Source organism: Athene noctua, chromosome 6 (genome assembly GCF_965140245.1).
Source record: "Athene noctua chromosome 6, bAthNoc1.hap1.1, whole genome shotgun sequence".
NCBI lineage: Eukaryota > Metazoa > Chordata > Aves > Strigiformes > Strigidae > Athene > Athene noctua.
Genome location: NC_134042.1, coordinates 42,302,869 through 42,879,584, shown reverse-complemented (window position 1 = coordinate 42,879,584; position 576,716 = coordinate 42,302,869).

Here is a 576,716-nt window from a genome sequence, read left to right as displayed (position 1 = left end):
AAGAATCACATACAGCAACCTGAAGAACAAAACATGGCACCAGTATTTATTAACATAGCCTTGTAAATCAAAACAGTCTGCCTGTCTGGTGTCTTGTCCAGAAATTATTGGCTCATTTGTCTTAACCATATTCAGCAGGCCACATTTATCAAGGTTGCATAAAAAGAGATATATAAAGACTCTTCCTGGACAATAGTTAAATGCAGGTATCATGCCTACAGCCCATCTTGCAGGAATGTACTCTTTGGTTGGCATTGCCGTGTTGTATAGAAGGGGAGAGAAAAGGTGCTTAGCTTCTCTGTGTAGGTGTACAGGCAGGGATACAAAAAGAGGTGAAACCAGAGAAACTTCAAAACTCAGGTCAAAATAATGGCACAGGCTGAAACACACTGAATTCAAGGACCTTCTGGTTGTGTGAATATTTTAGCGAAGATTTTGTACAACTGCATCAGGTAATAGCAATATTCTTTCTATCTTCCCTGTATACCACCAGGAAATATTGGGAACACAGAGGTGGACCGTATACACGTTGTCGAAACATCTGGAATAAACTTTGCTGCCATTCACTCATTTGTTAAAGCAAATGTCACCAATGCTTTGATTTGGATAAACTTCCAGCAAAACAGGCTGTATCTCACCAGACCAAGCTGCCAAGCACTCTCTGATTCCTGGCTGCTTGGTGGTCAGATCCCTCATGTGGCTTTTTAGCTTTACAGCCACCTGAATATGGACATTTTTCTACTGACACCTCGCCAAGGTCAGTAGGTCCAGGGCAACTATTTGAAGCTATCTGTTCCCTTTTACTATTCAAGGGTTATCTTCCAAACCAAATGTAAGTAAATTTTAAATGGTTGACACTAAGTCCATAAAGTGGAATTATATTTTCTCTCCATGATTGCTATAATGCTTAGTACATAGGGGGGACTCTATCAGAGTAGTATATTATTGTGCTGGGCAGTGCACAGACACCCAGGGAGTCCCTGTCTCTCTGAGTTCCCACACTGAGAGACAATCTTTTTCTCAAAGAATTTATAGTCTAATCAGACAAAACAGAGGATGGCTGGGAAATGGGAGTAGCAGCTTGCTGTGAACACATATCAGTAGAGCTTGCTTACCGAGGAAGCTTGTCAAACTGTTTAAATTTTTTTTTAAAGATTATTTTCTTGATTAAAGATGTGAAAATCAACGTTTTTTAAAAAATCAGTGGTTTAAAAATCCGATTTTTAAATCTGTTTTATTGAAGAAAGTTATACATGAGGCAGTACAGTAGCCTGTGGGAAAATGGTACACCATACATGTTTTCCTGTTTTGCTTAGACATCACCATGAAAGGCATACTCTAAAATGCTTGCTCATTTTCAAGAGGGTCAAGTTTGCATATGTAATAAGACATGTTAGTAAGTATTTGCAAATATAACATTCTGGAACTTTTTCCTTCAGAATTGTAGAATCTTTTTACTGCATCTTCCTTTTTTACCCACTTCACCCATCTTAAACTCAAATTGACCTAGTCACTATCTATATGTGTTGGATGGCTGAATAAATGTTAAAAAACTTTAAATCATCAGAGAGATTTTCCATACATCACTGTCATGATGTTAAAGCCTAAGAGTCAGCAAAACTCCAGCTTGCTGGAGACAGTTATGTCATTAGAAGTCTGAACATCCCAGATCCCCAAGACAGGTGTTTCTAGTGCTGATGGGTAAAGCTATTACATCTTAAAAGACTCCCTGCTCTATGCTCATATAACGTTAGTAAAGATGATCAAAACAGTACAATTTGGAGAACAAATTACAGCACAAAGGCACGGTGGCATACAAGTATTGTTCTGGGATGTTCTTGTGAACCTGATTATTTCTAAAAGAAAAATTACGTTTTCATAGAATCATAGAATGGTTTGGGCTGGAAGGAACCTTAAAGATTATCCAGTTCCACCCCCCCTGCCACGGGCAGGGACACCTTCCACTAGCCCAGGTTGCCCAAAGCCCTGTCCAACCTGGTCTTGAACACTGCCAGGGAGGGGGCAGCCACAGCTTCTCTGGGCAACCTGTGCCAGGGCCTCACCACCCTCACAGGAAAGTATTTCTCATTGTATCTAATCTAAATCTACACTGTCAATTTAAAACTGTTACCCTTTGTCCTATCACTACACTCCCTGATAAAGACTCCTTCTCAGTTTTCCCGTAGGCCCCCTTTAGGTACTGGAAAGCTGCTGTAAGGTCTCCCTGGAGCCTTCTCTTCTCCAGACTGAACAACCCCAGCTCTCAGGCTGTCCTCATAAGGGAGGTGCTCCAGATCCCTGATCATCTTTGTGGCCTCCTCTGGACCCACTCCAGCAGTCTGATATCCTTCTTATATTGGAGGACCCTGAGCTGAACACAGGACTGCCAGGTGGGATCTCATGAGAGTGTAGGGAAGAAGAAACACCTCCCTTGATCTGTTGGCCACACTTCTCTTGATGCAGCCCAGGATACAGTTGTGCTGTGAGTGCACATTGCTGGCTCATAGCCAATTTTCCATCCACTACTATTCCCAAGTCCTTCTCCATAGGACTGCTCTCAATCCACTCATCGCTCAGACTGTATTTGTTCATGGAATTGCCTCAAATCATATGCAGGACCTGGCACTTGGCCTTGTTGAACTCTCTAAAGCAAGACTGTTAAGGTCCCTCTGGATGGCACATCCCTTCCCTCCAACGTGTCGACTGCATCGCACAGGTTGGTGTCATCGGCAAACTCACTGAAGGTGCACTCAATCCCACTGTCCATCCAGCAAAGATGTTAAACAACAGTGGTCCCAGTACTGACCCCTGAGGAATGCCACTTGTCACTGTTCTCCATTTGGACATCGAGCCATTGACCACAACTCTTTGAGTGAGACCATCCAGCCAATTCCTTATCCACTGTCTGGTCCATCCATCAAATCCATGTCTCTCCAATTTAGAGACAAGGATGCCATGTGGAACGGTGTCAAGAGATTTGCACAAGTCCAGGTAGATGATTTCTTTAACAAGAAATGTTGACGATTTCTGAATTAATGTTTTCTGTGTTGGTCTGAGTACCAGATATTAAAATTGTATGCGTGTGCTTGCCTAAGTGTAGGACAGAGTAAGGAATCCTGCCTTTTGAAAGCTGATAATCCTTTTATCAGGGTTGCAAGAGATGGAGGGTCAGTTTCTTGATCTGATTCTGCAGAGATCCCAGATGATGCTCTGGTTGCAGAGCCAGAGCTGCACATGGACACTGTGGTAGTTTCTTCAGCAAGGAATCCCCAAGAAAGAAAATACTAAGACAGGACTTGGCTCTGCAGGCCATTTGCTGTGTTACATCTAATCTGAGTTACAGCTGCTGTGGTCCCTCTACCCATATCACTGTGATGAGCAACTGAGTAATGTTTCCCAGCGCGCTGAAACCTGTAGGTATACATCTGCTAGTAAATGGGGAAAAAGAAAGAACAAGAGAAAACTTTGAAAAGAGAAGACATTGATAAGGTCTTAACTGTCTCATTACATAAAATATACATACTATATGTTATGTATATAAACATGGTACATACATAACAGTGGCTAGCTGTTGCCCATGGCCGCTATATATGACAGGAATAAGTGAGCAGCAAGGTAGAGGCATGTGGGATATTAGAACTGTCTTAAATGGAAGGAGGGTAAAACTCCACAACAGGCTGCTGGGAACTGAGGAGTCTCTTTTGCAGAAGAGGTTAAAATAGGGGCAGAGCAAGCACATTATGAAGCTTTTCCAGAGATTAATAAATCTTCTTTCAATAACTATCCTCACCAGAGGATCTCCTGAAGCTCCTTCTGACCCACCTTTTCTACCTCTTGATAACATTTTTGTGAAAAGTTTTCATCCTAGACAGCAAATCACTGGATTACAAAATTCCAGATCATTCCAGCATTTGCCCAGAAAGTAGGGAGGAGATGCCAAGCCTCACCAGAGTCTGTTTGCTGTGGTGTGGTGCCAGGCTCCTGACCCCAAGCTGAGCCTGCCTGGGGTTGTGCCACAGGAATTAACCAGCTCAGCTCCCTTCCCCAGCTTGGGCAGCTCTGCACCACATCCACAGCCCTCAGTGATGTTACACGGTATGTAGGAGGGTAGAGAAGCAGTAAATATATTTTCTAGGCATGTCCACTACAAATAAATCACCCTGTATGAATTATGGAGTGAGATGGGGTACACAGCATGATACCGCTGTTATAAATGCCGGTGTTATTAGTTATGCTGGGGTGCTGGAGGAGACAAATTGGTGTGGACAGAGTGTGGATGTGTGGTATGAAGATTAGGGATGATGGATTAGCATTGCATTTCTCCAGGACTGCAGCAGTGTCTGAGACCTGTGTGTGGTCAGGCACCCCCATGTCCAAAGAGGCAGAACCTGCTGGTGTAGCAGGGGGGATTTGGTGGCATTATGTGGATGGCCATATCAAGATATGCAGAAACCGTGATTCATCACTTGGGTCCCCTATTTCTGATTTCCCGCTGCTTCTGAAAAACAAATGGAATTGAAAATGCAAGCCTGTGCAACAGCAGGACTCTCGGGTGTGGCTGTGAGTAACTGACAGGTATAAATTGTAGCCCCTGCAAGCAGTTAGGAGGCCGGTGGGAATAAGAGGCATCATAACACGAAAATGAAGGTCAGCTACAATGCCATGAACATGGAATGATTGCCCACTATATTATAGGGTCTTCAGGAACTAGCAGAACTACCCAGCCTTTCGTAGCCATCGCAGATCAGAGGGCCTCTCAGTGATGCCCATGAGAACCAGGGATGGTGTGGGATGGGGCAGAGCCCCAAGCCCCCTCAGGGGCTTCAGTCTGCCTGTAGCTGTCAGACAGGAGGGATTTGCATTGGGTGGTATAACTCCCTGGGATTTAATAAACACAGAACAGGAGTGTTGGAAGGAACTCATGAATCTCCCCTGATAATAAAATCCAAATGTTTCTGTGATGCTTATGTTCAAACTGGGGCAAAAATAAAAATATTGACTTACTTGCAGTGATCCAACACAGATTATTTTCACTGTTATTTCACCATCTTGCAATAAAAATATAAAACCAGAAAAAGCATTAAAGCATTTACAAAGATCTCATTGCAAAATACAGCCCGTTTTTCCACCATAGAGATACACTTTTGTTTGTTTGTTTGTTTCTGTGCTCAAAGAAGTAAAAGTCACAGCTTTGTGAAGAAGGAGAGTTTACATATTTTCCAGAAGTTTTGCAGGTAAAACATTCAGAAGTGTGCAAGTAAGTGACTTAGGAAAGTATATTTTTCTCTTCAGAAGGGGTGTGGGTTGTTCAGCAAGTACTGCCAGGAATGCACTGGGTGATAAAACTGAATGCAGAGATTTCAGAACAAAAGCAAAACTGGATCACGGAGCAAGGTCCATCAGAGACTTCCTTATTTGCTGGGACAGGGAATCCAAAGTCATCAGCAGGGGTTTGGAGACAGTTTGTGAACCCTGCTGCATGCTCCGTGAGCAGTGGCTAGTGGACACAAAGACAGGCATGGTAGGCAGCATTTGGCTCTGGGCTCTTCCTCATCTTTCACTACTGACAATTCCTCATCTAGGCAGAGGGGGAGGCTTATGAGACGAGCTGCCCTGAGCCCTCAGCTTCCCCTAATGGACTACTGCTTTCATGCCAACATGTGACTTGTGCTTAGGGACAGGTACCTGGAATAATACAAATTGCTAAAATGAGCTTTAGTTGGAGATGTAATGGACTATGTGGATGGAGTCCAGATGGGGAGACATAATAGACACTCGGCAATGAATTATATCCCCAAACCCCAAGCAACTTTTGCAGATCTGATGTGTAAGGATGCTTTTCACAGCTGCAGCTGAAGAGCATTCCAGTAACAGCCTCAGTCTGTGGGAAATTCTGCAAGGATTTTGTGGGCTCTGATCCTTGCTGTACCCTAATTTCCATTCTGTTCACTAGGGCTCTTATGTGGGGAGAGTCTGGTTTCGATTTCAATCCAAACCATGCAAAACGCAAATCCTCATCAGCTCCTAGCAGACATGATGGGCTGATCATTATTGAAGATGATGTATTTGGGATTTGTAATTAAAATTAAAGCTATTTGCTATAAAATGTGTAGAATTTAATTCCTTTCATTAGATATCTTAGGCTAATTGTTGCATTCAGCAGGGAGCAAATGGCATTGTAATTGCTTGATATCTCATGCTGGTTTGATTAGAAGACGATAGGAATGGGAAAAAGGAGAGATAACTCTGAGAAGGGCTTTATCTTTTTTCTTTGATTTTTGCTTGGTGCCAAGCATTTCTGAAATAAAATAGAATTTTTCAAAATGACTTTCTGTTCCTGTCTCAGTGAGAAGGCTATGGGGTTGAGGAGTGAAAATGCTGTTTTTATTTACCCCTGGCGAGGTGCTGAGAGTCTCAGCTGAGGAATGGCACTGTTTTATGGCTGAGTTTAGTAAGCACTCACTGATCATGTAGAGATCTCATGATTATTCTTTCATCCATCTGCCAGGGAAACTGAGGCACAGAAAGGCAAAGTGATGGGTCTCATGTCACATAACGTAAGTGTCAAGGACAAAGACTGATCCCAAAGAGCTTCCTTTTTCTTCTAAGATAAACAGAGATGATTGTGCTGATTTTCAGGATGGAGGTGCGATGGAGGTGTAAAATACTCGTGAGCCATAGGAGACTGCTGCCACTCCTGTTCTTAAACTACTATAGTCCTCATTCTTCCACAGAATGCACACTAGGCAGAAGAAATCTATTATGGGTGGTGTTTGAGATAAATAGTTGGGTGTGAACAGCTGTGTATGGGAAATCAAGTTTCTGTTGCAGCTCTGAATATGGCATGCAGCTTCCTAAAGTCACTCATGCAACGTCCACACCAGCCTCTCCGCAGCTGCCTCACATGGCAAATAGCACCAGTTCAGTGCTAATCCCAGGATTAATGCAGCTAACCAGGAAAGCATCTCTCGGTGGAGGAACAGTGTGATGGGTCACACCATGTCTCCTCTTTAGACACTTACAGAGACAGGAACAAGGCATAGAAAACAGGTAGAAAAATCTGGGGAAAAGAAGATCTGAAGGGAGAGAGTTTGAGTGGAAAACAAGGCAAATCTAGTGCAAAGAAATATCAAAAAGCAAATCGTCTGTGAAATACAGGTTTAGAGAGAGCACAATATACTTGGGATAAAGCAGATGGCAAAGCTGTCCTAGGCTCCCTGTATACTTGCATGAGGCAAAGAGCCATGGCTGGGTACCTGGATGGGTTACACTGCAGGCAGCCAAGGTGCAGGACACTGATGAATGTAAAGGGGAGAAGGGAGGTGAGCAGACAAAGCTGACAGAGTTTAGCTTTTTCATGGGAATCTGAAGACCAATGACAGAGGAGAACCTTTCCATGGCAGAGATAAAGGCAGGGAAGTTATCTTTGTCTGTGTTGGAGACTCACAGGATTTGGGAGAGATTACAATGGCAAGGTGAAAATAGCAGCCTCTACAGTGAGTCTTCCTGCTTCTTTCAGTCTTTAACAGGAAAATTTTTCACATCCTTCCAGTACAATAATCGATATAATGCCATCACTGTGGTCTGAGACTTCAGCTCAGTTGGCCGCCCGCATGCCACTCCATCCTCATAAGTGTGCAAATGAAGGTCCTTGCAGGAAACTTCATCCCCCAGCAGTGACCCTTTTATTAAAAAGCAGGCTGTGCATCACCCCAATCACAGTGCAAGAGGCAGGTCATACCTCAGTGTTTTAAGGATGTTTTTATGGTACTTGCTGTTTCAGATTCTGAGCACCTCATAATCTTTATTAACATCCTCTCCTCAGCATTTCTGCAAGATAAGAAAATGCCACTGCCTTGATTTTTTCAGGTGAGGAATAGAGGTTAATTCACAGAGGTCTTTCAGGTGCTATAGATGTCTTCTGACCCTACACTGAAGCTCATGTAACCCTGCAAGCATCTAAACTTCACACCTGGACAGGTCACCTCAGGTATCAGGAGTTAATGAAATTCATAGCCAGGACTGAAATCAGCTCTGCAAAGGCTCCAAAGAACTGGTATTTAACCAGAAAAAGGTCCTGGTAGCAGAACCTGGTGGTGCTAGCAGAATCAGTGGTGCCTGCCTAGAGCACACTGATCCGTGAGGCTGGAGCTGCCACGAAGGGCTGTGCTAATCCCCAGCTGCAAGTGGGAGCTGTGGTAGGGGGCACATGTGGCTGGCAAAGGGCAAAAGCAGGGGCTGGGAGTGGGTCTCTTCCACCCCCACCACTGTGTTTGAAATTGGACTTAGCCGATGGGCTTCAAACACTTTGTGAGTGGTGAAATTTTCTTTTGTGTTCCTAAATATTTAATGTGGTGACTACTTTTCCTGCCCTCCTTTTTATTTTGCAGATAGGTTTGCCACTGGTTTTTTCCAGCCCTTCCCACATGTTGACAATCTCATGATTTTTCTCCATCCGTACTGCCACCTAAGACTGCCTTTTGCTAATACAGGTACAGAGGCACCTTCTGTGTCTTCTGCTTTTAACTTTTAAAAATAATCTCCCACCCACATTAAATAAGCTTCTTGTGCATGAATTTTGTCCATGGTATGTGTGACATTTAAGCCCAAAAACCAAACCTATATGTAGCTGCTCCGCACCAAGCTATATTAAACTCCTCCAAGACTTTTCTAGTGAGCAGAAGGGGAAAAAGACTCTGTGGCTGCTGTACTCTCAGCTTTCCTATCCAGTTTAATTAGCTTTGTGGAGCTCCTTGACTATAATTTATGCTTCCCTCCTTTTCCTTGTTATATGTGTTAATTATTTTCATGTGGCACACTCAGGGCTCACAGATGAAGTGCAGATCTGGGTGAACATCTCTGCCTCAGGCAGGCGGTCACCCCAGGGAAACATGGCTCTGAGTAGGTACAGGGGGAGAAAATTGTGTATGATAAATCTAAAGTTAGGCAGACTGAAAGGCAGGAATGAAGCAGTGGGAAACTGCTGGCAGTCTGGGTCTTCTCTGAGTCTGCATACAAATATAGAGGTTGATGGAAAGTGGCTTTATGAAACCATATTTTGTTGCTAGCTTAAGGGTCAATCCTGCTACAATCCCTTTGGGATTTTAGTTCGGAGCACACAGGCAGGACTTTAAGAGAAATAAAACTGCAGCTCTAATTTGAAGTGGTTTTTAGGGGTGTACATGCAGTGTGCCTGGGCGCAGGCTGTCATGGGAGGGAGCAATGGTGGTACCAGGGCACGCATGGCAGATGTCACTGCTGAAGAGAGTGAGTGGGATGAAATCAGCCGCAGGTGACTGATGCTCCTGTCACTGCCATTGGGGCTGCTGGAGCAGTAACACCCCTCCCTCAAAACCCAAGGGCTGTGGTGAAGCCTGCAGAAACCAGTTTTGTTTATTTGTTAGATAGAGATACATGAAGTGAAAAGCTGACGTTTTCACACTCGTGTCTAAAATTGCTATGGCCATCAATCAGGATCTGAGTTTCCCAAATAGTTCTCTGCTTCTTTAGAAAGAGAGGTAGGGTGCCTGACCCTGGGATGACTGCAGGCTCCAGGTCCTCCTGCTGCTCCTTTTGCTGTGAGGAAGTAAAAAAAAAATAAAATAAAAAAAAATCTAGGTTTATCTCTACCTTTCCCTTTGTATTTATTTGCTTACAGGGACATAGAGAAATTCAGATAAGCACCCTCCTTTTCCCTGTGGTGGAGCCTTGGTTTGACAAGATGAGGGAGAGGACAGCTTACTGCTCTGCAGTACATCCAAATGAAGAGAGTAGCAATCAAGTTCTGCATGATAAGCGTAAAAAATGCTCATTTTATGCTGGATCATCTCCTGTTGTGCAAGGTAAAATGTTTTTGCATCTTTGTATGACAGAGGCAGAACCACTTAAACACAGTCCAGAGGTGTATTTTGGTATCTCCCTAAGCAACGATATTACTGATAACTAACAGACTATCCTGTGGCTATAGTTACTTCTAAGTTTATCAGTGGAAAAACAGTTTGTGGGAGCTATTGCATCTTGATTTTGTTATTAATCCATCTGTACAGCTGTGTTCTTCCCCATGGTAAATGTCAGATATGGGAATTTGCAGAGTGGACAGAGGAAATACTATGTCTGGAAGGCACAGATTGTTGGCTAAATAATGCCCCCCTCTGAAAGTGTTTGGAGAAATGGGAGCAAGGGAAGAGGAGAGAGGAAATCTGATTCCAGACGCAAGGAGGTAATTTAGTTTAAATACCTCAGCCAATGCAGTAGAGGTTTTTAACGTACGACATGAGCAAATGATTCTCTTTTTCTGAGTGTTTTGTTTACTACATAATTTAAAGGACGATTTTCGTCGCCCTTTGCTACATAATTGAATTTTTATAGTGCTGTTAATAAAAATATACATCAAATGTGACAATTATTATTCTTCAATGGATTTTTATATAATTTTAGTCTGAGAGATATATGAAAACATTAGGGCTAACTCTAAAGATGTGTTCTGAATAATCTCTATGATTTAGTACTTCTTAAAATTAGTGAAATGTATGTGTTGAAATAGTTGTATGTGTTCTCTACTTCTGCAAAGTAATTCTGGGTTTTTAGAGAGAGTTGATATATTTTAACAGTCGTAAAAGAGGGGCCAATCCTGCAGTCACTTTCAGGTAAAAATCCCATTTGTTTCCATGGGAATTTTGTCAGGGTAAGGGAGACGGCTGCATCAAGATGCATAAATGTACGTAAAAAATGTCAGTTCCAGTATGTCATTTGTTTGAGTGTTGAAAACAGCATTATCCTTTCATGTCCCATACAGTGAGGCAGTAAATCATTTTAAAAAGGTTTAGAGATAAAGAAAAATACATTTGACCCTTTGTGCTTGATCCTGGCCTCTTACTTATGTCACTGCCTTGGTTTCTGGGGTCATGCTACAGAACAAAACTGCAGAATTTATTGTGTCCATGAGTGGAACAGTGAAAATTTCTACGGCTTGCCTTTATACTTCATGAGATATAAACTGATGGAGTTAAAAAAATTATTTCCTGTCTTTTTTATTAATGAGGGGGGAAAAAAGACACATTAAATATCTTTCACTAGATTTATTTGGGACAGTAGTTTCCAGCTGAAGCATTTCTTAAAAGTATATTTATTCTTTGAAGAAGAAATGGTGTTATTTCCAGAACAGAGAAAATGATGATTTAAATATGTTTTCTGATAATGGAACCACTTTGTTAATGAACAGTAATTTTCTGGCTACCTCCAGAGGAATTAAACTCATGGATTATATAGTACATCTGCGAAAGCTTATCTCATTGCCCAGTAATTGTGACCTCATTGTGGGTTGTGCAATTAAGCATTAAGCTACTATTTGGCACCATAGTTAATTGTGTTTTACTTTTCTGATATGCTTGTTGACAATAAGGAAGAAAATTACCGATAACAGCAGAGGGGTGGGAGGAACGGCACTATCTAAGCACTGTCCCTACGAAGCACTGCAGGTGCCCCTCTCCAGTGTGGAGGAGATAATTAAGCAGACAAAGAGCTAATGACAGGGGGGAGACTGTCACATCCAGTGTGGAGGCTTTTAGGACAGGCCCCAAAGTCCTTTTGCTTTTGAACCAATCTGTTATGCTGAAAGAGGCAGAGGGTTCCACATGTGAGGGAGCAGTTTTGCAGGGCAGATTTGAGGATATGTCTTTTGGACATTTTCCTGCACCAAGTCATAACTTCACAAATATAAATGGTTGTTTGGGATTATGCAAAGCAGCAACATTTTAGAAAGATTTTTTTGGAAATTGTGCCCAAAATATAGATGCTAATCAAGTTGAAGGTGGTGTTTGGAGACATAGTGAGAGAGAGGAGATCGAGATAAGCAAAAAGGCAATGTTTACAGGCAAAGACAAATGACAACGCGGGGAAATGATTTCAACTCTTATGACCCTCCAACCAATGTGCCAAAATCTTCAGGTGACCAAGAGCCAGGAGATGCTTACCTGGTACCTCAGAGAGAGCAGGGACTTTGGGAATGGTTCATGGGCAGGAACCCACATAATCACATTAATTGTAAAGCAGAGATTCTCGTGTAGCTCTCCTGTAGGACAACTCATTGTAGACACTTTTGTTGACTCAGTGGATTTTCTTGTCCTTCCCATTAAGGACTTATGTTGTGCATTTCTCCCTGCACCAGCAGTGTCCTTCTGCTTACTGCATGATATGGCCGAGCCTGAAAGCCAGCTCTGAGCTTCTGAAGAGCCGCAGGTCACCATGTGCTAATGCACAGGAACCTGAATGTGAAACAGGGTGGAAAGAAGAAATAATTTTTTTGGTTCTTTCATGCTGAGAGAAGCAAAAAGTATAAGAATCCACTGTGACTGAATTCAATCATGAAAAGTGAGGAAGTATTAAAGGCTTTTTATTGTGGTGTAGTCAGCCCTTCTCAATTAAACATACTTCCTCTTGGACCTCCTTCTCTTTGGACTCTGCCATCTTTTGAGTAGTACATCAACAGTACGGCCTTTTCCGTCATGACATTTTGTACTCGTATATCTTCAGAGTGAGCTTTCTTTCTAATGATCTATTAGTGAAATGCATCATTTGAGTGAGGATGATGATGATGATGATGATGATATACTACTCCGTGGCTGATGCCATGCAAAGGAAAGAAAAGGTCAGACAACAAATTCAATAGAGTTATTGGATAAAAGTCAGGCAACACATCATCTCCGAGGCCACTTTCCTAATGCTAAGGAGGACTGCTGATACAAGCAATGCTTTCCGGGGATAATTTCTCTTACGACTATGCCTGAACTGACCCCTGAACATCAAGGGAAAGCAGTACTTTGTATCATCTGACTTGAGAGAGTATCAAAATATTTTTGTGTTTGAGACCATGTGTATGATAGTTCAGTATCAAATCCTCAGGCAGCGTCTATAGCTTCTGTTCTTCTGTATATGCTTCTGTCTTCTGGGTGCACATTCACAAACGTCACATGCATGTCTCTCTGCCTAGGCTAGTTCTAAATTATGTGCATCTTTGTGGAACCTGATCACTTGGTTCGCTGCAGTCTTATAAGATGCTCGCAAATAAGCTTCTTTGTGAGTTGAAGTGTAGGATTATAGAATAGCACCTACAAAATTCTTACTTTATTGCAATTGTTTCCTTCATCAAGTCTGAAAATATATTTTAAGATAATTTCCTCCTCTTTTCCACAGCATTGAAAAGCCTTACTATGCTCAGGCTGAACAAAAAATGTTCAGTATACCTTAGAGGGAATTTTTAAAAACCAGTATGGATTTTTCTCTTCTCCTCTCATGTGTCTTGTTTGCTTCCTTAAAGTCCTAGAACTTTGCTGTGGAAGGGCACTGAGAGACACACATAAATAATGTGCAGAGTTGTATCCCAATGTGGCTTAATTGTTTAATGCCTACTGAAATGTAAATGAAGCTTATGAGAGTGCTAAGAGATTCATCTATCCATCCAAGGTCAATATATTGAGTAAGGTGCAATTTGCTATGGGGGAGGGGTTCTTCCAATGAATATTCTTGATTTTCAGAAAAAGGCTTCAGGCTGGCCTTTTCTTTCAAGCCCCCCATATTTGCATTTGCTGATAATGATGAACGGTTTTGTAGTGCCGAGATGTGACATCTGACTGCTTGATTTTGCCATTTCACACTTGAGAATGACATACAATGCAGCTGCTCAAACAGTGGGAATGTGACCTGGCACTGGCCTTGGATAATTGGAAAGGATGTTTTTGAAGCCAAGGGCGGTTCTGTGCTGTATGGATATTTCAAGATGCTGGGGGTGAGTTTGTGCCAGCAGCCAATCCCCCAACATCCCCTGTTCTGCAGAGCATGGGGTGTACTAGCAGTTATTATCATAAGAGTGGTCAGACATCTCCCAGCTGGAATCTGCGTATGGTCTGTGGAGTACTGTGGAATAAATTCAAAACACAATGCATATACTTTGACTGTTCCACCAGGATTTTACTTTTTTCCCTTGTATCATTGAGACGAGACTGATTATTGCTAGGGAAATTGCACAGTCTGTTCCCTGGAAATCTTAGCATGTCTGAATGTCTGCCTCCAGTGAGGTCCTACGTAATGAAGTGAGGAGTTGCTTCTGGGGAGAGGTTACAGGAAGATTCATCCTGCCTTCAGCTGGCTTCCTGAAAAAAAACAACCCTTTAATAGCTGGGAGCAACTGTTCTAAGGCCTCCAATGCTCGTCTGTTAGTCAGAAGTAGCATACAGAGCACTGAATGGCAATTATCAGAGATTTATTACACCTTAAGGTGTAGGAGTCTAAAACACCAAAATCACAGAAATTTACCACGCACAGAATAATTCCTGCAGAAAAAGCTTAGAGAGTCTTTTGGTACTTCTGCCCAGTTTCATAATCTTCATGTCACTTTTTTTCTTTTGTTTCAAGAAACATATGTTCAGGAATGCTGCTGCTTCTTAATTTTAAGCTGTTTCAATGAACATAAATTGCTTCAGTTATTAAAGCTTCTTGGCAAGCATGGTTTTTCTGGGTTAAGGCATCTAACAGGATAGAAAAATGAGAAGTCTGAAGGTTTGCTTGTTTTTAAAACCTTGAGCAAATTTCTGGTAATGTTGTGTCAAATGTAGCTTGCAAATTATACAATGCCATTTCATGACAACACTTTCAGCTATCCCAGGCTTGATTCTGGTTAAGATAAAACTACAAACCAGTTTAGCATGTAGAGGTGTGTCTCCATGAATCACAGAGTTAGTCCTAGGAAGGGTGGATCTACGTGTCTCCAATAGCTAAAGCTGTTGTAAATGCAACTGCAAAATAAGTGCTGTAAATATATGTATGCATGTATATTCAGACAAAAGACCCTACACTCACAGACAAGCAAGCTCTGAGTATGTCTGTAGTTACCTGAGATGTGGATATATTATCTATTATCTATCCTATCTCTGTTTCACTACCTGCTTTTTAGAACAGCTACCACACAGCTGATGATTGATAATTTAAAAGACGCAAACACGCATCCCTGTACTATACAGTCATAAAAATTTCCTAAGAGCAAAACAAAAGCTCATACTTCTCAGAGCAATCTTCCAGTATGAAGAATTAGTAACACCTCAGTATGAAATATTTGTAAATGCATCTTTGCTTCTCAGCATTATAAGTGAATGTCAAACTAACATGAACAAAATGGAGTTACCTGCTATTTTCTTCAGTGCTTCCAAATAACACCAAGTAGAACATAATAATCAATGACAGATCTTGAGCTCAGTTTTTCTGCCAAGCCTGTTTTTTCACGTTAGTTCCTTCTTTTACCTTCTCTGTCACTTCTCCAAGCTATTCCTCCGAATCCCTGCTTAGCCTGGACTCAGTTTAACTGTGCCCCAACAGTGCAGTGATTCACACTACAGTGCCAGTGTCTCCCTATTCCTGGGTCCGTGACCTGCAAAATTAACTCATTGCACCTGCAGCCTGATTTTGCAGTATGCCAAACTTTCTCTTTAAAAATAAATAAATAAATAAATAAATGTCATTTTGTTGCTAATGGTATTTGCGTCATTTTGCAGCTGTGTTTGCTTTGAAGTGAGCAGTCAGTGATTTTCAAGTTAGCTAGGTGAAGTGGAAAAATAATGATGGATTCAGTAGTCTTTTGTCACTTTGGGGCCTGAATTTTCCTTATGTCTATGTGAATGTTGGACATGTACTGCCTGTCGGTGGTGAAAAATAGATTCCAGAGCACGTCCTGCTGAAAAAAAAAAAAAAATCTGAGCCATTTAGATTCTCATCATTTCCCCCCAGTTTCCTTTTATAATGACTGTTAATAAATAACTTTGGGAAAAACAGCTCATGATCTTTTATCACTCAAATGTGCAACCACAAAAATTAAAATGGAGGAGAAACCGATAAAATGCCTAATACCTCATAAACATTCTTTACCCGAAACAATGAATAATAGGAACTAGAAGCAGCTCTTAATGGGAAGATTTGGAGGTTTGAGACCAATCTTGATTAGGCTTTTTCCCCTAATTTGTAGTACAGCTCTTTCAAGACAGAATAATATAGGTCAATAGCTGACTTAAAAATCTTTAAGAACTGGAATGATTAGTGGTTTGAGCAAGAGCCATTAGCCAATTCACCAACTTGTGCTCTTTCAAAGATGAGCTTGTCTTTGGGTAAGAAGCATAAATCTAAAACTCCAAACTCCACTGTTTGCACAAGATAAATCAATACTCAGTCCTACTGAGGGACTCATTGATTTGGTCAAAAGGAAAGAAGGCCTGATGGTTACAAGTTCTTTTCTGATCTTGCTTTTTTCAGGAAATTGTATTTATGATACTGTGTATCCCTGTCTCCCTGATGGACTCTACTACCCAGTTTCAGCCAGATTTCAGCCAGTGTGCAAGATGTCAAAGACACTGGGATCTGAGAAGTTTTGTGAAAACAAGAGGTGGAGTTTGGAAGCAAGAATGCAGATGCCAGGTACATCCTACTTGCATCACCAAATTGTTCTCCAAAGCTCCTGGGTCATGTTTTCTGATGTGCCAGTCCTTGGACAGCCACTCCCAGCCTTTGTTTGATCTTAAGCTCAGTCTATAGCTCAGCCTAAGTTACTATTTCATGGAATACCGAGCAAGAGAGTTTGACTTCTTGGGACTCCAAGATTCCTTCTTGTTATCCAGGGAGAAAAATCCCTTTTCCTGGCCCAGAGTCACCCATTTTGGGTATAAGCTCTTTGGGAAGAAATCAAGGTTTTTCAGCTACAGTGTTAGGGCCAAGGAACTCTGTCCTGACCGAAGTGCCGGGCTGCCACTTAAATATGGAAGGTGTGATCACATACCTCAAACTATCCTGTCTCCTCAACACCTTCTCAAAAGAGAAAGGCAACTCACTAACTCTTCACCTGAGTGCAAGTAACTGCAGAGCAGAGGGTATTTTTCCAGGTCTGGCAAAAAAGCAAAATGAAATAGGTTATCATAACTCTCCTCCTTCACTCTCCCAGCTTTCCCAGTATTTTTACCTTCCAATATGTAGATGACCTACTTGAGCCCCAAGCTCCCTCTGGCAAGCAGTGACTTCACATAAACTCTTTCTACCTGTCAGCCATCAAACCATGAGCTGTTGGAGAGAGGAAAATATCTCTACAGAGGAAAATATGTAAGGTGGTGCAATTGGCTTTTTAGGGCCATTTAAAGGCAGCAGTCAGTGAAGGAAAGGGCTGTGTGGGGTGGTGAAGTGTAAATTTTTGTGGTTAATAGTAATCACACAGTTTCCTTCTTCAAACTTCCTTCTGCAGCTCCTCTCATTAAATGGGAAATCAGGCAAAAAGCCTTTGATGTTGCTTTTATCTGTGCCTGGTGGGTTTCCCCTCTTTCACACTGTTGTGTTGAGGGGAAATTGTTACCCTGGCTAGGCTTGCTAATGGAGGAGAGCAACAAGGGCTCAGCTCCACACTGGAGCACCTTGCTTCCCCCATGTACTGAAGATGGTCACAATTAGCAATGATCATTATCATCAAGCAAGTGATTCATAAATATTCCATAAAGCAGGGCCCTGGACTGCACAAGCAACAACAAATATTGTAGCAGATTTATTAGTGGAGCATGAAACATTTATATTTTTCAGATGACAGGGCAGATGATGACTGTGTTATGCTAGCAAACAGGATGAACCTTATTCGAAAAGTGTCTCGTAGGTGATGGCTAGATATGACAGCAAGATGAATTAAGGTCTTTGAGCATCAAGATGGTGTGATAGACCCTGGGAATTGAAAACTGAACACCAGCGGTATCCTTCAGAAAGCAGCTGAGCTTTCTTGGTGTAAGTCAAGCCACAGTCTCGATAATTGTGGTGCCCCAGTGACATTGGCAGGGATTGAATTTTCCTGTCATCTTTTAGTGGGGCAGTTTACCAGAATAAATGTTTAGAGCTTCACATTAGAGTTATAGTTAGCAAGAGATTGAGTGAAACTGCTGTGTCCCAGAGAACTAGACTCTGGCAAACAACTATGTGGAAGGATTTTTGAGCCAGCCACAGCTTCCTTTTCTGTTCATTAAGCACATTACACCCCAAACCAAAGAGCTGGACTGGGGTGTCTCTGTGCAAAAAGCTGATTGAAGAGGACACCTGTATAAGATCCAACTCAAAGCTGCAGCCTAGGTAGGGCTAATGGAGTAAGTAACAGAACAATATGTAACTTAAACAGTCAAGCTCTTTGGAGTTACTAGTGTTTAATAATGCCCATGTCAGTTCTTGAAGAGAAAGGAAAACGCCATGGAATAGAATCAAATAGGTCTTTCCCTCAGCCATCAGCTGACAAGAGGGAGAGACTGACATCTTTATCTTTTCTGTATTTTTTTTATCCTCTTCTAGGATTTGCTATTTTGAGTTGACACTTTTTTTGATATAAGCACATTTCCAGATGACAGATCTTTCCACCTTTCACTCTGTTGCCACGTTTAAATACATTTCCTTGAAGCAGCCCAGTATGTGAATGAGTTTCACACCTCCTTTAAAATGTATATGCAGGTGGATCAAAACTGTGCCTGAGATGGCAGCTAGTCTGACTTATATCCTGGGAATGTGTCCCCTGTGAAACTTCACTGTATACATCAAGATCATCTACCTTTCACACTCAAATACTTTGAACTCAGCCACATCCTGACAAATTGTAATGGTTTCCTTCAAACAGAGAAGGGAGGAGGTTGTGCACCAATGTGTGCTTTTTCTTTTCTTTCTCAAGCATGAAGTAAGTTTTTTTTGTTGTTATTGTTTTTTTTTTTTTTTTTTTTTTTGTGAAATCTGCAAAAAACAAAATAAAACACCCCCTCAAAGCCAAAATCTCATCTCTTCCCCCTTTTGGGGGGTGTTTAACATTGTGCATAGTTATTTTAGTCAATACTGGACTAATTCACACCAGTGTCTATGCTTGCTTCCATTTCATTGAAGAATGAATTATTATTGTGATATACTATAGTTAGTCATCTCATATTTGTCTGGTCCCACTGAGACACTCATTTATCTGCCCTCTTAAAGGCCCCATTCATTCATGTCCAACACTGAAGGGTTTGTGTCTTCATCTTACCAATGATCATGAGGTTCATGATGAATATTTTAATATTTTTGTTGCTGGAGGACTTGAGACATTATGGGAGGCCTGCAGGACTTGAGAAGACTGCCTGTCTTTTATCCATATTACACAGTAGCTGTGTTGGCTGCGAGCAAGATGAGAGTCCTTGAGGTTTAGCCTATTTCCATTTTCAGGCTGGTTGGTTCTAGCTTCAAGCACTGCTGGACTAGTGGGAGAAAAAATATAGGTAAGAAAAATCTGTGTTCCAAATTAAGCATGGGATGAAGGCTTGGTCTCAACAAGCCTATAATGGGAAGAAAATCAATTTTTCTGCTACTCCATACTTCAGACTTTTCTAAGCTGTGCCCTGAGGTAATTGGTTCACCACTCAGAGGTCAGGCAGAAAAGGCTGTCCTTTGGCAGAGAGCTGCCCCCTGCCATGCCTGCTGCCTGGAACATCAGCAGCTCCATTGGCAGGCTGCAGGGGCCTCTGTCCGGAGTTATCCTCGCTTGCTGTTCCCATCTGTCTGGGCAGATCACTGCCAGCAGATCCAAGCAGAGCTGAACTTTTCCCAAGGAGAAATTTGGCTTCCAACTTTGCAACTGCAAACAGGCAATACTGCCCCTCCTTTAAGCAAACCTGGAATTTCTGTCATAGAAGAACAATATTTCTTTGGTTTTATTATAGGCGTATTGTGGCATCTGTGACCCCATCTTGCTGTTTTGTGCCAGTCTGGCCTCTACCTCCCCTCTGCTCTGGATTGAAGGCATGAAGTTCCCATGCTCTCATGCTTGTCCAACGTTTCTTAGTCAAGCTAAAGTTTGTAGGGAGAGCAAATTTATTTTAAAATTAGAACAGCTGATAGAGTTGGAAGAAAAGCAATGAACCTTTGGTCTTCAGTTCTCTCTGGAGTGTCCTAGCATTAGGAGTAATGCTTATGGATTCATTTATGTGGCTTAATTCATCCTCCTGAAAAATGGATATAATCCTAATTTTAGTTATTTTGTCAGTATGATACAAAATAATTTTATATGCTTTTGAACAGTATTTAAACAATTGGATGAAAGGGCACTTATTGCTGAAATAGATTTGTTATATCACTTGAATCTGCTAGTGCAGGATGTTCAGTGCAAGCTGAATTGCCTTTTGTGCCTGGCACAATACATTCCTTTTTTATTCTCTCATACTGTGAAATCCAGGACTAAAAGTTACATGTTTGGCAACCAGTAGGTCTCACAGGAGTTTGGATGTCAGAGTAGAATGAGCTTTCATTGCGTAAGGAAAAGAAAAAAGGGAATGAACCCCTAAAAAAGAATTTTACCTAATTCTTCCCATGGACATTGTGTTATTAGAATAGCTAGTGAGTTAAAACAACATTTGAAATCCCAACAAGCCAAGAAAGATCATAAAACTGCAAGGAGCAGGATAAACAGCACACAGCACACAAACAATGTAAATTAAGACAAAGAAAATGACTGTAAATGCCAGCAGTCCCTAAAACATTAGGGACTAATTTCTAACAAACGATTAGCTGCATGGGGAATTGTCAAACATTATTAAATATAATTTGCTACATCTGTTTTATTATAGAATTCATTTGGCACATATGCTATTTATGTTGTACAGTATTTGGGTTTTTTCTTTATATACTGTTTTTTTCTTTAAGCCTTACCTGACACCCAAGCATAGTACAGCAAGTGGGTTAGGATTTATTTTACTTCTGCTGTAGGAACTCAATTTGTGTTTGCATGCACACTCATACGTGAACCTGTTTCCCTCCTGCTTTTGCCTTCCTCCCACCTCCCACAGTAAGCTGCACAGGAGTGTTTTGGTGTCACAATCAGCAGCCAGCCCCCAGCAAGTGCTCTTTCTGCTGCCTAATGCTATGAATGCATGTATGGAGGACATGGTTTGCAGCCTCTGCAGGGATACTGTTACCATCAATATCATTGTGCCATTAATATTTAAATGGAAGCATGCTCTGAATTGCGTTGGGGTTTTTTAAGCTAATATTCAAGGAACGGGTAATAGCCTGTAAGCATTGATACCAACTGCATCAGCCAGCCAATCCTGTAATCTTGATCAAAAATAATAATGTCATCCATAACACTGTAAAGATTTATTAGTAGTGACAGATCTATACGTTAACAAATCACTACATGGCCCTGAATGCCAAGTAAACAGAGCCAATTTTATAAGGAATAGTAAGACGTTTTGGAACCCTGTTAATGTGTGTTTCACACAGGAAAAATTTGCTCTGAAAATAATACAGATTTATGTGTGTGTGTGTGTGGTTTTGTGTGTGTATGAGTGATGGCTGTCTGTCTGTCCACTCTTGCTCTTCTACAGTCAGTATGGGGGATGACTAGCAAACCAGAATAGGCCAAATAAGTATATTCTGGTGCAATTCTGTTTGGGTTCTGATGTAGCTTGAACTTGTTCTGATTTGATTCCAATTTCCCTTCTACAAAACTGCAGGATAGTTCACGTTGAGCTGTTTTGGGAAGACATCACAATAAGGATGGCTATGAAGCTTGATTTGACTCCTTCACTACAATTGTTCAAAATGCCCATTCCTTTGACAGCGGTATGGTGATCTTTTCTGACAGCCATTTTGGAAGCTTTTACTGGTTGGATGTACAATGCACAAAGTCAGGAGTTTCCTTGTGATGTTAAGATTTTAACAAAACCAGTTAAAATAATGGAAAATGCGGACTTAAATTATCCATTCATGCTTAGCTCTTTCTCTGTGGTGTTTGCATCTCAAGTGTTCTGGAAACATCCTCAAGAAAGAAAAGACAAAACTATCTTGCATCTGAGTCCTGTCCCTAAGAGGAATACTGCTAAGTCCAGCCACTTAAAATTCATGAGAGATTCCATAAATAGCAGAAGATTAATGTAATAATAACCTGGAGGGTTTTTTTTTAGTCTACTTCCAGGTTGTCTTATCTTCATAGCTCATATTATCAGCGTTTTCTTCAAAACAGAAACATTCTGAAATGTCCAGAAACATTCTCTCTAGAGTTAGTTTCCTAATATAGGCAGAACTTTAGTGTCCAGGGACTTTCTGCTCCTGTCCTCCTGAAGGAACAGCTGATACTGTGGTTATGTCACAGCCTGTACCAGATTTTCTAGTCTCAGTCACTCTTTTCCTTTTCTCTCTAATGCTTTCTAATTCTTGTCTCAGGGATAAACACATAACTCAGTGCTCCAGGATTGGTTTCATTTGTTTAGTTACCCAATGCCAGAATCTCGAGGGTGCTCGTGACCCTGAGGGTTTTGAAATCTTAGCCTCTCCTCTCTTTTGTTGCCCTAAGCAACCATGTTGATTGGAATGGGAGATGATGATCTTGAGGCACAGCATGCAAGGGTGTGAAGGATTCAGCTTGGATGCAGCTGAGTCCTCAGCCTAGTGTATCGACTTTCTCTTTCCTTCACTCTCAGGGACTGCAGAAAGAGCCCACGCTGAATGTTGCTCAAACTGCTTCTCTGTTCCTCACATCTGGACACTGTACTGCAGATCTCTCTCCCCACTACATTTAATAGAGTTAATATAGCTGTAGGATGGTGTTTTGACCCAGGCTGACCAGGACCTCTCTTCCCGATTAGTTTAAAAGATATGGCAGGATCAGCTGTACAGACTTTTAAGTCACATTTTATGGAACATGTAATTTATGGAGTTGTAAGAGATAGTATGTTAGGAAAACATTTTTTAGAGTGCTTTACCTCATAGGTATAGAGCCCCTGATATTATTGGAGGAATGCATCATAAGTTATGGAGTGTGGCCCTGAGGCAAAATCCAAATATTAAAATCCTCTTTTTACATATGGGTAAGTGAGACCAGAGTGGTATAGTGATCTGTGTAAGGGCATGTGGATACTGAGTGATGGAGCTGAGGACAGGACCTGGCCTCCTGACGACACTCAAAGTCCAGGGTTGCCTTTTCTACCCATTTCACTCATGAACAGTCTCTTTACATGGTTTGGACCTCATGATAAATGTCACGAGTAACATTTAATAGATAACTGATAAATTTCTGCTGGAATGGGGATGTTGTGAGAATACAGAGGAGAGTTGAATATCTTCAGCAGCATTAATTAACTGCGTATTAAAATGTATAAAGGGCAGACAGATTGCATTTGCAGGTACTTCTGCTTGAGAGAACAAGCTTTTGCCTGAGGATTTAACATCCATGACACTGGGATATTAGGAGCAGTGGTCCTAATATCCTAACTTGGTCCCAACATTTGGCCCATGCAGATACTAAGTAAATGTGAGCTGTTTTGATAGAAAATACCTACGAGGATGTTAACAAGAAGGCAGATCCAGGCTCTTCACAGCAGTGCATGGTGGGAGGGTGAGAGACAATAGGCACAAGCTGAAACAGGGTAAGTTCAGACTGGATATGAGGATAAACTTTTGTGGACAGTGAAACACAGCAACAGGTTACCTGTAGAGGCTGCGCTGTCCTCATACTTGAAGATTTTCAAGACATGACTAGATAAAGCCCTGAGCAACCTGGTTTCTTCTCACAGCTGATCCTGCTGTGAGCAGCAGGGTCCCCAGCTGTCCTATGATCCCATAGAAATGGGACTCGCCTCACTCCAGGGACCAGCCTGGGATCCAGGAGCGTGTTGTTCCCAATAGGAGAGTGAGGATGTACCAGGAGTTATTTAGCAACTTTACAGTGGAGCTAGCATGCAAGTAAAGAAACTAGGATTTGGCCTTTGCTGACAAGCTTCTCAATATTACCAGCTAATCTTTCCTCTCCTAACCAACTTCAGGCCAAAGAAAGCCTTTGTACTTTTCTTTGTCCCTCTCTTTCCCCTCCTGAACTTTTTTAAGGCTGAGAGAACTGGACATGAGGTCTCTTCTGAATTAAAGAGGGCGCTCAAATGTAATGGCATATAATCATGTATGTCCTGTGGCAGGCTTTTGCATATTGCTTCCAAGTGCTGCTCGCTCTGCTAGCAGGGCAAGATTAAATACTGTACTGATATCCCCCACGTGGCAGCATCTATGACTAGACCATCAAATCAGTCAGTGACATACCGCCAGTGGAAAAGTCATCAATCTGTCTCCATAGTGACACACCTCCTGCCGAGATACTTCTGGGCAAGGCACAGGCAAGAAGCAAAGTTACAAAAGGTGGGGGTTTTGTGCTACAAATGCTGTTTGAGTTTTATTTTTATGCTTTTTTTGTGTTGGTTTGTGCTTTGTGGGTTTTTTTTTTTTTTTTTTTTTTTTTTTTTTTTTTTTTTTTTTTTTTTTCCCAAATGGTTCTTGCTGCCACGTATGCTTAGATTATTTTTTTCCTCTTTTGTGCGTTAGTTTCCCTCTTGCAAAATACATCTATGGAAACAGATGGTGGGTGAGGACCAACAAAGAAAATTTTTAAAGATTGGATCCAAGGTGACAATGATGGTACCTACACATTTCTATAATGGGGTCACTTAATGAGAAATCCCCCAGCTCCAAGTACCCAGGACTTTTATGTGTGGCCATGGTTGAAATCCAGATCTGATTTCTCCACTCTGAGCTCACCTCTAATAATTAACAACCCTTTCCTGGATTAATAAAAATGTCAGTGCAAGAATCCCATGCTCATTTTACTTATTTTCGGACCTGTCCATATTAGCACATAACTTAAAGAAAAAAAAAAATCCAGTGTTACTTATTGTAGTATTTGGGAGTACTGAAAAATTGCCTGCCACTAGAGGTTATTCAAATTCTGTTCTTGATGTATTAGCCTAGACAGTTTTAAAGCCATATCTACAGCAAGTAGTTAGCCATACTGCTGAACAGACATTTTTTTAAATGAACTACAAAGAATAGCCTATTGTGGTTAGCTTATTTTATTTACAGCATTTCACATGGTGTGAACATTAAAAATTTACAGAGTAATATTGATTTGCAGCTCCATCAAACCATTTCTACCCAAACTACAGAACCAAACTGTTTAAGGAAAGGTCCCTTACTCGAATCATTATTTGTGCTGCTCCAAAGGCGGCTCTTGGCGAGGCAGCCATAAATTCCCCTCCTGGCAGAAAGTTAAAGAGGAGGTTCAGAAAGTAAATAATTGCCAGGAAGCATCAGGAAGGGAGTCTTGCTAGCGTGTGTGATGCACGGGAGCTGGAGGAGACTGATGTGTCTGATAAGGCTTTAATAAACGCGCTTTCGGTGGGTCCCGCAGGCGGCTGGGACGCAGGGTGGCACTGTTGTCAGCCGCTTGGCCGGCTCTGGAGCATCGCCCCATTTCCGCTGGTGAGAAAGATTTTTTGCCATTTCTGTAGCTCCCCAGATTAAAAAAGCTCACAAATCTGAGTAAACCAGAAACCAAAGTGATCCAAGGTAATGGCACACAGCTTTACAGTGGCACTTCTGCCTGACATACAAGTCGCAAAAGGGAAAAAGAAAAAAAAACCTCTAAAAATACAGAAAGTCACAGAAGTCCAAGTATTGTGTTGTTTGATTTTTTTCTCTTTTTTTTAAAAAAAAAACAAAAACAAACAAACAAAAAACCAAAAAAAAACCAAAAAACCAAAACAACACAAAAAACCCCAACCCACAAGTGAAAAAAGTGTGTGCTGGAAATAAAAATGCCCTTCTCAACCCCATTAACGGGAACTTAATTAGGTGTAAAATTTATGAAAGTCATTGGAAACGTGATCTTTTTCCCATTAGGAGAAAACTGGGCTAGTTTCAAGTCTGTGGGAGACCTGGGTGATATTTGTATGTAAAAAGATACATCTCCATCAGGAAAGATATATTTGAAACATCTGGTAAAGTTCTTTGGCCAGCGATGTGTATGTCTTGAAAAATATATATAGAAACCTTTAGGTTCCCTATGTACTAGAGACATGGAATTAAACTGTATTTCATGCAGATGTTATAAACTAGATTATTCAGCTTTAGTCTCTCTGCTCACAAGTTCTGCTCGCACTTTGGTACTAAACCGTCAGAATCTCAAAAGAAATTGCAGTGGTGGGATGACCAAGCTTCACTTGTCAAGAAAAAGGAGATAAAAATCCAGGTATTTTGGAGGTATTAAATTCTGTTGCTGTTAGCCTTTTTTTTTTCTTCTTTTTTTTTCTTTTCTTTTTTTTTTTTTTTTTCCACACTGCTATAACCCAAAAAATTCTAAAGTAAAACTTTTAAATCTGTACCAGTGCAAGTTACAGCAGGATCAAATTCATCTTAACTCATTTAACTAACTGCTCATATAAACTCACCAGCATACTAAGGGCCAGAGTCACAGATAATTCATTTGAAAGCATCCAGAGTGGAGAACAAGAAATTAAGCTAAGATTTCGTAGCTCATTCTAAGACTTCTGAAAACAGCACTTCAAAAAAATATCTGGTAAGAGCAGATGAAACTTTGAAGTTTGTGGGTCAAATCCAGAAAAGACCTGGATGCTGGTGCATGTTACACAGCAGCTGTGAGGAGCTGAAAAGAGATTTCTGAGTAATTTGCAGTAATATGAATGCATAGATTTCTCACTGGAAGGGCAAGTAGCAACAAGAACGGACAAGGACGGTGTCTGGTCTCCGTGGCACCACCTCCCACACGTGTGGGTTGGCTGGTGGGGGTCTGCCGTTGCCCTGGGGGGGACACATCATGGTGGGGTTAAGTGTGGGATCTGTAAAAAGGCAACAGGCAGACAAAGTTAGGGCTGCTTTACAGCAGCCTGCTGTTGGTCTGTTTAGACGCCTTTGTACAGTGTCTAAATTAGTGCGTTACTTAGCAGCTTATGGCCAGATCTGAAGACACTTAGGCTCTCCAAGTAAATGTAGGTGATTGAGTCCATCAGTATAATCCATTACCTTCCCCAGACTAATCTTTTAAGTCTCTGGTAATTTTTTTTCATTGGTGAAGTAATGTCAGCACCTGCAGTTTTGCTCTAGGGGATATATAAGGAATAAAATTGTCCCTGTGAACACAGAATTGCTTTGGTCCATAAAATGGGGCATCCCAGGAAGGATTTATTATTTGTAATGGTCTTATAAGCGATAGTGAGATAAAAGCAACATGAGATTTGAAACAACATGAGTGTTTTAAGGAGAGATCTGAGTGACAGGAGATAGTGAAAATACCTTTCTTCTCTCTGCTGGCATTTCAGTACGTTCATTGAATCAAAAAAGCTTTGCACTGAGGAGAGGAAAGGAAGGGAAGGGTAAAAAGTCAGTTATAATCTAGTTATACTGCCATCAAAATTAATGGCAAAGATACTGTTCATCTTTTTCAGGCAGAATCAGTCCTCCTAGTGAGACTATACTATGGACTTGGGGCTTGCCTGCAATCCCACTTCCAAAGAGGTAAAGTGGGGCTGCTTAATTGAAACTCAGATCATGTCACTGGGAAAATTATGTAGAAGGGAATCACATCTCTTCCTGATTCCAATTCTGTATCTTTCACAAAGATCTGACTTAATGGTACAGTCCTGTGCTACCTTGTCTTACAAACCATTAAAAGAGGGAGGGGGAGGAAGGCAATTCATTCTACAGAAGTAGGTCCACTAGAGAGGTATTTAAGTTTTATAAATAGGTCTATAAATAATGCATTTCTATTTCTGCTGGTTTTATTGCCATTGATATGCAATATAGTCCTCTGAGCTTAAATCTGCAGATATTTTTATTACTTGAGGTCATTGCCATGTTGCATTGTACAAATAGTACACTGCATTCACCTCAGCAAATGTTTATTTTTGCATGCCTCAGTGGCTGTCTTGAAAAGGCGATGCATTGGGTGTTATCCAGCTCATCTACCTGTCCTTAGATTTTGCTAAGTGCATGCTTTTATGGATCAGTTGAAAAGGCCCAATCAGTCTGTAATTTAAGATTTTATGCCTGAATGCTGTATGTCGTTCTAATAAGTGTGGCAGTGTGTGTGTGTGTGTGAGGAGGTATAAAGGAAAATAATGCTTTTTTTTTTTCTCTGATGGGCTTCTGTAACTATTTTGTGATACTGTCTGCACCTTTGCTAATTGAAAAAGGATTATTTTGGACTGAGGAAAGCTGTAGCAGCCGAATAAGATCTAGTAAGTTAACATAGGTGGCTTTTAAAGAGGCAATTCCCTTTTTCTCAATGTACATAGAAGGAAAAGAGATGAGTGGTAGGTGTTCAGCTCCTGGGTTTTATTGTGGAATACCACTAGTCTTCAGTAATTACCTCTTTGAGGCTTACTTTAATTGTATTGTTATATATGTCAAGTCACCAAATGAGAGCCAAGACTGCTTGCCTGCTGCTGTGTAACTATCCATCAAAACCTGCAACTTTCATCAAGATATTTGTGTGATGGTTTCTGAATTTTGCCACGTGCTGGCTAGTATATGCATGATCGGCCATGGTGTAAAATCACACTGAAGATACAGTGCTTGAATGTTTGTGGTGCAGTGAAATCATGCAGGCACCTCTGTGTTCCCCTCAGGCGCTGAGTCTGAGCCAGGCTGGAGCCAAGGTACAAGCCTGCGTATCTGACACCCTAAGCTATCGTGGCACTGTAGAAGCAAAGAGTAAGGCTGTGGCTGAATCCGCCTCTTCCAAAGCCATCCAGTGCCCATGCCTGGAGGGTGACGGGAACCAAAGGGATATGCCAATGCAGGTCATAAAGCACTGAGACTGCACTGCCATTTCCAAGCAGTGTCTAATGAAATGAAAGGCTCTTCCCTTTCCCCTTGTCATCACCTCTGTCACGTCATCCCGCAGAGATCAACCCCTAGCTCACAGAAGGCTTTCTCCTAAGAAATATTAACCTTAGCTCTCTCTCATGTCAGTACTCTAATTGAGACTTAATGTATTTACCTCTGCTTTTGTCACCCTCCCTCCCGCTCCCCTTTTATTGCTACTGTGTTGTATTAGCATCCATAAGCATATGCCCTTTCCTGCACATGTCAGATGGGCAGAGTGCTGTCAGTAAGACCTATCATTTATCCAGTGGTGTTCTGGATCATTAGCACAGTGTCGCAATTTCACCCTCCATCCTGATGCTTTCTCTTAAGTAGATTTCACTGCATAAGTCTCATTTTCAAAACGATGGCTTAAGTGCACATGTTAATTGCAAGATTTAATTATACGGCAGCAAAGTTGTGAAATTTTCCTCCTAATTAACAAGGAAAAACTTGGCGCGGGAGGAAGGGTATAATGGGAAACCGCCTTTTGCATTTCATCATTACAAATCCTCACACATGGTTGTCGCAGTGGTGCGTGCCCTGGCTCATTGACTTCCTTGTGTGAGGATGGATTAGGTGCAGGTGAAGGCTAAGAGGTCCACAGCCAGGCACCTGCAAGGAAAACGGTGGTGTAGGAGCTGGAGGGGAGCTGAGCACTGGCATTACAAGAGAAATATCCAGAGAGTTTCAGGGAGCTTCTTTTCACAGGCAGGTTGACCTGCAGCAAGCAGGGTGAGCCCAAATCAATTTTATACTGAGATTTCTTTCCAAATTGGTATCTAGAGATTCGGTTCAGATTCTTATCCAGTCTCCAGGAGCTACATCCCAGCATTAGATGGGAATTAGAGACTCAGACAAAAAAAATGCTTCTTCCACTAGATGAGAATCTGTTTATATTTCCACAGATCTGCTTGTTCACCTGCCTGCCTGCCTAATGTGCCTTTTGAAGATGGTACACCTGGCTTTTTTTCATCTTGAGTTTTTCTTTTTTTCTTTTTTTTTTTTTTATTTTCTTGTTCCAGTAGCCAGTTCAAATATTTAGCCTTTCTGTTAATTTTCCTTTTTCCTTTCCTCAGAACAGACTCTCAGAGAGGTTGTGTTGGCTGGGGGTGTGAACAGAGCCAACGTCAATAGTAGGGAATCAGAAATGAAAGAATATTAGACATTTAACGTTTTCTTTTGAGTAAGGCTCTCTCACAAGCCTGTCCTAATCAAGCTGAAGCGGTAAAAAGGGCACAGTTCATATCAAAACTGCATCCCACCCTCTGCCTATAGTTTGTTCTCCTTATCTTTAGCATTTGTCTTTGCTTCATGTCATATTTATATTTTATCTTATTGCCCCTGGTGCTAAATGGCTGATGCTCTCAGGCTTTTGAAGCATGCTGTTCTTCCTGGAAGCCTTGGTTCCTTGCACCCAGGTCAGTCCTGGGTCTCCCATTTCCCACTTGTCAGTGGAAGAGTCTGAGCAGTGACCTTTGGGGGAGGGAAGGGAAGCTCTGGGAATCCCTGGGAGACTGAATAGTAGGAAGGTCGTGGCAACAGGCTACAGTTCTTTCTTTTGCAGGAGCTCAGTGTGGTGAAATGAATCTTGTATAATTTTGGAGACCCCATACCAGTAGACATTGCAGTGTTTCACGATTTCCGAATAACTGATTTGAACATGATCAAAAAGTTGCATTTCTATCAAATAAAAATATTTTTTTCTTTTGTATTTCTTTTAAATCACAAATTGTGTTGTAATTCATAATGCAATATCCCTTCCAAAATTACAATTTGAATCTTTAATTTTGACCTTATAAAAAAACTTTTCCTGTTTATTTCTTTTTTTTTCCAGGTGAGATTTTGTGGAATTCAACACACTCCCATGGAAAGTCTTGAGACTAGTAGTGCATTTTTTCCATTCATCATGCAGTCACCTTATCTGACATTAGAATTTCACATGCTTTTTCTTTAAGGCACACTGCACAGATACATAACTTTGTATTCTCAGACTTCAGATAATGAATAATCATATTCACGGATCAACCTAATTAGGTAGCAGAGAGCATTGCTTACAACAGAGTGAAAAAGTGTATATATTCACAGCTAGACAACTGTTCATTAGGGGCCTGACCTTGCAGCCATTATTCATGTTGAGTGGTACTCACTTATAGGAGATATTCCTATTGTCTTCAGCATGCATATTACTACATAAAATATCATCTGCCAATGTTATGACTTCCTTAACATACCAATATTTTCCACCTACAATGACACCTGGTGTAAATTATGCAAGCAAATTTTTGAAGAGAAGGCATCATTGGCAGGAGTGCTGTGCATTTCAACGCATCTGTAGGAAAAATCCTTCCCGATGAATCAAGCCAGTTACTACCCTAGAGCTGAGATAATCATAACTGGCCTTGAGTATGCTCCTAGTCTGTTGCTGTGTGATTTACATTTTGTTTACTTAACCCTCTTGAGGAAACCTGTCTGACTTCCCAATGCAGAGCAGCAGAAGGAAATGGTCAGTAGACCACACTCCAGCTGACGGGGCAGTTATCAGCAGCTGGGGGCTCATTAACATATTAAAATGCACTAATGCAATGGCAAGCAGTTGTTTCACCTGTCCCTCAGGGATGAATGGATTTGAATTGCAGATTCTTGTTTTCCTTCTCTGGGGCTCTCTGAGTTTTTCTGTCCCTTTTCCATCCTCTTAGCCGGGAGGCCTAAGTCCCTGTCTGACCCTGCCTGGTCAGCCTGAGTGCTGCGTGTGCCCCACACCCTGGCTGCATGCCACACAACCCTGCATATGTACAAACCTCTGGCAAGGGATGACTGGGAGCAGACTGGTGCTGCCAGGCCAGTTCATACACCCATTTCTGCCTGCTCCCTTTCCCTTGGGAATGGAGAGGGAAGGGGCTGCATTATTTGGTCAGCTCCCTCCTCGCTGTGTTGGTGGTTAGCCGCTTCTCTGTTGCAGTAGAGAATAAGCAGAAGCTGTTCATCTTCAGGCCCCCATGTAAGAGATCATAACATTATTTCTTATTTCCCAGAGAATCCATTTGATGGTGGAAGGAGTGTATGGAGGCTCCATTCTCAGAGAGCATACCCAGAGGAGGGGTCAGTCTAACATGGAAGAAGCTGTGCTTCTGGGACCGATAATCCACCTGAAGGCTTGAGATATCTAGTTTTTCTTCTCATTTTGCTGCAGACTGCCTGCAGGACCTTAAGTAAATAATTTATTTCCTGTCCCTGCCCCAGTCCCCTATGACATGCTTGGAGATCTGTATGCCACAACAGAATATTTGCTGCCCTATCTCTCATTTGATTTGCCCTTTTAAGAGAAGTTTTTCAGGGGCAAGGCTATTTTCCTGTGCTGTACTGCTTTGTAAAAGGGGGAATTCCTTGCTCAGCTGAGCTGGGCAATGAGAAATGAGTGATCTTTTCACTGAACTGGGGTAAAACCCATCCGCCTGTGCTACTTCTTGTTTACAACACTGCCTCTGACACCATTTCTACATCCAGTGCCGGTACAACCAGACCGCCGCCTTGCCTTGCTCTGCAAGCACCTCTGTACCACAGACAATAATAACAAGACAGCCCCTGTATTTGTTTAACGCCTTGCTGTGTGACAGCTTTTCGATATGGGTAAGCTTCATGGAACAAGTGGAGGTAATGAGCTTGTGTATTGGCTTAATATATCAGGCAACAACATTCGTACATACAAGGCACCTTCTAACTACCGTGAGTGGTTTGTGAGCAGCAAAGATGCTATCTACTGCAAGGAAAGGAGGCTGATTTTAATATGTGAGGCATGTGTTGCTGTCAAGTTTTGTCAGAGAAAGGTGGCTTATCTTATCTTGTGATCAGTCATCTCTAAATACAACCATGGACACAGTGAGGTGACCAGTAAGGTGAGCTCCAGAAACAGCTTTTACAGGTAGAGTGGATGTAAGGATTTTGTGCCTGGCAGATCATCTCCCCTCTCCTCTTTCTCCAGTGAGGAGTTACCCCGAGAAATATGTCAAAGCTGTTTCTTCTTCAATTTTCTGGGGATGCACAGGATTTGGTATACAGCCGCTGAGCATGCATGTAGGACCAGGGTGATCAGACAGCAGGTAACAGGGCCTGTGGCTGAACAGAGGTGATACTGTACCAGCTCCCATGCCCCCGTGAAGTGTGGTTCAGGCTTCTGTTATGTCTGATGAGAACAAGAGCAGCAGAAATACATTCCGACAGTCCAGGAGTTACACATGTACACCAGGGCTCTTCCTCTGTTTCATGGGGAAATCAGGCAAAACCATCGGGCCTGATGGTGGTAGAAGATGGTAGAAACTGGGAGTGATCAGTAGAACAGTATCCTATTGATACTCTGTTAAAACGAGTCTGGTCTGGATGGGTCAGGCATCTTCTCAAAGTTCACTGAAGCACTGGAAATCTGCATTTGATTTGAGAGGATCAGGCTGTCAACATGCAGCTAATCCTGGCCAGGATCCTACTGTTGTCCCAGTCTCTGGAGTCAAGCTGATCTTGAGCAATGTGATATTCTCAGTATCTTCTCTCTTGTAATTTTTAACTCTTTGACAGTTTTTCCTCATTCTTTCCATTACAGAGGAGCACCAGGTCTGTGCGAACCCACGCAGACACCAGGGTAAGGCCCTGCTATCTGCCTTGGGGAGAGACCCAAGGGCAGCCCAGCAGTGCCCCACCCCAGCCAGCTGCCCCTCTCCGCCGTGCAGCCTGCTGTGCCCATCGCTGGGGCTGAGCTCTCAGCGGCTTTCAAATGCTCCTTTCTCACTTGAGAGGCAGACAGAAAGTGATTGCAGGAATTATCTCAGCCCCATTCATCTCAGAAGGGCTCTTTGTCAGGGTTGTGATTTTCCTGATTCCTTTTCCACAGCACTGGCAATGATACAAAAGCAAAAAAAAATCACAGAAAACCTCCTAGTCTAAAAAGAGCTGTTGCTGTATGGCAGTCCTGTGATGACTTATTGCCAACAGACATGTGAGTTTACTATAGATCTACTTTAGGTCATAAGTGCAAAACCATATCTCATTAATATTTAAAGATGCTTAGCACAAAAGCATGCATAATTAAACAGTGCATCAGAGCTGATAATTCCAAATAATTTGTCTTCTGAAAAGGGATTTTTGTAATTTGTTAAACCGGTTTGAAAACTGCAGCTTAGCAGCAGGAGTATGTTTGCATTACAAAATGAATAATTTTAAATGTTGGGCTGTGTCCACCCTCTCTGAGACATGGCATGAGGGAGGGTTTTTAAAAATGCATGTAGGTGTGGATTCATCATTGCACAAAACTCTGTGTCTGTCTGATACATATGTCTCATTTCTAAAAGCAAAACTATATTCCTGCCAGGTGTAGCATTGCTTTCTCTCCCAGAATATTTTCACGTTCCATGAAGAGCTCATTGATATTAACCATGTCTTTCTCTAGATAACTCAATAGTGAAGGTATGCCTGTAATAAGAATGATCTATTAGTTAGTAAAACAGGTGACATACAAGACAAATATGAAAAAATTAATCGTGTCAGGTACAAGATACAATATACTGTGAGCTTTTCATTAAACCCAAAAAGCTATCTGAACACATTTTCTGCCTGAATGCTAAAAATCTATGAGGAAAGAAAATGTGATTATGATCCATTGCAAATCATGCTCTTCAGAAGTGCCAAAATACAAATTGATGTGTGACCACAGCTATTCTTTAATTTAATATAAGATCAAAAATTAAATGGCAAATGTTTGGGACACACTCAGATCATTGATCACACAGGAGAGTTATTTACAAGGCAAACCAAAAAACCCTATTTTACAGGGCTCACTGAAGGTATTTCTAGAAATTACTGAAGTTGTCAGGGTCTTGTTTCCCTGTCAGAGTACTGGCAGAGCAAATCTCAGCAGGCACAGCTCTGCTGCTGTGAAGCCTCATTGGCTGTTATTAACTCAGGACTTGGAACTTTTGGCTTAACTCCGTATCACAGAGGTGTTTTCTATTTAGACTATTTGGGAAGAGGTCAGGGAGGTGCACTGGAAACAGTCACATTAAAGTCCTACTCAGTGTTGTGTTTTCTGTAACAGTCCAACACTTCTCTATTAATAGGATTATGAATTAAAGATTGAACTCCGTGTGCTGGGTCCTTCTCTGAAGTGACCAACACCAGCAGTGGAAGGAGGGGGGAAAGGGACAGTAGGAATTTGCTGTCATAGCTGGAGAATGAAGTCCAGAGATGTGAATTCAGAAGGTATGTCCTGGATGTGGTAGCATGCAGAGTGGGTTTAGGATGGATGCAGTTATCTAAATTCAGTTGATCACAAGGGAGCCTTGGTCAGGGTTACTGTACCCTGATTTAGCAGAGAGTCAGAGAAGAGAGATCAACAGCCACATGACGGCTGCCTGAGAGGGCTGTCCAGTGTTACACCTGACTCTCCTCTGTCTGTATTGGCCTTGGTACGAAGGCAATCTGAATAGCTCATAATTTTCTTGAACTTAAATGTCCCAGTTACCTGTCTGAATATAGTCCAGAGAGACATTAAGGCCAGATCATTAAATATATTTAGTTAAATAACTACTACTTGCATGTATAATTTTAAAAAATAAAAACAAAAAGGGAATTTGGCTATGTCTGACCTGGCTCCTTTGGCACCTAAAAAGCAGATGTTTAGATCAAGGAAGTGGTGCTGAGGCCCCTGTATGTGTGCTATATTTGGTTCAGGGGTTTTACTTTGTGCTAGATTTTGTCTGGTCCCAACAGCTGAACATCCTCACCAGACCTCTGATTCAAGGCTATCCAAAGGACTACACACTGATGAAAGACAAGATGTCCCCATTATGGAGTGCATCAATAAGACAAGTGGAAGGCAGCTTTTCTCCAGAAGGAATCATGTGCTCTGTGATCTGAACCATCCTGTAGAAAGCAGGACCAAACAGGAGATTCACTTCAAAACATCAGCATTTCTCAGAGCTCGCCACTGATGTAGATGCAGCCTGGTGCCTAACTTTCATCATCTGGGCTCGGGGACCTGTGCACAAGTGGTGAGGAAACCTGTGTGACTGAATGTGTAACTTTTGGCTCTACCACAAAACTACACTGGTCCCAAATACACACTATGTAAAGTTTAACTTGTGAAGAATATACATTTTACATACTGTCTATGAGGAAGAGACAAGGCTTTTCCATCCAGCCACTGTAATTTATTGTTCCTCTAATTCCCTGTCTCCTGTCTCTGTAAGTTGGATGCTCTGGAAAGCCAAAAACTAGTTTGGCTGCTAATAATGCCCTTCAGACTGGCCACAAGGGGATAATCAAAGGCTGCACAGTGTAACATATACTTCTTTTAGAGATGACGATATTCTTTATCTAGCAAGTCACAGAATGATGATGATGTTATTAGTGGGACCAGTAAGTTTGTTTCTTTGACATCAATTTCTGCTTTTTTGAGGGCAATAGCCTGCATTGACTACATAATGCCAGAGACAAACAACTTCCTGCTATTTTGCAAGAAATAAATATGAACACTAGGAATTCATCTGCCTTAGAGGAAAGGCTAGCTTTCTCAAACAGATTTCTACTTTGGCGCAACATCTCTTCAATATATACTTAGTTTATGTGGAAGAACAGGAGAAGATATACTGCCTGGTCCTACTCCCTGTCTGCCATAAGCTGTGAAAAAGGGATAGAAGGGAGAAAATATAAAAGCATCTTTGTCCCCTTTTCACCAAATACTTTAGACTGAGCAATCCAGAATGCTCCATAATTGCAGTTTGTGCCTTGGCTTAGTGATTATTAGGAAAGACACACAATTATAAGCTTTGAATCTAGACTTACATTTCAGTTTTCTCAAAGAAAAATACATTTTGGTTCCACTCTTTCTTCACTGCTTTTTACTTGGGATGCTGTCAAAATGACAGTATTACTGTCACACTGAAAGAGCCCTGAAAAATACTGTTGGAAACCACAGACCTGCATTCCATATGTATTAATGAGATTCATCATTATTATCCTGCAAATTCTTCCTGGACAGTGGTATAAAACGTAGCACCATGCTTTACATTTCTTGTTAAGGTACGGCCAATGGCTCATCAAGAGATGTCAGATGTACATGTTTCCAAGTTGGATTTTCTCATTTCTTTCTCCATCCCTCATTATTTTTTGTCCTAGTAAAAAAATCTTAAACTGGCTTCTTTAGACAATACAAAGGGTGTAAGGGAGGCCATGGGACAGCTATAGAGCTTTCATGAGTCAGATACATTGAACTTCGAACTGTGGGATAATACAGCTTCAGATTAAGACACCTGAAGGTAGGTATGTCCTTGTAGATGCCAGTTTGTGAGCTAGGCATCTAAACGCCTGTTATAGTAAGCAGAAGTTCACTTTAGTTGCCTTCTGGGATGACCTAAAATAATATCTGTTTGACCTCCAGTTGCTGCTACAGAAAAAGGCAGGTCCTTTTTCTTACCTACTCCTGCAGATGTCTTGGGTATTTTAGGATGTCTGAAGTGGTGCTAAGACATTCATGTCTCCCCCTGCTACTCAGATATTGGTAACAAATATTCAGATGTTTATAAGTAGACACATGTATTTACATGTCCTAATCTGAAACTGAATATCAGATATATCGTTGTGCTTTGGTTTTGCATGCTTCCATCCCATCCTGGTGTGGCTGGATCTCTCTTGCTCAGCTTTCCTCTAAAGCTGTTTCCTCAGGCCTGCACTGGGTAGAAAGGCAAGGCTTTCTACCTGACTGAGATTATGGACTGATGATGATTTATGATGATTCACTGCTTTCAGCTGCTTGTCCCTGGCTGGAGGTCTGAGGCAGTGGGAGGAGAGCATATGGGCACTGTAAGGCCACTGCTGTGCTAAAGCACACCAGGTTTGCTTAAATCAGTCAAGGGATCAGCAGTTCATGCTCAGAATTACAGTATCTCTGGCGAAAGGAGGATAATTGATTCAAACATGCCAATTTGCCTGCAAGGAATTGCCTTAACATATCACTAAGTGATGCAGTTAAATGTTTTTTCCCTTCTGCATTTGCAGCTGCCTCTTGGTTCCTCTTCTCTACCCACCTTGTGGGAGCCGAGGGCACACATGGACCATCTGAACCATTCTGCTAGTGTTTCCTTCTGGTTGTCCTCCTTCAGGTGTCCCTTGGCATTGGCACTGAGGGTCTTGTCCTAACCTGGGTTTTGTGTGTAACCAAGCACTTTCTTGGCACTGAAGAGAGAGTCAGCACTGTGCAAGCACATGGGCAGTTATGATGCCAGCTGTGAAAAATCACAGTCTAACTAATGCTAGAAATAACTTACTAATAGTTAACAACCTCCCTTCTTGCCAGCCTCTCCTCCCTTAGAGACTCATTGAATCACAATGTCCAAGGCCAGGAGGAGCAGTTTCACCACCCATTTCGACCTGCTGAGCTTTGCAGCCCATCTGTTTCTCAGTTAACCCTGCACTGACCCAGCTAAGCTGTGCATGGCTCAAGTACATCTCCTTGCACAGAGCCCAGGGGGTGCAGGCATCCTGCTGGTCCTCCTGAGGAATGCCTCCCCTTCCCAGTGGTGATGTGCCCCGGTCTCCATGGGTTTTACCCATCATTAACCCCTGCGAAGCTGAACAGGCCAAGCAGAGGCTTTGTCATGGGACAATGTCATATTGCCAGCCTTCCTGAATAGAAGTGCATGGAAAGGGTGGATAAAAGACCATCCAGGAGAGGAATATTTTCATACATACTATATGCCTTCTAACCTAGATGATGCTTTGAGCCTGCTGCCAAAATCCACTTAACACATTGCACTAAACTTTGTCTCCCAGACTGCAAAAAGTCTCACTCTGGGCTTCTATTACTGTCTCCTCCACAGTGAAATGTTCTGCATGATTTAGCTGGCAAAGCATCGAGAAAGAATACTACAGGTTGGGACAAGTTTTATTCCAGAGTTTACCTATCTAAAATGATTAATGCATGCTTAATAACTTCAAAGATTTCCCACCTCTTCAGAAGGAGGGGGTTTCTTCAAAGCTTTCAGACAGAGAGTCTCTCTTTCGAATTGATGAAGGAATGGTCCCAGTGGAGATTTTACATTGCCAGTATGTACTCCTTCAAAGATTTCATTGTTGGCATGCTGCATTTGAAGATTTCCTGCCCTCTGTTACCCGTTCATTTCATTTAAAAAAAAAAAAGAAAAAGAAAAAGAGCAAGAAAATCATATCATTGGGATCTCCTTCAAAGCAATTTTATGTCACATCTCTGAACCCTGGAGAGGAACAGCATACACCAAATTTAGGCGTTTGCTGTAGTGTAATTAGCATCTCTGAGGAAAAGATCTGCCCTTTCCTAGAAGATTTGTTTTTCTTACTGGGAACTGTCTTTGATGTGCTTTGATTCAATTGCCAGATCATTTTTCAGATTAAATGCTGAACAATAAGTAATTCTTCAGCAAGTTCATCATTCAACTGGAAGGTTTTTGGATCAAGAAGACACCCACTCATAAGTCTAGAAGGATTTAAAGGTGCTTACAAGGATATCAGAGCAAAAGCTTCCAGGATTTTTAGAAGCGAAGGAAAATACTTATCACGTGGAGTTGCTAAGACTTGTTGTTTCCTAGCTGTTCATGGAAAGAGATGTATAATAATATATTAACTCCTGGAATGCATATTTTAAAAGTTTGCAAGAACTGCAGAAATTTATAGCTGCTTCACTTCCACTACTCAGTCCTATCAATATAGTTTAAAGTAGATCTGAGAAAGATATAATTCTTCTAATGGTTTAATCAATGTACGAACACTGCTTTTACTCCTATTTTCCCCTGTGTAATAAATTGTTAATTAATGTGTGTCAGAAACACATGAAAAAAAGTGTGCCATCCTGTATAGTCTGCTGAGAAAAGATTATTTGTGAAACTGTACATAAATCTGTGCAAACTGGTAGAGCTCAGATTCCAAAGCATACTCAGAGGTGTCCACATCCCAAATAAACTGTAGTGGTCTGTTGTTTTGAATGCCTATTCTTTCTCGTTGTCCTTTGTTTTGCCCAGTGAGTGCATTCATCAGCTCTTCACGGCTCAGTAATTCATGAAATTCTCTTTCCATTAAAAATAAATACTGCATTTTATATCCTTGAGATGGACCCTATATTTGATTGTCTTTTCTATGGCAGTGTATATTGAAAACTATAAAATTATAATACAACTATTAATCCGCTGTATCTGCTTGTACCTAATTTTTATTAAAAATGTATTGTGCTCCAGCTGGCTCATAAATTACAATGTGGTTGAAAAGGCTCCAGTTGGATTACTTCTGAAGGAGAACATAATGAAATAAAGAAAGGCTTACTGATTAATATTTTGACTTTCTATACAGTGTTACTAAGGTAGCAGCTTGATTACCATAGAAAAGAATTTGTAGTTAACTATATTGCAGATCTGGTGAATGTAACAATGTGGAACTTGTGGAAAGTGGCATTTACCAAAGAAACCACATTATCATCACTGATCAAATCTTTCATGTCATCTTCTCCTTTTATGAATGACATAAAAAACCTATTTTGTTTCAACAGTAAATTAATACATTTATAGGAACGTGGCAGAATCACATACCATCTGTTCTCTGTCTCTCAATTGCTACCACTGATTGTTTTTGATAGCCCTTCTAAAAAACGCCTAGAAATAGCTGAAATAATAGCTTTGTCTTTAGTTTTAATACCATGAGAAGCAAAACTGCTTAATTATGTCTCATTTGGGAAGTAATGGGAAAGGAGAAATGAGGATATTTGGCTTAGAAACAACTAGGGGCCTCCTTTCCCCTTTTGTGTGCTTAACAGTCAACATAAAGTTGGGGGTAAAATTTATACATTAAGAAACACCCCATAGAACTTAGTGAGTGAACTGAGAAATTTCAGCTGAAAGCTCAACTATTCCAATTTGTATTTGCTGCTTAAGACCAAAAACACGAGTTAAACTCACACGATGCACCCAGCTGTTATACTTGAGATCGTGACTGCTCCTGGGTGGCGGAGACTAACTTAATAAATGAACTGTTTTCTATAGGTAAATGGGCACACAGCACTTGGGCTACAGCCCCCATAAGGCTTGGTAGCTCCATTTCCAGCCTGAAACAGTTTGATTTCAGACTCTTTTTTTTTTTTTTTTTTCCAGAAAAAACTTCTTTTCAAAAACAGCTCTTTGCATTTTTTGTTGGTCTCACATCTTCTCTCATTCTTTCTCACACATGCACACCAGGCTATGTTCCTTTTTCATCAGTAAGATGACAGAGAAGGTGAATTTTCTCTTACGTTTTTGAGTTAAAGGAGAATAAAGCCCCTTTATCGTCTGTACTTTGTTCCTGAAGTTTTGCCAACAATAATGTTGGCTTTATTAGCTGTGTAGGATTGAAGATGCTATCATGGTGTCAGACCACATACCAAGATGCAGGACTGCATATGTTTTTAATTTTCCAGTTATTTGTCTTGTCCTTTTTGGTCAGCCAAAGACTCATGAGAATACCATCAAGTAATGAAACAGAAATGGAGTATTGGAAACAGCAGTGGCAGCTGCATAACATAGAAAGAAAAGATTACTTAATGGCTGCCTTCCACAATTTTCTGGGACAGCCATATGAGGAGATTTACATATGCTCTCTTAAGATGTCAGTGTAAGAACATAAGCATTATCCTTGATGTACCATAATGCTGACTGACAAGATATACACATGATAAGACTACTTTAGAGAGTAAAGTGGTATTCCTTTTGATCACAGGTATTTATAGTCATATGTAAAGCCCAATTAATTTCCTTCTTTATCTGATAGCAAAGAGGCAGGACACAAGATTTAATACAGAGTGATTACTGGGTAGTGAAATAAATAAAAATAACCAGAGATATTTTGATGCCCTGCAGCATATACGACCTTTCTTCCTGCTTGGATAGACAGGCTCCCAAGGATTTGGTTTACTTGTACACATGACACCAGGATGAGATACCCCACACAGTATATGGCCTCATATCACATCTGAGCTTGAAAACATTTGTTTATTTGCATTTGGGAATATTTTCCATTTTTTAAATTCATTACATTCTTTTTTTTCCAGGCAATTCCTCTGTAATTTCAGTCCTTGGTTGCTAAGAGTGTCTGAGCAATAGCTGACTATAGCATCTTTGCTCATGTATGTGCAAATCTTTTTCTAGTTTTGAGAGTATGCAAATGGAGAGCAAACAGACATATATCAATTAATATGAGACACCATCACTATAGCAAATCCAACTGAGTAGGGCTATTTGAGGAAAACAGTAAGAAAACAATTCCAGTGATTGGAACCTTTGGTTTTTCATTCCTTTCAGAATTTTCACTCCAGCGCCTCCCTCCTGTCTTTGCTTTCTTTCTCTAGACAAAAGAAGAACACGAGGCACTGAGACTACAGTTCCTATGAGGAAAGAAAATTACAAGCACAGACTGAAATTTCATGGATTTCTAACAAAAAGAGCAGGAAAGACATCCCACACTAAGAGGATACAACCTGGGGGTTTAAAATTCACATTATTTTTAATTTTCAAATGTTTCATTTTCTTGAAATTGAGAATTTGTCTCAATGAGTAAAAAGAGGACTGGCTTTAGCTTAATATATATCACTTCAGCTTCCTAAATCGCTACTGAAAAAACTTTTACAAAAATTCTGGGGTTGATAATGATACAACAGACTGAGGAAATTCCCACCAAAGACTTGTGGGGGTGCCCATGTTTATTAATTGCAGAGAAATTAATATGTTCCTTAAGCAATGTATAACTCGTAACTCTCTGTGATGGGAGAATATTAGTGAACTACAAAGCTGAAGACCAGTTGTGGAAGTAGTACTTAGGATTAAATTCACATCAGAAGGGTGAAAGCTGGGGAAAGATGCTAATCCCCAAACACTCCCCATCCCTTCAGTAAAGAGTTAGGGGAGGTCAGTCAGTGTCTTCTAGTGATCTCTCATGTTCATGAGTCAGCAAAGTCATGGCCTAGATATTGGTCTTGGGATTCATACACCTTTTTGTACAACTTACACTTCCTGGACGTTGCTCAAGGGTCTGTGCTATCCAGTTCCCACGTGCTGTATAACACCAGACCGGTGCCTCAGGGGGCTGAACTCTATTAAAGAAGCACCAACACAAGTTTCTTCAGCAAAATCCAGTAGGCACACTCAGCATCATCATCCCACAGGCAAGTGTGCTGCCTAATATTTTCTAGTGCTGGGATTTGAGGCAGTTAGATGTATCCAACTGAATTATCTCCAGCAGTGTCCTGGCTTGTGTGGGGACACACATTCTTCCTCTCCCCAAAACAGCTCCTCCTTTTACAGCAGTCAGAAAGCAAGGCCAGAATTTCCCTGTGTTTCATGTCTTTCAACATATCCAAGCTTGTGAATGAGTAATGAAATATGGCACCTGCAGGAATTTGTAGCAGTATTAAAAAGGGTGAAATATTAAACAGGGGAAAGAAACCTATAGCTATGTGCATTAATTATTGCTTTACTAAAAAATGTCCTAAGGAATTTTAAGCATAAAGTTCTAGACCTGTGGATGAACAGTCATGAAGTATAGTGGGTCAATGTTCCCTAAATATACACTAGTGTTCCTTTAGTCTTGTGATTGACTACTTCAGTGATTCACAAACTATGCACTCATGTGATGGGCCATGGTAACTCTGAAAGAGCCTTTTGTTGTGTAATCCACAGTTAATGGGTCTCTGGGAAATTTTGGAAATGTACCTTTTAATTCATGTTATTGTGCTTTGAAGGTTCAGAAAGGCTCAGCACACTTAGATGCACCTCAGAGCTTCCTCAAAACACCTTGGGCTCTGTCCTATACACATCGATTGATGGAGCCATTAAGACCTGAATGGACGAACAGTAATGATACCATTTGGACCGATCCAATTTCAATGACATTGTCTCATACAATTCCATTAACATTGGAGCTGTTACCACCTCAGTGACAGATTATTATTTCTTTTAAAAAAGGAAAAGGAAATTAACACAATATATTGAATTGCACTGAATTGAGACTATAAATAATGGAATGTACCAGACACTAACCTCTCCCTTCTGTAATTCCAGGAGGAAAAATAGACATATTTACCACAAAGTTGATGACATATGTAGCACTTACGTTAAAATATGTGGCAAATCCTTATAACATATGGGTAGAATTATAAAACTGGCTAGATCTTGTATTGGCTGCAATATAACTTCAGGTGTAGAATTAGACAGAATGTATCTGTCTATATCTATCTAACAATGGTCATTGCTGTAGTCACTGAGCAAAACACATTGCTAAGTAAGTACTCTGTAATGGAAGAAATGTATTTATATAGTTAAAGTTTTCAGAAGGCACATTAGGACCAGCGGCAAAATGAAGTGTGACCCACCACACCCTACCTTAATATGCTAGGCTGATATTTATATGGACAGAGGAAGGGAGGGCACATGTAAGTGTACCCAGAAGCCTGCCTCTTCCTCCAGGGTTACTTGAAGGCATAATCTAAGTAGCTCTATTCCCCAATGGAATAAGAGCTATGGCATACTAGATGAGTTTATACCATAAACTTTTGCTTCTCTAAAAGGATTTGTTTTGACTAAGATTTCTATTACAGATCACAAAATCTGACAGATTCCCACCCCCGATTCATCTGAACCTGATGGGAATTTGCATATCTCCATTGATGTTAAACAGTATTGGGTCAGTTTGTACCGTCTGAAAAGTTTGATGCTAAAAATAGCACATTATTCCTTGAATCGGCTTATTTGATAGAGCTTCAGAATGAATGTCATGACCTTTGAAGATGCTAGGCATAGTAGTTATTCCCACTGGATATCCAACACCTCAAGACATCTCTCTTGAATGCACGAGCACACTCTAGGGATTAGTGAAAGGATACCAAGATGCTAAGTTTTGCCTTCCATCTCCATGACATTGTCCACTCCTTAATCCTGACTAGCATAGGAAGGTAATATAGTCATGCAATACTGGCCACGCAGATGAGAGCATGTGCAAAATGAACATTTTCAAAAGTGGATGCAAAAATGAGCTAGTAGTGAATTTGAAAATCTACTTGTTGCATCCCCTTTTGAAAATGTGTCTTTGCATTTCTTTTCAGCAAATTTCCACAGTTTTCTAGCCACCTTGGATAATTTCTCTGCATTTGTGAGGTGGTAGTTTGCTATCTGCTTTATTCAGAAATGATAAGGCTGTTTATCCTTTTCCTTCAAGGCCTCCATTTCCAGTTTGCAATGCTGTGGGCATCATCAGCCCTGTTGCAATTCCCTGTCATTTGAAGTAAGCAAGGTGAAGAGATTAGAGGAAGAACAATAGCCCTTCCTACAGCATTCAGGTGAGTTCAAGACCCCTTACATAAAACCCTTTGTCTTCAGTAGAGATAACCCAGTTTAATGCAGTATCAGAAAGCAGATAATCAGATGTGGCTTTTGGTAATGCCTGACAGCACCAGGTCTGATGGAAATGTGATGTTTCTAGCTGTGGAGGGAACTCCCCTAGAGACCCACCAGCTTTTTCAAGTGTTTCTTGTCAATAAATTTGCTGATTGAATGACTGTCTGCATACTTTGCTCAGAAATAGTTCATATGGGCCTTGAGTGTTTGACTCTTAATACTTTTTGCATAGATTTTCTTTATGCTTATTAAACTCAGACAGTTTTATTTAACAGAGCACTGGATTTTTTTTGGTTTGGTTTTTGTGTTTGTTTTTTTTTTTTTTTTTTGTGTGTGTGTGTGTAGCCATTTGCTCTTGTGAGCAATTGCTTAGTGATTTTTTTATCCATGTCTTTCCTGCCCTAATCTGAAGCCCTAGAACAATTAAAATAAGTGAATTCTAGACCTTATGACTTATCTCACATGCTCATGTATCTGATATAAAAAACCCTCTCACCAATGCTTTCCCTTGTCAGGCTGGCAGATGCTCGTGGAGATTTCCTCTGAAAATGCTTTGCTCTTGAGTCTAACCTTGCTGTAGCTGAAGCCACAGTCCATTCAGCGTCACACAATGCCAGAACAGTTGCACACACTGAAAGTGCATCTGTTTGAAATGTAATTAGGCTCATAATGGGAAGTGAGTTTCAGCTTTAATTAGGATGAGAGAACTTCTTTTCTCTCTAATCTTGCAGGACTGCTCTGAGCAGGTCTGTTTATCTACATGTGAATCTTTTTCCCTTTGTTTGCTTTAAATACACACAAAGTCTGCACACAATTGTAGGTACCAGAGGGAAAGTCTGTGTCTAATATAGTGACACAAGGAAACCAGCCATGTTCCCTGCTCCAAGGTCTGGCATTCCTTAGACTATCCCTGAAGTGGAGTGAAACACCTTTAGTCTTATTTCATGAAGTCCCTGCTGTGCACGTGAGACTGTGTGGGTGCAGGACAGGGCAAGGAAAGAGCGTAATGGGGGAAGTGATGGCAATTTTTGTGGAATTCAACTGCTGTTGACTATGAGATGTTAACATAAAGCTTAAGCAATTGCCTGATATTTTGAAAGAGCAAAGCTTGAGCCTGACAGAAAGAAACCAATAAAGCAGAGCTACCACCCTCCCTTCAACCTACCCATATCTGCAGTTTTATCTTCATCGTTTCTACAGATTCATCTCTGCAGCTGTGGAAATAATTAAAATAACTGGAATGCTTGCAGATGGCTGCTTTCATCATATTGTCTGTAGGCTGTAGACGAGTCTTACCACAGGGAGAGCAGTGGGGTTAGTGCTGGCTGTAGATCTGTAAAGACTTTCTTTGTAATCACCTTTTGATATTCTTAAATCACCTTTGTAGATCCATTGTTGTTTTGCAATCTCAGGAGTAGTTCCTTGCACACTAAGACCCATTCTTCAGCCTCTTCAGGTACTACAAGTAGCAATGGGACTTTTCCCCATCCCTTAATTCACACAGTGGAGTTTTATTTTACTGTAACATTTCTGTTTCATAGGTTAGTTGAGTAATCTGTAATATTATCAGGATATAGGAACTAAAAACCTCTAGCAATAGAAGTAAATAATCCCAAGTGTGCAGAGAGATGACACGCTGAGTTCTGGTCAGCAGGGATCTTCACAAATTCTCTTTGCCTTTAGGGAAAAAGTGGAATGTACTATGTTGACTTTCTGGTGCGATCTGACCCCATCTGGCTCCTACCAGCAAGACTTTCCCTCGAATTGCTCAAGAAGGCTTGTGTTCTGGTCCAAGTACTAATCTTGTGTTTATTTATAAACACTCAAAAATCACTCTGATTTCAAAGCATTTTTGTAGAAATACCAGAATTTTTCATGAGATTTCGATACAATAAGAATCTGAATTTAATTTTAGACCACTTCAAAAGGGGGAGCTTTGTAATATAACCTATTAGCTTTAGAGAGCTTGGGGTATGTGTGGGTTTTTATGTATTAGTAAAGTTGACTTTATAGTTGGTCTTGTATTCAAACACAGGGGAAAGAGGAAAATACTCAGGTTCCATCAATGTAACCTGTCAGTTTAAAATGGTATCTTTTCTTCCACTTAAAAAGAAATTGGTGTATTCATTTATACATATTGTTAATTATCTTCACCCTGGTAATCTAAGTATTTCTCACAGCTAAATGACTGCAGCATCCTGAATCATCCCAAATTTAAAAAAAAAAAAAAAAAAGGAAAAAAAGCATGCACAAACCATAATGAGATTCCTATGGGTTTAAACATGTCTCTATATATTCTGGACTTCTATAAAGCCATTTAAATGAAAGGAGTATTAAAAATAAAAGAAAAACTCCTTGCCTTAAAGATGCATACAGACATAAAAACTTATTCCCCATGGAAATTGTGCCTTTAAATGACATTTCACTTTTATGAACAGTTTTATTACAAAATGGATTTCCTGCAGCTAATTTCATCAGTTGTCCCACTCCACTGCTACTTTCCACTGCCTCTCTAACTTCTTGTTATCTAAGTAAGGGTACATTAATTGCTATATGATGTAAGAGAGTTGGCTGAATGCCAGAGCTATAAGCAGGGAGGCACTGTGCCTAGCAGGTCTCACTGAAGATGCCTGCACCCAGCTGACTGTGGTAGCAGTATTTAAGCAATATTTCCATGTGATGGATTAAGTGTCATTGATGGATGTGGGTAATGGTATCTCCTGAGCGTCATTTTAACAAGATGTATATGTTGTTGGACGTATTTCACAAGACTTTGTAATAATGCATTAGTCTTACTGAGAAGGAATAAGTGATTAGTAGCACTAATTAGAAAGTTCTTGGAGACAGACTTTGGTTGATAAAGTACGGTGTGAGCTTTCAGTCATTAACAATAATACAATGAGTTCAAGGTAGAATCAATCTAGGAGGGTGATTGCACAGATGACATTAAAAATTATACATTCCTTATTAATATATTGATTTGCATTCTAAATTAAGTGATGGCATTTAATAAAGAAGAAAAAACAAAGGGAGTTTTTTTCTATTATATTTGCTGTGTGAGCGATGTGTAGTTCAGTTCCAGAGTGAGGAGTTTAATCTTCTATCTGCAGCAAGACCTGCATTTATGGAAAAATAAAAAGAGAAAGCACAAGAGAGGGAATTACCTAGTACCTGGGGAAGCTTGTTATTTTGGATCTAGATGGTCTGGGAAGTCTTTCAGAAACATTATTAGTCATTTCTTTCCTTTCTGTGTGGCAAAAGTGAAGAAGAAATCAATTTCTTGTTCTGAAATTTCTGTTTCCAATTACCAAAGATGGGGGAATCTTGGAAATGGATGAGAGATGGATAATATTTATGGTTCCATTCAAAATGTTCACCCCTCTGGACCAGTCCTCACTGGGAAATAACCCTGAACCCAGCTATCAGGAGACCACATTACACCTTTGCAGAACCGGACTAGAGGCAATAGCTAAATATCTCTGCTTTCAATCCCACATGGCAGTGCCGAGTGGCTCAACAAACACTTAATTCCATTAAATCACATTACTCCAGTAGCTGGAGGCCTTGCACAGAAGGTAGGAAACTCTAGATCTATGGAACCATCCAGCTATAAAGTCACTTTGTCTCATCCTAGTCCTTGCCCAGACTTGCTATATGACAGCCCTTAGGCATCTTGCATTGCAGGGTTTGTAACATCTGTATGTTGCTACTCTTCTGTTGCCACCTGAATGAACCGCTATTCCTGCACTGGAATTAGGACTAGCAGGCAAGGTGGTATGTTGTGTCAGTGCCTCTAGTGAAAAATATGCTCCATTCAACCAGAAAAAAAGGTGTCAGGATTCTCAGGACCTCCATGACCACGGATGTGTCGTAGCTCCATGTTCAAGTGATTGCACAAGTCAGTGTAACCTATCTTCAGACAGCATGGACACATTGAAGAGGACACATAGGCTGCGGGTAAAGTGGCCTTCAGGTGTGCTATCTTCCCATGGAAGCAAGTTTGGGACCTGATTCAACCTCAGATCTCAGCTTGAATCAGAGTTGGGATGTGGCTGAGAGAGACACCTTGAAAGAGCTGCTTCTCTATACGTTAGCGGCAGAAGTTGCCACATTAAAACACATAGGTTGTGAGATTGATGCTTGCCTTCTCCTTTAGTCTATCTCTGGTGTCATGTATACCTGTCTACACGCATTAGGCTCACATTCAGTCCTTAATAACACTTGTCTATAGAGTGGGATCAACAGACAACTTCCTGCTCCTTAGGGAAAACTGTTGTGGGGTATGTTCTCTCTTAAGCTTCTCTGTGTTGAAGGAGGCTTCACAGCATAGCATGTTTCACCTACCGAGGTAATAAGAACTGGAGAAACTCTCAGTGGCACAGGACATCTGGGTTTATGAGGAGGAAAGTGGTAGGCTGGGAAAACAGGTGTCCAGAACTGAAGCTGAGCCTTTCAAGAATTACATTTTTAGCAGATGCTTAGGACTGAGTTCTGCTGGTTGATAATTAGCAAGACAGGCATGAGAAACCTGCTCTGGCAGTGAGGGCCTTTTGAAGATTCTGCATTTCTGATGAGTTATTCAGATAATTTTGAGAGAAGACTCCTTTTCATGGGGTAAAAAAAAAAAAAAAAAAAGCAGATGGTTTCTATTGTAAAAAATCCACACCAAAAAACATCTGCTCAGATATTTCCCTGAGAATTATTGTAGACTATCCCCTGAGTGCCTGAATGCAGACTTGGCATGCTTTGGTTTTGATGTCTGAAGTTTATGGCATGGCACATACATTCTGTGCTAGGGTGAAATTAAAGATTATACCCTGCAAAGAAGAAACACGGTCAGTAAGTGTTAGCAAATCCTCTAAGAAAGCTGAGTCAGAACTAAAAGCCACTCTTTAATCAAAAGACTTCTCCAAATCTTTTCTTGTCCTGGAGATTAGAGAGAAGTAAAAACTCTCCAGGGAATTTATTTCTTTGAACCAGGATTCTGCTAAATTTTGGATGCCAGCTCATGTTTAAAAATTAGGCAGCTAATTTCAAGTATCTTTTTTGCAAGAAATGCAGCTGTTTACAGGAACACATGTGCACAGGAGGACTTATTAAAGGAAGAAAAATATCTTTTACAAGCACTTTCAAGTATCAAAAATGAAGGACACCAGTGTATAGAAAAGTAGTGGGAACTATAAACAACTTTATGTTTGAACGTAAAGAAGTTATGAGATTGTTTTAGCATAATGGATGGTGGTCAGGAGATAGACTATGAAAACTGGGGATAGAAGGAATTTCATAGTGTATTTATTTGTTTGAGACTGTTTATTCCTCTAGCATTCTGTGAAGGAGGGTCAGAAGATCTGTTGGGAGACCTGAGTCAGGTTTGAAAGCTCTCTATTTTGTCTCTACAACTTGCTGCCTTTGGAAAAACGTAAGTTAAAAAAACGCCAAAAAAACAACCCAAAAGCAAACCTTCATATGCGATCTCTAACAGGTGGAAAGACATGTGTTAAGCTGGACTCACAGGCTATTTCTTGCCCATGTTTCTCACTGCAGAATGACCCCCTCTTGAGAGGAAGTATGGAGAGTTCGTCTCTTTCTGTCTCTGCTTCTCTTGAATCTCAAAACAATCTCTGCCTTCCTGATTAATTCCCCTTGGGAAGAAGGAGCAGTACATTCATATCCTTATTAAGGAATTATCAATTAATTCATGATGACATGAATCAGTCAATGCTCCACACTCATTCTGAGCAGTACTGGTCTGAAAGGACAGTGTTTGCAGGAAGGTGTTTTGAGCAGGTATACATTAATGCAAAATACAGTCTTTCTTCCTCTTAGTGTTCAGTGTCTCTGAAAGGACCTTTGTGAATGCTGCCATGTCAGAAAATATTTTGCAATTTTCCATGTCATTTGGCCCTTGCACAACCTCATTTTGTACACAGATCCACACTTGACTGTGTCACAAATACAAAAATTATGAAGCCCTTATTCATTAATGAATATGTGTACTTCATCAAAACAATAGCTTTTGTAAGAAACAGAAAGATACTTAGAAAGGTATCATTCATCACCTGGATGTTCAAACACTGGATCTGAGTCTGACCAGGTTGTGGTAATCTCCCGTTATATAGCCAACAGTGATCTATTTCTCTGCAGTTTCCTCTCATACCAAACTAAGTGTTGAAGATAGATCAGAAAAATTGCATCCCTAAGTGTGAAAATTGTTTATTGACTATAAAGTGTTCTTAGGGTGACTGGCTCAGACTTGTGAATCTAGCTTTTATTTATCTTAAACTAGGACATGTAAATCCAACCTGCAGTGTCTGAGCGCGGCTCTTTATCTTGGCAGTTTTAAAAGACAATCAGATAGATGTTGATGCAATACATAGCATACATAGCACAATATATAACAACAATTGCATGACCAAGGTATGAAGAAGTGAGACTATCTTCAATTGATCAACTTGTGGAGGGGCACCTTTCTGCATTTGATGGACACCAGCTTTCCTACAGTACAGTCTAGGCAGTCATTAACATTTTGATCCTGACTCCTTGCATGTATATTCTTTAGCTTTTTAGTTTTAGATCAGGCTGCTCTTTTGAAGCACATATTCTGACTTTTTTTTCTATTTACCACCCTTCGACGGATGTTAAAGAGCAGTCTTGAAGCACACAAATTGGATTTCTTTTTGGCTGAGACTAAACTGGAAGATATGTTCCAGATGTGCACCAGTATGTAACTGCTAAAAGGAATTCAATCCATGACACCAGAGCTCCTCAAGAATGAAAGCCCCTTACACCACTGTAATGTGGGTGTCAGGTGATCAGCACTAGGGATTTAATTTTGCAGACCAACTGCTGCTGGACTGCACTACTTAGTAATGTAGAAGAGTCGGTGTATTATGGCCTTCCTAAAGTTTAGGATGCTCAGCACTGGAAGTAGATGAAGCTGATCTTTTCTTATAGTAGAAATGGACAAACCTCTCAAAGTCCTTCAGCTTAACTAAGCACTGCAGAAAGCAGATATTTTTCCTCAACCTCATGTAGCTTGAAAACTGTTCTGAAAATATAACAAGATTACCCCAAAACAGGAAAAAGTTATAAAAGTCACCTGGGAAAAAAAAAGGTACAGAAATTAATTGTTTAGTGTTTTGAGGAGAGTTAGGGTTGGTTGGTTTGGGGTTTTTTGTATACTCTGTTTGCATTTGGATCACTTTTTCTTCAAATCCATCATCATTCATCCATCCAATCCAAAAATAATTGTTTGATAAGGTAACCCTAAATAATGTTTTGAAATATGTATACAGGTGACATATAACATGGGACAAAAGGTAAAGTTTAGAGAAGGGAACTAAGGTGTGGATTTACCAGTCAGGACTGATGCTGTTAAGAGAGCTACGGCTCCTACGGCTTACACAGTACAGTTTATTTGACAAGGGTTGTCATATCTGAGAAGTATTGAGGCTATAGTTTACTGAAATCCATCACAATCAAGTAGATCTTTGTTTTCAGGCAGTCTTTAGGAAGTTTCCATATGTCATTTAAATATTTTTCCTGAAAACCAGGGAGTGAATTTTCTAAAGCAGGAGCTGTGTGGAAAGGCTTGTATACTTCTCCTTGAGTGGAGCCTGCTTGTGCACTTGATATAAATTTAATTATTATAGATGTCATTCTTTTTTATTAAAATAATAACATCTTCCAGGCAATCAAGCTGAGTTTCTTGAAACTCAGCAGTTTTACCTGCTTATTTATGGTAACATCAAAGCATGGGCACTCTCATTACAGTCTGTAAATAACCAGGGTTATGTCCTTGATCGGTGAAATATTAGAATGTTGCGTGAGTGGGAGTGTCTGGCGGTTACTCCTGGGAGGCTATAAAGTGCACAGAAAATAATTACCTTTTTTTAAAATTTATTTTAGTATTTTTGATAATAGTCATCTTTTACTGATAGGGTATCTATCATGATCTGCTGGTGTTTTATACTGTCTTCCACAACAGCTCAAACAGAAGCTGAAAAAATCATCAGGCTGCAAAACATGATGTTTCCCTGTTTATTTAATCCCACAGACAAGTCGATGAAGAACAAAAGGACATGACCCAGTCCATTTTCATGTATTAAGTGCCAGAGAAAGGGTGTCAGGGAATAGAATGGAATGAATTTCTGGTGAAGCCTTGTTGTACACCACTTCAGTGCAATGTTTCTAATGCTTTTCCACACAGTGACAGACCAAAAAACTTATATACAAAACGGGTATGCCGAGAGAAGGCATTTAAGCGTGACAGCTGGCAGTGGTGGCTCTACAGTTGCTCAGTTCTGTGAGAGCTGTGAGCCCCACTTGTAATCTAGGGTTTTACAATGGCTTCCAGACCTGCAAGAGATGGGGATTGCCCCTGCACAATTCTGAGCTTCTGTTGAAAAGGACACATTATATGAAAGCCAAAAAGGAGGAGAAAACATTTTAGTGAGCCTGGGAAGCTGAACCTATGTGGGGTCATGTCAGAACTGTTCCATAGGTGATGCTGTCACCCACATAAGTCAGGACATAAAATCAACCCTGAATTTCTCTGTCTATATCACTGGGAGATAAAATTGTTAGTATGTGTTAATAAAATGGCACAAAGTGGAATTCAACTGGAGTTCAGTTGCTCTTACTGGTCTTGGGCTCGCATGTTCTACCATAGGTAGAGGTAGTCATGGGTGCTACTATCTTAAATTAATCTGCTTCTCCTTTGCACCATACATGTACATGAGTAGGACCATTTGTACTCTCAATTACCTCATCTCCAATGATGAAGAGTCTCAATAGTTTGCTTTACTTATACCCAGTAATTAGCCATCACATTTGCAATTGTTCATTCTTTCAGTATTTATTCATTTTTCATCACTTACCGCTGGAGATGAGCTATTACGGGTGGAAATGTGAAATCTATTGCCAAAATACTCATCCTGCCAACACGGTATCTGTGGTATTTACATTTGTGGTGTATTGATGAGTAAATTCAGCACTTGGTTCCAGGCAACCTCCAAATGAGACACTGATTTCCACCACCCACCCACTCTGGATTGGAAATCATCGCTGTTCTCCTACACAGAGAATAAGTTTTGTGAATTAAAAATATGTTCTCTTCTGAGATTAAGACTGAATTCCTCTGCTCAGTCTGCCTCTATCTTTCCTTGTTGATCTGAGTTGATTTTCGCAGACATCTGGATTTGCAATTCACATTGTCCTTTACTGACAAGTGAGCCCAAACAGAAATTTGTTGCCCAGTACCTGCTTAGCTCCAAATATTCTAACAATTATTGTTTTTTCTTATTCTTCTCCTTCTGATTTGTCAAGCATTGGAACAGGCTGCTCAGGGAAGTGGCTGAGTCACCATTCCTGGAGGTATTTAAAAGATGCATTAGACATGGCACTTACAGACATGGTTTAGTGGTGGACTTGGTAATGTTAGATTAATGGTTGAATTCAATGATCTTAAGGATCTTTTCCAACCTAAATGATTCTATGATTCTATGAAAGCTGAGATTTTTGGGTGGGAGAGATTCATGTGCAAAGGCCTGATATGGTGTGAGAGCTTCTAAAAATGTTAGGTCTGCAGGGAATGTGATATAAGGTTTCTGCCACTCCTTAGTAGACCGTTAGTACATTGTGTGAATATTTGCACGTCCTCCATCCTCAGAGTTCCCCAAATATTTGCAGTTTTACCTGTAGCTAGTGCTTCGTTTTAGCGTATTGTGAACATTAAATGTCCTGAGCAAATGTATTGACACAACACAGCCTGTTACAAAATCGCGCACACTTTACAGAGATGTATAAATTGCTTATATTATTACTATTTTCTTTCTGACCTCTTTCTCTATATTTTTGTTCTCATTTAGCTGTTCTCACACAATGACACATGCTAAGTGTTCCCTTCAGCATGCGATTGTCAAGATAACCTAAGGTTAAATTATAGCTTGCTAAAGAGGAGCCTTGAACCATATGATGTTATGCTTCCATTTATTTCTTGCTGGGGGTGGGGACAGGGGGCAGAGGGATGAAGAGGAAGTTTAGTGGCAGCATTTAATGAAATATCCAGATTCTAGCTTTGTGATTTTGCTTTTTATTCACACTCCCACTTAAGGTGTATGCCATGCTTGCATGTGTATTAAACAACATCTGAAGAAGTTGGAATACATTAGCATTTTAAGTACCATGAAAATGTACAGGGTACCATCTGGGACTCTGCAAGTTGTAATATGAAGAAACAAGTTGTATTTAAAAGCTGCATTTAATGTTTGGAATAAAATATGTGTTTTCTTAACAGCTGAGAACAAAACATTTTCCAAAACAAGGCTTAGCTGCCTGGGCTCTCCCTGGTGGCCTGATGCTGTGTGAAATGCGGAAGGAGGGTCCCACTTCATGCAGTTTGCCTCCCTTGATGAGAGGAAAAGTCTTGAAGGCTTTTTTGTCTTGCTTACTTTTCCACTCTGTAGGAAATATTAAGAACTCTTGTGTTGTGATAAAAAAAAAAAAAAAATCAGTTTCAGTGGAATTTACTTGAAAAATCTTTGCTTTGCTGATTCCATTTTTAAGATGTGCTTGCCCACAGCTGGGCTTCAAGACTCTCTGCCTTGTTTAACACATCTAGGGAGGAGTTGCTCTCCTGTGAGCTGTCCACTGCTCTCAGTAAATCACTTATCCGTGCTAATTATGTCCTGATTTTATTTACCTGTCAGATGAGCCTTCCAATACTTCACTCAGTGGTCTGCACATGGAAATTGCAGTATTTGAAAAAAAATGACAAGTGAAAATTAGACCAAGTTAACTAAGAAGTTTCTCTGCTCTAGTGTTTTCTTATGAGCTTTGTCAAAGCTGCATTTCAGGGTAGACGTGAAGGAATCACACGCTCCAGCTTGCTTTGGTCAGTCTTAAGGTAAGTTGATCAAAGCTGGTAAGTGTAATGCCCAGATTCATTGAGGATAGGCTGTTCTGCTCACATTATTAGATTTACATATGCCATTGATTAGTAACACACTGGACATGCTGAAGATAATCTTCCAACACTGAATATCTTGAGTAGGGGCTCTGAACATGCTCCCCATTTCACTCCCAATTGATTCCTATGGCATTTGAGTGTTTGCTTAGAGCTAAGCCTGCTCTAGTGCACTGCTAAACTTAATCCTGGAAGATACTCAAGGCAGGTTCCTGTGAAACATGTAACACGCAACACACAGAAAGATGGCAAAGCAAGAAAATTTCATTACCAGCCTATAGACAGCCAACATAGGTCTTGTAGCTATTAATACGGCTGTCACCAAAGACTTTGGATCATGCAACATCACTACAGTCTCGATGTCTGCAACAAACCACTCACCACTGCTCTGGCTTTGGATGTCCCCCAGGCAGTAAGCATGGCATGGGTCTGCTTTTGCAAGGGAAGAGATGCACCTTCAGAAATGGGGTCTGGACTGTCCTACAGCAGAAGCAGCTGGGAAGTAAGAAGGGAGGTAGGCTGGCTGCAGGGCTGGGTTGTTACCCCCTCATCCTCCTGGGGTGGAGCTGGGCTGGACACAGCCCAGCGCTGAGGAGGCCTCCCAACAGCACTCTCTTCTGTCTCCTTGTGTAGGGGCACAACCATGCTGGTTAAGGCTTTGGGGTATAGTTGGTGCTTCCAGGGAAATGGATATAGGATTGCTGAGAACAGATTAGAGAATGGCAAGATGCAGTCTCCCAGAGGTTCTGCTTTCTCTGATAGGTAATAACTGACTACATGTAATTGGTAAATCACGGGTCTTGTTGCTTTAAAGCAGAAGAACAGGGCATCCAGGAATGCAAACCCTAAATAATGAATAATAAGACTAATGTTATTGAACAGCTGCAATACTGTAGTGAGTACTTAAATGTCAGCTTTAAAAACCAATATACAAAATGTATCTTGGCGAGAATATTTACCTTAATGTTCTCTAATGAAAAATATAGCTAAAAGATTTATAATTACAGTGGCACACTTAGAAAGGATTTACAAGTATCAATGTATCTACTGAGCTGAAAGAAAATCCATTAAGTTTTGTCCCCTGAAAATGGCTGTTGCCTTCCCTGTTCCCAAATAAAATAATACAAGTAGATGTTTTTCCCGTGAACATTCATTAAATGCTCATCAGGCATAATCTAAGTGACAGCAGAGCTTCAAGACACAAATCACTCTCACGTATCCTCACACTGGATCATTCATTTAAATATGTACTTGTCTCTTCTTTTCTTTTTTTTTAATGATGCCTTTCTGTTGCAAGAAGAGATGTTTGATTGCTCTTTACAGGTAAATTTTTTTTTACCCCTTTTTAAAAATCATTAACATAATAGAAGAGTGACATTTTTTCATTTAAATTATGCACAAATAAGAGAAATTTTATAGACATTTTTTCTCTTGTTCTTTTAATGGGAATAATTCTTTAAAACAAACTGCCTGAAGTTAAAGGATGTTATTGCCCCCCCCCCCCCCCCCCCTCAGATAAACTTCTTTTTACAAGGAAAGCTTGAATATAAATGAAATCTTTTAGTCTACAGAGAATGGAGAAAACTAGATAAATTGAATGAAAATGGCCTATTAAAGTAAATTAGGAGCATACGCTGCTTTTTTGAAAAGGCTCAAACGTTAGCTATAAGTCTTTTAAATCGGCTGATTGTTGGTGGAAGAATGAAATGAAGTAGGCATGATATGCATAAAGTAGACTTCAAATGCATTACTACATTCATCACATGAGAGTTGAAGGGAATAGCAATGTTTATCCTAAAGGGAAAACAAGGCAGGGAGGAACATTTACATTGTCTGATGTGGAGAAAAAGATGATAAAAATTCCCTTTATTTAGAGGTCAGCCTGTCATTGCCCTAACTCTGCTGCTTGGTAAAGGGGAGGGAGTTGGCTTAGCAAAATCTCTCCACATGCATTGTGCTTATGGTGGTGGAATGAAAAGCCACAAGAGACCTTTTTCTGAAACAGGAGCAACTAATCAATTAATCCATTGCTTGAATGTTGTCAGCCACCAATGCAGCACATACATTATCATGTTTGCAGAGATGCTGTTGTTAATGCCCACAGCATGATGGAGTTATTAAATCCTGAAGCCAGCCTGTCTCAGAAGTGGATTCCTGGCAATGGCTTCACAGACTGTCTTGGGTGTCTCCTCAACTGTGTGCTGTCCTGAAACAATCACAAAGCAGAAGAATTCTCTGCCTTATCCAAGGATTGCTGGGTGTGGGAGTGTCTTCCTTGCATCAGAGGGGAAGAAAACATGTGCACCTTCCAACATGAGCATTTGCATGAAGGCAACTTAAGCCAGCTGCAGAGACTGGGCTGCTGAACTAGATACTAGAGTCACCACTGATCTAATCAAAGTACCCATATTTATACATATCAAAGTATATCCCGTGAGTCCATCACTATATTTTGCATCGCCTTCCCCTTCTCCCCCTTGGGGAGGAGCAGCACATCAGCAAAGCACACAAATCAAGGTTACAGATGCCTTTCTTTGCCTTCACTTACTCTCTTGACAACAGTTTCTCCTCTCTCCATGGATCACTTTACTATAGTTTAAAGTCATCATACACTATCATCTATTTGCATTCCTGCAGTTTAGTGTCTTTTAGAGGTTGTGTGTAAAGCAGCTTTAATTCACAGGTGTAGTTTAAACAGTTATGGATCAGATCCAACTCTCAGGGACATCCATTGGGAGATTTCTGCAAGTTCAGTTCACTCTGCAAAAGACAGACAGCATGGTCAAGAAGAGGGGATGCTGGACATGATGATTTACCTGTCACTGACCTCAAAACCAAGATATTGGTCTTTATTTTCTTATCTGATGTGGAAACTCTCAGGAGAATATTGTGAATATCATGATTCTGTTCACTTCTCCTTGAAACATGCCACATTAACTTGCAAAGAAGGTACGTGGACTGGAGATTAAAATTAGTTTATAGGGTATCCATACACTATTAGCAGCGGAGGGAACAATTCTGCTCTTAATTCCATGACAGTAAAGATGAACCTGGTAGGATTATGCCACATCAATTTATTATAAAAGGAAGATATGCTTAAAATATTAAAAAAATGTTTGTCTTGATTCTCCAGAAAACAGGAGTGATCAGATCTGGTGTTTTGCTGCCTGGGAGAAACCCATCTCCATGCTCCAGTAAGAAGTAGAATCTTATAATTAGAAAGTAGCTGACTCTGTCTGTCTTGAGCTAATATGGTACAACAGCATTTCTGATTGCTTCAGAATATAGCCAGCAGTATGAGCAGTGATGTGAGAACCAAAGCCGTCTGGCTCACTAACAGAGCCAGAGTATTTCTTCCCACGTGAGTGTAAACCCAGCTTGATGTCCTTAGCCTTTTCCCTCTTCTACAAAATTTGCTGTGGCTGAGAGGCCAGATGCCCTCTGACTGTACTCCAGGATTGTTAACATGGTTTATGGATACAGGCCATTGATACAAATAATGCAATAACCAAATATACAAAGTATTTCCCAAGTTGTTCTCTACACAAGCTTCACTGTTGCTCATGGGCTCCAGCACACATTTCTTTTCCCATTCATCACTTTTTCTGTCTGATTTCTTGCACACTCAGCAGTGTGCTGCAGGGGAAGGGCCTTCCCTTCCACAGCAGGACTTATGGTCCCTTCACCTGCTAGGGCTTCAGCTGCCTGTACCCTAACTCCCACCTGCATGGTGGGAATGAGGACCTTTCCCTGGCACATTAAAAGATGCAAGATGCTTGGGTTAGCAGGCCATATCATGCAGCTGTTTCCTTTAGTTAAGAGGTTTACAAAATGGAGATTCTCATGGAAAAATATATTATTAAGTAGCTTTTCTACAGATTTGACTCCACTGTATGTCAGGGCCTTTATGCACAAGGACAGGCATTTGTCTGCTATTCTATGAAAATGGAAATAATGGTACAGGGACTAAATCCTTTTAACTGGATGTTCACATTTGCTCCAGGTTTCTGGTTTGTTTTTGTTTTGTTTTGTTTTTTTTTTTTCCTCCTTGAGAGTTCAAGTGTTCCTCAGGCATGTTGATTGAAAGGTATTTATTGATCATGGTTCCTCTTTCCTGCAGATAGCATTTGCAGTAGCTGCTGCATAGCTCAAGAACATATTATGTCAGCCTGGTACCTATATTTATTATGCTGGTGTCTAGATCTGCACTTCCACACAGTGGCAGAGAATCAATATGTGCAACCCACCAGCTAGTCTTTCCAGTCATTTTGATAACCCTGTAGACCAAGAAACTGGGAAATGGTTTGACTTCATTATTTTCTCAGACACCAGAAGACACCCTTGTCTTTAACAGTGTTTTACAATTAATTAAATCATCAGCAGACTTCTCTGGTAAAGGAACTATGAGGAGCACAAACCAGTCCTGTGCAGTTTGTGCTGCAAGGCTGGGAAAAACTATGGCTGTGTGATTCAGGTCAGCTCACAGCCATGACCATCAAAGCCCTGTAGTTCATTTCTGCTCAGTTTCCTACAATACCCTTGACATTGGCCAAGCAGCTGTTGTGCTCTGTTTGTTATGCAAACTATAATCATATCACTGTGCTTTGTGCTTCCATGTCTGTTTGACATACCCTCCTAGTCCCTCTCGCCAGATATGCAGGGTCCTGCTCTTTCCTCCCTGATGCTAAAGCAGACAGTCATGCCCACGTGGGGGTCTGTGAGGGATCTGTAATCTCCACAGTAATGACACTGCTCTGTTCCTAACATCATTGGTCCTAGAGGTGGTTGATCCACATCACAACTCACATGACAAAGCGGGTTCAGACAGCCCATGTCCTAAAATGATACTGCCATAAATTGCTGCAACCGGGCTGATAAGTTCTGCAAAGCAGTGGGTATTCTCTGGGACAGATCTGTGCTACCGTGTTCACCCACCACGTTATCACTGCTGGGGCATATCCTACAGGCAGGGAACAGCAGCAGAGCATGCACACCATCCATGAGCTGTGCAGGCATAGGCTGGCTTACATTTCAGCAGAGAGTAAATCCTGGGGCCGGTGGGTGAGTGATGAGAAAATATTAGAAATCTCCCACTGAAAGGTGGGTGGGAGCTGTTGCAGCCCTCTGAGAAAGAGTTGATGTGCATATTCTGTTGCACTGATTGTATCTGAGGGTGCAGTAATAACTCACTGGAAATCGGTATTGCATGCAGATTCAGAAATGTGAATGATTGGAAAGATCTGTGAAGAAATGCAAAATGTTGGGAGTGGAAAGGAAAGCCCAGCAGTCTCCAGAGGCTGTGGGAGATAGCTGAAAGGGTCAGTTTGACCTATGTGTTCTGCAGGATTTTTTTCAGAAGTGTGGGGAAGACAGATGAGCCTGGCTGAGTTCCTTCAGCATACAGACGGAATAGCCTTTCTTTGCAGTGCTTCACCGAAGATGCCAGCGCTTGAAGTGCAAAGATGAAACAAAGAAAGAAGCAACAATGGAACATGTTACATTAAAATATCAAAATCCAGCAACAAGTCAGGTGTAGTTCAGTGCCTTCTTGGCCTTTTGATGCACTGTAATTACGGCACAGGGAAGATAAAAGCATTTCTCAGTGGTTTGGGAACAAATGTCTATGAGGCAAGAAATGGCACTTCTGCCTTTGGGCCAAATTCCTTGCTGTAACAAAAGATGAAACACAGCTGAGATAAAGGAAGCTCCACCTGCTTCCCCCAACACATTACTCATTTGACATCTTTGCATGAAAACTGTTAGTACTTTCTCAGGCTTTGGGATATGCTTCCTTCTTCTCAGTGCCCCAGAAAAAAAGGTGACATCTCACTAGGCGTCAAACAGCACAAAGCACTCTACACATCTGTGAGAGCTGGCTGCGGGAGAATCTGGTGCCTCCGAGGTACTGATTTGAAGCCTGAATAAACAGAACAATGAAAAAATACAGGTTTGTAACTTTTAATTATCATTTCTAGAGAAAATAAATTGTGAAATCACTGCTATTTTGCGGAACTGAAAATACACCCACTTGAAGTGAAATTTCTTGGGGAAACTTTTTTGTCTAAAATGCCACTGAAACAGCCAGAGAAATAATTATCAGCTCTTTTTGTTCACTTACAGTGACTTCACTAAATTAAAAATGTTGATATTGGTTTTGGTCCCCACAAATTCACTGCACTTTATATATGTATACTTACATTATACTCTAATATAATGTAATAGGTATATGACTTTTTTTTTGCAAAATATTGGTAATAATTTTTAAAATTAGCTTGAAATTTGAAACAAGATCACGATAGATTATTTTTATTGACTGATATTTTTGACCTGCTCTATTCAATTATTTCCATTAGGAAGATGAAGCAGATTCATGACCTACTGAAGTCTGTGTGGTTGTGCAATTGTGCCTTTCCCTCTAGTGCAGATAGTATCATCTTAAATTAGTTTTCATTCTCTACCTTCTACAAACTTTCTATAACTGGTGAGACAAATTACAAGGGGGTTTCTCTGACCAGATGAGCAAATAAACACTTCAAGAACAATACAAAGTGTTCTTTAAAATTTACCTCACAACTAAATGTGAGCACCACCAAGGTTTTTATACCAACATTTCTTGGGAGGCAAAAGAAACCATTGCATGGGATTTCTATTACTCCTCACCCAGCTTCATTCCCATTTCTAGAAGTCTTAGTACTATGCTTCCTTGTCTTTTGATGTAGTCAAAACTATTTTCCCATCTTCACCTTCTAAAAATCATCTGGGGTCTGAGCTTGGTACTTCTCTTGAGCATTGCCATTTTTGCTCTGCAGATTGCCACTGGTGGTAATGTTTTCTTTCTAAATCCTTCCATGCCTGAGTGGGGGCACCTCTTACTCAATGGCAGCACTTCCCAGTGCTTCCCCAATGCATTCACAGGGATAGAGCAGTCATCACACCCTCTCAGAGCTATATCCCTTCAGGGTTATTGGAGGCTCTGCATCTCTATCTGAACTAAGGATCCACAAGCTGTAGCTATAGAGTCTACTCAGCAATGGGGAGGGAGGAAGAGACTTCTCGTGACCTCTGCCACGAGCTAATTTTATTGCACCATTAACTGAAAGAAAAATCTTCTCACCTCAGTCAACTGATGGAGATGTCCCCAGATAAGCTGTGTTTCTATCAAAACTCTTCCTTTTCAAACATCTTGTGTGTTCTCAGTTCTCAAAGACATTTTGTCATGCTTCTTGGCCAGCTCCTAATCCACATCTATTGGCTGCCCAGTGCTGAGTAAATCAGGAATGGAAAAAGGTGCCCTCGACCTCAGGAAGGTGTGTTCTGGGGTGAGCCAAGCGGTGCACCACCTGAGCACAAGCTGTAGTGGATTTCCGTCTTCTGCAGTTCCAGCAAAGATAGTGTCCTATGCTGTACATGGACACCGGTCCTTCTTACAGTAATGATTGCTTATATCTCAATTAACTTCTATCACCATGAAAGATTTGGACAGAAAACTTTATTTTAGGGAGACTTAATACATTAGTCCAAGTGTGCTGGTTCCTTTACAGTTGAAGAAGTCTGAAAGTGTTGCTCCTTCTGCTGTTAATCAGAGGGGTTTTGGTTTGGCTGTTACACCACGACTGTGATGATGTGATATCCAGTGAAAGGCTAAGTTTCTAGTTCTCCCTTAATGAAAAGCATGCAGTGTGTAATCGCAGTATAAAAAAGTGCTGAGGACTGCATTTTATTAATGCTGGCTGGGGGTTTTTCTGTTCAAGGCCCAGCAAAAACTACTGACCATGGACCCTCGTGGTCAGTTCAGCTGAAGGCCAGCAGGAACAACCATCACAGGAATAACAGGGTGACAGCAAAAAAATATAAAGAGCTGAGAAGGCACAAAACCCAGCTGCCATCTTCTGTAACATTTCTGTACTGAGAACAAACACAGCTCAAGCTGGATGTGCCTCTTTGTGAACAGATATATGAAATGGGAATTTTCATGTAAATTGGTGTCAGCAGTCTTGGAAATAACCAGAGCTTGCAACAGAATGAGCGAATAACAGGCGTTTTCAAGGGAAATAAGTCTGAAGATTGATGGATGAGTTTTGGGAGAATAAATTGTTAAGCTTTGTGAAGATGAAAGTCTTTATTTGCACAGGTACAAAGTTTAAGTAGCTTTTTTTGATTCACAGTTTTGAACTACAAAACAGCAGCGGGCATCACGCTATGTGTAACTTAATAATCTGCTTTAAAACAAATGTGAGGCAACACCAATTAAGGCCATGTTTTTTAATGAATAGCTGCTCAGCCAGGTAAAAAACCATGTAACATCTTGTGCCATCCATTTTAAGTAGAACTTCACACAGACCTTCAAAGGCAGGTTCTGACTAACAAATGGATGGAGTGATGGATCTCTATTTTACAAGGCAAAAGGGAATAGCGTGGGCAATGTATGATCTGCATGTGTGTGCGTGTGTGTGCGTGCTTGTAGTGTTGAAAGCACCAGATTATGCTGAACTGATTAAACAAGCTTACAATTGCATTACAGCAGACACTGTGCTGAGAGCCAAAATATGATTGGCAAAATATACATGACATATTGTAAAACAGATAAAATGATAACAGCTTTTTACTGAAGAGCATCTGCTATTCAGTTGGGAAATTAGGGTGGAATGCAACTGTTCTTATAAATCATAAAATGGCATTGCCATCATCAAGAATTTCCTGTCTTAATTTTTTAAGTGTGATATTGTTGCTCTTGCTTGTATGTCAGAAAGTTAGTCTCCAACTTTTTTTCTCTGAGAATGCTAGATAGAAACAAGTTTCTTTAACCACACTTTAAAATTTAGTTCTTTAAAACTTGTGCTCATTGACAGGTATGAGGACTATGCCACATCACCCCGATAAAATAACCTGACATTAATGTGTTTTGAATTTGTTCAGTGGAACTGCATAAGGAGGGAGAGCAAATATGAGTACTCTGATGTTAGCTGAACCTCCTTCCCTTCTTGTTGCAATGATTTACTGTTTGTCTCTGCAGGGAGGACTACACACACAGACTGTATTGTTCTGTGAGTTGATCTGCTGTGATTAGACATACTCCGACTGAATGCACTGACCTTCAGATGTTTCCATGGAAGAAGGTCTGTTTCCTAAGCCAAATAATTAACCACTGCAGGATGGATGTTGCCTCACTATCTATTGAATTGCTTCCACAGGGTGTAATGACTCACTACTTAATTGTTATGTAATTTTATTATTTATAAAATATTTTTCAGAAAGGAAAGAAATAATTGAAAAATGTCTGATGTAAACTGATGTGAACTGCCTTAGCTTTGCTGACTTTCAGTAATCATGCCTTAGGTCCCTGGCTGGTGTAAATGAGTAAGGGCTTTCCTGATTTAAGTGGCCTGCTATACATTTCCTTTACAGGAGCAGAACACATGAGAAAGTGTGACACACCCAGTGCTCTTTGTGGGCTAACCTCCAATTGCATGACGTCAGGGCAACCCAGATCCAAACTATTTGCTGTGCTGATGTCTTTCTGATCTATACTGACTGTTCTGCTGCCCGCCAGGTCATGCAGTAGGCACTTATTTTGTAGTCTACAATCTGCAATCAAAATAAAGCTTCATACAGTCCCTTAAACACACAAGCTGTTGCAATTTACCTGTCCTGTCCCACACTACAGCCAAGCATCCTTGCACCTGCTTCAACTTGCTAGCTGTCCCATACTGCTTTGTTGTCTTTTTAATTTTTCTCTTTCTCCTAACTTGATCAGCTTAGGAAGTGCCTGTATGTGTTAAGATTTTTATAGGATCCAGCAGAAAGAAGGGATTCTGCCATGTAGCAGTTCTCACTGGACTGGTTCTAGTCTGCCAATTCTGTTTATACCAGAGGTTCATCCACACAGCCTTAGCACTGTGCTCTTACATCAATGTACCATTTTAACTGTGAATTGTAGTGCAGGTAGGAGTTCTTGATTTCTCTCTCTAAGGAACCATCTAAGGAACCTGAAGGTGCACAGGTCCATGGGACCTGATGAGAGGCATCCACAGGTCCTGAGGGAATGGGCACATGAAGTGGCTTTGAAAGTGGCAATGAGTGGACTGAGAGTAGCCCTGTGGAGAAGGATTTGGGAGTAGTGGTGGATGGAAAGCTGGCTGTGAGCCAACAGTATGTACTGACAGCCCAGAAGGACAATCCTATCCTGGGCTGCTTCAAGAAAAGCATGGCCAGCAAGCTGAGGGAGGTGATTCTGCCCCTCTACTCTGCTCTCATGAGACCCCACCTGGAGTCCTGTGTTGAGTTCTGGGGCCCCCAGCATGAGAAAGACATGGACCTGCTCGAGAGGGTCCAGAGGAGGCCACAAAGATGATCAGGGGGCTGGAGCACCTCCCTTATGAAGACAGACTGAGAGTGATAGGGTTGTTCAGTCTGGAGAAGAGAAGGCTCCAAGGAGACCTTACAGCAGCCTCCCAGTACCTAAAGGGTATAAGAAAGCAAGGGCATGTAGTGATAGGATGAGAGGTAACAGTTTTAAATTGAAAGAGAGTAGATTTAGCTTAGATATAACGAAAAAAATTATTTACTGTGGGGGTGGTGAGGCCCTGACACAGATTGCCCAGGGAAGCTGTGGCTGCCCCCTCCCTGGCAGTGTTCAAGGCCAGGTTGGACGTCGCTTTGAGCAACCTCGGCTAGTGGAAGGTGTCCCTGCCCATGGCAGGGGGGTGGAACTATAAATGACCTTTAAGGTCCCTTTCAACCCAAACCATTCTATGATTCTATCTATGATCTATATTCGATGATATCCTGTGAATGCATGAAATTGCAGCTTTTCTGGCTGAAAACTCTTTCTTATCTCTAGTGCTTCTCAGCCTGCATGTCTGTCACAGGCTGTTGCACTCCCCATTATCCTGTATCAACATACATGTTTAAATGAATTTAGCACATCTGGGCAGTAAATTATTCTGACCAAAGGTCCCCCAAAACACCTCTGCCCTTTTTCTGCTGCTTACCCTGTGTTTTTTAAAAATGTTCCTCTCCCCAACTCAAAATTGCTGCATCTAGAGGCTCAGCTGAGGAGAAACAACAGTTGGTAACTTCTTGCCTTCATTTTCTCTTCTGCCAAAACTCATGGATTTTGTCAGGTATCTCTTGTCTGAGACCTGATCCATGCTTTTGATTTTCATATGACTGAGTAGATTAATGACCTGTCAGAACTACACCATTTCCAACTCCAACAGAAATGCTGCATTGAAGTTGAATTTAAATATGGATGAGGAAAAAAGAGTACAGAGATGTTCTAAGGCAGCATACCTCAGCCAACTCTGTTTTCCAGGCTCCTTTTTGTCACCAGTCCTTTCTAAGGCTTGGCTTGGGTCTAACAGATGGTATGAGACACAGCTGGATATTGAGACAGGGCCAAACTTACCAGAAAGTTTTACATCATGCCACACAGATGGATGCTTATAGCTAACTGCAAAATGTAGGGGAAGATCCTGTCTTGGATCCCACTATTTCTATAGTCAAGGCCATAGTGGTCTGGCATGGTTCAGTAGTTGTCTTGGTTTTTGCTACTTGAACTTTGAAGTACATGAGGTCTTGCCCTTGGGAAGGACTAATCCTCAGCAATGGTTCACCTGGGGACTGATTGGCTGGTGAGCAGCTCTGCTGAAATGGACCTTCATAGGCTCATGAAACAGCCATGTACCTGGGCAGCAATGACATCCAACAGCATCCTGGACTGTTTCAACAGAAGAGATAAGACATCAAGCAAAACGATTATCTGTTCTGCTTGGCACTTGTTAAACCACATCTAGATACTTTTGTCTAGTCTGGGGCCCCAGATACACAAAAGACTGACAAACTGGAGCAAATTCAGCAGAGGGCCAAGAGGATCACAGAACCACAGAATCACAGAACTGTCTAGGTTGGAAAAGACCTTGAAGATCATCCAGTCCAACCATTAACCTAACAATGACAGTTCCCAACTACACCATATCCCTAAACGCTATTTCAACCTTACTCTTGAACACCTCCAGGGATGGGGATGCTCAGGGCTGGAGCATTTGCCCTGTAAAGAGATGCTGAGGGACCTGGAGTTCCTCAGCCTGGAGGAGACATGGTTTCAGGGTGCCTAATAGCAGCCCACCATTACCTAAGAGAAGATAATTGAAAAGGCAAACCCAAGCTTTTCACAGTGGAGCATGGTGGGAGAATAAGAAAAAACAGGCATAAAATGAAACAAGAGATGTTCGCATCGCATATGAGAAGTTTTTTCACCATGAGGACAGTCAAGAAATAGAGCAGGTTCCTCATAGAGGTTTTGCTGTCTCCATCCTTGGAGGTTTTCAAGACTCCACTGGATAAAACCTTGAGAAACCTTGTCTGATCCCATAGCAGAGCCTACTTTGAGCATTATGTTGGTCTAGGGATCTTTCTGAGGTCCTTATCAATCCAAATTATCTGATGGCTGTATGATACTTAAAGACCCATTTAATTAAAAGCTCAAAATTTCTTCAGAACTCTTATCTGTACTCTCTGTGCACTGACTCTTTTCCAGTTTTGAAAGCTTACTCATTGCAGTCACCTAACCTGCTTGACTCAACTTCTTTAAAGCCTCCCAGCTTTTCAAAGACACTTGTAGGGATCACTCAGATCTGCAGTATTTTCTAAAATATTGTCCAGCTAAACTCATAGTTTGCTCACTTCACTTCTGCATATTCATGGAGGTATCATTTTTGTTAAGCTTTGCCATGTGTCCCTTCCCTGAGGAGGTGTATGCCATCACACTTTGAAACAGAAATGTATTTCACCGCACATCTGATGGACACATGAAAGACTGAAGCTTAACTTAAACCTAACATTACTTTTCACTGCTTCACAAATTGTTCCTATGCAAACAAAAATGAAAGCCTGTGGATTGCTTTTGTCTTATAATTTTTATTACACATTATGGAAGAGTTCAGGAACAGTCAGTAAGTTGAAGTAGAACCAATTCTCATCTGTTGTTATGGTTACCAGGAGTAGAAAATAATTTCCTGTAATTTATCTTAAGATCATTTATGTCGGATACAAACACAGATTAAGCTGAATACCAAGGTAATTTCTTCTTCAATTGTGTTAGGAACCATAAGACATTCATTTTTACTTCATAAATAAGGGTTACAGTATGTCATGCTCAGTCAAAAAAGATAAAATGAATCTAATTAAGTGCCATCAGAAGATCACTTTGCTGTTTTTATTGCAGCAATAAAAGTGCCCTTACCTTCTTATTCTTAGAGAAATGACAGAGATTATTATGGAAATAGGATGAGATCAAGTAAGTCTTGCTTGACCTAGACTTGGATACAACAATATCCTTATGTCAGTGACTGTTGAATTGAATAAGCAGTTTACAAAATCTGATGGGCTAAAGCTCATAAGAGATGCACTTGCTTTATTAGAATGAATGAAACTGTATGTAAGCATCAGACAGGCCTTGTTTATTGGGTTTTATATAAACAGTATCATCTTTTTATTGATCTATAGGCCTCAGTGGTGATGATGGCAAATAAGGCTTTCAGACTGATGACTGCAGGTCCCTAATGTTGATTAGTTGATGTGTGCACAAGTGAAAAGAACCATTTAGCATTAGTGGTATGTGTATACCAGTATAATAATCTGGAGGTTGCTTCAGGGCATAGAAGAGCTCTGCGTAGAAATAAAAACAGTGGAGAGCCCTGAAAGAGCACAGGTTAAGTGAAAGGCTGTTAAACAATATCTGAAAGACATTTCCATCAAGTTGCCAGAGTCTCTAAAATGTCAGCAGTGAGTTTAAAATAAAATAAAATAAAAAAAACCAAAACAACAACAACAAACCAAACAACAAAGTCTGTGAAAAGTCTGCTATAAACCTCAGAAAGTTTAGAGGAGTCTTGCTGTCTCTAAAGTAAAAGAGAGTTTAGGTGGTACAGGGTAACAACCCCTGACCCATGTGTTTGGAGATTTGAGAATAGATCCAGCTGCCTATGTCTACCAAAACCCCTGGCTGCAGTGGAGTGACCAGTGAGCCAGGAGCTCCAGAGGCACATGGCTGTGTACCACATGGGTTACCCTGTGTCAAAATCGTGGGCCAGCCCACCTCTCTCCAGTGCCTGCGTGAGAGTGCCTTGGAGCAGTGCGGTCTCCCACTGCTGCCCACCAGCACCAAGCAGGGAGTCATGACTCCTCAGCCAACAGGATCTCAGGCAGGCGATCCAAACCAGGTGACAACTGCACATCATTTCTCTTCTGGAAAACTTGAATGATGTTGCTTTCATTGGGATGTTCTGCAGAAAGGACTAATTTGTTCATATTCAGGGTGATGGAGTTATTTTCAGAAGATATTCAGGAAAAGTTGGACTTCTGCAGTTTTCTTCGTGGAACTTTGACAATTTTCCTCTGAAGGCAGGTGTGAAAACTAAACCTTCCACTGACATATGTTTTCAATAAGAGCCTGGATCTAGTCCTAATGAAAGTGAATCCCTGCAGTAGATGAACTGGGTGAGACCATTCCTTCTTAGGAAAATGGTTTATAAAAGCGTATGATTTAGAAATGTACTTTGTCACCATACAGTCACTTCCCACTCAGTTCCTCAGGTAGAAGAGGCTGAACACGGTGCCACCACTGCCTTCTCTTTCTTCTTCCCACCATCCCTTGCTCTCCTGAGGCTTCAGGATTGTGGCAGCTCTCCAGGGCAGTGGGTGCAGTGGTGATGGGCTGCCTGTGCATGGTCTCAGCAGGCCTGTCCAAAAGCCATGTCCAAGAGCGCTCTACATACCTGGTGCTCACCTGACACCTTCAGAAGAGCGAGGACAGGGCAGTCAGACCTGCAGGGAACAGTCAGGGGTACACCTGAGAAGTAGCGTTGATATAATCCACATGACCGATGCTGGGGCTCCTCTCTTTAGTTATTACTAGCTGAGGGGTGCCTGCAGGTGAGGTATTTACAGACGCATCAGCACAACAAAGTCAGGCTGGTAGGTAAGTCTCCTACAAGAGAAAATGGCCCTCACCAGATAATGAAGTAATGTCTGTCCTATTTCATTGCATGTGTTTTTCTCAAATCCAGTTTGTGGCTTTGGCTGGTGAGACCCTCATCCCTGGCATCTGAAAACTATAATGAGATTATAAAAAAGACCAGCCCTCCATCTCTGTGACATGCTCTGGGGCTTGAACTAGGGCTCTAGTGATTAAGCAGAGTTTGGGAGGAGCCTTTGATCCTCTGGGAGCTATCAAGAGTGTGATTGTCTGCCTTTTTGATGAAGAAGGGGATTTCCAAGAGGTCAAATGTCTCTGCTGTATGCCTTCAGTGGGACAATTATCCCTGCACCAGGACAGAGGACCACAGAGCGCTGGATTTGCTGACGTGAATCAGTAGGTTTGGTCATAAGACAAATAAAGACAAATTTAAGTAAATCTTGGCAAAAAAAACCAGAAAGCACTGCCTGAAGACAAAGCTACCTAAGCATAGAGGAAAGAAACACCTGTACACAAATGGTGAGTCAGAGAGTTTCCTTCAGGTATACATAGAGTATCCTATGGGTACCTTGAGGTACTCTTACCTGAACCTCTGTATGAAGTAATCATTTTTTCGATAACAATACCTTTGTACAGCACATTTTTGAAAATCCTTAGGACTGGTTCCACTCTGGAAGAGGTCCTGCATCTATCTGCGTGGTTGATGCTACATTTTTGATGTATCCAGGAGTGCACAGATAGACCTGCACATCTTTTTATATAAAGACAACACAGCTTGGCACACAGGGTGAAACATGTTCCAAGTCCTGTTTTATTTGGTAGCCAGCTGTCAGTCTGCATAGTGACTAAAAGTGCAATAACTAGAATGTAAAGAATGCGACTGGAAGGGTAAATGTGACTGAAGCATTGACATAGTAATGACAGCTAAGCCCTGTGTTCTCACTAAATGATCCTGGGAAGTTGCTTACTCAGACTATCCAGTTCAACCGTTTTTTCATGCAAGAGAGTATGACTACAAGTTTATATTTTCATATGGGCTTAGGTCCCAAGTGGAGACATCTTCTCACTCAGGAGAATGCTGTCTTTGCCACTTTGACTTTAGTTGATCTAGCAGAGATGTAAAGTGCCACAAAAATCCAATAATGCTAATTTATTTAATTTCCTGAGCTGGAAATGACAAGAAACCAAGTGCACGCTATCTAGCTCACATGAAAGCTGATGTGCAATTTGAAAATCAAAAATATTGCTAAGGAGACCGCAGCTTGCATGGAGTTAACCCATATTAAATGAAAGCTTCTGAAATCCTTAACCTGTTTCAATAAGTGATGTTTCAATGCTAATATGAAGTGAAGAAATTAGGGGAAATATTTCAGGGGAACACACTGTAGCTGTAATTGCTGAGCTAGACCAATGACCAGTATAAACACTGTTTGAAGCAAATACAAAGCATAATGATTAGCATCAGCTAGGAATATGCCCCTTAACACTGCGCCATTAAAGTTCCTGAGTGGGGGAGTTAACAAAGGCAGTTTAAAGTGTATTGGAAAATGATTTTTCATTCCATTTTAAAAACTCATTTCATGCATTGTTGTGTCATTCACTTTTAAAATTACAATCCAAGCAGAAAGACCAAAATGTGATACCGATCTCTTGAATCACAATCCCCAGGGCAGAAGTACATGATTGTCCTGTAGTTATTTGTTAGGTCTTTCTAGGCCATTCAGCAGAGTAGTATGCAGGAGAGTCATATGAGTACCTATATAACAAGTAAAAGGTATTTGATTGAGAACTATATTAGAGTGAATAAATAACTGTGATATGGCTCATGCTGTGAAGTTGTGACTGAAACTTAAATAGCCATTTCTGTTGCCTTAATGTAATTGGTGACCTACTGGAGCCAGCTCTTTGTTCGTAATCTATATCAATGCTCGGACAACAGTACCTTTCAATTCATCGTTTCCCAAGAGATTTAAAGCAGTCATAGAAACATTTTCTTTTGCTGCATGCCATTTATTTCTTTGAAGGACAGAGTAGTCTCTTCTAAACTCCCACTGTGCATTAAATATTACAAATTAAAATAAACTACTCCCTGTCTAAATAAAACAGTAGCCACAGGGGCAGGCTGGTATCAGCTTATTTTCTAACATTTTTCTCAATTAATGAGAAAGACTCTAGCAAGTGGAATATAACACAGTGTTGCTTCTTATTCTCAGAAAGTATAAATGTGCATATAAAAATACAGTTCTTGAAAATGAGAATTAATTGTGTTCCAATATGCTTAGTGGATAGGGAACATTATACAACTTCTTATGTCTGGCTTTATTACTTAATCATATTGGCTGAGCTGGAAATGCCTCTTGTGTATGTATTCAAGATGATTAGACCTGCAGCAAGATATTGACTGGAAAAATTACAATTTATGAGAAATGAGCTTTTGCTGATTTCTTTTTCTTTTTTTCTTTTTTTTCTTTTTAATGAATGAATGAACAGATAGAACTGGCTAATTCTGTTTGGATTTCCCTGTTGCTGTTCATAGCACGTGGTGGGGAAGATGTCATAAGCCATGAATTTAGCTGTGTTAATGTAAGGCTTATTTACTGTATAAATCTCTAGTTTTCTACTTTCTATCCATCTTAATATAGTTTATTTCACTAGGATCAAAAGCAAATCCTACAATGAGATATTACTGCCCATGTTCAGAGTTTGTTCCTTTGATCAAACTTTTGGATTCAACCATACCTCTGGATTCTGCCAGGTCTAGCCTGAATGAACCATGGAAAACATTTTGCTGTTTTGGACCACAGAGTGTCTGTCTGATTCCCCTGTCCCTGATATAGTTCACTATTGTCTCCTGAAAAGAAACTCCAATATTTTAAGAGGGTTGGTGACTTTGGTGTACATTGTCCTCTTTAGCAGTAAGCTGCTACCCTGTGTGGGAGCAGATAGAGGATGGGAAGCATAGACAAGGGGCCACTGGCCCTTGCCTTGCAGTGACTGCTTCACTGCTGTATGTCAATGAAACATCAAGCATATGAACGACTTGTGCATTCAAGCACCCAACTGCCATTGACATCAGCTGGGCTGTTTACGACCAACATCCGTAGGAGTCAAGAGCCCAACACTTGTGTATGATGTGAGTGGTTAGCATGGCTCCCCTGATGAGTTATTATAGAAAATGAAATCGTTGCCAGCTGCCTAGCAGAGTCATGGTTGCTTGGAGGCAGGTGGTTTTGTGTTGGAGGTGATATGAAATATCTCTACGTGACATTCGCAGCCGGGTCTATTTCCCTTCTTGTGACTGGCACACATGGTACAAGATGCAGGTACCTTTTTTTTTCCCACTATTTTTGACTAATCTTTTCTGTAAAGATATCTGGACATTTTATGTGTCCTGTAAGATGTTTTGAGAAAGCAGTTACACTTTAGATCTCCATGCTTTCACAGCACCAAATGTCTAATTTAATTTCATTCCATCCCTGCCAAAATTCTTTATTACACTGAGAATATGTTTTCCCTGTGAAATAAGCACTGTAACAAGCACTACAACCTTTAAGACTGAGTTGACATTCTGAGATGTTATAATTTATGTTTATTTACTATTATGGATGAGACTAGCTGATAACCACAGCTAAAGCTGAGATTCAGTGGGAGAAGCACTGCACCAATAAAAGCAGTGAGAATAAGATATGGCTTGGAGTTCAGAAGGGAAAACCAAGGCATGTAAAGGTGACGTGTCCTGCCCTCAGGAGCAGGTCCCTGGCAAAACTAAAAGCAGAGCGCAGGCATGCCAGTTCCCCATTCAGCGCAGTGATTGCTTGACCGTAGCACTTGACCTAACTTCTCTTCTAGTTTCGCTTGGTGTGTCTCAGCACCCTGCAGAATCAGTGCAATCCTCTCTGCATGAACGAGTGAGAAGAAAAACTCTGTGTTTGCATGTTTGTTTGCGTGTTTCAGTTTGAGACTGAATCTCTGTCTCAAGAGAAGAAGAGAACAAATGTAGAAGGCAGAATTACAGTTGGATTTCTTCCCTGCTATGGGATTTCTGTTTGTTTTTAATGTGAGGTAATGAATGCCTGATTGGGAAATTAGGGGCAGATTCTGTGATCGTCAGATGCTGTATCTTCTGTAGCCCAAAGCATTCTCTGAAATAAAGCTCCCTAATTAGATGAAAGCATACATCTGAGGGGAAGAATTCAGAGTATCATAATTTCCAAGACCATTCTTTCCCACATCTTTCAACCAAGGAGACTTTGGAAGGAGGAATATAAAGAAAAGACAGTAAATAAGATTATTTCATCAGTGTGAGGTTCCAATATTTCATCAATTATTTTATCAGTGTGAGGTTCCTTTGTCTTCTTTTTTTTTTATACAGTAGATAAAGGAGGTGCAACGCAAGGTAATAATGATATATAGGATGGGTTTCTTTTCCCCACTTTGTGTGTACACATAGCCTGTTGTCAAGCTGACCAATGCAACCTTTATGGTTCTGTAAAGATCACAACGACTGGGATGTTTTTTCTCTGAAAAGTCTCATTCCTTTTATTTATACTCTCAGGAGATCCTGAGCAAAACCAACTTAATTACTAAACAAACATATGTGTTAGATATTAGACCTGTGGCTGAAATTTTCCTGATGTGTAGTCAAAGTTGTGGATGACTTGACAATTATCAGGACACTTCAAGATGGAATAGAGTAAACTTGCAGAGGACAGAGTACAAATTCAAACGATTGTGACTTGAGTGGAGAGAGGTGACAGGCATCCACTATCTATTGTCTCTTGCAACACAATAATTAAGCTAACCAAAGGAAGCTGGTAGGACCAAGGTACATAACAAGCAAAATGGAATAGTGCACATATACTGCAGCAGATCTGTGCAAGTCTTCCACAGTGTGTATTGGTCCCACCACACATTTCTAATCTTGGCTGGGACAACTGCACCTTCTGAGCAGTATGTAAACACATTGTCTTCCTCACTGACCCTTTCCCACAAGCTAGACATCTTCAGTGTTGGTTCTCCTTGTCCTGCCTTCCCACAGCAACATCTTCTGGCCTCCTGGTCATGTCCATACATATGCTGCACTTTATGGGAAACCATTCTACAAATAAAAATGTCACTTAAGTCAAGAAGATTGGAGAAATTTCAGTGAATTCCCACCCATCCATTCCTCCAAGTTACCGTGATTTTACTTTTGAGATACAGTTATATGAGCGAGCCTGTGAATCTGTCCCTGTCCCCTTATGAAACCCATAACTGTTATATTTTCATCAGAAACTGCTTCAAAGCCGACATCTATAAGCACAGTCAAGTCCTGTCTGAAAGAATGTCACCACAGATCTTGAACCTCTGAAGTTCTTGGCTTCTGTAGATATAACTCGCCTCCTTGTGCTTTAACATTTTCTTTTTCTCCCTTTAATAGGTGACACCTACACTTTGGAAAGCCACAAAAATGAATATAGATTAAATACTAGATAGAGGCTGCATGAAGAAAGTGTGAACAAATAGGTTTTTGCCATCTTAAATAGGACCTAAAGCTGCTTTCATCTGTGCTCTCTTAACTTCTTTTGCTGAAATTGATTCATTGACAAAATTGGTCATTTAAATTCAAAAGCCCTGGTTCCCTTCTATATTCTCTATCGCTTTGGATTTATCTAGCTGGATATGTGTTGTTAAGCATCCTTTCAGGGTTTTTTAAACCCTGATATATTTCTACAAGCACATATTTGGAACAGCAGTGATTTGTTTACTTAAGTGTAAGGAAGTGTTACATGTAACTCTGAAAAAAAATAATTTGGTTTATGCTAGTTAAAATGTGATTTAACCACGCAATGGAGATTATGTGTTTGGTTAGGAATTTATGTTCAGAGAATGAGAGGGCAAAATCACTCTGTGAGTCCCAAAATGGTCAAAGAAATATTCAAGAACAGGTAGATTTTGTAAAACTTTGTTTTCTGGGCTGTCAATTCTGCCTCTTTCTAGTCTGATTCATTAATGGGCTGAACGCATTATCTGGTATGCATGTGTACTTCTACCTACCGAAGACAGCTGCTGAAGTCATGAAGTAGATAGGAAGAATCTATAGCTGCATTTTTATACACTCCCCTTTCCACCTCAGCACTAAAATTCCTTTTTTATCAGAAAGTTCCAACTATCCAAGATTCAATGAGACAATGACAGGTTCTATGCAGTTTTTCAGTGGTTTCAACATGGAATATCTCACTGTCTTGCAGCACTTTAATGTATTTGCCTCTGTGACATTTTGGGAAGGCAGACGACTCAGAGCTGGCTAATGGAGGCACTCTGGGACTGGGGCGAAGTGATGTAGTGTTGGATATCACAAACTTCTATGAATGTCCCCTGACACTATCCATCAATCCAGTTGCAGGTTTTCTAATGCAAAAAAAAAAGGGACAAGCTTCTAGTGTAGGATGTGGAGAGAGCTGAGTGAGGTTGATTACAAATTTAACAACCTGGAAGGATGCACTGTCAGTCAGAAATCAGCAGTCAGATTTACAATGCATCTAAGCATAGTCAAAATCAAGACCCAAAATTCAGCTAAGGAGCACTGAGTTTATAGTGGTCTTTTGTATATAGAGACTTCATTATTGAACCTGATGCAGTGAGAATCTTTGATACTGTCATGGCAGGAGATTCTTTTTTAATTATTATTATATGATTTTGTAATTTTAATTGTATAATTATTACAACACTAAAAGACAATTATATTTTAAATCTTCTTTAGAACTCAACTTTATTACATTTTTATTACTTTGTAATTATATGATATTTTATTATTTAAAATTAGAAATTATTAGAAATAATTTTATGGTTACACGATTTTAAAATATGATCTTTTTACTGTTTTATCACTTTATCTTACAACCATCCTAAACATCCGGTGGAAAGTGAAAGCCTGCAAGCATTTTGAGTGTAACCTAGATAAGATCAACGACGATGCTGAATTTTTTTCACTTTAGCTGTTGCCTGCCTCACAGAATTAATGAAGCAGCCTACAATGACAGAAGTTAGTTCAAAGCAAAACTCCAGTTATGAAAACAGCTTTTGTGGAGGGCTCACGCTTAAGATGAGTTATGTCACAACTGTCTCTGAGATCAGGAACCGTATGAGAGGAGGTGGTGAAGTTGTCTAGTGCTAATTGTTCCATTTGCTCACAGCAACATGAATCAGAGGCAGTCCTGTTGAAATCAGAGGCAACACTTTTGTTACGGAGATCTGAGACTCGTTTCAAACCTGAACAAGGCTCACAGTCATCCATCTTGCAACACCCAGTGAAGCGGATGTTTTTCTAAATACAAGAGACGAGTGAAATGGTCCATGCTGCATATCAGAGCTTGAACCACCTTAAATGATCTCATTTCCTCTTCCATTTTTTATGATTTGTATGTATTTACTGTTTGCTCTCATGTGTTTTCCTTTGTGTTGTTTATTAGACAAAGTGTCCTTGCTGAGTTATATTACCATTTTCCATTGTTCTTCAGACTTTGATATTATACATAAAAATATTCATCCTTTGTCTCAACTAGCTCCCAAGTCCTGTTACAACCAAAATGGAATAAGAAATCATACTTTGATCTACTGCAGTTAATAGAAATACAAAGGCAGGGAGGCGAGTGGGTAGGGATATTTCCACCCTACCTTGAAGAGCTACTAACCTGGAAGACAGGGTGATAGTAATTTTAACTACTGTGCTGCCACAAGTGTACAGAACACATTGTGATCAAGAAGAATATGATCTTTCTAGTCTGTGAGACACTGCAAACAAGGACAGAATTAATCCCCAGTGAGGATATCTCTGCCTTCATAGTTAGGTCTGCAGAGTGAATGGCAGGTCTCAGCAGAAAAGGGATTTGTGTCAGATGCCTTCAACAGTGTGATGATAGGTAGTTTGATAATTTGTTGCATTGTACATTAATATTGTCTGCCTCACATCCAAACTCTATACCGAGAGAGAGAGAGAATCTTAAATATATGACATTCACCTTAAAGTAATCACAAAAAGAAAATCATAATAGAATGAACAGTGTAATATTATATTCTGGTGGGCACATACTGTTTGACGTAGATGTAAATCATCAATTTTAAAATTCAAGCAATTGTTTACTCTCAGTTTTCTCTCCTCTGCTTTCAGATCCATATTTTCTCTCATGGCTTTACCTCATTTATAGATAACCAGGAGATAAACTTCAGTGGATCCTGTTATTTTTATAAAATGCTAGGTAATATTCTGTCTGCCCAAATGTCACAGATTCTTTTCATCGGGTAGAGATTGAATGGATGTATTGTATCAAAGTGGGTAGGAACAAAAAGAAAGCACAACTGAATTTCCAAATTGTGAAGCCTGCTATGCAGTGGTGTCTGTACAGAACATGCAATTGCTAGAATTACCCCGATTATGACCCTTTTTAGTTTTTAACTGGTGGAAAATATAATTGCTGTTTATTAATTTTCTCGCAGTTACTTTGTACTGCATTTCAGAATGGTATCTGGAGTTGTGCAATGTAGTGCAGTACATCAGGTAAGAATGAATACTTTGCAGGGAAGCTCAAATCAGTGTGCAGTAGAGAGTCACACTTCATATCCAGCCATTCTTTCAAACCAAATGAGAATTTACACATCAGGACTGGATATGTCGAGATGCTTTCTCTATTTTGTGTCATAGCTGACATACATGGGAGGGCAGGAGTGCTCACATCCATCAGAGCTATTCTTAAAAAGAGGGGAGATTTTGGCATTGTATGTTACTGCTTTTGATCACAGCACAGGCCAATTACCACTCTGCCCTGCTCTTTCTTTCCTTTCCTCAGGTGTCGATGGAAGTATGTAATTCCGAAGAGGATTGCCAAGCCAAAAGTGAAAAATTAAAAGCTCTTCTGCTGTAATAGTGTCAGCACTTGGATCAGTATTTTTTTGAAAAGTAGTTATGTTGCTTTTAAGGCAGAATTTCTTACTAAAGCAATGTCTATATTTGCTACTATAAAAGGAGAGAAACTGCTGTACCCTGAGAACAATAACAATATATTGAAGTGTAGAGGCTTAGTATTTTTCTTCATATCATCATTGCAGGTGATGTTTGGTTAAAGACAAAACACTCTGGAAGTAACTCTGGCTTAATTTTTTTCTTTCCTCACTCATTAATCTTTCTGAGATGGGACACAGAGAAAGAGAGAGCTGAGCTCTAAAAATAACAACCTGAAAGTACTTGGAGGACTCCCCTGTTACAGCTGTGTCTGTGGACCCTACTACTTTAAACAGACATCTCCCACATCCTACCCTATTTGTAGGTGAGCAGAAGAGTTGAAGAGATTCTTTGGATGACACTAGTGCTCTTCATGCACACACACACAAACACAACACCAGGTTTAATCCAAGTGCCTCCAACTGGTGCAGAATGTGCTTAATTAAGTCAAAGGGGCAGCCTATAAATTGATTCCGTTAAGTGCTGAATCAAACGATCAGAGAGTGCTCTAGGATATATTGCATGCACAAGCAGAAGTTAATCACTGAGGAATTTACTATCAGCAACATGGATCACTTGATCACATCCTGTTTTACCGTTTCTGCAAAGAACAAAATAAAAGAAACTAATCCCTGAAAATCCCATTCCACCTGCAAGCTGTTGTTTTCCCACATCACTACTAATCCCATGAGGACAAATCAGATAAACTGAACACTGAGTTTAGAATAAAAAATTTGATTCACTTCAAAGAAATTATCTTCCAGCACTCACTTTTCTTTTCTTTATTTTTTTTTTTTTTTCCAAATCAACACAAATTAGGTGTCAGGTCTTGTTGCTAGGATCACTTTGGCGTTTGGTGGAGGAAAGAGATAACTTCATATTTTTCAAAAGATGAACTTTTGATTTTGACCAATTTAGTATGATTAAAACTGTAAATTGCTTGGGGATTGTATTCCAAAGCTGATTCATTTCATGTTTAATTATGTGTCTAAACTGGGAGTATTGCCAGCAATTGTATTTATTTAGTAAACAGAAGCCTATATGTTTTGAAAAATGAAGTGAAAACACCACCAGTAAAGAAGGATCAATAATGTTCCCTTTTCCTGATACTCTGAAGACGTATCTCTTTCTATAATTGAGTGTAAGGACCAAATTTTCAATTGATAAAAATTAATACAGCGCCTGGGGCTTATAAGGAGCTCCAGCAGCGTAGGTATCTGTGGAAAAAAAAAAGGATGTGATGGCAAATTTCAGGTATTCTTAGCCATATTGCCCCTGAACCACTAAGTATAGGGAATTTAAATAGCTACTCTTCAACTTGCTGATATCAGTACAATTGCAAGAATTGCATATGAATAGTCCTGAGATCATGAATTGCAGGGTTAGATTTGTATGCTAATAAAAGGAAAAAGAAATGCTCATCTGCCTACCTGGTGGCATGAGTATATATAGCCCTGAATAAAATCGTGGTCCAGAGCACCCTCCTTCACTAGAGCAGGTAAAAATTAAAGAAGGGATAAGGAAGGAAGTTGATTGTGTCATATGCTCATTGTCAAGCATATTTCAGACTCTCTGCCTGACAAGTGTGCAGTCACAGCCATGGTCCACATTCTCAGGAACTGCTGTGGCACTCAGTGGAGCAGCACAGTGGCATAAAGAGCATCGAAATGAAGGGGGATTTGTCCCAGGAACAGCTTGTGGGTGAGCACTGCCTTAGCGGTGACTTCTTCAAAACACAGGAGGCAGCACAAGTTTAAGATTAAGCTTCTGAGCAATGGAAAGGTGATGGAAATATCTTCTCAAATCTTCTTTCAGATTAGAAAAATGTTTATTTGTGAAGCAATAGCGCTTATCTCAGGAAGAAGGACGTGAAGCTGGCTTAGTGGTTATTGAGCACTTGGCAGAAGTTAGGTAGGATTTTCAAAACCCACTTGTGTAACTCTGCTCCATCTGAAATCACTGCACGTTGGATATTTGTCTTCAGAATGAAATGAGCATGGTTAAGACTTCATGAAGTTAAAATCTGCTTCATAAAACTGTCTATAGCACTTGGTGAACTTAAATAGTCCTATTTTATTATATTCTTGGTCTTCAGGAAGTAGAATGTTAAGAAAAGGACTGATTTTAATTTTTTTCTACATAGATTTGCAAAGTTACAAGAACTGAGTGTATATATTAAGCATTTAAGAAAATTATTAAGGCATTTAAGAAAAAATCAAGTCGTGTGCATGCAGAACATGTCTTTATTCTGAAAAGGATTTTGATTTGCTGAAACTTGGTTTTGTTCCCACTTGAGGTAACAACTAGATGCATCAAAATGTTCCATGGAAGAGACCGGAACTACATTTCTGCCCCATGAGCTCTGACAGCATCATGGCCACTGGAGTGTCTCCATCCCTGGGATTGCTGAGATCCAGTCATGGATCTAGGAAATGGAAGGACCATGTGTTTAGAGTTTGGTAGCCATCTTTCTCACTGTTTCAAGGATTCCCTCTTCCCCATAAACCTCAGCTGAGGATTGTAACAAAGAAATTGGGAACCTTCTTAAAATGGGTGCTGGTACTGGAGAAACATGATTCCCAGCATCTTGTGAGAGCACTGTGAGAACAGCCACTGAGCTGGGAGATCCATATCAGCATGTGGGTGCTAAGACGCCACCAAGTAAGTCACCAAGGAAACAAGGGTGCTTATATTTTGCTTGCATTTTTTAAACCCCTCTTCAAAAAATTTAGATGCAGATGAATTTAAATTTCCCATGTATAGAAACGCTCCACTGGAGTTTTTGCAACCAGATTTTGAAGCCACTTTTTCCTGAAAGTCAGAAAACCAAAACCACATGGGTGATGAAGCTGTCCTGTATTCCATGTAGGGGAAACTCTGTTTCCCAAGTACTCTCCCAAACTGGGAAATGAAGTACCATTGTGTTGTACAAAAGCCTCTTCTCTAAATATTCCTTCTCTGGCCAGAAACAGAAATGAATTGAAATTTCATAAGGCACCTCATTCTCATGACATTTTCAGGCCCTCTTTGAAAGCTGATTAATATGCAGTGAGCGCCCTGCAGTTAAAGTTCACTGTGTTATGATATTGATGTTCTCCTTTTATATTTTGGGGCAAAACATTGATTTGGGGAGTTTAATAGATTATAATAACCTGTTCTACCTGCTGGTGGGAAACACAGATTTCTGATTCTTAATAGATTGGAGAAAAGCTTGTTCATAAACAGACCTGTGATTTATGAGAGACAATATTAAAATAAAATCTTTTGGTGAATGGACTAAATTTTCACTTTCCATGTTGAGAAATTAATGCTGGTTTTGCTTTGCCGTAGTGCTTGAGTGGGTGCTCCAGTAGCTCCTCTGTTCCCAAGTTGGGTGATTCTCTTACTATTTACTTTCCTGTGTACACAGGCTAATCCAGATGTACCTGTCAAAAAAAGGAAAGACAATGTGCTTTTCCATGCTTCTTTCCAGATCTGCAACACACTGCTCCTCTATCCCTTTCACTTAACTGAACAGTTTACAGCAATCAATAATATTACTTACAGCTACTTTTTTTTTTTTTTTTTTTTTTTTTTTTCCTCCAGCAATGCCATTATCATTTCCTCTTTCAAGTCAGGGAAATAAATGTGAAATAATCTCAAGCTTCCTCTCCCTAATGTATTTTTTTTCCTAATTTTCCAAATGAATCCCTGTTTCTGGTTAAAGACTAGCACAGTGTGATGAGTTCATTAGTTTGCTGGTGTGCGTTCTCTGACTCACATTAAAGCACTAAAGGTCTTTGAGTTAGCAATAATTAGATGAGGTCATTAAAGCTACAATGAGATCACGATTGCCAGAAATGGCCTCACATTGTATGAAGTAAGGTCAAATCAGCTATAACCATTACTCATTCCCGATTTTTTCTTCATTACATATGCATTAAGTAACAGTAGTGGGTAATCCACAGCTTAACATGAGTGAGATGCCCTACAACCTGTCATATGCATAGTTTTGTACAGTGAGTGGAAAGTTGCTTGGTGAGATCTTTTATTGTGATTGTCTCTTACACATAGAAACCACAGCAGGGACTAAATAACAATGGATCAGAAGGAAATGGCAGGAGGTGTCTACAACACTTTGATGGAGAAACAAGGCAGGAAAATATGGTCTGTGTTGTTTAAAGTCACCAGGAGCATTTTCCGGGAAGGTTCAAGTTAAGAGGTTAACAAATGAGGCTCCCAAGCAAGTCAGGTTCAGATACTTCTCAGGTCTGTAGCTGATGTGAAAGCCGTGGCTCCATGGAAGTCCACAGCCGCCGTGCATAGCAAGCCATGCACATAGCTGCAAGGTAGCACTGTTACCTTGATAGACACACCTGTGTTCCTCTATCACATTTGCCTTTGAGCCATGGACAGCACCTCTCCAGACAAGGTGAAGACTCAGCCCAGCCAACGAAATGCATGGATTACTTTTCTTTTTCATAGGAATGAGTGCCATGTCCATTCTTTAGGGACAGTCATTCATTGCAAGCACAAAGTAACCTGGTGAGGGATGGCAGAACCCCTTCCCATCTATTCCTTTTTTTTTAAACATCCAAAAAGCAGCTTTAAAGCCAAACCCCTATATGGCAATAGATAAAACAAATCAAGCTGAACAAATTGTTAAGTGGGAGAAAAGCCAGAAGAGGAGAGAATCAATGTACTAATTAATGTAACAATTGCTTCCAGATGTGTATATCATAGAAATCTACTCATTTTTATATGGTTTCAGATTATCTCTCTCCTCCTTTTCCTCACATGGTGCTGATTGGGGGTACAATAGCAAAATAACTCTTCCAGCACTACAACCCCACTACACCACATTCCCTCAGCACTGTGCAACAGGCAACGCGCTCTGCTAGAGCAGGATAACTCACCGAGCACTTCGCAGCAGCTTTCAGCTCTGATGCATTAAAGTCTGCAAGAAATTTAAGGCTCCATTTCACCTGCTTTCACTGTGAAATGCCTCTTCCCTAGATTACAAGTGACAACCTCACCTACATGTCAAGGCTGAGGAGACATGTGAAATTACTTGTCCGTTCTGGGCCCTGCTGGAGGAAGGAAAAATGCCCTCTGACAACTACAGTCCAGACATGAGGTTTAGACCAGAGGCTCTGCCTGGAAATCAAAATTAGTTGTGGCCAGGAGAGTGAGTATGTTATCCAGGGAACTGACCCCCCAAGAATTGATTGAGGGCACCCTTCTGCAGCTACTTCTCTCACCCTCTGCAAACACCTCCTGTCAGGAGAGGATGGACTCCATGTAGATGCTAACTGGATGATTGTAAACATGCACAGACCCAGATTTTTCTTACAGGCAATTCAAATCTGCATTGTCCCTGTAACCAAAGGAATTAATGATCCCAACTATCACAGGCATCTGAATTTCCTTGCAGTTATACCTGAATTATGAACAAAAATAGTAGTTGCTCGAGAGCTCTTAATTTGCAGAGGGACTTTTGCCTATGTACAGAGGCGCTCTGAATGACCAGGGAAAGTCGCACAGCTCCCTTCTGTGTGCTCAGGTTGTGAAGTCCTGTTCCTCACTCTAAAACACACTTTTTGCTTTTTATTTTCAGTGAGGAGTACAATCCTTTTCTGGAAATACTGAGGCTGTTGAATACAGTTTCTAATGAGTGCAGTAAGCTTTGGTCCACATATAGATGCTGGAGGATCTGGGACCGTTCAATGTCACCACCAGAGTCCAGATGCTATGGGTCAGCTTGCATGTGAGCTGCCAGTGTCCCCAGAGAACATGCAGTTAGAGTTTTGCCAGCAATAGCCTGCAAAGATGCTTCACAAATCTGCATCTAGGAGTTTGCCCTTTTTATTTCCAAACTTGCTTGATTGATGATGGGAAAAAGACATGGCAATGAAACTGCAAATGGAGGAAAGTGCACATTTGGCATGCTAATGCTTTTCTGACATTTCAGCTGCCCTGAGGATCTACTTCTTTATATTATGGAGCCAAGGGTTGGTTTTTTTTTTCCCTGAGTTTTTCTTCTGTGAAGAAGTAAATCATTAACATTAATAGATCTTAAAGTATCTGCAATGATGGAAAAAATGTTTTGTTTTAATATGTGCAGTAGAACTCTGTGCAAATAAATAAGGGGCAACCAGGTTCATTAGCACTGATGTGTTAGCCTGAAAGGGAAAAGGAGAATATAAGCAGCTAATGTTGTTTGTCCTGCAATCCATCTTCCATGTCACTAAGGGGAAAGAAACCTTTCCTGAATTTCCTATCAATCTTCCTGACCTTTTTTGCCATTTACATTATTTGCATCTTTAAACAGATTATTTTGTGCTCTGAATTTTTCCCTTGATACTTCATTTAAAAAAAGAAAGATGCTCCCCCTTAGAAATCACTTCTTCCAAATGCCTCAGCCCAGATGAGGCCTCTACACTCCCAGTAAGGGAGTGGGTCTTTACACTCCCAATAAGAAAACCCAGCATTTGCCAGTTCTTACTGGGTCTTTACACTCCCAATAAGAAAACCCAGAATTTGCCAGTTGCCCCATGGAGAACCAATCCAAGGCTCTACTTAATTTGGACATGAAGCTATGTCCTGGGGTGAACCTCACTGTTCTTTCAGAGTAAAAGAGAAGCCATGGGGGGCAGAGGTGTGTGTGATGGACTCACTCAGAGCTGGTCACTCAGTTTTCTCCCCTCCTGGCTTGCCCAAACACCCTGCAGGCTGTCAGCAAAGAAGCACATGGGTGGAGGACATGCGGGCAGCAGTGACCACTTACACATCTGTGTAGCACTGGCACTGCTCATATAGCTTGATAATTTTTGGAGATATGGGTTTTTACTACTCTGCGGGAATTACTTTGGTTTTTTAGCTTGTTCTTTTTCAAAGCTGTGTTTTATTTACATAGTCAATAATAGATAGACGTCATGACATCTTTACCCTAAAATAAAGATACACAAGGTACACAGCAGCAGAGCAGATACATGCTCAGCATTCACACTTACAGTTCGTGCACAGCTTCTGATGGCCTATGAAATTCTTCAAGTATTTAGTTAAAAGTGTAAGAGTATATGGGCAAGTTAAAGAGGATCAAAAGTTACTTTGTCAGCTGTGGCAACTGCCTGTTGTTACCACAGGCAATATGAGTAATATGAGTAAATAAGTCAATTGCAAGCATTATTTTAAATAATTTAATGGAACAAAATTGCTTAGTTTACCAGTAAGTAGTTGAAAACCAAATCTGGCTAAAAGAAAAAGGAAAAAAACAATAACCATTACACTATTATAAAACATACACACTACCTCTGTTTCTAGAAAAGAACAAGCCCATCTTTCACCAGTTTCCATTCTTGCAGGGAATTTTGGCAGAAAAGCAGAGGAGGGTTCCCCAGCTGAGCTCTCAGAAACATCAGACCAGTCTTCTTGGGAAAGAAAGTCCTCTGGCTTGAGAGCTTTAGGAACTGGCTTTGAGGATTTCACACCAATAGCTGTACTCAGATTTTTTAAACTCTGTTATGCTGAGTACACAGGCAGCAGCAAACCCTTACCCCGCTACCCAACAAAACTTTCATCTGAGTCCATATGAATTGTATTTGTGGCTGTAATTAATGGGGCGGGAGAGAAGGAGTGCAGAACTGCCCATAAAATCCAGCTCTTAAAATTACACTCCAGAAAACAGTAAGAACTGACTGTGGCATCACAGGACATGAAGAAGGTGACTCACTAAATCATTCCCAAACTTAACTTCTGTGGGAAACTGCAAAAGGGAAAGTTTTGCTGTTGTTAGAGCCCAGGCTTCTGGAGAGTGAGAGGCAGCTTACTGACACACAAACAAGAGAAGAATGTGCTGTATTTGTGATTGTTATCATGACACTGAGCATTCAGACCTCTTTGGTGGCATCAAAGAGGGGGTGGAAGAGGGCAAGGGGACCTCCCCAGGCGTAGCTGCTGCTCCTGCTTCTGCACATCTCTGGTTTCCTCTGGAAGAAAGGACACTTGGGAAGTAGGTTTAAAAACCTGACATGCAAACCAAAAAAAGATTCCTATCCTGTGTCATGGTGTGCTGTGGAAAATGATCATTGGTAGAATTATACATGCTATATTGCCTGCTGAATCCCCCAAAGCAGTTAAAGAGCCAGGAGAATATGAGACTGTCATTACTCTGTCTCCCTCCCTCTGCTTCGGAGCATAAACCTCTGCCAGACACTCAGGCAGAACAAAACACTTAATCAGTGTTAAGGATGCATCTGGCCTCCCCAGAGATATGAGCTGTTCATTTATGCTTGTTTACAATATGTTTATAAACATTAGTGGACAGGGATAGATTACCCCAGTTTACTGCCACATAAAGGAGTCAGCTGCTTACGTTTCCCATCATATCTATGTGCTTTTCTTTTACATTACTCAAGTGGTACCTTATGGCAAGTAATCTCTGTGAATTAGGCCAGAAATCAGGAGTGTCCCTGTAGAATTTATACTGCTTTCCCTGTCATTATCGCTAAAGTATTACTTTTGGATCAAATCCCTAACCAAGATGCCAATTTTTCTTTGCCATCTCAATTGGTTTACTTCTTTCTTTTATTTTTTCCTCTGGTCCATGAAAGAATAACATTGGTTTTATGTTCTAGATGAAAAGCACATTGTTTGGGCAGTAATGGAAAAGGTATTGTGAAGACGCTCTCAGCTATGTCAAATGTTCTTACCCAACCAAAGAAAGCAGTCTTTGTAAAGGAAATTTTTGCTTTTATTGTTCTTGTTTTTAAAATAGGTTAACCATGCATATTCCCTCTGAATTATGAGTTGGAACTTTATAGAGCAGAGTCAAAATGGAGAGAAACTGTGCAGCAATGGTCATGCACCAAACCTCTGGGTCCTCTCAAGAGGGATGAGGAGACAGGGGTGCCACCAAGTCCTTGTAATAGACATGCTCTGCAATTTTACCTCACTCTCACATCAGAACCTGCTGATTCTCTCTTTTTTCTCCATCTTCTGTTTAATTATGAGCTTTTTAGGACTTGATGGTTTAATTTTAAGCATTTGAATGTCACATCATGATCCCTGATTTGAGTTTAATAATCACATTCAGGGTAAGAATACATATGGTTGAAAAACACTGATGTAATGAGGAGAAATAAATTGAAAGAAGACAGTGGAACAGATTTCACAAAGGGGGAATGTGATGGGCCAGACGACCAGCTGGGTGTAAATCAATACAAGCCAATTGCTTTGGGTGAGGCTCTACTCCATTCTAAGAAGTGTAATGGTAAATACTTGACTTAAGGTTGTTGTGCAAAGCCGTTTAAAGGCCTGGAAGAAAAAGGTGTAGCTAGCTTTAGCTTCTTCTCCCTCATCTGATATTTATCACAGAGCCTTCCAGGATAAGGTCATAATTTTAATTTTGTTGGCTGAAAGTCAGGTATTGTAAGGAGTATCATCACACCTCTCATTAGATCAGCATTTTAAATGATCCAGCAATCCCATTAATCGATGGATATGTGAAAAATGTCCACGAGCTTGCTCTCCTCTAATGGGATTCCCTGAGTTGCCATCAGGCATGACTTGCATAACAAATCAGACCTGACTGTCTGACTCACTTATGGAAAACCAAAAAAACAAACCCAGCAAATCACAGAACAAGGCTATGTACCACATGGGAACAGTAACCTGAGCAAGATCCTCAGCAAAATCCTCCCTCTCACACACTCACATACACAAACACAGGCAGTTCTGAATGCCCAGTGTTTGCACTGACAACTCCCCTTCTAGTGATGTGCAGTGGTGCCCTGGAAGGCAGACTTTTTGCTTTCCTAGCATGAACCTGCCTGTGCTGTTCACTATTTCACATTTTTCACTTCATGTCAAAACTCAAAGCCACTGCAAACCCAACCTAAGAGATTTCCTGGCCTGTTCTCACTGACAACAGAAAGCAGCATTCCCCATGCCACAAGAAGAGCCTTCAACTTGCATATCTTCATTAATCTCTGCAACATGGTGCTACTAAGCAATAAACACAATCTTCTTTCCTTTATTAAGTCTTCAGGTGGGAGACTGAGACAATTATATTTGTTTGCACCTGCTTCTTGAGAGCTCTATTCTCCAAAGAATAAAATACACATTAGGGAGGAAAAAAAAAATTCCTATATCAAACCATCCTATACGCATGTAAATTGATCTGTTTTCAGGGTGAAATAGCTTGTAGAGAAGATTAATTCAAAAAAGGGTGTGGATATATTCTTGATATATTTTTATTATATACCACTATGCAAAATGTTGGGCTGAGTCATGCGGCTCTTCAGTTCAGACTCACTACCAAGATTTGCACTAAAAGAAGCCAAATAACTTTTCAATCATAGATTATTTCTACCTAAAATACACTGTACTCTGCTTCATCACATCAGAAATAATATAGGGGGGGAAAAAGACACTTCAGATTTTAGACAAATTCTTCTCAGATACATTGGCAAATTTCAAAAGATTAAGGTACCAAAATGAAATTTAAAAAAGAACAGAACAATGTTGGAAAACTTCCCTTTGAATCTCATTTTATGTGACCACTATTTAAAGAACTGGCTATTAAAACTGAAAAGGTCAATGTATATGATGCTATCCACCTGAAGCACATCTATGGAAGATAGCAGATTTTATATTGGACCCTAACCGTTACAAATCATGTTAGAAGTAGTCCTTGCCACATTACCAGACCAGAACAAGTAAGTGGTAACACATATCTTGCTTTGTAAGCAGAATTTTCTGCCATTCTTAATTTAGAAGTGGTTCATAATGTGTCAGAATCTAACTCTGAAATTTCGGTGTTTTCTTTTGCACAAGCTGACCTTGGATGAGTTTCAAAGCAGTCAGGTAAAATTATCATTCAAGATTATTCACGGATATTTTTATAAGAAATGCTCAGTTAGACTAGAACTTTTCAGCCTGGAAAAGAGATGTTTAGGGGAATATGAGAGGTCTAGAAAAGCCTGAGTAGGCTGGAAAAGCTGGACAGAGACTGACTGGTCACCATCCCTTTCTGTACAGGACTAGCGGCCATCAAATAAAGCTACTGAAAGCCAGGATCAAAGCAAAAATACCCACGTGGTTCTTCCTGAAGTCAGTGACAGATATATGGGAGTCCTTGCTAGAAGTCACTGTGGATGCAACAAAGTACTTGGAAGATAGTTTTGTGGGGAGTTACTGAATAGACAGAGCATTTCAAGCTCAGAAAGTCCCACAGGAGATGACAGTATTTTGAGACTGAGAGAGCAGCCCATGTTCTTAATGTTCCTTAGAGGTCAGATTTTTGACCCAGTGGAGAAAGGACAGAGATGAACCCTTCATCTGAACAGTACAGCTCTTCTTTAGGGTCTTGTGCTGTGGCATCCAGTTCCCTGCTTTTGCAGATGATGATGCCATATACTTCCTTTGAGGAAGCCATGAAGAAATATCTTAAAACTAGCTCTGCTGTTTGTCCCTCTGCCCCTACCCCTGTTCAAGACTTTCAAACCCTGATTTTAAGAAATCTACATTTACTATCCAGCCATAATTTACCAAGGGAAGATTTTAACCATGGCTTTTCTCTCAGTTCTCAAATTATTATTATTTTTTTTTAACCCGTGACTGTTTATAGAACAAAACAGATGTGGTTTCAGCATCACCACAGTCTCTGGTTTAAGAAGTTAAGTCCCACCCAGCTATTACAAGAAAGAGTGTAGACAGCTGTTTTCAGGAGAGCCTTCCTAACAGAGAGTGCCAAGGGATCTTCATGGGTTGTTGTGTGTAGTGTCCTACATCCAGAGAGAGGCAGCAGCTTCCCATGCATCGTGTTCCCTGTTGGCTAACTCCAGATTGCTTCCTAGGCATTCTGCTACCTTTCTGATCCTATTAATCTGAGAGTGTCTAACTAACAGGGAGTTAACTCAAACAGGAGTATATAAAACCCGAACATTCTGAATCAGGACTCCTTGACTCAAAATTCTAACTGCGGAGAGCTCTCAAGCTTTTACCAGAGTACCCCTCATCACGAGTGGCAGGTCCAGTGACAAAATTCACATCTCCTAGATGCTGCTTCTGAAACTATTTTGGAACACACAGGCTTAGATGGAAATTCCAGTTTTGAAAAGCTGTTTAGCTTGGCACAGCCTTTTTTTTAATAAATAAGAAAAAAATGTTTAAAAAGTTTTAATTATAGTAACTTGCTTCATCCAGTGTGCAGATAATTCAGGCAATCAGACTACTTAATGTGTAAGTCATTAATTCCTAGAAGCACCTTACACATTTCAATTATAATGGCATCACACATTAAAAAAAAAAAAATCCATACTCGTGTGTTTGCTTTCATTTTCATCTAATAATAGCAATAGCGACCTCAGCACAGAGCATTCTCAGGGATTAATGACCAGCTGGGACTAATGGCACCCTTGGCTACATCTCTGGCCATAAATGCCTGTCAGTCTATCATCAATCCTCAGAAAATGCCTTATGCCCAGATCATTACTACTTAACCAGTAGTAAGAATGAAAATGAAAAGCAAATGTAGGGAGAGTTGTAAGAAATTTCCACCTTTTATACATGGGAGAGTGTGTTTGCCCCTATCAGAAAGCTTTGCATTAAAAAGACATCACAGCAATCTGTATTGACTAACATGTGTTGCGTGTGTTTCTGTGATTAGTCCTTGTGCAGTATCCCCCTTGACAACACATTCTAAGGCAGGAGAAGTGAGAATTCAGTCTGAGAAGTTCCCCCAGCCCTCCCCCTCCTGGGGGTGGACAGAGAACAACACCAGTTTTGGTACTATCACTAACTTCTGTCCAAAACGTGGATCTGCATAACTAGCAACATCTGGCCAGGATATAATCATTTCATTACAGTCCTTCTCAGGATGGCAAATCCTGAGAGCCTCAGCCTGGGTGAATTATTAATATGCCATGGGTGTTAGCAGCACTAATCTCATTAAGAGAAGAACAATAGGAAGTACAGCATTGGTTCAAGCCAGTGGTCAATCTAGTTTCATATTTTTTTCATACTCTCTTTTAGAGGAGGTTCGTATTGAAGATTTGATCCAAAAAGTCTCTAGATGTTGTGTAAATTTTCAACATATAGTAGCAAAAGCAATCCAAACCACGTGCCTCTGAATTGCTGGAAATGCCAGAAATGTTTGCGAAGACAAGTAAGAAAACATGGGTGTGATTTGACTGACAACCAACTGCTGCCATTTTTACTTTTTGCTGACTGAATGACCCCAGGAAATATTTATGCTGGCAAACTTGTTGGTGCAAAATGGGAAAATGAATTGAAGATAAAGCTGGCAGGAAACTGCTTTCTCCACTCCCCTTAGGTATGTGTGGGTGTTCACATATTTAGAAACTTAATTAATAGCTCTCAGGGACATTCCTTGGCTATTTTCCAATGAAGAATGTTGCTAGGGTTTTTTTTTGTTTATTTTTTTTTTTTAATTATTTTTGCATTTCTATATCACTAATTAAAACTGATAAATTTTGGCCTAGAAATACTCAAATAGGGAAAAATGTGATCTTTCACCTATTTTTCATATAGCTATTATCAAAAGACATTTGAAGATAGTCAGAAATACTGTATATTTTACTTTCTGATGCATCTCATTTCACCTGTAGCTTCTTGAGTTCTCTTACAAGCCAACAGTGACCAGGTATGATCAGTAATTCAGCCCTTAATCTGCTGCTTCTTTTACTGCCCACGTTCAACCTTACTGTCCTGAGAAGTTTCAATGCTTAGGAAATGAAACAAAGCTGTCAGTATTTCTGGGATTGAGACTTTAGAGGATCCTATGCTTTTCTAGCTTAATTATTTGCAAGTGGAGGTCTCATGAACTGTAGCCTGTTGTGGAGAGGTAACATCAGAAGAGCTAGTGCATTAGTGGGACACAGCATCAGGAGACGACTTGGCCCCAGCAGCAGAGACCATGCCCACTCTGGGTGCTGGTGTTTGAAACTCAACTCCTGAAGTGATAAGGGTGTAGGTGCAGAGCTTCAGAACCAAACACTTTAATCTACAGACAACTTTCCTCTGTTGCCACAGTCTCCAGTGCAGCTGTAGGACATCCAGCCCTGGCATGACACTGCATAATGCTGCACAACCAGGCTGGGGGGGGGGAGGCAAGAAGGGACATTAGGGTCATTAATGATGCTACATGTGGGGGAAAGGATATTTCCCCATTCCATTTATCTTTTGATTATCTTAAATTTCTTCACTGTTTTAATAGCGTTGGGAGGTGTTTTTCTTTCCTGTCTATACTTTGTTTTTTTTTCTTGTATATATATATGCTTTCCTTCCCAGAAACAACTGCATTTGGCAATAGTTGAATCAAATTCTTAGGAAATCTTGAGTCACTGAGCACTGAGTTGAAAGAAAAATGGAGGTCACTTCATAGAAAACAATCCATCAGAGGAGAGGACTGGTACAGGGGCTCTCACTGGCCTTTCTGCTCTTTTGCTTGTGTCACTGTAATTCCCACAGTTGCTTGTGTGTGAAGGAGAGGGGAGATTTTTCTAATAATTCATCCTAGGATGTTTTCCTTTTTATATATAACAAATATTTAACTAATATTAAATATAGATGAGAGGGTGTGGGATGACATAAGAGTCCAGTGCGAAGCAAAACCAGAAGCTAAACCAGCCATGCTCTTATTGAGATGTGCCAGAAGTATTCTAGCTAATTCTGTCCAAAAGCCTCTGAACAGGAGTCCATCATCTCCATAGTTTTAATTCATTCATCTTTTCCTTTTGTGGGAAAGAAAAGAAAAAAACCTATCTAAATCAATGGGATTAAACAGTATTTTTCCAATTTACACTGACACCTGGCTCCTTTTAGATAAGGCCCAAATGAACATTAACCATGCCAAAGCACACACTCAGACTGTTGACCTAACTGTTTAAGCTATCATTCCTGAGATTTGGATGAATGAATGCTGAACCAATCCTGTCCATTGCATGTAACCTTATGCCCAGGCAGGCATTCATGAAATGTTATCAACATCACGTGTCAAAGGACTTTTAAATGTATTTTTTATTATTATTTTTAAAGAGAGAAACAAGAAATTAATATCAATCAATCCAGTCATAAGACATGTGAAAGTATTGCATCCTGCATACATGAGAGGTCTTTAACATCCATTAAAAACAATGTAAACATTATATTATTCAAGGACAGAAAAGTCTGGGGAGAAAAAAAACACACAAAAATACCCCAGAAAATAAAGTAATAATCATTGACAGAGGAAAGATTGACATATAATTAATGAACTGCTATATTAAACTTTGATACGCCTTGGGAACTCTCAGTCCTCCTCTAAAATGAACACCATAAGTAGCCATTTACATCGCAACTGTGAGAAAAATGTACCCAATCCTTTGGCCATGGAATACATTGGGGCCCTTCGAGACCAACACATTCCCTGTGAGAAGTTCAGGACTCAGTCCTGCAGTTGCTCACAAGCCAGGAGGTTGTTACATCAGCATAAAATCAGCATAACCCTCACCCAGATCCACTTCATCACACTTTAATCTTTACCTGGTTGGGTATGCAAAGATCTCCTAATGCAACAGGTGCAGTCCCTCACCTAGTAGCATGGAACATGAACATCCATGCCTTAAAGCACAGCAGATTATTGCTGGTCTGAAATGATTGAGTTTTTGTCCAAGCAAGTGGCAGCTGAAGGGATTGTGAATCATATCAGTCCCTCTGAATAGTCTGCAGTGGCAGGTGGGAGTGTATGAGGACAACAGGGAAGGATGTACTAACCCCAGTAGTTTAGCGTCAAATCGAGAACAAGAGCAGCGTTAGCAGTCAGTGAATGTTCATGCGGTGCTTTTATTCTTTACAGCATGTGTAACTATTGTTTTCAGCCGTTGTATTGGTCTGAAACTGCATTTGACTTCTCCCTGGTCCTCTTACCTTCCTGTGATCTGGTTTGTTGTTGGGAGAAGTTGCTATCACAGCAATAGCACAGAAATGGCTAGATACACACAGAAATTTTCCCCCTTCTAGTTAATTACTCCTGACAATGAGGTCTTTACCCAGGATGGCATTACTGTATGAATAAAAGCCCTAGTCCCTCTCAATCAGATGGCATGTTCTAATCAAGCTAGGGCTTCCACTGAACAGCCGTACATCAATTAGAAACTGATATCCATGAAGAAAGCACCATTGACTAATTATGCTAATAAGATATTAGCCACCATGTCTTCAAACTACAGGTTTGTCACATCTCTCAGTGGTACCTTATTTTATTCCAAACTCTATTGAGGAGGATTATTTACTTTCTTGGTACAGCTTACATGGGAATGCAACACTTGCCTGCTTACAAAAACTGCTTTCAGAGCCCAATCCTGCTAGGTTTTGGGAGGTTCAGGCTCAGAACTAGGTTCGTCATAATTTAAGGAGATTGTTTGATAGGAGCTGTTTTAAAAGCAAATTGAAGGAAAACTTCTTTTCTGAGCCTGGCTTACAAGAGCCACCGGAAGCTCCACTGCCTCCAGTCCAGTGAGAATACCATTTGTTCAAAAGAATGTTTTCATGTTCAGAGGGAAGAACTGATGCTGTTCTTTATGTTAAAGACCCCATTTTCATGCAGTTCATACAAGAGTAATTTAGAGCTGTAACTCATTGACTTAATTTCTTATTTGTTGGAAAAGTAGTCTTCAAAAAGTGTTTTGAATCTATTGTCTTCTTGGACTCCATAGTGATTTGTTACCGTTGATTAAAATAACCATTCCTCATTATTAACCCTTTTAGAATTATACATGGAGATTTAATATGAAGTGTGATTAGAGTGGGTTTCTGATCAAATCAAGTAGTATGCTGGTACACTGAAAATTAACTGAATATCAGGAAAGATAATGAAGCCTTTCCTTATTAAAATCGCTGCCTCCAAGTTACACTAAGAAGAGATCATTTCAGATGCTTGTTCATCTGATTGCACTTTTCTACTTCAAAGTCTGGCTGCAGAGGATGAGAATTTCTCTTTTAGTGTGATGGCCCTACAAGAGCTGGGAGCAAGCTGGCAGCAGGACCCGAGCCTCAAGCTGTGCACTGCATGGCCGCATGGCTTGGCCAGCCACACAGGAGCCCAGCCTTGGCTGGGGGAAAGCAGCGCAGCTCCTCTGAAGCCCCTCACTGCTGCTTGGTTTGCAAGAGATTTACACAAGGGCCAAAGATCAGCAGGGCAGTGTTAAGCTTCTGTACTCTGGCGCACATTTTTGGGTCCCCGTGAGAAAGTTGCAACAGTTGTTTGTTATTGTTGTTGTTTTGTTGGACTCAATAACAGCTTGTTGGCACTTATTAAAGTAACTATTCCTCTTTAATTAACTCTTTTCAGAAATCCACGTTGAAATTAATTATTTAGGTATTATCAATGGGTGTCTCTGCTCACTCTGTCTTCACAGGAATCTTACAGCAATTGTTAGTTTTGTTTAAGTAACTACAATTTGTGATAACTTTTAAGCACATATATGAATTTTATTTTTCCAGTTCACAAATGGCTGTTTATTTTATTTGTGATGCTTTGATGTATAAAGAGACAAGCACTTCCTTCAGAGCCATGGCTTCAGGTCACCATTAATACTTGACAGTCTAATTCCTATTGAGATGATAACTTCTCAATTATTTAGCAAGCTGTGAAGTATATAAAACTTTACACAAAGTGGGCTTTTTCCAAATAGAAAGAGACAAAAAAAGAGGATTGCCCAAAGCACCCAGACAAGGTCGGAGCAGTACCAGACATCATGTCCACCGGGACATATGACCTCCCCAAAGCCATCTAAGGCAGGATGGTCTGTAAGATCTGAATATTCCATTTGTACCACATGCCATGAACATGGTGTATAGAAGCTCACCCTTCAGAATAACATACTGCTGGTAATCTCCACACTGATATATGTTTGGTGCCACTTCCTGAAGTACCGGAGATCACTTGTTTGTGTGAGGCCCACAGACCTGGAAGGCATTAAAAGTTGAACCAACCAACAGTGCAGAAGTAAAAAACCTTAGTGTCACTGGGACATGGACAGAGCAACTCTGAGAACAAGGTCTGAGAGAAAAAACTGTCCAAAGCCCAGTTTAGTTACAGCATTAAAAAAAGGTGGAGATGAGAAAGGTTTTTCAATCCAGAAGTATTTACTTCAGACAGGAGGCATGACACTGTCCACATAATTTCAATTACCAGCAAGAATTTGTTCTTGTGCATGTTCAGACACTAACATTGTAATGAACCTATCTCTGCATGAACAAGCCTTTTAATATTCACTTTTTCCTTAAGTCCAAAACATTTATGAAATACTTTTTACATAAGGTGACTCTATTGGAATCTGAACACAACTGCTGCTAAATGTAATGCTTTCAAACCTTCTCAGTAAGCAACACTGAAGTGTCTACCTGTATTATAAATAGAAAGAACAAAATTATTCCTGAACTTAATTAAAAAAATAAAACCTACCTCTATTTGCATTCATAAAAAGCTAACCTGACATCCCAAAAGCAACTATTATATGTCAGCATGTCATGTGCATTGGGAATATCTGATCCAATTCACAGCTCATAAATGTCAAATTAAAAAAAAATATATACAACAATTTTAATTGGTTCATTGCATCATTTGTTTTTATTACAGTTTTAAACTCTTGCACAATAGCCAGGGCTAAAACTGTCTCAATTTGCAGGGAAAAAAAAAAAAAATGAAGAAGAAGGGTCCTGAACAATATAAAATAGGAGTCCAATAATCACCATATGTACAGTGATGGGTAAATGGCTGAATGCTAGTTAGAATGTAAACCTGGGTTTTAATATCTCACGAAGTAGATTGACTCTATTTTTGTCATGTTTTAGCAGTGCCAGAGAAGTCAGAATAGAATTAAAAAGGAAGTGGAGCTAAGTTTTAGGTTCAGTCCAAAACTTTAAGCTGAAGAGTACAGCAGATGTATCTGTGAGAGTACATCACTTCTCATTTTAAAAAGCCAATAGAGATAGAAATAAAAAAAATTATGCCTATGGTTGGTTTTGTCACTGTTGATATTTAGAATGCTATAGGAAAAAAAAAAAGTTGAGTAAGACATGTCTTATGGCTAACTTGCTTTTTCTCTAATACTTGATAAAGAAAATTCAATTCATAATTATTTATGAACCAACATCAAGAAGTTTATTACTTTGATTACTCACTAATCATTTCCCGTAAATGCAGTGACCTAAAAATCCCATATAATCAATATAGTAGTAAGTTCCAGATTTAAATCACTGCACCTTGTATTCTTGAGCAAACCTTTGGGTAATTTACAAAGGCTGTTGAATTTTATAGTAAGTGTTTTTCAAACCAAGCTGGATTCTAAACAATAATGACTTTTTAATGTGGATCTGTGATTACATTGTCATAGTGAAATACGATGGTCTTTGACTGCATTCGAAATGAGGCAGAGGGTGAATTACTCCAAAGGCGTAGATTACCATAGCCTCAGGTAAAGCAATCTTCATAAATTAAACTCCAATCTAAAGTGACCTGTCACTACAAACCTGTTGCTACTCCCAGTAACTTAAATTTCAGTGTACAATTTGTAAACAAGTTATTTTCTTATTACCGCAATGGGGGAGAGTCTCTTTGCTGAAGTGCCTTAAAGTGAATGTGAGGGAGAAGAATTATACTGAAGCATTCTATGGGTTTCTTTTCCATAATTTCAAAAAGCTGTTAGTTTAGGAAATGCAACTTGTTGTCTGCTAAAATGTTTATGCTTTTAAGATATCTAAAGCTGTCAGCTGAAGAAGCCTTTGGCATAAACAGCAACTACACACTTTCCTAAGTCATTTTTGACACACTGAGCATATTTGACTCATATGCTCAGCAATAACATCTACAGTTCAATGATATTCAGAAATGTTTTGTACATTTAGTTGCTTGAGCCAACATTTCCCAAGGGGTTTGTTGAGTTTCCCATGCCTCAGTCTGGGGAAATCTAGTTTATAAATTTTTTTTCAGAGATATCAGAGCAGCCGTCTTCTGAAAATCATATGGCTTGTATGGTGACCAAAAGCTGAGGGGTTAGTTCAGGGATGGCTTTGGACAGCAAGGCTGAATGAGTCTCTGTCCCAGTTCTTCCCACAGTACTGTTCTCAGAGAGTCCACCACCACTGTAGGGACCCTGTAGGCGCAGCAGTCCTGACCCTCAGTCGTTTTCAGCCCAGCCTAGGAAGGAAAACTGGCACCAACTTTAAATTATTCAGTAAGTACACCACAAGTTGTTAACTACATCTAGGCAGCAGCTGCTCTATGAGCACCTCATCCATCCCTGCAGTGTTAGGTGGGTTCTTCCAAGCAAAGGATCCAGGCAGGACAGGAACCATCTAGCCCCTGATACTATGTCTACCTGAAATAAGCTTTTTACTAGACTGCTGAAAAAATATAGGCCTCTTTGACTGCTACTACAGCACATCCAGAGCTTTAAGCTTCCAAAATTTTACATTCTCGTGGCCCTTCTATCTATCACAGAAACTTATTGAAAGGCTTGTAACTTCAAGATCCTTGAAGACAGGCAGTTACAGTCTCTCTTTGCCAACTGAGGCTTATCTTTGTGGGTCTCCCTCTAGGCTGGCAGCACTTATACCCTTTTCTTGAGCTGTGGTAGCCATTGCCTTTTTCCTCATCCCCTTCGCTAAAATAGCAACCTCATTCCTGCAGTTTAGGAGATAGCAGATGAATTCCCACCATGGCTGCTGGTACTCAATGTGCAGAGATCAGGCAGCTGGAATTAAATGCCAAATGCAGTCATGTTGCCCTGACCAGTTAAGGTAGGAATGGTGATTGAGAATGAGAAGTGAAGCTTGAACAGCATTTCTGCCATTCTGCCTTGAACTTTCACCAAGGAGTGTAAGGGTCTTGAAGTCAATCAGGCTCTGCATGAGTAGTCTTCTCTTCAAGGTCCAGCACAGGGTTGTTGGCTCTGCCTTGTCAGCACAGCTAGAGTCACATACGGAAAACCTGTTATTTCTTCAGAAAGTTTATTGTTCCCAAATTTCTTCCAGGGGTTCAGTTCTTCACAGAATGGTCATTTCAATAGCTGTTTTCAAAATCTAGCAAGACTGTGGTGGTCAGAAACCAAGGAAGCAGGGAAAGGGAATATGGAAGGAGAGCAGAGAGTCAAGAACCTCTTGAAATGCCGGTATCATCCCCAGCCATTCAGGTCCAGCTTTTCCCTTGTGAACAGCTTCAGTCCTGATGCTCACTCACATTTCCTCCTCCCAGCTTTTATCCTACACATCTCTTGGCCCAACAATTGCTCTACCAGCACTCCCTGTGAGGCTTACACATTACAAATTGAAGCTTAAACAAAACCAAAAGATTATCGTATGCCCCATAAACAGCTGAGATAATTCCTTGGAGTCAAATATTTTGATTTTTAGAAAGCAGGACCAAACTATGGATTCTTCTAAATGTTCAAACAGGGGCTTAAGGAGACATTAAAACATTCTTTGTTTACTGCATTTGCAGCTATCCTGTGGGCAGCAAAGAAGAAAGATTAAAAAGTAGGGATGGAAAGTGAAACGTAATTTTGCTAATACAAGAACTAGAATGAAACATTTTATGAAAACAGTTTCAACTTTTTTTTAGGCTCACTTAAAACCTAAAAATGATAATCCCATGATGGCTGGGAAAGCCTAATATTTCTTGCAACTACCTAAATGAGCAGCGGTTAATGGCTATCAATAGAAAGTTCAATTTGTATTAAGCAAGACCTTCATATGCGTAAAGCATGGCTCTTTTCTGTCAATTGTTTTTCATTAGTTTGCTTTTTAGTTTAATAAAAACCTCAGTCAGCTTCATGTACATGATAAACATGATGCTCTCACAGCGTGAGGTCTGGGTTTGAGTCACAAGTTCAGTTCTTTGCTCCCTGGGTTGACAGGTTTATATATAGGAAGGTAATGAGGCAGAGAAAGTTTTCCCTGTTCTTGTCCCTCTTGAGGGTGTTAAGCCTTTCTTATTAAGAATGACAGGGGTCTGGGCCATGAAGACATTTCCGAGGAACTGAACAGAGTGGGTTGAAGGGGACTGAATTTAGTAATGTACCCAATTTCCTTAAAAATAATGTTTTCAGGTATCTTCCTTTAAGATGAATATCTCCTTCCTTGGCCTAATTAGATATCAATATCATGTCCTCTTCTTCTTCCATGTTTTATTCATCCTCTCATCACAATCACTGAATCTAGTGTCTTAAGAAAACAAGAGTTATACAGGCATTGTTCATCTGCCAGACAATTTGCATCTCATGCCCTGTTACTTTGGAGCCTGTGACCAATTTCATCCAAACTCGATGTATAAAAAGATATCCCATTTTTGCAAGAGTCATGAGAACAATCAGCTGTGTTGTCTGTAATTCCACACAGAGAAAGACCCTGCAGATGTCAGAGAATCTACCTTCAGGTGACTGAAAAGAAAAAGTGAGCCTAAAAAAGAAAGATGACAAAGTTAGCTTATTAATATTGTAAGTGCATTTCAAGGAAACTCAGCTGAAACAATCACAAAAAAAACATTTTCCGGTTCTCACAATTTTGTCTGCATTTTTAATGAGATATAAAGACTTCTATATGCCTCCAGGATTTTTTGAATTTTGTATATTGGCAAGGCCTAAGTGCAGCTGTGGAAGTCCTGGTTTTGCTGAGTGGCGTGACGTGGTTCATGTCTAGATCCTGTCATGTTTCCCAATACTGGGGTTCTTCACAGATTTTTCTCCTTGAGAGAGACCTTAAGAGACCAAATATAGCAGCTGGTAGAAGGATGCTTCATCCTGCAGAAAAACACAGATATAGCTCCTGTACTTACCACTCCTTCCTCCGAGGGATGGCTGAAAGCACTCAGTCAGCACATGACACTCTCATTTCACATCTTCCTTTCTCTGCTTTCCAGCAACATTGTTTACACAATATTATTTTGTTGCTCTCTGATAGTGTCCTTAATTGAATGACCTCATACTATTTTTTCCTGCCTCACTCAGCGTATAAGAGGGGACATGGCTACAGAAAGAAAAAAAATGAATTATTTTCTCTGCGTTACCACTCTCCAGGGTTCGGACCCAGCCATATTCATTGACTACTGTTTGGGTTGTGTCTGCCCACAGAATTGCCAGTCTTTTTCTGGGCTTTTTTTGAGTGTTCCACACCACAACCTCCATCTCACAGTTCTCATATTCCATAACATCATTGGGAGATGAAATAATATTAACCTGTTTCATAGGTGAGGAATTCAGACAGGGAGGGATTACAGCTAAATACCTGCTTTCAGATTCCAGACACTCCAGCACACTTATTCTCCTATACCATTTCCCATGTTCAAAGGCCAAATCTGATGGACATCATTTCAATCCACAGATTTGTTTGGTGAATGGGCAGAATCCAGTTTCTTCTATAACATACAAGGGAGGGCTTTGGACAGAGCCTGGACATCAGTCTCTTCACTACTTACCCTCATTCACCCCCCAAAATAGCCAGTTCCAAGTTCAAGGGGAGTCTCTTGACATATGTGCCAAAGAAGGCCAAATAGAGGCTAAGGAGACAGAAATATTTCAGATATTTTCTGGGTATTCACTTTGCACTGTAAGTGATCTTAGGCCACCTAGTTTTTTTTCTGAAGCCAAGGAGGCATTCGTGCAATGAAAGTAAAGTATTTTGAGCTATGCAATCTGTTTTAATGGACTAATAAGGAATTATATTTTCACATTAATGCCATAATAAAAATAATGAAAAATAATTTTAGGTTTCATTGGAAAACAAACATCTCTGAGTGGCTTGTTAATTTTGTTATTCAGAATGACCTTTGGTTGCTAAAATGCAAATGTGGGATTTACCACTTTTCAGGAGCTGATAATGGAAGACTTTTTCAGTGAAAACACCACTGAAATTACTAAAGCAAACAAGCTTTGAACTCACGTCAGAAGCCAAGATACCACATCAGCCATGTCAGGTTGCACAATACATATGCCGCAGTAGAACTGACAGACTTCGGCAGATAGAAATGGAGTTTTGTACCATAGAGCTTGATAACAGCAGAAGTTGGTGTTACCTCGTGCTCACCAGCACAGTCAAGAACCAGATGTGGAGGAAGTACATGGCATGAGAAGAATCAAAGCAGAGAACAAGACACTGTGTGGAAGACAGTGAACAGTAAGACCATGAATTGGCCTATCTTTAATACAGCTCATTCATTGTCTTGCTCTGAAATTAGGGGTTTTTGATCATTTATGTGTGATTAATCCCATTATTTTTGCACAGGAGTTTGACACAGTTTGGTTTGTTGGTGGATATTTCAAGCACCAGTCAAGACACTGGAAAAGGTAGCTTATAGAGAAATAACACCTCAGTGTATCAGGACAATCTCCATCAGCAGGAGCAGGTCACAGAAAGCAGTCTCACAGAAAACCATCATCTGAGCACAACTGCACCTCTGTTTCCCCAAAACATGGGCAGCATTTTGAAGCATGAAAAATTCCAAAGGACCAACCAGCTGTGACATGTATGAAGGACATCACGGGAAGTAGGACAAAGCTCTGAAGCTTCAGTCCACTGGTGAGACTTGATGTGGAGGTCCCTGCACAACGAGGGAAAGCCAGTTCCTCAGAAAAGTAAAAGGTACAGGAAGGAAAGCGGCAGAACAAAATAACAGCAACATTAGTGCTGCAGATTTTCCAGGTTATAATGGCACATTTTGGCAGATGAACAAAACCCATGACATATCTATGGGTGTCTGAGTCTGGAGATGATTCATCTCCTCTCTGGCATGCATTGATGGGATTGTCTGCAATGAGTAGCACAGCTCTATCAGCCTGGCTGATATTACTATTTGAGCATCTTAATTGAGAAATAAGCACACCTGGAGCTGCATGGGGTATTCAAGGAAGAATTTGGAGGATGAGTTTCACTGTCCTCCCAACTCCTTATTCATCTTGAGCTGCTGCACATAGGTCAATGAGCTGTAAGGTGCTGAGTGAGCTCTGAGCCCCTTGCTCTCCCCATCTCTCTTTGTCTCCTGAGGGGAAATTTTCACCTCCCCTGGGGGCACAGTGGGCCTGTGACTATGGGGGAAGAGACCTCACACACACATGTGGATAAGGCACCCACAAAGCAGTGAAAGGTGTGTGTTTGCGTGGGAATGGGCTTCTGGAGGCCGGGCTCCTGCTCTCCCTGCTGGCTGACACATCTCTTCTCCCAAGGGTAGGTAATGCCTCTCTAATCAGCCTTTAGTGTGTTTTGCACTGATGGGTGCCTCATGCTGAGATGAAAGCTATGAGAAGCCAGGTTTCTGCACACTTATAAGGCTGATCCTGCCCAGTCATGAGCCAGCCTCTCACAGTTTTAGTTGTATTTCTCTGACGTGCACAACTGTGGCTGCTCATGTCAAATTTAGCAGAACTACCTAAGGTGATTAAAAGCTCTGATTTTCATGTATCTGTTTTCAGATCAAAGTTGTAGTTTTGTGCCAGAGATCTAGCATCTTTTTCTTTTGAAACAACAGAGAAACAGTAATTCCCATGACACCCTGGTATTTGTGATAGTCACCAAATGGGAAGGCTTCCCAGATGGATGCTCACTTGCATGCAGAGGACACAACCCTTAACTGTGGACCTGTGTGCTCCTGCACACTCCTTGGTTGTAGCAGTCTGCAGCACTTTCTATCTATACACTTAGCAATATGTCCCGGACAAAGGTTCTTAGTGTGCTACCCAGCTGGTAAAGGAGCCAGGCTCAGGACTGAGTGGTCCCAGAAGGACCCAGTAGTTTATTCTATATTTTCTTCAGACTTTCCTACATGGTGGATATTTTGTGTTTATGGAGTCCTAGCAGGGACATATAATAATTACAGGAGCAAATCACTCTTGGCGTGGCAAGAAATACAGTGATGTGGGTAAAAGACAATATAGATCATATTCCTGCCTTCTTTTCCTTGTGGTGCTCTTAAATCTTCCTTCTCCTTAAAGCGGGTCCTCCTGAGTCTGGGATGCCCCACAGGAATTCTTGGCTTCTACTGTGAAAGATGGAGCCTTTCCTTCCCTCTCACATAAAATCAGCTTCCTTTTCCCTTAGTTGTCACATGTTGGTTCCCCCCCACAAACCCATTTTTTTCCTCTGAACCTGTGAAACTTTTCATCCATTTTTCAGAGAAATGCAAACAATTAGGAGGACATCTGGATATATTTGTAATATGTGCATGGATAAACTTCAAGACAACAGTGTAATAAGTTATGCACTGAATGGAAAATAAGTCTAAACACTCTCCAGCTTACATCTAGCATAAGTATCAATCAGTGTGCTTCAGTGGATCTGCTCCAGCCTACCCCTACTGTGAATGTGAGCCAAAATCTGAACATCAACAAACGGCCCATTATCAATCCATTAGTCCTCACTGACTGAACTATACACATAAAATCTTGTTTTACACGCATACTCCTGTCATTCCCCAGCAGAGATAATGAGATTACATGTGCCGTATCACTCAACCCAGAAACTTGTCACATTCTAATGAGTTCCTTCTCTCTGCCCACAGACACAAATAAAATACCTGCTTTTTCTTTTCCTACATAAGAGGTAGCCAGCAGCCAGAAGCTTGCTTGTGAAGACACCAGCACCCGCTGCAGCACCCAGCTAACGTGTGATGATTCACTGCTAGTTTTGTCTGTCACTTTGCATCGCACAGAAGACAGAATAGCACAGGATGTGGCTCCTGCTGTGGTATTACATATTGCTGAGAAATTGAAAGGGGAGCATCACCTCCATGTCTGCTGGAGAGCTATTTGCAGAATTAAAAAAAGCCTTCCTTCCTTCCTTCCTTCCTTCCTTCCTTCCTTCCTTCCTTCCTTCCTTCCTTCCTTCCTTCCTTCCTTCCTTCCCTCCCTGTGGGTATTCTGTAAAGAGATAATTATGTGCTCATTCTTTCTCTTAAAGCAGAGTATTTCCCAGAAAGATGACTGATGTTTATGAAATTTTGATGGTGTATAAAAAGAACAAGTGGATAAGCTGTTTTTCCAGTTTGGTTAATACTGGTGTCAAGATACCTTTGCTCTGTACAGTTTTCCTGTCTTTGAGATATAATTTTTTGTGAGAATATTTACAGCTGACCAATGATCACATTACTGTAATTCTTTCCATGTTTATTTAAAAGTGTGTCCACACAGATAGTCATAATGAACCACTCACCAAACTTTTCATGTTACCAAAGACTGTCTTGAAATCCAACTGCTTCTAAGGCAAAGGCCCCAGCCTGGCTGACAAGTTGGTGCTGTGCCTGCAGTACTATCTACACCTGACTCACGATACCAATGCGCATGTTCTTAGCCCACAGCAGACATGAAATATCCAGCACAGTTTGACTGCCTTAGCCAATAGACAGCCACCACTGAACCTTGCTAACATCACAGTATATGTGACAGAAATTATGTTTCCCCATTTGGAAAAAACACGTCTTTCAGAAAAGGTTTTTTGGGAGGGTTTTTCTTTATTTGTCTTTCCCACACTAGCATTGTCTCCTACCAAATGGTGTACCCACTGGTGGTTCACCCAGGGAACTCCACACTGAACCCATCCCTTGGAGCCGTATTGACAGGACAATGCCACATGTGTAAAATTTTCCTGCATGTCGCACAATGTTTCCGCAATGCTGCAGTCTACAATGTTTCATTTCAGGGTGTGAGTGATGCATGTGCCTTGTGCTGGTTCTCTGATTTGGAATAATGCTTGTCTTTTGTGAAAAAGGAAAAAGACACCTTTGTAAACATCTCTGGGATAAAATTCTGCTCTGAGATGTTGCTGTGCAAATGGCATCCTTTGTTTAAGTGGGGGTAGCCCTAATATAAATAAAAGAACGATCTAGCTGTTCATTTTTACTTTTTGGCATTGAATAGGTCTACATTTTGCTGAAGAGCTGGAAAGGTAAAAATATTCACAAAGGGACGGCCAATTTATGACCTAGATTTTAAAGCAGAATAGCTCATTGATCTTGTCTGGTAGTTTTGCTTAAAATTCAGTGGTACAATATGTCTTAGAGCCTGAAGAGATGTGTGAGGATTTGTATAGCTTGCATGAGCTGAGGAGGAAAAGGAAAAAAAAAAATAAAAAAATCTCCCATTACTGTATAGAGTGGTTGTCTTTTCAATTATGGATGAAAAGATGAGCATGACCCTGAGGGGCTGGATTCAGACAGAATACAAGGGGGGGGTGGGGGGTGGGGGGTGTGAAGAGCCCTAAAAACAAGCAAAATCTTTACTAAGAGATGATTAAAAGAGAACATAAATGTCTGGAAGTGTTTTGAAGAAGGAAATGCGATGGAGGTGGGGGGAGATTATTATGGTGGAACATGGAGTAACGGTATTAAATTAACAAAAGGAAAAGGTCCATTGAATATCAGTACAATCCTTTCTATTTTCCTGTGGCATCATCACCCAAGGGAAGTTGCAGGAGCTTCATCATTTGAATCCTGGCAAATGACTTGGGACAAACCACAAGAAAGTATGGTTTAAGGCATATTACTGTGATGTTCAGGGATGGAATTACTGACCTAGTGGCTCATTTCTCCCAACCCCCTTCCTTGGGAAGCTACAGCATTAATGAAAATTCTAAAAAAAGACAACAACAGTGGAGGATAGCTGTTTAAACATGAGTGACAGTGCTATAGCAGCAGAAAGAAGCACAAAGATGCGTCCAAACAGATCAAAAGGGCTGATGATGGCTTCTAGCACATGGGGGAGGGACATACACAGAATAACTAAATTGCATGAGGAGTGAGAATGGGACAGGTAAATGGGCTTGCCAATGGAAGCTAGTGCCCTCAGACAGGCACTACCAGAGCCTACATACAGGCATTTGTGCCCTTGAAAGATTTCTACTGCAAGGGTCTACTTTCGGTCACTCTGTATTTCTGTCATAAGGAAATGCAGTCCTAGTAACTAATAAAGCACATGGTTCTTGCAGAATATGCTTACAATTTTCCTTAAGATTAGTATGCTTGGAGGTCTGTCACGTGCCGCTCAGACGAGGGGGACAAGTCACTCAGATTCGCAAATCCCCAATTGGAGCAGACAACAAGTCTCCAAGTCCAAGCATTTATTAACTATCCACAATGTATTAATTGAGCACAAGATAATTGGCTAGGTATATAGAAAGTTGTGGCGAGCAATACAATATGCTTTGCATTTCTTAATGGAAAAAGGAGAAGAGGGAGATAGAGGGAATGGGGAAATACAGATCACCGGTCTGGGTTCCTGCGCTGATCCCACCGGCAAGGGTTCCAGAAGGCGGCCGTCTTTTTCACTGGAACTTCTTTGCTTCACTGCTCTCTTCAGGCAGCCACGGGGGCAGAGAGAGAGAGAGCCCTTTCTTCCCCCCTTTGATTTATACCCACTTTCCTTGGGTCCGTCCCCTAGGTCGACCCACAGACCTACGTATCCCATGTACGGGGAGGGGTAAGGTGTTTCATGGGATGATGTAATTAGCATGATCATGTCAGCCCTCGTTAGCATACTGAGGGGTGTTAACTTTAATATGCATTTCGTGGATAATGAAGCAAGGTTCATTCACTGGACACATGGCCCTTGAAATCTGACCAGGTGCCCCAGAGGAGAGCCGTTCTGTCTCCACAGGGCTCTCTCCCCCAGCTGCATTGGGCAGCGTTATCAGTTTCGGCCTCCGCAGAATGCACCCTGTGACTGAGTTTTGTCTTGTGAGTGTTTGAGGCATTTCTTTGATCAGCCTCAAGTTTTGTTTGCCCAGGTTGTTTTTCTTAGTTTCTCACAGGCCTGGTTTCTTGTCTCTCACAAGGTCTCATTCCCTTGAACAGGATGGAAATCTGAACACCCCATTTTTAGTCTAGCACCAGGCAGAGTAGGAGGTACCATTTGCATCTTCCCAGGCCACGTTCCACATCTCCTATCGTCTGACAGGAGTAGTTGAAACACAGAAGTAACTGGTGCTGCTGGGGAATCCAGCTGCTTGGAAAAGTCAGCTGGAAAAGTGAAGAGGAAAAAGGCATCTGGAAAATTGGATCAGTGTAGGAAAAGGCCTGGAACAGTATCCTGGAAGTGAAAAGATGGAGCTCAGCTGCGCTAAGAATGAGAAGAGATTATAACATCTGCCTTTGAAACATTGCAGGATGGTGCATGTGTGCTTGGTAATGCTGCTAATATCCATTTCACATCTATATCTTAATTACCCATTCAGGTATTTTGAAGCATTCCTTGGCTAAGCCCTACATTACCCAGGTGCAATAGAGGAGTCTCACCCTTTCCAAGTGCTGGGAATGCCCAAGACAAAGGAGGCTGGTTCACGCAAGGCCGTGAAGCATCAGATCTGAATCACAAATGCCTCTCCTGAGTTTCCAGGCTGTTGCTCAAAGCCCATATCTGGTCTTACATCCCTGTTTACGAATGAGCTCTTTGATTATGCATGCACTTAAACTCATTAACCAGCAGGACATAACCACCTGCTTAAAGTTAAGCATGAGCTCTGAAGGGTTTCTTAAACATAGTATCTCATTAAAAAATGGCATAAAATAGTCCTTCAAGTTAGCTCAATATTTATTTTAAATTAAAAAAAAAAATCCTTTTGAAGTGGAGTTGCTCAGCACTAAATTAGAAAGACCTGGGAGATAATTGGGTTTTGAAAGGAAACACTGATAGAAATCTGACCATTTTGTTTTGCTGAAAATTCAGCTGAACCCTTTGTCGCTGCACAGAATCACTTGTCTGCAAGAACGGGGGTCAGAAAAGGCACTAAATGAAAGTGCAACTCAACAGAGCTTCTCTGCTTTCCTGGGAAGAACCTTAAATGTAAACATAAATTTTGTCATAGAAGTATGACCAATACTTGAAGAATAAATCCACTGACCAAAGCAAGAAGTAATACATTGTTTTAAAAGTAAAATAAAATTATTATAAGGCAAATTGCCTCTCATCAGGACAGCAGAGAAAACTAATTTAATTTCTGTAATATAAGACAACAATGATTATTAAATCTCATGAAAATAAATTCAGCCACCTTAAGAGCAGGCTATAAATGCTAAGTATATCGTGTCAAAAATTAACATATGAACTTCAAATCTGTGCACCAATTGAAAATCTGATTTAACAAACTGCTGTTATTAAAGTCAATTGGAGAGCATTCCATTATAAAAACAAATGAAATCTTAACTCTACATGAAATAAATAATTTTTTCAAAGGCTAAGCAGAATGCATTAACCTAACACGCAATGATCTAAATTATGTATTAAACTCAATTATTTTTATTACCACTTTTCAATTAAGGTGACATGATTAACTCCATTCTTACTAGTCTCAGTTTTGATCCTACCTGCTTCTCAATTTTGGTATCTTCCCGGGGAGAAATTGTTCACAGAGCTATTGTAATCAAATCTGTCCTCTGGACTTTTAACAAGAGAGGTCTGATGTGAAGAACAAAACGGCACTATGGTCTAACAGGCATATTAAAGAAGTGCTTTCTATCGGTTTTGTCAGCATTTTGAATGGAAGAGTATGAGTACTAATGTTCAAGTTGTTCAGTTCTTACCCATGTATATTTTTGAAATTATCACTTTGCTTTTACATTTTTTCTTCCTCAATATTTACCAAAGATCTGACCCAGTTTGAAATGCAGAAGCTGCTTCTGCATGACATGGACCCTGAATCAGGCTCAGTCACCCCAGTAAAGGAGATGTCATTGACATTAGCATCTGCAGTCATTGGACTCGTTCACAGCGTTAATGGAGCAAGTTATTTCAAAAATATTATTTTCTTATAACTTCATCCTTGCGCATATAGAAATCAAAATCAATGGCTCTGATTTGGGAATAATTTATTTCTGTGAGTTTTTAATCTTTAAGTATTCAACATTCTTCACAAATTCTTTTTTTCTGGTGTAATATTTCACAGACAGAAGTTAAGTCTTCAGCTTTTGTAAATTTTCTAATGCTGGAAAGATGTGAAACTTCTTTGGGAACATGTTTTTAGTCCTAGAGAGTCATGAAAGCAGATTTCACTAGCACAGGGCATCTCAAGGGATTTTGCTATAATTGAAAATCAGGCTTAGGATATTTTTGAAAGATGTGGTCTGCATATCCTGAAAAACAAATAAAAAACTTAGAAATAATAGTCAGATCTCTTCTCATCTTCACTGGGGAACCTTCCCTGGTTTCCTAGAAAAGACTTTGAACTTTTGCCTGAATGACGACTACTGGACTTGACACACTATCTCCTTCACGCATAGAGCTCCTGTTTGTAAACCAAGAAAACCAGCACTGACACAAAATGCAAGCCTTCACAGATGGAGTGTTGTGTTAAGACTCCATGATTATCTTCTTGGAAGAACCCACATGATATTGTGTCTGTGCCTCAGCAAAAGCTTTTTGTTTATGCATTTGATGAATTTCTTTGAGTTTAAAGAAAGAAATTAATTTTACTTATTCTTCTATGTGATCATTAGAAAAGCTTTTAATGAACACAGTAAAACCCAACTAATTATCACGATGGCATTTAACTCTAAATAAAATTGACAGGAAGCAAGAATATGATACATATAATTTTGCGCAGTTTATTAAAACACATCTATCACTTTTTTTCCTAAAGTAACCTGATCATATTATTCTATGATAATTTAGCTAATATTTTTTTCTGTGCATTTAATATTTAAGTGGCTTTTACTGATATTAAAGTCATAATGCATTTTATGGAAATTACCTTGCATTCTAATTACTTTTCTTGGTGAGGAATGGTAAATAGAATTATCTCGTTATGCTTGCTGTAGATGAAAGCAAAGAAATATTTAATGACAAGAGACTGCTAACAGAAAAAAAACCATATTCACATATTTTTTTTCAAATGAGTCCATTTTGCCATCAATTCAGGGATGTGTAATTCCCAGAACCACTAGCAGGAACCAGGTGCGCATATGAACAACAGAAAGATGCTGAATGGCAGGTTAGATGCTTTTAACATCGGTAGTTCCCTTTTTAATATGGCCTGCCTGTCCAAGCCTAGGCTGAGGAGAGTTGGGAGTAAGACAATGTACCACCTCAAGAAAGCAAGAAACACAAACAACCATGTCCTTGAGCCCAAGCTACCCCATGCTTTTAGTAAATTAAGCTACTGTTAGAAAGCTATAAACTGCACCTTGAAAAAATGTGAGGTCAAGGCCTCTGTAAAAGGTAACTCCTTGCCTTGTCCTTTTTTTTTGAGCTCCTTATATGAAATACACTTACTGTCTGGAAAAATAGAGGAATTAGTTGCTGAGAAATTTTCAACTGAAAGAGGGTAGATTTGGATTAGATATAAGGAAGAAATTCTTTACTCTGAGGGTTGCCCAGAGAAGCTGTGTCTGCCCCCTCCCTGGCAGTGTTCCAGGCCAGGTTGGACGGGGCTTTGAGCAACCTCGGCTAGTGGAAGGTGTCCCTGCCCATGGCAGGGGGGTGGAACTAGATGCTCTTTAAGGTGCCTTTCAACTCAAACCATTCTATGATTCTATGATCAACTTTTCATGCCAACTTGGCTCTCAGTTACTCTAGTGAAGCCCAAGTGAGGTCATGGGTAAGACTGGATTAGTGTGTCTGAAGACAAGATGGGAAATTTTTTTATGAACCTTTATAAGTATAAAGGTGTGCTTCAGGACTAGTGGCATCTGAACAGGGACACTTTTGGTCATCTTTTGGGGTATATGAGGTGGAGATTGGTTGCAGAGAAATCATGTTTCACTGGCCACTGTGTGTCTGGACATCTCTCTGAAAATCAAAATGCTCTTAGTTTGTGTGACTTTGTTATTTCTGAAGAGCTGCCACCAGAGCAGCAAAATGAAAAGTGAGACAGCAGAATATGAAGCAAAAATAGGCAGAAAAGAAAAAATAAGTGAATATTAACACCAGCAAATGAAGTTTCAAGTGCTGGTATTGTTTCTGTAAGGTTCCACAAATATCTCTGGCTTTGCATTTTATTTGACAGAATATGCATTTTTCCTGAGGACTTTTTTCTGCATCGGGGTTTCCTTGCACCCATCAAGATCTACACACATGGAGTCAACAAGCTGCAGGTGATACATTTTATGGGTGGTTATAACTGTGGTAGTTCCATCACCAACTGGCCATGGAAACAGGACAAAACAATCAGCTCGAGGCACCTTTTAGCCAGATGTAGATCCAGGTCTCTTAACATGACTTTTCTACTCAACAATGCTTTCCTTGTAACTAGAGACAGCTTCAAAGTGAGAATGGGTAAAGATTTGAACTTTATTAATCAGTGAGCCTCCTGGGCCATGCAAAGGTAACATGGCCATCTTCTTGAGTCTGGCTGCCATGTCATGGAGAAAGGTCCTCCTGGAAATGCCCTTGCCAGAAATACTCATCTGGGTACAGTCACAGATATTTCTTGCCTGGTGAGTGAGAAGCAGCAAGAGGAACTGGGGTGTCCCCTGTAGAAGGGTGCCTCTGAAGTTTTCACTTAGTCCAAATAGATGATCACTTTGTTTCTCTGCATGCTCTTAACTTCAAAGGTCAGTATTTTCTGTTAGCGTCTCCAAACTCACCTGCAAGACAAATATTGTAAGATTATTGTTGCTTTCACTTATTTTACTTTCAATCTTCCTGTTCTAGTAACTTTGGAGTATCAGTTCTTAAAAGAAAGTGGATGGAAACTGTAAAGTGAAGCTTTAACTCACACTGAAATTGCAAATTCAGTTTAATTGAAACATTCTGTGAATGTCTCTCTACACTAAGGAGATTTTTCTATTTAGGGGAGGGATCCTAGAGAGTTCTGTGAATAATGCCTATTTCATAATCTTCTAAGCTTTCTTTCTACTAGAAATGACCTTTAAATTAAAATATTTTAATTTACTTTTCAGTTCACTTCTTTCTATTTTTTGAATAGCAAGCAAAACTGTCCTTTATTCCCCTGTCATCACTGAAAACTCCACTGTAGACTATAACCTAGTATTCCAGTCTGCAAATCTATTTATTCTTTTTTAGCCAAAACATCTTCTGCAGCATCTACTATAGTTGTACAAACAATAATTACGATAATATTTATATTGCACTGTTGTACTAAGGGTCAGGTTATCTGTGTAGAATATTTAGAAAGGTCAGTGTCTCATATATAACGTACAGGCAAAAATAAAGCCACCAAAGAACATCACTAAAATTTACTGCAAATGCACTATAACATTCTGTGTTTGCCATGCACATTTCTCCCTGTAATAGAACAAGTTTCTAAAATGGATTAAATCCTGATTTGGTTTTACTACTGTACATATTACAAATGCATTTAAATTTAAGTGACAAAATAAAATGTAGCATATGACATCCTAATCTGATGTACAGCGGTTTCACTAGCGATTCCCTATGAGATATATCTTTTTTGTAGAAATGTCAGTGTTGATGTGTTAGCTCAACAGGGCCCTATATTTGAGCAGCGCTGCACCTCAGTCCCTTCACTTAACCAAATATTAACTAAACTGAAGGGATCTCAGCTAGAGGGATAAAAGTGAGTTGAAGGAGTTTTATTGGTTTTACAAGGCACAAAGAGCACCATCTCTTGCTCTGCTCCACTTTATTTGAATAGACACAGAAGAAAAGTGCACGCAGTGCCTTTGAAGGTCCACTGGAAGACTTACCATTGACTTCTAAAGACTCAGATTGAGTAGGGAGGGAACAAACATGATGTAGCTGTGTGTCAAAGGCACAGTCTTGTTTTGGAGGTCACTGGGTATCTTGCTGATGGAAAACAAATAAATGAGTAATAACATTAACTGAATGATTGGGTTATGGGCATTATTCTTTCCAGAATCCTTCAGAGGCTTCAATGTGTTGACTTCAGCAAGGCAAAATCCTCTCAGGGCATCATGACCATTACGACCTCTTTTCTCTCAAATTATGTTAGTCCTGAATAACAATTATGGAAATTAACTTATTAGTGTAAATTGATACATGATGCTGGGCCAGCAGAATTGACTGTTCTGTATTATTTTATTTATTTATGCTGCAGCACCAGTTATAGTGCAATAAACAGAGACTGTCTGTATATTAATGTAGAAGAATATTTAAGTTATGAATAGACTGAGAAATTCATCTATGTGGAATTTACCTCAGAAACATCAAGGAATATTCTGGCATTATCTGCAATTTGCTGTGGTTGAAAAGCAAAAAGAAAGGAGGGTTTCCACACACAAAGCCCAAGAATTAAGAAATCATGCTTGTTCTTTGAGCGTCAAAATGAAATCCTGTTTAAAATAATTTGTGCCATCTTAAAAGAGCAGCATATTTTTTCCATCTCGTATTTGTTCATGTCTTCCCTCATTTACCTCTTTTCCATCAAAATTTGCAATGGGGAAAACTAAGCACATAAGTCTCAGAGCGAGCAAGAAGCTGAAAAAAGACAAAACAAATGTAGGCAGAGCCGTGAGACTGATGCCCCAAGGCTGCCAGGGAGTTGGCCAGGGGGCTTTGCTGGAGTCTTGTGTAGACCATGTGGAAACTGCCCCATGCCAAGGCAGGAGGTGTCTCATCTGCTCAGTCGCAGGGAAACCCCTCTCATTTCCAGGAGGGCAACAGAGAAACCTCTGTGAGTGCCAAATCCCACCCCAGCAAACCTCCTGTGATGGAGGAAAGCCCACACGCACAAATAACTGCACCGCATGAGGGTAACCCAAAAACCCAACAGGAGCACCTGCCGACACAAAAGCCATAGATAACTCTCTGCTGCTTCACCCTCTCCCAGAAAGACTGGGAGGAAAATCTGAAGGAGAATTAAGAAGCTTTCGATGTGGCCAGCTGCATTCAGATGCAAATTTTTGTCTGCAAGGCTTGAGATTAGCAGCACTGCCATGGGACCAGAATGACCTGTCCTGAGCCTTGAATAAGGCACCTCAAATCGGCTTTGCCACCACCCGTGTCATGCCTGCATGCTAGCCATCTAATCTGGCCTGTATCACTCCAATTAATGTGGGGGCAGCCCCTGAGGCTTAAGTATGTTTACATCAACTGTCTGACAAACCATCACAAATAATGAGGACAAAAATAAAATTCAAATTATGTTTATATGGGGGGAAAAGAAGTAAATTTTCTCAGGAAAAAGTAAATATAATTCTTTCACCTTCCTTCCTGTTACTGCATGGAAGTACAACAGCAGCAGTTGTAAAGCAAATTTTAATGATATGCCTGAATGTCACAGTTAAATCTCTGACAAGTTTTTACAATGGCAGCATTTTCATGTTTTTTCTTTTTTTTTTTTTTTACGCTAGAAATTACAATCAAAAGCTTTCCTTTCTTTTTTTCACATTTCACATTAAAATCTTCAAACTTTAAAATTAAATCTTATCTGCAAACCCTCAAAGCCTGTGTTTCGAAATGAAAAAGGGAGATAATAAATACACTGTGCAAGTAAAAAATTATCTTTAACTTAAAAAAGAATGAATTATCTTTTATTTTCTTGCATTTTCATATATCATGGAGTGTTTTGGGGAAAGTCTGATTGTTTGAAATTTTACTTAGCTATCTGTCTAATGATACCTGGCTGCACACAGGCCCCACAGGCCATTTCAGCCATTGGCAAGAATTTGTGTGCAAAGATATTCTGTGAATGTTCGTTTTCCTCTGGCTTTCTGAAAACTACCTGGGAGGAAGCAAGGGATTTCCAAGAAGGCCTAACTGTATCAACATCCCGAGAAACATGTGCAGCTGGAGCAGTGAAAAGATGGCTTTTCAGCAGAAAACTGGACCCTGTACGCATGCATCAGTGTTAAATCAGAAGTCTCCAGAGCAAAAACAAAACACAAAAGAGCCAGGCTCCGTTGGCGAAGGCATAGAGGCAGAGACGCAACGACTCGCTGGCTGGGAAGCTACACAGGGGTTTAAAAGATGAGGTGTATTGCATAATACGGACATGAAAATGCTCAGAAGTTTAGGGAGGTTCCTGTAAAACACTGAGCTGTCACTCAGGGCTTTGTCTGGGCAGCAGTGCCCCTGGGTGCTTGCCTTCCATGCAGGGCCAACACATGGACACAGGACCCCACCGAGCCCCGAGGCCATGCTTGTCCCTGGTGCAGCTCAGGAGAGAGGGGCCACAGAAAGGGGAGCGTGGGGAGCAGACTAACGCTGTCCACAGCAGTAAACAGCCCCCTTAAAACAGATTCCCTGCTTACAATCTGGTTATATAAATGCCCAGCACATGGCAACTCTTTTTTTCTCTCCTACTTTTTTTGTGCTAAAGTCACAGGAGAGTTAGGTTTAAAATTCACCCATTAACCCCAGTGAGACATTTATGATTGATTTCTCATGGCCTCACCATCCTTCTTCATGGACCTGGGGCATGAGGAAAAGGCAGAAGAGGAAAACTGTAGCTCTTCAGGCAGGCACCCACATCTAAAAGGCAGGAAAGCCACGGGCGATTTCTGCTGACTCGCTGGGCTGCAGACTGGCAGGGAAGCCTGTTCCTTCCAGTGTGTCGTGGGCAGGAGCAGAGCTGCTGAAAGGAGGCCATCAGAATCACTAACACAGGAGCAGCTGACCAAACCCAACCCTAATCCCTTTCTTGCAGAAGAAGGAGGTGTAGAAGCTTACTAGCTCCACTTCTAGACTCCGGGTCCTACAGGGTGCTAATGGGCTATGCTGCCACCAGGCTTCCCTGTCCCAAGACAAGTGCCTATGGAAAGCAGCACACAGCAATCCGTCCTACTTGCTTGAGAGGCATGGGAGGGACAGGGAGAAAGGGAAAATATTTTATAATGTTCGATAGTTGCACAAAGTGGTGTAGTGCTCTGATCCTTCACACCTGAACAGGGAGACACAGAAGTGATAGGAGCTCTAAGTATTGCTATTGTGCAGCTGTCAGTTTGTTCTGTTTTGTCAGGGCAAAGGAAAAAAAAGATCATGCAATCTATAGCTTTTCATAAGCATTTAAACCTGAAGCTATTTTGGTGCAGTTTGAATCAGGATAATATCTGAAACTTTCCATTCTGATTTCTTTCTTTTTCTTCTTAAATGGTAGCTTTCTGAATAATTTTAAGCTATCAGAAAAAAAAAAACAAACAAATCCAAACACCATGATTCTTCCTTTTTCAATCCTGATAAATAGATGTGAGTCTGCTGACACGGAATTCCAGTGAGCTTAGATATCTATTAAACTTGCACTTCTAGTGTTGGCTCTCTCTGATCATGGCTGGGACTCAGCCAAGTCCCACTAAGAAAAATAGCAACATAAAGCGGAAAGTTTTCCAGGAATTCTCTGTTGAGGCCTTAAGTACAAGACTATTACTGTCTTTTCCTCTTCAAAGAGATTTCTTGCCGTTTCATAAAATTTTTAGCCTCGTCCAGTGAAGCATGCCTTTCAAAATTCTTGTTAGTGTTTAAAGTCCATGCCATTAGTTCAGTGCTAGTTAGGAGTTTTACGGAGAGATCTATAGATCTGTTTCTTCACTTACAGAGAGTGTAAGTTTAATGTTACGAAGAGTGAGTCTGAGGCCTCTCTATTTTAACTTTAGCAGTACCACTGCAATTCACCTACATCTGTGGGAGAAGCACCAAATGTGAGAGTACAGTCTAGGTTAAATTTTTAGTCTTCTCATATAATGCAAGTGTTTAGACAACTAGTCAGTGCCTCCAGGACTTCATTCCAGGGCCATATAAGGGCAACAGTGGTACTTCTCCCATCTCTTTTGCTATAACTGAATTTTTAAGGATGTGGATTGGGTGCTAGCATGTGCTTCCGTAGAGCTGGCACCAAGTGGAAAAAATTGGTCTCATTTACTTGTGCTTCTAATCACTGCCCATATATCACCCCTATGGTAGCAAAACCAAAAAGCCTAACTCCTCCTAGGACAGCAAATATGGATTAATTTGGGAGGCAGAGATGATTATATGCTTTCCCATAATTGCTGATACCCTATAGTATGTATGCCTGGATCACTCAATGGAGTGATGTGGCTGCAGGGCATGCCTTGCCATACGAGGGCTGCCCTCCAGAGATGGGGGAAAAGACTCAAGAAGTTGGAAAATGAGAGTTCTGACCTGAGGACCTGTCTCCAATTAATGGATTTAGTACTAAACGTAAATTATTGCTAATACAAGAAAGTAGAAGACAATTTTAGCTATTAATGAGAACAAGTATGAAGTAATTATTTCTTGTCAGTCTTAATGAGATACAGAAAAGAATGTGCCAATGGATTACCACTTTACACCCCTACCTTCACTGGGACGAAGCTTCATGTTGGAGCACAAAAGATAATACAGGACAAGATGAAAGAATAACCTTAAAATCACTGCTTTAAGGATATCCATAAAAGCCAAGTGTTTAATAAATTTAAGGTATGCAAATTTTTGGCATTGGCTCTATTTATGCATTTTTAACACATTCTACATGATCTTGATTCTAGGAGGAACAAAGAAATTATAGCAAGTAATTTGTTGATAATAAGCTCTGTTTGGTTTTTGTAATTAAAAAAGTGATTAAGAAAGGCTAAATCATTAATGCTTGAACTGCTGCTGCTGGGATATGCACAGTAACACACAATTTATAATGTTTTGGCAGAGGGATTTATTTACTGGTTCTTCTTCAGGAAACGTCTTTCTTTATGGTATTTATAGAATGTGAGAAATAATAGCTTAATATTGTGAGGACAGAAGAGCAGTCATTCAGATAAATACTAGTGGAATTATAAAACTAGACCTGTTACATAGGGGATAGAACTACTGAATCTCACAGCTCAGCTACTTTGGCTTTTGACAGGTTCATTATCCCAAGGGTAGATGGTCAGGTTTGACAGGTAGCTGGTAACCTACGGAGAAGCCACAGCCCTCCATAGCCAAGCTCAACGCTCAAGCTCCTGTGTTCAGTTTCAGAAAATGGACAGTTTTTCCCAAGTTTTTTGGCTTGTGTATTCACTTTCCAGTTCCAAGAAAATGCAGAAGCACTAGAAAAAAATGGAGCAGCTCTTGTGATATAAACAGAAGTAGAAAATACGTTTTTTCAACTACTCTTTTCAACCCATGTCACAGAAAGGCACAGGCCGGTATCTCAACACCCTATACACAACAGAGTACTGAAGGTAATATTTAATATTGCATCTAGTGCCTGACCTCAGCTAGGTCTCCAAACCTGTTGAACGTTTCACGTTGTTAAGTGGGATGTGTGTAGCAGCCTGGTCTGTGAGTCTGCAAGAGAGAGAGGATGCATCCCCTTCTCTGTCTGTGGGATGGAAGCCAGCATCCTAAATCAGCTGTAGCAGTTTCAATGCCGAAATACTGATTCAAGAAATTATTTGCATGCAGAATACAGCTGCTGTTTGAATTTCATGTCATTCATAATTTGCAGAAAACTCTCTGAAAACTAATTATTACATTTTCTCACAAATGTCAAAAAGTTCACTTTTCCAATTGTTTTACCTTTCGTTGCAAAGCATGAAATAGGGGCAAAAGTCTCTACTATTTTTATAAAGAGTAAACAGCCAGTGTAAAGCAGACATCTCTCTCTGTATAGATATATATAAATTGATATAGATATTAGATACATTATAGATACTTCTATCATGTAAACATATCTCTCTAAGTACATTATCAATGAAAGCCAAACCCACTTTTTCTTTTTTTTTTAGAGAGCAAGGATTTTCAGATCTAGTCTAGGTAGAGATAGATTTAGGTTTGGGACTGAATTATGTTGGAACCGATGCTGTAGTTCTCAATACCCACTTCCAGAGCAATTTGGTGTAGAATTTTTCATGAACTGGAGATAAAAAATATTCCCTGCTACAGTGAAATCGATTAAGATCTATCGAACTTCAGGCAAATCACTTTCTGCTTGGTAATGTCACCTACCAACAGCCAGAGGCTTTAAAATTTATTATTACCCTTGCTGAGCAGCAGCGTGGCTCCTAGATTAGTCTTGTAAAAATTATGAAATGATGTCAATAAAGGTCTTATATTTTCCTGCACAAGGATACTATAGGAGATAATGAGAGAATATCAGGAACCAAAGCTTTTGCTTTAGGAAGATTTACAGCTGCTGCTTCATACCATAAGTCAACACTGAATAATTAAAAGACTTATAATTAAAGGCTAATTTAGTATTGATTGTGTCCTAGAGCAAAGGGGGCCAGTTCACTGTTCTCGCACCATCCTGTGCAAGCTTCATCAGCCAGACAGCAAGAGTGCAATTATCCTAAGTAGCCTTCAGCAATGGGATGGCATCTCCTCCAATCCATTCCTGTGCTCTCCACAGGTGTGTTAACAGGAGGACAGAGCAGGCTGTGGGGGAAAAGTGATAATCTTACAAGGTCTTCAGTATCGCACATCCCCTCAGACCAGTCTGTACTCCAGAAGTGAATGTTAATTCTATTTCATTTGGGAAAAGGAGGGCATGGAACACCTCCCAGTTTTCTTCTTGCTTCTGTGCTCCCTCTCCTCACGGTTCCTGTGATGGACCATTCTGGAGTGAGCAACTTTCTCAGTTGTCTATGATTGCTCCTCCAGTGCTTTTCAGAAAAACGTTCAAAACTGCTGTCTGACTAGAGGAATAAATGAGAAAAGGAGGGCCATGGGTACCTGTTCTCCAGTCTATAGACCCGTCTGCACCTACACAGCCATGCACATAATTTACCTAGACCTTCTGAACGTGGAAGACTTCAGTTTACTAATGTGCACAGACAACTTATTCATCATCGCACCAATGAACAGGAAAAGACTATGTGTTGTAACATGGCAAAGGCACCTGTCAAAATTCATGAAGTCACATTTCTTTCTATGACACCTTGATGATCCACCGATTAAATTTCACTGTCCTTTAAGTAGGATATTGCCACTAATAAAATGATTATTTTTTTCTTTCAGGATCTCATATGCCTCCTATATGCATCATATATCATAGAAATTAGGTCATATTTAATATACTGAATCATACACATTAGAGATGAAAAATCTCATTAAGTCATCAAATTCATTCCTTTGTCAGTGCAAAAGGTTCCCATGTAGAATAGAATTTAATTTTTAACACAACGTATGTTCAGCCCTCAAATGTTTCTTTTCAGTGAGTATTCCACAGAACCCATTTATTCTTTGTTATCAGTGATTTTTATGATGATCTGAATTTCCTTTTTGAAATGTTATTGTGCAACTTTTAATTATATCTTTACATTGCTTTTTTCTATCTCTAGAAACAAAGTATTTGCAGGTAATAATCATACACCTTCTTTCCAGCACTGTTCAAAATATGAAAAGATGGGGCTAAATATGGAAACTATTCTGTAGTATCCATTTGCCAGGATCTCAAAATACCCTCCATTTTCTTTTCTGGTAGTGATTTTTTTTTTTTTTCTTCAGAGTTTCAGAAACTGAAATAATAATTTCTAATTCTGAAACCAACTTTTGCTTAATGGAATTGTTAATTACTTTTCAGTACTTATTGTCATGAAAAAAATCTAAGCCTATGTTTTCTTATAAAATCTTTTGCTTTTTTTTTTTTTAACTAAGATTTGGAACAAGAATGATTTTCACTTATTTAGCCACATATGTGTTTTGGATTCTTTCAAACATTACAAATAAATTCTTTTAGCTCCCTTACAGCTGACCTGATGGTTCAGACCAAAAAATCAGATAACTTCAACAGCAGGAAACACTCCCTTAGATATTGCTGCTGCGTTTGAGGGACAAAGAGACAGAAGTCTATCTGGGAGATCCTTTGTGGTTTTCTTTCTCCTAGTGAATACAAAGCCCAAAGAGAAACATGTGGCCAGAGTCTATTGTGGTGAGTGATATTCTGAGATTTATTTACATTTTAACTATACTACAAAAAAATGGAACAATGCTCAATCACTGGGTGGGACGGAGCACTGCTGAGGAACACCTGGGGACAGAGACATGAGACAGAGGCATAGCTGATAAACCTTATCTCCTCCTATCTGCTCTCAGATAGGTTGTTTTCTGATATCATTGGATACTCAGATAATGTGAAATAGCCAGTGGGACAACAGAAAACACAGATCACAGAATCACAGACAGGATACAGTTGGAAGGGACTTCTGGAGGTCTTGTGGTTCAACTACCCTGCTCCAGCAGGGTCATCTAGAGCAGGCTGACCAGGACTGCGTCCAGATAGCTTTTTAGTAAGTCTAAGGTGGGAGACTCCACAACCTCTCTGGAAAAATTTTCCCACTGCTCACCATCACAGTAAAAAAGTGTTTCCTGATGCTCATATGGTACCTCCTGTGTTTCAACTTGTGCCCTTTGCCTCTGGTCCTGTCACTGGGCAGCACTGAAGAGAGCCTGGCTCAATCTTCTCTGCATCCTCCCTTCAGGTATTTATATACATTGATAAGATCCCCCTGAACTTTCTCTTCTCCAGGGTGAACAGTCCCAGCTCTCTCAGCCTTTCCTCATAAAAGAGATGCTCCAGACCCTTAATCATCTTTGGGCCCTTCTTGGACTCTCTCTGGTGTGTCCATGTCTCTCTTGTACTGAGGAGTCCAGAACTGGACAGAGGACTCTTAGTGTGGCCTCACCACTGCTGAATAAAGGGGAAGGACTGCCTCCCTTGACCTGGTGACAATGCTTTGCCTAGTGTACCCCAGGATACCATTAGCCTTCTTTATGGAAAAGCCACACTGCTGGTCCATGTTAACTTGGTGTCCACCAGGACCCCTGGGACTCTTTCTGCCAAGATGTATTCCAGCTGGATCATCCCACCATATATTGATGCGTGGGGTTTTTCCTCTACAGGAGCAGGACTTTGCACTTCTCCTCGTTGAAATTTATGAGGTTCCTGTCAGCCCATTTCTCCAGCCTGACGAGGTCCCCCTGGGTGGCAGCGCAACCCTCTGGCATATCAGCCACTCCTCCCAGTTTTGTGTCATTTGCAAACTTGATGATGTACACTGATGAATGTAGATAACATTTTTAGGTTTTGCAGAGCATAAAGAATGTGGCCAGAGAGGATGGTCTATTTATGAATTTTGATAATATAGATCACTTTCTCTTAAGGCTTCCCACCACCTTATTAGAACCTTTGGCTGCCAGCCAAAGGGCAATTTCTGACCAGTATCACTAATTTTCCCACTTCCAGCAATGTCACCATCCTGCCTGACCTTTCAAACCAATTCATCTTGAGATACATTATTAACTAATTTCCTGAAATTCAGGTGAAATGTGCCCATTTTTAACCTGGTCCTTTCTTACATACTGAAATTACCTTATCCTCTGGTACTAACATTGGCATTAGTAAGCAATCAAAATTCTTCTCCAAAGGCTTTTCGATTTTATTTGCTCTTTCCACACTGATTTCAGTGATGTATTTCATCTAATCCTGGTGCTTTGTCAACTTTTTAATAGTACTGAGAGCTTTAATTGCCTTATTATCTTCTCTACTGCAGTGAGGTTTTTTTTCTTTAGCATTTTTATTCCCCTCAAGGAAAACATGGACTCTGGGATATTACAGGTCCTCCATTTCCTGGGATGAAGAAATCGCTCAGACCCTTAAGGATATCTACTTCATCTCTCAGCAACATTTAATATATCATGGCCCCTCTTTATCTTCCTAATAAATTTGCTTCTCAGGCAATACAGGCTTCATCATCTGCGCTCTTCAGACACAGCAGTGCCCTGTTGCTTTGGTGTCCTTTTTGTCTTTTGTTTAGCCAGGAGAGCTAAGATCTCAGGGTTAAAAAGCCAGTCATCGTTTTAGTTTAGGACTTTAGTCTGAACCCTGGGCTCTGCTGCTTCTTTTTCATGGAAAGGCCAAGAAAAGAGGAAATCCGCCCAGCCCAGAGGATTTGACACTATAGCAAGCTGAAGCACCTGTCAGCCTTTCCATGGATGGATGGCACCAGAGATCGGGGTAAAAAGGTGCCTTGTTTTCCAAGTCTGGACTCTTTTCCAGAAAGCTTAGATTTAGGTGCCTCGTTATGTAGTACTCCAAAGCATAGGCACAAAATGAGTTTGGGTGACAGGGAATAGTTCAGCTACTCCAGTGCTGGTGCTCTGGGTTACTGTCTTTGCTGTAGCCTATCTCATTTTAGATGGCAAACGGCCCCTGACTCTTCCCCTCATGTGCCCATTACCGGGATCAGTGGCAGGGCCCCAGCTGTAGTTGCCCTATTGTCTCCACACTGCATGACCTGCCATGCCCTTGCTCTGGCTTTATCAAAACTGAACGAGCTTAGAGCATGACGGGTGATTACCTCCCAAACCAGACACTGTGAAGAGACTGCAGACAGGGAACTGGAAGGACTAACATGTGAGAAATTCAGGATTAAAATCTTATACTAGCTTGCAAATGAATGTTGTTTTATTCACCTGGCTTTCCCATCATGTACTCCAGATTATACACTTGCTCTGTGTGTCACCTGCAGGCAGCCCTGCTGAACTGAGAATAAAGAGATGAATAATATAACTGCCTGAATATAGTGATGAAAATCATACATGAAAGAAAAAACATACACCTGCTCACAGCTATATTAACTGGAACTTTTATGTTATTTATGTTTTGCCTCAGACACACACATTTACCAGCAGAAAAAAAGTCTAGTACTTATAGTAAATGTACTGCACTCTGTTGTAAGCTCGGAAAAAAAGTGTTGATTGATTTGCTCATCTGAGTCATTTAGAAAGAGCTGAAAGCTAGAGGGCTGTTAGTTTCTGCTAAAGTGAGTACTTTTCCCCCTGAATAAAAACATTTAATTTTAGGGCTCTCAGTGTTTGTGCACATATTTGTGTTTCAAACACAGGAATTAAATGTCAGCAGAGCCAGACCTTCAGCTACATTTGATGGCAATACCAAAGTCAGTACAGCCACATTGATTTATGCTACCTGAGGAACTGACCCAGAGTTGTTCCTTTCCACTGGACATCACAGAAGAGCTGTAAACACATAAACACAAAAGAAAATGCAGCAGGAAGAGTGACTTGAAACCAGAAGCCATGTCTGAAAAGAATGTTCTGCCCTGTTGCAAATACACCAATCTTTATCAGACACTTCCAGTAGAAATTATGTTATCTGGGCATCTAATATCCCCTGTGTTCCAATGGGAAGCTGCGAAAGATCCTATCAATTCAAAGATCAGGCTTGTCTTTGAAAATTGTTCTCTCCCTGCTGTTACAAGTGATGTCTGCAATTGCAGTAGCAAGAAGAATTTCAATTTTCTTGACAACAGCTTTAGTGTGGGTTGCAGAAGAGCAGCCCCTGTGTGTTGCCCTGCAGCTACCACATCTAGGGCTGAGTAAGTTATTCAACTACTTTCAGTTTTTCCAGTAACGTTTCTGTGCAATAGACAACCAATACAAGTACTGTGGCAGTGAAGAGACTATGGGTGAAAGTGGCATGTTAAAAACATAAAAGCATCCCATGCTGTGAAGCATTTAGATTCTTAAACTAGATTCATAGTTCATATCTGGGTTGGAATAGATGTGTTTGCATGGATTCTAGCAGAGTCCCTGGGGCTTGCAGTTGCAAGGGATTTGGTCCAGCTTGACTTCGTGAATTGCAAGTTTTCTAGTAAAACACTGAGATTTGACTGTCTCATTTCGCAGTGGTACTAAAATAGCCCGAAGAGCTTTGCTTGCCTTTCTGTCTCCACTAAATCTGCAAACAGTTTAAACCTGACTTTGCCTCTTAAATAACCTCAGTTAGACGGAAAAGGTCCCACCTGAACATTCAGGTTAAATCCTAATTGAAGCACCAGGATGGAAATGCTGTATCTCTACTTCTGATTAATTATTTTACTTTTTACAACCAACCTTCCTTAATAACACAGTCCTTTATTTTGGATTAGTAAATTGTTCCACAGAATAATCCAGACTGGCGGGAGGCATCTTTCTTATAAAATATGTGCACCATAGTTAAGATGGAGAATTTTCTGAACCTGTGCTGCTGCAATAGAGGAAACAGGTTTTGGTTATTCACCCCTGCATGTGCACAGTCTGCTCTTTTGCTTCCTGTGGTAAATAATGAATAACATACTTCAGTAGATATTTTCAAATAAACAATAATTCACATTAAAATGCATAAAACTGTGGGATTAACAAATAGTTCCAAAGGTATCTGAGTATGCATAAGTAATATTACCAGCAAGCAGTGATTTAAAGCAAACCAAACTCAGTGGAAAATTTTAACAAACCAGCATTTCAGTGTTTGACCAGTTGTGATCCTTATCCAATGCCCAGAGCTACTCAGTACCGCAGCTTCAAACTGAAGGCAGTGCTTTTGACACATCGGCTTGCAACTCCCTTGCTGCTGCTGTGTCCCTGAAACAGGCAGGTTAACTGATAGCTGGGAACCAAGAAGATTAGGACTCAACCCACTTTAATATATGAAACGCGTCACCTTCAGGCATTGTGTGTGGGATTTAACTTGCTACTTGAAAGACACAACTGATACCTAATCTACAGCTTGAAACCATGCTCAATGTCATGGCATGTGAGTGCTTTAACAGTTTGACTCTGTGTGTGTGTCTTGAAATTTAAGTGAGCCCAGCTGATCAGATCAGCATGTCCACAGGCAGCAAGCAGCAACATGTTACGAGACTCGAGATTCCTTGTCATCCTTCATGGGGATTATTTTTAAGGCACCAAGAATCGCTGCTAAATAAAGGGGTAGTAACACCTGTGAACAGACAGAAAACATGCTTACTGCTTCAGATGAGAGCGTAATGGTTAATGAGAGAGGCAATGACATCCACTCAAGACTTTCCATCTTTTCGGTGATGTGTCACAATACAGAGGGCATTGCTGATGTCACCTGATAAGAGAAGTGTAAGTAGAACTGACATAATATTAGAGGGAGAGAACAGAGAAAGTAGCTGGGCTGTCATATTCTGATGAGATAAACGAACAGTTTTCTTTTTTCAGACAGCCATTCCACAAGTGCATGCCAGGTATAGCTCTTCACAGTATCCTGCAGTCAGAAGAAGGGGCAGAAGGGGTTTTGTGCTTTGAAATTTTCTAGATTTTTGGTTTTGCAAAATACCAGGAGAAATAAGGAATTGGATGCAAAATTTTATATTTCTGGATTAAATAATTTTGTGTGAATTTTAGCCACAAATTTTGCTGGTCATTGAAATGACATCACAAAAATTTAGCAAAGGGTTCTTCTCCATTTGGAGGACAGGATTCAATTATATATCTGTCTCTGGCTTCTCTGACTTCTCTGGCTAGACAAAAAGTGAGAGTACTGCTATGATTATGTATATGATTGTATATATAAATTAATCATAAATAAAACAGTTAATAATTGTTGAAAGATGAACTTTTGTATGATGCCAGTAATGCAGTTACATGCCAACAAATCCAAAATATAGATTGAGATCCATGTTAGCAAATAAAAAAATTGCATGTCCTGCCTATCTGCACAGTCAGGCAAGGTCTGTAAAACAGGGACAATACAAGTTCCCGTATGGAAACCAGTAGGTCTGATGCAAAGCCAGTAAGTGAGAAGTTTAAAGTACAAACTAAAAGAGGCAGTTGTTCGTAAAATACATAGCTAATAGAAGAAGATTTGCCACAGGGCATCATGGATGGAGACTGGACAGAAGTCTCCAAAAGACATATCCCCTGAGAGTTACTGGAGACACAGAAACTTTCTCTGACTCTGAAAGACTCTGATCTGCAGGGGCTGCGGGTTAGGAGGAATTACTAGGGGAAATATTAACCAGTTTTCCTATGTTCTTCTCTTCTCTTCTAGGCCTACTGGGATTGGCGGCTGTTCAGTCTGGCTTAGAAGAGCCATTTTTACTCAATTTCACATGTAGTGCCCATTAGTCACATTAATAATCACTTTAAACCTTCTAGTCCTCTGGGAGGTAGAGCACACAAAGAGGTTAAAGAGAGCCACGATGTTTCTGAGCTATCTTTTATTCAGATACCAGATGTTCCTACTTGCCTTAGGAACATTATCCCATTACTCCAAATCTTTCACTTGGCTTTCAGAAAATTCAGGATGTAGGAACAGGATCCATGAAAATACAACTGTGTTAGCTTTATGGGTAGTTTATTGTGGTTTGAACTCTTGAATTTAGAATGGATGGTTCACTCCACCAGTAAATTTCAACAAATATTCAACAATATCAAGCATGTATGTGATAGGATCACAGTGTTATCTCAGTCACAGCCAAAGCAGCCTGTAAGAGCAATTTTCCAGTGAAGGATACAGGCAGAAGAGTGGGAACACCGCTCCTTCCTTGTAAAAGGGGCAGAGGAGCTTCTGAAGACTCCAGTTTTCTAAGGGTTCTTCATCCCCATTTAAAAGAACGTGTGGCAGGATTTGTCACCTGCTGGGCACGGCAATTCTGTAACTGCAGCTGTCCTAGCAAGCTAATCCAATGTGTAAAAAAACTTGGGGAAAAGTAATTTTGAGGACAAAATGGACTAGTTCTGCTCTCCTGTTTTTCTCTGTCTTGTATTTGGATATATGATCCCATCCTGCAAGATATGCCCCAGTGAAGACATATAGAAAACAACGTGTTTAGCAGAGTCATCTCAAGCTGCCTGTTGTCTTCTCATATATGGTGCAGCTCACATAACTGTTCTTTTTAAATGCCCCAGTTGTTCAGTGCTGAATTATAGCTGGACAATTCATCCTGTCTGAACTAAATAGGATAGTTGCACACACTGGAGCCTGTCTGTCACGGGTCATCATTATGTTATTAATGACCATCTGTAAGCAAAGTACATGGGCAGGGCATGATTAGTGCAAGCAATTTAGCCACTATGCTTTTTGTTGACATGAATGCAGTTTAAATTAAACTGCAGATGGCTACAGCTGAAGAAGCTTTTACTTAGCTTGTAATGAGCAGATTCCTGTTTTCTCACAAAATCTATTCCTTCAATAACTACTCTCAAGACGATTATGGAGTTGTAAAGACTCTGGACATATCTTCTATTTCTGTTGGTTGGGAAAACTCAGCAGGTTCCAGATCCGACTCTTTTTTTTCTTTCCTGAGACTGTTTTGTGTAAATCAGAGTTCTGCCTATTGCACTTACGTTTATTTGAATGAAAATGTTTTATCTTTTTTTTTTTTCCTCTTCTGAAACAAAGGTGATGCTTTCTTTTTAAGCTGAAAAACTGATTAGTAGAATACAGTACTCCCACAGTAGTGCAAATTAGTCGTCCACTGTGCAGCTTTGCAGCCAAGGGAAGACATGAGATAGTTTAGAGTTAGTCTCTAGGGATCCAGTACTCCAATTCATTCTGCTGTTTGTGTCTCAGAAATCCTCCAGAGTGCAATCCAATGACCATTGAAGCCAACTGGCATTGAACTGTGTCATAAATCCAAATCTCAGGATCGACAGGGTTTAAAAATCCCTTGACAGGGGAAAACTGTGGATGTTTCTGCTGCAGTGGCAAAAAGGTCTAATAAGAGCCATGGCTGTATGCACAGGAGGAGAGAGGTAGGAGCAAGGAGGTAGTTTTATCTCTGCCTCTGGCACTGGTCAGGCTAATACTGAAAGACAAGGTATAGTTCTGGTATCCATGATTTAAAGATAACACTGGAAAATCAGAGAGGGCACAGGTAGAATCAGGACAGTTACTTAAGGATGGATACAGCAATGATGCAGTACTATGGCAAATACAGTGTCTTCACTGCGTCAGGATGAAACTGGAAGCCTTCACTGAGCATAGGATTTAGCAGAGGTATGTGAGGGGTATCTGGGATCTGTACAGGGGGTGAGACCAGTTTTGTGTTCATAGCTTTAAGCTCTGTAAATCTGAGAGGTGTGACAACCTTACTACAGGCTTCAGGAGAAATAAACCTATTTTTCCCAGCAAATAATACTCTGATTGAATCCAAGTGTGCTGGCTTGCACAGAAGCAATGAGACAGCTGACTTCAATTACAGGAGTATTGCCTTGAAGTGAATTTGAGTACATTGTTAATAGGCTTCTGGGGTGCTTGCTAGAACGTCATAAGGAGTTGGGATTAAAAAAGTTTTGCTGGACACAGCACACATTTTGGGTTTTTCAGTATGATATAATTTAAGGACTGTGGGCCAATCTTGGCTTTATTTTCTTTTTTTCTGAGGGAGGCTCTTTTAGTTTTGAACTTCTTATACTACTTTTTTCCAATTACTTCAGTCTCTGTTCCCAGTCTGTTTATTTTAATTGATGTTGATGTTGAGAGATTATACTAGTTTATAATTGTGCTGTTTCTTGCCTTAGTATCTAATCCTGGCCATTCCTGAAGACATTATTGGGCTGGGTGGATTTTTATTTTGACTTGTTATGGATGTTCCTGTGTTGTCATATTGCTGGCATATGGAGTTTTCCATATTTTGGAACCGCAGACACAATTTGAAAACTTACTCTCTGCCACTCTGAACGCACCTTCATTAACATTCCTATGTTAAGAACAATAGGAAAAATATTGTCTGTGCAATTATTATACAAAAATTTCATAATTTACATTCAAAATCTAAATATCTGTTGACACTGTAGTACTAAATAAGAAAGAATTAAACCTAGCCAAAATATTTCCATAAAGAAGGCAGGAGGAAAGTATGAATCTTCTCATTATGAAATTCCTTTATTCTCTGACCAGCTGGCTGGAATTTTTGGAAAGAGCATACAGATTATTTCTGGTGTTTGACCAGCACTGCCACATATTAGAGACACTTAGTGTAAAGTGGACCCAGTGGGAGAGCTGTTAGAAGGCTTCCAAAATAAATGTCCACTGGATTTCTGGCCAACTGCTCAGTTTGACCATGATGAAATCCCATCTTATTTGCTGTTGCTGAACATGTTCCATAAGTCTGTTTGCTTGGCATTATTGCTCTGGAATACTTATTCTCTGAGCAATAATATTGTTTGCCTTCACGTGTGGAAACATATTAATAAGTGAAGTAGAACATAAACTGATTATTATGTTAGGCGCTTACCTTGTGTTGTTTACTCTTCTTGTATCTGAAAGTCTGAGTTGTCTAATTGCACAGCAGTGAGTGCTGTTCTTAGGTAATCAGCTACATACTCTAAATAATTAACACAAAATAGCTTGTGATAGCTTTGTAGAGGAAATACAAACTGGTACTTGTACATATGGCAATGAATAACAGTACATTAACAGAAATCAGGACTTGCTCTGATTGGCATTTTGGCTGTCATCTGGCTTTTAAGTAACACATTATCTCAGTCTCCCTAATTTGAGAATAGCTACTATTGCACTAGGCTGCTCACGACGAATCTCTTACACTGGGAAAGGATGGGAGGCAAGGGTACGATGTGTGATGTTTCTTCTCTTGGTAAGTACAACTGCCTTGAGACCTCTAGGTCCAAAACACACTGTCATATGGAATAAGCTATCTCCTTTCAGTGCTTAGGGAATTCAGATTTGAGAGATTGTCAGGGCAGGAAGGATTTGCATACTGATTGAAATAACAATGAAACAAACTGTATTGCCCTCAACCACAGTATCACTGCATCATTCTGTCAAAATAGCAAATTGCAAAAATTCATCCCACTTCCTTACTCTAGCCAGATAAGGAAAGATTTCTGGAGCACACATCTCTGAAGTGCAAAGGGAGAGTCCCGTTTGACATCCTATCATATAATACCATTTAGAAACCTTGTTCAGAAACAGATCAAACTCTAAATAAATTCACACAGCTGCCAATATCAGCATATTGTTCCAGAGGCTGAAAGCTCCTTTATAGTAGCTAAACTAAAATTGTTCATGGTTCATTGGTCTCGTGTTAGCATTGTCCTTTAGCTAAAATAACGTTTTTATCTGGAATTTGCATCATTACACTACTGCCCTGCCTATGTCTCGGGAGAGTGAATTTACCCCCTTTACTATTCTGTTTTGGTTTGTATAGCTTTGCAAAATGAAGTCTACCTCTTTCAATCTCCTCATAAAATATGTTCTCCTTTACTCAATCCAGTGCATCTACTCCTTAAATCCAGCCTTCAGACTGAGTTCTTGTCAGTGCCTTGCACAATGGCATTCATGCTTCCTCCTTAATGTTGGGAATGTCTTAACAGATACTGTCTATTATTTCAGCTGCTCTTCTTCCTCTGTCCGCAACACATTAATGACTCATTTGAGAATAATTTTTTTCTTTTGAAATCCCTGAACTTTTTCCTCTTTGTTGTGTCCAGCTCACGAGATCTTTAATCAGTTCTCTCATCAGTCTCCAGATGCATGACATGCACTTTGGCTATGAAACCACATTCCATTTCTAGCATTTTACATACTACTACAATTCTTCCTTTGTTTTACAATGTCTCAGTGATGCCCCTCAACCCTGTGTCATCAGCAAAGACTCCCACTTTTCCAGCCAGACCACCTAGTGAAAAGTGGTCTCAAGACCACTTCTGGAGCTTCACTAATAACTTCCATTAATGCATTGCCATATCCCCTTCAGTCTGTTCCTCAGTACTTGAATGTTTTACTTTCATCTCCAGCTTGCTCAGTTTAACTAGTAATTTCCCAGATTCTGAGTTGAGGGGACATTTCTTCCTAAAGAAAAAACAGCTGTCTTTATGAGAGACAAGTCTGAGTTTGATACAACCTACCTTCAATAAAACTTTTTCTGTGTTTTAGTTTGCTTTCCTTCCCTTCGGAGTTTCTTCTAGAGCATCAGACATACTTGATCAGAATATTTGGCCTCTAGTTGCTGGATTGCCCCTTCTGCTCTCTCTCTCTCTCATTTCACATACAGGGACTCACAAACATAAAGATACATTAATTATAAGTTTGGGCATTTGTTCTCAAAATTTCATATTCCAGTTCTTTGAGTTCCAGCATGGGACAGCACTCAGCTCACCCAAATAACATCTCCAGACATTGTCATTTCCATTAGCTCAGCCACATCTCTTTAGAAAGTCTAGAACTTCACCTAATAAAATGATAGAGCTGGAAGGGAAGGTTTGTCACGTAATGCCTCTAGCATAATCATCTATAGTTACATAATTCTTAACTCTTAATTGTCCAACCTTGCCTATAAATATTGTTTCGAAGATTCAACATTTCCAGGCAATTCATTCCAGAGTTTTTCTATCCTAACACAAGAGTCCTTGTGTTAGAAAAACAGAAATTTTCCTCATCTAAAATTTAAACTCATTAGTTCCTGTTTCAGCATCATGGACATGGAAAGCAGATCATAATTTATCTGTAACAGCCTTTTCTCTGTTCAAGGGCTACTATGCACCCTTCTGGGAACTTTTCAGTTGAGTTGGCTCACACACAACTGATTGAATTAGTTTATATTCTGACCACTCTTACTGCTGCCTTTTGGACAGCATCTTTTTCAGAGCAATGTGTTCCAATAGAGCAAAAATCTCACAGAATCTTTCTTAGTGTTGAGTCAAATATATGAATTATTTGATGTGCTTTCCTGCAGCAATGCTGCCTGAACTAGAAATGACATCACTGCCTCATGTCCACCTTTGATCTGCTATAACCCCAAGGTCTTTGTCCATAAAATTGCTGCCTAGCCTATTGCCACGCACCTCAGATAAGTGCAGTTGATTACTCATGCCAAAATATTATTTACTTTATTTTTTTCTCCCTAACAAACTTTCCATTCATCTTCCTGCTAATTTTCAGAATGTTCCTTCAATAGACAAGCTCATTTTGAATTTTCAATGAGCATGTAGTCTCTCCTTGCTCCATATCCTCTGCAAATTTAATAAACATATTTCCTATTCCATCATCCCTGTTAATGAAAATATTGAATAAATGCAGACTTAGGACAGACTCCTGCAGAATGTCACTCAATACACCCTTCCATTTGGATAATGAACCATTGATAAGTACTCGGTAATTATAGATTTCCAATCACTTTTTCACCCCTCTCATACCACTTTCATCAAGAGAGTATTTGCCTAGCTTGCTAAAGAGAGTGTCATGTGAGATAGTGTCAAAAGCCTTATTAAGGTCAAATATGCCTGTTGCTTCTCCTCCATTCACACAACCCTTGATCTGCTCAAATAAGAATGTTAGATGGATTTGACACAGCTTGCTCATGACCAATCTATAGTGAGTGTCTGCTGCTTACCTACTTCTTTCTTCCAGAGGACATTTTACTCCAAATTTTTTTCTAGAAATCAAGACGAAGATGGGTAGCCTAAGTCCTGCACAGGATTTCTGTTTTTTTCTTCCTTAACCTGAAATCCCCTGGCTCTTCTTTTCACACACTCATATCTGGCTGCTACTGTTCTGTGCTTTCAGTGCACTTTTTATTGCCTACCTTCTCTTTTATCACTTGATTGAAAAGATAAGGCAGAGTATTTATTTGGTTCAAAGCTCTTTATTGTATTTCCTCTCTTCCATGGAAAATATTTTGGTATTTTTAATGACTTCTGTATTTTCCTTCTGTTCTGTGAGGTTTTACTATCCCTGGCTTTATAGAGGAAACAAAGGGTGACAGGAATCATACAACAGGGGCCAGGTTCTCCAACACAGTGGTCTTCCTCTGCTTGTGCAGCCATGCACTGTGCAAGGGAATGGCCTGTTTATCTCTGGAGCAGAGCGTGCACTGTGCACTCTGTGCACGTGCCAGTACTGCTCCCTTGCCCCTAAAAGATGCTGCAAAACAACTGCATGTAACTTTGCCAAACTAAGGGCAGTTTGCAGGTGTGGGTGTAGCAATAAACTCTGTCTGGCTCTTATTGGGACAGGGATTCATAAACTCACCTGCTGGTCCTCAAGCTGTGTCTGCCACTTTGTGGGTTGGTGCAACATTTGCTGGGTATTAGTTCTTCTAATGAAATTCTGGCAACATTGAAATCTATGGAAAAATACCAAATTTTGACTTTAAAACTAGGGTTTAGTCTTCAGGAAGGGCTTGCCCCTTCAGTAGGTTTTCTAACATATCCTAGAAGTGAAGAATCAATGCTCCTTTTTTTCACTGTTTTCCTGCTTTTAGCTGTTGTAGGGGTTTTTTTGTGTTTTTTTTTTTTTTTTTTTTTTTTTTCCCCGTTGAAGTTATTGCATCTTTCTGAACTCTTAAGAGCTCGTAAAGCTGTTCGTCAGCACAGAGGGCCTGCTAGCAGGACCATTTTCTAAGCTCTCCACTCTTAATTTAATCCATGCACATTTGTTGTATTTTGGAGTGTTTAGAGTTACCGAGCATAGTTTATTACACAATTTAAATACTTTTATTAATTTTTAAAGGTCAGACAAAATCAATCAAAACAAATCAATTCACATTTTAAAAACTGTGTTAATGTGACACCTTATGGTAACAGAGATTGAGAGACCTCTGGTTTCGGAGATAAATTAAAATAGATTTAGCAAAATTAATAGCTGCTGTAATTGTGAAGACTAAGAACAGAACTGATGCATTAAAATAAAGGAGAAGGGATTTAGGGCTGGGTCTGCAGCTGATATAATTCTAGGGGGTGATGGTGATTTTAAACCAAATGAGAACTTGTCCAGAACCATTAATTGAACAGCATAATTAATTTATGTGGGCTTATTTTTAGGTGTTTTTCCCTCTCATAGAATTCCTCCAACAACTCCCAAGCAGTGTTATCCACAGTATATACATCTCCCAATTGAAGCCTAGCTCCGTACTATAGTGTGAAAACTCATTTAACTTATTCATAAACTTTCTTGCCTCCAACTGCTTCTCCCTGCCCCGTTGACACATTTGCTTAGTTTCAGATCATCACATAACTTGGCAATTCTTGCTCACTACTGCCTGTTTAAAATTCAGACATTAAAAGAATATTATAGACCACAGTAGTGGTCTTGCACAGCTATTCCCTGAGTCAAGACAGAATAGAGCATGCTGGAGGCTGAACACAGGGAAAAGAAACGGTCTGTTGAACTTTCCTGCTCTTTGCAATTTCTAAGGAAACCTGGCTGAGGCAGCTCAGCAATTCAGTGGCATCTCAAAAATGTAAGGTCTTGCTGCAGTTTTTTCCTGCTTCTTTCCCTCTCTACTTAAGAGGCGGAACAAGCCTCTACCGGACAAAGTGGTGACGAATTTTGATAGTTTGGCCAGAATTTCAGGGGGAAGCGGTAAGCCAAGCATTGACCTTTCAACATGTGCCAGTGTCTTTATGATTTCTTGCCTTTTTTAATAGCCATCTAATCACACTCAGCCCTGTTTATATATTACAGAGGATGTGAATTTATTTGGATCTTTTTTTCATGCTGCTTCAAAGGTCAGACTGTACCTTCATTTTATCTCTTCAAAGGAAAAGAATTCGGTGCAGAAGTTTGAAAGAAAGAAAGAAAAAACCCCACACTTTTCCTATTATACTTCCAGATTCCAGCTGAATGAGTTTCACCTGAAGTATCCAATGGGTGCATAGTCACCCCAGTCTGGAGCAGGACTCAGCTCAGCAGATGAGTATAGCAGACCAGCAATGTAGGGACAGGGCTGAACAAATCACTTGGAACAAGATGTCCTGGATTCTTCTGTTCATTTTTAGAAGCCAAAGCAACTTCAGCTATTTGAGGAGCTGTTAGAAAGGCTGGGAATATCTACTTCTGTATTTACTGCCTTTTACATTTACTAGATCTATGTAGGACTAGGACCAGAAATGCTGATGTGCTGTTGAGAAGCTGCTCTAAATTTTGGTTGGGATTAGCAGAAGATTTTCCAGAAATCTCAGTAACAAACCCTGCCTTTGTCGGTTTTACAGCCCATTTGCAGTGGTTTCAGAGCCTTGGATGCTCATCACTGTCTGAATTTGTGCACAATTTTCCCAACCAAGTCCCTATCCTTTAAGATTTGCCCATTAATCAAGGCCACCTTAAATCCTTCAACTGATAATATTCAATAGCAGTCTGAGTAAAATTTAACTGCTTAGTGGTTTCAGTGGTAGCAAATATACTATTTACCTCTTAAAGTGAGCATTTCTATGTTAAAAATCTTTATAAGCATAAGGAATGAAAAAAGACGCATCTTGGAACTAAACTAATAGCATTATGTACAATTGATTTGGTGGCAGCTTGAAAGGCTTTGGGAGCAGCAGGATTGCATGGCAAAGCCAGGACAATTTCCGCAGTCCTTTCTCAGAAAATAACTGCTGTGTCTCAGGAGGAAGTAAGGTCTGGTGGATATGGCACTGGATGGAGTGTCATGAGACCAGGCTCTTCCTGCCTGACCTTTTGACTGCTCACTTAATCTCCCCATACTCAATTAATAGGCCCGTCACTGAGGGTAGCAGTCCTCCTATCTCTTGCTCTCTCATCACATCTGTCACATTTGTTTTCCTCTTTGGGTGATAAACTTTCTCTCTGGTAGTGCCCTTCTATAATCTCCTTTTACAACCCTCCAAGCCCTGATCCAGGCTGCTTTAAAAAATAGGTAAGACTGTTGGGTCTGAGCATGGAAGATGAGATTCTGCCTCAGAAAGTTGTGCATCTGGACAACCTGCGCAGCGATGAGCTGACAATGCAGCAATTCTGTGGCCACAGCAGAACTGATCCGGAAGGGAGGAAAAATCAGGGGGATAAAATGAGACTGCATAAGCGTGGAGGATGCAGCCCCTCTTTCCACTCTTTGGCTGTAGTTTTTACCTCTTCAAATATAAAGTACACAGTCCCCTTACCTTAGGCAGCTGCCTATATTGCCTCTACCGTAAGCTGGATCTGGCTGATACAGCTTCTAAACATTTGTTGTTTTCACTAGTCTGCAACTCCCTTTGCTAATGGAAAGCAAACAGACCCCTGCTATTGCTATAAGGGGTGGGGTTTTCCCCTCTCCTTTCTATCTTCAACTACCTAAAATAGCCATCTCGGTTTTGGTCATCAGTTCTTCAAGGGGAAATTATGCTGGTGAATGGAAAACTTTTTAATGCCAAGTTTTAACAATTATTGTGTCAGGTTCCAAATCTCTGGAAAATAGTGTTTCCTAATGGAAACTGACCCTCCTCTCGCTCAGATAACACCATCACTGTAGCTAATATCTTGTGTCTCGTGATACTGTCAGCTTAAACTGATTATGCAGGATGTTCCCCCCACACCCTGCTGTAAGGTGTCACTGCTCATATTTATAACTGGCCTCTATCTACATACTTAGCAGACTACCTATACAAAGCTTTGTCCTCATTCTCTCCATAAATGTTTATTGAAGAAAGAGAGAATTATGGTATTCAGAATTTCTTCTCCCTTCCCATCATTTCTGCCATGAAAAAAATTTACAGGTATCATAAAATATTTTGTATATTTGAAAATTAATTGTAGATTTTTGAATCTTACCTCAGCTCCACACTACCAGTTTATACAAGTATATATTTATGACCTGGATGGATTCAATCAAAATGATAAAAAAAAATGAGCTGTATTCAAGTGTCAATTGCTCCTTAACACCCAGGCTTACATTTCTTGTAAAGGTTGTTTTCTTGAATGCTGGAGAGATGAAAGATTGAAATCCTCAGTTCTAGGAATTGCATTTTTTATGGTTCCTGGAGATGTCTCCCTGAGGACCCAGAACATGATAGCATACTTTGGTAAGGAAATAAAAGGCTGTCTACTTAATAAGCATGCTGCCCTTTCATATTTTAAGATATCTAAACAGTATTTGCATTTCCCCAGTCTGGTAAAACTTCTGACAAACATCTCAAGCCATCAGGTAAATAAGAGAAGTGAGTGTTCCCTTACTTTATGAGAAAGGTGGTTTTTGATGTTTAAAGTACCATATTCCATTTAAGGAGATCATTATGGCCATGCTGGACAGACTTAATGAATGTTTTACTTTGATCCTTCAGATTTGATGCCAGGAATATCAGATCTTGAGAAAAGCAGACGGACTTGGATCTGTATTCATCACGTTTGTAAAAGGAATGGAGGATGAATAGCTGTGCCTTTGAAAGAGAGGAGCTGAAGAAGAAAAAGATGCATATTTTAACTAGCAGCCCTTTGGTAAAACACGAACACATGTTAACAGAACAGATATGGACATTCTAGCTGCCATGTTCCACCTCTGCTGGGCCCACCAGATGGATCTGAATTGTCTTGGATCAGGCTTCAGAAACAAAATTGACCTCAGCTCCAGCGTACAAACTTTCTGCATCTCACAGGCTCCCAAGAGGAAAGCCATGCGGTCTGTTTTGCTGCTTGAAGAGATTTAAGTACACAGGCCAGATATTTCTCCTCCTTTGGAAAGTAATTCATAAAGCTTTGGTGCACTGGGATCTTTTAATATTTTGACAAAGCAGCTGAATGGTTAAAAACAAGAGATCTTTTCCTGTTCTTTCATTAACGTGTGAAGTCGAATGAATAGGAGTGGGGTGGACTATGAAAGGAAGATGAGTGTACCTGTCATAATCTTCTAAGCTGATTTATTGTCAAGAAAGGTCTAAAATTTTCAGCCACTTCAGATGTGGTGCATTGTCTCACAAGTAACTTGATAATTGAGGTCACTTAGATGGTTTTATTACTTTTTGTGTTTTGTCAAACCAAATCACTTACAGCTTTTCTACATGTATGGAAAAATATTTTTTAAACTTTAGAAATGGAAAGCAAGAAGCTCTCATTAAAAATTGAAATAATTTATTATATTTTACAATGAAACTGCAGTGACCAATAAATTGAAGCTTTAAGAAAATGATTATTCTAGTATCTTTTCATGCTGATTGCTGAAATAATCTAGCTTCACAAAAATTTCCTAACAAAAGAATGCCAGCCCTAAAATAACTGTTAGCAGTGTACAAAGACTTCCATTCCAACCTGTTTTAATAGAAAGGTCTCAAAAGCAATGAGTCACTGAAGCTGATAATAACAGTTAATTACTTTGAATTGAATAAAATATATTCCTATTATGAAGAGGATCACCTTTCGAACATTGGCAAACAATGGTTGTGGGGAAATTAGTTTTTTCTGGAGGTTGCCTTTGCCATTTTTGGGTAATTTGCTACCATATTTGTATGTCTTCCAGATGTGAGGACTTCAGGGGGCTTTTTCAATGTTTCTATTTTCATCTCACTTAAGAACAGGGGAGGAGAGGGTGCATTGTCTTCTCTCTACTGGTTCTGAAAACTTCTCAAGAGGTTGTGGGAAGGACTGAGCAGCACACAGAGAAAAGAGGGCTGAGGTGAGCTTTTGTAAAAGAGGGTGAAAAATGAGAAGAAAGGGAAAAAAGAAGAGCAAGCAGGAAAGGAATGTAGTTGCCGAAGAATGAAATTAAATTTAAATTGTGAAAAAGACAGTATCAGAATTACTTTGCTGTCTATGAAATAAGAAAAACATATCGTGAGAGGGTGCAATAACTGTTTTTTCTCTCATGTTGAGAAAGTCTGTGTAATGTTTTCAGTGCTAGCTATCTGGTTTCTGTGTTCTCTACAATGCCTCCTACACTGTGAAGTAGGTGTAGTTATTAGTTTAACTGTGCAATTGAACAGCTCAGTAGATAAAACATTCAGACTTCTGTAACTGTCTCAAGCCCTAACCTTCAGAAACGCTATATCAGAATTTTTTTGTCAGTTTTTGAGGAAAGACGCAGCTATATAAACAAATGTATGTTGATTTATTTGTGAACGATGATTCAGTTGTGATCACAGAAAAGCCTGGAAATGATAAGAGTCAGTGTTCATAGTTGGAGGTATGTTTCCATAATAAGATATGCCATACTATTTGTACTCCATCCAGCTGGCCCATTGGAACATAGTATTTTATGTAATTATTGCATAAATTTTAAAAGATAAAACATGTAAATGAACCTGAGTGGTAGTAATAGATGATTTTAATTACACAGACACAGACAAGATTGCATTAAGCAGAGGAAATATATTTCTAAATCTGGAATGAGAGTGCTTTCTAATTCAATCTGGACATCAGCTGACATGCAAAGAAACAAGGCTGTGTTTGAATGTAACTTGGAGAGCAGGTTGTCAAAATAATATTAGAGGAAAATTTGACCTTCAGTGTATTAGTGGGGGTCACAAATACACTACAGAGGGAATTAAAATGACAATCAAAGCTATGGAGAGGAGTAAAAGGAAGGACCCCAACAGTCAGCTTCAAAATAGCAAACTGGGATACCGTGTAAGGCAAATTAAATAAAGTATTAAAGAAAAAGATGGTAGAAGCCAAGAGGACTAAAATGTACACTGAATGCTCAATGATATCTAGACTTGATAAATGTCTTGCCTTACACCTGGTTGTTTTCTGTTTTGTCAGAGGCTGGGCAAATAACCCCTTCTTCAAATGTAAGATGAAACTCGTGTGCTGCCTGGATCTCATATATCTACTGGTTACTGAAGGCAGAAGTCCACAAATTTTTGTGACAATTCATTAATCACAGAATCACAGAATCATCTAGGTTGGAAAAGACCTTGAAGATCATCCAGTCCAACCATTAACCTAACATTGACCAATCTCAACTACACCAGATCCCTCTCATCCATGTCAACCCTTCTACCCCTCCAGGGATGGGGACTCCACCACCTCCCTGGGCAGCCCATTCCAACCCCTAACAACCCATTCTGTAAAGAAATGCTTCCTAATATCCAGTCTAAACCTTCCCTGGCGCAACTTGAGGTCATTGCCTCTTGTCCTATTGCTATTACTTGGTTAAAGAGGCGCATCCCTCCTCTCTGCACCCTCCTTTCAGGGAGCTGTAGAGGGCGATGAGGTCTCCCCTCAGCCTCCTCTTCTCCAGACTAAACCCCCCCAGTTCCCTCAGCCGCTCCCCAGCAGACCTGTGCTCCAGACCCTGCACCAGCTCCGTTGCCCTTCTCTGGACACACTCGAGTCATTCAATGTCCTTTTTGTAGTGAGGGGCCCAAAACTGAACACAGGAATCGAGGTGCGGCCTCACCAGTGCCGAGTACAGGGGTCAGATCTCTTCCCTGTCCCTGCTGGCCACGCTATTGCTGACACAAGCCAGGATGCCATTGGCCTTCTTGGCCACCTGGGCACACTGCTGGCTCCTCTTCAGCCGGCTGTCAATCAACCCCCCAGGTCCCTCTCTGACTGGCAGCTCTCCAGCCACTCCTCCCCACGCCTGTAGCACTGCTGGGGGTTGTTGTGACCAGACTCCCAAGACTGACATTCCTCCACCCCTTTTGTGTTTGCATACTTGGAGAAGCTCTTCAGATTCCCTCTCAGTGCTCAGCGCTTGGTTCAAATTTATGTATTTTTCTGTGCCTACCCCTTTTTCCTTGTTTGTGTTCAAATTTCAGCAGTGCAGCTGCTACAGAGCAGTAACAATATAAAACTCATGAACTCTTTGTTCTGTGGAAAGAGCTTGAAAAATCACATAAAACATAGTGTGCCATAGAAAGGAGGGAGAGATTCCAGAGGTTGGGAATGTCACGGAATAAATAATATTCCCAGATTACCCCAATAATTCCCATTCCCTGAAAATGAGCCTTACAAGAAGGACCTGGTTGTCATGCCATGCTTCATATGATTGCAGTTCTGTAAAGATAATCACCTCTAATTTCAAATTTCCCTGATATTTAAGCTATTTTATATGCCTGTTTGATGTTATGTAACACTGAAGCTGTGATGTGCTTGCTGCTTCTACCAATGTTGTCGGGTGCTCCAAAGTCACATGTAGGCTTAACTGCGAATAATGTCACTACCATTTGAAGAAGCATGGAGGGCATTGATAAGAGGAGGGTTAGCTGGAACAGAAAACATGGGGATTACTGTAACCTTCTGCTCACCAATAGCTTTCCGATATGACCACACATTTATACACTGAACGACACCACCACCTACATGAGCAGTTCTGGTCACGTACTGGAAATGGTGCAGCCCTGTGCTCTGCTGCATGGCCCTTCACCATCACATGCTTGGGGAACTATTCCCATTGTAAGTAACCACCCTTCCATTCCATCTCCTTCACCACTTTTGGGCAGAACCTTGCCTTGATGGTGACTGTTACCTTCATACAGCCATAATATGTAATAATATGATCTGCATGTTGAACGTTTGTGCCATTAATGATCTGGAAAAAGACTGACTTCTCCTCTTGTCGATTGATGTGGTGGTCAAGAGGGATCTTTGGTTCCACACTTCCATCAGAAGCTCTTGATCAACCTCCAAGGGGTATCTACATTTTGAGACTGAGTTTGGACCAGAGATGAAGCATGGATCTGGCTATGGATTATTGCAGTGGTTGAAACCCATGCTGCAGGGATTGCTTTTATTATTTTCCTTAACCTGTGGATAAGGCCAGATGTTTCTTGTACTCAGGTACAAACTGAATTTTGTCTCTGATCGGGGCTTTGCTTTGAGAAGACTCAGAAACCGAAGGAAACACAAACAGCTAGTCGAACTAAGGCCAAAGGTCTGCTCAGAAGATGGAGACCTGAAGAAGATTTACCCGGATTGATGGCATGAACACATGAAACAAAAATGGAAAGGGAATTAAACACCCTTATTTTTCTGTCCCAAGAAAGCTGAAGTAAACAGCAAGGTAATGAGGCCGTCTACCTATTAAAAAACATGACTGAAAATTCAGTGACAATTGGGTTGATAATGTTGCTAACAATCTGAATGATTTCTTTCATTGAGCATTCACAAAAGGAGGTGAAGGTCACACTTCTGTGACTAGGATACATTTTCCTGAGAGGAAAGTGAAATGTTAAAAGGCTTTATGATTATACCAGAGCAGATAGGCAATTAGAAGTATTAAAATTTGACAGGCAGCAGTTCCTTATGAATTATATCTCAGAATTCAAAACTCAACAAGAAGTGGCAATGGAAATAACAAAAACCTTTTGTTCCTGAATTTTGATAAGTCACCACAGACAAGAGCAGAGGGTAGGAAGAACGGCAAAAGGTAGACAGCAGGGTTAAATGAAACAGTACTGAGTAAGAATTAACTGTGAGAAGGAAAGAGGCAAGCCAGGTCTGTGTTTGGCTTGAGCAGAATGTGTAGGAAATGTTGTTCAGGGATGAAGGCAGCAAACCGTCTGATGATCTTGGGCCTGTAATGAAAAAATCTAGGAATGACTGTCAAAGGAGAGAGGAAATGTAGTAGCTAGGGAACCATTAAAGAGATAGAACCAATGAATGGCTTAAATTTTCCTGTCCTACGCATTCTTCTCAGTCCTAGGACAACCTGCCACAGAATGAATGTCACAGCAGAAGGATAGCATTCCCAAAGTACAGCCTCCAATTCAGAAACTGCCCTTACAGAAGTAACAAAGCTAATCCCTGTCCTTTTCTTGCTGTTGCTTGCAATGGTTTCTGTGCTGTGCTCAACCTCCCACTCTTGAAACAGCTTAATCTAAAGGCGGAATGAATCACTGTTGACTTCAGTTGACCATATGGCTGGAAACTTACATAGCTTCCATGTCCGAAAATACTTACATCCTAAGAAGCCTGGGGAGGCACTGGGGTAGAGGAAAGACTATTTTGTTTCCCAGGGAGAGTAGGGGGAGGTTTTTTCAGCATTTCCCAAGAGTGCCTCTGCCTGGGAGTTATTTGGAAGAATGAGAGTTATAGTAACAGCAGAAGATTGAATTGATGCAATTAAATATGCTGTCATAGATGATTCTATGATGGAGAAGAATCATCTCTTTCCCAGCATTAACTACAAATAGTGCAGGGGATAATGACCAATCCTTTAGGCCTCTTTCCACTCTAGTGTATGATGTATGATGTATGATACCTTTTCCCTTTGATTTGCTTTCATTTTTTAAAATCTCATTATCACTGTGTTATGGCAGCACAGAAAGACTCTGCCAAGATACCAGGTTCTGTAAAAAAAACCAAAAAACACAGGAAAGAAACATGTTGTCTTCAGATTATAAGATCTATCATGCTGGATGGACAAAATGGGGAGGAAATGGCTCCCCAAGAGCAAAGCGAGGATAACACTGAGGTACAGAGAAAATAAGTTATTTGCCCATGTCTTGAAGGCAATAGAGGAGGTTCAGATTAGGTAGGGGTGGGCAGAAGAGCTAATTTCAGTGCCTTAGTCAGGAATGAGCTCCAGGCTTATACAGAATCTGTATGAATAACTAACAAAACTACATTAATAAATAATAAAGACAAATAAAGCTATGCAGCAATTTATGGAGATATTTTTCCTATTTGTATTTTGTATGTCTTTTTAAAAGCAATTATTTTTTATTAAAAGAAAAAAAAATGGTTTGTAAGAAAATTCTGAAGAGTATTTTGTTTTGTTGAAGAGACAAAAAAAATCTATTATCACGAACTGAGTAGTTAAACTACTTTTAAGTCAAGAGAATACTTCATTCTAGTATTACTTGAAGAACTTTGTATGTCATTTAATTTCCCCATGTCTCCACCAACCCTAGCGAAAAAAACCCAGATTCTCACTTAGAAACAGTTTTCACAGCTGATCTGTCATTGCTTGAGAAATGACCTATGAAAATAAGAAAGATGACTAATTACTGGGGAAAAAAATTATAGAAAAAAAGCTGAAATAAGGGACATGGCTGGATTCTGTAACCCATTTTGAAAATGATCCAAGAGTGAACAAACTAGGTATCTAGCAAGGGTTAGCACAGCTATTAGGAGCTTAAACAATGGGCACAGTTGTGTTCATTGCTACAGTAAAGAGAATCACTGAATGAATCATAGAATGGTTTGGGTTGAAAGGGACCTTAAAGATCATTTAGTTCCAATGTCCCTGCCATGAGCAAGGACACTTTTCATTATATCAGGTTGCTCAAAGCCTCATCCAGTGTGAACTTGAACACTTCCAGGGACATTTCTCTGAGCAGCATGTTCCAGTATCTCATCACCCTCCCAATAAAGAATTTCTTCCTTATATCTAAGCTAAATCTACTCTCGGTTTAAAACTGTTACTCGTCATCCTACCACTACCCTTCCTGACAAAGAGACCCTCCCTGTCTTTCCTGTAGGTGCCCTTTAGGTACTGGAAGGCCTCTATAAGGTCTCCTTAGAGCCTTCTCTTCTCCAGGCTGAACAACTCCAATGCTCTCAGCCTGTCCTCAGAAGGGAGGTGCTCAAGCCCCTGATCATCTTCATGGCCTCCTCCGGACCTGATTGAGCAGGTCCATGTTCTTGTTATGCTGGGGCTCCGGAGCTGGACACAGCACACCAGGTGGGGTCTGACAAGTGTGCAGCAGAGGGGGAGAATCACCTTCCTCAAGCTGCTGGCCAGACTTCTCTTGATGCAGTCCAGGATATGGTTTGCTTTCTGGGCTGCAAGCGCACGTTGCTGGTTCATAGTCAGTTTTCCATCCACTAATATCCTCAAATCCTGCTCCACAGGACTGCTCTCAATCCATTCATGGCCCAGCCTATATTTGTGCTTGGGATTGCCCCAACCCATGTGCAGGACCTTGCACTTGGCCTTGTTGAACTTGATGAGGTTCACACAGACCCACCTCTCCAGCCTGTCCAGGTCCCTCTGGATGGCACATCCCTTCCCTCCAGCATGTCAACCACATCACACAGCTTGGTGTCATCAGCAAACTTTCTGTGGGTGCACTCAATCCCACTGTCCATGTCATCAACAAAGATGTTAAATAGTACCAGTCCCAGTACCAAACTCTGAGGAATGCCATTAATCACTGCTCTCTACTTGGACGCTGAGCCATTGACCACAGCTCTTTGAGTGTGTCCATCCAGCCAGTTCCTTATCCATCAAGTAATTAATCTATCAAATATATATCATCTATCAAATCCACATCCCTCCAATTTAGAGAGCTGGGTTTGAGCCTCTTTAGCTAGTAGAAAGCGACAGGACAAGAGGGAATGGCCTCAAGTTGCGCCAGGGAAAGTTCAGACGAGATATTAGGAAGGATTTCTTTACAAAACGGGTTGTTAGGCGTTGGAATGGGCTGCCCAGGGAGGTGGTGGAGTCCCCATCCCTGGAGGTGTTCAAGAGTAGGGTCGATTTAGAGCTTAAGGATATGCTGTAGGTGGGAACTGTGCTAGGCGAACGGTTGGACTAGATGATCTCCAGGGTCCTTTCCAACCTAGATGATTCTGTGATTCTGTGTGTGAAAGTGTCAAATGTTTTGCACAAGTCCAGGTAGATGACATCAGTTGCTCTTCCTGTACCCACAAGCACTGCAAACCCATTGTAGAGGGACACAAAATTTTTCACACCCTCAGTGAAGACATGTAGGCTGTTGCCATCCACCTCCTTATTTTCCATGTGCCCTAGCATAATTTCCAGAAGGATCTGCTCCATGTCTTGCTGGCCACAGAGGTAAGACTGACTTGTCTGTAGTTGCCTGGGTCCTCTTTATTTCCCTTTTAAAAAATGGGTGTTATGTTTCTCCTCTGAAGTCCAGCATGAACTTCACTGGATTGCCACGACTTTTCAAGTATGATTGTTATCTTCATGTAAGTCTGTTTTACTCTCGTTATTCACTGCAGCCATCCTGAGCAGAGCCAGACTGGGAATCTCAAAAGCATGAGGAAACTCAGCCTGGCTGTAAGGTGCTGAAAATCCAACCACTTGAGTTGGATTCCAGGCTCTACACTCAATCTGCTCTGTTAAGGGGGAATTTTGTTTCATTTCCATTTCAATCTTTTTCTGTTTTTTCTATTGCAATTTTAATAAACAAGTTTTTTAGGAAAAAGCATTTATAGTGCCTACTGTAATGAAGTACTAATCTTCTCAGTAAGACCTAGGCACTGATTACATCTATCTTTACTTTATGGAGAGTGTCTATTTACTTTTCAGTTACTCTTCAACATGTCATTCTGTAAAGACCTAGGAAAACCTGAATGCTAAAGAAACTACTCTAGGGACCTGCTCAGGAATTTGCATATAGTACACAGCAAAACCAGACAAAGCAACTCTAATTTATTTTATAGACAAGTTAACAGCAACATTATTTTATGCTTTGGTCTAAACTGCGGCTGATGAATGTGGTAAATAGAACCACTTGAAAATGCTGTAAAACTCTCAAATAATCAATAGGTTCACCTGTGAATTTGAGGAAGACATTTTGACCAATTTTGTCTTTCAAAACCGTTAAGTATTAAAAGACAACTTTATCTGAGCTGATAAGCAGAGCAAAATCCAAGTGAAATTCTCCCAATGTTGTTATCATTTTAACACAAATATTTTCTTAACCCAAAATGCAGCCTATTTGTTCATCATTGTCTAAAAGACATTGCTTCGTTATATATTTTTTTGCTTTACTTACATGGTTATGTGATTAGTCTGGCTACAGCAACACAACGACTGCCCATTATTTTGTTTATAAATTTCATTCAGAACCAGAACTTTTTTCTTCCTGACATCCAGTTTTGTGCTAGGAGCAACTTCTCTAAGAACAGCAATGAATGTATGAGCTTTCCACTGCTAAATAACAACCACTGACAAAAAAAAAAAAAACAAAACCAAACAACCAACAGGTCAGACTACAGTTCTGCCAGGCCCGATCACTGTTCCAGTCTCCACGTGAAAAAATGGTTATTCCTTTTCATCCTTATCTGTATCCACTGACACCCTCCATCAGAGTATATAAGGCATTAGAAAGCAGCAAAACAGTTGCTGAAAACCAAAAGCTCCACCTGTCACTGAGAAAGAAAAGTGGAAAGGAAAATAGAAATAGTAAACTTATCTCCATCATTTAGCTTGATCTATGTTTAGTCACCAAAAAAATCCATTGTGGAAACATTAATCAAAGCAGTTTAGAGATTGTATCAAAAGATTAAGTAATCCTTGGATTAGAAAAGTGTAAGAAATGGTGGCCAATATCTTTCTTTCCTTCTGAGGAGAAATGAGGGCATGTAGCTGAATTACAGTGCTGCTGTCCAGAATGTGTTTATGTTCCTGCCACAGATATTTAGTGAAGATATACCCCATGCCATTCATGGGAGTTACCAAAGGACCTGCCCATGTACCTTTGTGCAGCTACAGCAACGGGTGTCCTCCTCAGCTCCAGTTCATGAGAGTTTGGGAAGTGACGTGTCTCAAATGAAAGGCAGTGTCTATGTCCAAAAATCCCTATTGAGGCCAGCATGAAGCCAGGGGCTCAGATGTAGTTTAAAGTTTCCTTTCTATTGACCCAGTTGTAGTCAGAGGGATTCAGACCTCCCCACAGTTATGTACAGGCCCAGGGGAAGCTTCTCTGGAAGCACAACTGTTGGGCTACAACATGGGGCAGCTCCTGTGTTTCCCTTTCTCCACTCTAGGATTGTTTAGATGATTCTTCCTATCCTTTGTCAGACCTGACTGTAGGAACGTTTCTTGGTTTGAGACTTGGTAATGCTCAAGGAAATGGGGTCAAGCAAGAACTAGTAGACTAATTCTGCAACTTCAATTGTAGATGCTCTTCAGGCTTACTCACAGGTGATGGTCATTGTGGATAGTTTGTTTTATTTTGACTTTTGACTTGTCCAGATTTCAGTGAACTGGAAAACATCCATTGAAACTTGCTCAACACCATAACCACATCTTGTCTGAAGTTCTGCAGTTCTCAGAATCTAGTTCAGACAGGAGGATTTATAGTTTTCCATTAAAAACTCCAAAATGGTCTTTTAGAATTGAATATAGAGTCAGAAGTTCTCAGTGAATCTGGCCTGAATTGTGAAATTTAAGAAAGAGTCGCTAATTACTTCTATTCCTTGTAACATTAACCAGCATTCAGCAAAGCAATTGCTAAACATACACAAAAGATTAATGATTGCCCTTTATAAATATATTTATATATCCTGCTTTGGATGTCTCACTTTGCCTGCATGATGTTATTGTTACTGTGCATTCTGCTGCTTCCTAGACTAGTGCCTTTATATCCTGAGAAGGCTGCTGGCCAGCTGAACTTGAGAAGGTGTAGAACAGTGTTGCATGTGGATTCTGGCTCAACTCTTTCTTCTTCCTGCTACATTTGCCAAGAATTATAAAGGCAAAAATGTCATTCACCTTGTCAACAAGGACAGTCCTGTTGCAATTGCAGAGGAGAAAAAAAGCTGCCCACTTTTCTTTGCATCTATTTGTCAGCACAGAAATATCAGAGAATGTTTCCTTCCTGCCTCAGGTATTCAGTATATGATGTTATTGTTCACATCCAAGAAAATTTTCACAGGTTTGGTGCAGCCATGTAGCATGAAAGACTGAAAGAGGACATGAGAACTTCTGACCTCCTATTGCCATCAAACCCACTCAGAGTGAGGGCAACAGATTCAGATCCTGGCAGAGCTGACCTTGGCTCTCTAGAGCTAGGTACAAGACTAATATTTCAGAAAGCACCCCAGCATCATTGAATATTAAGTATAGTTAGAGCCATGATGCCACTGTAACAGGAATATATTACTCATCACAACATCCAGACTCAGTTTTCAGGGCACAGCTGCAGCCTACTCCATGCCATGATTCATGGTTTATCAATCCCAGGTTTATCACAATGCTAAAGTTAAGGATGAAGCCACAGCTTCACTTCACAGAGACCCCTACTCCTGAAGAGTGCAGCAGGCTTATGCTGAGTCTTACACAGTCATCGTCCACGAGTCTGGCAGGACAAATCAGTCGCATATACATGTATTTATGCAACCATTTCCAAGCACAAGATGTCTCTCTGGGGAGTCACATTCTGCACTTCAGAATGGAAAGCCAGGAGTCCTGACAGATTAATCTACCACTTTTTAAAACTCCAGTCAGTTTAATGTCCATATTTTGGATTAAAATCCTTTATCCAGGACTCCTGAAAACTGATGACTGCATATCCCTTTCATTGCCTTTGTTACTCAGGATGCAGCCAGAAGAACAGCGCTGTGCATAATTCTGTCATCATGTGGTTCCTTGTTCTACCAGCCTGTGGTCTATGATTCTCCAAAAACCCCAGGAGCTTGCGTAGACATGGGAATAAATTGCACAGTCCTCCCTTGGTAAATCTGAAATGATGCTTGGATGCTCTTGCCTGGCATTTGTTTATTCATGACATCTAGAGAGACATGGCCCAGCTGGAGCAAAGCCGGGGCCTGAAGGCTGATGCTGTATGTACAGCATTATATGTCACTTCAGAGGTCACTGTTGCTGGCTCTACAGAAATGCATTTATGGCCATTACAACAAAGCAAAACAAAACAAAAAACCACACAACAAAAAAAAAAAAAAAAAAAAAAAGAAGAAGAAAAGGCAACAAGTCTAATAACAGATAAAACCAAAGAAATATGCTGGGAGCAGCACTGTTTCCCATGGTGATCAGTTAGTCAATGAATCACAAAAAACTCCCAGTGATCAATGCCATACTGAGATGCTTCAAAACTCCTACCCCAGCTGCTGTTCACCCAGCGGCTCCCAGGGAGGAATGGCACAGTTGTGTGTTTTAATGACTGAACCCCCCTAACACAAGTCCTGTTGCTGCTGGTCCTGCTACAAATCTGAAACAGTGAGACTTGCTGAAAAAATGCATATAAATCAGGCAGAAGTCATCCGAGCTTCAGACTGCAGCCCATTATAGTCTGGAAGACAGGAGAAAGACATAAAATATGGGTTTGTTTGCCCATATCAATTGCCTTTTTATCTCCTGTCTACTAGGCGCAAAGGTATTTCAAGTGAGGAGATGTCAGTTTTGTTTTGTATGTTCACGGTTTCATTGTAATAAATTATGTCTTTGACACATTTTTGTAAAGAAGGAAAGGAAAAAAAAAACCTTCCCGAACCCTTGTAGTCTCAGGTACAGAGAGATCGCATGTGTTCTGACGATGATTTTTGACATCTGGAGAAATAACATAATTCAAGTTTCTTAAAAGAGACATCAGAAGGCAGGTTTCAGACACCCTGTGCTTTGCCATGCTGGTTTGCTGCAAGTTGAAGCCCACTGCCCAGCTCTGTCCTGCCTGGGACAAAAGGTCAAAGCCGTGGGAAAGCGGGTGGAGGGATTTGAGCCTGTGGGAACTTGCGTGCACAGCTGAACTGCACCACAGCTCTCTCCTTAGCCGTGATAGCGAAGAGATGCTCTGGATCTCACTAAAGGGGGAGAGAGAGTTGAAGTGTCCATTGCCCACACAAGCTCGAAATCATTGTCTTTGCTGCCTGGCACAAATTGCAAACGCCTGAGAAAACCCAGCAGAAAGACCATGAAAGCAGGGGACGGCTGGAGTTCCACGCTGGCCCTGCTGCTCACTCCTTGTGCGGCTGTGAGAGACACTCGAACCTGTCCCCTCTCCCCGCTTGCTCAGCTGTGAAACGTGTCTATCAGTGCTGCTCTCACTGGGGGATTAATTAAAGTTTGTAAAACACTTTGGATATACTCACATGAAATATCCTAGAGAAGCACAAGATATTTAATCCTTTGATAATATTTATTTGGCTGGTGCATGTGCTAGAAGGGAAAGGAAAACCAGGGCACATGTCTGTTTAAAAACATCCTTTCTCATTAAAAAGGGCCAAGCTAAATTAACAGGTCTGTGGAATGTGTTTCCTGTCAAACCTTGGGCCTGGGGGGAAAAGCGCTGGAGGAGGATTTGTGGCTGTAGTTTGGTGATGTGGCTATCTGAGCACAACTACAGGGATTTCTGTGACTTGTGAGACTGAAGGTTGACTTATTTCATTACCCTGTAATCTTGCACGCTGTTAATACCTGCATTACTGTGTCACTCAGGTCAGCTACAGCAGGTATTAATTGTCTATCCAGATAAAACTAGTTTATGTGCTTTTTGTCTGAATTCTTTAAATGAATGTAGATCTGGTGACTTTATATTATTCTGCAAGACCCAGCTGGAATCTTCTGAAAGCCCTGGCAAAAACTGGTGTGTATTTTGTTTCACTATCTAAAAATCTTTAATCTTTCAAAACTGACACAAAATACATAGTTACTCCTCTCACTTTATTAATTTTAATTTGTTGTGATCCCACATTTGCTGTTTTAAGAATTCTCCCAATCCAACTTGAAGATTCAAAGCCAGACAAACAGCCTATGGTGCAGACTTCACATCTGTATCACGTTACACTTGGCAGGAGAGATAGGTGCACTCATTTACTGGAGCTCAGCATGGGGTGAGAGTTCAGAGGTTATCATTCCTTCTGGCTTACATCTTTACAGATGTTTTCCCTTTATGAACAACAGAACCACTTGTCAGTCACAGCTCAGACCTAAAAACAGACGCCTATACCTTCTTTTCGTAATTATTTCCATGTTTTGCAGAGTCCCATTTGTAGGGTTCTGGAATGGGGAAATGATTACAGATTAACAGTTGCAAGAGATTAGTTAACATTTCAAATGTGTGTGGAATATGACAAAATAAAATAATAGTAAAAAATGTAACCATAGTCAAAACATATGTGAAACCTAATCTGCAACAATCTTGACTTAATATTAAAGCCTGTATCACATTTTTCCAGTCTTGCCACTGCGGGAATACTGAATGCACACATGTAATATACATTGCTATAGAATTGAAAATCTAGGTGATATATTGCAGTAAAACCTAAATTTGACTGGATCAGATTTAGGAACATGACTCATTAGAGTAGTGACCTTTAGTTTAGTTTTGGTTTGGTTTCTCTAGCCATTTACAAAAAAACTGAAGAAAAGCACCTGGGTAAGAATGGATGCCATTCGACATAACTGAGGTTAGGCGATTTACCCAAATCTCATGGGGAGCCATGACATTTTTTCTCCTGAGCAGTCTGGGTTAGCCCAAGAATTTTTTTCCTTGCTTGCAGTAAATAACACTTAAGGTTTGTGTTACAAATCCAGCCTCAGTCTAAAGAAGAGGTCACATGATCACTTCTTCTGCAGCAACTTTCATCCAACAGATGAAAGTTCGCTTTAGGATTTGTGAACTTCTGTTTGAGTAAGTGAGCGAACTGTGGTCACTGGGACATTTGTAGCTGTTCAGAAAATACAGATATGGTTTCAGATGACAATGAGCAGGCCACAAAAAAGCAAGTAATTTCAAGAGTTGCCCCTCTTTGACCAATCTTCAGCAACCAGCTGTGTACAAACTCCTTATCATCTGGAGCACAAGCCAGATCAGTGGTGTGAATTTTACACAAAGCGGATATTATTTTGCAGAGCAACAGAAGACACACAAGACCAGTTACCACACCTTAGCTGAGGGAAAATCTCAAATTTCTTCCATTAAATCACAGGAGATTATCAGACCACTCCTTATTTAAATATTTAATTTATCTATCTTTTTCTTATAGTTTCATAGTCTTTTTTTTTTTTTTTTTTTATAATACTAGAAAGAAATGTTCTTTTTGTCTGCATATGGTTTTTAAATCCTAGCAGTGATTATACATGCATAAATTCTTTATAATAAAGAATACCTACAGTGACACAGACTTGAAATCTGCATTATGCGTCTGGAAAGACTGAGTGGGGATGGGTGACTTGTCACAGGCAATAAAAAATGTCAGTGGCACATGTTTGTGTGTAGTCTGTGAATGCTGTTTGATGTACTTATCAGTTTCTTCCTACAATATGTCGTAGTTACTGAACAGCACAGCTTGGCTATTGATGGGTAAAAGAATTAGAAGATAAGAGAATAGGCAGACAGTGATTTGGATTCTGCAGATGATATTTTGCAGGTTGGAAAGGACAAAGACAATCTGCAAGCACCAGCAGCTGATACAGCCTCAATAGGAGATAATTCTGGGCTTGGAGACAGAGAAAAAAACATATGCACAGTAAATCATGCAAATCAAGTCTAAATGGTGGGGCATTTGACAACAGGGCAGAAAATTATGGAGTTGGAGGTTGGTGGGGTTTTCTAACAATTTCATAATAAACTTATTGCTGGACTGATAATCCATTGAACTATTGGGATGAAAATGGTTGTGGTGGTGGAGCATACGGGGTAACAACAAACTTGTACTAGGAAGAGGGAGGATTAAATAATGGTCCCTCTAGATCTTCTTTACTGACTTCTGAGCCCTCTGAGAAAGTTACGAGTAGATAACAACAAGGTGGGAGGGAGCAGGGGCAGTTTCCAGTATTTAGGGGTGAGATGTTCTTTATTATACTTCATTATTTCCAGTTAACTGCTTTTTCTGTGAATATTTAAATATTTAAAAAACCACAAACAACAACAAAACAAAACAAAACCAAACAAAACAAAGAAACTCCACAAAAGCAGTGAGATGGTTTTATGCCAGCATCCCTCTGTAAAATCCCTGGAGCACTTCTCCTTGCAGTGGATACTGACGAGATGAAGAAAGCCAAATGGAACTACCAGCAATTTCTTTGTCACTGCAACATCTTGTAGGAGAGTGCAATACTTGGGGATAGAGATAACGACCAACTGTGGCACCATGCCATGGAACTGTCAAATTATCTTGAGAGAGGATGGTAATGAATGTGTATCACTGCTACATATGATTTGCTTTTAAGCAGGTAGGTAGGGCTGTGACTGAACACAGGCCATTAAATTATGAACAGAAGGAGAGCTATCCAATTTTCTGCCTTGCTAAGGAAATGAATAGTTTTAATGATAGCTGAAGACTTTGAGTTTGACCTTCCTTTTGTAATCTTCCGCAATTGTTTCCTTTAAGTACAGTAAATCTAATTCTCTACTCCATACCATCAATGTTGCCCTGTTATAATTCCATAGATGTTTTTCTGGAGAAGCTGGGTTTTGTTTTAGTGTGGTGGAAGAAAAAATGAAGTTCATTGTTCAAAATCTCCTCTGGCAGTGAGATGAATGGAATACAGCTTTTACCTCCCTTCTGCTCTATTACTGGAATGTCTTCTGCAAGAACTTGTGTCAGGGCCCCCTTTCATAATCTGTGCTGAATCCAGAATTTATTTCCCACTTCCATGTAGAGGTTTCACTCAGGACTAATTTCACAGTGCCTAGAGAAGAATATGAAAATGAGGCAAATAAAAGAACAGTGGGACCCACAGGTTGCTATAAGAATAAAATCTTCACTCATCATCAGGAGGTTCTGTCAGCCACCATCTATGGGCATGCAGAACTGCAAAAACTTTTAGCCTAATCTTATTGACAATGTTGTTATTGATACAGATTGTGGTCACTATAAGACCATACCCTGTGACAGAAAGTATTCTGTTCAAATGCATATTTAGTACAAGACGTACAGTATAAAATTTTAGAGTAGAACCAGCTTGTGCAGCTCAAATAAGAACTCTTTATAGTGAGTTCTGTCTGTCCTGTATTTACAGTTTCTGCACTGCTGAGCCCTTTCTCCATTTTATTGAGATATAATTGAAAAATTTATATATATGCATTTTTTACAAAGATGGTTTTCTGCTATTGCAAATTGACCTTAAGCTCTGTACCTTAAAGAATAGAGTTAAAAAAATGTGTGCATTCAGGATACTTGCAATACATAGTGTATGTCTTCTGAACACATTTTATCTAGTTCTGATTAAAAGCATTTCACCACCAAGACAACTTGATGGGTTTATGACTTATTGACTGTCCTGTTACTATGAACATAGTTAATTGATTCTCTCCTTGCTTTAATCTCTGATGTCTGATTCTGCTAAAACTTTAAAATATGTTTTTGACTACATCATCCTGTAAGTCTTTAAAATAAATGTTCCTCAAAAGCATTTTTTTCAGTTTTAATAAGTTCTGTTTAACAAACAAATGTGGGAAGGGGTAGGGAGAAGGAAGAATGCATGAAATATTCATAAAGGCCAATATGATATGGTGAATAGTTAGGGACTGTTAAGCTAAAAGCTTGTTTTACAGTCTGAAATAGCTCTGTGTAGATCATGTTTTCCTCTTTACCTGTACTGGCAGGGACAGAGCCAACAGACAGAGGAAAGATTTCTCCCCTTTTATCTATTGTTTATTTGGAATGGTCAGGAAAAAAAAGTCCCTTCTGGAGCTCCTGCATACTGACTTTTGATGCTGAAACACCATTTGTAAGAGGTATACAAAAACTGTAAATAGGGCCAACATCATTCAAAGCAAGCATTTGTTTCAATGCATCCATGCACATTGGTGCTTATCATCCATGATGCTCTCAGGGGAGCTGCCTGTGGGGGGTTGTATTGTGGGGACCTGTAACTGTCTCAGGGGTAGTATCTTTTGAGTCTGGCCATGAATACGGCAGAGACCACGGATATGGATAGAGGTGTATGGCATGTAACAGCCACAAATAAGCCTCTTAAGAAAAAAGTTAACAAGAAGGGGTGTGTGCTCTAGGTTTGAAAATATAGTGAGAGCTGGGCAAGGACCTGGATGCAGGATGATTGCATCACAGGTTATCCTGCTTTAGCCAGGAGAGTTTGTACAGCACATCTTGCTTCCTCTGAGGCTCTCAAGGATAGCATAAACCTCAGCTCTTCATTGAGACAAAGGCGTCTCCCTCTCCAGCCAGAGGTCTGGGGAATTAGCTTGTGTGCACAATGTCAGAAAACAGAGGTCTTGGGTCCATCTTCTCCAACAGCCTGGATCCTTTAAAAACCCAACCTAAACAATTAGCCATGTACTTCTACAAGTGTCTGTGTCACAGACAGATCCTCCTGGGTAGCCCTGAGAGGTGGGCAATGATTCAAGCAGGCTGTGGGTCTCTTGTGTTTTTTGTGTTCAGGAGCAGGTAGTAGTCGGACTGAACCCTGCACACAATGCAGGCCTGGGACCAGGCAGTGCTCAGCCTCACTGCATCTGACTGATGCTTCATACTAACCTTGTGTAGAAAAGGGGAAAACACATTAGCTGTGTATTATTTTACTGGCTGAAGACAGGACTGAAATCCTGATGAAGTTTAGATGTGTGCTGTGAAGGCAATGGGAAATTGTGAGAGATGTTAGAGGGATTTACCTTTAGCTGCTTGTTTTTGCGTATTTGAGTCAAAAGGACATAATCTTGGGAGACTTTCCCTGTTCGACCAAGTAAGGAGTTTGTTGTCACTAATATATTTGCAGTGACTTCTGGGAATATGTTACAGAAAAATGAAGTATTGGAGAAAATATTCTTTGGAGTTAGGTGTCTGCATGGTTTTGTGCCTTTTGAAAGCCTGTTCTTTTTGTAGGACAAAATGTCAATTAAAGCCATTCCTGTAACATGTCGCTAGAGGGACATGAAAACATGGAATAGATTAGCTCCTGTTGTTCTTAGTTATTGCTCTTTAATGTGGAAAAACAACAGGAATGATTTAGGGCTTTCCCTCTCTGACTGAACGAAAGAGCTTTAAAACATGATCTTTAAACTGCTTGATGCTTGTTTAAAAAACCCCACATACTAGTGTTGAAGATACTGTAACACTATAGTGGTACACCTGCAAGTCTTCAAACATAAGATAAAAAGAAATAGTGGCTTCTACAGTTCTTTGGAAATTAACTTTCTAATATCAGGTATTTGTGTTAAGCTTATCGCCACACATACACATATTTCTTTTTATAGTGTAGATAAACAGACCTACTTTCAGTTCAGAGTGTGAGCTTTAGCTCTGAAGAAGCTTTCTGTGTCACCTCTGGGTTGTGTTTGGCAGCTGTGCAGGAACAGGCTTTCTCATGGGCTGCCATGGAAATGCTGCAGTGCACAGCTGGGAGGCAGCGATGAAACTGCTTCTTAGCAGAGACACTTCTGCGAGCAGCTCTCCTCCACCCTTGTCCGGTATCAAGCCAACGGGTCCAGCTTCAATCCTCCCATGGCTCTCACTGGTTTGGAAAAGGACCATCCTGGTGCTGATCTGAGCCGGGAGGCAGCAGCTTCAACAGCTGTCCCCATGTGTTGGAAACCTGCTGCCTCCCAGCTGAGACCTGTGGTGCCTGCCTGCGGGATGCCACGCATGCCCGGTGGGATGCCACAGGCGCTCTGGGCCACCAGCCGGGCTTCACGTTTGCAAACATGCAGCAAGAACGCAGCCCAGGAAATCCTGCGGGTTTAAGCTTAATGATACTGTTCTTCACATTTATCATGAAGTTAACCTGTGGGCACTCAAGGTCTGTGCAATCAAAAATTGGTAGCAAGCAGTTGTTGGTTACAAGTAATTTGCTGGGAAGCAAATGTGCTGCAATTCCCTAAAACCTCTTTTGTGAAAGTTAAGAAAGCACAGCTGAGACATACCCTCTCTTGGCCAGCTGGGCTTCCAGACAGCTTCAAGCACATTTTGGCCCTGTCTCTCTCAGAGACCTCTCGGGTCTTGCAGCCATTTTGCATCACCTCATCAGCCTCTCTTCCAAGGCTCCACCATGGCCTCGGCTGCCCGAAACTGCCTCCAGCTCTTCTCTCACACCAAAACAGCTATCCATGAAGTGAATATTTTTGGTGCCCAGATGGGATGAAAGCATTTCTGTTTCTGCACTGGGGACAGGAGGAGGGTGCTGGTGACACCAGTTTCTTCTGGCTCTGCTCCAGTGGAGAATTTTATTTACACACCATTTGTCCACAGCAACTTCAAGGGTGCTCAGTATTGTTTTCCCTTCCAAACAACTCATTGGGTGGCTTTTTTTTTGCATGAAGTAATCAAGGAGAGGAAGCTGAGCCCTTTCCCTTGAAGCCTTGATTTCGCCTCTGTATCACATTACAGGTGCAGGGGGGTCATGGTATGAATGTGTCAAAAGACTGGTGGCAATAAATAGCTCCAGAAGAGGATTTGTGCTATGGCTGCTTCGATGGTAAAGCAGATAGAGACCAGCCTCTTTCTTTTTCTTTTTTTTTTTTTTTTTTTTCCTGGATTGTTTCTATTTTATCTTATTTTTAAAGAATGTAAAGACCCAGGAGAGTGTTTAGGTTTAGTTTGTCGCTCATTAGCTTTTGAATGGATACACATGCAGTGTGATTAGTTACATGTTGTACCTGTCACTGCCTCTGCCCTTTGTTCAGTCTAGCTAAAATATAGTAGTACCTCATTTCAGTAATAGACCTGACCTGGAGTAAAATGTGCAAATTCTTACAGAAAGTGCAATAATTGCAATTGATTTACTCTTCTATGGGGAAATAATGTCTGTCTCAAACAATAACATCAGCTTTTTCTTAATTACATTACATTAATATCATATTAATCTGTATTCATATCCACATACAAAGCTGTGAAGCACATTTAGGCTGTGTTTTTAATTTCCCCCTACCCTAATGAACCACACAACTCTCAAAATATATTGCCAAATCTGGGAAGGCTCTTTTTGCCCATTCCATAGAAGAAAGACAAAAGAGAATTTAAAAAATAAAATAAAACACTGGCCCATAAATCAAGAAAGCCATATCTCACCTACTGTAGTCGCCATGTTTATTTTTGTTGTTAATCCATTGGCAGGGATGCTGCTGTATTAATGATGTGTGGGACCTCCGGACAATTTCTTATTCCTGGCTCAGAGCATCTGCTATCAACAAATGTCTTTTACACACGTATGTGACCTTTTGGCTACCTACATTTAAGTCCACCTGTCAAGATGGCATTGTGCCCGCTCATGAATATGGTCCAACTGCTAGGACACAGAGGAAACCAGCCTCTGTGGCCCTGTAAGTGCCATTTTGTTGCCGAACACCTCCCTCTTCTCCCAGCCGTGTGGTGCACATGGCTCCTGGTTTCAGGGAGCTACCAGACACCTAATTTCCAGATGACGCCAGCCCCAGACAGCTGGTTGGGGTGTCTGAGGGGGCACAATGGCAGATCTGAGTTGGCACTGAGCAAGGGAGATGCCCTGGCATTGCAGCTCCTCTGTCCACAGGGTCTCTGCAAACAGTGAATGCTGGCTCTTTTACAGCAGGAGACTGTGATAAAGCTCAGACTCAGCCTGTAAAACCAACAGTTTTCAACAGGGCAGAGTCACAGATAAAATCCCCGTCACTTTTCTCTTCCTGAGATCAACCTATGCAATGTGGAGCACCTCATGATAAAGCTTTACCAGCACTGTTTCCTTTAGAATAGATGTATTTTCTGAAAGTTTTATTTGGAGGGGATGAAATTTCAGTTCAGAGGCAAAAACCCTGAAGTGTCTGATGTTGTCAAAACACTAAATTTCACAGTTTAATGTTTGGAATAAAGGCTTTTTTTTTTTTTTTTTTTTTTACTCCTTTTTTTTCACTGCGAGATGTCTGTTTGAAAGGCAGGTTTTGTTTTTCAACTTTTAGGCAACTGGACACATTTGCTTACTTGGAATGCAATACACTGAGCTCTCCAAAGTGACTTTGTGTTTAATTTTTGCAAAAATTATACCTGTTCTGTTTCAAACTAGAAAAGAAGTCAAAATGGCAGAATGTGCCATGATGTGGCAAGTCTCATTCCTCTTCTGCTTTGGCTGGATTGAAAACATCACAGGGAGAATTTTCCAAGAAGGTTATTTATAACCTTTTGAATATGGAAACATTTCAGTGTTTTCAACCTGCAGTGTGTGGAAACAAACAGGGAAACAAAATATTTCCATGGCTTTTGATAACCAAAACAGGTGCTAGGCCCATGAATAGTGAAAGGAGAATGGGGAATTAAACTACTTTTTATCACATAACACTCAAGGAGGCAGTCAGTGAAATTGCCCAAAGAGCAGGGTTAGCACAAGCACAAAGAATGTTTCACACCCTGCACTAATTACATTGGGGAACTTTTTGACGCAGGATGTTGTGGAGGCCAAAAATACAAAGGGGTTCAAACTGGGATCAACAAATTTGATGTAGGAGGTCTCTCAGGGGCAGTTACGATATTCCGGATGTTACCTCCAGCTGAGGAAGTCCCTGAGATACAGACTGCTGGATGAATTCCTATATTTCCTCTGCTTCCTATAGTTTTTCCTTAATTGTCTGCTGCTGTTGGAGGATGGATAGCAGGTTAGACGATCCTTGGTCTGACCTTGTCATTGCATCGTTGGCTGGTCAGAGAACATGGACAGCAACCATGGCATCTTAATGCAAATGGAGCGTGTAAAAAGAGACTCCAAATGAAACAAGACAAAACAAAACAAAACAATTTCTTTGGTTTTTATTTCATTGAAAAGTACTTATGTATTTCAGCCAACCCTGTTTTCCAGCCTCAGTGATATCTCAATAGCTGCAGGACACTGAGGACTTGTTGAAGAGACCTTGTCAGGAAAGTGAAAACTGCATATCTATAGCAGACAGAGAAAATGAGAAAAGTGAAGAAAAAGATGATTTTAAGATGGTGAGAACAGAGAGGGCCCCATTTGGCAGCTATTTAATGCTTCTCTTAATACTGAATTTGGCATCCAGTTACCATAGTGATTGGCAGCTGATTGACAAGATTACGTAATGGAGCTGTCTCTGTAGATCAAGAGCCGTATTTTCAGGGGGAAAACATCACTGTTACTGGAGATGGGACCAACACACAGTATGCTCAGATCAAGGGAGGGTTTTGAACAGCATCTTCTATTTAAGCAACCAAATATTAACAACTCCTTCCCAGCAAAATTCGAGTGAAAGACAAATAGTCATCAGGACTTCAGGTCTGTCTAGACATCTCATCATCCTCATGACCATCAGACAGACCCTGTGGCAGCTGCCAGGCTGGCAGCACAGAGCACCTATTGAACTAGCAAAGTGGCAACCCAGCCTCAGGGATTTCCCGTTTAAATGCAGTCCTGAAAACTTTGCTTTCAGAAATCTCTCAGAAAAAAAAAAAAAAAGTTGTAAATAAGGATAGTGGTAATAAAATACAATACGAAGAATCAGTGGATATCACAGCAGTTATCAGTTATCCTCTTGGATATTTAAAATAGTCTGGTTTTATTAACTGGGTCACAGTGGTGGGCATGATCCAGCCTTGTCTGCTTCGGAAGGGCAAGTGTGGTTTGCTGATTTCCCCTCAGGACATTTACAATGTCAGTACAAGCATCTCACTCCTACCGGTGGTGTTTCATACCTAGCACTTGCATAGTATCCCTTGATTTTGGAGAACATGGGGCTCATTGTGCCTGATGAGATAATGCAAGGATTTGCTCACACATGAGTGGGATTCATGTGCACAGTGAAGGAGTTTTGTTAGATTGGGAGAAAGGGAATGAGCTCATTCAGAGTCTGAGCCCACAGGTAACATGGCTGGAGTGCTCCTGATGCCTCTCTGTCCTGCAGGAGATGCTCCCTAGCCCCCTTTCTTTCCAGGGGGATTTGATTCTGAATTTACTTTCATCTTGTGTAAATCAGGCTATAACGGGAGGCCAGAAAGCAATGCCAGACTTCCCAGCCGTCCTGCTTAAGAGCAGATCAGCCAGGAGCTCACTCTTACCTGGAAGAGCTCAAAGCAACACAATAATAGCTCCTCTGTCTGCAAATGTAGGACCCTGGCTGGCTATACTGCGAGGAGAAGGTGTTAGAGGGTGGTCATGCTGCCTGACTGCCACTACCCCCAGGGACCTCCTCAGCTGCTGTCAGACAGCAGCAAAATTCACCTCCTACTCCCAGCTGCTCTCTGGAGAAGCCGTTGTCCTCTGTGGCCCTAGGGGCAGCCTTGACACTGGATTTCCTTGTGACAGAGCTAGCCTTTGGGGGACCAGATGTCCTCTCCCCCCAGTTTCTTCTTTTCCCTTTCCCAGACCACATTTAACACACCCATAATTATACACTAGATTGATGTTCAAGGTATTGCAAAGTCAGGGAAGGCTCCGCTGCAGGGTATGGGTACTTGCAGTATAGAGCACATACATGAATGAACATATGGATGCATGTCCCTTGTAAAAGGTAGTATAGATGTGGTCTGCACGTTGGGCATAGGTGCTGAGGGTGACAGAGGGCATTTGGATCTGCTCGGGGCACATGTGCATGACTGAGGGGTGTTAAAAGCCTTCTTTCTCTGCAACAGCAACTTGTACGAATTGCAAACTGCACGCTCAGTCTCTTGGCAAGTAAAACAGCTGCTTTTGACGGCCCTCAGCACATATGCTGAATAATTTCTTTGGCCAGAGGGGTCTTTTGCTGTGATGCATGGGGTGGAGCTCTCTGGTCTGCATATGGGGAGATGGGGTTTCCCAGGTTTCTCTCAACACAGCCACCCCATTCACATGGGGTGGTGCGAGGGCTTGGGGATTCTCACACCTTTGCCAAGCAGGCTGGAGGACAGAGGAAGCTTGTGGAGCTCAGATATATGTGTCCCAAAGAAACACTGAACACAGTGGGGTGGTGAGAGAGATTTTATTTCCCTATCTAGGAAATTAAGTTTCTGTAACCCCTGACTGAGTTTTATACTATCAGCTGGATATGATAAATCTAAGTATTTTCATATGAATTTAAAGCATCCCAGACACAAAATGTAGTTTTTAGGTCTGCTTATACTCAGCACTGTTTCTTTCTCTTTCAGCAGGACCTGAAAAAAAGCCCACAAAAGCCAAGTCAGGAGACTCCCATTGACTTCAATGAGAGCTGTATCTGTCCCTTTACAGAACAGCTTTACAGGTCTCTGCACTCAGAGAACTGTTGTTAGAGAATACCAGTTCTCCCGGCCTACATGCCAGAGAGCGTTTCTTTATAAAGATGCTTTTATTTGGACTTCCAGCAACAACGACAACACCTATGTGCACACACACGCGCACGCACAAATGCCATGGAGAAGTCATCCATCTTAAAAAACCTGTTATGCCTTCTAAGCGTTTCTAAATCAAAGACTGATAAATAAAACATGGGTTCAGTGTTAAAAGGAAAAAAAGAGCCCTTTTAACAGATTAAAGTGTTCACAGTGCCTGACACTGTGAAATAAGAGTGTTGAGCAGCAGGGCAGTTAAGAAAAAGGACTGGTTTTGCTGACAGGTACAAGCTGTTGTGTGTCTTGTATCAGCTATAGGCAGAAAAAAGCCCAAAAGCTACTTTCCCAACAAAGTCTTCTCAGAAGGTAACAAACTGTAGACAACTATAACTAAAGTTTTGCATATTCCCCAGCTAAATATTGGAAGACAAAGCTTCTTTCTCTGAAGGAAGAGGAAGAAAATAGTTTTTAAGCCCACCAAAATAAATAAGCAAACAAAATCATCATCCTCTCTATTGGCTATAATTGTTATTCCAGAATACTGGAAGCCCTGTATTTTTTTGTAGCATTTTTTTCCTCTCAGTGTCATGATTCTTCCTAAAGCCCAGTGCATTGGCTTGGGTTCTTAATTGTATTTCCAGTTTCTCCTCAGCAATTGCAAAAGAAAGGATGGTAAAGCCCTATGCACTTTTTCATTCCTCCAGGACTGTGAATGGAGAGGCCAGGACATATAAAGGCTATATTTGTACAGATGGGAATATTTCTCTGTATGAAGTGACATTAACTAATTACGTTTATTTGGCTGATCAGAAAAGCTGGTCATTAAGACTGATTTTTCTTTCACTCTTCCCTTCTGAGCCTGTGGTACCTTGATGGAGGGGAGTCTTACAGCAGAGGTCACTGAAAATCCTCCTGAATATTTTATCAGTTCTGCTTCTTATGGCTTATTCTACAAAGACAAACCCTTGTGTGTGAAGGGCATGGAGCTGAGAGCAGGGGGAGGAGGAATAAACCTGTGTCTGCCCTTGCTTTGCTTTCTGACCAGAGCACAGAACAAGTTAGCTGTGGAAGTGGGAAACGGAAAGAATTTGTGTACCATTAGGATCATGTTTGATATGGAGTCTTGATCTTATTAGCAAAAAAGGGCCCCAATCAATATGAATGAGAGCAAGATAATTCTTCTGTCAGGCTGATAAGGAGAAGTTTTACAATGCCAGCTGGCATCCTATAACCTTTTAGGACTAACTTGCTACTACTCTCATGGATTTGAAATGTTGCAGCACAGAAAGAGCACAGCCAGGCAAATCTGCGATGCTCTTTCCCTAACCCAGCAGTACAACATGGCCAAGTAGTGCTCACTGTGGAAAAGCCATGTTGTTGCCTCTGCCATGTGAGAACCATTTCCACACATTCACTTAAGCCATCTCCAAAATGTCCCCCATGGCCAAAGGCAGGTGGGGGGAACCTATAAAATGAAACTGCATTATTTATTGGAGAGTTAAATGCTATCTTGCCCTAGTATGTCATTACACACCTCTATTGTATGCTGATAATAGTCATCTGTAATCTGATAATTACTTTAATATCTTTCTAAAATGATGATAATTTAACACCTTTGTGAAAGAAACCCTTTTTTGACATACTTACACCTCTTTCAGACCATGGTGTTCATGCAGGGACTGAATGGGACTAGAGCCTAGCAAACCACACCTGAAATCCCCTCAGAGGGGCAAGCTTGGCTCTGTCAGTAAAGGGAATCACTGACTTCCCTGGGATGCTGCTTATGTTGGGTTTGGGGCCGTACTGGCACAGAGGCTGTCTGATCGGGGGCAAAGGGAGGTGAACACCAACACCATAACTGTGTGGGACTGTCATAGATCCCATCCCCTTCCTCTGTTCAGCAGGAGAGGCGGGAGCTTTGTGTCTGGCAGGCTAGCTCACCCTGTGTTCAGTGGTTCTTGCTTATTGCTATGCCCCAGGTGAGTCTTCTATTTGTCTTCCATTTATGTCATGTCACTTATAATAAGCATCCTTCCAGTCTTAGCGGGTCAGAACTTATTACAGCATTTCCCTGTATTTCAAAACTGATGGGAGAAAATAACAGGAAAATATATTTCTGCTCATAGGAAGCCATTCTAGTTTTTAAATATGTGTCTTTTCCAAAATCCTGGAAGAAGCTTCCACCTTGGTCAGAAAGACTTTGATATTCCATGGTACCATTTAATTCAACAGCATGTCCAGCGCACTCATGAGGAAATGGCTTTCGTGAAGCACTTCAGCCATTACAGGCCTGTCTACAGCTCACATGCAGCCTGGGACTTTTAATTAAAAAAAAAAAAAAAAAAAAAAATATTTACTTATTTAGTGTAGAAATGACAGCCTGTGGACTGATAGCTCAGGTTTGTCCATTTTTTTTGTCCATATTTGCTGCAGGGCTCACAGCATTTGATATGATTCTCTGTCTGCATGCTTCAGCCTTGACGTGCAGCAAGCAACTCACAGCCCTCTGCTGACACTAACAATTAACACCAATTACACTGGCAGTTTTGTAGGGTGAACATTTACCCACTGGGAGTTTGAAAGAGACCAACTCACTTCATATAGGCTACCTGATAGCTGTTAGAGAATAATGATTTACTGACTGCAGCTGGGGTCTGGCAGATGACCTAGATTTTATCGGTATCCCCTGACACCTTCAGTGTACCAAATCTAGGATTTTTGAAGGAGTTAATGCCACCCACCATTGAGATTATTCCTTCCATGTTTTAAAAAATTCTAGGAGATCAGGCTTTTAATCCTCCCTTTGCTCTACACAGGGGATGACTCTTCCTCCACTGCACCTCTTAATCCTCTCTAGTTCCCCAAAGCCAGCCTAGTAGCAGCAGGAGCTGTATGGCATTAAGTAAAAGCAGCAATCAGAGAATTGGGCCCCCATGCACGAACTGCAACATAGGCACAAGTTTAGTCAGTGAAAACCAGGGTGAGCAGAGTCTGAGTCCCTTGGTGACAAGAGCCCTGATAGTAGGCATGCACAGCACCAGTGCAGTGCTCGTGTGCTTGTGTGCCCCTCAGAGGGGTGGAAAGCTGCTGTGAGCTGCTCGACAAACCACTAGAAAGTGCAGCTGGATGGGTCCCAGACCGCCTCCTTACACACACGGTGTTTCCACTTATCAGGCAGTGGTGTTTTTTACAACTTCTTTCCCCAAAGCACTCACTGTTGCTTTTGGAGTTGATCTCTGAGCAGATGGAGTTTTGGGAGAGTAATAAAGAAGAGGGGGCCCTGCGGAGAGTGAGTGGGGAAGCTGCTCCAGCAGAAATGAGAGAGGTGAGGGTCTGGTGTGGGGGGAAGGAGAAGGGGCAGCGGTAGGGAAAGCAGAGTGACTTCAGAGGGCTCAGACCTTGAAAGCCCAAGGGCTAATATGTCAGTGAAGACAGGTTTGGGCTTTGACTCCATCCTGGCTGTCTCTGTGTCACAAGATATTTTAACAATCTCCTCCAATTAATGAGACCAATTTCTCCTTCAGACCAGTTCCTCATACTGAGATTACATAAAGGAAAAAGCTGAAATGAATCTGCTACCCTCCAACAGATTCAAGTCTAACAGTTGACAGGGAAAAATCCTGAGAGATCCTTTTGATTTCTCAAAATCAGTTTGCTTTATACTGCCGTTTAAGTAACTTGTTGAAAATTTTAAACCTAAGACAGGATGCTTTCTCTGTTGTACATAGCAGAGCTCTACAAAGCCCAGCAAAGTAGACAATCTTCACTCTCATCTTGGATCTGTTCCTGAAGTCTGCAGGTTTCTTTTTGAAGTCTGCCTTGTAGCTGCCATCATCCAGGCAGAAGAAGCAGATGTGGTAGAAAAAAAGGGTGCAAACTAGGGTGGCAATGAGAAAGAAACTCTCCTAACAAGAGACAATGCTAAAGCCAGCTAAAATAGCATATTCATTCCTCTTTGAATTTTTGTGTCTCTCATAACCATTTTCTCTGCATGTCTGCCCTTCCTTTCCTCTTTTTAACAATAAATGTTGTCTGTGCCATGCTATTAACTTTTTTAATATTAAATTTTAAAAATTAATGTATTTTTAATAAAATCTCCCAACTGCTCATGCAAAGAAAATTACCGATTAAGGTGTACAGCTTATACTGATGCAAAAAGTAACTTTCTGACATTCTCCAGCATACACTGCTGGGCAGCAATTTCTGTTTTAAACATAATGTTTCCTTTGTCAGCTGCATTCTCACATATTGATGTTGAAATGAATTATAGCAGAAATACATACAATGGTGACATTGTTATGTTTAACTGCCTATTTTAGGTCTAAGCCAGAGTGCTTTACATATTCTTACAGTAACAATATCGTTTGCCTTGCTCTTCCTTCGGTTTACTTGTGTTTTGGGGTGACTTCCTCTACCTCCCCTCACTGAGTAATGAACATCTTTATTTTTACAACTAATCATTTAAGTCACTATGTAATTTATGATGAATAGGATTACTGGAAGTTTAGCAATTCCTATAGTTTCTTATTGTCTTTCTACAACTTCACAAGATATGTTTGATATTCTGGTCTCTCCTCTTTTTACCTTCTTTTGCACCTATTTGCTGAAATGAAGCAAAAGGTGTTGAATTTTGTGACAAGGATAAGGCCCACTATCTCAGCTTCCTCAAAAGGAATTCAGAGATAAAGAAAATGTTTTGATCTCAGAGCTGTGATTCAAGCCAGTTTATAAATTTCTCCCTATCAAATGCCTTTCCCCCACCATTGCTATGTCAGACAAGTGGCAGAAGTCCCCCTCCTACCATAAAATACCCCAGTATCTCCATGGTAAAGGGAAGAAAAAGTGGATGATGATGAAAGAAAGTAGCACTCTGCTATATCAGAGGAGAATTTGTGCCTTGAAAAGGAATTGTAGGCAACAACTCAGAACATCTTCAGGGTCCCTCTGACGCACATGGGTAGTACAAAGGCACTCCGGTACCAGTTTACTTCTCTGTTTTGTTTTTCTGATTAAAATATGAGCCTTTGATTTATTTCATAAAGGAGTTAATTTTTGTTCTTGCCATTCAGAAAACTAATTTCTCTTGCTCATGGATTTTCCCCTAGACTGAGCAAACTACAATTCACTCCAAGTAACCATTTTCTGAAATTAAAGAACCTCCAGTTAAGCATTATTCCCAAATCTTCTTGAAGGGGAAAAAAAAAAAAAAACCAAACCCAAAAGTAGAAAAAAAGAAAGATTTTTATCTTTGCTTTAAGAAAAATGGGTGATGCATGAAATTGAAACTAGCTTTGCTGGGTGAGGTGATGAGTAAAGATGAAGTGCTACTTTGTCTTCTGAAGGGAGTAGCAAGCAGATCAGTAAGACTGACCCTTCGGCCTGCTGAGACTGCTAATAAGGGTGCCCTGCCAATATTGTCTTTTTCTGCGTGCAGCTTTCCCTCTCTGAGACTGGATTTGCAATCCTCCCTAGGTTACTGGTAAGCATCAACATTTTGTTTGATTGACTGTGGAGACTAGGGGTTCTTTAGCCTGGGGTTCAACCCCTGTTCTGGTTATCACCTTTCCAGGTCACCTTTGTGCTGTGCCAACTTTTGGGTTTTAAGAGGAAGCTGTTTGCCCCAGGGACTATCTCATGTGATGATACCATGCCTGATGCTAGGAGGTATTAAACAGATTTCAGATGAGAACTCTTGACAATTACAATATTGAAAATACCAATAAAAGACTTACATCAGCCTCCACCTATATCCATAAATATTAGTATCTTCTGGCTGGACTATCATGTGTTGCATAATGATGGTGCTCTTCAGAATTAGAGGCTGCTCTAGAGATCCCTTTCTAGTCAACCCAGCTAAATCCTTGCAGGGGTCATTCTTTGGAGCTTGCTTTGTGTTATCATTGGCAGGATTTCTCAAACATCATAAGGAAAATTACAGATCTTGCAATTTCCTGCAAAGGATGTTTTCAGAAGCTCAAGGAAAAATAGACTCTCAACAGACTGGGCAGGAGTCTGCTTGCAAAATCCAGACATGGACTTTCAATATGGCCCTATGTTACCTTGAAGATGAAAAAAACCCGACATACTGATAGGCACACTTTCTGAATCGTACAGATTTTTCTGTACAGAAAGAAGAAATCAACTGAGACCAATGACACTAGAAGTCCCTCCTATTGTGTTCACACATATGTAACCAATCTTGTTGACACTTCACCTCTTCCCTTTTCAAATTCATTATTTCCTCTGAAAAGATTTATACTGAAAATGTTGAAAAATCTCTAAATTTGTTATTTATCTGTGCTAGTGGTTGTAACTGAAATGAGAAGTCCCTTTGTGTTTAGGCATAGTTCAGTCATAGTAAGATTCAGTCCCTAAACTGAACAGTTTACAGCTTAATAAGGCAAGACAGACCAAACAGGTAAAGTGTGGAGGAGAAGCAACCCCCCTGAGACCATAAACCAGATCACTGCTGGAGCCAGGGGCAGAATCCACAGCCCTTCAACCTCACTTTGCTACTTTCCACTTTGACATTCTGGATGAAAAGAAATTGTTGATTTAAATAGGGCTTTTATCTACCAATACAGTAGGAATAATATAAAGTTAGCAAATTCCACTTAAACATGAAAATTCAGCATTCCAGACCAGCATACAACAGCAACTGACTCTTCAATACAGAAACTCCTGGTAGAATGCTTGGGATGCTTAAATAAATACATTTCACTAATAAATGCTTTGTACTTTTATTTGCTGTTAAGATTAATTTTAAGTTAGATGCATACTATTGACATTGCTTCCTCCAGGGACAGAGCACTGATGCTAATTTTTCTTCTCTCTTTCCAAATCCCCATTCCCTGTCCACATCCACTTATTATCTGAGCTGACAAATGACTACATTTTTGCTAACTGGCCCTCTGACACACCCCTGTTTTGCAAATTTGCTGCCACCTCTTGGCATGAACAAATAAAGTGCTGAGTGTTTACTACCTTTCCTTCCATATAGCACTAACCTGAGTTGCTGATCTCTTTCTGAGAGCGACTTTCACAACCTTTTTAGGATGCTCTGTCCATCTGACAAAGTTGCTTGAATGGTGCCAGATGTTACTGGGGAGAGGACTGGCAAGACACAGTGGCAATGCAGATGTCTTTGCTATAAAAGCCAGACTGCAAAAAAAAATGCCTGATGACAAGTTTAAAATGCATTTTGTGGGAAGGTAAGGGTCTGCCCCACTTGAGGGAATGGAACAAGAGTCTTTGCCAATCCAAAGGCCATACAATGTTTATTACAGGGTTGAATCTTAGGCATATGAACACTGATGAAAGGCTTTATAGGTAAAAGGGAGCCCTCTTGAACACAGCTAGAAAGTGATCTAAGAAAACCAACACTCATGCAGATCACCAAAGAGGAAACAGGCAACACCAGTTTATGTTTGATTTGACATCTCATTCCTTGTACGTTTGATTTATACAAATGCATTTCCCTGCCTTTCTGCATAGAAAATTAGTTTCAGGCCTCTCAATGATATTTATTTCATGTTGCAATTAAAAAAAAAAAAAGAAAAAGTATTTGTGGCAGTGATGGTAGAGTCTGCTGGATTTAGTCCCATACAGTTTCTCTGAAACAAGCAAGAACAGACAAACACCTGTGCTATTTCTTAGCATTGCTCCTTAGTCTGCTCTTGTCAGAATTACCATGCTGGGGGAGAGGGTGAGGAGGTATTCTCACTATCACCTTAGGTCTGAAATAGGAGGCTAGACACTCTAAATTTCCTTGTATAGTCACTTGAAAGAGAGACTTCTCCAAAGGCAAGTTCAGAGCACTCCAGGATATGGCTTCATGGGGTTAACAGATGTTGATGCCACAGCAGCAACACATACCCCTTCCTCCCACTCTCAGCCAGGCACTTCCTCACCTCAGCACTGATGCTCTGCACCTTCAGAGCTACTTGAGAGAAACCTAAGCCACAAACAGTAAGGATGAGATGTTTTCTGAGATAGTTTGTCTTCCAGAACAGGGAAGGAAGGGGCAGTGGCTGGAAGGAGGCAGCCGTCCTCCTCTGAGTCACACCAAGCTCTTGTATCATCTGTGGGTCTGCAACTGACCTAGTGAGCTCAGGGAGACCAGCTTTTAATTCAGAGACCTGAGTTCCTAACCTAAAATTAGGTACTCTGGTTATGTTCCACTGCACCAATAAAACAGTCATTAAAGTCCTGCCAGAGCCTGAAGGTACCTATCATTTGACCTACTCTACATCTACTCTTGTCTTCTCCACAACATTTCCTATTCTTCCCATTTCTGGTAAAAGACTTGCAAGAGGATCTTTATCTCTTCCTTGTTTCTGCGCATTTTAAAATACTTTCTTCTTCAAGCTTGTTTTTTCCACTTAATTATCTAAGCAGGTCTAAGTGTAGGGTTGCTGCTGGTTCCCTTTATATCGATTCCTCAGTGGTTTTGTCATCCACCAAAGCGAGAACCAGTGCTGCACAGGATGTGTAGGCCTGCCTAGAGGAACAGACAAAATCACTATAAAGCCTGATAGTGTGTGGTGGCAATGTGTCCAAGGTTAAAATTCAGGGTTGAGGAAGGACTCTACCTTTAAGTAAGACTGGCAGGTTCAGTTGTCTCCTGTTCTTCATCTCTTCAAGTACATCTGCTTTTGGAGCTCACGTGTCACCAAGTAGATTTTCTGCTGGTATGAGCAAAGTCAGTAGTGAGAGTCTTGCTCACCTTGCTCTCTTCTTACGATGTGTTGTTTCTGCAGGTTTTGGTCTTCTGTTCATCTGAGGACACTGGGGACTGTGTTGTGGTTTGTGTAGGAAGCATTTTCAGTGAACTAAGAAATCTGCTCTGTGCTTGCAGAGCACCAGCCTCAAGGACCTATCAGTCCTTTCCTGTTTTATTTTCACACACTCCCAAGAACTGCTAGAAGATGTATTATGCATGCTGAGCACTGTGCTCACACACCACTTCCCTGCGCCGGGAAAACTGCCGGGAGCCTGCAGTTCGTGTGACAGCAGCTGAGGAGACCTGGGCAGGGCCAGGAGCAATGGCAAGCCAAGCTCACACACATGTATAAAAGATGCCCTTACGGATCGCAAGTGACCTGGAGTGCTGGCAATGAGGGGGGCAGCGAGGGCATGGCGTGACAGTTTGTGCAGCCGTTTGCAGAGCAGGGCATGCAGGAAGGGTGCTGAAGTTCTGCCAGCTTGACCAGGGAGCAATGGTGTCCATCTACCAGAAAGCCATGGCCTCTCTGAGGCACCCACCATGACTGATGCAGCTGCCCAGCCAGAGCTCCAGTGGGAACACGTTGCCACCCGGTGCCAAGCTGCAGGGTGGGCTCTGTTCTGACACCATCACAGGCCAGCAGCAGCGAGCACCACCGTGGGACATGCACTCAGGGAGAGAAGGAACTCCTCTGTTTAGTGACAGCCCTTTGGGAGAAGGAGTATCAGGGAGTATGAGAGAGAGGTAGACTACTGGCATCACATCCACCTTCCCTGGGACAGACCTAACAGGCAGACAGGATGCATGATACAGGAGATTCCCTATCCACTCTCCACCTGGCTGAACACAGTGACTTAAGGGATAGGGGACAATGGCAACAAGTTCCTGCCTGGCACAGCAGGCCTTTCTCCTCTTCCCAGGTGCTCTTGCATACTGGGTATGAGGCTCTGCAGGTGGAACGGAACAGTAACAAGAACAATGGTCCATATAACTTTGAGGTGTCCTTGAGGTTGTCGGCCTACACCCTGCATCAAAACTGCTTCCGTGAAAAAGAAAAAAGATGCGTCATTGTCATGAGAGAGTCCCTTCTGAAGATATGCAGACTGGACCCACTTATTAAGGAAGTCTGCTGCCTCCCTGGGGCCCAGGTTAAAGATGTGAAGAGAAAACTTCCTACCCTCGTATGGTCCTATTATCCATTATTGATTTTCCAGGTAGATGTTGATGAAGTTGCAACAAAAAGTCTGAGGGCAATCAAGAGAGACTTCAGGTCTTTGGGATGACAGGTTAAGGAATCAGGAGCACAAGTAGTAGTCTCCTCTATCCTTCCATTTGCAGGAAATGATGAGGGAAGAAACAGGAAGACCCAGCCAATCAATACCTGGCTCTGAGCCTGGTGTCACTGGCAGAATTTTGGGTTTTTTTATCATGGGTCAATCTACACAACACCAGGCCTGCTGGCAACAGACAGAGTACACTAGTCTCAAAGGGGGAAAAAGGAGATAGCAAGCTCATTGGAAGAGATAAGCCTGGGGGCTTCATGCCGATGTTTGAGGGAAAGTGTGCTAGTGAGGTCCTTCAGTCATCCATCTCAGTGGAGGTAGGGGATGGAGATCCCTGTGGCAGCAAAGACACAAGAGGGTTATTGATATGTTAGAAACCATGCAAGCACCTGAGAAGTATCTGGTAGGAATTAGGGCTTCTCGTCCCAAAAAGGTGGTGGGATCAATAGCCCAAGTGAAGTGCATCTACACCAATGCACACAACATGGGCAACAAACAGGTGGAGCTGGAAGCCACTGTGCAGCAGGAAAACTATGATATAGTTGCCATCACGGAAACATGGTGGGATGACTCGCACAACTGGAGTGACACAATGGGTGGCTATAAACTCTTCCGAAGGGATAGGCAAGGAAGGAGAGGCTGTGGGGTAGGCCTGTGTGTTAGGGAGTGTTTTGACTGTCTAGAGCTTGATGATGGTGATGATACTGTTGACTGTTTATGGGTGAGAATCAAGGGGAAGGCCAACAAGGCAGATATCATGGTGGGAGTCTATTACAGATCACCCAACCAGGATGAAGAGGAAGATGAAATGTTTTATAAGCAGCTGGGAGAAGTCTCACAATCGCTAGCCCTTGCGCTCATGGGGGGGCTTCAATTTACCAGATGTCTACTGGAAATGCAATACAGCAGAGAGGAAACAGTCCAGGAGGTTCCTGGAGTGTGTGGAAGATAACTTCCTGACACAGCTGGTGAGTGAGACAACTAGGGAAAGCGCCTCACTGGACCTGTTGTTTGCAAACAGAGCCGGGTTTGTGGTGATGTGATTGGTTGGAGACCGTCTTGAGCATAGCTATCATGAAATGATAGTTTTTGATTCCTGGAGGAGTAAGGAGTGGGGTCATCAGAACTGCTACCTTGGATTTCCAGAGGGCAGCCTTTGGCTTGTTTAGGGGCCTCGTTGACAGAGTCCCTTGGTTGTCAGTCCTGAAGGGCAAAGCAGTCCAGGAAGGCTGGGCATTCTCCAAGAAGGAAATCTTAAAGGTGCAGGAGCAGACTGTTCCCATGTGCTGAAAGACAACGGGGAAGAAGATTGGCCTGGCTCAACAGAGAGCTTTGGCCGGAACTCAGGAATAAAAGGTGAGTTTATGTCCTTTGTAAGAAGGGGCAGGCAACCCAGAAGGACTACAGAGATGTCATGAGGTTATGCAGGGAGAAAATTTGAGTGGCCAAAGCCCAACTAGAACTTAATCTGGCTACTGATGTAAAAGACAATAAAAGTTTCTATAAATACATTAGCAACAAAAGGATGTCTAAGGAGAATCTCCATCCTTTTTTGAATTGGGGGGGTGGGGGGGGACACGACACATAGGGACAAAGGATGAAGAAAAGGCTGAGGTACTTAATGCCTTCTTTGCCTCAGTCTTTGATAGTGAGACCAGTTGTTTTTCAGGTACTCATGCCCATGAGGTGGAAGACAGGGATGGTGAGAAGAATGAAGCCCTCATGATCCAAGGGGAAATGGTTAGTGACCTGCCACACCACTTAGCCACACACAAGTCTATGGGGCTGAGTGGATCCATCCAAGGGTACTGAGGGAGCTTGTGGAAGTGCTCATCAAGCCACTTTCAGTCATTTATCAGCAGTTCTGGCTAACTGGGGAGGTCCCAGTTGACTGAAAGTTAGCAAATGTAACACCCATCTACAAGAAGGGCCAGAACAAGGATCTGGGAAACTACAGCCTTTCAGTCTGATCTCAGTGCTAGGGAAGGCTACAGAGCGGATCATCTGTGGTGCCATCATGCAGCACATACAGGACAACCAGGTGATCAGGCCCAGTCAGCATGGGTTTATGAAAGGCAGGTCCTGCTTGACTAACCTGATCTCCTTCTATGACAAGGTGATATGCTTAGCGGTTAAGGCAAAGGCTGTGGATCTTGTCTACCTAGACTTTAGTAAAGCCTTTTACATTGTTTCCCTCAGCATTCCCCTGGAGAAACTGGCTGCTCATGGCTTGGATGGGTGTACTCTTCACTGGGTGAAAATCTGGCTGGATGGTCGAGCCCAAAAAGTTGTGTATGTGGCTAAATCCAGCTGATGTCCCATCAGAAGTGGTGTTCCCCAGGGCTCAGTATTGGGGCCAGTTAAGTTTACTATCTTTATCAATGATCTGGATGTAGGAATCGAGTGCACCCTAAGTTTGCAGATAGCTCCAAGTTGGGTGGAAGTGTTGATCTGCTTGAGGGTAGAAAGGCTCTGCAGAAGGATCTGGACAGGCTGGATCAATGGGCTGAGGCCAGCTGTATGAGGTTCAACATGGCTGAGTGTTGGGTCCTGTTCCTGGGTCACAACAACCCCCTGCAACGCTACAGGCTTGGGGCAGGGTGGCTGGAAAACTGCCTGGTGGAAAAGAACCTGGGTGTGTTGGCCAACAGCCAGCTGAGTATGAGCCAGCAGCGTGTCCGTGTGGCCAAGGTGTTCAATAGCATCCTGGCTTGTATCAGGAATAGCATGGCCAGCAGAACTAGAGAAGGGATCGTCCCCCTGTACTTGGCACTGGTGAGGCCTCACCTCTAATACTGTGTTCAGATTTGGGCCCCTCACTACAAGACAGACATTGAGGTGCTGGAGTGTGTCCAAAGAAGGACAACGAAGCTGGTGGAGGGTCTAGAGCACAAGTGTGAGGAGCGGCTGAGGGAACTGGGGTTGTTTAGCCTGGAGTAAAGGAGGCTCAGGGGAGACTTCATCACTCTCTGCAACTACCTGAAAGGAGGTTGTATTGAGGTGGGTGTCAGCCTCTTTTCTCAAGTAACAAGCAATAGGACAAGAGGGAATGGCTTCAAATTGCACCAGGGGAAGTTTAGATTGGATATTAGGAAAAATTTCTTCACCAAAAGGGTTGTCAAGCTTTGGAACAGGCTGCCCAGGAAGGTGGCTGAGTGACTGTTCCTGAAGACATTTAAAAGACTCATAGATGTGGTGTTTAGACTTGGCAGTGTTAGGTTAACGGTTGGACTTGATAATCTTAAAGGTCCTTCCTAACCTAAATGAATCTATAATTCTGTGATTATATGAGCTTTCAGTCACTTGCTTAATATCAGCCTGGTACTCATTGCACTCATGTGTTAGTGAAAATATGGACGAAGAGCAACGCCAGAAGTGATTCTGGATCTCAACTAAATACAAAATCGTAAAGTAGCCTATTCTGCTTATAGGTTTTTTCACATCGATCCTTTGATATTTTCATGTGCAACCAGAAAGGGAGTTCAGAGCACCTTGCATATGTGCGTATTCACAGTCTTTTGCAGTCAGGAGGGGAGTAGTCCAAGGGTTTAATCTAGCATAATTTTAGAGACCATATGGTGTCTGAGATGTGCCTGAAGTTCGGCAGGTACAACATGCATGTTACCCAAGCCGCTGCGGAGTTGCAATAAGGGGCCAGGCAAGATAGCCTGAAGTGGTACTAGATGATTGTGTCGAGTTCCATGAATCATTCCTCAAATATCTTTCCATTAGCCTCAAGGGAGTTGAGAAGAGGCCCAAAATCTCTGAAGAGGTACAGCAGCACCTCTAACAAACATCAGAGCCAGTGGCAGTATTAAAATTAAGTCAGTTCTGGGTGACCTAAGCCACAATGGACTTTCCATACATTGAGATTTTTCGTAGTAAATAGTAAAACATAGACACGCTCTGCTTACTGCTGAAGGGTACCTCTATTTATGTCACTCAGGGGTATGTTTACCTTGGAGTTGAGAGCAGTGCGGGTGATTTTGCTCAACTGCAGTAACTATCTAACATGGTTATACTGTTTCCAGAACTTCCCTCACCTCTTCCAGTCCAAAGGTCAGCTTTCCCCAAGGCACATCCCTGACCTGCACTGCAATTGGGGATTTGGGTTATCTGAAATGGAAGTCCCCCTAGTCTCCCTCAGTGCCTGTCTGTGAGGCGTAAGTCAGAGCTTTGGCCCTGAAGTTCAGATAACATGTTGCCAGGTGCCTGGAAAGAGAAAATTTTCTTTCCTAGTGAAGCTGACATTTATTTGTCAATATACTCATACTTCCTGAATAAAGGCATTTTATGTACCAAGAGAAGGTTAATTCCCCCTCCTCTTTTCATTTAAGAGCTAATTCATACGCAAGCTAATTTGTTCTGGCTATTATCACAATTTATTTCCGTTGCTACAGGGCAGCCAATAACTTTAATAAAGGAGGTTCCAGTTACCCAATCTTCCCAGTTAATAAACTGCATTGAAATGCCCAGGATGAATTGGCTTCCACATGCTACAAATATAGAAAATTACCATGCTGTAGTGTTATCACCACCGCACAGGTACAATTAAATGTGTGTTATGCATGGAGCTGCACAGAACATTACCAGTAATGTCAAATGCAATTAAAAAGGAACTATTGTGTGTTTCCATCTGAAAAATCAGCTTGCTTGTATGTACTTTACACTGGATTACTCACTGGATAGGGCAATATTGAATCACTTGGTGCTTGGGATTCACAGGAGAGAGCTAAATAAACAAAGGAGCACTGCCACAGAGATGGTTAACAGTGAGTTGCTGAGGCCTTCCACCTTGGATGAAAGCATGAGATATTTATTTCCTGCATCACTGGAACATTGTTTGTTCATTAATGTTGACCTTATTGGGTATAGGCACCGTTCAGAGGGTTGCAGGTTTTGTTCAGCCATGTGCACTATCTTTCTCCTATAGAAGTGACAGTTTTATACAAGTCCACTGCTCTGTTTAATAGATCATCTTTCCATCACGTTATGCTCTAGTTCTTCTCCCTTTATCTTTAAATCTTTAAGTCTCAACCTTCTTTTTATACTCCTGTCTGCCTGAAGACACCCCCAATCCAGTCAATTTCTACAGTAAAACTGTTGGTATCTTCCTGTAACTCGTCTCTTGGAAATAAAATCCTGAGACCTATCACGATATTAAATAGATATGAGCTCGGTATTTTGATTACTTATTTTTAGTGGTTTATTTTGCTTACAGTGCAAAACTGCAGTATCCTTGAACCAAATTCAGTGGTGACTGAAAACTGAACAAGGTCCTGCTAGGTCTCTATAAGTTGCACTAATCATCGTTATTCCAATGTGTAGAGACTTACCAAATCAGGACAGCACTGGGGGGGGGGGGTAACCTCTGAATCACAGACATCTTAAAACAGAAAATGAGATACTTTTTGGTGATGGGTTGAGAATTTATTAACTAAAACTCACTATCCACAAAACAAAGGATGGTAGTGGGACAAAATATTTATTTGATTTGAAATTATGGTAATAATGGTAAAAACAAATTATGGTAATATGTTAAAAACATGGTAAGCAGATGAATGTCGGTTGAGAGGACACCTCCTGGGCCTCTGAGTGCCGTTTGCATGACTGCAGGTTATCATACTTTGCACAATACTGACCTAATTGTAGCAACTTTTGTGAGTGCTTTCCCTTGCAAAGCAAAGTAAGCGAAGGCACAGATGTTACCCCATCGGTTTTTATGAGTCCAGAATACTTTTTCCCTTCCTTTTTCAACTATTTGATTTAGGGTCTCAAATAAACACCACACGTCCTAAAAGGAATTAAAAGCACAATATGAACCTTCTATTGCCTTAAAATGCTGCATTGTATGTTGGTCCTGGTGCCAGGTTTTGCCAAATGGAAGCATAAAATGCAACATTTCTAAGACCATGTCCTTGGACAGAACAAATCTGCCCATCTCCATCCAGACCACTGGAGCTACGGCACCTTACCCCCATCAGTGTTGAGCTTGTATTTTCGTTCTTTCATTGAAAAGTTTAGAACAATTGTAATCGTGGTCAAAATGTCAACATAGTAGCTGTTGCACGAAATTGTTCAAAATTCATTCCTTTAAGAAGGGCGTGTTCGAGTGTAGTCTCTCTCAGCATTGCTGAGGACTACAGTTCCTATGTCTGTAGGTTTCCTGGGGAACATTCTTGGAGTCTGAGTAGCCCTTGCTGGATGTGGGTTTGGTAGCTAATTCTGAATCTCCTCATGTTGGAGTTATCAACTCAAATTTAGACCAGGAACTCATCACCCCATCCCTGGGACGATGTGTGCATTACGGAGCAGTTGTGGCCGCTGGTAAGCAATGCCATCTGTAAAGTGAATGAACTCTGTGTGGGAAAAAGTAGAATGGGGAGGGACATGGGGGCTTGCAGTTGCAAAGCACATGCTGACGTTGCTTAAAATGTCACGCTACTGTGGAGTTACAGTCGTATCGAATGCATCACATACCATAGTATTGGGTGGGAGCAGTTACAGCATGCATAATTGCTGCCTTCCTTTCCCCTCGCCTTTCTCCTCGACCCAAGTTTCATGTGCACATGTTGTCCTGTGGGCGAAAGCTAATATAATATGAATTAAAGAAAACTGCATGATTCCCTAATGTCCACATCACACAGATTGATTTGCATTTACTTGTAACTGAAAACACATGGCTAGTCACGGTTTAAGAAAAATAAAAAGGATTACAGCAACCCCAGACCATGACTGAAAGGAGTTATTCAGCCCCTGCATTGTATCATTTAGCTTCACAGTGGAGCAGATACCTAATCTAACATACAACAGGCCATCTATAATCAAAGAGTTTGCTGCTCCTCAGCTGTCCTGGAATGATTGCTTAAGCGTTTGGCATGACAGATATCCAATGTTCATCTGGCAAGAGGAAAGTAGCACCAAAGGGAAAACCCAGGTAGGAAAACCTTTAGGAGACTGATTGAAATTGCAGGTGACAAGAGGATTGATGGCAACAGCAATTAGATGGCCCCTGGGAAGTAGATAACTGTTAAAGATACGAAAGCTTGGTTCTGAGTGGGATGCCACAGTTGTCCCCTGGTCAAGAAGGTGACCCACTGTCTGGGATAGCAGAGTGATCTCCAGCAGGGCTCCTACTCTGCACCTCATTGTTATTCAGGAAAACACTGTGCTGAATATTTCCACTGTTCTCATACCCCAGTGAGATTGTTCTGCCACGATGGAGTCAGTACAATGCCTGAGAAAATTACTTTGTGAAGCGCTGGGCTTCAAACCATTACCCCAAGTAGAATCCTTAGGCTGAATTTAAAGCACGATGTGATGCAGGTGCTTACGTCCTTCCCTTTCCTTTTCTTTCTGCTTGCCTTTGTTTTATTTTCTTTAAATTTTATTTCTTTTTAGAAATTCATTCAGACTGTGGATTGTTTGTTTTTCATAGTTCTGGGCTCGTCAAATTGATGGATAACTCTAAGTAATGAATCCCATGACTGCACTACTGAAATTATCTCAACCACCAAAATGTCTGTTTAATCTACATCAGAGTGCCTGCATTCCTTTTGTGCCCAGATAAATCAGCTAAGCATAACAAAGTACCTCCAACATTCATTTCCAAAGATCTGAAAAGTGTTTGGCTTGTCTTAGTGTAGTTCTACGGCTGGCAGCTGTCTGGCACTGTTTCTGAGAAAAAAAAACAAAAACAGGGGGGTGGGTGAGGAAACTTCTCTCTCTAAAAGAAAAGAATTCTTTTATTAAAACCTGAGTTCTGTATGTTTTTCTTGTTTTGTTTTAATTTCTATTGCCAGTCAGTCAATATTCTCACTAAAGGAAATGAAGATACTTTTAGGAAAAAAACATGTTTGTTTTCTTTTTCTTTAATTGTTCTTTCTTTTTGGGTGGATGGTATCTATCTGAGGCAGTCTAAACCCCACAGATGTGGGCAAACTTCCAGTCTTGCTGAAGTAATGCTTGAACAGAAGAAGAGCTGCAAAGGCAACGACAGTCCTGGTGCCCCATATATATTCTTGCACGAGGTCACGCTATCATCTGGGAGCAGCCAATTTCTGGGGTCAAATTTGAAGCTGTGACTACCAGGAGAGGACAGCCCAGCATCTGAGGTAACATCCCCTCCATGATGCTGAGCTGAAGCATGGGGGCACTTCATCCCCTGAGGTGGCATGTTTTGGGGTTCAGGCTCACCCAAACCCATGCCATTGGGCCTGGCCCCCAGGTTCCATCAGAGGAAAGAGGTTGTGCGGCGGGGACCCAAGCACCAGCTGAGCAGGGGGTCCCCAAGCTCTGCAGATGCAGCAGGGCCGTTGCATGGTGCTTACACCCATCCTCCACCCCCAGCTGCATCCTTGCAAGGCAGCCAACGTGTCAGCTGTACATAAATTGGGAAGAGGTTTGTAACATAAAACAAACGACCTTTTAATCCTTCTAGGGATCTGAATGGAACTAATAACAATGTTAAACTAGTTTCCACCAGAGTTAAGTTGTCTGGGTCTACATTTCTGGATTCCATTACTAATCTTAAAGTGGAAAAAAAAATTAAAATCCAAACAATGTTTTTTCTGTCTTTCATTCCTTAAAACAATGGAATAACATGTAATTGTCATTCATTAAACAAATCTCTCTGTGCAGTATATAAAGGAACCACAAGAACTGACATCCCCAAATGAAGAGATTCATTAATCACAAACACAATGAATAATTATTTTTAAAAGAGGAAGCACAAAAGGCCTCAGAACATGGAGCTTACATGGTGGGACGTAGCAGCTGGGAGCATTGCAGCCCTACCAGTGATGCCTGCCCCACTCTTTCCCGGAATATGTACTGGAGTTTGTTTCAATACACTGTTTGTTTGTTTGCCACTTGGAACAGTCCAACTGGCTGTATTGCTCAGTAGGATGCTAATAAAATTTAATAGCAAACCTTAAAAAATGTTTATTTAATTGTATCATAGAAATATTTGGTTAAAGAAAAAATATTCCCCCCATAGTCGTATGGTTTCTGTTTGAAGTACTTTTGGATTGGACTCAAAGCATTTGGGAGTTTGCCAGGAAGGGGTGTAAACAAGGGGGGAGTGGAGCTTTTATTCTTGGAGAATATATGGCAGATTCAGGTTACAGAAATGCCAGGATGTTTGAGCTTTAAATTTAAATCAGACACACAAAAAAACCAAACAAAAAGCCATTACTTTTACTTGAGAAAGAAATGTGCTAGGATGACCTTGTTGTAGAGTTTAGATAAGAAAGGGTTTATTAATTTATGTGGTTCATCTGACTGCCAGAACAAGGTTGATCCCTATACACCTTCAGTACTCTAGTCACTGGACTGATATGAATAATTCTCAATTCCACCATCTTTTTTCTGGAATATTATTTGTTATCTTTAACTATCTGATAATCAGGAGCATTTGATCATACATAGCAAAAATAATTCTAATTTTATGCTACGGCTTTCATAATTCAAAGATAAGCTTACATAAGATCTAATTCAAACAAATATTTGCTAAAGCCCATTTTTTTTCAACAAGATATGTCATACTGTCAAGAAGTAAGGCTGGAAGGTCCTGTCAGAAGTTGTCTAGTCTGTTTTTCTACTCTCAAAGAAGGATCAACTGTCTTCTTTTGTTTACCTTGCTCTTGAAAAATCTCAAATTATGGAAATTTTACTACCTTTCATGGAAATCTCTTCTATTGCCCAGCTGTTTATCACCTACAGCTTTTTCCTGGTGTTTACCCTACATCTACTTTCCTGCAAGTTATGCAATGACTCATTAATCCTTGTCCAAGCCATAGAGGACAAAGAGAACAATTCCTTCTCTCTTTGCGGCAACTTTTCACATTCTCGGTATCTGTTATCTTCTCTTTTCTAGTTGAAGCAATCCAGTTCTTCCAAAAGGGACCCATTTTCTAGACTGTTGAATGGTTTTTTTGCTCTTCATTTGATACCTTTTCATTGGCACGCCTTCTTTTTAAAGTACAGTGCCAAGGATATCAGGTGAGAAGCACCGTGTTTGCGTAGCCTCATGGAAGGATTACTTCGTGTGACTTTTATGTGCAACTCTCCTGTTTACACAGCCCACTATAATATTTATTTTTTGCAGTCATGTGACAATGTTGACTCAAGTTCAGTCTGTGAACCTTGGTAACCTCCAGATCCTGTTTCACAGGGCTGATGCCCAGCAGACGTTTTGCATCCGGTGTTTGTACAGTTCATTATCTCCACTTAGAAGCATTCACTTTTCTCTGTTTTCATTGAACTACATCCAGCTTTTCTCATCTCATTTCACCCATTTGTCAAGCAGATTTTAAATTCTAATCCTGTCCCTCAAAATGTTTGCAGTTCCTCTGTGTTTGATATTCTCCCATTAAAGACGTGCCACCATGTCCCAAATTAGGGGGTGATCTTCCTAACCTGTAAGCCATTTAACAAACTATATGTCCAAGAGCTATAAGACACCTGTCACATACCCTGGAAAGCTGAGAGGAAGGTCAGCTTCAATCACGGCTCACACAAGTTCTCAAAAAGCCCAGTATCTCATTATCAAGATGGCTTTGGGCATAGAGAGAAGTCACAGCATGGTCCAAGCCCACGACTGTCAACATTTCATCCAGAATTCAGGAATTTGTGTTACCTGGGAACCATCAGATCATCACAGCCCTGCTGCTGGTCACCCCACAAAGACACAGGGTGGGAGCTGTGAGCTGTGCCCATGAGACATTTGTAGCACAAGAACAACCTAGCAACTGCCAGGCATATATGTGACTGTATTCTGTCATGGACATGGACTCAAACACATTGTTAAAGTCAATTATGCCTTTATGTTACATATTATAAATTTATTTATATATATATATATATATATATTACATGTTAGAAAAAAAAAATGTTTAAAAGCCCTGCTTATTTGACTTGAAAGACCATTGATACGCGATATATAACTGCTGTAAGGGAATTTATGCTATAAAGCACTCTCTCTCTCTAACTCCAGACAAATGCATATTACATCTCCCTCTAGTGGCTTAATCTACATGTCCATGTTCCAATGGTAAATCTATGTATTGGTACTAACTCCACTTTCTCGTCATGGAGAGGAACATAGGTCACTCATATGGAAGAGAGCTCATTTAAGAGCATATCTTTCTTTTGAGGTATCTTCTATTTCTTTAGTTCCTGACAATGCTTAAAGTCTGCCTGAATTCTCTATCGCAGCACAACCAAACTCCAGCTTTTGTGTACAGAAAATCATTATATACATAAGGAAAAAAATGTGGATTTCCAGTCTAAAATTAGTTTGGCGGTAAACTAACAGAAACAATGAGACAGAGACTAAAATTAAAACCTGTCAGACAACTTTGTAGCGTGCATTTGTATTTTTCTATATAAGACTGGAACAGCTCAGAGAATAAAATTATTTTTAGGGTTTTGGGCACCAGACGTGCTGGGAAGCTTTACAGAGGTACAGAAAAACCCACCTCTTTGTTGCATACACCATGTATATAGGTGTCATATTTTGGAGTGGTGGCTTATGCTCAGATACTTGTCTAAATCACTCCCACTCAAGCTACTTGTTTTCAGACTTGCAGGTAAGTCATCACCTAGCTAATCAGCTATAAAATGAGGCAGTCATGACTCCGAGTAATTTTTCTCTTCTCTTCCCATCATTGAAACGTGCCATATGCCTCTGAGCACAACATGACCACCCCAGCAAAAGCCAACAATTTAACTACTCTCTGTGTTCATTAGACATTCTGCACCTCTCTCCAGCCCTGTGTCCTTCCTCCAGAAGACACATAAAACCAAGGTCTTGGGCACTTGTGTTAATTAACATTCCCATAGTCCTTTTTGCAAAAGTGGAGATAATAGTCCTGGTGTGCTGGCCAACTTCCAGTGTGCAAATTACATTCGGCTTACCTTTAATTCCCCCAGCAGCTGGAGGTGGCTGAGGTATTCGGATGATCTCCGTCCTTTGCTGTACTGTGCACGCAGAAATGAGCCAGGCTGGGAGCTGAGCTGCAAGGGGATGGGGCAAAGCTCTCCTTCTGAAAAATGTACCAGCTAAAGGTATCGTCAAAGATGAACACAAATATGAGGACCTTATCCACTGCTACTATGGAAAGAAAAGAGTTTATTTACTTCCTACTGCCTAGTCTCTAGCAATAAATTAGCAAGTTTTCCCATTTCTTCATTTTTCAGTACACAGCTGCTCTTATAAATCATTAGCCATAAATCTGAGAGAGGAGTCTGTAACAAAGCCATAATTAAGTCTTAAAACTTAGGTGTCATTTTATTAGTTTCTGTGTCTGTATTCACATTCTCCATGGTCCTAGACAAGACAGTTTTCTTCTTACTCAAATGTCTCATGTACAGCCAGATGAAAACTAAATGTGCTTATTAAAAACATTTTTTTTTTTTTAAATAAATGGTTGAGGCTCAAATACCTGCAGTTTAAATGCCTTTTTAGTGTTGGTATGAGTACAAATTCTGTTTAGGATATTCAGCTTGAGCTCCAAAGCTAAAGACTTGTCAAAGAGAACCTATTTATCTGAAAATGAGAAACACTGAACTAAAATTTTGTCAAGAACTTGTTTCAGTGTAGCTTTTCCCAGTCTGCTTCTACTCTATCGTAAATCTCTGTTTCTTCTGAGGATGAAGAGAAGACTTGACGACTCTGGATGGACACTCCAGGGTCCTTTTGGATGCTACCAAACCCCATTCATGAAGTGGTTATTCCCCCATAGCTGTATGGGACATGCATAGATTCCTCTCTAAAGCCTCAACATCAAAATCCAGGGAGTCAGATTGTAAAATTCCAGCAACACATCTCTTTCTCTAACCTGATTTGGAGAAGTCAGTGCAATTATTAAATTACAGAACATACATTCCTTTGGTGATGGCTTTATAAATCTCCTGGTTCCTTTGCCTGATGTAGAGGTTCCTTAATTTTAAGTGGTTCTTTAAAGGCTGAGAGAGCTGGGACTGTTTAGCCTAGGGAAGAGAAGGCTGAGTGGGGAATCTTATTCATGCCTAGAAATACCTGAAGGGAATGTGCAAAGAGGAGGGAGCCAGGCTCTTTTCAGTGGTGCCCAGCAACAAGACCACAGGCAATGAGCCCAATATGAAACACAGGATGTTCCCTGTGAACATCAAGAAACTTTTTTTTACTATGAGAGTGACCAGGCACTGGCACAGGTTGCCCACGGAAGTTGTGGAGTCTTCATCCTTGGAGATATTCAAAAGCTGTCTGAACGCAGTCCTGGGCAACCTGCTCTAGGTTACCCTGTTTGAACAGGGCAGTTGGAACAGATGACCTCCAGAAATCCCTTCCAACCTCAACCATCCTGAGATCCTGTGAAATTTCACCTCATTCCGCACTGTTGAAGTTTAGGGACCAGAAGCAAGATCTAGATGTCAGGCTGGCAAAAAAATGGCAGGATGCAACTTGCAGTTTCACTGTCAACATGCTGACTTGTCTAAGTGTGAAAGGGGAAAACTGAATGTGGGCCATCATTTCAAAAGCAATAGTGATGGGTCATATCAAATTCTCATCTTGTCCCATCTATAGTCTCCGTTAGTGATCATGTCGATGCTTTAGGAAGAGATAATAATAAGAAAGTGTTAGACTTCTCCCCTTCACTCATCAGTCTGATGATTACAGTTTGCATGGCACCAGCCCAGCAGAGAGAGAGAGGGAGGACATGATGCGGCATTGGGGACGGCAGGTGCAAGGATGCTCATATTTCCATGTTCAACACAGAATTATTCTGCAAGAAGTCAGAGTGAATATTCCAGATTTAACCCTGAGCTATTCTGAAGCCATGTTCTCTGTCAGATGATGCAGTCTTTTTGTTTCAAGGCAACAGTTTGATCCAGATATAATCTGTTCTGACAGATTCTAGAGGATGGAAAAGCTATTTCACACTGAGATCCCCAAGACTTCCTCAATTGATGATTAATTCTTTCATTGGAGTCTTATCTTACATCTTTTTCTCGAAAAAAAGACAGGACAGAACACCTGCTAACTTGTTTTTGGTTTGTTCATTAGGCCATCAATGAAGACTAGTATTGATTTGATTGAAATTTTAGATCACTGCTTATTTCAAACCAAAATGGAATTGTCAGCCCGTTATTAACTTTTCAAAGTGATAGTCTTCTGTATTTATGTGCAAGATGACTTTATTTGTCCTAGGCTGTAGATCCTTTCTTGATCTTAGATTATTATGATTTGTTTTATCTATTTCTCAGAGATTTATATTCTAAAACTCCCCAGTGGCACTAACAAAGATTTGATAACCCAGGTGATAAAGCAGTTCTCCTTTTAAGTTTCTTATAAAACTTCATTACAAGCTAAATTAATCACTGTAGATTTTAATGTGAAGAGGACAGAGGCGGTTATTTGATGGACTGTGTTCAGAAAGCTGGGTAAGCTTTATATCACTCTATATGATAATAAAAAATTACGGTGTAAGGCCAAGGTCATATCATAACACATGAGCAATAGTACCATGCGCTCATGATGCACTGACAAAGGATGCTTGTTCAGCTTTATAGCTCCACTCCTAATACATTTGCAGTTCAGCTACCTACCTGAAAACAGACAATATTTTAGGAACAGATGGTTACATTTTGTTCCAGTTATCTCAAGAAAAGCCTGTCTTACATGCCCACGTGAATTACCCCCAGAAGTACAGGGCCCGTCCTAGATCTATGTTCAACTAACAGTTGATGATGCGGTTACTTGTATATATTATCATTTATATTCTTATTTATCTGTCTTGCTCAATGCTTTGAAATCCCTTGAAAGCTCCAGAAATAAAGTAGATTCTGCAGGCAAAAGAGAATAACAAGGTTTGTTATGTTCAGAAATCCTCTGTCAATGGGAAAGAGTAATCATATTGAGAAGCTGTTCTGCTCGGTATTGGAAATGAATATATCACTCGCTTTTTTTTTTTTTTTTCTCAGAGTAGGAAAATATGTGTTAAACAAAATATTTCCAGATAGTATCTATTGGTGCATGAAAGGCTGTAATACAGGCTTGTCTGGAATGAGCTGAAGGAGTGTGTCCAACTGCAGCTCTGAGGCAGGGAAAGAGAATTGTTTAACAGTGCCCCCATTCCTGCTTGCCCATGGAGCACTCAAGCACAAAGAGTCACTTACACTTTCACATAGTCACCCATCTACTTAATTCTACCCTGCAATCCTGGCAAATGAATATTACACAGCTGAGACCTGAATGGAGGCTTCCTGGCCCAGTAAGTAGAAGCCATTGGACCATAAACATAAACAGATGTTTGCACATGTGTGTGATTCATTCAAAGTAGCAAGCTGGGTTTGGAGATGTAGCTTATAAAAACAGGGGATGAATTTATGAAATTACAGTAGGAAATTAATTATGTTCAATTCTGCAAAAAGGCATCCTGTTCTTTATCATTTTTAAGGTGTTATCTCATTTTGGTAATGATAAATTGAGACTAAATAACTAAATTATCAAATAGATTATGCAGTGTCAAAATCACAGTGAACAAGGCGTGCACTGTCCCTTTCATCATTGTCACAAGGACCAAACTCTTAAGCAGCTGGAAAAGGTGAAGCTCTGTGACTACACCACTTTGCAACAGCAAAGATTGACCACTTAATGCTGTGGAGGTACAGTGGGAATCAGCAATTAGAGACAAATAAAGTTGTGTTCAGATGATTTGATGAAACACACATACTGTATTTCATCTATTCTAGTAAGATGGGAACAGATTTGAAGTTGTAAAACAGGAATTTAAGCGATAAATGTATTCCAATGTGAGAAGCACCAAAGCAAGTCTATACAGCTGCTTTGCAGAGTAATTTCATGCAGTCGTGGGTGAATGTGATTTTTTTTCCACGAACATGCAGGAAGAGATGACACATTTAAGTGCTTCATGTGATTAAGTAGGCAAGGTGGCCATTTTTCTACATTTATGCAGAAGCAATAAAAACGTGTGGTCATGCACCAAATCCTGGGGTCAAAACTGCACTTACTACTCAGGCAAAACTCCCAACATCTGTAGCCTTTATTGAATGTGGGCAGGGAGCCTTCTTTCATACACTTAGTCTGTCCTCACATGTTCTTAAATAGCACCATCAGGTGGCTAAGTGGGGGAGGAAAAAAAAGGTAATGATTCACTTAGTCATTTGAACGCCTAAAAACTGTTAGCAGCTCCTTTTTCAGCCTCAAACCCATGAGGATTCAGCATAGCAGCCTAGAGGGCATTAGAACAGTCTGAACCATAAGATGAAGTCTTGAAGGATGATCTCTGCTGGGACAAACCCTGCTGCTCTGGCTTGAAGGCATTCAATGAAGTTTTGGGCCTGTTTACCTTTTTGACCTATTTGTGGCTTAAAACAGCAAGGAGCTCAACAGAGTGCAGCTGCACAGTGCATGAGCTTGAGTGCTAAAGCTTGAACCTTTAGATGATCATGCTAACAAACTAGAACACATACACTGTGGGATTGTATACCTGATCACTGACTCTGAATAGGTACTACATAAAGAACAGAGGACAGGGTTAGCCTGTTATATTCTGTTTCATGATGAACTTTAAGCTGAATGGACTCTATCTATTAACATCAATGTTAGAAATGGGATTTTTTTCACATCAAACCCTTTTTGATAAGCTCATCCTCCACACCAGCGAAAGCAGGGAGATTGGAACGTGCTTTTGGCCAAACGTGCCCTCGCCTCCACAGAGACCTGCTGTTTTAACCAACTCTTGTCATCCAAAGAAGTCGCACACCAAAGAACGGTAGCAGGCTCTAAGCCTGCTGATGCTTGCACTGCCTAATTTCTGACTTGAATAATAACAATGAAACATGATTGAGCTGCTTGACATTTACAGAAAGGTGCTTGTTAAAAACAGTTCCTCCCAACTTAATTAACACTAAAACCCTTTAGGTGTTCCACCAAGTACATATTAAAACAGCTGTCCTTTTCACTGAAATGGAAGTAAACTAGAAGTGAGCTTCAATAAAACCAATGGACTATGACTTCTTCCAAGCACAACTGTAATGAAATGTTACTGCTGTAATATCCAGCTAAATAAAGACTGGTGAGCTGGCTAGGCCAGCTGCAGTGGCAGATGCAGACAGGATCATGGGCTTTAAACAATGCTATCACTGAATAAACACAGACGAGGAGATAACATTTCTACACCTCCCCAGTTTCCATGAAATTAGTTTTTGTTATTCTAAATCCAAAAGCTGATAATCCTCTCAGTATAAAACAAATGGCAGTAATTGTTCCAAAAATGGTATCATAAACTATCATTAGTCATTAGTCAGGAACATTTGGAATTACGTTGTCACCCAGCACTGGAAATTTGCATTGCATATTTGAAGAAACTTGGTGCTTTGGTTGGTGAGAGAGCTCACCCACTGGTTTATAGTTTTTACCTGTAGGCCATGCTTTCACTCTTAAGACAGTTAATGTGTGACCTAATGACCACATCCAAACTGGAATCCTTCCTTATGGAAATACCCCAGTAAATACCAAGTTAAGAACTGACTAAAGACGTAAGTTAACCAATTCAATGCAAATATGGGGTTTCTATGTTAGATGTATCCTAAAAGAGAGAATGTACATAATTTACAATATACTGTTTCAAAATTAAACACCATCTCAAAACAAGGTCAATGTTTAAATATTTCTACAATTTGTCTATTGCCTATGATGTCATCTAACAGAATCAACATTAAAAAAAGAAAAGAATGAAAAAAAATGACAATAATATCCATTTCTGAGAAATTGTGTTCACGTGAATTGTTTAAATCTTATCAGCATTTTTAAAATAAAGAAAATACTGTTTAGTGTTGTCAGTCACTTGACAAGACAGATCCAAACGAAAATAAATGCCAAACAAATATCAAAATTTACCTTGCATCCCAATCTAAGTGTCAAAATGTATTATGGTCCAAGCTCCGAGTCTTCCAGTACCCTCTAGGCCCTCTGGTCTAGTTTATGGACTGGGTTCAGATGCATATTTGATTCTTTCTGCATTTGTTTTCTTTTATCCTCCTTAAAACTGAACTTTTCACCCCATTAAAATTGGCTTGGCAAGATAAGAATTTATGTGGCTATAGGATATAATAATGTGTTTAATAATGATGGGAAAGATTCGGTTACACTTGCTTCTATTAAGTAACAACATTTTACCCAACAGGAAGTTCCACTGAAGACAAAAGGCCACTTGGCACTTGGGTAATAAAGTGCCATAATGAAGTGGACTGAGTCGTACCCATATGCATTTTATTGGATACTACTTGGCCAGCATCTGAACGGATTAAGTACTACTATTGTGGAAGATAAATCATCACAAATTCACTATGTCATCTAAGCTCATTTTTATAGTATTTTCAGGGAAGAAGCTTTAAACTCAGATAAATATCGAAGATGACACTTTCACTGAAAATAACCAGTCACTGGGAAATAAATGAAATGTGCATAGATATTGCTTTTAAAGATAAACTTGGTTTCCAGGTTTTTAAAGGCAGACTGCGAAAAACTCATCAAAATGAAACTCAACTTATCTTGCAGGGATTCACACAGAGCCCACGGAAGAGCGCAGTGAAAATTTATATATGCCCATGGGCCCTTCAGGCTTCTCCAAAAGCAAATGACCAAGCTCTGCAAACAAGAGGAGGAGGAGGCTGAGTGAGAGAGGCTCTCTCAGTCCTCCTGTTGCTGTTTCATATGATGCACATTCTCCCTCTTTGTTTGTTTGCACCAAAGAAACTTTCTAGCTGTAACATCCTGATCTTCTTTCTGGGGAAATGACAAAGATTCTGGAAAGTATTAATATCTTTTAATATAAATTAATATAAAGGAATGGAAGAGCAGAAGAGATCCCATCGTTTAACATAACTATCAATTTTGGACAACTGGTGCAGATACCTGAAATATATTTAATATGATAAATCTCAAGTAATAGTAAATATATTTTATTATTCTTCAGGCCAAGCAGAACAGTTTATCTTTTAAGAACAAACTCAAGGGAACTTTTCCTTCCCTCCCTAGCATCCTATTACTGTATTAAAAGAGGGGGATGATTGTTTACTATTGCTTATAACACATGACCTAACAATTAAGCCTCCTTCAACTAACATGATGGATTTGTAATGAATTTGCTTAGCAAAGTAATTCATGCATAGATCCTTACCAGATATCAGTTACTTGTTTCACAAGATCCAGGTCATCCATCAATCAAAAGGGTCCAGACTGCTCTTAATTTAGAGGCACATATTTCTACTTAAGTAGATATTTTGATAGAAGAGCTTAGAGACACCAAAGCAAAGTACATAGCCCCAGATTTTTCATAGGATCATAGAATGGTTTGGAAACCTTAAAGATCATCTAGTCCATTCATTTCTGCTTTAAGAATCCACTTAGTTGCTTGACGACATAGTAAAATTATAATTCTCAATAGCAACATCATAGTTTTTCACCGTGGAAATGAATATATGACCTCACATATTCTTTGTTGCAGGCTGAAAAGCAGCTGACTTCTCCTTTACCTCAGCTTTCCTGAAGAGGTATCAGCTGTGTCAAGAGCAGTGTTTAAGGACCAATGTAATAAACAGATATTTAATTTTCATGCATTATAATTTCCTAAACCACTATTTTCAGGGAAAGATGATCTGGTATTGAAGAGACTAGCCTAAATCTCTAAAGAAAGAGATCTAGTTCCTGGCTTTTTCTCTCTGATTCCAACCTTGTAGATTACCTGAACATTTTTTTTTTTTTTTTTTTGGTTCCCCCTTAATAAACCAACAGAACTACAACAGCTTTCAGTGATGTTAATCAACTCTAGTAGTATTGCAGCATCCAGCACAGCACTAAAACTTGTTTTCCCCATGTTGCTAATTAATTCACTTTTCTAGTCAAGAAAAATTACTAATAAACAGAACTACCATTTCTTTCCACAGGTTGTTATAAGCTAAGTTCAGGCAGTTTGGGGCTGGTTTCATGTGTGCGTTACCTGCCAGGCCAGAGGTTGATTTACATCCACAGCTGTGCACACACATACCCTCACAACTCAGGGCAGAGGGAGAGGATAATCTGTAGCTGACACACACTGGTATGACCATGCTGATATGCTGGGAAACCCTGAACGGATTTGCTAACTGGAGAGAGTTTAGTAAATCACAGGTTATCTGGCTTCATCCAAATTACATCAAGGAATCATGCAGAGTTGTCAGTTTAAGAGCTGGCTGCATACTGCTATACTCCCTACATTGCTGATAAAACCTGAAAACATTTACTCTCTGTTTGGACTCTAACCATAGGGGTTTTTTCCCATTTTTCAGTTTTCATAATTATTTTCTGTAATTTATCAGGGTTGTAATTTTTTCTGTTTTTTTCTTTATACACAGATTGACTGTTTGTTCTTCCCAAGGACATTTTCCTTTCTGCCAGATAATGACAGGCTCCACTAAGGGGGGGTTAGACTCTTTTGCTTCTTTAATATTAGACAACAGACTGAAAATGGAAACAAAGCATCTTATTTATGCCTTTCTTTCCTCCATTACAGGGAAATGACAAGACAAAGTATTTTTTAGCACTTCACATAACTATCATTGCACTTAATGAAATTATGGAAATTTGTTAAAGAGCTGGCAGCCTCTGGCTACGGTAGCTCACAAGTGAGTAGTGAATAGCCACAAAGAAAGGAAGCCCATGTAAAGCTGCACTTCTGTTATTAGGCACCTCTGTGCTGGGACCAATTTTCAAAAGGCACTCAGGGTAAATGTTGCAAGTGTTCAGCATCTGCAGAAAGAATCTGTAAGTACTTCATAGGTCCCTTTATGCACCATTTGAGCAGACTTTGAGAAAGTCTTGGTGTCCTTTGAATATACTCTTCTGAATATCAAACCCATTATTTGGCCAGTTTCAGTGTGAGTTGAGCCATTCTGAGCAACGTGGACAGAAAAGTCACATTGCAGAGATGCAGATGTGTATGAGTACTCATACCCATACGGCTTGTGCCAGGGTGCAAATAAATACCACAGAAAGCCAGAGAGCAGCTAAGGGAAACCCCTTTCACTGACAGCAGTTCTCTGACTTATGGAATGGATACTACATATTGCAGGAATATTACTGTCAAGCTGAAGCCAACAGCACGGCTGGAAAGTTTAGGGTGCCTGAGGCTGTCCTTTGTCTCGCAGTGTTGGTAAACGCCAAAAAATTCCTGTTACAAGTGAGAGCGCTGAAACATCCTTCGCAACTCCAGTTTCTTCACCTTATGCCCTCCCAGGTGTGCTACTTCAGCATATGTGAGTATCATATCAGAATGTAACAGAAAATGAATTTATTATATGATGCTCCTGAGACAATATCAGTAATCCTTCTCTTTCTTATTTATTGTACTGGTGTTGTATTTCTTTATATTGAACTTACCATCATCTGCTCAGAGAAGTATGGAAGAGCTCATCTCTCGTAAAATAAGTAAAATTATGGCTATGTTTTCCTTCTGCTGTCCCTCCCTAATGGGACTGTTGCCATTTTGAGTAATGAACCTCTACTTTAATTCCTCCTTCTTTTCTGCAACAACAAAAGAAGAAACTGGACTATAAATCATTCAGAAAAATAAATAAACTTTTTTGTCTGTTATGCCTGATTAAGTGTTTTTTATTCTTATGCTCTTCTCAGGAAAAACAAAATAAAATCTGGATTAGTGCTTGAGCCAAGTTCATCATTTGTTTTGATCTGAAAAGTCATGAAAAGAAAGGGTTATTGAAGAGGTAGCCAAATATCCTCAGAGAAGGGTCAGGCTGCAGGCCTCTTCAGTCCATAATTCAGCTAAACAGGACCAGAAGCCAGTCAAAAGTCAAGCAATCAAACAACAGTACTGAGACATATTTTTGCAATTCAGTATGATCAATGGATATTATTACACAGAAAATACCTACCCTAAAAAACAAATGAACAGATAAGCACACAAAATATGGAAACCTGATTACTATGAAGGCAAATTATTATGGTTGTGCTTCAAATTGTCTGTGAAAAGTTGCTTGGGGAAAAAAAGAAGAGTGAATGTTTACAAAAGACCCCTCATCTACATCTAGATACATTCATCTTGAAAAAGAGGAATTTCAATGAAAGGCAAACATACCTGATTTCTGCCTTAGACTGGCAGCAAGTTTCTGTTTCAAGATGGACATGAAAACTGGATTTTCAAACACTCAGGTCTCCAGAAGGGACTTCTGCACCGTAACACATTAATTTACTCCCTCAAATGTGTTTTTTACACGTCTGGATGGTATTGTCCAGCATGTCACACTGAGGAAATACCATCAGGGTGTTCATTGTACTCCCTGAGAGTACGGGCCTGAGGTCTGACTGCTGCATGTGTGGGGTTGCCACCTCACCAGGGTACATCACCATTGCCAGTGTGGGGGGATCTCCAGTGACAGTTCCACTACTGGAAGAGGGACAGCTGAGTACATCAAGGTAATGATCCTACATCTGCTCTACATTGGTGCTGCTGCAGCCTGAGGTGGAAGAACAGTTCACAGAACCTGTGGATCGACAGCCCATGGCAGAGCAGCTTGGGATTGATGCCAGGTGAGGTGTCCTGCACCCTTAGCTGCTTCATAGGAGAGCAACGAATGCCAACATGCATTCATTGGACTTAGTTAAACAGTAAGAAACAGCTGGAATCGGTTACTATCTTAAATTAGCCCAGAAGATGGTAAGCACCCTTGTGCAATCTCTTCTTCCTCTCTTTTTCAGGCATCTTAATATTTGGTTGATAACAACCTAGTTCTGTGGCAACAAATGGGTATGTTCCCCGCGAATTCATAACCTAAATACTGTTGTATTATTTTGTGCTTATTGCTATGTAATTGATGTGACTTGAGTCCAGTCCTGCATCCGGTTTGTTGGAGCAAGAATGAATTCTCATTGTCCCACTGGGGTGGACATCGCAATGCTTGCCTTCATGACTGGAAAAGCTGGCACAGCGAGTACAGGGGCTGAACCCACACAGCACACTGACCTGGCTGTGAGACCAGCCTGTCTGGTCAACCTTTGCTGCCATTCACATGTCAAAAATGCAAATATAGGCTCATCCTCTATCATTGCCAGGGCACGCTGGGCCCCACGAGTCTGAATGTGCATGAGGGGTTGGTGTCTCACAGCAAGAGGCATGGCAGGCCTGGTGACAGGTCATCCATGAGGCTCTGTCTTGAGAGAAGGTGGATCACACAGTTCCTCCTGCCTCTCCAAAGACAAAACTTTGAGGTGCATAGTCAACTAGAGAGTTACTATCTTCCACTATTAGTCTTTGTGGGCAATCTTCTTTCATACACTTCTGGAATACAATCAGCCTTTTAATAAACTTGGAGAAGGCATTTTGATTCCAGTTATTTGCCAAAAAAATCACAAATAATAATAATAATACTATTCAATAATCAGCTTTAGGAAAAAAAAAAGCATTAGTTTGCTGCTTTCAGTGAGGTGCTGCTTTCAGTGCTTTCTGGAGGTGGTTTTTTTACAAGTGTCATGGTTTAACCCTGCAGGTAGCTAAACACCACACAGCCGCTCACTCACTTCCCACAACAGGGGCGGGGAGAGGATTGGGGAAAAAAAAAGTGAAATTTGTGGATTGAGATTAAGACAGTTTAATAGGACTAAAAAAGAAGGGGAAATAATAATAACAATAACAGAATTAGAAAATACAAAACAAGTACAATGCAATTGCTCGCCACCCACTGACCAATTCCCAGCCAGTTCCCTAGCACTAGCCCCTGGCCAGCTTTTCCCCTAGTTTATATATTGAGCATGACATCATATGGTATGGAATATCCCTTTGGCCAGTTTGGATCAGCTGTCCTGGCTGTGTCTCCTTCCAAGTTCTTGTGTCCCCCAGCCTCCTCACTGGTGGGGTGGCATGAGAAGTTGTAAAGTCCTTGATTTAGTGTAAACACTGCTTAGCAACAACTAAAACATCTGTGTGTTATCCACATTATTCTTATCCTAAATCCAAACCACAGCACTATATCAGCTACTAGGAAGAAAATTAACTGTATTCCAGCCAAGACCAGGACAATGAGCTATGTGTATGACTGGCCTAAACTTTGATAGAGCTTCAACCAGGCTGTGATCATTATGAAGCTATCATATGCAAAATACAGCATGTTTTTGTCAGTTCCTGTCATCTTCTAAAACAGATTCTTTCCTGATAAAACATGCAGTGAGCTTTGACAACCATGTAGTCAAGTGTTTAGCCACTTGTCCACATATCAGTTTGCTTAAATATCTTCATGCTCACTCTATCTCCAGGCATGTTTGTTAAGTAGAATACACTGCTGTGCCACAGCATTATTCTATCATCTGCAAAATATATTAAAGATGGAAGGTTTAAACCATAGGTTAATGAATAGCTGTAAACTCTGAGAGTCAATTCAAGAGCTTAGATTGAAACCCTTGGCCCCATGGCTAAGTGTAAGCCTAAAGGGAAATGAAGTCAAGAGCAAGAAAGCTTAAGAGTGCATTCAAAGCCCTAGGGAAAGGGCACTGCTGCTGTTTGCACTTAAAACTATCCTATGAAGACTGTTATTTTCCCCAAATTTCATGAGTATAATTTAGCAATTTGCTAGTGAGGGAAAAAGCTCATTTTCACGGCAGTCACTGTTCTGTTCATGTTAGATATCTTGCAATTTTAAGCAGCCGCTAAATACACAGAGGATTCACTGAGTCTAGTTTCAGGCACAAATATGAAGAAACGTTTGAAAACAGAAAACATCACAAATTGTGTGGGAAGAGGTTATTCTATCAAACTTACTTAGCTGGTCAAACCAAGTAATAAAGATCGAAGAGTTCCAATAAATGTGAGCGTTTTCCTGGACCACCTAAAGATAATGTCATTCCAGTAAATATTGCTCAGTGGTATTTCTGATCATCTTTCCCTTCAGTTGCTCAGTTTCTGAGAAAATCTCTGTATGTGGGTTGACTTTCTAAGAGCATTTCTATAGTGCCACATGAAGCTGAAGTGGGAAAGATGAGAAACTAATACAGCAATTATAACATGGATAAGGAAGTGGTCAAAGAGACAGAGAGATATTTTTGCTGAGACAGGAATTACTGTCCTGAAGAAAGGTTGGGTGAAATTCCTGAAAGAAAGATTTTGGGACAGATCTGCCTTGATGTTTTCTCTGAAACTGTTGGTATAGAATTACAACTGATTCTGATATTTGCTCATGTTGGGGTGACTCTTAATACCAAATGGGAGACTTTTGTGGTCTTCGGAACATATTCAGATCTAACAGGGAATATGACAAAATGCAAAAATAGAAAGTGCAAATGCCTGTGTTGAAGGACAAACTGGAAAAAATTCTGCATCGAGCTGGGACCTCCTTATCTAGAAACTGCAGAAGGGTGAAAACAACTTGGATGAATCAAGGATGTAATGGAAGACAGGATTCCTAGAAAAAAGCAATATTGGAGAATTGTTAAAAATGGCAGATGTTGGGCACCAAATATTCCTGGTCAGAAACAGAAGCAGTAAGCATGAAGCGAGAAGTCTGTGTCAGCATTACTAAAAAAAGCAGAAAAACAAATGTCTGAGATGGTAAGGGTCTCTTAAACCAACTCTGTCATCAGATCAATTAAAACATGGAACTGAACCCATCTATTATCTCTCTTAGGCATCATTAATAACCATACAGGCCTTCAATGTAGTGCAGCTGTAAAGTAAATGCAATGCGTTTAGTGTGTCTCAGGCAGAGTATCTAAAGACTGGGGACTGTTGTTATTTTACAAAGAAATGTTAAGATTTCATCTGGAATAAAATTTATTACTGGCGGTTGAGAGAGAAATTTAATCTGAACTAGGTGATTATAGGAATTGCTAAAATTATATGAATTAGTCCATTTTAGAGAAAAGCATATCTAGTGTATCAAAACAATGGCTGAGAAGTAGGTAGGATTGTTTACTGTAAAAGTATTGGAGGAGTAAATGCTAGGAAAGAAAGGGAGTGATTTAAGGCAGACAGTATTTGCACAAAAAGTGTAATCATTGAAAGAACCAGCCTAAATGAAACAGACTCCAAACTTAGAGTTTCTCATCTATCCAAGAAAGCAGATTCCTCAACACCTGTGCAGTGTTTAGGGTTGCTTGCACACACCCCACATTGAATCTCATCCACTTCTGTATGAGATTCAATGATACAATGTCTGAAAGATCAGAGGATGGAGTCAATGATCCAAATATTTTATACAGTTATGTTCAAAATTTTTTGCCCAACACATAAGCAGCAAAGCATATTAAGGCTGCTCATGTTTCCAAGGGCTGGGGCAGGCACTGAGGGTGGGAATCTAATGAGAGAGCAAAGATGAGTGTGATATGTGTGCATAAAGACTCAGAGGAAATGGGTTTGGTATCATCTATGTGCAAAACATGTGTCGTGTGTCGTCCCCCCTCCCCCCCCCCCCCCCCCCCCCCCCCAAGATTCATCTGGCAGTGGCAAATAACTTAGGTGGCTATTTTAAAAAGTCACCTTAAAACTATAAATTTACTGACTAAATTATTCAGTATGGATTGTTCATGCAACTCCTCTTCTTGTAATGTGTGAGAAGAATGAATTCAACTATTTTGAAACTGTGTACGTGCTCCTTTTTTAATCAGTGAAGTTCCAGAGATAATAGAATTTATTCATGAAATTTACACTTCAGTGGTGTAAGAAAATGGTACAAAATCATAAATGCAAGATCACAGAAAATATTGAAGCAAGTACTGGCCTGTAATTCAGGAGAAGATTTTGTTTACATTGTAAGCCATCATAAATTTAAGATACAGTTGCTGTATCTCTGTGACACAGGGTAGCATTTGGAGGGACCCATATTGCTGTGTTGGTATTTTAAAGAATAACTGGTGAAACCAGTCCCTGGGATCCCCCTTTAAAAGGCTGGCCCATAGACCAGTGAAGAAGATCAGAAAACTCTTTCTAATTCTCATGGTCTTTGAACAGTGCCTTTAATATTTTTGAATGATAGTTGAAGCAATTTTATTGCCGGTGATGGGTGGATTGCGAGCAGCCCTGAGAAGGACTTCAGGATATCAGTGGATGAAAAACTGACTATGAGCCAGCAATGTGCGCTCACAGCCCAGAAAGCCAACTGTATCCTAGGCTGCATCAGGACGATTGTGGCCAACAGGTTGAGGAAGGTGATTTTGCCCCTCAACTCCACTCTCATGAGACCCAACCTGGAGTACTCTGTCCAGTTTTGGAGTCCCCAACATAAGAAAGACATGGACCTGCACGAGTGGGTCCAGAGGACACCATGAAGATGATCAGGGGGCTGGAACACCTCCCTTATAAGAACAGGCTGAGAGAGTTGGGGTTGTTCAGCCTGGGGAAGAGAAGGCTCTGGGGAGACCTTATAGCAGCCTCCCAGTACCAAAAAGGGGCCCACAAGAAATCTGGAGAGGGACATTTTACAATCTTAGTGATAAGACAAGAGGTGAGGCTTTAAACTGAAAGAAGGTGGATTTAGATTAGATGTAAGAAAGAAGTTCTTCACAGTGAAGGTGATGAGGTACTGGAACAGGTTTCCCAGAGTGGCTGCCCCCTCCCTGGCAGTGTCCAAGGCCAGGTTGGACGGGGCTTTGAGCAACCTGGGCTAGTGGAAGGTGTCCCCGCCCATGGCAGGGGGGGTGGAACTAAATGATCTTTAAGGTCCCTTCCAACCCAAACTATTCTATGATTCTATTAATTCTATGATTCTATGATTGAATTCCAGAAATGGTGCAAATTACTGTAGTAAGATGGACATGTAGGAGTTGATGACATTTAATATTTGAAGAAAAAACCATCTAACACCCCCAAGCAGACTTCACAGATTATGAATCAAAAGGTATCTTGCAGTCTGGCCTTGAACACTGGCCATGGGACTTCTTATTTGACCCAGTCCTTTAGAGATTACATGATTATGGGTTTTTTCAGTGACAAGGAGTCAGGAACAAACCTTGTAAGTTCTTACTATCTCATCATATCCCTTTATTCAAATGTGAATCTAGTATTCACCTGATTTACAAGAGTATACCTAATATTTCAGTGACCTGCAGTTACTCTATGTACACAGACAGTGACTATTCTGTCCCTTTTGCCACAGTCCCTTCTGTTGTCAAATAGTCATCATAATCATGGAGACATTTTTAAAGACTACTTCCAGGTGTTGAAGCAGAACCTTCATTCTTCACTGCTGAATGTCTGGTTTGCTTGTTGTCTGTAGCAAAACACAAAGTTTTTTGCGGTAATCCACTTACCATGCTATCCAGATCACTCCCTATCAGTAATTTGTCTTCTTTGTTATTCATCATGTCCCTATTCTATGTGTCATTTGCAAATTCTATCAGCAATGATTTTAAGTTGTCTTCCAGATCATCAACAATGTTCAAGAGTTTAGGAAGAAAAACTCTCAGAAGCCTCTCATCAGAAATTCATCTACTTTCTAATGATTTCTCATCCATAATTATACAGAGAGACAGTCATTTCTATCCATTTTAGGTGTGTCGGGTGGATTTTAATCATTCTTTTCACTAATCAAATAACATGCATCTCAAGCCAAATGCCTCATGAAGCCTAAATACCTGATACATGACGAAGCCCTGGTGCAGTCATATTACTGAAGGGGCAACAGAAGTCGTGTTATAACTATCATATAGCATGTTTGGCTGTGTTACTGGGGGGATCTACAGCCAAACTATAGTCCTTTGAACATCTAGACATAGTACATTATATCAACATTGTAACCTTTATCAACCAAGTTTACAGAGTCATAAGCTTGTAGTCAGTTTGACAAGACTCCTTTCCCACTAACTCAGCCTTGTTATTTTAGCCTCCTTTCTTTCTAAGTTAATTGAAACCAATACTAGCCAGTCATTATTTTGCTTGGGAAGAATGTCAGGGTCATATCACCTACTCTATCCAAATGTTAGACCAGCATTACTTCCCCTTCAGCCTTCTGGATCTTCTCAATCAACAATATAACAAGCTCCTCAGACAGGTCTTTTAAAGTTTTTACTTGCAACTAATCTAGATGCAGTATTCAACTTTAATTTAATTTAATGCCTATTTTACTAATTGACGGAAAATATTTTCCTCCTTGTTGGATAAGATTACCCTTTCCTTCATTTCTATCTGGTAAAGTAGCAGCACCATGATTAGTATTTCCTTTGTTCTCTTGTTCTTATTAGCCTTAATTCTGCAGGCTATGTATTTGTCCTTTTCTTTCTCTTCCCATTTTTCTACAATCTATAATTTTTTAATATTTTCCGTTTATAATTTCTATTATTTTCTATTAAATCTTAAACATTTCCATCTGTTGTAAAAATAGGTTTAAGACATATTTTTGTTTCCCAACTAATAGACTGTTTGGTGTTTGTTGTTTTTTTTTTTAGTAGAGGACCTGCACTGTGCTGTGAATTGCATGAACATCTTGGAAAATAGTCACCATTTTAAAGCAGTAGGTTTCTCAGACCTTTTCTCAGGTACCCTGCTCAGGATATGTTCATTTCATTTCATTTCCCCACTGTTTTCCCACCATCCTCCAGTACTCGGTGAGCAGTTGTCCCACTAGACCACGTACCCTGTGCAACATAACCAGAGAGCAGAGGTAGACGATCACTAGGAACAGAGTGGGGAGAGGCTGAAGGAGATGTGGAGGCAGGACTTGGACTGGGGTACAGGACAGCGGAAGTGGGAGACCAAGGCGCTAATACTTCTAAGCCATAAACCTGTAGTAGTTTCTCCATTACGTAGTCCTACCCCAGTCAATTCCTTCTGGTCATATCCCTACTCTGCTCCCTGTAGCAAATGTCACCCAAATGTCCTCAGACAGAGTCACTTTTGATTTGGCATTCTGGTTACAATACCATATGAAAGGGAGAAGGTTCTCCCAAGGTACTCTCTTAATACTGAGAATCATTCAAAGTCAGTCATAGAGCTAAACACAGTTTAAATCCATGTGACTTGAAGCTTAAGGAAATGCTCACACAAATCTCTGCAAAAGCCATGATTTGTATGTGACTTTTCCCAGCTGCTTGTAAGGGAACAAGTTTTATGATCATCTTGGTTTTCCTTTGTGCAGGAGGACGTTCCTCTCCCTTTTTCTTCCTCCAGATTGCCTCAGTAGAGAGAGACAGTGTGTCTCTCTGGGGAAGGAGAGACCTGTGGGCACAAGGGCAGCTGGAGTGCAGATATGATGTCAGATGTGTTTTAACACAGCTGGCAGAATGCTATAAAACAGGGGTTTTAGTGTTTGATTGAGGAGAGATTTGCCTCAATTCCAGATGTTCATGATATGATCAATCTTGCTATGTATACAACAAGTTTGTCCCCATGGACGTGTAAAACAAAGCCTGCCTAACCTAGGGAGTGAATAAGGGCACGCTTGCCTTCCTGGAAGTCTTTTGTTTGCTTTTCCATTCAGATCTCATCTGTCAGGTCATACACAGTTTCTGTAAGGCTCATGAGACTAATACAGAACATTATGGCCTTGATTTCACTGAAATTGAAGAATCTGTACATAAGAATATGAAGTTAAACTGACAAAGACTAGAAGTAACCTATCTGAGCCTTTAGAGATGGACACAGATGCTCGTATTTGAAGGCACAAACCAACCTTTGAACTGTAGGTTAGGGAGGAGTCTTCCCTATAGACAGGTCATGCTGTAATTGTTTCCAAATCCTTTCTTATCACATCCTCTAATGCAACTGCTGCTGGCCAGGAACATAGACAGCCCTGCAAGAGCTGGATTCCTGTTCTGAAATGGTGCAGCAACTCCTGAGTTCTTGTCAGTCACTATAAATTTATTTCATTATAAGTAAGATTGGGACCAGGCCCTTCATATTTCACAGAGAGGAATGGTTCCCCTCTTTCCAAAGGCATCCGCATTTTAGTGTTAAAAAGCCTAATGTCCTCATGTACTCCCAACAAAAGCTGTACGTGCGGACTATTCTCTGTGGACTAAGCCTTTTATTTTCATTCTCCAAAGGTGATATTATAGCTTAAAGCTACTTATAATACAGAAAAGTGACTCAGAAATGAAACAGAAACTGGGAGCTGGAAAGTACTGGGATTAAAGCCATGCATAAACCATCGGTTTTAGCTGGAAGGTTTCAGGAAACCAAAGCCAGCAGATTTGATTTGTTTGGGCTCACTGACTCCAAAGCTGGAGCAGAGAGGAAGAGGACATTGGGTTTGTTGCTCACCCTGCAGGAGTTATTGCACTTGAAACTGTAAGACTTTGGTCTTTCAAGCCAAATATTCCAACTGTTGAAGACGGCATTCAGAAGTATCTCCACTGGCTCCAGCTGTAGCCAGATTTTAAAACTACACCCTTGCCTAATCACATTATAGCAAATATTATCATCAAAGACTGGAAATGGTGGGCCCTATTTGAGGACTGAATCATCTGTGATCTGCTGAGGACCATAAAAACCATCAAGTCTTATAGTCTTTAACCTTCATGTGGAGACAGACACAGTCTGGGTAGCAGTTCACTCCTCTGAAGTGAAGCCCACGGTGCAAACCAGATGTCTCCGAATTAGCCAGAGCACTGGCAGTGACAACATTAGTGTCAAGCTGGGAATGCAGTCCCTAGGCGGGTACCAAGCCCATAAACCTCACTTGTTGAGAGGCTGAGTTCACTCACTGGTGCACAGCACCCCACTGGCACAGCTCAGCTGCTCCTGGTGCAGTGACCACAGCAGTCTGTGGGCTGAGTCTGTTTGTCATGCTCCTACTGATTGCCGGGTCTTGTAGGTATGGCCTCAATTTCATCTTCCCAGAAAGTTCAGAAATCTGAAAAACAACCTACTGAAGCAGAGAACCAGGAATTAAGATTCTTGTACTTCTTTATGATTTCATCTTGGTTCAGGGTAACACGCTGAACTAGTGTGATTCAAATTACTCACCAATAAAATACAAATAACTGTTCCTCACAGGAATGCAATGAGATTCCACGCACACTTTTCTATTGCTTTTCAATCCTTACATTAAGGCACTTATTTCAGTGCAGGTACTCTCCGAGTGGTTATTGTCTGAATGAGATGCAAGCAAGATTTGTTTTCTAAAACATTCACTGCCATACTATTTGAAAATCTCAGTATGGTTTTTACCAACTAGTTATTTTTTCTCTTCCTGTAGGAAGAACATCCTGAATACCAAATAATCCATGAAGTGTGTTTAAGCACAGTATTATTGGAACAAGATTGCTGCATCATTTTTGAACTTTCCCATGGGGAAACAAAAAGGCAAAGCTGCAATAAATCTCCAGGTAAATCTTGCTTTAGTGGAGATCAGTCAGAGACATCCTTCATTCAGAAGCAACTAGTTTATTCCTAAACTCAATAGAAAATATGGTTATCAATGCCAGGATTTGCAGAGGTTGAATGGCTATATTTAAATAAAAGTAATGGTTTAGTGCTGTAATGACAAAATAAAATTTCACTATTGTTCATGTTGACTGCAAGGGAAACACTGAGAAACTAAGACACCCCAAGGTGTGTCTACAAGGGCAAAAGATTCCTTATTGTAATAGGATGCATGCTATTCCATGCAGTGACAAGGAGGAGAGTCCTACAGAGAATAACTCTTAGGGTGACATCTAGATGGTCTCCTCTCTGTGTGTAGTTGAATAGAAGGGTTTAGCAATGAGAAAAGGGAAAATCCCTTATACTGAACTATGTCCCGAAGGAGGAAGATTTGTATTTAATGAGACTTTTCACTGTTAATTTTTACCATAAGATAATATAAATTGTTCTGAATGAGTCACTTTTTCCTTACCAGTTTTAAAGTTGAAAACTCCCGAGCCAAAAAGCTGTGATTTCCAAATGAAAACAAGATAGAGGGCACTGCTGTGCTTTGGACTCCTGTGGAGAGCTCCCTCTACTACACTTTCTACTGACTGCAGTTTCAAAGAGGACAAGATTTAGCTCAGCTGCTTGTGAGTGTCTATAATACAGCTGTCTACATCACAGCTGGTCTTCTGAGATCCCATCTAGCCAATTCAGTCAAAGAGGACAGCCAGTGATTCAGCTCACACCAAAGAAAGCACCTACATTTCATCCTGTGAATCACACCTTAACTCTCCTGAATATATTGACCAAGATTTATTTGGCTGCAATGAGAGCTCAGGACAATGAGCTTGGATCGGAAAACTTCATTGCAGTGACCTAGATTTCAGCAAGGTGGATTGCATCCAAAATGCCTGGTACTGGTGATGGTGACAGGCTAGTTCCAATGAGGGAGCAGAGAACTGCCCCTTCAGAAGTTACACAGCTGAGCCTGCCATGGATGGGAACTGGAGCTGCTCTAAGGCTTCTCAACGTGTTGAACCCAAAGATGAAGTGCTGCTTTGTTACAGCTACAGAAACACTGTGGTGAAGGGGCAGAGAATACATAGAAAGGAATAGAATAGATCAATTGGAAGGGACCTACAACTGTCATCTAGTTCAACTGCATGATCATTTCAGGGCTGACCAAAAGTTAAATCATGTTGTTAAAGATATTGTCCAAATGCCTCTTAAACACTGACAGGCACAGGACATCAACCACCTCTCGAGGAAGCCTGTTCCAGTGTTCCCATTTGTTCACCCTCTTGGTAAAGAAATGTTCCCTAAAGAAGCTGAATGCTTCCTAAAGAGCTGAAGAATCAGAAGATTTGCCACCACTTGTGCTGATCAGGATCCTTCCTCTTCTCACTGGGTGCCGATGCATTATACACTCCAACCCTCCATACACAAAAGAAAAAATACAAGTTCATATTTGCAATTCCCACATGTGTCTCAACTCATCTCTCCATGTGCCTTCCTACCATGCTCATGCTGGTTGCTGACATTGCAAAGAATGCTTAACATGATGTGATAAAATAATTTTCAGCAGCCATTTCAAGATATGCATCTTAATGCCATGGGAGAAGGTATGCCAGAAGTACCATCTACTCTAGGAATAAACATCAAAACCACTATGTTGTGAATATTTCCACTGGGGGAAAAAAAGTTTGGGGAAAAAAAGTTTAAGTAAAAAGAAGTTCAATGTTTTAAAAAATATTTATTATATTTTCCTGCAGTGTCATATTTTCTGTGAGATTTTGTGGATAAATGTTCTAGCCTGGATCCTTTTTGGTTGTGGGGGTGAGGAGGGAATTAAGACAGCAGAATGGCACCTGAATCAGAAAATATAGTTCCTTTCTTTCATTAGCTCTCTGTCTTCTCCTCCTTTAAGAAAAAGGTGTGATAAAGCCTCAAATTGTCATAACCGTGTCCATTCACATTGTCATACAATTTAATTAATACTGAAGAACCAATTTGGATATCCGTTATGACAGTGTATATCTCCAGTGTCAATGACATTGCAGCAGTATATGACTACAGTGAGCTCAGAATGAGCCTTGAAGCCTTCGTTATGAAAAATGTAATTTCTACTCATTTACCTTATTCTGAATTTCAATGAAGCCTTTAGTATTATCTCTCAATTCCAGTTTTAAGTATTGCTAGTAACCTACTGTGTGACATGTATAATATCCAGCATATGAATTGGTTTCCAGTAAATAGGAATGAACTTGAGATAATTTTTCAAAGTGTACCTTCAGTTGGGTTAGAGGGCATTTTGTGGTTAATGTCTATAACTCTTGTAGACTTGGATTCAAATCCAAATATATTCTGCTCTGTACCAATTCCTTTGGTAATTTGCCTATATCATAAAACATCATTGCAACATATGACAGCGCACAATGAGAGAGCCCAGAACTGAGGTGATTTATAGAAATGGTGGTTTTGGTAACTATCCAAACTAAATTCTTGTTTAGGGTTTGCTATTGCCTTCCACTGCTGTAATACTGAGCACTTGGGCTTTTCCTCTGCTCTTATGATTATGCTTTCATGAAAGAGGCAGCTGTGTGGGAGGTTTGGATGCACAGAGCATAGAGGATCAAGCCTTGACTTGGTATGTAGCTGTTGAAAATGCTTAGGGCCATATTCAGATCAGCTTATGAGAGCTGCAACTCCATCAGTGTCATTTAAGGATGTATTTAAAAGCAGAAAGAATCTTCTCTTTGGATTGACTTTTTAACCCAGTATCTTGATTTTAAACCACATTTGGAAGAAGTGTAAGTGATTCCACATCCAGAATTACATTGTCAGTAGCAACTCTCGGAAATGTCAGTAAAGATAACTTTGAATTCGACATATTGTTAAGTTTGGATCACTCCCGTGTCAACAAGACCGAACGTCTTCTCAAAACATCATTAGCTCATATCTCATTCTGTAGGCAGGAGCAATGAGAATTTAATATTTTCAAAAAAGTAAAACAGTAGTAGCGACTAGGAACATATGTAGAGAGAAGCAGCCTATTGTGTTTATAATAAGGAACACTAACTCCTTTAGTAGTACACATGATGGTTTAGAGGCCTTTGCTCTCCACAGACAAGGCCATTACCAAAGACTGCAAGTAGAAATTTGTAGAGTCTCTGTATCTTGGCTGTTCTGATTCCCTTCTATTACATTGATCAGATCTCTGCATATCAAAAAGTCAGTTGAATAAAGTGCTACGTAACCTCTACAAAAATGCAAAAAGCCTCATTAGGCCAGACAGTAGCAGAAGCATAGCACTGTCACCTCACCAAGTTAGTGAAAATGAGAAGAGAGGAACAGAAACAGGCAAACAAACAAAAAAAGAGAGAAATTAATGAAGAGGAAAACATCCTTCTACCTCTCTGCTTTTAGCATTTTTAAATAGGTAAAATTCTTCAACCCCATATTTGTCAGTTTGTATCCTGTAATTACTGCCAGTCATATCTGTTAAGGCAGATATTATTCTAAATGGATAAGCATAAAGACTCTGATGCTCTTGGTAATAAGTGTGACTGAAAGGCGAATATCATTATCTGTTGATTTATATTTACCATTCCTTGTCCAGGTGCTTCCCTCCTCTGTTAAGTATACTGGAGATTATATGCGAAATTGCACAACTTAATGGTCTGAAGAAGTTTGATGACAACACTTAAATTGCCACTATTTTTCCAGGGTTCCTCCTGCATGTGATCTGTTCCCATTCATGGAGGTGTATTCTAAGAAACCAACTGTAGCATTTCTAAACTTTGCACGTTCCTGTGTAGCAAGGATAATTCAATTTTAGGAAAGTTAATGAAGGAAAAATGTTACTGTTAATATTTTTTACTGAGAAATGAAAGTTAAAAAAAAAAAAAAAAAAAAAAAAAAGAAGATTCTGACATGCCTGTGTGTGAATTTCTATGTATTTGATACAACCGAACAACTGGAGCACTAATGTTCTTGCTTGAGGGGCATTCAAACTCATCATCAATAGTTCAGGACACATCCAGATCCCAATGAAGTCAATACAAAGGCTCAGTTGAATCAATATCCCAGGGTACTGGGGCTGAAGTACCCAGGCCAATGTGAGATCTAGTTACAAAATTCAAGAGATTATCACAAACGTTCTCCAAGTCCTTCTAACCTGCCTCAACCACAAGGGAAAATACAGTGTGAATATCTTTCAACGATATGTAAAGGAACTATATGAGAAACCGCTCAGATGATCAGTGGTAACCCATCACACATCTGCAATTCAGTTGCATTTACTAGTGTGTTCAAATCCCACATCTTTAAGAGCTATTTTCAACCTATTTTCTTTGTGTTGCCCAATGGCAGGATGGTGCTCCATTTTCTCTCTTGTGCCTAAACAGGCAGGACTGGTCACTGATTTTTGTCTAGCAAGTGTTAAAGCACAAAACTAAGGCTGTGTAGGAAGTCTAGCATGGCAATGGTTAAATTCAGGACTGCTTTGTAGAGGAAATGAGGCAGGTGGGCACAGTCACTGAGTAGTTCAGCTTCCTGGAGTCAATGACAAGGTACTAACAGAAAAGAAATTAAAACTTCAAAACTCCTTTAAAAAAGTGATCCAAATATAACCACATTATCTCAGGGGTCTCTGTGTTTCTGGTGGTGTGTCAGTGAGCAGTGATGTGTTGCATCAGATTGCCACATCCCAGATACTGGATGTCATATCAAATAAATGCAATGCAGCCTAGCAAACATCTGACTTAATATGATTCATCACCCTGAATAATCAGTATGTTGAAACTCTCTGCAATCTGTGCTTAAAAACATGCAAGTGGTGGTTTTTTTCCTCTAATCTATAACTGTAGAAAGGAAACCATCAACTCAAATGTGAAATGTGTTGGAGATAAGCCAGATGGTGGATGGGAAAAGAGGTTTTAAAAGAAATAAACTCACAGAGATTCTTCACTCTTTAGGAATAAAATTTAAGTATCTTTCCAGGTGGAAGGATAAGCTGACATGTCAAGCTGTGTCAGTGGAGTGGAAGGAACCGATCAGTCCCTTTTTTCCCCAAATGTCCCATGTGTGCTTCAGTTTTCCCTGAACGGATATAATATCTTAGTGTATCACCATGAGACAAAAGAAATAAGTATGCTAGTGAATGCAAAGCACTTGGATACTGTGTGAAAGAATGCACAGAAGAATGGGCAGAAATTCAGGTGGAAGACTGGACATGTGTGTCTTAGATTGCTTCTTACACGGAGGCGGATAAAAAATACAGAAACAAAAAAATCCTGAACTGACACTGCATTGGTGTGTTTTCCGTCAAGCTACTCTGAGTTTGAGAAGTAAGCAGTGTCTCTGTCTCCTCATGCCAGGACCAAACTTGTTGTTTTGGGGTGATTCAACAGTAGCATCAGTTCAGGCCAGACAAACCAAGATGTTTCCTCTTCCTGAGGCTGCAGAACATGTGAAACTCTGCCTTAACTAGAAAACATTCTTATGCCAAGGAGAAAATCAGTTGAGCCAAGGACAAAATCAGGTGAGCGTTAAGGAACCTACACTGCTCACCGTTTGCCAAGCAACCTGTTCTGTAGTGTTAAAATTACAAATGGAGGCTACTGAGGATTTATTTACATCATAATGTCACTTTAGCCTAGTACTAGGACATGGTTTTGGGACTACCAGTGATGCAGGGATGTCTTTATTTCTTGAATATTTTCTTTTAATGATCTGATAGAATGCACTTTTGCAATGCTCCCACAGCATGTGCTGATATCTATAATCATTATTACATTTTTGCTATTAGCCTGGATTAATAATTCATTAATGACTGAAGTAATCTCGTAATGATTTGCTATACTTAAAAATCCTGCACATGTTAAAATTAGGAAAAAAGAATAAACTTAATTAAGGATTTGGAATCTGATGGTGTAAAGCTAAATTGAAGTGTGTGCTAAAGAGCACTGAAACCATGATTTGAAGTCAGAATGAAAGGGAAGGAAACCAGAAATAATTTCCTGACTCTGTCTTGCAACAGATCAACTCATAAACTGCCAAGATTTGCTAGTATATTTTAATTAAGAGTAATTTCAAAGAAATATGAGTGCTGAGAATCCCATAGCTATCTCCTAGTATTTACAACGTGTGAGAAAATATCGTATTCAGTTGCTCTTGCTGTCTCATACAGCCTGTGTTGAAGAGATGTTCAATACAACTGACAGTCTTTCCCCTTGAAAAGGACATTTCTGGTCACCTCAGCACTGACTGTAGAAAAGTACAGGTCCAGAAGGGGAAACTACTTTTCCAGACTGATCACAAAGTGCCTTTTAGTGAAAGGCAGTTAGACCTATTTTTTACAGGTGTAGGGACAGGCTATGGTTTTGGTACAAATGAGGGCACAAGATGGAAACTAACACCTCTCTGTTCAGTGATGAGTGTCACAAATGTCTCTGCTATGACTGAGCCCTTTTGCTCCAGATGGGGTGGACATGACCTCATGAGGGGTCTTTGAATTACAACTACACCACAGTCCTTGAGGACACAAGTGCTGTATGAACATGACAAGGCAATCACTGAAGTGACAGTGGTGCACAGAGTCACAAAACAAACCAGAAGTTTTTGTCTGCTCTCACTGGGTCTACCTGTGAGCTGCAAAATAACTTGAGTCCACTTAGCAAACCAGGGATAGATGCCAAACAATATCATTAAACAAACAACAGCAGAATCAGCAAATCTGTTCTCTGAAAACTCTTTCCTTTTGTTGGGTTAGTGCATGAGGGAGACACAAAAAACATATTAATGATTTTGGGCAAGGTGTTGTTCTTCCAGTAATTGTTTTTATTGTTAACTTGGAGAGTTAGAAGTGCAGCAGCTGTATTTCACAGTGCACACTGGTACAGTAGTGCTTTCATTTCTTATTCATATCTATTTGCCTTTTTTTTTTTTTGTTTTTTTTTTTTTGGTGTTAACATTTATTTTGTCTTGGCTTCAGAGTGTATGACGCTGGTTTTGAAAGCCGCCAGACTTCCCAAATCCACCTAAGGCCAGGAATTGCCTCACCTCAGTTGTTCCCTTGGTTTAGCATTGCAAATAAAAGTCAAATCAAAAAATCATAAAAAGATTTAGTATGGATGGGACCTCTGGTGGTTTTCGGATCCAATCTTCTGCTCAGATTAGGTCCAAGTTTGAAGGTAGATTCAACTGTCATGCTAGATCAGATTGCTTAGGGCTTCTCTCTATCAATTTTTGAGCATCTTTAATTATAGAGATTCCACATCCTCTCTGGACTCCTATGTCAATGGTTAACCACCTTCACTGTAAAAAAAAATGTTAAAAAAATAATCCTAATATCTAATCATAATTTCCTTTGAAACAAATTGTCCTTTAACTGTGCTCTTCAGAGAAGAGTCATCTCTCTCTTTTCTATAACCTCCTGTTAGGGAGCGAAAGGCAGAGACAAGGAACCCTCTTAGCCTTCTCTTCTTAAGGCTGAAAAAACCCAGTTCATATCACCTCTCCTAACATAACGTGCTGTATCAGGTACCTTGCCATTTTAATGGTTGCCTTCTGAACTCAACCTAGCATGCCAATTTCTTTCTTGTATTGGGGAGCCCAAAACTGAGCGTAGTACACCAGTTCTGTAATTAGTAGGTATATGTTTGGCTAGCATAGCACTGGTAAGCTTTAACTCTCAATGTTTTCCATCAAAGTAGGTTTTAACCAGAGTCTAGAGTGAAGCTGGAAGTCAGACCTATAGATACAAAATGAGAGACTTTCACTCCTCCACATGGTAGCTGATGAGGTACAAAAGCATTTGTCTTAGAAACAGACTGACTTTTTGATTTTTCCTTCATGAAACCAAAGGTCTTAGCACCGAGTGGGCTTACAAATGCAAATCAGATTCTAGAAATTTGAGTCACTCTACATTTCAGCACAGAGGAAAGGAACGGGTAAGTGCCAGCTCACATTAATTATTGCTTTCCTTTTCCATTGCTGACTATTTAGATTGCTTTTATTTTTTGTAAACCTACAGCCAGTTTGACAGATTCTAACATAAAAGATGTCCAAGTCTATTCCATAAACTGTACAAATCTCTCAGCCTTTGGCATCAAGTGTAAAATGTGCCTTAACAATTTTACTTGTGATTGGGGTCAATAGCTAGGTAGGCTGAGAAATGGTGATGACTTGGGATGTTTTGCTTATATGATTTTAATGCTCATACATGAGGCTGTATATTGTCGTGATAAACATGGTACAGTACATATTAAACATCACTACTCTTCGCAATGTGGTGTTTGCAAGCTTAAAATGTCATTTGTCTAAATTACCTACTATTTATTAAAATGATGATTTCTAAATATTACTAGCAGCTTGAATCATACTCCCATTGTTGGAATTTATTGTCACTCTAGTTTCCTCTGCATGAAACACTGTAATAAAAACATAAAGCAATACATCAGAGCTGTGATATAAAGGACATACTTTTTATGATCATATACTGTACCTCTTATATAGAATATCTGTTCAGAATAGAAGTGACAATCTCTAGAGACAGGATCAGTGAATCACTGAGCTCTGTACTTCTTCCAGTCTCTCTCCCAGATGCTAAGATACACCTGTATACACTTGTAAATAACTCCTACATCAACTCTGTTCTTCTCAGAGATAGGGAGAAAAAGAGCGAGGGTGAGGACAGATGTCAGGAAACAACAGTTATCACTAAGGAACTACTGATCCAGGGAAAAAATTGCTCTAATTTTCTTTCTAGAAATGGATGAATTCATTCACCACCAACAGTTTGTGATTCTCTCAAATGTTTTCATTCCACTAAACACAAAATAATGTCCATGAATAATCCTTATTCAGTCAGGAGTTCACTGTCTCATCTGTCTCAGTTGCTTTGTGTAGCACATGGGTCACATACCACCTTTGTGTAGCCTGGACTCTCCAGAAGCTTTTCCTCTGAAAATGTCACCACCAGTCAGTGCATATAATGTGTTCCAAGATACTTCCAGTTGACTTACGGGGCATATTGAATCCACTGCAAATCCTATCCACAGAGGTCAGTCCTCAGCTGACCTGCCTGTTTCCCCACCAGCTTTACCACCAGTCCCAGTTCATCTGACAGGTATAACTCAAAGTCGTGTCCATAAGACCAATATGCCACTGATGACTCAGCTGGGCTTTTCTGCTAGTACTGTGTAACACATGTGTCTAAGTCCCTGTTTCTCTGAGTGGATGCTGCGTTTGAAAGTCAGACAGCAATAAGTCTAGAATTCATATAACAAAGAGAACAACTGTGTTTCATAAAGTTAAAAAAGCAATAATGTGAAAATGGCAAAATAGGAACAATTCCAAATAAAAACCTGCATTTGGACAGAGATTCTTCGGGCTTATCTGTTGGCCAGCTTTCCCTACTTTAATAGCTTTCTTTTGCTGTTGTGTAAGCTACTAAATATATTGCAGTAGTTTCTGTAGCTGTCACAGGAACGGCAGGTGTTTTTGCTCCTCAGGGATGATATTCATCCTTCTGTCTATCTCTTAATGTACTAATATAGCTCCATTCATACTGTGCCTTGTAATCTTTAGTGTCGTTCCCTTACAACATCCCTGGGAGGTAAGCAAGTACTGGGAGGTGAGGAAGTGCATTCTGCATTTTATAGAAGTGAGACAGGAAAGAAATACAGGACAGCTGGGTTTTTACAGCACGCGAGCATCTATTGCTCATTTAGAATAAAAATAAAACCTTTGCAGAATCTCTTCTGATTTATGCATGCAAACTGTTGCAGATCAAGGAGGTGAACCCCAAAATGCCATCTTCAGCCTCCAGAGTGGGCTTCTCCTGGGTACTCCACAATGTTCCCTCTGAGGGCAGTTCAGACCTAACTCACAATGATATCAGTAGTTTTCCATTTCAGCTTGGCACATCATCTACAACAGACTGCTAATATACAAAGATTTCCTCCTACAAGGTTCAGTTTCATATCACTTTCTCTTCCAAATAAATCAACACTGATTGTTTTAGGCAGAACTTCCTTCTCTAGCTAGAACTTGATCATAAAGAAAATAACTAAAAAGAAAAAAGAATTATAGGCAAAACATGTGCAAAAGCTGTTCAGAAGTAATCAACATCCAGTCCTCAAGCAAGGGGCAACCTAAATAGCTAAATTCTCTTTTGCTAGGAGATACTTTTTGAATGTCCAGACAAGTGATAGTTGTCTAACTTAAAATTTTTTCCTTCAGATTAATTATCCATGTATATATTTAGATAAAAAGTAAAGCCAACAAAAAATACTCTGAGGGTCTGCTTTAGAAGCAGAATATGTGTGGCTTTTGAAAATATATCTTCCTGTGGGAGAATCAAACAAAACTTCTCTATCAAGTAGTAAAGGCATTTTGACAGAGTGAAGCATTTCATTTATCAGCATAAACATCTTTGTTCAATTCAAATTGTGTTGTGTACTGTAAACAATGACCTCATGCAAAGAGAAAGCAGGAAGATATTAAAATTGATGAAAATAAGTGCAGGAATCCTGCATTTCAGCTTTGCAGATTTTGTGTTTAGGGTTTTTTTTTTGATCAAGGCATGACAAATATTGGAGTGAAAACATTTCCCACTGGATAGCAGAAACTTAAGCCACTAGTAGGAAACAAGGGGTTTATCCTGTGATGATTCTCTTATCATTTAAGTTTGCCTCTGAGGATATCATCTTTAACTGAACTTAAGAGAACCTACAGCAGTATTACATATAAAACAAAATTTTACCCAGGGGACAGTTTCAAGTTTTCACCTTTCTCAAAGAGGAGTTTTAAATCTCCTCTTCTCTATAATTGCTTCTAGATGCATCGACACTAGTCATACAGCAACCAGGTTTTCTTTTCTACCCACCTCTCTGAGTGACCATCAGCTTACAGCTGCTTTCTGTTCTCTGTGTTGACTCTGGCCTGAAAGGTAACTTGGAAACCACTACCAGATAAGATAGAAAGCCCTCTGTTCTCCTGCCCCTACTGTTTCCTTGGGATGACTTGGCAACTATGGTGTAGCTATTGCCATTGCTTTCCATTGCATCCCATCTCATCCAGGTAACAGAGAACAACATTGCAATTAATAGCAGTTTATTAAAAGTTTGCATAGTTATGTATAATGCATAGTTCCCCTGGGTTATTTCTGGTTTTGTGGGTACGTAGTGCCATTGCTGTATATATTATAATTATATATTATAATTTCATTTACACTAATAACTGTGCCACTACAGTCAGCTAATATGTGACTATTTTCCAATCAAAAAGAAATCGTGATAAAAAATACATCATTTTCTGTTTTAACAGAGTGATAATGATGTTTGAAAGTAATGGTCAAAATCTATTTACAATTCAAGGTTAGGAGCAGATCTGGATAAATGTCACTGCTCATAAAGTTAGCAAATTCTTGATTTTTGAACCCAAATAAGGTGGTTTTCTTTATCTACATTCCTTCAGAAGCTGGTGACTCCAATATTCTTTGCATTATAAGGAAACAGCACACAGCAATCTGTTTCCCAGAGACTTTACACTCTGAACAGATAACAACAAGGAGGAAAGGAATGATTTTCCACAGGTCCCAAAGGGAACACTAATCTTTGCATTAAGTCACTTTAGCAAATGAATAAAGGTGGGGTGGGAAGCTACTTTTGTAAGTAGAATTGAACTCAGATCTAACTCTGTACCTTAATTCCCGTATCAATTATGCTTTAATACTGAAGCAATTACTTTGCTGAGGCACAGGACACCAAAACTGTGCATATTAAGTGCATGTTAGATGATAACTGAAGAAAATGAACTTCAGGTGCTTGCTGTGTGCTTGGGTTATCGTTGCCTATAGTTAAGGCTGCTCAACAAATTCCGTGAAAAGATTTTTTTTTAGCTTTCAGAGCAAACAAGTTCAGGATGCAATTTCTTTTCCCAGAAGTGTCCTCAGGCTGATTTTTTTTGAGAAAATATTAGCTAAAAATAGTTCTTACAGCTCTGAGAACAAAAGGAAAGAGAAAAATTATTTTGCCTCTGAGAAAAAAAAAAAAATTACATCTCTTTCACTGGCTAATTGTTATACCAGTACAGGTGGGAAGAGGGACTTGAAAATTAGGTTGGATCCTCCAGTGTCAAGAGCAGACCTTTTATTTACCCGGTAATTATTGGTTTTTTAAGTCAGTCAATATATGCTCATAAAAGCCTTGTTAGAGTTTGGAAGATAAAGTATTCGAAGACGCTATCTGCCCTCAGCATAGCCCCTTTTTTTATCTGCCAGATAAATGGTACAGGCAGCTCCACAGTGTACTGAGTGTTATTATCATGGCCGTAATGGGTAAGCAGAATTTCCCTACAATTTCTTTCAGCTCACAGCTGGAGAGTACTGTTGGAGAAAGCTTAGAAATTGGGAGAAAAGAGATCTGTATTCTTTACTACTAATGATGTCCATGCAATACCGAAAAAGAAGGAAAATCAAGGGTAAATGAGAAAGTAAGGACATTTTGCAGGGAATTGCATGGGAAAGAATAGGGAGGGATAAAAGCAAAAAAAAAAAAAAAAAGAAAAGCTGATATGTGACAGAAGTCCTGATAGGACAGGACTTTTCCTATGTAAAACTGATACGGCTTTCATTTATGATACATGACAGAGCAGAGTAGGATCCTAAAGGCGTGTTCCATCCAAGTACTTGATTGCTTGGGATATCAGTCTGTGTCTATCTACAGACCTGCTCCAGTGCTTTATCCTTCTTCAACACATAAATAAATAAATAGAAATCTTCAAACAGAAAATTAGATTCTAGAAACGTCTAAGAAAAACTTCCTATATGTGTAGTTTTGAGTACTGAATAGAAACAAATTGTTGCTCATGAACAACTATTCACAGAAATATGTGGGGTGTTATTTCAAACAGAAATGGCAGCATCCTGTAATTTAACTTTCCTCTTAGCAAATGCATTGTTTGTTCTTGCTGGACCAGTTGAATAGATGGCTATTCTGAGATGCTCAGTATTTTCATTGTAATAGTTTATGAGTTACACAATAGCCACCTACTAGTTTAAAACAGCTGTCTTAATTAGATAGCAATAATTTGTAAAATCTCAATATCTGTGATGCAGGATCACCTGGATCACAAAGCATTAAGAATCAGGAGATACAAAGGCAGATTCTGATTTATTGGAGATCAATAAACAACAAAGGAAAATCTAGAGCTACCTGAATCTCAACAGCAGTTTTTGTATTAAGCCATGGGGATGTTATTGGTGCTGATGGATCTTTCTGTCCCCAGAACTTGGCCATTTTACTTCTCTTTTCATTCTCTTTTACTTCCAGACACTACTTGCAGTCTGCACTTTTCCTAAGAAGATAATGTCCTACTGCATTTTCTGTTGCTCAAGCTATCATAGCATCCATCCTTGAAAATAATGCTCAGTGAAAGCACTCATTTTTGTCTTACAGAAGGATGACTTAATTATTTTTTCCTATTCTTTGACCTGCTCTGCAGATGGTGTAGTAAAATTCATTATAGATGTTGACATTTTACTTTCCAGTTCCATATTCACATATAAACATTTCAATACACAATCAGTACAGAATACATTGTAAAAGGTGATTTTACATGATCAGATGCAGCTCATTCATGTTTGAAAGTAAAGCAAGCTGATGATGGAAAAGAGAAAGTCTATTATTTTGAAGTAATACCATATCGGAGCCAATGCACACTATTAATGATTAATAGGCCCTCCCACCCAGAACTGACAAGATAAAATAGTTGGCAGATTTTTGTTATTTTGAGCATGCACTTCTCCACCTGATATGGGTGTGTTTGCCAGCGAGATGTGTGCTCGCACACACTGTTTACATTATTTGATCAATGCTACCTGTCTAGGTTTCCAAAACTTTTTTTTTCCTTTATGGGTGGCAACAATGTGGATGATCCCAGAGGATGTATTTTATGAACTAGCTTTCAGTCGCTTCTTGTTATTTTCTATGTGTTAAAACAGCAGCTTATGCTATGTATTGTCAGTAGCGAGACTAGCAGGACATGTCACAGTTTGTTCCACCCTCATATCCAAAAACTACATGAGCACTTTCCACAGAGCACAAGACCTAGTGGAATAACAAGATTTTTTTCTCTTTTTGCTTTTACCAGTGTTTTAAGATTCATGTCTGTACTTCCAAACACCCATTTTAACCATTCACTGTAAACATACATATACAACTGTTTGAAATCTCCACTAAATTGTCTAGCAAAATCCAACTAGGCAGTATCCCAGATTACATGGTGGTGTTTTAGCCAGCTGCTCCAGGCTAGATGTACATCCAAAGGGCATTGCTTTAAATTTCAAAGCTCTCATCCAGCTTTCCCTTGGCTTGCCTTATGTAGCCAATCAGCTACAGACTTAGAAAATGCTGTCACTCGCTATTCACTGTAAATCCCTACCTCAGCCTCCTTGCTTCTTTTTCCTACTTCACAACACTACACTCATCCATCATAATTTCAAGAAACTTATCTGAAAAAATAGATTATGTATACCACCATCTCTCATGCTTCTGCCAGTTCCTATCATCATGAATGCCAGAAAACCTAATGACACTGAGCAGACACAAAAAGGATCAATCCCTTGATTCACTAACTACTTTATCCTATAAAGTTAGACCAGGGTCCTGATGGTCACCTTTACACCTTGACCTTCTCAGACAGGGCATTGGAGACACATCACTAGCTGTTATTCTCTGGCTACCAAGTGCCAGCAGGACTGTGTGCCAGGTAACACTCTCCTCTTGCCTTAACAGGGAAATTAAAATATATGATGGTTAAATGGATGTTAGGTCTTCAATTTGTGCTGTTGAGTCTTGGTTTTATCTTTCCCTAAGGTCACCACAAGAAGTGAGATAATTTTCACTTATAACAGAATGTCACATCAAACATCTTTAAGAAAATGGCTTATTATTCTCATCTCTGAAGTGGATTTCAAGGTGCATCATCCACTGCTGCCTCCTCTGTCCTCCTCCATGATGTACACTGTACATTTGAGATGATCCCAGGGCTGTGGTAGCCAGCCTCTTGAGTGTTTAATGTCTGTAGTTTTAATTTTTATTCTCTTGGCTCCAACCCAACAAAACACTGGAGAGGATATGTGTACTTACTTATATCTTCAGCATCACACAAATTTGTACCTCAGGTATTCCCTGGTGTTCCTTGATCCTGTCACTGCTAACTGAGCAGTCAGTGAAGTGCTCTACCTGGCATCTCTCAATCTGTAGTTTTTATTCATTGGTGAAATTTGGTTTTCCTCCAACTGCTCAGTTTATCCACTTCTGAGGACAGCAAATTTCTGCTTTTTGAGAGCATTTTGTCTCCTTGTGGCTGGAGTGCTGTGGGAGCTGAGATCGGCTAGCAGTATTGGCAGCACCTCTCCTTTTCCTTACCTCTGCTTCCAGTCATGTCTTCCCGTGCTTTGCTCTAGAAAGAGGAACCAGGAACCTGATGGATCATCCTGTCCCTGAGGTGAGCAAGCCTCTGTAGTGCATCACCTCCAGAGAGGGAAAAATCTTGCCAAACACTATCATTCTCAGGCCTGTGATCTTTCTTCTTGAGTACAAAAAGCTGTTGCGTGCACTGGACAACAGATCTATTTCTTGGCCAGCGTTCAATTGCTGTCATCCAAGGAGATGAGGGTGGTCTAGTACATATGTGACCTCTGGCGCAGAGAATGCATTCTGCATTTGCAGGTTTAAGTGCTCACCAGACTACTTCCAGCCAAGAGCTTAGCTCAGAAGTAAGGTCTGATTTCAAACTTCCATCTACTGATTCATCCACATGCCTAACTAATTCTCTGGCTCATCTGAGGCACGTTTAGCCTTTTGTGCTTAGTTTTCAGCTTTCACAGTTGTTAAATGTGTTAAAAAGTTCTTGATGTGAAATCCACATCACTTCTTGGCTTGCATTTCTAGACCACAGAGTCTGCAAGCAGACCCTGCTGTACTGAAGCTGTTGCTCATTGCAACTCAGGAGTTACTTAGCCGGGTTAGAGCAAGTCCTCATATGCCGGTGGTGTGATTTTGTTCCTGTCATTATGAACCATTCAGGCCTCAGCTTGCAGATCTGCTGCCCAACTGAGTGAAAGGGGGAGACGCTTTGTCAACGGCTTTACCCTGATATGCTGAGCAAGTGTTAGCCCATCTGACAATGAATTACCATAAGAATAGCCACAAGACCCTCTTCCAGTCATGATTGACATCTGCTTGCCAACATCTCACACTTACTGAGGACCTGTGGGCTGGGAATCAGTGCTCTCTGGAATCCTTTTGACCAGCTATGTAATAATCAGTCTTGACCACCGCTGGGGATCCATTGAGAAGATACCAGGACCGCTTCCTTTTAATCTCTTGCACATCCTAAATGACCTTCTTGGCCAATATTAGAGTCTCAAATCAGTTATCTTCACTGACCTTTGTTTTAAACCTAACTTGGCCAGCAAAAGGATAATAGTGGCTTTCCACCTGCCTTTTTAGGTTTTACAGACCTTTAGGGTATATGGGATTTTGCATACATATACATCTCAACTGTATTTTCCAGGCTTATTGGCTGTTACCTGTTTGTTTCAAAAAGTTGGTGGATTCATAGGAATACTCTTCTTACTGCCCATTTCTTCACGCAGGGCAGTCCAGGTTTCACTTTGTGCTGGCTGGCCCACTCCTTCTTCTTGCAGGTGGTGAAGAATTTCCATAGGATGACAGGGTAGAAGTCAAAAGTGGTACAGACAGACATCGAACTTATGGCTGGCTATCCTGGTGCCCAGGCATAGAGAACATTCATTTTCCTCAGCCTTCTCCTTTGGGTTCTTCTGGCCCTCTATCTTGTACTCCTTCTTAATGTCATTTGTATTTTGGCATCTTTTACTGTGCAAAGACATACAAACAAGTTTGTACTAAGCAGATGAGTTATGACTGACTTCCAGAAGAGAGCAGAACATCTCAAAGCATGGCATAACACTGTAAGACCCTCACTATCATGAGATTTGAGCATTTTGAATTGCGCAAAGCAAGACCTGGTCAGAAAAGCACTGAGATAGAAAAAAAAAATGAATACAGGCAGAGACCTAGGTGGCAATGTTTCCTTCTACAGAGGCAATTTTAAACAAGAGTATTTGACTAATGTTTCCAGAGATGAGACTGGTTGAATGCCAAAACACAGTTTGTATAACCTTTAAACCCGAACTATGTAATTGTTGCATGAATCAAAAGAAAAAACAATGACAGGTATGAACAAAGAAAATCTGTCAGTTATGTGGAAAGGGGAAAGATTTATGTTGCATGTAAGAAAGCAAAAAGAGTTGGGGGAGTTAGAATGAAGCCAAAAAATAATAATAATAGTAGTAATGTTGAAATTAAATTATTTCCCTAGGTTGAAAAGAAATTTCAGTTATAATTAAAAAGCCTATATGCATGTGACCTGCTGTCATCTAGAAACAATTATAATCCTTCAGTGGCTGAGAAAACAGATGCAGTCCCTCTGTATAGCTAAATTAAACCGAGTTCTTTCTCTCCTTTGATAAGACATCCCAAAGTGAGCCAGCGTACACAGCTATTACACACTAATTAGTGAGACAAGGCACAGTCTGAGATTACCAAGCAACCAAGAGGCCACATGGCCAGAGCCCATTTCTCTCTGCCTATCTGCCCCCTTGCAGCTTTACTCCCTTATAGAAGAGTCACATAATAATGCAGCAGCAGTCACAGTGTTCTAAAGAGGTAAATTTCTTAGAGAAAAGTATTATCTTTATATATCTTTATATAACTTGAAAAACTGAGCAAACTTTCTGTGTCTTTAATCTTTCCCAAAGTCTTGCATGCCAAACATCTTGTCCCATTTCCCAGCTATGTCTGTTACTTCAATGAAAGATTTGGTCTCTCCCCACAATCTTGCCTCCTTTACATCAGAGCCAGTACAGTCTGAGGCCTTTTACTCCCTGGTAAATCCATGGAATAAGAGCAATTATTCTATAATTTTAGCAACTGATATGATAGGAGGAAGAGAGCTGAACTGCCACTCTACATTTGTTATATTTCAAATGTAAACGTCTTGCTGAGCTCTGGCAATATTAAAATAGCCTCTTTGCTGTCAGATGCTGCCCATAGGACTATCATTTTGTAGCACAGACTGAAAGTGAAACGAGATGACTCTGTGATGAGAACAGGGGCCTGAAGTCATTTCTCTTACACCATAAAAATGCTGAAAAGATTAGTAATTGGAAACTGCACTTAGGAGGTTGTTAATAGGATTCACCTCTCTAACCAGTGTGGTAGCTGGTAGGGTTACCTCTGAGGTCATTAATTAGTTGCTACTTTAAATGAACCTTTCTCCATGTAACTTAATCTCACTAAACTTTGTAACTTCAGCATTTTCTCCATTTAAGGCATATGGCTTTCCCTCAATGAGGCTGTTAGCATGATAATTCCCCCCTTGTCAACAGCGATCAAGAAGTAATAAAACAATTTGGAATCTTTATTCATACGTTAGACATTCCTATCAAATAGATACATTTGCATCTTAAATGTAGATTATTAAAAAGCTGATGATTTCAGTATGATGTCAAATTTAGTGAAGAACACAGTGTGCTTACTTCTCAGGCTCATCTCTGCTCTGCTTCTTTTCCAGAGGCTTAGAAAAACAGTTGCTTAATGAACCTTTGTTAATATGCACATTTATATGATCTGATTGGCCCCTGCAGCAGCCTAGGAAAACCTGTGAAAAGGCAGCTGCCAGAGTTACCAAAAAACCTCCACTAATTGGAATTATTAATTGTTTACAGTTACATTTACCACAAAGAGAATAAATAAAAGGAAGTGATCGAAAATCCCTCTATTTTTAGAGCAAGGCAGGCTGCTGACAAAAGGAGAGTAACAACATGTGGCTGTTAAATGACATATGATCAAGTTCTAATTATGTACACTTTTTTATAACAATCTTACAGGCAAGATCAATGTATGTACTTCCTATGAGATTTAATGTTTTCTACTCCAGGAGCCCTTTCTGCTAGGCGCTAGACAGACGGGGAGGTAAGTAGCTCTACAGAGGCCTAGATAAGCAACGTAGAGGTCAGCCCAGCCGAGTGACACTTCAGATACATGATTAATACCACAAATGTTAGCATTTGTTAATCCTACCTTTAAGCGTTTTGTGGACTTGGAGCCAAGGGTCATTGGAAAGGACCTGACACAGGATAGGAGAAGACTGAGCCAGCAGTGCAACTGGGAACTGCAACCAGGGCTGCACCTCAAGGCAGACTCTTCTTGCAAGGTTGCCCTCCCCTCCATGGGCAGCCCTTGCTGCTCAAGGCACAGGGAGATGAATTTCTTTGATGAAAACGAAAATATGATGATGAAAAATACAGAAGTATTGTAAAAAGCTGGGGTATTCACTCATGGGGGAGGGCACTCTGACTCCAGCTGGTCTTGGCCCACAGGATAGGCAGGAGATGCTCTGAACTGCTATGTTGGGATAAGTCAGGATTGTGGAAGCCTCTGCTCCCTAGAAGGGCTGCCTGAGGGGATGAATGAGTGTTTTGCATCGCTTCTGAACTGGGGGACAGGAACTTCAGAGAACTGAGGGCTGCCTTGGCAATTTGCCAAGAGCCTGAGGGCTGCCCCTAATCTGAATAGATATTTGCATAAGTGCTTTTTATGGTGATTTCTGGGGTTTAGGTTTTTTGTTTGGTGTGTTTTAAGGTAGGGGTGTGTGTGTGTGGGGGGGTGTTAATCAGCAGTAAAGACACTACCAGGATATAATCTTTCTCTGGATGGTTGGCATGGTTTTACCCAGCAGACACCGTCAGTGCAACTCATATATCTGGTTTTTAGAGGAAGAAAGCAGTGCACAGCACCACTGCTTCTCACCCACTGCCATGTGCCCACTTGCTCTTCCCAGGGAGAAAAAGCCCTTGTGCACCACAAAGGCAGAACTTTTGTGGGGTTCAATGTGTAGGGAATTGCATTCCAGGGTGGTAGAATAACTCTTAAATGCTTGGTCTGGAGTGAATATTGCAAAATGCAACACAGCCTGAAATGGTACACCTTGGTGTCAAAAATTATAGGAAAGATTGTAGGGCTGAGAAGAGGCTCATCAGGCATTTCAGATGGCTGTTTCTATGTCTGTACATTTCTTAGTGCTTCTGTGCCTTAAAGGAAGGGGAATGCTTCTCACTATATCCATTCTCCTAAAAAACCGTCCCAACATATAAATCAGCTATTCTGGCTGTTTGCTGGAGATAGGATTTGTCTATTTGCCTGCATTTGTTTTATCTTCCAGAAGAGATGATTAGAAACTGCTTGTTGATTGAATGTTTAGCTGATCAGCTTTCTCCTCACTATGTAATAGAGGGAGCAGTTCAATAAAATTGCCTCATGAACTTTAAATACTGGGTAAAATATGATGTTATGTCTGCTGGATTCATTTGAGTGCGATAAGCGCACTGTAGGAAGTCCCATATCACTGAGATCTACTCAGGCTGTGCTGAAGTCAAAATAAGTCTTCATTTGTAGTTACTTACAGCAACTAGGCATTTTCAGGCCCTGCAAGGTAATGGCAGTGTGACTGGATGGGTAGAAAATATGTCTGAGGAGAGCTATCACACTTTGTTCTCAGTTCTGCCATGGATTTCTTCTACGCCTTTGAATAATCTTCTGTAATCCTTGAAAATTGCCACCTCAATGATGTGCCTGGCAATAAATCACAGATCCTCCCTTAGGTTCCTACAGTTTCTAGTAGGAAATATCTTGGAGTTTCTGCAATGCAAGAGCTCTTTCTTGCAAAGAGGGATGTCAAAGGAAAGACATTTCGGAGCAAGTTCATAGGAGCTGGAGCGTTTGGCAGTGATGGGAACTAGGGCTAACGTGACCTGGTAAAGTTCAGTGTCAAACCACATCCTTCCCTCTCAAACAGTAATGGAAATTCTCCCTCCTTTTAAGTTGCAGCTCAAAGCCTCTGTGGTTTTACTTGTGTGTGGCCAGTGAGGGAGGCTTGGACAAGGCAAGGATTCAATGCAAAAACCGTAAAAGGTCAGCAACCAACCAAACAAAAACTAGAAATGAGCAAATGAAAGAAAATCCACCAGTGCCTATATTTCAATGTTATATTTAAGCCCATTTCATAGTTTGAATGAAGGCAGAAAGATGAGTAACGGTGAGTAAATGTTTGAGGCTGGCAACACAAAGACTTTCTGTTTGTTTAAAAAATTAATTCCAAGGTCATCCTCCCTCCATTGCTTTTCCACAGTGGTATGTCCAGATTGCAACCTGTGCCAGCTCTGAGCACGCAGGAGCTCTGCAGATTGCCTGACCTCGCCTGAAGAGAAGAGGGACCTCCACAATGCAAGAAGTGTGGAGTGAAATTGCCTGAGGAGAAGAGGGACCTCCACGATGCAAGAAGTGTGGAGCGCAGTTGCCTGAGGAAGCTCCTGTCCTCCCTGAGCAGCTCCATGCACACTGCATACCTGTGAGACCTCCACTCGCAGATGACCTTTCTGCTGAACAGACTTGCACATTGCAGGTTGTTTGTGCCTTTCTGATGCTTGTGCCTGTGAAGACTGTGAATGTTACACATTCCAATCCTGACTGAATTTCAGGCTCTAAGCTCTCCTGAAAAGACATCACTGTACAGTGCCAGTCAGCACTGTGAAGTTTGTGGTACAGATGATCATCCAGCTGGGAGCAGATCTGAAAGTCCTGATTTCATTTTGAGTTGGACAGTCTTATGGAGAATTTCAGTGCGGGTTTGTGTTCAACTATTCTTATTTTAACCATAACCTTTTTACCTTTCCCAAATGTGATGCTTTACTATTGTGGTTATTGCGACTCAAGGCAAGTAGAACAAAAATATTACATTGCACATGGATGTGTCAGAGCCCCAAGGGAATACACTGAGATCTCCCTTCTTGTTCTGCAGACACCTCACCAGAAACCCTTCAGTCTAAGCATTCTCCTTAGACATATTCAAGGCCAGAAAGGCCTATGCTATTGGAAAATAAATGCCTTTCCTTACATCAGCAATCCCATAGAAAGGCACATCTAAAACTGCTGCAGCTGCAGTTTCAGGGATTCTGGGGTGCAGAATAGGTCTAAAAATTGATTCAGCATCTGTCATGAGAGCATGCAGCTGAGGAAATACGTCTTTGACACATATAGCTCCATTGTCTGTGACTATTTTTCAAAAGGCTATTTCATATCCAGCTTGGAATAAAAGTGCTAGGACAGCCTAAAGATGGTCACCAGTGACTCTAGATGCCACAATGTTTATACACTGGCACGCGTAGGCAGTCTTTTCTCTTCTACATAGGCTGCTGACACAAAGCTGGTGTGCATGAAGCAATGCCTTGCAAGCAGACATGAATGACAATGTTGCTGACAAGTCTGACAATCTGGAACCCACATATTTTTTGATTATTTTGCCAGGAGAGATGCCAGTGAACATCTTTTTTTCAGTTGTCTGCACATTGCTAAAGACCAGACACTGATGGGCCTGAGAGGTCTTTGGGGGGGGGCTCCATGATTCTGGGTGTTTTGACCCTTGGAAATCTGTCTTCATTACATTATTGCTGTCTTAAGTGTTCCTCTCTGAGAACGGACCAACTGAAAGACATTCTTTCAGCTCAGATTCACACTGCTGTGTTGCAGGTGGAGTGAGGTTACCTGATGATCATAAGGGAAGGCACAGTCACTTCAGACACGTTCCATAAAACAACCCTCAGACATAAGCCTTCCTGTGCAAGCTAAACATACACATAGCTTTACAACTACAAGCATGAATCACCTATCTACAACTTCTCCAGGCCTAAGGAGGTTTCAGATCCCATTTTGGTTAACTCAAAACAGGCTGATGAAGACAGGAACTCACTTTATTTATCCTGTTACTTCCTCGGGGGTACAATGACATCTGTCACTCCTGAAAACTTGCCATTCCTTGTTGTTTAGTTCCTTAAAATAACTATTACCTCATGAGGTTACCTGCCACATTCCTTCTTTATCTGGCATAGGGTTTCTTTTCCTCTTCACCTCCTTCTCTCTGAACTAGGACCTGCCTGTCTGTCTTTCTCACAGATAATAACCTCCTTATCTCTATTAGTATACCTTGTTTTCCTAGACGAGCTGGGGCCTACAGCCCTATAGATAAGTCCCTCTCTTGTTTACTGCTTCCCACATATTCCTTTCCTACAAGTGGTCTGTGTTTGCCTGGCTTCTGGCAGTGTGGCACAGACTTTTAGCCTTAACTATACACATACTATCAAGAATTAAATCCTGTTAAGGATCATATCCCATCTACAACCAAAACATGCCATTTTGCACGTAATTAGAGGTAGTTTTCCTAACAAATTAGCAATGCAACATCACGATCTATGTGTAAATCTGTAACAGATTTATTAACCACCCACCTTGCCTTAGATTGTAATGGCTCTGATCTCATTGTTGGAAGCCCAAAAGAATAAATCACAGATGTCTTACAGGTTGTGACTTCAGTTTTTCACTGCATTTAGGGGGTGAAACAGATTTATGAATACTTCAGCAGTACAGATTAAAGGCTGGAATTCACTGGCAGTAAGGGCTGATCTGTTGTATGCGGCTGTAATGATCATCAGTATTGATTAAGGAACTGGAGAGTATTTGTATTCTTTCACTTATGTTCTAGCAAAAATGTACAGAATATAAACATATTAGGATGCCTTTCCCATGGTATTAATAATACATTGTCCTCTGAGAATGAACATTTACTGCACTTCAGCAGGTAAGTGGCTACAAATGGTAAGTTTCTCAATTTGAGAACAGGAATGATCCAACTCCTGGTAGAAACAACATATTGTTTATTACAGTAAAGCATACCAATGTTTGTTGTTATTGGGAGGAATCTTCCAACCCCATTAAATTATATGTTAGAGGACCTGCTTTGGATTGTCCAACCTATTTAAAGAGAAACTGATGTTTGTCTTATTATCTGAGATCTGCACACTTCATTCCTAAGTGTCAATCAAAAGGTTCACCAGTACGAAAAGCTTGGTCCTACCCTTTAACTGATTTAATAAACCCATTTCTTTTCCTCTAATATGGTCAAAACATTCTACAGTCCCCACAATCTCAAGTAAATCCCCCTTCAGAGATAACAGATTCCACATCAGGAGTTTAAATAGTGGCCTAGCCAGAGAAGCCAGTGAAGTCAATGAAAAGGTGACTTTGATGGGCTTCGTTAACAGGCCTTCATGTGAGGGGCAGACTGCCTCACGGCGTGGGAACATCAGAGCCTCAGAGGGAAGCAACAGAAGATGCAGTGTGTCCCTCAAGAAGCAAATAGTGGGGCAATCCTTGCTCTCCTCTACACCTGAGCGATACAAGCTCAGCTCTGCTTCAGCAAACGTGTGACTCTAAATACAAGCAGCAGAGCCTGTGCCCCTGTGGCAAACTGACATCTCCTGGAGCACAAAGGCATTTCCAGGTCTCATAAGGAGGACATGTACACCTCTGCAATCCTGTCACACTATCCCACCATGACTTTTCTGTGATCTCTGCATTGCCCTGGCCCTTGTGCTTCCAACACTGCCTGGGTCTTTTCTGGCTTCTCAGTCTCAAATTTATAGACATTTGTAATGGCTGGTAAACTGGTAAAGAAATTTGCCTTACACCTGGGAATGTTTTCAAAGGTTTTTGACTAGAAAATATCCCTCAAGAAGAAGTGGTGTTTGTTTTAAAGTGAATTATTCTGCACCACGATTCTTTTTCTGTTCTGTCTCTGGGCAAGAAAAGGATAGGCACTGCGGTGCAGTTTGCTGCACTGTGGTGCAGTTTGCTGAATGTGTCTGAAAGGTCTTCTCACAGAAAGAAAAAGTTCACCATCACAATCATAAGTGATTAAATGGTATTTCATCTCAAATGGATATAAGAGAGTTTAACAATCCAATAGATGCAAAACCTAATCCCAGTAAAAGGGAAAGGAAGTAGAGTGAGAAGATTCATGACTTTTTATGGTGCTTGTGTGGGCAGTCATTCAGTTTTAATTGCTAGAGCCAATGCCAGCTTGTGAAGACATGTTTTGTAGGCTGCTACATCACTGTAATCTTGTCATGCTATTATCACCTTCAATGTATTTGTGAATTTGCATAGTGACTATACCTCATACACATTTTCTGTTTAATATCCTGTCCTGTTGCCACAGTGTCACACCAGGGGTGGGAGGGTGGCGATGAGATGAGCAGATGCATGCTAGCCATAGTATTGGAGTGGTGAGAACAGTCTGGCAGCATTTTGTATAACACTGAAATCCTGGCAGATGCTGGTGGTAACAACAGTTCTGGGCTTGGACCCTAGTTCTGCAAATTCTTATCATAGACGCAGAGAAGAATAGGGCTGGAAAAACTCACCTAGTGCATTCCTCTGCCTCAAGGCAGGGACAATTGCACCTCAGTCATTCCTGATAGCTGTTTGTCTCATCTATCCTTAAAGATATACAATGCTGGAGACTACACAATCTTGCTAGACAATCTGTTGTATGCTTCACTGCCCTTGCCACTGAAAGCATGATATTATCTACTAAGCTTTTCACAGGGGACAGTTTCTTCCAGTTTTTATCTTTCATTTAGGATGTAAACCAGGGTTGAGAAGCTTACCCCAAACTTTAATTCCTAAATATTCTGGGTGCTGAAAGTGCTGTTCTGCTGTACCTTGGTGAAGTTAAACATATGCTGTTCATTCTGTGAACTCTCGCATACATCATGCACAGAGTAACAGTACACCCAGTTAACAGAGCCTCTGGTACCTTCCAAACATTACACAAATGAGCCTTGAATAGCTAGAAGAACTAGCAGCCTGGAATGACTCCCGCACTACCCTTTGCTAAGCATGCCACACCAGGTTCCTCTGCACTCTTTTAGATCTGGCACCAGATCTCTTTTCTTAGGCTGGCAGGCTGACCTTGCCATGAGGCTGTAGTTGCTCAGCTACTTACTTCTTGCTCCATATGAACCTTTCCTGCTAAGAGTATGTCTTTGACTTTCACAGGGTCCTGCTGTTCTCACATGTGAGACACTGGGCTACATGACTCTGTTCTAAGGTTTTGGATGGAGAAAGGCTGTGGAGCTGCACGGTGCCTCTGCTCCCTTGAGCTAGAGTTCATGCCTTCTCATGAATCTAGGGGTAGGCCATGCTGGGACATGTGAGGACAACTGGAGGGAATTGAGAGGATAGGATGATAAGAGCAGGTCCCGTGCTCAGTATGCAAAATTCTTCAAGCCATGCACAAATATTAAAACATATTCAGAGTTGTGGACAGATTAGCCTTTAGCTGGCCTTTTTATCCTCAGCACTGTGAGGAACATCACTTCTTGTTGCTGTAAGGCATCGTTCCACATTTGTAAGTCAATGTCCGTTTGACCCTTTATTTGTCAGAAGACAGGGAAATAGCCTTGGAATTTTGACAAGCTATAAATACCTTGCTCTTTGTCCAGAATTACTAGGATTATATACAGGGTTGTGCAAGAAGGATTATCATATGAATGGGTCTTAACGTTGCTGGTTGTATGTGCAATTCTGTCACTTCTCTTCCTGGAATAGTATTGAAATTTGTATAAAAGTGTCAGCAGTTTAGAGGTCATAATAAGCAACTGAAAGGTAAGCATTTATCAAAGTGTGAATGCCATGGATGCCATATGACTCCATATGACTCCAAAAATGCTCTTCTATTTCCATTTCCAAACGGAGAGGAGATGGTATTAAATTATGTAAATCAGCTACAAGTTGCTTAACCTTTCCATGTGCTCATCATAAATGGGGAGGACAAAATAAGCCCATTATCAGCAACAGAGCAGCAAACCTTTTGGGGAGCTCCAGCTGATTCTGCTTACTCCCTCCTGTGACGTTGTGGAGATTACTGTTTGTGAACTGTTCATCTCTCAGTGCAGCTTGTCTCATCCCAAGGCTTAGAGCTGCACAAAATATCCAGCGTGCTTCAAAGATATCAATATGGAAAGAGCCATACTCCCTGCATTCTGTCACTGCATCCACACGGCTGTGCATTAGTAATTACTGATGACAGCCAATAAAATCAAATAAGCACATGTGAAAATGCTAATGGAGGAAAATAAAACTAAATAATGACTTAGCAGGCCCTGATTACCTTGATCTTGGCTTGCTGTCACACTAGCCTGTCCTCACTGGGGAAAAGACATGAAGTTCTACAATCTCTTCAGCAGGAAAGGTGTGCATGAAGGGTTTTTCATAGGTAATTATTTACAAATTCCCTGTAACCATGCTGCCTCTGTTGTTTTTATTAACGTAATAAAATATATTATCTGGAGAAAAGCTTGGTGTATAAGGCAGTTAAATTTATATGTGTTATTCTAGTATGACAAATATTTTGTTATAGTTTGCTAGCAATTATTCAGAATAACACAAACAGCTTGGGATGATTGTAGCCTTGTGAATTGACATTTGAAATATTTATAAGTACAGCCATCCTGCCATATGGACCCTCTTTGGAGTTATCAGTCACTGCATCCCACTGCTTCTGCAACTTGGGTTCACATTCTAATGCTGTCTGAGTAACTGGAGGGAGCACAGCTACAGGCAGCACGATATGCACCACTCCTTTAGCCATAGCTGTCAGCATCAACAAAGGAGATGAAGGCTCATGGTGCACATTACTTGCTGCAAACACCTGCTTAATGCTTGCGTGCACTGTTTAATGTAATGTGGTTTATACCACATAATGGATCTCTCTGAAAGTGTGTTTTAAATGCAAAAACACCCATCCCTGATCTTTCACTTTGAATGGTGTTATTACATATTGAGGAAACAGAGGGTATCTTGCCCTGACCTGCTGGTTTACAGGGTCTCTCCTTATCATGTAAAATGCATACAATGGCCTGGCTAGCAAAAGCAGGATGTGTCATGTCATTGTTTTCCCCTAAAATGAATCTTTCCTCTCTCACATCCAACAGCTGATGAACAAATAGCTGGTATTTACCCATTCAACAAGGACTTGCATCTGTGCAAAATTCCTGTTGCCTTCAGTGAAAATACATTCAAGGAAATTATGATAGGCCAGGTCCTGAGCAGAGCCAAGCACTAACACATATATGCTGTATTCTTTCTTTGACTAATTAGTAGATTGTATGAAATCATTTATGTCAAAGAAGGTGGAAATTCCTCCTGGTGAATTCAGTAAGATTTGGGTTTCGGTCCTGGGAATTCAATCAAGTGCAAGGATCATTTGAAACGGCAAAACGGGGCGGGGGGGGGGGGGGGGAGCAAATTAGGAAAAATAGAAAAAATAAAAGAAAAAATAGGGAAAAGAGAAAATTAAATAAAAACATAAAGATTATATTTTTCTATAAAGACTTTTCCAATTTTAGATCCTCATTATCTTAATAGTGATATTTGGTGACTGGTGCATTTTGTGTGTGCATAGGAGAAAAAAACCCAGAGGATTCCCAGACTCAGTGTATCTACAAAAGGGGTGAAGTAGGATTGGAAAGGGAAAATAATTTTTTGCTAGCTCTGGGGAATTGCTTCAGTCAAACAGGGTGAACAGCTCAGAGAATTACACTCCCAAAAGCATATTTTCTCCACTGAGTGCAAAGGACTTTACAAAACAACTGACAACTCCATCTTCCCCTTGTCTGCACAGTGCTCACAGCAGCCCAGAAGAGTTGATGTAAGCAATATGGATTGGTGTTAGATAGGCAACTTCCTAAATGAGACAGTGAAAGTAGATGACAAGGTGGAGTTTACATGACAGGGAGTCTGAATAAATCCACTGAAGTGAGGACTACTTGTTTTTTCTACACCCTGCTGTTCTGGAGTGCATCAGGAAGGTGCGACCTCTGCATTTTCAGGTTTCTTTGTTTGACACCAAAGCTAATACTCCTGTCATGATTTAACCCCAGCCAGCAACAAAGCAGCACATAACCACTCACTCCCCAATGGTGGGATGGGGGAGAAATCAGAAGGGTAAAAGTAGAAAACTAGTGAGTTGAGATAAAGACAGTTTAACAGGTAAAACAAAAGCCACTCATGCAAGCAAAGCAAAACAAGGAATTCATTCACCACTTCCCAGCAGCACAGCAGGACTCTATCACATGTAACAATTACTTGGGAAGACAAACGCCATCATTCCAAATGTCCCTCCCTTCCGTCTTCTTCCTCCAACTTTATATCCTGAGCACGATGCCATATGGTGTGGGACATCCCTCTGGTCAGCTGGGGTCAGCTGTCCTGGCTGTGTCCCCTCCCAGCTTCTTGTGCACCCCCAGGCTTCTCTCTGGTGGGGTGGGGTGAGGAGCAGAAAAGGTCTTGACTCTGTGTGAGCACTGCGCAGCAAAAATGAAATCACCCCTGTGTTATCAACACTGTTTTCAGCAGAAATCCAAAACATAGCCCCATACTAACTACTATGAAGAAAATTAACTCTATCCCAGCCAAAACTAGCACAACTCCTCCAAGTGAGAGACTTAATGAAAGCCTGATTAAAATGTCTTCAGCCAGATGGAGCAGACCTGGCAGGAACCAGACCGTCTTTCCTTCTTTTTGCTCCTGCTTTGCTGGTCACCTTACAAAGAGTGTTCAAAACAATCTCAGTGAAAAGCCTCCAGAAATTGCCCAAGAAGCATCCTGCTGGACCTCAAAGGCCAGGAATATTTGCTTTCCAGAATATATCTTCAGAGGAACAATTCAGAAAAACTTCTGTTGCTAGTTGTGGCCTTTGCCCATATTTTACAATTTCTACATCTCTAATTAAAAACACACCATACTGAGGGCAGTGAAAGAAAGCAGAGAGGATCTTCTCTTCAGTGAAACTCTCCAGTCTCTCTAGCCAAGCTACAAATGGGAAAGGGCCTGACCATGTCTCTTGAAACAGAAGAGACGTATATGAAATGTGGGCTTTGTTCTAAATAAAAAGCAGATGATGCTCAAAGGCACTAAGGCACAAAAGGCTTAGGATACAGCACAGTCATTCATCATGGACTCTTCAGCTGGGATAGGAACACTTTAGATGCCTCTTACTCTCCCTCTCAAAGGAAATCCCAGACACTCCCTCCATTTCATATGTAAAAGAATGTTGACAGAGAGTCAAGTTTGGAGATGGGTGGCCTTTTGTTCCAAGATAATGAATCCTTTTGTACAGGCCGATTGTCACAAGAGAAAGGACAAATTGGCACACATGTATCTTCTATCTAGACAAAAGGATCCAATACCTGGACAGGATGCTGAAGGGTTAAGGGTAGATGGGAGGATGTGGTGGGGACAACTGGCAAAACAGTGTTGTATCTGGCTAAACTTCATCTGTAAGTGGCTCTGGCATGCCACTGTAAGCCAGAGAGACTTGTCTGAGCTGAGAACCGCTTTTAAAATTCCCCCTTGCTTCCCCAAATGACTGTGTGTGTCAGTCACAGGCAGCCCCGCACAGAGCCGAGGGCCATCAGTCAGGCCCCTGTCCTCGGGCGCTCTGTGAACACCAGGGGAGCTCCCAGCTAGCTCAGGCCTTAAACTGTTCATCCTACTTGGGTCTTGGACAATAAAGACTTCTGGTGCTCATTATACTGGCCAGCCAGCCTGTTCTGTTCTGGTTGCACAATAGACTGCACAAAGCATCTTAGAAAAGGAATGTCCCAGGAGGTAACTTTTACAGAGGTGAATTCATCAACAACCTCTAGAAAGATCTTCAGCTGGCATAAACCAGCATTTGCCCTGCTGACACCAAAGCAATTACTTCCATTTTCTCTTGCTGTGGATTGAACCCTTAATAGTTATGTTTTCATACCACATGCACAGGAGTTTACAAAGCCTGTGTTTATTAATTGCTCCCCAGAACGTTTAGACAGAAATGTCTTGATCTTCACCTTGCCATGAGGCAGGAGAGATCCCAAAGAAACAGGTGAAATTCCAATGGTGTAAAAGTGGTGGAAGCCAAAGCAGAATCGGGAATCAAGAAGTCTCATTGATCATTGCTCACAGTGATCTTTCAGCTACCCTTATCAAATATTAACAATAATGACTTATTTATATAGCACTGACTGTGAGCTAGGTGCAAGAGTATAGGCATAAGTCCCAGAGAACTAACAAACTAAATAATATATACATATCAATCTAGAATAATAAATAATAAATCTCATATTCCAGTGTAGCTTCATTTTTTTTTTTTCTTCAGAGGTGTTTGCCCTCACTTTTTCTGATCAGCAGGAGGGCTTGGTTAAAAAGATCAGATTAGAAATTAATCTCTTTGATGTTTACAAAGGCAATAGGGCTTTCACACCTTTCCAAGTGCAATCCAGCTGCAGGTAAAGAACTCTGCATACTGTGGAAGTGCTAATTAAAGCCAATAATAACATGATTCACCTTCAACCCTGCTCTGAAGTGCCCTGTGCTTTTTTAACAGAAGGAGATGTTGCATCTCCAGGGCACTACATTTTGAGGAGCTCTCTTGTTTCAGGGATCTGTGACATAGCAACCATTTGGGCTAGAATGAGAGGGAACAAAGTTGTTTAAATCAATCCTTGTCATAGGATCCCACTATTTATTGATATCCTGAAGGTGAAAGGTTAATGCTTTACTCAGGAAACCACTCATCCTCCAAAATACTATTATTGTTTATCTTGCTGAAATCTATTTTTATATTTCCCAAGACAGTTTTATTTAATTTCTGCTCGAGGTTTTCTTTACTGTGTTTTCATAGTATCACTGCACAGGCTTAATCCTTTTCCAATCTGATATTGCAATTTGTGATGGAAAATGCCAAGTGTTTGGTACTCTTTTAAATAGAAAGACTATCAGAAAAAAAAAATAATTAACTTCAGGCTACTTATTTTAGCAGAACATGAGTTATCAGGGACTCCAATCAAGAAGTTGAAAGTAACAGATCAAGTAGAATAAACGTCCTCAGGAATAATGTCTTGTCACTTTAGTGGCTTGGGACATGTTCTCATTTATCCAGCCATTTTCTTGCCACAGCAATTATAAAATGGCCAGTTTGAAATTAGATCTGTTTCCATTGATTTTATTCTCAACATCTTTTTTTCAAGTCTTTTTACCTTCTGGTTAATAAAAGAGCAAGGAAGTGAAAGGTACATAAATCTGAAACATATACTAACAGCATTTCATATGGACAGTTTTGCCTGTGGAACTCAATGTGAAGGAGCTTCAGGTGAAATACTGAACAATTGGACTGTAAATAACTGCTAACATGCATGATAATACCAGTAAGTGGATGTGTTGCTTCAGAACAGGTCTGGTGGCTGTGAAACAGATGCAGCAGTAATTGTCATCTTCTCCACCTGTTTTCAGCAATTAGGGTCTTCCTTTCCTCATGGTCACTGGTAGCTACTGGAAATAGTTAATAAATTCCTGGTCTGATGTAGGTTGTCAAATAATCTACCTATATTCATTAACAAGAATATAGTAATCAGAAACAAGAACTGAATTCCTCTCACTAAAGGAATCTGAGAGAATTCAAACACTTCATTTATTAGAACTGACATAAATCATATGTTGTTAAGGCTATAGAAAACACCAAGGTCCGATCATAGCTACTGAGAAGTTACAGAGCGGCTTTTTTTGTGTGACCATTTTTATAACATTGTCAAATGTGAAAAAAAAATCTTATTCTACTTTTCAATGCCTACTGATTTACCATGTATTAAAGTGCAGTCAGCAAATGTTATTCAAATCAACTAAGAAAGTGCTTCCTAATTAGAATCTTTCATTTAGCACAACAAATTTTCCTGCATCCTGAAGGGTGTTTCTTCCCCGTTCTTTAGACTGGACCCGGGACCTGCAACTTGACCTTGCCTGTTGGCTTTTTAATCACATCAGGACAGTCAAGAGTGGCTTTACTGTGAACAGGTACATTTCCACCTGCCAGACCTCCTGGGAAAGCCTGAATATTTACTGCGTTTTGCTTGGACAGAATTGTCTGTGAAGTCTTTCTGAGGTGGCTCTGCTGGCTCTTTTCCTGTGGGAGTCATGAGCTCAGAGATACTGAGACTTTTCATAACTGGAGGTGGATTTACTGGTCTGCTCTCTATCATTCAGGGCAGCAGTGTCTGGTTCAGAAGTAGAAGCTGCTACTTAGACCCTCCCCTTAGAAAATAAAGCTTTTGGATTTTTATGGGATACTCAGAGTTGGACAAATTAATGTCAATTTAAATGAAACAAAACAATTTGTGATAGCTGATTAATTTCCTCACTCTCTAAAACATGAGGTACAGCCAGAAACTCACAGCTCAGACCTCTTTTTATTTAGTGCTCTCATCTTCCTTGATCTGCCTGTTCATGCTCTTCCCTCCTCCTCTTGCTGGGAGACTGCCATCCTCTGCACGCAGGGATGCCAGTACTCACCTTCCTGCACGTAGTAAATCCTCACAAAGCAGCCTGCAATATTCCAGTCTTCCAATAGTCACAGCAGGCAAAGCGTTCTTCAGTCTTGGTGCAAAACTGTGGAAAGGAATGAAAATAAACCAAATTTTATTTGCCAAGGGCAAAACTTTGCAAGTCACTGGCCCTGAACTGATGATTTATAGAGGGCAGGCACAAAGTGATACAGTCCTTGAACCAAACCCTGTTGGCCCCTAGAACCTCAAAGGTGAAGGCCAGTAAATGGCCCTCTTCCAAGTCCTTCATTTGATGACTTTGCTGACAGGCATAAACATCCCATGGAAGCTGTGCAGGCAATGCTTCCCTGGGCAACTGCTGGCAAGGGAAGTCTTTTATCAGTTGTTCTTTACCTTCATTTTCAGTGCTGAGAGACAGCCTTTTCCTTTCCTGCAATGTTAGCAATTAAACTTTGTCATTCTGATATCCATCTTCCTGGTCAAGGAGAGTGATCCTTTTCTCTGGTCTGTGAAGCCGATCTCCACTGCTGTGAATGCAGACTTCAGACATGACCCCCATCCAAGGCAGATCTGGGAAAAACAGCTATTAAAAGGAGAGATGCTTTCCATACTGGCAAGCTGCACTTCCCCCTGCTGCTCCTTCTTGCTCCCAGGGATTGTTCCATGTATTTCTCAGTTCAGTCAAGGCTCTTCCACCCCTTCCTCCTGCTCATCCTCCCATCTGTGTGCTCATGGCCCCAGGTCCCTTCCCATAGAGCTGAGTGTCAATGAGCTTTAGCATATGCTGCTGGACACCTTCTTGGCAGAAAGGGCCCTGCCAAAACCCGAATCCATAGAGATCATATAAAGGACAGCAGACCTTGTTTGAGGCTTGACTGTAGAGGGCTTGATCTTTTGATTCTCATTCAGTGAGGTCTTATACGCAGAAAGGAGCTGCCTATTAGACATAAATTTTGCTGTTTGCCCTGAGTGAGGCTTTAATCTCTAACAATACACCCAGCAGCAAAACACTCACACCATAGCCAGGTCCTGAGCAACAGGCTTTGCCCATGTTTCAGGAAGAGAGACACCCAAACTACCCAGTACAAGCACTCCTGCTGTCTACTGAAATTTTTGCTATCACTGTTGGTCCCAGACAACTGGTTGTATGTGGGTCAGCAGTTATTTAGAGCAGCACTTTGGAAATGAAGGTGGTTGTATGTTTGGTGTAGGATGTCTGGGATGTGATCAGAGTCCTGTCTCCAAAGGGAATGAGTGAGATTAGTCCACTGCCTTTATTTAACCTCTTCTCCATAACAAATCCCAATCACTTTCCAGTTCCCTGCTCTGTCCACCCCACTACCTTTCCCACCTTCCCCTAAACCTCTCAGTTGTATCATAACCTTCCTCCACCATTTCTTTTGCAAGAAAACAGAACATTTGCATTTCTAAATAGTGGCTCCAAATGTTGGATTATTTTAAAAAGGAAAAGTGTATATACATTTTCTTATAAGAGAAAGAAAAAAATAACAGTCAATCCCTAAATGCCGCACACAGCTGCTATTCTAATTCAAGCACAGCATGTAATACAAGCGGCTGTGGTAGGCTATAACATTATAAATGACACCTCATTGGTGATGGAGACAAATCAGATTATGTGTGAGGAGGTTATTGATTGTACTTAGATTTCTTAATCTCTTAAATCAATGAAAGAATAGTAGATAAGAGAGAAAATGTGTGCTTGGAGGGCGAATCATCTTTTGATACTTAGTTTTTAATGAGCATTTTTTAATACTCAGTAATATCTTAACTGGAAAGACACTCAACCAGCTTGAAGTATAGGTTACTGTTTATTACCAAGATGCCTCAATCCTGATTTCTCTCTCAGTGTTTATACTAGACATCAATCCTGATTTACCTCTTGTTGAGTTAATGAAAACATGTTATGCAGTTTTATTAAAGAAAATAAAGTCTTCAATTGACTGCCTGTGAAACAGTAGAACAAATTCTGTGGAGATTAGCATAAGGATTAAACATACAGATTTTGTTGCAGGAGTTGTTTTCATGAATACAGTCTTAATTGATTGTAGCAAAACAAATACGCACTTTGGTAATGCATGCTGAGTCTCCAATTCAGCATTATTTTAATTAAGTCTTTTGAATGATGAATTTCAATACAGCAGATGTTCTTGAGTATTCAGGTATATAAATATAACGAGTGTCAGTATCTGATAAGCCTACAATTTGAGAGTTTAAGCACATATGAAATTGGGCCAATTGTTGAGAGTTGAAAATGGAAGGAATTTGCTAAACCATTGCTTGCACCTGTTTTGAATTATGATGTTGTTCCCTCCACACTAACCTCAGGGGAAAGAAGGAAAGTCTTGTGTGCAATGCCAGAACATGGGGAAGGAGAAGTGTTTGCTCCCCATTTGCAGTTTCTCATTAACCAATAGCAGCAGCTGATCTTTGGAAAGAGGGAATTTCAGTACATTTTACATAATGAGTATTTTATTCAACAGATCTCTCTGCATGGCCACAAGTATTTCATTACAGAAATGAAGGTGAATAAAAAAATGCTGAACCCTGTGATCATAGAATCATAGAATAATTTGAGCTGGACGGGACCTCATCTAGGTCCAACCCCCCTGCCACAGGCAGGGACACCTTCCACTAGCCCAGGTTGCTCAGAGCCCCGTCCAACCTGGCCTTGAACACGGCCAGGGAGGGGGAAGCCACAACCTCTCTGGGCAACCTGTTCCAGTGTCTCACCACCCTCACAGTAAAGAATTTCTTCCTTATAGCTAATCTAAATGTATTCTCTTTCAAAACCATTATCCCTCATCCTATCACTACAATCCCTGATAAATAGTCCCTCCCCACCTTTCCTGTAGGTCTCTTTTTGGTACTGGAAGGCTGCTATAAGGTCTCCTTGGAGCCTTCTCTTCTCCAGGCTGAACAACCCCAAATGTTTCAGCTCTCTGATCATCTTCAATGCCTCCTCTGGACCCATTCAAGCATGTCTACGTCATTCTTATGTTGGGGGCCCCAGAGCTGGACACAGCACTCCAGGTAGGGTCTCACAAGAGCGGAGTAGAAGCTGAGAATCACCTCCATTGACACTTTAGCCACATTTCTCTTGATGCAGTCCAGGATATGACTGGTTTTCTGGGCTGTGAGTGCACTTTGTTGGCTCATAGTCAGTTTTCCATCCACTAATATCCCCAAGTCCTTCTTGTGATGGTTGCTCTCAATCCATTCTCTGCCAAGCCTGTACTTGTGCTTGGGATCACCCAACCAATGTGCAAGACCTTGCGCTTGGCCTTGTTGAACTTCATGATGTTTGCACAGGCCCACCTCTCAAACCTGTCAAGGTCTCTCTGGATGGCACATCCCTTCCCTCCAGCGTGTCGACCACACCACACAGCTTGGTGTCATTGGGAAACTTGCTGAGGGTGCACTCAATCCCACTGTCCATGTCACCAACAAAGATGTTAAACACTGGTCCTGATACTGACCCCTGAGGAATGCTACTCATCACTTCTCCCCACCTGGACATTGAGCCATTGACCACAACACTTTCCGTGTGTCCATCCAGCAAATTCCTTATCCACCCATGGTCCATCTGTCAAATCCATGTCTTTCCAATTTAGAGATAAGGATGTCATGCAGGACAGGGTCAAAAATTAAAATTATATCTCTTCACAAATGAAGGAGTACGATAAGCAGTTGTTTGCCTTTCAAATAACATACGATTTGACAGAAAGCATGTAATGAATTTTAAAATGTTTGACATCACCTTGAATTTTAAATGAGATCATAAACATTATTGGTCATCAAAGTTTTTGGAAATGTTTTCATTAGATTTTCATATAGACTTTTAATCAGTGGATACACCACTGTGCATGGGTTCTTGTGCCTCAGCTCGAGGTCATTCAGAGTCATCATCCTTTTGCTATGGGAAATGTATTGATAAATGGACTTGGCTTTGTTCATTAACTTGACAATTTTTTTGTTCTCTACCTTTAAAGACATATGAGCAGAAAAGTCTTCCCCATTTTGAGCATGTCCAGACTTCCATGGGAAAGCAACAGAGCCTCTCAGCTGTATGTGAGAAACTGATGAAATACGAGGGCAAAAAGGAAGTTCAGAAGGCACAAACATCTCCTACTGAATAACGTCTGCTTTCAGAGAGCGGTCCTCCATCCAGAGAACTTTTAGGCACTGAGACTTACAATAAAGATGGTCTCAAGTCACCAGCCAATGTAGCCAGTTGTGGGGCAAAAATTTATCTCATATTTATCAGAGTCAAATAATACTGTGAAAGAATATGAGAGAGAAAATCAGGAAGGATGTTGTATCTGAGCCATGCTAGGAAGGCAGGATGTCAACCTGGAGTTTTTATCAGATTTTCAGCCGAATTGTATGTATTTGTTCACAGGTATTTAATCTGCCATCTGAAGTGTGACACCAGAACAGCCAACCTGAGGGTGCAGGTCATGAGGAAAGTCACCTCAGCTGTGATCAGCACTGCCACACTTAGCACCTGCATTGCCCAGCCAAATTTCTGCAAACCCAGTATTGCCCATGGGACGTCACAGAGACCTCATGTGAATTCTGGATACTGACCCTATTACCTGCCCTTCTCCCCCTTTCTCCATCCCCTTTAATTTCAGAGCCCCAGATTTATTTTTAGAGGAAACCTGAAGGCACATTTCATAGTCAGGAGTAGCTTTTCACACAGGTACTTTTCTGTGTTCCAGAAGCCACACTGGCAAAGGCTGAGACAAGTGGATTAGTGCGGCTTGGTGAGACACAACTTCCTGGCCTGGGGTCTGCCCGGGGCTCACACCTGCCTCACCCCAAGGTATGGAGACTGTGGTTATCTTTTCCAGTGTACCAAAGTTAGGAAACCAAACTCTACCCACAGTTCTGAATCCCTCTACAGCCCCCTCAGATTCACAGATTAATACACATCTTCAATATTTCACTAGAAACACATCAACATCTTTTATATTATGTCCTGCTTCAGGATAGATTTCAGGGCCAGTTCTAAGCATGTCTGAATATCTTCCTTTCTGATATTTGCTTTCACACCTTTTCTTTTTTTGTCCCTTTCATTCTCATCTCTGAGCTTTGCAGTCTCTGGAAGCCAAAGACAGCCATCCATCACAGATTATCTGACATGAAGGTGATTCAGTCTCTCAGCTCCTGGCATGTGGACAAGTGTATTGGAGTATGACCTAACATTTAAATAGTGATTCACCATTGAATATTATGAGAAATTGGCTGACAATTTCAAGGTAATGCCCTTCCAAAGATATAGAGTATTAATTCTTTACGGCCATATAACTGTATGTTTACTTGGAGAATCTTAAATAAAGTTTATACTTTGCAATTAATTTAGTGAAATTCTGGGTTAAATGACTTGCTATAAAAATACTAAACATATTACAACTGTCTGGACATGGTCTTCTAAATGAAAGGGAGGTTTAATTATTTTAGAAGAGAAATATAAACAGTGTCAAGATTTAACCACTGCTCAATTTAATATAACTTCTGCCTAATTTTACAAATCATTATTTATACAGTTAACATGCATAAAAAATTAATAAATATCCTCCATAATATCGCTTTTCGTATAGTTAGCAGTGTAGGCAATTATTACAGTAATGTTGAAAAAATCCACCAGGGGAATCTGTACTTGCTTCCCAAACACAAGAATCATGGAAAGAGAAAGGGAGGAAAAAATGTAGAAAAATGAGCTTGACTGAACAAACCTTAGCTGTGAAGTCAGTCTTGTACCTTTCCTCCAAAAAGAGAGGAGAGAACTTGAAGTGTTTGAGCCAGTGTGGGAATTGCAAGCAGAGAGAGTGAAAGGTGAAGCTTTCTGTCACCTTTCTGCCTTCACAAAGAGCAGTTCCAGGACAAAAGGAGAGCAAGAACCCACTCCCAGCCAGCTTGCTGCACTTACAGTGGTGAAACCTCCTAGGGCATGGTGAGCTCTGGCCAAAACCCAGTCCAAGCGTTAATGCTACAAAGGGTCTTATACAGGAAGGACCACCAGAGACCATCAAATACTCTTTCTGTCTAGGAGTTTTCAATCAGGAGCCATCTGGCATCCCCAGAGAAGTGCAGGCAGGGTACAGGAAGAACTGGACTGCAGACACAGAAACTATTGCTCTCTGCTACCATATTCTAGTGTTTTCAGCCTGTGGTCTGTGGGCTATTTCTAAGGGTCCAAGGAAGATAATTAAGAAAAGCAAGCTTACTGATAGCAGATTTACACATATTCTGAAAAGTCTCCCCTTAGTGCAGGGGTCCATAGATGGAGCAAGCAAATTTTTTAAATCTCTGTTAGAGAAATAAGCATTAGAAGAGGCTTCAAAGTGCCTGTCTCCAGGGGCTGTATGGGACAGGACTGCAGTGGCTTTAACAGGCCACTGATAGGGCCAGACACATCAGAACAGTACAGAGGAAATCTCAGCCTTCCTGAAGTTAGTGGGAGTTTCAGCAAGGACATGAGCCTCCAGATGTGCTCTGAAATGCATATTAGATTTTCAGATAGAGTGAATTTTCAAGTATTTGTACCACTTAAAACCTTGGCCTCTACTTGCAAAATACTATCTTCCCTTCCTTCCTTCCTTCCTTCTTGCTGACTTTTATACTTACACACCCTTTTGATTTACATCTGGAAGTGTTAGCTGCGATATTTGGAGGCACCCACTGTACGGTAATTACTTCATTCCTTTCCAGAAAGAAAGGAAGGAGGCAGGCAGGACTGAACGCAGATAACATTTTCACTGTTTCATTACAGCAGCACACTCGTGATCTGATCCCATCCTTATTCCCGACAAAAACTAGAGAAAGAAAAGGGGAGAAACTTGTTGCACCTCCTTCTGAAGCATGATGTAAAATAGAAATGATCAGAAGTGGGTACTGAGCTACCACAGGGGCTACTTCAGAAGAGTGCTTTAAAGATGCCTGTTTGTCAGAGCCCTAGGTGGTACTTCTCTGTGTTTGCAGGATGAACCTCAGCCAATAAAACAACTGTGCGGCACTCATTTTCTCCTTTATTAAAAGACTTCTGGCAGATAATAGAAAATTATCTCTTCAGACACTGCAGAGGGGTTTTACTGCACTAGACAGTATAATAAGATACTTTTCTGTTAAATTATTGAGAGTATTTTTTAAATAGTCTTTTGGAAAGTCAGAAGGCTAAGACCCCAAACATCCCTCATCAATGTTATATACAGATTCACCTCCAAGACTTTTTAAGAGGAAAGACTCTCCACACCCATTAATATAGAAAAGATTCCAACTATTTCCTGGGGAAAAAAAAAATCAAGGCGCTGTTCTTTGGCCTGTAACCTGCATCTTTCTGCTATATTGATTTTTTTGTGGGCTGAGCGAGCTGAACAGACTGGCTGAGTTGTCACAGGAGCCAAAGCACTGAGAAGGGATGGGGACCAGGGAAAGAAGGAGGAAGGGGGCAAGCAGGGAAGTATGCAGCTGTGTCAGATCGCACCTTGAATTAATAGATGCTTTACCATTGGTTTCTATGGAGGCCAAGAGTGTCAGGGACAGATGTGGAGAAGGTCAGAAGTCCAGGAATTTCACAGTTCCACATGGAGAAAAACAAATAATGGAAGTCCCCAATTCCCCTACCTGCTCTCTCTTTCCTGACATTAGCTTCTCAGACCTGGTCAGCTGTATTCCTCTTCACTGTTTCTTCATTACTGAAGGCAGTTGAGAAAATCAAGCAGCACTTGCAAGTGTGGATTAGTGAGATTCATCAGGGCTTTGCTTTAGTTTATCAGGAACTCTGACACATGCTGGACTGTGCCAATTAAGATCCAGACATTACTCTTGATGGCACCTGGCAATGAAATACCAGGATATGCTGCCTGCATTCCTTTATATAGACAGAAAAAAGAGCATTTTCTTGTACAAAACTACTGCGTACATCCCAGGTCATCAACAGAAGAAATTTATGCACCAAAAAGGCTGTCCTCTGCCTGGAAAACCACAGCTACATGTGGTTTCTTTCTCTATGAGAGCTTATATTTCAGAAGAGAGATGCACTGTGATTTAGCGAACTGCCTTGTCTCTAGCAAGACCAATATCTCTCTGTATTTTAGTTCAGGGGGGTATTCATCACTGCAGTTTGTCAGTGCTTTGTATCATGCTATGCAACAAGCCGTCTTAACATGAAATGATCTCTCCTTGCACCTCCTGCCTCTCACACTTCCTGGCACTAATTAGAAAAGTCTGACACAAAGTCCTGTATGTCGCATATTTGTGAGACTTGGAACCCAGCTCAGCTCCACATTTTACAACGAATCTCCCACATCTCTAATATCTCAAAGCAGAACCACAGCTCCTCTTAACCCTTAACCTTTGGCATGTTTCAAATCCAGGTTTTGACCAGTGTGCCAAGACTGTAAATCAGATTAATCATATATGAGGCACAGTTTGAGAAACTAAGTGGGTGTTGTTTAGGTTATTAGGAGTCCTTCAAATCATTTGAGAGCCAGAGGTCTTTTGGGTTCATTATATCCTTCCAAAAAGTTGCCAGCTGGTCATACTTGCCCTGGACTGTCACTACAATGATATTCTGTAACTGAGCATCTGATTCTTTTATTATCCAGTAGTGATGTTTTTTTGTGTGTCATTCCAGATTTTATTTGGTTTGCATGGCAAGATTTTGGTAGCAGGGGTGCTACAGGGGTAGCTTCTGTGAGAAGCTGCTAGAAGCTTCCCCCATGTTTGATAAAGCCAATACCAGCTGGCTCCAAGATGGACACACCACTGCCCAAGGCTGAGCCCATCAGTAATGGTGGTAGCACCTCTGGGATAACATATTTAAGAAGGGGGAAAAGTTGCTGCATGGCAACAATTGCAGCCAGAGAGAGGAATGAGATGTGAGAGACCCAGCTCTGCAGACAGCAAGGTCAGTGAAGAAGGAGGGGAAGGAGGTGCTCCAGACGCTGGAACAGATACTCCCCTGCAGCCAGTGATGAAGACCATGATGAAACAGGTTGTGACCTGCAGCCCGTGGAGGTTCATGGTGGAGCACATCTCCACCTGCCACTGCTGGAGGACCCCACACCGGATCAGGTGGATGTGCCCGAAGGAGGCTGTGACCCTGTGGGAAGCCACACTGGAGCAGGCTCCTGGCAGGACCTGTGGACCTGTGCAGAGAGGAGCCCATGCTGGAGCAGGTTTACTGGCAGCACTTGTGACCTTTTGGGGGACCCAAGCTGGAGCAATCTGTTACTGAAAGATTGTACCCTGTGGAAGGGACCCATCTTGGAGCAGTTTGTGAAGAACTGCAGCCCACAGGAAGGACTCATGTTGGAGAAGTTTGTGAACTGTCTCCCATTGGATGGACCCCATGCTGGAGCAGAGGAAGAGTGTGAGGAGTCCTCCATCTGAGGAGGAAGGAGCGGCAGAGACACAGGATGAGCTGACTGCAACCCCCATTCCCAGTCCTCCTGTGCCACTGGCAAGGAGGAGGTGGAATAATCAGGAGTGAAGTTAAGCAAGGGAAGAAGGGAGGGGTGGGGGAAGGTGTTTTAAGATCTAGTTTTATTTCTCATTATCCTACTCTGATTTGACTGGCAAAAAATTAAACTAATTTCCCCATGTCGAGTCTGTTTTGCCCATGACAGTATTTGGTGACTGATCTCTCCCTGTCCTTATCTCAACCCACAAGCCTTTCACTGTAATTCCCCTGTCCAGCTGGGGAGGGGAGTGTTAGAGCAGCTTTGGTGGGTACCTGGTGTCCAGCCAGGGTCAACCCACCACACATGTAATGAAGATGAATATAACTACCAAATATTAACATGGCCTCAGAAACAGGATTCTGAAAGCTTCCGAAATCACTGCTATATAAAGATAGTATCCTACCCTTAGGACATAAAAAAATACAGCAGTAACAAATCAACCTTCTCTGTCATGGTCTGTTTCTTGGCATTTGCCCTAAATGTGTTATCAAATATTGACAACAATAAAGTCTCTGTGTGTGGAAAGGATGGGTTACAGTCCCATCTGCTTTAAATGTTTATGCCTTTGCTGCTTCTAAGAGCAAAGGACTGAATTAGTTGCCCCAACTAGCCCCTTGCAGTTCTATGGCCTTTATTAGGAAGTTCTCACTAATCCATGTATATGAGGAGCCATTTCTTTCAGGAGTGCTCTTCCTAAGACACAACTATTTCCTGCCTAAACTTTGCCCTAGTTTGATTTTTTTTTTTTTTCATGATATCTCCATGTGTGGAAAAAGATTTTCTGTTCAGTCAAGGAGTTTGTCCTTAGTCCCTCTGCAGCTGACTTGAAGCCTTCAACTTCTGTAGGCTGCTGATCAGTGACCATGTAGCTTGGTATTTCTAGGAAGGCAAAATCGGCTGATGTGTAAAAACCCACAAGAGAGTACGCAGAATAGGTCATTGCATGTATATGTGCCTACTGGCATGTGAATTCAGCTTTGTCTGCACATGCAAGTGCAAGGATTTGCAGACTGAAGAATGCAGGAGCCTTTGGGGTACAACTGTCCTATTTTCGTCTTCTGTTGCTACCAGTCTGGCCAAGACTTGAACTCAGGAATGAGCAATGGTTATGAGGAGTGAAGCACCCCCTTTCCTATATTAAAATAACTTCTGCCTTATCTTGTCAAAGTTGTATAATTTGTATCACCATGTCACCAGCCAAGCCACAAACAGACCTTCCAAACTATGAGCTCAGACCACAAATCACACTCATTAAGGCTTCAAATTTTTGCAGAGTACAAATAAGGAACTTTGTAACCATTTATGCCTGTGTATGAAACCTCTACAATTCAGTCATCTTTCAAAAGCTATCTCAGACAGATTTACAGAAGTTGGCATCTCTGCTATCATAAATGAATCACTGACTATAACATCTTTATTAAGTTTATACATCTTGGCCCTAAAATAGCAGTACTATGTGCAAAATCAAGGTCTTGGAGAGCAATGGAAGTGTTTTCACAGTGATCCAAGAGGACGAGGGTGATCATCACATCAATAATGTGCTTCAGCAATGGCAAAATAAAGAAAAGTGTTAATCTTAAAAGTGCACATGGTTTGCACCTCCCCCAGTCAAAAATATTATAAATTCAATGTTTTATTAAATAGTTTTCTGCAGGGGAAAATGCTTTGTTGATAATTATGAAAGAAATATTAGTGCAAAGAAAGCAAGCTTGGTATAAGTTAATGTTCACAAATTCTTACTTGTCTAGTAGGAAAGGTTAGTTAGAGGATGATAAGTTTAAAGACTGATTAGGTGTGTAATTGTGGTGTTATTATGTTAATGGTTTTGTTTATTGTTAAGTTATCAACAAATGATTAAGCAATTCCCTGCATGAATGCTAGAGGTGAAACAGTCTGCTGGAGAAGTTTTTTGGGTAGCAAACCTACATATTATCATCACTTCTTTGTGGAGTAAATATTGCTGTACTGGCTGCTTTTCTCTCAGTTCTCACAGGTGGCAAAACCACAGATGTTGAGCCGTTCTGCTTATAGCTGGTGTTGCTTCATGGACTGACTTGGTTTGAGAAGGCTGTTTATTTCAGTACAGCTTGATTCACCAGTTAAACCACTGATCAGGGCAGCGAGGAACATCTTTTCACACAGAAAGGCATCTTTGGCGAAAGAAGCAGGCTGGGTCTATGTGAGCTTATGCTTAACACTTCAAGCCTGAAAGCTCTCACAAGTATGGCCCACTTGTGCTGGGCTTGGTTAAGCTATATGGCTGGGCACATTCGAACACATGCTGCCTGGCAGTCAGGCGTCTCTCTGCTGTGCTACAGGCTTGCTATTACGCTGCCAGCAGCCCTGCTTTTGGAGGCTGCTGTGCTCAAATTTGAGTCTCCTAATGCAGGGCGTGTTAATGGGGTGGGTGGCCAGAGAGTCTTTGGATGAATCACCTCTGTCCTATCAGCATATGGCCAATAACTCGATCACATCTGTGCAACAGTGTGCATGTGCCTGTTCCATCATGATATGATCCATTGGGATACCTCAGGTGTTTGGTGTTTTTTCTTCTGAGGGCTTTTTTATTTTTTCTTCTTCCTATACCCATTTGTTTTAAATCTTCAGCTTTTAGGAGGTATGCCTTGCAGAATACTTCCTGCAGAGTTCTGGCTAAACACAGCTGGGCAGAGTACTGGGTACTTCAGTCTACAAGGATATAAAATGTTATGACAGTGATGGGTTTGGGGTGGGGGTTGTTCAGTTACCACTATGGATGCCCAAAAGAACTGAAGAAAGATTTGGTCTCTTTAGCTGTGTAAACTTTCATAGCTTTCTTGAAATCAATACAGGGCAAAATTTTGCAATATCTGAATCTGATCATCTATGTTTACAAACTAGGTATCAAAACAGCCTCCCACATGACAGTGTCTAGACCTGGTCATGGATATTTGACAGAAAGTGTCATGTCACTGCAATTGAGTTTTCCTATAGAAACAATTTGCCATATTGTTCTAGGAAAATAATAATACAAAAAACATTTGGATTAATTTTAACTTTTCCATTTAGACATATTTTAGAACATTCTGGGTTTTCATAATAAAATAAATTTTAAAATGTTTTCTATTTTATTTTGAAAAAAAAAATTATTGGCCTATAGAATTTCTTTTCTAAAAGAGGAGAAACTTAAGCACCTGGAAATGAAGCAAATAGTAAGATTATAGCTGGCCCCTGACAGAAGGGGTCTCATCTAGAAGGCCTCATCTATGTATCATGATACAAAAGACCAATGGATCTATGTAGAGATCATAAACACTGAAATAATCATGAAGCTAATTATCTTACCTCAGTGGGATGTAAATGTGCTTAATTTTAAGTATGCTATCTAGGGGCTTTGCTGAATAGACAAACTAAATAACTTGATGGATATCTGCAAGCTCTAAATAAAGTAACAACATACTTAAAGAAGTAAAGGCATCACTGGGACCCACTGAAACCTGTGTGTTATCACTGAAACAATAGTTCCAGTCACAGTATGTTTTATTTTTCTGTGCCAATGACAGTAATAGCTTGAGTGATTCACAGTTTAATGCACACTGTATCAACCAAAAATGGTATTTACTACAGAATTATCCATCCTGAGCTTAGTTTCCAGCCTGCTTCCAGTTCACTTCCATGTTCTCATTATGAGGTTCTTCTCAGTCCAAGCTGGAACATAATTTGGGCTTGGTTTGGGTAAGTTTTGCTGGTTTTAATTGGAAATCTCACATCAGTTCTGCACCATGTAGGAATATCAGATCTACAGAGACTGGGAGCTGAATTCTAGATGCCAAACTTGTGTAAGGTGGACAGGGAGATTAAAAAGTTTGGCTCTGTCTCCAGGGCAAGTCAGTCCCAGATCTCTGGGGAAACTGTGAAGAATGGTGCCAAGTGAGGTGTGGGTTTTAGTCATCATAATTGTATTTATAAAGCCACCAGGCCACCTGCTCAAGTGCTTGAGTTGCTGCTCAGCTGATTAAAACACAGCAGCCAGGTCATAAAATATGTATTGGAAGAACCAGAACAAGGGTTAAGTTGTGGCATGGGGAAGGAGCAAGCCTCACACTTGAGCAAATACAAGTAGACATAAAACTTATAGATTGCCCTAAATCTGGTGACATCCCTGTCATAGGACAGGGGATGCCAAATCAAAGTGTGAGTTGGAGCTGTGGCTGAGCAGGACTGGAGCTCTCAGATGGCCTCTGCTAGAAGCTGCCAGGCCCCAGCACTGCTCCAGGACTTTCCTCAAACAGCAGCTTTGACCACTGCTGGTCTATACTGCATTTGGTGACTTGCTGTGACAGGTCTCTTGGCACCCCCTCACCGCCACTACAAGTAGTCTTGGAGGGTATATATGTTACTCCACTGCAAAATTATAATATCTGATCTTTCTCCCCAGTCACCACAGTTACCTTTTCATCTGAAGGAAGGAAATTGTGCAGGTTTTTTGTGGTTGTGTTTTTTTTCAAAGGAAACTCAATCAAGACTGAACACTGATTCAGTTCAGAACTCAACCACATCTTTCCTGAGGCTCATTAACAGCCTGTGAGATCTTTTCAGGCTTTTCTTTCTCTCTATGTTTAGTAACTGAAAACTTTAACAGTTATTCATGTACAGTGAGGTCTTGATGTGTTTTCAGAATTTTCCACTAGATGCCTTAAGTGCAGGAACAGCTGTTCATCAAGCAGTACCCAAGGTTTTCCTGAGCAGCTAAAAATTAGTTTACCAGAAAATGACATCTTAATATTCCCAGATTTACTGTAGGGTCAGAATTGACAATACCCCTTTGCAGACAGAGCACTGGCCATGAGCTTTATTTATTACAAGCAGTGGCCTATACGGAAAATCTGAAAATATATTAAAAAAAAAAAAAAAAACCAAACCAAAAAACCCCAACCAAAACAAACAAACAACATTTAATTGATTAGGTACTTTGGTTTTCTTACTTGCTGCACCACTAATTCTGAAAAAAAGCATTCTTGGACAGGGGGAGCTCTGCTCTGCTTTTGGGACAGGTGGGTATATGAAGAAGGAGAAGGAATATAAAGAATTAAATATAATTAGGAATGTTCATTATTCATGACAATAAATGGGAATATCCTGGCCAAAGATAAATAGTTAACATTCATTTCAAGGAAAGGAACTTAGAGGAAATAAGTAGCTTATCATAGACGAAAATAAAAACCAAGTTATTAAAGTAACTCTTATCTATATGGAAGAGGATTGTTCTTGGAAAGAGTGTGACTCAGTAGGCCAGACTGACGTTGTCTTATGCCCTTTGCTTTGGCAAACCAAGCAAGGGCTACATGGAAATTTCTGTTTCATCAGGGACTCCTCAGGTGGCAGAAAAATGAAACCAGACCCATTCTCCTCATACCTGTCCCCCTCTGGGAAGAGGGAATAAAGAAATGCCAAAGAACAAAATTTGGGCTGGCAACATCAACCCTGGAATCTGGCTGAGTCTGGCATCACTTACAGTGCCCCTGAGGCTTCTCTAATATGTGTAGCCAACTCCCTCAACACCTTGTCACCTGTTTCACCCCCTTCCATGTAAAGCAAATAAACCAGCCCTAGGAAAAGGCATGTTCTCCCCGGGGGAAAAACAAAACAAACCAACCAAACAAACAAACAAACAACACTTTCCATAAAAGAAAATAAAAGGAAAGAATTTTGATTTTCTACTCAGGTAGAAGCATTTTGTTTCATGGTAGCACCACAACCAGCTTGTCCCAGAGGACCACAGGAATGGAATCACAGAACACCAGCACAGCAGCAAAGCACCTTCCCAGCTGAGGTGAGCCCTGCTTAAACCCTCCAGACAGCTGTTTGCACCTTTCCAAATCAGACTGCTCTCAGGATATTTGGCTCCAAAACCAAATAATTTAGCACTCCACTTGGAAAACAAATGGTGACATTTTGAGCTGGTTCAGAGTAGCTCTAGGCAAGGCAGGGACAAATTAAGTTTCTTCATTAGGAATTGTTTGTTCCTAAATTTACCTGCAGGAGACAGAGGAAAGGAAGCGTTGGACATCCCCATCCCTGCTCGTGACAGCCATTTCATCTCAAGACAGGACTCAAACTTGAGGCTGATTATGAAGACAGTTGGAAGTATCTTGGAGAAATATCCTTCCTCAACTTTCTTTAAAGCAAGCATGACTTCTATGCCTTGTTTGTTTGTTTGTTTGTTCTTTTTCTGGGGGCAAGAAGTAGTCATTAGCAGAAACTTTAGATATTTAGTTTCCCTTAGCCACAAGATATCTGACAATGAAGAACACAACACCCTCTTATTTCATACTTCATTCTCATAGATCCCTGTCCAGCTAGTTATTCTTGCAGGCTGTGTTGGGTTGAGGAGCTGAAACCATGTTATGTTGCTCTGTAACAAAACTGTTCCCGGTATTTTGTAACACGTAAGTCACCTTGATACATCTCCATTTCCCTAATAGTCCTTTTTCAACAAGGCAACAATTCCAGCTGTCATCACCAGAGCCCGAGAGGGAAATCTCTCCCCAATCCCACCATCTATTCTTTGGAAGACCATCACTGTTGCTATTCCAAATCATTCACCAGCCTGGAGAAGGATCAGTTTTAGGCTGATGTAAGAGCTTCCTACATACCAGTGTAGTGACCTTCCTCCTAAACCTTGTTTGATGGTCCTGTTATTGCTGTGTATTTGTGGCATCCCATTTGAATTTGAAGTTTCTTAACATGTTAAAATCTACCCTTTAAAAAACTGCTTGCCTCCTTTTTCTGAAGACAATGTCCTGAAGCAGGACAAGACTTCCCAGTAGAGATGATCTGATTCTGAACATGGAGCTTTCATGCAAACATTTCCTGGAAACCTGAAAACTTTGGGTATAAATTACTATCAGCTGTGAGCTGATCCATTTATATCAAGGACACCAACAACGCACACCTAGATCATGCACATGATCATTCTGCCAGACATCTGTGATATATGGTTGCAGGAAAGACCAGCCCCTCTCCCTGTAACTTAATAATATACGCACAGGTCAAAAGTTAGATATCTAACTGTTGCACTCAAAATCCTAGGGAATACAAGCAAAGAGATGATGCTTCTGTCATATACCATCTTGCTTTTTATAAACTCAAATTTAACACAATGGATAACATCATTGTAGAAAGTGGAATTGAAATGTTCAGCCAGTTTGCCTACTTTTCTGCTAATAATAAGATCAAAACAAAACAAAAGAAGAGATAAATGAAGATTATTTCACCAGAACATGATATGAATAATGTGTGATTTTACTTTTGTCTTTTTATTTGTGTGGTTATCTCATGCACCTCATTGTACAAAGCTTTTCTTGTTTTTTGCCATGATGTTGATAACTATCACTTCCATATTAAAGGCTCTTCTTCTCTGGTAGGTTACTTTCCTCAAGTTGCCTACAGAATCATCAATGTACTGGTTAATGGAATGAGATATTTGGCCCCTCAGAAATGGAGACTGATACAGATCTTGCTCTGGCAGAACAGAAAATAAATCTTAAATCTGTAGGCATTCTTCTGAGTCTCTTCCTCTATCACAAATAAAGAACCACTTGAGGGATATTCATGTATATGCACATCTGTTCACTCATCCACTTTATTTTGCACAATACAAATAACTGAAAAAAAATCCAATTTATGTTACTTAAGTAGATAAACATTTTTTTCTTGAACCTCTGTCAAATTGTAGATCGACTGTATTGTGGCATTTTCATTTGCAGTATGCTAAGCAGAGTATATAATCATGTTGAATATAGAGTTGAATTCAAACCAGAGGTTTCCACTTGATCTTACAATCAAAATTGAAACAGAGAAAACCATGGAGTTTTTTGCTCACAGAGTCTGGGCCACCTCCATCCGTGGAGACTTTCAAAACATTTGGACAAATGGCCTGAACAACCTGGTCTGATCTCAGAGCTGACTCTGCTTTAATCAGGAGGTGGGAGTAGAGTCCCTTCCAACCTGTATTATTCTACAATGCTATAATACCAGAAAACTGAAAAGTGTTTCAAAGAAGTTGTGGAAATGGGTAACCAACAGAGACAGAGCTGGAAAATATATTATGTATAAGACTGTTTAAGCATGATTTTAAATAGGAAGTGATTCGATAGATACATCATGACAACCAGGTGGCACTGATACCCAAGGGTGCCCCTTATTGCTTACAGTTGGATAAAAAGTTTTTTGCAGAAATGTTTTTGTAAGAGGGAAAATTCCACAAAAAAAAAAAAAAAAAGCAGAATGTGATTATATAAATACTTGGAATTGGAAACACAAATCTTAGCAACAGAGGAACATAAACTTCCAAACTAGAAATGATGATAGCTCCGGGATTATTCAGATCATTTCCATGGTTATTAAACCTGCTTCTTTATTCTCTGAGATAATTCCATAAAACTATTAGGGTGGTAAACATACACGAAACTTCATCTGCCATTACCCTAAGCGACTCAATTGTTTGTTTTTCAGCTACGAAAGTGGTAAAGAAACTGTACAAGTATTCCTTCACGTAATTTACTATCCTACCACCATCTGCTACGTTTGGCACTGAACGTGTAGCTGAAATCCCTTTTATAAGTGTGCCCTGAACCAGGAAGCTGATTCAGACCAGAACCAATTAGCATTCCCAGCCTTTCACAAAGCACACAGAAACAGAAGCACACACACTAATTGTGCTTGCACTTTACAAGTATTTGTGTTTTGTAAGCATGAATGTGTTGAGGAATCTGGTTTAGCGTGTAGCACTTCTGTCCGACACAGCAAATCACTGATGCCAGTGATGAGAGGCAGAAGCACAGTGGATGGAGACATGTGAGGACCGCACAACTTCTCACTCATGACCGGTGGCTGGGGATGGAGCAGTAGCTTCATGGCAATACAAATCCCTGTGTCATGCACATGTGCTGCCCATTGCTGCAACTGAATGTGAGCCACCCTGGGTCAATGCTAAAGAGTTCATTTAGAATTCAAGGCTGGATCCCCAGCTGCTGCAAATCAGTGAGATTCCCGTATTTCCTATGGCTCTGCAGCCTCCACCTCAGCAATCCCCTCTTGGATGGTGGGGTCTTGCCCATTTCTTCTCTGCTCTGTAGCAGTCATGCCTGACGGATGGCACTTGGGATTTTACAAAATTTGTGAGACATGTTTTTGGCAAGTAGTTCCAATGAAACCTAAAGTGAAGGAAATGCAAACGGACAGCCACAAACTCACTCCAGCTCCAGTAGTCTTCTGAGTGGTTTGTGAAGGCAGCTCCAGGCTCTGGTGTGGCCATTCAACAGGGAGTAATATCTCCCACTTTCTTAGAGAGGTGTTGGGAAACCTCTCTTGAGGATGTGGAGTAAAAGCAGATTTGCAAAGCATTCATGGTCTGATTCCAGGAAAACTTCTTCTGTAGAAAACTGTAAGTCATCCTCCAGACAGACCTCTTTGGATGAGACCAATGGCTGACTGAACATGGTCAGGAGGTCACTGATAACACGAAGATTAGGAAAATCAGTGGCACCATTTTTTTTAAATCTACTTTGGCAGATGTACAGGTTGGGGTTTTTTTCAGTTCTGACATACAGTGGCTTATTGTCAGTGAAAAAGCTTTAGGGTTCTGCTAATTTATTAATTAAACATGGGAACTACACCACTTTATGAGAAGTGAATATCTGGCATTGGGAAGAGAAGGGAGGGAATATTATCCTTGGAAAGAAAAGAGAAAAGAACATGCAGATCTCCTATTTAACAAGAAACATCAGAGCAGAAAGCCGGGATCTTCCCCATCTGCTGATTCTAAAGGAGAAGAAATATGAACAACAATGATCAAGTCTGAAAACACCAGAATCAAAAAAAGTGTTAATAAAGAAAAGCTGTATTTACCTGTTTAGGAAGAGGCATTGACAACAGAGGGCAGTCTCAGTAGACCCAAGTGATTAAAGAGAAAATTGTCACACTGAAGTAGATACTGCACAGAGGGCTTTTGGGGAGGGAAGAAGGGTGCCAGACGTATGGGGGATTGCGATCTAGATGGAAATCATTATAAAGATGATACACAAAATCTTTAAAAACCTTATTCAAAGGTAGTCTGCTGTCAAACTGGAAGGTCATATCATGCGAGCCCCATAGGAATGGAGAGTACATGTATAACATTTGTGGATGACATCTTACTGGAAATCTCATGAGAATTTTTGAAGACAGGATTAGACTTCAAAATGATCACAATAAATGGGATAAATGACCTGAAATCAATAATATTCAATACAGATGCTGTATTTAGGAAGGAAAATTAGAAAATGAAGAACATTTGACTAGAGCATGGTACATCAGTAAAGAATCTGAAAATTTTAGTGGATTGCAAAATTGAAAATTAGCAACAAAGTGGAGATCCTAGAAGAATAATAGATGTCCATTTTTGCTCAGCACTGGTGGTAACTCACCAGTCTAGTCTGGGTGCTGCATGTAAACACCACCACAGACCAATGACAAAAATGACAAGCAGATAAAAAAGCATCATGCCTATAGTCAGACCTTGGGGTTTTTCAATCAAGAAAAGAGAAGTATGAGGCCTATAGGGAGGTAATGGAAACAGAAGGTGTGTAACAGTTTAGAGTATAAAAGGTTATTCTGAAAGGGGTAGAAATCAATTGTTTTTCATAATGACAAGAGACTGGTGACAGAGAAAGGGGCTAAGTTTGCAAGAATGGAGGCTTAGATATTAAGCAAGTGATTTCTAAAAGGGAGCTAAGGATCTCTAATATAAGGATAGGACAGTCAAGAGAAGGAATCCTCAAAAGTGGTAATTGTTAAAGGAAAGGAAAAGTTTTTGGGACTGGGAAGGACGGGAGCTGTCTGAAGCTATTTTTGCTTGTAACTATTCCATTCTATTCTAATATAAATGTTATTATTAGGATTTCACTGTTGGTTTTGGCCCTGCTGGCTTAAGAGCAGCATCTCCACACATATCCTCTTTGTGTTTCACATTGGTGGAGTATAGATTAGTACATAGGCAGGGAGAAAACAGCTCCTCACTGATTGCAGTGCATATTTGTGCAATAAATAGAGCCTCTGACTGCAGGTGTACTACCAAGTGCCCTTGTGCTTTGCTTGGCAACTTACAAAGACAAGATGGAGGTTTCTGTAGGTTCAGGTTACCAGGAAACATTAGTGTCAGTATGGATTCGTTGTTCATCGTGCTTCACCATCTTTGCTGAACTGCCACAGAAAGCTCTCGGCTCTTTGGGATTAATGAGACACCGACATTTTATCTGACCTCATTATCCTCCTATTCTCCACCTAGCAGCCTCCTTTGGTCATTCTTTTATTTGCCTGCATCACATCTACTGTAATAAATGAGATGTCTTGAATAGGCAACCATCAATTTAGGCGCTACCGGCTTTTCCAATATGTGAGAGTTTTGTATGTTTACAGCATGTGGATAAACATTGATAGCCATCCCATTGTTCTGTTGGTTGGAGGGAGCATTTGTCATTGAGATTTATTATCTCATGAATTAAAGAAGTGGGTACAATTTGTCAAATATATTTATCTGTTTAGAGCATCAGATTTTTACCTGTGGTCATTTGCGTTGAAAAGATTCCTGCTTCTACCTACTTTGCTGCAATCAGAAATCAAATCCTAAGACATATCAATAGTCACCTGAACGTCAAAGAGATTTGAAAGAAAATGTAGCCCAAATTCATATGTTGTGTTCCATACCTTAATATCATTTCTCAAGGTTTACATCTTAGCGTTAATATTTTGCATGCAACTCTTTAAAACTGGGCTTGGTCTTCAAGAGCAGTGGGAACTGAGACATCAGGGTCTATTTTAATTTAGACAGTAGCACCAAAATAATGGAGTCATTAACACCAGAGGTCAAGAGTGATGATAAGGGTCAGAAGGATAAGAATATACCATGATTGCCTTCAACAGATATGCTCAAACCTGCAAAGTCCTGAGTTCCTCCTTCAATACACTTTATAACTCTGGCTCCCACCTCAGCTCAGCAGGAGCACACGACACCACCCCGTCACTTGGACTTTGCCCAAAATTGACTTAATCATCCACATCAGCATCTGTCTAATTACAACCACTGTCTCTCTGAATTTAAAAAAAACCTCTCATCGAAAAGGCAGAACTACTTTCCTGTAACAGGAATATGATGGGGTAAGTATGCTAGAGCTATTTGTCATATTTATAATCTATCTACTTCTTTCCCCTCAGTGCAAGCATCACAGAGGAAAAATACAAATGTGCACATGCAGAGAACAGAATTGTAATTTCAATATCCAGCCTAGCTGTGTTTTTTTTATTTTTTAAGGGAAGAGAAAAATGGCACTGCTTTAGAGGCCAGAGCAAAGAAAAAAGACTGCAAAGACTTATTGCCTCAATTAACTTATGACAGCAAACTTTATTATAAATATGATGTTATTTCTTCAAAAGAGAGGGAGAAAAGGAAGATTTTCTTCCCTAAAGAAAAGTAAGAATAATTACTTTGAAAGATATTGTGCAAAAAGGATGTTTCGGGGACTGTCATTTTTAAAAAGTGTAAGATTTTGACTTTTAATTGTATGACACTGGTGGCAAGATTTCTTTGATTTGCACAGTAGACAAATTAGGCCAAAGGCGAGCCTTTTGCAAAATGTCAGCTGAAGCAATGTTTTATTTGCTAACTTTCACATGTATGGAAATACTGCTGAAGGTAGCTCACTCCAAGGCAAAGGAAACACTCCTTTACCATGATGTTGAGCAATACCTGCAAAGCTAGGCAGTTTGTAGTAGAAGTACCTACATACAAGATACAAGATGTGATCAGGTCATGGTGTGTTTAGAGATGAACTATTGAAGGCTACAGACATGCATAAGTGAACATGAACAAAAGCATGATACAAATTGTAATGGGAAGGCAGACTGAGTGATGTCTTCTGGTACTACTGGTTTGAGAAATCTTTCTGCTCCTAGTAAGACAGGAGCTCTCCAGACATCAACAGGATTTACAAACATGAAATCTTTTTTTCTGGCAGATGAAGCATTCTCTCTGTTCTCCATCCTAAAAGCATTCTTGCAAAAATCTCTAAAAAGCTTTCAGTGGCATCTTTTCTAAAGAATGATGAATCCAAATTCATCTCTATAACCAAAATCAATTAAAAAATTAAGTTTGAGAAGAGAGACAAGTGAGGCCATGTGTGACATGCTTTGTTGACTGTTTAGAGTTTTGTCACTGGTGCCTCTAGTGAAGGGATAGACCTTCTTTTCCTCAAAGGTGATTTTCCTTTCAGAGGGAGGAGGAGAAGGGAACAGTGAAAGAAGAATCCAATGAAGTAAGCATATTAGGGAGCAGTTGCCCAGGTGAAAAAATATTAAGGTAATTGCTTTACATGTATAGCAACCAGCAAAGAGAGTTTACTGGTTTGAGAATTCTCTTTCTGAGAGTACCACTGAGGAGTCACAGGGTCCAAGTCCACTTTAATCCCCCTTTAAAACTTTCTCTTCTGCATAAAAACTGTCTCAGAGGTGAGATGCATTCAGTTCAAACCCACGGTCCAAGCTGGTCCAAGGACTCAGATTCATAAGCAGAAACCAATCACCCAAGTACCTTGAATAACTCTCTTTCTTAACCTTAGGTCTGTTCCAAACCTCCTGGGGAACCAAAGTCTTAACATTTAATTGCCCAAGAAGCTGAGTAGCATCCTGAGGCCTCCACTCTCCTTGGTCTCACCAGAGCTGTCAAGCCATTTTTGCAGGGTCTCAGCAGCCCTTCAGTGGGGCTGAATTCTTGGTTCCTGTCAATCCTCTGCTGGTCCCTCCTGCCACTTCGGCTGAGCTTGAGGCAGGACCTAGTTACCTAGCTAGATTTTTACTTGTCATAATTTATACAACAGTCATTGTTCCTTTTCCATTCCGTAAGGCATACGACATTGTTGACAGTTTATTATGAAATGTGATTCTCTATACTGCTTTTTTTTTTGTTAGATGATGGCTTACTATATTACAATTACCATCAAACACACAGTCCCCTTACTACATTTCCACAGTTGCAAGTTACTGAATAATTTAAGTCACTGTGCTTCATTTACTTCAGAATTATTTTATGATCCAATTGAATGTTTTAATGATATTATGAAGCCTTTGTGAAGATCCAATGGGATGGTCACAGAGTGCATTAAACAAGACCTTGCTCAGTGTGTAAAGAAAATAATAGTTTAGGGAATGATTTAAACACACAGTGATGTACACCAAAAATTGGAGTGAATGGATGGAGTTACCGTGTTACTTTCAGTAGGACTATGTTGGTTCACACCTGTTGAGGAGTCTCACTAAAACAACTTAATAAATATAATCAATAGCAATGCATCTGAATGAAGGGAAGGACAATTTACTCTTTTCACTGCTGATTAGTCCATTCACAGTCCCCTGTGATAAGGATTGGTTTAGAAGTTTCCAAACTCTGGGGAGAAGAAGAATCCTGGATTATCATCAGGTGTAAATCAGCACAGCTCTGCTAAAGCCGACAGAGCTGCACCAGTTCATACCAGCTGAGAACCTGGCCAGTTATGTTAAGTAAGTTTGATAGTTTTAATATTCTTTGTCTTCAAATGAGGTTCATTTATATATCACTTTGTGATATAAAGTATAAATTGAAGTTTGCTCAGCTGCACACTAAATCTCATGAAATGACAGTGCTGTTGAGCTGCACTATTGTCTTTTACTGCATACATCAGGCGAGGGATTACTGTAAGTAATTTGTTTTGGAAGGCTGGCAACCCTAATGGGGCATGCCTGATAGTGTTCAAAGGTTCTGATTAGGCACAGTCCACAGAGATGTTCTTTCAACTTGAATCTCCAAAGAAAAAGACTTAATTTTTAACAAATCACTTTCTTCACAGCTTCATCAATTTGGTTTCTTTGAAACTCAGTAGTAAGATGTATCAAAGGAATAGACTGTTTGCCCAAAGCCTATCAAAAAATGCTTTTGCCTGAACTGAATATATGTAATCTATTTTCACAACTCATTTAGAAATGATCCTGTAAGGACTATTATTCCTATAATGGTTTGTGAAGCTGGAGCCCTAAGAAGCCAGCAAGGTGCCTCTGTGCAGCCAAGATGATATGAGCATGTCCTGGCCAGTTCTTCTGGAAGGACTAAGCGGGAGGAGGGCTCTGACTCTGGATGCTGCACTGGTGAGGTGAGCCCAGGCTGCTCCCTGCTGGCTAGGAGAACGTGGTGGTGAGCCTGCCTGGAGATGATAATGCTTTTCAGTGATGCCATTGATTTTCTGTCAGCTGCATAGTCACCTCCCCCCCATAACAATCCAGAAAGTCACAGTTACCCAGTGCTTCACCTGAACAAATAAAAGCACTGAGATGGCCTCTTGTCTGGTTTCACAGCATGGACAAAGCATTATAGGACATTAACCATACCAGATCGAAATAAGGTGGACCTTTCTGTTGTTAAATCCATCATTAATCTCCCCAATACTTCCAACTCCCAGAGAGCCAAATCAGGAGAGACAACAGTTGGAAATAGCTTTAAAAGGATATTATCTCATTGATTTTTGAAAGAGAGAGCTCCTTTAACAAGAATATCATTCTTTCAGTGCGCTCGGTCTCCATTGTCAATGCTTATTCATTTGCCTGCTTCAGAGGGCAATGCAAATCACAGAAATGTAGGAGCTGTACAGTAGTGTGCAAAATGAGAACCACAAGGGATTCAGGGCTTCCTCCCTTCCTATCCAAACTTCTGAGGCAGAGAGCCTTGTGTGCTGAGGATCTTGGGAGGAAAAAGCAACGTAAAACTGGATTATAATATCCCCTTTTTCATGGAGAAATTGAACTTCATGTGATTACCTGGGATTTGTGTTTGAACCGCTGCTGTGCATATGCTGGTTTTTGAGAGAATCTGGCCAAATAATTTATTTATAGAACTTTGTATTTATAGTCACTGTGGCTTCCGTAAGGCAATACCTCTTACCTTTTTGTTGCCTGTTTTTGAGGCATAGGCACTTGTAAGGCAAGTCTCTAAACCTTGGACTTTAAACCTCAGTCTTTTGCTAGAGGTGTCTTAAAAATTCCTTGATAAATATAGTGAATAAGCGGCCTTAGGGGAAAAAAAACAAAAAACAAAAAACAAAAAACAAAAAACAAACAAACAAAAAACAAAACACACACACACACCAAAAACCCAACAAACAAGATTAGGCTTTTGCAAGCTGAGAACTGAGTCATCTAGAAGTTACTTGTGGAATTCTTCATCTAGAGATAACTATAAACTGCACCGCAACTGAGGGATTCCTCATTCTCAGCATCAGCTGCTCAAAATGAGACTTCTGGTCAATGGAAGATTGGCACTATAGGATGCATTTCCTCCCATCTGAGTGCATGTTGTTGAGGCAGATTGATTATATCATCCTCTTGAGGTAGATTAACCTTGGTGAGGCAAGTCCCTCTCAAAATACAGGCTCCAATGACAGTCCTTCGACACATACAGGTATATATACTTAACAGTGTGTAAAGAAGATTTAACGTTCTCTCAGTCTCCACTGCTATTAACTACCATCTGTCAGATCAGCTTATAGAATAACGGAACAAGTTCCAGAAAACAGGTTTTACCCGCAAAATGATGAAGCCTTTGGCTATTAAGCTAAGCACATTAAACTCATGGTAGTTGTATGGTCAAGTAGATAACTGAGTAAATAGGTAAGTATTATGTGTTAAGGTATTTTATTTACTGTATTCTTAGCACAGTAGTATTATACAAATTAATCAGAGGCAATAGGAAAAATAAGACATTTTCAAGAGAAGTTTGAAAGAGCGAGGAAATTACTCACTATTTTGGCCAGATAGACCTAAGTGCAACATGTGGTCGATGCTTTTATGCTTAGTCTGTGCCAGATGAGGAAATAAAGGAGAGAGATCCAGTAAGTGTTGCACATTCCTCTCCACTCTCCCTCCTTGGACACACATATGGTACCTGCTCCTGCCAGTTTTATGTCAGCTGGGGATTTCCTCGCACCCAAGGGATCCTCTGATCAGTATTTGTGGGTGGAGTTCATTTCAGTCCACATACTCAAGTGGCAGATCTGGGCTAAAAACTAAAGTCAAAGCCTACAGTGATTTTACCTAGGGAAAAAAAAAAAACAAAACAAAACACAAAAAAAACCCCAAAAAACAGAAAACAACAACAACAACAACAAAAACCAAACCCCAAAAAACATAGATGCATATTTTGTTACAAGATCTAAAGAGTGTCTAAGGGGTTTAAATGAAACCCCACATGTATGAAGTCAAACCTCACATGTCTATGAAGTCAAACCTGGTCAGTGGAAGGACCTGGGGTACCAAAGGACTGATATTGGCTCAGGTTTGTTCAGTATTTTCATTACTCATATGAAATAAGAAAATGGAGGATGTGTTAATTAAACTTGCAATTGACACTTCACTAGGAGGTGTCAGAAACACCAAAGGGGACCAAAAAAAAAAAAAAACCAAAACAAAGGGACTTGAAGAAACTGGAGAACATGAAACAGAATTTAGCTTACAAAAACCATGTGCTAATAGCTGAAGGAAAAAAGCAATCAAATCTAAAAGGAATTATGCCAAAATGGGTCTATTATTATGGTGCTAGAGAACTCTGTGGCTATGAGTATAGCTTAGATCAAGTGGAAAATAACCATTTGAGGGAGCTAATTGAGTTGGGCTCTACATACAAAGGGCCTTACATTAATCTCATAAATTAGAGAAGAATCTATTTTAAAATGAACAAAAGCATGTCTTAGATGCAGTCTTCATTTTTAAAGGTGAGCTGATTTAAAAATGAGATTTATATTAGTAGAATTACTCTAAAAGATGAGCACGCAAGGGCTCTTTTCAAATTACCTGATAGCTAAAATGCTCTCCTCCATGGCTGGAGAGTTTATCTTTATTCCCCTGCCTGTCACTGGACTGGATACAGATTTGTAAGAAAGGGGGCACAATCAGGCAGTAAGGCTGCAGCACAGCGGCGTTTCTCAGCCCTTCTAGGTGGGATATCACCCATGTATTCAATTATACTAACAGACACAAAGAGGAGACACATGGGTCTTGCAATTCCAATTTGTGAAGTAGTGGTGAATGGAAGACATGTTCTAGGAAGCTTTCTGTGGTACCCATCTATTAAACGTATTTGTGGGGGACTGGCCTTGATAAACCCATCAGGGTTTGTGTACCTGTCGCACACCTCCAGCAGCAGGGCAGTCTCTCTGTGCCTTCATTGATGTAGCATCCTGAGAATGAAGAAGAAAAGCACCAAAAGAACACAGAGGGCTGGTTAGCCTGCTCTCATAACTCAACATCCAGTAACAGATGAATATCATTTAATTAGTATTTAATTACATGAGGTGAACTACAGAGACCTATGAACCAAGAGGCTGGGCAGCAAATAGCCACCATTAATACTTCTGGTCAAGTGAGATGGGTGAATACCACATGCCACATTGAAATTAGTGCTGTGGATGGAACCCAGACAAGCTGGTGAGCACAGGAGGTCCAACACCACCTGGGGATGTAACAACTTTTTCCAATTTTTAGCTACCCCAGTCAGCTGTACTGGCACGTGTTTTCTTTCTCCTGGAGACTGATATCTTAGACCTCCTCTGCAAGTGTGCATGTGAATACCTCCATTCTAAGACAAGCCAAGGTGACCCTCTTCCAGATGCCTTCATTTCAAGCATTTCCTTTAGGGATTCAGTCCCTCCATCTCCTAAATCCTGCAGTCACCAGGCAATACAGGAAGGCAGGCAGGGAGCTGGTCCATGCTGCATAAGAGAATGAAAGGGTCAGACAGTAAACAAAAGGAAATGGGGTTCAATAGCCTCGTGATTACTGGGTCATCACCTTGCCTCCAAGGGGCCCCACACCAACAGTGGTTTACTCTCGCTGCCTGATAAAAGTCATAGCTTGAAACAAGCAGAAAAATGCTTTGCAAAAATACATCTTCTTGCTTGTTACTGGGTAGGAACAGCTATGTTATAATTAAATGAGCCAATTTTTAAATATATATATTTTTTTAATCGGGTTCAATTGATTGAGGGTGAGAAACAATAGACAAAGCAGCGCTGGGTGTGCGGAGAGCCGTAACCCTACCACACGCACACCAAGTTCAAAAACACAGCGTTTTTTATACTTTTGTGCCACTATCTTTAACCAATCCTCTCTCGTCAGATGATTGTCCTGCTCTTTCTCCATTGGGTCCTTTGAGTTGCTTGGGTGTTTGTCCTCTTCCTATTGGGTCTTTTGAAAGTCTTGAAGCCTTGGTCTCTTGGTGCGCTTTTCTCTTATTGGATCTTTTAAAAGCCTCCTGATCCCATCTTTTGGCGAGCTTTTCTTCAAGCAGCAGTTACGTATTAGCTCTAGGTGATGAGGTTTCCGAGAAGTGGTTACATGTTCCAACTGAATGGCATGCTTTATATTTTATCCATATATATGTATATTCAAACATTCATTGTAATATAGGTTATAGTAATCACAAATCATTTCAAAACCCACACAGGGTACCATATTCTATTTTTACAGTACTTTAGACAGCAGGACAGTATGGTTTAACATTTACAGATCATTCAAGCGTATCATACCCACCTTGCTTAACTTAGCAAATTAGTTACAATAGTTTATTACAGCTACTACCTGGCATTTACTCAGGACAGGGTGTAAAGCAAGTCTCTAGCCTTAGACGACGTAATGCCTTATGCATATTTCTACCTGGTTATAAGATTGTCTGTGGGCCAACTTTTAAAGATTTTTCTCATGCTTTGTTCAATAACACATTTGGCAGAATAAGTGTGTTGAGATGAAGAGATTTGGGATTTTCTTCTAAACTGTATGGAAACTATAATGTGAATTACAAAATTTCATCAATAAGGAATTATTGCAAAATTACTGAAACACATCACAGCAACTGCAAAAAGTCTACCAAGCTCCCATGCACAAGGAAGACTGTGTTTGTGAAGTATGCAAGCCTATGGGTAACTATGTAGGAAACCCACAAATCTTGGCATGGTGTTACTTCTTATTTTAAAAACAAACAAGCAGAAATAACACTGCTGTTATCCATATCTTATTTCAGGATTTGCTTATATTTGTTTATGAAAGACATTATCCCTTTAAGAACTGTTTTCCCACTGCTTTGAAGAGGCAAGGAAATACTCTCACAACGACTATTTCTCTTAAAGAAACATTGTGCCTAAAAATACTGAAATACAAAGTCACAGTTATTTCGTGATGATTTCACATTCAAATACTGAGCATTATGACAAGGCTCTGCCAGCTTCAAGATGATCAGTACTGAGCAGTTCTTTCATTAATCAGAAAATCTCTTTAGGTCCCGTTGCCACTCAGCAAGTTTTGTTTGAGTTTCATCAGGGCCCCTTTACGTTATGCTGCTGGTGTAACACAATATCAAAGTTAATATACATTACAGTTATGGCTTTTTACACTACAAAAGAGGCATAAAGGGGAGCTTGCTGTGATACAAAGAAGTCATTCATATCTTGAACCATATCCCAGCTCCAGTCCTGCCATCTGCTATTAACTGTACCAAAGTAAGTAGTTCCTTTGCCTTCAAAGGCCTGTTCACTTGCCCAGAAATTATGTTGAATAGTTGTCATCCAGTGATGCAGAAGTCAGGCATCTCCTTCTGCAAGGGCTATGGATTTCACTCAGCCCCAGGTTCTGGATACTGTGAGAACAGCATAATGATTACATAAATTTTCTAAAGACGCTACATGCAAGCACTCCTCTTAAGTGAGAATACACGCATTTGCAGCACATGGGTCGTCTAAGTAGCTGATAGTTTAAAAAGGTGTCAGAGAGCGAACACGCAGACACTGCATTATCAAGACCTTCAGCAAACAGCATTTTATTTCCTCTTCTGTTATAATCTGTCCCCACTGGGTGCTGCAATCCATGGGGTTATCCTGTTTCCAACCTCAGGCAGGCCACAATGGCAATGTTTCATATTCCAACATCCCCTTGGAGTTTAGGATTTAGTGTTCATAAATATCTGAATATATTTACATATATTTGTATGGAGTTTTTTGCTTTCATCTTCATGATGAATGGCTTTTGCATTAAGGACCTTTCAGCAATGAGATCATTCCTCCTGTGAAATTTCTTCAAGCAACAAATGTCTCGCCTGGATCTGTGCAGTTTTAGAAATGGTGCATAGTAGTGCGGATACTCCATGTGGAATCCACTTCTTTCTAGCGTGTTTTCTTTTAAAAAACAAACACACACAGATTTCTCTGTTTCCAAGACTGTTTAAGTAATTTCTGGTTATTCTTTTTAATAATTCTATAATAATTTGTAGTGCAGACTTGGAAAGCTCTCATGTAAGGTGAATCTTTCTAATCTTGCATTCTCCACAAAACTATGAACCCATGCCCTTCAGGAGATGAAGCCAAATCAATATAACTTCAGATCTGGAAGTAAATATCCAGAGAAACCATTTAGCAGGTTCATTGTTGCATTTATACAGTAAGTTGCTCTGGGGTAATGTTTTGTCATTCGTTTTTACACTTGACAAATTTTAATGATTATATTGCCAGGATGGGTGTACTGTAAGATGTCATTAAACTCCTACCAGGTTTCCTGTTTGAAAACTGCCTTGTTAGATCTATTTAACTTACAGCACATTTAACTATTAACAGGATACAATCAGCATTTTGATTTACAGTTGGGAGAGGAAAGAAAAATAAATTGACTTACATCTTGGGATTTAAGGATGTTTACCTCCTTTTGTCTTGACAGTCACTGATATTTTGTCCATGGTTAATGTAAAATAGATGTCAGTTGTACATACATGCATTCACACACATGCACACACAAATGGCTTAGATATAACCACAAGGGGCACTGAATAAAGCAAGTAATTCACATTCTGAGGCTGGTCTTGCTGGCTTTTATCGCTGTTCTCATATCAGGACTGCTAGTTTCAGCCCACTTGTAAGACTCTCATTAATCTTAATTCATCCTCCATCTACCTTAAAACGTGCCTTGAAGTCATTTTTCCCCAGCCCTTTTAAACCATGCTCAATCTCCCAAGCTAAAGACAAATTTATCAACCTCATACAGCAACATCCAGTGTCTAGGAATATTTCAGCCTTTTGAGAAAATCTCTTTGGGTCTTCACATTGCTCCTTCTTCAGCCTTGTGTTTCTAACATTCCCCCCAATAGCCAGGACTGTTTCATTAATTATCAGCATTGCCACCATTGCAGTATAAATCTCCAGCCATGAGGGCTAAGTACAATTGTTTTAGAAAAGATGACTTGTCTCTGCACAGACTATGTCACTTCCTCATTCATCACCCTCAAGTGATCACAACTGAATTACTCCCCACCACTGCCACTCATTTTTCAGGCCTCTTGCTAATTCATGGAGGCTTGTTAAAATGCTGCAAGCAAAGGTGCCCTTCTGATCTTTCCAAACATTCACTAAATGGTTTGAATTTATTCATTGGGCTGAGCTCATCCTGGGTCATGTCTCTTTTTTGTGTGTGTCTCATTGACTTTTAAATTTTCATTAAAGCTGCAGCATCTTCTTTTGTTTGAAGCCAGATCTGTTGAAGAAAGTTACTGTTTTGAAGGGAAAGGGGTGGAAAAAATCTACATTAAACAACCACAGCCACAGCAGAAACAAAACAGGACAAACAAGCAATTAGTTCTGCATGGAGCCATCAGCAGCTTGGACTAGCAGGATTTTGAATTTTATCTTAGAAGCATTTGGGGAACAACTGGTTTCCCTTGAAATCAAGGGGATGTTGGTAGAGAAAGGGTTCCAATAGAAAGTCCTGTCTCTTTAACTTGACCTGCGTCTTGGATTCAACCCAAACAGCATTTCCAGAAGAATGATAATATGTCGCAAAGCTCCCACTGGGCAATACCTGATTAGCTTAGGCTTCCAAGCTTTCTTACATTCCTGTTTCTCATATATTGAATTTAAAAGTTGTGAGACTGAGGAGAGTCAGAAGAGGAAATGAAGAGGTCTCGCAAGTCAATACAGGTTAGGGCAAATGTCAGCTTGACTGAAGGACTGACACAGTCCTTCACCGTCATAAAAATGGGACTTGGAAAACCAGTGGTATAAAACGTTGTAAGCTACAAGCTCCTCCTTTCCCTGACCTTGTCACACATTGTTTCTGTCATGGCGAGCGATGTTGGGAGCTATAATACTTAGTCATCTGTCCCAGAAACCCATGCAATTGAGAAAATTTAGAGGTTCCACTGGGAAAGAAAGCTTTCTCAGTGTCAGTGTTGCTTTCACAGGCTTTGCTCACACTGTGGTGGTTGCTTGGAAATGACTATCTGTGTGGCCATCAAGGGCTGTAAGCAACAAGGGCAGTAGTCAGAAAACAGCGTCCAAAGAGTTGTTCTTCTACGTGTTATCATTCTTAGCACCTAACGACTGAGCAAGATTTGTGGCTTCCATTGTGTGCAGCTGCCCCATTTCTGTGGTAGCTTCTATGCAGGCACTGCCCATCCCTAGGCAGAGCCCAGGGGACCAGGGAGGAAGCAGTCTGTGCTCCCTCCACACCTGACCTACCTCCAGCCAGCAGCACTTCAGGGACCATGGGCACAGTATAGTTATTTCTCTCTTGTCCTTGGGCACCAAAATCTAGCTTAATACTGAGAAGCCTTCAGCCAGCCTCAGAATAATGTGTCCAACATGTCTGTCCCTCTGTCCCTTCTCTGCTCCCATGCAGAGCACTAGAGGACAAGTTACTAGCCCTCATACTGTCATCTAGGTGTTTTCTTCATGGACAAAATTCAGAAAGTCCATTTCCAGATACTCTGCAACAGAATGTCATTAAGGGGATTTCCATTCAACATGGTAATAATGGTGGTGTCTCTTCCTAGCACATCCTTCCACATAGCTGAGCCTCAGAAAGTATCCAGCCATTGAGTCACACTACAGCCATTGAAAGTCTCGGTAATTTTTCCCTTCAGATACTAGCTCTTTACAATCAAAGCAACAAGAAAACATTTTAAATAATTTTAACAGCTATGTCTGAGGTAATTACTCAGGATAGATAAGCACCTCTTTCGGAAATGATATTGTGGGCTTTTCTTTTTCACAACTTTCTTGTTCAACTGATTTTTCCACCCACAGGACAGTACCTTTGTTTTTCAAAATAGTTGATGACTTGGGTATTGTGCTGATCTTTCAAAATAAATCAAAATAAAACCCCATTCTCAACAACTTCTGTTAATGACTGAGCCTTTCAAGGTTAAGGGGAAAATATTTGTAGCAAGTATTTGCATGCCATAGTGCCAGCCAGAAGACATGTGTCTGATGAACTCATTTCTAACTGAACTGTTCAGACGATACAATTGTTTTCTAAGAGTCTAATTTGTGATCTGAAGCCAAAATTCCCAGGGTTTGAACACTGAAATTCCTCTTGAAATACCACCCCTCCAAATCAGTGAGGTAAGAAGATGTATCAGGGTGTGCGGTGTTGTGGTATGAAGCCCCTCCCAGACAATTTCAGCAAGGGACTGAAGAGCCATCCCTGGGGATCTCCTGGCATCTGCTCTTCTGAAAGCAGATATACGTAACTTTGAACACTGTCCCATCATTCTCCGGTTCAGTAAGCACTTCTAGAGATGAAAGGATTATGACAATATCCCTATGAAACAGGGAGTAGCTTCTTTTCACTCCATGCTAGATCCAAGCCCTGACTGGGATATCAGAGAATAGAGGAGGAAAGTTGGGAACCCCACAGTGTATTGGGCTCTGGGAAAATTGTCATTGTTGAGCATCTATAAATCTGGTCCTAAATAAAGTAGGAAATGGGCATCTTCTGTAAGTCTGTTGTCAAAACTTCAAATAAAAAGTTTCAAATCCCATTGCCTACTATAAAAAACAATAATGTCTGTAATACCAATTCAAGTAATCTAATCCTTGGCTAACCAACAAATCCTTCTCAGGAATGGCACTGACATGGAAGGAATCTAATATTTAAACCACTGACATTTCAAATGTGCAAAGTCAGAGTGATTTTCCAGTTTCCAGTGTGTCCCTCTCTATTTCAATATTTACTTAGACAATACTCAATGGAGTTAAGCAAGATGACTCCTTTAGGATCCCTTCTTTTCCCCAGGGTAAAAAAGCTAAGACCTGCTCTAACCTCTCTGAACATTCATGGAGTGTATATAATATGTAAACACACCTTTATTCTATTATTTGGCACTAACAATGTTTCCACAGCTCATTATTTCCTGCATGAAATAATGCTTAATTAGTGTTGAATTACAAGTGAATCGCTGTGGAACTACATAAGCCATCCCTGCAAATCCCCTAATGAATTCAATGTGATTGCTGCTATTGCATTGAATTCTAAATGGATTCATAATGATTAGAAACCTGCCTTTCATTGATCAGTGTGTGACAACAGGATTTCTTTATAAAGTCATGCAGACAATATGTTGATACCAGTATCTGAAGATTTTTAGTGCCTCTTGAGAGAAAGCTGGTGACTGTGGCATTTAAATCCAAGGCTACAGTGATAAATGAATCAAATCTTATTAGTTTTTCTCAGGTCTGTTGAGGTTGCAAAGTTACCAACACTGCTGAGTGCACAAATAAATTGAGTTTAAGTTTTTGTACTGAAAAGAGGGATGATCCTGAATTTAATCAGAGGTACACAACACTCAGGTTCTTAGCTTAGGTACAGTGCATATGTTCACAAACCTGTCTCTCCACAGGCTCATTCATCTGCCATTGTAGTCACATAGAAAGTTTCTCTCTGTTTTGCTGAATGATGGATTGGATCCCAAGTTCACAAAGTTGCTGTGTAGAGATTACTTTATCCCTGAGATGGGAACAACTCTGCACTTCCCCATTGCAAACCTAAACTAGAATGTGAGGAACAGGGATGTCTGTATCCATACACCATCCAGCCCCAGCTTTCACCTCTGCACTGCGAAGTTCTACAAGCCTTGTGATGCATGGAGAAGCATCACCAGCCCCACAGTGAGGACATCTGCCTTTGGTGGTGTAAACTGGGAAGAAACTTTGCCTGCTGTTTCAATACTCTCATTCATAATTTGTCTGGTCATGTTTATGATCTTGGTGGAAGCATGTTGGGACTAAACACAGTGCCTTCTTTCACTGTTGGGTTATTAACTTCCCTTTCCTCAAATTCCTGTTTCATAATCTCCCATGCACTGAATCCTGCAATCCTCGAAGCCAATGCCAAAACCACTACTGATTTCAGTAGGAATACTTTCAGGCAGATTGTTTGGGTTTGGTTTTTTTTTAACTTTCTTGCAACAGATCTTCCCAGTTTGTAGTATCCTTCAGACTTTGACATTTGGAACAGGTTAGGCTGACACAAATGCTTCACTTTAATACCCCCTATGTAAGATTTATTCTTACAGACTTATATTGGTCTGTGTTCAAATTAGCAGTGGTTCCAGGCAGTCTGCTTCCTTGGGCTATGCTGGCATAAATCTACTGACTTTGGGGGAGTTACTTCTGATTTTCACTGATAAATGCAAGAAAGGATTCAGTGCTCTCCACCTAAAAGGCTTAGATTAGATTCCTCCTGGCCCCATTAATATTGCCACTGGTATTCTTTCTGTATTTCATTTGCTGTGTATGTCAGTAAGTGCTTTCTCCCTGCCTTACAAAATTCCTTTAACTATTAAGATAACTGAAACTCCTTTCCTTAAAGAATTCCTAACTGATCTCTTAGTCTAAAATGCACTTGAATGCACTTTGGAAGAAATTCTCTGTCCCTGAACTACTTCAAGGGCTATAGATTTAGAGAGGACAATCTGGGTCATTGAGCCTCATCCCTCTTAATCTCAGCAGAACATGTAATGGATGCTTAGCACAGACTGGTCTAACAGAACATTCCCTCCTTAAGACGGCAAACCACAAGATGGTTTTCCTCTGCCTAAAAATGAACTCAGGATAATTCATTAACTACTTATCTTCACAAAGTAAGAACTACCTGAATTATAATAAACATCAGAGGAGACAGTGAGACACAGATTGGATTTACTATACTTTAGTGGGAGAGCACAGAAAACATTGGGCCCAGAGGAGGATGTTTAACACATGAGTCCAACCAGCAGTGCATGATAATGTGGTGGCAACCTCAGAGACATGTGGTCATGGCATTGTCATTAGTCACAGGGATAGGTGAGAGAGAGGAGAATGAATAAAAAGTTCCTACAATTGGCCATCATCCTTACACAGGGTATTTGCAATGGGATCTCAAGCAAAAAAATTTTCACACACCTCCTGGCCCTAAAATTGGAACTGGGCTTTGAATTCCAATGCTCTAGGACTATCTCTGTTTATAATCACCCTTGCAAATATGGGCTGTGTTTGCACAGGTTGGCCTTGGCAAGATGCAGATAGTAATCTTCTTGGGTTCAAATGGGAACTTGCATCTGACTTGTAATTGTGGGAGCCAACAGCTGGGTAAAGAATCCTTTCCACATGCTTAAACCAGGTCAAGAAGTAGACATGCTGTGTGTCGCTGCAGGCAAATGTTGAGGCAATAATACTTCCATATAACTTCTGGCAGAGTTGATGTATTTCTAAGTCTTATTAAAATGGTTTGCTTCTGACATGTTCTGGTTTGCACTAAGCATTCAGTATTTTAATAGCAATAACGTGGTGGAATATCCTTCCCACAAACTATTCTGCTCTCCTTCCAAGAGATGTAATCTAAGGCTGAGATCAGGAAGTATTTGTTCCTTCTGAGCACCCTTCTGTTCAGTCCACATGCCCAGAAGCTATGTAGACAAGGCACATCTTAGAGATAAGTGTGTGAAGAAATGTGCACATTGCTAGTCTCATACAAGCATTTCCTACAGAGCACTGTCACTCTCTTGTTTAGTGTGGATGCTGCTGGTCCCCCTCTGACAGGATTGAATGTTTGACCCTTCCCAAATGGCTGTGCACATTTGACCCTCCCATGAGAGGTGAAGAAGGTTGAATGCATGTCTAATCTCTAATTGTGCAATATGGAGGATAATGAGTCTCAGCAATGGCAGGCAGTGACTTTAAGTGGCATGCATGCAAAATATGCAGCTACATTAAGCAGTCAGGCAAGGAAGCAGAGACATTTCCTGAGGTGGGAAACATATTGAAATGCTAATAGGCCCCAGCAGGTATTGCTGGTCCTTTGGGGAAAGATACCTAGGAGGAACTTCTTAATTGTATGTTCACCAGATCCTTTCAGCAGATCAAAAGAGAGTACTGATATGAGCAAATAAACTTTGATATGTGCCTTTCACTACTGGTACTAATTGGAAGGAAATTCCCTGGCCTGTAGACCAACGCACTTAATTTAAAAACATTGGAAATGTTAATTGAATAAGGGAGGAGGGTTGATTAGAAGCATGACCTCACGTCTAAAATGATAATGAGGACTCTTGACACCTGAACAACAAAAGGTCATGAGAGTATAAACAATGAGATGAGAATGAACCAACAGCTAGAGCCCAGACAGTGACATATGAGTCTCATGTGAGAAAGGGTGCTGGACAGAGAGGAAACTGCCAGTTTCAGATTTGAGACAGTCAAGCACACTCTAAAATGGAAGACATGTATTCTCTACTCATGTACTCCTATTCACTTTCGTTAGAGTTTCAGGGCTACAATCGAGGCAGAGTTTTGCCCTAAATGCTTAGTTTTCTGCTCAAGAACCACTAGGTCCTTTCTTGTGTAACCTTGCACCTGAATTACTTGGCAATGTACAGGTCAGAGAAGATTACCCTCATGATGAGAAGTTAGGGAGGCTGACATATAACCCTCAGATAACCATCTGGAAGTGGTATGCAGAGATATGCAATCTTCTCCTACTTAGAAAAGGTCATTCCCTCGCCTTTAGCAAGGAGAGTCCCATAATTAGGTCAATAGCTGGATTTCTGCTGTTGGGAGAAGAGGACTTGGGGGTATATCTCATCTCCTTGACACAATGAAGTTTGTCTTGTATACAGACATAAAGCTGGAGTAAAGCAGAAGAGAAGGCAATATATGTATTAGTTTTGAACTTCATGTTGGGCAACAAATCCCTACATAAAATCTGTGTTTACAAATTGCAGAATTTCTGTGAAGTGTATATTCTTTCTAGATTTCCTTTTATCTCTTCTCAGACGTCTCTGTTACAATATTTACAGAGGATGTTTGCAATATATAAAAAGATTTCATGAGGAAAGACCTTACACACACACACCCCCACACACACACACCCCCCCGAAAACAGTTCCAAGACCAGGGAAGGGCTGTTTTTCCACTTTGGTTTCATCACTGCTCATGATGGGCTGCATCTTGAATTCCAAGATCTGAACTCAACTGACTCTGTTGGCCATATGAAAGTACACTGACAGTGTCCGTTAGAGCTTTGACTAGTGCAGCCATTTAAGGATGGGGTCTGGGTTTTTGGTTTAATTTGATTTGGTTTTTTTCCCTGTTGGGACTTGTATAAATAACAGTAGAAACTCAAACAGGGTCAAAGTAGAGAAAGCAGTATACCTCATAGCTCAACATCTTTCCATCTGGAGAGGCTGTCTGTGAGATGCCAAGTCTATATGAACTCTTCAATATCTCTGGACTTCCCAGCCTCATTTTCAGTACTGAAGCAGTAGCGCAGTGTGGTGAGAGAAAAGTTCACTGAATGGAGAGATGGTGTGTGGATGTGCTCTGAGAATTTGTGTTTGGTTAGTAATTTCCCACACAAACGTTGTTTGCAGACTGCTGAACCTCTATTGAGTATATATTCTCTCTAAAGTTTCACTCTACCTATCTTCTGAAGTCTCTGTTATTATATTCTCAATCTTGTTTGCAGTCTTCAAATTCCATTTACAAAGCCTTCAAGTCTTCTTCCCTTTATTCCCAAACCCTATTAATATCTGACCTAAAGTGCATTCAAGTCTCTCCTTTTCCTTCATACATACTTTACCATCACTGCCTTTCACTCAAATGGCAATGCAAAAAAGATTTCTTATCTGCCGTTCTCTTCTTTATGCAGTTAATCAAACTTCTCCTCCTGATAATTCCAATTTACTGTTATATTAAGCTAAAATGTTATGCAGATATTTTCTCCATTTAGATGATCCATAGTCACGCATTGCCAAAACCTCTCCTATTTCTTGCCAGGTTATTATGCATATTGAATTAATTTCATGCAATACATTGTATTCCCATTATTTTTTTCAAAAGGCAAAAAGAAAGAGGAAGGATTGAGGAAAAATAGTAGGAAATTGGTTAAATGCGACAGCAGATGCACTTACATTAATCAGTATATAAAGCTTAGTACTACTGTCCTCTTTCCTTCTTAGCTTCCTTAGAAGCTGGGCACACCTTAACACTTCCCCAGGAATGAAGTTGTACATGGTTTTATACAGAATCTATACTTTTAGGACATGGCATAGGGGTATATTATTCTAAGCTAAAAAAAAAAAAAAAAAAAAAAAAAGATATTTCACTTCTCCATCTCCTATGGGATCCCAGAGATCTTGACACTTTCACAATTCAGAACACACTGAAGGAAAGCATTGCTTGGGGTGACTCATGACTCATTTCCAAGCTGAACCCATGCTGGTTTATATTTGGCTCCCAAAGCTACTGCAGCCAGCCAAAGCAGAGTCATATCTGAGCCCTGAAAAGTGGGTATTGTCAGTAGGAAGCCTGTCAGTCGTGTATCAGTGCTGAGGGGGCCAGGAAATGCACTCCAGATGTTGGCATCCAACTTGCACAGCTGCCCAGCAGTCCTCCATGTGGATCTGGATTCTCATCCAGAGAAAAGGAAGGGAATGGCAAAATGGAGCAGAGTAAGAGGTGACAATAACAAAAGATAATTAGTACTGTCAATATATCTCCATGCCAGTGTGGTTCCTAATTGATTGCCCGTGTCTTAAAAATGTAATTACTGAGTGTACTTGTACCATAGATGCATGTTTAAACTATTGTACTTGACAAAGATGTTAGCAATAAGCTGTTCATGTAGCCACTGGAAAGAACCCTAATATGATGAGCTAGGAATGGGAGCAATAATGTTGTGAAAGCAGATATCATGTCACTGAACCTCCCTCCTTCTGGGTCTAGATTCTTTTGGTATGGCATATTTCGAAGGATCCCAAATGCCACAATGATGGGTTTATTTTAAAAATGTTGAGTGACGGAGGGTTCCAGACCTTATCCTTTATAATAATAAATTATAATAAAAGAAGCATTCCCAAATGGGGAAAAAGCTGTCTTAGAAGAACGATGATTTGTTTGAATTAAAAGCTAGAAGTAGGCTGGGTTTCCTTGAACTGTGGAATGGTGTTTTGTTCTTCACCCACCCCTGCAATCTCATGCCATACTGCCCTGCTGCAAAAACTAGATACCAAATCTAATACTGGACAGGAAATAACTCCATATTTAACTGGTTGTGGATGACCAATTCAGAGCTCAGATGAAATGATGGAGAAACATGAATCTGCAACACCTTTAAAAAGAGGAAGGCAGAATCAGGAAAACAACATTAAGGGTCAATTTTTCAAGATTCCAGCTCCCACTTTTTTTTGGACACATTTTGTGAAGTTGGGGGGTGGAGGGGTGGGGAGTAAGACAAAAAAAGCATGTGAATGAAAAGGTAAGTCTGTCCAGGACAGTTCCAGCTAGTGTTTTCTTTTCAAAGTCATGATGTCAGCTGTGACAGTAATTTCTCTATACAGCCTTGCTAATGATTGAAAACTGCCAGTCTAAACAGACAACTCTTTTCATGACCCCTCAATGCATCTAAAATAGTTAACCACAGTAAGAGATGAGGTTGCCCTTCTTAACATGTCCCAAAACCTACATCAGAGGCTGTCTCATCCTCTACTAAGCTACCTCTGCTCTCCTCTTCCCTTGCCACTGTAAATCTGAACTACCATTGGGGAAGGAAATAACAGTGCTGGGTTCTCTTTTCAGCTGCTGAAACAGCTCAGTCACCATTCAGCCCTTCAAACAGTGGAGAGGATCTCCTGATACACCAGCACTACAACCATCCAAGCACTTTGCGAGGATTCTGAGAGGAGCCCCACTTGCACAGGCTGCTCCCCCTCCAGTGATGCTGCTGATGTTATCATCCCCTTCATCTTCTCAGTATTTACCACAGTATAAACTCCCTAACCTGGCCCTGATAGTAGACTGACATTTTTACGAGAAAAATATTCTTCTGACTCTTGGGGAAAGGTCCTGTTTTGTCTGAGGCACTGTCTCTGGGGTGTAAGAACCCCATTGGTGGGATGTTTAAAATTAGACAATAGACTGTTCAATGTACAAATAAGAAGTAATCTTGCCTCAAGATGGAAATGGGTTGAATGATAGAAATTCTTCTGCCTCTAACCACTCTGAATCTTCCTAGTGCTCTGTTCCCCTAGACTGTGCATCCTCTCTGATGATGATCAGAAAAGAAACTGCCAACAGCTGCAAAATTGAATAATCAAGGTCTTGAATTATTTTTGTCTCAAATTACTCACTGCTTTGTTAAAGACTTTGTGGGGAATGACACTGAATGCTTGAGTAATCCAGCCTCTTCCAGAACATTTTATGAGGTAGGAACATTTGCAAATAACTGAACATGAGAAAAAAACCCAAAACAGTTATGGGTTTGGGGAAGTCCCAAATATATTCCTCTTGCCCTCATATTCTTTGTTCTGGTTTTCCTTTCAGTGTTTTCCAGGATCTCTGTGCTGACATGCCCGTGGCAGAGAGAGGAGGCACAGTGCAATAAAAGGTATCATTACTAAAGAGCCTACGTAATCATAATTGTTATGGGCTTGCTCTTCAGCAGGACTAAGTCTTCAAAGGGTAATGATGTTACTGGAGTCACACTGCTAATATCCAAAAGTAGAAAAGGTTCTGAATGGAAAACAGCAGCTTTTAGCTTTGTTTAAATAAATTGCTTTGACTTAATGACCTCTAAATATGTTACTAAACTCTTTCAAGTATTTTCCTCCAAGGGAGAAATGAGTTCTGTTAAGAAATTAGCTCAGGTGTCAATCACACTATCTTTCTTGTTTACATAGTTGTGTTCAGTTTCATCTTCACTTAACCAGTCTTTGGTGACTTATCATTGGTTAAATCCTATGAAATTACCTTAGGAATTCATTGAAATTCAGCACAGGAACCTACACTGTGTACCCCATATACTGCAGGGTTATTTCTACCTTACCTGCATTTTAATGGCTCTTCCAGTCTTAGACTCTGCAGCCCTTCCCACCAGACATTACCACATTTTGACCCCAATTTGAGAGGAAACAAAATGCTGGAAATTACTTTCCCATGACTAAAGCACTAGATAAGGTTTTACAAATGGAAAAGTGAGCAACAGAGCACCAACTATGTTACACTCGCTTTTTTTTTAAAAAAAAAAAAGAAACAGCCAGCTACCATAGGCTGTCCCACCCCTTCTTACATGGACACACATTGCTTTTTCCAGAAGTAAAGATTAAAAATTACCGCTCAATCTTTTACAATGAAGAGGTTAAGAAAAAGCAGCTGGTATATTACAGAGGATATTCCCATCAGAGACATCAGGCAGGTTTTCTGCATACTTGAGCACCTATTCCTTCATACACAACCACTAGATTGCAGCCATCCAAAACTCACAGGTTGCCTATTACTAGACACAAAAAGCCATGATGAGCTTTATTCCTCTTGCAGTTTTTGCCACTGACTCAGTGCACAGTTCACAGGCTCAACACAGAAGCAGCATCGTTTTGCTGTTGGTGGCACAGTTTTGGAGGCTGTACTTACAACTGAGGAGACTTGACGGCTTGTACAGTCATTTACATTCACATCAAATCCCAAGATATTCCCAGGAGGAGTAATGGTTAACTCCAGTGTCCTTGACAAATATGAGCAACAGCATGTTTGTACCAGGGTAAATTTTTCCCTGTGGCATTCTTTGCTTCCAGCCCTTAAGTGTTGTGCAGTCTGCCTTGTTCACTTTAAAAGTGGAGTCGAGCAGGAAATTCAGAACTTCTCAAGATTTTTATTATTCTTCTTATTTCTTAACAGATATTTGGAAATTTTCTGTGGAAAACAAGAAAGTGAAAATAGATCGTGACACAGTGCTCTGTTCTTATTCATGTTTAGTGAATCTAGGTTAGCATCTCACTTTTTTTGACCAGCAAGTCCATGTGTTCCTGAAAAACTTTCAAAAGGAAAATTTCATCAAATCTTGTATGTCTTTGAAAAGAAGCTTCAATCTACCTGTATTCTCATCAGAGGTACCCTTTGTCTAGACGTAAAAAGATATTCCATTGTGGTTTTTTTAAACTTGTAGAACAATTATGCATATTTTAGATTTAACATGTTTTCAAAAATCTGAAGTACAATTCTGTTATGATTTCTAGGTGATAAGCACAACAGAATAAATTCAGGGGCTCCTCTGCTTGCTGCTCAGATGTAGGAAGCCTTTCTCTGCGAGCAGATCACTTTTCATGTGTTCTCAGTATTAATATCCAATCAAATGTCAGTGTAAGAGTTAAATAGCTATTCTACAGAGGTATTTTTTTTTTCCTCTTAGGTTTTAAGAATAAAAATCAAGTTCAGACTATGCAAAGTTCAGTTGGCTTAAATTTTTGTTAAAAACCAAGACAAGACTGGATAAGGATCATTGGATTCAAGTGAATGTGGGCTGGCTTCTCTCACCGCTGACATTCTCTCCACTAGTTTGGCTTTTGATTTGCAGTTCTCTGCTAAAGAGAGATTGAAGAAACCCCCAGGCCCACATTGCTCACTATTGTTCTCCCAGACCAGCAAAGAAAGTTAAACTTCAAAGCCTTATAAATCTGTTATTAGTTATGAAGATAATGATAATCATGCATATTACAGAAGTGCCTGTGGGATAACTATGACATGGCCTCTTACTGCTATGAAGCAGCAGATGGCCGTAGCCTTGGAAGGTCTGTAACCCAAGTGGGCAGCTGAAAACCACATTGTTATTCCAAGCTTTCTTTAGAGATGTGTGTTTGAGTTAAGAAGTAAATCAATCATTGCAGAAGCTCCTTCTGAACCAGGAGTCTACCACAGATAGATCCAGATTTTGACAGACAAAATCCAAGTTTTGTTGGAACATTTGTTTCTTGAGACAACATGGATTAATAAAACTTCTTGGGCTTGACAAACTTCAGTCAAGTCCAGTGCAAGGGTCCTGGCAGCCTGATGCTTTTGCATCCATCACAGAATGGAGAACTAAATGCTCCCGATTACCTGTTCCATGCTGTCTGCTGATGGATCACAGTCACACTGGGGACATGGGTGAGCTCTCTGAATCGGATCAGTGAAGCTGCCTTTACCAATCTTGCTTTGGTCCTTCAGGGCTCATGAGTGATTTTTATTTGATTTTTTTAACTTCAGTCTGATTGAAAATGCAACAAAGAAGCATTGGCTTTTCACTCACCCTAACCATGAACTTTGGTGAAGAAGTTGAGGGAGCAGTCACTTCTTGCTGACCTTGATGCAAGAAAAATATCTCTGTAATGACAACACTCCAGCCAATGTTTACTCAGCATCCTGAATCAGAATGGACATGAGAATATGTTGTGACTGTTCTTGAAGAAAGCTGTTCTTATAAAAGAACCTAGAAATCAAAAAATCTGCACTTCTTAATGGCATTTGCAATTTACATCTAGAGCCAAATCCAGTGCTTGGACTCTGGCTCACCTGTAATTTATCCATAACAGCCTAAAGCACTTTGCTTCATTTGAAATGCACAAGGATGTTTTTCTCTGGTTGTCAGAGGGGTGAAGTACCTGGGTTAGAATAAAGATCATCCTGGTCAGGAAAAAGGAGGAGTTCTGACAGCAGGGGACTGAAGATGAACAGGACTGTTCTCTCTCTCCTGGTTTGTTTACAAGTCTTGCTATCACTCATCAGTGCCTGGAGCTAGAGGAAGTGTGGGCTTCAACCAGCTCTTTAAAGTGTAGATTGAGTTACTCCCGTTGTTGATGTTCGATGTGGATCATTTAATTCATTCTGTAGAAAATGTGAAAATCATGTGGCTACAGCAAGGTAGCCCAGCAGCAAGTTGTCTTGAGAGCTTAGTTTTCTCTCTTTTATTAGGAAGCACTGTAACATATCCCAGTGGCTACATCAGTGGCTCCACTAACATTTCTGGCAGAAAAAGAGTAACCGGTGCTTCATGGTGCAGGGGTTTCAGATGGTATATTCAGTAGTTCCAGATGACACACAGATGATACCAAGCCTGTCTGTGAAAATGCTTAGAACCACTCAATGTCAAATAAAATTTAATGTTCATAACTTTTTTTCCCTGCAGATTAAGAAATTTAACCATTCAGACTAGAGATCAGGTTTACAGCTGGTATTGCCTGATATTGCTTGAATGACTTAAATAAATGTGTCATAGACTAATTTGAAGATTTCCTGTTAGAGCAGTTCCATCTCCTCTTCCCCAAATCCACCTAAAAAGCCAGTAAAAACAATGAGTTTGAATTATAATAAAAACAAGCATGCTTTTTATCAGAAGAAACAAAGAGACTTTACACTTCTTCCTCTCCTTCATTTAGATGACACAGTACTGGCACTGTTTGTGTTCCCAATTCATCTGTCCAAAGGGTTTTAGTACAGTGATGGAGGTAGAACCAGGATCACCTCTGCACCAAAGGAATGAGAGGAGATGGGGTTAAGTGAAAAGTTAAAAACTCTCCTATCACTATTTCAGGGAACAGGACACGGATCTAGTCACTACAGTGGAACAAGAAGTCACATGGCAGCTCTTGTGTATGTGCCTGTGCTAATGTTGTTGCCTTTTGGGAAAGAATATGAAAAAAGATATGTGACCCTGATCCCCAAGGGGGAGTTCAATACTCTCAGCACAGTGTTCTGATATATCACATATAGTAAACACTTTACCAAATTTCAGGTAGGTTCTCATTCTGATTTATTTTTCTGCCCCAATGCAAAGGTCAATCTGAGCTACAGAGGCCCTGGAGTTCTCACCTTCATGTGTTTGAGATCTACATGTCAATGTCAGCTAGTCTAAGAAAATGTGCTGTCCAGAACCAGGGGGAACAAATAATAGAGTGCCAGCACTACCATCTAATAAGTTCTCAGGTGCTCAAAAATAGTAGAAAAATCCTTGTTTTGCACTGTGGTTTCCATTTTCTCCTGGAAAATCACATTAAATAATAATTTTTGTGGAACATGGAAAATTCCACCTGCAATACATGTGTTATTGCAGAAGAGGGAAATCCCAGATATTGTTTACAGAGACAGACAGCTTGTTTATTCAGCATTGGCTAGAGCTGGCCAGCCAGCCTTAAAATAAAACTGTATGTGAAATGCTTGCGGGAACCAAAATGATTTACTATCAGAAATATCCGTTCATTCAATAAATTCAGCTATACCTTCCAAATACAGCCTGCAGCTTGATTAATGGAAGAAGCTAGAGAGCTGTGCTTTGGCTGGGATTCAGGATATTGCTGATCACTTATTTTTGATGGATGGGAGGGATGGGATGCCTCTTTCACAGGAGGAGAAGGCAAAGCATCCGCTTTGGTAGTTCCATAAAAGAACATACCAGGGCAAGTGAACAGACAAGGTCATTTCTGGTGTAACACTAAGTACTATGGGAGGGCTGTTACTTTCAACAAGCACACTAACATTTTACCTGGTGGAAAGTAGGGCATAAAATTTATTTCATTTTACAGCTGTGCCAGAACTCTGCCATCAAGTTATAGAAACTTACAGCCAGGGCATATGACCTCTTATAGACTCTGCTGGAGTCATTCACCTAAGATTTCATGTCACAAAACATTTAGCTTCTTCTTTATGCCTGTCCCATAAAACACTCCTAGGCAGGAGCTTTTCTCTCACCTCGATTATTCAAACCTCTTTCTGTTACTTGTTTTAATATCCTTTTCATTCTCCTCTCATCCATTCAAAACTTTAAGCTGTAAATATCCTTTGGTGGCCCTCTCCACTTGGACACATACCTTTAATTTGGTATTTCAAGACCACATGAAAGGGAGATTATCTCACCTTTTTATTTATTTACTTACCATTTTTTGAGAAATAAAACCCACAGGCTCAAGGTGTTAGAGCACTTTTCAGATTAAATCATAATGTAACCTCAATGCTGCAAAGGTCAGGACCAGAAGAATCTAGTCTTGAAATCCCCAATGCCCTCATCCAGAATTCATAATCTGGCCTTTATAAATAAAAATGTCTTGAAAAAATAAATCAAGATGGGGATTTGCGAGGTTTGGAAAGACAAAGTTTATAAAATTCAACTTGCTCAGCCCCTACACTTAAGGACAATCCTGTTGGGAGCACATAAAGCTGCTTTACACTTACTCCTCACGATCACCACCTTTGTCAAGGGAGACCCAAGAGGTTATGAACCTGCGAAGTATTGCACATCCACGGCAAGATGGTTTTTTTCTTTCTGCCTGACCTAGTGAAAATGCCTCTAGTGAATTTTCCCCTTGATCCCTCTGTGTTGGAAACAGCTGGTTGAGGAACTTTCCACAAAGTCCATTTACAAATGGCACAGTGTCCTGCAGCACCCTTCATTAAAAATATTCTACCATGTATTTGGCATGCAGAAGGGGGCACCTCAGCAACTGTATGTACATTGGCTCTTTGTGACAAGCCTTTCAGACAGCCACGCAGGCTATACATGAATGACCCACCCAACATACACGTCACACGCTACAGGTTTATGTTCTCCATTCTTGACAGCTCAGAAAGAATCAGCCCTCTGGCATGCCTGTCCATATACCACAGCTGGGTTCAAAGAGGTGATGTCTCATATTTTGGTGGATAGAGCAAATTTTTTTTTTTTTTTTTTTTTTTTTAATGGGCTATTTCCATTAGCTAGGATTTTCTTCACCAGGAAGAGTGGAGTAGGTCCCTTGGGTGGCAGCCAAGATAGCATTGACTCAAAAACCATGTCATTTCAATTTTTCCTGTTTCCCTCTGCATGCCTGACTTAAATCTTACAGAAGCTTCCCATTCCCCTTTCTAGGCTGTTGATGGGCTTCTAGCCTGATGCAAAGCCCAACCACTGCCAAGGACAGGCAGCTCAAGGAGGTAGAGACAGATTTGTCTGAGCCCCAAGACAGTCAGTTTGACCTGTGCCATGATGGTTGCTTGTTATTGCTGAGAGGAGAAACCTAGGGTGTGCTGCAGTGGAGGCTACTCTGGGAGTGAAAGGGATGCCCAGCCACTTCATGTCCCACTCCTGATCATAAAAACAAACCCTCCTCACAGCTCCACCTCAGTCTTCTCCATAGCCAAAGCACCTCTTGGGGCAGAAAAAATCAGTTTTGCCTCCCTCCTGAAAAGCTTAGGTCAAGTTTTGCCCTGAGGCTACCTACCAGAGCAAGGCAGGCACCTACTGAAGTTGAATTGCAGGTCATAGCACTATCTGGCCGTCATTCTCCCAGCACTGTTTTCAGCCAGAGTGATTAACTCTGAGCAATTCTGTTTGTACATAAGTCTGTCAGTTATAGATGCAGAAGGAAGTTATATTTGTACAATTGCTTTCAAGGTCCAGCAACAGAATTAGCCAGTGCTGAGTCATTGAGTGGTCTGATTCCTACACATGATCCATTCAGGTTTAACTAATAACACATCTCTTCTTATCTGCTGAAAGCTGATAATTCATTCTTAACACATCTGTTTCTGAAAGATCATTGTAATAGTTGCACTGCCAAGCTCCAGTCAAGATGAAGAAAGGACAAAGCAGCTGGACTCCAAAAATTAATCTTGTGAAAACTAACTTTTTAGGATTGTGAAACAATCAGTATTTCTACCTGGAAGTCAGAATGCTGGATTTTTTCTTTGTAAGCGAAGATGTTCAATATTTAGGAACATCAAAGAGGTGATGGGCAGAGTAAAATCTGTATGCAATATCACACAAAGAACCTATGGCTGCAATTTGTTTTGTGTAAGAGCTGAATGGCAAGGCTTTACACTGTGTTGTTTTTCTTCTTGACTGTGTTATCAAGTGGCATGTGAGGTGCAAATACTTGGGATCTGACTCTGTGCTCCTTACTCAGCAGAAAGTCCATCAGAAGCAGCAGGAACACTGCCCTAGCTAAGAATTTCAGGTTGAATTTCAAAAAGTTGAGCTTGCTGCTGCTAACTGATTATACAGCATTAACTCTGCAGTTGCCCCTGTGAAAAAGATAAGCACTGAGACCTCCATTTCATAAGCATGAAAGAACAGGAAGCAAGTTTCTCTGTGGTTTTTCTGTGTACCATAGAAAACATGTTTGTGTTGTGGTGAGTATTGGGGCAAGCCAGGTCTCAAAACCCACAACTAAGCCCACCTCAAACCCACCCTTGGAGGATCTATCTAGAAAGGAATAACCCAGTAATACCACAAACCCTCATGTAAATCTCATTCTGGGAAGAGGGGGCACTAGCAGGATCACATCATCTTCAACAGCAGGGGTTAATATAAAAGCATACGGCAGAGTCGTCTTTTCAAATTAGTATTTCATTCCTAAGTGCCCTTTAGCACACTACATCACAGAACAGAGATGACATTTCTATCCTTGCAAATGTGCTGCACTCTTCTAATCAGGATGTGTTGTGTCGGTGTTGCTGGCTGGTAATACAGCCATGGCCTGCTGCAGCGATCTCATTTGTAATATCTTGCCATCCCAGTGGTGAGCTGTAGAGCTTTTTAAACAGGGCTGCATTGATAAGGAAAGAGTATCTGGTAGATGTGTCATGTTTCAAGCACAGCTGAAATACAAAATGTAGCACGGATTAGGAACAGCTTTTAACTAGGACTATTTACAGGTATAGACAAAACTCCTTGAATTGATTTATAGTCTCATTCATCCTACATTCTTTGTAGCACCAAGGGTGATGTAGCAGATTCTGCATTCCCCTACCATCCTGCACACTTCAGTTTAGCATTTCCTTCATTGTGCTGGGTTTTGGACCAGTACAGTAAAGTACGTAAGTGACATTGGTTTACTTGGACCCTACTCTGATGCAGATGCCAGAAGAAAATGGTTTTCACTGTCTCCAGTTATCCCAGCTGAGTGCAAGCAAAGAATTACCCAGTGTGTGTGGACTACAATCCAAGGAAGATTTCAGTGGTTTGCATTAGAATTTGGAAACAGCCTGGGAATTGGGTTAGTAGAGCGTGAGGTGAGGCTTGTGCATTAGCTGGATTTGCATAAAGATTAGTGGATCCACATTAGACTGTTTGGGGATTTGCTCATCAGTCAGAGTTACTCCCAGCTTCAGCACTGTATTGAACTCCAGGCAGAAGGTCAAGGATGACTGCAACCAAGAAGTTAGTCAGCATATGCGGTAAAGCTGTTTTAAGGCCTCCATCCCCTGCTAGACACAGGAGGAAACATAGTAACAAGTAATGAGGAAAAGGCTGAGGTGCCTGATGCCTGATTTGCCTCAGTCTTTAATAACAAGACTAGTTGTATTGAGGAAATCCAGCCTCCTCAGCCAGAAGACAGAGACTGGGAGAACTCCCCTGCAATCCAGGAGACAGTCAGTGACCTACTGCACCACGTAGACATACTCAGGTCTATGGAACCAGATGGGATACACCCGAGGGTGCTGAAGAAGCTGGCTGGGGTGCTTGCCAAGCCGCTTTCCATCATTTCCCAGCAGTCCTGGCTGACCAGGGAGGTCCCGACTGACTGAAAATTGGCCAATGTGACGCCCATATATAAGAAGGGTCGTAAGGATGATCTGGGAAATTACAGGCCTCTCAGCTTGACTTCGGTGCCTGGGAAGCTGATGGACCAACTCATCCTGAGTACCATCACACAACACATGCGGGACAACCAGATGATCAGGCCCAGTCAGCATGGGTTTATGAAAGGCAGGTCCTGCCTGACAAACCTGATCTCTTTCTATGACATGGTGACCTGCTTATTGGATGAGGAAAGGCTGTGGATGTTGTCTACCTTGACTTTAGCAAGGCCTTTGACACTGTTTCCCACAACATTCTGTTGGTGAAACTGGTTACTCGTGGCTTGGATGGGCACATGCCTTGCTGGGTAAAAAACTGGCTGGAGGGCCAGGCCCAAAGAGTTGTGGTGAATGGAGTTAAATCCGGTTGATGACCAGTCACCAGTGGTGTCCCCCAGGGCTCACTTTTGGGGCCACTCCCATCCTTACTGATGATCTGGACAAGGGGATCAAGTGGACCTTCAGTCAGTTTTCAGGTGACACCCAGTTGGGTGGGAGTGTTGATCTGCTCGAGGGTAGGGAGGCTCTGCAGAGAGACCTGGACAGGCTGGAGCCATGGGCTGAGGCCAGCTAGGGGAGTTTCAATCAGGCCAAATGCCGGGGGCTGCCCTTGGGCCACAACAACCCCCAGCAGCGCTACAGGCTTGGGGAGGAGTGGCTGGAGAGCTGCCAGTCAGAGAGGGACCTGGGGGTGTTGATTGACAGCTGGCTGAACAGGAGCCAGCAGTGTGCCCAGGTGGCCAAGAAGGCCAGTGGCATCCTGGCTTGTGTCAGCAATGGCGTGGCCAGCAGGGACAGGGAAGGGATCTTACCCCTGTGCTCGGCACTGGTGAGGCCGCACCTCAATGAGTGGGTTCAGTTTTGGGCCCCTCACTACAAAAAAGTCATTGAATGACTCGAGCGTGTCCAGAGAAGGGCAACGGAGCTGGTGCAGGGTCTGGAGCACGTGTTGTACAAAGAGTGGCTGAGGGAACTGGGGGGGGTTTAGTGTGGAGAAGAGGAGGCTGAGGGGAGACCTCATCTCCCTCTACAGCTCCCTGAAAGGAGGGTGCAGAGAGCTGGGGATGAGTCTCTTTAACCAAGTAATCAGTGATAGGACAAGAGGGAATGGCCTCAAGTTGCACCAGGGAAGGTTTAGACTAGATATTAGGAAGCATTTCTTTACAGAACAGGTTGTTGGGTGTTGGAATGGGCTGCCCAGGAAGGTGGTGGAGTCCCCATCCCTGGAGTAGTTTAAGAGTCCGGTCGACAGCACTGAGGGATCTGGTGTAGTTGGGAACTGTCAGTGTTACATTAATGGTTGGACTAGGTGATCTTCAAGGTCTTTTCCAACCTTGATTCTGTGATTCTGTGAAGGCATCACGGATCTGCTGCATCTAAGCATGTTTCAGCAGCTGGAGGTAGACAAGGAGGCTTTATAGCTTTCAGATATGTAAATCCCTCAGATTGTTGATGTTTCAGATGGATTATCAGTTTCTTGAACAACCTGCCTGAACATGTCCAGCTCTTTGAGACTGGATCAGAAATACTACATAACATCAATCATTGGTGGGAAAATCTATCAAGGGCTATTAAATGTAAGTAAAGGACTGACCCAGTCCTCCCCTCTGCTAGTCCACAACTATGAGTGCTGCAGACAGCAGGTAGCCCCTCATGTTCTCTCTGAACATCTCCTACCACCATTGCCTATATTATCAGGCTGACACTTTGTGCTAAGAAAACCTCACAAGCCTCTCCAGAAAAGAAACACCTAGCAGGGAAAAACATGAAGACAAATGATGTCAGTAAACATAAAAATTAAGTACAGGGAAAAGATGTATAGGTCATATGTCTGAAAAATAAAAACAGGAAACCAGCAGTACACACAGATCACGATGATCCCAATATTTCCCTCATCCCTGCACATGTCCAGGGAGCTGGTGGACACTGACCAGACACTGGACTTGGTGGAGCTTTGGCCTGACCTTCTGCAGCCTTTCTTTTTGATTAGTGAGGGGATGTACAAATCGGAGAAAATGGTATGTTAAGAATGGCTGATATCTCAATAGCATTATTAATACCTAGATCAAAAGAAAAGTCTGAGACTCACTTAAAATCTTTAGGTAACTAGCTACAGCAACTAGTCTGTAATGCTCAGAACTTGTTCTCCCTCTCACTTCTCCAGAGAATAATGTAGTATGCATGTGAGTGGGTAGAAGAGGTTATGAAGAAAGCTATTAACCCTAAAATAGAAGTCAAAACACAACATTAAAAGAAAAATATGCCGGCATTCAAAATACAGCTTTTTATTACTAAAATGAAAGAAAATTTTACAAAGCCGAAGATGGTAAAAAGAACAAGGCATGGTTTGGTGTCACCAATTTCTAGTTAGCATTTCTACATCATCCCCATATGTGTGCCAGCTGCAACACAGTTGTTTGGCAGCAAATACAATAAAAATAACTAGCAACCACAGCATGCTCTCTGAAAGATGACAGGGGTACCCAAGAGACCAGAGACTTTAGGTTGCAAGGCACAACTGGTGCAAGCCTGTCTCAGTAGCAAAAGGTATATGTAGACTTAAGCAAGGCTTCCTCTTGCAGCAATTTAGACTGTCTCAGGTCCCCTGTGACTGCCTTGGAGATATCCACCAGGAGCCTACAGTGCTGACAGGGAATTCGAGCTTGTGTAACTGACATTTTTGAAGTCTGGCAGGGAATATAATAGTAAATGATCGGCCATTCTCACATGAATTTACTTGCCAGAGTTCTAGTGTTACAGTAACTCAGACCCTATGAAAAGTCTACTGGGGCCAGAATCTCCTTCAGTCTAACCTAAATGTGCTACATGGAGAAATGAAAAACTTTGGTATACTCAGATTTTCCTTGAAAATTGGCTCCATATGTATTCAAAATTTTGGATTTGAAGCCTGCTACATAGTTTTGATGAAGTGACCCTGAAATCACTGAGATGGTATAGCAAGTTCTTGGGTTTTGACTTGAACTCCTCTTACGAAATACAAAAAACTAGTATTTATTAATCTGTCAGAAACAGATGTTGGTTAAGAGTTGACACCCATTCATTTGCCTCCTAATCTTAAATTGTCCGGATAGAAGTGGTACTAGGGTGAGACCATAAGATGGGTCACTAGAGTAAAATTTTATAAACATTTTGGAACAGTACAGCGAGATCATTTCCTCATTGCAGTGGGAAGAGAATAGATGTCTGATCCAGTGGTGAGAGCACTTGAGTGAGACTCAGAAGCTCTGGGCTGCACTTGAGATCCCTTTTGGTAAGTCACTATACTTCTTCACATTTTGTATTTTCATTTTGTAGTAATAGACTAATGTCCTTGTTATACATGCCTTAATAAACTGACTTGAAATAGCAAAAGGAGCATCTCAGTAAAAAAGGAGGTTTAAGCAGAACTCAGTAGCTCTTCCCGTAGTGCAGTTTCTAGCAACACACTGGGCTGCTGTCTAGCACTAGCTTACAGTATTATTTAGGAACTGACCCCAAAGCCTCTGTTTGCTCACTGTCAGAACAGAGATTTACAATGCACATTCTTCCACTAGAGTGAAAGAGTCAAGACTTCCCTACAGAAACTGGATTTTCCTTGAGGGTTTTGAATCCAAGTACATCCTGACCTTACTCACTGTCTGACAAAAATACTGCTTGTAGTGCTTTGTTTCTATGATGTCTTGAGAAATGCTGTAATAAGCTCAATGTTTCAGGCTGTGTGGTTTGCCAAACCTCTTAATTTTGGGATTATAGCAATTGGAATAGTTCTCTTTTGTACTCCACTTGCCTTCCTCCATGAATAGCCAGAATCCTGAAAGCTGTTGTATTTTTCATGAACAAGTGATTTTGTCCAAACTCACACCTGATATTTTGTCACCTGGCCTTTCTGGAGGCTTACCACAATCAACTGCAATTGTAGAGTGGTTACGTGATACCTTGCTAGTCCAGAAGGTCCATACCTGGGTTACAGAAGCACACAGAGGGTTCTTGCCTTGAGCAGACCGCCATGTCAAAAGTTTTGGTTTACTATGCATTTTCTTGAAGGTACTTTTTCATCTATCATTGCTGCAGTTTGTAGCCATTTTTTTTCTAAATTCCCAGTCTTTTGTTTAAAGTATAACACCTTACCTGACCCTCCCTTATTGTAAACATATTTGTAAGAACGTTCAAGAAAATGGTGAGCTTACTTCTAAGCAACTGAATAAATGCCAGAGCTGAGGAGTGTTTCTGGTTTGTGGGGACCCCTGATCTGACCAGTCATGGCAATTCTAATGCATGCTGTAGGTTGACAGTAGACACCAACAGTAGACACCAAAGTCAAGTACTGTATTGTGCTGAACTAATTTTCATTCATATGTTGTTTGCTTAGATGTGAAATGTCAGGGATTCTGGACAGTATTGATGAAATTCCACCTTCAGTGTCAAAACACCATCTGATTTCAGTAGGGCCAAGATTTTATGTCTTCTTGTGTGGGACATGGAACATATACCTTTGATGGAAATTAAAATATCAGCAAAGTTGCAGGCACATTCTTCCACCTGGGGCAAACGTACAAAGAATTTCCTTGCCATATATTATTCCAGGAAGCTTTATAAGTAATTCACAAGTCTTTGTGAGTGTTGACTGGACTTCCTGCATTCAACAGTCAAGCCTCAGGTCATCAGACTCTTATACTGTAAAGGACTCTTATATGTAAAGGAAAAAAGTCTTTAATCACCAGCGTGGACTTACCAAATCAATGAGAAAGTTACTTCTTGGCAGCATACACATCACTTTTCCACTCTAGGAATGAGTTCTATGTCTTCCACAATCTACTTCACTTTCAGGATAAATTCTGTCTTTTATCTCATCAAGATAAAACTGGCATAACTCCAGTGAAGACAATGAAGCAACTGCAGATTTACCAGGATGACATGGAGAGCAGATTCTGGTCCTTCCATTTTATAGTTGAGACAAACAAGGCCACAGACAGTGTGCTCATCATTGAAGGAAAAACTGGAATCTAATACCTACTGGTCTTTAAATGCTTGGCCTCCTCCCGAAAAAGCAAATAGAGAGAAGCTGTAGGAAAATTATATAAAGCAAAGCAATGACTTGGTACTTGATAGCTCCCTCCTGAATCACGAGTCATCAGTTCATACTGCACAGGCTAGCTAAGCCCCCTCCCACTTATGACATTTCTTACTGATACTAAGAAGTGCTGAGAGACACCAACAATATTAAGATACTGCAGAGGACATCAATAGAGGACACAGAACAAATTAGGAGTAGTTTAAAACTTTGGGCGGAGGGGAGAGAGAAAACAAGAAGCCTGCACCAGTGTTTGCCCTAGGAAAAGTATAAAAAAGGAAAATGTCACTGGGAAAATAGAAGCAGTAGAAAAAGGAGAGAAAAAACCCTCAAAAGCAAATAAACAGAAAGAAAACCAAAAGAAGGGCAAATTCTATTTGGGCCTATGCTGCCTGCTGAACATTTTTTTCTCCTGCAAGTATATGAGGCAATCCATATTCTTAAGCAAAAAAGAAAATCATTCCACTGCAATCTAGATAATTTCCCACTCCATTTGATGACATAATGCACTAAGAGCAAAAAGCTCTAAATCATCTAGAATAACCTACCAGTCTCACTTTTCAGCAAAAAGGAATGAACTTTATTCTAAACTGTTTCACTGTCAGTGCTAATGCCTTTTATAGCCTCTGTTAGGCATTCTGTACTACGTACTGCATTTCTCCCACATGGAGGGGGAGGTGGACGTGCCAAGTAAGTTCTTCACGCAGGTGTAGCTGGTCTAACAGGTGTCTGCCTATACATACAACAAGCAGTTTCTCCTTTCCAGAGGCATCCCCAAGACCATTTCAACAGGATAGGCATAAGCAAATAAAAGGAAACAGACATTGCATTAAATACCTCTAGATGTGCTAAGTAATTTTTTTTAACATCATTCTGCCCTTCTCCTGCAGTAGCAAGTTGCTGTTGTGTCTTTTCTCCCCTTTTGCAGAGTGCTAAATCCAGCCAGAAAGCTGTTATGAAAAAATACCCGAGGGAAGTGTGATGGAGAGTTTCTCTTCACTGATTTCTTTTCTAACATTGTTTCTTCCTTCCTCCCCTCTCCACCCTGTGGACTCGATCCTCAGCCCATTGATGTCAAAGGAAAAACCCACACTGACCTCATGTGGTTCTGGATCACGCTTCCATTCCTGGGCCATTTGTTTTTATAAGTGAGCTAACAGGAGCACTAAAAAATCCTGTCAGTGGAGCTCTGAAAGTGCCATCCACTGCCCTAATGGCTGGTGTGAGTTTTCAATGGAACTGCATCATTTGAATCCAGGATAATATTTTACCTTCAATATACCACCATTATGAATTCATTTGACATTCTATGTACAGTAATAACAATGAATTTGCTGGATATTGAATGTCACATACTTTCACAAGTACAGCATTTCATTGTAATGCACAGCAGCATTAGTTTAATGATACCAGAGTTTTTCCAGATTCCTTTCTTTATGTCCCCGCTTTCTCAAGGAGAACAATAAATACTCCTTAACAATGCCTAAGAAAAATAAAATCATATTTTGCTTTTGGAGAGAAATATGATCTATATGCAGGCCTCTAGCAAGCTGAACAACGCTTCCTGGGACGCTGTGAGCATGAATTTGTGCGCAGACGCTTTTTCTAACCATATAATGCATGGCCTGGAATATTAATCAGGGGGTTTTTGATTTGTTTTGCTTTGCTTTGTGGTTGTTCGGGTTTATTTTTCCTTAATTGATTCCAGAGTGCAAAAGGAAATAACCTTGCTTCAAACCATCCTGCAGTAAAATATAAAAAGATATGAAGATGTTAATCTGAAGGATGGTCAGGAGATTAATTTTAAAATGAACATTATAGAGTTGATTGCTGAATATTTCAAGTAGCAAGGAACAACATGGAGTTGTTTTTTGCAATACAGGATGTGAAATTCAGGGCCAAATCCTACCTCTGTTTCCTACACAGGTTATCTATAGCAGAGTAACAAGCCACACTGCACGAATGTGGTGAGCTGGGCTGAATCCCACTACTGGTGGAGTGAGGTGCTAGGAAGTGAGGGGGGGAGTGGGTTTCCCCAGTGCCAGATCAAGGGAAGGCATGGGGTTTTAATCCAGCGCTAGGGAGAGGCAGTAACAAGGAGGGGCTACAGCCGCCTTAGACTTCTGGCCAAGCCTGCACCTTTGTGAGGATGTCACCTTTGAAGTATCTGTGACAGCCTTCACCCCATCACAACTCAGGTATCAGCTGGATATCTCAGTCAGGAGAAATTCATAACTGTGCACCCAGTTGTTTTTTTTTAGTAAGGATGCACATGTGCAAGTGCTTCACTGCATGAGTGACTCCATGTCACTTACCTGCTATTTTTGTGAGATGGTCATCAGCTGGTCCCATTTCTACACAGTGGTGCTGAAGCCTTGTCATCCACTGTCACATCTGCTGGGGAGGTTCTCAGAGTGGTAGCCTGGTACTTCATCCTCCTCAGGAGACAAAGTGACTTGTATGCAGAATGGGTTTTTTGGCTGCCTGCTGGTTTTACAGGTTATTCTAAAAAAAAAAAAAAAAAAAAAAAAAAAGAGAGAGAGAGAGAGGCATGTTATCTTTTACTGTAGAAGGAGTGATCACTGTGTAAATGGATTTTTTTTCTAACCTTTGTGCAAATTGTTGGGAAATGCAGTGACTGTAAATGTCCATGAAGAAATACAGATAAACCTTCTCTGATTAAAACTATTTTCTGAAGCATTATTTTTTGTCATTTTAAGGGGAAAATTAGTAATATTTCTGGTGACAAAGTAAACACTGACATCAGCTGAGCTGCTAGTAGTGCAGAGTCCCTCAAGACTTTTGTCATGGGAGGACTTTGGTTATTGCCTAACATTTTGCTGAACTCTACTGAATCACAGATAAATCCATTGTTTCTATAAATGGTCCTTCAGCAAGGTGAAAAGAAATATTGAGTAACCAAATATGACAAGGATTGATTGAGAAAAACTCCTTGATGGGCATGTGGAAGTCCAAGGAATAAGAGTAGACTGCAATTAGCATGTTTTTATGTGGTTTGTTGTAACATGAGTGCGCCAGTCCTCTCTTTATTTAAAAGCTCTTGGAGCTGCAAATTTTGAAGCTGTCTCTTTAGCTTTATGTTTGCTTGCATGTATTCTAGTTTTCATCTGAGAATACAGAGGCTGTTTCCAAGGCAAGGTGCCCTTCAGTTCAAAATACAGAAGCATGGTGAATATATTAAACAATGAAATGAGTAAGACAGCAACTGTAACTATTGCAGCTAATGCTACATCACTCAGCCTTGCACAGAAAGAGTTGAATTTACACAATTATTTGCAATGAATGTGCTCCAGAAGGCCAATCAGCATTTTGAATGAAAGAGAACCTAGGGGAAAAATTGCTCATCTCAGATAAAATAATGAAGGCAATAATCAGTGGGATAAGGCAAAATGGATGGCAAGACCCGCTTGTTAAATATTAGCTCTTCAGACCCATACAACAATAGAAAAGAACTGCATCCTAAATGAGATACTGTTATGTCACCTGTCATTGATGTTTAATCATGTCTGGACAACATTATTTTTTCCCACTTATCTCCTAGTGCCAATATCTTATCCCCAGTACTGTATGTAGGCTTTCAGGCAGCTGTTCACATATGGTAGTTTTGGGGATGGCTGGGTTAGGAAAGTCTGAAATCTGGGTTCCTCATAATAACTGATGTGACATCTCTATATCCAGCTCTCACACCACTGAATGGCCAAGGAAAAATTTCACCATAATTAGATCCTGTTGATGAAATGCTGCAGACAAAAGGTCTCTATGCATGAGGATGAAATGGACTTGCCTCAGCTATTTGTTTGTCACTTATTTAATGAGACATTGATTGATAATTTACCAATCTCTGCATTGCTTTTTTGTAGGGCAAATATACCAGTATGTTCATGTATATAAACAGATAAAAGACAAATGGAAGAAGCAATGCAAGCAGACGTGTTTTAATGAAGAATTACCAATAGGTAAGTGATTCCAGACAATACACAAAAGGCAAAGGTTTAGATCAAACTATCTGAACAGTGACTTGAAAGAGTTCAAAGCAAAGCATAGGGATGTCCCAGGAGGGTTTATGTGTTTTACCTGTCAATTCATACAATTGCCTATTAGATCAAATCAAATATTTCACTTGTAGAGTCCATGAAGTGATAGAGCACAGACAGACAGTTTTTGATGTGTCAGCATGTCAGTGGTGAGACACTAGACACATGATGTTGCACTCATCATGAGCTTTGCTTCACGAGCTTCACTTCTTGGGCAACAGCGAAATAGCAGCAGAACTGCAGCTATGCTACCTGGCTGATACGATCACCAGCTTCAAACCAACGCAGGCTCTATGAGTGAGATGAGCACAAAACCAAAGATACTAATTGCAATGATACCTCAATTGTGTGTAACACTTTTCTTCCCCCAAAGCACTTAAGAGCAGGGAGTATTTCATGCACTGTTTAAAGGAACATGATTGCTTAACAGCACATGGCAATTTTGCTTGAGAACTTTGGATCAGAAAAGAAGAAGACTAGCCCACCTAATTGAAAGTGTAAGGCGGTCACATAGGCAGTAATCTTTCAATATGCAGTGAGAACAGGATTTCTATCCTCAGTCTCTCTGACAACTGCAGTTTAATGCTTTGTGAAAACCAGCTATTCTGTCTCGAGCTTTACATATTTGCTGATGGCAATCCCAGAAAGTCAAACCTGTTAACTCCATGATGGAGAGGATGTTTAATTTTATTTTAGAGGAAAATTAGCTATATCACTTCTTCTAGCAATTTAGAAGTCTTATGGACCCTGAGTTTTTAGTTATGAGATGTGACATGATAACAGCTTTGAGTGAGGCAGCTGCTTCTTATAATCAGATGGAATCTGATCATTAATCTAAAATGTCCAGCTATATTTACTGCTTCTTTTAATAAAAATATGAATTTCATACATATTCTATCTAGATATGTTCATGAGCTGCCTGAACGTACAAAGCTAGACATTTTTCATTTTCATCAAATGCTATGTTATGTTGTGACACTTTAACTCTACAATTAAGCTCTTTTAATTTCCTAGAAAGAAAATCCATCATAAGCTCTGTGTCATCATTTCAACACTTCCTGTCCTTTTACATAACTCTTACTCTAGTAATCTGCATTTTAAAAAGGCCTGTTTGGCCACATGCGGTCTCCAACTTCAGAATCTGTTTAGAGAATTAAAATGCTTACGAGGGGAGATGTGACATTTGGCTTGAGCCTCTTACAGAAGCTGGAAAAAAACTTAAAGATACAAGAAGCCAGATTGTTAGGAGATAAATGAAAACATGACTTTGTGTTACTGAGTTGTGTGAATTTTTCCTGGACTTTGTCCTGTACAATTAAACAAGGTATTTAAGTACATGCCTAAATTAAAATATCTCTAGCTTAGTCTCATTTCCTCCCACAGATTTTATTTCTACAATCTTCCCTATGCACACTTCCCTTCGTTCTCTTCCTCATCCTCATTGTGCTCACCCAAACTGTAATTCAGTTCCTGAAGCACACCGGAAACTTTTCAATTGTTTTTAAAAGAGAGTAAAGTCTGATTAAGTAATGTGACATCACTCTAGCACTAATGTTCAATCCCAAATTAAACCTTTGGTGGTTTTAGTTCTCTGTGTGCGTGTTTTCTTTCAGCAGCTAATGACAAGTCTTGGAATATCTGAAACATGTCTCCCTTTCTCCACCCCAGTCACATCCTAAATAAACAACCCACCCATAAGTACTTATTCTGCACTGGATCTAGTTTTGCTACTTCCATTCCCAAATTTGGTACCTCTTATATTCTATGGTTATCCAGGTACTGCTGGATTTACAAGACCTGACTTGCTCCAAAATCTCCCGTGATCCATTTTTTGGTGAAGTTAGCTGTTTCTTGCATAGTTTCCTCTTAACTGCATGTGCAATACGGACATCCTCAAAGGAGCTGTCTGTATTTTTTTCTGACTTCTCACATCGGTTTTTGTCATATCCAGCAATTTCTTATGTCAGGTCCAGCAGTTTTCCAAAACTATTTGATAAGTTAAATCTCAGCTCAGCCAGCACCTGGTCATCTGCCTGCTGCCCTATCACTTTCCCTGAAAAAACTGCACCAGCTAAAGATTTCTCTTCCCAGTTCCTGCTCCCTGTCACTGTGCACAGGGGTCAGTGAAACTGTCTTTCTTTGCATAGAGCTGCCTAGTTCTTTCTTCATGAAGCTTTGCCACAGTGATGTTTCCTTTAAAAAAAAAATAATAATCTTATTTTGGTAAATAAACCGTCATAATTTGTTAACAAAAAAGCAAACTCACTTGCAATATGGATGTCCCTACTGTATGGACAACTTGATTTAAAATCTAATAAAAGAGAATGTCTTTCAGTTTTTGTTCCCTGTTGCACAGTGATTTTTAGTTTTTTTCACTTCAGGATGCTGTATTATTTTTGCCTTCAAACCTCATATTGGTAAGATGAGGAAAAGCAGAGGGATTCAGTTTTGTTTCATCGTCATTTCAGTTTTCTCTAATTCATGTCAGGTTTATACACAATGAAGCAGTCCGCTGCACAAAGGCTACAGCTTTTTAACCACCAAACTCCTTCTACTTGTACCTAATATCACATAAAATATGCAAGATTTTGCTGTTAAATTACCAGGTTGTTGCAGAAAAATGCAGGCTATGCTATCAATACTGGATATGTTGTGCCTTGCACTGACTCACTGCTTGCCCCAACCTGCACTGAACACTGTCACCACACTCCTTCACCCCAGCCTTGTGCCAGATGGCACTTCCACCCCAGCTTTCTTGTCCTCAATATTCGTAGTCTTTTCCTGTACTTCCACCTACAAAACCCCCTCCTAAAATTCAGGCATAGCACAAATGGCGGAAGTGGCACAGCACAGCTCAAAGAGTAAACTCCCCCCAAAACAGGATGACATCATCCAAAAGCCAGCACTGTTTCTGGTTCATCCTCTATCCATGCCCAAGAATGGTATGTACAGACTAAATCCATGCCAGGCAGCACACTAATGGCTAAATAAGGATGTATACTGCATGCTCAGGTATAGTTGTAGAGATTAGGGACTGAGAAATCATCCTTCACTTTTTAAAGTGTTTTCTTTGATAATATATCAGATCTAAATATATCATATTCTTATAGTTCAGTGCAAACTGATGATTTAGGTCCTTTCTCTACAAAGCAGGTCATTGGTAGTAAGTGGTGGCAATATTAACAGAAAACCTAGAGAGGAACCAGTAGATTTCACCATGTCATTAGTGAAGATACGGGGAAAATTGGCAAAAGAAAATTATGTAGCTTAGTAAATATGTTTGTTTTTCAGTGGTTGTCACAGCTAAAAGACCATGTAGTAAAGGGGTGGGGGGACACACAAAGGGGGGGGGGGGGGGAAGAACAAGGAAAATTAGATGGGAGTAAGTGACAGTTTGTCAATCCTGTGTACAAATGCTGAGGTAGTGAACAGCTCCGATCACCTACCGCAAGCTATCGCAGAGCATTTGATATTCTGCTCCAAGTATTTTTTTGTCAGCAGCTGACCAGTCACTGTGAAAATTTCTCAATTTTATACCAAGCATTTCTATCAGGTCAGTATTATAGTACATTCTTTCTGAGCTTAACAGCATCAGCAAAATAAAGAATGCAAATAATGTTCCTGATCTAGCAACAGCAGCAGCCAGCCAGATCACTGTCTCTTTCCATTTAAACTGAATATTTATGTGTTGAATTTTAAATATCATCTTCCTATCACTTTTCAATAAATTAATTTTTCTCACCCAAAATGTCTTGAGTTGTGACTGCATAATATTGGTGTTATAGGGACTGTCCTATTTCCAGCCACAGATAATTTACTTAAAGAATGGCCCAGTCCTGTCATGCAAATTTCAGCTGGCCAAAGAAGTCACCATTCTGTGAAGAGATAATAATGTTGACTCTAATCTGTGTGCCAGCTGACCTCTGTTTATAATTGTGTACCAGTTAATACCTAAACTGAAAGTAAGTCTGAGGAAGAACTTGAAAAAACCAACTCAGAACCTCAGGCCCTGCAGTACACTAAAATCAGCAATAAGATTTAGGTGAAAATGTAATTATTTTAATGTTGCCTAGATGTAATTGTAGAGAGCAGGGTCTACAAGTAACATCATCCAGATTTTTGTCAATATGCTATCCATTCTACTGATTTTACACCCACAGGGATTTTCTTGAGATTTAAATCAGATCTTCAGGAAACTTGAGCACTGAAGTGGTCTGTAAGCCACCAGCAAGTACATGTCCAGTTCATGTGCATGATGACTGGGTGACCAAATTGAGATGCTTCCTCTCTTTTCCATTTGTGTTCCTCCTCTGCCATTTGTATATTGCATATTACAGTACTGCTATTAAGATAAGAATGACCACAGTTTCTCCTGTCACTGTTTTTTCCCCATTTAATTTCAAGTAATTGAAAGAAAGCAGTAAAGCTCAAGAAAAAAAAAAAAAAAATCAAAAATTGTACCTACCCTGGAAGACTCTTTTGCTGTAGTTCTGTCCCTAGGAAACTGGAAGAAAGCAGCAAAGTTATCCGGAAGGGCACTGACGAGTTCATCGATGTGGTCATGGAAGCTGGGAGGAGAAGACAGGAGAGTGTGTCCTGGCAGGCAGTGCGGGTGCCGTCGTTGACGTCTGGCATAAGAAACAGAATTTGCTGAATGATGACTGAGCCAGGCTAAAATGTAAAGGTTATAATGTGGTGACTCTTAGCACATGGAGGCCACGTTTCCTTTGCAGTCAAAGGTGTGATTAAGGCATTAATAGTAATAATAACCATTGTACTATTTCTGAGGGTTCCACAAAGGATGATGCAGGAAAACTCACTCATTTCTGCTTCCTCTGCCAGAAAATTTTCAGGGCTCTGGGCATCAAAAAAGATGGGAAGTTACTGAGTGAAATCATCTCTGATTTCACGAGAGTGAAAGCATGCTGGCACACCGCAGACTTGCAGGAGACTCTGTGAACTTCCTTAGGTAATGTCACATAAGTCAGTGGTCAAGCCACTGCCATCTAGTTTTCACTGCTGTGGTACCTGAGGTACCTGCAAGGTGGAGCTCACTCCAAAAAGCCTACTGATGCAATCACTTGTCTCTATTGGAAAGCATAACCTTGACTTCTTAAAGAAATAGATGGTCACGTTCTCAGTTGATACAAATTGACATAAATACATGCTATTACAGAAATTTATATCAGCCATGACTTTGCTCCAGGATTCCCATGGGTTTGCTTGTATATTCATAATCTTTTATGGTGCAGGTTGCAAATCAATCTGTGGCTCCTTCAAATCAATCCATTAAAAAAAGTTATTCGAAATGCATTTGTGGAGTGGTACTTAGGTGTGACCCTGGAATCTAAGGCAAAGCTGAGGACTGGCTTTGGTGGAAGTTCTTGCTAGAATGGAGATCAAATCAACCATCTTTTTATGTTGATTTTAAACCAACATTTTGACATATTAAATTCTTTGAATCCCAGGCACAATAATAAATATGTGGTTTGAACACCTTAAAGAGATTATTTCCATGGAATCTAACATAATCCTACATAGTTTACAAAACAAAACACAGGTTAGTTGGAGGCAGGAAAATTCATTCTGGTTACATTTCCAATAGATTAAGTTTAGCAGGATTAAAATTGCTACACTGGAATCATTCAAATGGAATTTTTTGGCTTTGCAACAAAGTTGCCTTATCTTTATTTAACTTCATTGTTTTATCAGCTGTGTCCTGTTTTCTGCTTCATTGACAACTCTGTTCACACCTAATCAGAACACATTAAATTCTGGATTGGAGGTTCATCCAACAAAAGCTTACATGTGGGGGACTCTGTGTGTTTTGCATCATTAAGATTTTTTCAGCATTCACATGCCATTTTATAGTTAGAAGAGATTTTACAATTTTACTTTTCTTTTTAAAAAATCTCCTTCAGTATTGTCAGCCATATACAGCATCTGGCAAAGTGTTTTTTGAAGTAGTGAAATTCAGGCCTCTGAGTTTATTATGTGTTCCACCAAAAAGATGCATTTGTAAAACGGGTAGAAGAGATTTCAAAAGGATAGTAGGTCACATTTAGAAATCAAAGATTTGATAGACACCACAAAAGTGGAATTTAGTCTAATCTTGGACATTTAGAGACTTCTAAACTGGAAATAAATCTTTTCAGATACTTGTCTCATAAAATGCATCCCCATGGAATGTCACCGAATTGCACACTCTTGAATAATTTCTTTAATTAGTGACATGGGAAGAAGTTTATTTCAAAAAATGAGTTCTTTCTTTTCCTGCTACACAAAGCAAGCCGCAAATGTTTACATGTGGAAACTAGAAATCTACTTTTTCACTAGGGATATTCTTTAAATTTCATCACAGATTTTAATACTGTAAACTTCTGGAGTTGTTTGATTCTCTCATATACCTTACAGAACTTCCAAGCCCAGTGTCACAGGAGTGCAGGACAGTGAAATATAGTTATAAAATCCATGTTCCATATCTAACACACATGGTCTAAGGAAATTTGGAGCAAGTTAAACACATAATGGCTTGATCTAAAAACTAATGAATTCAATGGAAAATAATTAACTAGGGAACTCCTGGGTAGATGCTAGGATCTCTGTTTTCCCTGAGACAGCCCTGCTCAGAATTTCTTTCTCCCTCTCTTTCCCACCCTCATATCTCGCTGCCAGTAGTCTGCAAAGATCACTCTCCATTAACTTTGACTGTCTTAACATAAACCATCTACCCCAGCTTGGCCACCTAGGAGTTTCTTCTATATAGAAAAAGAGAAGAAGAACCTGTTCTAAGAGAGATGTCTGAGATCATCAGGGGAAAATATCTTTCTGGATGTATGTGCCTCTTTTGGAAAGTTCTTTAGACTAAACACTGAACTTTCAAACAGCTATTTAGGTAAGAGGAGCTTACCTAGGTCAGACTATTCTCTACAGGAAGGAAAATTGATTATTTTAGCTATTCAGAGCAGAGCAAAAAATTAGAATCAAAATGTAACAAAACTTGGGTGGAAAAGGAAGAAAACAGGGCCATCTCCCTGAGAAAGGAGAATCTCCCATAAGATGACACCCTTGCATCTCTCAACCTCAACAGCAGGTGCAAAGCATCATGCAGTCAGCAGGAGCTGTCAGGTGAGCTCTGCTTCTCAGCTTTGGATGGAGGATCCTATCAGTGGATGCCTGCCTCCTCTTAAATGCAGAGTTGTGGGTTTCCTTAAGAAAATATATTTAAAATAGGACTCCTACAGTACATTAGGAAATTGCTTTCCTTCCCCTCAACTACTTCTAAGAGCCCACGGATTGAGGTTTGATATAATAAAACATAAACCTGGTTGCTATATAATTAACTCAGAATTTAATGAGCAATAAAAGTACAATTATGCCCTTGTAATGCATTAAGCTTATACTCCTTCTTAATCCATTTGAAAGGGCTCTCTAGGTGTTCACTTGGCAAATAACAAAATAAAGCAAGTCAGAAATTATGCTTATTAAATGTAAATGTGTATCTTTAGCAATTGATAGCTAACGTCATAGGACAAACTTGCCAAACTTAATTAAATGAATAAAAGCAATTTTGCCCTTAATATCTCCTTAATTACAAGGCTAAATTATCTTTTACATACCATGCTGTACCAAGGTGTGAGCTGGCATGAGAAACCATGCTCTAGAGATTTTGACTCATCATGTGAGAACCTACAGATATGCACAGAACTGAACAGATACAGAAGAGTTTCTCCTCCTTTTCGGAAAGGGGAAACGAAATATTACAACATTACATCTTTTGCCACAGTCACATCAGAAATCAACAGTAGACCCAAAAACCAACTTCAATTCATGTAAACCTTGATTCATTACTTTACCTCTAAAACAAAGTTATACCTAAAGAAACATCTCACCTGTTGCAAGGATAGCAGCTAGCTCAAAAGAAGACTTCATCTTAGATGAGTGTTTCATTTACAGTTTTCAGTGCTTTACTTTTATCTTTATCACATGCCAGTCATAAGCTACAAATAACCCTTAATGTTTAGAGGATTTTTATAACAGATTTCCAGATTCCTAGAACTGATTACCCCCAACCTTCCCACCCCGCCCCAATAAAATACACTTGATGGGAATTTACCGGTGATGTTCACTTTCTAAGTAACCAGATCAGAATCCTTTATTTTAATTATTATTGTGCTTCTCCATTCCAGCTATATCAGTCTCTTATTCAAATTAAATATTGATGTCTAAATTAAATGTTTTAACCTTCTCTAAATAAGCTATCTCAGTGAAGCATTCTGATATTTCCAAACTGAAGTTTTTAAGAAATGTCATTTTTTGTGCATACTTTTGCAACTTTCATTCCTTGATTTAGAACAAAAAAATGCCAAAATATTGCAGTTTCTCCTGTAAAAGGAATTCTAAATTTTGACTAGCCCTATAAATTAAACTAGCCCTCAACTCCATTTTGCATGCACAATGGGTAAATAGCACTGGGGATTTGAAGTGAATTTTTAAGGAAAACTCTGCAACATATTCCTCTCACCATCACTGTGAGTAATGGTATAATGAGGACAGATATGAACTTTTAAAAACTATCCAGAAACCTGTTATTTTAAAAAAAAAAAATCTACTTTTTTCCAGTATATTTTACAAGTGCTTGAGAACCACCAGAAGTCCTTCAAGCCCGTATTTTAATATGACTACTGAAAATACTATGTTGTAATTTTCTCTATTTTCCTGGAATCTTTAGACTCTTTAGTAGGAAGCACGCTGTTTTATCTTACATTAAAGGCAAAAGAATCAAAACACAAAACAGAAAAGGTTGCCCATTTATTGAACTGCAGTACATCAGAGATTTGCAGAATAATTAACAGAGGACAAAAGGATTAGCAAAAAATGCAAGCTCCTTTCAGGAGATTCTTTTTGAAATGCTTTATTCATTAAAGAAAAAGGAAAGTTTCCAAAATATCTTGTGAGTGATATTATTCAGCAGCATTTAGGGATTTTTGAAAACTAGAAATTCATACAGTGTGCTTTCATACAGCTAAATGTTGCATTTGCATTCTAGAAGATTTCTTGTTAAAGAAGAATCTTTGAAAACCTGCCACAAAATATCATGAAAATCTACCAAGTCTGATTACTTTGTATTGCTTTAACGGTATATAAGGGACCTACCAGCAGAGGTAAATTACATTTGCGCTTGTTTCAAGTGTTATAAATGTGAAGGTTCTGACCGGGTTTTTAGAAATTTTGAAGTCAGGTTGAGCGTTAATACTAGTGGTATTATATGCCAAACACGCTGTGGTGTCAGTGTGTTAGGTCAATGCATCTTCACTGTTACTTAGCTACTGCATCACTGAAACGAGAAAGATTTAGACAGGTTGTAATTCTGGACAGAATTTGGCTCCAAGAAGGAGAAGAGTAGTCAATTGAAACTAAATCCTGACCATTTAAATGACATTCACCTCTGAAAACTCTGCTTAAGATGGTAAGAGCTTTGGTTTGGGGATCCCATTATATGTGAAGGAAAATACATGGTGCTCAGCTTCTCAGCTGCATTTCCTCAGACAGTAAATTCTCCCCATATTTAAATCCCTTTTCTGTTATTCTGTATACTTCCCTTCAGCTGAGGTGCTTGTCATACATTTTTGTTCTACCTTTGGGCATTGGCATGCTGTGCTCTGCAAGAAAATATACATATACACTGACAGAAACACTCCTATTTCACTTACACCTCAGCTGAATTCAGTGAGATTTCACTAGGAGGAAAAGCTGGCCAAGGATCAAAATCAGGCACAGCCTTTTGGGTCTCTGTCAGGTTCCTCCTGAACCCTGTGCTATGGATGAGGATGTCCAGCAAGGAAGGCTGAGGGTGGGACACTTTTCCAAACCACCTTCAGAGCACTGGTCTGACCCCAGGGAAATACAGTCATTGCTCCCTGTCCCCATCGCTCTTAATGTCATTGCCCAGCCACTGCTCCACTGTAGCTTTCTCAGCCAAGGGGTATTTGTTTTAGAGATCTTTGCCATATAAAGGTTTTAATATGTGGCTTGGAGTGGAGAGGATTCATAGATCCTCATAAATCTGCCCTAGTATATACCCTCAATCACCCCTCACCTCGAGCACTTAAGGTCCCTCTGCTTCCCCTTGGCTCTCTCAAACATCTCCGAGTTACTCATCACACGCAGATATGCATGCCCAAGCCAGTGTATGAAAAAGAAGTAAAATTTCACAAGCACAACATTTGTGACCTGACTTGTTAATTATAAAGAGGCTGTAGAGATATCTCTGTCCTATTCCCTTCTCAGATTTATACATTATGCTTTCTATTTAATGCTGCAGAAAGGTCTTTGTGAACCCCAGAAAGTGGCTTGTACTGCATTAGTTTTCCATACCAGAGCCACAAGATCTCAGGATCCATGAAATACTCTTAAGAGATTTATGGAAAGCAGCTGAGAAAAGCAGACTTAAGCGGGTTTAAATTTACTTTGCAGAAATCCATGTATCTATTGAACAATTATTAAGACTCCCACAAACTGAAGAAAATACGTTCTCTAGTATGCTGGCTATGGATATTACTTGTGATTTGGTATCACAAAGTAATCCTTCATTTGAAGGATGTTCAGGAGATGACTGGGGTCTCAGGATGCATGACTTTAATTCTAACCTCATTTGCAAGTGAGGCAACCTAGTGCCTCAATTTACCATTCAAAAAATGAAAATTGTACATCTCTTCCCCCAAATGGTGTTCATAAGATAATTGCACAGATGTTATGAAATGCTCATATATTAGTTTAATGAAAATCCTAGAATATAAACATATCCCCAAGCTATGGTCAAAACTAAACAAATAAAAAGAAATCTATTAGGAAAAAGTTACCCTACTTGGAAATGATCGATGATTTCATTTTTTACACGTGACCCATTTATTCAAGACACAGGAATCATCTGTTGAAACAGAAATATATCAAGTGAAATTTTAATCAAGCTGTCAGGCTTCATTCTAATTCTTAGGCAGTCTACATAGAGGAGAGAAAGGGAGAGGAAACATTAAAACTGATTCTCATAAAGAAATGGAGAGACAGAGAGCAACAAGCTGTGCTGATATATTAATTATCTATTTATAATATGTAATCTTTTCAACTTCTGTCATGTTAAAATCAACAAAGAATTTAGCTGAAGACAGCCATAAAATGAACTGATTACAGTTTGCGTACAACAGCGATGAAAGAGCAAATACACACAGCTATGCAAATGTGAAATATAACATGACAGAAAGCACAGCCACGGTGATAACAGCAGGTAATTGCTGGGCTCTGTAGCTCTCCCACCAGACCGACTCTGTGATATTTCCTTTGTTCTGTAACTGGCACATTTTTGGCACATGGGAGGGAGGGGGAGGAAGCAAGCTGAGGCTGAACTCCTTGTGAATGATGCTGCAAATGTGCAGAGTGCCAGAGCAATGGGAGGGCAGGGCTAGGCAGAGCTGAGCCTTCAACGTACCACCACATCTAGCAACTGGGAGCAATAATGTCTAATAACGATACACAGCCAAAGGTTAAAGGCTGACATTCGCCCTTTTAATTCCACCACAAACTCTCCTGAAGGCAACATGTTGAAGGCCTGATCCAGCTCACTGGAGTTAATGGTAAGATCCCTTACCCCCATGCAATGGCTTGGGGTCAGTACCAAGTCTGAAAGCTCACTAGGTAGCAAAAACAGCAGAACCTTTAATGCATATATTTGCATGCACAGCAATTTAGTGATACTTCTCATGGAACTACAAAAACGTTTGAGCTGTGAAGTTAAAAATCAGATTTTGTGGTGTCATCATGTTGTATCTGGTAGTTGTATCGTTAATCACAGTCGCGTCATCATGAGCACAGCATGTAGCACATCTCTAGCTGCCTTCCTCCTCTTCTGTTGATACATGCCAGAATTAAAAGTAGCCATTGCTCTGGGGTAAGACACTTAATCCTTTTCTAGTTCTGATGCCTACTATTTTTGGTTGTATTTTTGTAAGCATTTGAGTGGTTTTGTGCAGGCTTGCGTTTGGGGATCCAGACATAAGCCCAGAAGGAGCTGGATATATCCTACCCATAGGCAGGCTACACTAGCAAGGACTCAGAACCAGCGTGATGCCAGAAACAGATTTTCTGTACTGGAGCTGGGTGAGGCAGACTGGACAGAGTAGGCTTGCCTACTTCAATATCCATCTGTGCAAAACTCCATGTGAGCCTTAATCCCATTTTCAGAAGTGGCTTTGGTGGTTGCGCGTCACCAGCTCCATGAAAGTCCATAGTAGACCTAGGGCAGTGGTGCAAGTTCGGAAAGCAAAGTGTCTGAATCCAGACAAGCTTCAAAAGTGTTACTACCTGCTGTGTTTTGTGTTCTTTCTCAAGCACTACAACTACATCTGTAACAGTACTTTGCTATTACTTCATTGAAATGCTGGGGTTTCAACCCCAAGCCCCAAATTAAGGCTGACATATGGGTGATTCCCACAGCCCTTCACAAAGGGGGGGTGAGTTTGCCTTTAAGCTTCCCTCCAGGGTGGGCCCGGCCTTGCAGACAGAGCCGTTGGGTAAATGAGCCCCAGGTGTCTGCGTTAAGTAAGCAAAGGTCAGGTGTCCCACTGAGGGATAAAAGCTGGGACCACTTGCAGGCAGGGGCAGTGTCTGTCTGTGAGGTGGATGCCCTGTGCAGAGTTCCCTGTTGGGGAAGGGCCTCCCACCTCCCTGGAACTGGGCTCCAGTCAGGTCTGGCTTTTGTAAATGTGGGCTGTGTAGAGATTCAGTGTGTGGCTTCCTTGGTCTTATGTGTTTGGCTTGTTGACTCATTTGTCTCCCATCCCTTCTATGGGAGACTGCATTTCACCATTTATTCCCCCCATTGTTGGTTGTGTGGTGTTGTTGTTGGGGTCAGTGGGATTGATGTCAATTATGTATCATCTGACTGACTTGTTTGTACCCCCTGTGTTAACCCATGTACTGACTCTTTTGTATCAAATACAATTTGATTATTGGTTCATCTTTATGCTAGCTGTCCTTTATGCTAGGCCTGATAATTGGCAAAACATTCAACAGGAGCTAGAAACTGGTCTTCCTGTGTGAGACTGGACCCTTGTCAGGGATATGTCACCATCCTTCACCATCCCCTCTTCCCTGCTTCATGCCATAGGATCTGGTCCCAGATCCATGCTCCCCATTTGACATGCAGTTCCCTTCCCAAGAGCTAGTCTTACAGGGTAACTTTGCTGTAGGCATGTGTGACAAACATGGAAAATATGGGCTGGAGCCTAGGGCAGAGCCCAGAAGAGTCATTCTCCATCATTTCTAAAGGGAAAACATTTAAAGTTCTGCTGCACAAACAGTATGTGGAGTTGCAACACATCCTGATTTGCACCAGACCTAACTTCTGTTAGTCACCAGATCCCCCCACCCTTCTGTGTTCAGTATTAAGCAACTATACAACATGAGAATTGATGGAACTATAATGAAATACTGGTCTGATCCCACAACACAGTTGATCCTTAACTTAGCCTCATTTAATTAAAATTTGTTACTGTGACAGTAACCTCACTATGTAGAGCTAGACCCAGCATAAATTATCAGTGATTTGCCACTTTGATAAATAAATATTAAATGTGTGTCAGGGCCTCTTAGAATCATAGAACCATTTAGGTTATAAAAGACCTTTAAGAACATCAAGACCAATCATTACCATAACACTGCCAAGTCCACCACTAAACCATGTCCCTAACACACCACATCTAGATGTATTTAAATATCTCAAGTATGGTGACTCAACCACTTCCCTGGGCAGCCTGTTCCAAAGCTTGACATCCCTTTCAGTGAATAAATTATTCCTAATATCCAGTCTAAAATTCCCCTGGTGCAACATGAGGCCATTTTCTCTTGTCCTATTGCTTGTTACCTGGAAAAAGTGTCTGACACCCACCTCAACACAACCTCCTTTCAGGTAGTTGCAGAGGGTGATAAACTCTCCCCAAGCCTCTTTTACTCCAGGCTAAACAACCCCAGTTCCCTCAGCCACTCCTCACACTTGTGCTCTAGACCCTCCACCAGCTTCGTTGTCCTTCTTTGGACACACTCCAGCACCTCAATGTCTGTCTTGTAGTGAGGGGCCCAAATCTGAACACAGTATTAGAGGTGAGGCCTCACCAGTGCCAAGTACAGGGGGACGATCCCTTCTCTAGTTCTGCTGGCCATGCTATTCCTGATACAAGCCAGGATGCTATTGAACACCTTGGCCACATGGACACGCTGCTGGCTCATACTCAGCTGGCTGTTGGCCAACACACCCAGGTTCTTTTCCACCAGGCAGTTTTCCAGCCACCCTGCCCCAAGCCTGTAGCGTTGCAGGGGGTTGTTGTGACCCAGGAACAGGACCCAACACTCAGCCATGTTGAACCTCATACAGCTGGCCTCAGCCCATTGATCCAGCCTGTCCAGATCCTTCTGCAGAGCCTTTCTACCCTCAAGCAGATCAACACTCCCACCCAACTTTGAGTTGTTTGCAAACTTAGGGTGCACTCGATCCCTACATCCAGATCATTGATAAAGATAGTAAACTTAACTGGCCCCAGTACTGAGCCCTGGGGAACACCACTTCTGACCGGACATCAGCTGGATTTAACCCCATTCACAACTTTTTGGGCTCAACCATCCAGCCATGAGCAGCCAGTTTTGCCAGGTGAATGCTGAGGGAAACAGTGTAAAAGGCTTTACTAAAGTCTAGGTAGACAAGATCCACAGCCTTTCCCTTATCTGCTAATCAGGTCACCTTGTCATAGAAGGAGATCAGGTTAGTGAAGCAGGACCTGCCTTTCATAAACCCATGCTGACTGGGCCTGATCACCTGGTTGTCCTGTATGTGCTGCATGATGGCACCACAGATGATCTGCTCTGTAGCCTTCCCTAGCACTGAGATCAGACTGACAGGCCAATCTTCTTCCCCGTTGTCTTTCAGCACATGGGGAACAGTCTGCTCCTGCACCTTTAAGATTTCCTTCTTGGAGAATGCCCAGCCTTCCTGGACTGCTTTGCCCTTCAGGACTGACAACCAAGGGACTCTGTCAACGAGGCCCCTAAACAAGCCAAAGGCTGCCCTCTGGAAATCCAAGGTAGCAGTTCTGATGACCCCACTCCTTACTCCTCCAGGAATCAAAAACTATCATTTCATGATAGCTATGCTCAAGACGGTCTCCAACCAATCACATCACCACAAACCCGGCTCTGTTTGCAAACAACAGGTCCAGTGAGGCGCTTTCCCTAGTTGTCTCACTCACCAGCTGTGTCAGGAAGTTATCTTCCACACACTCCAGGAACCTCCTGGACTGTTTCCTCTCTGCTGTATTGCATTTCCAGTAGACATCTGGTAAATTGAAGCCCCCCCATGAGCGCAAGGGCTAGCGATTGTGAGACTTCTCCCAGCTGCTTATAAAACATTTCATCTTCCTCTTCATCCTGGTTGGGTGATCTGTAATAGACTCCCACCATGATATCTGCCTTGTTGGCCTTCCCCTTGATTCTCACCCATAAACACTCAACCGTATCATCACCATCATCAAGCTCTAGACAGTCAAAACACTCCCTAACACACAGGCCTACCCCACAGCCTCTCCTTCCTTGCCTATCCCTTCGGAAGAGTTTATAGCCACCCATTGTGTCACTCCAATTGTGCGAGTCATTCCATCATGTTGCCATGATGGCAACTATTTTGCTGCTGCACAGTGGCTTCCAGCTCCACCTGTTTGTTGCCCATGCTGCATGTATTGTTGTAGATGCCCTTCAGTTGGGCTATTGATCCCACCACCTTTTTTGGGGGAGAAACCCTAATTCCTACATAACTATTCTGAGGCACTTTCATGGTTTCTAACAGATCAGTAACCCTCTTGCTATCAAGCATGAAGTAAACCCTGCAATAAAGAGGAAAAAACTTAATTATAAATTCATTAGAAACTATCCAAAATAAAATGCTTTGGATTTCTGATGTTAAAATGCTAGAAGTACTCAATGAACCAATATAAACAAGCAGAATGTAATCTTTGATAGAGATGACACTTGAAAAAGAGCAGTTTAATTTACAAAATGATACTGCACTTAATAGAAAGACGATCAGGTTTCAAACCATAGGCTCATGACTGTGTAACTTCTCAAAGTTCACTGTTCTTCAGTGCTTAAGTTTTGATTTATTTATTGTGAGATGTCTATTATACAACGTAGGCATGAGAGTGTTCCATACTTTGTTCAGTATTCACATTTTGGTGTATATTTTAAAGAATTCAGGTTTAGATCAGGCATTGCTTATCTTTTGCCTCTTCCATCTTCCAGTGGCTCCAGCATAGCCAGGCACTCCTGCATATGCTAAGTAAGCTTTTAGAATGTCAGCTAACCCACCGCAGTCAATGGGGTTAGCCTCATGCTCAACACTGAGGTTCAACCAAAAGAATTAGTCACAGATTTAACTCCATGTAGCTAAAACAAAACTGATGCACTTCAGCAGAACTCAGTCCTCCTGCAGCACAAAGCTAAGCATGTACCTTGTGTGTTGGCAGACTGAAAATTTCAGAGGCTTCTTCAGTATAGGGTGATTGTTCATTTGGGAGATGAATGATACTCTTGCAGATCTGAGGAATAAAATTTCTAAAATAAAAGGGTAAATTATTCATTTTTCAATACTTAGAAATCTCTGGAATTTTTAAAAAGTAGCTTTGGGACAAAAAGTTCTGTAGGACAAGGGTAGAGATTCTGTTTCCTTGGGACAATCCTGAATAAAAGCAGGAGTTGTGGGCTCCTGCTGCTGTTACCTTGTACTGGGTCAGACACTGTCACATTGTCATCAAGCATTTCCAAAAAGGCCAAATCCGGATTGTCTTTGATTTCAGTGGGAGATATTTTCTTAAGATTACATCACAAGGGAAGAAAATAGCCTTTGGCAGAGAAATCAGATCTGTAATTTAAATAGTTGGTATTTCCCAGAAACATAAGGCACAGAATTTCAAGTCTGTTAGAGAAACAATTTGAGTTGAGGTCTTGCATATCTCAGGTAGATGCAGTAATCTCTGGTCTACGGACAAGTGATGGATGATGCAGGGGCTGGTTTTAGGTGACCCTTCATGCCAAACTTCATTTCTGGATCTTAAAAATCTTCTTTGTGTACACTTTACTTAAGCTGATATATTTTTCAGAAAATTTTTGCTGATTAAACGCTCTGCCAAAAAAAATTTTGTCATAATGTTCCCAGCAAATTTTAGTGAGACCTAAGAGTTCTGGATCTTAAGAATTCACATAGTTATCTTTGTGAAAATGTTCAAAGCAACCTAATGTATTTTCTGGATTTCATAGTATGTAAATATGTATGTAGCACCTCATTTGTTTCTTTAGTTTCTTTTTTCTAAGTAAATTCCTACATCCATGACAGTAGAAAGGCAGCCCAAGGACTTCAGTGTTCCTTTGCTATAACCAGAAGGAAGAAAACAATTCCTAGTTTCCTCTATTTCAGGAAAAAAAATCTCCTCCCTGAAAGATTATTTCTTTTCCACCCAAAACCTATGTTTTCCCAGCATTTCTACTCTAGACAGGTAGAAACAGCTCTCTTGTTGCTGACAGAGGCATCTGCTAGAAGATTACACTTTGGATCCAGAACTCAGCTGCTCTGAAATGAATGATTATTGCATCAACCCAGCGGACAACCTGTAATTGCCTTGCTTTTTTTTTTACTGGAAATTTTTATGTTACAATGCTGACTTCCTATTAGTCTACTACAAATAACCCTTTGTTACACAAACATCAAATTAAGCTAATGTGAAAGAAACTAATCAATAGCTTTCTGCTTAGCTTGCTTTCATTCAAACTCTATTCTCCTAAACTTTTTCAGACATCACAAGTCACTCTAACCAGTATCTGCTGAGAACAGCCTTTTAACAAACTTGGCCATTTAATTTTAAAGCAGTCATCTGTAAGCTAGCTCCCACCATGCAGAGAGGAATGAGTATGACATGAGAGTTAATCTTGCATTAACAAATGTCCACTGATGGTGCTACCCAGAGAAGGGAGACTGGAGTAGTGCACATCACCACAGACTATCAGTGTGGCAGTGCAGGGCTCTTAATGTCTGGGGCTGAGGTTGGTAAAGGACTCATGTTCAGTCTACTTCCAAATTCACATACCTTCCTGCATGCTTCACATGCTAATGTTTAACTTTCTTCCTTAAGGGAGGATTTTTCCAGTGCATGTTTTGCAGACGCTTTTCCCTTTCTAAACTCCTTCCATGTGTAGGTTTTTGGGTTTTCTCAGTATTGACGTTTCCATGCTTTCAGGACTAGTAATACAGGCTTTGCAACGTGAGATCAGACGAATTGCCAGTCTTATCAGCACCCTGTCTCCTGAAGGAATGAGGTGCACTGGGCAGAAACTCAATAATCTTCCCAGAGAAGAAGGGCTGGGTGTTTTGTTCTTTGGGGCGAAAAGGGGGGGAGCAGTAAATGCTAATCTTTCCCTGATAGTGATTGACAAACTTCATTCATGTGGATTATATTGATTTTTATCTAATGTAACTTTTTGTATTTATAGAACTTTTTTTTTTAAATTTGACTTTTAACAAAACTAAACACAGAGGAGGGGCACAAATTGATGTGTCCTTGCAGATCTGAAAGCTATTTAAACTAATCTGGCTGACTTTGCACTGTTAACAAGGCTCAGCTGTGAAGGCAATATCAAGTAAACAGAAAACAGTAACATCCTGAATCACTATCCAGCACGAAAGTGTTTGCACCATGGTGAATGAAGCACCTACCACATGAACTCTTTACATTCATCCAGTTTTCCACGCTGATGTGAGTATTCTAACCCTGAAGACTTTTCCCAGCCTTTAGTGCTCCTCAATTTTCAGATTTGTTTAAAAGCTACTTCTATAAATAGACTTTCTGCCTCTCATTTTGTTATAAAAAATGAAAATAAGTACTCATTCCTTTGAGGAATGAGTAAACTGTTATTATATATAAGTAGAAAACAAGTAGGTTGTTATAACTTCTTACAGACAGCAGGTTGCCTAAGTATGCAAAGAGAAATGGTATGAAAGATAACAAGATTGTTTGATTGCAAGTGACTTCAAAGATGACATCTGAAGAAGAGAGACAGTTCATCAACCTACTTGATAACCAAATCATACCTTCATTCCTTCATTTTCAAGTGCCTATCATCTTATTAAATCACTATGGAAAGGATAGAGATTGCAAAGTTGCCATGAAATGTTAAAATATTTGACCATTTTTCCAAAATGAGGGAATTAGCATTTTACAGGATTCCTGTATATGTGACTTCCACTTCTTCTGTTAAAAGATTAGGTTCATAGGTTGAAATGTAGAAAAATGTCTGAAACATTGCCTAGGAAAAGTGGACATATCTAGAAAAAGAGAAACATACAGAAAAGTGCCTGTAACATAGAATTTGGGTTCTGACACCAAACTCAGATTCCAAGGGAAAAAAATCTGCTCTAGAGTCAGAAAATGTATAGGGTTACCTGAATAATACAGTCTTCAGGAAGAAGACAGGGTACACCTTCTGCCTCATTTACCTTCATATATGTGTGCTGAGAGGGAGTACATAATCCCATTTGTATACTAGGCTAATGGCTAAACCACTCATCCAGGAAAAGGGAGATGAGCATTTTAAACCCTCACATCTCATCTTCTTCCCAGAAAGATGCCACTAGCACCAGACTAGTCATGGGTAAGGGTATGATTTCTCCAGTTCAAGGGCAGCAATAGGGAAAGTGTCGAGTCTGCAAGTGGTGAAAAGAGAAAAGAAACAGGCAAGAAATAGCCTTAATTTGTAATTTAAGGTTTAGGAAAAGAGGAAGAAACCACGTTTCTGGTTCACATTTCAGTTTCCCAGATGAGCATCTTAACCATGAGCAGATTCCTTCTTCTTTGTTCTCAAAGCCAGGAAAAGGCTTTCCAAGATAAAAGCAAGCAATCAGTGGGATTGGTGCCATGCTCCAAGTCACGAACACAGGAGGATGATCTGAGCATACTGAAGTCAGCCCATACCCTGTGGGGTATGCTCAGGTAGGTCTCCCCCCCCCAGATCCCCAGGCTCACCAAGTGCATGTCCTGAGTGACTGTCACACACTGCCCTGGCTTCAGTTATGAGAGACTGAGATAACCCAGATCTGAATGTACGCTGCAGGCACCGTTCCTCTTCATTTTGTTATTCTTTATACTTTTAAGTGTATATCATTAAGCAGTGAGTCTCCAGAGAGCTGTAGTTAGTGTTTTTATTTTTTTCTTTTAATCACATTATCTCCTAACTGCTGTATCATGAAATTACACAGCGCCACAAAATAGAGAGCTAGTTTGTGGAATACACATTTTTAAGAAAGAAAAATTATTAAGACAGAGGTAGAACTGTAATCATTTCCAGTCTACTTAATTAATGATGGTGTTGTCCTTTCCTAAGGGCCTTTGTCACCTGTTCTAATTCGCTGACTCTGACACTTTGAGTGCAACCACAAACAACTAAAATCAATGGGAAATGGAAATGTCCTGACAAGGCCAAATTGAGCCCACCTAGGCTGTCAATGATTTCTTTGCCCTTATTGATGCTGTGTGAATCTTCCTGGCTGTACAATGGTAAATCAAACAAAAGCAGGGCAATAGAGTGACGCAATGCCTAGCTCTGATGTGCCCAGCATCTGGAGCAGAGCCCTGGGTTTAGACACCCTGCAATACGTCAGGGGAGCTAAGGACCTGAGAATGGGATCTAAACCAGCCAACGTGTTGATGGTAGAGCTGTCTTGCCAGTCAACAGGTGAACACTGAAGACAAGGGTGTACTTTATACCCTACTTGGAAATAACAAGGTAACCTCCCTCTTTGCACCTTTCTCCAAACGTTCATTTGAAGCTACTTTAACTTTTCATTGTAGTCCTTTGATGTGCTGACGTACGTGGAGGGTTCTTATGAGGATCCACAACAGAAACACGTATCCATCACTTTTTATTTTGTTCAGGTGAGACTCAAGCCATGTGATATACAGTCATGTAGGAAGGTAGACCTTGGGTCTTCTCTTTATTGTGCCACATGGCATCTCCATATTCATATTTTGGAACATTTAAAACTTACTAATTTGCCTTTCAGATTTTTCCTAATTAAAAATTAATATGTTTTAAAAATCAGCTCTTTTACACTTCTCTAATTAAATTTCCACAGGATATTTTTTGGTAGGAGAATTCAATTAGGTTTTAATTTTAGTAATCAAAAAAGCACTGGTGCTTTGAGTATTTGATTTTTAATTTAAAAATTTGACATGGCATTCCAATTAAAATGTTCAACAGTTGCATTGTAGCATAAAAAGTCTATTACATCTGGTAATCAGGAGAATCCAATGACCATAAAAAATGCAAACAGTATTTCAAGAACCCTCAGGTAATAACCATATTTAGCAAACACTAAACACTTCAATTACAGCAGCCTATAGCAGCTCTGATCACTCAGAACCCATGGCAGCAAGTGGAAGCAACTATTTACCTATCTCACCTTTAGACAAGGTTGTGCTTTGAAAATGTCATCTAAATTCAGGTTCCAGAAATATAACTAAGCCTGCCAGAAACAATATTGAAGAGGAAGTGTTGACTCTGCTTCCCCATTCATGCAAGCTCCTTTCTCTCACCTTTTAAGCTAACTCATATAATATCTTCTTTATAAACATTAGAGGCTGCATCTTGCAAAATCTGATGTATTACCGTGTTCTCTTATTTTCTTTTGCTGCTTGACTATGGATTTGAATCGGCAAAGAAGTAAATATCTCAGAAAGGTCTTGAAGCACCCCATCTGGAAGAAGATGAACAGCTTTCATTTTATAGAACTGAGCATCTGACCCCCTTCCCCCCCAAAGAAAAACCTTTCCATTCTAATATTTTGAGAATTAAAACCCCTGCATATAAAAATTTTAATGCCACTTATGATCTTGTATCAAGAAGTATAGAACCTTTCACACAATTGAAAAACAGGAGGTTGGATGTGCCAAATCCACAGAATGAAGAAGAAAAATGAATGTATAGCCAAAGGAAACTGAGAATACAAAAAACCTGTTTCAGTTTTCAGCAATTATATCATATATATAAAACCTAGACCAGTATCTTACCAGTGTCCAGCACAAGCCAGGCTTGTAACTATATACAAGACCATCCAAAGACTATTTTGATCCCTAAGGGTTTAGTCATTGTCATAATGGACCACAATTGGCTCCATCTAGTCTACTGACCTGCCTCTGACAATGACAAATGCCACTGAAAGATTCCAATATTGTCATTGCTCCCAACAAATTGTATGACATTTCAGAAGAATTGTATCTGTCTGTCTCGGCTTTCATATGTCCTCCATTGCTAAATAATGTAATATTCCTGTTAAATTTTTCCATTTTCCTTTAAATGTCAACTTCACCATGTACTGCTCGTCAATCACGTGATCACTACACATTATTTTTAGAACTCCTTTGCTACACATGACATTGCATGGTACAGACAGCAAGGCACAAGGTCAGGTGCACCTGCATACTTTAATGTGTGCTATGTTGCAGTGGGGAAAAACATAAGTGAAAAATTCATCAGAATGGTCCATTTTTTGTATAAAGAATGATATCATGCACTGAGAGAAACAGTGCTTCAAGCTGTAGCAACAGGTGAATTCAGAATCTAACCTTGTGATGGACCAGGATGATGTCTGAGTGATGCCTGCTGTGGGTGTGTATGGCTGTGCTGAAGAGGTTGCTGAGAAGGGGAATTAAATTGGCTCATTGGTGGTTAATAGAGGTAATTCAAAAGATAAAAAATTGGAGAGGAATTAAGATGAAAACAAGAGAAAAATGAATGCAGAGCCAAGTGGTACATCTCTGCAGTGCTCTGCCAAAGGGTGAATACCACAGCGACAGGCCTGGGGAAACTAGAGGGAAGAAATGCTAGCTAGAAGGCAAATTTTACTTTTGTCAGATCTAAAAGCTACCTTAAATTAAGAGGGGAAAGGGCTTTATGAAAGCAAATAGGCCCAAGGACTGCTAAGATATGGGACAAGCAATACAACAAAAGAGAATAAATGGAATCTTAATTAAAATAAATATGATGTGAAACTAATCTGGCGCTGATGAAGTAGTCAGCCAAGGACAAGCAGGCTCAATGCTTGCTTAAGAGTGCTCTAAGATTGGGAAAGCTCCTCTGGATTCAGCACAGTTACACCAAGGTAGAGCCATTTATAGTGAATGAGAGTCCTTGCCCCTTTGCAGTACACTGTGCTGCTGCTCAGTAGGGATGGGAAGACAATACAAACATGTTGCAAAGCCAATGTGTGATGAGAGCAGGGGAAGCCCCCAGCCTCAGCTAGGTATCTGCTGCCCAGATAACACGAAGCATGCACTTCAGCACACACCCTAGCAACAATAACTACAGGTCACCATCAGGTACACCAAAGTGCAGATCCACTACTGATGTCAAAGGCGAGGCATGGAGGGAATGAGACCTGAAAGGAAATGTCTGGTTTCAAAACCTGCCTTGAGATAGCGCTCATAGGGCTGCTAGAGCGATGCACACCTTGTTGTCACCCCACCACTTGAACAGCTTTGTACAGCAGTAATTGTTTCTGCTTATTACGATGACATATCTAATGGCAGCTGTTGTGGGGGGTGAAAGGCTAAAGTTCACCCAGCCCCTGCTCTTGGCACCTGAGAAAGCTAGGCCAAAATTAGCGATCTGTGGTATGCTGGAGGAGCAGCTCCATTCCTCTGTGCTCACATAGTCTCTGTAGAAGACAGAGAAAAAGAGCAGCTGGCATTTTAAGGAATGAATATAAAAAGAGATAAGCTTAAAAATCTAACTCAATATTTAACAACAAACAAGAAAAAAGCCACCAAGAAGATTAAACAAAAGTTGAAAACAGGCTTAAAAATAAAGGAGCAAGAAAAGGAATCATTTACAAACCAAATGAAGAGGGGAATAGATAAGATAAACTCTGAATATTAATGAGCAATCAGAAGAAGGGGAAAAAAGAAGCTAAAATAGACCTATTTTACTACAGGCAAAATAATGCACAATGTTTCAATCTCCCCAGTTAAATTACAGAATAAAAAGGAACCTTAATAAAATATCAGCGTGTAAATCTCTCTCCAAACCACCCACATGCTGACTGCTGCAGGAGACAAATAAGTACAATAACAGGTAGAAGGCAAAATGTCACTACCACAAATGCAGTCAGGTTGATTTTTGTTCTGTGGATAGTAAAGAAGGTATTTTAATAAATATTAAAATACCTTCTTTATTATCCACAAAATGGGAAAATTAGAGCAGCTGAACTGACCAGCAGAACAATTTTAAAGAAAGTGAGAATACATTGTGCACCATTCAATGAATGTGTAGGAAAGCCGCTAAATTGCCTTGCTAAAGTGTTTAGATATTTCCAGTCAGGAAGCTCTGAGTTTGCTGATGACACTGAAAGATGGTTGATGCATTCAAGGTCCAGCCTAAAAAGTCACACTTTTCTTCATAAACATGGCAGGGAGTCTTTAAAAGAGAATGTGACTTTGGAAGAAAAAAAATAATAATTTCTTCCCCTTTCATTATTTTGTTTGGGTTGGGTTACATTATTTAAGGATGTCCTGGGGGCTTCAGGGCTTATGAGAGTTGCTCCTATTTGGAACAATGGTTTCTCTCATTTGTTGTGGGGTTGGAGCAAACCTTCAGCTTCACCTCTAAACTGCTCATGAGGCATTATGCATTTCTGCTTGTTATATCCTCAGGGCACCATATACGCTAATAAGACAGGGCAAGAGAAGAACCTATGTGAAAAGCCTTTGATGTCTTGTGCTGAGACTCCATGTACTATCTGATACATTAATCATGGCATTAGCCATTTTAAAGAGGGGCAAAAAAATTCATTTCTACTATAATGAACATGTAGTTTCCTGGAAGTGATTGCACAATCTGGGTTCTTTTCCTGGCTCACTAAGTTCTATCAGTGCCATGCTGCTGTAATTTGTCTTACAGGTCAGTCTACTTATTCCTCACTGTGGGAAAGCTGGTCTCTTCTTCTTCTGCTGGCAGAACAACACTATGGAAATAAAAAGTGTTGTCAGAGACTGCTGGCATCTTCTGTTCAAAGATCCTCCTGGTGAAAAATAAACAGGCTTTCTCATTGCCAGGATATCCTTGTCTATTGCCCTTCAACCTAGCAGAGACCCTTGCAAAACTCTGAAGTTCAATCTTCCTCTACTGAACACAAATTCTGCAGTCTGAACTGAACGAGAGATGACACTGGCTCTTCTCTTTTTTTTTCTTATTGCTTTCCAAAGATAATTCTCCCGAAAGGTCACAGGTGAATATCTAGAAAAAAACACTGGCCAGATCTGCAGTGAAAGTTCCCCAGTCTCTGAGAGGCAAGGTGTGGCCTTGGTGAGTTCTGGTGTCCCCCCAGTTCTGAGCAGCCATGAGACTTGCCAATTGTGCAAGGGTATTCTTGTAGTCCCACTGAGAGGTTCAGTCATTTTTCCTCTGGGATCCTTTTAGCTGGCATCAGAGACAGGATAACAAGAATTCATGCAGACATGATCCAGGGCCTGGAATTTCACACACTCGGAAGAGTTCCCCCTGAATATTGTGTAGAATCCTATATGATTCTATGATTCTATATTAATTTCTTTTAGACTGAGCAATACAAGATAAGTAATAGAGAAAATAATCCTGCAGAGGATAAGGGAACAATCACCATATATTGCGTAGTGAAAAAGAAATACTTTCATTCTTTTTATCATCCTGAAATTATCTTGTGAGGACTACGGCTCCAATGAGAGACTGCCTTCTTGCTCAAGGGGACTTCAAATTAGCAGTCAGTTAAACTATAAGAGCTGTTTCTTCTGGGAATAAACATTTGTTTTGTTTATCTCCAGCCAACAGCTAATAGCACAATAATGATCCAATCCCCAGATCCCTTTGGCTGGAAACTGATACCTTAATCTCTGCAGTGCAAGTCTTATCAGTCTTTGCTCCTATGCAGTTTGAACACTTCCTTTATATCCTCGATGCCCCCTGCAATGAAAGACTGTCACAGATTCTGGTTATCTTTACCATGAATTACCTTTCCCTGACCCCATTCACTCCATTCTCACAAATACCTCCTTTGAACTACTTTCTTATGGCCCCTGTATGACTGTTACTGAAGCCCAGTGTTATTGTCTTAATTTTGCTTAACTTTCTCCTTTGTTCAATATCCCAGCGGAATGACATTACATTTGATTCAGTGATCAAGACAAGTCTTGTTGTTACCCTGCCTTTACCCAATGGCAATCAACAGAGATGTACAAAGAAAGCACAAAGTGGACACTTCTTTTGAGTCTCAAACTGCACTGAACATCTCCATGCTATCAATTAGATCCAGCAGTACCTCAATGAAAGATAAAATTAATATTCCCAAGGGTGGTCTTGCGGCACCCATAGGTGGTACCCTTTCTTTAGGTTAATAGTCCAGACATTGGATAGGGACCAGGTTTTAGTCTCATTTAGGGAATCTTTAGCAAAACTGAATCAAAACTAAGCTTTCTGTCAAGGTTTGCTCATCACATATTTCAAAGCATAGAAATAATTTTGTGAAACAGTGAAAGCTCAGGCACAGCACAAGGAAAAACCACTATTAACAATGAATGCACCTATCAGAAAATATCCTCCATTCTTCCCTCTACACAGACCTAACTACTTACCATGCACATCTTACACAGCTTTAAGGCTACCCTTCTCTTACAGACACCACCAGTCTCATCTATCTTCCTTCTACACCCTCAGATGTTGCAGCTGTTTGATTTGGTAACTTGATGCATACAGGAGAAATAACATAGGATAACAACACAGCATAAATTTGCCTTCCTCAGGATGCCTTACCAGTTTAATTGTTTTACAGGCACCCCACTAATTTGACCCTCTAATTAGACTTGTCTTGTCAGATAAGTAAAGATTAAATGATTTTTACTTTACCTTCTCCAAATTATTGCTTGATTTGAGCACAACATATATTTCTGTATCCATGGTCATTCACAGTACATCTGCAGCTGTAGTACATAGCAAATATCACTGCTTGTAATGAATAACAGGGATTTTCTTCTCTATTTAGGTTTCATTTGTTTCTTAGTAGGTTTAGATTTTTCCAGTATCTATATCTCAGTAATAAAATTACAGACAGACAGGAGATGTGGAAACATTTGCCCCACAGTATGCCATCCTCCCATTTATGTCATATGCTTCCTTCTAAAAACTAAAGTTCATTGGAGCCTAATTTTGTCTAAAATAAAACAGAATGAGAAGAGGCCTCTAATGGAAGCATAAAGCTTTGCAGATACCGTGATTGAGTCACACACCAGACAGTGAAGTTGTCCAGGAATGCAGATAACTGCATGATATAAGGTTGCAGTGCATTCCTATTTGTTTTGCCTCAAAAGGAAATGTACTCAGAAATAAGAGTCGAGAGCAGAGACTGTCAACCTGATGCCAGATTTCCTTAAAATGCAAAACAATCCTCAGCATACCTGACCAGGTAAATGCCATTTCTAATTACATATTTACCATTTTTATGATAGTCAGAAAGTCATTAAAGTTAGGACTTTTGGACCAACTGTTTTCTCTTGGTGGAAGAGAAAGAAAGTGCAAGGGAAGAACATGACAATGTTTTTTTTGTAGCATGGAAAAGTAAATCTACCACATTCTCTTTAGTATAATTGGTTGCACATCAGTTCGCCTGAGGAGAAGCAGCTCTGTCAGAGCATACGGAGTTTACTAGTGCTGTCTGGCATTTTTAAATTATTTTCTTCTGCCTTGTAAAGAAAAAAAAATCATCAAAGTGTGCTGCTAGAAGTCATTTTGGCCCAAAATCTGACTCTGAATAACCCTTTGTAAATACAGGAAAAGCAGGAATAGTCTGGGAATTTTAACATTCCCTGCTTTCCCTTTCTTCTCCTCCTTGTTTTTCCCTTCATTATTTACAGACCTGATGATTCGAGCTCAAGAGCCTAGAAAAGCACCCTGACTAGAAACCAACACTGAATAAAAGTGAACCTGACTGTTTATTTCTACAGCCCAGACTGAGAGAATTACAAAGAATATAGAGCAACCCAGCTAATGGAAAATAAACCAGTCCTTTAAAGTTCTTTCTGTTTTAGTAACTGCGTTACTCATCAGTGACATGGATGAAGACTTTCTTTTTAATTACGCTCTGTCTTTGCAGCAATTTGGCAAACTCAGAAGTGATCCTGGGCTAGCTCCTTTGCCATGCTCCGTGGCTCTGTCATTCACACTGTTACAACTGGTGTAAACTGGTATAAAGTACTACTGGTTCAATTTCAAGTATGGAGCAATCCAAACTCACTCACACACTGAAGAAGAGTGTGTAATGAAGACCTGCCTTGCATTTGTATTTCGGTCAGTGCTCAGGATGCTTGGCCTCAGCGGGCTTGCTCAGGCCTGTAATGGGATTAAGCTCTTATTTACACTGCACACTGCAGTGAGCCTGTGGATATCTGAGCTGTCTCTGAACGAGCTGCCCAAGGAATCAGGATCAGACTGAGAGGAAAGGGAAAGTCAGTGGATGGGCACCAGCTCAGCCCATCTGCTCCCACGACTTGTGCACAGCTCTGCCCCACAGTGTGGGTATGCACAGGGACCCCGCTCCCCTGAGAGAGCTAGCTTGTCATCCGCATGGGTCTGTCTAAGAGAGAACAGCTTAAATAGGTCTGGCCTTGAGTCAGACAGCAGGTCAGTGCAAAAGCCAAACAACAGATTTCCTGCTTAGTACCTTATCCACATGCCTTTCCTCTTGTGGACCCCGTACAGCTCCACTGTTGAAGACATTTTTGCTGAAACGCTCTGCACCATCCAAATAAGCACAGTTTGACACGTGTTTGGTAGGGGTGTGGGCAGGGAGAGACTCGGAGGGGAAGCAGTGGGTGGTGGAGGAAATGGAAAAACAAGGCAATGTCGGGAGGATTTGACGGCGTAAACATGACACTAGACCCAGGGTCTGCTGGGCAGGGTGCGAGGTGTGGTGGATCTCTGAGGGGTCACAGGAGTCTTGCTGATTTGCCCAATATGCTTGTCCCATGGCTCAGTGGCACTTGCTAGGACAAGGCAGCTTTGATCAGGAGAATGCTGCACTGGCAGAGGAACAAGGAGACATGGGTCAGATCGTGCACTGCTGCCCTTCCGTGGAATACTGTACTGCTCTGACAGTTGCATGTTATTTCTCACATCTTGGTGATGGAGAAATGAAAATGTGGCCTACCACATGCATGGGTAAATGCTCACATTGGAAAGTGAAGAGTCACTGCGGAGTGGTGAGCCTCAGTTACCCTTCAACCACCACTGGGCAAGGCCTGCATGGTGCTTTATGTCAGTGAAAGCTGGTGTAGGAATATGGAAGCAGAGGGATTAAAATGTCTCACTCCAGTTATTGAATTTGAGCCTTGCCTCAGACTAGTGCAGTTTCCTCGTGAACCCAGCTGTGCACACTCACCCCGGATCATGCAGCCAGGGGAAGCAGTGGTCTCTGGAAGTCCATTGTGAATTAATTATAGAAATTGATGTGCCTGAGCCATGATAGTTCAACTGGGTATCTTGCCTTGTTGTCTATGGGCTCCAGAAGAGCTCCACACAGCAGTGCAGGGAGTCAGGAAGCAGCCAAGAGGCCAGTTTCTTTGCTGACAGATGTGAACAAGGTCCCAGCACAGTGCAAGGAAGGGAGATGCAGGGGAATACCTTTGTTTTAAGGAGAGTGCATGAATTAAGTTTTCTTTCCTAAAGCAGGAGGGATTTTCCCCTGCACTTATTGAAGGTTGCATCTACATTGCACAAAGACAGAAGAAGGGTCTTGTGCTCTACAGGCAAGAGCTGCCCTGTTTCTGTGGTGTGTCTAGCTGTAGAATAAAACCTGCCTGAGAGATAATTTATCAGCAAGGTTTTTACATTCATTGCTTGGGCATACAGGAAACCATGCCTCTGACTTCTTGAACAAGGAGGACACAGAGGGTCAAATGGCAACTGGAATACCTGGACCACATCCTCCCCTGTATCAGAGACAGTGCAGAGGCTCTGACTGTCCTGCCTTGACATTGGCTATATCTTGCAAATCTACCCCTATTGCTGGTAAATGTCTCTCTTTTTTTGTCTCTTTTTTTTTTTTTTTTCTGTCAGGACTTAAAAAGAAAGTTATCTGTCCGTCACTCCACAGAAACAAACTTAAGACATGAGTTTCTGGAGCATCTTCCCCAAATGTGTAGTCTTCTCTCACTGACACAGCCCCCACTAACTCAGTCAAGCAATTTAGTTATAAATTAAAGATTTCTGCTAGTTTTCAACACTGCATCTGCTGGATCAATGTTCTTTGGGAGAAGAATGTCGATAACTATTATTAAAGTTAGATTTGTAAACATGATTTTAAAACTGCTTGAAAAGTGAGCTTTTGCTGGAATTCCTAAATCTTTCCCCCGTAACTTGTCCCTCAAACTTGGACATTAATTCAAGCACTGAACATTTTCAAGGAAGACAGTTCCTCTCTGGAAATGTGGTCCTCCTGCCTTTTGCTCCTGCCTTCTTTTTTACACTTGGTTTTCTCTATATTTCATATGCCACAATATAATCCCTCCCTTCTAGGAGAAAGGAGGCAATAAATTTGGGCAGAAACAGATATCATTTGTATGGGAATTCCAGCCTGAGGTGACTATTTGATTTGGATATTTTCCTCCATTGTCCTGCTTTCCTGTTGGACAGCATGGTTTGTGATATACCCAAGTCTTTTCTCTCGGGGAAGAAAAGTGATGCATTATGGGTGCGTACTCTAATTAAGAAACATAGCTCAGAGACACAAATGGATCACCAAATAACTGATAAATTTAATGGTATAAGACAATAATAATTTCCAAGTAGCCAAATTATTTGAGGCTTTGGATATGCAGCTTTTCAAGAAGACTTCAAAAATTTTCATGGCAAATAGAAAACTTTTCATATTGTTACATGGAAATGTAAGTCTAATTTCTGTAAGATAAGAGTTTTAGCTCAAGAAAAAAGAAAGGAAAAATGCTGGGAATTGTAATAGTTTCCTTAGATGGCAAATCAAGATGTATCTAACTTCTGCATTGGTAAATTGGAACCATTTTCTGAAGAGACGGTATTGAAATGATAATGTTAGTGGTTAGTGATACAGTGAAACTGTTGCCTACCTCAAAACAGAATCTGACATGAGCAGTGGATAAAAGGGATTATACACTACAGTTATAAATACAGACTGTATCACAGATATTTGCCTGTACTAGAGGAATGAATTCATACATTGAAATATAGTAATACAGGTCTGAAATGAAATCCGCTTATCCTTTCTGATGGAGTAAGCAAAAAAGTGTACTATCTTTATAGAAAGGAAAACGAACCAGAATTACTCACAGGGCATCTTCCATTTCTGCTCGGGGAATGGTGCCAGATCAGATTGGAGCTCTCTTGTGTACTTGTTCGTTCCTTTACAGCCCAGCGCTGGGAGTCTGCCCAGCAGCAGGATGCTGGTAGTGTGTCAGACACACACTGCATTGAGCAAAGTGTAATAGCTAGAAACTTTATAAGCTGCGAGTGAATTGGAAGCAGGGTGAAAGTAAGGTTTAGAGCACAGAATAGCAAATCTTTCAAAAAGTTAGTACAAGATTTTTAAAAATCAATTAAAAGTCAGACTCGACTGAATTTTTTTTTAATAATAATTAAAATATTGGATTAAAATAAGCAGTCTAGAAAGTTCTTTAACTCTTAATGGAAATTATCTTTGTTAATGTCTCTTTGTGGCAGCTACAGCCAGAGTTTTCAAGTATTGGGCTGACAGACAAGAACATCCAAGTGAAATTTATTAGGATCAGGCTGTAAACAGAAGTGAGATAGACTAATCTATTTTCATTTCCCAAACAGAGAAACACCAAACTGTGGTCATCTGGCACAGTGAATGGAAACTAATGGAAATGGAAAGCACATCTGAGTTGTAATTGAATAACTCATTATCTGTATCACTGGAAAATAAACTCAGTATTCGGGGGCTGTTTTGGTTTTTTAATATATGCTTAAAACTAACAACATCCCCTGAAAGATCAAAACTACCGCTTTGTTCAATCCCAGGTGCAGTTCAGCAACAAGGACTCTGCAAAACACAGATGTATTTCACTGAAGCAGAGTCAATGCGACTTAAGTGCTTTGCTGAACTGGAGCCATAACTGGACCTGAGTCAGAGACCCATCAACCTCACAGTCTGGAGCACTTCCACAGTTCATAGAAATCCTCTTTCCCAGCTGTAACATTACCTGTCCTGGCAGAGAGGTGTGCAAGTCCTGCAGGGACCTCGAATAAAGGCATTTCCAGAGAGGGTCTGTTTCCTCATTTGTGCTGATTGTGCATGAAGCTGATGTTACATTGTTTGCATGCTCTTGCTTCCTTGTGATCTTTATAACTTGGAAATAAATTATTTGTTTTATGGAGCTGTAGCATATGGCAACAAAGAACCACTCTTTTATGAGGAAATCCCAGGTGACAAAAAGAAAAAGAAAAATATTTGTTGTTGAACTTCTTTATTGCTGTGAATGTGTGAGCACACTCTGATACCCGGTCCTAGGTGTCATATGCGTGTGCATTTCACTCCAAAGACAAGAGTAAGGGAAAGAGCTGTCAGACCTAGCATGGATTTGTTGAGGGGGATCACCTGAGAGCTCATTTCTGTTATTCCTCTTCCTTGTAGCAAGGACCACATTATTTCAATTATCAAAATGGAAATGGAATAAATTATATAAACAACTGAGTATGCATCTCTAGATAATTTTATCCCATTGTGTTACAAATAGAGGACACCAACTACAAAGTTCACATCCATTTGTGGAGAGTAAGTTTGTAAGATGATTTTAGTTTATCTCACTGTATAAAGATGCTCAAAATAGGCCATGAAGTTTAAATACAAGTTGAAATCTCCCTTTAGTTTGATTTGAACTAATCTTTTTTAGAGCTGAACTCACCAAGGATCCATTCGCATATAAACCAATCTTACATTTAACCATTAAGTACTGGAACAGAATTTATTAGCTTCATCGTATCAATGTTTTGGTGTCAGGTTGTTCCTAAGCTGCAGATGCCAAGTGGATAACAGTCATAAAAGACAGTGAAAAATGTTCCTGAGGATATATTACTTGTAATTGGCTATTTTAAAAAAAAATAAGCTATTGATGTGCATGAACATTTTTTAAAAAAAGCTATTGATGTGCATGAACATTTAGTATATGCCAAAAATATGCCATGTTAGTATCAAAGCATTCTCTGACCCCAAATGATTACAGTCTAACAGAGAGACACAGGGGAGACATCATACAGTAGAAAATCCAGCAGAAGCCTTATATTAATAGGTTTGATTTTCGGTTTAAATTCTCTCTTGTGAGTCTCATACTGCTGCCCTAAGAGTGTCAGGAAGGACAGATCATGGTGACTGTCTTTATAATGCCAAATGCCTCATAAATTGCTGTCATATAATGGAAAAATTCTGCGGGGGGGGGCTTGTTTCACTTCAGCATTAATACTTTAATGCATGGGATCTGAGTATGAAAACAGGATCTTCTACTTAAGAGCTGTTCATTCCCTCATCTCAACCTCTGATCACTGAAGTATGACTTAATAATGCTTTCCCCAGCAATCACCTGTGATGTCACAGGGAGAGGATTATGACCTCAAGTGAGGATCCGTAGCAAGATAAGAAAAAATCTTAAACTAAAAAACTGCTTCTTTATGCAAATAGCATCCAGTAATAAAAGTGAGGAGAAAATATGTTCCAGTTGGTAATCTGCACCTTTGATCTTACTCTATTCCCATGGTCTCTTAATATTTGTTATGCCTTTTCCTCATTAACAGAATGGAAGTAATTGCCCTTGTTGAAATGGGATCATAAAACCAGGGATCTTGAGAATTCACATTCATAAGTCTAAGTACTGGTATGCAAATATTTAAAAGCAAATATTTACCTAATCAGCACTGTAAAGTCTCACCTTCACATAGATATCAGTCACCTATAATCTTTGCTTAACAGATGTACAGCAGAATCCACACCTAACAGTTCTTCACAGGAGGTAAGTTTATTAAATGGACAAAGTGTAGAATTCACCTTAACGTACCCCCTGAATTCCAGATCTAAGATATCCTTTTAGACAACGCCCAAACCTAACACTGGAGATCTGGGCTTTAGCCTCTCCTCAGCCCCTGTCTTTAAATTTGTCTCTAAATTGCAGTTCAGTCTCACTTCTTTTTCTGTAGAAAGGTCGATTTTCACATTTCCAGATCCCGTAATGGGTTTTATTCAATGACCACCTGTATGAGGTGAAAAAGACCGTGACCCCTGGTCCCATCATCCAGAGAGCTGCATGCTGGAGAAGCTAAGATGGGTCCAAGGGGAGAACTTTTCTTGGAAGAATAAAGATTTAGAACCTCTGCTGAGAAGAGTGGGAGCATGAAAAAAGGGAAAATGCTTTGCCAATAAGTGTGAGAGTCCCAAAACTCTTAAAGGACAGTATGAATACGGGACTACAGAACAGACTCTGAGCCTGGAAAGATTTTACTGGGTTACTCAGGAAAAGTTTCTACAGCATATGAAGAAGCAACTTGAGAGCTGCCTCATTTTTGAATGCCAGCATAGCTCTCATGCTCACCAGATCTTAGAATGTTGGTGTTGAGCTGGAATTTCTTCAGCTCTCAGATCAAAAGCATGATCTGAGTTTTCTTTCAGACTTTCTAAACCTGTGTGATGGTTTGACTTTGGCTAAACGTCAGGTATCCACCAAGTCGCTCTATCACTCCCCCCCCCCCCCCCCTTTTTCCCCTTGTTTTCTCAACAGGGCAAAGAGGGGAAAGAAGATAAACTAACCCTTGTGGGTGAAACAAAAACAGTTTTAATATAAGCAAAGCGAAGCAAAGGTCCGCGCGCGGAAGCAAAAGCAAACAGATTTATTCTCTCCTTCCCATGGACAGGCGATGTCGGGCCTTCTCAGGAAGCAAGGCTCCAATACACGTAGTGGTTGCCTCGGAGGACCAAGGGTGACCCCACCCCCTTCCTCCTTTCTCCCAGCTTTATACTGAGCAGACGTCATATGGTCTGGAATATCCCTTTGGTCAGTTCGGGCCAGCTATCCTGGCTGTGTCCCCTCCCAAGATCTTGCCCACCCCGTCCCACTGGGGGAAATATCAGAAAGAGCCTTGGTGCTGTGTAAGCACCGCTCAGCAGCAGCCACAACACCAGGGTGCTACCAACACCCTGCCAGCTCCCAGCATAAACCACAGCACCGTGAGGGCTGCTATAGGGGAAAATCGATTCCAGTTCAGCCAGACCCAGTACAACCTGTCTTCCATTCTAACACTAAGCTGAAGCTTAGTCTGAAATAGGATAGAAAAATAACAGTTTGGTTAAGAAATTTTCCTAGAACTTTGCACAAAATTCATGTGTATACCAGGAGGGCCATTTTCATGAAACTCCTCTTGGTGCTTTGCAATTCAAATTGACATACTCCTCAGGGCCTTTTAGCAGTGAAAAATTATTAACTGACAGAATTGCAGTGGTAGAAGTGTTGTAACCATGATGGTCCAAGCATATACTATTTTCAATCTACATTTTGTTCTCTTCAGACATAAAATAAGGCTCATGTGCCTGAAAGACCATTTTTTTTGTTTTTTTCCAGCAAACAAACCTTGCCCTGGCTATTTGACATTCTCACCACAGCGTGCAGGGACAGAAAGAGCTGGCTGCTGCCAGTGTTAAGCAGCCAGATTTAATGGCCTCAAGGGTCGGACTTGTGCTTCTATGACCAACTTCACTATTTCAGGGGTTTCCCAGTTCTTTCTGCTCTCTTTCCTTTTGCCTTAGCCATATAAACCTCTGACTCTGGAGATCATAAGCACATAGCGAAGGTTTTCAGTGCTCAGACCTAATCACTGGTGTCACATATCTACAGGACAAGCCTCAGGTTATTGCTATCCAATACACTGATCAGAACAGAATAATTTAAAGTGTGATTTTAGTCCACCTAAAAATTGACAGGCAATTTTTCTGTAGCCTCAGTGCTATGCATTCCTCTCTAAAAATGAATTTTAAAATTGCATTTGTAGTAGTCTGGGTTCAAGAAGTGACAGCACAAATCCATGCAAGAAAATAACCCGGTTTGTGTTATTAGCTATATCCCCCCTGCCTTGGGGAGACCCTCAGCCACAGACTGCTGGGAGGATAGTCTGGAGGAGTGTCGCTAGGTACTTGCTTAAGTCTTACATTACTGATTAGATATCTGCTTGCTTTTGAACACTGTATAATAGAGCATACAGAGCTGGGCTGTCCACGGTGCCTCTTCCTGCACTTCTGTATAAGGGGGAAAAAACAACTTCCAACATTAGTAGTGTAGAAGTGTTCCTGATATGCAAAGCAAAGAAAAAAGAATGGGGATTATATTTTCTGTAAAGAGATGAAAATCTGAAAAGGTTTTATGAATGTAGTTTGAACACAAACTCTTGAGGAAATACTGAAAGAAAAAAAAAAAAAAAGAAGAATCAGCAAAAATAGAAAAATGCAGGCCTATGAAAGCTTGCCATGATCATTCCTAGTGAAAACTATTAGAATATGGTTTGTGTAGATACTGAATAACCCCATGCTGGTTGCTCTGAGATATCTGAAGATTGAATTCTGTCAGATCAATATAAGAAATGTGCTTTCAATACAATGTCAACACTTACAGTAATAGGCAGCAAAATGCTGCATCCACATCTAACTCTGTATTGCCATTTCGGATTTGAGTTCAAATATGTAAGAAATTTTATGACATGCCACAGGAGAGGGATATAGTTTCTGCAGCAGAGAGTATTTTCTCTCTTAGACATAATGCAGCCTACTATCCTCCATTTGCATTTTATGTGCATTTAAGGTTAAAAACCAAAGAAAACAGACAATTTTAAGACATTATTCTCCCTGCCAGTGTGGGGATTTTCAAAAACCAGCACCTGAACTCCTGTCACCCAGCAATACCAGAAGCAGGCACAGCAAGCCTGGCAAAAAGGGATTCCTTGACTGCACAGTGTGTTTGCTCTGACAGGAATGGATGGCTCCTCTCTTCAAACTCAGAATGATAAAAATACTGCCAAAAAACACAAAGATGAACCAAATGAATTTTAAGCTCTGACATTTACAAAAGCATTTCCCAGACAAAAAATTAATAGGCTTCATGTGTTGAAAGACTTGCTGTCACCCATGTCAAGTTTAAAAGTCCATGTCACATCCCTCTTAGGTGCCTTTCTTCTTAACAAAGATGCCTGATTCTAAGATGTAGCTTGATCTCACCAGTCCACAAATACAGAGAAGCCATTATAAGACAGGTTCTTCTTACTCTGAAAAAGAAAAACAGAATGTCAGCAGTTTTTGTTATTATAGCTCTAGGGAACTAAATTGGAATTTTTTAAGGTAAAGGCATCAGACCATTAAAGCATATCTGTTTATGGTTATAGAAAATGGAATAGATCTTTAGCATATACTGTATTCATAGTGTCATCAAACCGTTCATTTCAGGTCTGGAAGGTTTATTAAGTTTCCTTTATGGGTTGAGGGTGCAGGCATAGGTTTCAGAAACAAGGTCATTTCAGAAGCCAAACTACTCCGTAAGTAAAAGGACATACTCCAAAACCAGTTTTTAACATGATATTTAATTGCACTTAATGTTTCTCTTGCCACGCATCAGTGACTCAGATGTCTTTTTTCATGGATATAAGTTCACACTGTACTCCTAAATATAGTTAGCACTTTTCAGCAAATCTCTCCTTTATTCAATAGGGAGGTCATTTATCTTCCTATTCAAAAGAATGAAGTAAGGGGATCTCATTTTCCCTCCTTTTTCTTTTGTTTGAGCCTCCAATGCATTGGAGAGCAGGGACTTATTAGGTCAGGAAATGGAGTCAGAGCTACAGATTAATCAATCATGCCTCATGTCCTGATATTGCAACACACAGACTGATGTCATTGAGAACTGATGAATGCCACATCTACATGTAAAACTCACAGGCTATGTCGGGAACTCATTCCACAGCTATTTTGTGGTTACCTTCAACTCTGATTGATACCACCTTCTCAACACTTCCTTCTGTAGTCCCTTGTGCTCTGTGAAGGAAGGGAACTTATTCCTGACACACCACTGCCACTAAGAGATGGGGATTCCAGTTTTTTCTCACAAACTCCTTCAAAGTTGGGTCCCAGAGAAAAAGAAGTTGATCTTTAAGATCTAAAATTTGTGCAAATTCAGCAGTGTTTGCTCAGACAATTTTTTTGTGACACATTTCTCCATTTCTCAGGGCACCTAAGAGCCTGTCAGAGTTCACATACCGTAGGAGGTGATTAATGCTCTGCTCGCTTTCTCTGAATATTGAATGCTTGCTCATCCAATATGAGCAGATCAAGAACAAAGGACCACACACATTAAACCGCTAGACATACTAGAGAAGAGTTTGCTACAAAAAGTTACCACATTCAGACAAGAGATGGGAGTTAAAAGCAAACCAAAACCAGTTTAGTTAAAATAACATTCAATCTGAAGTTATGCCGAAAATGAAAATTAAATGAAAAGGCTTGGGGGAAAAAAATCTCACCAATAATTTTAATTTTCTTTAACACAATGAAATTTTCTGTTTCTTGGGGTGAGAAAGTATCAAATGTTGAAAAAACTTTTCATCATTTCATTGAAAATCCTCATCTCTTCTCTTGAGTGCTACAAGTAGTGACCTGAGCACAGAGATGCTGAGAAGTTAGACCACGTTCCTCCTTCTTTTATCCAGGCCATGCAGCCTTCCAGGAGAGACCTTGCTACCTTTGCACTCCAGATAGGAGAACTCCACCTGGGGATCCAGCCAAACATGTACATTAAAATGTAAATTTTAAAATTGTGTTTAAAAATGTAAAATGAAGGCATTTTTAACATGTAGTGGATTTGGTTGTGTTCATGTGGTGAGGTTCTGAGTGCACGTCAGTTCATGCCTTCAGAAGCTACTTATCTGCCCAGTCCCTGCGGAGAGGCACAGCACATGACAAATGCTTTCCATGGCACTGTAAGGAAATTAGAGTACAAAACACAGACCATGAGCTCACAAGACAATTAATCCATCAAGCAGTGCATTCATTACATGTATCCAATGGGGTATTAGGGAAAATGGCAATCAGAAGCCTGTTCAGAAGTATTGATGAGAACAGCACCGAACCTCTAAAGCCCAAATATTTTCTACTCACCAGTATGATGTTTTTTGGAATACAGACCGGCTTTGGATACGATACCCAAGTCTACAACAGAATTAATAAACATGCTTTGAAGGACAGGAATAGGGGAATCACTGCTGGAAATTGAGCACTGTGACATGTCTATGGTTCTGATCTTACTGAATTTTATGAGAAATAAGTAATTTTAATTACTGATTTTCCAAACTAATTTCAAACATTTCTCCAAAATACACATGATGCTACAGAGACTCATGTGCATAATGAACATCTGTAGTAAAACTGCTTTATTATGGTTTGTTTGATGTTGTTTATTGCATACCCATTGGTTATTGGAATAGTATTAGCGAGCAGCATTTTGAAGATGGATGCTAAATTTTGCTGTGGCAAATTAGTGTCAACCAAGAACATATTAGCAAATAAAAGAGTGCATCTGCTCCAAACAATGGGTTTTCTTTGTATCATGATGATGATTGAAAGACTGTAATAAAGAAATGATACATATACTGTATCTCCCAAACTACATTAAAAAGCTGTTGCAAGTAAACAGTAATGCAGCAGGATAGACAACTACATTGCCTGTAAACAGCATTTAGTGGCAGGACACCAAGCAGTTTTCCTTGTGTTTACGAGGAAAACACCATGCTCAGTACCCAAATGCAGTTCAGTGGAAAGCATTTGTTGTCTCCCCTGCCAATACTGTTTTGTTTCAACTCTCCCATCTGTCCCCATTTCCTGGATATCTCTTTGTCTGAGTTTGTCCCCTTTTCCTCCCCTCTAGATTAATATCAATTCTAGGCCAGGGTGTGTAAACTCCCTTGATGATCATTACAGTAAAACTTCAAGAAAACATCTTTCTGAGATATGGATAGCAGCATATGGGGACAGTTTGGTTTATGTCTCATTTTTCATACTAATGTGGTTATTTTATAGGACTGCATCTCATCTCCTGTCTGACTAATGCCTGAGTTGTGTCTCATTCAAATGAGAGGTTCCTCAGGTTCACTAGAGCACAGGAGGTTGAAAGCTTTATCATGCATTCAATGTTGCAGTGAATATTTCCTTAACATTGCTCAGTAGTGAATAAACTTTACTCATCAGCCTCCTGGATTTTGCCATCTTGTAGACAGTTCAGTTAACACTGAAATGCCATGATACATATGTGAATTTCTTTTTTTCTTAGCCAGGAGGAAATCGTGGTTCAAATCATTCATGTGGTTTAGGTTTTCCTATAGCTGGAATGACACTCTAATGCTTGATGCTCACAGTCACTTGGCAGACTCCTTGTGGGTGTCAAAAATGTTCTTGGCTTGAACTACATGTCTGAGCAAGTACATTTCCTTGAGGACAGTGCTAGACACAGCAAAAATGTCATCCAGTGCAACTACATAGGAGAGAGAAAGATTTTAAATGGGGGCTTTGCAATGAAATTTCTGTTTCTAATTACTGGAGCAGAGGGAATCGTGGGGGATGAGGATGGAGGGAGAGGAGATGTGCATTAAGAATTTGAAAAACAAAGTGTTCCTTTTCCTTTAAAATTCTCACATTGAATGGCTATATTTTCAAATGCAAATTCATTTTTAAGAAAAAAATATCTGTCAAAAAGATTAGTTAGAAATTCAGGTGAAATATCTCAAAACCATTCATGTGAAATGTTTCAGTGAGTCATATCTGTGTTTGGGGTCATGATTTCAGGTTAAGCACATTTACAAGATTTCCACTTTGTCTTGCCTTGAGTTTGGATTTTTTTTAAATCTTCAGTTCTCTTGGAAGGGGAAACTGGATTTGTGCTCAAACCTATGTTCAAGAAACAGTTCATATTACAACTATTTTCATGCCCGTAAAAGTGCAGTTTTGCCAGCAAAGTATATCCAGGAAAACTGAATGCTGGAATGAACTCCCTGCTGAATTACAAGTGTAATTAGTGAAGGTCAAAACTTCATATATTAGTTAATGTATTGCAAAGCCCTTCCTCTTACAAAGTTTGCAATACTACTCCAGCAGTTCACATGCTTTTTATATCTTGACTGCCAGCTCTGATCACAAAGATGAAGTCTTTGCAGAAACCTAGTGGATGGCAGGTTCAGTGTGAGCACTTGGTACCACAAAATCTGCCCACCCACAGTTGTACCCTGCCACTTCTGCGTCACCACAACATGAGTCACCACGACATGACTGGCTGAGCTAAGGTTTCCCTGGCAAGTGACACACCTTGAGATTCAGGCTCTGGTCCATGATGAGACTTCAATGCTCTTAGCAAAATTTAAGTAGGATTTAGCTGCCAAAAAGGACAGTACTCAAAATTTCTGCCTAGCCCCCACCCCATGCAGAGAGTTATTCACCCTAAACTTCCCTGATACCTGCTTGAAAGACCTTTGTTTTGGAAAATACATGCACATCACTGGAGGAGAAGCCAGGTCCAACCTTACAGCTGCATGATCCAATCTCACTTTGTTCTGTCTGGCTTCCTCACTTACTCCTTAGCTTCATACTGTACAGTAAGTTTCTGTTAGCAGAATGGAGGACAAAGCAGCTCCCCCACGTCCTCTCCTTCACAGCTTTATTAGTAAGGGGAAAGACTTGATCTTTGTTACAGCTACCTAGAGTGTGCTGTTTTGGGCAGCTCATCAGGACAGGAGAAATGGATTTGAATCCCATATTCAAAAAATGTCTGAAAAAGACAAAGATCCTGTATGGCTGAAGAAGATAAAAAATGTGTGTCCCACTTTCTGGTAACCCCTGTAGCAGCAGCCTTTAACATAAAGAATTAAATATCACCTCCTCTTTCTCTGACAGTGCTTTAAAAAAAGAGGAAGCCATTCACCCAAAACAACCAGCTTGGAATGTAAACGAGGAAGGGACTGGATTATACATCCCAGCCACACATAGATACTGAATTCATGCCTAGCTGTAGACATTTAAGTAAGGGTAAGTAAAGTTACATGGTTAGAAAGGACACCTGGAACCTCATGGTAGATAAGAAGGTGAGTAGGGAAAAAACTAATAACCAAATGAAGTTGCCACGTGGAGAGGCTCAGTACAGACAGATGGAAGGACTCTGTCACCCGTAGAATAGACCATGACACTCATTGACACAGGCTGTTGTAGCTGACAAAACTTTGTATGGCTTTAAAATGCAAGAAGACAAGTTCATAGAATTAAATCAGTTAGGAGGTACTGAGCAAAGAGATACCACCTCTGATCTGATGGCAGTTGTGGACTAGAAGACTGTACCAGGAACATGCCGCTGCATACGTGCCTCACTCTTATATACTTCTCTAAGCATCTGCTAGAGTTCACAGAGACCAGCGTTTAGACTAGGTGGACCTTTGATTTACTGATTTCCCAGCTAGCTTGTTCTTCTGGCTCTTATCTTAAAATGCCTCTTCCTTGACTTTAGAAAAGAAGACATCACATTTTCCCACAGACTTTGCCTTTCCTGAGCACTGTTGGCTGTGCATAATTAGGAGATCAGTTCCTGGGCTCAGGAAGATGAAAATTTGGTGTGTTATGATGCAGACTTCACTGTCTGAGGGGAACAAAAATTAGACCACTGAGTTTTATTCTTTCTTTTGAATCCAAATTAACACACAAAATGACTTGTTCAAGACCTGCTAGTGATTTAATGGTAAAAATCACTATCAGTCCTAAATAGCACTAGTCCTTAACCTCTTTGTTTTACACACTCAGCTATAAATTACAACAGAAATAATTCCTTTTTCTCATTCTTCATATTTCTCCTATTTTAAAATAAAAGCTTCTTAAAGTAGAGACTTTATGTTCCTCTATGCGTGAATCTCGTACTATGTACAATACAAACATGAATAATACAAATGTTAGCTAGAATGCGCAAGCAGCCACGCAGCTGCCAATTCTTCGTGGTGTGTTGAGTGGTCCCTGGCATGGGATAAACTGTGCAGCAGACAGCTATTTCTTTCCTATTGATAAAGACCTCATTTTCAGATCTTCTCCTGTGAAGCGCCCAGCTCATAATTTTTCACTCTGCTCTTTCTTTTTAGCCCAGGGAGAGACTGGGAGCCAAGATATCATATTTTCATAGCTGAGTGAAGCTGCCAGATAGCTAGTGAAGGGTTAAAGAAAAACAAACAGCCCCTCAAGATGTTCCTGAAAAACTCATGCAGATAAGCACATGGGAAGCTCAGACAGCCGGCCTTCTGTTAAGTATGTTACAGAAATTCCCCATCTTGAGGTAAGGAAGATAGAGGCACTGTTAAATTATGTTTCCCGTGAGTGTTGCTAAGGCATACTTACACATATTATATGAGGTAGAAAATTAGTACTTTGAATTGTTATGGTTACATTTGCAGTAAAGTGTAAGTGTTTGCAGTTTTTCAGAAGTTTGCCTATGGTTTGTCATGCAGTTCACCGACTGAGAAGAAAATTTACTTGCTGTAAAATAGCGAAACAGATCAATGGCTACAAGGGAACAATTGCAAACCCTACCCAGAGTCCTGTTTCTGGAAGAAATTATTATTCTAGAGATGAAAAGACAGCTCCAGGCTTCACATTTATACACTATTTACCTTTAGAAAGGTTTAGGCCTGATCCTCATTGCACACTCGGTAACGATCATGGAGGATTTGCACACACTGGCGTCAGTCTCTGCCCCTCAGAGGTGTGAATCTGCTTGTGAATGGAGGCTCAACACCTGAAATAAGGTTAGGGTTTCTTTGGTAATAACAAGTGTCTCTAGCAATAGTAGAAAAGATGTGGCATCCAGGCTCAGAATTTTTTAGATATATATGCGTATAACTATATATGTGTATGCTTATGTATTTTATTTACATGTGTGCATCTGTATTTACATGCATATGTATATATGATGCATGTAGGCTATATACTTAAATTGGGTAGCCCCACTACTGTAAGAAGCGTGAATAAGGCTGAGCTCTGGCAGCCCTGGACAGTGGTGATATGAATTGCTCCCCTTTCTCTCTTTTCAACATAGGTAAGTAAGGCACCTACTGTAGACAGGCTGAGCAGAGCCTGATAGCAATTGCAAGGGATAATCAACTCTCATTGCGACAAATTACATGCTTTTTCTGTATCTACACAGTACACATGTCAGGAAGAAAATAAAAAGGAAACAAGCATAGAAGCTGTCTGGTACCTATGCACCAGCAGTACTGTTCAGTCCCTTACCTGAGCACTGACCAGTCATGAATGCTGCTATCATCACACCATAAATGAGGACAAAGCCCAAGAATGGTAAGTTAATGTGTCTAAGGCCACACTGAAGTCTTGGGTCACAGAAGAGAACTGAATGTATGTGACCCTAAAGACCACTGACCCATTCTTCCCCTACTTGCAGTCCTAAGAAACATCACTTCAGTATTATAGGGTGTCAGATAATGTGCCCTTGGTTTGCATTTGTGTGTGAGAATAGGTTGCCATGTAATTCCCACATAATTTTCAGTGCTACCACTGTGTGGATGAAGTTTGGCAGCATCATTCAGCAGTATATAAAAACTATTCAGTGGCAAAAAAGACAAAGCAAGAGCTTTTTACTTCAGTCAGACTGAAAGCAGAGATCCCAAACCCCAGCTTAATCAATCAGTATAACTTTGTTGGCTTTACCAGCTGTGGTTTTATCCCTGATGAAGATGCTGAACATTCATTTCAACTAAGCATTCAGCAAGTGATTCTTGCCTTCCTGTTGCAATATCCTCTCCAAAGTTACATGCAATTGCTTCAAAGGGAAATTTATTTTCAGTGTCCTTGTCACAGGGACTGTTTTCTTAAAAGCTGTAAGTGCTTTTTTCATAGAACCTCTCCATCTAGATCTAGTGGTTATTTGCTCTTTGAAGATGCTCTGCACATCCAGTGGCGGGACAAGCTGAGTAACGTGGACTGAACATACAGAGAAAAATCAGAAAAGCAACATTTAATTTCTCTCAGTGATTCATTTGTTAAGGGTCTTTGACTTTAATTTGTAGGTGTAAGGCAAAGATGGAAGTGATGAATTGTCTGATTTCTGTTAAACATTAAGCATTCTTTACTGAGTATCATAATAACCCCTGTATCCCCCATCAAATACTGAAAACACTCAGAACAGGATGCTCTATGATGTAAAGTCACTTACAGGAACAGCAAGGTGAGCAGTCAGTACCTTATTTCTATATCAAAAACAAATGTCTGGAAATATTGGAAAAATGTGTTAGGGAGATAACAGTGCCTGGGAGGGGAGAGGCAGCTTGAGGATAAGAGGAAGGGTATTGAGCTCCACTGTTACTAACCATTCAGCAGAAAATGGCCCAAGACTGAATATGTCCTTTTATGGCAGTTGTAAGAGAGCAAACACATCACAGAGAAAAGGAACAGGGATGAGGAGAACTGATTCAGTGTGAAGCAGTTTTGTCTTCCCAGGTTGCTTCTTTCTGGGCAAACTACTTGTTCACCTCTAAACTCATCACCTACCACCACAAACGGTCACCTCGTTAGGGCTTGTACAATAAACACTGATGCTTAAATTTAATCAGAACTTTTAAAAATTACAACAGCAGTTAGCTGGGTTGCCACATGCAGCACTCTGAGGCGGTGTCATTAGTTAAAATCAAAGGTCACTGTTTTCTTTGTTGTCTGCTAATATGATTTTGAATATTACTGCTTTCCAGCTATTACTATTTACACTGGGTGATTGGCTAGACTCATTAAAGTGAATGAATGCCAGGAGATGACATCATTTACATTTAATTGTCTTGTTTATCAGCAAAGTCTATACAGTTGTTTTAATAAAGGGCAGGGGAAGATAAAGGCTACATTTGCATTCTCTAAGGAGCCTTTGACACGGGTCTAGGATGCTGTTGACATTTATTATTTGCAAATGAGAATCAAATAACGTTTTGCTTTGCAACTGTTGCTCTCTTTTTTTCAGTAAGTTATAGTTTTTCATTACTGTTATTATTCGTGGATGTTAATGAGTGATACTCAGTTTCAACTTTCTAGCAGACTTTTATCAGGATTCAGAAGAACTAACACTTGTTCAGCTTGCTCAAATTCCTCTTGCTTGCAGCATAAGATAATGTGTTAATGCACCAACTTTACGGTAACTAGAACAAGAGTTTAAACATAGGCATAAACTATGTGCTTTTGGGAATCAGGACATTACAGCTTCAGAAATCAGACGGTCAATATTTTGGGGGGGTTTGTCCCTTTTTCTATCTAAGATTTCCAGACAATACAAATTAAGCATGCAACACATTGCTAAATTTGCACTTTTTTTTTTTTTTTCATCCCATATGTGATTAAAATACAAATGATTTGGTGGGCTGATATGTGCAGATGCCATAATCCTTCCTCATGTGACCTCACAGCAGAACTATGTCAGCTGTTGGCTGCCAAATCTCCCGGCTCTGAAGCTTCTCCATTATGTCTCAGTCACAGTTCATCTTTTTTCCTTATTTTCTACCCGCATACTCCCTTGAGGGTACAGCTGTGCTAACTGGTTTTTACATTTACACATTCATCCCAAAGTGTTAACTTTATCCACAATAAAGCCAAGCATGCCATTGCCATCTATGGACCCTACTCCATATTTGACTTTTAAGTCTGTCTTCAAGGAACTGTTCTGTGGTCAGATACATCAGCCTGTTTCCCTTTCCAGACTAAGGAGGGAAGTGCCTGGCCTTCTTCAGAGCTGGTCTGTGAAGTGTTTTGCATTTTGGTTTAGTGTGTCCTGACTATCTGTCCTGTATCTACTCAGATGCTGCTGTTTGGTGAGGGAAGCTGGTATTTAATGCACACAAGAGAAAGAAGAAAATGAAGGCATATACATTTCTAAATTTATATGCCTTTCAGGCAATGGCACCTAAGGTAGACTCTGGATTTAAGTGATGTCTATGCTCAAGATAGTGATAAAGGACAGAGACTGCCTGTTTAACCCTAACCTTTCAGGAGCAGGAAGGTGGGTGTTGTACCTCAGTTTGGGAGAGGTCCCTGTGAGGTCATTGCAACCCCTCCTTCTCAACATTAGCTGTGTAATGAGCTGGAGTCCAGAAGCCAGTCTGAACTACTCATGGCTGTCTTGGACTTAGATCTGCTAAGAGATATCTGAGTCCATCTTGGGCTTCCACAATGGGAGTTCTGGCTAAAACCACTAAATCCTTTGCACTGTTTCCAAATTTCGCAGTTTTTCTTTTAAATTCTGATATAAAAGAGGAACAGTTTTCTTTAATCTTAAAAAAAAAAAAAAAAAAAAAAAAAAAGTGAAAAGGATCTGTGTGCTTGGGAGTGAAAATTTAAGTCTTAACCAATCTCTGAAAGTCACCAGTCCATGATTATTTTGTGCACTTCAGTCTACAGGCTTCATTTGTTTTGCTAAGAAGCCCAAGGCAGCAACAGAAGTATAGCTGCTGGATAGATCCATGCCTGTGTTTAACATAGGTAGGAACATACTGGTTAGAAGCATTTCTCGTGCCAAGAGTATAGATGACATTTTCTCTTCAACTGCCAATAAGCACTTTGGACTTGATTCTCTGCTTCAATTTTACACCACTGTAGCTTCAGTGGAATTACACTGACCTAGAGTCCATGTGACACAGCAAAAATCAATTCTTTCAGTTGCAACAGGACCTAAATTCAATTACAGGTATATATTTGTATAATTTTTCTTTCCTGTTAAAAAACAAACAAAACACACCTAACAATAAGTATTGCATTATTTGTAACTGGTGAGTAAAACCAATACCAAAGAGCTACTCCCAGTGGACCGCTGTGTTTGGGGTGATCTTAAAATAACCCATCATTTCTTAGCTGGTATTATGAAACAGTAGCAAGAAAAATAAGCAGACTACTACTTCACTTTTGTCTAATTACTCTGGCAGATGAAGGTGTGAAATGATTAGCCAGTAACATATGGGCTTGAGTTTGGAGAAGTTCCCAGTGAGAATTCATTTTATTCCAGGCATATTTTATCATTTAATTTAAGGGCGTTAATCCATGGGTGAGCCTCTGCCTGCCACTCTATCACTTGCTTTCTCACCCTTATGAAACATATTCCTAATCTTAATCATGCTTTCTTCTGCTTACTTGCAAACAGTGTAAATAACCCCCTGGCCTGATGCTGATGACACTGGTGGGTGGGGAGTTGCATTGTGATGTGGAGCCTGATCTTCACATGACAGCCATAAAACTGAGAATTTACTGTTTGGGTACAATAAGGGGTCTCAACAATGCTGATCATATCTATCAGTCCCATAATGAAAAGAAGATGTCCTTTGCTTTCTGAGAAACACATTTTTCAGTGCTGTGAAGGGGCTGTATCACTACTGTTTTTACTTGAACACTGAAGCAGCATTTCAACTCACTAAATATAGGCAGCGTAGGAAGGCACAGCCACATAAACACCATTTTTCCACTTCTACTTTAGTTGCAACGTTCCCCACTTAGCTATATTTAGCTTGTATTTGAGGTGCCTAAAATACTTGCATTAAAACAAGCAACTGTGTATTCTCTTCATCTAGCTGGTCAAGACCACAAATAAGAATGTCCTCATTTGGTGTAATAATGCACAATTTTGCATGTGTTCACGTATTTAATCCCCTAGTACTCTGCTTGTGCTTGCTGAAGCTCTGTAGCCAGAAGATAACAATGTGTGGAGTAGAGACAGGGTTTCAGTTTTCAAACACAGGAAACTTAATCCCTAATCTGGATGCTCCAAATTGCCATTTAGACATGTAAATGTCAATTTTATGCACCTAAGTGCCAATTTGAGTGTCCAAATGCATGACTTGGACATCACATTAAGGCATCCATTGGGTTATATTGCTTGTTTTATCTATCTGAGTGCACATTATGCGCTGTAAGCAATTACGGTCTGTTCCATACAAGTAAATCAATTCATTCAAGTAGCTTTCCAGAAGAAAGTGATTTCAGCACAGCAGAAAATATTAAAAACAAGTAGCTGGTCATGTGTCAGTGTCATGCTCACCTAGGTGCACCTTTGATTCCCCATCAGCACCATGTAAATTGCCGGTGCCTGAGAGCCTCCATTTACCATAATTTCTAAAAAGTATCTATCTTAATGTGAGCACAGCCATTTGGGAACCCTGTTCCTGCTGCTGTATTGTAGTCTGCCTGCTGTGATCCCTGAGCTCAGAGGAATATTGGGGCACTCACAAGCAGGCAAGGTGGGTGCTGAGCCATGCCTCAGAGAGCCAGGATGCCTGGGTTGTTGGGGAATCCAGGCATTGCTCATGACACACATTCCAGGGCACTAATGGACACCTTAAAATAGCATTCCGGATGTCGTTTAGTCCATCCACCCCTTCAAAACAGTATTTAAGTGGCCTTGAGAAAATGAGAGTAAATAATACCCACCATGCTTTTCCCCAAGATGCCTTAAAATGCTGTAGGCAGAGAGGCGCAAGCAGAGGCCACTTTAACCCCAGCCTTTTCTGAGCAACAACGTCTAATATCTCTTTCACATCACAGCAGAGATTGTAAAATGAGGTGTAATTTGCAGCTTTAAGAGGGTAAGGAAAAGAGAAGCCAAAAAGTGGCAGCGCATTCTCTTCCCAGGCAAGAATTGTACAGTGTGTTACCTGTTTATTTTCTTCACTCTTTGCCTGACAAAAATGACCATTTCAAAATTTCCAAGGAAAGAAAAGAAGCACCTGGAAATTACCCCTGAAACAAACCCATACTGTTTGTCTGGGGATTTACTCTAGTTCTAATAGGCATTTTCTTTATCATTTTTCTTTCTGTGGACATGCCATTGTTACAGCTCTGTTCACACAGGCACCCTCACAAAGAGAGTCAACATGGCAAATGAAAAATATTACCCAGTAGGTGCAAGTGCAGTGCCAGGGACACTTCTTTCAGTGCTGCAAACCCTCACAGCTTTGCAAGGGAACTGCCTCAGCTCCTGCACCTGTGAGGCACCAATGTCCTTAGCACGGGCAATACCTTACATCCTCTTCCTCAGCAGGTAGGGTTTGGGAAAGAAAACTGCAGCCCACCAAATGCAGTAATGATCTCAGTATAAATTCGGTGAGGGGAGCCATGATGATTAGCATCTCTTCATAATATAGTTCCCAGAATGCTTCAGCAAAGTCCAAACAAAGACAAGACCATATTTAGCAAAATTACATCTGCACATGTGTGTGGTTACTTGTTGTATGAAAGGGATATAAGGGAATATAATATATATATATATATATATTATATAAGGGAACATAAAGGAATCAAATTTCATGTAAATGCTAGTCAGCCAATACTTTACATCACCTAATTTTAATTTCCTCTTATACAAACCCAAAAGTGAGCTACCATTCCCAAGCCACTTTACTTACTATGCTTCCTCAGAGATTCAGGGCCTTCGCTCATTAAAAATATTTTCCTTGCACGTGCTCATCCAAGCCACATACAGAATCAATACAATGCAAATTATGTGACCCATCAGAATAAACAGTTCAGACTCTCATTATCAGACATTTGTGGCAATATCTAGGTCAATACTCTGTGAAAGAATACTTGCAAAACACTATACTGAAAAGTTACAGATATTAAATTTTCTTACGGAAACTTCTTATATATATAGGGAGAATCTATTTATCTAGGAGACTATTCTCTACCTAATATTCACATTAACTTCTAATATAAAAAACTATAAAAGGTTTCTTCAGTGCAAGTAAAAATGAGATTATTCATATGCACTGAAATCAAAATGGCAAAACACACTGTACCTTCAGTTCCTCCCGCTGTCTTATTCACAGGAAGCATTAGAGAAGCAGAGAGCACTTTCTAGAATAACCCTACTGAGGTATTCTGCATAACATGAAAAAAAATACCAGAAGTCTGCCATTGCTGGGATGGAGAAAGGGGTTCTCCTCTTCCTACAGCTATTTTTTATTCAGAGAGAGATAAACAGATGGGGCAGGTTAGCGGAGGGAGTGGGGAAAAGAACATGCATCATTTGTCAGCCGAAGTGTCAGCTTTCTGCAAAGTATAAATCATCTTTTTCTAGAATTTTTTTTCATTTTGGAGGAACAGTGCAGTAAGAAAGCATACTTCTTCCTACGCAGCAGTTCAAAGTCTTAGTGCAATCTATGGAAGTTGTCCACTACTGTGTTTTTTGAAATAAGGTTTAGATTAGAGACCAGTCTCAGGAGTCTTCAACCCTAGAGCAAATGGCCATAATCCATCAGAGAAACTTTTCCCCAAAGTTTTATTACTCTCAGATTAACTCTGAACACTTACAAATAGAGGCCTGAATATCGACAGATTAATTTAACAGTTTGAATTTAACTAACAAGATTCATATTGGCACTTCATGAAGCAATTTAAGAATGTGACACTGTCTGACAGATTTACTTAAGCATTAAGGAGAATTTGGTGGTCCTTGTTATTTCTGCAAGGCTTGGCTGGGGAAACGATGAACACCAATTGGAAGCTATAACACAAAATTGATATAGTATTTTCCAATAATCTTGAGCTAAACAAGCAGAAAGCGTTTTTAGAAGTAAATGTATAGAAAAGTATGAAATTATATATGGAACATACACACAGAGGCTTGCAGACATACAAATGAATGTCAGTCCATGTCTCAGGAGCTAGAGCCACTTTTCCCTTTGGAAAAACTGGACTACTCATTAATGTGTTCAAGGCCAAAAATTAGTCATTGGGTAAATTAAATTAAACTTACTTGAAATGGAATTAAAATTATGGAAAACTGCTGAATATAATTTTTGTAACAATTAGAGTTGCTCTATGAAAATTAATGAAAAGCTCCGTCTTAATCAAGTCATAGTCCTGTCAGCATCCCTCTTTGTCACTGTCTATTGTCATTTAAATAGCTAATCTTCCTCTTTTCCTCGCCACAGTTTCTACCTGTCATATCAGCTAGCATTGGTTTGCCTCCAAGTTCCATGATAGTTAATTAAACAGTTAGGAAAAACAGCTGATTTAGGCTTCCTATGGCTGAAGGAAAGCAGATATGCTCGTCAGGAACAGAAAACATAAATGAGTTGACATGTTATTTTTATAAAACTGTGGAAGACAGAGACCAAAACAGCCTCTTAGGTCAACTAGTTCATCTCTCCACTAGGGCAGAATCATTTCCAACAGGAATATTTTTTATGGCTTTAACTAATCTAGTTTTAAGAATCCCAAGTAATGAGGCTTTCATAATGTTGCCAATTTATTCTGATTACTCCTTTCATATACGATACCCACAAACTCTTCTCCTTCTTGTTATTTTCTTTTTGCTCTTGTTGAAAATATTATAAACAATAATAATTATTTTAAATACCAGGAAACAAGCTGTTTGAAATATAAATATTGTGTGGGGTGAAAACATGATTTCAAATGTGAGCGAAGGAGATTTCTGAGACATCCATCAACATATGTCACACCTCATAGATTCTTTAGCTTTGCCCTCAATGAATGTCATTAACATATTCAGAGGCAGCTTTATCAAGAGAGAAGAACCAATTGCATGAATGATCCAATTAACTTGAATCTCTCTGGAAAACTAATCTGTACTGACCTGCTACAGAGAGGGATGGATAAAAGTAAAGCTATACCCATGCTGACAACATATTGTCCAAGTTACATTTATCCCCAAGCTAGTAAGTTGGTATTCTCTTTTCAGACACTAGTGTAAGGGAAGAATGCTGGAAGCAGGGACTGAGTCTTCCCAATAATAGGAATAGATGCTCTTTAATCTTTTTTTCCCAAAATTCCAATAAGAAAAATGTTTTAACTGTTAGCTGAAATTCAATTAAAAATCATAAAATACAAAAATGCACTTCCAAAAATATACATAATGCAGCACCTTTTGAAGATGTTTTGATGCTTTGCTGGCAGGGCGGCAGAGCAAAGGATGAGACAGAATTCCTAGCAAAGGGACAGTCTCTCAACCGGGACAGGAAGGACCTGAAAAGGGCTCCTTAATCCCACCAGAAAGTGAACCAGATGGGCAGTCTTTGCTCTTTTTGTAATAAATATAGCAGGAAGTAAAAAGAAACAGAGGGATTGGAGGTGAGACAGCTACACAGTGAATAGAGACAGGCTGTGTGTGCCCAGACACACATCTACCCAGGCTGCTCCTTAAAGTGGACAATAGCTGCTGGAGGATTCAACAAACATTAATGAAACAAACAGTTTTTCTAAGCAACACCAGTTTTGCTCTTAAACGATATGACAGTCAGCTGCCATAAATCAGGAGGACTCGCAGGGATAAACGGACAGCTAGCCAGACCTTTTGCACAGAAATACCATGAGAACTACGCCCCGAGAAAGATACCCAGATATTGTTACAGTAGGAATCACAACACAGTAACACAGTAAAACACACCAAATGACACCTGCCTACATTATCCTCGTTAGGCAGTATCGATATGTCTTTCTCTTTCTTGTCACCTGTTTTGTTTATTTAAAGTTGGAGCAGAGATTGTTCATTGTGTACAGCTTAGACTTATTATGTTCATATACTGACCTAGGCAGGACTTCTTAGATATTGTTCTCACACAGCTAAAGAATAATGACAAAATCAAGCAATATACTCCAGATAAAAATCCAGCCCTTTCACTGTCCTTAGGGTTTGTCAGAATTGCAATGTAAACATGAAGTCCAGAAGGCCTTTCCTTATTATGAGACAGTATTTTTTTCAGCAATGAAACCAATAAAAACCTGGCTTCTCACAAAGCTGCATAGTACTCAATATTAAAGAGGACCGAGTAGTTCATTCACACTACTCCTACTCACTGCACCCCAAAGGACATGTACTGAGAGCAACTCAGGTATTCCCAGACACAGAGATCATTCAAGAGAAAGTCTTGAGAAGTTAATTTTCTTAATAAGGATTATGTGGCTTTAAACAGATGACCCGGGTCTTGGAAAGCCACAGGACAGGACCAAATTGGTCATTATGCTTATTATACATTATACTTTCATAAACCAGAGGATGCAACAGATGTATTAAAGAGCATTTATTATCACAGTGTTGTAAAGGCTGAGTTTTTCAGCTGGGCACAGTTTGCTTTTTTGAAGCCATGATTTTTCATGTTCAGACACTGTGCCTGCAATTGGTGTCCACTGAAATAACAAATTAATGCCTGTTTGCTTTGTAGATACAAACAATCAATCAGGACAGCTGGAGACCAACCCTATGGAATTATTTTTCTTATTTTAAGTATGGATTCCAAAAAATGCTTCTCGAAAGTAATCAAGGAGTTTAGGACAGGCCCATTCTAAGTTATTTCCATCTTTTTCAGCACTGTGATATTTCTGCTGGGTTTCTCTATTTTCTTTCATTTTTTTCCTTCAAGCTCTTGCTTCTCTTTTTTATTTGCTCTCTGATCAAGAAACTTTTTTCCCTTTTCAGTGGCTATCTCATTGAGCACCTGCTCAGAAGTTGTTAAAACACAGTTAGTTTTTCATCAGAGGCACAATGCTCCCAAGAACAGACCATGTTGTATTATTATCTCTGTTAAATGTAACTGTGAATCTGAAAAATTCTACATGGGCTTATGTGTTTTGTTCCAATGTATCTTTGTGATGTTTCCCCTAGAAGTCTTTTATGTATCAAATTGATTTGTTGTGCTTCAAAGATATGATTACAAATCCCTGAAAACTAACCAGTGAATATCAGTAATTTGAATCTATGAAGCATATCAGTCAATACATTCACTCTGAAACCCCTGTGACATGCTCATAACAATGCTTCATTTTTATAAGCTTCCTTCCAGATCAATATTTATCGTATCATTCAAACATTTATTATCATACAACAGTAATGTTCAGGATCCAGAAAAAAAGGAAACAGCATTAAATGCAGAGCACGCTTTTAACTGCCTGAAGATCTCAATAAGTTTTCACTCGTTTGCTTTGTTTAGAGTTCAAACTGGAAGGCTGTGGTCCTTTCAACACAAGCCAACAGATGACCCTCCTGAAGCAAGGTAGCAAAATCTTTCCTGATAATTTCAATCGTGACGTACAGGCTGGGCTTCTCCATGGTGTGATGGGAAAGGAGAGGCTGCACAACCGCCCTTCTCTTCCCCCCCACACCCGTAATACGTGTGCCTCTGCCATGGTTCGCTCCTGGCTATGACCAGTGCTAGACACCCCTTCCCCTCTAACCCCAGTTATTTAACCCCAGCTATTCCCTCCTTCCCTGCATTTTCCTACGTCTTAGGATCTCAAAGCCATTTTTAACCATTGAACTACTCATCCTAATGACAGTCCTCCTCCATAGCACAAAGATGGGGGACCAGGGAGAGCAATAAGGAACACAGCACACTATGAGACACGTTTCAGTCTTTCACCATCTCTCCTTATAGCCACTGCTGCATCCTGCTACAACACCACAACGTCATCACTCCCTCTCCCTGCCCACTGCAGAGCTCCAGCTCCAGTACAAGTGGGAAAGCTTCACCTTTGTGAGTGCTGCTCTAAATCCAGCAAGTCTTTTTTTTTTTCATGCTGTCTGTATGTGAAGCTCCTGGCCTGGGAAATTTCAGTAGGAAAGATAAAATGTAAGTGAAGTTTGAGTATCTGAAAACAGGATCTAAGAAGAGGAAGTGCCAGGCAATCTTAATAGGCTGTGCTACCAGCCTCGCCTATAACATATCTCTGTTTACTGAGTAAGTAGTGTATAATTACGATGAGTGATTCAGTCTGCTAACTAGCCAGAGCTGTCAGAACTCGGCTGTCTGCACAGCTGATGGAAAGAGGATCATAATAATTTCTAAATGTAACTGATAATGTGGTTTACATTTTTCACATTGTTAGCTCGTGCACATTGGGATTTCTGGCTGGTAGGGAATAGACAACGTTTCTATTACTTTGCCTGGTTTTATCTCAGTTCTTAACAGTGAGTTTGCTTTGGACCAGTGGTATTAGCATCATTCTGGCATTCTTTACGTGTCTGGCACTCTTCTGGTTTTATTCCTGGACAGTACACCAAGGAAATACATTGTGGCATGTGGTCTTTACCTTTTCCCGAGTCAAGTTAACCCATCAATGTATATCTAAATAGAGACACTTGCAATATTCATATGTTACTGCTAAAGAACCAAAGTAGATGCCAATGTTCAGAGAGTTTATAGTTAGAGAGGCAGTGGAAAGAGTCCTTTTTATTTGACTTCTGATGTGCACACAACTACAAACAAACATCTTCAAAATCTTTAATTGCTCATGGAGTCCATAGACCCCCATTTTAATAGCTTTCCATGAGGAAAGATTAAGTTCTTCAACAGCATTCCCCTATTTTAAAGCAGCTTCCTGGTCTTCAGGAGAGTTAGAGGAGTTTCAAAGCTGCTTTAACTTATGGCATGCTCTTCCCTTTTAACAGAGAAGAGGGACTAGATATAGCTCAGGAAGCCTGTGTTCATTGCTTCTAGCAATCTGAAGATAGCAGAAGCTTGGAGAAGAGGCACCATACAGCTGACATAGGTGTTCTTCCCTTCCTCTGCCCAAGACATACTTGGAAGAGACTGTTCTTTCCAAGACCCTTTTTCTAATGAAAAACTTGGAAGCAGACCCAGTTCTTTATTAAAAAAAAATCCAAGGCAAGGATTTTCTTGATTTGTGGCATTAAATATGATATTCCTTAAGGATGACTCCTGGAAAGCAATACATTATTTTTATGCACAGACCTGGCAGAGCACAGAAAGACAGGTGCACCAGACTGAAACAGTCCTCAGAGATCCAGTTTCCACCTATGCCATATAACATGCTCCCTTTCAAAACCATGCCAAGCTTGACTTTAGGTTTTCTCTCTTTCCTCTGTCTGTAATCAGCAAATTGTTTCAGGATCTGGTTGCTGAGTTGGTCAAATGTTGTCTTCTCATCCCAAAATAAGTGTGTTCCAATGTGGTTTATATCAAGAAGGTCTTTCACCTTGAAAAGATATTTTCCCTCCTCACACTGAGCCCATAAATGCATCTACATGGCAGTCATCATCATCATTCTTTGTGTCACTAAGCTAAACAATCCGAGATTTTTGGTCTCTTACAAAGTACGTCCTGCTTTTCCCATCCTCGCTGTTTGCCCTTCTCTGTGCCTATTGCAGTCAGAAATCATCTCTCTTTATGATGACCATACAATGTACTCAGGTGAGGTACAAAAGGTTGGCACAGCTCTGCTTATGCTTCCCTCTCACTGCTAGAAACACCTGCCTTTGTATCTTGAGAATGGATTTGGCCACCTTACTGCCGCATTATGGTAATATTCTGCAAACTTTTTTTCTCCCCATAGTTATTTCCAAAATATGACCTCCTAATGTGTAGCAGAATTATCATTCCCTCATGCAAAACCTTGATTTCCAGCTCTTGAATGTAATTCTCAGGTCAGCCCAGTTTCTATGTGCCAGTCCACTCCTCTCCATTAACAATGCCTCCCATCAATTTGTCATCAGTAAGTTGCATTTGATAATAGTTAATTTCTTAATAGTCTTGCCAAATTCATTAATGAAAACAGTGAACAGAATCAGTGCCAGACCTTATCCTTGAGGAATTCTGGTAATGCCTTTTCTTCAGCCTTATGTTTCCCCTTTAACCCTCACTGGAAGTCAGGTTCTTACTTAACCAAGTTTTGTTCTGGGAATCCCCATCATGTCCACTAATACATAGTTGCCATGAGATGTTGCAACTGATACCTTCTCTGATTCCAGATAAACAATATCTACAAAAAAATTTTACCAGAGAAAGTCATTGGCTAGTCTGTTCTGAGTTACTTTTTGATAAAATCAAGGTGCATTGTAATACCATTTTTCTTTAACATCTTCCTTTTGGATTCCTTCAAAATCTGTTTCAAAATTATGATCCAGTATTCCGATTAGATTAATCCAGGTCATTTTCCATTCTCTCCCTCTCAGTATCAGCACTACAAGTCCTGCTGGTCATCACCTGGTATGATCTTGCATCTGCCCAGTGTGTTTTGGTTACTTATACCCAGACAGGAGTGGGATGGAGAATACCTGTCCCCTCTGCCTCTCCCTTCCCAAGCACCAGTCTTTGGCAAGTGTATGGCTTCATTCAGAAATGCAGTTTTGGTTTAGTTGAATTAGCTGGTGAGGTTTATTTATTTCTACTTTTCTGCTGTACAGCCAGACTTACTATATAGACAACACTAGCTGCTCTGACCACGACCACGTTATGCATGCATCCTCCTAAGGCCAGAAGTACAAGCAGTGTATGTTTTACTATTAGGAACCTCCTCTGCCAACAGTCTCATTTCTGATCCTGAAAGGTATGATGGTATCACTCAGAATATTTCAGATAAAATCAGGATTGAGAGTTGTGAAAAAAAGTATGTATACAATGGTATATATAAATTGTTTGAAATGTTCGGTCTGTATGAACTTGTGTAAGCAGTCAGAAATGCCAGAAGCTGTTGCTACAGATGAAAGACTGACAGGTTTCCTGCACCTGGACTAGTTGTAGGAAGAGGCCAAGTGAGCTGGGTGTATCTGAGTGCTGGAGGTGGCAAAGCAGCTGTGGGGCCAGGCTGCACTTAAGTGTGGGGCAGCCACCGTTGCAAGAGCCAAGGGGCAACGGTCACCAGTTCTTCTCGTCACTCTCTCAACACACACAGATGCAGCAATACCCTTGGATAAATATCATTAGAGGTTCTCCATAGTCCTCTATCACTGCTTCACCTCTTTATCTTGCCAGTTTCCTTGGCAGAAGAGGCAAGATCCTCTGCTCTGCCCTGAAGTGGCAAATACAGTTTTTCATCTGCTGTTGGGAAGAATTTCAGCTATGCAGTCATCCTGCTTTCAATTTGTCATATAAATGCAGTATATCAAGTAAGGAGCATCCTGATAATTGATATGCATATACATATGGGTAAAAAAAAATATAACATTCATTTTTCATGCACAATTACACACAGATACATACATATATATATATATATATATATATGTGGTATTTCAGCTAGTAAAATGGATTGCTAGAAATTTACTTTAATACACTGTATTTAAGCCTCTCTTAAGACCTGTATCTCAACTCTGTTTCGAACCATTTCAGAAATTTTTTTTATTGTTTTTTTAAGGAAGAAAAATATACTAGTAAACACTAATTGGTGATGCCTGTCTTATCAGGAATAGTCCGATTGGGGAATAATTCTTCTCCAGAGAAGTTTTTTATTGTCAGGCTAGTAAAAATGAGTTAAATGTAATTTTGAATCATCCATAATAATCTGTTTATAGCTATAATGGCTATTTCTGTTTTCTACAGAAGCGATCGCTTGCTAGATAGAATGGTACCGCAATCTTAATTTATCACATACATTTTTTGCTAGCAGCCAGCTGACTGCAGTAAATATCCCAGTCTGAACAAAGGTGCAAATAATCAATACATCTGTTCCATTTACACCAATAATGGCACATAGTAAGATTTATAGGCCTCAGTATAAAGGAGGTGCACTACTCAGTTGATTACTCTTCAATAGCTGACATGCATTTGAGTTTCATTTGTCTGTAAATATGACAAGTGACTAACTATTCATGGAAAATGCTTGAATGTACTGCCAACACCCTCCCGTAGACAGTTTTTCCCTCCTGTTTTTTTGTGGGTTTTTTTTTTTTTTTAATGAAACTGTCTTGGGAAAAAAATACCTTGCTTCCCTTCCACAGGAAGACATTTCTATTGGCTGGCTGCCTACATTCCCACCCCACACCAGAGACAGTCCTCATTTTAACTCAAACCCAGATGTATTGTTTGCTACAGAAAAGAATCATAGCTCGTGATGGCAAAATATGCCTCAGCTGTCTAAGATTGCTGAGAACGTTAAGGACTTTATTATCTAAATGCTGATTTGATTATCAATACTTTAATTGAAGAAAAAGAAATACTGTCACTTCTTGGAAGCTGAGTAGGCTGGATGGAGAAAATTTAGGATGAAGAGAGCCCCAAGTGCAGGCACCTGCTGAAAGGGAAGAGAATTAAGTGTTTGTTAATGAAAAAAAATTTCATATACTCTCTTTTGACATCAGGTGCTACATTAAACTCATATCATAGTCTCTAAAAATTATGTCAGTAAAAGTCCAAGGTACATTTTGTAGGAATGAAGAACTTGTTTTCCATCTTTACATGTACTGTTTGTTTAACTTGTCAGGTCCAGGAACATTTTCCTTTTGCTGCAGAAAGGTAAAGTGAGTAAGATGGGCAGCCATTCTAGGATGACAGGCTGACAAGAAGCTGCTGAGCATTATGTGTTACATATGCTTTTATTTTACTAGCAGCTGACGAACTGCAGTAAATAACTGCTGGGACAAGGGCAAAAATGACCAATAGATCCATTCTGTTTAGATCAATAAAATCATTTCTTATACATCAGGAATGACATGATGCACATTGATGAGATACTCATGGTGCTCCTTGCTTCTAAAGGTGATCCTTCTACTCAGCATTTTCTAAGGCAAGTCTCTCTTTACAATTTCTCCACACTTTTAAACCCCAGATTAAGACACTCTTTATCATTAGTTAGCTTTGGAAATTTTGGCCCAAGTCTCTCCATTGTTCCCTGTTATAGAAAGATAAAACTACATTATGCTCTGTAGTGGTAGTAGTGACAGACTGGGAGAACAGGAGACAGTGCTTTGGGTGAAGCATGCTGCCCTGCCCCAGTGGCAGAGGTGAGTGGTGTGAGGTCTGACTGCCAGACCTTCACGGGATGAAAAAAAAAGACAGAGGAAAGAAATTGAAAATTTTGTATTCTCTTTCCATAGTTTTATTATCACAAGACTGCAAATAACACTTCCAGGTCTCTTCCTGCTGCTCCCCACCTAGCACACACAGCTCACAAGGTGGATAGGAGGGAAATAAATGAACAGCACAGCCTGCAGGCAGATGGTTAAGCAGGCAGATGTTCTCCAGCAACAAGTGCAGCCTATTCATATCTGTGCTTTCAGCAACAAATCCCCACCAGATGACATGATGTGGCTTCATTATGGGTTGGGTTACAGCCTCACGACGATTCGTGAGCCTACAGTAATCAGAATGTATCATCTAACATCGAGTCCATTGAGTGGGAGGCATGTGCCCAAATTTTCATCTCATTCAAGCTGTGGTACATCTAGGTGTGCACAGTAACAGAACTATAAGGTTGTCTCACTATAGCCCTTAAGAAGATAGGAGCCAAAGTCCAGGAAAAAGGGGACACTGATGGTTCAGTCTTCCTCTGCTTCCTTTATACCTGACAAAGGAACTTATTCAGGTCATATTTCATCCAAGTTCATTAGCTCACTATATTCACACTGTTACCAGTGATAGTCTCCCATTGCTCAAAAAAGCTGGAATAACTATGTACAGTGACATATATGCAGAACTGTGTTAAAGAAAAGTAATTTAGATGGCACTTAAACATTAAGAAATGTCAGATTTCCTCTTACCCCCAATTTTTCCTTCTGAATAAAAAGGTTCTATTGAAAGAGTGTATCATCTAAAAATGAACATGAAGTTAAAGCTGCATGGACAACTGGATAATAAGTATTCAGTTAAATGCGAAAAACTTTGATCTTGCAACTTTAAACTGTTCTTTTAAGATGGACATTTTTGTTTGATTTTTGTGATGGTTACTATGGTTCCTTTATACATTTCCTGTATATTGTCAGTGGGGGTTTGAGCCTTTGCTTCCAGCCCAGGCTGATCATATTTGCATTATGGGAGCTAATTAAGTGCTAGGAGGAAAGTGCTGCTTTTCCAAAAGTGGGATGGACAGGTCCAGGTGACCTGTCGAAGTACGAGGCCAAGTCAGGGGTTGAAGCGAAAAGTCCACCTCAGCCAAGCTCTTTCTCTCCTCCCTTGGTAGGCGCATTGTCATGAGAGGGTGGCAGAAACAATCAAGGGGATTTGAACATGGGGGTCTCGTGAGATGACAGAAGCATCTTCTGCTCTTCCCTCCTCCAGAAACAAATGGTTATTGTCCTGTCAGGACAGGGTGCATAAAATCTTCTTTGGAGGCTTGAGAGGGAACCCCTTTATCCCTGATGAATCTGAGCCCTACCACCAGGATCCATTCTGAGCAAGCATGCACACACACATGCACACATATGCTCAGAGCATGAGATTTCACAGAAAACTTGTATTTTAAAGGCCCCAATCTAGAACTCTCACCTTTTTTAAAAAAAAAAAAAAAATCTCTATCTTTCTGTTTTCAACTTTAAGAAGATCCTGCTGGTGTAAATGCTGCTACATTGTGTACCAAAAAAAAAAAAAAGAATAGTTGCATGACATGTTTGAAAAATGTTTCACCTGTAGGTATAAAATTAAATAGATCTGGTTCATCACTTTCCTGGTTCTTTACAACGGCAAACAATACTGGCCATCAGAGTATTACGATGAAAGAAAGTAATCCTCTGAGGTAAGGAAGCCAGAGACAGTTATTTCAGTCCTCAGCCTCTATCTGCCATGCTTTTGCCAGAGAGAGATTAGCCTGCCCCTGATTGCAGCTTTGGAAAGCTTGGCATGCCTTTTGGATTATCCAGCTTCCACTACAGATGTAACAGTCACCAGTCAGGCAGCAGCAAATTATCTTCTGTGAAGTTATGCTGCAGTTCAGCTACAGGTCTAGCTTGCACTGCCAGAGCACTTAGACCTCCTCAGAGAAGACCGGAGCCTGAGCCTAACATGATCTATGCTGCCTGTGAGGTTGTAAACCAAATTTCTCCAGGAAGACACATCTGATGATTGCTATCTGCAGATTCACATGCTGGTGGGCCTGATTAATATGAATGTAGTGGGACAGAGGAAGAGCCTCCCAACCTTTGAATATATTTATTCCCAAGTGAAGCAGCATGTCTGACAAGAGCTCCCAGAAATGTAAAGGTTTATTGCCTCATAATGGAATAAGAGGATTAATTTAGAATAGGTCTGTAGCCACTTGTAAAATATTTCATTTTAATAATTTATACTAATGGAATAAATGATCTAGGGAGGGTCACATGGGTTGCTTCTGGGCAGTTGTTGACAAGGCAAATGTGGCTGGGGAGACCTGGGCTGGACTCTTATTTGATTGTCCCTGGTGGACTTGTAGGATGTTAAAAAGAGAGAGCAAGAACAAGCAGCAGACAAAGCCTTTAATTCATCTACTTCTCATCTCACTGCAGAGCACTCATGAGATGGCAGAGCTGATCAGCTCAACAGCTTCCTAAAACATGCACAAGGAGAAAAAACTTAAGCTTTTATCTCTGTAATAGGTAATGAGTTCTCATTTCCCTTTCTAACATTAAAAAAAAAAAAAAAAAAATAGCCATCTTGTGTGAGCACAGAAAAGCTCAGTAGCAGTAATGGTCTCAGCTCCAAGAGGCATGCAGAGATTTAGGGGTCACAGACACTGTTGTGGGTCTGAGTCTTAGAGATGTGGCTGAAACAAACACTAGATGTGATATGCAGGAATTATGCAGACTGTACAGAAAGAGGGTTATATCTCATTCCACACATGTGCTGTAAGTCTGCTATCTCCCTTTATCCATCTGAACTATGTTTGTGATGGATATTTCTGATGCATAGTCCTGTCCAAAATCTGAGAAAGGACTTTGAGAGCTCAGCATTGCACAGGGACTCTTAACTAAGAGATTTGCAGAAATTCTTCAGTTCTGTTTCATCTGTGTCTTGTTTTATAAATCCATCTGTGCTCTGACAGTATTAAGCAGAGACCAATGTCTCAGCAAGATATTTCCTTCAATCCTTCTATATGACCACTAAGTCCATGTAAGAAAAGGCATCACAGAAATATTTTTCAACTGTTTCTGTCAGTATAAATAAATCGGAATCAACAGAACTTGTCCTCACTTCTGTCCTTATAGAAAAAAATGTACACAGAAATTCCTGATTGTTCCATTCTTTTTCATCTGACAGTGTAGAAAAACACTGGACTTTGTCTCACTTCGGCCTAATTTTTGAACATGACCTCTGCTTACCGCCTAGTTCCCCAGCTTTGCTTTCATTATGCTGCAAACATTTTTCTTTCATAACAATTTACATATGTAATTACTACAAGTACTTCAGGAATTGTTTGCTAAAGGCTCTATGTAAATACTAATTATCAGTAATTAAAAATCCACAGCTATTAGGAAGATACTGATAGGGAGAAAATACTGCTTAGGAAGCAACTAACATTTGTCTAGGCAAAATTAAACATCAAATAACTTTCTATCTATGTAATTATATAATGTGACTCATCATCTGCTGCATAAATGAAAGTGTAAATGGGAGAAAGGTGTCCCCCACACACATGCACATACACCGCAGCCTGCCCACAAACTGTTCATCTATAATATTGTAAACTCGTTTCATGTTGGGAGAAAAGACTATTGAGAGGTCTCAGTTACAGTTGCAGAAACGTTAACAGCTGCATCCAATGTTTTCTATGACATGCTAAAATCAGGTGCTTCCAGGATGATGATATGCAGACTGAACTCTCCGGGTTGTAAAATGCACTGGGATTCTTTCTTGCACCAAGTGAGTGAGAAAATATCCTTTGTAAAGAGTAGAAATAAAATGCAAAACCAAATTACATCTGCTCCAAATTGTTACAAAATCTCGTTTCACCCTCCTTGATGTATTTTTTAATTTCTAATGAATTTGTTTCCTTATTAACTGTGGTTCAGCATCCATGTACTTGAAGTGGAATTCTGGCCCATCTACAGATGTCAAAGGGCATTTTGCCACTGTTGTAAGTGGAATTATATTTTCATTTTAGTGATTTATTACAGAATTCAGCAGGCTTTGAATCAGCCTCGGTCCATCTAAAATTAATCAACTTTCTGAGCCTGGTGGGAAAAGTAAACAGGTAATCTATGTGCATTATACAGCAATCCCAAAGTTTGCTCTCTGCTGTATCTGCTCCTAATGGTAGGGGAGAAAACCCATTAAGCAAGCAGACAGGCAAAGGGGGCAGCAATTTTACAAGGGGCACAAAATAGATTTCTGCTCTCAGAGCACAGGCTCCATCTCACTCAAACCTGTCAATGTAACAGGGCGGCATAAATTTGCCTGGAGCACAAAGCTGCTGCTGATGCTCACCTCTGACAAGAAAACTTCTCTTCCCATAATAATGATCAGCCTTGGTGTGCTTGGCTCCTGAAGCCACATTGTCAAAAGTAGCAAAAAGCCACCAGTTGCACAAAGGCAGCCAGGCTGAACTGCCTCCAGAATTCATTTTCAAGTATGTTTTTATTCACTTCTATGGAGTTTATTTTTCCCTTTCTGGATCTGCCATTTTAGCCTCAGATTCAATACAGGGAAACACTTCAATTATCTCTGGATCAGGTCCTCAGATTGTATTGTGGCTGAGGCTTTGAAAATTGCTGTTATCAAAACTATTAGCTGACTTGCCTGTGCTATTTTGAGCTGGACTCAAAAGAGCTTGATGGGACATTGAGTCACTCACAAACCACGAGACAGGCAAGAATAACAGGAGTTTTACTGTCAGGTTTTGACTTTCAGCTTTCAAAAGGGATTCTCAGCAAACAGCCATCCTGTTCCCTCTTGGTGAGCTGCCAGACCCAATCTCCCCTGAGCCTAAGGCCAAGGTGTGGCAGAAAAGGGCAGTTCTTTGTGTGAAGTCTGACCTTGCCTTGGCTTGGTTTCCTCTGGGCAATAGGACAGCCTGGTGCTGGGGGCTTTTCCCTCCTGAGACTCACACCAGCTCATGGGTGTTGTGGCACACAAACACAGCATAATGGGGCAGCTCCAGCAAATCCTTCACTGGTCTATCTGCCACCAACAAGTGATGAGAGCCAAAAAACCCCAAACAACAAAACCAACCCCTATGGTTCTGCATTCACTTCTACATATTCCTTGCCTTGGGCCCAGGCTGCCTTTGGTACACACCAAGCATGGAAACAACTTGAGATCTGGAAAAGCTTAGCTGTCATGCAGCTCCCTAAAACACAGTTTTCTAGCCTGTAAGTAGTACTGGCTTCCTCAAGTCTTGCAGTAACTAATGCTTTGTATCAGTATTTTGTTAATTTACAGCATTTCCTCAGTCTTAACTCGGCATTTTCATTCTTCCCCCTCCTGCTTTCACTTCTCTTTTGCTTCAACAAAGCATGAAATCATTGTTTGTCAGAAGATAATCTGCTTGCTGCTGTATCTGGTTGTAACTAATGAAATTTTCTTCAGTCTTCTAGATTGCTGGGGAGACATGTAACTGTACTCTAAATAATTTGAGATCAGTCAACCCCACTGCTGTGCTTGCAGGTTACAATTAGGTACATGTCAATGAGATACTCCTGGTCTTATTTTCTTTGGCTTCATTTACCAAAAAGGGTAAGTGCAGTTGTCCCAGAGAGAAAGAGAAATCCCCTCCCTCCCACCAGCCCCTCTTCTCCCCCAGCCCAGTCTGGTGTGTTATGGATGCTGAGCTGGACAAAACACAGTGGCAAACAAGGCACAGTTTAAGCATTTAGTCACCTATCCACTTCACAAAGAGAAAGACCTCCTCACAAAATGGACATGGAGATTCAGACATCGGAGAAGAGGACTACAAAAGGCAGCATGCTGCAGGGGGTAGAGGGAATTCATCTGTGGGGACCAGAAAGAAAAGTTTGGGGCACGAATGGAAAGACCCTTCAGAGGGATCTTTGCTCGGCTCTGGATGGAAAGTTTGCATTCATGCACACCACTCAGCCTCAACTCTCCCTGCAGGAACGTCCCTTTCTTCCCAAACATGACCAGGTCTTTCTCTTTGTTGAGAAGAAGTTCCATGCTCCTCTTCGTCTCTTAAATCACAGGCTAAAACCGCAGCTAAAACACAGGATGGAGGAGTTCAATGCTCTCTCCTGCCTGAGGGTATCACAACCTGTGGTGTCCAGTTACAGGTGAGCCACAAGGATGAGGGGAATTTGAAGAGAGAAAGAGCACTTTTTAATCACCCCTATTGAAGCAATTTGACTTTTCATGGAACATAAAAATATTTATTACATATGTAAACAGCCTATAAATGTGTGTATTAGCAGTTAGCACCAGTATCAAGGATGAGAAGATCTGGCACCCTGCTTCAGTGAATACAACACCATGGAGTGTTATGAGTGACTTAAGGGGAAAAACACCCCACCGTGTTTCCAAGAACAAGAGTGAGATGAAAGTGCTTGTCATCCTCTGGTGAGTGGTGTGTCATTGTAATGGCTTCTGAAAAAAATCACCGCTGAGTTAGGCATGACAGTGTATCACTCAGGACTGCTGAAGGGTGGAGTACACAGAAAGGAAGGAAAAAAAGGTAGCAAGCTATCAAAATTTTACAGTGGCATACAACACACACACCACAGGAACTGTAACTACGTTTGGTGAAATGCTATCACCAAAGCATCCCTCAGTAAGTCGTCAGGCCCAAAGGGGACTGACAGCTTGTCAGCAAGCCAGATACCAGCATGCCCAAGGTGAGGGTCGCTCCTCCAGGACCAAATGTGGGGCCCACCTGCTTTTGGCAGGGAAGGGCATAGATCCAGACTCTGGGTACTCTTCCCTCACACCCACTTCCCTTCCCTTCACCTGATCCCTTCAGGTCACTCAGACATATTCATAGCCCTCTTCCAAATAGCTCACTTCTATTTTCTTTTGCTTTGCTCTAGTGTGGAAAGAAAACAGATTTCAAAACCTCAAGAATTGATGGTTGTCCTCTGAATAGCTTGAGATGGGATGCCAAAATGCATCACTTACCACAGTGGCAAGATCAGAAGAGCACCCCAAACTGTGGAATATTTATTCTAGGGCTGTCATTCAGTTCTCTAAAGATTGCTAAAACTAAGCTGGAAGCACGACAAAAACAGATTTTGACAAGATTGTCTTTGTTTCCAGCTTCTTGCTGGCCTGTAAAAACATGAGCTCAGCCTTTCCTGTGGCTTCAGATCATCTGTGTCCAGGCCTGCTGGAGACTGGCATATCCCAATCAGCAAGGGGACAGAATTAGTGAAGCTAAAACTGGTTTGAGTGTGATTTTATATTCAACAACTCAGGACCAGCTTCCTTTGTTTTGTTGAGAAGTAGGGTGTGTGTGTGTGTGTGTATGTGTTTGTATACACTCATATGTGTTTACCTTGTAGTGGTTTCACTGGTGGTGGAAATTGCAGATGTGCCTGCTCATTCCTCATGGTTTCACTGTACAAGACAAATACAATTGATTTAGAAGGAAAGAGCCTTGCCAAGGACAGTAATAATGGCTTTGTGCTAAATAAATTTAATGCAATATGCTTTGGCCAACAGCTGCAGCTTTGGAAAGAAGCAATTCACCTACTCCCAGAAATAACCATGAGAAGCTCAGTAACTGGCTGAGAAGCAAGTTTATGCACATGAAGATTTGAAGACCTGCAGTGCTAGCTAATAGAATCAAACAGCTATCAAAAATCATGGCCAGCTGAGCTGGTGAGTCCCAGGAGGGAGGAGGGGAAAGGGGGAGAGATAAAAATTCCTAAGGGTAAGATTTCTGTGGAGATTGAATATATACTCTTTTATTCTGGGAAAGACAAAATGGAATAAAAGTGTCAGAGACTGCCAGTTTTCAGTATTAAAATATTTAAAGAAATAATCATTACGATATTAGTCCAGAAAGTATTATTTCATCTAGCAGAGGCTAATACATTTCATAGATTCTAGGGCCAGAAAAGGCTATTAGGATCAACTAGATTAAGTTTAATATAATTCAGGTTCAGTAATAAATGCAGAGACCTGTTCTGCCAGGCAGACAGCAGAGTGTAAGGTCAGTCCCAAAGTCCTTAAGAGAAAGGAGAGAGAGACAGAGACAGATTTGCCAACTAATTCTCCAATAGAAGCAGACAGAGTTTGTCTGGAGACATGATGTTGTTTTATGACCAGGTCCAACAGCTTCCCTGAAGCAGCGAGGTCTGCTCCGCAGGACCATCCGGACCCCGGTGTGGTGAGGATCAGAGAGGTCACCTTCCCTCGTATGCAACAGCTGTGCTTTGCTGCAGATGCACAGCACCTCATCACATCTCAGCTCTCCTCCTGCACGGTACAGGAGTCCCCTCTCCACCCCCATCCAGCTCTGGGCTGTGTTTTTGACAAGTTCCTGCCGAGCAGAGCCTGAGCTGCCCTGGGCCAACTGCTATCGTTATCCCATGCGGACCATGCGATTTCTTCTCCCCATTGACCTCTCCAACAGGCCAGCTGCGGGGGACTGGGGAGCAGCTGGGCTGGCTCTTCTCACAGCTCTTTCAAGCAGCCGTATGATAACCGAGTGCGATAGCGCTGGTGGGTGGTCTGGCTGCAACCTGCGGCTCCTCGCGGGGAGCACTGAGCAAGTTAAGTGCTTCAAAAGGCAGTTGTGTAGGAAGCTGCCTCAGACGCTACCCGCTGCAGAGATGGGTAGATAGGATGCAAGGTCTTCCCTCCCCTGGGCTCCGGCACCTCCCCTGGAACTGCAGAGACCCACTGGGTATTTTTATTTCCACACCGAACTCACGTTGTTCACCTCAGGCTTAAACAGAGTGCGAACGTCTTTCAAATTTACTTTTTGGGTTGGCTGGTTGTTTTCTAAACCTGTCCCTGTTTTGAAGAAAAAGAAAAAGGCTTTTCAAAAAAGCAGCAGCTGGGAAATTTGCCCTGGTTTTAAGTGGAAAAAAGTAAATATACAAACAAAAAGAATCACTTTTATTTTCACTACAAAAGATGTTTTGCTGTTCCCCCTCCCCATCAAATCACTGCATTTACTATAAAGCCTCCTCTTTTTCCAAGAGTGACAAAGGGTTTCTTTGAAAAGCTTTTGTTCAGTGCTGGAATCCCCTGGCCTGCAAAATCTGGGCCTGGACCTGAGCTGCAGGTACTGCTGGTCTCCTCTAAGCTTTTCCTCCTTTCGCCTTGGGGCAACACAGAAAGAGCAAAGAGACAGTGAGGCCACTTCTGAGCCTTATGTGTTTGTGTCTCACCCCTGCAAGAGAGCTCAGGTGACTTTGTTCTCCAGCTTCATTTGTATGCTTGGAGCCAATCCTGCCATGGATCTAAAAACCAATGATTCCTATTGATTTCATTGTGGATTTGTCATGTGGAACAACAGTCAGAAAAAAAAGGTTGCCTTGTAGCTATAAGCAGAAAAAAAACCCAAGACTGAACCACCTCCCATCAAAAAACCAACAGTAAATAAGGAACCCAGAACTCTCCTTTGCATTAGATAGGCATCCTGGCATGTTAAAATCATCCTTGAGCACCTCCCACTGAAAATTAAAAGAAAGCCTCAGTTTTGTCACTAAAGCTGAAAAATGTTATTATTTAACAATTGGTTGTGGGCATTGTTGGTGTTATAATATATCTCATTTCAAATCATAACAGATGAGTGATCTCTAAATTGTTGGTTCAAATGAGATAATACTCCATCATGCTTTCCTTTGCAACACAAATCCACATAACTAGCACAGTATAAATACAATCACTGGCTGGTATAAAAGCTTCAAATAGTATTTTAAATCCTGCAAGTATGGTTTGTGCTTCAAATTGACAGCTCAATGCTCTGTCAGTTCCTACTGCCAATCTCATTATGGAAGTAAACGGCTCTATCTTATTTTATCCTGTTCTATACATGATACATTTAAAAGGACTTAAAAAAATCTAGTAAATGGAAATATATGGTACAATGAACAGTTAAAAAAGTCAATTGAATTAGTGGTTGTGTGATATCTTTTCAGCATACAATATGAACACAAATGCTGCTTTTTATAGAGGTTTATGCATACGAATAACGTGAAGTGGAACAAATGAGATTTGAATTTTATTATTCTTTTATAGCATTGCATTGCAGATAGCTTTTTTTAATTAGCTCCTATCTCAACACCTTTGGCAACTCTAAATAATTCAAAGAATCTTGTCTTTTGTTGTTGCTGTTGCTGTGGTTTATTTTGCAGAGAAGTAGCCTTTGCAAATGACAGGAAGCTCATCTATCACCTAGTTAAAAAATGATCCTACAATTAAACTCAGAGGGAGTGTGCTATGAGTCTTAAACCCAAATCAGCTGCCAGACACACGGTGACAAACCTATCCCAAGCCCTAAGAGGTGCCAGGATTGTAAAAGTTTGCTTCCCTGTTTGTGAGATTTCCTACACACCGAACCAAATGGAAAAGTCTGTAGAAGTCAGTTTGACGGAGGTGGGGGCTCAGGGAGCGGGTTCCCCACCAGACCCTCAGCTCACCTAAGGAGGATGGGAGGGATCCGGTGCCACTGCACAGCTTCATCAACCTGTTGCTGTCTCCTGGCCTGGCATTACACTCTTAGCAATAAAACATGAGCTGGATATATAATAGGCACAAAACCCATCGCTCCCAGGACTTCAAAGCAACAGGCAGTATTTTATGTCAAAATAAACAAACAAATGTATGTAGACAGAAGTTGATGTTTATGCTACACTGTACGGTGTGGGGGTGGGGGATAGTCCCACCAGCTCCGTTTCTAGACAGCACATCTTTGCACAACTTCTTTGTTGAAAAACTTCAGGGACACAGTGTCTTATAAGGATTCCCTCGGGCTCCCAGCCTCTCCCTCACTTCACAATGTGTGGGCAGGATACAGCTGTTCAGCTTCACTGCGTGGTCTTCTCATCCAAACTGTTCACATAATGCAAAAATTACATCCCTCAAGGCACTATGGAAATTCACATCCTAACACAGTTTCAAATGCCTATTTATTTCACAGCCTAGTGCAAATATTACATCTGCTCCAGAGTCCACTGTTTCAAACGATACTGCAGTGCCTCAGATTAAGTCTGTAGGATTTCTTTTTTACCTAAAAAGGACAAGGAATTTCTCATTCTTTGCAGATCAACAGAAAATAATTATTTATTAAAAAAAACGAAAATCACAGTGACATTTTTCTCCACCCCTCTCCAGATTCTTTCAAGGTAAATCCAAACTTCAGGAAATTTGTGAATTGCATAAAAGGTCATTCTGAGGGGTTAGCCCAGCTCAACAGAAAGGAGTGGTTTATGTTCAGTATTGCACCATAGCCTGCTCACCTACTCCAGCTGAGTACTCCCCAATCACAGGAGAAACAAAAAGGATTTCTGCTGCTGTTCATCATATAAATGCAACATGAGATGAAATGTTTATAGACATAGATTTGAGAAATTTCTAACTCCAACTTTCAGCAATGTCGTTAGTTTGAAAAAGTAGCCCTTGTGTTTTCAGCATCTGTTTCAATCCTAGCAAGCAAGCACAGAAGAATGAGCTCAGCTCAGGGCGTCTGAAGAACCTCTGTCAAGCATCAGCCCTGACCAGGATCCCTGTGTGGCCCTTGAGGAGTCACCTATAAGCCACAACCACAAATGAAGGGGTTCACGCACACTCCCACTGAATGCAGATCCTGGCCCCACCAACACACAATGTCAGGGAACTTTTGTAGTAAAAAAACATTGTTTACTCCCACGTACATTCTGCCTGTCTCTCTTGCTCATGTCCCTCAACTGTGCACTTCAGAAATGTTCACCTGTGGCCTTTAGTTCAGTTGTAGAAGAAAAATACATTTGCCAGGTTATGCAAAAGGAAGTTTGGTAAAAAATGCTATTGCAAACCCAAGCTGAATGACAAGGTCAACAGAGAGTCCTGGCACATGCACCCTGTGTTAAGACCCAGACTTAATTCAATCCATCAGAAAAACAAAAGGAAAGAGGATAAGAGGCTGACATTTTGGCACCATTTGCCTCTTCAGAAGACAGCAGGTGCTGCCAAAGTATTATACTCTCTCATCTTTTTTCCTCATTTTTTTTTGTGATGGGGGGAATTATATCCTACAGTTGCAAGTGATCTAACATGCCAAGGTCCCTTCCTGATAATTGATGATTTTCTTGATCTCCTTTTTCTGACACACTCTGTCCCCAGATGCCCATTGTCTCTCCAAATCTCTCTGTGGCCTCTAAGCCTTAATTAGATCTTTCAGGTTCTGTTTCTGTGGTGCTTTCACCACTGCAGGTTTTGTTTCCATTCCAGGTCTCTCTTTCCTTCAGGCTGCAGCTGTAGTTCAAAGATGCTCTGCTGTTCTTTGTCATCAGCCGCTCACCTGAACTACCTTTTTATAACAGTTGTAGCTGCTACACCAGTGCTCTCTAAATGGCTGCTGTTCACCCTTGCGCTTGTCAAGAGGTATTGATGGCAAAGAGTATGAAACAGTAACTCTGGCTTAAACCTAAGGAAGGAATTTGGGCTTCATGATACCATGCAGAATTCAGGTAGCCAGCTCAGGAATGGAGCAGAAAAAATTAATTTACATCTCTACACTGTGTTACATGTTATGCACTAAGAAATGGGATTCACAGGAACACATATGCAAGCCTAGCTGAGGAGTGTGGAAGGCATTGCATTTCTCCGAAGCAGAAGGACCTAGCCCAGAGATGAGGTTTGGATGTCTCTGTCACTTAAATCCTTAAATTCTTCTCCTGTTTACATGCCCAAGTCAAGCATTTAGGGGTGCAGAAAGCAGCATGGATATTTCACACTATTGCCTGCCTATAGTTAAGCCATGGCACAGGAGGACAAGCTAGAGGAAACCCAAGACCAGCAACTAGGGCTAGGACAACCAGTTAGAAGAGGGGGAGCTCATTCTCTAGCTCCTACTCTCTAAATTTTCTAGAGAATAGGGACAGGGCAGAACTCTTTCCTCTCCCATATGACAGCCTTACTCACTTGTCCAGAGTTGCCCTTTGTTTTGGTTGCTCTTCAGGTAGCCCCGTAACTGGTTCCTACCTGGCCACAAAGTTTCCTAGCATCAGCATATTATGCAAAATGTGGTTTTGAACAGTCAGCTCTCTGTAGCAGAGTGGTAGGTGTGTTTTGAGCATGTTTAGCTGAACTAAGGCCTTCAGGGCAGGGGATTTTTTAATCAAGAAGACCATATTTTTGTAAATCCAACAAAGCATAGGTGGGAGGTAGACACTCTCCTCTTGGCCAGGGTAGCAGTACTACTCTTGAGTATAGCAGAACTGACCTATAAAAGACTTTGCAAGAACATTTAGATTTTTTTAGGGTATCTCAGGTTCTGAGCTGCTTAAGTAGAGATCTACTGGGTTTGAGTAAGAATCTAGAAAAGCTCTTCTTCCAGACCACACAGAAAAACAGACATGGTATGCACTTGTGAAGAGGGAGGAAAGGGGGCTCGAGGCAGACATCTCCATGGGAAGACTGAATAAAAGCTGGTACACTGTGTGGAGGATACTCCTTAAAGCAAACCAAACTAGACATTAACCAAAGACTCCCATGCCCTGCAAGTCACCAGCCACTTACTAACATCGTAAGACAAGGTTTGACATTTGCTTTTCTGCTCCAACCCCCAGCAAGGAGAGCAGTTTGTCTGCTGGCTGAAACCCTTTTGGAAATGCTGGAAGCTTCCCTTTTGAATTCCTTTCCTTAGTGTACCCTGTCCTGTGTTTTTTGGCAGCAGAAGTGGTGACTTCAAAGCAAGCAGTGGGAATGAACTTTTAAAAGGTGGGCACTCCGTAACAGCCACATTAGCAGCTGACTATTTCAGAGAACTTATTAAGGCGCCTCAGTAGCAAGGGATACATTAACAGCTACAGGGTACTTACAGTGCAGAGAGAACAGGAGTCTGTTCTTTATTTATCAGCTGCCATGCAGGTAACTAGCTTTGGCAGAGTGGCAGACTACATCAGGAGTTTGGGGAGCAGAAGAGGCAGGTTTCTTTCTGTAGTGTTTAGATTCTGCATTTGCAGACGTTCTTGCTAAAGACACAAAGAGAAGAGAGAGATTATGTCTGTGATAATCCACATAACAATGCAAGGTTTAGGGAAGCAGGATTCCGGTTCACCTGGGAGAAGGCAGGCAATACCAGAGGGCATTTGGATAGCAACTACAGTGCCAGTTTTTAATGGAAGCACACAGGGCGTAGAGAGGCAATGAATCCTGCAGTAATGACACATACTATGGAGGGTATGGCACAGGAGTATCACAGTGGCAGACTTTTAACAGCTCTGGGTGCTCTGGGCACACCCAGCTTTTCTAAATCCATTCAGCATAGCTCCTAACACAATTATCATAGCCACATTTTCAAGCCAACGTTATGTCAGAAGCACTCAGTATATGGAGCACTTTGGAAAATTGGCTCCTACTTTTTGGCAGTAATTGAAAGCTGAGCTCTTAGGAAAATGGGAGCTCTAAATGCTTGGATGACATTTCTCAACTTTGCTCACAAATAGGAGAACCTGTAAGACACAAAGGCAATGCCATCAACCATCTTTTAAGGCTCATCAGATGATAAGCCATCATCAGAGAGACTATTATTACATTTGCTTTTTTATTTCACCCCTGTGAGAACTTGTAAGACAAAGTTAGCAACAGCAGAGTGACAGACTACTACAGTGTTCAGTTTCAGATATTCCCAGTTTCAATACACAGCTATATCTAACCAGAAACAGCACTGATGTGCATGACTGATGTGCATGTAAGTAACAGTATGAGTAGTGCATGCCTCTTCCTTTAAATGAAAGGAAATGCCAGGCAGTTATCTCCATCAGATTTTATTATGTGACATAGGATGACCAATTACATATTGTGCAATAAACTAAGTGAGGTTTTAATCGCTGCTGCATTTATGGATGGTTTATCCTGGCCTTTCATAGCCTTAAAAACTAATAACTGAAGCAAAACTAAGTTTACCAGCTCCTCTCAGAAACTAGCCATGTGAGCATAATCAAATCCCAGGCATTAGCAAAGCCTGGATTCCTGAGCTGGTGAGGAACCGAGTCACTTCCCATGTCAGATGGTGCTGGACAAGCAATGTCTTTTCTTTTGACAAAATTGGAAAAAAGGATATGGGGTTTACAGCTAAGGCCAAATCATCACCCAAAATAAATTACACTGAATTTTCAGCTTTCACTGTCTGCATACTTAATTTATAAGACGGTAACAACTGTTGTGGTATCTTTAATGAAGAATACTTATTCTAAGAAATGTGATGTATCTAAGAATAGTTATATAGAAATTATGCTAGATAAATGTCATACTAAAAAGGGAGAGCTCTCTCTTACAGAGATAGCAATTTTATGGAAAGATGATCTTAGGCAAAGAGATTTGATGAAGTCCATATGTAGGTTAATAGCAGAGCTATGAATAAAACCTGAAATCTCACCTTTTCTCCCGCTTCATTATACCACCATGGCTTTCAAAAGAGGTGAATGTCAAGGAATGATAGATGGTATTAAACACAGTTTTCACATTAACATTTTTCTGCTGGTCCCTTGAAGACCCACAGATGTTGTTAGGGCTCTAATCCAGAATCTTCTCCATTCCAGAAAACTTGGAATAAGAGTTGCCTCCCCTTCATGTATCTTTGCATGCCATTGATTTATGGACTTTCATGCCTCTTACAATCAAGGGATGCCTTGCAGCCCTAATGCATCTAGGAGGAAATCATTTGAAGTAAAAGACTTGAAGAATCACCATCATGAAGATAATTGTAATAATAATAATCTACTTTCACCGTAGTCATGTTTGTAAACACAGGAATGCAAAGCTGCCCTGTTTCAGTTTATTTCAGACATGAAGCAAACAAGATACTGTGATTCTCTCTTTTTTTTCTGTGTTTCTTTTTTCAAAAGGGAAGACACGTGTGGCCTGCCTGCAGCAAGCCCTGTCTACCTGTGTTCTAATTCAGAAGAGTGGGTTTTCAAGGCCTCTCGAAGGCTGCCTCGTTCCAGGCTTGGTGACAAAATTTCCTACAGCAATACTTAGCCATTTTATTTGCCATCCTCAACTGCAAATGCAAAGGAGCTGACACACCTCAGATTAAACTCACCACAAACATTCAGGGAAGTTAATTGCTGTGATCCGAGCCACAGAAGAGAGAGAAAATGCACACATCCGATGAGTTTGCAGGCATTGCTCCTTGCAGCTGCACAGCTGTCCTTCACACATGAAAGAAACAGGTCCAGCTACCAAACATCTCTTTCAGCTTTTCCTTCTGTACAGTTACGTTCAGGTTTCTCCAAACCACACTCTGCACAACATTACAGCTGCCTGGGCCAGATCCTCAGCAGCTGTAACCCAACCTGGCTCCACAGATTTCAAAAGCCTTTTCCACCCACTGGAGAATCTGTCTGCAAGTTGAAAGTACTTCCCTGTCCTCCTTCCCTGCCTGCCACGCAAACATGCACACACGCATCCACATACATGGTAAATGGAATGAGTCCAAAAAGTTTTTCTCAACTCTGGTAGCATTAGTTTTTTCTTTTTCAAAATAACTTGGAAGATAAACTTTGAAAGCTTTCCAGTGCAAATGTTCCTGGGGCAAGAGGGCTGAATGTAAACAATAGCTATAGCTTGGTTCTGCAAAGAGCTTTTAACATGGAGTCCTAATTCAAACGTCCGTTCCTCCTCTTCTTTCCCTCCTACAGCTAATGTGTACTGTACAACTTGTGCATCGCTCCATCAGACACTCCTCATGGCTGCCAGGTCACGGAGTACATGGCAGCTTCTGCCAGAGAAGTAGAAATGTGCTGGTCTGACATTTTGGATGATTTTTCCCCAGCAAGTCAGGCGAAGATAGCCATTTTCCCTAGTTCATGTGGTTCGCTGAGGAACAGGTAAGACATGCCAGAGAAACATCTCCTGCTTGGCTATGTGCATGTGAAAGCCCCTGGGAAAACCAGAGAGAAAGGATCCTATCTTGTGGTAATTAGGGCAAGGGGGGAAAAAAGGGGGAGATGAGAAGGTGGAACCTTTGGTCCCTGTTTCATAGTTTCTTTGGGCCTTGAAGTGGTTAAATCAAAGAGATTGTGATTTTCAGAGTTGTACAATGGCAGCCTTCTCAGATCAGACAACATGAAAGTGGGAACAATCACACGATAGGATGCTGGGAAAAGGGGTCAAAGATAACAAAGGTTTCTGTTTTGATTTGCTAAAGGAAAGGTAATCACCAGATGAAGTCACGTGGGATAGACCTACCTTTACTCTGGAAATAGTGCAACTTTTCACCAGAGGAACTGCAGTTGGGCTGGGTGAAGTGAAGATGCCATGAAAAATTCAGGGAAAGACCATGAACTTTGGCCTCTCCATCATCCACTGCAAACTCAGAGCATTTCTGAGCATTTAGTGAGTTCTGTATGATTCCCTGATAACCGTCCAGGTACAAACACATATAGAGCAACTTTCTGAGTTTATACAGCTCGGGGGGCCAGGATGATCCCAGTCTGACACATGTACAATGTTCAACAGATGGAGTCTCTCAACGCCTTTGCAATACAAACCACCATAAGACTATTAATGAGGCACTATCTTTTGAATTAATCTCTCCAGCATTAAAGTTGTCATTGGTGGGCTATTAATATATTTCATATAACCACACTATCAGAGCATCTTCTGGGTAAATCGAACTCATGCAAAGTTTTTAGATGATTACATCATTCCACTGTCTCTTTTCCTTTTGCAAGGCTTTAACACTTTTTAGCATATAGGCTGATGTTGCAAAAATTTTGTTGCAGTCAATTTGTTTTAATTAGATTTGAAAGATGCAGGACTGATGGAAGAAAACACTGCTCATTTGACTAGATAGTAATAATCCCCAAAGATACTTGAATGAATCCTAAATTCATATATAGGATTGTTGATGCTGTTGATTTTTTAACTTCCAGGTTCATAACACCCTTCACGTAATGGATAACTGTAACCATATTTCTGGAAAAGAAGATGGCCTGTTGGAAACTCCAGCCATCTGAAAGGCTGGCTTTATATATGACTGTTTCCTTTCTTTGATAAGGAACACAGGGATTTCCAGATTCAGCAACTTGGCATCTTCCTTTAAAGCATGCACAGAATTTGTAAAACACTATAGGCTGACTTTATTAGATTAATTAAAGAAACCTATTAATTTCCAAGTAAATGAAAAATATTTTTAATCATTGCCTGTGTACCACTTAACACATTAACTTGTCCCTCTGAAGTCATTTACTTAAGTGTGCCCTCAGCTTGCTTAATCCATAACTGGTCAATAGTATATTAATATTACAGTCTCATTTTGGATCTAAGCATGTTTGAGCCTATTAAACTGTCACCCTGGATTTACTTGCAGGGAAAAATTATCTGCATTCAGAGATAGAGGGAGAAAAGTATTAAAGTGAATCGAGCACTAATGAAATTAATCATAATCATCGTAAGTACATTCAACTGCTATCACCCAGTGGGAGATGCTGCTACAGGAAAGTCGTCCTGCTCTACTGTTTTTATGGCTGAGCTGTGGAGCATACTTTAGCTTTTGTTTGTTCCAAGGAGACCAATAACACACTGGCGATCATGTGGAATCATCCCTTTTATTTTTTTACTAAGAATCAACCTTAGAGACAACCTTGAAATACAAGCACTTCATGCAAAGCTTGTTCTACTGAACTAGTTTAATGTAGGTCAGACCTACTGTAGTTTGTGTTATAATTCATTCAAACTGTGAGACTCCATCTCTTGCTGTTTACTTTTACTGCACTGCTTGTGAACCTAATATATATAATTTACAGGTCCAAGACAATAAGAAAGAGCAAGTCAGGAGGAAAATGATCTATGTCCTTGCAGTGTAAGATACATTTAGATATACAGAGACAGATCCTGAGTTGTGTAAATCAGAATAGGTGCATGGTGCACTAAAGCCAATAAAACTATGCAGGTTTATATTAGTGCTGTAAGATTATCCTTTACAGCACTTCTCTTAATTAATGCAAAAATTTTATAATCCTTTAATAATACTTGAATTTTAAAATGCTGCTTTTTTTTTTTTTTTTTCCCTTCCAACTTCTGGGGTCTGTAGTGGCAAGACACTAATCTGTATCCTGCTTAATACTCCGTGAAACTTTTGAAGGGTTCCCCCATATATCCTCTTTGAATTCTTCAGTTATCTAGAAACTGTGGTGTTGTATGGATTAAACAGTTGAAGGAAACCTCTGATGAAGAGGAACATGACAATGGAAAAGACAAAAAATAGCAGCAGATCAAAAGCAGTTATATCTAAAAACAAATTCGGTGTTATCCACAATTAAGCAACATTTGACATTTAAAAAATATTTGATCAGTGTTTTGACTTACAGAACTGCTTAAGGGGCACTGTGATGTGTAAATTAAATTCAAATGAAGGTTAAATATAGTTCTTTTGGAAAGACTGCACGGTTTAAATTACCTAATTATTTGGACAAAATCTGTTCTCCTGTAATTAAATGTATACAAAAGAATGTGTCTTTTTACTAAGTACATTTGGAGAGAAGATGTTTATCAGCAAATGGTTACTTCCTCTTGAAGATCGTAAAGATTATGTCATCACTAAGAACTGTGTAAGAAGGAGGAAAGTTAGTGTATACATTTATTAGAGCTCTGTGAGGTTGAATGGAGTTGAGACAGTGCTCCTCTCTTTTGCTGTATGCAGCCCTCCAGGTCCAGATCCTGTAAAGCCCTATAATATAGGGCTGGAATTTACACCTATGCAGGAAGGCATATACCAAGGCAATGTGCCCAGGCAGTGCTCTGGTCATGAAAAGAGCTGATAAATCACCCAACCCATGTCTGCCACAATGCAGAATTGCTGTTTACAGTACCCAGGACTAGATTTCTGCCTTGCATTCAGCTCAGAGCCTCTCGTTCCACCAGTGTTCCCAGGCTTCAGAAGGATGACTGCTGGAGTGAGTTATGGCCCATGTGAGTAAAAGGATGAGAGTCTGGATTACTGGGGTTTGTTTAGTCTATTTTTAAATGTGTTGAGTGAGGGGATTTCACCATGTTTCTGAGGGAGACTCTTCCTGAGCCTAGCAGATGTCAACAGCAGGATTATCTTTTGCATGACTGGGCATGAACTTTCTCTTTACCTTGTCCATTCCTCTTCGTTATGTTCTTTTTTACTGAGGTGTAACTCCATCAATATTCGCACCCTTTAGCATGTCTGTTTCTTTCTCCAGAGCCCTTCCTCAGTCCCATAAACTGTAGTTCTTCCATCCTATCTTTGGTGTCATTCCATCCGCCTCCTTTCTGGTTTAGGAGGGCACCCTTTCCAGCCTTTTCTGCCTCCCTCCAGTTTGCCAATTCAGTTCAAATCTTCTGTGCATGGCTGAGAGACAGAAATGTCAGCTTTGCTTAGGGCTCAGAGCTCTATGCCATCAATTTAATATTGCAATACATGCATAATGCACTTGGATTGTTCAATTCCTCCTCATGACCCAAAGTCCTGCTCTCCAAAGGGCTGGAAATGAAGTCTGCGCAGTGTGCCTAAGCTTCACAATGCCATTCACTGCAGCAAAGATGTAATATGGAATAGAGACTTGGGAAAGAAAATAATAAGCAAGGTCATATTGCTTAAAATTCTGAAATTTCCAATATGTACCTGGAATTATGGAAATATCTGTGGCTTCCCATGTTGGAAGAGTAGCATCATTCTGCATATCTGGTCTCCAGCTGCAATATCTGTCATAATTATACCGGGGCAAAAATTGCTGCTCATTAGAAAAAGTGCACTGGTACACAAAACCTGTGTCTGGTGGGCCTAGAGCATCTGAACTGCATGTGGGAGGAATGTTTGTGTTTCACACATATGTCAAGGAGGCAATTTTCAAAGTGAGTGGGAAATTAAAGGCAGCTCATCAAACTTTCCCACAAGTTATTTTACAATCCACTCTATTCAAATCCATTCTGCAGAACATGAGATTACTTAAAGGAAAAGGAAGAGAAGGGAAAAAAAAAAAAGTTGATTTATTGCTAATAGTCATAAAGGGAAACCATAAATCTACAGGAGCCATGCAGTGAGTCTAATAGTGAGTAAGAACACATGTAATCAATATGAATGTATTCATTTTTATTTTCTCTCAGCCACAATCAATATGCATGGTATCTCAATGTTGAATAGGAAGGCACAGCTTTTGCACCAGTGAGTTTACAATAATTCAGCGAAACTCCTGCTGAGTTTTGATTGAATAATAAGTCTGGCTCTAGCTAGACAAATTGCACAGGCAGCGATATGCTGATAGGGAGCAAAACTGGGAGCCAGCAACTCTAAGAAAGATGTTGGGTGCAGGAAAGCAAGGGGAGAATGGAGCACTAAGGGGTGACTTGGAAAGAAAGACAAAAGTGCTGCAGTTATTTCTCTGAGTGGTGGAAAAGATCCCTTTTACAAACCAGAAGGAAGCTGTCCCCAACCTTTGGTGCAGGATGAAAGAAACAATTCAAAGGTGATCCTTGCAGCACTGCAGGAAGGAGTTACAAACACGCAAGGAGCTTCGAGCTTCATGTGACTCCTTCAAATATTAATTTACTGTGTCATTATTAATTGTCTTCATGGCCCTTGTCCCATGGCTACATGCACCCAAAGGATATGAAGCAGCACCACCAGAGTTACCAAAGCCAAGAAGGAGGAGACACGGGCCTCAGGGAAATCTGGAAGTGCATTGGCTCCTGCTATCACACCCCGGGCAAATGTCTGTGTACAGAGCAGGCATGGACAGTGCAGAGGAAGCCTCTGCTTTGCTCCCCACTGCTAACACTGCTGAGCAAGCAGCCTGTTGCATTCTCCACTGACTTTAATTTGCAAATAGCCTTAAAGCATTGCAGAAAACAGCATGAGAATTTTTTTTTTTTTTTTTAATGATGGTAACAAAAGCTTGGTTGTCTGTGTAAAGCATGTAATGTAATCACTGAACAACCGAAGAGTACACAAGGTGTCATGCAGAAACAAAGAAAGAGGTCATCCTGACCAGAGGAGGGAATGAAAGCAGAGAGGAACATTCATATTCATTGAATCAAGCGTATGCACTATCATGTCTGGACACTGAACCTACCTGTGGCACTGATGAAAATCCAAATAAATATAACTGTTTCACATGCTCTTGAATATACCTGCAAGAGTAGTGGCTGTGTCCCTCAACCCACCCAAGCAGGCAGGCTGAAAACAGTTCAAAGAGCAGTTAGGTATCTAACTTTCACTGAAATTCAGGAGTGATGGCCATTTAGCTGCTCTCTAAAGACACACACACAACCATGCACTGCTCTGTGTCAGTATGTATCTCAATAGCCTTTCTCTTTTCCTGGGGAGAAGTTCCTGAAAAATCCCTCTCAATGAGCTCTCCGGGACTAATCACCATACACTGCTTACCTGTTCACTTCCCAGGCTGGTGATATTCTAGTTACAACATTGTGTCCTGTCACACCTTCAGTTTTTTTGCTTTCTAATGAAAGGACCTAATTCCTTCCCTGACTGGTTGGAAGCTTGGCTAACAGTGCAGTGTAAATGAAGAAGAGAGTTATTACTACGATTATGTGTTACATCAGTAATAACAAGGAACTGCGTTCAGATACAGCAGATATACAGGAAATAAGAGAAAATATCTACTTAAAAAGAAGGTTAAAGAAACAACTACTTTTCATGAACTGAGGAGAGAGATTTGCATATGAAACAGAACATGATGAGCTCGGCAAAAAAAATCCTACTAGCATTAACTCCAATTTAAATATTATTTAATTTTGTCATGCGTTTTAGCCCAGGGAACACTGGCTTCCTGCAAGTGTGCAGGCAAGCTCATGAATTGCTCACGGGAATACTTGCAGGAAGGGAAGGGTGAACTCATACATTTGGTGATTCATATTCCAATGAGAACGGCATTATGCTGAGTGAGGGGAGGATTCAAGGAGATCTCTCCTCTCCTGTCCAGAAAGGCCAATGACTAAGGAATCAAGTAAAAGACTAGGCAAGTTAAGGATGGTCTTAAAAGCTGAAGCCTCACAGCTTTTGGCAGCCAGTAGGTTTTTGTCTCCCTGAAGAGGGACCTAGACACAATAGTACTGACAACCCTATGAAAGGATCTGTTTCACCTTTTTGTTTGCTCTTGAGCTTTGCCATACCGCTGCATTGGGGCCAGGTGTAAGCATTTTTCAGATAGCAGAGCAGAGGGAAAAAGAGTGGTGTAAATCCCACCTGTATTCCTGAGTACGGTTCTCCAAGGCAGAGATACCAGGTGGAGTTAGGCCCTGTTTAACTGAACAAGGAGAGACCTAGATGATAGTGATCAGGTTATCTCCTCACAAGTGGTGTGCAGGCCACAAGTATTTAAAACATGGCACTGCAAATACTTTGAAATAGTGATCTGCTCACCACAGCTTGCTTTCAAAGTCAGAGGCAATATTTTTTTCTAGGGAATGATTCCTTGCAGCTCATGAACCAAGCCTTAAGCCAAAAAAGCCCACTTATGCCATGGAAAACCTCTTACCAACTGCAAGGGGCTATCCGTAAAGTCCTTTCCTAAGAGCAAGCTACTGTAATCAATATTTAACAAAGACTAATCCAGACATTACTCCATTCCTTCAAATGCCCAACACACCAACAAGATGTGAGTCAAAGTGCTGCTGTGTCACAGTTAAACATGGATGGAGAAACCAAACGCAACAGCAAACATGTCAAATCAACCATCTATTGTATTGGTCTGTTTATTCTTTTCCATTCTGACATTCATCCAAAACTCTCATCACAATCCATCTGTGCCCTAAGCACTGTCTGACATATTTTTCCAGAGAAAACCAGGAAGCTCATTAGATTCCTTTAGAAGATACAAATCTGCAGCTCAACATAAACTTCAAGAAAACATACTTGATTTCCTGTACTGGAAGGTAATTTTTGCAAAACTAACAACAGAGTAGTTGATACACCTCCAAGATTATTGTTTGCTCACAGACTGTTCATGGGACACCTCAGATACCTGAACATGGAAGGAGGTGTGCTCCATGTCAAATGAAAAGTCTTGGAGGAAAAAAATATGGGAAGAGGAGGAATAGAAAGATAAATTTTGTAAGGAGCAGCAAAAAAGCACAGAAATTATTTCAATTAAACATACAATTAATATTCAATTAAACATACAAACAATTAAAGAAATTAATTTTTAAAACCCGGATGCAGTTGCTTCTTATTTTTACAGCTGGCTGAAGCTTTAATAGTAGCAATTCAGTGCTTGTACAATGGCATCTGCACAAACAGCTGTAGTTCCCTTGTGTAAAACATACTGGATACGGCATTGAATTTGCTTGAACTTGCTTTCCCAGGCAGCATGGTCTAACAAAGGAATGGTTAATGATTTCTGCTAAATAATAGAAAGCTTCAGACACATGGCAGTGTAGGATGCTCCTTACTCTCCCTTTGTCTAGGCACACATCTTAAACCTTTCAAAATCCAGAAATCTGGGGGGAGTTTGGGGAGTGTAAGGGAGTGGCAGTGAAGAGAAATAATTTACTTTGCCTGGCTGTGGAGTAGACCATATGGATTATCTTTTTATTTACGTTTACTCTTCTCTGAGTATTTGTGTTTAAAAAGCCTAATATGCCCTATCATAAAGGATTATGTGTAATCGGCTTGATGCTCATCTCCTTGAAACTAATGCCGGGAGGCATACCAGTGTATTCAGTTTAGAAGTTTGTATATAGGGCAGCACCCCATAAAAGTCTCTGAAAACTGATAAAGTTGTACATTATATAATTTCTCTGTGTCCTCTCTTTATTTTTTTTTCTTTGTGCAAAGAAAAGGTAGAACATTCCTGTACTTGATTAAGATCAGTCAGTGGAGATTTACTGGCAAGGGTTGCACTGTGGTTTTGGTATTAACCTCTTGGATCACAGCAAGTGGCTTTTGAAGTTGGCTAGGGGCTGGAGGAAAGTTCCTCGTCAAGGGACGTACCACGCCTGCCTCCTTCCAGGGGGGGGTCAAGAGCAGCGGGAGGAGCAGGAAAGTCACTCAATTCTGTCTGCCATATCATGCAATAAATATTAACCAGAGATTATTATTGAATGCAAAGAAATAAATAGCAAAGATCTTTAACAAGCCTTACAGCTTACATGTATCTTGTTAGATGATTAAAGAAAAACAGGGTTAGGAAAGAATGACACTTTCAGATAAAATCTCATATGTTTTATTTCTAGCTGCATTGCAAAGACAGTGAAATTATTTAGGGCTTTATCTGCCCTTACTTCTCCCTCCTGTTCTGATTCCTCCTGAACATTCCAGCAGTCCCAGTAGCCCTGTTCCTGGAACCACACTGCTAGGTCCCCCACCAGCAGCAACTGGTTTTGTTCCCTGTTGGTTAGCATGCACAGAGCATCTGCACTTTCCCAGTGGGAGTGCACAGCAGTGCCACTTCTGCCAGGGGAGGACAGCAGAGCAAGTCCTCCCAGTCCCACCAGCCAGGGAAAGGGGAATTGCACACCCTGCATCACAGGGCAAAACCTGGCTGCTGCAGCTGGACCTGAAAGAGAAAATTAAGCCTGTGGAGTTTCAATTTCCCCGATTAAATTTCCCTATTAAAAGAGAAAGGAAAATAGAAATATGTCCAGTAAAAGAGGTTGGAATCAGACCATGGACTTCATCCCAGAGCACAGTGTTTCCAGGCAAGGAGCAAATAGATCTGTAGCTTTATTTCTCCCATTATTAGGACAAGGGCAATTGACAAAATTCACATCTTAGTGTAGTTTCAGGTAATGAATGTGCCACAAGATGCAGAAAGAAGAGGCTTAATTGACAAGTCTTCTAATTGTATTACTTTAAATGCTGGAACAAATAATCAAAGAAACTATTTGTAAGCATCTAGGAGATAACGAGGAGATGAGTTACAGCCAGCATGGATTTGTCAAGAACAGATTGTGTCACACTAATGTAATTTCCTTCCCCCACAGGATAATAGACCTTGCAGACATGGAAGAAGCAGTAGATGTCATATATCTTGAGCCTAGTAAGTTTTTTGACACTGCCTCATATAACATTCTGATAAATAAGAGAAGAAAATGTGGACTAGGGGAAACCTACTAGAGAGTGAGTGCAAAACTGGTTAGAAAACCATACTGAGGAGAGTAATTATCAATGGTTCACTGTCAAAGGCTGCATCAGGCAGATTCCACAGAGGTCTCTCTTGGCCTGGTACTATTCATTGTTAATGAACTGGATGATAGAAGAAATGGTGGTGCTACTAAATTGCACATTGCCCGTTACTGGGAGAGATTCCACATCTGCTGCAGTAGAGGGCTAGTGTTCCAGAACAGGAGTAAGAGGATACAAGTCAAGCAAAGTGACTGCTATATTATAGAATGACCCAGCAGTAGTCTGCTACATAAATTAAAAGTTAAGAATAATTGACTTGGTACTACAGCTTTGTAGGTAAGCATCTGTGTATTACAGTTGGTCAGAAGATGAATATGAAAACTTAAGAAGAAAAAAAGTTTTTCCTTTGCAAAACACATGTAAGACCTCAGGACATTGCATCCAGACTAGGTTTTGGCCACCTAACTCTAAGGAACATGTAGGCCAATGAGGTCCAAAGGACAGAAACAGAATTGACCAAAAACCTGGGCATCTAGGGGAAAAGAGCTGGATCAGTGTAGTCTAGGGAAAAAGAGTCTGATCTGAAATACAGCAGTGGTCTTTGAATCTGTAAGTGATTGTTTTAAATAGAAAGCAAACAGTCTCTTCTCTGTGACCATGGTGAACAGAACAAGAAACAAATGGTTTATGATTTAGGAAGAGAGTTTATGCATAAGGAAAAATTTCCAGTGTTACAGACAGTTGAAAAATGGAATAGACTCCTTCAGGGGTGTTGAAGGATTTCCATCGCTGAGGGAAGATCCATATACGACTTGATGTTGTCCTGGAGTAGTGAATGGACTAGATGACCTCTAGAGACTCCCTTCCAGTCTACTTTTCTATAATCACATTAATTCTATGGATAACACAGTCTAGCTATGTTTAATAAATTAAACTGTAAGGGAGAAAAAATAATCCCTTAGACCCAGAGCTAAGTCTGAAAACACTAAACATGTTGTAATAATAGGCCATAAATTTGCTTTCATTCCCTAAGGAGTTTTTATTGCCACAAAGACTAACATACCAGAAGCGTCCTCTAGTAATTAAGTAACTCCAACACATTTGCAAGGTTCTTTGATTCATATTCTGAAAGTAGTTTATGCTTATAGAAAAAAATTGGTTACATCAGAAATACAGGTTAGGTCATTCTGGGCTCTGTATGACTCCAGAATGTCTCTTTGTAAATCCTCATATGTCTTGAGCAGCAAAAACACAATTCCAGACCATTATTGAAGGGCACTTTGAATTATTTCCATCTTATTCCTATATTCACTGTTTCTCACTATAACATACAAATACCCTACAATCAGAATGAAGACAAAGATGATGCAGACAAGAAGTGGTATGGCCTCATCATCTTATCAGAAAGTAACATAAAACTGCGCTGTTCTACAGTGTCAGACATCCATATGTAAAGCAGAGAGCACTTTATTTATAAGTTGATGGAAGATACCCTGAGGAGTTGCCTTTCTATCCTATGAGTACAACAGTCTTCTAATTAAAATCTTCCTAAGAAAGTATGGTTTCAAGGAAAGGAAAAATTATTGCTGTATAATGTCATACCAATAAAGCAATCCAAGTTATCAACCAGTTTTTTAATTTTCTTTCTGCATTATCAAGAAGATTCCATAATACATTTTCATATAAATGCCTAGGTTTTATTCTTTCTCACTTGGGTTCACTATGGTGTTATAGGAGAATGAGCCCTCTTGCTCGTTTTGATGAGTAAGACCTGGTGAAGGGAAACAAAAGCCATCAACTACTTCATCTGGACTGAAACTAAACAATTCACTCAATGAGTCTGAACTTCAGAGCAAATAAGGTCAGAATGAACCGCTGTTGTAAAAGCCTGTTCCCCAGAAGTTCATGGGGTTCACACAAGCTACGTTTGTTCAAAGCGGTCCCAAGAGGACAATGCAAGCCCTGTTTTACTACCACAGGGTATAAGGTGGTATCGAATAATGAATCCAAGTATTTCCCTTCTGAACTCAGCCCAAAGCACTTTCAAAGTTTTCTAATATAAAATAATATACCATGAAGTGGAAATCTTTCTGATATTTTGTCATTTTAAGATGTGGTAATAAATTTTCCCTTGAAAAATATAACTCTGCACTCATTGTGTACTTTTTTGTTTTCTGTTTAATCTGTGATGCATATCTGAATGGAATTTTTGCCTGTAAATCTATAAAATTTACTCTGAACTGCTGCTTATGCTCTACTGATCACAACTCTGCTTTAAGGATTGGCTCTTATTTTTCAATCTTCACTGCCCTGTTGCTCTGTTAGAATATGAGGAGTAAGAGGAAAACAATTTTTGCACATTTAACACTTTGTTTTCCCTGGACTTCTCTCTAGGGCTATGGGGATCTTGCTACCTCACATGGGCAAACCAGGAAATCACATTACTGGAATGACAGACAGTAAATCTGATAGACACACACAAGGTACATTGATATTTTTGGTGTCCAAAGTTTTTCAGAGTTATGTTTCATCTGTGAGAGTTATGGCAAATGTTATAAAAGAAGAAGGCTAGATCCTCATCTGGTGTACATCTACTTAGCCATGAAATCCTGAGTCATGGCTTACACACCTGTATGTCAGCTCAGACTTAATCATGGCTCTAACCATAGCCCCTGGCCATTGCCCTCCAGTGGTCACTGGTTCTAATGAGTGTTTAAAAATGATGTTGATTGAAGAAGCCTCACATCATTTAATTCAGCCTCTGCGGGAAATGTCTTGATTTGTTTTCAGCCCAAATGAAGCCTAAAATCACTTCCGAAAGTGATTTTAAGCTGAAAAGTATGACTACTATGCTGAGGCTAAATTGAACCCTGCACTTACAATCACTTAGCAGTTTCCCAGGTGCTGAAGTATCGCATTTCATTAGCTGCTAAGAAGATGGTTCTCCTTGTGCAAGTTTGCACAGTCTGTTGAAGCTGCCTCAGTTGGGACACTTTAAAATCTCAGAAATCATAGGGAAAGTCCATGCTTCATCCATGCTTGAATAATGTAAACCTTTAATCATCACAGTTGGAGATGTGATCAAAAGATGTCACACAAGAGGTGACTGCACTTCTAGCTCATCCATGTCTAACCACAGAGCCACTGCACAGGCTGCAGTCCTTGTAAGGTGCAGCACAAGTTAAGAAAGATTGATCACTAACAGGAAAGAAAGTGAGATAAGGATAGATGGGAAAGCAACCTCAGAAAGAGGTGCAATCTTCAAGCAGGTTATTCAGTGGTCTGAGTTAACGCCTGGGAACTCCTAGCTCCGATGTACGTGGGACGAGAGTAAACCAGATGTTTGAAGTACCCTGCCAGAAGTAAACTAAGAATGCCTGAAGTTGCTGTGCATTTGAAGTAAACATGACTTTGAACATGAATACATAAACCAGATCACAGCTATTTATAGGAAATCAAATGTAAGTGAAACGGGATGAGCTTCCATGAAATAGCAAGAAAACAGGGAAGACAAAGAAAACAAACAGGAATGTAAGGAAAGCACAGTCAGCATTTGTAATACGGTCATTAAGCATGCTTTGGACTTCTGAATGCCCTTTATTTGCTGGCTTCAGAGTCCACAGACATTAAGGATTTGTCTACAGAGAGGCTGTAGTAGTAGATGATTTATTTATTCTGCTGCCACTTTTGTCTCTGGTTACCCTTCTGCTATGTCAAGTCTATTTACACTCTATATGGATGTAGTGTGATGTAGTGTGTGTGTACACATGTGGAACCAAGGAATGACTGTCCCAGAGCATGCCCATTCATAAGCAAACATGCTCTATCTGTGCAACACACACAAGGCACCTCCACACCCAGCACTGACACACAGTGCAAACCCTGTAGAGCAACTAGTGACAAATTCCAGTTACCAGTCATCACCAGCACCAACTCCTGCTTTACACAGGTTTTCCTCAAGACCATTCCTCATGAGTGTCCATTGAGCTGTGTGGGGAACCTGGGAAGATCTGCCCAAAACCCTCCCACTAGTAGCTACCAAGTTCTGTGAATCCTTAAGTCCTGTGAATCCTGAAGTCCTGTATTTGAGTCTTTTGAAAAGTCTGGGCTCAGTGCCTGATAATGTGGGTCTGATATCGTTAGGATACATACCTGGGGAGTTCTTCTAGCTTTTACTTTTCCACTTGTAAAAAGAGAAGGTATTTGTTACATCCTGAGCATTAGGAGCTACTGTAAGGATTACTTGTGCGCAATAGTGATCTAGAAAAGAACATTTCTAAGTGATACCAAATGGAAGTGCCTTCTTTTATTTGTGTTGGCATTTTTTTTTCTCCATTTGTGGTGAGTTTAGTGCCTGTGAGAAGTGCTCGGAAATCCTGTTTTCTTAAAAAGCAGCTCGATGAAATCAAGTATTGCTGTCATGGTACAGTCAATCCCAACATGTTGCAAAAGCCTTGTCACTTTACATTATACACCCTGATGAGATACAGGTTGAGATCTGTATCTAAATGGTTTCATGGGTGGTAAGAGGGTCACACATGAAAGTAGCCCTTCTCCCTGCAAGACAGCAGGTTCTCCCAGGAGATAATCAGGATTTTCTTCCTGAAACAGTTAGTGGATCTCTCCAGTTAACAGCCCATCACACATAGGAATAGCCAGGGACACATTTTTCAGATTTGATTATTGTGAGAGCTCAGAGAAAACTGAGGGCGCTAGGAGATTGGGTACATGGGAACCTATACTTTGATGTTTCTGTTCTGCCACTACCTTTATATTTGTGTTTTCTCTCCAAAACTGATGGATTCATTATGCTGCACCACCTGCTTTAGGCATTCTGCACCTGCCACAGCAGAAAATGGACAGATATTACATTGACACTGAACTGAGCTATCGCTTACTGCTTCCTTCCTACAAAGGGGAAGACGATAGACCTGTTTCCCCCAGCACATTTCTTACATAGAGATGGTGCTTTGTTAATAAACCAAGCCCAGTATTTTAACAACTCCAAGGTGAAGGGTTGAAGGCAGTAATATGCCTTAAGGTCATGTGGCACACGGTCATATTTTAATTACCACTGCCTGAGGCTGTCTCCACAGGTATGTTTCCTTCCTGCATAAAACATGAACCTGGGAGTGATTTCAAAACACACTGTCAAATAGTCTGTGACTCCAACAGGATGTACACAGTACCAGACTTTAATCCAAGGGCAAATTTTATTTCAGTATTTTATCTTGTAGGCTCGGAGGGGTGAGAAAAAGAAACACTTTTCTATGGGTAAACTAATAATGTTTAGCAACGCAAGGTGTATCATATGTTCTAGAGATCTTTCATTTCCTTAATAAATACCCAAGCATAGCAAGCTCTCAACACCAATATCCTTTCAATAAAAGGTAACCTTATATGGTCACTACATGATACATGATTTATAAGATGTCATGTTAAAGTAAACTCCCAAACACACTGAAGGAAGGAAATGGTTGTCTGGCTCCATATGGTGTTTTCATGTTTCTATTAAAACCAGACTATTCAAACACTGTGGATATCAGCACAGGTTTTAGCTCTAAAGAAAGGATAAAGAGAGTCTTATCCATACCATCTGTATCAATAGCATAAAAATTGCTGGCAACACATGAATGTGGTTACAACACTTAGGGTCATCTTACTGTTGGGGATTAAAAAGACATTGCTCCCGCAGACTGGTTTGCTCAAAGAGCTATCATGACACTGGATCGTTGAAACCTTTTTCTAGCCAAATATCATGCAAAAAAGAATAGGGATAGTTGAACTGTAAAGGCCAATTCCTTTGAGACAACCTCCTTTAAAGTAGGATATAGCATTGCAGAACTTGAAAGCTAATCTTCACTATCATACTTGACACTTAAATCCAAGGTCCATATTTTTGTGAAGTCATACTTTTCCAACTGAAGATAATTATACTTCTTTCTCAAACATCTTCAATCTATGAATTTATGGTGCACCTTGAATAAGTAAAAAGTTGCTTATTTATTATGGATGATCATAAAAAAAAAAAAAATCTAGGGTATTTAAATAATTTTTCCCTGGTTGTTCCCTCTGTTCTCCTTCCCTGGCAGATCCTAGGAGACATGCTTCCACAACAGGCAACTTCAGGGACTCCCAAGCTCAGTCCCTGCCAGGCTCCACACAGACCTCAGCAGAAGAAACCTGAGGTAAACAGAAGGTGGCTGAATTATATTTTTCCTTCCCTATAGGGGGCAACCCTTCACCACTTCAGTGAACGAGGGGCCAGCAAACGTCTCGGTTCAGGCCCAGGAACATGCTGCATCACTGCAGCATACTGAAAGCAAAGAGGGGAACAGATTTCAACACACATCACAGCAGGTCAGCGCATTTGCTTGGTAGGATGCTGCACAAAGCTCACACGCTTCCTTTTAAAGTTATTTTTAAATCCACCGCCATACCATGTTGTTGTAAAGCCCAGCTGAGCTGAGAACCTGCAATACAATCTCAGGGAAGTACAAGATCTCTCCTAGAGTTTGTAGGGGAGGGCTCATACCACATATTTTCAAGGTGTCCTTTCACAGTGCACCTTAAGTTACACTAACACTTTGAAGCGTTTCACTTTGCTTGGAGATTAATGTGTTTGTTGTGTACTTTTGACTCTACAAGAGTTTTGGTTCATTCACTTCAATGGATAGACAGTGGTCATTAGCCTTATGCATCTAGCAATATTTCTACTTTATTAACACAAGTACCTTCAACAACTTTTGCTAATGAGAATGTCAAGGACCCGGAAAACGCTCTCAATTCTTTGAACCTCACTCACATCATATTACAAGGCTAATAGTGTCACTACTCCATTAAAAATTTTAAGTATTACAACCTCTAGAGCCAGTAGTACTTAATGACTGAAACACCTCTCCTCCTCCTTTTCTTCCCACATTAAACACTATAGCACACATCAGCTTATTTTGAGCTGCAAACACCATCCATGGTTCTCGTGTGTAAAGGTCCAAATGGCTTCCATTTCACTTTCTATGTACAAGACAAATTCCTTGCTCAGTCAGAGCTACCAGTGAAGCCCAGGGTGCAAAACATCTGCTTTCTCACTGCTATCTACAGTACACAGACACAAGAGCTGCGTGTGTTGATACATGGGGACCTGAGGAACATCTTACTGGCTGCAGCAGGCACAGTGTTCCCAGCTGCTTTCTTATCAGGTCAAGGGACTTCCATCCAGCTTTCTCATTCCTTCACTTTCCTATGGATCTTCAGAGTTTCAGAAAGATAAGCTGGAGTTGGAAGAGAGTCAGAAAAGTATCTTAAGCATCCTCAACTTTCATAGCACAGTATCTAAAGTGAGGCAGCTGACCCCAACAGAATAATTCAAGGGTGTGGAGATCAGTACATGAAAAATATCATAAAGCCATGAGAAGAGCTGGAAGCTTCCTCAGTGTGATTCACAATGTGGGGGAGAAATTCAAGGTAAGGAACAGAGACAGGTGCTGACCTGGATTTGCCTGGTGCCAGGCAATATGAAATGCTGAGCAAAGAGCATACCTGAACTCCTGCTGGTTTTCAGGAGCATTGGTATCCCTCTCGGTGGGATTAGGGCACTTACTTGGGAACAAGAGTCCCAAATACTCACACTCCTCAGAAGACCACACTTGACCACAAGCTCTAGAAAATTACCTGTTACAGGTGGGCCACCAGGCACAGTGTAGGATTTGTGGGCTAAAGAGCCATGGGCTTTAATTTTGGGGTTACATGTGGGAAGCTCTGATCTTTGCTGCCATGCTAGATTTTATCACAGACAGAAGTCCCAGGCTTCTTCATGCCAGGGCAGTATCCTAACCACAAATCTTACTCTCCCTTTCAGGCCATTCGGTAATACCTGTCCCTATATCATGGCAATGATATCTGCTGTCCTTGTGCTGGAGCCAAAGCTGTTAGCTTGCTTGGATCTCAATCTTCATCAGTTAAAGGCTGAAGAATAGGATGTCCTATTCCCTATGTCATTCCTCCGTGCCAAGCAAACAGATCTAACACACAGAGCAAGGCAACACCATGACATCCACAGAGATCTTCAGCCTCATCTGAGAGGAGGAAGAGGCTTGCTCATGTCACACTAATATTGTGAGTGTTAGAGGAAAACAGGGGCTTTAGTGTGACTCCAGCATGTATGGTAGAGGCAGAGCGGGAAAGGGAGAAATCTGCAGGGAGACCCTTTCTGCAAAAAGAGACTTCAGAACAAACTTAGGAACCAGAAAACTCCTTTTCTGCTCTTTCTCTTCAGCATGATGCTCTGTCAGCCCAACAGCCAACACCTGGCCTGGCCTTACTCAAGTGATGGAGTTGGGTTTTTCTGGCTGTTTTTTGTGAAAGGATGTACCAGGAACAAGGGCACACACTGGCATGTTAACACTGAAATCTCTACAGCTGGGTGAACCTAGGTCTGCCTCAATTGCCAGCATGATATCTCAGTTAATTATTCTGTGGTCTTACTAGCAGGGACAGGCATTTTAGGTGGGCATTGTTTTTTCAGGGTAATTGCTATGGTTGTTTGCTTCTTTGGAGTGGTTTTGTGTACAGGCTGTTTGTGCAAGCATGCCTGGGGTAGTGGGGGGGGGGGGGGGTGTCCTCTTTTAAAAGACTCGGCATAAGTGTGACTACAAAAATTTCTGTTAGGTGCTGACATGGTCCTCTTTATCATTTGTTCCTGACAGGACCCGAGTATGCTGTGAGCTACACTTTCAACTGCAGTCACCCACCCAGGATTTAAGTTACACTAATACATTTCAGCACAAATTAATTTGTTCATCTGAACTTCAGGCCAATTTCATTGCAGTGACACAGAAATAAAGTGACAGAAGCATCTGCTAGCAGTCTCAAGCACAGGGCAACAGTATGCACAGCATTTAAAAGACTTTTAAAGAATAGTATTCTTGCTTAGCTTATTATCTTGCTGTTTACTATGTTGGAACCAAGATTAAAATGCCTTAGTGTTTACTGAAGCAGCATATATGGTATCTAACAGCATGTTATTTTGTGCACACTGTTTAACATTCTTTATTGCTCCGACTCATAAGGTTTATTTGAAATCAGTGGAGGAATGCATCCCATCCACCATTTACTCAACTATTATCAGCTACTGCAAAAGTGCTGTGTGGAGAATAAACACCAGTTATTTATGAGCTTTTGCAAGCATGCAAACTCCTGATAGAAAATTACACTTCTAAGATCCATTATTATTTATGGCATGGGTGAGTCACTGTGTGCAGTTGTATTCTGTATATATGTTGCTCCAGAAGTAAACCTGAAAAGAACCATAGCTACTTCATTTTACTTGGCATTTCAATTGTTTTATACTTGATTCCAGCTTCCTTTTCTAATTCCCACTCCCCCACCCAAGGAAAAAAATTCTTTGGCTGGTAGCTACAACGAGCATGGAGTTGATGGAGGATTAAACTCTACCTAACGTTTTGATCAAATCTTAGTCAAATCAATGGGAAGCCTTCCTGTCAGAGGAGAAAAGTAATTATGCAATACTTGTCCCAAACACCAAGAAATTTCCGCCACAGAAGATCAATAAAATGTTAGGCAGACATTGGTCAGGAATAATTTAGATCTCATTTACAGAGATGTGATCAGAGAGAGAAGAGGATCCCGTTCAGTGGAACATGAGCCACTTCACATGGAGACATTGTTTGGCTCAGTCTGAGCCACATACCAATGCTCCCCTGCAGCCAATTCCTGGCTGTCAGCTCAGCGAAGGAAACTCTTCTAAATTCTCCAGCTAAATAAAGGAGTGTGTTGTATAATTTTTCCAATATTTCCACTTTTTCCACCTGTTTTTTTAAGTTTTGTTCATTAATAGAGTTTACTTTCTACTCCTCCACCTTTGTGAATTTTTTCTTAGTCTTGCTACCTAGCTAGAGACAAGAGTGTATATAATAGCTAGTGATTGCTTCAGCTGAGCAATTTGAGTGGAAATGTTTAGTGCACCTTCGTGTTTCATCTTCCGAGAACCTCGGTGTGACATCTCGTCCTGAATACATGGTTTGCATCACGTCTCTGTATATGTATTCCCAGGTTTGATTATCTGAGCTCTCAGAGGAAATAAATGCCAAGATCTATGTACCTTTGCTAACTAGCATTCTTATGCTGGTTTTGCATAATCAAACAGCACCTTTCATCCTACAATATATTTAAAATATCTTTTAGACAAAGCCCAATTTGATGAGGCTGACTGCAGCAGCAGGGAGCATGCATGGTACATTGGGCTTTAGAGTAATGGTTTAGATCTCTCTACAGCATGTAGCACACATAAGCTTTGAAGCATAAAAATCATAAATGATTAACCTACTTGATTTCACATAAATGATAGAAATATGCTCTTCATGGTTTATTTTATTGTCTAAAAACAAAGGCATTATGTCATCATGTGATGAGGTCTTTTTATGGTCTTCAGCAATGCTAGACCAATTTTGTTTTAATTGCCAATTTTTCACTGTATTAATTGCTAATTATTATATATTTGTATATGTGACACTTCAATTATCATCATGTGATCATAACTGGATTGAATATTGTCTCATCTCCATGAGCTATTTCCACTACAAGCTAGGCAGCCTTAAAAATTTTAATCCAAACATTTTTCTTTTTTTTAATTAAAAATCTTTTTCAAATAAGAAAGATCTTACTAAAACAACCAGTTTGCAAGAAAACACGAAGGGCCTTTGTAAGAAAACCTAAATCACCATTTTTTAACTTTTCAGTAAAATAGCTTTTCAAGTCAAAATTTGGGGCAAGATACTACTAAAAAAAAAGTTAACATCCACCAATAAAGACATTTCCAATAGCAATTAAAACAAAACCAACCAAACAAACAACACTTTCCAAGAACTTCTCTAAGATCTGCAAGTTTCTTAAAAATAAAACAGTGCATATTTTTACATTTACCTATTTTAAAAGTTCTCCAGAAGCCTCCTTTGGATTTTCAGGTAATGTTTGAAAACCAGTCTTACGGATAGTTGTCTTCCACAGGAGCTACTGGCTATGGGGTTTTTTTAAAAGATAACCCTTCAGGACAGTATATACCTGCCTGGTTAAAACTAGTGAAGTCAGGCAACTTGCAAGACACGTCAAACACACTTCAGGGTGGGCTCATGTAGGAAACAGAATTTAGGGGGGTTTGCAACTTGGCTACTTTGTCCTCACAGTGAAGAGAAATTATTTTCAGAGAATAATGAAATTCCTGTGAAATTTCTGAAGCTTTCCTTCAGTTGATTTTAATCTCAATCGCAAATTAGCTACAGTGACTGTAGGAATGATGAAACTAAACTGACTGTATAAATGCCAGTTTTAAGCACCTGTGTGGTTCATTAGCTCATCCCCTTCCCAGGTCAGAAAACAGGTGGAACCTGCTGGAAGACAGCTGAGGCAGCCAGGAGACTCTGGAGACAACCCAAAACATGTCCCAGTGTCACATACCTGAGCTCACCCAGAGATATTACAGCAGTGTCACCTATGAAACACGTTCAGTCATATATTTTTATACCTTTGTCTCATCTGGAAGGATGATCTAAAATATGCATTTCTCCTGCAAACTAAGAGGCAAAGATAAATTCCCCCACTTTGTTTGAAATGCTGTTGTTCTTGACCTCTGGGAAATAGGAAGATTTATATAAATAGAATTTCTCTTTCTGCTTGCTTCCCTGTCCTGGAGAAATATGTATAAATAAGAGATCAAAGATCCTATATAAACATTCAACATAAAGCTGACAGGCTAAAAAAGCAGAGCTTCTTCCTCAGTGTCTTAGAGAACGGTGACTTAGCGAGCCCCTGGGACTTTGAAGAGCTGCTTCCTCCACTAGACTATACCCTGTAAGAGAGGCCTTTTTTAATTTCATTTTCATTTCAGTGGTGCCTTTGAAAATATAAATATGTCAGAATGATTAGGTGGTAAATGGTTTATATTAGTTGCTGCAAGAAACTTTTGCAGCCCTTTCAGAATCACATAGTGCAGTCTGTGACCTGATCTTGTCATTTTTCTAGAGGCTGCTGAATTTCCGTGAGGCAGAGAATACAGAGGACTTGGGAACTTTGACTTCAGCTAGTCCCTCAAAAGCCCCAACAAACTTGTTTGTTTGTTTGTTTGTTTTTCAGTTAAGATTCTAGCAGGCAACATGGCATTTCCTGGTTTATCTTTATTTTGTTTTCTTTCAATGTCTCATCAGTTACCTTCCAATATCCCAGCCAGCTGTGCAGATTCAGCTGAGCAAATAAGGTCCAGTAGTAAGTTATTGATGGCTTTATCAGTATGAAATACTCACAGTGCTTCACCTGCATGCTTAGGAGTGTAATGCTGACAATAAATATGATAATAGTTGTCACACATCAGTGAGAGAAATGTTGAGCTTCCAAAGCACTGAATAAATTGCATTTCCATTTATTTATTCAGTGCAATAGATGGCACAAAGATGGTAGAACCAACCAACCATTGTGACATGTTTACAAGGCTTTTAAATCATGAAATGGATTATTGCAGTGCTGAAAGTATTTGGCAAATGCATTTTATGCACAGCATATTCTGCTTGAAGAGGCAGGCTTTTTAATTTATGTTTGTTAGAAGCACCTATGACAAAGAACAATTGTATGTCAAAGAAGCTACACCTTTGGTACCAAACACAGTAACCTGTACTGTTGCATGCAAGCTGCTTCATACACAGCCAAACAACTAGACAGAGAGGAGGCAGGAGAGTCAGAAGAAATATGCAGATGCCCACAAATCACCTTGCTGGCTGTAGCCTGATGTAAGCTGGATGCACAGTAAGGTCCAAGCATGGCACAGCTCTTTCTCCAGAGTGGTTCACAAGCCCAGGTGATGGTGAGTTTGGATCCAGAGATCCTAATTAACAAACTTTTATTGGACCTTTCCCACTTCAGGAATTTGGGTTTAATATAACAAATCTATATTCATTTGAGCCTGAGGTAACAAAGTGCAAGGTACTTTCTGCAACATGTACCAGACTTGTTTCATTTCCCACCGAGTCTCACAAATAAACAGTAAGAGTAAAATCAGACCTCCATGACTTCATGACTGAGAACTGGTAGCAAATGTCTTGATGGACCAGGCCCATCTTACATGCAGCAGACATTTTATCTTACCTAACTTGAGCTGTCTGAAAGTGAAGCACTGCTAAGCAGATAATTCATGGTACTTGTATGCAGGAGATAACTCGATCCACCTACCCTCCTGGATATGCTTGTCTGTCTTTCTCCATTGGCCATGGTTAGTCTTGGACAACTAGCTCAGCCTAGAGTTGGATTCAGGTGCCATGGCTGTACCATGATACTAGGACTTCCTTGAGTATCAGAGCTACCCACGACAGCCTACTCACATCACACAGCACCCTTCTGGGGGGGCAGCTGAAAGGCAGGATGCTACAAACACCTATGATAACACCATATGATTTGTTTGGTCAGCAGTCCCATTCTGGCTGTTTTAGATAGCCAGGTATGGATGAAGTAATTCTCCATGCAGTATCATCTGTTCAGCACTTGGGATCCTATCCCTTGCAGGACAGCAGTTGTTAATGAGATTTCCCATGAAACTCACCACATCCCAATGGTGCTGCTTATGCCAAAATCTGATGAGCAGTATCTAAAGAAAACAGTTTTCCTTCAATCATTTCGTTTTTCCTTTCCACTTCTGGATCCAATAAACCAGACCTTCAGCAGCTGTAAGCCAAACGCATTTCAGCTCTGATGGTTTACAGCAGCTGATGGTCTGATTGAAGCTTCTAAATCAACATTTTGGCTTCAATTAATCTTCGGTGCCTTAAATACGGTGTTCAAACATGGAAGCAGTTAACATAAATGTGAATTGTCTGAGGAATTAAGAAGCCAAAAACAAACCTGCTAAGAAACAAAGGGTGCATTGTAAGCTGTTGGAGGACTTGGGTTTTATTTGGGTTGTAGTTACAGGCTAAATAACCATGGCATTCTGCCAACAGTAAAGCTGTGGCTTTACAGAAGTGCCTTGGTTTTACTTAAAATGAAAACCAAAAAAAAATACAAGAGCACCTTACAACAGGGGGAAATATTAAGTTCAGCATGAAATAGAATAAAGAAGGACTGAGATTCCTAAAACTCAGCTTAGAAAATTAACAAAGAGAAATAGAATATTAAGGATAGGCTAAAAAATTAGAAAAATAGCTAGTTCTTTGTTCCCATAAACCAGAAATTAATAACATGTACATATTTAATGTGTTCCAAATGTAGACATGGTACTGTTCCCATTGAATTAGGCATGTATGCATTATTAACACACATCAAACTACATTAAAGTAACATGAATGGTTTGATTTAAAAATCCACAAATGCCTGGCAGTAATGTATCTTCACATCAAGGAAAGAAGTGAGCAGAAACCTTTCCACAAGTTTCTAGTTCTGCTGAACAGTGTTAGATCCTCCACATGATTCCAGGGCACACTAAAATGAAATTATCCTCTAAATATCTGTGGGATTTTGTGTATTTGCTTGGCCTTGGTCTTTAAGAAAAGGAGAAACTGTACCAGGAGAAATATCTGGGGCTGTCTTAGAAACCACAGGCCATTGGCAGGACAGAGAATAACAGCTCTGAGCAGTGCCAGTGGCTGCTAAAGACCTTTCTTCCACTGACTCTTTATGCAGCAGAGTGGTGCATATTTAAAAAAATAATGCTGTGTGCAGTCTATATGCTGCCTGTGCACAATAGGCCCTTATGCTAAATGGTCTCAAGAGAATATTGTTTGTGTGTGCATGGTGCACCATTCAAGTTTGAGATTGACTGAGCTATACGAAGGCTCATAGACCAATTTCATTCTCCCCCGCTTTTCTCCACGCGTACCCCACATTAGCACCACTTGCTACACGCTCCATTTCACAGCAGAAGAGACTGCCCTCTTCATGGCTATACCCTATTCAAGACCTATTTCATAAATTATTCTTCAGTACCCTTTTGTTTATATTGTGGAACACACATACACATACACACACTCTGTTCCCAGACTTCTCACCGTTGGCTTAGTTGCATTTGCTACAAGTCAGATAACAACACAGTTTGCACTGCCCTGTGTGCTAGACTGCACACTGGGCTTCTCTATCTTTCTATAGTCTATTCAGATACTGATTCATCAACCAGAAAAATTTATTTCCATTACAGGAAAAATTTGCAGAAGTGTTCTGATAAGGACAGGTTTTTATCATCTCTAATGCAGTGTGTGGTGGTGAAGTTCAAGGATCACTGTAGAAAAATCTTTTAAAATAGAGATAAATAACGGAATAAAATCAGAAAATTATTTCCATCTGGTTTCTATAAGAATGGAGCCTTATTTATTTATGTAATCTGAATGTGCACACATGAATTTGTCTGTCTTTTCCCCACATTGAACCTACTAGACATCTTGAAGCAAATTTGCCTAAGAGGTAGGAACCTCAAAGACAGGCTCCTATAGATATGATGACCACAGGTATTCAGGTAAAGAAAGATTCCTTTCATGCTTCCACTGAAGAAATGAGAAAGATATGAATTAAACTCTTACTAAACAGTAGAGAATCCTCAAAGGAAGATGGCTTTAGGTATTTTCATATAACAAAAGTTGTTTCTCTAGGTGATCAGATTGAAAAACAGCAGAGAATCCATCATAAAGCTGCAGAAAACCATGCTTTAGAAATTCTTCTCAAGGAACTGCTTATTGTCTACTCAGAGAAATGTCAAAAAAAAAGATTTCCAACAATCTATTAAATTCTTTAAATTAATTTAGAATATTGCACAAGGGAAATATTTCGCAAGTTTCTGTCTACTGAAACAGTAGCACATTCTTGGAAAGCACAAACCCCACAAGCTTCTATTCATAAACTGGTCTTTAGATTTACTGCTGGCATGCAGTACCCAGATGTAAAGCTTACCATGGCCCACACTGGCGTAAATTAACATAACTTAAAGAAAATGGGTATAAGTCCACTTGTCTACATTAAGCAAGGCTGGAAAAGGGGGAAAAAATCCTCATTTTTAAAAAGAGAAAAAAGGAAGACCCAGGGAACTACAGGCCAGTCAGTCTCACCTCTGTCCCCAGCAAGATCACGGAGCGGATCCTCCTGGAAACTATGCTAGGGCACGCGGAAAATAAGGGGGTGATTGGTGACAGCCAACAAGGCTTCACTGAGGGCAAATCATGCCTGACAAATCTTGTGACCTTCTATAAAGGGGTTACAGCATTGACAGATAAGGGAAGAACAACTGGTGTAATCTGCCTGGACATGTGGAAAACATTTGACACTGTCCCACAAAAAATCCTTGTCTCTAAACTGGAGACATGGATTTTGGTGGGTGGACAACTCAGTGGATAAGGAATTGGCTGGATGGTCACACTCAAAGTGTTACGTCAATGGCTCCCAAGTCCAAGTGGAGAGCAGTGGCGAGCGGCGTTCCTCAGGGGTCAGTAGTGGGACCAGTGCTGTTTAACAGCTTTCTTGGAGAAATGGACAGTGGGATTGAGCACACGCTCAGCAAGTTTTCCGATGACACTAAGCTGTGTGGTTCAGTCAACACGCTGGAGGGAAGGGATGTGCCATCCAGAGGGACCCGGACAGACTGGAGAGGTGACCTGTGCAAACCTCATGAAGCTCAACAAGGCCAAGTGCAAGGTCCTGCACGTGAGTCAGGGAAAACCCAAGCACAAATACAGGCTGGGCAATGAGTGGATTGAGAGCAGCCCTGAGGAGAAGGATTTGGGGGTGCTGGTTGACAAGAAGCTCACCATGACCTGGCAACGTGCACTCACAGCCCAGGAAGTCAACCATATCCTGGGCTGCATCAAGAGAAGTGTAGCTAGCAAGTCAAGGGAGGTGATTTTCCTCCTTTACTCCTCTACTCTTGTGAGACCCCACCTGGAGTACTGTGTCCAGCTCTGGGGTCCCCAGCTTAAGGACACAGACCTGTTGGAGTGGGTCCAGAGGAGGCCACAAAGATGATCAGGGGACTGGAACACCTCCCTTATGAGAACAGGCTGAGAGGGATGGGGCTGTTCAGCCTGCAGAAAAGGTTCCAAGGAGACCTTACAGCAGCCTTCCAGTACCTAAAGCGGGCCTACAAGAAAGCTGGAGAGGGACTTGTTACAAGGGCATGTAGTGTTAGGACAAGGGGTAAAGGTTTTAAGGTGAAACAGGGTAGATTTAGATTAGGTATAAGGAAGAAATTCTTCACTGTGAGGGTGGTGAGACACTGGCACAGGTTGCCGAGAGAAGCTGTGGCTGCCCTCTCCCTGGCAGTGTTCAAAGCCAGGTTGGATGAGCCTTTGAGTAACATGGTCTAGTGAAAGGTAGTCTAGCAAAAGTGTAGGGGAGTTGGAACTAAATGATCTTTAAGACTCCTTTCAATCCAAACCATTCTGTGATTCTATGATTCTAAGGACTTTAGTCTGAGACATTTGGCAAGAAATCCATGAAATAGTATGAGCAGAAAGCCCTTGACCTTCCAGAGCTCAGTATTAATGACTTTTGCTTTATGATTTAAAAAACAATCAAAAAACCCATACCTACCCTAAAACTGAAATCAACAAAAAAAAACCCAAATATGAGCAACCCACATTGGTGCAAATGTACATAGAAAATATTTTGCATTCTGTTTCTCCTATCATTTTCCCTGAGGACTAAGGTGATGGCTGTCCAAAACCCTAGTTGCTGCTCAACAGCTTCTTGAAGCAACTGAGAATCAACTCCTTATGTTCAGTTTCTTCAAGTTTTGATTCAACACAGATGCCTCGTTTTCCATTGTTTTAAAATCTTTTAAAATCTTCTTCCCCCTTGGACACATTTCTTTGCCTTCTGTGGTATATCTCAAAGAATCTTCTCTCTCTCTTTTTTTTTTTTTTTTTTTTTTTTTTTTTCAGTGTCTTTATCCTGTTGCTTAATTCATCAGGGTTTTCAGGCTCATTAAATTTTCCCTTCAGCCACCTACCCAGGCTGTGTGATGAGATGGCAACAACCACCTGAGGGACTCTGGATGTGTCTGGTGTTGTCTCAGGCATAAAGTTAGAGAAAATGTCTTGAGGTTCCTTCCAGCTTTACATTTATGTCATTTCCACTGTCTTTCTTCCTTGGCCCTGATTTGTTTATTTGACCCTAGAGTACATGATCCCAAATTCAGCAAAGCTCTTAAGTTTATGTCTATGTTCAGCCTGTTGAGAAAAGTAATCAAGAATGAACTTGGATTCCACTGGAATGACTTCTTGAGAATCTCAGTAAAGCCTTTTCTCCATTCCCACTTTTCCTCCTGTTCCTTCAGAGTGTCTCTTATTCCGGTATCAGTTTGCATGTTAGACCTTCCAGCCAATCTTGTTCCCCCAATCACTCTCCAGTTTTTTTTCCTCAGTTCTCCTCTCTTCGTCCTCTACATTGCAGGATTATTTATTTGTATCCTGAACTGCTCTACCTATATTCTCACTATCAAGATCCTGTTGTTCCCATACTCAGAGCCTAGTGGTAAGGGAGCACTGAGGATCAATGCAGCTCCATCTGTGCAGCCTTTACCAGTCTGTGCTTCCAGATATCTCCCTCTTCCACTGCTCCTAACCAGCAGTTTCACCATTGGTGCCCAAGAAGAGAAAGGAACTCTAAAGGTCTTCAAGCTAAATGTAAGTTAAGACTAGGAAGGCCAGGAAAGGGGCAGTAAAAGACTGAGGACCAAAAACTGAGGACTGTGATATAGGTTCTCCTGTAGAGATGCAGTGAAATAGTGAACAGCAATCAGCTCTAGAGTTATCTCTCTCTGTCTCTAGCAATGGGTGGCAATGGTTCAAACAAACATAAGGACCAAACTGACAATTGCACAGCTCAAAGACTTCTCAGTGGGATATATACCAAGAAAACAGACAGGTTCTTTTGAGGAAGATCTTGAAAGGTTTTTTTTTTCTTTCAAAAAAACTTAACGTGATAGGAGCCCAGTTCTCATAATACCAAATAATATTTCTGTCCTAAGACATTACATCAAAAGTATGGCACCCCAGAATAAGCTTTTGTAGTTCATCTTGAGATGCCTGGAAATGGGATTTATGCTTAAAAAGGTAGGGAGGGGAAGGGCACTATTGATCATTGTTATAATAATGAGGCTTGTGCTTGCAGGCTAAATTTGTTTGTGCTAGGCAACAAAGACTTAATTGAAGAAGAACCTGTATCTCTGGCTTAAATGCAAGGACATTATACTGGCTCCAGGAAAGACTGAAACCTGGAAATAATTTTCAGAATTTGTGGATTGATTTTGCTGCACCTGTGGGTTTAAGGTCTCAGTTTTAAATTATTATCATTAGACTCTTATATTGTGTGGTTTGGGTTTTTGGTTTGGTTTTTTTTTTTTTTAATATGAGAAGAACAATTAGTGATCCTTCTATCTAGCAAAAATGTTCTCCTAATAGCAAAACACCAGGAAGATGAAAGCATGTTATACGAAGTGACTGATTTACCCTTCTTCATGCAGGCCAATTTATTGTAATTAAAGATTGTCACTTCAGTACAGAGGTCAAAGACTAGGGCTTGTACAATCATTTTCTAAAGAAATTCTGAAGAGATGGAAGAATGGGCTCTCTGCTCCCTCCATCATTTTGTTCTGCCTCTGCATTGTTAGCAAAGCTTGTTGCTAAAATGCACAATTTGCATGCACACAAGAAGCTTAATTTTGATCTCAGGTACAGACTTGTTATTCCAACCCAGAGCAAATAAAAGCTGCTTTATGTAACCAAAGATTGAACTAAGTTCTGAAGGCCAGTCCTGTAAGATCTTCCTTATGTGCATTTAAATTCAGTTGACCTGGTTGCAGGGAAGGATTGTACAGACTAGATCAATACAGAATTAGCTGCACAATCAGTACAAAAGTGGTGAGTATTCTGCTTGGGTTCAGTCCTTACCTGAAGGTGTAACTACTTTACCTACATGGAAACTACTGATACATGGCTCACACCATTCTGGCCTTTTTATCGCTTAGTGTTGTATCAACATTATTTGCTAAATAGGAAAAGAGATACACAGACATCTCCAAAACATGCAAATAGATCTACCTTGGGTCTGGAAATTGGAGGCAGTAGGAAAACAATAATGCTGACAGGCATATATGTTGCTGGTGAAGAAAGTGAGCATGGAAGGAGCAGCAAAAGCAGAAGCGAAACCTGGGGAAGGGAAAGACATGGATGAGATTTGAGCTGATGGGAGGAAAGAGAGGTAGTTTGTAAATACTTGCATGCCCAAAAATGAATCTGCTCTGTAGGATGAAGTCAAATAAGAATGATGCTTCCTAATTGACCTTGGGTATTCTAGTATTTAGGGTTTGTTGTGGTGAACTCTCTGCTCGTTATATGCTCATTTTCTGCTGGGTTTCGGGTACTTGTACTCTGATATACATTTGTTCTTGTTTTCTTGATATATATTTTCGTACTCTAAGTTGTCTTCAGCACTTCTTCGCTTTGCCCAAGAAGCAATTTAGTGCCAAATTATAAGAGAAGAAAAATACACTAAACACCAGACAACCATTAGATGGGCAGGTGCAGTAGTTTCTCCTCTTGATATAACGAAAGTGCATAATGATGCATGAATAACTAAGATATAATTCAATTTAAATTAATGGACAGCTAAACCAAATAAGGCTGCCAAGTTCTTATTTTCCAAAGAGTTAACACTGGGGGAAAAAGTGAAAGAGTGACTGAAACTAATTAAACAGGTGAACTCAAGAATTTGCAGTCTGAGGGAACATATTAAATATATCAAAGCTACCTAGAACAGGCAAACAAAGCACAGAGGAGAAAATGTATAGATGTATTCAGGATTGATTGATCTAGTTTAACCGGATGAATCAGTTTAAGATTAATCTTCAAAATCATCAGCTCAGTGTGCAGCAGCAGCCAAAACCACCAAGAAAATCCTGGGCATCCTGAAGCAAGTTATTGAGAACAACACAAAGGGAGTCAGTGGTGAGCCCTCATACTGAGTACCAGGTGCTACAACTGGTGCAGTCCTGCATTTCCAGAAGGGTGTCATGGAGTTATGGAAAACAGCAGGCAGGGAAATGTTCGAGCGAGAGATGAAAAAGGCTGGGACTCTGGGTTTGGGGAGGGGAAGGCTGAGGGGAAGGTAATCAAGGATTTCAAAGTCATGAAGGTGGTGAATAAACTGAATGCAGAGCCTGTTCACCCTTACCTGTAGTATGAGGGCTAGGGGACATTTAGTGAAACTAACTGCATATCAGTAGAAAAGAGAGGAAGGACAGCAAGGACATCTTTTGCACTGGGGCACTGAACTTGTCAAAGCTGCTACACGGGAGGTTGTGGACGCAAAGGTGTCAGCAGGGTCAGAGAAGAATTAGAAGAACGTATGGACCACAGACAGGTGCACAAGTGAATACAAAAATGTCTAGGCAAGGACATACCTTCCAACATCCCTAACAGTAAATCTGGAAGAGGGTTAGCAGGACAGACTGCAGAAGATGGCAGGCTCCAGTGCTCACCCTAAACAGCATCTCCAGCCTCCACTGCTGGAGACACAGCCTCAGGCAAGATGAACTGCAGCTCAGATCTATTTCTTATGTACTTAAAAATCAACTCAAAAGGCATAAAACCACTAGTCTTAGAAATCAAAATATAGTGTTGATTTAATCCCACTATAGAGGAAGCGATAACTGCCAAAGTCAGTCTGAGTCAGAGCTAGAAATGCAAAGGAAAACAAACTGTTCTTATTATTCCTAACAACAAAGAAACAATATCGAAGTTAAAAATGCAGCAGCTGGGACTGTGATTACTATGTCAGCCAAATGCGTAAAGGACAGTATTTGCAGAAGATGCGGTGTTACCCTGTGAAGCACTGGTGAGATCTACATAAAGATCTCCTTAACCTTAGTCAAAATAGTTTAAATGGTACACCACAGAATGAAGAGTCTGAATTAGGAGATGAAACTAAAAAGGTATATGTTGGTTAACACAACAAAAGAAAGCCTGAGAGGAGAGATAATTTGTTCTCTGTAAACATATTAGTGAGGTAAATGTCAGAGGAAGAAGATGAGGTAATTAAGCTAAAGAAAAATGTTGTCACAAGAACTAATGAGCAGAGACTAACCAGAAATGTCCTCAGGCTGGACTTGCTAATCTTCAGAAGAGTTCAATTCTGGAAGAGCTTTCTGTTTGGAGCAGGAGGGGAAAACAGTTTTAAGCCAGTCCTTCATCAGGCTGTGAAAGGAGTAACACAAGGAGGAGATCTGTAATAGCAAAGGACCAGACTTGATGACTCAAGAGACCCCTTCCTTTGCCATATTCCTTGCTCTCAGTGTCGCTTAATTGTTGAGCATGGACATCAAATAAGAGTGGCGAGTCCTGTGGGATTTCTTATGTCAGGGACAAGGGGAGGAGCAGCTGCCTATCATTTTGCATGGCCCCACCATCAAGTCAGCAGTACCTCATGATCAGCAGTGTCAAAGGCAACCAACTAATCAAGCACGAGGCTTTGAATGGCTTTACAGGAAAATGGGTCTCATTAGCAGAACACTGCAGCACGTGGTGTGGATGGGGGATGTCAAAGGCACTGGACATCGCATTGTATACCCTTTCTGGACCCAAGGTCACAATCATATTTACTGAAAACCTGTAGTGTTTTTTCCTTTGGCTATTTCACTGTTGTCTTCTGTTTTGGGGGTTTCTTAAAGACTGCTTTCATTTAAGTGTTTCTGCTTTTCTTCTTTCTCTATTCTCTTTTGCCTGAACCACTCCCACTCCCCTTTTTATCCTCGCTGCTTCTGCATCCAGAGGGAAGCAGAGATGCACTACAGCAACCTAACACCACATCCAGCTTTGGTCACAACCTTCCTAAGCCTTCATATTTACATGTCAAGAAACAGGGGGAAGGGAAGAGTTGGAGAATCTGCTGGAGATGTTCTTTATGCTTGCACTGCTAAAGAAGAAAGCACAATATATTGAATATTGACTATACAAATGATGATAATTAAAACTTCACTGCTGTCTCCTGTGCTACCTGGAATATTGAATAATACCACCCGGGTTTCAAGCTTTTGCCATTAAAGCTGATTGTTAGTTATTTTCAACACCCTCAAGGCAGTAGTTTAACACTGTGTCTCTCCCCTTTTTTCCCCCATGAAGTTTTTATCTTTCCAAGTCACTGAACACAGTCCCATGATTACTGCTGTTTAAATATATTCTTAGAGCATTTAAAATCTACAGGACCATAATCAACTCAACCCACACAGTAATGCTTTGAACATCAGAGTGCTAGTGAATAATGGAAAGGCCACACATAGATATATATATAATTAGCTAATTATAGGGGCCTAAAAAATCCATTTAATATTATAGCCAAACGCCTAGAAAGCCAAATTTTCACTGCTGATGTGTCAGCTTTTCCAATATTCCTGTGATCTTTACTGCTACAGTCCCAAGAATGACATCTGTACGAGTCTGGCTAGGGTGTCACTTCAAACAGAAGATGTGCAGAAGATATTCCAGCTGACTATTAGTCGTTTCCCTGCAGTCCTATCTGCTCCACTCCTCCCAGGCAGGAAATGAACAGCCTAAGGAATGATGTAATGTATCTATCACTGATGCAACCTGTCAAAACAAATGGAGGGCTGAAAGTTTGCATCTGGTGCCATGGCTTCTATTCAGGCTGGGTGCATGTGGTCAGAAAAGAAATGAAGCAGATATTGACATGCAAACGTTGCAAGTCCCTCCAACCCCTTATAAAAAAATAGTTTTAGCAAAGGTATTGTTAGATGTATGGATCTAAAAAAAGAAAAACCTTTTACAGTCAGCATGTAAAGCAGATACTGTAAAATTATCAACAGGGTAGAAAGCCTGTTTCTTTTCCCGAACTTCATAGAGGAACAGATCAGTGATGCAGCTGTTTTCAGCTCTCTGTCAAATTGCAAAACCAAAGTTGTCATACCTTTAAGGATAAAGAGAATAACAGCCTTTTAAACTCTACTCAAAGTGTCAGAGCTTCACCCCCCACAGCCATCCCACCTTTAAATCAACAGTAAAGGGTTCACTGATTTCCAGGGTAATAGGAATTTGCTCTTATTTGAATGTGACATTAACATGGATATACTGTTCTCAGGAGAACTGACTGCTATGGGCCAGAGCTGGACATCGATTTCACACCAAATTCTCCATTGATCAGGCATGGTAGGAAGTCTATTCATTGAATTGATAGCAGGATATAGCTATACAGTATTTGTTTTCCTTTTAATATACAGCTTCAACAGCAAGCCATGCATGAATTTAATAAAAGAAGATAATAATCTATCCATTCGAGAAGCTATAGACTGAACCTGGGTGGTTATCAGACCTGCCCTCACTGCTATAAATCATGTCAAATAGGAGACTCATTTTAGTTTACAAATGAAAAGAATTCTCCTGTTTTAAATATAGACAACCTGTGCTTTCTCCTCACTCACATTCAGTAAATTAGTAATTGTATTCAGTTATGGTTTATCAATGTAAAATCATCAACAGAAGAGAATCAGACCTATTTTGCTCTTAAAAAGGAAGCATTTGAAGACAACAAAGTAGTTCTAAACAGGGAATTAAAGTATTTGTAGTATCTGTTGCCATGATCTTTAGTTGTTTAGTAAGCTCTTTCAGCCGTCGCTTCATATTTAGGATTGGAGGTTTTGTTAAGGTCATCTTACAAAACAATAAAAGGAGATGCTTTGAATATGCTAATGCCTTCTGCTGCAGGAGAACTAACACTGGTAACAGAGAAAATAGGCTGATGTAAAAGTCATTGACAACTATAAGGGAAACTGAATGGGTGGTACAATTGTTAGCAGAGTGCTGTGTCTGCAGCTCAGTCTGGGAATAGATCCTTAGCAATCATTTTCTACTAGACACTTGCTTGTAAATGACAGAAGTTAGGCGAGAGGAATTACACCCATAATGCTTCTCAAGAAGAAAAGATTTGTAGTTTTAAAACATAGGTTGAAAGTTACTTTCTAGATGCAGAAATGGCTCAAATTCAGCTCTTACTCTTCATTTAGGGAGCATCAATAAAGCCAAGAAAGGGATTCTGGATGCAGACTGGCATAAATAAGATCAAAAGCTGGTCTGGCATGTGTGAACTGTGCTGCCTAGCAGACAGCATTCTCATTTCATAGCACAACAGGATGTCACGGCTGTTCTTACAAGCATAATTAAACATCAGAGTTTCAGTAAATTACGTCATCTCTTCTTTCTCCTTTACCAGCTCATGTGGAAAGAATTAAAGTTTTGCTATCTAACTCACCTGACCTAGCAATTGAGATGTGGTTTTGAGTAACAAACCTCTCAGAACAGCGCAGAATATCAAATGGTTGCTAAAAGAACTGGGGAGCCTATAGTGCTGCTTGCTCTTATCCCAGGGCACGGCACGCCAGCAACTGTACAGTAACAAAACTAGCATGAAAACCTCATTATGGTAATGAGCTCTGCTGAGCTATCTAAAGTAAAAGATGAACAAGGTAAAGGAAAAGAAATCCTGCTTTCTCTTAATCATGGCATTCTAGTAATCCTGCACAATTGTTATAGTGATTTTAAATTAAGTAGTATCATAAAAAAACATAAATGTCTGGGAAATAAATTCAAACTCACTCATAGCTACATTTATTCCCCCATGATTAGCTGATGAGAAAAAAAAAAAAAAAGACCGCTCTTGGTTACATGCAATTCATTCCCCCAGTCAGCAAAAGCATAGAAGATGGTAACAGCCTAAAAAGAAGCAATGGCAAGTGAACAGAAACAATGCAGGATAGCGGGGCACAGAAATTGGGACAAACTTGCCAATTTTAGCACTGTTCATCATTACCTGGGATAAAGTGCAGGACTAGCTGAAACTTTGGGAAAGGTGCAATAGGGCTTTGGGGTTTGCCCTGTGCTTAATGAAACATCTAGAAGTTTTGTTGAGACATCTTTGAAAAACATGCAATTGAAGGAAACAGTGAAGGCAGCCTCTGAAAGTCCTGCCCCTGAGCCAGTGGTGGCTGGGTAAATCAGAGGACAGATCGGCAGCATCATGGGTGATGGGAGCACAATTCAGAGCATCAGGGACATCAGAAGACAATGAAGGAAAGTCCTCTAAGTGAAACACAAGACACAGAAGACCTTGAAAATAAAGAAAAACCCCAGAGTTTGTTTTCATTGTACAGAATATAAAAACAGTTGCTGTACCAATATAAATGCTTGTTAGAGACCAATATGTGGCCGGAGTATCTCCTGTTACCAGTGTTAGCAAGACACAATCAAAAGACAGTTGTAAACCTAGCTGTGTCTTAACCTATGTAAGAGCTTTCATCTGCACAGCTCTATGTGCTTTTTTTTTTTTTTTTTCCCAAGACTCAGAGTGTTTGAGGCCAGAAGGGCTTATTGTGTGGCTTGACTATCCCTGCCATCAGATTTTATACAGTTACTAAACCAAAGAACTAGTAATTGTCTGAGAAATAACTTATACCCAGCTAAAACAGAGATTCTCGAAAGATCTTTCACCTCAGACTGAAAAAGTTGGAAAATGGCAAACTTGTCTGTCCTAGGAACGTATTCCAACAATTAGTCATACTGATAGTTTTAAAAACTACATTTAATCTAAATTTATCTGGATTCAGTTTCCAGCAATTGATTCTTCTCTGGCTTTTCTTAGATTGGCTAAAGAGTTTTTTGGTACCTTTATTTTACCCTTGTGAAGGTACTCATACACTGCAGTGAAGTCATCTTTACATACTCTGATAAGATTCATCTCTCAAAAACCTATTATTATAAGTAGGGCTGACTGGAAACAAGACCTGTGTTTTGTTAGGTCTTCAGAATTCCAGGGATTTTTTCCTACTATAAAATAAAATAGAATTTCTGTAACCCACAACTTTAAAAGCAAGAGTTTTCTCCTATTTACTCCCAAATTATGGGTGAACTCTTCAATAGCATTAAGTCTACCAGCAATATCTAAATACTTAAAAGCTTCCATTTATTATACCTTTCCTTTGATGACTGTCATTGAAGATAAGCTGTCTGTGCACTAAATTGACACTATTTTTTACGTATGCAGAAAAATCATAACACCGCATTTGCCAAATAAAGAGATTGAGGTACAATGTGATAATGCAACAGTGGCAAGATTTAATAGTAATTCTCCTATCCACTTGGCCTCTTGCAACACAAGCTGGTCCAAATTCCTTATTTGTTAGTCCTTCTCTCTCCCCATTTTGTACCCTAATCTGTGCCATCTTTTCTTTACCTATGTTTTGCTATGGAATAGTTATAAAATTTTTATAGTTAGGCAATAGTTCTAAGGGAACAAAGCTCAAGATTAATACAAAAATCTGGAATTTAGGTATGCATCTTCTATGAGCATCAGTGGGAATATAAGCAGATGGTTGAAATACCCTGTGTTTCCCATTTTCAGTGGGTTTTTTTACCCCAAGAATGTGACTTTGTCTGAAAAAGACCTCTATCATTATCTAAAAGGAAATAGGAATGCAGAATATTAGGTTGTTTCAGCAGTTCATGAACTCACAAAATAGTTTTAAAAAAATCCCACCAATATATTTTCTGAATTTTCAAAATGCTCTAAAATTCCTCTTGCCACTCCAAATCCAACCAGGAAGCATAAAACCAAACCAAACCAAAACAAAAATCAAACAACCAAAACCCTGTTCTGAACATAGAAATAAACCAAAACCCAAATTCTTTTTCTCATGGTATTCAACAACTACAAACTCTTAAACATTTTTGTCAAATTAAAGTACCAGAACATTAGACTGACTAAATCTCAGATGACTTAATCATTGAGCTTTAAACTACACTGTAGAATGGGAAATAATACTACACAATGGGAACTGATAAATATCAAAATGCCTTTTGAAAGAAAGGACATTTTTGCTGTTGATAGTTGAGGTGACAACTTATGTGATCTAAACAAAATCAAGCCAGTACCTAGAAGCTTTTCTTACTCACTTGACAAAATAATCCTGAATAATAAACAAAATATAGTATTTTTATTGCTGTGATACTCCAAAAGAAAAAAAAAAGAATCTGTAAAGTTTATCAATAGCCATATTTTATATCTAGTGAAAAAATCAGCTGGATTTAGGCAGGAAAAAAAAGTCTTAATTTGAGATACAGATCCATACCTAAAAGTGTAGAGGAATTTCTTCTCTAGAAGTTGCTTCCAAACCATCATTCTGGGAGGTAAAACAAACTAACCACATCTAAGCCATATAGGCAAAATCACGCAAAACCCTTTTCCCCCAATAATACTCAGCCACATAAATTATCACTGCTAGAAACCACAGTGGCCAGTGACATCAAAGATAAATACAGAAAAAAGGTTTATAGAAGATACACAAGATCATCCCAAGGCAGAGAACAGGAGATGAGAAGCAGTTGTACCATGCAAAAACATTGGACTAGGTCCGTGAGATGCTGGGAGTCAGAAGTAATTTTGGGGGGGATGATGAAGAATGAACTGAGGGCAATGTACTTTGCTGTTGATATTTGGGTTCTCCCTGCACTACAAACTAGGATAAACTTTTATGAGTCATTAAAAACCACAGGAATTACATGACTGAAGCTTGAACACTACTTTTGACTACTAGCCTTTTTTCCATCCACTGCTACCTGGTTATGATTAAACCAGGAGGGTACAGTTCTGGATCCATGACGTTGTTGGCTTCAGTTGGTGCACAGCCTAGTCCAAAAAGTCAGAGTTTTAGTAGTTCTTAGGAGCCTAGAAAAAAGTACATCAATCCTTAACACCTACCATATTCAGGTTTGGCACCTGGTTGCTTTTGAATATCATCCTCAACATTTACCTATACCGATACATTTCTAAATGTATGTTAAAAATCTGCACCAATTAAAAAAAAAAAAAAAGAAAAAAAAAGTGGGGGATTAAATGATACCTCAAAACGAATGTTCAGAGGAATTTATAATCCTGGCACACATTAATTACATACAGTTCCCCATACCCTGGGTCATGATAGCTAAACACAAACAGGTCTTCTGCTGCCTGACAAGGGTCTTCTGTCCTGAAAACTCTCCCTCTCTTGAGTTGTCTGAGCCACAGAGACTAGTTGTGCTTATGGCAGTTTGTCAGCTCCTTTTGCTGTAAACATAAACTTCTGATGATTATTTGTGCTTCCCAGTAACATAAGAACGATTTCATGTTTCATGTTTCTTATGCAAAAAGACCTCAAGACAAAGTGGAGGTTTGTCTCAAAGGGCTGTGAAGAGCTGCATCTTGTATTGCCATATAGAGAGCTCTGCCACTCTGCTTAAAAATCCAAAACTGTTCCCTGGCTCCAGTGACTTCTAGAGTGGAGTTCACTGCAGCAGGAGTGATTAAAGAGTTGATATAAAACAGAATCATGGGATTCCTTAAAATAAGAGTAATGTATGTTTCCCACTGTGTAGCTGTTTTCCTTACAGAAAACATCATTTTATCAAAATAATTGTTAGATAATACCAACCAGTGACCACATTTCATAGTTCATGGTATATGAACTGAATCTGATTATTCTGCAGTCAGACAGGCACCTTATTTATCTTCTACTTCTTGTGTGTTGGTCCATTTTGATGATTGATACACCTCATTCCTCAAAACTACTGTATTTTACAAAACCTTACATTCCATCTCCCTGCTTTCTCCCTAGAAATTAGTACCTCATACACTTCTTGCAAGGACAGCTACATACCTTTTGAATGTCACTGAGGATGGAGTTCAGGTTTTGCTCCGTAAAACCTATAGGATTATAGCTGGACATATCAAAATCTCATGCAATTTTCAGAGATGCTCACTGCAGAGAATGCAAGTAAGCAAGTGGTTGGGTATTCAGCTTGTGTGAAAATCATGACAAATAACAGAGGGATTCAAAAACTTCTGCAGAAGTCTTATGTCTTAACAGGTAGTTTTCAACATCTTCCACTGTACAAATATCTTACATGAAAACAGGCACATCACTTTTCCAAGTGACCACCAGGCAAAACCAGTTCACAGTCTACCAAGTCTGATTCTCAGCAAAAGTGTCCTGTTCAGACTACATTAATTTAACTGCTAATCAAAGTAGCAGTCAGTGAATCAATGTGTGTTGAGAGAGAAGAAATTGAGAAAAGAAATGAAAAACACTTGAAGAAGGAACTTGTTAAAGAGCGTGTCTTTTTTAGAGTACCTCCTTTTAATTATTCTTACAGAAAGAAATCAGGTTTGGACTCATCTTTTGTACTCATATTAAGTCTTTCATTTTCCTCACTGACTTAAAGCAATGTTCTTTATTCTTCCCACTTCAAATGAAACATCCACATCATTTGTTAATGCAGGTTGGTGGTTGTCAAAGCTTGTAAGGGTCCTTCAGTTTTGGGCAACTCACAGAGCCTTAGGCTTCAATCCATGAGATGCAATAAGGCAAACTGTAATATACAAGCCTTGAACAGACTCATATCTATGGAAAAAAGGTTTCACTTTCTAATGCTTATATAGCTCAGGGTAAATTCAACTAAAATCCCGTCTGACTCTGACATAGCATGAAAGTAATTCTTATTCATTGGAAATTAGATGGTAGTAGAAAAAAATTTCCTTATTTCATATAAATATAAGAATTCCCTCTAAAGTGGTTTTCATTTTTGTCCTGAGGGAAAGAAGGGAAAAGAGTTATAGGGGAATCTTATTCCATGTTTTGTTCTTTGTGTGTTCATGTTCCTGTTTTTTTTTTTTTCATTAATTTAGGGAGGGGGGAAATTGTTCCATAACAACACTTTAACTAACTTTACCAGCATGATATCAAAGGATAAACTAGATGTTCATAGTTTACCATTCCTGCTTCTACTTTCTTGGTACAAATCCAAAGAAAGAGGTTTCATAAACACTGAATATCCCATACATCCTGATGAACAATTCAGCTCTAAAATAATTTCTATGTCATTATTTTTGTGTGCTTTTTTATTTGTTTTAAAAGAAAGATTATGTTTGTACAGTCACACTGCTAACGCCAACTCCACGTCCTCTTACTTGAGTTGAAAAACTCAATGTTGTTATGTTGTTAAATCTTCCTACTATTCCTTAGTTCTCATATCAGGTATTACACTCTGCACCTTAGATGTCCCAAGCCCTCATGAAGGCTTGTCTGGTTGTTCAAGAAGAAAAGAGATTTCCCTGAGAATCAGTTCTCCCCAGATATCTTGGCAGTATGGTGCCACCCCATATTGCATCCAACGTGGATAAAAGACCTGCAATCCCTTATATTATAGCATATATGGTAAGACATAGGTTTCTAAAATCAGAAAAGGTCCCAGCTAACTTTGAGGTCCTCATAGCTTTGAACTATCAAAGCAAAAAATGCCAACACTTAAATGTTGTTGAACTGGGAGAAGAATCAGGCTTTAAGGAGGCAGTTTCAAAGTGTACAGCAAGTAGTAAAACTGGTTAAAAGACATATTTCCTATTACATTTCCATTAAAATCACCATTTGTTGGAAATGAACAAGTTTTGATCACACTTTCTTGACTCTGACCAAAATTCTTTGGAAAGAGAGCCCTGTCAAAACTCAGATAGCCCAGCCAGTCAAGAATTAACAAAATTATCGGGACGGAAACATCCCTGGGTTCGGAGCATGACTGTACTAGGTGGAGTGGTCGAGCCTCCTGAGCTTTTGCTGGAGGCAGTGCACTTCATTGCACATCTCAACATTCAGCAGTTCACAGCCAGCAGCTGCCTCCAATGACTTGCCACGACAGCATTGTCCTGGGGCAGCAGAGATACTTGTTTGTCTTTACTCCGAACTCAAAAGAACAGAGATTTGATCCTGCCCCTTCAGAAATATTTGAAAGACTGTTACTACCGTCTGAAGACATGATACAAAGTCTGGTTTTGAATTAGAAAATAATTTCTTAGCAAATAACAGCATCTTCTGGCCAGCAAACTGAACTCGCTAAGTGTGAAGTACATGGAGAAATATGTCTGTGCACTCAGAGAATGCTCCTTACTAGTTAGACACGCACAAATCTGTGTAACAGTGTGAATATTCCCCAAAATTGAGTGCTACAGCAGTGAGACAGTGGGCTACACCCTGCTGAGTTCATTGACATGAATAATCCCAGGGCTTTCTGTCAGACTGTTTGTGTCAATAAGGCAAACAAGTTTTGGCCTGTCCTGAATATTGTTCATTACAGATTGCAACAGAGCAGATGTAATTATGTAAGTGAGAGAAAGGCAGCAGGAGCAATTCCTAAAGGCAGGACATCATTAAGATTTCACAACAGGCACATTTTCCCAAGGGATCCAGAGGAAACGAGAGCCATGGATTTCCTGAGGCCAGACTCTATGTTTGGCTTCATACATCCAAGTGCATTCTTAATTGCGACATTCACTAGAAGGAAAGTTCCTCGAGAAGTGAACAGGATTTGAAACAGGTCCTAAAAAAAATGCCCAGTCCCTCATCCTACACAGCACAGAACATGCGCTAGAAAAGAAAACCCCAGCATGGTCAGCTTTGGAGATTTACCATGTGCAATTTTCTCTAGATAATAGACAAATAAATGTGTGTGTCACAAGAGGAAGCAGTTGCTGTGTGTTTTCATGATCAGGGCATTGTCGATGAGAAGAACTAAGTCTGTAGGACAACTCTGAAACAAGTCAAGAGGCATTAAGGGTACAAGCAATCAAAGCTGTCTGATGAATTTAACACATCCAACAGCAATGGAAAGAGGTACTGGCTGGGCTTGGATTCAGATTCATTACAGTATCAAGAATCAATAAAATACTTTGGTTGCCTTAACATCTCAACAAATTATTTATTACAAGTTGCAAATGGCTCTCAAAGCAAGCTAGTCACACCTCTGTGTGAGGTAAGTCAACACATACACTCAGTCCAGGTTTGTCTGGGGTTTTTTAATCCAGTGAAATGGAATTAAGCATTAAGGGAATGATTCAGAAATTACTCCTCGAAGCAGGAAATTTCCTGCTGTAAAAACCTTGAGAGAATTGCCCCATTACGTGTCTGTGTTGGGGTAACTAGATTGTTCATACATCACAACAACATAATACCAACACACTGCCACCTGAGCTGTTTTGAACAGGGAAAACAGCTGTAGCTCTGTGTGAAACTATGCTATGCAGTTTTCTAAACACACACAACCACATATACCACACATATATGTAAATCATAAGAAGATAAGAAGACATAAGAAGATAGAGCCAAATTCTGATCTGATAAAGAAGGGGCATCTCTATTAGATAATGCAGGAGAACCCGTGTGTGAATCTTGCTTAGTTTTGTTACATGGCAGTACTATTTCTGAATTACTCCACTTCAGTTTTTAATCAAATCCACTCCTTTGTGACTATAATGCACTGCTTCATAATAAAGAAGCTTAATGAACAGAATTAAAAGTTGATTAATTGTAAGCACAGTTAAACACAGAAATGCTTTTCTTCTTTGCCATAAAATCTGTCTACTGTTGAAAACTTGTCACTTGCTGTCTGTCCTCTCTGTCTTTGGGTTTCTGAACAGCTTTTATGGGCTTTTCAATTCCTGCCTGCAAATCAAATCCTCTTTAATTTTTGTCCTCCTTGGCCCATCATTCTCCTGCACTTCCACTTCCCTTTATCTAAAGGCAGAAAGCCACATCAAGTTTAGAAAATCTGTGATACATACCTGACAGTACCACAACGTTTTTTATATTGTTTAACAGAACTCACATTGTAATGACACAGGATGGTATTGTCCTGTATCTCTGCAGAGATTTGCACAGAACCACTCTATTCACTAACTCATTAGTTGATCTGGTAAGAGTATGGCACTGCCTTATGACTGATGAGATCTCACTTCAGTCCTCAGTATCTTTCCAACCTCTAAACATAAGATAATGGAAAGAAGGTTTACTGCAGTGAGCAAGGAGATAAATAGCCAAGGAACATAAAATATTGAAAAGAGAAGATAAAGATTGATTTGAATAGGGGAAAAAATGTTGAAAAAATAATGTTGAAAGTTTTATGCAGCATTATGTACATATGTTTTTGTCTGATTTTGTCTTCCTTGAGTTGCCTTATCTGGATCATGTTCCTTATGTAGTCTTATAAATGCCAATACAGTCAAGGTTCCCACAGAAGTGCATTGAGCAGACATGTCTTTCAAAAAGAGCTGCTGTAAGACATCCTGCTGTACTTACATGCCTACAGGCAGAAGACATAAAGTTAGACAAATACTAACTAAGCACTCTAAAACCCATTGGAAAACTTCATTTGGAATATACTACCTGTTGAACTACATTTGGCTGATTTTAAATTATATTTTAAGCTCCTAAGTCATTTGGCCAATCAGGAAAAGGGATATTTTTCCTTTATACACTGAAACAGGCAACTATATGTTCTACTGTCTTTTTCCCAGGAAGGAAACATGATCTTTCAAATAACTGCAGTCTCCAGACATCTAAAGGAGAAGTAATAGTTCTAAGTAAACTATTTTAATTTTCTTCTTACCAGATCTTCACACATATGCCAAGATTCAAAAAGGCATAAAAAGTTAATCAGAACATTGGAATATTTTAAAAGTTTCAAATTATATATGAAAAATAGAGATTCCTGAGATATTATGTATTTCATTTATGTATGTCTTAAAGCTCTAGAAAATAGGCAGATGATACAAAGTCTTATCAAAAATATAAATGCATTGTGTCAAGTGAAAAATAATAGTGATTTATTTAACAACATCTTTAGTATGTATCTTTTATGATACATGATGAATTTAGAGTGTGTTTTACTCAGGTTATAGAATTAAACCAGTAGGAGATCTAATTTGAATTAATATATAGGTTCACTGGGAAATATTGATAGGTTTAAGTATGATTCCTTGTAATATGCTGTTTCATACATCTACAGTTTGGTCGATGGGGAAAATGAGCTGCATAGACTAAAATTATACAGCATTTGTGAAAATAAGTTTTGAAGAAAACACAACACAACAATTGCTTTCATAAATCCAGACCCCAATTCATGTGTCTCATGAAAATGCTGTGATTTTCCCTACTGTGCACTGTATCTTTAGAAGTCCAGGAGGTGCCTGCCATTTTTCAAGAAAGAATCAATGATACATGCTGTCTACTGCAAACTTGCCTTTGTGTTTCTTTGTTGCTTTTACCTCTGATACACACTATACATCTCCTAGCAAGGACAAGCAGACCACACTGGTGGCAAAGCTAAGGCTATTCAATAAGTGTTATGTCAGGGCCACCATATGGACTTCTGGGTAACCTGAATCCCTCTGGGATGAAGCAAACCTACAGAGATCATGAAGGCTGATACAGTGCTCACTGACCCTCAACCATCACGGAGGAGCCTGTGCAGCATGGGAGTAGATCCCAGTCAAGTCACTGGTATCCCTTTCCCGAACCCTTTGTTCAGCCCTCCCTTTTCCCTTTCCTCGCTGATCTCTGTTACACCCATTTTGCACCTATGAGCCTTCAGAGGATTGAGGTATGCAGCTCTGAAGGTTGGTTATCTCTGAAGATTAGTTACGTTGCCAAGAGTGCTGAAATTCTTTCTTTCCATCCCAGGGAGCACATTCCTTTCACAGTTCAAATACAGGGTATTAGTACACACTCACCTCTTGGCATTGAATACCAAAAGGGCTTAAAAATCAGGCTCCTAAAGTGAGATGGCAACAGAAGTAACCATTACCCTGTAAAACACTTTTAAACTTCTAACTATTGGGAACAAAGGAACATATGGATAGCAATGAGCTCTCAATGGCCCAAGTGATGATGACTACACCAAGTTATAGTCAATCTGCTGCTATAGAGAAATACCGCAAATTTGCTCCAGCAAAATGTCCTGCTCGTCATTAGATAGCCTGGCTGAGTGTTTCCTGGTAGCTCCTTACACTTGTGAGTGCCATTGTTATTTGGTGAAAAAAATGAAACCATGTTAAGTGCACAAGTAAAACGACAAGCATCTTACTGTTCTCTAAAAATCTTCCCTGATTACATGTCACTCACTTTACATTCTGATTAAAAGAGGGCATTGAGAATCTCAGCTGGGAATGCAGAAGGATAAATGGACTTATCATCAGCTCAGTTTTGCAAAAACTACTAGGCTGGGTAGTATTCATTTCAGAGCAAACTACTAGGGACTACCACTACCCAGACATTAGCATATGGTCTCACACTGCATCATTAAGAAACATTGCAAAATTGTTTTTTTAAGAAAAAAACCACCTCTCATGCAAACAGAAGTGGTCTATGTAGAACCAAGGCTAGTATTGCCATAGACTGGTAAGGACAGCTTTATTTATAACCTTGGAGATGGGGAAATAACAATCCACACGGGAATTGTAGTCAGTGCTGAGAGGTTAAAATCAGGAAGGCATGGTGAGGCCTGTCTTGGCATGACTTTGAAAATACCTTGTTAGAACTTGGACACAGAGGCTAAAGCAGAGTGGAGGTCCAGCTGGGGACAAAAGACACTGAGGTTGGACATGGTCATGCTAATAATCAGTGTAACTATCTGCCTATTTTTCATTTTCAGATGGTTTTGATCAATTATGTGCAGAGACAGAATAGCAAGTTTTCTGTGTGGTGGAAACCAACATGGGAAGATTCATCAGCTGCTATGAGCTGGGTCAAAAAATAAAAATAAGTCTGTTACTGAGGAAGTGTAGGTGATGGCTGAGATGCAGGATAAGAAAAGTAAATACTGAACACGTATACAGGGTCTTGAAGGTGAGAAGAAAGGCTTGAAAAGCAGAAATCACTTGATCTCAATCTCTTTCTATGCATTATGTTACTACACTAACACCCCAGCTGTATTTAGTGTTCATTGTAAGTTTCTAGGAGTGAGCTAATGACACTGCTATAAAACAACAAGCAGCTGGTGGCACAGCACAAATAGTATTATTCAACATGAATTATGAATGGCATGGAAGCACTAAAGAAAACTTTTCAAAATACATCTGATAATGTGTCCCAACTCCTTTCCCATCCCCAGCTGCTGACTAATTCCTGAACACTGCCTATGGGAGGGAAAGTGCCAGCAAAGAGCTCTGTTTTAGTTCTGATGCCCCACCTCAGGCTGTGTATGTAGCACTAGAGCAGTTCACTGAAGCACTAGCTTGACAACACATCATACCAAAAGACTGATATTCCTCATTCTAATTAGCCTGCATGCCACCAGACCTCTTTGTTAGTACTGCACCCACTCATGGCTGGGAGTAGGCAGAAGTGGTACAAGAGATCTGGACCCAAAACTGTTGAGTCTCTAGACTATTCTGCAGTAACCTGTAAGGGAACTATTCAGGGTTGCCCTACACAAACTGGCCTAGTATGGAAACACTGTCAGAATTTGAAGCACTGGTCTTAAAAAAGAATGAAAAAAGATATCTAAATCCACCAGCACTGTGGAGCAAGCATGGGAGATGACAGTCAGGTTGCAGCATAGTCACAATCCATCTCTGAGACTGTGGTTTCGGTAGAGGTTTGGTTTGTACCTTGGGATTCACTGGAGCGCACTAAGCTTGACATTCAGCTGTGAAAACGGTGGTGCAGAGAGGGGGAGAGGACTGTCTGCTTGTGTTTTGGCAACTGCCACAGGGAGAAGAAAAGAAATTTTTGTCTCTATAAATTGTTGAAACAAGGATGTATTCAGTTTCTGTAGCTACCAAAGATATCTAGGGAAAACTAAATATACAGGACTGCATCTACCTATTTGTAGCATGCTGTAAGGCCAATGCACCTGATGATTTCTTTGAAAGGCCTTAGATTTGCTTTTTTTAAATAAACACGTAAATAAATTAAGATCTCAAGAAATGCATGGTTTGTTTCTGGACAGTGTGCTTTTCAAGATGCATAGAGTTGCTTGGTTTTTAAATGAAATTCTGTTTTAGAAAGATGGTGAGAATTCAGTTGAAAAGCACTGTATTGATACAGTCAGAATACAGCCTCAGTTAAGTTTTCAAAAAATGGAGCCTTTAAGTCACACACTGAGGTCTTCAGCCCGCAAGGACTTCATGTATATACTTGTCTTTATGCAGAGTAGTTAGTCCCACTGGTGTCAATGCAATTACTTTCATGGCTAAAGTTATATTCCATGTGTCTCAATAGATCACAGCCTGCATATGTGCGCAAATACTGCATCACAATATCATTTATATATACAAATGGTAAAGTGATTCCCTGTTCACACATTTAGATAGCCAATTCAGATGAGCAAATACTTGATTCAAGAAAAGCTTAGTGTGAATGGGTTTTTTTACAAGTGCACATCTTCCAAAAATCAACTTATTTATAATTGAAGTTGAAACAAGGACTACTATTTGATTTGGTAGCACATAGATGGTTTCCTAGGAGAAAAAGAGGGTGGGTTGTTTTCAGATAATCACATATAAAATTACCTCATGTGACAGTTCTCTCCAACAGAGATCCAGTGTAGAGCTGTAGAGGAGAGTTACTACCTTCATCTATAGATGCAGGAGCCTTCTGAAGACGGAACAAAGTCCAGGTGCCCTCCATTTCACAAGAGACATCAGTATGAGCTCAGAAACCTACATAAAACAAAGCAGAGCTTCAGTGTCACATAGATAGCACCAGGCTCCCACTAACTCTAGCATAGTTTTTGTTATTATTATTGGACCACTGGGGTACCCAGAAGTCAGGGAATTTCAATACCCACACATCCTCATTGAATATTAATGCCAGAACCATAACAATAGTGGCTAATAATGCAGCTTTTTGCTGCCATGTGAATTACACATCAATATTAATGAAGCCTTTGTTAACATTCAGTGTTCTTTCCTTTATGTGCCTCTGCCAGGATTTTGGACTATTTTATGCCAACCACACAGACTTAGATGTCAACCCTGAGCAGGTCCTAGACACTTCAGAAAAGGCTTGCTTTTGCAAATGTACATTTAAATTAAGAATTATGCCATATCAAGGTTGCTTTAAATTGACAGTTGTTCAGTTCTTTCCCCTTACACAGGACAGATGTGGCTTTATATGTTAGCATATCCTAAAAGTAACACACAGAGGGCTGTCTTTTATTTCAAAATGTTATTACAAGAGCCTTTGTATACAAACCCTAGCACAATCATTCACAATTATATATGGTTCTCCTTCTTGCCAGAATCAGACACATCAATATAAGGCAACAGTTCTGTGATGAGAGACAGAGACAAGTATTTTCTAGTTCTGTAAGAAGCCCCTGGTACACACTGCTAAGCAAGTTCATCCTCAATTCTGCTATTCTAAATAGGAAATTGTTCCAGTGCTTTGAACCTTCATATGAAATTTAAATGTAATTGCCAGAAGCATTACCTTATTAATAAAAGTAGAAAAGCATCATTACTAATTATCGTGAGCTTCATTTGCATTTTCTAAACATTTACATTATCTAATCTAACTATGTAACAGATGCTTGCATGATTTCCAACTCAGCTTTTCTCCAAAACGAATACCCAACACCAGTAAATAATAAATGCTGCTTTGGACTACTCCTGTCAGACGTAGTGTCTTACTCAAAAAGGAATTTCATCAGCTACGGAAGCAACACATTTTTTAATGAATACCAAACCACTTCTTTTCAGTACAGCTGATCAGCCTTGTTGAATGCTGTATCAACTGATCCCATTTCAGTGGTAGATCCTACAAGATATCTGCAACAAATTGCCTCTTTGAAAGAAAGATTCAATTGATTTGCACTAATCTAATTTAGAGGAGGCTAGAATAAAATCATACTGGGACTTAATCTCATCTGAATACAAACAGTACAAAAATGCTGCTGATAAGTAGCTGATGTAATGCTCTAACACACCAGGGGGCTGATGTAGCAATCCCGCTCCCATTGAGGAGAGCACTCTGCAATTCTCAATGGTGCCTCTCGGATTAAGACTTGAAATTGCATGTTTAGCATAGAATATCTGGAACTTAATATCACAAGATAAAAAAAAAAAAAAAAAAAAAAAAAAAAAAAGCAGACTATTCTTCGCAACAGTTGTCATGAAATGGAAATTACTAGCTCCCAGATAGATCTGCTATGCTCAGCACCAGGCTCCTGGTGAGAAAACACCCAGAAAGAAATCAATGTTTTACTTCTCACAGTAGCAAAGAAGCAATAAGGAGTGCAAGGAAGCCAACACAGACCCAAACCTGACCAAATCATGGGGTAGTTCTTCTCAGAATAATTGTATTTTTCTAATCTTAAGGTGGGGGTGGTCTGATGTTGTTGCTAGTACTCATCAAAAACAAATGAAATCACTAGTGTTGCTTTTCCTTCTTTCAAAACAAGCCCACCAGATTCTGAGAGACAGTCAGGCAGCTGACTTCCAGCAGAACTATCATTTTGATATGTGCCATCCAGTCCACTGCAGCAAAGAATAGGACCAATTTTACAGTACAGGACAGGATGCTCTAAAAGCCTGTATCTACAGTAATGGTCTTTGAGTCAACACATTTCATTTATAGACATTTATTTGCTGATTTACTGTGTAGATTTAGGGCAAATCAGCCCTCCATCTTACTGTGTCTGTAAAATGCTGATAAAAATCCACGCTCCATGGGAAGCTTGAGGTTGAACTTACTAATGTTTGCAAAACACTCTGAGGTACAGAAATTCAGGTAGTAATATGAACATGAAATGTCCCTGTACTATGGCTATTTAAATTCATCAGTTTCACCTGAAAATGTATTTCTTTCTAAGGGGAAATACAAGACTTCTTCCTTATTCTATACTACAGAAATAACTGAATATGTAGGGAGTAATTTTAAATTACAATAATTGCAATTTAAACTTGGAGAACTTAAAGCTTGCAACATAATCTGATCATCTGGGACAGGAAACAAAAATAAATGGATTAAAAGACAGATACAGAGATGCACAGATGAATCAAATTAGGGAAGTAGAAAGGATCTTTGGATCATAACCTCCTATCTTACAAAACTGCTTTGTTTGCACTTGCCTTTCTGGTTGTTCACCAATCTGTTGCCTTCACAGACTATGCCAAGAACACAAAATTAAGTAGATGGTCAATATTTCCAAGTCTTGGGAAAGAGTGTGTGAAACCATTACCAACTAAAATCCTCTTTGGTCTCTGAGCAATCCTTATTCTTTCACACTTTTGCAAATAAATGTCTCAGCTATTTTAAGAGTATTTTTTAATTCCTTTGTCCCTAAATCAATGTAAAGTTTCCTAGATTATTTGAAATTTTGTGCCATGTTTCATATCAACTTCCTGGAATGGAGCAAAACAGTACATCAGCTTTCTATATTGCCAACAGGAAGAATGGAAACAAACCCCCTCATCTCTATAGTTCAAAAATGAAAACCTATAACATTTGTCATTACTGTGCTGCAGTTTAGCGAGTTTCTCTGAATGTGAAGAGAACACGGTTTCTGACAACAGGCACTGTTTTGGCATTAACAGCTGTTTAAAACCACTTCCAGTTATAAGCTCTTCATAAATGTCGGCCTTCCAGGAGTACTCACATCTGAAACCTATATTTTTCTTTCAACCTGATTTCAGTAGCTGTCTGGAAGTATAGACCCAGCAGGCTGACTTCCTGCTTTATGCTATATCCATGTATTTAAAATATTCCATTGGAGAGAAAAGGATTCATGGATTAAGGTATTTACCCTGTTTTCATTTTCTGTTTTCATGGCCTTAAACAGAAAGCAGAATTTCTTGATAAACAAACCCCAACATGGGCTTAATACAATTCCCACTTATTATTCACAGCAGAGGTAAAGCAGGATTTCAAAGGCTAGAAGATGCCCTCAATTTGCATCCTGCTTCATTTGTCAGTAAATCTGTTGCTGTTGGGAAGGCGTTTGCCATTCTGTTCTATTAGTCATTCAGTTAAAGCAAGACTTGTAATTAACACTTGTGATAATTAGGCGTTGGTTTGGTTTGGTTTGGAATCAACCTCTGTGTTTTAATTAAATCTGAGGAATTGACAAAAACGGATATGGGTTTTTGTTTAGCCAAATGATTAAGCGGTATTTTTTTACCGTCTTTTTGTAGAAGCCATGTTATCTTCTACTCTGAGCAAGTGGGAATGTTTCACTGTGGATTTAAATGAACAGTTTACAAATAGTTACTAATTCTCTATTTAATGTTAATAGGAAACTCATTCTAAAAACAAATCACTAACCTCACACAGAATGCTTCTCTCAATGGACATACTATCTTTATTATAACACTAGGTCAGCCAACAGTACCGTATATTACACATGACTTATTCTTTATTGGAAAATGGGGAAAAAATATTCCTGCACTGAGTTTAGCCTATCCCAGTAAACCTGTTACACAAACATTTTGTCCACCAGCAAACAGACAAGCCAACCTGCCATGACAGATTCCAATTACAAGAAAAATATATCTTAAACAAATGAAACCCTTGTGTACCTAATGGCACAATACAATAATTACAAAGGCGATTGGACCATCTGTACATCAGATTTACGGCCTTATCATGTACAGTCAGACCTTCCTAAAGTAGCTTGTCAAAGGAGTAGAAAAAAGGAAAAAGCTGAATGAGTATGTGCCTACATCTTTATGTAGCTCGAAAAATATTGAAGACACTGTTTTGCTGATGAGTTTTCAGAAGGTGAAAACTCCAAATCAAAATTAAGATGAAATTAAGACTCTGATAATTAAGCCATTTTTTTGTCTGGCAAATGCCTGGAGTTGAAAGATGAAAGGCCAAGAGGACAGGCTGTACCAAGGAGTTTCTTTAAGAATATCTTACAGGTCAACACTGAGCTCCAAACAATGCCTCTCCTGTGAGTGGAGATGCTTGGGGGAAACTACCATCATAGAGGGGGTTTGAATAAGGCAGATAAAGGAGAAAATTGTTGATTTGGTGGTGGTGTTCTCATTGAAGAGGTCAGAGGAGCTGGCATTTAGGGAAGGCCCAGACAGCCCCTGATTCCTGAGTGTGCAAGAGAGGATCTGGTTATAGGTGACACACAATAGGAATAAGAAAAACAGGGAGCAAGGGGTGGCTTGAACTAAAAAAGAGCATGCTGTAGTGAATTGCTTAGGGCCCAGTCCAGGACTTCTTTCTCAAACAGAATGTTCTTGGGAGCTGCATTGTCAGGAGGCAGAATTAAAATGCTTAAAATACATTTTTAAAGAATCACTAAGCTTTTAGTTTTAAACTTCAGAGGAGCCAGAATATTCACTACTTTAAAACAAAAACATTACAAAAGAATGTGCTGAAAAAGATGGTATATGTCAAGGTCCATTCCTAGAGATACATCTTTCCCAAGTAGCATCTAGTTCAGAAATCTGTATATTCTAAAACCAGCCGGTGCCCCGCAGAAGACAGCCAGAGCAGCAGAGCCAGTCAAGCTTTTAAAACAAATTTATACTCCAGGATTCATTACAGAGCCTTTTAAATTACTCTGGGGTGAAGATATGAAGCCCACATGGAAAGCTGAGGAAAAGCCATTCATCATTCAGAAAGACTATTCTGCAATGTCAGGAAGGAGTCCGTTTACTTCCCTTACCTCCCACCCCAAAAACATAGATTAAATAGTATTATTTCATACACATTCAACTGCTACTTGTCAAATAATTTTAACTCAGAACTTATAAACACGTCATGGATTAAAGAACACACAGGGGACAGCAGAACAATGACACAACAACCTAATCTGTGCACAGAGAAATTAACAAAGATCATCTAAACACATTGGAAAAAGATAAAGCCAGCAAAGGGTTGTTCCTGCCTCCACTGTAAATAGTTCCAGATACATAATGAGCATAACTGTTACAGCAAAACAAGTTTTTAAAAATACTGTTAGCTGAGTTTGATGTCAACTTTTTTTCTTCTCTCAGTACAGTTATTGATGGAATGGAGCTTTGAAAGAGAAGGAAAAGAGACTGATAAAACCAGGGGCAGAGGAAAAAAGCTAAAATTGAAAAATATAATAGAAGTAGGGAAAATACAGGAAAGTCAAAATACTGGGAAAACATACAGAAAATTAGATATTATAAACTGGAGATAAGAAGAAAGAGGGAACATAACTCAGAATCACAGATAAAGCACTAAGGAGGGAGAAAAAGGAAGAAAATCTGCTTTAAATAAGATAGGAAAAGACACAGAGTGCAAAGCACTATATTAATGCTGAAGGTGCTCCCACCCCCAAAAGAATTCAACATTTAAAACCTTGAAATCACTGAAAAAGAAAAAATGTTTTTAAAAAAGACAGCTAGCAAATATTAAAAAGGAATAGAAGTCAAGGTACAAGCAGCATGCTGCGAAAATACCATCTTTCCATAACATGCAAGTTCTGTGCTAAGGGAAGTAAGAACATTATCACATTCTTTTTCATTGGCAAACTGAGGCATTAGGCAGAAAGGAGACTTCTCAATGTCTTGCAGTAGTAAGAAAAATGGAACTTTTTGCTGACAAGCCCCAGTCCCGTTGCCACCAGCATGCCTTTGTCAAGAGGATATCATTCTTACAGAAGCTCTTATCTGAAATGGAGAGGGACAACCACCAGCCACTCTATGTGAAAATGATCCCACCAAAAGGTGGAAATGACTTAATGATTTCTAGCTTCAGGTTGGACATGAGCTAACCCTTAGTCCCACTCAAGAAGGAAAAAGAAATAAAGAAAAATATCAGTATTGTGGAATGAGTAGAATCTAAGTCTGCATTCTCACTAGCCCTCTCCAGCAAGGAAACTGAATTCCAAGCATTTAAACTTTGGGCACAGGTATTTCTCATCCATCTTTGCTTCACTTAAGGGCTCGGTGATGGAGACAGATGGATTTCTCCAACTGTTCCTTACTGTCACAGAGCTAGTCTGGATTTCTGCACTTTCTCCCTCTGAATTAGACAGCCATAGCCTTCTTCACGGATGAGGTCATTTTTTTAATAATTTTTTTCTCCCTAAAGGACAAGCCTGTTTTATTATGGATGAGCAAATGAAGAAGCCTTCAAAGCTGCAGGAGGCTGACAGGAGAGGGTGGGTTTTATATTAGATGAAGTCCCATATACAAAATGAACCTCCCACTGCCGGCATCAGGAGCAGAATTTCAGCTAAGGTTCATCTCTGCTTTACGTTTTCTATCTTCCACTTTCTCCTTCTTACTTTCTGTTTGACACCTGGATGCCCAGTTCAGCTAAACCTCAAATGAAATCATCGCTCTAAAGCTACATCAAGATATGTACACAAAGAAACAAAAGAAAAAGACCTATACACATTAGTGGAGTTTTATATATATTGTATAAGAACTTGTGCATTGTATCCCCAAGGTCCTGTCCAAAAGTCAGTGAATTGAATGAGACTTTTTGTCTTGCCTTTAAAGCACTTTTGGAGAAGGCCTTAGAAGAGCTGTAACACTGTCAGCTCTGTGTGTCCACTGTAGGTATCTATAGCAATAGACAGTAAATGTTCAATCTCTGAGTATGTCTTAGGTCTCATAAAAGGAGGAGAGGAAGTGACTGTGATCATGAAATCAGAGCATGGGACAGACTGCCACACATGTCACATGTGCCACCATCTGGGCCTTGGCAAAATGAGGCATGTGAAGATGGATAGTGGATAAAATCATGACCCTGCATCTAACATTTTCAACTACAGGACTACGCAAAATGTCTTAGGGGATGGAATTAAGTGTTGGATTTAACATTGCAAAATTTGGATTCTTTAATGTTGCAATATTTTGGGGGTGTTTTCTTCACATAATCACATTCCTACCTGTGTTTCAGTAAGAATTTGAGATGCTTTAAATAACTTTTCACACGTCCAATTGAAAAAAAATGTTTAGAAATATGAGTTAACTATGGCACACATTTCCAGAAAACAAAAATAATCTTGAAATGACTGATAATTTAATAGCATCTTTGTTTCAAGTCAGCTGCAAGATTCTTTGTGGCTTTAATACTAAATACTAGGGACAAATAAGGGCCCTTTTGCCCTTTCTCTCCTTACAGGTTACAGGCCACAGTTTGTCACCACATAGGCTGCAGAACTGGGGGGATTTCTCACCTTTAGGGAGCACTGAGACCGAAGGATGCTGTTGGCACGAGAAACAAGCAAAGCCTTGACTCCAGTCCTCAGCTGTGCCCAGTGCCACCGATTGGAAGGAGAACAGAATGGTTGGGGGAAACTCTTGCCTGCAGGTACCAGGGAGGAAAGAGTGATGAAACTACATCAGAGATGTTAGCCTCAGCATCTCCCCTCCTGCTGCAGCACGAGAGCTGATACTGCTTTCGCTCTGGGTTCTGTCACAATCAAAACCTATGTGTTTGTGCTAATCCCTTCTGATTGAATTTTCCCTCTGTCTCACTGCCAGACCTTCTGAAATATCTTTTTCTACTCTTAGTTGCTTGAACCTAAAGGAACAAGCCCATAGTTCATGATGCTTTGCCGCCTGAAGACCAACTGGAAGGCAATACCATGTTTTAGATATGGTTGAAGTGACATCCATTACCTCACCTGTCACGGAAAAGCTGAAATTTCTGAATGGACACATGGATACAGTGGGGGAGGATGGTGGGACGAGAATTTTCCCACCCTGGTGAAAAGATTTACACAAAAAGAGACATAAAACAGAACAAGAAGTTGAAATTTCAAATAAAAAATATCAAAGTATGTCCAAGGATTTGATCTTTGGATAATTTTGTAATCGTTGTTTTCCAGCCATTCCACACATGTAATTGCCTTTTTTTCAGGGTTTCTATATATCCTTCAGACCCACTGGGCAGATTGTCTGTTTTCTTCAGCTATATAAGTTGGTCTAAAAAAATATATTAACTCTTTTTATGCATTTTGTCACACCACAATGATCAGAGTATTCTATCTTTTGGCATTTTTTAAAGTTTTCCAATATTCCAACTTAGATCTTTTTTTAAAAAATACTATCTTTGATTTATTTATCAAAGCAAAAAGTTATTTTGAAGTAAAATCATAAATGTTTTCTTTTCAAAAAGTGTCATACCCAAGTAATTTTTCAAATTTTGAAAATTTATCCCAAAATACTTTTGAAGTAGGTTATTTTGTAAAGCCACTGCTTTCCAATAAACAATGAACTGACATTAAAAACAAACATCTAAAAAAAAAAACCCCAAACCACCAAACAAACAAAAAAAAAACCATATCAACAAAGAGATTTTTTCCCAAATTAAAAAGTCAGGAAAGAAAGATGGAAATAAACCCTGCCTCATCTTGGGAAGTAACAAAAAGAAAGGGAGAAAAAGAGGGAAGAGGAATCTCCAAAACTTGCCCAAGTAACGGAGTCTAAGGGAAAAGCCAGTAAAGTATGTTAATGAATAACCAGATGTTTCCAAAGCCAGGAAATCTCCTCTTCCCCTCAGCCAATTTCAAACTACAGTGAACTCCCCTACTTGCTCCCAGTTCATTGGTATGCACTGAATATTCAGTCAGATGTGTTCTATATGCCTCCTGCAGTGCTTATTAAAACCAAGGAAAGTCTTTGCACCATTTGGTTTTGGAGCAGTCTCTAAGCATAGCTATGCTGCGGTTAATGCAACACTTCAGTTTGCTCCGAGACATGACACCACATTTTCCATTACAATAAGCTTTCCTTTCTTGTGGCCTTTTTAATTCTATACAGAATAAACTGTTCTTCTGGCTATTGAGCCAAGGTTTCAAAACATTTTAAACAGAATCCAGTATTCAGTCAGTCAGTTACTTTTACAAATTCATGTCAGAGATTTAATCAAATGATCACCCTACTATTTTGGTTTTGCTTAACTGTTGACTTCGACAAGACTATTAAGTTAAGCGTATTCTTACATGTTTTCAGATAAGAATAGTAGACAGCAGTCTGAGGAATTAGCATTTCCTCATCTCCTTCCAATGTTCAGCAGACAAGATGGGTCTGTAGTATAACATGTCAGGGTCCCTTTGGACAAGCTTCTGTGAGAATTAGATCCTTAGGATCATTTGACAAGCGTTGTTTCTTTTTCTTTTGTTCTTCCTGTTGTCCTCTATGGCAGGTAGAAAACGAGCAATTAGAAGGATCTGTATTCAATAAAAAGAGATGTGTTAGGGGCTGTCATTGTGTCAACCCATTTCTTCATCACTGCCTTAAAGACATGCTTTCTCATCTCCCACCCCAGCCATTAAAGGGGCAGAAACTAATTTCTTTGGCCAGGCCTAAGCACCTTAAAGAGCAGTCCTGGGAATGCATTCAGAGAGAAGTTCCACAGCTTCTGCTGGGAAAGGAGTTCAAATAAATTAGAGCTCGTTGAGCATTATTACAGCTTGTTGCCTATGGTATTTCCTCCCTCCAGGGTAAAGGAAATAATCTTGATTAATGACACCCAAAAAAATCATTTTTCTCCTTAATTCACTAATTGGTTAATCTTTTATGACATCAAAGGAGGCTGCAGCATTTGCAAAAAATGGTCAATGCAAAAGCCAGATTTCCTGTGCATTTTCCATGTGTGCTTTGTTTCCTGATGTAATTTCTAACTGAAAAGGAATGAAAAATTGAAATCTCTAGTTTACATGAGCAATGGCAGTTTTGAGCTCCCTATCAGACACCTCATTTTCTCTACATTACTCACAATCAGACAGACAAGGCTCTGTCTTGTTGAGCTACATTTAGCAGTCTGTCTGAACTGCAAATTTAGATGACATCCAAATTACAGACTCAGCCAGTAGGTTACACTAATGCAAACTAGGAGAAAAAGAATCAAGACTATTGATTTTTTTGGTCCTTTCTCTGTCGTATTCCCTTAAAGGCATTTACCAAGCCTTTTAAGATCTTCAGCATTTTCACAAAGGAACAAATTATGTGCAAATAAGACTGCCTTAATCTATTCTTCCCTGCTCAGATTGTTCCTTCTGTACAGTCATTATGTGGTTTTTACGCTGCTGCTGCAGTTTACTTGATCCGCTTTCATGCACCATGTGGTCAATATATATGTTGAAGAGTAACTGTGGAAAAGCACATCTCTTGCACCTGCCTATGATAATCAAAACCTTGTTTGTTAATTCCCTGCAATCCAAATACATCACACATCTCTCTGCTCTTTCTTGCAGCTGTTCCAGCAATTTGATGTCATATTCTGCAGAAAGGTCTTCTGATCACATTTCCATTTTCAGACAACTTGATTTTTGCAATGAATATTTACAGGGGATTCACAACAATCTCGCTAATGTGAGAGCAAGGACCACAGATTCTAATGACAAACAGAGCTGATTTCCAAAGTACTGAACCTTCACAACTCTGTCAAAGCCTAACATCCCTGTCCCTTCTGACTCAGGCTAACATGTCTCCACTGAAGCCACAAGTAGCCCTTATTCAGTGAGATAATTGGCTGGTGTGAATTTCTGAACACCACTGAAGGCAACAAATGCCTGTATGATTTTTTGCCTACCAGTCTCTGCAGTGGAGCTACAGCCACTATCTAGCCCAATAGTCTGTTAGTGAGAAAGAAACTCTCAGAAAATACGTTCCCTGGAGCAGCCAGTCGTTTCAGTGCAGGTACAACACCTGACCCAATGGGCCAAAGACTCAAGTTTCTAGATGCTGTGGCAAGTAATTAAAAAAAAAAAAAAAAAAAAAACTCCAGAGATTTTAAGTGCTTTCTTCTTTGAATCAGTTACCCACCAAGGGAATTAGGAAGAGCTTTTTCTAGCTGATCTCACTAAGCAGCTGTATAAGCTTTTTTAGGCATAGTTAGCAAACTACAAACTCATTAACCACTACATATGGTACTGTCACTTTCCATGAAATCTGAAACTCACATACTTTCCTTTTAGGCTGTGCACATGCTTCCTGTCGGAGTCTAACGTATGTGCCATCAGGTGGTAATATGCCCCTTATGTGTTACCATTTGTGTTTGTTTGATTTTGTTTTTCATAGGCTTCTAGGCTTCTGACATTTCAGCCTTCAAAATTATAGGCCCTGTTATTTTTTTTTTTCCCTGCACCTAGGAAAAGGAATCAGTTCATTTGCCCTTTTTTTTACGTGCCCACTAGGACTCCATCATCCATTTTCTGCTCCCCCTCACATGTTATTAATTTAGACAGAAAGTGAGGTTCATGCTGTCTTTTGTCATTTTTTTTTTCTCCTGCCAATTGCAGGGTTTGGGGTAAGTGAGTTTCTCACAGGCAGGTAAAGTTGGCTAAATGCTTTCTTAGTTCTTTTTTTCCCTCCAGGAAGGCAAATCACTTTTAAAAGCACTAAGAAGGGTCTCATTTATCATTCCAAGGCAGGTTAGCATGTTTTTCTCCCCACTTTGTAAAACACAGAGACATTTCCACTCTTCAGACTTACATTTTTCCTATCATTGATTTCTTTTTTTCTGACCTTTCTGTACTATAATTTTACTTCTGGCCTATCCCTTTGCTGACCCCGATGGAACAGAATTGAAACAAAGCCTCAAAATTCCTTGAAGTTCATATTTCTTCCTTCCTTCTTTTGCTTCTACCTCTGACAATCTTTCAACAATTTTCCATTCCCACTGATTTTTTTCTTCTACAGCTTATGCAAATCACAGAAATAGCTTGTTTAAGGTATCTGCAAATTATGCTGGTTTCCTATGTTCATTTTCAGCCAAAACTTCAAGTTTATATCATTGCTATGAGCTCATGTCATCTCAGAGTCACTGCAAGATAATACAAAGATTGAGTTGAATTTGAATGAGCCCTAAAAATTAATTTGAATTACAGACACATGCATGGTTGTCCTCTGAACATTTCTCTTTCCCTATCAGTTTACTCTGTATTTCCACCAAAAGACAATTTGTGTAGCTGGAGAAGATAGATGAAGAGAGCAAAGATGCTTTAGTGTCTAGAAATGGAATAAAAGGTGTCACTTTCAGCAGATTTGACTGGGGGAAAAATAAAATGAAAAAATTTTTAAAAAGCTTCCCTGCTTTCAGTAGTGTAAGTATTCAGAGGACTACAGTAAGGCCAGTAGTTTAAGAACCCTTCTTGAATTAAAATATAATATACAGTGGTATCACTTGCTACCACCACACTGGTAATTACTTAAAAGATGGGAAACAATGCTGCCACAGTGAAAAGCAAATCAGTTGCAACAGGACAGCCTTCATGGAAGCACAACTTTTTTGGAGATGCAGTTTGCCACCCTACAGAGAGATTAGAAGTAAACCTTGCTGGGCTCAGTTGCAGACAGGGAATCCCCCACCACTTGCCACAGAGACAGTAAGTGTCGCAAATCGAAAAAGAAGTCATTCAATGAGCTGCTGTTAAGTATGATAGTATTTTCTACCACACCATTTTGGGATAGAGGATAAGCCTCTGAGAGGATGGTCAGCAAATCCATTTCACTTCCAGCTTAACACACTGCTAGCCATAACTGCCACAGATGGCTATTGCATGGAACTTTGATTCTACCCCTATCTGCTTAGCGCCAAAGTCAGTGATAAACCTCTGCTTCAATACCAGAAGGTCACAGTTTAACTCCTGCTGAATTGTGAAAAAACCCCATCAATTCTTCATTTTTTTTGTAACTCTTCAGCACTCACAGAATGTGCCATTTTATACTTTCAAAACCCTTTGGAAAAAAATAAATGTATACTGATATACATGTTATCTAGAGACAATAAAATGTTATTATCCTCTTTTTACCAGTGGAGACAGCAAGACACGGAAAGGTGAAGTGATTCTCTATGTGCCAGAAGTTTCAAAAAGAAAATCACAGCTGAAGATCCCAGATTCCTGAAAAACTAGTTTAACTGTGTATAACACACCTCCTGCCACAATAAATGGGGTCTTTCTGAATTTTGTGGGGCACTTTCAGGAAAAGGGTTGGCTAGAAGCAATATTTTATGAATTGCTCCTTGCAAATTTTAGAGATTGCTTGCAAAACTTGGTGCTGGAGCACACAGCAGAAATCTTATTTACCATTCTCCATATGTAAAGGCAATTATCATGTCATGAAAGAGTGGGAGCAGGGAGTACAACGGAAATCCAGGAATGGTATATTATATTTTAAGTCCTTCGATGACACTAATTGGTTGGCCACAGATCTGTACAAGGGACTCCTATTTCATGGAGAACACCAAGTCTGTGACTGGAATCAGAGAGCCAAATTAAAGGCCGGGCTCAAAAAAAATTATATGACTGATACTATATATATTGTGATAAATATAATATATATATAAAATATAGAATATATATCCTGCTTCACAAAAATAATAGTTACTTACATTAACTTTGAGGAAAAAATCCCACATTCTTTTCATTTTCTAAGGTAAAATAATATCCGTTGCTAAGTAAACATTCACATTTACACTTGGTGGATAACCTTTAGTATTAAGAAGACGTCACCTGAATCACATCATCCATATTTGAATGGTTATATAGGACTTATTTTACACAGAGGTCCCTAGGGTAATCATTTCATATCAGAGCTAGGAAAGTTTAGTATCTGTATGCAGTATGTATTTACACTTCATGCCAATGCATTAAATAAAATCCTATCACATTCTGTCTTTGTCTTTGTATTTTCTTCTTTTCAAAGACATACAGTACATGATCGGATTGCAAATTCCCTCATAGTCTGAAAGGCTCTCTCCTGCTATTCTTAAAACAGAAAAGAAAGATTTCGCAAAAACTGGAAAAAAGTCGAGAAAGAAGCTGACATTGTTTTAGAAGAGTGCACAACATCTTTGACATAGAATGTCATAAATGAAAAGACAAAAAGTAAAGGAAATGCATTATTAGACCATTAATGGACACACGTACATTCACATGAAAAACAGAAGAACATAAAAATTTAATTAAAACCTTAGTTAATGGAAACAGCTGAGTACTATTTACTTAAAGGTCAAGTTCAAAACCCTTGGAAGCTAATGGATATTCTTCAAAATAACTTACACAACACTCTGAGATGTGCTCAGCACAAAAAGAAGAGGACATACGAATCTAATGGCCTGGAACACAGGATTTTAAAGCCCTATAAAAGGAATTTAACTTCCATAGTTAGAGCCAAAACTGGAAGACCTAGGAACAACCTAGTATTTGAAATCTAGATTTCCATGCTCTGACTTCTGTGGCCAGTGTGTACTCAGACTTGTTACTTGAGCTAGTCAAAACTCAACGCAATTTATAAGGAGGTTGACATAAGCATCTTTTCAAATCTTTGATACCTGAAAATCCTGAAGCCACACAGCAAAATGTTCAGAAAAAAAGTACAGCTAATTAAAATATAAAATTCTCCTTCTGTGAGAAATGTTGACATAAATATAAAATTTTCACATATTCCAAATACTTTCTACATTTCTCCCCTAAAGGAATTAGTAAAACAGTGGTTAAGAGGTTCTTTCTCCCTTCTCACCAGTTTTCAGAAGTGTCCACATGAAAATAGCTTTTTTTAAAAAGCAAGGCGTTTTTTTCAGAGATTTTATCACCTTTTTCCAAAGGAAATTAAAGATGAAAATAGGAAAAGGGGGGGGGGGGGGGGGGGGGGGGGAAGGAAAAGAGAAAAAGAGAAGGAATGGAAAAAAATACCAACTCTGTTCAAAACAACATACTTTTCCTGTTCACAGAAAAACACAGCTTTGCATGGTTGCCATGCCTTTACACAAATCAGCTTCAGTCCCCTCAACATTTGGCTATTGTTCAGCAACTGGATCACAGCTCTTGGCCAAGCTAGCCTAGAGGGAAAGGGACATTGGGTCTGGTGGCCCCGCAGGGCCTAATGCAGGGAACAGGCTGCTGCCACAGTGTCCTGCCTGTCCCCCCATCATGTGATGCAACACTCACCACCGTAACGCAAGTGTGGAGAGAGGAAATGCAAACACTCCTTTGAATTAAAAAAAACGAAGCACATTTCCTTTCCTATGACAGTAGAGGTGGGGTCCATACCCCATCCTTACTTTCCATCTGCTCAAGAAGTCCCTTCCAGAATAACAGCATAGGTAGGATTCCTCAACTCTAATTCAGGTTCATAATGTAGCAACATCCAGGTGGTAATGCGTAAAACACACAGTCCTTGTAAAACACAATTCACCTGAAGAAAGTCCATACTCTAAATCTAGATGTTTCCACCAGACAGTAGCAGAAGCAAAGTATCCCAAGTCTTGGAGTCCAAATGTCCTCTCCCACTTCATTCCAGTGGCCGTGTACTTTGGAAAAACAGGAGTCCATCTGGCACAGAGCTGTCAGAATCTGTTCCAGAACAATGAGAAATGGGAATAGAAAGGTGCTGCAGGTCAGAACGGAGGTACGTTTGCAGTGTTGATGTTTGCACAGTGCTTGCCAGCACTATGCCTGTTTAAAGCCAATACCATTAATCATTCACTAAACTCACTTGAAAAAATTACAAATAAAAATAATTAAATAGTGCTAAGGCTTTGTACTTTTTTACCACACGCTTTGACCTTCAAGTGGATATTACATTCAGACCATGCCTGCTTAAATAAAGTTCTGTAGCAGACAGAACATCTGTTAGGTCTATTTTATATTCATGTTTAAGATGGGATTAGTCTCTAGGCTTTGTCAAATAATGAAGAAAAACAAAAGGGGAGAAAGAAATTAAAATTTTAATTCCCCTTTGATTTTGTGAAACAATTTGAATTTAAGATAATTAGTACAAATGCTTATAGGATATTCTGTAGGATCCATGCCTGAAATCTTCCAACCTTTTGGAGATTAACAATGCACCTATAGCATAAAGCCTTTTGGAAATGTAACACGTGCACAACTCTGAAGAATTATGAGAAAAGTTACTTTTAAGTTCAAGTGCTTATGTGGTGTTAACTGCAACAGCTATGCTGGAGGTAACCTTGTTTGACCCATTTTACACCAGACTAGGAGCTGTCATCAGCTAAAATGTTTTCTGTGTTTTCCTCTGGTGTGCAGAAAGCATTATTTTCCAAAAGTCACTGTGATCAGCAGTGATGCCAAGCTAGAGCCCTCCTCATTTTAAATAGCTTCTCTGCTATCATCACTTCAAAATGCTACTCTGTGCCAGAACATCCCCCTTTAAAGGCTTCATGTGACTGAAAACTTTCAGCAGAAGACTATCTTATCTCTTGGCAGGTGTTTCAGCCCAACGAACACTTCAAAGCTGGTTGCCGAAAAACTGAGTGGCAGCTGAGTGACAGAGCATCACTCAGACCTCACGCACAGGTGACCAAAGCTTGGGTCAGAAGCTGAGGAGCTTAGGCCCTAGGCAAATTGCACAAGCAACACAGAATATGTTTCTGCAGCAGGACTGAGAGGGAGTGCAGTATGTGTTGGCGATGTTGAGTTAAAAGGTAGCCCGAGCAAATACTGACATTTGCCAGGAAAGGCACTAAATATCAAAAACATGAGACTGGAAAAAGGGCCTCAAAGAGAGAGATGTGGGTAAGAACAACTGCACCCAGCTGAGTGGGGAGCTCATCAGGGAGCTGGAAGGACAGGAGGAGCAAGCCATCCACAAGCTGTAGATGAACGAAATGGTGAAGTATGGCTTTAATAGTGGTTATCCATCATCCCCAGTGTGACCCCTTTTCCCATCAAACTGGGAACCATCTTCATTTCAGCTCTACAGCCTAGGCAGGGGTTGCTCTGCAAGGTTCCTAGTTTGCTAAGCTACAGGATATTGAGAAAAGAGCACAAAGGAGGAAAGGAAAGAAAACTATTATTTAAAACCATGGGCAAACAATACAGGCATCCAACGTACTGCACCCTAAGAGGCAGTGCCAGTTCCTGGACAAGCACAGATCTACAAATCAGAACATATTTTCACTCACCATAATCTTTTGCATGGCAGGACTTTACACCTGTGCTGTACACAGAGAACCTGGGTCAAGATCTTTTCCAAGATCTCCTCCAAGTATCTACCAAATTGGATATTCCCCGGTGATGGCTTTTGCAGCAAGCATATGACAGCCAGTCTAGAGGGGTCATTTCACTACTGGGGAAACAGGTGGTGGTGAGCCATTATGAACAGAGAAATACTGCATGTAGATAAAGATCAGCTGATATGATGACACCAGCAGAGTTCTCATAAGAGTTAATCGTGCCCCATAACCTTCTAGAATCTGTTGCAAAAGTTCATAAAATAGTGGGTAAAGGGGATATGCTGGGCGTAAATTATTTACAATTTCAAAGCGCTTTTGCCAGAGTCTCTCACTGGAGATTATCGAAGGGAACAAATAACCGTAAGATAAAGAGCAATGTCATGGTAAGGATTAAATCCTAGTTAAAATAATAGGAAACAAAGAGTTATGACTAATGAGTTTTTCCTCAGAATAAAAAGAAGGTAATAACAGGACACCCCACAAAGCGTTACAAAACCTGTTATGGTTCAATATAGTTATTGATAAAGAAGGAGCAGGCCTGTGGGGTCACAGTATATGCCTGGGACAAGAGTAACCTGGGACCTTTTCTGCTGCCTTTTTTTATCCCCACCAAAGTCCCTTGTGAAATCAATGGGAAAACATGATCATGGTTCATGAAAACCAGCTCCCTACTCTCGGACCTCTGCAAATAGCTAGTCATACTGGGACAGGCTGTAAATCAGTAAAAGGAGTTCCTGAACACTGCAGCTCTAATAGCTAACAGCTTATCTGTATTTCAAAATATCTCTGGCTAGATGGTGATAAATGGGGTGTCATGGTTGCTTGGGAAAGCATAGCTGAGACGTTATAAACCCCAGTGTGAACTTAACATCAACACACATGATGCAATTATTGGACACAACTAACTTTGATCAATGATTAAACTTAACATAGGAAAAGTTAGAGCTTGGGGGGTTTGTTTGTTTGCTTTTAATGCATGAGGAGTTGATTATTTAAATTGCAAATAATTGTTTGTTTCTCTTTTCTGATCCCACTGACAATGGCAAGGCAATGCTCTGCCCAGCTTTTGTAACCAGATACTTCACAGTAATTCTTGTCTAGGACTTTAGGCAATTGATTGTTACTTTCCTTTCACATACCTAAAGCTCCTTTAAAGGCACCACCCTCCCTTATTCCCTCCTCCTGCTATTCCCAACCTTCTGCCCTAGAGAGACTGAAAAGCTAGAACAGCTGCTTGTCACAAATAAGTTTTCATGTACGCTAATTTTAGTGTAGAAAAAGCAAAGTAGCTGGACGAGACAAGCTAGGCATGACCTCAGATGTCACAGGCCCTGTCAAGAATAACACCAAAAAAATGCGGTTGCTGCTGCACATCAACCCCTACACATGCAATCACAGACAGAAGAGCACTAAGAGGAAGGATTCAACTCACAATCAGTCTGAAAACTTATCTAAATTAGAAGCAGGGAAATATATTGGTCTATAACCAAGAGAAAAACCAGAAGTGGGTCACAGCTTTCTGATTTCATCAACAAAAGGATTTTAACAGGAGCATTCCCAGAAGCACTTACTGGTGCCTAATTCCTGTTTACATCAGTGATAAAAACACCAACCATTTCTAATATCTTGCCCTTGGGATATCATTTATAATGTTCTTGTTATTTAGAAACACTTCCTAGAGAAAATACAGCCTACTTAAACCCACAAGTCTGGGTCAACAGTCGGTGTAAATCATTATTGCTTCACTACAGTTCTAATGCACAGCATACAAAAATGGTGAAAAAATCATGGGTTTGAAGCATTTTGTCTGTCATCCTATAAAACTGGGGGTAATTCTAGTCTAATTAAATAGAGAAAAGAATGTTTGTGAAAATTAACATGATTCAAAATAATAAGGATAGCAATATATTCCTGTGCATGTCTGTCTTGGCTTTAGCACATTTTTTTGAATCAGATTACATTATTTTTGACAGTTATTAATTTTGAATGAAAGAGAGATAGCTTTAGCCTACAAATGAATGCTTATAGTTTTCTGTTGATTTTTTATTATTATTATTTGAACAGCTACAGGGAAAAAAGAATGATGATAATTTGAATTCTGGAATGCTAGCCAGGGATTATATTTTTAGCTGTGCAAATAGGCTCATGCTACTTAAACAGTATCGGTACAAAAATAAAAAAGTTGTTCTCTTTGCGAAATCTTTTAATGTACAGCACCAAAGGTGAAATCAATTTTCATTTACTCTTCCATCTTATATCTTGCTTTCCAACCAACTGTTGGAAATAAGTTAGATTGAAAAACAAAATCTATTCACCAGAAACTAGAGATTCTGGTAATCATATGATAACATTCTTCTAATGTTTCAGCAGAAATTTTTAAGAGCAAAACTTTCCTTTCCATGCCATGCTACATGTTGCTGCTGCTGCTAGCCTCAGTCTAATTACAAATATTGGGTTGTTGTACTAAGTAAGAATCTGGCCTTCACATTAATAATTTATTTGCATCACTCCACAACCGAGCAACGATTACATATACACAAACCAGCAGAAGGGTCATACAGAATTAAGAAATGTTTTCTATTGATCAAAACAAAGCAAACCACGGTACTTCCAGAATAAATGACCAAGAATGTGTTGCATTCTCCGTAAGGACGGATCTTCACCTCTATTTGAGAAAGTTGAAAGGTTCATTCCCTCTGTTTACTTAAAATACTTTAAACATGAGAGACTCTGCAAGATATTAGCAAAGAAAAACTCCTTTCTGTGGGGGTGTATTTGAGTAACTACTGTTTCACGAGCAGTTACATTGAAATGGGAAGCTGAAACTGTCTAAAGAAGTAGCTGCAATAGCCCAGGAATATAAAACTGAAATAGCTATTGGAAAGACAGAAAAAATTTAGGAACTGGAGTCAGAGGCATTAAAAATTTATAGGCCCCAACACTTTAACTCTGATGCATTTGAAGCACTGAAACAGTTAAGGTATTTCACCGAGGCACAAAATAACCTCATTATCATTTCTAATACAGATCAATACTCAACACTGCCCTTTGAAAAACACGGCTTTTGCTGGTTCGTGCATTTATTGTGATCCTTGCATTATCTCACTAACATTAAAGCTTCCGTATAAGTCCTTTGCTAGCTTCTGAAACATGCCTCTTCCCCCCCTATTTGATCAGCATATTCCTGTATCAAATTGTGAGGGAAAAAAAAAGTAATGCAAATCAATATCTAACATATTGATTATTTTTTTTCTTTTTTCCTTGTGACATTTTGTCAGGTGGGTTTCTCTGCTCCTTGGGGCTGCCTGGTGGCATTAGAGGGCTGCTCCAGTCAAGACTAATGGCATAGGCTCTGTCCCAGGTGGACACTGGGTATTGTTTGAAGTAACTGATTGGTGTGAGAGCCCTCTAGCTCCCTCTCCCCAGCATGTGGTCCAAAGCACAACATATGCTTCCTGCTTGCTAGATTTGTCTCCAATAATAAAAACAGGATTTCTTTTCAATTTTATTCTTGTGCCCAATTTATCAAGCAAAATAACATCAAGGCTTCAAAAGGCTTGGTTGGTAATCTGGTTCTGTATTGGATTAGTGGGAAGAGGTGTAACACAGTGAATAGAGAATGACCAAGATAATATCTTTTGCTGTACTATGAAAGAAAAAAAAAAAAAAAAAGTGTACGTGTATTGGGGAGGGTGTGCATGTGAATTCTGACCCATTATTAGGGCTTCTCCTGCACAGAGCTGGGAATTGCAACCTGCAGTTCTCTAAAATGAGTTTTAAAAAAATAATAATACAAAAGGAGGAGAATCGAAGCCACAGTAATACTGAGATTCTGATATTTGTTCTTTTCATTCTAAATGCTGATAAAATACATTTAGCTCCCTGGGGACTGGGGGGATGCAGTTCTTTGGTGATGTTTCATTCATGCTGCTGTAGGTCTTTAAATGGAACAGGAAGGAAAAGAGGCCCAGCTTTCTTGCTGGTTTTTGTTTGTTGTTTTTTTGTTTGTTGCTCTTTTATTTCCTTTAGAAGGTTCAATAGCCATGAGAATAAAACTCCACCCTCTCAATTAACACAATAGTACAATTCAAAGAATCTTGCCATTGTTCACTAAAACAGCAATCAACAGTGATGTTAAATTTAGTGCTCCTCCTGACAGTACATTATAATAAATAAGATAAGGCAATAATGGAAACAGCCAACCTAATCATATTAAAATATAACATGTAAAATAGTTAACTAAGTTTTTCTTGTGAAAAACAGATTAGATATATTAAAAGCCATTGTTTGGTATAAGCAGTTAAGATTTGCATAACTAGCACAGGATGTATTCTCTTTCAACAAGGATTTTGATTTGTCTTGAAATCTTTCGAAACACTTTGTATTTAGATCAGAAAAAAAAAAAAAAAAGAAAATAATTTGTCTTTATTGATAGAATAAATCTGGGACCAATTAGACTTCTTTTTCTTCTAGTAAAGCATGCAATTAAATGTATTGCTTTAGGGGAAGTTTTAATGTTGGTTGCACATTAGGTGAGGTAATGCCAAGTCAAACACTTTACAAGCTGCTCTAGGAATAGGCTGACTTCACAGCCACTCAGCTGCAAGAGTATCTCAGTCTTCCCATACAGACACGTTTGACTGACTGAAACCTGGAACCAGCCCTAGACATTCAGCAAGCTCAAATTTTGTGTGCAAAGATACCAGACATAACTCCTGCAGAGTTAAGGGTATTCAGCAATTTATGCTGTCTTTTGCCATAAGATCTGTCTCTATTTGAATGTCTAATTTACTCTGTATCAATCATCCTGTTTGATAAAACTTTGCTTTCCCTACTATTCTTACAAAGAGAACTGATCCATGCATGCCCACACGGGAAGTAGTTTCAAAATGGCTCCATTAAATGGAGATTTGGACTTTCTGCACAAAAGGGCTTGGAAAGTCTTTGCTAAGAAATACTAATACATGATTATATTCTACTTTATACTTTTCTCCCACAGATGAGTGGTTTTCCTTGTTTTTCTTAAGGATTTTCTCAGAGTAAACATTACAGTGGCTGAGTTTCAATCACACCATTTGATCTATATACAAGTTATGCTCAGGGAAAGGATGTTTATCACATTCATCTCAAGCGCAATAGAACCATATCCAGTAACGTAACCCAATCTAAAGCAAGAGTACTGCTCTTTTCTTTTACATCTCCTCCATTCATACATGCATCATACAGAACCACGTATCAAAGATAGGGTCAGAGAAAAATTTTATGGGGGCAACATAATTTATTTGTTCATTTACCACGAAATCTAGAATATTATGTTAAAACCTGTGGGATATAGCAGCTCCACTGGAAACAATTACCGCTGCATGATATGCGATATGCATTATGTTTACTTAATATAATTATTTGTTCCTGAGCGTCACCAAGGAGAGACAGAATGATCCCTGCATGAAGGAATTTATGGTACAACAGCTACTTTCTATGATTCTCAGGCACATAAAGTTCCCACTGAGGCCTGTCTGATAATGTTCTTCGTAGTTAGGATGCACTTAGGGATTCAACATGGTTTTATTACAGGCTGTAATTCTAGGAATAAGAGTTCTTTTGTGAAGTCTTACAGACACTACAGGTTTATTCAGCATATTCCTGTGATAAATGAGCAAGAGTCTATTTACTCTATAGCCTCATAAAAAGGTGGATTAATCACAAGAAAAACATACTAATTGCTCTTTTTGCATGCCCACACCTTCATCTTCATAACACAGAAGCTGCAGAAATGAGGAAACTCAGCTTGTAGAATAAAAAAGTCAACAAAGTGAAAGAACAAAAAATTTTAAAATAATAAATAAATAAATTCTGTTGACTGAGGGAGCTAAGGAAAGAATGGGTGGTGTTCAAGTTCAGTCTGATCACTCTTACATAGTATTTGACACTGCGATGATTCACAATAATCAATTATCTTTTATAGTAGATAGGTCATCCTGAAGAAAAGTAAAGTGTGTATACTATGTGATAAGAAAGGAAATAATTTTTGCTATTTGACTTTTTCAGACAAGTGAGCTTGCTTGTACGTTGGATGAATCTTGCTTTAGAACAGTTAATGCATCAGTGGATGTCATTCTATAGATGAAGGTTAATGGGGGTAATCCGGGTGTCCCTCCCAAATCCTTGGACATTTGACAGTATTTTGTTAGAGTAAAATAAAAAAAAAAATCTCCAAGTGCCAACATTGCATTCTTTCTTCACACCCTGCCAAAAAAAAAATCTTTTAAAACATGAGGAAATATGTGATTTCATTACATATACAAATCTTTGGCTACATCACAGAATTCATTAAACAGTAAGAAGACAAAAAATATTCCTTCCACCATTTCAAATACTAATAAGCTTTCCTTAATTTCTCTGAGATAATATTAGTCGAAAAAAAGGAATATAAATGTTAATAAGACAACTAATGTCTCCAAAGTTTTGTTAAACACAATAGCCTGGGAAATTATAATTTATTTTAGGTTTGATGAATCTAGTGAACACAAGCACACTAGGGAGAAGGTGCAGTCTTTAACTTCCAATGCACACGGCAAAACTTTGAGTCTCCCTTATCTTTTAAAGGCACAGATACATGTGCTTCTTTATGTGCAGTTTAAATATTTCCCCAAAACTTTACTAATCACAAGAAACTTTGAAATTACTGTTTTAAATGGTCTAAAGAAAGGCTGTGCATTGCAGCAAGTCTTCCCCCATTACTCTATCTGCCCTGTCACTCCTTCAGGACTACACTGTGTGACTTCAGCCAGGGTGTCAGGAGTGGGCTTGCCATCAGCCCAGAAAACAAAACGAGAGCAAGGAGAGTTGTTCTCATCTCTGAGAAGGGGAATGCATCTCAGAGGCAGTTTGTCAACTATTCTTAATTTGGAAGGATATTTTGCACTCCACAAAATCAGAATCTGAAATCACTGATTCAAAGTATCACTTTTCTAGACCCTCTTATTTGTATGTTTTTAGGATATCTGTGATATCTTACAAGACTAGAAACTATGAAAAAAAAAAACCCAAAAAAACCCCAAACAAACCACCAACCAGAACCAAGCCCCTTTAATAACTGGCTACTCTTCCAGCACTGCTTACATTATGTCTTCTCTTCCCTACAGTGGGCAAACTACAGCTGGGACTGGTTTATAAGGCAGTGAGAATTATAAACAAGTGCAGATTTTTAATGGATGCCACCTGTATCCAAGTCTAAGGCAGTCAGAAGATACCATGTCAGGGCTCCATCTGCATTCAGTATTTTGGGGGTTTGGATGCCTGGTACACCAATATCATGCCAAGGGATCCTTGCACCACTACCTTGCCTTCTTCAAAACCCATGGACCATAACAACCTGTATGAAATTATGAAATTAATGTGGAAATCAGTTATCGCCATCACACAGAAAGCTGCTGTTTCTATGCACTATAGCATGAAGAAGTAAGGCATAGTATGAGATCTGGGCCACCAGAAGTCCCCTAAAACTTCAACTTCAGTGTAAATTAGGATCTACCATCTCTGACTGTGCCTGCATTCACAAACATCTGAATTCTGGACTACAGATTTTTCCTACATATCTAAACAAAAGTTTTTTCATGCACTGGGAAGAAAAACTAGATCCAAGTAGCTAGATGCTTTAATTTAGCCTAGTATGCATCACAATTCAGAGCTACAATATGGAGGTGAGTAGATAAACTCTTGGAAGGTCCTGATCCATTGGGCATGTTTAGCAAACATTGTCAGTGTTGTATTCAACACAAAGCACTGCATCTCAGCACAGATTATGTTTTCTCAATTTTTTCTCAGGATGCTCTTGACATTCAAAATGTATAAGGTCAGGTGCTGTGGGTGGAAAAAACAACTTTTTCTGAACACTTTCACCAAAATGCCTTTTAAAACTGCCTACAGAAACAGACTCTCTTGCTTCCTCTCACTCTTTAACTCTTTTCTGCACAGCTTTAAAAGGATGGGAAGAGGTTGGCAACCTCACAGACAGGCCTATAAGGTGGTAAATGGAATCCTCTCTGTGGAGGTGAGGCCCTTTTCATGCTGTCAAATGAACTGCCTGAAGTCTCCCCTTCTGAGTAACTGCATTAAACACCAGTCTGTCTGCAAAGGTTGTTTCTCTTTACTGCAGTACAAAGAGCATCAAAAGTGTAAAAGTAGCTCCAAAATTTTCATCCTAGGGAAAGGGAGGTCAGAGAGGAGTCTGTCTGCCTGGTAATTTTCCATTAATGCAGCCATGGTTACTGTCCCTTGAACATGAAAATTTGATTTCTGAGAGCAGGCATGACACAGACTGGTCTAAAGCCCAAAAGAATGTGTCTGGCACCAATCAATTCACTATCCTTTAATCAGATCTGATTTGTTTCTCCAAAAAGGAGCATTTATTTTAAGTAATGATGCATGGATGCATCTGCATCCATGAAGGTGTGTAATGAAGGCAAACCAGAGTTGGCTAATCCACCTTACCGAAGCTGCAGTAAACCTGTCAGTCATAAGATGCACCAGCTATATCTACTAGGGATAACAAATCTGAATTAAAAGCCAAACGCTTCAGCTCACTGGTATGGTGCCAAAGTATGATCCACAGCTAATTCCATGGATTTTTCAAAGTTAATACATTGGGGAAAGGTTGTGGACTGGGATATAGGGGGATTTGAAAGAGATTGAGAAACTCATATGGAATTTTGCTGAGTCCTGATCAGAGAGGCAGTGCCAAAACTTTATGTCAAAATTACAGAGGACAAAACAGATCTGGGGCTATGCTGAAGGAACGTGATTAATGAGCGCAAATATGAGCAGCTAGAATAACACAGTGAGGTCAGTGGAAGTCCTTGCAATAACTCCAGTGAAGCCTGGATCAGTTAACAACTATAAAGTGTCCACCACAGTGTTAATCAAGAGTTATTTATTTCTATCTACATCTAAACCTCAACTTCTATCAAACAAATGCCACTTAAAACTACCCCAGAAATAGAGAGAAGCCAAAGGAACTAAAAAAATATAATGCAGATAAATACTCTAAATTAATTCCAAGTGGAGGTCATGCCTTCTTTGACACAAGACAAGTAATCATTATTAGGCAGAGAAAAATAGAAGAAAAGATGCTGAAGACCTTGGGATCTTCTCAGAATGAAGTACAATCAAAGGAAGGAATACATAGGAGCAGAAATCAGTATGGAGCTGTGTGTAATTATTAATAGCATAATCATACCTACAACATAATTGTCTGTGAACCCTGACCAAGAACAGAATTCTACCTTTTCACAATTGTACAAAGAGATCATGATCCTACTCCAGTAGGTTTTCATCCAGTTAGACAAAGAAAAAAGGAGGAAGGAAATAAAATTCTATCTTTATTTTGAAAATGGGGACTCTCTAGAATTTCTTCAGTTTTGCCATATATGACAGATGAAGTTTGCAGAGAACCTGGGATTTAACCCCTTTTACATTCCTCACTTTCTCACAAAGCATTCCTCCTTCTCAGATACATGTTAAGAATCAGAGTTCTTGTCGAAAGTGAGGTTTATACGAATGGAGGGGACAACAGAAGGATCACAAAACATTTTTGTTAGATATACATACTCCACATAAGGTTTTTACAATACTCATAGTATTACTATTCAAAAGTTGTTTCTGACGTGTAGTCTGGATCATCCTTATTTTCTTCCTTACTTCAGTTCAAGAGCATCAGTTCTTATTTATTGCTATCAGACAAGGAGAAAAGTTCATTTCCTTTCTCTCTCCAGCAGAAGGGGTTTTATGTATTTGAAGACTATTAGCCTATTCCCGTTAGACTTTTCTTCTGTAGACTAAACAATTCATTCGATTCATTCAATTTTTCATCAAGTCATGTAGATTTCTAATTGCTGGTCTCTGTATTTCTTACACTTTATTCCCTTCTTTCTTGTAGCACAGAGCACAAAACTGAACAAAGTCCTCAAGCTAAGGCCAGACGAGAGCATCTCCAGGCAGCAAATAAAACCACTCGATTCTCTTTCATAGTGGAGGAAGCTGCACAATCTTCTTGCTCTTAAAGAAAGTTAGGATACAAGATAATTTTTTCAAGGAAGCCTGAGGTGTCCTTGCAGAACTACTTCACTGTTCTGCAGACTGAAGAGGAATGACCCATTGCATCAGGAGAGACACTGGAGCCAAGTAAGGCAGCCCAGTCTGCTCCCCCTATAACAACCAGCACAACTAAGAAATGGCAATGGGTGACAGTGGTAGGTGACTCTTCTGAGAGGTACAGAGGCACCATCTGCCAACCTGATGCACTCTCAAGAGGTGTGCTGCTTACCAGGGGCTCATATCAGGGGTGTCACTGAGAGACTACCAAGCCTCATGCAGTCCACTGACTATTATCTGCTGCTGTTGTTTCATGTGGGCACCAACAATACAGCCAGGAGCAGTTTGAGGGGTATCAAGAAGAGTTACAGAGCCCTGGGAGCAGCGGCAGGGGACTCTGGAGCACAGGTATTTTTTTCATCAGTCCTCCTGGTCAAAGGGAAAGGGTTTGAAAGGGCCAGTTGAATCTGGCAAATCAACAATTGGTTACAGGACTAGTGCCACAGCAAGGGGTTTGGCTGCTTAGACCATGGGACTTGCTTTGAGAAACCTGGTCTGCTGGGGTCTGATGGGCTCCATCTCTCAGAGAAGGGGAAAAGCATCTTGGGTTATAGGCTTCCCAAGCTGATGAAGAGGGCTTTAAAGTTGCTGGGGGAGGGGAACCTCAATCCATCCCACTCCTACCAGTTTGATCTCAGTACCTGCAATAAATGTCCAGAACCTGGAGAGGGGTCACAGGTCAGCAGGAGAGCACCTGAAGAGCAGCACAAAGGAATTCTAGTCACTCCAGCCAGTGAGTCAGCTTCATCAGGGGCTCAACTTAAATGCCTCTATGAAAACGTACGTAGCATAGGGAATGAACAAAAAGAGTTAGAGGCTTGCGCACACCTATAAGTCTATGATCTTATTGGCATCATGGAGACAGGGTGGAATGACTCCTATGACTGCAGTATTGGAATGGAAGGATACAGGCTCTTTAGGAAGGACAGGCAGGGGAGAAGAGGAGGGGGTGTTGCCCTCTATGTCAGTGACCAGCTGGAGTGCATGGAGCTCTGCCTGAGGATGGATAAGGAGCAGACCAAGAGCTTATGGGTCAGGGTTAAGGGAGGTCAGGGACAGGAGATGTTATAGTGGGGGTTTGTTACAGGCCACCCAACCAGGAAGACTGAGAGGATGAGGCCCTCTGTAGATAGGTAGGAGCAGCCTCACAGTCACAAGCCCTGGTTCTCATGGGGTTCTTCACCCCAATTGTCTGTTGGAGGCACAACACAACAGGGCATAACAGATCCAGGAAGTTCCTGGAATGTGTTGATGATAACTTCATTCTTCAAGTGATAGAGAAGCCAATGAAGAGAGGTGCTATGCTGGACTCTGTTCTCACCAACAAGGAGGAGCTGGTGGGGAATGTGAAGCTCAAAGGCAGCCTTGGCTGCAAGGACCATGAAATGATGGAGTTCAGCATCCTTAGGACAGTGAGGAGGGCACGCAGCAAGCTCACTACCCTGGACTTCAGGAGATCAGACTTTGGCCTCTTCAGAGATCTGCTTGATAGAGTATGATGGAATAAAGCCCTGGAGGGAAGAGAGGCCCAAGAAAGCTGGTTAATATTCAAGGATGACCTCCTCCAAGCTCAGGAGCGATGCATCCCAACAAAGAGCATGTCAGGCAAAAAAGATAGGAGAATGAAGAACCGCCTGCTGTAGGAGAGGATCAGGTTCAAGACTATCTAAGGAACCTGAAGGTTCAAGATCCATGGGACCTGATGAAATGCATCTGCTGGTCCTAAGGGAACTGGTGGATTAAATGGTTAAGTCACTCTCCATCATATTTGATAAGTTGTGGCAGTCCGGTGAAGTTCCTGCTGACTGGAAAAGGGGAAATAAAATCCCCATTTTTAAAAAGAGAAAAAAAGAAGACCCAGGGAACTACAGGCCAGTCAGTCTCACCTCTGTCCCCAGCAAGATCACGGAGCGGATCCTCCTGGAAACTATGCTAGGGCACGCGGAAAATAAGGGGGTGATTGGTGACAGCCAACAAGGCTTCACTGAGGGCAAATCATGCCTGACAAATCTTGTGACCTTCTACAAAGGGGTTACAGCATTGACAGATAAGGGAAGAACAACTGGTGTAATCTGCCTGGACATGTGGAAAACATTTGACACTGTCCCACAAAAAATCCTTGTCTCTAAACTGGAGACATGGATTTTGGTGGGTGGACAACTCAGTGGATAAGGAATTGGCTGGATGGTCACACTCAAAGTGTTACGTCAATGGCTCCCAAGTCCAAGTGGAGAGCAGTGGCGAGCGGCGTTCCTCAGGGGTCAGTAGTGGGACCAGTGCTGTTTAACAGCTTTCTTGGAGAAATGGACAGTGGGATTGAGCACACGCTCAGCAAGTTTTCCGATGACCCCAAGCTGTGTGGTTCAGTCAACACGCTGGAGGGAAGGGATGTGCCATCCAGAGGGACCCGGACAGACTGGAGAGGTGACCTGTGCAAACCTCATGAAGCTCAACAAGGCCAAGTGCAAGGTCCTGCACATGAGTCAGGGAAAACCCAAGCACAAATACAGGCTGGGCAATGAGTGGATTGAGAGCAGCCCTGAGGAGAAGGATTTGGGGGTGCTGGTTGACAAGAAGCTCACCATGACCTGGCAACGTGCACTCACAGCCCAGGAAGTCAACCATATCCTGGGCTGCATCAAGAGAAGTGTAGCCAGCAGGTCAAGGGAGGTGATTTTTCTCCTTTACTCCTCTACTCTTGTGAGACCCCACCTGGAATACTGTGTCCAGCTCTGGGGTCCCCAGCTTAAGGACACAGACCTGTTGGAGTGGGTCCAGAGGAGGCCACAAAGATGATCAGGGGACTGGAACACCTCCCTTATGAGAACAGGCTGAGAGGGATGGGGCTGTTCAGCCTGCAGAAAAGGTTCCAAGGAGACCTTACAGCAGCCTTCCAGTACCTAAAGCGGGCCTACAAGAAAGCTGGAGAGGGACTTGTTACAAGGGCATGTAGTGTTAGGACAAGGGGTAAAGGTTTTAAGCTGAAACAGGGTAGATTTAGATTAGGTATAAGGAAGAAATTCTTCACTGTGAGGGCGGTGAGACACTGGCACAGGTTGCCGAGAGAAGCTGTGGCTGCCCCCTCCCTGGCAGTGTTCAAGGCCAGGTTGGACGGGGCTTTGAGCAACCTGGTCTAGCGGAAGGTGTCCACGTCCATGTCAGGGGGGTTGGAACTAGATGATCTTTAAGACTCCTTTCAGCCCAAATCATTCTCTGGTTTTCCTGCTCAGCTTGGCTGCTGTTGGCACAGATCAGATTGCAACTTGGAACAAGACACATTTAAAGACAGCCCCAACAGCCTCACTAAGATAAAGTACTTTGGAGAGCCACCACAGCAACACAGCCATGTTCCTTCCAGCACTCTGAAATAGCTGCATGGTAGTCCTTTGTGCTATGTAAAGGTGCCAGCATTTTGTAGCTGATACAAAACTGAGGGAGAGAGAGATGTGAACAGGAGGCAAAATCTTATGCTGGGTTCAGGGTGAAACTGCAACACTCAAGCATATGTCTTTAATGTCACTGGTAACTCCCAAGTCTTGTTGGTCATATGTTAAATATTATACATTAAATATTGGTCATTCGAAGACACAAAACAACATTAACGGGCCAGCACAATTTTAAAGGTCTCAGTCAGAATCTATTAGCACATATTCATGTACCCCTAAGAATGCATGCATAGAAAATATGACATGATATATTTCATTGATGTTTTATTACATTTTTAAACTGTTGAGCAATGAAATGCATAGAGGCTATGTAACCTACATGGAGTCTCTGAATATTTAAAACGTCTGTCCATAAGTACTGCAGGGCCTAACCTTGCTGCCTTTTATTCAACTGAGAATAACAGACTAATTTAACAAGGGACTTTTGGAGGCTGTATGATCCAATCAGAGCAGGGCCAACTTAGATCACATTGCTCAAGGAATTATCCAGTCAATTTTTTTAGCATATCCAAGGACTGGGATTCCACAGCCCCTCTCACTTATTCAAAATTTTTCCTGTTGGTTTCAAAGGGTCTTAATGGCTAAAATATTACTCAATATCTAAAGCAGAATCTAAACACAAAACTTATATATTACAACCAGTGTCCTGGTCTGCAGCTGTGTCTCTCTGTGAATAGTATAAGTTCACCCTTACTTTTAAGGGCCAGATGATGAACTCTCTACTCCCCCAGTAGCCATTTCAGTGCAGTCAGTGGACCTCTTCTGGTGAGCATCTGGCTGTTAGCAGCAGCAAAACAGTCACACCTTGGCACCTAATGGTTAAAGGAAAAAAAAAGAACTGTTGTCTATCATATGAAAAACCCCAAAGAATTAGTAAAACAGTCCTTTTTGTTTTTACTTTAGAGATAATAAAAAGATGGTAAGGAAAGGATCAAAGAAAATCCAGTCGAAACATATCTACATCACAATTAATAGCAGTAATCTTGGAGAAACACAATAATTCATAGTTCAAGTAATTTCAGAAACTGTACCAAGTTTACTAGACTAATTTCCTCTATATTCAGTGCTATCAGTCCTCACTATTACCCCACTCCATACAGCAATTTTCATCAGCAGAGCTCAGAACATATTATAACAATGTTCATTAGCATGAGAGCTTCTCATTCAAAATACACCAAGATCAATGAAAAGTACCTCTACTGACACCTCCCAGCTTGTTTCAGTTCTGCTGTCTAGCAAGGGATCTATTCTATCTAGCGTGTGGAGGGTGTTAAATAGTGACCCATTGGCCAAATACTAGAAAACTTATAGTTTGCAATATAATCTGGCTGTCAGTGAAACAACATGGAACAGCTCAGTGAATGTCAAAATAAGGCCATTCTGTTGTCATTCTAATGATATACAAGTATATTCAGTATCTTCAAGGCTGCTTCTAAAGGACAAGGCCAGGTCATTTATTTAAGGGTTCATACAGCTGAGCTGGATCCTACTTCCAAAGGATTCATTAACTTCAGATTCTGTACACTCATAGAACAGCCTTGTTTTGTCCCAAGAAAAACTGTACAGTATTCACTAAATTTGACAGAAAGGGTCAATAGACCCTTTAACGTAGAGGGGACATCCCAATTATCAGAGGTCTCTAGGCATTTTGAATACAGAGCTTGCCACCAGCCTCAGCTGTGCACAGCCCTGGGCTTTTCTGTAACTTTCATCTTCTAAGCACTATTCTCTGCTCCACAGCAAACTTTATGGGCAATAAATGATCAAGTTTTCCATTATGTGGGATTTGGTTCAATATTTAGAGAGTTAGCCAGAAAGGCAGAAATACGAAGGGAAACTGTTGAGAAAAATAAGAAAAGGCAAGCAGATCAGTTCTTTAAACCAGTCTCAGCTAACCTCCAGGCAGAGTTCTAGCAGAAAATGTATTATTCTTAGTCAATGGTCATCTCTTGCTGATCCTAGTTAAAATGCCTTCTCAAGTTCACACACTGAGCAAAAAGCAAATAATTGCATGGATAACTAGGATAAACAGAAATCATGGATTTCTGTGTAACACTAACTTCTTTGGTCAATTAGGACAAAATTTAATTTGCACTAACCAGTTTGAGGCAAGGGATGCATGAAATTAAGCTGAAACATTCATTTTATGTTTTGTAGTCCTTCTTTTCTTTCCCTGTTTACATGAAACTAGATACCTAAATATCCCAAGTATTGTTAACATTGTCAAACACTCTGCATGAGTATAAAGTTCAGACATGGAAAACTTCTAAAAGGTAGGTCTGCATGTATGCATAAAACTACTACATTCTGGAGTACTATGTTAACTAGCTGGCCTAAAGAAAGATGGCTAGAAAATGTGTTTACTAAGGTGAACTTTTTATCTGAAAAAAAAAAATCAGGTAATTTTTAAACAAAAAGCTCTAGCAAATTAAGCAATTAGAAAATTAATATAGAGTTGAAATTATATTTTTAACACAGTGGTATAGAAATGTGAAACATTCTGGTTTCCTGGGTTTGAGGTTTTTCTTCACCAAGCATTGCAAACTGAAAACAATACTTTTGTCCTTGTCTGCTGTAAATCTCTGTGTATAACAAAATAGTGGTTCACAATACAAATATATGGCTCAAAGCTTAAATGGCTCACATGGGCTTAAACACAGTTTACAGAGAGCTCAGTATGGAGCAATGGGTGACAAAGCCAATGATGGAAGAAAAAAATGCAGTGAAAATACTGTTTTCCCAGAAGGCACCGTTTCCCTGGGTTTCTCTGTTGCTTGCTGCACCAGGTGGCTACAAATGGTTGTGTATCCATGCCATAAACCTGTATCAAGTTGTCTGGACAGTATAGGGAGAACAACCCCAAGTTTATTTCTAGGTTTTCCCAATCTACTTAAACATAAGCATCTCCTGCCTGTGTTTTAGCCCAAGAACCAGGCTGGGTCCTCCTTCTCTGTGTGGCTACTTAGAAAACATTCACCCTGCTTGTTCGTTACAGCTTATCAGTAACCCCGAGAAGATGCAGTGAAAACCTTCTGTATTTTCTTCCTTCACTCTGAACATGAATTCTCTCCAGCCCTGTTCATTTTGTTATTTTGTGTTTACCTCCACAAACATTACAGCCACTGAATTTTACAAACTCATGAAAACCAAACTGACTGCATGCCATCATCCATCAGCTCAGTACTGACTACGAATAGAAAAAGATAACACAACATGCAATGCTATTTGTAGAAACCTATTTTCAATTTGCACATGCAAGTATCCACACTGGTTGTGACACTATCCAATCCAACAAAGGCAACAACACTATGTGACCTATGTGACAAGTTATCTCTCTCTAATGAAGTAGAAGTGCTGAATCTGTCCTGCCAACAAAACCAGATCTGTCTGATGCAGCTCCAACATCATGTCTATAATAATTTTCTATCATCAGCCTAAGTGAATATGTCAAAATAATGAGCATTGTTCAACAAAATTGCATTCTTCTTTTTGATTTTTTTGAGTCAGAAAAGTGAGACTGGATTTACTGAACAGATTATTCCTGCCTGGTGCATTTTTTTAGTACCTGGGTGCTACCTTTTTTCTAATTAAATAGGTAAAATCTCGAGTTGTCTGCGGTCTTCTGGCATCTAGCTAGTAATCATAATTTGATTCTGCTATAAACATAACTATTTTTAACATCTATATTAATATCTTATGTCATATTTTTAAAATACACCTGTTTTTATTTCTTCAGAGGCAGAGAAATGACTCAAGAGTTTCTTCAGACAGATCAGAGGACCCTCTCTTTCAGCTCTTCTATTCTGCCATGTTCATCTAAGACCTTCAAAGTCTCAATCAAGCAGACTCAAACAACTGATCACTGGATGGAAGCCACCTCTTGCCTATTGCACAAAACATGGGTCTTCACAAGATACACCATCCTGGAATTTATTCTTATTGCAGACAGTTCAGAGGAGCTACTCCAAATCTACACCTCAGTAAGTGAGATCAGAACCACGCCTTTTCATCCAAGCTATTTTCATATTTAAGGAAAGGTTGATTCAGGGATAAAATTTTAAAACATATATATTTTAAATATGCAGGAAGTGAAAGGAATTCCCTAGGCACGTACCCACTTTTGAGGAGTGGTGCATTCTACTTAAGGGGGAAGATCTGTATGTATCTGTGCCATCGATGGCAATACCACATTTTGAATCAACTCCCATTTTCCCCTTAATTGTTCTGTCAACCTGCTTGGGATCTCATCTACCTTCCTCATTACGGCCTTCAGAGGGAGGGCTCCTACCACACTGAGAGTCAAGAGCAGATCATGTCCCTCATTTAGACCCAACACATCTTTCCACAGCCCACTAATTGCATGGCAGCTCAGGCTCATTTGTCTTCCTGGATCGTTAAAATTCATCACCATGCTCTGTGAGCTCTCACTCCTGCCCTTGGATGGGCAGCTGTAGATTACTTAGCCAGACCAATCCCTAATGTTTTTAACTAGGAACTGACCCCAGCACCTGAGCACCTGCTGGGCTCTTAGTCTCTGTCATGTTAAAAGAGTGCACAGAAGGACCCGAGCCATCAAAAGCATCCTGCTGCATTACATTAAATATTGATAAAAAATATGCAAATTGTTTATTGATCTTCTCCAGGAAGGGCTGAGATAATGAGAGAGGGACTGTTTGAGATGATGCTTGGGATTTTTAACTTTTTTTTTTTTTTTTTTTTACATAAGACTGTTGTTGATAGCTGAAGTTAATGAGGTCTTTCGGTTCACTCAGTATTTTAGACCTTACCACTGGTTTGAAGATAAAAGAGATCAATGCACCTTTATTGTGCATCACTGCCAGCAAGTGCCCTGAAAAGGGCAGGGGTATTTGTACAGGTGCAGTGCCAACACTCCTTGCTAACTTTACCTGGACTGCCCTGGTTAATATTATACTACTCAAATTTGTCTTATTCTTCATTGTGTTTGTTTTCCAAGGCTGGCATATATCAGAAGTTGATGCTCACACTGTCTCCAACTTATTAGCAGCTCAGTATATAATTAATACCCAGAGACCAGTTGTTTTTCCTTCCCCCTTTTCTCAGAGCATTAACTGCATTGCATATGCTTCCTACCCTTTATGTGATTGACATGTGACAGATTTTAGCTGTCTTTCTGTGCCTTCATCCTCATGGTGGAAATTTCTTCATGTTCACATCCTTGGCTTTTTTTTTTTTTTCTATTTCTTCCTTAAATTTTTGGATGCTCCCCGATGCCTCAGGGGAATAAGCAACAACAAACCCAAAGCAGCTAGACCAGAGCATAGTTGCCTCCACACCAACCACCCATTTGAAACCACAAATCTGTCACACCTAGTTTACCTGCAGAACGTTGCTTCTGAACCTCCATCAAGCTTAATTCCAGACAGAAATGCTACAGATATGGCCACAGAAAGTCTCCCACTGCGATCAAGCCCATGTTAAACAAATTCCTGGAGCATTTGCATCTTGTCTAGGAAACAGCGAGGAAGGTCACGAGGGTTTGCCAACACAGAGTCCAGGCTGCAATGGCCATCATTCCAGACTGGCACTAATTTGAAACAGAGCCTCCCTTCCCAAGTAGCCAAAGAATAATTTTCAAATTCTCACCGTAAGTATTTAAATATCTTTAGAAATTGGATGAGCCCATCTAGGTGGACATCAGTACTGTGTTAGGAGCTGTACAAAACCATATTAAACTGCATCTTTGCCCCCAAAAGCTTACTGTTTTTAGATGAACAGAATAGATATTGATGTGATCTGAATGAGACAGTCTGACTGGTAGCCAGAAAAGTTCTCGGGTAGTGTCCAGGAGACAGGGAGGAAGAGGGCTAAAACTGCTTTGTCTTTCTTTTCTTTCCCCTTAATAACCTGCAGCTGACAACACTGAAACAGAACAAGAAAACAAGCAAAGGCATGGAGAAGTGGGAAGACTTGCTGCAAATTACAACTCATTGGTGTCAAGACTGCAAGCACAACCCAAATATCATGGGTTTCAGTCTGGTGCTCTGATCCCTGGACAACCAGTGTTCCCTTAGGCAGCTATGGTGGTGCCTGCAAAGGGGATGTCATCCAAACCTGTACTTCCAAAACCAACAGTCTAGAAGCAATTACTAAAGATATTGTAACTCATACATTGAATATATTCTGAGATTTTTGTATATTTCTATGTGAGCTAAGGCTATGGGAGAAAAGATTTTACTTGAGTTATGCTTTCTCAAGGGAAAATACTCCACTGAGAGCTTGAAAAAGTTGGTTTTCCAGAGCAAATCAGAAAAATAGAAATAAATAATTATTCAAAATTGGATGGAAAACAAAGTGATTGATGGGCTATATTTCGCTGTGCACAGTTTCAAGACTGATGCCACACTATTCTGTATGTCAGGTTACAACAGACCTGAATTATTAATTGCTCCATGATTCCCATTCTCTGAATGATACAATCCCTCAGTGCTTCTCTGAACGTATATTCTGTACATGTAAAGCAAGAGCAAAAGCAATGCTGCATTCCCAGATAGACAGAAGCATTTTTAGGTTTGACAGTATTTCACTGCCCCCACCAACAGAAAGAACCAACCAATTTTAAATTGCTAAGCAGCAGGGAAAACATTTTTCCCCATCTCTTTCACACCAGAGTATTTAATTATGAATTTATGCAAACAAAAATTTCAGAGCTCTCATTGCTCCAACGGTCTCTTGCCCGAGGTGCTTTCAAGCCCACAACTGCAGAACAGAGGGGGTGGTGCAGAGCCCCAGCATTTCAGACAATCAACTTTAAAAGCATGTTACAGCCTGTTTAGTTGCATGGCCCTATTCATTTTCTATGTTTCAAATAAGAGTAATTTGCTTGAACACTGCTTTTTTTTTTTTTTTAAAAAAAAAAAAGTCCATTTATTCGAAGAAATTAAAACATATGAAAAAAGAACAAAAGCTAAATGCAAGTGGGAGACAATAGAAGGAAGTTGTTAAATGTGACCAAGGAAATTTATTTTTTTTTTCTCTATTGGCTGTATCGGAACTGAAAACACAGACAAATGACCTCTTAGTTACACTTCTGTAGACTGAGAATAAAGCCACTGAAGTCATGGTATCTTCATCTGTTAATGAATCCAGAATGAGCCCAAGGTACCTTTGTGTTTCTTACGACACTAAATGAATTTGAAGTTCAAAACGCTGATTCTCATTTAAACAAAAGCCACTCTAAACATTTATGGTGATGTAAACAGACCTCAAAGTAGGTGTAAACTATATTTACATCTACTGAATGACTACTCTGAATGGTGAGAGCGGCATGAAGTAGCCTTCATAGCAATAGAAATCAGATCTTAAGTTCCAAAAAGCAGAAGAAAGCAATAACCACACCAATAATAGTGACCAATTTAAAAAACCAGATAGTTTTATATAAAATCTTCCAGACAATCTTCCTTTTTGCAGTTTAGCTTTAAGGGAGGTTTGTTTTTTCAGGACATGGTCATATACCAAGCAACAGGCTCTACGGGAATTAAGGAGCACACCAACTTCACTTACTTCACTCTTATATCAATTTGGGTAGAGGTGACTCCACTGAAAAAGGGATTTCATCTCAGTGTGGAACAAAACCTTCAAACCTCCTAGAAAATAAATAAGCTCTGAATGTGTAATCCAAGTCAGGCAGTCCCACCAACTGCCCAAGTACCACTGACTCCAGAAGTGGTGGGAGTGCCTCTCTGGCTATGCCAGAGCCGCAGACCTGATGGACTCCAGAAAAATAACTGATCGCAATCTGTCTAAAAAGCTTCTAAGATTTATGAACTTGGGTGATTCCCAGAGCTTTGACAATTTCTTAACTAGAAACAAGACAGACTGAAAGAAGGCTGGAAGCCCAGCTTCACCAGGAGCTACAGGATCTGTAGCTAGCAGTCTGGATTTAGAGGCTCACAAATCTTTTAGGAGCCTATCTCTGAGACAGATGTGATCTGATACCAGTTAAGTATGGGGGCTAAGAAGCTGTCTCCCACAGTCTCCTCAGCACCTCCTGGGCAAAAAAGGTAACATGAAAAGAAAAATCATCAAAACTCTTCCTGTGCTCCTCCATCTCCATAGATTGTTTTGGATCTGACAAACAGGAATGTTCTGGGAGGAAAAGATTCTGTGGGAAAAGACCAAATTGAGCCCAAATTCCACTCCCCCAAGACAATGCAGGTATCTCCAGCAAACACACAGCATCAGATAGACCTGAAAACAGAAAGAAATGCTACTGAAAAGGCATTTCTTTCACAGGATTCCCACACTTCTAAAGAATTAGTGAGAAAACAAACCATATCTGACAGATATTAATCACAGCACTTAATACACAAGCACCAGGTGTGCTGGAAATGAGATGGCGGAAGAATTGATACAGAATAAAATTAATTGTTTTCAACTGTGTTATTCACACAAGAAAAACCTCTAGCATGTATCACTACTTTTTTTAAAAAAATATTAGTTGTTCTTTCATTAATGAATTGTAAGCTAATATTCTGAAGTCAGTTATTTGGAAAGAAAAAAAAAAAAAGGTACGTTCAGAAATGACAAAATGCTGCTCAAAGAATAGCAATAAAAAGACACCTGCAATCCACTCTGAAAAATTACCTAAAGCCCACAGTTAAAGCTCTTGAGAACAGAGTAGAATATAGCCAGCATCACCTTTATTAGCACAGCACCTCCATATCAAACAAAAAAGGAGCATTATCAGTGTCAACCCATATCTGCAGGCTGTGTTTGAGTTGCCAACAAGGATGTCAGAAGCCACAGCACAGGATCCGAGATATCATGGATTAGTCCCCCAAAAGCAGAAGATTCTTCACAGGTTTTTTTTCAGCTCTCCAGTCTAAACAACTTAGCACAAATTAAAAGAAAAAAAAAAAAAAAAAAAAGAATAGTTACAGTGTGAATTTTTTTCCCCACAAAGAGACCTTTCTGGACTCCCTGGCTGAGGACCTGTTTGTTTCTGTATTTGCAGGTAAGCATGGCAACAGCCAGAGTAAGGTCACTGAAGAAACGTTTAGGTTAATGTAATCATTTCATCCCTTTGAAACACAGCGTGTCTTGCCAGCAAGGCCACACACTAGAGAGGCAAGATATTTGTTTAAGAGCAAGGGATCTCATTCTTCATTTCTGTTTGTTTTGCACTAACATAGCTCAGCTAATTTCGCTGGCATTGTCTGAAGTAAATTTCTAGAGGACAGACAAGAACCCAGTGATATCAAGACCCAAGAAAATCTAAACCGTCATTATTGGTGATTGAAGAAGTGTGCGTCCAGCAGAAAAAAAGGCTCTATCACCTTCTATCACAGCTGCCAAGAGGAAAGAGCATCTGGTTGATACAAACTCTGACCTCCAGCAGCTCCAGATCAACATCAGTTATACAGCCCATGGTCATAAAGATGGAGTTGGCCCTTCCTGCCTTGGTCTCCAGCACCCACACTGCACTGGAGGAGGCTGCCGCAGCACTGCCAAAGATTTACAGCTCTGCAGTGCCAGGATAGCACCCACCACTCCCGGGGCACCCTCCTGCCTGCTGGTACTCCACCACCCCACAGCCAACAGGGTCAGCAGCATAGGGACTTAGAAAAGATCTTTGTAGGACAGAGGAATCAATTCAAGTGGGACCTCCTAAGAGCAGCAAGACACGTGATCCCAGAGGTCTCTGAGCTAAACCTGGTCTATTTATAGATAGATACTACTCTGATTGACACCAGTAGGAGGACTTAGAGACTGCAGGAAAATGTTGGATTCTACTTCTCTTACTTGGATTTCTGCTGTACCCTTTGTCAGCGAAAAACACACATATACTTTCTACTTGTATCACGGTGCTAGTGGGCTGTATGAAAGTAATGTACACAGTCTTTGTTGTACTAGTAGTCCAGAACAAATATATGTTATTTATTGACTACAAATGGAAAACTGAAGCATACCAGCCCTCTTAATACTGCAAGGACCTGATTCAATATCCATTAAAGTTTTTTTCATTGTCTTTAATAAGCTTTAATAATCAGGTTAATAAAATTATTTCTTTATTAAATCAATTACAAAACTACAAGCTATTTTGCAATAGGACTGGTAGTGCTATTTGCTCAGGATGCACATTTACTGCTAACCACTTTCTTTTTCTCTCCTCCTCTTCTTCTGTTATTTTTATATTTGTTTTCAACAGAACATTTTTTGTGCCTATAACTCTGGAATTCAACAAGTGATAAAACAAATTAGAATCAGTTACTGCAATTTGAATGATAAGTATAAAAATATTTCCTATTTAATGAAAAGCAGATGAGCCTTAATTTGAAAACAACAAAAAAAATCACAGTAAAGGTCAAATCCTGACACAAACGCCCTCTTCATTAAAGCCAATGATAAAACCAGTCATGATTTTCAGTGTCATCCAGATCTAGGTCTAATGATCAAGTTGATAACCACACAAGAGAGGAAAATCAGGATCTGTACTCAAAATTCAAGCTGATACTCTGACCTTAACTCATGCTGTGGTGCTTTTTGAAAGGGAGAGGAAGGAGTAGCTTGCTTCTCAACAGCATGAGTTCAGACAGAAGTGTCATCCTGTATTTTCCTGTCCTCCTTTAGGTAGTTTTATTAAACATCGCTTAAATATGTTCCGAGGTGGTTAAATATTTAAAATGGGCAATTCCTTGCATTAGGCAGGTGAAATCAAAAGCAGAATACAATCAAAATTATTCTATTTCAGAGGGACAGTGCTTTTATCCATACAAAGTCTGCAAAGAGTTGTTTTAAATGAGAATGGGGGGGGGAGGGGGGGGTAAGCCTACTTGTATTGCCTGTTGGTTTATCTCCAGTAACCCTTAAAATAACAGAAAAATGTCTTTTTTAAATGATCAATTTCCACTAGAAACTAAGCCTGCCAATATGGAAAACAAAACATGAGTTCCTAATCATGAAAGATCTAGAGATCTTGAATATATGTTTTATTTTGATATTTCCATGAGTTGTTTAAATGCATAATGCTGATGAGATTGTTTGTCTGATTTTAATGCAGGTAATGTACTCTGAGCTCAGTGATCCAAGAGAAAATTTCCCAGCAGGCCATACTTGACAAGCAGGTGTCACTCAATCATGCACGTTTTCACCTCCCTGAGAGGACAGATGGTCCCAGCCTACTTAGCAATTCCATCCTCCGTTGGCAGCCCCCTCTCCAATGCAGTGCCGTAATAAAGATGCTCTGAGATTTGTGTTAATCTGTGGTCTTTGGGGTAAACTGTAAACAAAGTGTGTAGAGTTATCGTTTCTCATTATGAGCTGGACCTCTTATCTTCTCTTCTGCCTATAGCATATAGATATCTTTAATAGCCTATACCCCTGGACTCAGCTTTCATGGAGATTAGTTCCTATCATTTTAAGCACCACAGAATTACTTTGTCTGCAGAGACTTGACCTAATCTGTTTGAGGCTTTTCTTATAACGACAGTAAGACAGCCTTTTTTCTCCAAATTAGGAGAACAATGGTTTAAATTGGCAATAGCTCCTGTTGCTGAATTTTATGCATATGCATGTATTATACTTGCTGATTTCCTGCTCTGAGATAGAAGAGGTAGTGTTATTCCTCTCGTCATCATTCTGAAACAAGAACACCAAGGACTGGGATAAGAAGGAATAAAAAATCCTTGCATTTGAACACCATGTTGAGGGGGGTTATTTGTCAATCCTTTTTTCACTGCTGTGATACATTTCCACTGCATCCGATTTCCCTTGTGTAAAATGAAGATTATCTTCCCCTCACAATCTGACAAGTGCAGTAGGGGAAAAAAATGCAGAGGGAGAGAGGGAGCAAGTGCAAGAGTTCCCAGAGTCAAGTCTGGCACCTCCTATAATTTGTGCCATTTGGGAATTTTCCAGGACTTTTTACATGCAGAAAGGAGAAAGAAGGTCAAAGGTTCAGAGTCCTCATAACACTACTCAAAACAAAGCCAGAGCTGTTTCCAGCACCAGCATGTGCCACAAGATGATGTTGGAAGGATATCACATAATTTAAATGAATTATCCAAATTCATGCCTCTATCACAGTTTTAAGTCCCTTAATCTCATCTTTTAGGTGTAACAGAGATTGCATGAAAAACAAGGATCATCATACTGTGGTTTTGGCTTGTGCCAGTCTCCTAAATGGGATCTGTGAAAGATTCACACTGACTTTAGTGGGCTATTGATCCAGTTAGAGTGATTGGAGAGACAGAGCTCAACCAATGGAAAAGAGAAATTTGTCCAGATTTTGTCTCTGAGAAGGTGGGAGGAAAATTTTCACCTGTTGAAGCTAATGGAAATAATTAAACAAGATTTAAGTGTGTGTCATTTCAGATGTTCTTGGTTTTCTCCTTGGAATTCTTACCCAGTCCTGCGAAAGAGAAATATTTTTACATGATTTTGTCAAAGGCAAAAATAAATACCAAATAGGAGTTCAAAAGGATCAGCTGACATATAGTGGAGCTGATTAGGTGACAGGGGAGACATCATGTCACCAGTGTCACCACAGTTCTCCAACAAACATGTTTTCTTGCTTTCTTAGTACGTACATAAGCATTATGTTCCTCGTGAGGTAACAGGCATTTGCAGACCTTGGGCATACTAGTCCTTACTGACCACCCAGATGAGAGCACTTGAAACAGCCACGAGGTAGCCACTTAACTGACTTCAACATCATCACTGACTCCAAAACATTAAAAGACTATCAAGTAAGATAGGGATTGAAATGGAAGACATAAAACAAAAAATCAAATTAGAAGTCCTGTATTAAAGTTTGACTCAGCCCTGTGGTCAGTGGGACATTGTACATTCTGGTGTCTACCTTAGGAATTGAAAACCTGTGAAAGGCCTTTCCAGTGTAGTGTAATACTTTATTTGCACATAAACACAGTCACTGAGACAATGAATCTTTCTCCATGTGGACAAATAGCCCAGATGTTATCTGTATTAAAATAGTGCCCAGAGGCTTTAGTGGAGGTTGAGGATTCAAGAGGTTCAGTGATGCCCTGAATGGCACGCTGGGCTGAGGACACTGACAGGGTCACATCCAGCTTTGCCTGACCACCAGGGCATAACCCAGATCGGATCCTGAAGATATGCACACACTTCAACTCCCATGCTGAAACGTCTCACTTTCTCAGACTTGCCCATTAGTCTGGGCTCAGCGATAGCTGCAGGGCCGCACAATCAGAGTTGGATCACCCTGAGCTAGTGAGAAGGGAGGAGAAAGGTCAACAGACTTTATGTTTCCATGGCTAGCTGTGGAGATATACCCTGAGACTGAAAACATAGAGGTCTCTTTTCTGATTTCACTACCGGTCTCCTGGGTCACTCAGCAGACTACCAGCTTGACATTTTGCCTCCTCCCCCACAGCAGCAATGACAGGGACTTCTTACGGACAAATGATGTTCCCTACCCTGGAATGCACTCCAAAGGTAAAGGAAGAATAAGAAACAGCACCAGAGTAGTGACATGTCAAGTATGTTGAGTATCAAGCCTCCCTCTTGCTTTCCATCTCGGGACCCTGTAGAGTACCTGGTAGAGCAGTTCCCGTGTGAACACCTACAGAGCTGCTGTGCCTGGTCCCTCCAGTGCCCATCCACTTTGCCCAAACAGCTCAGTGCTTTCCAACTCTCAGGACCTGCAGTGCTATTTTCACAGACTGCTTAGATATATGTTCCTTACTTATTTTTCTTTCTTAGAAATGGAGCCTTGCTCTCTTACTGCCTTAAATCTCCAAGTCCACAGAGCATTCTTGTACTTTGTGAACTCAAGCAATGCAAGCAGCCTGTGAGTATATTTTGGATAAACCACTTGAGTTTTCTCCTTCCCATCATTAGAAGAGCTCACAGGAAATAAGAAATAAAGGACTTCAAGCTTATACCATTTTAACTTGTTGTCAGTTACATCTGTTGCTGAAAATAGGAAAATATTCTAGGATTATTTCCTGTAAATTCAAACCACTGTCAAATAAAATATGAACATAAAAGTGGCTACACCAAAGGTATGTCTGTTCCCAGCAGTAGGCATAGGCAGATGCCCAAGTGAGAGTAAGAACAAGGCGAGTAGATGAGAGACTTCTTCCTTAGAGGGTCTTCCAAAACTGGAAGAACAGAACAGAGAAGATAACAGAAGAAACAGATTCATCCTAATAAGATGAGGTAGTAAAATTCACCTTCAGACATATCTGAAAGGATATACAGAGCTTAAATTAGTAGAAGAGCTAGCATCCATTCACAGTCTTTCCCAGCAATTATTTTCTCTGATTTATTTTATATTATTCAGTGCTAGCGATAAAATCTGTTGACTTTTTTAAAGTGTTATAAGGGGATTATAGCTGCATTTGAGAGGAAAGGACCCTTTCTTTGTTCTGTATCCAGCAGTGCTCACAATTATAGAGCAACACAAGTGAAAAAGAATAATGCAGTTTCAAATAAAACATGAATGAAGCAGGCCAACAACAATGTACATGCAACACTATACCTTCAATAATAGGCGTGCACACTCCAGCTCTGACTTAGAAGCTGAGTGTGTGTACCTGTGCTCACACATGTACATTTTCCTTGTGTAAAATCACTTTTGCCACTGAAGGAGGAAGGGCTAATATATCAATAATCCATTTTGAAGAGCAGCATTTTCTTTTCATCAGTACACCTGACGAACAGGGTACATCCCAGAGAAGTTATTCCCTTTCCCAACTATCAGTCCTTTTTTCCATTCTGACCAGTGCCTGATTCACTGAAGCATCCACTGGCAGTAAAACACAACTGTCTATGATCTCACTGTGGCAGAAGCAGAAGGGAAGCAGTGCATGCATTAATATATTACTCAGTTTTATGTGCTCTCTGTAGCTTGCACACAAGCCTCCATCCCTCCTCAAACCTCTCCTCAGATCATACCATGGCAGTGAGGAACTGGTCTGCCATTTAATGCAGTTGGAACAGTGATCACCATGGAAATGAAACGTGTCTGTCTTCTCAAACTTACAGTCTCCTTCCACTTGGAAAGAGACAGCTAAATTCCTCAACATATTGGTGTTAAAATACCCCTTTATATGTCCGGAAGGAGTCACCTGAGGACCATAATCTTGGCCTATAAAACAAGGCACAATGAAACCAATCCATTTAGAAGAAATAAGAATCCCACAAGATGTGAAGATCTTTAGGACTGGAATAGGAGAACACAAGCAAGCAAAAGGAACATGGCTCCTGCTGCTTAAGGACTGGACGGGAAAAGAAAACCTAGATTAGAAAAGTGTTAGACAGTCAAGCAGAACTGCATGTACACTGCTAAAGCTCCCAGGGACAAGATGACCGGTTACTGCCAGTAGAAAGGATCAAGGTGAATAAGCAAGGCTTTAAGACACAAACTGAATAGCTGATACAGAAATCTGCTAGACCAGAGAGATATAAAAGACTCAGCTGTTGAATTTATTTGTGAAAAGACATGGACATCTGAGATGATGCATCCACAAAAGCACAGGGGAACGCACTATGTATTAAAGTCTAAGTCTGAAGGAAGAGTCTGGCAAGGACCAGTCTCTGGCTGTTAGAAACAGTGGTGGGCTCTCCAAACCCTGTACAGTGTTGAAAGGGTGAATCTGTAACTCTCAGAGATACCAAAATAGCCGCCAATTCAAGTTCTGACCCTTACAAAGTAGTGAAACAATTATGGGACAATTCTTACTGGAATGACTGCAATACTATATATTATAGACCTAGGGGGTTTCGCCTTTACAGTTCTGTCAAAGAAGTAAAAGCACAGTTCTGCTTGCTAGTGAAGAAAACATATAAACCACCTGCTTGCTGATCTCTTTTTAGACAAAAATTACATTACTTGTGGATAGTCATGATTACTCACGGATACTGGGAGTCACTGAGCCTCAGCATAGCTCCACCCTTCGTTGAGTGGCAGAAAAGTGAGTTTCTGAGGTAGTCCTGCCTGCTAAGGGAAGAATGCTTCATGCAAATTATTCCAGTGGTAGCTTCTTCCTCAGAGACCTCAGTCATCCTCACCACCTTAACCAAGGATAGCACAGTGCTCTCAGTTGGTGCTGAGCTTATTGACCAGATTCCTCACCTACATGTGAATAATCATTGTGTACAGTACAACTGGCTGATGTTTTTCATATTCTATTAATACAAACTGATATCTCGCACAGCAGGGCTTCTTTTTTTTTTTTTTTTTTTTTTCAGTGAGAAGGTAGGTTATTTGTAATTTCTTTTTGCATTTTTTCTCCAAAATATCTCATTTAGTTTTTACTAGGGGAAATCACATTGTCATTCTTTTTAATATTTTTTTCCGAGTCTTGTTTTTGCCCAAATACAGAATTTTTCTTTGTGAGCATATTATCAAAAATTTCTGACAAAAAAAAAATAAGGCTTTCTTTTCTCCAAATTGCAATGGAATATAACTGTTAAAATGAGGAAAAGCATTGAAATTATTGATAAAACTAATTTAAAACATTTTCCTTCAGCTAACCCTGAGAACTTGTGAAGTTCTCTCAGATTTAAGTTCATTTGGAATTCAGTTAAATGCAGTAATTGGTTGTAAGTCCAGCCCATCTATGCTAAAAGCATTGCTAGAAACTCCTCATGTATTTGAAAGGAAGAACTGGAAGTCAGAGAAAGAATAATTTAGTACATAGCTCAGAGGTATCATTAGTAGCAACAGCATGATGTTAAGAACAGGGAAATTTAGGTTAAACAGCAGGAGAAGGCTGAGTGCAGTCACGGGTGTGATGAGGAACGAGAGCCACTCTGCCGTCGTGTGACCCCAGGCACGTTACTACCAGAAAACTCTCCGCACACTCAGCTTTTCATCCCCTTCTTCTCTAAGGCTAACTTCCTGACAGTGTTAAATTACAGGACAACCTTCAGAATAATTTTTAAAACTAGATTTCTCAGGAAATAAGTTGTCCTGCTACACTGAAAATCCATAGACTTGACAAGAGATTGTAAGAAGCAACTTTTCTCTTGCTGCTGCCCCTTCCCCATGACCACATCTCCATGTTGACGGGTCCTTGTGAATATCACAGCTATCTCCCACCTCTAACCAAAGAGTGTCAGGATTTTTCAAGCTCATCTGCCAATCCTTGCACCTTCTCCCCAACACAGAGCAAATTTTGAACCTTTCGAACTGTACTAGCTTCATATATTTTAAGATATCACTTTAACACCAGATACTGAGACAAAAAAAAAAAATAGTAGATTTATCTTTCTTACTTTAAAATTGCTGTACTTTATGACAGTTAAAATAGTATTTGATTGGATCTTTTTTAGAAAAAAAAAATATTTAAACACATCAACCTGACATCCACTAAACCTGCTACAAGCAGAGTAGGATTTAAGCACTGCATAATCTTTCCCAGAGACTTTTTCAAACAAAGATGCTGTGGTTTTATTTGGTTTCTATTTAACTCTCCTGAGAGGTCTCTCTTTAAATCCAGGCATGAAAAATACATTCTCAGTCCAGACACAGAGATTTTAGAAAAGAGAAATGCAGTGAGACAGCATTTCATTTGCAAGTCTTTTACATTTTAACACTGTCTATTGCTTTGCACTCAGCAAACATTACTGAAACTGCTGCTCCCTACAATAAATTTTTTTTAAAATTATAATATTTTAGATAGTGTACATATAGTGTGTATGCAATATAAACAGATTTTGCATATCTGCAAATGTGGACACGTAGGATACATGTATTTGTGCCTGTGCACAGGATGTATAAGCAGACTATACACAATATATACCGTATATATGTGTGTGTAATGTCACTCTGGTTCTAAATATAATGTACATAATTTCAAATAACAACACTGAAAAACTGAACAGCCAAATCCAGTCAGCAAACACTACTGAGTAGATACTTGGGAAAAGTAGGGGAAAAAAAGTTAAGAGAAAAAACAGGCTTAGAGCTGATGGTATACATGAGGAAGAGACAGATTTTAGCCATCATAAAAAGAATTCAAGTTTTTCTAGTGTTTAGCCATGTTATTCAGGTTCTAAGAAAGGAAGGGAAATTGAATAGAAGTTACTAGGATTTGTTTGCATATTTTGGTGAGTTTTTCCATAACAATAAATGTGGCTCAGACCCTTTTAAGCCAAGTAATTGTGTCTAGGAGTTCTGTTTTAAATATGCTCTGGGGCATCTCATTGTTCCCACTGAGTGTAAAGTAGATTGTTTCTGTGCTTAAGGAACTACAGTGTGTGGGATTAAATAATACACTTAATGAAGAGGCTAAAATGACTGCATTCTTGCTATTTCAAAGGGATTCCAGGAAAGAAAACCACCCAGGATCAGTGAAAACAGACTTTTACCATCTCATATTTTATTAATACACATTCTGTAGTGCACCCTACTTAAAACTGCACTTAAGGAGTGCCTAGCTATGATATTACAGAACCACTGACTTCCTCAGTATAAATCTGAACATACCATCTTTCAAATTATTTATCCTTCCAACACACCCAGGACCAGTCCTGGCCAGATGAGTACTTCAGTATAGTGAGGCTGAGTCCCACGCTAGTGATCTGTGAAAGAGAAGAAAATGGAATATATGTCTCTAAATCCTAGACTATTAATCTAGGAGTAGGGCTACCGAAATGACAGACTCCTGTCAAACTAGATCATGGTTTCTGGCACAGCAAACAAAACCCAAATCTTTCCAAAAATCCCAGACTTGTCATGTCTCATTCAACCCCATGGATGAGCACATACTGCCTTCCATAGCTGTAACCAGGGTGCTGTGCTTAGTCTTCTGCATCTTTTGGATAAGGAAAGTTGGCACCCATACCCTTAGAACAACAGAGGCAGGTGGGACAGCCCCCAGGTCTGAAGATGGAAGGCAGTCTGGAAAACCTGCACCAGCCAAAACTTCCCACAAGCACAAGGGAACTGCAGTCAAACCTATTTGACCAGCACTGCACTACCACGTTATGTCATGAACATACTGTTTTGTGGAGGTACAGCAGCATGTTAGCTGATTCCTGCAAACTGTACAGGAGACCTATTAACCTGCACTAATAGATGAACTGACGCTGAGGTAATAGCCAAGTGATGGCTAAGCTTGGTCTATGAAACCCTAAATGGCCTGGGTCCTGAAAGCTCCAATTCGTTGTCCCGTCTTATCTTTGTTGCCCCTTTCATTTTGTATCTCATGTCAAAATGGAATTAACTGCTATGTCATACCTGTTTCAGACACATTCCCACTTCCTCTTACCATCATCTTCCAATGATCCTTTAACATATTTTCCTATCTTCCTGCACAGTGTTAGATTAGGAGAACACCTCTCTTTGTAGTTCATTAAGTACCAACAGTTTTAAGCCAAGGGAATCGGAGTTCATTCTCTGCCATGCTTGACTCCATCTGGAGAAGAGAAGGTCCTGAATAAGCAGTTGTAACACCTGGGAGAAGGAGGGATTTTCCCTAGGTCAGGCATACGCTTCTCAGGGGTGTTTATTCTTGGAAAACTTGAGAGGATAGAAGCCAACTCTTCTTGTCACTTCATGGCATGTAGCACTGTTTGCTCAAGCTTTTTATGACTGGGCATGTGCCACATGCTTTGCATACCCCCTGTACACAACCCCACTGGCATTTGCCATGTTTCACAGATGGATCAGCAGTGGCAGACACACATGCCTGTTTGGAACACAGGTGCTTAATGCTGTCTTTGCTACCAAGCAAGCCAGAATCTTTAATTTCTTTTGGAAAGGGTAGGGGCGGCTATAAGAAAAGGGAAGCTGCCAATAATCTCTACTGCTGGTATTGGCACTTCTCTTCCTTGCTAAAGCACACAGGGTCTCAAGCCAAAACCATTTAGCCTTTCTGCCCGTCTCTTTTACCCTCTATTAGGTCATACAGACACAGTGTTCAAAAAACAGTTCTAATGATCTCAATTCTAAAGCTCACTGCCTTTTGGAATTTAATCCAAAATGCAGACATCTGATCTTCATGTCCTTCTCAGTATGTATACAGAAAGAAAAGTTTTCTTTTCAAAATTCCACTTTTAAAAAATTTGTGTGTATAAAATATTCAAGCTCCCTCCCCAGCATTTGTGGATAGTCTGTAATTTCTCTCTGATAGCCAAAGCTATTGCAATTAGCAAATCAGACAATAGGATGGAGCCAACAGAAATGAAACATTATCTTCTGCTGCCAATGCTTGCATCATCCTACTGAGCTCATCTTATAAAATACCTAAAAGGTGAGCCAGTTGCTTGGAATCATAAATTGTGCACTTCTCTTCCATACCAGCTACCAAAATGCACTGTGGACCTTGCCCTGACTCTGTTATTGTAGCTCTTACTCTTTTTTTTTTTTTTTTTTTTTTTTCTGTCTTTTTCCAACACATCTCTGCTCTGTGCATGGTCACCAGCCAATAATCTGTGGTCATGGAAGCAACTACTTTTGAAAAGAAGTTTTCTGTCACATGTCAGCATGATGCAAGACTGCTCAGACCAGAAGGAAAAGGGAAGTTGAGCATGAAGAAAAGGTTCATACATTCCTTCCTCTGTGCTTACATCTGGGACCTGCAGAATTTTGTATGAAACTTGGTATTCACAGAGAAGCTATAATTTCATACAAGTCTATCTAGACTTGAAACAAACAGACAAAAATAACCAACCAAAAAAAAAACCTCCACTTGAAACTCATCAGATTGGTGAGCTCATGATGGTATAACTGTTGCTCTCTTGCTTCTCCATTACCCTTCCCTGTAGAGCCTATGCCAACATGTGATGGCTTGTACCAGAGCTGGCTCAAATGGCTCTGTACCAACTGAGAGCCACCTACTCTAGAGGAATTCGCTGTACTTCCTTTCATCCAGATGCTAAACTCCTTGTGCTTCCCGAGCCAAACAAAGAAATAAACACACACATGCTCAGATGAAGCCACTGAGAGTGTCATTCTAACAGTTAGGGCACCACTATTTTCACGTATTTTTTTTAGGTTCAAATATCAGAAATAGGGGCAATAGAATATAATTCAATCATCTCCACTATAAACAAATATAACCATCCTCTAAAGGAGTTATGGATCCTGACAGATTTAACTATGGACTTCATGTACCGCTCTAACATTAAACTGAGACATTCAGTGAAAGAAAACTCCAGCCTTAATAGTTTCAGAAAACATCCATAGCTGCAACACACCATCACACCGACTAAACCTTGTCCACTCTGACCACCATACTATCCATCACTCTAAAGCTACTGTGGATGTATTGCACCAACTTATCTGTTCCCTTAAAGCTTGGGGATTTATGGATTTCAAAGTCTATTTGTAAAACCTACAGTAGTTTGTGAATTCTTCACTGTAAATTTTGCTATCAATACCCTAGGGTTTTCCTGCTACTGATTTGTCACATCCTGGACACCTTCAGTGAAATGGAGTCCCATAATATCTGTCCAGAAGTGGAAAATAACAAATAACAAATAACAATACCTGACTAGCAAGATTCATAACGTCACACAACTTTTCTCTAAAGATTATCACCAGCTCTAGGAGGATGCTGGATTCTCCCAACCATGGACCTTTCCAGGGGAAACACTCAGTACAACTAGAACAACATCACTTGGCACAGAAGAGAAATAGGCAACTTAGCTGTCAGGATTCTCAGTTTCTGGCATCTGATTTTTCTGTGTTTACTCAGACATGTCATCTTTATTTATAAGCCTAGCAGTGATTTTGTCTGGGCTGGACAACTGAGTATGTTCACTGTTCCTCTTAAACACTCTCAGTAAATAAACATCGCTATACTGACTTCAGGACCTTTTTTAACTGATAGGTGTTCTGGTGTCATCATGGAATATGAGCATGTAGAGGAGGATCTGGTGAGGAGGTGAAGCACAGGGTATTAGGAAGCAGATCTTTTCTAAGGGTGACAGAAAAGCACTAGAGGAAAGAAACAGAAGCCAAGTCTCTGTAGAAGCATTTCTTATGTAGTTATTACAACAAATGAATATTTAAACTGAAACTGCTGAAGGTGCTTATGAAGTACTCAAGCTAGAAAATGGGTTTAAACATGGATTCTTTATGCAGAACACATAATCAACTCCATCTGCACATGGGGGAGAGAGATGACTGGAGCGTGATGGTCAGTAATGCACAATCTGCCCTGCCATAGGGATACCAGGGATACAAACCTCAGTTTTGCCTCTGAAAAAAAGACCTCTTGACCTGAAGAAACTGCTCTCTAGTTTCTCAGCTCCTTTCATTCCTTTCAACCTGCATTGCCAAAGCCGTGCTCATTATTGCAGGATTTTCAATGGGAGGTCACACAGCTGAATGATAAACTGTGGACAGGCAGCACCAATGGAAGATATTTCTCTCTTCCTGAAGTGATTAATGAGAAATGAATTAATCTGGATGCGGGTCTGGCTGAAAGGAGCACCGCTTCAGGTCCACCTGCTTCTGGCTCTGCTTGTGATTGTCCTCCTTTCTTCACCCTGCCTCACCAGCAGGATGTTATAGCTACTTTCCACAGCTCTTCTCCCCAGCGCTAACACAAAAGAGTATGAACTGGCTTTTTCCAAGTTAGAGGCAGCAAAGGGAACAGATCTGAGCAAGATATAGAATAATAAAACAAGTCACAGGGGTAAAGAGAGGTTTCATTAGCCAGGATGCCAGCTTTGAACTGTAGCCTTTTAACAAGACAAACTCCAGGCTTGGTCATCTTCTGTCATTACCTCAGAGCAGGAGCCACACAGGCCTCTGCATGTGTTCATATGTATATGGCAGGGCGGCATGGGAAGCCTTTAATAATTAAGTTCAAGTACATTCCTGTTCACTCCTGAACACGCTGCTTAAACCCATTCATTTTTACAAAGCTGCTGAACTCCTATCTGTGTCTTTTGCTGCCCTGACTCCATGGCAGACCCCAGCACCTCTGCACTGGCTTCTCCTCTTGCCAAGCCCACTGGCTGTCCCTGGGTCCCCTGCCTCCTCCTCCTCCACAGCAGCAGCAGCAGATTTCACTGAGCCACGGCAGTTCTCCTTCCCATTTTATAGTCACCTCAGTCACAGCTGCTGCCACCACAGACAAGTGCATGTTATTATTAATGCATTATTAAATTTTATCTCACATTTAGAGCCTTGTCGATGGTGTTCACTTATAGACACTGTGGTGATAAGCACTATAGGAATGGCTATAAATAATAAATATTATCCCTCTCATGTCTCTCCCAGTCTCCCAACCCAGTAGGTATTCACTGCAAGGCAAATGCAGATCAACTCCATTTTATTTTTACTGATTAAAAGTATCATCAGGGTGGGTAGTTGCCACAAGGTAGGCAAAAGACTGTAGCTACTGTGGGAGGCAGCCCAAGATATTTGAGAAGCTTCTGCTTCCACCTGGGTACCTTTATCTAAAAGCAAAGCACTAACTAGTTTGCCTGCTACGTTCCTGCTCCTTGCAGGGCTTCAGAAATTGAGAGAATGTGGGAAAATAGAGAAAGGGTCCAAATTCTCCTGGTGTTTGCTCTTTACAGATCAATTGCACACAATTTTTAATTGGGGAATGCATCATCTCCAGAATTTGCCTGCCATTCAGCAAAGTTCAGACACCACCTCGTTCAAAATCAGAGCCCAAAAGAGCAGAGCGTCAGTGCTGTTTCCACTACAGACTGTCGTACCTCATTATTGTTTGTATTCATTTTTTTTTCTTCCCTTCCTCTGTAGCTGCTGCAAATTAAGTCTTTGAACACTGTTAGCACTCCTGTTGTGGTGGGTTGACCCTGGCTGGACATCAGGTACCCACCAAAGCTGCCCTAACACTCCCCTCCTCAGCTGGACAGGGGAGAGAAAATAGAATGAAAGGCTTGTGAGTTGAGATAAGGACAGGGAGAGATCACTCACCAATTACCATCATGTGCAAAACAAACTCAACTGGAGGAAATTAGTTTAAATTATTACCAATCAAATCAGAGTAGGGTAATGAAAAATAAAACCAAATCTTAAAACCACCTTCCCCCATGCCTTCCTGCTTCCAGGGCTCAGCTTTGATCCCGACTTCTCTACCTCCTCTCCACCAGCAGCACAGAGGGATGAGGAATGGAGTTTGCTGTCAGTTCATCACTGAATCTCTCTGCTGCTCCTTCCTCCTCAGGGGAAGGACTCCTCACACTCTTCCCCTGCTACAGTGTGGGATTTCTCCCACAGGAGACAGTCCTCCACAATCTTCTCTAATGTGACTCCTTCTCATGGTCTGCAGTTCTCCACAAACTGCTCCAGTGTGGGTCCCCCACAGGGTCACGAGTCCTGCCAGCAAACCTGCTCCAGCGTGGGCTTCCCATGGTCACACATTCTTACTCCTCTCTCCAGCTGCTATTACTGGCCTGCAGCAACTTTTCCACCTTCTTAAATATGTTATCCAGAGGCGCCACCACCATGACTGATGGGTTTGGCCTTGGCCAGTGGCGGGTCTGTGTGGAGCCGGCTGGCATTGACTGTATCGGACATGGGGGAAGCTTCTAACAGCTTCTCACAGAATCCACCACTGTAGCTCCCCTGCTACCAGAACCTTGCCACACAAACCCAATACACCTCTGCATCTACAGTTCTTGATCACTTAGCCACTGAAAGATGTAAGGGATCTTTCTTATTACCTGAGTATCCACAGGAGATTAGAGAGAAAAATTGGAAAAGAAAAAGTTTAGGAATACTGAGAGGTTTTAAAGAAGTGATGCAAATCCTTTGGTTTTCATCTCGGAGATGCGCAAACAAAATCTAGATTAGTACTCTGGAACCTTAATCTCTTCATAGCTTTGTAGTAGCAGAAGTGCACCACGTGGTTTCCTTCTCAAAGGGAATGCTGGAATCAGAATAGATACCAAAATCAGGCTCCACTCTAAGTATCACTGAAGTTAGGACTGTTTGGAATTACTGATTAAGTCTGGCTCATCAAGCAGGTTTTCAGCTGGCAGTCCAGATAAGATGCCAGACCTAAAGCTGAAACGGACAGAACATGGCTAACTTGCAAATATATGTGAGATGCTGTATTTTTTGTTCAAATGAAGTCCAAATAACAAAAGAAACATTATTTTGATAAGTAAATATCCAAAGGAAAATAAATCAGTTTAGTTCAGTTAGAGCATTTTCTTGTTAATGCTATAATGTTTAATTATTTTTTTTACTTGTGTTTCAGTTTCATATAATTAGTTTACATTTAACAATAAAACATTCTTCAAGCAAAGAAATGTGGTGGGGTTTTTTTAATGCTGAAAATGACCCCACATTTTCTCAAATAAACAAGTATACTGGGTGGGGGAAATCTTTTCCAGTTAGAAGAAAATCCTATTTTAGTACACTTTTGGCTTTTGTGTATCAGAAACACAATTCTGTGAAGAAATTATCATCTGCTCCAACTCAGATACAAGCCCTGAGAGCCAATCATCTTCCCTGATATAAAGACTAAAGCTACCCTTTACTTCATCAGGGCAGGACTAGACCTTATCACAGACTCTTACTGCATGAAGTCTGAAGAAATATAAAATTACCATGGAACAAACTTCTCACATTTCCTGTGCTTGAGATCTCCCGACTTCACTCCAACCTAGACTCAATGTTTGCCACATATTTGATCTAAGGTCACAAAAGATTTTCACTTAATACCTTTGCTTGAGCTGCTTCAAAACTTTATGTGGGCTTGCTTAAACCTCAGGTTCCCCATTGCTGTGCTCTTTTCTGAAGGATGAGCTGAATTTTATAACATTATCATAATGAATGGATCTATCTCAGCAACCATACTTTGTACTACATGGCTGTCTCGCAAAACACAGAGAAAATGTCCCACTCTGATAGGTTTAATCACTAGGGTATATTATATCACCACTAAGGGTGTATCCTTCTGTAAAGCTGAGTTTAGATCTAACATGGTTACACAACATTTGGGCGGCTTAAAGTAGAATAAAAATGAGTTTCTGCTTGCCTGCAGAAAACTCCTTGGATGCATCCTCAGGAATATATAACGAAAATCGCAGAGAATTTTGATAATGAACCAAAGCATCCAAGCTTTTTTAGTACATATATTTACCCTGATGTCATTTACATCTTTTGTCATTACTTAAGTACCATATAAATTTACTAGTAAACGTTCATATTTGAGGTTGCTTATGTTTGTGGACCCTAACCTCAAACCCTCAGTATTAAGCTTAATTTTCGGGGGAACTAAGCACCACATTCCCCACTAGTTTCTATTTTGCCAGGGTCTCCCACCAGTAGAGAGAGTTCTGAGAGTGAAAAAAACCTCAAGCAGACAGGAAACAGTTATCACTCAACACTTCCAGGATCTGATTCAAGGTTACTTTCAGCTGCCCTAGAGTTCCTCCAACAACACAAAGTACTAACTCATCAGACAGGGAAAAAATACCCATAGTAGCAGCTGAGCTTAGTGAATTAATGGTCAGGATCCCTTTTCTAAAGTGGAGATGGCAATCAATCCACTCCAATATTTACTTTGTTATCTGCCCATCACAGCAAACAATAATTAGATTACCATGGGTCAGTTTTTTTCTAGAGAGGTCACACGATGGTATAAGATGCTGTCTTGACAAGACAATCCTAGCATTTTCCTTTCAGATTAGAAGCCTTTTTCCGCTGCACCTTTACCAAAAGTTTCACCATCTATAATTACAATACAGTCATTATGCTTCATACAAACCAGGGCACACAACATAGGGCCATAAATTATGAAAATTAAGGCATAAAATATCAAGTCATACACACCCAACTCAGTACATAAAGGAGAAATGGCAAATGTATTTTTCAGCCCAGAAGGGGAAGAGCAAACTTCTCTAAGGATCCGGTAACTCTCCCCAGCCATCTCTGGTTTGCCAGAGCTTTCCCTATACCTACACAGCATTTCTCAGGATTAGAGAGGATTAAGTAACTCCTTCTATAAAGTTTTTCTCCAGCTCGCACATGTCAGAAGGCCTCAGAAATCATATCGTAAGCTGTAAATGGCGATGCTCCCCATGCTGTACTTTTGGGAAGCAAGCTTGCCTGAGATAAATGTTGCTGGAATACAAGCTGTTTCTCCTCTTGTCAAGGAAAAATTTTGTATCCTGAGGATTCCCCCATAAATTAGCCAAGCCCCAACGCTATACCCACTGCTTCCCTACAGCAACACAAAGAATATGGTAACACTCATTAGAGCGCACCACCAGGGAAAAGTCTAATTGCTGGATTTACATTTTGTAGGCAACGTGTATTTATACTAATAATTCTATTTTGTGCTGCTTTACTAGTCAGAGAAGAAAAGAGCATATTGTATTAAGCTCCAGCCCCCAAGCACTGAAATAACACTAACAGATCTAGAGAGACGGGCTTTCATATAATTGGCATCTACCCACAGAATACAGTTGATGATGAAGCATATTTCCAGCAGTTCACAAGAAGGGCATATGATTCCCTGAGGATTTTCAACCTTTAATATTTGCCTGTCTTTGGGAGCATCTACTCATCTCATCGTTACAGCAGTGCTAGTCACTTCGCTGATTGAAGTGGGACTGGAAAAATCAGCACTTTAACCTTGCCCATTTGGATCTTAACCATTATTACCCTCAGTGGTCACCTCTAGGTTCCTGCAGATCCTACCGAAAAAAATATCCCATCCACTGTTTACTGAGAAACTAACTTTAAGAAGGAATAAGAAGCTGCAAAATTAGCTATCCAGCCAGAAACAGTACCACAACCTGATAAATCCAAATATTTCGTTCAAAAATATTTCTGCCCATTTTACATACTTGGATGACATATTAAAAAATATTTCTTCTTCACAGCCTTCCAGTGTTTCCGCTTCCAGCTCCAGCTGAAGTGAGGAAATTGTTGGCAAACCTGACATTTTTTTTTCTTATAATGAGTTTGTCAAAACATTTTGCAACCTGGAAAAGTACTCAAATTTGATTCAAGATTTCCACAGGCTCTTATTTTATCTGAATAAGTTCACCCTGTCTTAATAATTCTTTTCCTTTAATACTATAAAAGTGGGAGTTCTAGACCCATCAAACTGCTGAAGAATAAGACAACACTTAAAGTCAGTATGAACTTTTCTAAACATCAAAGTTGTCAGATGTAGGGGTTTGGCTTGGGACTGTCTTGACGACAGCTAATAAAAAAAAGTTAAAAGCAAAAAGAAAGAAATACTTGTCTTACTCATAATAGCTCCACATAAACTTAAATATACATAAAACATAATTAAAGGCTTCTTCTAAAAGGAGCTGGAAGCCATGGTGTTATGTCTCCTTTCATACGTTTTTTATCTGATTGAGCAATCTCAAAAAAGCTACTTTACACATCTTTCTAAGACATGGTTGCTTCACATTATCTCACGTAGCTAGTTTACCAGAGCACTGCACATCCTGCTTCTGGCCTCTTTACCTGAAAACACATTCCCACAACTTAACACCTTGCTATTAATACTTTTCTATTTGAAGTTCTCCTCACCTTCATTTTGTGTAGCACTGTCAAACATAAAGCATCTATTTGCATGGTTCTGATTACAAATTGACCCATTCCCCTTTCAAACTCTCTCAGCTTCTGCATGGGAGAACTTGTAAATGAAAATAGGCTTGAGCTTCCCATACACTGCAGTAAGCGACACAGCACTGGAAGACGGACAGCCTGGTCTGTTGGAGACTGGCAGGACTTTTCATGAGCAGGATCAGCCTCAACTAATCTTCCAACTCACCCTGAGCTGCCCAGCCACAAGCCTACTGAAAGAGGGTTTTTTTCCTGAAAAAAAGGACACAGTTTCAGATTCCGTGTTGAGCCATGGATGCTCAATAGCACAATTGTCAGTGAAATAGGTATACACACCAGAGGGGTTCGAGAAACAAGGCTACATGAATTGCAGGCAGCATGGAAGGAAAAAAGCCACTGCTGAGCAAATGCTGTTTGCTGTCAGACGTTGTGTGACCTTTTCACTAGGTACAAGATGGGAAGACTGTGGAGCTTGTACTGATTAGATGTATGGCTCCAAAAATACCATGTGGAAAGAAAATCCTTCATTACAGTGTAATAGGAAATATGCTGGAACATAAGAAAGCCAAGAATAACTCATTTTCTAGAAGTCCTTATCTTTCTTTTTTTATTCCTTATTTAACTACTCTTTAAAGCAGTCACTCTGGTGCAGAGAAAAGAAAAGGAGAGCAAAACAGTTCAGTCTTTTTTTCCAGCTTCTGCTGGAGTGATGATTAACAGCATCTCCCCTGGTGCTGTGTCCCCATGCCATGTAGCACACACACAACCATCAGAGGTAATGACACAGTGTAAAATGAGCCCAGCAGCCAAAGCAGACACCGTAGATATTTTTGCTAATACTGTTTGGGATGGGTTAGGATGTGGGTGGAAGTTTTACACCCTTATTTGATTTGGGGACAAACAATCCTACCCCAATTTAATTTTGGGGACAGACTTAATTATTTCCTCATTTGTAAAATAACTTGTTTCCCAGAGACTCTCCAATGTTAGTTATCTCAAGTATCCTGCATTTAACAGGGATTACTATTTGGTGTTTTAAAGAAGGAAAGTATCAGTTCATTGTAGGCTGTTGTATACAGTGGGAGAAGACAGATGAAATTCTTACTTAACTTTCTGAAGTGTGCATAAGACCAGCACACAACCACTAGCCCACATCTACCCTTAATCCAACCCTGCCAGTCCCACCCACCAAGCCCAAGACAAGGGCTATTTGCAGGGCAGTGGCATAACCTCACTCCTAGGAAGTCTTAGGAAGGTAGAGACTACCATGCTGGATTTAAATCCTTCCTAATTGAGTGTATGACTCCTAACAGTGTCCCACATCCAAGAAGGTCTCATTTCACAGTCACAGGCTTATACCATGGCCCCTGCCCAAGAGAAGATCCCAGACAAAGACCCATGGCTGTAATGTAACCTACTCCCTGACATGTTTTCATGACAGAAAGAGTGAAGGTCTTATGCATTAAGACAACAGTAGCTTGAGAGGTCCGCCCAAGTCCTGGGCTTGCTATTGATGCCAAGCTTCAGGAGTGGGATAGACCTGATGTATTCAGTGGCTAACATATGCCTTGAAGTGATTGCTCTTATCCAAGCATGTGCAGTTGCAAGTCCTTGGCCTGTTCCCCCGGCTGGCCACTGATTTAATTAGGAAGGCAGCCTATTTCTCTCAGCACTAGCTGATACTAGAGGGTCCCTAGATGGGCCGCACACCATTTTTCATATTTCATAATTTAAGTGAATTATTTTTGTTAACAAGAATATCATCAGAGTAGAGCAAATAAAAACACAACTCCTTTCCAAAAGTTTCCCTACTATCATCTTTTGTTCTGTTAAAAATAATTAAGACCGTGTGCTCATCAGTGAAAAGACCTCATTTGTGTTTGTCCATAAGGGGGTCTGAATAGCTAGTCAGTATAAATACTGCATAAAAAATAAAAGTAACAAAGGGAGGGTTTTTTCTTCATTTGTTATTTTTGGGAGAAAAAACAGCCATCTGTGTTCCAAATGTGTTGCTTTTCAATGATCCACAAGCTGTTTCTATGGTTTTAAATTATTTGACTTGCTCTTCTTTCGAATGGTTGCCTTCACCATATTAAAATACAGTGCCTCATCATGCTGAGTGCTGTGTTATTTGCCTGACTGCTCTGCTAGATAAGCCTTGTAGAGGTCTGGAAATTATAACCTACACAAGAGGGCAGTTTAGTTTTCACTGCAATAGCACAAGAAGGAAGAAAGAAAGGAAAAGTTCACATTGCTTTGGTGAAGATTTTACCTGAAGTGCAATTTTATATATTTTTGGCAACAGGGAAATTGTTTTAGTTCCTATGCAGCCATCATGAATACAGTTTTTCACTCTTCCTGAGCTAGTTCTAAAATGCCTAGAAATTTAAGTGCTTAAAATGGGAAAAAAATCTGCATATATTAAAAAAAAAAATCTTCCTGCATGTATAAAAAAAAATCTTCCGTATACATTGCTTGTGCAGAAAGCATTTTGTTTTGATTGAGAGCAGATTGTTCACTCCTATCCCCAATCTGAGTTTGGGCAGATCTCATTGTATGCCCGTTTTCACAATATAATGATCTTCATGTACACACAGATGTACATACAAAGACATACACATGGCATTTTTGTAAATTTAGCACTTTTAATTGTTTTGATGTTCGGATCTGGACTTACTAGTTAGCCCAGCGCACATTTATTATTAAGAACATTGTGGAATCAGCAGTTATTTATTAAAGGTAGAGATGCAAATGAAAAAATATTTACATAAAAATCTGCAAACACTATGCATCATTCTCTTTGTCTTCAGGAACACAGCCACATGCCAAGTCTTTTGTATATTAAATGACCAAACACACATTTAAATCAAATAGCTCTTCCATTCAGTCTATGCTTTCCACAAGTCGTTAGACGTGCTATGTTGAAAGGAGTGACTTCGTGCACACTCAGCTTTTTCAAAGAAACATCTGTGATTTAATGACCAGATCTAAGCCATACAGAAGTCTGAACTCTGAGAAACTTGCAGCTTGACTGCCATCCACCCAGGAAACTCCTGCTATAAAGGAGTCTATAAAGATGTCATTCACACAGTTGGTCACCGGGGCCCTGGTGCATAACAAACCTAAAAACTTTTACTGAGGTCTGTCCTAGAGAAACTCAAACCGTTCCAAGTACGGGAGTCACCAAGACTGCTGAAAACACAAAGAAATGCTTCCTCTGAGACAGGCATCTCTTAGTGAGAGCAAACACTCCCCTCTGAAGAAGGCAGCAGGAGACGGAAGTGTGCAAGGATCAAGCTCTGTCTGTCTATTGTATTTCCATGTTTCCCATTACCACAGCATTTTAGAGCCTCACAGCTTAAATCATTTCTCTCCAAGATGTCCCGATGAGGGGCGGAAGCACTATCATCTTTTGGGACAACAATTCTCTCCATGACAGGAAACAGAATAAAATCGTCTGAGCCATTCAGGTCAGACTAGGAAAATATAGCTGACACTTCTTTTTAAAGGTCCGCTTTTAAGTTTCTCATTAACACCTCAAATTTACATTGAATATTTGTCAATGTTTAAGAACATTCAAATTTAATTCCAGAAACATAAATACACAGGGATCATGTACAGATTCTCAAGTACCAAGAGACATGACACAAAAGTTTTATTCTTCTTCCCACACCACACCCCCTTTCCACCAAAGCCCTTCCTCCCGCCCCAAGTTATTTTGTTTCTTCCCCACACAGATCAAAAGGGCTCAGATTCACTTAAGTAAGAAGCGCTGAAAACTTCAAGAGTTTTACAGAATCTTATCAAAGCTATCTAAACAGTCTGAATCTGTAAAAATGGACTGGAAATCTCACCAAAGCAGGTATACATCCTTATGCCCTTTGTGGTACACCAGATGTTCATACAGTATTTTAGCTCAAGAATGGAAATGAGAGAAATTGTGCTTTGTGTCCCACAGAGACTTGTACACAGGCGTGGCTTATCACCTTCAAGGGGAGCAGGGGTATTCCAGTAGACCCCTCATTTAGGTGCACTGGTTGGCCATCTCCAGACATACCTCTTCTCCCTGCAGAGACGTCAGCAGAAAACCCCTTTTTCCCCAGTTGCAGTACCAGCTATCTCTTGCCCATGGGTTGCTTTTTTGGTTGTGCCAGCTCAGCTTCCTACAAGGTAACACTGTGAACTGCATCAGGAACCAACCAGCTGAAATATGACCTATTCTTTCATCATTTTTCTTTTTATTTTTCACAAAGTTATCTTTCAACTGAATCAGTGCCCTGATGCATTTCATTGCACAGCCACACAAACGCTGTGCTGGCATAATAAAGCAGAGAGGCACTGGGCAGAGACCTCTAAAACCTGCTTACACAGCACTGCTGTCTAATATTTAACCGCAGCTGTAAGCTCCTAACTCTGGTCCTCTGAACTGCAACCAAATTAGATACGGGAAGCAAAGCAAACTGTTCAATGTCCTGCATCTCAGTCCAGGTTTTTCATCATCACTCACTAAATAACAGTTGGAAATATTTCATAAGTTGCATGGTCTGCCCATGTTCCTCATCCCATTTGTGCAAGTTTCAAATGTTGATAAAAAGAGTCAACAACAACAGCAACAAAAAATAACTTTGCAGAAAGTTTGACTATCTCTACCTGAGCTGCTGCCTAAATTCTGAAAGATTATCAAAGCAGAGAGATATGTCTCAAAAAAAGACTAATCCACTGAAGTCAGTTGCAGTGCTTTCATCAATCCGTGTAGAGTTATACAAACATTTATTTCCAAATACATACAAGCAGATATACTTTTGCCTTGAGCTACAGAGATAAGAATTTTATCATCTCTGATTTGTAGTTAATAGAAATGTGATTCCAGAAGAATGTCTTGTAACCTGGAACCTCAGTAGTGTCTTAAATGTACATCCCAAGAAGAATTAAGTAATTTAATGACCAGATTTTCAAGGTTTAAAATCTTCAGAAAAAAAGCATGAAATATAATTTCTTACTTTTATTTAAATTTTGCAGTTTTGCAAAAGATTTATCAGCACAGTAAGCATTTGTGTTATAAAGATTAATACTGTTTCCATTGTCATTTTATATGCAGTGCCAAATGGTTTTGGCTCTTGGCCTATGGCTTGCACAAGGATGATATTAGCAAATGAATTTGCCTCAAACACTGTAATAACGCTATGGATCCCTTCAAGCTCACTGGGATAGTGCATCCACAAATATACACCACTGAGCTGCTGTGCAAAAACATAGTTTTCAATTCTCAAGATGTATACAACAAAATAACAAAGCAAAAATTATGTTTGCAAATGGAACTGATTCTGTGTTTCAGAAAGGCTCAGTCCAGGGCAGGCAACACTCTGTCCCCTGAGCTCTCTGAAATTCTCTGTAACTGTAGTTTCCCCTGGCCCTCCAGTCCCATTCATCTTTTCTCCATAGAAGGAAGCCTAAAATACTGGAATTATACTATTTCCTGTGTACAATTTTATGCATTTCCCATTTCTTCCTCAGGTAATCTGTACTGCATTTATGGCCTTTAACATGCTACTGGAAAACTGTGAAAAATCAGTATTGGCTTCTGTGCTGAAATGAGATAGTGTTTAAAAGGCCAGTGAAGTAAAGACCATGGTTTCTAGCAGGTTATTTATTAAGGGCAAATAATGTCATTTCTTCACAGGACTGGATGGGAGAACTGACAAGGACAGGCTGGTCATTTGGAGCTCTCTTTCCCTAGAAGTCCTCCACTGAAATGATAGGGGGACACTTAGTAAAAATTTAAGTGACTATCAATAGTAGACTCAAAACAAGTAGTTTTTGTGCTGGTGAATAAGCAGGAATAGAGGTTTGCCAGATAGCTCTGCTTTGGGCCCCTCTGTGCGGCCATAAATGACAGCATCCACTTCTTTCTCTGAGAGACCTGATGTTGCTGCCAACTAAAGCATCCAATATTTAAAAAAAAAAACAACAAAAAAACAAAACAAAAAAAAAAAAAAAAAAAAAAAAAAAAAAAACAAAAAAACCCCCAAACTATTCCATCATTCAGTTTATTGCTAATTCTTCAACAACCCCTTGGTACCAAACCACAGTTGATCTCCCTCCCAATAAGTCATACTTTTATTGGATGATCTCTGCAGACAGCAAATCTCTTATGAAATCAAAAAGACTTTAATGATGAATGATAGTTCAAGAGCTAATAATGTCACCCTGGATCTTCTTTCTCTCTGATCAGGAAAGGAATCTCCAGAGTTCAGTGAATCCCTAAGAAGTTACAGTACTAATTTTATAGCAACAGCTGTACTTAGGTTTTAAGAGCAGGCAGATGTCTTTGTCTTTCAGTAGCCTTCAGTGATGAGACATCACTTATGTTGCCAAAATTTTTTTTTTTAAAAAAAAAAAGAACAGTTGGTGCAGGAAACCTAAGTGTTCTTCATTTTTCTGTCATTTGCAAAAGGAACAGTAACTTTTCTTTCCATTAACTGAATGGCAAAGCTCCAGCCCTTAGTTTCAGTGCTGATGCTCCCTGAACTGGGATTCACCTGTCTACAATAACAGGAGAGGTAGTTTGAGGGAGAAAGTCTCTGTTTAAACATAAAATTCCTCTAAGAATTAGCAGAAATGACAAGCAAAAGATAGTGGAAATAGAAATCCTGTGTTTGTTTCTTTGCTGTAATCTGGAAATGTTCCTTTCATAAGAGTTCTGTCTTTGTTAGTTGAAACATTACCTATTTTTTACTGTAACAAATGTTTCAGAAATCAATGTGCTCTCCAGAAGGGACCCTCAATCACCATAAAACTACATGTGAAGAGTGTTTCCCTGTAATGCAGAGTGTTTATTTTCTTAGCCTGCCAGATTTAACAGGAATGAATTTGACTGAGACAACAAGCAGCTTTCATTCTCTTTAGCTGCGAGAAGCCACTCCCTTTTAGTAAAAGTCAAGGTGTGAAAGCCTAAAGTTTCACCATAAACTGCACAAATCACATGGATGTTCAAAAACCAGCCATGCCTCATGCTGCCTTGTTATCCAAATCTCACCTCCTCATTCCTGTTACACCTGAGATCACCAAGCAGGCGTTTCTCAGGAGAGGGTGGAAGACAAGAAAGCTTTAACACTCCGTTTGGTTCCATCCACTCTCTATAGCACAACTGCCTGGGATTTCTGGACATCCGACCATCTCCACACAGGACCTCTTTCAGGCAGTTGCATGTCCCAACCCTTCACCATAGAAAAAGCCCTCACCTCCTACACCAGTACCAGTCAATCTCCTGGTACAAATGTGCAACACAAGCAAAACCAGCACATTTTGCACTTCAACGGCCCCACAAAGTCATCCAAACATTTTTGCTTTAGCCTTTCCTTCCCTCAAAAATTGGATGTCAACGTGACTCCCTGAGCTTGGAGTTTGTCAAAGCAGCCTGTCTTATAGACCAGCCCGCACAGACAGCTATTGAACACCAGTTTTTCAGGTTGTAGAAGCAGCAATATATACCAGAAACCTGTTAAGCCATTACAGTAAAAAATAGTGACGTGTAAAGATGGTCCAAAGAATATTTTACTGTTTAACTCATCTTGTCATAAAACTGCAGTAGGACCTAGCTCATAAAACATAAATTTCCCAGATTCTGTATGCACTCAAGATAATTTAAAAAGCCCTGCTACACAGGACATCCATTTCAGCAGAGGAGAGTGGTTTTGTTAAAAGTAGGTAAGGCAGGGAGTAGAGATGGGGCAGTGGGAACTGTGTGAAAGAATGCCAGCCCTGCAAAGAGAAGGCTCTTAGTACTCTTTCCTGCCAGAATTGATGGTGACATACAGTAAATAACAGCTACTGCACATTCAGAGCTTCTGGGTCAAAATCTCAGCCAACATAAATCATCGACACTTTTTCTCTGTCCCTCCAATTTTATGGGGGTAGCTCTTCTTACTCCGTACTCTGTGAATTGCAGTGACCACATCATCCCAGAGGGAGCTGGTCAGAGAACTGCATATTACTCAGACTATGCAACTCCAGCAAAATTGAAATACTAGAGTTTTACTTTGAAAGAAAGACAGAAAAAGATTGCAACCCAAGTAAAAGAAAAGATACAATGTATTAGAAAGACATATTTAATGTTTTCATGTCATTGCCTGTGGAAGGATGCATTATATACTATTATTTACACTTTAAAAATAATGCATCTTTATATATATGAAAAAGAAATTAAGTATCATCCCTGTGAAATGAAAGTTATCTATTTATCCAAATCAGAAAGAGGTTTTTTTCTCCCTGAAAGTTCAACTGTGGAAAATGTTGATTAATATTATTATTCAGTCTTCATTACAATTAATCACAAAAGCAGGTTTCACTGCTTTGAAGTCCACTACAAAAGGAAGCTCCCACTTTGCAGCTATCTTGGGTCATGACAGTTCCTTTAACTGGAAAAAGGTAATTCTATATTTAGGAGTATAATCTCCAATTGCAAGGTCCATCAGCCAACAAGAATATTCTTATTGTTTGTACTGGATGTTCAACATAAACTCCCTACAAGGAACCAGAGGAATCACTATCTAAATACACAAGAATAAGCAATTTTCACCTTCTTTATTTTTAAAAAATGGGTTTTCGAGCTTCTTTCCCTTCTATTCCTCCATCTATCCCACATTCTCTTTTTTCTCTCTACTTCAACATCTTTCTTGGCTTTTTTGTTTTTTCTCTCCAGTTCTACTTTAGTAACATCATAAATCACACCATCACCCCAGCTTTTACTTTTCTGACCATATATTTGCTGACTATTCCTACTTCTTTCCTTCCTCATAGGATTGCTCCTCTGAGTGTAATTTCTTACTCCAAAAGGAGATGAATGTTTTCAAAAAGCCTGTTTCAACCCCAAGAGTGAAACAGTGAACTAGTGCTGGGAGACATATTTGTGGAGAACTGTCAGTGCTTCTAAACTGAGAAACTCTAGAACTATGCAGGAAAAAAACAACATAGCTTGGAGAAGTAAAAGGGGCAAGTATAATGAGTTCAGGATAAAATGAAGAGGGCTGCTGCAAATCTGTTAAACCTGAATTTACTGTGAGGTGGCAGAATTTGTCCATAAGGGATGAGTTTGCATGGATTGATTAATTTTCAGTGGTGACACCTCAAGATTTGTCCATGATTCCCAAGACCTCAGTGAAACTTGTGTGACCACATCCCCATCCATCCAGAATACACACTGCTCCATCTACTCCTGAAGCAAATTAAAGGCATCCAGAATTATGGAGTAGGGTGTGTCCTGGATGGGCAGGGATATGGTCGCATCTTGAGGTGTCATCATTGAAAAGCAAAGGAACCCTTATTAGTGACAACCGTTACCTAACCATCACCACATTTGTTGGCTCCAGCTTGTTCCTGGACCCCATATAATATGTTGTCCACACCCATGAAGCGATGTGAGTTCTACTCCAAGAAGCTCATAGCCAGCAGATAAACAGAAGCAGAGGACAGATGTATTCTGCCATTCTGCCTGTGGGAAGTGAGGTACAGAGATTAAAGGTGGCATTTTCAAAGAAGTCCACACAAACATCTCCCTTCACTAGCCACCTTTGAAAAACAAAGACTAAATGTCTTGCTCAAAGTTATACAGGAATTATACAGCAAGGCTGGATATTAAATTCCAGTTTTTATGAATTCTTCCTTCCCATGGGAAGGCGTCAAGACTCACATCTGCAACAGTCTCCTCAGAAAAACAGCCTTCTCGGTCTGTCTGTACTGGTCTTCCTGGATTTTTCCTTACAAAAGCTAAAAGTCAGCATGTTTGTCCTTTTTTTGACATCACAACCAACCACTCAGATCACAGTTAAAATGTTTCACAAGTTCTTTCCTTTACCTAGTTTTTCAGGACTCCCAAAGACATCTGTCTTTGTTGTCTGTATCAGCAGTAGGTATATGCTGAACAGAGAGCTCTAAAACTGCTTTACTTCCACGCATAGACCTCTGGATAATTTTCAGAATGCTTCAGGGATACTTGACCCATGCTGCCCAGCCCGAAGTCCCATGAGTTGTATCCAGATTGCATGAGATCTTTTCTCTCCTGATATTGAAGTAACCTTGCCATCCTGCTTGTTTCACCACTTTCTTTGAAGGCCCATAACAAACATATCATAACAGTTTTATATCTTCTACTTAACCTTTGGAGCTGTTTAAGCTCCACTGAGATGGAGACTCTCTGATTTATAGTCTAATGCCTTCCAGTCTAAAATGTAATTCTTTCTAACATGTCCAAGTTTAAATTATGGATCAGTGTCCAGAATGCAAAACTTGGCTCAATCTCACTGAACGTTTTTTCTCATGTTGCAGTCATTAAATACCATTTGGTTTTGTGTCCATTTTTAAATTTTTTTGGTGATATTTAAACATCTTTATAACTTCAATTTTCCTGACAGATTTGATCTGGATGACAAAAAAGGCTTTGGGCTTACCCTGTTCTCTCAAATGCTTTCTCAAGCAGGTTTGTTTGTTCCAAGACACCACTGAAAATTCAGGATAAATGAAAATTCACTGAAAATTCAAGGTAAATGAGTAGAGCCACACCTAAGTAAAATTCTGTGTTCATGGAAACAACAGCCTTTACAAGTGCAAGAGCTAGCATTCTGGCATAGGCACACTATTAAAAACACTAGAAAAAGAAAATAGACATTCTCCAGATCAATACCTCTCCTAGGACCTATCACAGTGCGAGAGGTATTGTCCCCATTAAAGCTATGATGATAATACACAATCCTATGACTTCTGTACTACAGTTATCATTGCAGATGTTATTGAAATCCATTGGCAATGGACATTTTCACAAGAACAGAGACCAATAGATCAATTTAGAGAAACCACAAAAGGGTTACCAACCAGCTGTAATTGCTTTCAAACTCTCCACACCCTTGATTCAAAGAGAAGGTCTAGATAAAAAAGGCTAAAAGTCTCATTACACTGCAAATTTATCACCAGGCACTATCCAGTTTCCCATGATAGCTTTTACTCAAGCCTCCATTTCACTGCCATTTTCAAACATCTTTTAATCCACTGCAAAAAGTCTGTGAAGTCCTGTCAAAGGAGTTGCATCATACAGATGCCTAAGATTTGAAATTAGATAATTTCAGATAGTCAGAAAGGCATCTGGAACTTTTCACAATTTAAAGAAAGCCCTATTGAAAGGTTTAACTGTGTTACTTAAAATTATTGGAAGTGTCCTATTCTATGTCAAATTGAATGAAACACAGCAATGTAATCATGCAGATTTAAAAAAAGGAAAAAAAAAAAAAAAAGAGATATTCCTGCTCCTGCTATAAACTGATGAGTTAATATCCATGGCCCATTTCAGCTCTGTGCTCCAGGTAAGTAGCCAACCTCTCTGACCTCAATAGGCACAGCAGGCTGCACACACGGAGTTGATTGCAGAACCAAGGCCCACTGTATGACACTACATCAGAAAAAAAGAAGCATCCTGTCAAGAATAAAGCAGATTTTTAAAAAAATCCTGCCAGAAGAGAAGAATATGAAAATTTACTAGATAAAATCATCATGCATTTTGTCCCCACATATTGTCTGGTTTTAGCACAAGCTTTACCTATCAAAAACTTTATGGAGGAAGAAAAAAGCAAGAAAAGAGAAGAGTTAGACCCATCCCTGTAGAATTAATTAGTTGTGGAGAGTTTTCCCCCTATAAAAAATTCAAATAAATTGGTTCTGTTAGCCCATTCACAGACCCCGGATGTAATTAGTGTGATAATCAATATATCAGTAGGAAACAGCTACTTAAGTGCACCCAGTGCAGTTATAGATTTAGGACAAGTGAAAGGGGCTTACTCAACAACAGCAGGGAAGAGTATAAATGCAAATGAAGCTCATAAAAAAGAATGAGTGGTTCTGGCTGTGCAAGCTGCTCAAAATTCACGTAGGTTTTTTTTAAACAGAGAAAAGAATAGGCCACTGTGAACTACCCATACTTGGCTAACAAACATCAGTATGTACCATAGACCTTTATTTGTTTTCCCACTTACTTGAAGACCTGTTAAAAAGTTCTGCTAGCTCTCTTCTCTCCACTAATACACAATAAAAAAAAGTTCTAATAAAATCTGCACCTGTCACACTCATATTTTTAGTGTTAAAAATACTCCCCGTTGTGTAGAGAGTACCAGCTGTGCCAGCAGCTTCACTACGACTGACACGCTCTGAGGCATCAATGGCTGAAGGTAACTTGCTTCACATTACAATGGGGCTTCAAAAACTGCAAGCTAAATGCGGACGTGGGTGGAAGATTTCTGAAGGAGTGATGTCTCAGAGCTGCTTTTTCTTCTCCTTTGAATACTTAAATAAATAGTTCAATACAAAGGAGAGCCGGGATTTCTTCTAGAAAATTAGAAACAAGTTTCCAGAATAGCCCTACACAATGGCTGTTCTACTGGTTTTGCTCAGGGGAAATAAAAAAATCAGGAACACCTAATGAACAAAAGGGAAGTGCAGGCATTGTAGAGTTGGGTCACGGCTGGTTTTCTTCAGCCAGTGAATCGTGGGACACCATTTGACAATGTATTTGTGAAGTCACAGCAAACTTCACGCCACCATCCTCTATGTTCATATTATTTCTGAATGTAATGAACTGAAAACAGCATTACATGTTCCATATAATTCTTTAGGCCATGATGCTCCTTTAAGGACAGATATCTAACTCCTGAGATTTTCACTGATACCAAAAGCAATATTTCTCTGCAAGGAAGCACAAAGGCCCACATTTTACTTAACTCACTGGCAATAAATAGTTTCTACAGACTTGATCGTTAGTCAGATGTAGAGGAATCTTACACAAAATACCCATCTCAGTGCTCTGATCAACCACACTTGTGAGACCTTGAGTCAGGGACATGCTTCACACAAACCTGCAGATATCAATAAAAGAAGGAAAAGACCTTAACTGTTTGATCCCATCCTCTAGAAGTCCAGTAGCTTCTTGGCTTTCAATATCCCACAATTCTTCATCCAAAAATGAAGTTCTGTATTTCCTCCATTATTTGGAATTATTTTCAACTCCATGTTTCTTCTGGATAAAGAATTTAGGACCACTTCAGTTTCAATCCCACCCTGGTAGGAATTTCAACATTCATCTTCCACAGGAGCCACTATCACTAAGACATGCTTTGAGGTGAACAATTTGGTGTCAGAACTCACGGCAAGATTTACAGGAACACCCTGACAGCTTCACAAGTCGGGGTCTGCCTTAACAAAACCTTTAAGCATGTGCTTAGTTTTTGGTCTTTGGGCATCCTTTACAAATAAAATCAAATTAATACAACTAAGCTACCAGATTCATCCATACATTGTCATAATGAAATGAGGACCAGAGGCTAGCTCAAGCTATTTGCAACCAGAGAGCTGGTACCAGGCCGCAAAACCCACAAGGCACTTATCAACAGCAAAGTGCCTCAGACACCCTCTCTTCTATCAATGCGTTATTCATAGAAGGGAAGATCAGAAAAGCAAAGCAGAGCTGCCATTGTTTAGGGCATTCTACCTATGAATTTCCATATTTTCTGAAGTTTAAGAAGGGTCTTCACTAAGAATCCAGGATTTTTCCTATACAGCTTTTTTGAAGAGAATGCATACATTCTTTTAAATATTCTTTACCCTGCAGTTACTGATAAAGCTTTATCACCTCATGCAAAGCTGAATTATGTTTTTGCCTGGAAATTATATAAAACCACTAGAGAGAAACAAACGATATGTATTCATATATTTCAAGACAGAGGATTTAACCTCTGAAAAGAGATATCAAAGTGGCACCAGAACATGGACCTGCATTCAACACTTTCATATCTGGTTCACAAATACCCAATCAGGTTCCTATCTGAACCACAGTATCTCAAATTTATAATTAATCATCTGTCAGAGTTACAAGGACAACAGAGCACCATATTACTTAGAACAGTGATAAGAAAAAGATGTTGAGGTCTGATGAGATAATTTATTAGCTCTGAGCAGCAATATCAGGCTCTTCTTCAGTGAAGAGTTAATAAAGACCAGTACAACATCCCCATAGGTAACACAGTAGCATGTTTTACCTCAAAATAAAGACAGAAAGGACACACAATATTTAATGTAAACTCAAAATGGATTTCTGTAAATGATAACTAATTTTGTAGAAAGTAAATGGTGAAGAATCAACCCACCTTTCTTAGCCAATCCAGATATTAAGATTGTTCTTTAAAAGCTCAAATAAACTTTTGAAAAAAACTTTTCCCCTATGTTAATTGTATGTGGCTAATGAGCACTCTTTGTTTGACTGGGAATGTGAGAGCCTGTAGTACATTTTAACAATGTTAATTAACACCACCATATAAAGGAACAAATGTTCATAACTGGTAAGGATGCAAAAACCTTAACAAACTAAACTCTTTTGTCTTGATTGGGGAAATAATTGGAATGAATCCCCCAGGAATTTTGCTATTCCTTCTACATAAAACCCTATTACTGGTTGATCCCTGAACAAAGATATGTTTCTAGAGATTCCCATAACCCTAATCCATACAGCTCTGTCCCTAGCGGGTACACAGGTGCTCATAAAAAGCAAAGGTCCCCATCTTTTTAAAAGAGCTTTAATTGATAAGACCCAGACCGACTGCAGACAAACAGAGCAACATAGCAGGAAAATGACCTCTTTCCCACTTTTCCAGTGGGAAAAAAGATAGAGGTTATTTGGCTCAAAGAGTAGCTGTAAGGTTAATTTCAGAAAATGGGATTTGTCTGAAGGCTGAAATGATACTCTCAGTATCAGCAGCCACAGTATCAGCAGCCACATACTGCTATAATTTGGGACCATATTCTACTCACTATGTATTCTCTTAAACAGATCCTCTGTACATGAAGATGGTTGCCAGGATTTATTCCCTGATGTCATCTGCCTATACTATTTCCAGTAATTCTAGAAGCACAGGCACCTTGTTCCTCGCAGGACTGAGTAATTCTAACACAGAGCTCAGTTTTACACTGTGCTTACACAGGAGCAATACCACTGAAAGAAACAGAGGCACAGGAAGGAGAAGGAAAAAGCTGCAGTGGGAAAGAGAACAAAATCCACACCTCAGAAATAAAACCTTATTTGGTAAAAATTCAGAGAACTGCCGAAATCAAATTCAGTTTTTGGCACAGCAAAATATCTCAGAACTAATTCAAAAGCTTCCCTGTAAAGAGGCATGGAATTTTAATGTTGCTTGTGCACAAAGTAATCACCTCTTAGCCCAGTCTAATGTTTTATACTGTAGCCACGTTTAGTAGGCAACTGAAATCATCATAGAATGGTTTGATTTGGAAGGGACCTTAAAGATAATCTAGTTCCAACACCCCTGCCATGGGCAGGGACACCTTCCACTAGATCAGGCTGCCTAAATCACCATCCAAACTGGTCTTGAACACTGTCGTCAGGGAGGCAGCAGCCATAGACTCTCTGGGAAACTTGTTCCAGTGTCTCATCACCCTCACAGTAAAGAATTTCTTCCTTATATCTGATCTAAATCTACCCTCTTTCATTTTAAAACCATTACTCCTCATCCTATCACTACACTCCCTGATAAAGAGTCCCTCCCCATCTTTCCTGTAGGCCCCCATTAAGTACTGGAAGGCTTCTATAAGGTCTCCTTAGAGCCTTCTCTTCTCCAGGCTGAACAACCCCAACTCTCTCAGGCTGTCCTCATCAGGGAGGTGCTCCAGCCCCCTCATCATCTTTATTATCCTCCCCGAACCCTCTCGAGCAGGTCCATGTCTTTCTTATGTTGGGGACCCCAGAGCTGGACACAGAGCTCCAGGTGGGGTCTCATGAGGGCAGAGGGGCAGAATCACCTCCCTTGACCTGCTGGCCGTGCTTCTCTTGATGCAGCCTAGGATGTGGTTGGCTTTCTGGACTGCAAGTGCCCATGGCTGGCTTGTAGCCAGTTTTCCATCTATTACTATCCCCAAATCCTTCTCCTGAGGACTGCTCTCAATCCCCTCATCACCCAGACTGTATTTGTGCTTGGAATTGCCCTGACTCATGTGCAGGACCTTGCACTTGGCCTTGTTGAACTTTATAATGTTTGCACAGGCCCACGTCTCCAGCCTGTCCAGGTCCCTCTGGATGACATCCCTTCCCTCCAGCATGTCAACCACACCTCACAGCTTGGTGTTGTCAGCAAACTTGCTGAGGGTGCACTTGATCCCACTATCCATGTCCCCAGAGATGTCAAACAGTGTTGGTCCCAACACTGACCCTTGAGGAACACCACTTGTCATGGCTGTTCACTTGAACATCAAGCCAGAAGAGATAATAGTCATCAACTAGCTACCACCCATGGTTCTTGCTTTCAATTGCTTTTTATGCACAGAGACAAAACACATCCAAACTTTGAGCCATGTTTACACTGGCTGGGACTCTCCCTCACCAGAAGTCCCAAATCCAGGTACAGCCCAGTGTAAAATGGTGCTACAGCCTTATCTTGGGGACAGAAGAGCAAGTCTGAAGGGATGACGTCTACCAAGCTGTTGGAACAGTAGCATAACTACACTGTGGTTCAGATTGTTGGGTGGTTTTTTTTTTTTTAATTGGATTGGAATATTCAGTCTTTAAAACACACTGGCAGTGGCTACAATTACTAAGAACAGGATTCAAGCACATTCTATTAATACTCACAAAACTCCCCTGACCACACACATAGGCAGACAGGAGCAGACAGACAAAAGGTGTCTTGATTAGTTTATTGTTTTATGACTCTCTCAAGCTATGAAACACAATTTGTTTTACAATGCATCATTAAAAATGCACCCTCCAAGGATTTCAAATTGTTTGAATAATATAATTATCAGTGTTAACACTTCCTTTTATTGTTTTGACAGTCTCAATTCTGCTGCCATCTCATTTGAGCATCCTACAGCCAATAAAGAAATGAGCATTTCTCACCCCCTCTCCTTCACCAAATTAGGTGCAGAATTTATAAAGACATGACTTAAAAGTTTCAGGCACTTTTAGAATACTGAAATTATACTAAGAGATTTTTTTAAATCTTAAACCATAAAACTACAAAAGGATAAACAGCAAAATGAATGGTTCAACAAGACTTTTTCCATTCAGGCCTCCTCTATAGCCTGAATCAATACAGTCTCATATTACAACCCCATTTTTGACATGGAGCATTTTCTGTGGAAATAAGGCAAAGCAGGATAATCTAAAATTTCTCAGGCAGTTTGCTATCAACTGCTAGAACAGCTGTCTCAAAGAGTGCCCCTGCAAATGAGCTCACTAGGATATCTTTGTGCCAAATCCTCGACTGATATAGCACAGATGCTCTATTAGCACCTTTCTGCTGACATCAGTAAAATCACACCACCAAATACCCATGGAGCAATAACATTCTCATCAGTTTCAAGTCTCCCATCCTTGGGCCACTCTACCTACTCTTAGGTTAAGACATGTGAGAAGTAACTCTGAAACAGATACCGGAATTTGCAAATCCAACATTCCCCTATATATTGCTACTGTGTATTTGGTTATTACATAATAAGCGTCAGTGACATGTACACCAGTGAAAGAGACGTGATTCTTGTTTCTCGGTGTCACAGACCTCTCTCCTAACTGCACAACCATCTTTCCCCCATGATCGGTCATGTCAGGGCCATGTTTACCCAGGTCACAATGCTCTGTCTGAAATCATTCATATCAAGTGCCTTCACAGTATTTTTTTTTTTCCATCTGTACACAGCTTTGCTCTACAAGTCCAATCTAGGATGGGCTCTTCAGATCAATGAACCTTCAAAGCAGTGGGAAAGCACAACTTGCACAGTATACAAGAGAAATGGGAGGGTCAGACAAAGCTTCCATAGTCATACACAAAGAGTTTAAGCTGCCTTTCGGCTCATCATTTTTGAGACTCAGATAACAGCACAAAATCCATGCAGTATCCCTGCAGGGGGATTGGATGTGAGGTTTCTGAGCTAAGCAGTCGCATAAAAAATACAAGGAATCAGCCAGGAAATGAGAACTAGTGGATTTACACTCAAATGAAAGGAATTTGGGAAGAATTAGGCCCAAAGTCTGCAACAGAGCAACATACAGACCCAGCTTCCTAACTCCCAGCCTTGGGCCAGATCCACAAGCATGGTCTTCCTCCCCATTGCCAGCCTTTCACAGAGTGGGCTCTGAAAGAGTTAAATCAGAGATTAGTAACCTGGCACTAATTTATACTTTGGAGGACTTGTGAATGGAGGATATTACTAATATCACATCTGTCACAGATGAAAAACTACGTATTGTGGATGAGTACTGTAAAATCCATTCATTGTTTTATAGGCCTGAAATTCCCCAGAGAAGAGCACAAAATCCATGTGACATCCCCAAGTGTGGAATTTTACATTCAGATGTCTGAGCTGGCTGGGTGTGTACAATCACAGCTAGGCAGCCAGCTCCCGAGGGACCACACCTCTGAGGACACTCCTCTGTCTTGTTTATTCCAACAAGGATGTGGAGCACTTTGCACTCATGAGTCACAGCAACACTTGTCTGTGGTAGCATTTCTATGCACTACTGACACACAGGACAGAAAGCTTCTACCTTAAGGGAAACCAAGTCCTTTCAGGATATCTGAACAATATATGTTAGACCCTTGGATCCAGTCATGGCTTTCAGAGATGATGAAACTATGCACAAGCTGCTCCCCTTTTCAAGGTTAAATACATGCAGAACCAAGCCCTGAAGTATTTACATACTCAGGAGCTCTTGGCACATTAGGTGGCCAGCATTTCCTGCAGGAGGATGCTCCATTGAAAGGCTCCAGCTGACAACTCACTAACACTGGTGCTACAGTTTGCTGGGTCTGGGGTTTGGTTTCTTGCTTTGAGCCATGCAACACTTCTTCTGCCTTCTCTCTGCATTTTTCCAAAGGAAAACAAAGATTTGTAAATAAATGGAGATTTGGCCCTAGGCAGCATCTTACACTTTTGGGCAAGAAAGAAATGCGAGAGTCACGTTATATCTGCAACTACTTTAGCTGGTATATAGGTTATCATGCTGCTGTTTGGCCCTGTGTAAATAAGGTTCTCTTTCACATGCAAAAAGTTAAATAGTCAAGGTGATACTATTCCCAAAAACCCTGTTTTAACTATCACTGAGATATGTGATGCAAGCCTTCAGGGGCAAGGACTTATCTGAGTACTGGAAAATTAAAAATGTCTCCAAATACATACCAAAATAACATCTCAGAGCTGCATGTTTCTTGATCCTTTCTAATAAGTTCATTCAGTTTGGGTCCCCCACTGCTTTGCTATGTCACAAATACCAGTCCATGTCCAGCCAAGAGCTAAGTAAGCTCTGATGGGGACTCCTGAGATCCTGAAGGGACTCAGCAAGCAGCTGCCCCATCAACTCTGAAAGCCATTCAGATGTACATCAGACACCAGTAATGGAGAAAAGTACAAGCTACAGCTACCACAAAACAGTAAAACAACTTTGCTAAAGACAGATATTCCATCTTAGCTGAAATATTTCAATTTCATAAAATTTATTCAGAGGTCTAAGGGTGGTTGTGCTTGGGTTTGGGTTTTGAGTTGGGTTTTTGTTTTTTGAACTTTGTGACAGTAAATTGAAATCCTCTATAGAAAAAGTTAAAGTTACATTTCATTACCATTGATGCTTTTGATGGAAAAATATATCCACTTTCTCCAACCCATCTTAAATTTTTCCATATGACCAGTTTCTTTAGGATGCACACTGCTTTTTGTTTTCCACTTAAATTTCTGTGGCCCAAAATTACCTTGGTGTGAAGCACAGGCCACTCAAAATAAACAGATCCACTCAGAAATACTAGCCCAGTATTTGTGCTTGCCACCATCTACTTGGTCCTCCTGGATACTGCCAGCTAGCTTACTTTTCGCAAAGGTCATGTACTCACTTTAATTCATGTTATTACTACTGTGGCAATTTTTATTATTCAGCATATAATTTCAGTCTCATTCCTGCTGACTACAGACTTGATTCCTGGAGACATTTAAGACTACACAAAAAGGAAAGACATTTATCTCTGAAAAGACCTTCACTCCCACCCTCTTTAATTTTCTGTAGTTCAGATGCATGTTCTGTTCACACACAAGAACAAAATTCTAAATGTAAACACTTTGATAATATAATATGAATTGGGTTTTTTTCTAATGCTGCAAAAGAGGACACTTCTGTAAGAAAAAACTTGTAGTACATAACTGATGAGGGGTTGGGGTTTTTTTCATAAATTTTTAGGGAAAAGACCTTTGAAAACCATTTAAGTCCTTAAACATGAACATTGCTAAATCTAGCTGATCTACTCTAAAATGCAAGTGTGAAAAACTGGTGTATAAAGATCTATCTTGTTCTAATAGTTTGTAATATCTTAATATTTATAACAGCCTAACAAATGAAGTTTCTTTTAAATTAACTTGTTCCTAATTATCACAAGAGAAAACTTCCTATATAAGTGCAATAATTGCAGCCTAAGTGCAAATTCTGAAGCACTGCTGAGGATAATGTCAAGGGGCTAGCTATTATTTTTTAAAAGCAGCAATGGTTAGACACCATTCAATTCAAAGGTAAGTTTTACATATTTATCTTTAGCTTACAGGCATTTCTCAGATAGGATTAGGAAGCCATTCTATGAAATATAAATGGAGAAAATTTAACAGAATACAAAGATATGAGTTTGAGATAAAATTTTAGTTAATGAATTCTGGACAGGTTCTTTTTTTGCATCTATTGCAAAGGCAAGAAAGAAAGATTTCACAGTACAAAAGTTAATGTGCTCAAAGATTTCCCAATATGCTTTTTCATTTCTCTCATCAGAATAACTTGTGGCTGTTCAAAAAAATACTGGGATAAAAAGCACAAGGGGAATGGATTAACAAAGAAAAGATACCAAAGCTGGTTACCTCAACCCCAGTTATATCACCACACAATTATTACTTTATTGATTCCCCAGTAAAATTCACTTAACTAGTTTTCTGGTTTTTACAGCTAAATAAATTGCTTAATCTATTTCAGACGAAAAACCTTATGCTGATGAGTTTATGTTAAAGATGTCATAACCCCTTGGGTGTCGCTCGCTAACCGCTCATTCACGACTTTTCTCCCTTGAGACCACAGTACAGACATCAAAGGCACAGCTGGATAAACTGTACAGATTGGACCCTGAGCAAGAATTATCATAAACACTATGAAACCACAAAGAATGTGGAAGGAATGATCATTTAGATCCAGAGAGTTATTAAAATTCTTTCAGTCCATCTGCTGATGGAGGTATGCGACATTAACCGTCAACCGCATTATCACTTGAAGTTCAAAAAGTGCTTGGTAGAGGGCAATTTCGCAACAGCTATTCCACAACAAGAAGAGGCTGGACTTGGCACTGGCTTTAGTTCTCATGAAATTTTACAGTCCTAAGTGGGATTTCATGATATGTACAATCACAGCATAATCACAGTGACTGAATAAATCTGGTCTTTCAAAAATCTAGCAGATGATGGAAAACCGAACATTTATAATTCACCCTACCGCATTTACCACTGATGGACTACTTATTACTCACAGATTTCACTAGAGTCCCTAGGGAATTTCCTAAACCTAGGCCAAGAGAAAAACATTTTTTGTTAATATTCTTGCAATATAAGAGATCCATTTCCCCTGGTTTCCAGTCAGCTCTAAGAGCAGTTTTCTTGAAGCAAAAACAGAGCAAGCTGTATTAATGAGAATATTCCTAATGACTCTTGTAAGAGTTAATAGCATGTATAATAAAATAACTTTTCAGTAAGTATCTCTGTTTATCAGGGCTACTGACGCTAAATTTTCAGGAAAATTACTTATGCCTAGCACAAATTTTTCTTCTTCTATTGAAAAGTGTTAATGGAAAGATTAAAAATGTTATTTTCTATCACTATCAATGTTACTTTCTTGCAGCCTGCAACAAGTTCCATATTATTTTTCCAAAGTTGTTTAATAAGAGTAAAAATCCTTTCAGTTCCATATATAAGTACACCGATTAACCTTGACTTGACTAAAACCAGCTTTCTTTATTCCTGAGTGGTCTCTCTGTTTTATTCATTCTAATAATGTAAGAAATACAAGCTCAATTAAGTCTTTTCCAGTGTACAGAAACTATAAAATACTAGTTTTCTTGGATAGTAAAGTATATTAATGACCAGCCCCCTTCTCTCTGCACTCACATGGTGCTCCACACAAAAATTAGGTACTGTTAATAAAGTGATTTTCAACCTCTCCTCTGCAGGCCTTCGGGAACTAGCCTGTGGGCTATTTTTAAGAAGTCTTGTGAAAGGTGCTCAGAGAAAGTGAGTTCAAGTTTGTGCTAGAGTAATCTGTGTACAGGAAAATACTAAACCTTCCCTGGAAGAAAGTTAGGTACCCACAAATGAAAAACAGTTGAAAAAAATGTTTGCTTAAAAGTATTATTCAACAAAAGGCAGCATAGCAAAATCTAGCACTACATGGAGATTTTTAGGTTATCCATTAGGTCACACATTCTTACATATAAAAGAGAATAAATGGCAAAGACCTGATTATGTCAATTCAGCAAACAACACATAGTAATAGATTATTGGGGAAAAGGGCGCTTTCACCTTTTGTAGTATAAAGATGCACAGCCATGCTGGAATAGTTCTCCTATCTCCTCATACATAACCACCAATATGAAAGGGAAGCAGAAACACTGTGGTATCACCACCAGCAAGAACATTGATCTTAGCATGTATTAAACAATAGGTACCAAACACCATAATTGTGTATAAGGTCTATGCAAATGAAACCTCTACTGTCAACAGAGAAACCTACCATACCACATTGAAAACAAGGATTTACAAAGTGGTATGTTACTGTTTAGGAAGGAACTTTACAAAAATATCACCAGTTCTCTGCTCACTAGAAAAAGACCCATGGGAATACCACAAGTGTCCATCCATCTGTCTGCTCCTCTCCAAGTAAGGATGCTGATATACGCAGCCAGCTAACTGGTTATGGAAAGGACTTTGTTTCTAAGATCCAAAAGGTCCACAAATATGCTTGGGAACATGCTGAGACAAAATACACAAATGTTCCAAACAGATTAAACGTTAATTAATCTCAAAATGGGGACACCCACCTCTCTTAGATAAAGACACCACCCTATTTTGTTGGTCTTAGCCACTAGCTTCCAGTATTACTTATCTCACCCAAGTAGGAAGGAACTGTGAGGAAAGGGTGTATCGCTGGATTGCTCAACAGGGTTACCACCTCTCCCATTTCCCCCTCAGTCAATGCCTGCTCTTTTACTTTCAAATACTTGGAAAGAGGAATGTCTTGTTTTCAGACCATTGCAGCTTCCATAGATCTTTCCTGGAACCTGAAGAAGTGTGATCTCATAGTCCTTAAGAAAACTCATAAGGCAACTCAGTTCCTCATTATTCTCTTCCTCTTGTCAAGGGAGTAAAACAGAGATCTGTGTATTTTATTTGCTTATGGTTCTTGGAGAAAAAAAGAAAAAAGACTTTTCCAGAAAAAAAAAAAAATAAAATCTTCTCTAACAGCTAAAAGGGTTCGTGAATTTGAACCAAATTTAGATCATGGTTTGGGATTCTCCCAAACAACATTTTCAGGTGACTCTACCACTTGACAAAATAAATCCTCTGTGATTTGGCTCCTGTTTTCCAAGTTAGAACTGGTAGCCTGAAGTCTAATACATCTGTATGTTAGAAAGCTGTTTGTTGAAGGAGCTTGACAAGCATTTTAATATTCCTCTTGACATACAGGGTGGAAAAGGGGTAAGACTTTTTACTAACACAGAGATTACTGGGTAACATTTTCAGAAGAGCCTGATTCTTACGAGTTTCCTATTTGATTTAGACACTAAAATTCCAGTTTCATTTTTGACTAAGGCTTCCAAATAGCTTAGGGCTTTTAAATTCCCTTTCCGCTACTGATGCTATAATTGACTATTTTTCCTCAGTGCTGTTAGTATGGCTGTACACTGTCATACTTGTATTGGTTTGGGGAATTTGGGCCAACCATTTCAGCAACTGGAGCCAACAGTTACACTTCCTTAATCCATGTGACTACCTAAACAAATTTGTTTTCCAAAAGCTAGAAACACCAGAACCGCTACCATTCATTTCCAAGGCAGCTGCTGGATGCCCAGTGCTTTGGCATATCACTCCAACTGCTCCAAAGCTGTAAACATAACCTACAAAACCTGGCCTTCAGGTGGTTATCTAGAGCACCAAGCTCAACTGCTAAGTGCATGAAATCCATTCTCTCCCTTCCTCTGAGACCAAGTTGAAGGGGCTGGGGGGAAGAGAGTTTAAGATAATTGAAATACATAAATGGTAAAAAATCCATTTGTGATAAAGAACCCTTGTGTAAAAGTGGGCTGGGTTTGCCTGGGGACATCTGTTTGTATTTGCAAAGGTCAGGATGCCAGAGGCTTCCACGCTGTAACGAGAAGGAAGTTAATATCACACAAGCATGCAAGCTGCCTGCCATGTGCCAATACAAGCAGAAAACCCCCTTTCTTCTGCCTCCTCTCCCCACCCCCAATGCTTGTTTCCCATCTGACATTTTCTTTTTCCCGGCCTGCAGCCACAGCACAGCAGTTTTGTTTTCTCCAGTGATAGTCTCCATTCATCTTAAGCCATCTTTGCTGAACAATAGATCCCAAGCTACCGGAGGCAAAGCAGAAAGGCACGAGTAGCCAGGAAAGTAGCTCTTGAAGTTGGGGACAGATGAAGCACAGAATTTGCTGCAATGCTAACAGAGGAGAGAAAACATGTATACACTGACCCATTTCTATCATGTTGCCTAGAGGGTATTGCTGAAAACAGTTAGCTAGCACACTGGTGGAAACTGCAGTTAACCAAGTGTATATCGTTGCTTATTTATTCTCTGTAATTTGTTTTTAAACATCAAATCTATCAACCTGAAACTATGTAGGCACTCTACACAATGATGTATTTGTTAGACCTCCCTCCCTCTACCACACAGTTTCATCTTGCCTTTAAAGTGGCCTTCAATTCCACAGGAAAAACACTCAAGAAGCAACAAAACCACCTTGATTTCAGCAAGGGTCCCAAAGTGGCAAGGATTCAACCAAAAGTCTCTCAGAAGCAAGACTGAAGGGAGCTAAAGTCTTCACAGCATGTCATCTTTCTTGTCGTTCTGTAGCATTTGTCTGACAGGAGGACCAGGAGCTCACCTGTGCTCTGAAGCCAGGTGGTCTACACACCAAGCTCCAGGACAAAGCAGATACACCTGAATGGAGGTGTGTCTAGCCAGAGCTCAGCTTGGATTCTCAATTTTGGCTCCTTTAATATGTTGGGAGCTCCAAGCCATGGCAGCTTGACTGCTCTGGGGATCCCTGCTGGCCTATCTAAAGTTCAGCTGGTATAGAAACAGAGATGAGCCATGTATAATTACACCAAGCCTGGCACCATAGGGTCCTTTTCCAAAACAACCTTTTGCACCTTGATGTAATAACAGAAGCATATTTGTCCCATTCCTTCTGTATTGGAGTTTCCTATTGTTTTAGAGGATGCTATTTTGATCACCACACATTGTGTTGGACTGTCAGATGGTCCCTCAGATTTCCCTAAGTAACCAAGTGGCTTTGCTTCAAACCTGCTATGCACTAGGTCTCTGTTCCAGCATGACCAGCCCCATTACTTCCAGTGGGAATATCTGTAAGCTTTAACTGAAAGAGGCATTTTTCTCAGTTATAGTTTAAACTGCCAGCCTATAAACCTGCTTAACACATACTACTTCTAGCTATCAACAGCATCATTAACTTCTCTTTCTCAAACCAGCTTTCTGACAGTGGAGATACTTCTGTTCTTTTAAAAAGCTCAATTTCCACTTTTACCCAAAGTAATTGGGAAGAAATTGTCACACTCGATATGATATTTCCAGTTTATGTGGTACATTTCAATCAAGCTTCGTATTAGATTTTGGCGTTCAGATGCTGTATATATCCCTGCAGGTGTATGTCAACCCGTTTTCCTTTAGCCTGTATCATGCGTTCAAATGATCTTCGTATTATTGATGATGCTTCTTTAGATCAATAGAGTACTCAAAATAATCCATCTTCTTGTTTTTCTGGCAAGCCAGGTGTTATTCTGGGTCTTCATACTTTCAGTGTTTGCCTCCAGGTGTTGCATCTATCAGGTGTATTTTTTTTATAAACTCAAATATAGCTTTTTTTTTTTAAGGGTAAATATAATAACTAAGCCTAGTAACTGTTGCCTGAAGAACATCGAAAACAATGTTTAGTCTACAAGAATGTTTCTGTGTGCAACAAATTTTTGAGTCCCTGGCTCTTTCTAAATTGAAAAGGTTAAATGATGTTGATTTGGTCCTTTTCTGCATGAAATAGTTTCCCACATGTACTTATTTTGGGTTTTTTGGTAATAACATTTGTCTCTTTCCCAAAGTAATAATTTTGTATAATAAAATTTTGAAGACGTCTCTGACTGAGGTTTCTGTCTGTAATACATTTTTATCTAGCTCGCTGTTTATTATCAGCCCTAGAATCTATTGAGGTTGTGACCCATTATATTCTTTCTATGATTCTTATGCATATTTTTATGATGACCTCATGGGATTACAGCAATTTATTATTTATGAAACTCCCAGGCACTTGCCTCTAGCAACTGGAGATTCTGCAATCTCAGGCATCAGAAAGCTTACTGGAGGTAGACTCTCCCAGCTCTTGTGCTTACAACCCCGTTTTTTGGCTCATAGTGAAGAAAATTAACTTATCCTTAAGGCTTTGTGTAGGCTTTCTACTTCAAACCAAAAAGAGCTCCTTAATTTATACCTCCTGAGGTGAGCTACAACCATTCAAATGCGAAGGACTGTTGACTGCCTCTGTAATACCAGCTGTAAATTTTTTGGTTTAGAATTAGGATTCCATCTTTGTACACATGTTATTTATCTCTGTGGAAGGGCAGATAGCCTGTCACCTATGCTCTAAGCAGGAACTATATTGGCTTCATTTGATGATGAAAACTCAGTACACAGGCATCAAACTTCACTCCCTTCTTCAAATCCTAACTTCTGAATGAAGAAACTAGTTTTCCACACATAGGAGATGGCCAAGCAAGAATCACACGGAAACTTTTCAAGGATTGTATTTAAAAATCCAGCTTCTAAACTCCAGAAATTAATCATAAATATTAATCAAAGTGTCTACCAAAAATAACATTTTTCTTAACCGTAAGACCCTATTTAAGTATCAGTGCTTTAAATCCAACCACTGGGTGCCTTTACATTTCAAGCACAAGCAATAAAATGTTCTGCACCACTAGTACCTATACATGAACTCTTATTGTTTGTTGTATTTTAATGCCACCTAGAACACAAGGTAAGGGACAATTCCCAGTGTTATGATCACTGTGCACACATAACTCCCTTTCAGTCAACCAGGACATTTGCACAGACTTGTTGGGCATCATATAAAGCCATTTGGGTACGGTGGTGTATTGATAGCTGTATGTGAAGCTTGATGACTCCATGTGCGTAAAGACTGTAAGCAACCATCACAGTATTTTGGGACCAGACACAAGTGTTCTCCAGCTGGAACCAGCCCCTGGAGCACCAGCTAGACATCCCTGACCTGAATAAGTTTGTCCATTTGTAACCAGAATGAACTCTATATGCCTACCAAAAAATGTCTCCTACTAAGAGCTTTCACATCTGTCCTTGATACTCTACAAAAGTTGAGCCCGTTGTCTAAAATGCACAACTATGCCAGCCCATGGCATTTGTATAATTCAAAGCTCCTCAGTATCCTATATATAGTTGGAACCAGAACGTTTTCAGGGTTCAGACCACCTTGGGTTGGCAATCCCTCCTTTGCCTTGTATTTACACACACGACAAACAGAGCTCCATTCCAAGGTGTGAAGCTATGTGCAGCAACATTATAAATCGTAGTAACCAAGAATATCCCAGAGCTACCAAAAGCAGATACACCAGGCTGTGGGGCAATCACCCCAGCACTCGTCTCTCTCTACAAGATGCTTCATTTCCAAGCTCCTCGTGCCAGCTCAAGCAAGAGGCATCGTCTCTGTGCAGGTGGATTTGCAGTCCTCGGTATGCTTGAGCGACCCTTTGAGTGCAGCAGAGCCCTCGGTAGCTTGCAAAATCACAGGCGAGTGATGGGCAAACGCCACCCTGGAGCTGACACCTGTGCAGTGGAGGCTTGCAAAATGCCTGACACCTTGGGGGGCTGTGACTGTTTTCCTTTCAACTCCTCAATCAACCTGACAGAAGCTCTCTTTGAGTTTTCAGATTTGGCAGTGCCAATAAATTCCCCTCACACCGTGAGATTTCATGCTCCTCTCCTACTCGTTCACAACCGATGCCTCCACACCGGAGCAATTACTGAGGCTGTGTGGAATGCATTAAATTCCTCATCAGGGAGCGTGTGGCAATATCGCTGCTGCTGCAGCAGCCACCTCTGCATCTTCTCTCTAACAGAAGATGCTCTGAGGCCTCGAACTCACTTCATTCCTACCTTTTAATTAGTTCAGACATTTTCCAGGGGTGATTTTCATGTTGGTTTAGGGACATCTTCCTAGCCAGCTCATCTTGTCTTCTGTTAGAGAAAGAGCAGACCCAAGAAAAGTGTCAGAAATGTGACAGTATTTGCAGAACTCTCTTTACCAGTACTTCTTCCTCTCCCAGTATTTTCACTGGGTATTAATGAGCCAGTATATGAATTCACCTGGAGTGAATGGTATTATACAGTAGACATGCAATATATGTTTTTAGACGGCAATGAAACCTGCTTCATCAGTTGAGACCCATGAGACTTGAATTCTAGGGTGTCAGGGAAATACAGTTTCCCCTGAATTAAAGCGATTGTTCCACCTTCTTCCAAGCAGGGAAGGAGAGGAAAGCTGCCTTTGCTAACTGAGAAATCTAGGTTTTCTGAAGCTTGTATTTACTGTTGCAGCTAGTCTGGGTTACCTCTACCTCAAGTCTCAGTTGTGATTATTTTGCATTAATATACTGGTCAGCCATGGCATGCTTCATGATGTGGCCGCTGGGTATTGGTTTTAAATGGTAATAGCATGCTTCCTTGTATTTTCACTTCCCTAATTTCTTCTCTTTTCTTCCCTGAGAATAACCAGATTTAGCTGTCAGTGCCTGTTCCTACCAGCAGCTCAGGTGCTCTCATCAGCTCTGCCTGTCTGCCCAGAAACCCACAAATTGCCACGGGCATCCTCCAACAGCCACCTCAGACCATGCTTTTCTGTATAGCCAATGGGCACTGCCCTCAGGATTTGTTTTTGTCTTAAATTCACTTCAGCAAATAGAAATATCTTTTGCTGTCATAATGAGACATGCGACATGCTGGTGCATCAGCATTTCTGGCTTAATATGGGAGGAAAAAAAAAAAAAGAATAAAGAACAGTGACATTAAAAACACTGGTAGGAAAGGCAAATATCAGTCTTATCATTTGCTTAACTGTTATTTGCTTGATGGGATGGCTGTACTGCTTTCCCTACCAGAGAGAAAGTGTAATTTGATCATTCTTTTTTTTTTTTGACTCTACTTTGAGCTTTTCCTCACATTCATTTCCTAATGCTCCTAATTTAAAGTCATTGTCTCATAGCAGGTTCTTTGTCTACCTATTAATAAAAAAAAACCCCCTCACCTTCTAAAATTACAGGAGGCAGTGTCTGGGAAAAGGTTTCAGCATTTCAGCCCAGGTGAGGAAGCAATTACATACTCAAAAAAAGCCAAACAATAAATGTTAACAAGAAACTGAAAGCTTAGCAGTCATAGCTCTACTTCCTATTAATTGCTCTTAACATACGCATGCACAGAAAAAAAGGGCAGGGCCTCATGCCTACCTGTTATAATTGACCTTAACTCCATGCAGATCTAAAGAACCATGCCCTCCCTACACTGGACAAAGATCTGCCCCAAACATGGTATTTACACTGAGTATCATCTTGTGAGACAATAACATGCAATGATCATTCAGAAAGGAGGCTGACAAAAACACGTAAGAGATTTTGGAGTAGTAAATTAGATGCTTTTTACTAGGTTTTTCAATCCTACAGCCTCAAATTGTTATGCTAACTTCCTTCCACCTTTATTAAATAAAATCTGGCTTTCAGAACATAAAGTTTCTCCATGCTACTTGAGTCTTTCTAAAAAAAGAACTACATGATTTCAAGTACAATAGTTTGTCTGGGGAGAAGGGGACATTCATTCATCCTTTCTCCCTTTCACCACTTGAAAATACAAAGAGCATCGATCCAAGCAGATCCAGGTTCATCAGGTTTGTGTGGATTTCTAAAATTCTCTTGCTGCCTTCCTCAAAAAAATTTGTACTCCCTGAGCCATCTGCACAGTTCTGGCAGCAAGATTTCCTCAGCCCTTTCTGTGGCAGCTATTCCCTTCCAGAACATTAATTTTACACTTGCACTGAGGGGAGGAGAGACAGTGCTTCTCCCATTGCTTGATTGCTTGGTCATGTAGATTCTGCTCCAAGTCAAAAGTTTGCCCTGTGAGATACCAGCTGAGCACACATTGTCTGAGCCTTTCTCTCCATTCCAAGGCACAGCATTTAATTTGGTTAGATGTGATCAAACTAAGTCCAGAAATTACATGCTAGAATTTTCTTGCTCGCCTTTTTTGCTGAACCATATCACTTGCAACCTTTTTTCACCCCCTTTATTATTTAATATTCTAGAAGATAAACTTTCTCTTGAGGAAGTACTGTAAACATCGCTTTGATAATGCGGATCCATAAGAGCCACCAGAGATAGCTATATTCTGGGAAAGAAAACCAGGCTCATCTGTTTTTATACATTTGCCCTGACATTCACTTTCCTCCTGCTCTCCAGCTCGGGAGTTCCCAGCTGGGATCCTGGGTGAACCTGTGTGCCGGCCAGCAAGAAGCACAGCTCTGCCACACGGGGCTACAGACACATAGTACAAAGCATAGCACTCGCTGGCACAAACATGCAGGAATAGCAAGGGAGTTTTCACAGTGCCACTGGTCTGATATCAGCATATTTAAAGTTAAACCCATAGGTATTCACAATAATAGGCACGCAGTTGCTTTTCCAGGACAGCACCCATCTGCCAAATTACATCTAAACTGCACAATTCTAATTTTGCTTGTTCAATATTTCCCCATCATTACACAGACTTTAAAAAAATAGTAATGAAAAATATTTTCATTCTAAAATGAATATATTTACAGGCATTAAGGAAACATGAAAAGGACACTGTAGGACCACTGAAGTCAGTAAGAGTCTTTCTGTTGACGTCAATGAGGTTTTGGATCAGATTCTAATTTATTGGATAGATTATTTGTTGACAAGTCTTCATTCATCTTTAACAGGAACAGACTATGACATAAATAGGAATCTGGGCAGAGAAAATGTATTTGTATAAAAGCATTAGGCGAAATGTTCAGACCAAATAAATTGCATCAGCAGGGTGAAATGTGACACTTCCGCAGACAGAGACACATGGCTTTTCATATAGAAAGGACTGAAGAAAGGCCCAGATGAAAAGATGTGATTTTTATCATTTCCTGTGACATCTACAGCTCATAACGTTACAGCATGGGGGAAAAAATAAAGAATGCTATCAGCACCAGCGTGAAGTGACTCACCCATGGTTCTCACTGCAGTCAATGGTTTGACAGAACTTTTTCTTTTGCTATGTGACTGCCAGTCCCAAGCAGCAGTACATGCAGAGCCACGTGAAACATAGCAATCAACAGGTTAACCTGCAGCAAGGTGGCTTTCAAAGACTGAAGGCAATTGGATGCCCCTGTCTAGAAGGTTACAGCAATCTTATTCTCTAGGAGTAACTTTTTATTCCTGGCTCAGCTGCCTGATTTTCAGTGGAACGACATCTCCAGTCACCTGCAGACACTCAGATGTAAACAAAATGATAAAGGACAGCAGAAGCCAACTCTCTGACAGCTCTGGAATAGTATGTCATGAAATGTAACCTATCTCGGTGCAATGTACATAAGCACGTGTGTATAATACCGTTGTGTCTCTACAAAAGTATGTAGGTGCCCATAAACATAACTTTGAGATATCAGGGCTGTAAATGGAAAATTGCTGCTTTGAAGCGAACAGATTAACTCTAGTACTAAATCTTCAGTTACTAGCAGGTCACTTTTTTGTCAGTCAGAATTCTTTCACTTTTATCACTAGTATTTGTTTAAGGCAAGGCATTTCTGAGTCAAAAATCATGTGTAAAATAAAGTTACATACACCAAGCATTCTGCTTTTCTGCAAAAAATTTGATGTGCAGCAACATAATCTAAGAATAATTCTCTTTTTAACAAAAACTGTCCCCTCCACACATTTATGAGAGTCGCAGTTTTCTACTTGGAGCTGCATGTCATTTCCCTTCCTTCTCCCCACAGGACAGAGGCAAGCTTGGTATCTGAACCCTTGCACATTCCTTCCCACTCATGAAAGATCAGAAGACTTTTCTGGAAATTAAGAGAGTAGGGCGCATCAGTCAAACTCTGTCTTTTTGAACAAGTCTTGTTAACACTGGAAACTTGCTGGGAATGCAAGTTTACTGCTCATAGAATTGCTATGAATGTCAGAAAGTAATGAGCCTAACCTTACTCCAAATTGTTCTCACTAACTCTCTGGCATATGTCTTCCACTTAAATAGTTTTAGTTTTAGCTTAGCTGTCTGCTTGAAGACATTTAAAGAATGGTTAGCGTACACAGCAGACTTTTCCTTTTTTTATATAGAGATGTATTAGGCAAATCTCTCCTCTTTTGTTTTAAAACAGAAGTAACCCATGCCATTCTTAGAAAGCGAAGAGAAATTCTAATGTACACAGTAAAATTAAAAGTAAATCCAAGCAGAACGTGGGTATGACTTCTAAAATCAAAAGCTAACAAGCCACTTCTTTGGCTACTAAAGCCCAACATGCAATTTAGTAGGTGGGGCTTCTCGGCTGACGGCTAGACTGTCATCAGACTCCTCCCACTTGAAAATTAAGACAATGAATTGTATCAGAGTTCATCTTCTCCAGGGAATGTGCACCAGTAACTTACTAGGGTTAGTGCCAATGAGCCTATGGATTTTGCCTTTATCCACACTACTTCAAACTAAAATGAGTGACTAAAGACAGAGCAAATCAAAACCAGCTATGCTATGTTATTAACAGAATTAGCTGCTGTTCTCTAATAATAAACTGTGTTTCCAGTAGCTACAAGTTCACAGGGTCTGTTTGTCATTTCCCACTCAATTCTAGTCTTTACAGTAACAACAGAGTCAGCTCAGTCTAAACACTGGTTGGTGAAATCCAAGCATGTGGCTTGCAGGATATCACTCATATCAGTGCGTGATCTGTGAGAAGATAAAAATGACCCAGCCACATAAGCTTTGGTGTGTCATCACATATGCAAATTCAAACCTGCGCAATTAGCAAAGCTGAAGCCTTTCCACGTCACAGTTGTTCACACCTGGGCAGTGTCTCTTCCCAGGCTGGTTTCAAGCACTCTCAAAATTAGGCTGGAAAGAGGACAGTGCCAGAAGTACTTGAATTGCCTATCCATGGCCCCAAGAGTTAGGTGAAAAAGAAGATCCTCTCAACAACTCCCCATGTCTTGACAAAAGAAGGGGCAGAGCTACACTTATCCTGATCACCTGGCACATTGAAAATCTTTTTCTGTCCTGTCTTCAGTCACTGTGTGCTACAAAACAAAATTCACCTGGAAAGTATGAGTTCATCTGTTCCAGTTTAAACACCTGAAAGGCAGTTGCCTGTCTAAGAGATGAGAGTCTATTCCTATAGCAATTCCTCTCATCCTGAAATAAGTTTAAGGTTTTGATTTCTTGCACACTGGTTCCTCACCCCTCTATCCACTCAGATCTGTGTCTGCTCAGAGCACACAAAGGCTCCTGCCAGATACATGTGTTTCCCATCCCTTAGGTGGAACCAGGAAAGGGCTCGTGCTTTCTCAGGTCCTACCCCAGTGTGGGTCAAGATGTCACTGAGGTGCCTCAGGACTTGGGAAATGGTTCCACATGAGACAGTACAGGCAAAGCCTAAGACAGAGGGAATAAGACATCCTTTGATGATGCCTTCATCTTACTAGGTAGGTTAGATGAGTAAGTATCAATATATAGAAAAATTCAACACTACATTACTTTTGCAGTTATTCCCCATAAAAATCGCAAAAGGAGAACACAGTTGATATTTTTGTTCTCTTCCCTCTAGGACTTTCCTTATCATGAATCAGCAGCAGTGGGAGCCAATCCAATGGTGGTTTTTTGTATAATTAACATTTCACAATATGTCCCAGCATGAATTCATCTTGTTCAGTGTTAACTATAACACACTTCATATTAGCTAGAATACAGGCAGCAATGACATCAGTTTCTTTGCTGATAACCAGACTTTTTCCTGACACCAGAGGACATTTGTACAGACAGAACATTTCAGAGTGACACTGGCAACACTAATTATATGCTTCGCTTTATGGATAGTATATCTGTAAAGAAAAACTTAGCGTGCTTGAATTGCTTTCTCTTTGTATAGCACTTGGGCATGTGAGTTAGTTAGGCAAGTATGCCTTCTGTGGTTCAAAGAAAAATCCTCATTAAGTTACGTGTGTAATGGCCTCACAAGGTACATGAGTAATAGGCATGAAACATGTTCAGATATGCTGGCACAATGATTTTCTTTTTTCCTACAGCATGCGTTGCCCCACCTCACAATGATTTATTCAAAATATCCATTAGTTCAGAGAAAAGAATGGCAAGTGGAATGAAAACTAAAAAGCATAAAATCCCACTGGTGCTAATAAAGTCAAAGCACAAGGAAGCAAACCCTGCATGACCCACATGGCCAACCACCACCACCGTGGAGCGAAAAAAGTTAAAGTAACAAGGGCTTGATCCGAATGCTATAGGTTTCTGTCCACAACCGTCCAACTGGATGTTTGCATAACTTCACAACTAAATAAGGACTGGACATCAACAAAATCTTAGATGCTTATTTCATGGATCAGTTCTTGTTCAGGTTAAATCCCCTTAACTCAAGTCTGTACAAAGAGCACACCATGCTACAAAAGACAGAGGAGGATTCAATTAAAACCCTTTGACTTACCTCTAATGGATAAAAGCATAAGGTGGGAGAAGGAACCTATCGTGGATTGTATTCATCTTTTTCATTGCGAAAGGTGTGACATTATTGCTCAACAAGCACAATACAGAGTAACACAAGACACTAAATGCAGGATTCTCATTCAGCTGTTTCAAAACAGTAGAACAATCAGGGTCCAATTTCATGTACACCTCCAAAACACAGCAGGAGAAGACTGAATTTGCAAGTAGTCAGGGCAGCAGATTTGAATGCTCTATATTTCTAAGCAGTATCCAAACATAAAGAGAATAGCACAGGTAGGTGTACATAGGCAGATCAACATAGAGCTTTGTTTTCTTCCAAGAGTAACTCCAAGCACTGGGCAAGACAAAGTGGTAGTTTGTGTTCAGGCTACATGTTTTAATACATGGGTACTGAACCACAAGATGACCTGATCTAATGGGGAATTAAATCAATACAAGCTTTTGCATTTAAACTTTTAAGTTTACTATTACCTGCAGATTCATTAATTAATCAGACTTTGCAAGAGACAGTGTGAACAGCAGTAGTAACCCTTCAAAATGATGACACCAAAGCATTTAGTTTTTAAGAGGCTGAAAAGCAGTGAAAGGAATAATCAGGAACTCTCTTTCCAGATGGAGTTAAATGCTGGACTCCTTATTCCATCATATAAAATGGATTGTGCTAAAAGGAATGCAGAGCAATTGCCCTTTTCTATACTGGCACAAGAATAATTAAAAACTAAACAATTTTCCAGGTGCTTACTCCCTCTCCACAGCTGGATTTGTGTTTTGGAACCACTGATCTTCCCAAAATAAAATAAAACAAAACTTCTAAGCTCTCTAAGGTGCGTACACAATTCCATGCTATTTTGCACAGGTGGGTTTTTTTCAGGGTTTTTCTAGCTTTTGAACTGTACTATTGCCATTATATTGAATTTCTGTCAGCTTAGCAGAGCATGCTGGTTAGATTCTTACTTCTCAAAATGATCACTATGATTTGCAAAGGAAACAAGGACTCATAGTGCACAATTCATGCTAATATCAAAGTGACAACACATATTCCAAACTCTCCCAGGCCACAGTGTTGACACTACTTATTTACAAGCACTTCTACATTCAGTGGAGTCTTCAGTGAAGAAGTGGATCTATGTATATACTCCACAGTGCCTGTGTGTTTTGTTCTTCTGTTTTCAAAGATGATTTGGTTGCATCCAGTTTGTTTGCTAAGTACACCACAGCAGGCATTGTCTTAGATACAGCCAACAGAAACTTTCCATGTATGATTAAGCGTAACCCAAATATGCCCTCGCAGCTATGACAAGGCTCTCCTAAAGTCTATGTGTTTCAAAAAACCTCTTTCGTGATCAGTAGCTAAACTTTGTGACCCCGTCACTGTCCCAAGCAACCACAAACAAAACACAAACTTACGTGGGGGAAGCAATCCTTCTCCTTTCTCGAAGGAGTAGAGTTCAAACTGTCCTTTCCACTTGAAAATTTCGGTCTAGAGGAGCTGAATGACTTTACAAATGTGATAGAAAACTCATTTAAGAAATGGGCAGATTTCCAGAGGAACTGTCAGGAGGTGACAGGACTGCGTGTCATACAGACAGAAGCACAACCATTGAACTGCAGAGAGGAAAACATCCTGAACCCCACCAAGGAGCTACTGCATTCATCAGATCTTATCAGTCAGCTGTAAAACAGACCAATTGTTACCAATTTAATTACAATCCTTGATGCTAATAGCATCATTTTCAGCTGAAAATTATGTTGCAATTATTTTATCACCAGAAAGCATTACATGCAAGCCCCCTCATTTTGCTAATGAGAAGGCACAGAGTCACTCCATATATGACAACAACAGAATTTGTTTCTTTTGTAAATGAGACGATTCCTACCTCCCAGGTGATTCGTCTTTCCAAACAAAGAATCTGACACATTCAAGTTGCAGGGGGGGTTATATATATATATATATTACTATTAATGTTATGAAAATAACTGCATCAGAGCCTGATAAGTTTAGCTGAAAATAGTCAATAAATTATTTAGTTCACAAAATGTCATTATGTGTGGGGTTTACTTAATTGAATAGAATAATTTATGGTAAAACCTAGAAAAAAGATCAATGCAGATGGCTTGTGAGAATGATTGAGTTTCAGTGAAGGCAATTTGATTTTTATCCCTCATTATAATAATGTTAAAGGGAAAGCATCAACTTTGGTAAAAATCAATATTTGATGAGTGCCTAGGCCATGAATTTTAACTAGAGGTAGAACTGAGGTAGAAATAGGTGTAAATAATTAATAACTTCCATAGCCTGAACAAATAACTGTTTTGTTTTGGAACAAATGCCTATCATCCAGAGAACCTTCTGTTCTCATAAAAGATAATTTAGTAATGAGTGTTTGGTTTTTAAAATTCTTTTTTTAAATTGACAAATGATCCTTAAAGGACTCTTTCAATATATTTAATAAGAGGTTTTTACCTCTTATATATTTAGCAACAGAAGGCTAAAAAATACAAACATCTTAATTTTGAGTGAATTAACAGATTTCTCATTTCTCCCTTTGTCTTTACACTAGAAGAATATATTCCACTTTGCCATCAACAGCTATGATGGCTAGAGATGGAATGAATTTTAAAAAGGTACACATTCCATGAAAAAATTAAATTGTAAATCTTTACACAACATTGTACATGGACTTGCAGCTGTCAGAGCTGTGCTATAAAAGCAACCTGTAAAATCTATTTAAAGAGTAATCTTACTGTGAAACACTAGCTATGCAAAATTATCTGTTTGTGGTTGTTCTAAAAAAAAGCATGATTGAGTTGGTGTGAATGTAGTTTATGTCTTTATTTTTGCTGTAAAATATTTCTCCCCTCAACTGGAAACTGAAAAACTATCTCAGATTTTTATCATGAACAATTTTTATCACTAGAGTGTCCAAGAAAAGATAGCACGGGTTGACATCTTGGTCCCCTTCTCCCCAGTATATTGGGAAACCTCCTCTTCCAGTGACACCGCACAACACTCTGAACCTACATAGATTCCTTTACACCATCCTTCATTAGCTCACATGAATAAAATGCTCATCCTGGCAAGCAAGTATATCTGTACTATCATCATAAAGAAAAATGTCTAATTAGCAAGGCAAGGCTCTTCAATTTCTTTTTCATAGAGACAGAGATGTAGAGCAGAAACTGAACACCCAACCCCTGTCTGAAGTGATTAGAACCTCTCAGGTGATACCACAAGAGACATACACCTCTACACTCACAAAACAGTGAAGAAAAACAATGCGAACTGGCAGCTGGTGGAAAGAAGACCTCTAAGAAGGAAGCACCAGGTTCAAACAGACTTGAATTCCTACTGTGATTGGTTTACTGAATTACACAGAGTATGCCTTTTTGCTTCTTTTTTTTTTTTTTTTTCTAATCTATAGCAGACAACACTGATTGACAGATCATACATGCAAGTGTAATTTCATAGGTCACACACCACTGATATTCATAAGACTCATTGCACCTTCCACTGGATCCAGACTAGACTGTCATGAAGAAAACTGATGTCTGTCAACAGCATTCCAGCAAAGTAACAATTTGCTTGACCTAAGGATTCAACAGGTCACTGATTTTTTTCCATTAAACCTTTGGTTCGGGCTGAAAACACTGACTGCAGTTTTCAAAATGTCGTATTAACATCAATTTGAGCAACAGTTTACAGAACTTAAAGACTCTGAGAGATAACAAAAGATGGAAACCCTACACTCTAGAAAAGAGGTTGGGAGGCATACTGCTGTCATTGCACCTGAATTTATGTCAGAGTCTGCTATTTAATGTACTTTGGAAATGTTCACAGTCAACCTGCTAAAGTTTCCTCTTATCACAGAGAAACATCCCATACGTGGGCTTGAAAGGAAGCATTCCTCACAGCAGGGATTATAGGTTAGAATAATAAAGCAACTTCCTGCAAGGCGTGTGAATCTTCTGTTCCATGCTCTGAGACTTATGGATATCATCTGCTTTTAACATTTACTTTTAACATGCAATCCCTTTCAACATTCATTTCTCAGCTCAAACTTCCTTGCGATTTGCAGCAACATCCAATATGGGATTAATGCAGGTACCATGACATTTAGAAGTACAAATCAATTAAGCACAGGTCTTGCTATGCAGGCAATATGACACAGATAATAACTCTGGTAAACCCTATATTCTGTTTTCATTAATTGTCTTTGTTTATTCCCAGCATCCTCCTGGCTGCAAGTACTGTCACTCCATTTAAAGCAGCCTTTTCTTGTGTCGAATATTTTCTTACCCTGTAAACAGAACTCTGCAGGCCAGTGGCTGAGGAAAGGTGAAAACTAGGCAAAGTAATTCCATCAGCCAAAGCATGCACTCATTTACATGAGATTACGCTCCAAACCACTCTATGAAAATCAATTCACACCTCTGTTACTCGTCATAGAATTGCATCAAGGAGTGACAAAATTTAAGTGATGGGAAACTGAAGTAAAATTAATCCCTGAATTTATACTTCTATTGATTCAGGCCAGGTCCAAAGCCAAGTTTCCTAGAAATATGTCCATTTCTTATTAGTGGCATTGAATAGAAAGGAAGAGATAAACTACAGATACATTAACATTTGCCAGATTTATCTCAATAATTCAATTACTGTAAATCAGATGGGACAACACAAAGTTTATTCTTTATCTTATCTAAAGCTGTTAGCATCATTTAATCAACACAAAATAATCCTGAGTGTGTGGAGAGAGGGATTATATTTTGTAACTAAAAACATTCTAGCATTTATGCTTATTTTGGAAAGAGCAAAGCTCAGCAAGTTCAGGAGGTCCTTTGCCTCCCCTCTTGTCTGTTGCTGTGCCCCTAGGTCCATCCTTTCTAGTGCCCTGCCAGTCTGGCATGCTGGAGCTTTTCTTCTACAGCTCTGAGCCTGTGGGGAATACAGGTGTGCATTGACTTATATGGCACTTCTACTTTGTTTTCTTGCCAAAAATATTGAGGGAATCGGTGGTACAGAATGGCCTGCAGAAACCTATCTAGGAAGTTTTCTTGCTTCTGCATGATTTTACACCCTCTGTAACTTTTTGATCCTTAAAGACAGTAACACCAGTTGTAACCCCACTGTAACAAAATAGAAAATAAGTCTTTCCTAACCAGTTTTCCTCCAAGTCCCAAACATTTTCAGGCTTTCAGTGGTGAAAATGAAAGTGAGAAACCCTGCAGCAGAGAAATCCCAAGGCAACAGCATATTGACCCCACAGGCTTATAATGCTTCATCTCTGAGCAGCACAAGTGGAGGGGATACGCTGTGTTCAAAGCATAAAATTCAGTCATCGCTAGAAATGTTCAGACTGCCTGAAATACCCAGCAATGTGTGCAGCCATGAGCAGAAGGGTAAGTAAGCCCACAGATCAGTGTGTTTTCTTTCTCATCAAGACTTAAGATAACTCTTCCATAGTTTAAACAGGTAGTGCTACAGCACTGCAAAATTCAGATATAGGCTCTAAAACAATCACCTGAAGTAAACCCTAATTCATACCAGGGCCATTTTCATATCTGGGATGTCTGAGGACTATGTAATTCATTTATCACCAGCCTTAAATCAAGCACAAGTCAGACAGAGCAAAGCATCCGCCCACTGAATGTGCTGCCTTGGACTGGCTTGCAAAGCCCAAATACTAAGTCAGACTCGGAAAAAAAAGGATTGCTTCTCAAGGTTTTGTACTAGCATAACACCAGTCTGAAAGCTGCGAAGAGGTTTGACCCTGAATTTGTTGTCAGATAAATGAGTGGTGCTTGAATCTCAGCTGAAAAACCTCCTTATGACATTAAACACCTCTAATTGCTCTCGCACGTGCATAGTCTCTCTCACACTGAGCATGTTAGACATTTCATCTGTGCCAATCAACCCAGTACATGTGTCAATCACACAAATATTAACAGGTTTACTAGCTAAAGAAAAATATTATAAACCATCATCTCTTTCTAAAAAGTAAAAAGACTAAATCTGTATCTATTTTTACTTGGAAAATGGGACTAGAAAACAAAATGTTTGTTAAAGTTCATTTTTTTCTTAACAGTTGAGATGAGACAAAAGCCACCTAGCCACAAAAGAGAGGTTTTCCTGCAAGGGAGTCAAGTAATTGCACTCTTCCGTATTTTGTTGCATGACTACAATGCTGATCATCAAACATACAGCATTTTAATAGCAGGTCAGGTATTATAAAGCGGTTTCACAATCAGGCCTTCACCTTAGGCTTCCTCTGCTGAAAGGCGTACTCCGGTCATTGCAACCTTTTAGGAGACTGAAGAGCCAAAGTGGTTCCTAATTCATACTGAAGTCCGAATTCCCTTTTGTTACAAGAGAAATTAGACCTCAAGTCAGATATTCAAAAATACTAATTCAAGCCAAGGAAGACTCTTGCAGACTGTGATTTGGTTTCTGTTTAGAAAGGTCTCCAAGAGCATTTCTTTTTGTCTATTGACTGTGGAATGGAGACTAAGACAGAAAGTTCTCCAGGACAACATTGTCTTATGAGCAATTCCAGAGGAATGGGACTTTTCAAATTCCCATTAGAGCCTATATAGGTTTAGAAATATGTCCAAAAAACATTTTCTCAACTGTTGTCTAACACACATTTTTAGTGTATTGGCTTGGTGTGCCATTATTAATTAACTTACCACCCCGTTTGGAAGCCCTCCAAGCAATCTGAAATGGGGCTACAAATTCTGGTCTGCCTAAGTCTGCAAACTTCAAGTCTCAGAAGGATTTAACTGCTATGATTTTAATAATCTTATTAATAACCCATGATGAATTTATGCCCATTAATCCAGAAGTTGCAGGAAGTACAATTAAAAATTCTGTGCATATGATACAACTTGAATATATTAGTCAAGCACCCGTTCCCATCACTGTCCATAGTATAAACCATATAATGTGAAAAATACATCATAAACAGCTTTGAAAAATTCAAATATCCGAGAAAAAAAAAAATCCCTCAGAAAAAGCTTCAGGAGATAGTTTATTGTACAAATAAACCTCCTGCAAATCACTGATGTTTTTCTACTAAACATCAAACCTTGAATAATGTATGATTTCTAATTTTTACACTGAAATTTGCCTAGATTTCTTACCAAGAGATTTCCTAAGGAACTTCCCCATTTCTCTTTTTCTTTATAATGATTTAAAAAAATAATTTATATTATTTATTGATGATATAAGGGTACATGGCCTTTTGGGTTTTTTTCCCTTTTTTTTTTTTTTTTAATCAACTCCATATAATGTTCCTTACAACTAGCCTAAAAAAAAGTCTGGTCATATCCCAAGAAATAATCTAAATCACAGATCTCTTAAGAGTAATACCATACTTTACCTCAAGCAATACCACATGCAAAAGTGGACATCTGATTGACAACTATATTAATTTTTAATGCCAGTATTTGCAGTTTTAGCTCTTGCACAAGACATTTTGATTATAATATACTGTTCAGTAAAGGCACTTGTCACTCAAAAAGACAGAAAAACACACAAAAAAGATGGAGCACATATACTGAGAATACAGAGAAGTGAAAAGAAAGTACCAACACTTCATCTCCAGCATGGATCACCACACAGGCCAAGCTGTGGAACTGAGCTGCCAAAACAAACACAGTATCAGGGAACAACAATGCCTATTTGTTCAAATAAAAACCAAAGACACAAGAAGAAAATTATGCAGGAATGTAATGGTGACAATGGTACCCAGCCCTTTTTCTTTAAGCCATTTTTAATAAATGGCAGTTTAAACAGGCTGTAATGTTCTATTAAGTACATTTCACATTGTATAGACTGTATTTTATGAAGTATAGACTGCACACACACTCACACGCTTTTCACGTATTTGTCAATTTTATGTTTTGAAATAGCTTCACATAATGATCTTGGCTGAGATTTTCAAACGCAGCTTGAAGATCACAGTCTTAATATGCTGCTGTGATTTACTTTCTGGTTCTCTCAGGGTATATTTTATATAAAAAGTTGTGGAAAGCCTTACCAGCTCACATGTTGTGACACTTAAGAAACACTTAAGTATGCAAGTGCAGGAAGCAATAATGCTCTCAGCTCATTTCCCTACAAGTATTAATTTAGTGATTTTTTTTTTTTTTTTGTTTCTGCCAGAGAAGTTGCAAGACCTTATTGAACAGATAGAAATTAAAGAAACAATAACAATTCTTACTCATTCCCTCCACACTGCATTACACCGTACCATAAACAAAGCCACTCTAACTCTACTCACTACGTACAAATTGCTTGCAGCCAATGACCCACTTAGAGCATTTTTACACTACTGCTTTTAGAATAACTCTCTCAAATCAAACCTATTCTGCTGCAGATAGGCTTTTGTGTTGAAAGGCATTTTCTGAAGTAGTATTTATCAAAACCCAAACAAATGATAGGACAATCTAATCAAAACACTGAAATGACTGCCTGATTGTATTTTAAAAATCATAACCTAATTAGAACCAAATTGATTTTTCCGTTAGCATGAAATTAAAACTAATTTCCCTGCACAATATTTACTCTAATATTCCCCAGATGCAAATACAGTCTCATAAAACATTTCATAAAAAAGGTTTTATAATTGTTTCCTGATTTTTTTCATTACATCATCAATTGTATTTATCTTTCTAAACTATCCTTCTTATTGTCCCTCTGGAAAATATAATAACAAAGGGAGAGAGATGATGAAACATCACTGAAATTCTTTAACTGCTCAGATACCATGGGCAGATAAAGAGGTATTTTTCAGAGGATCTAGTCTTTCATTTCCTTTCCTAGCCAAACCTGCTCCTGAGATGACTTCTCCTAAATTAATGTTACACTCAGGCTGATAGACAGCAAAAGGTGGCAGACGCTCCCTGTTCAATTTCTTTTAAAGAAATGGGCTAGAAAAGTAGATTTGTCGCCAAAAGAAATTCCTCTGTCATCCTTCAACATATTCACAGTTTTCTCATTCAGTGTCACGTCTACTGCCCTAGGCTCTTTCTTTCTCTTTGCCACAGAAAAAGTTCCTGAATTCCTGCAGCGTATGGCAGTTTGTACATTGGGAAATTGAACAGTGAGACACTACCTCACTCTAGCACAGACACAATCAGATTTATAGGACTATAATTTCATTTGCTATGATGGCTGCCTTAATGAGGAATGCATGTTTCTATCCAACCAGGACTATTCTTAATGCAATATACTCTTGACCTTGAATGTTTGTTGGGTCTGTGTGACCAATGGCCAATCCTAGGGAGTCCATTCTCTTTAAAGCCAAGATAATGAACAAGAAGTGTTATATAAATATAAAGGAAATTATCTAAATGCCTGAGGAAGAAAAATAATTATAGAATAGCCACTTCTTTTTTTTTTTCTTCAAATGTACATACCTATGTATGGAAGCACATTTCCTTTTGTAAATAGTAAAGTGATTCCCAAGCAAGTGACTCTAATGCAACACTATCGCTGAATGTTGAGTATCTTCCCAGTTCTTGTCTATGTCAATGGACTATGCAGTGTTCAGAAGAGAAGTTAATTCCCAGAAAACTCCGGCTTTCTCTTTTTTTCAGGAGATACCTTTCTTTTTGCCATTAGAGAGAAACAGATGCCTTCCTTTATGCACATAAGCCATTAACTTGTGAATGTAGGTTTTCTCACACTAAAGGATATCATATTGTGTCATTTGCTCTGATAAACAAAATTTAAAAGTCCCCTCTTATTAGGAGAGTTTACACATGTTTATTACAAAACGGTGATGGCAGCATCTCCAAGGCATGCCTGACAAGACAGTCAAATAAAAGATAACACCCTTGTGTTGAGGACACTTTTCTGTACTTGGACCCCCAGGGTCTCTGGACAGGACCTGGTAAGATTTTTTAATGTGCAAGCATGCAGTTCATTAAGCAGAGAAGGTCCTTGATCTCAGAGACAGAAGACTATTTGCTGCAATACAAATAAGTAATAAATGGAGACAAGGGCTTGGGATCTTTGATTTCAGTTCACACCTCTGCCACAGACCTTAGGGAAATCATTTCTTTCCTCTTTGACTCAGGTCCCTGAATGTAAAATGAGGTTAATGATATTTTTATCATATCCTTTGTCTGATTCATCTACTCAGAATTCAAGTTGGGAGGGGGGGTCTCTCACTGCATAATTCTACAGTAGCCACTGTAACAAGGACAAAACTCTATTAGGGTGTCTGTTCTCCTCTGGCACCCATATAAATATGATAAATCATCTGCTATTAATCATCAAGGCTAAAAAGAATTACCACCTCATGAAATGGTGATAACAGAAAATGATTTCAGCAATATCCCTGCCATTTATCAAAAAAAAAAGTCAGGACTTTGTTGGTAGAAGAACATAAGCTAACTGATCCAAGAAAAAACTTCCATCAACAAAATATGAATCCAATGTGTGGGTAGGTTCCAATTCTGACTCTGCTTTTGTATTTGTTCTCAACACTTTCTTGAAAGAGTTGATAAAAGATTACAACTTACTATGGAATTATTCTCCCAGAGCTATTTTTGTGATTATTTTCTCTTTTCAAGGGGGTTCTGAAGGCTATAAACACAAGAAACCTTGTGCAGAGAAGTAAAAAATCCAGAATGCCTCTAATGGCAACAAGTTTTAAGCATAAAACAGTCATAAACTTGTTTTTAAAACAATGACCATGCAATGAATGAATTGGAATACGCAGATCTCCAATTTAAGCAATTGCTCATTGAAGGAAGTCTCCTTCTTGAACCAAGCTACAGAGTGAATAAATAAGGTCCTTCCCCTCTCCTTCTCTTCTAAAGGACTGTAACCTAGTGGTTAGATTTCTTTAACAGTGAAGGTAGATGCTATTTTTTAGACTACCGAGATTTTTTTGTTGCTGTCGTTGTTTAAAATTCTGTAATACTAACAAGTACTCAGGTCTTCTCACCTGCTTTGGGAGCTCAGTGGCATGTGTGCATTTCACTGCAAAAAGCCACTTAGTTATGTGTCTCTGGCATTCAGCCAGCAAAGTGCTACACATTTTTCTCTCATAGCACAAATTCTCTGGTGTTGATGGCACTGTTTGGCAAGTCATTAACTAAGTCTTGTTTATATTTATCTTCTTTTGCATTTATAGGATGGTACACAAGAACCTATGTGTATTTTCCCAGGTCTTTACCTTTAACACCAACTTACCACACAGCACTGAAACCTGCAGCAAATTCTCTTTGAAACTGAGCTGAGTCTCTCACAGGTCCACACAAGAAGCACTTGCAGTGAAGGCAGTCCTGAGGATACAGATTGTCAGTTTTAAAATGTGTATTGCAATCCAGCATCACAAAATCAGATTGCCATCTTGGATAAATACACCATCATTTAAAATCCTTTGACTACATTACCTGCTAATCACACACTCTAGTTTAGCTTTGTATTACATTAAACCCATCACACTGTCTGTGTTTACTCATAGTGACTATCATAAAGATATTCTTCTTCATTAAATATATTATTAAAAGAAACACAGAGAAACAAGCATTTGAAATTCATCCTATGCCTAGAAGCCATAGGCTAAAATAACACAGTAGAAAGTTATTACCAAAGCTTATGTCTTCTTGAACAAATATGTGTAGAAAGAAGCAAAGCTACTTCTGGCAGCAAGCCCACAGAGTGCTGTGTCTGTGCACAAAGAAGGAATAGTCTGAGGTCCAGCAATGGGAAGAAGAGGAGGCTGTGATTCATGGAAGCTCAGTTAACATGTAGACTCAGTGTGTATTCTCTCCCAAAAGGAAAAGAGCTGGTGGGTGACACTGAGCCAGAAGGCCAAGTTGGATCTTCTTCCATGTTTGCGTCTTGCTCCTCTGAATAGGCCTTTAAAAACAGGGAAAAAAAGGAATAGGGACTCTCCTAGTGCTTTGAGCTGAAAGTTGTATCCTACTGACCGTGGTAAGGCATTTGAAAACATGAAACCAGGAGCATTGGTTCACATGAAAACTTAGATATCAAGCTTTGCCCTCTTCAGTAAACCTATAAAAATTATAATAAATGTTGTTTTGTCACTGCCATCTCTCAACAATTTTGAAGTGTTTATTGTATACCAGATGTCATGTGAAGGATTCAGGTTTCAAAGTGACATGAGAATCTTTGGAACAGCATGAATTCTAGGACAACATATTGTGTGTGTCTGTCTCTATGTGTCATGGTAATGATAAGAAAGGGCAAGAATGCAGAGGCACTTGCTCCTCTCCAAATATAATCACGGTGCTCAGAAATTCCTAAATAACAGCCTTGAATCACTTGTTGGGGTGAACAGAAATGGTAATCCTTGACTGGCCTAAATTAGCTCGAGACCACCACATAGGAAACCTGTCAGGAAGAAAGCTGACAGCTCCAGACAGCAAGGCTGTGTGTCTCATCTTACATATTCATCACCCGAGGAACCACTCAACATCCCAAGCAACAACTGTGCAGAAGGACCAGCAGCACACATCAGAGCCCGCCGCTCAAAGGCTGTAAAGAACCCAGGGCAGTTGTTGCATGAGGAGGACTTTCAGAGAAGGACGAACAGTGTGAAATTAGGAAATTAAGGAACTCAATGAGCAGGGGAAGAAAACACTTTAATGCAGAGATTTTTCAGGAAATCCAGATGAATTGTTTAATTTGCACAAGTTAATATTTTCAGAGGCTAAGGATACCATAAAATAAATGAGTGCACACTGCTTGGGGTCTCCCCCTTGGAAAACAACAAAGATCAAAGACTTCCTGCTTATTTTCTCTCTGAAAAATTGAAAATTAATTGCCTGAATTCACATACCAGTTTATTCAACTCCTGCCTTTTCCAGTCATACAATTTGCATTGACTGACAGATACTTTTAGAATGCTAACATAAATAGCTGGCCTAATACTCCATGTCAGGGTATATTTTAATTGGTAAAAAGCAATCATCATCGCTGTTGCAGTAGGGCTATTTTCTGCATGTTAGATATAAATTTCACACAAAAGAATAAGGTCCCTATCAAAAAAGTTGTGTATGCACAGCCTGTGGTATGTAAAGAATAAAATCCATCAAGATTGAGGGACAAATTCAATTCATAATGAGGTCAATGGTATCCAAAGTGTTCCTGATCTGTCTTAAAAAAAAAAAAAAAAAAAAAAGATTAAATATCTAAAACTGAGGTTGCAACATGTATACTATATGTATACAGATGTTCATAGCTCCACCTGTGCTACAGAAGCTGAGCATTTGACAGTAACCCTAATTAGTCATAGCTATGGCTGTCAACAGCAGAGGCAAATGCAAACAACTCTGGGTGGTCTCTAGGTGTGCTGCCCATCCCTCAAACATTCATATCAATTAGTCACCCACCTGTATTACAATGCAGAAAATTTTATTACTTTATAAAAAGGCAAGTGTGAAATATGAAGCCTTGGGGTGTTGCCATTCATTCCCTTCAAACAATAAAAAAAAAGTACTGTACAAATGCTGTGTATACTTATTCTCTAGTTGCCCTGTGACTAGTTAATTAAGTTTCATGAATATGTAAATTCTAAACGTTGTAGTGGATTCTTTGACTTTCCTTTCAGTTCAGCACTGCACTAACAGACCTGGGTCTGCATAAGTAAAAGGTACGATGCCTCTGTATTTTCAGATGACAAATAATGCCATATAGCTCTGATCTGGCTGCAAGGGGGTGCAGTTTGTGCCTGTCAGAATCCTGCCTTCATTACCATCCTTCACAGTTTACCTGCAGCAAAGTCATGTCTAGGGCTCTAGACCAGAGTCTAACATTCCTGTGAAAACCAGAATTGTGTGACTGAGCTGCAGCCCCTGCTTTATTGTACAAAATCTAGTCTCTGCCTCAGACCACGTTTCAAAGCTTCAGTCAGAAATCACGTGCTCTGCTCCCAGGAGTAACTACCTTTAACAGCTCCATGACTAGAAGTTACAGAAGGTGTCCCGGAGCCCGAGGGTTAAAACACTGGATGTTCTTGTTGCCCATAAATATCCAATCAGTTGAAAGTCTGACTGCCACTGTGTGAATAATGGATTTTTGTTCAGCACAAGAACTTAAAGGAAAAAACCCAACGCTTCAAGGTGACCTTAAGGCACATTTTTTCCTCCTGGATTATTTCCAAAAATTTTATATAGCCCCAAATTTGACTTATTAGCCCTGAAGAATTCTATATAAGCACACCTTCAAAACAAATTCAAAATGTTTCCTTCTAAAAACATTGAAATTAACCATTTTTATTCTCCTCCTTTTTTCTTTCACCTGAAGCACTTTGTTTAAATTTGGCCTGAGTTTGAGCTGTCAAACGTCTCTTCTCAGTGAATTTACTCTTCAAAGTTTTTTTGCTTTTCTCTAATACTAAAAGATTCGCAGTTCCATGATATTTAATATTCTAAATTCAACTGGTAAGTATAAGTTATTTTTTTCTGTTTCAATAAAATCATCTCGTTTTTAAACTTCCCACTAGACATACATTTTTCTCTATGTCTACCTGATCGACTTCTCATTATTCTGTTCTGCTTAGGACATAGTGAACACTGCTGCCAGGAGACAAGATTGTTAAACAAATTATAGTAGATGCTTATGGATTATACCCATGTACATGGTGTTTAAAAAAATCATAATAGTAATAGATAATCCTAAGAAACAGTGCAATTTCTGCCCAATTTCAAAATGTCATCTTTATCAAAATTCTACCTACAGAGTGTGAAATCAATATATGGATATTGCTGCAAAATTAATGAGCTCTTCAATAGGCTGTTTTGAGATATTTTTTTTTTACTGTGAATCATCTCTGATTTTTCTTTTCCTAAATTGCATAGACATATACATTGGTTGACTAATGCTGCACCATAGCACGAGAAAAATCTACAGGAGGATTTGTCCCCTGTAATGATCTCCACCAGGCGTATATTCTTCTTTCTCTGCACAGATAGACATCAAAATTAAGTACACTGGCTTAATTCAGTTGCCATTGTAAGCTCAAATGGGATACAAAGTGAAATCAATATTAGTGAAATAGATCAGACTAGAATTGGAAGGTAATATAATTAGGCTGGCTGTGCTATACTTTGTAATGCTTATCTGTAGTATTTTACCAAATAGAATACGGGTATCTATTTTCTGAAGCTGTAGGTGGTTTTCAATGCTGTATTGTCCTTATTTATTTCACTTTGAGGGAGCACTTCAGAAAGACCTGTCTGTCCATCTCTGTGGGATTTAGGGCTGCCATATCTCCCTGAGTGATCTGGATTTTGTGTGTACAAGGGAGATTTGCTTCTTAAGCAAGAGCATTAAGAATTGTTTTAGTAGCACAATACAGAAAGCTTTATGTGTTCTGGCCATAGGACTGCTCTTTACCTCTGAATACAAAGCATTTCACTGTGTGAGAGTCTCAAGAGAACAGAAATGAAGAACATGGGATCTTGTACCTCTGCATCTTGGACTTGACCCCAGCCTCAACAAAACTTCCTCCATCAGCTGGACAGCTTTACCATGCATCAGCAAGGTGAGGGCTGCAATGCAGGCTAGCATCTCTCTAGGGCTCTCACAGACTAAGCAGTGGTCCCACACCTTTCCTTTGCTCCCTCTTCTTGGGTTGAGCTGAGGTGCAGAGCCAAGACTCAGCTCCTGCACAGAGGTTGTCTCCAGTTAAGCAAGTCATTTCTGAGCAATCAAATGCAAATCATGTGTTCCTTCCAGGGTCCCTGATGCACAAATCTTTCCCCAAAGAAAGGGATATTTATTCCTGAAACCCAAAGGATATTTTAAGGATAACTAAAGCTACTTAATAATTTAATTAGCTTGGAACACTAAAGATTTAATGGAGGTAAAGTTCCTCCTAAAGATGATATTTAGAGGATGCCATACTCCTGGATGGAGGCAGGGCTGCACCTGGGGAGCAAGGAGCAGCCTCTCCACAGCAGCCCCACACAACCAAAACATCACTGGCAAATTTATGCCATGTACACACCACTTGGACAATTCCCTCAGACCTCAGAAATGAAGAGGAATGCAATAAACACACTCGAGGAAGGGGAAAGGGAAGCAGGTTTGACACAAGGCACAAACTCACTGTGAAACAGATTAGAAGAAGCTCTTGAAAGGCCAGAATTTGCGATTAATACCCTGATGCAGATAAACTTGGAACCATAAAAGCAAATCTGGCAGCAAATGTCAAAACCTGTTTTCCCTGTTCCTAACTTAGTCCTTGCAGGACAAGTAGGAATGACCTTCTTCAGTGGCTGAAGCAGCACAACACGGAAGCAATAACCAGACATGGAAGGACAGTACCGCAGGGACATCAGTGGTATCACACTGGCACACAAGGACAAAAGAATTAGGAGGAGATGTGGAAATTAGTATATAAAAATAAAAGAAAGCAAATCACTCGAAATCAGATTTTGATCTCATTTAGGACTGCCTGCTCAAGTTTTTATTCTGCTACCCACTTTCAAAGGTAACATAAGCCAGAAATCAAAATTATAACGCCTCACAGATTTATCATAATTCTAACATTCCCATCTAATTGAGGGATTGCCACAAATTTCAGTGTATGCCAAGGATCTCATTTGTAGAGATATATCATAGACTATGAGGAAAAATAAGGTTTTCTGCTTTTTAAGTAAATTAAATAGAGTAAATCATATAAAGTATAGCATCAATAACATGTATACTCACATATTTTAATTATTGGTAACAGGCTCAGATGCAGAATATATGTCACAGCTGTCATACATCCTACCAGACCTGAGCAGAGATTTGTATTGCATACCAGCTCCTCAATTTTGCTTTAGTGCAGGATTATTTATTGAAATGTAGCAACATATTGGATATTACAGTAAGAAGCTCACATAAACCCACAGGAAAGTGCTGAATGATGACAAGCATGAGAGGTCTTTAAGGACAAATAAAGCCAATATGGAAGTTTCTACCATCATCCAAGCCTACTTAAATGGTAGTCTACACAGATGTGGTCCATTTTGTCATTTTCAGTGACAAACATGTGAGTAAATAAAGGTGATTCAGTTGCTATCAACTATATAATATATTTCATTTGAGGTGGTTTGACCAACTTTTGTTGAATTTCTTTCTGGATCGCAAAGAAAAGCACTAACTGAAAATTTCACTGGAATAGAGAGTTCTTAAAACAGAAGACAAAAAGAAAAAAAGAAAAAAATCTAATAAAACCAGCCAATAAAAGTGACAAGAGAATAAGCTTACAAAGTATCATGCACCATGGTATATAACACTGTACTAATGAAAATGTAAAGGTACTAAGCTAAACATAACACCATTTAACATTTATGTATTTATTTTAAAAAGAAAGAGTTGAAAAACCCACAAAAAAAGGTAATATTTCCAAGTATAGCTTCATGCAGTGAGGAACAATAATTAAAATGCTGTTGCTTTGTTAATTTAAAAATACTGCATGTCATGAGAGAAAAAGAAATATAGAACTGCCTGCCCAGGACAAAGATGATCACTTAGATGAGGAAAAACCCTTGTACTTGTTATTTGCATGCAAGATTTTCCCATTTCTGTTTGACCTAAGAGCCAATCTAGACTCAATAAACTATCCTGATGAAATTTTTGCTGAAACAAGACATTTTACAGTACTGTAACTTGCCAAAAGAAGATAACAATCATCAAACATATCTGCCCAGGACTTGTGCAGATCTCAGGTTCTTCCCAGGACCCAACAAGTTCTCCCACAGTTCAGAAGAAAAACCTTATGAAGCTGCTTACCTCACTGAGCCCTGGAACATACTTTCAGCCTCGTCCTAGCTGCAAGCAGGAGAGTACAACTTCACTGAGGCAAAATAGGTTATAGTATGGAAATAATCTCATTTTCCTCTATTTTAAAAGGGTAAAAGGCTTTCCTTTCCCTCGCTACTCTGTTCAGCAGAGTAATCCAGAACCACACTATTTTGCTTATTAGAGATCCACTTTCCACTGTAAAATGTTGTCCGTTCCAGGTTCCATGTCCTGATGTTTATCACAGATAGCAAAGATCTGCTAACTGAGATTTCTGTTAGTAGGCTAAGTAATGCTCCTTCAGGAAAAAAAAAAAAAAAAAAAAAAAAAGCTTCATGTCCCTCGAACAACCTAGTGGCCTTTTCTGGCAGCTATTCCAGAGTGAGTCCATCTCCTTTGCCCCTGTTTTTGAACTTAACATCATCTTCTTCTGTCTAACTAGTTGTCCACATGTGGCATTGTACTGAATACTATAGTGAACAACATTCTATTGTCTTTATCTAGAAATTTTCTGTTTAGTCAAGAAACACTGTTATATTAGTCTGGTAAAATCTATCTTTGATAAACCAATGATATATTTTATGCCATTTCCTATTTAGCTTCAGATATTAAAATATTTTTGCCTTCAACTTGTAGTATAGTATAATCTGCCACCATTTCTTCAGTGTATATATATCAGATCTGGTATTATATTCTCAATCTTAGATGGCTTCAGTAGAAATCCTTACTGCCACAATTTCCAATTTATAAAGCAATCTCTCTGAATGATTATCTGGGTCCTCAGACTTGAGCATATTAAACTGCCTTCAATGCAAATCATTTCCACTTTCTTGATCACTTGCCTTTGAGTCCATGGTCAGCACTGTCATCCTTCCTGAAATAAAGATGTTAAGTATACATTTAATTCTAGGGCCATCTCTAAATCTTTTCTGTCATTCTCACTGCACAGATGCCTTCTGTCTTTCCTATTCTTTTTTGTTTAGTTGTCTCCTAGATTCGTCTTGATGGAATAATTCTCTACCTCCACTTAGTGTCCTCTGTAAGTCAGAAGTTAAGAACTTTTGTTCCATAAATATAGATAGCTTTCTTTCTCATTACCCTGATGCCTTGAAGACTGGAATTTGTACTTCTCTAATGTTAAGGAAACCAGGCATAAAGTTGTGAAATGTCACTAGCGGATGACTAACCTGCTTTCAGAGCTATTTGGTATATCAGAGTTTTTTGGAGGGCATAAGGTTGTTTTGGTATCCAATTTTTCACGTGGTATTTAATCTAGTAGCCAAAACAAAGGAATCAATTTGTCTTTTGTACTAATTATTATTTTAAAATAAACTTGGTTTACCCTAAAGTTTTATCTATAGTACCGCAGGACTGTAGGTTAAATTGCACAGTTGCACATTACAATTTCTTTATCACAGTAAGATCCTATTCCAGTTCACATGTGAAAGATCATTAATAAATATTGCTTATTGTTGGATCCAAACTGCAAAGAGGATATAACACTGAATAAAGATTATTAAAGAATGAATATGAATAAAAATGCACCTTGGAAAACAGTGAAAGACATTGATTTCTGTCTGGTTGTTACGCAAACTCAACTAGGCATGAAAATAGTAAGTATTTGAAGAAAAAATCATGGATAGAATTTGCCTCCCATCTTGAAGGAATCGTAGCTCAGCAAAAAATTCCATATTTCAGCCCCTAAGAAGTGTCATGTTTTTATAGCTCTGACATCACTAGAACATGGTGGTACCGATCATCTCTGAAAGTGAAGCTGTTCTTTCTAATTATTTCTCTTTAGACAGAGGCAACTAACTTTAAATCCTCCTCTAAGAAATTCTATTTCATATGACAGTAGTGAAAAATAATGTGCATTAATCATGTACGCACAAGACTGAGTCAAAAATCATCATCCCATTGGATGAAGCCTCATGCAAACATACTGAAAGACAAGTGACAGAATCTTGGCATTTTAGAAATCGGTGTGAGGTCTGCATTTGATTTGACCTGGATCAGGCTTTTTAGGATTACATTCATTCCTGACCACAATGTAAGAACCCATTGCAAGATAAAGACAGGATGTGGAAAAGGCAGAAAAGGTGACAATAACAGTCCCATGAGCACTACAATGAATGATGCTTTATTTTCAATTCGTTTGTTCCTCATGGCTGACTGACTTTTAAAAAATTAATTTAAGATAACAGTCTGAGACCCCATCACTTCCTTTTTTACCACAAGCTTATTTTCATTTAACTTCCCCCATGGGCAAGAGATGGTTTGATGTGCAGATTGCCCCAAACTACACGTACACTCCCTGATCAGGAGTCTAAGCATTGTGTGCCTCCCAAATGGTCATCTGAACACCAGCAGCTAGTGACTGGACAGAGCAAATTATTTACCATCTCTTAGTTAGTTGGTGACAGGCTGAATTAATGATTTTGGAGGTTAAAAATTGTACTTGATTTTCATAAGAATTCAGTATTTTGTGGCATCCTATTACCCTGCTGTATTTTGCTGAAGTTATACAACATGTTCAAACATTTAGAGGAGAATTGGCGGATAAGCATTTATATCCACAGGTGCCAAATGGAAGTTGTTAGAGCAATACTGGGTTACTGGAACTGTGCGGACTTACTTTAGCTCAGGTTATGGTCTGTTTTGCACATGAAAAATTCCAGGCAATTTTGTGAAAACAATAACAAGAGCAATAAACATTATTAGTAATGCCCATCACATCACAACATTGCCATCACACTAAGGTTTGAGTGACTAAAGTCACTCAAGAACAGCCTAGCAGGAACAAGCCTAAAAAAACCCCAAACTAATCTAAATTAAAATACAAGTATCCCAAAAGAGAGGGCTGGACTTTTTAATTCTCATGCACAGCATACAAGGTGAGGATCAGCACCATTTTTCATGCAAGTCTCACAAAAATTAAGTGTAAATAAGACATATATCTGAGTATATAATGTGCACATTAAAAATACTGTCTGAAGATATCAACTGTACAAAGCATGAATAATACACTGACAAGCTTGTGAAAGAGTGATGGTCTTTGAACTCATCATTGCATACTTGAACAGGGTATGAATATTTCATATTCATGCTGTCATACTGCAAGTTGAGCTGTTTGTACTAGAAAGGCGTACACATAGCACTACTATTCATGTTTACATTTACCCTGCCAACGTCAGCAAAACGTTTCCTTCTTGTAAGCATCCCCTCTCCCTCCCTCGCTCTTTTAAAAAATTCAGACATAAGGTTATTCAAAAGGACCACACAGCAGCAGGTTGAAAAAAGAAAGATAAAAGTGGCTTCTGCGTATCCAACCTAGGGAGGAGGCAAACAGGACCTTATAATTTGACAGCCACAGGATGCAGCAAGTTACCTACCTCTAACAACTGCTGGAAAAGGCCCTTGCTAAATGTGGATTGGGGAGGGTGGGAGAAAGAAGCCTAAACACACCCATCTAGATACCTCAGAAGAGTTCATCAGAATCTGCAGAAACTAATATGTAATGTAAAAATAATCCCCAGAGAAAGCAATCTATTAGCTTTTATCCCAAATGATCACACCATTATTTGATAGAAACATCTACCAGAGCTGACATATTAGCACTTCTAATGTTCTTTATTTGGCAACTTGCTATCAAGAGAAAAACAGAGGATTCAAAAGCAAGTAGCATTCAACAATAGATTGGCATGTAGCTAATATATAAATGTGGGGTGTTTTCCCTAAAGGGAAACAAAATCTTTTAAGAAAATCAACTAAAGACTTAGAACTTCCATGGCTTGCTTTCATGGCAAGCTGAAACCTCTCATAAAATAGCTGGCCACCTTTAAGGTACTTTAAGGTACTGGGAGGCACCAGGTAGAAAGACCTAGTAAGCGCTCCCGGCAACAGCAAATCTGAGTCTCCTGTCCTCCCATCAGCTCATTTGTCATTAAGAGAAGGACAGAAGATTGTCTAGTTCATGCAGAGAATCCTCTGGTAGCAGACTGTGCAGTACCTCTCTTTTGCACAAAGACCATATCATGTTTACCAGGACAATCAGAGAAGGTTTTTAGAAGAAACTGCTTCTTAGCATTGTCACTAACCAGCTTCCCTTGCCTGTTTAAGACATCAATGACACTCCCACCTCCAGGTCTTTACCACCATGGAATGACTCTACACGTTGCAAGTTTTAATGCACCTACCCATGATCATCAGTTCCTTCATACAGTTGTTGCATTCACGATCTCTAGACAAGTACCTTGAGGATTTGTTTCTCTAGTAGCACACTTGGGCACACCATGATTTCATTATAGACAAAACAAGACTGCTAATAATTCTTCTGGGTCCTGAGCAAGTGTAAAAGCATATGATGTCAAGTGTAGCAGTCTTTCAAATATTACTGCAGGGCTATGATTGGGCTTCTGTTGACATCTGCATAGAAATCAGCTACCAGTCTTATGATGTAATCATCACTTAAATTTTCCAGAGACACACTGAAGACCCACTATCCAGGAATCTGATTTGAATCTGCTTCCTAATGAGCAACAATTTAAAGACAGACTACTGCAGCGAAAACATTTTTTTTTTAATGGTTCACAAGAGGTCAAGCCATCAGATAAAGGAGGAACTACCAGAGCCTGGTTACAGTACTGCTTACAGTAAAATATGAAAAGCTAAATTTAGCCCCTCCATTGGTGGCAGATTATTAAGCACTTTCTTACAAGTGCATTCCTATACATAATGACATCTACTACTAAGAGTTAATCTCAGTGCTGAGATATATTTTACTCCACTTAAATGAAAGAAAGAATTTTCCCTTTATTCTTCAAATATTTTTTCATAGAGCATAAGCAGAACTCAAGCTATTTCAAATGTATAACAACTTGAACTACACAGTCAGACTTCCCTGTCCCTCTCATCAGGTCATATATAAAATAAGAGGAGGTTAATGTCTTGCTCCCTTTCATGGAATTTACGCAGATATTCTGGTCAATAAGAACTACTCAGTGAGTTGATGCACCTTTGGCCCAAGGTGTTCTCAAATGAGCACATGCATTTTTCAAAGGCTGTACAGTTTGAAATCTGTAAGGTTTACCACTGATTTTAGCACAAGAATCCTTTTTCCCAAAAGATTAGCATAATAGGTCTATTTTTTTTCCTAATCATGCTGCACAACATCTTCACTACAAGTCATCCTCATTGCATTGCTTATAGACCAACTTCGTGAAGTTAAACCTCCAGAAATCACAAACACTTAATTTCTTTGTTTTCCCTCTCTTCCTTTCTCTTTGTCTGTGGCATTTGGAAAAGCACAAACAGATGATAAATTCGTAACAAGATTACTAAACCAGGCAAGTTATCTAGGAGAACCAGTGATTTAATTTTTCCTGCCTTCTGTGGTCTCTACCATCATTAAAAGGGTGGGCAGTAGTCTGAGATCCCTTAATCATGCTACAAGTTGTTACATATCCATTTTCATGCGAGGTATCTGTAATTTCTGTAAGTTATTGAGATGCAGCTGAATGTAATCCAGTTTTGTCAAGATAAGATAAGCCTTGGCACTACTTCTGTGGGATCAATGATAAGTCCCCGATTTGGAGTATCAGAGACTGCCAATGAGTCACAAGACCTTTGAGTTCCACCAGAAGAGTTGGGCATACGCCCAAAAGGGTTTCTAGATTACAAGTCTATAATGTGCTTCTTTCATGCTGATATACATAAGCTTCTTTCATGTCAATACAAGTAAGCTTTTTTTAGAAATAATTATCAAAAAAGGTTGGTGAATCTGTAGGTCACACAGCTTCCACCTGCCTACAGATTTGAATTTTTCCCCTGGATCTAGAAGAACATGAACACAAAACAGATACAAGAAAAAAACCTACCTACCAGGTACCACAATATACTGCCTGTAGATTTACAAGGCACAGAACAGTCTAGTACCACTCTCCCCATTGACTCCCACCACAAAGAAGTCAGACCACTTTCTATCACACATGATCCATTCCTCTTTGCACAGTCCCTTGAAAGCCAATAAGCTATTCTATTTTCAGGGGTAACAAACCATAATACTATCTGCAAACACACATGCTAACTTATAACAAGCCATGAATCTATAGGCCTTTTCTAGTGAAACACTCAAAAAGGGAGGAGGACCCCTTTGACTGGTACCAATTACGCGCTTCTCCAAGTCACAATAATATACCACTAATATTACCCAGAGGGAGTCCCTTTGGCTCCATTCTTAGCTGGTGTTTCTAACCCTCCTTTACAGAAGGATATTCAATAAATGAGGTATTTCTGTGACCTACAGCAAGCCTGCACACAACTGTTTGTATTATATATGGTTTCATTTTTCTCCCCGGCACTGCTCTTTGGTGGCTGTTACAGCCCATAAAGCCATCTGTTAGGAACACTCAGTCATAAAATTATTAATGCCTATAGCCTAAAACCAACCCTAAGTAAATAAACAGTACCAGAAGGCCCAGTGCAAAATTCTGGGATGTTAAATACACAGGAAATACACAGAAACATAAATCTTCTTAATAGTTCCACATGCAATTATGTATTCACTTGAAATTCAAATAACACACAGAAAGACTAGACAGAAGTTGTTTCTAAAATAGTGCACTACAGATTTGCCTCAGACTTGAACCCCACATGAAAAAATCTGGGATATTATTGTGAATCCTTGAGACTTTAAGAGCTAATAATAGAGAATTATGCAATTAGGAAAGAAAGTTCCTGAGAAACAAGTTCAGGACACACATAATCCTCAAGACAGAATATGCAGAGAACAAAGGAAGAATGTCCCAAGTTTGAATCACTGAAATTAAGAGAGGAAGAGAAAGGGCATTTATTTATTTGTACTGGATATATGGCATTTGCAAGCATGAAGAAAATATTAAGAAATTAAATACAGCTGGATCTTACCACTGTAATGGCAAGTCTCCTGAGTAAAAGGTACAGGATTGCCATCTTAGTCACTTGGCACTGGCTCCTACCTTAATGTGAAGATGAAGTGTCTTTGCCCTCCATCATGGCTCCCTTCAACTGTACTTGCCAAAGGCATCTCCAGAAGGCTGGCACAGAGCCTGGTCTGTCAAATCCTACATACAGGATGCGAGACAGACAGAGTTGGCTTCGTTTCCCATCCCTCCCACAGCTAGGGCCATATTTCATGCATGCCCAGCACAGAAGAGCAGCCTGCAGCCCTAGTCGGGTAGCCACAGATACCAACAAAAGGTCTGGTCTTAATGAGGCTCATCAGCTCCCTAGCTGCAGTTTAGCGTCAGCAGCAATAAGTCCAAGTATTTGCAGGCTGGGCGTATGAAGGAGTATCTGGTTTACAAATGCCAGCCCTGCAAAGACCTGGCTAAAGATGGACAAATACTGCCTGGAAACGGGCTGGCCCCCAGGGAAGCTAGTGCAGTCAACACCTCTGTCATGATGGGGCAGAGGACTGGACACTTGCACCCATGTCAGGGGCTAAATCTATAAGGCGGCAAGATCAGTTGTGCTACAGTCAGTACTAGTCATTAACAGCCCCCAGCTAATGTAAATATGGTCAGTATGGTATGACCAAACCAGTCTACACTATAAACATTTGACTTTAGATCTACACAAAAGTTGCTTCCCCTTACAGCACTGCTCATGACACAGCCTGCCACACCACAAGCCTGGGCTCTGGATTGATCCATGTTCTCAGCTCTCTCCCTCCAGCCATCACCTCACTTGGAAGAAGACCTCCTTGGCACGCCTGTGGGATATGATGAGCCCCTGTGGGGGACATGCCACAGAACTTCCTATACCCAGGGCACCTCTAGCACCAACAGAGTACTGGAACTAGCACATGGTGTAATACCACCCACTCCTACATGTGCTGAGCTTGTGCAGCGGGTTTTTGGTAGTGAGGGAGGAAGCTACAGTGGTGGCCCCTGTGAGAAGCTTCTTGAATCTCCCCCAGCTCCAAGTCAGACCGACCTCTGGCCAAGGCTGAGCCAGCTAGTGATGGTGGCCACACCTCTGCAATACCATATTTAAGAAGGGGAACTTGAGAGAGGGTTGGGACTTCTGAGGAGGAGTTACGAGAAGGACACCTGTGCAAACACCGAGGTCAGCGGAAGGAAGGAGGAGGAAGCAGGGGAGGTGTGCCAATGCAGAGCACCCCTGTATCCCATGATGAGATGGCAGGGCTGCTCTCCCTGACAACCGTGGATGTCACCAGTGGAACAGATACCAACCTGCAGCCTGTGGAGGAGCCCACACTGGCGCAGGCAGCTGCACTTAAAGAAGACTGGGACTCCATGGAGAGAAGCAGCCGCTGCTGTTGTAGTTCAGCACTGGGAGGACTGAAACAAGTGAGGGTGACCCATGCCAGAGCATCTTGAGAAGAACATATCCCATGGGGAAGACTCATGACAAAGTTTGTGGAGACTGTCTCTTGTGAGAGAAGACCCATGTGGAGCAGGGGAAGAAATGCAGAGGAGTTCTTCCCCCACCCCAGAGGAAAGAGCTGCAGACTGACCAAAAACACCCCATCCCCTGCCCCTTTACAGCTGGGAAAGGAGGTAAAGATATAGGGAACAAAACAGCCCGGAAAGAAGGAAGGGGTGTGGGGAGGTGTTGTTAAGATGTGGCAACGTTTCTCACTGCCCCACTCTGCTAGTTTCGTTAGTGTTTGAATTAAATGGATGTTAGTTTTTCTTCCCCTAGTGACTCGGTCTTTTGCCCATGACCATAATGGGTGAGCCAACCCTTCCTATTGTTATCTTGATTCCTGCACATTTTGATTCATTTTGTCCTTCGCAGATCTGGGGTGAAAGGGGTGACTGAATGGATGAATGGTGCTCAGTTGCCTTCTGAGCTCAAACCAGGACACTACAGAAGATGTAGCTGCTCTAAAGAATGCACCCACCATAAACCTTAATCCCTACACTATCACCCCCTCAGGAGCTTACTGGAACATAAAGCAGCATTGCTCAGTTTAGCTGGCTTGATACTAACTTCTAAGAAATTTGAAAGGAAATCTTCAGGAGTGTCTGTTTTATTCTGCAAAAACATGCAGAGTAAACCTGTTACTTTAACAGAAAATAACTCCTACCTCGTAGGACCTCCCATTAAACATTAAAACCACAGTAATCTACCAGAAATCAAGCAAGAAGTTGCTTTATACTCTCTTAAACAAAGGTTTTCAAGATCTTGAAATGTAAGTATAGCACTGCACTGAAAACAGAAGGCTTTTGTTCCAGTCACATGTATTTTGCTACAGTTTAAAACCCATAGTGCCCTTTCCACCACATCACTGGCTTTGTATCCACAATTCGTGCATCTTTCACTTTTTAACTCAAGGTTTTGTTTCGTAATCACAGAAGGAAGGAGTTTAGAGTTGTGCAAGTTACAGACACAGGGGTCTCTATTTACAGTATGTTGTACATCTGGGTTTTCCCTTAAACTGCCAACTTCCATAAACCAGGTTGTGATTTTTACTGCAAACCACATTTTGACACATCACATAAAAAAACCAAACACCTTACATTTGTTTATTAGGGTTCTTTAAGACCTTGAATATTCTGAAAATATGTCTTATATGTGTCAGAGGTCCACAGACTAGGAATTGAAAGGAAAAACCCAAACTGGACCTAGTATCACAGGAAGTTTCATAGAAGTAGATTGTGATAATCATAAATCATCCCCCACACACAGACTGGGGCAGCAGCTCAATTTCCAAAGTAAGACTTCCAAAATCTGAATTATTTTCCTAGCTCCAATGCAAATTTACATTGCAACTTTTGATAAGTGATTTAATTTCTCTGTATTTCATCATGTCTGCCAGACAGGAATAATTTCTTTCTTTTATCTACCCTGTCTATTTAGAAATTAAGATTTTGTGGCGAGAAGAACAAGAAGTGACAACACTAGTGGAAACTGTTTCTTAGCTGGGTTCTTCAGTGCCTAATCTGATCAAGGCTTGGATTTCTGGATGTTACTGTAATATTGATGAACTTTTCCTAGGTCACAAAAGACAAATGTTGCTGCCAGAATTCATTGCTAATAGAAAAAAAAAAAGAAAAAAAAAAAAAAACCAAACCTTTAAGCAGACAGCATTTTCAGTGACATCCTTTGATGCCTCACCTCACAATGTACTTGTAAACAGGGTATCTTGATATATTTTCTACTTTACTGACTAGGACATTATCATAATGCTCTTTTCCAGATGCATTTGCGCATCCTCTACACCCAGCCCACCTGACCATGGAGATTCCTTGGTGAATCCAGGTCAAACCCCGCATCCTCCCAGGAGAGCATTTTCCACTTTTCTGCTATGCAACAGGTTTCCTTTGAGAGCAGAAGGACTCAATAGATCCGTATTTTCTAAATTACATATGTTGAAAGATATTCTAGGCACTCTATAATTAGCCAGCAAGGAAAAGCATTTCTGATTCATTAGGTCAACTTTAATGGTTTCCTCATTAAAAGTTTTTGCTGTTAAGCTGACAGAAGCTAGAATTTAATAGTAGCTTCCAGCACTTTCTTTATTAGCTGATCTCTATTGAATCAGTCTTTATCACCTGAAGAGATATTTTAAATGGAAATTCCTCAGCCCCAAGCAACCTAGATTGACCAAAGGCCTAGAGATTGCTCTGTCCCTGCTTTAATAAACTGACTGTATATATTGCTGCAAAGGTCAGTCCTCATTAGTCAGTGGTGGCGATGCAAGATTTAACACATTATATTCCAGTATTAATTTGTCACTGGTTGATACTGACATATTCTTGTTGATACTAAATAACTATTAGATGGAATTTATAAATATAAATCTCTGGGGACCTTTTACAAGAACTTTTCCCTCTCACCCAATTCACAACAGTTGGATAGTTCTATGGTGTGGACAAGCTAACTGCTGTTTTATATGGCAAAATATACAATTCAGTTCCTTTACTGTCTCCTCTGAATACAAATCAGTCAAAGAAAAGCAACAGGCTTGTATTGTACACACCTTGGGATGAGTACTTTCACAGGTAGCTCACAGCTTAGATTCCCCTTTGTCATGTTTCAGCCAAACCAAACCGCATCTTATACTAATATTCTTGAGTTTGCAGGGAACAGTATTCTTTCTTTAAATGGGCAAAATTGCATTTCTTCCATTTCCCACTAATGTTCCAGCTGCTAGACAATGAGTTTTCACAGAGAGCAAGCCAACTCAGCTCTAGACAGTAATAAGCTTGTACAACTTGGTTATTTCAGAATATGCAAACTGCAAATACAGTAAAGAACTGGTCCCACTGAATCCAATCAAGATTGCTCTATGTTAATTAAAAACTATCCTCCTCAGGAGACTAACTTGATTTTTTTAATGGCTCCTTAATAGATGTCTTGCTCTGAGTTTGCAAGGCACTTAAGAAAGCCAACTCCTGTTCAAACTTTTACTTTCTGTGGGGAATTTAATTTGAGTAACTTAGAGTATTTTAGGAGAAATGCTCGTCTAATGAATAAGGTCTCGTCCCAGGACTCGAGAATTGGAGATTCAATCCATGCATCTCTCACTGTGGCTCCCTATGACCTTGAAGAAACTATCTCTAAGGGCTTCAATCTCTGTAAACACAAAATAGAGGTGACATTTGCCTTAGCTCACATTTGGTCTATCTTGTCTGTCTGGATCATAAACTCTGTGTTGGCAGGGATTCCCTCTCACAATTTGTTTGTGAAATGCCTAGTGTGGCACTTTACAAGCTGTAGCAGCTAGTCTAATACAATTTAAAAAATTAATTTAAAAACAGTCATTCGTATGTCAACATGCTAACTGATTTTTCTCATAAGTCTATATGGATGCCTTCAGTAGGGGTATTTCTTTTAAATGGTATCAGATGGGAGAACTGAGGAAAAGAGGTAACATGAGATGGAAAGACATTTGTGGAGGCAGTTCAGCTCCCCTCTTCTTCTGTTTTATCAAGATACCTCAAACATTAATTGCATTATTTTGGAATTTAGTGGATTATTAATTAGGGAACCTTCTTTGATTAGACACTGAAAATGGCACAGAAGGGAGAGGACTTTAGTCTTGGCCAGGGTGTTTGGCTTTGCAGAATTCCCTTATTTCATTAGGAAAATTATAGGGATTCAGCAGCTCAGCTGGCAGTGATAATTTTCCTGGTAATCTCCTCTCGAGGAAAACCAAAACTGGCATACTCAGCATTAAGACATGACTGTCCATAGCTGTAAAAGCTTACTGGCACAGGAGTGACCTTGGCATCCTTCATCAATGCCTTACAATGTTAATGGAGGATTAATGTAGGGAGGAGGGGACAGCAGCAAAATAGGGAATAGATAGGGAAATGTGTGGGCAGTAAAGTAGCAATGAGCTTTCAAACCCCCTCCACACTCACAGACCATAAAAAGTGGCCAAGAGGAGTATTTACAGAACCATTCTCTGGAACCAGGATGAAATAATTCAGCATGACAGCAGTTTAGAGACTCCGTGTAAAAACAATATTTTAATTATGGATTAGAAAAATGATAAGCGCTATAGTGGCACCAGCAAGTGGACACCTTGAGCTCCTCACACAGTCTCTATTACTGTGGCCACTTCTGGCTGCCAAAACACCTCAACCTCCCTTGTTTACATTAGCATATGTGTTTTAAACAGACTTTGTGTTGCCATCAGCAGCATCAGAATGGAGGTTGAGGTTAGCTGTGAAGAATGGCTGTAAAAGTGGCATCCAATCCTAGGCCCTCTTCCAGTTTTTGTTTGGGTTTTTAGAAAAAAGAAATCAACCCTCAGACAAGCTGCAGAGTGGCAGACTTCTTGCTGAACAGAGCAATCCTTAAAGTAGGAAATAACAGGAAGGCTTAGAGGCATATGGAACCCATTAGAAATGGCATGTTTGCAGGGACAGATTATAAATTGGATCAACTAGAAAAGCATCTGAAAAAAGACTGCCTACAATTCCATCTTGTGTGAACTGTCTCAATCCAGCTGAAGTCTGTTTCTAACCAGAGACTTCACTTTTCCATCATTTCTTCATTTTACCACATTTGGAAAATGCCCATAAGTGATGACAGCAGAAGGCCCACATGCTGTAAGACTCACTCTGGAGCAGAGAGAAAGGGGAGAGGAACAAATGACACACTCACATAGGCACCATAACACAACCCTTACATCTCCAGCATTTGCTGTAATCAGAAAGGAACCATTTCAAAGGTTTAATGGGGCCATAATCCCCTTTTGTTCAGATCCCTAAACTCTTTATGCCTGCATGCAATAGGCATGTGGATGCTGCACTAGCCCAAAGTGACACACACCAGGGTGCTCTCCTGCAGCCCCACACTTGTATGGATTTCAACTCTTTGCCCCACCCTACACCTTGCAACTTCTGGAGCCTGACTACTAACTTCCCTGTTTTATGCAGATGCAGTGGATTTCAACCTAAAAGAATAACAACCACTCATTCATTAACATCAGACATGCAAAACAAATTTAGCTAAGCTGATTACTGTAATGTAGTAGCCAAGAGCACTGTTCAAATTGACATGGGAGAAGAAACGCCTTTGATACTCTCAGTACAACGAGCTGTCTATTTTTGTGAAGTCTCATGTTTCCTAATTACCTTAATACTATAAGAATTAGGTAATACCAATGTACAATCACTCACACTGGACTGGGTTCACAGCCTCCCATTCCACGGTGCTTACAGGGAATGCTAATCTGATACGAGAAGTGGCTGCAACAGAAATGGTGTCAGGCAGCTTCTTTGCAGTAATAAGCTGCACCTCAGGACAAGGAAAATCCTAAAACACCACAGGGCAGAATTCACACTGGAGTAAAGGAAATGCTACAGGCATGCAGGCTACTGCAGATACATCCTCCTGAGCTGTGCCCTGACCCCTGCCTTGATAAAATCTTTTTTCAATGACAGCTGCGCTATGGAGTACTGTCCCCTTACCCCTAACAGTCCCGTCCCCACACTACCACAGCCAAAAATTAGGATGAAGAAGCATCTTCCCTCGAGTGCTGTGAAAGCAATCATACTTTCCCTGCCGTGCGTGTGCCAGAAGATACCTAACACACCCTCTCGCCCCGTGCATCACCTCCATAATCTGCATGCAACCCACACAGACTGTCAGTATGAACCTGGCACAGAAAAATAGTGCAGCTACGAAGGTGTCCTGACTTAACCTGACAGAAAGGGAGCCGTTCCTGGAGAAGGTTAATTTTCTATTCATCCAGCCCTTACCAGTATCACTCAAATTTGGGCCTGAAGGAGTCGCATAGGTGATGTTGGATGTCAGGGACAATATATGCTGCAATAGCTGAGCATGTCAGTGCTGGTAGACATGAAGCAGGACCTTCTGTGCTAACCCCAGTGTGTGCTTCACACCTCAGTATTTTTCTGTGTGTTTATTTATGGACAGACTTTGAAAAACAAAGCAAAGCGTCCTAAAATGGGAACAGATGGGGTCTGCCTATTATCCCAAATCATTCTATGACAGAGAATAAAAACAAGCAAGTCTCATGTGTGGCAACCTGCAGTGCAAGACACTAAGCAGACCCTGCTGACAAGCAGTATCTTATTGCTGAAGAGACCCAAGCTGGCTCCCCTTTCATGTACTTCGACAGACTTCTAGTTTGCAACAGTGAGAGTAAGGAAAGGAATCAGTCTTTGTGTGTGACAAACGCAGCTGAGACTCAGACTCTGGCTCTTGGGCATAAAGAAAACAGAAAACCAAGTAGCTAGGAGCAGTGTTAAACTTTCCACAGCTACAAATTGCTCTTTCATGCATGATACATACAATTACAGCATGCTTAAATCCTGGATTATTGGGACAATAGGTTGTAGCAGCTTTAATCCAAGTGAGTCATTAAACTGTGCCACTTCAGTAGGAATCTGCATACTTAAAAAGTGCCTGTGTATCGTACAGTCCATCTGTGTAATACACAGTCCATACAGCCCAGCTCCAGTAATTAACTTAACTACACTTCCTCATGAACATATTGCTACCATGTGTATACATTAGCATCTTGGCAATATTTTCTTTTTGTGAAAAGATTGAAAGTATTAGTGCCAATGTGGTAAATCTGTCTACGTCTGTCTGTACGTCTAAGCCTTACGGCTGTTCACAGGGATTGTCTCTCTCTCTCTTTCTCTCCCCTTGTGTTAGACTACCAACTGCTTTGGAAACTTCTTTTTTCATTTCAAATGCATTTTGTGCTTCCATATTGAGATAAAAACCCCAGGAGATGACAAGCAAGACTCCTGCATCTGAGGCAAGGCTAACAAAGGAAGGCTGTTAGCTGTTGATGATGGTGAGTTTAGCTGGAAAGCTTACAGGGTAAAAAGGCAGTTACCATCCAGTGCAAACCAGGTTGTCAGACTGCACACCACAGAGAGACAACCATACATGTCTGCTGGGAATCTTCAATGGTTTATCAGCCTTATCAGATAACCCGAGAAAGGCAAAAGGAGAACCCAATAGGGAAGCATGTTAGCAGTTTTAGATTCACAGTTCAGGGCCGTACTCCAAAACTTGAAGAAACCGTGTCAAAACCAGACTGTTCCAGAGACTCTGACATAAACCCCAAAACATTGAAGTAACAAGAAAAAGCTGAGGCAGGAAAATTAACTCAGCTTCTTTCTTTGGTCTCTGAGAGTGCACTTATACTGCATAATGGATGAAGACCCCTAAAAGCCAGTTGCCACATCACAGCACACTACAGTGTAGATATACCATCTCAAACCAGTCCTGCCTTGCAGGCCAGCCAGCTCAACCATCTCCAGCACATTGCTCATGTGTTTCTGGGAGTAAACACGGTAAGAGCCTGTTTGGGTATCAAAATACAGACAGGCTACTTCTTACGCTATACAGAAAGACTGGTATCGGAGCCTTTGTCAAGCTTGTAGGTGACCTGTTTCAGTATATATCATCCTAGGTAAATAAGCTGCAGCCTGAACAGTCCTCTGAAAAATATGCCTACTCTGCTTGGAGAGTCTAGAGAAAGTAAGCCTAACCCAAGCTGTGGAAGACACTGTCTCAGTTGTATGAGAAAGTCCTAAATAGAAGATATACACCTCCTGATGCCACCTATGAATGTGAGATGCAGCTGCCTGGAGCCTGCTTCAGTTCAGGAAGCTTGGGAGAAGTGAGTGTATGGATCCCAGATATAGCAATGTGGTGCAGACCCAGCAGCAGGGGCTTTCCCAAGTCTGTAACACCACTATCTTATCCTCTGTTTAAAATATTACTTACCCATAAATGTTTTACCATAGAACTGCCAGAAAGCTTATAAAAGCACAAATGCAGCAGTAGTCATGCTGTTTGATTATATAACTGCAAAGGATCACAAAAAAAAAAAAATCTAAACAATATTTGGTTCATCATTGCTCCCAAGATACAACTATACATGCCAAGTTTTACCATTAGGTAATAAATGGGAAAAATGCATAGGGAAAACCCAAATAGACCCCTGCCTCTATAGTTTTAGTAAGTTGTGCCAGAATTATGATTTGACATTACCTGCTATCAGTACTTTGAGAATTCCCTCCCCCATTCCATGTAATATCTCTAAATGGAAAGATGCACCTCAGGAAAAAATATTTAATAAATGGAATGCTAATTAAAATCAAGTTTATGACCTGAAGGAGTGATCTTAGATTTTTACATGTAAGATTACTAGTCGATTGCAGATTAAAAAATGATTTTTTTTAACTTTGTGGAGTCTTCAAATTTGGACAAAAGGCAAAATATAAAACAGTTTACAGAATTAAAATACCACACTCCCCTTACTCCCAAAATAAATTAAATATGTGTACATATTTATTTTTTTGAAGTCTATCTTGATGGTGAGCCATAACCATGTGCCTTTGAGGAACTACAATGTCAGAGCCTCAGACTTCAACTCTCCTGACAAGGCAGCACCTAGTTGATCTGCACCTCCAGCCATGGACAGCAATCATGGGACTTCTACAGAGTCACAGTTGGCATAAATTCTTCACTCTGCATCGGAGGAGATATAATCCAGCTAAGGAAAGGACCCCAGGATTTGATGGATGGGCTCTTCAGTGGATGAGGAATTGGTTGGATGGTCACATCCAGAGGGTAGTGGTCAACAGCTCAATGTCCAGATGGAGATCAGCGATGAGTGGTGTCCCTTAGGGTCCATGCTGGGACTAGTACTGTTTCATATCTTCATCAGTGACACAGACAGTGGGATCAAGTGCACCCTCAGCAAGTTTGCAGACAACACCAAGATGAGTGGTGCAGTTGACATACCTGAGGGACAGGATGCCATCCAGAGGGACCTTGACAAGCTCAAGAAGTGGGCTCATGTGAACCTCCTGATGTTCATCAAGGCCAGGTTCAAAGTCCTGCACCTGGGTGAGGGCAATCCCTGTTATTAATACAGGCTGGGCGATGAAGGGATTGGGAGCAGCCCTGCAGCGAAGGACTTAGGGGTACTGATGGATGAAAAACTGGACATGAGCCAGCAACGTGCACTCACAACCCAGAAAGTCAGTGGTATCCTGAGCTGCATCAAGAGGAGTGTGGCCAACAGGTCGAGGAAGGTGATTCTGCCCCTCTGTTCCACTCTGGTGAGACCCCACCTGGAGCACTGAGTTCAGCGCTGGAGTCCTCAGCACAGGAAAGACATGGACCTGTTGGAGTGGGTCCAGAGGAGGCCACAAAGATGACCAGGGGACTGGAGCACCTCCCTTATGAGGACAGGCTGAGAGTAATGGGGCTGTTCAGCCTGGAGAAGAGAAGGCTACGGGGAGATTTTATTGAAGGCTTTCAATACTTAAAAGGGGACTTATATAGAAGATGGGGACAAACATTTTTGTAGGGTCTGTTGCAATGGGACAAGAGGTAATGGTTTTAAACTAAAGAGAGTAAATTTAGACTAGATATAAGGAGTAAATTTTTTACAGTGAGGGTGGTGAAACACTGGAGCAGGTTGCCCAGAGCGGTGGTACACGCCCCATCCCTGATAACATTCAAGGTCAGGTTGAACAAGGCTTTAGGCAATCTGATCTAGTTGAAGATGTCCCTGCTTATTGCAGTGGAGGTTTAGACTAGATGAACTTTTGACCTTTAAAAATCTCTTCCAATCCAAAATATTCTATAATTCTAAAATATCTTAATTCTATTAAAACCAACATTAAACAGATCTTTTTTTTTCAAAGTTTACTTGGGAAAATTCATCAACTTTCTACTTTCAATCTTACAGTAATCCTGCTGAAAAGTGTTTTGGTTCTGGTTTGCTTTAGCATTTCAGGAGGAAAGGAAAAACTATGCTACCATGTAGACTGAGCAGTGTTTACATCTGTAAAAGAATTCAGAAGAAGGAAGAATTAAAAAGAGGTAGGGTTGGCATCACTGCTTTTTAACACTATCGCTAAGGACTGAACACTGCTTACATCCCTGTGTCATGCTAGGAAGTGAACTAAGAAAACAGGGTACTGCACGCAGAACCTCTGAACTTCCAATTTCCCAGGAAAGGAAGCAGATTCTGTCCTTAATAAAACAGCATGACCTGCTGGAGGGTTCAGCCAGCTCTGCCTCTGTGCACAGGGTCAGGTTATGGACAGTCTGTCTACCACCATTCCCTCGCACAGTAGTCTTGGAAAGGAGTACCACAAATATAATTCTATTATTCCCATGCTCTTAACCTTCATCCCTGGGTAGTTAAGGGTGATGAGGTGTGGGGAGGAAGCAACAGCAGTTGACTCCCAAATCCAGAGAAAATAGTAAACTGAAGCTATCTCTGGGCTAAAGTCACAATAGCAATTTTTGTATTTGAGGCCCAGAAGACCTGAGGTATCTCACTGAAAAGCCAAAGATGCACATTTGCACTTCATTCTGGATTCACGCCAGAGGAAATCTCTCATGGAAGCAGCTGTAAAGGTGCACCTGCATTGTCGGACTGTAGAACAGAAGCCAGATGCAGGCCAGCAGCTGCCACATGGCTTGACCATGATACCACGATGGTACAGGCATTGGATTGCAATTGCCTGTAATTGAATTTAGAGCTTTTTGCCTCATTTTGGTTTGGATAATTTCACAACCCTCAACTATTTTGTCATGTTAGCAAGTTTACTGGAATATCTGGAGGTTTTGCATGAAAAAGCACTAGGGAATCTGAATTTCATGTAGAAACAAGCCCATTTTTGTTTTATAGATGACATTTGCTCTGAAAACTGGACTTTAGAAACAAAACCTCTTACTTATCTGAGCTCACAGGTCTGCAGTTTACAGTTGTATACATTTTATTTCAAATACTCCATTGAACTCTGAGTTGTTCTGCTGTTAGCAGTGAGGTCACACACTTTTCAAACCTTGATCCCCTGAAATAAGGCACTCCTGACTATCTTCACAAGAGACAGGATATATTTTGGTCACATTCAACAAGTATTTTGTATCAAAAGTGTGTTATCTCTAATTTCGGTAGTCATCAGCAGACTTCATTCCTTGATCAACAGTACAACACTCATCGTGTTGAAGTATACCTGCATTTCCAAAAAAGCAGAAACCAGTCGTTGTCGCACACCAGGTTTGTAAGCAAAGGTGAGCCCACAGCACTGGGACCTCAACCTGAATACGTTCTTACATAGATTAGTGAAATTCACTATAATCATGGTGCAAAGAGTAATTTCTAAAATGAAATCAACTTAGTGTTTAATGTCTACCAGAATTTAAAGAATTTAAAGAAGTTCACTTTGATAAAGAACGAATGTAAGAGAGATTTGTTAACTTTCCTGAGCATCATAAGGAACAAAAGATTTCATTTTGATAATCTGGGCTCCCTTTGAAAATTAGCACAGCTTCCATTATCTCAGGGCAGATGGGTTTAGAAACAACATAGATCTGTTTGAAGTCTGGTTTTGCATGGACCCATTCACTAGATGTATATTCAAGATAAGAATTGTCTTTTTCTGAAGCAGGCAGGCCAGCATCACCACAAAACTGCAAAACAATGACCACGATACAGCAAAAGCCATTGCTGACTTTGCCAGAGGTTTGTAACCCTAACGTATGTTATTTTGGGTCTTTCAGGTACAGCATATTTATATGTCTATCTCCAGTCATCACAATACTCATTGCCACTGTTGATCCACCAATTCTAAATCACCTATTAGGCCTCAAATATTTGATACTAAATATAAAACACTACAACAAAGAAGAGTCCACTTGTATAACTGCACCATCACTTCCCGCTGAACCAGTATCTGAACATAACTGTCTCCTTGTTTATGGAGGGGAGGCAAAATTTCTGCACACCTACCTTCTTTGGCAATGACCACTTAGCCTAGAAGGCAGAATTAGAAAACTGTGCTGAAAAAAGATTACAAAGGAGGCATATTGCAAACATGCAAACAAAAGTCTGGAATCCTGGCAGGAAAAGAAATAAAACAGTCAAGAATGAAGGGGACATGGTTAGACAAGTCAACAGTTTGGGAAGCAGTTGGTAAAGTGAGAGACAGATTTCAGCATAGTAAACAAGCTATAAAGTTCTCCACAGGAAGAGCAGACAAAGCACCCTGGCTTACTGCAATGTCTAAGCCATTTCTCCTTTGCGATGATTTTCTTAGAAAAATCTTGGTTTTCTGCCTATTTGTTTACAGGGAGACACATAAGTGGCTGTCTGTTTTGGAATGAGACTTTGAAGTCAAATGCTGTAACTTGGACTAGACACATTCTAACTTGTGATGAACACGATTCCCACTTGTAGAAAGAAAACAAGGGTTTCCAAACAAAGCAAAAAAACACCTGGATGCTTTTCTTTTAAGATAGGCTTTTCTATTTTGAGAAGAGTTAGGCTCTATCACCTACAATTCCAAATACAAAATTGCATAAGAACTTGATAAAAACTGAAGGTTAGACCAGCAGGAAGGATATACGCATAGAAACCTTACTTTGCGAGCATATTGCAGAAATTCCAGGATATAATGACAGGCATGTGATCTCCCAAAGATGTATTTTATGCTCCACATTAATGGTGTAGCAGCACATGATGGCTTTGTTACCTTCTGCTCTGGCTTCTTCACACAACAGCATTGTGATCTTAGTGTCCCCTCAGCCCTCATAGATGTGGTGTATCTGGAAAGCACATACTCAATGGACCAAACAAGTGAAATTTCTGTGGAGATTACAGTGAAGAAAGCCATCTGTACCCCGTCCTGGCAGCTGCAGGAGGTCTGTGACAACAGTATAAGAGCGGCTCTGTTGTACAAAGGGTAATATTGCCATTCACAGATTTGGACAAAAATAAGGTGTTTCTCGGTAGTGGTGTTTTCAACATGGTCCCTCACAGATCTTCCATCCAACCTTTTGATTGACGATACATCAGCTGGGTACACAACAGGCAGGCAACTATCTGAAGAAGCCAGTGGGGAGAAACTATGAAAACAGACTGTACAACCAAAGGAGAAAGATACCTCCTCAAAAATCTCCCTGACAGAAATAAAGCAGCAACCTGCCACTCAGCCCAGATCCTAATTCTTTGTTTTGGAGCCCTAGATGTAAGCCTCATGCCTACATTTCTTCTCCTTATTCAGATTAGTAATAGTCCACACAGACCCAGAGGAGTCAAGGAAGATAGCAACATCTTTCATGTTTTCCTGACTGCCCTCTAACTTCAAAATAACTGTTTTGGAATGGTTCATGTAACCCACCTATGTCTGAATCCATTCAAACCTCACAGGGAGAAGAGAGAGAGCTTTTAACAGAGATAATTACAGTCCCTAGGTGGATGGAATTTTGCAAATTCAACATCCATGTAAAGTATCTGCAGGCTGCATGGTTGTGCCAAAACCCTCATCTGTCTTCCCAGAAATCAAAGGGCTTGCTTAACAAGGATATTATCCCTGAAATTTAGTTTTATTGGAGTTACTTCATTCACAGAGGTATTGCAGCACTAGCAAAAAAAGTGTAAGGGTGGAAAAATAAAAAGGTTTCTTCTCTGTCTCAGCATAGTTGTTTTACCAGTTTTAATACAAAGAGTAATATTGTGGAGTTGAAAGTATTGTGGAGCTGAAACTATTACTGCAGTCACTGCATGTGAGCAGGACCCACTTAACACTGATTCCAAGCACCGAGAGAAAACTCCTCCAAGTAAATTTGAAAATAGCTGATAAAGTTAGGTTTTGACCCAATAACTAGCTCTTTGTTCATTCTCTTACTGGCAGTTCATTCTTCATTCATATAGAGACACAAATATTCTCACTTGTATTGGCTCAGACATAAAAGTCCCAATTGACATGAGGAAGAAAAAAAGGTCTTTAAATGTAAAGTTTGCTAAAATGCACTTACCAAGAAGTGCAAATGTGTGCTGATTATAAATATTCACTGAATGGAGTAGAAGTAATAAATTTGATATGCCTACCAAGGGCTGTATATTTTCAGCTGATTTTATTCTTTCTGGAAGGCTTTATAACACATTTATGAAGATATGCTTACAGGCAGGATTAAATCTCTCCTGTTTGCACAACTATAATGCAAAATATGCAAATATTGTGGTAAATTAAAGCAGTTGTTGTTGGCTTTTCTCATCCAAGAAAACTTGATTGTGAAGAATTTTTTCCTTCTCCTGTTTAGATTATTAAAGTAAAAAAACCCTTATCCCATAATTTCTATACCCTAAAACCATCTTTTCCTCATGCACCACCTTCCAGATAAGCTATTGTGTATTTTGTCCAGGAAAAGACTGCAGTACTTATCCTACTCTGGAGTGACAAGCACGCAATGTGAGCAAGCCAGAGCTTGCACTGAGACAACAAGAAATAAAACAACTTACATTTAGAGATTTGATACAGAAACCGATCACCAGAAAGACCATTTACTGTATTAAATTTAAATCCATGAATAATTCACCAGTTTCAGCTGATGACAGACCCAGAAGTGGCAGAGTATTTGATGATCAATAATTATTTCTGAGATTTTTAGGAAGTGTGGCATCTTATAACTGAACAATTTAATTAAGCACTAGATTTGATTGTTTAATTGCATATGCTGTATCAATCTCTTTTCCTTTTGAATTTTGTGCAGGTGCTAAAAATAGTCCCTCACTTCTCAAACAAATGCATTTCTCATCCTGAATTACAAACCTGGTTCTCTAATAATAAGGTTTTTAAATATCACATTTTGTGCTATACTTTCCCACTCATTGAACTGCTAATAGCCTTCAAATAATAAGTTTACTGGAAACCGTAGCTCTAGGTTCACTAAAATCATATTTGAATCTCATCTGTTGCTGAGATATACAATAAGTGACAGTACTAAGACTGAATTTGATTTTGCTGTGACCTTATGTCCAGCGCTGTGGTACTCCAACAATAGATAAAATTTCCAGTGGTCAGAGCCACAACACACATATAAGTTGTCAGTCTTGGAAACATTCTACAAAAATGAAGTAGATCCATACATTTATCTAAAGAGCTTTTCAATCTTTTCTAAAACATCATCTTTTAAAATGTGATATCATTAGTTTTCACACTGAGCAAAACTCACAAAGTGCCAATCAAATTTATTCACCGACAGTGTCTTCCTAGGTCTGCTGGCTTTGTGCCATCAGCTTGGGATGCAGAAAAACAACCTGTTTTTTCCCATCAGGATAAAAGGGATTTATTGAGCTCCTTACTCTGTGCCAGAGTAGCAAGACTTCTCCACTGTGGATTCCATCAGCTTTTGGGTTTTAAATACCCCCTAGGATGAGGATACTGATGTTTCTCCTGAAACACTATGAAACCATTTCTGATCTCTCTCACTGTGAAACCTTTTTCTTTGCTACTTGCTCCAGTTTTCTTTTTCTTCCATCACTCCAAGTTACAGAAAACTTCCCTGTGCTGCAGTGAAGGGTTCTTCCTCCTGAAAACACTCAGGTCTACATACATAGGCATGTGCTTCCCTACATCATTTTCGCACCTTTGAAACCATTTTCTCTGCACCATTTTCAGAAGAACGCACCAAAAGTGTGTTTTCCTGTGACTCTAGATCCCTAGTCAAAACCAGCTGAATTTTTAAAAAAACTTCAGCAGGATTCTGTTAAAGCTCATGGTGTGCAACTACAAATTTTGTCTTTATGATCCAGTGCTTCTGAACATAAGTAGCCCTGGAATATACAGACCCTTTTGAAAAATTTTTCATAAACAATGGTTTCATTCACTGCCATCTCCTTTCGTGGCTAAGTTAATTTTAACTTTCAGTCAAAAACTAGCATTAGCCTGTTACAGAATCTTGCTGGATACTTCTCAACCAGATCCATAGCTTTTATTGAAACAGACAGAAATAAAAAATCAGTTTACACTTGTACATGCATCTAATTCTGTTGCATCTCTGTGCATGGTAGTTGAGGTTCTAGAGCAGCCTGAGACCCTTCTAACTTACTATGCACTCTAATTGCCCTTGGAGTTAGCCAAAGATTAAATCTTTACAGAAGGATCTGAGGCACTTTTTTATTAATCAAATGAGACAGTCAGAAAATGCTTCTTGATGTAAGTAATGCAAGGTCTAAGCTTCAAAGAAACTCTAGAAGATCATGGAAACCCTTTAATAGAGTCTTTTCACACTGAAAAAATATTCCAGTCTGGGCCCAATTTCCATGAGTACAGTGCACCTATGGTTCATTTTCTTTGTCATGAGAGCTCATGTAAATTATGTCTTGTGTGATCCTGAAACCAAGCTGATGTACTGTAAACTATTATTTCTGTCTTGGTAGAAATAATTTCTTATAGCTACAATGACACATACTATCCCCACTGTGAAGAAAGCTGTAGTGACACTCATCACTAGGTATCCGGGTGCTGAAACAGCAGACCAAAGATACAAAAACCCCAGCATTCAGAGAGGTTTTTGCTACATATATACCACACTGCCTTTCAAACTCTAGTAATTTCTGATGAGAGTTTAGTTTTTCTCAGTTTGCTCTGACCATTCTCATAGGCCTTCTTTGTCCACTTTCTTAAAGTGTTCTGCCTCTTCAACCTTCACTAACAGGACTGTTCTCCAAAGCACAGGTTATTACAGTGCAGCCATAGAACAAGAATTATAAATGCACACATTTGCCCCAAGAGCCGCCTGTATGCAAGGCTGGGAGCAGCCCCATTCTGAAGGGCAAGGACTACAGAGCCATGTGGTGAATATCATTTCATATAGTCCAGAGTGGGTAGGCTATGCCAATTAGTAGTAGAAAGAATGTTTCATCCTTTTAGCTCCCAAGGTGAATCCTGCCTGCAGTCAGCATTATGTTCATATGGTCTCAGCAGACATTTGATCTGCCTAATCAAAAGAACCCATTTTCTGCTACCCAAAGAAGGAATAATGCAGTACACTCTGGAAAAAAAAAAATGCAACAGTTTTACACAAACATGCTGTCAAATCATACTTGAATAATTATGGCTCCTGTGGCACTTGTTCATGAACAGAGGAGTTCAATCAGTTAATGTGTATCTCCTTACAGATAGAAAAAAGAAAAGGAGCTGGCAACCCTGAAATTTGAATAATTTTGTTAGATTCATTGTTCAATCCATGGTTACAGAATAGAAGAACATAGTTAGGAATACCTTTTTGGAAGTTTTAGTGGACACATTTCCTTTTTAACTGCTAGAGATCACTTAAATTTATCTGGACATCACTATCTAATCTGTCTTAATGCCTTTGCTCTCTAGCTCATGTATTTTAAGGTGACATTTAGAATAGTCTTCAGTGTTCTGCAAGATTAGGTTTAACTTAAGTCTTGTGACACATGTACATATTTCTTAGTCATGACTCAGTTATGCCAGTACAAGTAGGTTCCATTAGCAATGGGTGACACAGCAGAGAAGTCAAATCGGCAACTGGGGAATACTAACATTACAGTAACTGAATCCATATTCAGCTTCAGAATAACAACATATGAAAGCAACTATTAAAACTACTCAACTATCACCTGAGAAGCAGCCTATCATTCTGGATGATGCTTCAGAGGTATTGCTCCATATGTATCACGCCACCAATATATTACTGTAAGTCTGGCAGACCTTCCAAAGAGCATAGCATGTACTACATGACCAGACAGATAAATATCATCTCACAAACCTTATTAAGCAAAGCCGCAAGAACACTCGCTTTTAGACTGAGTTTTATCACAAAGCAAGATTTTAAACATCCTGTGAATTTTTTGCCTTCAGCTGTTGTGCATTTTTTTCTTATAGTTCTATGTACCAACCAGTTAAACCAATAAACTGCCCTTACTTCCATGCCTGGAACAGCCACAGCCCTACAAGCACTGTAAAAAATGGGCTTTGGCTCCCATCAGTACAAGACAGAGAATCTCTCTAACATATCGGCATTCACCAGAGAATCGGTAAAGATATTACAAACTTGGGGTATTCTATTTAGCAACTTGTCTGCATGCCTTAAAACAGCACATCACAATCATATGTTATATTCTTTGTTTTTTAGCTATTTCCTTTAAAAAATGGTTGTAATGACACTTCTTCAGCTGTAAGGTGCCCTAAATACACTAGCAGGAACTTCTTTTGCTTGTGTCACAGGACAAGTCACACTAATTGCCAGGATAAGATGAGATCTTAACAGGAACATGACCTGGTCTGCCACCTAACAGGTTTAACAAAGTCACTACAAAGTTAACAAAAAGGCTGGACAGCAGAATTAGATGCCAGGCTACAAAGATGGAAGAAGACAGGGAAGACAGGCAAACTCCATTCACCTGTCTCAACAGCTTCCCATAATACAGCCACTTTGGCATCTCCCAGTTGTTCCCACTACGGTTTCTCCTACAACCATTCTGCAGGGTGTCTGTAGGCACGCTGCTCTCCTGGCACACTGTGCAGGGCAAAGGATACTCTGCAGGACATTTTGTGATATCACCATCATTCTTCTGAATACATAGGGGAGAAACAGCACTTGTGTATTATACATGTAACAATTTCCAACCAAGCTTCAGCAACGGTTCCTGCAAGAAGGACAAGAAACTTTTACAGCTAGAAGGCTTTCCCTCTGCTGTATTTCAAAGTTGTTAACACCTGTCAAAAAGAAAAAGGGAGCGGAAATCTCTCCTGATGGCATCTCAGGAAAACTTGAATATGAGGATCACTGTCTTTTGACTCTGTACTAAAAAAGTCCAACTTTTCAGAACTGATTTGCAGTTGCTTGTCATCTGGGCCTATCCAAAAGAGCTTTCTAGCACCACACTGTAAGCATGTTCTGGATGCTCCATGAAATAAATACTGTTATTCAATTGAATCTCACCTTAAAATATACTCACTCTTGAACTTGTATAGTTAATGTAATGGAGAAATTTGATTCTTTTAATCTGTTTGAACCCTAACTCATTTGTCTTGGTGTCCAACTCCGCTATAAAGCAAGCGTGGAAGTGAACTTTTGTACACCAAGGGTGGTCGTGGTGGGTAGCTAATGCACCCTGTTTAACTGGAGAAGGTGAGAAGCAGAGCTCAGCATTCCTCTAAAGTAGATGGAACAAACCACCTGTAAGTTCACTCATTCATGGGTCTTCAGTCCTCAATATTCATCTCGATTTTGGGCACTCAGCACCATAAAAGTAGAGACTCATCTGTCTTCCTCTGCTCAATACATAATTAAATGTGACACACATACATTTTAGGAGTTTTGTTTTGCTTTTTATCAGAAACTCCAGCATTGCCATTCATCAAGTTATTACAAATTCCAGGTTTCAGACAATACACAGATATTATGAATAACATATCCACTCTATCTGCCTTGGATTTTTATGTGCCATCCATTATGGGACTCCATTTAAATAGAGACTATAGAATTGAGAGAATCAGGAGCAGCTCTCCACACTCCTGTGATGATGCACCAAGAAAAGGGGAGAGTTCTGCCTTCCCACAGGGGAGCTGGGAGCCACTCTGTCTCAGAAAAAAAACAGCTTCCTGGTCTGAAGGGAATAAATCTATTACTGCAGTCTGCTTCCCTCTGAGACAAGAGTCTGGAGAAGACAGTCACATTAAGAATGATTTAAAAAAAAAAAAAAAAAAAAAAAAGAAAAAGAAAAAGACTGATAATAAATACAAAGCTTCATGGTCCAAGCTTAACCTATTAACTGACAGAAGCTAGGCACGTTGCACTGTGAGTTTTCTCATGTATTGTCAATCCATCTGCTACTGTCCAATACTGAAAACAAAATATTGAACTAAATGCGCAATTAATCTAGTCCAGCACAGCAATTTCTATATGTTTCTTTCCATCTAAACACACGCCAATATAGAATTATAAACAGTGTTGGAAATATTTGAATTTGATATACTGAAGGTCACTGAAAAGCACACAATTCTTCCTTCCTTCATCTCCATTCCACAAAACACAGCATGCTTTGTTTTCCCAGAATTAATTTCTATTTCATAAGTAAATCAGCTTTTAGATAACTTGTTACTCTGAAAAGAATCAAACACACACTCAAGCCTACAAAGTTTAGTTTGGTCTCTTCATTACCTAAAACCAGCATGGTGAACCCTGATTTCAAGAGCAAGACACATAACTCAGAGTTCAAGTAGTAAAGCAATTCATCTTCAACAGAACAGCACATGGAAGCTCTGAAAACAAAGGTCTAAATTCTGACAATCATCCTAAAAAATTTAACACTGAATCTCTTTGGAAATTTCTGTTAAAACTCAATAGAAAAGACCCATCATCTGCTCACAAAATAAATGCAAATCCTTACAAGGCTGGATAACCGTAATATGGCTTCGGGCATATCTTTGGTTCTTTCTTACTATTGGCTCCTATGAGAATCATCATATTCCCTGATGCTCAGGGAAAGCTCTTTAAATAGTTGCTTTTACCAGTCTCTTCCAACATACTCTTTTTTTAGGCATATAACACTTCCATTAATGACTAAGATCAAGAGTTCATGTTTTGATGCATTAATTCAATCAATTTGCAGCTTGTGATTTTCATGTTGGTTTATAATTTATAAAAACTAAACAGCAAACTAAAGAAATAAATTAAAACTGCACTGTCAAGGTAAAGTCAGAAAGAGAATTATTTACAGTCTGTTCTTGAAAGGGATTAAGCTCACTTATGACTGAAGACTACACCAGTGCTAGCCAGAGCAGGACCCCCACACTTCGATGTTCTCTTCACACTGAATATACACCCAAGACAGCAGCACTCTTGATGTTCTGATACACAATACACACATTTGTGTTCCAAATTAACCTTTGATTTGAAAATTGCCACAATCTCCAAACGGCAAAGATGACAAACCCCAAATTTAGGTTCTTTTTCTCACTGACCTGATACATCACCCAGTTTTCTTGTCTGCCCTGAGTCTCTTACTTATGTTGTTGGGGCACGTGTTTCACTATACAGGTGCAACAACCAGCACAATGGCTTTATCCTAGCTGTGACCTAGGAGCAGGAGTTCAAAATGAAGTTTCAGCACAAAACAGTAAAGAGGTAAAAGGCATTTCTCAGTCCAAATTTAGAAACAAAGCCTCAGCCCAAAGTCAAACATAAATTACTTTGATGGATTATGCTAATTCACATCAGTGAACAGGTCAACTATTTTTTCTTGGGGCAGGGGAGGCATCTTATAGGCAATATTTATTTGACATTTACTACTCCTTACATGAATTCACCCACCTACATACCTTGCCCCAACTAGAGAGTCTAACAAAGTGTACCATGGCATGTTGAAATTCACCTCATTCTTGTCCTTAGAGAAATGAAAGAAAATTATTCAGTCTTCCTTCATCCGCCATGTTTTCTTACTGTGTTGATTCCCACGGCCTGTTCTCCTGTTTTGTCACCTTTCTTAAAAGTCTCAAAAAGGGTGTTCCACACTTTATGTTACATCGTATCTTAACATAGTATGTGCTCCTTCATAGATCACTTAGAAACCATCTCTGCTGTGCCCAGCCGAGAAAAATATATCAGACGGACTTTTCAGCTGGAGTTCTTGAGAAATTAGATGTGCAAATCCTTTTTAAATAGTGATTAAACAGACAATAAAGCTAACTCTAGTCCATAGGATACTGTTACAGGAATGAAAATTTAAATCATGTTTTTAGATTGCCTCTATTTGCATTAAAATATTGCTTCTTGGCTTTTATATCTTTATACATGTTTGTGAGAGGGCTAGTAATCTCTGCAATAATAAAACAGCAACATGTCCAGTCAATCACACACTAGTGCTCCAAGTCAAATAAAAAAGGGTTTCATGCTTATAACAGGGGAAATACACCAAATGCAAAGGTCAGAACCTAATGAAAGAGTTAAAAAGTTGAGGAGAGAGGAACATTTCAGAAAGAAGTGTGTGTAGTTATAAAACAACTATCGCTCTTCTGTGAGACTATATTATCAAGACTTTTGTGAGGGTTCAAGTGGCAAATTACTATTAAGAAAAACAGTCTTGAAACTCTGAAGAGCTTATTTTAGTAGGCTAAATTATTTTTCTGAAAACTCCACAGAAATACATTTTTGATTATATACTATCCATCATGAGTTCAGTTTAATGTTTTCCATTCAATGGTAAGAAAATGATGTGGCTCTTGTTACCCATGAATCCCATTTAAGTGAACATCTGGCAGTTAGGGAAGTTTGGGCATAATTAGTTTATGCTATGAAGACCAAAAGAAATTATAGAGGCAAAGCTGGAACAGGCCAAAAACATATGTATGTATTGTCTCCCTGGCAGATATTTAGGGAGACAGTATATAGAATAAGGCAACTATACATGGTCCTTCTCAGGGAACATTGTTCCCAGGTACTGGGAACAGTGTTTTAAAATCCTTATTCATAAGACCCACAAAAGAATCAATATAGTTTCATTGGCAAAGATGTTTGACTGCAAAGAACTGCCCTGGAAGAAGCTAGAGTTGGAAGGGTGTTTATCAGATTGTCTTTTGACAGAAGATGGTCTGTTTTGTTTTGTTTTGTTTTTCTAAACTGTCTTATAATTATTTATATTCTTATCACCATGTCTGCAGATGATCTTTGGAATAAAACTATGTCAAATATCTTATTTCATTAAATGTCTCCAAACAAATTAATATATGGGCTGAGAGATGTGGGCAACATCTTTCAAGATAAACAAATTGCCATTGTAACTTATAACATGCGATTAGTCATGCAAAAATGAAATGCTCTGGAAATACAGTCTGTTTTATAAATGTTTCATTACGATGAGTAGATGATACTTCAAAATGCTGGTGGAGCAATAAGTTCTTATTTGTCAACATAATATTCCCATATGCAATTACAAAATTACATATGTGCAAGCTGACCACTTTACCTTGCTCCATTAGGGAAATGGACCACTAGCATTAAGAATACCATGACAAAACATCTATTTTCAACTATAGAATAAAAAAGTATTCCAGTCACTAAGTTACTTTCACTTCTTTTCTTTTTGACATATTTCATCTGTGCCCTTCAACCAAACTCAAAATCTCAAACCTTTTCCCAAGCCTTCCAGGAACAAAAAAGTTAAAATAAATTAAAAAAAAAAAAAAAAAAAAAAAAAGTCAATTATCCAATTATCTTCATGTGTTTACTAGGGTAAACAAGAAGAATCAACTTAATTGCATCTAAAAGATTCAGTCTAAAGTCTAGGAAAAAATTTCTACCACTAAGAGTAAGGCTGCTGAGAGAGGTCATATAATCCCTATGCATGTAATCTCCCTACATGTGTCTGAAGATTTTTAACAGCTGCAGAGGAGATTCGTACTGTGTCAGAGCAGAGCACTGGACTCACTCAGCTACTTAAAGTCCTTTCCAGCCTGACATATCTATTACTTTCTGCTTATGTGCACCCTGGCTCATAGCTGGACTGTTGCACTCATACAGCTGAAGCTGACAGAGCTTGGCATAAGTATAGGGATGCTGTCACAATACTGATACTTGCGAGACCAGAGCTTTTCTTAACACTCCGTGATCTTTCATTATTAAGATATGTGTGAGACCTCTATATGCTTCAGTTTCCTGAGGTCGCTGCAGCATCTTTTTGATTAACTGATCAGTACCGCTTGCTTTCTTTGCAACTGCAAATAAAGACCTTCCTGAGTAATATCAAATGCAGTTTTCATTCCTGATGAACACAGTGGCATAGGAAATGGAGCTTATAACGAGATAGTTATCTAAGACAAGTAAGAATTAGTTATCTGTGTTAGTTGACATTAAACAGCAAATTACAGCAAATGTTAGGCAACAAGAAATTTAAAAAAAAAAATAATAATTCTTGCCATAGTTAAAAATATATCAAATTCATAGTGTAATCTACCCTCAAAAACAGTCAAGGCTAGGTATCACGCTGATTACTACTTTGTCACCGTCTCTCAAAAATCATTACATCTTTCCACAGCAAAACGTGATCCAATCTGAAGATAATACATAAAAACATAGAGAAATTGTACTTGGTTCAGAAGTACACATTTTTAGCCATATTCTGGATCTCCACAAACTGATGCAAGTATCCAGTTTGCTTGTTATTTTAACTACAGTCATAAACTAGACGATGCCCTCAGGGAGGTTTCTATAGCTGGCCCACCAAATACTATTCCTGGTCAGTATAGCATGACTGTTTCCTTCAATACATACTCCCTAGTTTGCTCCATTACCCAACAAATCACATTTTTTCCACTAGCCTAAGATAAAAATCAGGTAGCAGTCATGCGATCTGATGGAAAAAAATATGCTTTATGTAACCAGCCTTCTATGTTCAACAAATAAAACATACCGCCATTCTAATGTGTACATAAAACATAAAGGGCTAGTGCAAGCAAATTAAAGAGGTTCCAAGGGACACTGAAATGAAAAAACTTTTAAGAATTTCAGAAGGATCAGAGTATGCTGGGAGCATTATCTTCTTATCTGAAACAAAGCATTTTAAGTTTGATATTTCAAAGTGGGTTGGTTTTTTTCCTCTGTACCAATGTCTGCTGAGTACCGAAGCGTGTGTAGGTAACAGGTGCCGTCGGGGAGACTATTTCTGGTATAACCAATCAGTTATCTCTCATTGCTACTGAAACACTGTTTGGTACTGAGCACATCAAACAACTGTTCTGGGATTGTTTTGTTTTATTCTATTGACAGCTAACATAAGCAGGATTTCACCTGACTAGAAATCTTGTCTGTTTTAATCATGCTAAAAGAGTCAGGCAAGCTTGACAGGCATTAGAAAGAAAACATCATTTCTTCAAAGATGTTACAATCAGATTAGTTTCCATAGACTAAGCCATAATATCCATGAAATTTGTGGTTTATTAAAGTCTAAAGATAAGACAGATACACCTAAACTCAATTTCAGACTACCCATGACTACGTTACAGGGTGGTCCTTCTTCCTTCTCACCGCAGCTCATGGTATTTCTTTCACTTATTACCTAATATATGCTAAATGAGGTGATCTCTGGTGGTTACTATTTGCTATACATCCACACAATGGATTACAAATACTCTTAGACCAGAATCAGGCTGCTTGGGCCATAGGTCTGAACATAGAAGAATAAGCAGCATCACACGCTATTCTTTCCTGAATCATGTAAGACAAAAGCAAAAAGACTGGACAAAGCTTTATCCCTACTAACACAGAGGTACACACAGATTCTTTGGCCAATATAGACAAAGGCTCAGGAACTTTCCAAGGGAAAAATCTTCAATTCTTTTCAAGGGAAAAAATATTACATTCTTTCCTCAAAAGTGGTGTAATATGCCCTGCTCCTTACTCGGGACAAAAATCAGTTTCTGTACGACACTTAGATTAAAAGGGTTTTGTTGTTTCTCTAAATTAAAAAAATTTAAACATACTAACCTTACTCAGCTAAAGGCTTCATCTGTTGCCTTTTCTCCCTTTAATACTGAGAGATTCCTCCTCCCCTCTACCCAGCTCTGATCAGTATCTAATTTTTGATAAGCATGTCCTCTGCTACTAGGTCTGTTTACTTGTCTTAGCTTGACCCTTCAAATTTTAGCAAATTCACCCATCTCCTTGACAGAGCCAGATCTCTTCTTTTTCTCTAAATACAAAAGCAAATAAGTAAGTTTTGTTTTGATTCTTCAAATAAAACAAGTGTCAGCTGTTTCTTCACTCTTCATCTTCAGCTCTGCCCTCCAGCTCTCCAGGGAATCAGTTCTCCACATACCTACACACCACTGTCAGTGTATTTGGAAAACCCTTGACCTCAGTTTAGAATGCACTGCATGGCTCTCCATGTTCAGTTTTCATATGCAGTCTTACTTATCTCTAAACCAGGTTTGTTTATACAGTCAGCTCTATGTTGAAAAGCTGCACACTTGTTTCTTACATCCTGCCTTGAGCCGTTTTCCCACAAGGGTATCTGGTGCCCTTTTGCCCACACACTTACTCAGTGCAGTTGGGATGAACATCAGCTGCAATATCTCCAACTGCCATGCCACACTTGTGCTGTAAACTGATGAATTCTAATCAAAATACCTCAGGGCACTTTACAGTCTCTCAAAGTCACTTTTGTGTTGCTTCATCTAGTGCTCTCTCTTAACAAGTATTTCAAATTGGATGATACCACTAGAAGGTTTTACTCAAATACAAGAAGTACCCATTTTCCAGCCTTATTAAATCATAAAGCACTTGATTCATTTCCCAGGATTAGGTCCAAAATATCCTCTGGCTATATTGACCATTCAACAAATTACATTACGAAAGCAGCACTACACTAGAGTAGTTCTAAAAGCCTTCCTTCCTTGGATTTTGCATGGTTATTATTCCAATCAATATTAGAGTGATTCAAATCCCTTATGATCAATCTCCAAGGCGTCTTTTAGGTGCTTTCCTTATTGGTACAAACATTTCACAAATAATTTTTGTGAACAACCCTCAGGGTCTATAACAACAACCAGCTTTTTCACCATCAACTTTTTTCCACACTATCTCTGGTTTATGGGACACAATACTTGTCTCTTGAGAAATAGTTTGCCATCCTTCAGTATTAATGCTTACCACCAGAGACAGTTTTATATTCTAAAACTCAAAACCTTTCCTAGTTGGTTAGCTAGACATCACACATCTTAAAATGTTTATTCATTCAAAAATGATAGGCTACTGAAGACTAAAAAGCCTCCTTACCAGCTCCTGTCAGACACTCATGTGGTTTGTGTGGGAGAGAACTCCCTTTTAAATATCAAAAGCAAGAATCAAAATCCAGTACTACATTAAATATTTCAGTCAGAACATTTTATTTCTGAAAATAAAATGCTTTTTTCCCCACCAAAAAGATGTGAAGTCTGATTCTAGCCAAGAGTATGTTTTTTTATTTTCCCTTACTCTGATAAATTCAAACTTCTAATGGGAAGAAAAATCTATGGTCTCTATACTGCATAGTAAAAGAGAAAAATTTCATCCCCTTTCTTCCCTCATCTGCAGAAATGCTTCTTTTAACATATGCTTCTAGAACACAACACAATGAAAATACATAGTCATTAAAATCTGTACCTTGTATCTTGTACAGTCTGACCCCCCACAACATCTCTCAAATTGAGGTTCATTATAACCTCTCTACTGCAGGGGTTAAATCAATTAAAATCCAATGGAATTTCTTTTCAATGCTCTCAATAGTGTGACGAATCGAGAGTAAAGGCAGGGGCACATGAAGGGTGCACTAATTTCAATCAACTCTTTACAAGTGTGTGAATGCCAGAGAATGATTGGATCTCAAATTTCATCATACATGTGAGCATTGCTTTATTGTGAACATTTACATTAACAGTTTAATCCCTTTAGGAAAAGAATATCGAAAATTGGTTTCAAAATGTTCCCTTCATTAGATCTGTTGCAATTTCTCTTGAAAGAAAAGGCACAGTCTGAGGTAGCGAGAACCTAACAGATGAACTGTTAGAAACATTAGATAAGGACCTCTCAACCCTTAAAAGGAAAGAAATTGTACTGTACATTTCCCAGCTGAATTGTTGCAACATTTTAACATCATTTGGGGGAATAGAATCTTAAGTAAAGGCTGGTAACATGTATCACATGTTTAAAGAAAATCAGCCACAAACTAAAAAGTTTAAAATGTGTGAGGAAGCCACATCCATACACAGCCACTCATGCCTTTCTAAGCTTTCTTTTCTGCCCTTTACAGTAGCTTATTCACAGTACTTCACTCTACCAGGAGACAGAATGATGTTGTACTACCATGGGAAATCTATCTCAGTTTTGTGCTTCAGCAAGTTCCCATCTCAGAGAAGATCTTGTAATATTGTCCTATGTCTTGATTTCTTGCATCTCATCCACTCAGTGTATCCCACATTGGCAAGAGAGATGTGTATTTGACTTCCCACTGTTGTGTGAACATCAGCAACCTATCCATGCAAGGCAGGCACCTGCACTGGATACAAGACCAGATGTCAAGTGCATAGTTTCTTCTAGAAATAGTGTTTTGGAGGAACCTCTTGTGGAAAGCAGAATTTGGTCCAGTAGAATTTGCTCTAATTAAGTTTGTTCATGCTTACCTCAGTCCATGTGCACATGTTACAAGCAATTATTGTGGCCTGATGTATGTTAGTAACCTCTTAGTGTCTATGTCCTCAGTCTTCTTCAAACCACATAAATAGCCAGCTATTAGCTTATTAGAAATATCTATAGTTTCAACCTTTGGATTAAGCAAATTCAGTTTGTCTCAGATTTGCTGTACACT